Here is a 528,852-nt window from a genome sequence, read left to right on the forward strand (position 1 = left end):
GATCCATGGACTTGAATGGGGATGGGGATAATTACAGCTTTATTCCAACACAGCTGGTTTCCTTTTTAATTCTATATGCTTTTATAAACTAGTGAAAGTGAATTTGACTGAATTAGCCCCAGATCCCAGGATGCATGTATCTGTGTTGTTCAATCATTTCAATTGTATCCGACTTTTCATGACTTCACTGAAGATTTCTTGGCAAAGATACTGGAGTGGTTCACCATTTCCTTCTTCAGCACATTTTATAGCTGAGGAAACTGAGACAAAAAGGGTTTAACCTTTTGTGCCCAAGGTCACACAACTAGCAAGTGTCTGAGGCCAGGTTTGAACTCAAGATTAGTCTTCCCTGCTCCAGGTCTGGAATTCTGTGCACTATTGATAGGAATTCTAAGCCAGCTTGCGAACTAAACCAGCTTATTCTCAGTAGCAAAATGAGCCTATCCTGTTCCTATTATTAATCATATAATTAGGTCAGCTCTCTCAGACTGTCCTGTTTGCACAGAATGGTATGAAGCTAGAGTCCATTATTAATCTATCCATCCTGTCTCCAACCTTAGAGACTGTCTTGATTAGCATATCTTTAAATAACCAAATTCCTTCCTCCCTTTACTCCCTAGATCCTGTCACACTCCTATTCTACCACTCCCCTGAGATTTTTAAAGTTTTGTCCCCTCCAAAAGCAAGTTGTTTAATCTGCCTTTCTGATGGTTCATTAAGTCTGTGAGCTGTTTCACATAATAAATGGCAAACTTTATAACCTGAGAAGCATATCTATTCGTGGTTATTCCATATTGCTAACCCACTATGCTCGCCCAAATCTGTTTTGTAAATTTATTTTATATTTTCATTTCTGGTTCCATTATTTTAACTTCACTATGACACTACATAGCTGCCTTTATATGCTAAGACTTAATTGGTCTGAGATTTGGCATCTGCCCATTTCAGCCCCTTTTATTCTAGGACATGGAGTTAAGTTTCCTGGCTCCCAGACTTTTATTTTTTATTAGGCAAATTAGAGAATCCCCTCATTTCAGTGATTTAAACTACTTCACTGCCCTACCTCATCAGTGATGGATCAGTCTTCTGACTGAGCCATGTCATTTCTTTATCTAGAAATTTTAGCTAAGATGGAGCCTTGGGTAGCTTTGGACCTGGGATCAGAGCGAACATCCTGCTGCTGTCTGAGCCACCAGACAGCTATCAGAGCTAGGGACTTTAATACCCTTGATATCCCTATTGGCATCTGTTCTCCTCCCATAACTGCCATCCCTGTGTACCAATGCTGCCCTTTGAAAACAACTCCTTTCTCTTTTGCTCTGTAACTTTATCTTCTGTTTTTAGAGACATTCTTTTGAGAAGGGGTCCATACTGTCTTCACCAGACTAAGGGGTCTATGACATAAAAAGGGTAAAGGAGATGTGTTCCAGGAGACCCCCATCCTGAAATACTTAGGTCAATCCTATGCATTTCATACATTCTGCAGTCACTGATGATTGCTCACTCTAATAGTCTCTCCAAACTTAGAAAAAAAGTCAAAGAGCTTTTTTCCTTGCTCTTGAGAAGTACTTAAGAATTTTATATAGCTATTAATGCCACAGAATTATTTATTCAATCCCCTCTAAGGATTCAAGTATTATGATCTCTGTGTATCAAATTCAAGTATTATGATTTCTGTATATCAGATATTCAAAGTATATAGACTGTCTTAGATAGGTTTCTCTAGGAATCAACTAGTAGTTAACATTCATATAGAATTTGAAGCATTTTCCATGGTATCTCACTGCATCCTCATAACTTAACTATATAGTTGTTATTATTATCTCCATTTTTGTGGATGAGAAAACTGAGGCAATAAGTGGCTTGCCCAGGATCATAGCAGTAAATGTCTGAATTAGGATTTGAATTCAAGTATTCCTAACTCTAAAAACAGCATTATAATCACTATGTCTCCTGTGGTACATTTTAGTCAAAATGTGAAGACATGTGTACAATCCCCTAAAAATAAGCTTTAATTGTATTTGTTCTCTGGCTGTATGCTTGAATGATAAAAGCCTGTCCCATGGGTTAAGCCTATGCCAGCTGATGGCTAAAAGGGATGGTGTTTCATTTTTCAACAATCAGCTTGCATATTCCACAGTCCATTCTGCTTTCTTTACTTCATATAACACAGTGGACTTCACATAACAGTTATTTTGAGTCAGAAGTAAAAGGCTTCATAATTAATTTCCAAATATCACCTCTCTGAGATACATCAGTTCTCTCTCTGGAGTTGGATAGCATTTTTTGATTATGAGTGTTTTGAAATTATCTTGAATCATTGCATTGATCAGAGTCTTTCACAGTTGATCATTATTACAATATTATTTTTTCTGTGGATAGCATCTACCAATTCTTCTCATCTCAATTTGCATAAATTCATATAAGTCTTGCCCTGTTTTTCTGAAACCATATCTCTTATCATTTCTTATAGCACAATAGTATTTTATCACAATCATATGCCACAACTTGTTCCACCTTTCCTCAACAGAAGAGCATTTCCTTAATTTCCATTTCTTTGCCACACCAAAAAGAGCAACTATAAGTATTTTTGTACATATAGTTCCTTTTCTAATTTTTTAATTTCTTTGGGATACAGACCTGATAATGGTATATTTGAGTCAAAGTTTGCAAGTTTTACAGTCCTTTGGTCCTATTTGCAGAATGTTCTCCAGAATATTGAACCAGTTTGCTATTCCACCAGTATTTCATTAGTGTAACTATTTTTTTTCTCTCATTCTCTCCAGCATTCATTTCTGATAGTTACATCAGAGTTGTTTTAATTTGTATTTCTCTAATCAATACTGAAGGGCAGGTAGGTTTTTCAAATGATAGAGTGTCAGGCCTGGCACTCTGGAAAAAAACCTAAGTTCAAATCCAGCCTCAGACACTTACTTGTTGTGTGAGCCTGGGAAAATCACTTAAACCTGTTTACCTCAGTTTTCTCATCTATAAAATGAGTTGGAGAAGGAAATGGCAAATTACTCCAGTGTCTTTGCCAAGAACCCTAAATGAGGTCACAAAGAGTTGGACATGACTAAATACAATAAAATCAATAATGATCTAGAGTATTTTTCATATGATTAAAGATAACTTTGATTTCTTCTTCTAAAAACTGCCTGTTTATAACCTTTGGCTATTTATAAATTGGGGAATGGCCCTTGTTCTTAGAAATTTAACTCAGTTCAAAAGTCAGTATATAGAAATCAGGTCTTTATTAGAGAAATTGCAATAAAATTTTAATATATTATTTCATCGTCTATGGTATCTTTTAGCAACATGTAATTTCCCTAATTATCACTTTTAAATAGGTCTATTTGGCTTTTGCTTTGTCTGACATCATGATCAGTATCCCTCCTTTTTTTGTTGTTTTGTTTTTTTTTTGTTTTTGTTTTTGTTTTTGTTTTTGTTTAGCTGAAGCAAAAGAAATTATGCTCCAACTCTTTATTTTAACTCTGCATGGGTCTTTCCATTTCAAGTGAGTGTCTTATAAACAATATATTGTAAGATTCTGGTTTCTAATTCATTCTGCTATGTACTTCCTTCCTAGAGAGGAGCTTATCCCACTCATCCTCATAACAATAATTACTATGTTTTCTCATCCATCCTATTTTCTTCTGTTTCTTCTTCTCTTCATCTTTTTGTCCTGTTCCTCCTCAAAAGACTATTTTGATTGTAATCACTGCCTCCTTTTATTATCCCCTCCCTTTCCTTTTTCCCCTACTCTTCCTATTTTTCTCTATTGGATAAGTTATATTTCTATACAAAAATGTGTGTGTATGTCTGTGTATGTGTGGGTGTATTCTTTCCCCCTTGAACCAATTTTGATGAAAGTGAGATTCACACATTGCCCATTTACACCTATTTTCTTTCTTTTCAATTTAGAAGAATTTATTTATTTCTCTACCTCTTCATCCTTTTTTTGCCTCATTTTATTTTTTCAGTTACATGTAAAGACAGTTTTTAATATTCATTTTGTAAGATTTTTCTCCTTTTTTCTCTTACTTCCCCCCCAATATAGCAAGCAATGCAATGAGCAATCTGATGTTATATATTTACAATATTTTTAATTAAAGTTTTTTATTTTCAAAATAATTTTCAACATTCATCGTTACAAAAACTTACATTCTAAAGTTTTCCCTCCCTTCCTCTCAACCCTCCCCTAGATGGTAAGTAATCCAATATATGTTTAACATATGCAATATATATAAATATTCCCACAAATATAATGCTGCACAAGAAAAATCAGGTCAAAAGGGGGAAAAATAGAAAGAAAACAAAATGGAAGGAACAATAACAAAAAGAATGAAAAGAATATGTTGTGATCCACACTCAGTCCCCATAGTTCTCTCTCTGGGTGCAGATAGTTCTCTCTATCACAAGTTCATTGGAATTGACCTGAATCATCTCATTGTTGAAGAGCCAAGTCCATCAGAATTGATCATCATATAATCTTGCTGTTGCCATGCATAATGATCTCCTGGTTCTGCTGATTTCACTTAACATCAGTTCATATAAGTCTCTCCAGGCCTCTCTGAAATCATCCTGCTGGTCATTACTTGCAGAACAATAATATTCCATTGATGGAATATGGGAGCTGTTAGAATACACGGGAGCCACCCGACAGTGGCTGCTGGAGATCCAACCCAGAATGGATCTCCTCTTGTGAGAAGATGATACAAGGAGACTGAGAGGCAGTTGCTTTTCTTTGACCTCTCTGACTGAGAGGCCTTTTCATTGTCTGACCCCTCTCCTCTTCCCTCTGCCTCCAATTTATCTCATTCTCAGTCCATAACACCTGTTTCAGCAAAGGCTGCCCTGAAACTGCTTCAGATGTTGTAATCAACAGCTCTGGAGCCTCTCAGAGAATTGACATGTCCCTTAACATTCCATAACATTCATATACTATAATTTATTCAGTCATTCTCCAATTCACTACATGGCTATAAACAGTTTGATAGCCCTTTAGGCATGGCTTCAAATTACTCTTCAGAATATCAGTTTACAACTCCATCAATAATGCATTACCCTCATATTTCTCTCTAAAAGTTATAAAAGTTCTTTCTTGTATGGCCCCTTTCATTTGAGAAACTTTTCCTCATTCTACCTCTGCCTTCTCCCTTCTTTTTTTCATCCCTTCATTTTTTGAGGGGGGTAGGAGGAGATCCTTCAAGTATAATCATCTCACATCCATACCCTCCCTCAATGTAAGTTCCTTTTAATTTCTCTATAATATGGGTATCACCCCTCCTATGTAGGAAAGAAAAGTCTAACTTTAATTAATTGAATAGATGCCCATCAGTTGAAGAATGGCTGAATAAGTTATGGTATATGAATGTTATGAAATATTATTATTGTTTTCTAAGAAACAATCAGCAGGCTGATTTCAGAAATGCCTAGAGAGACTTACAGGAACTGATGCTAAGTGAAATGAGCAGAACCAGGAGATCATTGTACCTGGCAACAGCAAGATTATATGATGATCAAATCTGATGGATGGGGCTCTTCTCAACAATAAGATGATTTAGGCCAATTCCAATGATCTTATGATAAAGAGAGCCCCCCAGATAGAGGACTGTGGGAAATGACTGTGGATCATAACATAGCATTTTCCCTTTTTTTGGTTGTTGTTTGCTTGAATTTCATTTTTCTTCCTTTTTGACCAGATTTTTCTTGTGCAGCAAGATAACTGTATAAATATATATGCCTATATTCAAATTACATATATTTTACCATGTTCAACATATATTGGATTACTTACCATCTAGAGGAGAGGATGAGAGGAAGGGGGATGTTTTTAAATGAGAAATTGGAACACAAGATTTTTCAAGGGTCAATGTTGAAAAATTATCCTTGCATATGTTTTGAAAATTTTTTTTTTGCTGAGGCAATTGGGGTTAAGTGACTTGCCTAGAGTTACACAACTAAGAAGTATTAAGTATCTGAATTCAGATTTGAACTCAGGTCCTCCTGACTTCAGGGCTGGTGCTCTATATGCTCCCAGGCTCAGATATTTCTAACTCCAAACCTAGAGTTATATCCAGAGTGCTACCCAGCTGGATTGTGTCCAAAGGACAGTATTAAAGGGAATTAATTTAATGTCAGATGAGTTCTAATCAAAGAAAATTTCAAAAACACCAGGAAGATAATAGGGCACAATACATAAATTGCTGAACTTGGAGTCACAGAATTTGAATTCAGACCCCCAATTCTGCCACTTAGTATCAGCAGGACCTTTGCCAAATCATACATCTACCTCTTACCTGGAGTTTAAAAATTGCTTCTGTTAACAAGAGTTGTGTCCATACATTTGGCAACCACTAAAAAATTACATTTAATTAGCTAGAGGTATGTTGACATCAGGTAGAACTAGCTCCTGAAACTCAATAGTTAAATTTTCATTCTGAGCATTTATGTCACAAAAACCCACAAATGCTATACACCAAAGCTTGTTTTATTGTCTTATTGATTGCCTAGGTTTAAGAAAAAAAATTAAATTTCAAAGTATATCATAGGGAGACTAGTAGAGACAGAAAAATTTTTCTGGAGTTTTCTCGCCATTCTTAGAAAAGGATTTTAAAATGTTCTTTATTTGGTTATTACTAAATAAAAGAGCACTTGTTTACTATTAATATTAAAATTATTTATTCATAATTTTAATGTTTTTTTTTAATTTTGAGTTTTAGATTCTCTCCCTCTTTCCAGCCCCTTCCCTATTCATTAAGTAGGCAAGCAGTATGATAACAATTATACTGAAGCATAGTCATTTTCCAGTAAAAGGCAGCCAGGGTTCCTTTTTCTTCTAAAGCAGAGTCTGAGTCCTGAAGCCAGCCTTCTCCATATCTGTGGCTTTTCTCTTACTCAGGTCTTACTCGGGTTACTCTTGGTTCTGCCCTTCCAGTTCCTTTGGAAAACTTCCCATGACCAATATAACCCTTCCTGGGTCCAGTCCCAAATTGAGCAACGTTTACCCAAGAAGAATGCTTTATAAGCTAACATGAAAATTCCTCTTTCTTCACATGTTAAAAAATCAACCAACTTTTTCTGGAGATGGACTTATAAATACATGCATAGTGATATCAAGAATTCTAGGAGTATTGTAGTGATGCCTCTTGTGATAAATCAAAGGGACAATTAGGAAAGAGAAATAATGGCTTTGGAACCATATGGGTTCAAATACTCTCTTTTATGCATCTCACCTGGGAAACCTTAAGCCAAACCCTTAATCTCTCAGGGCTCTAATCTCAATATAAAATGAAGGGGTTGGATCTGCCCTAAAATCCTTTTTTGTTTTAGGTTTATGATCCAAAGCTTCTTTGACCTAAAAGGGCACCAGAGAGAAAGAAGAAAAATATGCAGGAAAAGCTGGCTGAATTTTCAGATTAAATTATATTATTCTACCTCATTTTATCTTAGCAATGGATTGTTTCTTCACTAGTGTTTTCTTTGGCATTTCGTACTTTGGCACTGTTATATTTAATAGTTAACTAAGAATAGGTGAACCATCCTCTTATCCCTTCCCCCACCTTTTCTTCCCCAAATAAAAGTTCTATTTCCCAAATATTTCCACAGAATCCTGCCAGCTGATCACCCCTAGAAGTCCCATCTATCACTAAGGCTTCCTTGCTCTCCAGGGTTACTAAGAACCTCCTGGAATCTTCTGAGATATTCTCAACCACTGGCCAAAGGTATTTTTTTCTTTAGGGTCTTTGCAAGTGAGACAACCAGACGAGCAGTATCAGCAAATCAGGAGCAGAAGAGCAGCAATATCCCCATTTCTTATCCTAGTGTCAAGAAAGACTATTAAGTGAAGTTAATTCTTGTCCAGGGTGAATGAGGAATAAAGGAGATTATTTTAAGAAAGAGTATTTGAATCAACCCAAGTTTATGAAGTTTAGGGTAAAACAGATTTACTATTGTTTGTAGTTGTTAATAGATTTAGGGGGATCTTAGAGGACATCTAGTCCAAGCCTCCTCCCCAAATGTTACACTAAACAGTGACCCAGGGACATACAGCCAATAAGTGTCCCCAGCAGTATTTGAACCAAGTCTTCTTGTCTCCAGGTTTAGAAGTCAAACCACTATACCAGACTGTCTCTCTAGTCTTCTGAGCCCCTCCTCTAAATTATTTCTTTTTTGCTGAGGATCAAATGGGAAGGGAATACTAACTTCCAGAGCATTCCATTCATATGTATATGGAATAGAGTTTGGGGCCACATTTCTTTATAACTTTATAACCTTTATAACTGAGTCCAATTCAATTCAACAAATATTTAATGTCTACTAGATACAGCACACTGTATAGCCTGGGGTATAAGTCAAAAATTTAACATTGCCTGATCTCAAGACTTTCCATTATACAAGAAGGATGCAGCATATTCAAATAAGAATAGAAAAGAAGAAAATTGAGAAGGGTAGAGTGCATCAATGGCAGAGGGAGAAGGCAACTCCTGAGTTGAGCTTTATGATTAAGGTAAGTATTCAGAAAGGCAAGATGAACACAGGAATAGGGACCAGGCTTCTGTAAATGCTTAAAGGAGGGAGATGAATTCAAAATCCAGGTTGACTGGGAAATAGAGTAAAGAAATAATGTAAAATAATATTAAGAAAATAGAGTTATTAGGAGTTACATGGGAATGGACTTAAATACAAAGGTCATTCATTTATATGTCATCCTCTCATTAATGAGGGTCCTGTGATTCTATTATAAACATCTGTAAATGAAGGTATTCACTGAATATGGAATTCTATTAGGAAAATTGACTTACCTGAACTTGATTCTTCTCAGCATTGTGGTGATACAAAACAATTCCTTTAGACTTAATATGGAAAATGTCATTCGCATAACAGAGAGTACTATGAAAACTCAATATGAGTTTTTAAGAAGCATAATATTTTCACTTTTTGTTGTTTGTTTGTTTTGTTTGGGTTTTTTTCCCTTTTGGTCTGATTTTCTAGTATAACATGGCAAATAAGGAAATATGTTTAAAAGAATTGCACATATTTAACCTATATCAGATTATTTTCTCTCTTGAGGAGGGGGAAGTAAAGGAGAAAGATATAAAAACTTGGAACACAAAGTCATATAAAAATGAATGTTGAAAACTATCTTTACATATGTTTGGGGAAAATAAAATATTATTGAAAATTTTTAAACATTTGAAATTTTTTTTGGAAAATAAAAAAAGACTTGCCTAAGAAAATACAAACATATTATCTCTATATAAGAGGCACAGGTGACTGGAATGGAGGAAGAAAAACTCATTTCATGCAAATGATCAAAGTTGACCACAAATGTATAAATCATGCTGTCAAATTTTTGAAATTTCCAGTAGAAGATAATATTGTCTCTATATGTAAAAATCTAGCAGAATATTGATTAATTAGACTATGATTGTAGTTTTATAAACTGATATCCTTTTGAGAGTGCCTAGGCTGAACATAGAGATAATATGCTCATAATTAAGTAATTAGTTATAATAATTTCAATTGCATAAATATTTTTCTGTTTAGTAGTATTTTAGTTTTTCCACTTGCATGTAAAGATAGATTTCAACAATCACTTTTATAAAATTTTGAGTGCCAAATTTTTTCTCCTTCCTTTCCTTCCTTCTCCCCTCTCCAAGATGGCAAACAATCTGATATAGGTTAAGCATATATAATCATATTAAACATATTTACAAATTAGTCATGTTGTAGAGAAAAAAAAGAATCTAAACAAAAGGAAAAAAACACAAAAAAAGAAAAAAACGAGTATACTTTGATCTGCATTTAGGTTCTATTGTCCTTTCTCTGTATGTGGACAGCATTTTCCATTACAAGTCCCTTGGAATTATCTTAGATCATTGCATTAATGAGAAAAGCTCATATAGGATCATTACATAATATTGCTGTTAAATGTTCTCCTGGTTCTATTTCATTTCACTTAACAACAATTCATATAAGTTTTCCCAAGTTTTTCTGAAATCAACTTAATCCTTATTTCTTATAGCACAAATATTATGTCTTTATATTCTTATACTACAATTTGTTCTATATTCTCCAGTAAATGGTCATCCCCTCAATTTCCAATTCTTTGTCATTACTCAAAGAGATTCTATAAATATTTTTGTAGCCTTTTCCCTTTTTTATGATATCTTTGGGATAAATCTTAGAAGTAGTATTGCTAGGACAAAAGGTATGCATAGTTTTATAGCCATTTAGGCATAGTTCCAGTTAGCTATCCAGAATGATTGGATCAGTTCACAACTCTATCAACAATGTATTAAAGTTCCAATTTTACCATATCTTTTCCAACATTTGTCATTTTCCTTTTCTGTCATCTTAGCTAATCTGAGAAGTAAGAAATGATACTTCAGAGTTGTCTTAATTTGCATTTCTTTAATCAATAGTAATTTAAAGCATTTTATATGACTAGAAATGGCTTTAATTTTTTTATCTGAAAATTGTTCATATCTGACCATTTATCAATTGGGGGAACGACTTATATTCTTATAAATTTAACTCAATTCTCTATATATTTTTAAAATGAGGCCTTTATCAGGAATACTACCTGTAAAAATTGTTTCTTGGCTTTCTGTTTCCCTTCTACTCTTGGTAGCATTGGCTTTGTGCAAAACCTTTTTAATTTAACATAATCAAAAAATATTAATTTTTTCACTTAATAATATTCTCTTTCCCCTGTTTAGTCATAAGTTCTTCCTATCTCCATAGATTTGACAAGTATTCCTTGCTCTCCTAATTTGCTTATGGTATCACCCTTTATGTCCAAATCACATAGACATTTTGATGCTATTTTGGTATATCATATGAGATGTTGGTCTATGTTTAGTTTCTGTTATACTGTTTTCCTACTTTTCCCAGAAGTTTTCATCAAATAGTGAGTTATTATCCTAGAAGCTGAAATCTTATTTTAAAAATCTTATAAAATCTTATATAAATCTTATACAAAATATTTTTTATAAATCTTATTTTTAAAAAAAAGCAAATTACCATAGTTATTTACTACTGTGTCTAATGTACTTAACCTATTCCATTGACCCACTACTCTATTTCCTAGCCAATATCAAATAGTTTTGATGATTGATGCTTTGCAATACAGTTTAGGATCTGGTACAGCCAATCCACTTTTCTTTGCAATTTTCTTCATTAATTCCCTTGATATTCTCTTTATTCTTCCAGGCAAATTTTGTTATAAATCTTTCTTGTTCTATAAAAAAAAACTTTTGGCAGTTTGTTATGGCACTCAATCAGTAAATTAATTTAGGTAGAAATGTCATTTTTATTATATTAACTCTGCCTACCCATGAGCAATTGATATTTTTCCAATTATTTAGATATGACTTAATTTGTGTGAAAAGTGTTTTGGAATTCTGTTCATGTAGTTTCTGGGTTTGTTTTAGCAAGTGGACTCTCAAGTATTTTATATTGTCTACAGTCACTTTAAGTTGAATTTCTCTTTCATTTATTGCTGCTGAGCTTTATAGATAAAATATTTAGAAATGCCAGTGATTTGTGTGGGTCTATTTTACATCCTGTAATTATGTTATTCCAAATGATTTTAGTTGATTTTCTAAGATTCCCTAAGAATGCCATCCATCATATCATCTGCAAAGAGGAATAATTTTGTTTCTTCATTGCCTATTCTAATTTCTTCTGTTTATTTTTCTTCTTTTATCATTAACATTTTTAGTACAATATTGAATAATAGTGGTGATAATAGACATCAATATTTCACTCTGATCTTTCTGGAAAAGCTTCTAAATCATCCCCATTATATATCATTCTTGCTGAGGTTTTAGAAAGATACTACTTAGCATTTTAAAGAAAACCCCATTTATTCCTATATTCTTTAGCATTTTTAATAGAAATAGTGCGTATTTTATCAAATGTTTTTTTGCCTCCATTGAGATAATCATGTGGTTTCTTATAGTTTTGTTATTGATATGATCTATTATGGCAACAGCATTCCTAATATTGAACCAGCCCTGCATTCCTGGTATAAATCCTCCTGGTCATAGTGTATTATCCTAAAAATAAATTGCTGTAATCTCTTTGCTAATATGTTATTTGATTTTTTGCATCAATATTTATTAGAGAAATTGGTCTTTAATTTTCTTTCTGGTTTAGGTATCAGCATCATATTTTTGTTATAAAAAGAATTCGGTAAGACTCTTTCTTTGCCTGTTGTTTTTTTTTTTTTTTTTTTTTTTTTTTTTTTTTTTTTTTTTCAAATAGTTTATGTAGCATTGAAGTTAATGGTTCTTTAAATATTTGGTAAAATTCACTTGAAAATCAATCTGGCCCTAAAGATTTTTTTCTTGGGAAGTTCATTGATATGTTCAATTTATTTTCTGAAATGAAGCTAAGTTTATTTCCTCTTGTATTAATTTGAGATTTTTGTAAATATCCATTTCACTTAGGTTATCATATTTATTGGAATTCAGTAGGGGGAAAAAGTTCCTTATTATTGCTTTAATTTTCTCTTCATTGGTTGTGTGTCCTTTTATTTTTGATGCTGATAATTTGCTTTTCTTCTTTCTTTTTTCCTAATCAAATTAACCAAAGGCTTATCTATTTTATTGGGGTTTTTTGGTTTCCTTTATTAGTTCATAGTTCTCTTATTTTCAATTTAATCAATCTCCCTTTGATTTTCAAAAAATTTTTTATTTGGTACTTAATTGAGGATTTTTAATTTCTTCTTTTTCTAGCTTTTTTTAGTTACATGCTTAATTCATCAATCTCTCCTTACTCAGTTTTATTTATGTAAACATCTAGTAATATAAAATCTCCCCTAAATATTGCTTTGGCTGTATCCCATAAATTTTGGTATGTTGTCTCATTTTTTTTCTCTTGGATGAAATTATTGGTTGCTTCTATGACTTGTAATTTGACCCATTCATTGTTTAGAATTAGATTATTTAGCTTCAAATTAATTTTTAATCTATTTTCCCGTGGTCCTCTATTATATGTATTTTTATTACATCATGATGTGCAAAAGATGCATTAATATTTTTGCCTTTCTGCATTTGATTGTGAGGTTCTTATGTCTTTATGCATAATTATCCCCTTTTGGTTTCCTCTAGAGGTCTGTCAGATCTAACTTTTTTGAAATTCTATTCATCTCCTTAATTTTTTTTCTTGTTTATTTTGTGGTTAGATTTGTCTAATTCTAGGAAGGGAAGGTTGAGGTCCTCCCTCCAGTATAATTTTGTTGTTTACTTCTTTCTGTAATTCACTTAACTTCTCTAAAAATCTGGATGCTATACCAATTGGCGCATATATATTTAGTATTAATGTTTCTGACTCATTTATTTTGCTGGGTTGGCCGGTGACTATTGTTGCTTGGGTCCTGGGATTGGCAATTTGCCTTCTGTGCTGGGGCTTGAGACTTCATGGCTCACCTGCTGTGCCACTGGCCTGCTGAGCCAGAATTGCTGATGATTTCTGCTGTAGCTACAAGCATCCTGTTGGCTTGCTGGGGCACTGCTACTTTGGACTGTGCTTCCCTTCTACCAACATGAAACAGATCTTTTCTGAAGTCATTCTAAGTTATCTTAAAATGGAAAATTCTTTCACTCTGTTTTTTGTGGATTTTGTCATTCCAGAACCCATTTAGAGCTTTGAGTTAATATTTTTTTCCTGAGGGAAACTAAGGAGAGCTCGGGCAATTTCCTGGCTTTTCTCCACCATCTTGACTTCTAATTAGGGGTATTTAGACTAGAATCAAAAGAATATAGATAGGGAATAGTCTACAAGGAATACATAGAGGCTTTGGGGATTCTTCCAGCAATCTGAGATTTCCATCTGCCATTCCAAAAAACCAAAACACTCTTAATAGTGCTGCTTTCTAGATTTTTCAGTCTCCCACAATCTACTTTAGACAAAATTTATAATGGGTTTTTGCTGACATCTCCTTAAACTGTGACAAAAAGGCTAAAATCAATCAGAAGCAAAGAGCATCTTGGTACTGGGATATTTTTTTAAATATATGTATTTAATTAAAACTTAAAAAGAAAATAGGAAAAAAAACAGAAAAAAATGTCATGTACACAGCAGAACATGAGATAATTCACAATATGTAACAATAAATTTCCATTTAAAGAAAACAAATATAACAATATAAACATATTGCATTCAGAACTGTACATCTCTTTTTTTTTCTTCCTTGTAGGTTTTCTTTATTCTCTGCTGTGCACTTTTTATTTATTCTTTTTTCCTCATTTCTCACCTTCATCTCCCCCAAGCAGACTATAATTAAGTACAGATATATTTAAGTACACATATGTGTGTTATCTATACACACATATACACATACAACTATATATATATAGATATACATACATAGATACCTATAATCATATACAAATATGTACATATATACATATATATATATATATCTTTGTAAAATTGTATTATATCCTCTTTTTCTGAAAATGGATATCAACTTCTTAAGTTCAAGACTTTCCATATTTTTCTATATTCACCAACTTCTTATTTCCTATGCCACAATATTCAACCATATAGTCTACTCTTTTTGAATAATCTAAAACGATATTAATATGACATATAATGTAGTTACCTTATGTTTCTCTGTTGATTGAATTATTTAACTTTAACTTTTCCTGAGATCAATGATTACTACCCTTGCTTTTTTTCCTAATAAATTATACTCTTAATCATTATTTTTGTATTTGTATGTATCTAATTCCTTATCCCTGCTGCCTCTTATACTTTATTTCTACCTGCTAGCTTGCCTTGATGTTTCTTAACTCCCCCAACCAAGATTCTTCTCTTAACATTTCCTCTTCCCTCCCTCTTTATATTATTCCCATTAACTTACACAGCTTTCTATACTCTATCTTATTCTATTTCCTCCCCTTCTTATTTTATTGAATGCCTATTTTTATTTCATTCAGAATTATGGTTAATTTTGCTGATTGTGATATTTTTAACACAACCCCAGTTCTTTTGATCCTTGATATATATAGTATTCCAAGATCTGCAATCTTTTACTATAGCCACTGATAAATCTTGATAGATTCTAACTGTGTCTCCCAGTGTATTTGAATTGTTTTTGTTGTTGTTGCTAATAAAATGTTCTCTTTGATCTAAAGGTTTTTGAAATTTAGCAATGATGTTCCTATACATTTTTATCAAAGGATCTTTTTCAAGTAGTGATTGATAGATTTTTTTTTCTATTTCTACTTTCATTTCTTGTTCTAATACTTCAGGACAATTTTCTTAAATTATTTGTATTATTATATCGATTCTTTTTTGTTCATAGCTTTCAGGTAGAACAATCATTCTTATGTTTTCTCTTGATCTGTCCTCCAGATCTATTGTTTTTCTTGTGAGATATGGCATTTTCCTCTATTTTTTTTCTTTCTTTATATTTTGTTTTATTATTTCTTGGACTCATGACTTATTGCCTTCCTCTTGCCCAATTCTAATTTTCAAAGAGGCATTTTTCTTCCTTTAGATTTATTTAGATAGATCTCTTTTCCAGTAGCTGTCTTTCTTTTCATAATCTTGTTCTTCTTGGATTGTTCTTTTTTTTTTTTTTTTTTTTTTTTAGTTTTTCCTCACTCTATCTCGCTTGATTGCTAAAGTCTTTTTTTTTTTTTTAGTTCTTTTATGAATTCTTTTTGGGCAAGTGACCATTTGACATTATTCTTTGGGGTAGGAGAAGCTTTTTTTTTTTTTTTTACTTCAGTATCCTCCCCTGAAAATGAACCCATTTTTCCTCTTCCCCTTGTAATTTTCTATATTTGGGTTCTTTCTCCTTTGCCTGCTCATTTTTCTTTTCAGAAGAACTTCTCAGTGTAATCACCATTCATCTGTACTTCTGGCCTTAGGTTCTCTTTCAGTCCACACCCCAAATCTCAAACTTACAACTCCATCCTCCTGTAAGTGCCTGTAGCTAGCCACATCCCTGCTCCACTGATCCTACACTTACTGTCAATTCCTTCTCACCTAGGATCTTGGTTCTGGCAACCCAACTGGATCTGGTGTTCTTCGTAAGCAGAGTTTTTCTCAGTATTCCCAGACTCAAACCCCTCACTCCCTACATTGTCTGGAACATTCAAGTTCCTACACTGGGGCTATCTCCCAACACTGATAACCAGAGCTCCCTGACTGCTGTTTCAGGGAAATTAGCCTGGAGGTGTTTACACTTCACAAGAGCTAACCCTCTATCCTGGTATCTTTCTTTTGTTCATCTCCAATTGTCCCAAGGGACCACTACTCTGCCCTAACTCCCATTTGTTGTTAATTGCTTTATGTTCATATTAAGGTACAATTTTGTCTTGTTTGTGGGGGAAATTTGAAGAGCTTGGAATTTTCTGACCCACTCTACCATCTTCTCTACAGAAATTTATTGGACTTCCTCGAAGCTTTGAAAAGATGGACAACCATTATTAGTTTGTCTAAAATTAGATAAAGAAAAATCTCAAAAAATAGTATAAATCAATTACCTCCAAAGTAGGGATCCAGGCTTTGGATATGGAAAAGGGGGAAAGGAGATATCAGGGCCTGAATTGAAGGGATCCTGATCAATCATTTGGAAAGTGAGAAAACTGATCACATCTCACTTCCCCAACACCCAATTGTGGAGCTTGTTTACAATACAAACACACATTCTTATCTCCCAATACTCCCTTACATGTAAAGGAGTACATGTAAAAACCTAGGATCCTCTAGTTCTTTTCTGAGTCCAATGTCAGTTTCTTATCCTCAGAAACTGTGCAGGTACCACTGAGAAAATTTTCCTTCCTATATATAATGCCCTTGTAGGCATTCCCATTTGGGATAAATATAGTCAATTTTCCTGACAGGTTTCTTAAATTAAGGATTTATGTTTTATAAATGTGATGACCGAGTTAGCACCCTGGATACCTTAGAATCAGCCAGTGTCAAGATCAGCAAAAGTCTTTATTCTTGGTCTTTAGCGATAGAAGTCAAGGGGATGTCCTCGACCTCACCTCTTCGTTTCCCACCCAGACTGAGTCTGGCTAGTCTCACTTCACCTCCTAGTCCCTCCCACAATTCTCTGTATACACCAAACGATTGGGCCAGCACAGGATAATAGGAAGGGCAATTTTCCAAGCATATTCTTATAGAGTATTGAGGTAATTAGCCTCAGGTGCTCTATTGTCCGACTCAGTGCATTGACTCAAGAGTTTCAGCCCTTTACAATAAGTAACTCAGATTCATTAATACTTGAACCAGTATTTCTGTATTTCTAAGAAATAATTGACCTGATAGTTGTTTCCTTCTGTGGCAGATAAAGTGGTCCTGTCCTTAAGGAATGAGCTTCCTATTCTTGACTCCTGATCTCTAAAGCTCTCCTGGTCATGCAGTTTTTAATGAGATGCCAAGTGCTTCGAGGACTTTGTGTTTCCTGGCCAGTCTATGGTTCCCTTGGCCCTCATCCCAGGCACCTCCTTGCCCGAACTTTTTCAAGGAAATGGGGAGATTATGAAATCCCCAAAGAGTTTAATTTTGCCAGTGATGTGATGGATTACTGGGCACGTATAGAAAAGGTAATGGGGAATTTCAGGGGTGGGGTGGAGGTGTGAGGGGAAGAAATTAGAGCTAATCAAAATGATCTTAGTCCTTACCAATTGTGTCCAGAAGGATATATCCTAGCTTCTGATCTAGGAAGACTCTGTCCAGTTTAATGGTAAATTCCAGTTTTGACATGTTCACTCTGTTCTGGAATGGTGAGTCTAACTGGCTTCATTGTGTGACTTTTTCCATCCATTCTATTAAGCATGACTAGGTACTGATTGTAGAGTTGAATGAGACTAAACAATTGAAAAATAACTGATACTAACTATATTGAACAAACACAAGAGGCATGGTACCAACCTTCCTGAGACTACCAGCCTAATGCAAAAAAAAAAAAAATGTAAAGGGCAGAAGTAGGTAATTTTTCACAGATCCAAAGCCAATGTTCTAAAATTTTTCCTGATCCACAAAATATTCTGTTCTAAAAGTCCTTATTTTTTAAGCCAATAAACTTAACAAATTGATTATTTTTTCAAATGACCAAAAATAATTTGTTAAGCATTGTGCTAAGCATTAGTGGCCTAGAGAATTAGGCCTAAAGTCAAGAAGACTCATCTCCTTAAGGTCAGAACTGGCCTTAGCTATTTACCTCTGCTTACCTCAGTTCCTCATCTGTAAAATGAGCTGGAGAAGGAAATGGAGAACCACTCCAGTATCTCTGTCAAGAAAATCTCAAATCGGGTTACGAAGACATGACTGAGAATGACTGAACAAAAACCAAGCATTGTATCCAACATTGGAAAAACATAGAAAAAGGTAAAAATAATCGCTGCCTTCAAGAAACTCATATTCTCAACATTCAAGAATTATAAGGAGTATAAGATTATAATAATTAGCATTTATATAGTACACACTATATTCCAGACATTGTGCAAAGCACTTTCCAATTACCTCATTTAATCCTCACAACAGCCATAATAGATGATATTATGATTCTTATTTTACAGAAATGAAAACTGAGGTAAATGGAGTGACATGGCCAGAATCACATAGCCAGTTTAAATCTGAAGCCAGATTTTAATTAAGGTTAACTCCTGACTCCAGGCCCAGTGTTCTTCCACTGTGCTGCCTAGTTGGATTTTCAGAAGCACTCTATACAACTTTTAAAGAACACTTAACAATATCAAAAAGTTATTCCTAACATTAATAAAGAAATCACTTTAACAAAATCCATTTTTGAGAAAAATATAGTCCTCATTTCTAAACCATGAATGGCCAAATCAAAGAAAGAGCTAAAGACCAATATAATTAATGCCTATTGATTAAAAAAATTCTAAATAAAATTCTGGCAAAGTAGGTGAGAAATTATTTCAGAGAAGGCACAAATAGCCAAAGGAGAAAAATTTCCTACAGAAGGTGATAGTGGAGCAGGAACTTAAAGGAATTCAAAGAAAATAAAAAACAAAGGTGAGAAGAAACAGTGGGCATTCCAGTCATGGGGTACTACAAAGACAAAACCACAGAAATAGGAAATGTCATGTATCAAGAAAAGTATAATTGGATTGTAAAGTGGGAATAATGTATAAGAAGATTAAAAAGATGAGAAAGAGGCAGGTTATGAAGTGCTCTGAATACAAAAAGACCTAATACTTTGTGCTAGAAGCAGTTTTGGGTTTTTTTGTTTGGTTGGTTTTGTTTTGTTTTGTATTTTTTGTTTGGTTTTTTTGTTTTGTTTTGTTTTTTGATCAAAGGAATGACATGGTCAGACCTATATTTGCTAAAATTAGGAGCATCAAGTTTGGTAACTGAGTGGAATCTGGATTGGAGACAAGGAAAACAATTAGAAAGCTATTGCAATAGACCAGGAAGAGGCAATGGGAATCTGGGTCTGTAAATACCTATTTTAATTAATATGGTATTGACCACAGGAGGGTAAAAGAGATCCACTCCCTGCCCTATGGTGGGTGAATGACAAAGGAGATGAAATAAAATGGAACTTCCAGGAACTGGGTCACTTGACCCGCCAGACAGCCAATGTTTTAACGGAGAACTGTGGCCTGCAGAAAGGAGATCGACTAATTATTATTCTGCCCCGGATTCCTGAGTTGTGGCTGTTGTCAGTGGGATGTATGCGGACAGGTCAGTGATGACAGTTTCGTCCCCTGGAAACAAATCTCACCAATTACAGGCAAAGATTTCATGATGCTCTTTATCATAAGCACCCTTAGCCCCAGGTCATCCAACAATGTATTGCTAATGATTGTAGGAAAATCACTTTTAAAAATATAAATTGTATCTTAAATGAGGGGAAATAAGATGTGAAATTGAATAATTACTAAAATATTATGAGAGAAAAGTACAAGAACCTCAAGTCACTGAAAACCTTAATACATACTCCAGAAAATATACCTAATAAAAAGATCATAAAAATGTACTGAAATCTCAAATGATTTTTTAAATGGATATGCTAACTCCAGAATAATGAAGGGCAAAAATACTACCTCATTTAGAGCTTGACAATATGAATATAACCAGTAAACCAATACTCTACACCAAAACTTTTCTCAATCACCAAAAATCCACCTTCTCTCCCCACCAGAATGGAAGAAAAACAAAAGCCTTGTTACAAACAGATTTTGTTAAGAAAGCAAAATATATTTCATATTAACCACTCTAAAAGGCAGAGACAGACAGATGGACAGACAGAGACAGGGAGAGACAGAGAGAGAATCAGAGAGAGGGAGAGAGAGAGAGACAAAAAGAGAGAGGCAAACAGATTGAGGAGAGAGACAGAGACAATGAAAGTCAGAGACAGAGAGACAGAGACAGAAAGGCAGAGACACACAAAAAGAGAAACAGAGAGAAGCAAACAGATTGAGGAGAGTCAGGGGGAAGGAGAGGGAGAGGGAGAAGGAAAGAAAGAAGGGAAGAGGGAGACATGGGGATGGGAAAGAGAGGGAAGGAGGGAGAATGGGGGAGGGAGAAAGGGAGGAAGGGAGAGGAGGAAAGGGAAAGGGGAAGGGAGGGGGAAAGGCAGAAGGAGAGGAAAAAAGGGAAAGGAAGAAAAGAAGAGGGAGAGAGAAAAGGAGGGGGAGAGGGAGAGGGAGAGAGAGAAGGGGAGAGAGAAAGAGGGAGGAGGAAAGGAAGAGAGAGAGAAGGAAAGAGGAGAGGGGAAAGAGGGAGGGGGAGAGGGAGAGGAAGACAGGGAGAGGGAGAGAGGGAAGGGGAAGGGAGAGAGAGAGAAAAAGAGAAACAGAGACAGAGAATTATTTACTCTGACTCTTTTACCTCAAGAAGACTAATGTTTAAAAGGTAATATCAGCTATACCCATTAGTGAATGCATTGTGTCATAGTATTTGACAGAAAGTTGAAACCTTTTCACAACCAGAACACAACAGTATATATCATCACAATAAAAGCCATAGGAGTGGAGGTGAAGCTACCAGGAATACCTCTAAGTGCAGGCATCAAGCCCCATCATAGTAGAAGTGACTCAGGGGATTATTGATGCTCAATCAAAAAATATTAAACACCATTTTGTCCAATTAAAGCAACCAAAAAAAGAAATATGAAGAAAAGAAATTAGAAAGAAAAAGTATATTAGAAATTCTAGCTTCCCTTGACAGCAATTGGAAATAAAAGTCTAGAAGTTATAGTCATCCTTAAAGTCAAAGCAGTGAATCATACATATATCAGAAGTTCACTCTCTTTCATGGACGCAGAGGTGACAAAGCCCTGTACTAAAAGCTGTTGCTATAGCTTAGTCATTTCAGTTTGTGTCTGACTCTTCACAACTCTATCTGGAGTTTTCTTAACAAAAATTATTTATTTTCTTTTTTTACTCATTTTTAGATGAGGAAACTGAGGCAAACAGGGATAAATGACTTAATCAGGGGTCACACAGCTAGTCATTAGTGATTTGATAGATTACTAATCCCAAATAGCCATATTCAATCTGCAAGCTACATGGAACCAAAAGATTTCAAAATATAGAAACCTAAGAAGATTAAAGCATGTGGCAATGAAGTGAGATATGTATCATCTCCATTATCCTATCTTCCACAAACTTGTACCAAGTTATACTAAGGATGCTTTAAGGGAGCCTACAGAAGGGGAGCTCACATCCTAATATCTTTATTCAGATAAAGTTATTTACTTCTTTTTAAAGTTATTTTTTTCATCTATAGACTATTAAATATAAAGGAGTAAGAGCTGGATAATAATTGTCAGACACTTACTAGATGTGTGATCTCAGTCAGGTTATTTAATTATATTTGCTGCTTCTGTCGTTTTGGCCTCAAATGGGGTTATGAAGAGACAGATGAACAAGATTACATTTGGCAGCTAGATGGCACCATAATGCATAAAATGCCAGAGTCCAGAGTCAGGAAAACTCATCTTTCTGAATTCAAATCTAGACTCAAATACTTACTAGTTGTGTGGTCCTAAGCAAGTCCCTTAACCCGGTTTGCCTCAGTTTCCTCACTTTTAAAATGAGCTGGAGAAGGAAATGGCAAATCACTCCAGTATCTTTGCCAAGAAAATCCCAAATAGAGTCATGAAGAGTCAAAATGAGAAAAATGGCAAATTATTAATTATAAAGAAACTGGAAAGTGAAATGATTTGGCCAAATTCATGAAGTATATGTACAATCGGGATCTGAACAAGGCCCTTGATTCCAAATCCAGCATTCTTTGCATCATATCACAACCTCTTTGCTATCTCAATCTATCTTTCCAAATTTATCTCTTACTAATTTCCTGCATGATCATTTTTGGGCTGCCCAGTGTCCTTAAACATGTCCAGTTCCCTTCTCTGCTTCTCAGAGTTTTAATGCTCAGTTCACTACCCACCTCCTCTGAGAAGTCCTTCCTCATTGCTCCAAGTTACCATGATTTCTTTCTCTTCTGAGAGCCATTCTTGTCTATAGCGTTCATCGAATATTTTGTATCATTGAATCATGGGAGTTAGAGCTAGAAGGAACTGTTTAATTAAATGCCCTCCTTTAACAGATGAAAAAACTTAGATATGGGGATTTGAGGTGATTTATTTGAGGTCACAGAGGACTCCAAATCTAGTATTCTTTTCATTATGCCTCTTTCCCTTTCAAGGATTATATCTTTTAAGTTTTGTTTTCAAAATTTTCCTATTTCATAAAACAGGACATGATCATTCAATCAATAAACATTTTATTAAGCATGTACTGTATGCCAGACACTGTGCTGCATGCTCTGAATAGGAAGAGGAAAATGAATCCAGATGATCCCAAAAGCCTGAGAAACTTGCTAGCAAACAACTTTTATCTAGTATCTACAATAACTGTCCATAAGCTTTCAATCAGGAAGCCATGGCCTGAGAGAAAGTAGGAAATGGAAAACTTAGAGGAAAGAGTCTGGGGCTAAGTTGAATAGACTTAGATTAATAACACCTGACATTTATAGGGTACTTTACATGCATTATCTCATTAAAAGCTCACACAGAATCTTGTGAGGTAGGTACTACAGGCATCATAATCCCCATTTTGCATATGAGAAAATTTAAGTTTCAGAGAGATAGAGGTCACATGCTTTTGCAAGTATCCGAAATGAACCAAATCTTGGTCTTCCTGAAGCCAAGTCCACTATTTTATCCCCTATATTCCAATTTCTCCTCTGTCTCCTCGTTGTGTGAAATTGGATTGATCATTTCTTTCTTCTGGGTCTATTTGAAAATGAAAGGGTTGGCTAAAATATCTTCCAGATCTAAAAATCCTATAATGTTTATTTTGCTCAGGACTTGTCTTCCTACCAGGAACAGTCCAGTTAACAGTCAAAGACATCCTCTACAGGTTGCAATCATCAAAGGCCAAAGGCATTGTGACTAATGAAACCTTGGCCCCGGCCGTGGACTCTGTGGCATCTGACTGCCCTCAGCTGAAAACCAAAATTCTGGTATCCGAGAATAGCCGGGATGGCTGGCTGGACTTCAAGACATTGCTTAAGTGAGTCTGTGACCCTTGTACCATAATCTGGGAGGTATGGGAACCTTCGAGGTCGCTTCTCATGTTCAAAGAAGCATTATGATGTTATTGAGAAAATCCTGGCCTATGTCAAAAGACCTGAATTAAAAGTACAGATTTTCTAAGACTATGGCAACTAATTCTACCCTCAGGGTGTGTCAGTTAATATGCATGAGGTACATTAAGCATAAGGTGCTTCCAAAAAGCTGGTCTATCCTGGAGCCAAGCTGGTTTTAGCCAGTTTTAGGCCAGGACCTTATAAGGAACTTTGTAGTTTAGCCAGTTCCTTCACTCACAAGGTAATTGGTTGGCTATATCTTAACAGGCTACTTCACCCCTCCCTTCATTTTGTTAGACCATACCTGTGGAAAGCTAACTTCTCTTACTCCTCACAATTTTTCCCATTTCTCTTTTAATAAGATTTTGATTTACATTTCCGGTGTTTCTTCTTCAAATGTTTTTAGCATAACTGAGAGATTGATCATGTGCCCTTTCAACCATTATTCTGATAAGACCTGGTCCTATCATTTGTAAATCGGTGTCTGGAGGTCTTTGAACTAATCCTCTAATTCAAGGGATTATACAACATTCAACAGCTGTGAGAATTCCTGAGCCCACTATTAGGGTGATAAAGATTGATACTGCTCTATCTATCTTTTTTTTTTCCCCCTTTTTCTGAGGCTGGGGTTAAGTGACTTGCCCAGGGTCACACAGCTAGGAAGTATTAAGTGTCTGAGACCACATTTGAACTCGGGTCCTCCTGAATTCAGGGCTGGTGCTCTATCCACTGCACCACCTAGCTGCCCCTGCTCTATCTATCAAACCAGGATTCTTATCCATCAGTGATAGTGCTGAATTTAGAGCTAGTTACTGAGAGGGAGGTGAGCCACTGCAAAGCCTTGGTAAAAGAACCATCGGGACGATATCATCTGATACAAAAGTACATCAAATCCCTCCTCTCATTTTACAAACTTTTCCTTTTTCTGCCAACAGCATGTCCCAGCCCATTCTATTTTCCCAGCCTATCCTGTTTGTAGCAGCCATTGGCTAGCAACACCCTTCACTGCCTCCCTAGTCTAATTTATCCACTAATAGTTACCCACCACAATAGTAATGACCCAGATCCAGAACTAACTTGATTTCTAGCCTTGAATTCACTCAATTCTTTCTGATTTGATCTTACTTTCTCCTTCTAATGTCAAGGTAGAAGGAATAAACAAATTGAATCAGTACACAGGTGCCCACTCAGGGAGGTCCCAGACAAAGCAGGTTTGAGAGTATTAATCTCAACTTTCAAAGACAGCAACTAATCCCACACTCCAGGTGTACCAGTTAATATGCATGAGGTTTAGAAGCATGCATGCTTGCAAAAACCTTGTGTCCTGTCCTTGACTCCAGCTGGTTTTAGCCAGTTTTAGGCCTGGATCCTCTTGATCAGGAACTTTGTTCTTTAGCCAGTTCCTTGGCTTACAAGATGATCTTAACAGATACTTCACCCATCCCTTCATCCTGCTTTGGCAATAACTGTGCAAACATAACTTCTCATCCTCACACTAATTAATACACTAAACATTTTAGAGATTCTTAGCAAAAGAAGAAGAAAAAAATTTAACTTAATTCACTAGCACCCATCAATTTATAAGCTACTAGACCATGCCCCCTAACCTGCTAATACTTGCACATTGTATGAGTGATTGTTACCAGATGTCATCCTAGGAGGTTTTCATTAATTAGTCATTATAAGAAAAGTAATTGTAATGAAGAACAGATAATTGGTGCTAGTAGATAGAGGACCAGGCCAGGAGTTATCAAGACTCATCTTCCTCAGTTCAAATCTGGCTTCAAACATTTATTATCTGTGTGATCCTCAACATGTCATTTATCTCATCTGTCAGATGAACTGGAGAAGGAAATTGTCCATTCCAGTATCTTGCCAAGAAAGCCCCAAATGGGGTCACTGCACCATCTTGTTGCCCATAGCCATACTCTAACATCCATTTTATTCTTCTCAAAGTGATGCAGAATGAAGCTAATGACTGTCATTTCATCTCCAATGCCTTACAGAGCTGCATCTGCAGACCACACTTGTGTAAAGACTTTTGTACATGACCCTATGATCATCTTCTTTACCAGTGGAACCACAGGCCTACCCAAGATGGTCTTACATACCTCTGAGCTTGCACTGAGATCATGTCTCCCATCCAGGTAAGGGAAGGTTAGGAAAAATGAAGGCGAGGAGAAGACTCTCGTAGAATCTAGACCATAGACCCCAGGCCTAAACTAAAGCAGGCCTAATGAAAAAATTAGTCTAAAAGAATATGAATAAATCATGATTTTCCCCTGATCCTCTTTGGTGGAATTTTCTCTAGAATTTTTGTGTCTAGAGTGTTTAATATTTGCTGAAGCTGGAACCTATAAGATAGGCTATTTAGAGTATAAGTTTGGGGGAAAACGCTGAGAGAAGAAAGTTGAGATGTAACAACATGGATGAGGTTGAAATAAATTTTTCAAGCTAGATATAGTGTATTCATGTGGGATTGGGACAATCTGGAAATCTTCATCTGCTCCCTGATTAAAGGCCATTTTTGGTATTTTTCAATATATGAGAAGTTCCAAAATCTGACTTGGAATCAACATTTATAAAGCACTTTAAGGTTTACCAATTATTTATATGTTGTATTATTTGAGATGAATACTATTACCATGCCTATTTCATGGGTGAAGAAACTAAAATTGAGAGAAATAAAGTGACTTGCCCAGAGTCACATAGCTAGAAAGTATCTGAGATAGGATTTGAATTCACATCTTCTTGACTATAAATCCAGCACTCTATAGCACTACCTAAGCATTAACAAAATTGGAGATTATAACTTCGATAGCCATATGATTAAGTCAGATCCAGACTCATAGCTATAGGCTGTTTCTCATCTAAAATAAAAAAAAAAATTTGGTTGAACCATGAATCAAATAATTTTGATCCTAAGTAACTTATGAAATCTTTTAAAGCCTTCGCATTCTATAATATTCCCTATGACTCTGAAAGGCATAGTGATATAACAGATAGAGACAGATGGCCAGTTTCAGAGCCACAAAGACCTGAATTCAAGTCCTACCTGTGGCCCATTCAGATAGCAGAACTCTGGGTAAGATACTTAATGTTTCAGTGTTCTGGGCAACTTTCTAAGCCTATAATTTACATAGAGAGTGAAACTTTCATTTGAAGAAGCATTTTCCTCATCTAAGAATTCTTTATATCATTGAAAATCGTGGATCCAGTATCTATTAGTTTCTATGACTTTATGAAATTCTTTTTATTTTCCAATGATTAAACCAAGCCTCAAAAAAAGTGTAAGACCTGAATTTCTATTTTATTCAAATCCCTGCCCAACCCTCCACAGGTGTTCTACCATTCCACCATTCTTTACAAGAGAATCCAAAGAAAGACATTTGACTATACTTCACAAGTCCTCCCTCATTCCCAATTATTGGGGTAAAAGCCTCATCTTCAGGAGCCAAAGACCACCTGTTAATACAGAGCAAAACCCTTAGAAAAAGTGTGATGATGGTACCACCCCACCCCACTCCATCTGCCATGATCTCTTTGTGTTCCTTGTCACTACTTTGGACAAAATTAATATATATAATATACATATATGTGTGTGTGTGTGTGTGTGTATATATATATATATATATATCACCATCCCCTTGTCACCCAAGATCAAAAGTTCTATGTCATCTTTGACACTTGCCTCTACTCTTCCCATAGCCAAATAGTCACTGTCCTTGTGGGGTTAGTCACTATAGTATACATCACCTCCTCTACATTCCCAGTTACTAATATAACACAGTATTAATTACATCTTCCCTGGACTACTAAAATAGCTTCTAAATGGCCTTCTTTTTTCCAATGTCATCTTATTCCAATATAACCTATACTGCTGTCAAATTAATTTTCCTAAAGTACCAATCTTGATGCCAACCTCCCATTCTGAAACTCACAATGGCTCCCATTACTTATTGACTCATATACAAGTTTGTTAGTTGACATTCAAGGCTCCTTAAACATAACTCCAATTTATTTTCCAATTTTTATTTCTTATGAATTTCATAATATAATTCCTTATTCCTTCTTCACTTATCTTTTGCTGTAGTAAAATTGAACTACTTGGTATTCCTCAAATACATTTTGTACTTTTTCATTTTTGTACATTTGCTCAACAACATTCTCTCTTCCTAAGATGTCCTTATCCTCCTCACATATAACACATATAACATATAACTACTTCCTAGGAGAGGATTCTGGGATGATGGTGGAGTAAATCAGAAAATTCTGACCTCTCCAGATTTCCCCCACAAACAACGCAAAGTGTACCTTGGGGTAAACACATAAGTAAATAAAAGTTGCACTGAGGTACTCCTGGGACAACAGAAGATCTAAAGAAAGATATTAGGAGGGAGGTTTGTCCCTTGTGAAGTGTAAACATCTCCAGGCTAATTCTAAAGAAAAAGCAAGAGGTGAGTCTTGAGGCTTGAGGCTAAAGTGAAGTTAAGTTAGGAGGTAGCTTCCGCTCCAGCCACAGGAACTTTCATCTCCCAGAGTTGGGAGTCACAAGTCTAAGTCAAGAAGCTCTGTTGACATAAGGACGAACTGTGCTGCCAAGACTCTGCCCTGAGTGAGAAAGAATTAACAGTTAGTGCAGAAGCAGTACGGCAAGAACAGTGCTGGCTGTAGAAACCTACAGGAGGACAGAATTTTTGGTTTGGAGTTTGGAGAAAGAACTGTAAAAGGACTTGAGGCCAAAGGCATTATTCTCCCTCCACACATAGAGGCCTAAAGATGATTACACTAACAAGAAGAAAGAAAAGAAAGAAAGAATGAAAGAAAAAAGAAAAAAGAAGGAAGGAAGGAAAAAAGGAGGGAAGGGAGGGAGGGAAAGAAGGAGAGAGAAAGAGGGAGAGAGAGGAAGGAGAGAAGGAAGGAAAGGAAAAAAACAAAGGAAAAAAGGAAAAGAAAAGGGGAAAGAACCCAAATATAGACAGTTACTATGGGAATAGAGAAGACTGAGGTTCATTTTCAGAGGAGGATATGGACATTTAAAAAAAAAAAAAAAAAAAAGAGCTCTTCTACCCCCAAGGAGTAATGTCAATTGGTTATCTGCCCAAAAAGAATCCATAGGAGAACTTTAAAAAGACATGGCCCAATGCTAGTAAGTGTTAGAGGCAGAATTCAAACCTGGGATCTTTGCTCTCTCTAAATCTATCCCGAAAGTCTTAAGAGTATTACCTCTACCTACTGAAAGTTGTAGTTTCCTTCAAGATTCAACTCAGGCATCACCTTCCATCTGAGTCATTTCTTGGTCTTCCCCCCCCCCCATCTTCAAATGTCTTTCCCTCCAGAGTTACCTTGTTATCTATCAGTGAAATCACAGATCCAGTCCATATATATAAAACATATACATATGTACATAGATATGTATATATATACATATGTGTATATATTGTATATAAACATATATATATGCACACATATTTTTTCCCTCATGAAAATATAAGCTAAGGCAAAGACTTTGTTCTTTGTTCTTTAGCAAAATACCTGACAAATAAAAAGAAGGTACTTAATACATATTTAATGATTGATTGGTCAAAATGTTGCCTGGGGTACTGAGAATCAGAGCAAGGATTTGAAGCCAGCTCCTCCAGGCTCAGAGATCAGATTCGTTTATATTCCCCCCAATGCCATTTGGGTCACACAGCTAGGAAGTGTTAAGTGTCTGAGACCAAATTTGAACTCAACTCCTCCTGACTTCAGAGCTGATACTCTATCCACTGTGCCACCTAGCTGCCCACAATTTTTTTGGCAAGGGAATTGGGGTTAAGTGACTTGCCCAGAGTCACAAGCTAGTTACATGTCAAGTATCTAAGGCTATATTTGACCTCAGGTTCTCCTGACTTCAGGGCTAGGGCACCACCCAACTGAATAGTGCTTTCTTTCCCACTTCATTCTTCAAATACTAATCTTTATATTTTGGAGTTAGCAGGCAAATCCTGAAACTTACCAGTACTGATATCTCATGGTGCTTATCAGACACTGGCTGGATTTTATCAGTTGTGGGAACAATGATAGAACCTTGGAACGTAGGAGCCTGCAGCTTCATCTGTGACATGCCCCAGTTCAACCCTGAGATCATTCTGAAGGTAAGAAGAATATTCACCCTAACTGACCCACTGTCCCCCACTGGAATACTTCAGCCATGTAGTACAATGAACTAACACTACCCTTGGAGCCAGAGGTGATTGATAAATCATTTTTCTAACGTTTTGTGATTCCATTCAGGGTTTTCTCAGCAAAAATATTGTAGTGGTTTACCATTTCCTTCTACAGTTCATTTTACAGATAAGGAAACTGAGGCAAAAAGACTTAATGACTTGCTTAGTGTCACACAGCTAGTGAGTATCTGAGGTCATACCAGTGTTCTATCCACTGCCTCACCTAGTTGCCTTGGAAATCAGAGAACATAGGTTCAAATCCCAGCTTTGCCACTGAACTTTACTTCTTCATCTAAAAAATGAAGACAATAGACTAAATGGCTTCTAAGGTCTTTCTAGCTTTTCATCCACTTCCCTATTATCTCACCATTGGCCTCAGTTTGAATCCTTGCTGTCTTCATGACATTAAGCAGGTCATTTCACTTATGTGGAACTCAGTAACCAGAGTATATGGATGTTCAGAGCAGACTAGCACCTCTGATGTGAGGGCAGCCAAGCCCTTTTCAAGACTGCTTTTCCCCCTTTGCTGTCCACCTGATTTATGCAATTTTCACGTGTGGTTCTAAAACACTGTAGCATGTGCAGCAGCCATACTAGTAAACCATTTAGGCAGATGGTTTAAACAAAGCTGAAGGTAATCAAGAGGTCTATCCAGAGCTTGTCCATTTCCTGAATTAATGGAAGAGAATAATTTGTTCCAATGGCCCTAAAGGTAGCTAGAGCAGCTATTTATAGGCAACACACAATTCAGTAGAGCTGAAAGACATATAGCGCTTGTAAGAACTGAGCAGGTAGTACATCCAAATAGCAGACCTGAGTGAAACAAAGCTGACATATGAAGGCAAGCTTACCAGAATTGGAGCTGAACATGTTTTGTCTTATTTTGTTTTTTTTTCCCCTAGAATGGCTGCACTGGCAGGGAGCACTTATTGACATAGGTTTTGCAATAAAAATTAGTCAATAAATGTGTATGCCTCCTAAATAGATCGAATAATAGACTCATGATAACCTGATTGCCATGTGCAAAAAAGCACCATGTTACCATCATCAGTGTGTATACTCTTGCCATGATGAACCTAAATAAGATCAAAGAAAAATTTTATGAAAACCTGAAAATATTGATCATCAATAGGCCAAAAGAGGTCAATTCTGGGTAATTTTAACCCCAGAATAAATACAGTTTATCAGATAAGGCAGAGTCTTTGGGAGGAATGGCGTCAAAAGCAATAATAGTAATGCTCACTTACTACTGAAGACTTGTGCATCTCATGACCTCATTACCAACACTGTCTTCTGTTTCTCTAAACACAATAAAACTTCATAGATACACCCTCACAGAAAACAGCATTTAATATAACATATCATTGTAAGGATAACAGACAGACAGTATGTGAAAATGATGAAGGCAATATGTGTCAGAGTACTGGACTGATCATAAACTTACCCTTTTCAAGGTGAATATTCTCATTGAAAAGAAGCAGTTCTTCCAGGCAAGATGCTAGCAGAAGACTTTGTATCAACAGATAAGAACAGTTTTCTGAGCTTGAAAAAAACAGTTCATTCCTAACTTTAGAGAGAATGCTGAGTCAATACACAGTTGGAAAAGTAGAACAGAAAAGGAATGAGCAGCTTTCAGAGATTTGATACATAGGATCACATTTACTCATCTGGATCAGAACACTCAAAAAAAATTTTGTTTGATGAAAATTACAGGAAAATTCAGAAGCTGCTAAATGAAAAATGAGAACTCCATAGGATTTACCAGAAGAATAGTTTATTTATCTCTAAGAAGGCAGCTCTAACTCCATCAGAAATAAAGTACAAGCAAAGCTTAGAGAGATATTGGTTCAATAAAAAGGCAAATTAAATTCATAGTAACCATTCATAGTTTTTATGAGGCACTGAAGGCTATTTGTGGGCCAATGTCCTAGGTACATCTCAAATACTCAGTGTTGATAAAGCCACACTGATTAATGATAAGAAGATGGATGGAGTGAACATTCCCATAGTGTTGTCAACAGACTGTCACCAATCAATGTTGATACCACTGACCTTAGCTTGAAGTCAATCCCTCTCTAGTCAAACTTCCAACTGAAGAAGTTTTGGATGCTATCAGGCTTCCCTCCTAATTCTACTCCAGCTAAGATTTACAAGGATCTGCTGCTCATACAAAAGCTGGCTGAAATTTTCCAGGTTATATGCAAGTGGAGTTTATGACCTGGGTTCAAGAATCTCTCCACTGTCCATCTCTATAAAGGAAAAAGAAATAGTAATCCTTTTTTTTTTAAACCAAATCAAGATATTTATAATTTTTTGACAGTATATATGCATGAGTAATTTTTTTAACATTATCCCTTGTATTCATTTTTCCAAATTATCCCCTCCCTCCCTCCACTCCCTCCCCTTGATGACAGGCAATCCCATATATTTTACATGTGTTACAATATAACCTAGATACAATATATGTGTGTAAATACCATTTTCTCGTTGCATGTTAAGTATTAGATTCCGAAGGTATAAGTAACCTGGGTAGATAGACAGTAGTGTTAATTAACAATTTACATTCACTTCCCAGTGTTCCTTCTCTGGGTGTAGTTGTTTCTGTCCATCATTGATCAACTGGAAGTGGGTTGGATCTTCTTTGTGTTGAAGATATCCACTTCCATCAGAATACATCTTCATACAAAATGAAGTGTACAGCGATCTTCTGGTTCTATTCATTTCACTCAGCATCAGTTGATGTTAAGTCTCTTCAAGCCTCTCTGTATTCCTCCTGCTGGTCATAAGAAATAGTAATCCTGTGATAGTTACAGTTATGTCTCTCTCAGTCATTGCTGGAAAGACTCTTGCCAGAATTATCTTAATAAGCTGATCTTTCACCTGGAAAATGGTCATCTACCCAAGAGCCTCAGAAAGAGCCGAGAAGCAATTAATGTATTTCCTGCTCGACAACTCCAGAAGAAATGTCAGGAGAATAAAGGTCTATATATATATATAACATTCATTGATAAAGACTTTTATACCTCAGGTATGAGGACTTGTAGAAAATCATGGTAAAAATCTGGTTGCCTGGAGAAGTTCACAATATTGTATGTCAGTTTCAGTATAGCATGCTTGCAAGGGTTCTGGATAATGGATGATGCTCTTGCACTTTTCCAGTCACGAATGGAATGAAGCAGGGCTGTGTGCTTGCTAACAAGCTTTTTAGCATGATGTTTTCAGCAATGTCAAACACTTTCAGTGAAGACAAAAATGGCATCACGGTCAGCTATCACACTGATGGTAAAGTATTTAACTTGAAAAGGCAACAAACCAAGGCTAAAGTAGTAGGGCAGTTGGTCTGTGACTTTTAGATGATTGTACACGATGCACCTCTGAGGAAGAGATGCAACAAAATATGGACCAATTCTTTGCTGCTTGCCCCAATTGTGACCTAAAATTAACATCAAGAAACAGAGGCTCTTAACCATCCAGCACCACATCATCCATACACAGAACCATCAATTACAGCAAATTGAGAAATTTTAAGTGCTGTATCCACAGTGCATTTATGTTGGTAGTATACTTGCCAGGGATGTACACATAGATGATGAGGTTGACATGCTCATTACCAGAGTTAGCTCAATATTTAGGAGACTCCAAAGGAGTGAAGAAGTTCAAATCTATCCTCAAATACTTGCTATCTGAGTGAAGGAAAGTGTGGGAAAGAAGAGGTTTTATACTGTTTACCAAACTGAAAGTTTACAGAGTCATTATGCTGACCTCACTGTTATATGCCCATGAAACCTGGCAGTGTAAGAGCAACATGCCAGGAAATTGAATCTCTTCCATTTGAACCATCTTAGGAAGATTCTGAAGACTATCTGACAAGATAAAGTACAGGATCCTGAAGTCTTTTTTCAAGTTGAAATGCCAAGCATTCAAACTCTATTGCAAAGAGCACAACTCCAAAGAGCTTGCCACAGTGTTAAAATACCAAACAATCATTTGCCTAAATAACTATTTTATGGAAAATTCACACAAAGCAAGTGCTCACATAGAAGTCAGAAGAGACAATACAAGGATATTCTAAAAGTCTATAAAAAAAACAGTGGGCAGAGATCCTTGGCATGCCAGGCGTAAGGCTGCCATGTTTGGGACCTCTGCCAAGAGAGGGCTCCAGCTTGGCACTTTTATAATGAGAGAGTTAGCTAAAGGGATCCATGGGTGGTGTCCCAAGTTGGCTCAGATCTGATAGGGGCTGGGAGAACCCAGATCTCCCATTGTAATTCAAAGGGGTGCTTTTGACAGGATTTGTGAATCAAAGGTCCTAACTTCTTGAATTGATAATCAGTCAATCTCATCACCACTCAGATCTGCTCTATCTCCTAAATTCTAAACTCTAAACTTTCTCTAACTACAATCTCCCAAACCTCCTGGACCTATTCTTTATCATAGTAATAAATTGAAAAGCATTTATGAAAGACCTACTATGTGCCAGTGCCTGGCACATATTTTCCAAATATTACCTCATTTGAGCCTCACAACAATTCTATGAGGTAGATGCTATTTATCTTCCCATTTTAATATTAAGATGTTAAATGACTTGTGCAGGATCATATAGCTAGTAAGTTTCTGAGGATGGATTACCCACTCAACCATTCATCCCTTGTAATATGTCTTCCTTCCCAAACTGTTTTCTCAAAAGTCACTAATGACCACCTGATTAATCACAAAGTTTAATATGCTTTTTCCAGTGCTTTGACTTATATGCTTCTCTGGACAGTTAATTATCTTCTTCTTGAAATTTCTCCTACTTTAGCTTCCATGGAAACCTTTCCTGATTATTTCTTCCCAGTCTTTTTATGCCCCCTAAACTTCATTGTGCTATTCCAGATCCTTTTCTTTCTTTACATTATCCTCTTTAACAATTTATTTTCCTCCCTAGCTCCAATGATCACCCTTTCCAGATAACTCCAAAATATACATCAATAGCCCTGATCCCTTTACTGTGCTCTTGACCTATATTTCCTACTGTCTGTTAAACATTTCCAACTGGATGTTCTGCCAGCACTGAATAAGTCTAAAACTAAATGTTTCCTCACTTTCCCTCCAAACTAGCTCTTCTCCCTATTTATTCCATGACACCCATCCACACAATGACACTCATCATCTCCATCTTATCTTTGACTCTCCCCTTGAACTTATCCCCCCCTCCATGTTCAGCCTTTTTGATTCCACATCTTATAGATTAATTCTTTGTTGTTTCTGTCCCAGCCAATGAGAATGACCTTTACATTGGAAATGACAGAACAAATAGTGAATAAAAGGAAGTTAATGCTAAATATAAGCAAGGAGATTATAAGAGAGAACCCGGTGGCTCTCAATGAAATCAAGTCCCTTGGTCCAAATGAACTTTGTCCTTAGGCACTGAAAGAATTAGCAAGTGCAATTTGTAAAACCATCCCTAGTGATCTATAAAAAATCATAGGAAATGACAAAATTGTCACAAAAAGTAGTCAAAGACAAATGTGATCCTGATTTTCAAAAAAGGGAAGATAATAGAAGGTACAAACTATAGGCCAGTGAGCTTGATTTCAAATCCTGAAAAAACTCCAAAACAAAATCATTAAAGAGACAAATGATAGCTATTTAGAAAGGGAAAGAAGTAATTAACAAAAACTAGCATTACTACTGAGTTACAAAGCTGGGGGATTTTTGAGACAGAGACTTTAATAATAATAAATAGCTAATATTTACCAAGTACTTACTATGTACCAGCACTGTGCTAAGCACTTTATAAATATCAGCTCATTGTATCCTCATAATAATGAGGGAAAGGAAAGGAGGAACCCCATTTCTCGGTGCACAGATAATCCCATGAGGCGCAGTGTCCCCTGTAAAATGAATTTACAGGCCCGAAAACCTAGATTGATAAATAAAAGGTTTATTGTAGAAATTTGGAAGTAAAGTTCAGTTAGAAAGATGCCAGGGCCAGAGGTGGCCGCTGGGCGGGCAGGAATCCTTACGTGGCTGGAAGGATACCATGTGTTGGCTGGGAGGGCTCCTGCCAAGAGGGAGTTCCGGCTCACCTCTTTTATACCCAAAAGATTGTGGGCAGTTCCAAGTTCTAGGTGGGCTTTTCAGTTAGCTCAGATCAAGTGAGGGCTGGGGAAAGCTAAGCTGATAGTGGGGCTGGGCCCAGATATTTAAAGGGTGCCTTTGACCAGGATTTGTGAATCAAGGTCAGCCATGGCTTGGGCAATTAGAAAGGAATCTTAAAGGGACCTCAACTTCCATCAATAATAACCTTGAGAAATAGGTCTTATTATTATCCCCATTTTACAGATAAGGGAACTGAAGCAAATAGAAGTTAAGTGATTTGCCTGAAGTCATAAAATAAGGAAATGTCTGAGGCTAAATTTGCACTAAAGTCTTTCTGCTTCCCAGCTCATTATTCTATCCAATGTTGCACTTAGCTGCCATAAATAGCACTGCACAGAATCTAATAAAGTAGAATTCAAAAGTCGTGAATGCAAATTCATATACTTTGGGTCCAAAAAAAACCAATTTCACAAATATGGAATAAGTAGTTATGGTTAAACAGAGATTTGTTTTTAAAAGATTTGGGAGTTTGGGGGGACTGCAAACTCATTACAATTAAACAATGTGTTGAGACAACACATGTAAAGTGGTGTAAATTCTATACTTCATTGAGAGCAGTATCTTTCTAGAAGGTAGTGATAGTCCCTTTGTTTTCTGCCTTTTTCAGACTTCTTTTGGTGTATTGTATGCATTTCTGGACATGTTTTAAGCTGGAGTGTGTCCAGAGGAAGCAGACAAGACAATAAATGGTTTTGAGATCAGGTCACATGAGAATCAATTAAGGAAATTAGAGGCATATGATACCTATGATCAAGTATTTGATGAAGACCTGTCAGATGGAAAGATAATCACATTTGTTTCATTTGGCCCCTGAAGGCAGAAGTAGGAACAGTAGATAAAAGAGACAATGAGACAAAAAGAGACTTGATTTCAGAAAAAAATTTCCTCACAATTAAAGCTGTCCCAAAGTGGAATAAACTGCCTCAAGAAGTGACCTAGTTTCCCCTTCCTTGGAGGTCTTCAAGTAAAGGCCAGATAACTACTTGTTAGATACAACATAATGGAAATTTCAATTGTATTAGGTTGGGCTAGTGACTTCTGAGGTCCTTTATAACTTCCATATCTCATGAAAGTAACACATATTTGTAATATCTTTAGATCTCATCTCTTCCTCTACATTTCCTTCTCTTATTGCTAAAGCTGGCATTTCTAATACAATACTGAATAGTAATAAGAATAGTCGGCAACCTTGTTTTACCCCTGATCTTATTGGGAATGGTTTATATGGTGCTTGCTAATGGTTTTAGATAAATAATACTGATCATTTTAAGGAAAATTCCATTTATTCTTATGCTCTCTAGTGTTTTTAATATGAATGAGTGTTGGATTTTGTCAAATACTTTTCCTCTGCATTTCCACTACTACCACCCTAATTATCTCTGAACTCAGATTGATGAAATAACCTCCTGATTTCCCTACCTGCAATCTCTCCTCCAATCCATTCTACATATTCAACTGCCAGATTACTCCAGTTATGATGTTGTGATGTTATGATATTAAGTCCAGTTATGATGTTGTTTCCCTGCTCAAAAACATTTCAATAGCTCCTTACTGATTAAAGTACAAATTTTGACCCACTCTTTTTTTTTTTACATCATTAAAAGATTTTTAGTATGCAATATGGTTCCCTTTTGCTACAATTACTTCTCTTACCTGATTTGACATAGTATTCAAAGTATTTTTGCACATATTCCTTAATACCTGATTGTGAAATTTACTTATATTTTGAGGCAGCTTAATTAATGATACAGTAAATATAGTTCTGGGCTTAGAGACAGGAAAAACTGAGTTCAAATTTGGCCTCAGAAATTTATTATGTGATCCTAGGTAAATTACTTAACCTCTGTTTGGTTCAGTGTCCTCAACTGTAAGATGGAGGTAATTATTAAACTATTATTAGTCCCTATTTCCCAGGGTTTTGTGAATGGCACATGATAGGCACTATATATGTGTTTTTTCTTTTTTCTCCCCCATTTATCATATCATCTTTTTTTATTTTCTAACCTTGATTATACCACAGAGATTTTTCCATACAGTTTAAAATCAGGTGAATTTCCAGGTCACTAAGGAATATTTATCCTCCTTACTTGGATAAATATCTTAACCTTTTCTCATGTTTGTCAAGTAAAAGATTATGTTGCAGTATTCCCTCTACATTAGAGAATTTCTATAATTCTTGAAAACTTTTGCTTCTCAATATGTAAATATATTTATCATATTTCATTATTCTGTCAATAGGAATAAGACTTTCAGGCACATTGGAAGGAAAATAAGTTCCCCCAAACATTTCTAGGGTGTATGCTTTACAATCTAATGAAGGTATGTAGGTATTAGAGATTCATTTGGACTTTGATTAGCAGTTCTGATATAACCTTAAAGGGAAAAGTCAGTTTTTTCAATAAAAATTAACTTTCTCCAGGCTTTAGTAGTCCAGTTCATATTGTCTTGCTCATGGAAAATTATTTAGTTTATATTTTTTCACAACAGCAATAGCAGTGTTTATTTTTTTTTTTGAGTTTTCCATTTTCAATTTCAAGGAGCCTATCTTATTCTAGAATCAAGATCCTAAAATTTTTTTTGTATCATAGTCCCCTTGAGGAAGCTAAAGTTTAGGATTGCTACTCAGAAGAATGTTTTTAAATCTATAAGATAAAATACAAAATATTACAAAGGAATCAATATTATTGAAATATAGTTATCAAAATATATAGTGCATTTATATAATATTGTAGGCTACTTATAAAAATAGAACAAATTATATTACATATTATGTATAATTTCACTTTATACATAATATGTAATATAATATATGTATTATAGTACAAAACAATATAATATGGTATATGATGTGATAATTATTAATATATTTTATAATATGTTTTGGAATATCATTTAAATAAGTATATATGTGATATAGTCTATATCATTTTTTAAAGCATATGTGTGTATATATATATATATATATATATATAAAATGTGTGTGTGTGTGTGTGTGTGTGTGTGTGTGTGTGTGTGTGTGTGTATGTTCACAGAGGCCCAATTTAAGAACCCTGATGTAGAAGAATAAATAATAAGCCATCTAGCTGATTGGCCAGTTTTCAAGACTATCCTGAGTTAGAGTCCAGCCTTCTTTTCAAAGTTTAATCAGTAAAACTAGAATACTCACCATTCTCCAAATGTTCCTTGTGCTTTTTCTCCTCAGGGTCTATGCTTATGCAGGGTGCCTATAAAATTCCTACTCAGCTTTCAAAGTTCAACTTTTATTACTGCTTCTTTTATAAAGCCTTCCCACCACAAGAAATCTCTCCCTCATGTGAACTTCCATAAACATTTTATTTGTACTTTCCTACATCATTCTTTATATTTGGTCTGGTAATTTCTCTTTGTAAACACTCACTCTTACTATGCTATAAATGTCACTCTATCAATCATTGTTACATAAAAAAATAAATTGCACTAAAATGTAAGCTTCTTGAGGATGAGGGTGAGTTTTATATTCCCAGTATCTTGAGTTTAGTAGATTTTTTTTTACACAGCTTTTTTGGATGTCTGATATCCTTTGTTTTTATATCAATATAGTTACCCTTAATAACCCTTCCTCTTTTCCTTCCAGGGGGTCATTTCATATTAAAAATAACATTTTTTAAAGATTAAAAAAATAAATATTATTGATCAAGACATCAAAAAAAGTCTGAAAATGTGTTCAATGTATAATGCTTGGGGACATCCCATTTTAATAAATGGGCAGGGTGGAAGTGGCTACATCTTCATTTGAGTCATGCTTGTCCTTTATAATTTTGCAACATTCATTTTTTATTTCTATGTGTATGTGGTTTTTAATTTACTATGATAGTCATTGTGTATATTGTTTTACTGGCTATTTATCTCACTCTGCATCAATCTATGTAGATCTTCCCATTCTTATCTGTATAAATATCATTTCTTGCAGCATAGTACTATTCTATTATACTCATGTACCCCAATTTGTTTAACCATTCCTCAGTCATGGACATCCACTTTGTAATTCTTTGGTATCACCAAAAAAAAAAAAAAAATGCTCATCTGTGTGTATATATGTATGGGGGTGTGGGAAGGTTGTTTATAAAGGATCTTTTTTCTTATCAATTGCCTTCTTGGGGTGTGTCTCAGTCAGAGACCATGGATATCTTAGTCATTTTATTTGCTTAATTTCAAATTGGTTTCTAAAGTGACTATATGTTTCACATACTCCAGCAACAATACACCAGTATGCCTATGTTCCCATTATATCTCCAACATTGTTTATTCTCATCTTTTGTCATCTGCCAATTTGTAGCATGTAAGGTAAAATCTGAAAGTCATTTTGATTTTGATTTTTCTTATTAGTGATTAACTTTTTAAGTTATTAATAAGTACTTGAGATACGATGAATGAATGAACTGATTTATTAATGAAGAATGAACAAACCTCATGGGAAAGAAATTGGTATTCTGGTCATTGAACAATGTTTCTGTCTTTGAGGAAAAAAGTCTTTTTTTGTTTTTCATTTGCCAGACACTCTCCAAATTCCCCATCACGTGCACAATAGCTGCTTCATCCGTATATCGAAGGCTTCTGCAATTCAATATTTCCAGGTATAATTAGAAGATCCAGTAGCCACATTTATCCAGTTGATTCTCATCTTTTTTTCTTTGGCACATGGGGTAATTTTAATTCTAGAGCAACACCTAAAAAAAGAGCAATTTACCTGCTATCTGATGTGGATTATCAGTAAATTTTAAGATTCTTATTATTCAACAGCTGTTTCAAAAATAAGAAGGTGAAAGCATGGTAAAATATGGATCTGATTATCCCTCTTTACAAAAGCACTCTGAACTGCTACCTAATTTTAATCAATCTTTGTTATGATTTGATCTTTATAACTTCTTTTAAAGATCATACTTCCTTTTTGCTATGCAAATCTTGCAATAATCTTTGCCATTTTAAACAACAAAATTCTGTCCTTTCTCAAAATATTGGCTCTCTTTGATCACAGAAGATGGAAACATGATAAATCTAGATTCACCCAACCTCAGAATAGCCAATAACTTTTTTTTCAATAAAGTTGGAATTGAATAAATTAAGTAATAATGAAATGTTTAGAGCCACTCATAAGAAGAAGAATAAGCATCCTCCTTAGTTTTATCAGTGAGGGTTAGAAATGGTAAATGATTTGTGAAAGTTTACAATAAGTATCTGATTTTTTTTATTCCATTGTTTGCCCCAATACCACAAACTGACAGGAGTTGATGGACTTTTCACTTTTGCTCCCCAGCTCTGGACTTTATTCAAACAACTAGTGAGAAGTGAAAAACCCAGATGATAAGCAAGTCACAAAGTATAGTAAAAAGAATATTGGAATCAGACAACCTTTTTCTGAATCCCATCTCTATTTCCCGTGTACTGAGCAAGTTACAACCTCTCTGGGCTTCACTTCCTCATTTATAAAATGAGAATTGTACCAACTGAAGTCTTTTCCAAGATCCTGTCCATAGTTCAGAAGGATGGGGGGGCGGAGAATCTTAATAAATAACCTGTTTACTGATCCTTAGCAATAAAAATTCAATCATTAAATTAAGTTGTAGTAGCAAAGCCAAACTCTGAATAGTTACATTGAAAAAATTTGATCACACTCCTTCCTCCTACGTCAGAAAGGGGACTGTGCATAACAAATGTTGCACATTCTTTAATACATTGTTGCTATTTCAATTATTTTGGCTTAATGTGTTTTATTTGCTAAAGAAAAAAGAGATAAACAAAGGAGGGAATGAAGAAAGGAAAGAAAGAAAGAGAGGAGAAAAAGAGAAGAAAGAGGAGGAAGGGGAGGAGGAGGGAAGAAGGAGAAAAACAGAGGAGACACAGAGAAACCGAAAAAGAGTTTATAAATAGGGATAGTTCCAAATCCTTCAAAAGAGATTTCAGATGTATTATTTCTTATGCTCATCTTGTTTTATGTTTATTTTTTCCCCTCTATAAAAGTTACAAGTTCCCAACCCTGAAGCATAGTGCTGCTGGTGGTGAGAAGCTGCTGCCTGAAGAGTTTGAGAAGTGGAAAAAAGCAACAGGTCTGAATATCCATGAAATATATGGACAGTCAGAAACGGTAGGTGGGAAGATCTTTCCTCTGGTATTAGAGGCCAATGAAAGAATCACCAGCACTATCAATGCATGCATTCATCCTTCTAGACATCAATCCATCAGTCCATTTACATATTTATCCTATCATCCTATTTATATATTCATTTAGATATTTATTGAATTCCAGTAAAAGCAAAGAAACTATCTCTTACAATCCAGGTTTTATAAACTAGATAGCTCTGGAAAGCTGAGATATGAGTTAAATACCATTATTTATATATACTTTTATAAGTATAATAAAGAACTTTAAACTTTTCAAGAAGTTTTCACATCCATTAGCTCATTTGAGTCTCAATAACCAGTAGATATACCAGTGCTTAATAATAGTTTTGAAGTTCAACATACAAAGGATGCTCAGTGATCATCTCTCTCTCACAGTTATGGTCAATGCACATGTGAGTAAACTCCCAACATGATTCATACTTAAAATATAAATGTACATGTGTAATCCCCCAAAAAGTTATTTTACATGGAACAGGGGAAATGTTTTAAATGGGGAAAAAATACCAAGAAATCCAAAATCTTCCCCAATTTCACACAAAAATAATTGATAGAATTAGACTCAAACCAAGGTCTTCTGGCTCCAAGTCCAGGTCTTTCTAATATAACACCATCCTGACCTAGTAAGATTTTTTTTAAAAAATTGCCCTCTGTCACTATTATTGCTATACTAATAATTACAATATTAGAAATAAGCATGAACTAAGTGCCTAATGTGTGTGTAGCATTCAGAGATAGCATAATAATAGGACTCTCTTCTCTAGGCGTTTTCTTTTAGTGATCTCATCAGTTCCCATTGGTTTAGTTACTATTCCTGTGCAGATGACGCTCAAATTTATGTTCAACCTACATCTCTCCTGAGTTCTAATCCTTCATCACCAATTTCCCTTCTCTGTTACAAGGCAAACCTCTCTACCTACATGTCCAAGGAATTCTTTAATCTCCTCTCTATCATCTCCACTCTCTTACTTATCTTCAATTTCTCCCTATCTACTTAATGTTTCCCTAATGCCCACAAACACACCTAAGTCGTCTCCATTCTCAAAATTCCTCATGGAATATGCCCATTAGCACTAGCAATCATCATACATCTCTTTCCCTTTCATGGTTAAATTCATTGAAAAGGCCATTGACATTCAGTGCCTTCATTTTCATTTCTGTACTTATCTTCTTACTCTCTGGAGTCTAGTTTCCAACTGCATCATTCATCTGAAATTGCTCCATTCAGAGCTACCAATGATGTCTTAAATGTCCAACTAATGGCTTTTCTCAATCCTTCCCTCTTCTTGATACACTCTTCTTTCTAGGTTTTGCGACACTACTGTCTTCTAGTTTTCTTCATACTTGTTTGATTGTTCCTTTCAGTCTCCTTTGCTATCTATCACATGTTAATCATTAGTGTCTCCTAAGTCTCTGAACTGGTTCCTCTTCTCCTTCTCCTCCTTTTTTTCTCCCTCTTCATACCACCTTCCGTAGATTGAATTATCTCTTTGCAGATGATTCTCAGATATATTTGCCTAGTTCTATCTTCTCTCCCAATCTCTAGTCTCACATTCCCTTTTGCATATTGAACATTTATAACAGGATGTCATGAACATCTTAAATTCAACATGTCCAAAATGAAATGTATTATCTTTTCTCAAAAACAGTCCCTTCTTCCTAATTTCACTATTCCTATTAAGGACATCACCATCCTCCTAGTCATGAAAGCTTACAATTTGGGTGTCATCATTGATTTCTCTCTCTCTCTCCCCCACCCTCTTCTCTCTCCTCCCCTCCTTCTCTCTCTCTCCCCCCTGCATCTCTTGTCTATCTGTCTGTCTGTCTATCTCTGTATGTGTCCTCTCTGTCTCTGTCTCTATCTCTCTCATTCTTTGTCTCTGTCTCTCTCACACGCACAGGCACACAGACACATTGTATCCAATATCTATGAGACAACACAGTTTGAGATGCCCAATGTAAGCTCCTTGAATGCAGGAATTATTGCATTTTTTGTATCTCCAGCCTGGCACAATGATATATAATAAATGCTTATCCTGAGTGGAACCAGGAGAACATTGTACAAAGCAATAGTAAGATTATAAGATGATTAATTCAGATGGACTAGTCTCTTTTCATTTGAGAGGTGATTCAAGCCAGTTCCAATAGTCTTGTGATGAAGAGAGCCATCTGTACCAGAGAGAGGACTGTGAGAACTGAGTATGAATTACAACATAGTATTTTTTTTCATTTTTTTTTGTTGTTGTTTGCTTGAATTTTGTTTTCTTTCTCACTTTTTTCTTTTTTTGATCTGATTTTTCTTGTGCAGCATGATAATTGTGAAAATATTTATAGAAGGAATGTACATGTTTAACATATTGGATTACCTGCTATCTAGAGAAGAAGATGGGAGGAAGGGAGGGAAAAAATTTTGGAACATAAGTTTTTGCAAGGGTGAATATTGAAAATTATCTATGTATATGTTTTAAAAATAAAAATCTTTAATAAAAAAATTTAAATACATTAAAAATTAATTTTAAGATTAGGAAAATTCTATAGACAGACTTTACCTTTTTTTTTAAATATTGGGGCAGTTGGGATTAAGTGACTTGCCCAGGGTCACACAACTAGGAAGTGTTAAGTGCCTGAAGCTAGATTTGAACACAGGTCCTCTTAACTTCAGGGGTAATACTCTATCCACTGCACCAACTAGGTACGCTGGCTTTACCAATTTTTAACAAGGCACTTGATTAAATATGTATATACCTCATGTTATTCTTGTTGAAAAGATCAATTAACCATGAATCCTTTTGATATTCTTAAGCTTTTCTCTGAAATAAAACTCAATTTTAAAAAATAAAATAAAATGAATAAATAAATGCTTAATCTCTATCATATGATCTGGTTGAAGAACACTAGGAAACTCATTGTCCTGCCCTTCCCCCAGATTACATCACCAACCTATAATGATATTTCAGGATTTCAAGCAAGGAGATAACAAAACAGAATGCTGCACTTGGAACTAGAAAATCCTGAACTTAAATCCTACTTTAAATACTTTCTAGTTTTGTGACCCTGGGCAAGTTATTTAACTTGTCTCAGTTTCCTCATCTTTAAAATGAGGAAAATAATTGCACTTACTTCCTAGGGTTGTTCTTAGAATCAAATGAGGGAACAATATGTAAAGTGAATATTATTCTTAAATCTTAAAACACTATCTCATGCTAGTTATTAGAGCCAGAGTGAACTATAGAGATAAAATAATAACATACCCTACCCCCAGATTTATAGATTAGAAAGCAGAGGGAAACTCTGACATTAAATATTCTTTTCTTTGATTTTAGTTGATTTCATATACCTGGGAAGAGTTCAATTATTAATACCTGAGGGTTAATTTGCTTATCTGACTCTTTTTTTTTATTTAACTTTTATTTTATTTTATAATTATAACTTTTTTTTACAGTACATATGCATGGGTAATTTTTTACAACATTATCCCTTGCACTTACTTCTGTTCAGATTTTTTCCCTTCCTCCCCCAACCCCCTCCCCCAGATGGCAGGCAGTCTTATACATGTTAAATATATTACAATATATTCTAGATACAATATATGTGTGTAGAACCGAATTTCTTGTTGCACAGGAAGAATTGGATTCAGAAGGTAAAAATAACAGTTTACACTCATTTCCCAGTGTTCCTTTTCTGGATGTAGCTGATTCTGTCCATCATTGATCAGCTGGAATTGGATTAGCTCTTCTCTATGTTGAAGATATCCACTTCCATCAGAATACATCCTCATACAGTATCATTGTTGAAGTGTATAATGATCTTCTGGTTCTGCTCATTTCACTTAGCATCAATTGATGTAAGTCTCTCCAAGCCTCTCTGTATTTCTCCTGTTGGTCATTTCTTACAGAGCAATAATATTCCATAACCTTCATATACCATAATTTACTCAACCATTCTCCAATTGAAGGACATCCATTCATCTTCCAGCTTCTAGCCACTATGAAAAGGGCTGCCACAAACATTTTGGCACATACAGGTCCCTTTCCCTTCTTTAGTATTTCCTTAGGATATAAGCCCAGTAGTAGTATGGCTGGGTCAAAGGGTATGCACATTTTGATAACTTTTTGGGCATAATTCCAGATTGCTCTCCAGAATGGTTGGATTCTTTCACAACTCCACTAACAATATATCAGTGTCCCAGTTTTCCCACAGCCCCTCCAACATTCATCGTTATTTGTTCCTGTCATCTTAGCCAATCTGACAGGTGTGTAATGATATCTCAGAATTGTCTTAATTTGCATTTCTCTGATCAATAGTGATTTGGAACACTCTTTCATATGAGTGGAAATAGTTTTAATTTCATCATCTGAAAATTGTCTATTCATATCCTTTGACCATTTATCAATTGGAGAATGGCTTGATTTCTTACAAATTAGAGTCAATTCTCTGTATATTTTGGAGATGAGGCCTTTATCAGAACCTTTAACTGTAAAAATGTTTTCCCAATTTGTTACTTCCCTTCTAATCTTGTTTGTATTAGTTTTGTTTGTGCAGAAACTTTTTAATTTGATGTAATCAAAATTTTCTATTTTGTGATCAATAATGGTCTCTAGTTCTCCCTTGGACACAAACTCCTTCTTCCTCCACAAGGCTGAGAGGTAAACCATCCCATGTTCCTCCAATTTATTTATGATTTCGTTCTTTATGCCTAAATCTTGGACTCATTTTGATCTAATCTTAGTATGTGGTGTTAAATGTGGGTCCATGCCTAGTTTCTGCCATACTAATTTCCAGTTTTCCCAGCAGTTTTTGTCAAATAATGAATTCTTATCCCAAAATTTGGGATCTTTGGGTTTGTCAAACACTAGATTGCTATTTTTATTCACTATCTTGCCCTGTGAACCTAACCTATGCCACTATCAACTAGTCTATTTCTTAGCCAATACCAAATGGTTTTGGTGACTGTTGCTTTATAATACAGTTCTAGATCAGGTACAGCTAGACCACCTTCACTTAATTTTTTTTTCATTACTTCCCTTGAAATTCTCGACCTTTTGTTGTTCCATATGAATTCTGTTGTTATTTTTTCTAGGTTATTAAAATAGTTTCTTGGAAGTCTGATTGGTATAGCACTAAATAAATAGATTAGTTTAGGGAGTATTGTCATCTTAATTATATTCGCTCGGCCTATCCAAGAGCACTGAATGTCTTTCCAATTATTTAAATCTGACTTTATTTTTGTGGCAAGTGTTTTGTAATTTTGCTCATATAATTCCTGACTCTCCTTTGGTAGATATATTCCCAAATATTTTATACTATCGACCATTATTTTGAATGGAATTTCTCTTTGTATCTCTTGCTGTTGGATTGTGTTAGTAATGTATAAAAATGCTGAGGATTTATGTGGATTTATTTTGTATCCTGCAACTTTGCTAAAATTCTGAATTATTTCTAATAGCTTTTTAGCAGAGTCTTTGGGGTTCTCTAAGTATACCATCATGTCATCTGCGAAAAGTGATAATTTGATTTCCTCATTTCCTACTCTAATTCCTTGAATCTCTTTCTTGGCTCTTATTGCGGAGGCTAGAGTTTCTAGTACTATATTGAAAAGTAATGGTGATAGTGGGCAACCTTGTTTCACTCCTGATCTTATAGGGAAAGGTTCTAGTTTATCGCCATTACATATGATGTTTACTGAAGGTTTTAAATATATGCTCCTTATTATTTTAAGGAATAGTCCATTTATTCCTATAATCTCAAGCGTTTTTAGTAGGAATGGATGTTGGATTTTATCAAATGCTTTTTCTGCACTTATCTGACTCTTTTAAGGAGAATCAACTATTAGTTAAAAGTCAAGACTAGTGGGAAGGAAGGGTAACTAGATGACACAATGGATAGAGCCCTGGGCCTAGAGTCAAAAAGTCTCACTTTCTTAAGTACGAATTCAGGCATTTTAAAAAAATATTTAATAGTTGTATAATCGTGGGAGAGTCTCTTAACCTTTACATACATTTCCTCATCTACAAAATGAACTGGAGAAGGAAATGGCAAGCCATTTTGCCAAGAAAATTTAAAATGGGGTCAGAAAGAGTCAGACATGACTGAAAAAAACAACTGAAGTAGGAAGGGAGCACAGGTTAGGAGACTGAGCAGGGAGCAGAGGGATTGGGGGAAGGGAGGAGATAGAGAAGCATCCTAAAAAGAAAAACAACTAGAAAGGCAAAAATAAATAAATAAATAAATGAAAGTGGACCATGAGAAATTCTGTGATATTTTGGAATGAGATACATCATATAATTTAGTGCTGGGAAGAATTTTAAAAAAATGTTTTTCTACTGTTCTGATTTTGTAATGGAGGGAGAACTAACTTTTTAGATCTTCAGTATAAACAACTGGATCCTTTCCATTAAATCTGTTTATTTTGTTTCTTTATGGTCACCAGGGACTAACTTGTGCAGTGTCCAGGGGGATGAAGATCAAGAAAGGCTCCATGGGGAAAGCTATTCCACCTTTTGAGATGCAGGTCTGTCTCTCCATTTTATCCCATCAACAGATGTCAAGTGCCTACTATGCATGAAGCACTATATCAGGCACTAATAATAAAAAGATATATTCTTCCTCTAAGGGGTAATCATTCTTCTTGTTCCTTACCCTGGGATATGTGAATTTTTTATAACTTTATTTCAATACAATTATTTTTCTTTGTAATCCTATGTAATTCATTTTATACAAATCATTCTTTTAGAAAGGTTTCATAATATTAAAGCTAGTTGTGGGAGAGGACAACTAAACTTTGAAAGATTCAGAACTGGAAATGAGAAGAGAATACATTCCATGAAGAAATGAGGAGGAAAGAAGCATAGTTCAAATAAAAGAGTGTTGGATTTGGAATCAGAAGACTGGATTCAAATCCCATATCTAATACCAACTATTTGGATGGTGATGGACAAGTTTTACAGAACTCTCACATTTTATAGAACATAGCTTTTCTCCCACCCTCTGAAATTATTTCTATTAACTTTTTATATATGTCATATTTATTAATATGTGAACAGGCCTTCCTTTCTAATAGAACAGAAGCTCCTTGAGAGCAGGTACTAGTTTTGTTCTTGTATTCCCAGATACCCAACACAGTGCGTGAAACATAGGAGAAGCATAATAAATGCTTGTTGAATAACAAATTCTGAATGAAGAGTTTCAGTATTCAAAAGTGAGTTTATCATTCCTCTCCAAATTATTCTTCCCAAGTTCCCCATTTCTATCCATTACTACTTTTCCAATTACCCAGTCTTAGAAACTTACAATCAATCTTGAAAGTATTCTCTCCTAAATCCCATCAAGATATTGCAGTTCTTCCTTAGTAATTTTTCAATCCTATCTCTGCCACTAGCTCCTAAACAAGCTCCCTGAATGAATAAAAATAAAAACATTTATTTATTTATTAGACATTCATCTAAGATTTGGAATGTACAAATACAAAAGCAAGACAGTGTTTATTCTTCAAGACTATTCAGCTTATTTTCAAATCAGAACAAACAACACATGAAGGAGAGGCATCTGAGCAAGAATGTTTTCATCTGAGAAATCTTGATATAGACAAGCGGAAATCAACAATTAGCAAGCCCTTTCCAGAAATAATTAGTAGTATTGTTTTTATTTCGGTTCTCAGACCAAGAGGGTATATGTCGGGCATAAGACATTCAAGTTGCAGAAATATGGTTCCAACATGTGACAAACTAAACAGCGTGGTTCCTCCAGCACATAGCCTCTAGAGGTCCAGTTTGAAGAATAGCTCAGCAGCAGTTGAAAAGCAAGAGGTTGCAATGTGAAAAGGATGGTCTCAAGGAATTCTAATTTAACTGCATGTTTCTCAGGGAACTCCCTAGGACTTCTATCTCATGTTGGGGGAGTTTCTATACAGGAAGTTCCAGACTCTGACAAAATTATAGATTGTTCTCAAAATGTCCCCAGTGTACATTTACCCCAGAATGCAGTGTATATTCACCAGTTTACATTTGGATTATTATTAATAGCCTCTCTCCTTCCAGGTTTTGTCCCATCTGTCCTACCCATCACTCAGAAAATTTCATCATTCTACTTCCTTGTTCAAGAAGCTATAACATAATACCTCAGACTAGATTCTAACTCAATCTGGCCTCCAATCTAGGAAATTAACTCAATAACCTCTCCTTTAGGAAGTTACCTCAATAGCCTATCCTATCCTGCATTTTCCCTCAAATCTCTGATGTTCTCCAACATGACCACCCTTTTTCCAACTTCTTCTTATAGCAAATATAGTAGGTCTTCTTATAGCAAATACTTTGATTTGGTTGTTCCCTCTTATGATACCATGACATCCCCTTCCTTCCTTCCATTTTGCTGATTTAAATCCTAACCCATCCTTTAAGACCCAGCTCCAGTCTTAATTCCTCCAGATTATTCTGAATTCATTGATCTCTCCTTTCTTTGAGTTTCATATATTTGAGGTAAGAATGTTGTATTTTTTCATTTATTTTTATTATTTATTTCTTGTTGTAATTTCCTTGTGTTGTACTTCTGTCTTATCTTTCTGGTAAAATTAGAAGATTCCTGGAAGTGAAACCCATGCCTTAACTTCCTTATCAATATTCCCACAATGTCTTAGTTCATGGTGGTAGAAGATAAATACTTTTTGGGTTGAATTGAATTGAAATAGATGCCTTTTAGGTCTTGGACAATGCAGGATTATTTGAAATGAGATAATTACTAGAAAAAGAAAAGACTTGTGAATAGGAAGGCGCACAATAATATGTAAAGAAAACCAGCTTTGGATTCACAGAGAACCCAGATTAAAATTCTTTCTCTGATACTTACCTCTTGTATGACTTCAGGAAAATCAAATTTTTCTTCTCTAGATCTCAGTTTGCTCATCTGTAAAATTATGGAGGAAACTAGCAGGTTGAACTACAAAATGCCTAATGTTCCTTTCTGATGTAATCTTAAAATTTCTTGACATCTTTGAGACTATCAATGGGTATGGGTGGGGGGGAGAAGTAACACAATTACAAATTGTGCCACCCTTCAGTATTTCTCCAACTCTTTCCCCTGGTTTTTAAATGATTACCCTATTTAAGCAACCAGTATAGCAAGACAGAACCTATGAAGAGACTCCAATTCATAGTCTCAGACACAGATTTAGCTCATACTGCCACCAACGCAATCCCCTTGCATATCTCTCTTAACAGTTTCTGGTTTGAATTTAACTTTGATACTATCAGTGACACTCCTATTTTATTTGAGTTAACTGTAATATGATAAATCTTGGTACAACCTTTTAATTTAAACTCACTAAGTCTTTCTCCATTAAATATTTCCTATAAATAGAATATTGTTGAATTCTAGATGATCTAGATTCTGGATGAGGAGGTAGGAAGTAGGTTCAGGAGTTGGCTTTATGAAAAAGAAGTACATCAAAGAAGATGTAAAGTATCTATTTTTTTCTCTGACCTTTCTAAAATATTTTTTCATTTTAATTCAATTTTATTTTATTTTCAATTTAAAATTCTCTCCCTCCCTCCAGCACTCTTTTACCCACTAAAAAGTTAAAGTTATTTTACTTATTAAATAATAACCTCTTGCCACTTTCCTCTATTTACAGATTATAGATGACAAAGGCAATATCCTTCCCCCAGGGACAGAAGGGAATATAGCCATCAGGATCAAACCTACTAGACCTATCGGCCTATTCTCTGGCTACTTGGTAAGACTATTCCCTCCAATGAGAGAATTGCCTAGAGGTACTTTAAAGGATATCATGCTGGGGGAGCATGTAGGGGGAAGAGAGGGAAAAAATTAGAACACAGAGTTGAATGTGGAAAATTATCCATGTTTATGTTTTGAAAATAAAAAGCTATAATTTTTTTAATTAAAAAAGGATGTCATATGGAAGAAGAATTAGATTTGTTCTATTTGATCCCAGAGGGTAAAATTGGGGACAATGTGTAGAATTTGGAAAAAAAAAAAAAAAAAACATAATTCAAAACAATATAAAGAACTTCTTTATAATTAGTTTGCCAAAAAATGAAATAGGCTTCCTCAGGAGGTAGTGAATAATCCCTAACTGGACTACAGAAGTAGTTCAATTACTTATAAGGAATAGTTTAAGGAGACAGTTATTCAGGTATGGATCTGGTGTCATGATATATGTCACAATAGATATACTTGCCTTCTGCTTTAATCTAAAGCTGTCATTAGTAAAAAAAAAAAAAAAAAAAAAAAAAAACTACTGAACAAAATAGAGCTAATATACATGGAATACTACTAGAGACCTTTTCCAGATTCAAATTAACCCACTACTTTCACCTTTGGGGTCATCAAATCAACCAAGGCCAAATCCACCTGAGTATAAGATTATCCAGACCACATTTTTTTCCATTTTTGCTATAAGAAAATAGTGACATACATTGTTAAATGTCTTTGCTAAAAAGTTATAACTACTAAAAAAAAAAAAAAAAAAAAGGAAGTAATATTACTCTAACATGAATCCATTGTGGCTCATTCCTTTATCATATTCCAATAGTGGAGCTGACTGGGGAAAGTTTCTATGATCATTCTTTGTTTTAGTTGTTTCTCTTTGAAACACCTGGAACTTTTTGTTCATAAATCTCATTGCAAGATTACTAAATGCATAAATACTTCAAACTGACATGTTATCACTTTGAATAGTGCCTTGGAATATAATATGAATTCCTTGCATAGCTTTTCTTAATAGTTTCTGGTTTTAATTTGGCTTTGTCCAATATAATCAGGGATGCTCCTGTTTTACTTAACTGTAGTATGATAAATCTTGTACAACCTTTCATTAAATTCTCTAAAATTTTCTGCATTAAATGTGTTCCTATAAACAACATATTGGTCAGGGTTCTAATTTTTCATCTGTTTTGTAACATGAAGCAGCAGAGCTTGCTCCAGAATCAGTAAGACTTAAGTTCAAATCCAGTCTCAGGCATTTACTACATTTATGAGACTTAGAGCAAACCTTTTAACATCTATTTGCCTAAATTTCCTCAACCTCCTCAACCTTAAATTGAAGAAAATAGCAGTATCTACCTCACAAAAGCAAATTAGGTGATACTTGTAAAATACTTAGCTCAATAACTAGAGCATAGTACCTACTATATAGACAGATATATACATATATGTGTATATATGAATAATATATATATATATATTCTCTTCCTTTATAATCCCTTTTTGTATTTTTGGTGGATTTGCACTTAACATCACCAAAGTTATCTTTTATTCTACCATTCTTTAATATTTGATACAAAAGAACATAATATTTCTTATTTCACTATTTTTATTATTAAACTAAAATTGACAATGCTACACAAAATAAGATTCTAATATCTTATACTATTAATTAGGTAAATCCCTTGATTTCTGAATTCCCCTTTATCAAAAAGAGGTACTTAACTTAGAGGTCACCTTTTCCTCACCCCTTCCTCCCTTTTTTCCCTTGCTAAGTCTGATCATGTTTACAGGCTCTTGGAAAAGAACTAATAGAACAAATAAAGATGAAAGAAGATGCTTGACAGTGGAGAAGATAAATAGAAGGGATAGAATCAAAGGCATAAGTAGTATTGGCATTGTGATATTGACCACAGCAATACAAGTGGCGTTGGGATTATCACCTACTCAGAGATAGAAGTAAAGAAGAAGAAAACTAGTGAAGATGTAGAGAAAGTAGTGGGGTTTGAAATGCTGAATAGAGAGATAAGGGGGCTCATGATGGATGAATCTAATTTTGTCAGCAAGGTAGGAGGTAAGGATATATGCTGAGAAAATAGAATCAAAGGTGAATCTTGAAACTTGAGAAGAATAGATTTGAACAATAACTGAAGGGAGTGGAATAGAGAATCAACCAAGAAAGAGTCAAAATTATTTTTTGCAGTAATGGCCCAATTTTGTAAGAGGGAACAGGAAATGTTTTAATCATAGAAGGAGATTTCAAAATTCAGCATCATGGTGACTGCACTTCTTTGCTCACTTTTTTTTAAGCATGGTTTTGATAAGGTCCTGAGTAACTAGATGGGTTTGGTGAAGAAAAACTAAAGTGTTGATGAAATTGCTCCCTGAGACAATCAGGGAAAGGCACTGATGGGGATCGATTCAACCTTATTGTCCTACCCTCTGTGGAAGTCATTGGGAGTTCCACTTTGCTATGTCCAGTCAGAAATCCAAGTTATGTCAACCCTGAGGTTAAATTTCCTCTATAAATCTGACCATGGCTGTCTTTGCTGTCTTTGCTGAGCTACTTTGGGTTAAACCCAAAGACATTTTGACTTTCCGCATTCCAGTTGGTGTCTTTCCTCTCCTTCCCTCACAATCCCTCATGGTGTCTTTCTTCTCATTATCCCAACATGCTTCATGATGTCTTTTCTCTTATCCTCCCACCATACCTTATGGTGTCTTTCTCCTTCTTATAGCTAACTCTTTCGGAGTGCTAACTCTCTTTTAGGATTTAGCCTGATATGTTCCTACCTCATAAAGTACCTTTCTCCTGGTTAATTGTGAATTCTACTAGGGAACTTATTCTTTCCATTATTAATTGTTAAAAGCCTTGCTAACTATATGCTCTCCCAACTTAATTTCATATTTACAATGGTACTTATTATTTCTCTTCATTTTGTCTATAACCTCCTAAATAAGTCTACCTTTTACCAAAGAAAATAGTCATTGTGAATTCTACACATGACCAAATCCCAACATTTGATGTCTACATCATTCTCATCATTTGGTGCTAAACTTCAAATATATCATTTGTGACTGGGAATTGCTACCCTGAGCACATCAGTTTCATTTTTTTTTGGCATGGGTTTTTAGTGATTTTCTTCTACTCAGTGAACCATTTGTGAGTTGAATGTGAAGAGCCTCATTCACTTTTAATGTCTCACCCTGCCATCTTCTGCAAATCTGAAGTATTTTCTTTAATTGGAGATTTTAGAATTTTAAAAGAATGCAAATCATTTCTCTTTTTTAAAATCAAATCATTTCTTCTTCTCTAGTCCTATAGTGAGTCTCATATTTAGGTTTTTCAAACCTTAGTATGGGTGACTCACATATGCCAGTTCTTTAATTGCCCTGGAATACCCTTAATCTGGGTATGGTGATTTTATAAACATTGAGACATGGTAGATCAAAGATTTAGAGCAAAAAGGGATCTTAGAGGTAATCAACTCAAACCAATCCATTTTTACAAATATGGGAAATGAGACCTGAAGAGGTTCAGTGACTCACCCAGAATCACCCAGCTAGTAAACTGAATTTGAACACAGATCCTCCTAGATCCAATCCATTATACTATATTTCCCTTTCTTAAATGTCTCAGTATTTATGTGGGGTTTCAATTTCCTGTTCAGCATTTTGATTCTGAATTCCCAGTCTTCAGTTTGGACTCCTTGATAGACAAATCAGAAGCAAAGTGAGTCTATCTTCTCTTTAACATCCTTTATCATTTTTCCTATCCTGAGCATAACAGCATTCCTCTCTTTTATTTAATAATCCTATTGTCTCCAATTTTTATAATTCCTTTTTATATAAAAGTAATTTAAATATGTGTTAAAAAACCTTAACAATCTCCATAAACTCTGAGATTTATTATCCCATCTCCCATATTTGCAGACAAGTACAGTGCCCAAACAAGGCAACATTTTTCTCTTAGAGGTCAGTATTCTTTCTTAATAATATCAGTTAGAGTCCCCAAAACAATATATTCCACTCTATGTTAACCACTAGTGATCAGTGCCCCAATGCCATTTAATCAGTGAATATCAATTAGCTTTTACAAAGGGAAAATTATTGCAAAAAATATAGCACGAATAAACATTACAAAGAATCTCTCCCAAACACTGGGGGAGATACTCTCCCCTCTGCCTCTAAGAAATGGAAAACTTAAGGCAGCTTCTTTATAGTTTTCTTCCCCAATAAGTTCCTTTTCTGATTCAACCTAGGCAATGGATGAACTATTGTAGATCCTCTTGGGTTATAATCAATCTATTCTGGTTAAAATAAGTTGCTTTAGACTTTAGCCCTCTCTCTGGTAAATTCCACCATGGATTCCATCTCCCAAGCTTTTAGTGCTTGCTTTTCTGGCTTTTCAAAGCTCAAGAATCACCTTTAATACAAACAGAGACCGAGAAGAGAGGCTTGTATTCATAGGTCACAGGTAGGCTTCAGGTGGGGAAAGAGGAGGGCCAAGGTCTCTCCCCGTCCAGAGTCTTAAGGACAAGTCTCCCTCAAATGCAGAAAGTTAAGAAAAATGCTTTGTTCACTTGGTATCTTTTGAATGTACTCCCAGTTCTGACTCAGCAGTGAATAAAAAGTTCATCCTTTCCCCACTTAATAGATAACCAGAACCAGTTTTAAACATATTCACATGCTCCAATTAGGAAGCAGTGTCCTTCCTTTTATACATCATGACTTTTTGGAAGCAAGCTTCCCAGCCTCTTCCAAGCAGACTGTTCTGAGGATGGAGGCCTCCCTTTACATTCATTCTCATTCTGTGCTATTGCTGAAGATAGAAATGCCCTCCAAGGAAATCTAACCCAATTCTATTGTAAAACAAATGAGGAAACTTAGGCCCAAGGAGATTTAATTACTTGGCCAAAATCTCAGATGCAGTACAAACCAGAGACTAGATTTGAACATAGGAACCAGGGACCATACTTGTTTCTATTCAACCTCACTGCACTTGCAAGTCTCACATCCATTTAGGACTTTGATGAGCCTAACATTGTTATCATTCTAACCTTCATTTATCTGTTCCTATTTCAGTTGTCTGTGCACATCTTTTTGAATTCTGAGGTAGTCAATGATTTTTTTTAAGGACTAAATGAAATTAGGGCAGCTAGGTGGCGCAGTGGATAGAGCACCAGCCTTGAATACAGGAGGACCCAAGTTCAAATTTGGTCTCAGACACTTAACACTTCCTAGCTGTGTGATTCTGGGCAAGTCACTTAACCCCAGCCTCCAAAAAAAAAAAAAAGGATTAAATGAAATTTTCACAATAGTCCTTTTAGATAAATATGGTAGGACTTATTATCCCCATATACATGAGAAAATTGCCCATAGTAATTGCCCATTAAGGCAAAAACAAAAAGTGGGACTTAAGACTCTTCAGGTCCAGATTATCTCTCTAGTGATAGGGGCTGATGCCAAGTCATTTTAGTGGATAGAGCCAGGAAGATATGATCTTTAAACCTCAGCTCAAGTTACACAAATGGAGAACAAGCAGCATGATTTTAACCTAATCATCCTTGCACCCTAAGCACTTAGTGTAGTGTTTACAGAGTAATAGGTGCCAAAAAAACATTTGTTATTCATAATGAAACACCAAAGCATTACAGGCAATGATTAAAAGAAGCCTTAATTTTAATCATCAATCCAGGGTAAGAGTTAACCTGTTGGTCTAGAACTCAAAAAAAAAAAAAAAAAAAAAAAAAAAAAAAAAAAAAAGAATCTCTGCAGGTAACATACAAATTTAGAAAACCCAAAATTTAATATCATTTATATTTTATTATATTTTTTATTTACTTTATTTATTTAAAAATCATCCAACTAGTTCATATGAGTTTGAGTATTTCTTTTCTGATGCCAAATTGGTGATAAGAGAAGATCAAAAAGCTGAAAAGTCAGTTGACTAAAGCATGATACCAACAAGAGCCAGGATTTGGATCTAGAAGATATTTCAGAGGCTACAAAGTTCAACCTTCTCATTTTACAAATGAAGAAACTTAGGAGAGGCTAATTAACTTTCCCAAGATCACACAAGTAGTAAGTGTCCAACTAAAGACACAAATTCAGGTTTTACTGATTCTAAGTTTAGTGCCCCATCCATTATGCCATGTTGTTTCTCAAAAGGAATGGTTCCAAACAGCTAAGGAGAAAATTTTGATCCACAATCATACTGATATGATTTAGGAGATCAATTTCTAGTTCCAAATGATGTGTTTGGGATTTAGCACCAAATGTTGAGAGGCATCATAAGTTGAAGCTATCATGTGAAGAATTCATAATGACCATTCTCTTTGGCAAAAGGTAGGTTTATTTAAGGTGAAAAGGTTACAGACAAATGAAGAGATAAAATAGACACCAAGAATGGTAAACATGAAATAGAGTTGGGAGTGAATATAATAATTAACAATGGAAAAAGACAAGTTTCCTAATGGCACTAACAATTAACCAGGAGAAAGGAACATCCTGTAAGGTTGGCGTACACCCTAAGCTGGCAAGCTAAATCCTAAGAAGGAGAAAGACACTATGAGGCACGGTGGGGGGATGAGAGGAGAGAAAACATGAGGCATAGGGGAGAGGTGAGGGGAAAGACACCATGAAGCAGAGTGTTGTAGTGGGCTATAATTTCAAAAGAGATTCAACTAATATGGAGTGAGCCATGACAGATTTATAGAGAAAATTTAAGCTCAGGGGTTTGAAGTAACTCAGATTTCTGACTGGGCATGGCAAGGTAGAGCTATCCACAACCTCCCCAGAAGATTAGAAGGTTGAACTGTTCAACATCAGTGCCCTTCCTTACTTACCTCAAAGAATAATTCCATCAATACTTTCTCTGTCCACTCCACCTAGTTACTCACAACCTCATTAAGACCTCATCTCAAATGTGAGTCAGCATTCCTGAAAATGTATGTTGTTGATCATTCAGATGATTAGTTCAGTTCCCCCTATCCTTATAACTAAAAAAAGTCTTATAAGCAAGAATAGTAGCATTTTCTTTTTATGTAAAGGACATAATCCTTTGTGGTTTAATTAGTGATTTTTAATTAGTGATTCCAGATAATAAAATTTATAATGGAATGGGAAATATACTTAAGAGACCCAATCTTTGTATTAAAGGATCTTACATTCTATTAATATAGGGAGAACAGGAATCACTGAGGAACTATCCACACAAATGAACAGTTTTAGCTTTAAAACTGCCTTAAGATTTATGGGACAGGGGGCAGCTAGGTGGCGCAGTGGATAGAGCATGAGCCCTGAATTCAGGAGGACCGGAGTTCAAATCTGATCTCAGACACTTAACACTTCCTAGCTTTGTGACCCTGAGTAAGTCATTTAACCCCAGCCTCAGGGGGAAAAAAAAAAAAAAAAAAAGATTTATGGGACATCTTTTATAATGTCCAAGGAGAGAGAGGCAATACATAAAGAGAATTGGCCTTGGAGTCAGGAAGGCATGGACTCAAGCTTTACTTCAAATATCTCTTGCCCATGAAATCCTAGGTAAATCATTTAACTTTTTAGTGCTCCCCCAACAACTCTCTAAAATTGCAGGTTACAGAGCAATTGACAATCTAAATCAGAGAATATCAAATCCTTACCCAAATGAAATCATGGGTCTAATTTTTTTTAAGTGTCCAAGTTACTTCCAAGAGAGAAATGACTCAGGACATTGACAGACCAGCTGGGGAATAATCTGGGTACTTTTACAATGAATGAATCCTGTCTCAATATTAAATCACTTTCTCAAAAAATATTTTTTCACTCAGGATAATACAGAGAAGACTTCCTTAACAGAACTTGGTGACTTTTATGTCACAGGTGACAGAGGCACTACAGATGAAGATGGCTATTTCTGGTTCCTAGGTCGACATGATGACATCATTAATACTTCTGGGTAGGCTGATTGCCTGGGGTGGGGGTGGGGAAGGTGGGGGGAGGGGGTTACAAGTATCACCATTACAATCTTATTAGTTCCTAATGACATGTACTAGAATCAAGACTATATCTATATAGTATTAATGTGTTTGGAGTTTACCACCAAATGATGAGATTGACGTTTAGGCAATCAAATATTGGGGTTTGGTCATGTGAAGAATTTACAATGGCCATTCTCTTTGGCAAAAGGCAGGTTTATTTATGAGAAGAGATTACAGACAAAATGAAAAGATACAATAATACACCAGGAGTAGTAAATATGAAATAGATTTGGGAGAGCAATCAGTTAGCAAGGAAGGGGTTTTTCATAATTATTGTTGGTAAAGACAAGTTCCCTAATGGAATTCACAATTAACCAGGAGAAAGGAAACACTCCATGAGGTGAGAGTATTCTGTTGACTGGCAGGCTAAATTTTAAAAGGGATTTAGCAACCTAACAGAGTTAGTTATAAGGAGAAAGATACCATGAGGGATAGGGGGAGGAATGAGAGAAAAGGCACTATAATGCATGGGAGAGTGGGAAAGGGAAAAAGATATCACAAGGCAGAATGTTGCCATGGTGGCAACTCAAAAGGAATTCAGCAAAGACAGCATGGGTCAAGGGCAGTATTATAGGGGAAATTTAACCTCAAGGGTTTGACATAACTTGAATTTTTGACTGAACACAGCAAGGGAGAATTCTACCCAAGATTTCCACAAAGGATGGGACATAATATTAAACTGATCCCCATCAGTGCCCTTCTCTCCTTGTCTCAGGTATAATGTTATTAGTATTTCAGTTTTTTTTATCTGCCAATGCACCCAGTTACTTAAGACCTCATCAGTATGAGACCTGGATTTACCCTTAAATGTTAAGGGGCATGGACCAAATATTGTTTCAGGAGGATTATAGGGACACAGGGCTCTTTCTAGAGAATGAAAAAGTATGGTATATATTATACCACATGATCCCTCTGCAAACTTTTTTTTTAATCACAGTAAAACCAGATTTGAATGAACATCAATTGCCCTTTTGAAGAAATTTTTTAAGTCATATAATGAATACACAAGGAAGAATAATGCTTAAGTACTTGCTAAAATGAATTGTATAAAACTAAGGTTTTGGGTTATTTTGCAACAACTAGTTCAAACTATCCCTTTTCCTTCTTGTCCTACTCCCATTAGAAGCAGCCCTGAGATACAATGAAGCATGAGACTTTACAAAAGAATCCAGTACAATCTATCCCTTCATTCCCTGGTCGAAGAGAATAGAGAGGTCCAGCACCATGGAGAGAGTTGGTCATTGTCTTAGGGTAGAAGTGCTTCTCAGAAGTCACTTAGAGGGGAGATGTATAGGAAAAAAGGGGGGCAGTTAGGTAGTACAGTGGCTACTCCTCTGGACTCCTCTGGAGTCAGGAAGACTCAGCCTCAGACACTTGCCTCTTCACAAAAATACATTTTAAAAAAAGAAAAAAATAAAAAATAAAGAAAGAGGAATTTGAAGGGTAGAAAGAGAAAATTATCAGATTAGATGATCCCATTGTATATGTCCACACAATATTGTCCAGTGGGTCAGCTGGTGGGACATTACTTTTTCTGACATGCTAGGAACAATAGCCTATTTCCTTCTTCAGGTACCGGATTGGTCCCTCTGAAGTTGAAAATGCCCTGGCAGAACACCCAGCTGTGGCAGAATCAGCAGTCATTGGCTTCCCAGACCCAATCCGAGGAGAGGTGAGGAAGCAGTAGAGAGTGAGGCCATAGAAGGTCATACTGAATATCTTAATAATTATTAACTTGGAGGTCAGCATTTCCAAGCCAAGTCATCCCAGGCAAAGTCTGAGTGATGAGAAAAAATGGCCATGGGTATAGTTCCCCCATGTGGCCAGAAAGCAATACTGCATTTTAAATGACCAGTGTATCTATGGGTACTTATTGAACATCTACAAGGTAACTAACACTGATCTAAAGAGTTATAGAGGAGATAGAATGTGTACGAGATACAGTTTCTGCCTTCACAGAACTTGCAACTTGATTTAATCTATGACTTTTCAGAGAACAGCAAAGCACTCAACTAATAAGTATAGAAGGAAAGAGAGTTTAAAGAATAATTATATTAAGAACGATTACAATAATTCACACATATAACCCCTTAAGGTTTATTAACTTCATCTTTAAACCGGTTCTAGTCAAGGTCATACAAAAGACAAATGGAAATTTAAGGGAATTTCCTTAACACTTTCCCAAGTCAGTAAAAGTTAGAGCCAAGAGAAAGCATAGAATTTCAAAGCTGAAAGGACATGTATTGTGGACTGAAGCAGTCCAGGAAGGACTCAAGGAGGAGACAATATTTTTTGCTGAATATTGAGGATAGAAATAATTTAACCATACCTACCATTTATAAAATGCTTTAGCATTTGGAAAGCTCTTTTATGTATATTATTTCATATGATCCTCAAAACAACATTGCTTTAGATGATGGTGTCCACTTAAAATTTTTATAATTACAAAGTACATATATTATTCACTTGATTCTAACAATCTAGTGAAGTAGGCAATACTAGAGTTATTATTCCCATTTTATAGGTGAGGAAAGTGAGGCACAAAGAGATGAAATCCATTACCCACTGTCAAATTACTAGTAACTGGCTGAGCTAGAACTCAAATCAGGATCTCCTGAAATCCAGTCCCATAATGTTTCCAGATTTAATGTGTTCCAAGAATGAGTGAATGAATGAATAAATGAATTGACTTTAATATATGCCTAAATGAAATATAATAAAGAAGATAAACACAATTTATTCTAAAGCTAAAAGGAAATGCATTACAGATTTGCCCATACTACAGCACTCCCATCTGTTAGAATGTGTAGCAGATTTGCTTTCAGTACATGTTTTTTCCCAAGTAGGTGCTCAGAAAATCTCATTTAACAGACACCTTACATAGCTCCCCACTCTGGCAGAAATATTATATACACACATGTATATGCATGTGCATATATATGTATATATATTCGTATCTGTATGTATAGAGAGAGGAGATAAATATGTTATCTATATTTATACATATTCATACAAAAACACACTATGTATATAAAAAGAGAGTAGAGAGATAAATATATTCTCTCTATATATATACATACACACAAAAACATACACTACATATACATAGAGATAAATATATTATCTACATAAACATACACAAAATACACTATAAGCATATATACATATATCTCTGTGATGTATATATAGAGAGAGGGAAGAAATAAATATAATATTCTAATATATTTATACATACACACATAAAATACTATATATTTATATTTATACATATAGATATAGATATATAAAGACTCGCTACAACACCCTTTCCTAAAAGAAGGGAGGCAGCAGGACTTATATTGAAATCCTGTCTTCTTCTGCCTCTGCTTATTACTTTGTGAGCAAATTCTTTCATTTCTTTGGGCCTCAATGTCCTCATATTTAGAAATAAGAAATTAATGAATTTACTTCCTAGCTGTGTGACCCTGGGCAAGTCACTTAAACCCAGCCTCAAAAAAAAAAAAAAAAAAAAAAAAAAAAAGAAAGAAAGAAAGAAAGAAAAAGAAATTAATGAATTTAGAAATGACTTGATTAAATGACTTGTAAGGTCCCTTCCAACTTTTAATTTGTGATCCTATAAACTCTTACAGATCTATTTTGTATACTGACCTATATTAAGCATGGAGTCTAGGCATTGTTGCAACAATACTCCTAAATATGGTCCAAAACAAATTAAAATGCAATGGGGAAATATTTCACAACATAAATAAAAACATAATAGAACATAAATAATGTTAATATCTGGTTTTTTGAATCAATGTGCAGATACAAGGATGTTTATGTACAAGTTTAGCGTCCTACTTCCATTTGAATTGATCTGGGGAATCCTTTTCATGGAAATTGTGTTCAAGGAGGTAAATCAACAGAGTTTTGAGAGTTACTTTGGTTATAGAGAGATTAAGAGACTTAACCATGGTACCACAGCTAGGGTATGTGAGAGACAGAATTTGACCTCTGGTCCTCCTGATTCTAACATTATCATTTCATTATTAAATAGTCATAATTATTCAGAAGTCATTTCTTATGTCGAGGCATTCTCTGCCATCTACCCATTGGTGCTAGTTCTGTTTTCTGAAGTCACATGGAATAAATCCAATCTTTCTTCCACATGACAGTTCTCTAAATATTTGAAGACAATGAACATGTCTTTCCAAATCTTCTCTCCTCCAGGCTATATGTCCCAAGTTCCTTCAACTACTTCCTTATGACCTAGTTTCCAAGCCTTGCAACATCCCAGTCACTCTCTCCTGAACACAATCACTAGAGTAATGCCCTTCTTGGAATGTGGCATCCAGAAGTGGCTTCAAGACAATCCCCAGATGTGATCCCAGAACAGAGGATAATGTGATCATTGTCGTCCTTGATCTGCACACTGTTTCTATTCATTTGACCTAAAATGTTATTAATATTTTTGACAACTGAATTATACCTTTGGCTCATTTTCAATAAATTAGGGATTTATTTATAGAGAAGAGCTAAAAATGGACTATATTAACCAAACTTGACCATACAATTCTCAGGGATGTCCTAATCCCATTTCTCAATTCCTGATTCCGCCTATAATCATACTTTTTGTCTCTATACTCTTAAGAAAAACAAAAGGGTTTAAAGACATCATGATGGGCTATATAATAATAATAATAATAATAATAATAATAATAATAATAATAATAATTGTTTATATGTTTTTATTTGAAGCAATTGGAGTTAAATGACCTATCCAGGATTAGTAATTTAGGAAAGGTCTGAGTTCAGATTATGAATTCAAATCCACACTTAGTTCATACACACTGTACTATCTGTCTGCTCCCAATTTCTTACATTTTTATGACACTGTATAGTTTAAGTTTTTATAAGAGGCATTGTGGAAGAGTGTCCTTTATCAGAAAGACCTGAGTTCAAGTTCAATCCTTGATATGCTGGAGGTCTATAACCCATGAGCAAGTCCTAGTGCTTCAGGAAATTTTGTAAGATTATAATTCAGATGACTTACAAAAATGCATTGGTAGAGGGAATTTCCAAGGCAGAAGTTTTTCTGAAACCTCCCTTCCACCTTTCCTGGAAAAATAAAATACATAACTCATTTGAACCTCACAAAAGCCTTTTGAACTAAATAAAACACAGATTGCCTCCATTTTTCAGGTAATATAGAGTCAGAAGACAAGGGTTCAAATCCTGTCTTTGTTGTTTACAACCTTTGGGGTAGTCCTTTTGACTCCCTTATATATAAAATGAAGTATTAAGACTAAATAAAAGGTCTCTGAGGTTTTTTCTGGATCTAAATCTATGACATAGCAGGCTTCAGTTTAAAAATCACTTTATTCCCCACTTCCCTATGAAATAGGTGACATAATTACTATTATTTGTATTTTACAGTTAAGGAAATTGGGGCTCAGAAAAAATGGCAGGATCTGCTATGGTCACAAAAATAATTAACTAAGACAAAGATTCAGAACTTCTTGTGTCCCTTCATTTGAATGTGAGGTTCTTAAGGGTAGATACTTCCTTTTTACCTTTTTTTTTAATAGCCTCAGCCAACAGCATGGTGCTTAATAAGTGTTTTATTGACTGACCAACTCAACATCTTTAACAACTCTATGATTCTCTGCACATAGATCTTCCTTATTCTGTCCCATCCCCCACAGGGAGATGCATGTGCTATGTTATAGTTTTCTCATCTATCTACAAGTCACCCCTGACCTGCTCCAATTCTTTAGGTGGTGAAAGCATTTGTGGTCCTGACTCCGGAATTTAGGTCCCATGACCCTGACAAGCTGGTTCAGGAGCTGCAGCAGCATGTAAAGAAGGTTACAGCTCCCTACAAGTACCCCAGGATGGTAAGACCAGGAAGGGGTTGGGAGTTGGGGGAGTCTGTCTGAAATCCAATTTAGTGACCCTCTGAGGAAGCTTGAACTGCCACTTGCACTGACCTTCTGTATTTGTCAAAACCATGTGGCCAAGAGAGGGAGTATTTAGGAGTTCATTCATCAGAGAGGAGTTTTCTTTACACTTCTACAAAGATACTTGGATGTAGCACACCCAGGCTTAGAACCTCAGAATGTGAGAGTCAAAGGGGATCTTAGAATGTATGTAATCCAAACTCCTCATTTCATATATGGAGAAAATGAGGACAAGAATGGATCTATGATTCTTCCAAGATCAAATAGCAAGTCCATGATGGAGACTGAAGTTTCTAATTATTCTATTATTCTAAGAAATAATAATACTTAGAGCTATATAAAACCTTATGGCTAGCCTACTCCAACCCACTTATTTTTAATTCAAGAAATTGAGGCTGAGAATGTGAAATAACTTCTCTAGGATCCCCAAAGTACTAAAAGAGATAGGGTTCTAACCCCTATGTCATTCCTATGCTACCTCTAGCATTCAGGCTTCCCAATTTTCAGTCATGTATTCATGTAGACAACATCAACACAAGGGTACTGAGTCAAGTGTTTTAGTCAAAATGGCTTTTTAAGGTACACTCCTGCAATACTTTCCTTGTAAATGTCTTTCCTGGAATCCTATTCTCCTTAGCCTGCCCAGGAAGTTCCACACACACACATACTTTTTCTTAATCTCAATGTCTATTCACCCAAGTCTTACTTTTGCTTCCCTACCCCAGTCCAATCCTACATTTTATCACAGTATGTGTTGACCACCCTGAAAGTCAGTGTCTTTCTGTTTGAAAGTAGGACAAATGTCTAGGCTTAAATAACCAACAGCCTTAATACTAAAAAAGGAGGATCAAGCTTAAAGTAGCCTAATCTTACTAGTAATTCCTTTCCTCCACACCACCAACCAACGAAGCATGATATTCCGACCCATTTCTCAAACACTATTCTGAATCCTTACTGCCAACCTCACCTGAATCGGCGGCCACCCAGTAGAACAGCAACATAACTCAAGTTAGGCAGTGTGGTATACTGGAAATAGGGTATATGAGTTGGGAAGCATCAAGTAACCTGGGTTCTAGTCATCAATTGTTTTTTTTAATAATTCAATTTTATTTTATTTTTCAATTCCAAATTTTCTCTTTCCCCCTTCTCCTTCTATATGTGTGTGTATATACATATATGAGTGTGTAGATAGATAAATACATACTCAAATATGCACTGAGTAGTACATCTCCTCTCTAGCTAGAGGTGGATAACATGTTTTATCATGAATCTTTTATAAATGTGATTGGTTTTATTGCTAGTTACTGACTCTTTGTTGGGAAATTTACTTACTCTCATTAAGCCCCAGTCAACTCAAGTATAAAAGAGGAGTTTTATGCAGATGACTTGTGAAATCTTTTCAAGATCAAAAATTACAAGTAGCACCTTTTTAGTCTATTTTTAATGTTTTGATCTTTATGACTAATTTTTTGAACTACTGTATGTACCTTGAATATGATTGCATGTGTTTGGAGAAACTCATGAAATGTTACTCTTCTCTTAGAAAGATGTCATCACCATTAATACAAGATTCCAATACTGTCAATTAGTACTCCCACAAGATTCTAGTAACTAGAACAGAAGCCAGAGTTCAATTCTTTAATTTGCTTTTATTTTTGTATGCCCTTTGTCTAGCCAGTACATGAACATTTTTTAAAATGAAATCTGTAATTTTCTCGCTATAAGGCTGATATGTCAAATACCTAAACTGAATGTTGGGAACCAGATTAAAAAGTAATTGTGAAATATTTAACATTTCTAAAAATTTACTAAAAAATATGAAATTATAATATAAATTATTACAATACACAATAAAACATAGATAATGTTAACATGTGGTTTTCTAAGAGCCCATAGGGATCTTTATTGTCTCCAGTTTCTATTTGAGTTTGACACCACTAATACAAAAAGCTCCCACTGAGGAAATTCTTACCTACAATGTAGTCCAACACCTGTTCTGTAACTTATAGTTTCAGAGAGTTGCCTGGAACAAATGATGTCAAATTCAAATAGAAACAGATCTCTGTGATCTGTAAATTGGCATAGAAAACCACAAATTAACTTCATCTATGTTGTAGTATATGTTATTTATTTTGTTAAACATTTTCCAATTACATTTTAATTCATTTGTAATAGGTCATTTTGTAGGATACAGGTATTAACCTTTAGGCTGGGGTGTTGAAAAATAGTGACTTACCTGGGATCATATAACAAAAACATGTCAGAAATTGAACATCAATCCGTCTTCTCTTTCCATCATACCACACTTCCTCATACCCAACTATAAAAGTTGCTTAATCGATGTTTGTTCAGTTCAAGTGAATTGACAGACCAACATTGAGGGATGTATGAACTTGGACTTGTGGGTTCCAACACTGTACTGAGTTTGCACTGAATGATTAATGCTCTATACTAATGCCAGCCCTGTGACCAATAATACAGAATTGACTGGCTAGGATAGAAAGATCACCTGAGACTGGTAAACAAAGCTGAGTTCCCACAATTATTCTCACACAATAAAAAAACTTACAAAAACATCCTTATGAAGCTTTATTTCTTTCATGGCAGTTTGAGTCTGCTAGATGGTCCAGTGGATAAGATATTAGTTCTAACTCATCTTCCTGAATTCAAGTCTGGCTTTAGACACTTACTAGCTGTGTGACCCTAAGCAAGTCAACCCTATTTGTCTCAGTTTCCTAAACTGTAAAAAAAAATATATATAAATGAGTTGGAGAAGGCAATGGCAAACCACTCCAGGAAAACTTAAATGTGGTCATGAAGAGTCTGACACGACTGAACAACAACATGGCTATTCAATCAATATGGCTTAAATGCCTTCAAACAAGCAATGGCATTCCATCATTACCATTTTTCTCTTAAAGACTCAATTAATAGAAGGGCAAACATCTTCAACTAATTCTCTCTGTTAGGTCTACGATCAAAGTCACGCTTGAAAGGTTGGCAGATAATATAAAGTTTGAAGTGTGGGGTAGTGGAGAAGGGTTTAAAGAGAAAAAAATCTGAAATTGCTATCTTCCTTGTCTTTTTCTCTCTTCTTGGCAGAGTAGAAGCGAGAAAGAGGAAGGGAAGAGGAATAGAGGATGTGGGGATATGGTTCTGTAGTACTGTATATTTAGAAACCAACATTCAAATCCTCTCTCTGACCCTACCTGTGTGATCCTGGGCAGCTCACGTCCCTCTGTAAGCCTCATCTCTAAAATGGTTTTACACACAGTTTAGTTTCATAGACAGAACTAGAAGGGACTTTAAAATTGCACATCCAGTCCGACTTTGACATATAATAAGTGAGGACACTAGCTACTCATAAGTCTATTGTGAGGAAAGTCACAAAGTGCTATCTGTGTCAATGTGAGATGATGATAGTTGATATTCTATATATCCTTCATCCAGTTAGTCACTTGTTCAATTCACTGAAAGAGATTGGGTGGGAGATTCAGATACTGAATCTGGGAGAATTTTGTCTTTTTCTGATCAGGTGGAGTTTGTCCAAGACCTGCCCAAAACCATCACAGGGAAGATCAAGAGGAACGAACTCCGGGGGAAAAAAAAAAACTAAATGAGGCTTAATCTGTGATCTACTTCTGGGCTCCAGCTCAGATTCCATCAGAACCTGTGTCTTCATTAAGTGGAGTCTTTATCAGCTTCAAGCAATCATTTAAACAATATTAGGCTAGAATAAGAAATCAGAGTAATTGTTGTCTTCCCAGATTTATCACTGGCCATAAAAATTAATTTCCACTTGTGGTGATGAGTGTGCCACAGAATGAAATCCACAAGTTGTAGGATTTTATATTTAGTGATAGTTGACCGTAATGGCAGGTAAGTGGTGCAGTGGATAAAGTGCTGAGCCTAGAGTTAAGAAGACTCATCTTCCTGAGTTCAAATTTAACCTCAGACACTTACTATTTGACCCTGTGCAAGTCACATAACTCTGTTTGCCTCGATTTCCTTATCTGTAAAAGGAGTTGGGGAAGAAAATAGCAAATAACTCTAGTATCTTTGCCTCAAAATCCCAAATGATGTCACAAAGAATCAGACATGAATGAACAAAGGCAACAAAACCAGTGAAGAAAAAAGGTTATTTAGATCTATGAATGGGAGTTCATCATTAGGACACAACATAACCATATCACAGAATCTTACCCACTATTCCTACCTAACTAACCAATTAGCCATCCTTTGAACTTAGTATTCCATCTCCTGCCTTTATCTACTGTTCCCTTACCTTGGATGTATACACACCTACCCTTTGCCTTAGAATCTTTATTTTCCTTCAGAGTCCAGCTCAGATACCACCTCCTACTTAAAGCCTTTTTGATCTTTTGAGTCATCTGTCCCTCCTCATATAAGCTTGTATTTACTAAAGTATTTTTACCTAGATCTCTATAAGATCCTTGAGAGGAAAAAATCTTTTGGTTTTTGTAGACCCAGCACCCAGTACTTAATAAAGTTTTGGGCACCTGGTGTGGTGGGGCACTCAGTATGCTGATGGTAATGAAAAATTATAAGATTATGAGAGAACTAAAGAGCCCCTAGATGCCATATGGTTCAATCCCCTATTTTTGCAGATGGGGAAACTGAGACCCAAAGAAATTAATCAATTTGCCTAAGGTCACAAAAACAGTGTTAGAGTAAGAATTCAAATTCTAGAGTCAGTATGCTTTCAACTATGCCATCCAGCTTCTTAGTTACTGAATCATTAGATCACAGCTCTCCTAAGTTTCTTAATAAAAATTTCTACTGACTAGCATGTGCTTTGCCACATAAAGTCAAGTTACTCACTATCTTGCCTTAGTGCCTAATTCTTGACTTCCTGTTGGTTTGACCTTTCTCTCTATAGTACTCAAGAATCTCTATTCCACTCCTTATTTCTGAAAAAAAAATCAGCCCAGAAAAGAGACTTTGATCCTTTTGTTAGATTTGGATCATTGCTTTGACTTGGCCAAGCAAGGCCAAGGGTCTTGAAAATAATTTTCTTAAGTTAGTACTTAACTGATGCATTTAATATTTACAGCAGTTGGAATAATACATTTTGAGATGGAAGAGACCTAAATAGGTATTTTGTCTAATACACCCATTTAGAGATGAGTAAACTGAGGCCCAAAAAGATTAGAGATTTGTCCTGATATCACACAGATAATAAATAGTAGATAGAAGATAACTTGCCAAATATATTTATAGTATATGTTCACCTCTGCAACTTGTAACAAATAATTACAGTTAAAAATTAATCAAATTACTTGCCATTCCTGACAATGTATTCCTCAGTTTATAAACCATCATCTCTCTGCCAAAAAGAGGGAGACATATTTCACCATCAGTACCTTGAAGACATGATTGATCTCTCTCTGGATCAAAATTCTAATGTCTTTGAGTGTTGTTTTTCTTTATTGAAGGAAGGAACCTTTATGCAAGGTTACATACCTTATTATGATACTGTTCTGATTCTACTTACTTCTGCATCATTTCATATCTTTCTAAATTTCTTTGAATTCTTCATATTATGATACATTAACATCATATAACATAGTTGTTTGCATGTACTATCTTTTATTTTTCTTTGTATACTCAGTACCCAGCACAGTATCTGACATATAGAAGGTGTTTTATAAATGCTTCTTGACTGACAACTGAATTTTAAAGTCCAAGTTGATTATTTTTTTCTTGAGTCTGTCTCAGGAGGAAGTTATCTTTCTCTTCTACCTCTTATTACTCTTTTTACTTCTCTTAGATAGTCATATACGTGTTAGCTTTTACGATAGTCATTTGTTTTGTTGACCCTTTCAGAAAGAGCAAGTACATTTAAATCTTAGGTCTAAACAATGCCCAAAGCTATAAAATTGTACATACACTTGATCCAGCAATGCTAGTACTAGATCTGTACCTCAAAAAAGATGACAAAAAAGGGAAAAGGACTCACATGCACAAAAATATTTATAACAGCTCTTTTTGTAGTGTGAAGAATTGGAAATTGAAGGGACACTCTTCAATTGGGGAATGGCTGAACAGTTATATGAATGTAATAGAATACTATTGTACTATAAGAAATGATGAGAAGGCAAATTTCAGAAAAACCTGTAAAGACTTATCTGAATTCATTCTCAATGAAATGAACAGAACTAGGAGAATATTGTATATAATAACAGCAATATGGTACTATGATCAACTATGATAGACTTGGCTCTTCTCAGCAATACAATGATCTAAGTCAGTTCCAAAAGACTCATAATGGAAAATACTATCCACATCCAGAGAAAGAACTATGGAGTTTGAATGCAGTCAGAGCATATTATTTTCACTTTTTTCTTTTTTGTTTTTTCTTTCTCATACTTTTCTCCTTTTGTTTTGATTCTTCTTTCACAACATGACTAATGTGGAAATACATTTAACATGATTATACATGTATAAGCTATATCAGAATACTCGCTGTCTTGGGAAGGAGGGAGGGAAAGAAGAAAGGAAGAAATTTTTGGAATTCACAATCATACAAATGCTGAAAACTGTCTTTATATGTAACTGGAAAAAAATAAAATATTATTATGTGAAATAATAGTATGGTAATTTATTACAACTTTGGATAATCACTCCAGAAACCTTCAGGTGCTCTAAGTGAGGCTGTGCTAAAAAGAGGTTATTCAAATACAATTTCTAGTAAACAGATGTAAAGCCAGCAGGATCTTGGCTCTAGATTATTGGAGCCACAAGTGAGAATACAGTCAGATTCCAGAGGTCTTTGGAGACAGGTACTAGGCCAAGTGGTATATGTACATGTACATGTATATGTACATCAAAGAAGCCAAGAAGTCAGCATTCTTTTTGGAACCAAACCAGGAGATAGGATTGGCTTCTGATAAGTGCCAACTTATCTAAACTGACCCTAATACAAAGCTGCTATCTGGGAAGAGAGAATAAATATATATAATTAGGAAAGTTTTGAATACAATGGCAAAATACTATGAATTAGGAAAAGTCCAAGAGATTTGAGAGAAGATCAGAGTAGCTACATATTAAGTACAAATAGATTTTCAGAGAAAAAAAAAAGATTGAAAATACTATAAGAATTAAAAGAATAGCTGGAACAAAAGCTTTAAAATGAAATTAAAGCCTTGGCAGGGGGAATGAAAGAAGAAGAAATGACTGTAAGTAGAAAATTTTGCCTAAGGAGCAAGTTCTCTAAAAAATATAATAAACAAATAAAATTTAATAATTCCACAAGAAAACAAAGAATATTAGGTATAAAGTCAGAAAACTGAAATTTTAGATGTATATGTAAGTATATTTCATTAAGAATAGGTAAAAGATATCACGTAGGGGAGGAGTCTGGGAAGATGGTGGAGTAACTTGGTAAATTTTAAACTCTCCTGATTTCCCCCACAAATAGAACAAATTTGCATCTCAGAATAAACATAGACTAATGAAAAATCAATGTTAAAAATACACTCTCGACACTGAAAAACAGATATTGAGGGAAATTTATTAAAGAAGAATCTTAAGGAATCATCTGGTCAGAAGTGGGCCCCACTCCTCTTCCCAGAGAGGGAGCCCCAAGCACAGAAGTGGAGAATTTTTATACTTGCTAGTTTGGCACAGTCCCTCCCTTCAGAGAATGGATTAGTCTGTTCTCTTCCAGATTACAATCTTTCTGATACACCCACTACATGTTTCTCCTAAATATGTATAAACATGTCCCCTTCCCTCATCCTACATCCCACGTTCAAAAATGGTGGAAAATTCCTCCTTCAGGGTGTGCTGTTTAATATTTAATTAGACTGTTATAAAGACACAATAATGATTTGGTCAAGTCAGGTCACTGACCCCAACTAGTTTGGGCTGAATCAGTTATTATCTTAAATTTGTGGTTTTCTTAAAACCACAAGACTCTTTATGATTGGCTAAATCCACCTGTGCCTTCCCAGCCCACCCCACCCCCCACTTCTTATTTGCTCAAGGCTTCTAATGTTCATTTAATTGTTCTGTGAATTCTAACCTTCCTTAACCTCTCACATTCTGAAAACCTACTAGCCAGTGGTACCCAGTGTTCTGCAATATCTGGAAGCTTGGGACACTGTAGAAACCCAACTTTTCAGCATTTCTCACATCAAGAAGACTTGGGGCAGAACTGGGATCCTGCTGGTACTACCTGGAAAGATCTGAAGAAAGGCCCCAGGCTGGGAATTAATGTGTCAGAAGTGCAAACACCTCCAGTCTAGCTCCACAGAAGCACAAGTGGGGAACCCTCAGGCCAGCTGGGTGGGTTGGAGCCTCTGCAAGAACCAGAGACTTTCACCTCGTGTACTGTGTGTAGAGGCGGGGTTTGAGTCTGGGAAGACTGAGAGAATCTCGGCTGATTGGGAATTGTGCTGCTGAGACAAGGCCCTGGGTGAGAAGGAACCAATACCTGGGAAGTGGAGAGGCAGTGGGGCAGAGACGTTGCTGACTGTAGACACTTGCAGGAGTGGGGAGCTCTTAATTTGGGGTTCCTGGTCAGAGTGGAGAGCTGAAGGGAAGCTTGAGGCACCATCCCCTAGCCCCACAATTCCAGGTGCTTATAGTAATACCTCTTATTTTAAAAAATGAATGGGCAAAAAAGAAAAGAACCCCATCATTGAAACATTACGGTAATAGAGAAAAAGAGGGTTCGTCTTCAGAGGACACTTTAGTTTAAAAAAAAAAAGAAAAGAAAAGCCTCCGCTCCAGAGAGAAATGTCTGCCTTCCCCGAGAGAATTTATAGAAGAACTCAAAGAATTCAAAAATCAAATGAGAAACATTGAGGGGGAAAAAAAAATAACCATCCAAGAAAAACAAGAAGCTTATGAAAAAAGTTAACCAACTAGAAAAATGATACAGTCTCAAAGATGAAAATAATTCTTTGAAAATTAGAATTGGACAAGGGGAAGCCAGTGAAGCTGAGAGACCAAGAAATAATAAAACAGATTATAAAGGATGAGAAAATAGAACAAATAGAACATAAAGTGAAACATATAAGAAAACTACATATCTACAAAACAGATCAAGAAGAGAAAATATAAGAATAATTGAACTGCCAGAAAGTTGTGACTAAAAAAAGAACCTTGATAGAATAATGCAGGAAATAATTCTAGAAAATTGTCCTGGAGTGGTAGAACATGAGGGAAAAGCAGAAATAGAAAAAAATTCACCAATCAACACTTCAAAGAAATGCTGTGTGGAAAACACACAGGAATATTACTGCCAAATTTCAATAAACCTAGATCAATGAGAAAATTTTGCAAAAAACAATTCAAATATGCTGGAGCTACAATTAGAATTGTATAAGACGTATCAGCATCTACAATAAAAGGCCGTAGGTCCTAGAATCATATCTACTGACAATCAAAAGAACTAAAACTGCAGCCAAAATATTATATCCAGCAAAATTATCTATAATTCTGAATGAGAAAAAAATGCACATTTAACGAACTTGCAGATTTTCAGGACTTTCTATCAATCAAACCAAAACTTAACAGAATATTTAACAAATAAGAGTCAATATGAAAGATCAATTTTAAGGAACTTAATGTGGATAAACTGTTTAAACGTTGACAAAATATTTGTTTTTTTTAATATGCGTAGGTAGATAGATATTCATCTTATGTTTATAAGATTAACATCAACAATAGGGTAGCTCAAAAGAAAGAATGGCAAAGTTAAGGTAAAAATATTAATGATATAAATCAGATAGAAAAGGAAGAATAGATATAGAGCCATTAGAGGAGGGAGAAGGGTTTGTAGTTCTGAAAACCTACTTATATTGTGAACGAGTTCAATAGACAACACTACATATATATTATGAAAGGTATAACACTTTCCACAATCCATAAAGAAATGAGAGGAGAGATGAGCAGATGGAGAAGACAAGAGAGTAATCCTTGGTTAGAGGAGTTTAAGTAATACCAAGGCAAGTTAAAGAGTAGAATTTAATTTTTAAAAAAGCAAGGATAAGAAAAACAGGTGTGTGAATGTGAAGTGTATATTTGGTTTGAGAGTGTATATATATATATCTGTATATGTATACATAAATGTATTTTTTAAATGTAGCTTATTTGGGAGTGGTGGGGAGATAAAAGGCAGAAAAAAAGGATAAGGTAAATAAGGTGCACAATAGAGAACCAAAGAACAATTTATAAGGAAGTAAAGAAAAAAATGATCATTCATAAATATAATTTCTTCTACTAATATGTGTGGCAATTTGTTGTTATATATTTTGAATCCTTCCTAATATCCTGCTGGACACATGACAATGTTCTCTTTTGTTGTGCATTATTTTGTTTTGTATTTCTTTTCTATTTTCCCTTCTTATTCTTTTTTTTTCCAAATAAAAAGGCCCCCCAAAAAAAGATAATTTAAAAAAAAGAAAAAAAGATATCACATAAAATTCATCAGACTCTATGAAAACAACAACCCAACAAAAAATCCTGGAATACTACATTTTAAGAACTCTTAAAAGAATCTTGCCCAATTCCATTGGAACTAGAGGCAAATTAAAAATAGAAAGAGATCACCTCCTGAAAGAAACCCCAAGATGAGAGGTCTCAGAAATTCTGATCAAAACCAAAATGCTATAAGGATACAGAAAGAAACTAAGTATTAAGAAACTAGACTTGGAATCACAAAAACCTATGCTGCAAATAATATAGAAATCTTGGAATCCAATATTTTCAGAGGCAAAAGAAAAAGAAAAAAAAAGGTTAACCAAAATAATCTATTTGATAAAACTGAGTATTATAGAATGAAAAGATGAATTAGCCAGTTTCTCTGTCCCCTTTAATTCTTCAAAAAAAAAAAGTAATTAAGTAAATTAAACTAAATTGAGATAGCTAGTTGGTGTAGTGGCTTGAAGGTAGGAAATCAAATCCAGCCTCAGATACTTACCAGAATTGTGATCCTAAGCAATTCACCTAAACATCTGTCTTCCTCATTTTCTGAACTGTAGAAGGGAGATAATAATAGCATCTGATGGAGTAGTTGTGAGGATTAAATGAAATAATATTTGAAAAATACTTAACAGTACTTTAAAATTGATTATTCAATTCCCCTCTCCTCAATTACAAAGGACAAAGAAGGTAAAAACTCTTATTAATTAGTACTGTAGAACTCTAATTCTTAAAGGGTTTTCTCAGCACTCCAAAACCCACCCAGCTCTTACATACCCACAGCAGAAAGACAAATTAATTCAAAGGCTTATGTCTTGGACTTATTTTGAGTTTCCCTCTTCCACCTCCTGCAGACACTCTATGAAAACTCATCCCCACCTTTAACCTGATCAGTCTGTAACTGAGGAGAAAGAGATGGTGGTAAATATTCTACTTTTTTATTGTGTAATTTTAGAAAAGGGATCTCCAAAGCTGTAGAGATTATGCCTTAAATACCCTCCCCACCTTTTTATCCATCTGGTTAAAAAAAAAATCAGATATTGATTCAACCTAGTCAAAAGAAAGAAAAAAAAAAAAAAAAAAACAAAGAAGAGGAAACAAACATAAAGGGGGGAGTCCCAAGTTGCACTGGAGAAGAAATGATGATGATAGCCACTTGATGAATTCTTTAGCCATAGTAACCTAAGAGAGAAGGACATTCAAAATGGCCACCAGTCCGTGTGGCCTCCTTTTACTTCTGCAGAAAGACAAGATGTTATGAATCACTGTTTTTAGTGATATACTTATTAACTCCAGTATCACTCAAGTGTGAGATCCTTATCTGATGACCCATTACTGGACACATTTCTTAAACAGCTGAATCAAATCAATCATGATTGGAAAATTGAAAGCAGAAGAGAGAAGTTCTTTTAAAAAAATTTTTATTAAAACTTTTTATTTTCAAAACATATGCATGGATAACTTTTCAACATTGACCCTTGCAAAACCTTGTGCTCCAAATTTTTCCTCCCTTCCCCTATCCCCTCCCCTAGATGACAAATAATCCAATATATGTTAAACATGTTTTTAAAATGTTAAATCCAATATATGTATATATATTTATATAATTATAGTGCTGCACAAGGAAAATCAGATCAAAAAGAAATAAAATAAGAAATAAAACAAAATGCAAGCAAACAATAACAAAAAAGTGAAAATGCTATGTTGTGATCCACACTCAGCTCCCACATCTGGGTGTAGATGGCTCTCTTTATCACAAGATCATAAGATTATTGGAATTGGCTTCAATCATTTCATTGTTTTTTGGGGGGGGGGTTTGTTTTTTTCCTGAGGCTGGGGTTAAGTGACTTGCCCAGGGTCACACAGTTAGGAGGTATTAAGTGTCTGAGACCACATTTGAACTCGGGTCCTCCTGAATTCAAGGCTGGTGCTCTCTATCCACTGCGCCACTTAGCTGTCACCTAGCTGCCCCCTCAATCATTTCATTGTTGAAGAGAGCCATATCCATCAGAATTGATCTTTGTATAATCTTGTTGTTGCTATGTACAATGATCTCCTGGTTCTGCTTATTTCACTTAGCATTAGTTCATGTAAGTCTCTCCAGGCCTCTCCAAAATCATCCTGCTGATCATTTCTTATAGAACAATCATATTTCATAGCATTCATATATCATAACTTATTTATCCATTCTCCAACTGATAGGCATCCATTCAGTTTCCAGTTTCTAGCCACTACAAAGAGAGCTGCCACAAACATTTTTGCACATGTGGGTCCCTTTCCCTCCTTTTTGATCTCTTTGGGATATAAGCCCAATATGAACACTGCTGGATCATAGGTCCAAATTGTTCTCCAGAATGGATGAGTCATATCACAACTCCACCAACAATATATTAGTGTCCCAGTTTTCCCACATGCCCTCCAACATTATCTTTTCCTGTCATTTTAGCCAATCTGAGAGGTGTGTAGTGGTACCTCAGAGTTGTCTGAATTTGCATTTCTCTGATCAATAGTAATTTAAAATATATTTTCATATGACTAGAAATGGTTTCAATTTCTTCATCTGAAAAATGTCTGTTCATATCTTTTGATCATTTATCAAGTGGAGAATGACTTGAATTCTTTTAAATTTGAATCAATTCTCTATATATTTCAGAAAAAAAGGCCTTTATCAGACACTTTGAATGCAAAAAAAAAAAAAATTTCCCTGTTTATTGCTTCCCTTCTAATCTTTCTGCATTGGTTTTGTTTGTACAAAACTTTTTTAACTTAATATAAGCAAAATTATCTATTTTGTGTTCAATAATGTACTCCAGTTCTTCTTTGGCCACAAATTCTGAGAAGGAAGTTCTAAACAGAAAAATGGCACCAACTAGTAACTATTATTACCCAAAGTACTCGTTTTCGTAGAGCAAAGCACAAAGGTTATCCAAGATATCGCCCATATATTAGTCAAAATAACACAAAATTTCTTGAAAGATCCAAAAAGAGATATAACTTTACTTGACATGATTATTTATATAAAATGAGACATAAAATGGTAAGGCATAGTCTCCAAAGGTGTTTACTATTATATGGAGGATACTCAATGCACAGTTCAAATGAAAGAAGAATCTTATTTGTAGATAACATTACTATTTATATGAAGCCCAGGAACAATGCATATTCTCCTAAATACAGATCCCATTGTCAAAAAATTCAACCAAATTATATATGAAAAACCAAGTGTATGAGAAAAGTTTATAGCCCAAATGATCTGAAATTGGGTAGAAAATCCTTCAAGTACTTATATCTTGGATAGACTTGGTTGATGAACCAAAACTTGGGCACAGAATTGAAAAGTGATTAAACTGCTTTTGATAATATCATGTAATGTTTTTAATGATCTTAAAATTCTCTTTGAAACAAAGGACTCTTCCCAGTGACTATATTCATTTTTGAGTTATAGGCTTCTACAACTTCCAAAGATTAAAGTTATAGTCATCCAGAAGACAATGGAAAAGCTCCTGGTGAGCATGAGCAGGCTGAAATATATTACTAACAAAGAGTTACACAGAGCAATTGAGACATTTGACTTCTCTGGCAATTAAAACTCTCACAATCTATTTCCAAGCTATCTTTTCCAGATTCACATGAATGCACTACTTTCTGACCAAACCAACTTGCTTGGTATTCTCCACAAGTAGCTAAATTGTCTTAACTAACATTCCACCTCCCTTTGCAGTAGTTGACCACATGTGTGTCTTCTTCCTCACTTCTATCACTAGTTTTCTTGAAGACTCATCTAAGAGACCACCTCCTATAAGAGGTCTCAATTGCTATTGTCTCCTTGATATTTCCTAATTTAATTTATAATTACAGCAAAATTGAGGTGAAAAGGGCACGTGGCCTGAAATCAAGAAAATATATCTTCTACTAGTTGGTGTAACTGAGCAATTCACTTAATCCTATTTGAACTGGAGAAGAAAATGGCAAATCACTCCTGTATCTGCCAAGAAAACCCTCAAATGGGATCACAAAGTCAGATATGATTGAAATAACTGAACAATTCCCAAACATACTCCAAACCCTTCCAAATCTTTTTCAAGAGCAGAGTCATCAATGGAATCATGACCACTCAACTTTCAGAAGCTGAGCTAAAAGTCTAAGTAAAGGTTCAGATGTATTTTAGTCTGTTCTCTTTTCTTCAGTGTTCCAGAACAGTAATTATCTTGATGATAGCCAATTGTGAGGTTGATCCCTTTAAGTGAATTGTTTATATAAAAGGCTTATCAGACCTTATAACCTCAGCTGTGATATTTAAGAATTGAAGAACAAAACTTCAAATTGGGTACGAAAGCTGAGATTGCTGGTCTTTGAGGATTAAATAACCATATAGAAGAGTCTGACTTGAGGACAGGACTTGGTAATAATGCATCATAACAACATAATTGTAAAATTATACTGAAATGACATTGGTAAAAAGAAAAAAAATTATAGCAGTACCTTTTATAATGGCAAAGTCTTGGAAATGAAGGAGAATTTTGGTTTTTTGCAGAGGCAAGTGGGGTTAAGTGACTTGCCCAGGGTCACACAGCTAGGAAGTGTTAAGTGTCTGAGGTTAGATTTGAACTCAGATCCTCCTGAATTCAGGGCTGGCTCTATCCACTGCGCCACCTAGCTGCTTCTGTCCCTTAATTTTGGAAAGCTAAAACAAATGATGGCATAAGAATATGATAAGAGTACTATACCATAAAAAAAAATAATGAAAGGGACATTTTCAGGGAAACCTGGGAATATATGTATGAATTGATGCATGTTTTCTCCCTCTTTAAGTTGTGAAATGCTTGAGAACAAGGAGGTATAGCACAATGCCTAGCACAAAGTAAGTACTTAATAAATGTTTTTTAACTGATCAGCTGACTGACTTCAGGGTGAAATGAGCAAATTAGATGAACAATTTATATAATACAATTTATACAAATGAGTAAATCAGGATCTGTACCATGGCTTGTTTTTCAGTTGTTCAGTTTTGTCTGACTCTTCATGGGATTTTTTTGGCAAAAATAGTGGAGTAGTTTACCATCTCCTTCTCCAGCTTATTTTACATATGAGGAAACTAAAGTAAACAGGGTTAAGTGATTTGTCTGCAGTCACACAACTAATATCTGAGGCCAGATGTTAACTCAGAAAGATGACTACAACATTGTAAAGAACTTTGGTCAATAGAGTGATCAATGGAGATGGTAGATTCTAGATGCAGAATGAGACATACACTTTTGGACATTGACAATACAGGAATTCATTAGAATTCATTTTATTGACTATGTATACTTGACTAAATTGACTATGTATGTTGGGAGAGGTTCAATTCAAGGGAGGAGAGAGAAAAATGTTTATTATTTTTTAAATAATACAATTTTTAAAAAGTTAACTGAAATTACATTAGTTCAGGGCAGTTAGGTGGCGCAGTGGATAGAGAATCAACCCTGAAGTCAGGAGGACTTGAGTTCAAATTTGGTCTCAGACACGTAACACTTCCTGGCTGTGTGACTCTGGGCAAGTCACTTAACCTCAATTGCCTCAGCAAAAAAAGAAAGAAAGAAAAAGAAAAAAGAAATTACATTAGTTCAGACCATTCTTTGTAGAATGTGCTTATAAACAGCACTTGGCACCCGATAGGTATTTAAGGAACAAGAAATAAAAATGACAAAAGCATTCTCTATCAGTCACAGAATCCAGCCATCTGAAATGAGAGATCCTCGATGAAAACAGCTGCCCAGACTCTCCAGAGGAGAGATGAAGGGACTGAAGTTAGGGGAAAGGAAACTATGTGTGCTGAATTAGGTTCTAGCCTGGGTTCTGCATCCAACTAGTTATGTGTCACAAGGGAAAGAGCACTGAGTCAGATGATCCAAGTTCAAATCCTGCCTTTGATGCTTATTACTTCTATGACCTCAGGCAAATCATATAGCTTCTCAGAATAAATGTAAAACCGTAAAATGACTGGTGTAGACTAGATAACCTCTGAAGGTTAATTCTATGATCAATAACTTCATCTCTCTTGGTCTTAGATCCCTTCCACTTGAGATTTAAATATATATTCCTTGGATTTGTCATTTGACCAACATATCAGGATTTGTTCAAAAATTAACTATGGGATAGAGCAGAATAAGCCAGATTCATCCTCCCTCTTTGGAGATTGTGCTTCTTCCAAGACTGACCCTGGCCCAGAGCTAAGACCTCTTAGTGAAGTGACATATTCATTAGCTTGTAACCAATACAAGGCAAGAGGCATTTATTAAGCATTTATTTTGTGTCAGACTTTGTGTTAAACCTCCTGAATATATATACATATATACAAATGGAAGAAAGTAGGTATTGACCAACCCCTATATAGGAGCACTTTTTGTAACAAAATAGATGTCTACTGATTGAGGAAAGTAAAAGACATTCTTGAAATGTATTAACCAGGATAAGAATGAAATGGATTCATGATTTAGATAGAAAGGGTGACATTATAAGCAAATTAGGAGAACAAGGGATCTCTCAGATTTGTGGAGAAGGGAAGAATTTATGACCAAAGAACTGGAGAATATTATGAAATACAAAATGGATAATTCTGATTATATTAAATTAAAAATGTTTTATACAGGACAAAGATAACCCCTGTCCTCGAAGAATTTATATTCTAATGGGGGAAGACAGAACACAAAAGGGACCTGGAAAATGGGGTTGGCAGAGGTAGGAGAGGGTATTATAGTAAAGTTTTTGAAATCCAGAAATTCGGGAACAGAAGTAGAAAGGAAATGAGGGTTGACTAGTCTGGGCCTCTATACAAAACAAAGACCCCAGGAGAAAATCAGCAATGAAACCCTGATGGAAGCCTATATCAGATGAAGGTGGCTCTTTTCAGCAATGAGATGGTTCAGGCCAGTTCCAATAATCTTGTGATGAAAAGATATCTACACCTAGAGAGAAGAATGAGGAAACTAAATGTGGACAACAACATAGCATTTTCACTCTTTTTATTGTTGTTTGCTTGCTTGAATTTTATCTTTTCCTTTTTGATTTGATTTTTCTTGTGCAACAAGATAATTGTATAAATATGTATGCATATATTGGACTTAATATATATGTTTACCATGTTTAACATATATTGGATTACTTGCCATGTAGGGGAGGGAGTGAGGATGAAAGGGAGGAAAAATTGGAACACAAGGTTTTGCATGGGTGAATGCTGAAAAATTATCCATGCATATGTTTTGAAAATAAAAAGCTTTATTTTAAAAAAATCTTTAAAAGAATATATCAGGGTGAGAAGGGCAATCAGGGAAGATGATGTAAGCAAATAGGTCTGGTCTGCTGGAACCCAAGGGAGATTGGACATACCTCACTGAGGACTGAGGGAAATGAGGTACCCTTCCAAAATCAGTAAAGTTTGGTGATTTTTTTAAAAGAGCACTTTTATCTGGTTTAACCAGACTAAGCATTAGGGGCAGGGAAAAAGGGAGTTTAGTTCTAAATGTATGCTGAAGTTCAGGTTTGGTGATGACATTCTGGAATGAATAAAGTGGAAATTGACAGCTAGTGAGTGACATTCAAACTTTTTTCTAATGAGAAAAGGCAGATTCAATCATAATTGTAATCTCATTCTTCAAAGGTGATTCAGGTTGTTTTTAACTTGCCTGGAGTTTATTCGTTTAGCAGGTTGAGGACACCATTCTTTATAATCAATTTGGTTGATAGTAAGTAAGGAATTCGGGACTCCCTGAGCTTAGTTTGGGTAATAAGAAAATAGCCAAGAGAATGAGATTTGAGAATGCTTACAGAAATAAGACTATAATTTGGCTCTGAGAAATTTCAGATTAAAATTTATCCCAACTCTCACACCTATTGATGAGTTGCTTTCCTAGTATGCAGCTTCTATAAATCCCCACCAGAAGCTTTGAAGGACTGATGGAGTGTCTTTCTAGGAAAGAATGCACCACTATCCTGTGAAATAATACACATTATAAACCAAGATGAAAAAATAAAATTATCTAAAGATTTGTTTTTTCATCATTGCATTTTATCTGTATTCAAATCTTAAAGGAAAAAGAATACTCAGAATCACAAAATCTTTGCAGTTTAAGAGAATTGAGAGGTGATCTAGTCCAACCTGTAAACATTTCAAGAATTCCCTCTACTTTCCTCATTCAGTAAGTATTTATTTTGTTTCCAGTGCTTAGCTACCACAAAAAAATGCTACTATAAATAAATAGGCATACATATAAACATATATTTAGTTATAAATATATATACCAAAATATAAGTATTTGACTTAAAGAGTCTCCCTTTTTGCCAAAGACTTCCTTGATATATATGGCACCAGAATTTCTGTGTCAAAGAGTATAAACATTTTAGCTCCTCCTTATCTACATCATTTCAAATTGCTTTCCCAAATGGTTATTCTAATTCACAGATCCAATAACAGTATATGCCTATGCACATCCCCTCCACCAAACTATTTTTATCTGATTAGTAGGTTGTTTGACACATGAGGTTATTTGTTCTGCTGTTGTTTCAGAATCACTTCTTTAGTGGGAAAAAGGGGAAAGGTCCATTATGTCTAGAAGTAGTTGATGTGGTGGAACAAAAACTGGACTTCCCAATTTGGAAAAGCAAAGAGAATGATGAATCCATCCTCAGAAGACCTAGATTCTGAGTCCTGGCTCTGCCACTTGCTACCTGTGTGAGCACAGGCAAATCACTTCATTTCTCTGGGCCTTAATTTTATCCTCTATAAAATGAGAGGTTTGAATCCAATGACCCTGAAGTCCCTTTTTAACTCTCAATGTGTAATTTTATAATGTTTTCAAGTATAACCTGTTCCAATGGGCTCCCTCCTTTATACTTCAATTTTTAAATTCAATTCAAAAAACATTTATTAAGTATATGCTATGTACCAGGCTCTAGACTAAGTGCTAAAGATACAAACAATGAAACAGTCCCTGCTTTCAAGGAGTTTACAATCAAATAAAGGAGAAATTTAGGCTTTACTGACTGAAAACCACTTTGGGAACAGCTTCACTTTGGGACATTTGTCCTCCACTGAATCCTTTGTAAGTAAAGTGTGTTTTTATTAAACTTAATAATTGTGTTATATTTTATGTGCTTGTGCTCCATATTGTCAGGTAGAATGTAAGATTTTAAATGTAAGATCTTCCTGACCGCAGACTTAATACTCTTATTTCCTGTACCAACTAGTTGTGCCTAGAGCACTAGGGCCAAGAAACTGAAGCTGAAGCTATTTAGAACACCTCTACAGTCAAAGAGCCTCCTATTCAACAAATATTTACACAGTCAGAACATTTACAAATGTCTAAATATGCTTCATAATCTCTCAAAGGCACTTCCCTAACGTATGAAGTTCCTTAAGAACAGGGATAGTTTCTGCCTTTCTTTGCATCTCTAGAATTTTGCATAGTGCCTGGCTCATAGTAGGCACTTAATAAATGCTTGTTGACTTGTTTATTTGACATATCATCACAATTCCCAATATCTAGGTTCCTCAGTTCTCCATGTGAAGAGATTCTAACTCCAGTAGTCTGGGTATATTCTCTGTCTCACTGTCTCTGTCTCTCTGTCTCTTACTCTTTCTCTCTCTTTCTCTCCCTATCTCCCATTACCTCCCCACCATATCACTGGAAAAGGAAGAAGAAAAGCAGGAATAACTGGAATATACAGAGCACAGAGAGTCAATCTCAAAAAAGGTCAAGCCCAAATAATCCTTTGTTTCCTTGAATTATCATACATATCATGGATTCTAGTACTGTGTATGGTCACTTATAAGAGTGTTTTCATTTTTCTTGCCCTTTTCAAGTTCTTCTTTAAACTCGTAGTCTGAAGGAGCTCACTATGGCTGCATGGGTAAGGGATGGGAACCAAGTAAAAGGTCCACCAGAACTGTCTCCAAGATTCTCAAAGCACAACAATCATTTTTTATAGTATAATTTATTTTTAAATAACATTTCATTTTTTATTTTCTCCTATTGCATATAAAAATAATTTTCCACTTTTGTTGGGGTTATTTTAAATTTTAAGTTCCAGCATCTATACCACTCTTTTTTTTTCCCTTTGATGGTAAGATGGTAAGGAATCTAATATAGGTTATACATGTATAATAATGTAAAACATTTCCATGTTACTTATTTTAAAAGCACAATAATTTTTATAGAATATGGGAAATAACTCTTTCTTTATATCAGGAACAAGAGAGAAAGAGAGATTAAGTGTGACAAGCACTGTGATAAGCTTTAAGGATACAGATAAAATCAAGAACAGTTCCTGTCTTTAAGGAGCTTACATTCTAATAAAAGAAGACAATACATAAAAAGAATCAGGAAATGAAAGAGAGAGGAGTTACACAGCAGAATGCTTTGGATCTGATAGCCAAAAAGCTGACATTTTAAATAATAGCAAATTTTTTTTAAAGATATACACATATATGCATACATGTGTATATATAGACACACACATATGCGTATATTTTTCTTTGAAGCTTGTAAAGCATTTAACATACAGTCTCATTGGAGTCTCACAGTAACACAACAAGGAGTTACTATAAGTTTTAGCCCAATTTTACAGAAGGGAAAACGATATTAGAATGATTAAGTGATCTGTTCTTGACCATAATCACACAGCTAATAAATGTCCAAGAGAGGCTTTGAACAGAGGTTTTTGTTGATTCCAAGCCAAGTGTTTTTTTCTCTATACCATGATGACTCCAACTCAGGTACTTATTACCTTTCTTGGAAGACAGAATAATTTTAGGAATAAGTAATGGCAAAAGGAAAAATTGGGGACACCAAAGGAAAGCTTTACATATGGTGAGATTGGCTGTAAGATCTTCCTTTCCACCCTCTTCTGTTATGCCAAAAGGGAAATGTAAAGAATTTAAATGGGATTTTTGCCAAGTAAATGAGAAGAGGTAATATACTGGGCCAAGAACCTGCATCTCAATGTTCAAAATAATACATGGGGCATTGATAAAGTTCAATCAATATTGTAATTCAACCTACATTCTAAGGGCCCGGAAATGTAGACTGCTCTATTGGTTTAAACTCTTAAATACTAGTGTTCAGTTTCTACAGATGGAAAACAAAGGTTCATTCTCCCTTTTCTGCACCTGTGGGGTTTTAGATAACAAACACAATGATCTTTTCCACTTGTCTACTGAATGGAGAAAGAGAGTGGTTTATTTTCACTTTTGCATCTGGAATATGCATTTCCTTTCCCTCTCCTACCTCCACTCAGTTAGTGACCTGTGATGAAAGATCATTCTGTAATACAGTGAGGAAAATAATGGCTTTGGAGTCGAAGGGTCTGGATTTGAATCCTGAGACTATCACTCATAGGGCAGTTAGGTGGTGCAGTGGATAGACATGTCCAGTCTGAAGTCAGGAAGACTCATCTTTCAGTTCAAAATCTGACCTTGGAATCTGACTAGCTATGTGATCTGGGGCAAATCCCTTAAATGTATTTGGCTCAGTTTCTCACCTGTAAAATAAGCTGGAGTAGGAAATGGCAAACTACTCCAGTATCTTTGCCAGGAAAACCCAAACAGGGTCACAAAGAGTTGGTCATAACTGAAAAATGATTAAATAACAATCATTACTATCACTCATAGCCTCTGTGACTCATTTTCTTTAACTCTGGATTATCTCAAGGGCCCTTCTAGCTCTGCCTCCTATAATCTTTTGAGCAAGTATCTTTACCAACTCACAGATATGTTTCCTATCCTGGGTTATTTGGATAGATGGCAAAAATGTTGTGGGTTCTGATTTCTACAGACAGTTAATTTTACACTGGACAATAGCATCCAAAAAATATTTCCAGCTGCCTTTAAGATGCCTCTGGGTGATGTCATCTGCTCCCAAGAGTTCAATTACCTTCTCCATACAAATGATGGACATCATTCCCACCCTGAATTTCTCTCTCCAGAATTTCACTCCTGCATTAACAACTACCTGGTACATATTTCCAGTGGGATATGTTGTCATCATTGCAAGTTCACCATGTTTAAACTAGAACTCATTATCTTTTCTCCTTGTATCTTTCCCTCCTCAAAAAATGCCTGTTTTTATTGAAGGATATCTTTCTACTTTTTTCTACTTTTTCTACTTTTCTATCTTTCTACTCACTCATATTCTCAACTTTGGAGTCATCTTTGACTTTTTCTTCCCTTTCCCTATATAGATAACCCTATATTAAATCAGTTGCCTTTACACCTCACCCTGAACTTCAGGATGTTTTCTCTATTATTATCTAAATGGCAATGAACTAACTTTCTTCATTATAGTTCACTGCCATCAAGATAGTAACCATAAAGGTATCCAGAGGAGATTGAGTCAATCAACAAGGAGTTATTAAGTTCTTTTTAATGTCCTAGATATTAAGTTATTCACCAGAAATACAAAACTAAACCTTCCTCTCTCAGAGAGATTCCTTTCCAATGGGAGAGAGAATATGTAAGTATATTCAAGATGTATAAACAAAAAAATAGAAAGTAATTTTGTAGAGGAAGGACATAAATAACTCAGGCTAGCAAGAAAAATTATGAGTAAAAGAGTTCTTGAATGTAATTTTGAAGGAAATCTGGAATTCCAATAAAAAAAAAAGTAAGGAAAGAAGACACTCCAGGTAGAGAGATGTCAGGTACAAAGATAAGAGATGGGAGAAAGAGTATCATGTATGAAAAGCAGTAATGAGCGAGATAAGAATTGGATCTGTGAATTTTTAGTACAGAGCTCCAAGATGGAGAATCTTCCCCCTTCCAGTATAGAATGTGGTCAGAAATTTCTTGTGACTTATAAGTGCTCATAGCACTGAAATATTAAGTGATTTTCCCAGTGTCACAAAGCTTGCATATATTTCAGAGGCAAAGCATCATCCCTGGTCTTCCTGGATCTGAAGCCATTTCTGTATCTACTCCTCCATAGTGACTTCAATGATCTGTATTTTCTGAAACAGTCTCTCTGTGTCTCTCTTTGTGTGTATCTGTCTGTCCCTGTCTGTTTTGTTTCTTTGTCTCTGTCTGTATGTGTGTGTGTCTCCATCTTCTATCTCTGTCTCTGTCTCTGTCTCTGTCTCTCTCTGTCTCTCTCTCTCTCTCTCTCTCTCTCTCTCTCTCTCTCTCTCTCCTTGTTGATGACTCTGTTTCTTTTGATTTCTCTGAATCTGTCTCTCCCTGCCTCTGTCTCTGTCTCTTGTCTCTCTATCTCTCTGTCTCTCTCTTGCTCTTGCTCTCACTCTCTTGCTCTCTCTTTCTTCCCTCCAAAACAAATCAGCTAATAACTTTTTAACTTATTTTAATGATAATTTCATACTTCAAAGGGTGGGAGAACTATGAAGCATAATTTATCTATTAACTAATAAGATAGAAGGGAAAAATGATAAATGTTGGAGGGGATGTGGAAGAACTTGAAACTAAAATACTGCTGGTGGAATTGTGAGCTGGATCCAACCATTTTGGAGAACAATCCAAAATCATACCCAAAAAGTTATAATACTGCATATATCCTTTGACCTAGAAATAACACTATTAAGTCTGTTTCCCAAGGTAATTGAGAAAAAAAGAAAAGAACCTCTATGTTTTAAAATATATACAGTAGCTTTTCTCTAAAAAAAAATATGTATATATATAAATATGTATATATATATATGTATATATATATATATATATATATATGTATATATATATATATATATATACATATATAAAAGAACTGGAAATTGAGAGGAAGCCCATAAATTAAGAAATGGATGAATGAGTGGTATATGATTTTATGGAATATTACTGTGCTGTAAGAAATTATGAGCATGTTGATTTTAGAAAAACATGTAAAGACTTACATGAAACAATGAAGAGTGAAATGAGCAGAACCAAGAGAACACTGTATACAGTAACAGTAATATTATTTGAAGAGTAATTGAAAATAACTAAGCTAATCTGAGTAATATGAATATTCACACCAACTACAAAGTATCTACTTATGAAGAAAATCCACTTCCAGAAAATTAACTAATATATGAATGTATTATATGGTTTTACACAGATACACACACACACACACACACACATATAAAATGTTGGCCATCTCTAAAGCAGAGATGCAAAGTTGAAAAGGAAGAAGATAACTCAGAACATAAAAGAAATTAAAAAATAACATAAAATAAATGAGATTTTTTAAAAAGAGTGTTGAATCTGATTAACAAATTTAGTTGCTGAAAATGTTGCCAAAAAGCTACAGTTTCATCCTTAAAGTTTTCAATGGAGGACAAGAAATGTGGGCATGGTCTTAATGGCACCCGAAATTTTGGGAAAGCAGATTTCAAAAGAAGAATATATATCACCCCACAAACTAAAATTCTTTAGGAAAAGTCAGAGCAAGAGGGAAAAGAAATTCTCAAGAATTAAATTTTCATGACACCTTTTCCTCATTCCAGAGAGGACTTATCTGACAAGACCAATAATAGGCTTACCAACCAAATAAATTATATTTATATAATGAAGAGGAAACCAAGTACAGACAATAGAGGATGAATTTAAGAACATGACTCAATTCAATTAAAATGTCAGGATTTTGGATATGGTCAGTGAAGGGATTTGTTTTGCTTGTCAATACATATTAGATGCAAAAGTTTTTTGTGTGTGTGTGTGTTTTTTTCCTTTCTCCCAAGGGGAGGCTGGAATGGGAGAGGGGAAGAAAACAGAATTTTAAATTTAAAAAAATTTGATTAGGACTACTGTTTTAGGTGGGTGGAATGGAGATGACTGACAATAGAAAGAAGATTCAGAGTTCTTCTGAGCTGCTCAAATATTTATTCTTTTGTTTTCTCTCTTGAGGAAAACTTTTGATTGGAAATACTAGGAAAAAAAATAGAATTGATTCCCAAGATGAATAATGAGATAGGACCTAGTGGTCTTAATGAATTTGAATTTGTAATTTGTTTGGCTTAACTATACACAGTTGTAATATGTGGGGGGGGGGGAGGATATATACATAATTGGAGAAGGAAGAGAAAAAGTGGAAAGGAGATAATTCATAAATGAAAAGAAATTTGAATTTGATGAATTCAAGTCACCTTGCCATTTGAAATACATTTTAAGGTACTGAAAATGATAAGGGTTGGGGTCCCTTTAAGATGCCTTTCTAATTGCCCATGGCTGACCTTGATTCACAAATCCTGGTCAAAGGCACCCTTTGAATATCCGGGCCCAGCCCCACTATCAGCTCAGCTTCCCCCAACCCTCACCTGACCTGAGCTAACTGAAAAGCCCGCAGAGAACTTGGTACTGCCCACAATCTTTTGGGTATAAAAGAGGTGAGCCGGAACGCCCTCTTGGCAGGAGCCCTCCCAGCCAACACATGGTATCCTTCCAGCCATGTAGGGGTTCCTGCCCGCCAGCGGCCACCTTTGGCCCTGACGTCTTTCTAAATGGGATTTACTTCCAAATTCCTACAATAAACCTTTTATTTATCAATCTAGGTTTTCGGGCCTGTAAATTCATTTTACAGGGGACACTGCGCCTCATGGGATTATCTATGCACCAAGAAATGGGGTTCCCCCTTTCCTTTCCCTCATTAAAAAGTTGAATACATATGATTGCTAAGATATGAATAATATCTTAAAGAACATGGAAAATGGATGAAGTACTACAGGACTAAAGAAGGGTAAAGGTTCTGACTATCCAAAAAAAAAAAAAAAAAGTAAGAAAAGAGAGTCGGTGAATAATAAATCAGCAAGTTTTATCTTGACTCCCAGAAAAAATCAGAACTGGTTAAATGACCAGACTCAAAGAATTGTCATTAATGATTTAATATCAACTAGATAGGAGATCCCAGTGATGTGTCCCAGGATCAATGTTTGATTCAAGGCTATTTGACACTTACATAGATGATATGCCTGTAAAATATGAAAATTATACCAAATTGGAAGGAATAATTATCACACTGGATGATGGGGCAAGAACCCAAGGAGATCTTGACAAGCTAGAGCATAGGGCTGAGTCTTATGAGAAATAAGTGTCAAGTCTCATACTTATATTCAAAAAACTCAACTTCACAAGATGGGGGGGCATAATTAGAAAATAGTTTTTCTGGGGGGGGAATAAAACCATGGTTTTAGTAGGCTTATCTTGTTTTTCTTTGTAATCCCCATAATTTAGCACAGTGCATAGAATATAATAAACCTGTATTAAAAGTTAAATTGATTGGAACAAAGGCAGTGTGATATGGCAACAAGAAAAGTTAATGTTTTTTGGAGGGAGCATTAACAGAAACATAGCCTCCAGGAATAGCAAGTTTTTAGTCCCACAATCTCCTACCCTAGATAAACAACATCTAGATTACTACATTCTGATATTTGTGCTAAAGTTTAAGGTCACTAATAAGCTAGAAAGAAAAAAAGACGACAGGATATAAAAGACTTTGAGTCCATACCTTATAAAGATTGGTTGAAAGAAGTAAGGACAATTAGCCTATAGATGACAAAATGGAGGAGTGATGATATGATAGTTGTAATCAAGTATTTAAAGGACTGCCATTTCCTGTCATGTGGAACATGAATTCAGCTTCTTCCATTTGGTGTCAGAAGGAAGAACTAGACAAAATAGCTGAATGTTACCAAAGAAGCAAATTTAGGTTTGATCTTAGAAACAATCAGAGATGTCCAAAACTGGAGTGTTCTGCATAAGAAGGAATAGATTCCTTCTTATAAGAGGCATTTAAGCAAAGACTGGACTTGGGCACGTTCTAGTATCTATGCCTTTAGAAATATGAATTAGGATGCTCAGGGAGGACTAGTGTAAGGACTTATTGAGCTCTTTACAGGGCTACTCATCCAACTTTCGTGTCTGCCTTTCACCCAAATCTACCTTTCATCTGTGACTCCAAGAAGCTGTAGCATGCATAGTAGTCACACTTCAGTAACCATCTCAAAGGACAGGCTAAACCAGTTAGAAGATAACCAAGAGACCTCAAACCTATTTGGTGAGTTAGAAAGGTAATTACCCTAAACACGTGAACACTCCCCACTCCCAGCAGAATGGGCAAATGAGAACACTTTGTTCCAACAACTATGAAGATAACTAACTGAAGTGGGTGCTGTGGTATGCTTAGAGCTTGGGAGACATTACTGATGTCAGGGTCTCCCACAGCAACCTGGAACATCACCAATAATCCTGACTCTGATCATGCCCCTGGACTTTGACGATCCTGAGAGAGTGAGATTCATGACTGTGCAACTCTGCCTTACTTAAATCTAATTCATAAGCAAGACAAAATTTCACTCATGACGTGACTGGTCTTTGAAAATGAAGGATGAGCAATAACATGAATTTACTAAGTGATAACAATGCTCTCTTCCAACTCTCAAATTTTGTGATTCTGTGTTTATTTTTTCAACTTTATTTTATGCTTCTCTCTTACAGAAACTCTACATTCCAACTACTTACTATTCACCAAACTGGATACTTCACCTCCTGCTTCTTGCCTTGGTACATTATCATGTTATCTGCCACTCCCAAAATCCAGTCTCTGTTAATCTCAACTTTTCGGCATCCTTGCCAGCTTTCCAATTCAGTTTATGAATCATATACTTTGCAAAAATTTTCTTAATCCTTCCTGAATTAACAGTGTTAATTCCTTTAATCTGTCTTGAGTTATATTAATTTGTCCTTGTGATGTATCCTTCAATAATAGCATTAATGATGATAATAGCTAACATTTGTATAGAGTATTGTATTTTGAAAAATACATTACATATGTTTTTAATTCTCACAACAACCTGGGAGTTTGGTGCTATTATTACTATTATTCCATTTTGCAGGTGAGGAAAATGAGCCTGGGTGAGATTAATGACTTGATTCCAAGCCTAGTACTCTAGAATAAGTGTTCCTTAAGCACAGAGATTGTTTCATTTTTGTTATTTATAGTTTCTTTTCTTATGATATTTAATAACCACTTGTTGAATTCAATTGTTAAAATGTCACTGACTGGAAGAACAGTAAGATTAATAGGCAACATGGAACAGTAAAAGAACAGTGAACATGGTAATCAGTCCATGAATCTGAACCTAGTTTTGCCATTCTCTACTTATATGATCTTGGACAAAAAAAATATATACATACATATATATATATTAAAATTTCTGTGGGCCTCAGTTTCCTCATCTGTAAAATGAGTGAATTATACTAAATTATTTCTAAGGTATTTCCAACTGTAGATTAATGATACCTATAACTGTTGTCTGTGTATTACTCTAACACTCATACCTCATAGCTTTCACATATAGTACTGAATTACCATGCTGGCCAAATATAGGTCAGCTCTGATTAAATGCTTTACCCTTAAAATCAAACCACTTTTTAAAGGGAAAAATATATGTAAATTTTCAATGAGAATATTGATTCTAGACAATTCTCAGATTTTACAAAACAGATGTATATATTGGGGAATCTTCCCTATATGAACAAATACCTCTTATACTTACTTATATGGCTTTTACTGCTTTTGACCAATTGTCTGAATAAATGTGTATTTTGTCCCCCCCCAATGAGGTGAGAGAATTCTTAAAGACTATTGTTATGTCTCCTAAAGTTTCTATATCTCCAATGAGTGCCTTACCTAGCACTGGGAATGTGATAAGCACTAAAGAAACACTTTTTTAAAAATGTATTATTGTTATTTCTAGAAACACTATTTCTACCTCAAACAATGGCAATCCCAGTGGCTGTGTCAGATACTTATTAGTTGTGAGATCCTGACCAAGTCATTTAACCTCACTCCAGTTTCATTTTCCTCATATAGAATAATATTAGTACCTAATTCCCAATAAGGTATTTCAGTGGTTCTCTATTGCCTCTAAGATAGAATAAAAATTCCTCTGTTCAGAATTTAAAAGTTCTTCACAATCTGGTCCCAATCTGGCTATATCTCCAGATTTCTTCTCATATTGCTCCCTTTCAAGCAACAGATTATCCTGTTTGCTTTTTTTGTATATGACACTTTAGCTCCAATCTCCTTATCTTTCCATAGGGCATCACTTGTGCCTGAAATATTCTCTCTTCTTTTTATTAAACTCTGCTGCATATTCAGGAACGACTAAATGATTAAAATCTGCCTTTTTGCAACTTCCCTGCATTTCTCCTACTTCTGTCCTCTAGAACCCAATAGCACAAAGTCAGCAAAGATGAAAATGACATAAGAATATCTATATAACTTTGGTAGAACTACAATTTCACAATCGTTTCACTAATACAGATCTGAGCTCCTATGATGCTTCCTTAGTCTGTGCAATTCTTTTCCATATCTTTTCATGAATTCTCCATATAAAACCCACTTTATATATTGGTGGTCTTTTTCTATACTCTAATATTACTTTTAATAATTAATTAGTCTCAATATATATGTAATTATATATTTATTATTTACTTATATTAAGTGTTATATGTAAAAATAAACTATAATTAATGTGAACATATATTCTATAATATATATTATATGCAACACACATAATATATAACATATAAATTATAAATTATGTGAATCAAATAAAAATAATAATTGATTAATATTATTACAGAAGCCCATATATTTTGGGTAATATTCTTATGTACACAAAGGAAAATATAACTCCTAATTCACAGAAAGAATGTTAAGTTCTAATGTTGTGTTATCCTGAAATGAGAAAGGATGTCTTCAGATTGTTGAAAAACTTTGGAGAGGGAGTTGAGACTTTTGAATAACAAATGAAACCCTTTAGAGTCATAGCCATGTAAGGGAAATTGGACCCCCGCCCCCAGCATCTTAACTCCCAGAGCTTGCAGCTATAGAGATCACTAAGAATAGACTCCTTCCCTGTGAGAATCTCTCTCCCAGCTAAAGAATTCATTATTATTATGTATTCTTTGATTTTTTTCTAATCTGTATAATTTCACCAGATTCTATTTATTATTTTATCTTGAGGTTTATTAACTACTCATGATTTTTTTTTGGTATAACCAGTGTTTGGTAGAAAGGAAATAAGCTGGTAGTAGGAAACTAAGTATTACCCTCTCTGAAAGCATCTAGTAAAAATGATATTTATTCTGGGCCATAAAGTGCTACCAATATTTGGAGTATAGACATATTGTTGTTCATGACTTCATTTTCAAAGAGGATCAGTGACATTCTTGACTTGGACGTCAATTGAATTCAAATAAAGCAGAGTTGCACAAAGTCATCAACCTCATTCTTTTTTCCAGAGTCTTCAAAGTACAGTGGCAAGTCAAAAGTCAAGATGACTGGCGATGGCCCAGGATGCACTGAATGACCTTGGTGTCTTAGATGTCTGAGCCAGCCCTAAATGCCTGCTTCATCACCAATGGAACAAATTATTCTCATTTGCCATTCTGCTAGAATAGGTCTTTACATGCTTGGGATAGACTCACTAACTCACTAATAGGTTTGAGGCCTGTTAGTTACCATCAATCTGGTTACTCTCCTCTTGGAAAAAAGCAAGTGAAGTAGCAAATTCCCAATTCAATTACCCTACTTCTGCTTCTCATAAAATGGCAGAGCAGATTGGGTTAAATCCCAGTGGGCTAAGCTATCTCTGTATATCAGATGGACACACACTTGTACCTCACTCCATTTGGACTATTTTGTGTCGATTCTTATAATAAATAGTCAATCTTTTTTTTGTCATACATGGCCTCAATGTTGTCTTGTTCATTGGATATTGTTGGTGAATTGCTATAATTTCCTTATACTCACCATATTTTATTCCATTATTCTTTGAATTATTTATAATTTTGATTCTACAGAGATCATAGTATTCCACCATCTTAAATTACATTATATCATCACTTAGAAAATTTTGTTGTTAAAGAGATACTTCTGTGGCAATGATCATTGCAAATTCTTTGTGATTTCTCAAATGTAATGCAATCCAATTTAATTCTATTTCTTATCCTCAATTCTGGACCAAGTCCGCTGTCTAATTACATTGTCTATCCAAGAGAAATATACACGTAAATGGATATGTACATATGTGAGTATGTACATATATTCACATTCATATATGAGAAGAGGCATATTGTAGTGATAAGCTAGGAGTCTAGAAGATCCAGGTCAAGTCCTACCTGTAATAGTACTACTGTCTGTGTGACTCTGGATCAGTCACAGCCTCTCAGTGATATAGGCAAATCTTTAAGGTTATAAATTTCAGAGACAAAACTAACCTGCATTGATGGAATTTCTTCACTAGGCATTCTTTATATCAATGAAATCATAGATCCAGTCCCTATCCTATGAATACACATATGCATGAAAAAAATAATATCACAGGGCCAACCAAGCATTTTTTAAATAGGAAATGAAAATTTTGTTTAAATAATAGCCAGGAAAACATAGTCATTAGATACAGATATAAATAGATGACAGATAGATATAGGCATATTCATATACATATACATGAATATACATATATAGCTAAAATCATATCTACTATCAGATGTCTTCCCTGATCCCTCTAAATTTCAGTGCCTTCCCTTTGTTAATTATTTTCTTTTCATCCTGTATATAACTTGCTTGTATGTAGTTGCCTGCATGTCTTCCCTATTATACTTTTAACTCCTTGAGGTCATGGATTGTCTTTTGCTTCCTTTTATATTTCTAGCACTTACAACAATCATTGGCACCATATTAGATATTGAATAAATGTTTGTTAATTGATAGATTTACATATGCATGCATATATATAGATACTTGTACATATAATATACATATACAAATACATATATATGTGCATACATGCATATAATTCAGTTACAGACCAATTAATAATAAACAATATGCATTTTCCATACATCGCGTTTCTAATATAGATGGGCAAACTGCTCTCTTTGATTGCTGTGGATTTCACTGAGAAGGTTTTCTGGGCTTCATGCCATTAGCAGTGTTTCATCTGTGACTAGGAGCATCTGAATAGGGAATATGTACAGGATATCTCCATGACACTGACAAACCATCTGCCATTATAGTACTTTCATTGATGATTTCAACTCAGCAAATCACAAAGAGAAGTTATTTTTAGAGTAGTAACTATCATAGTCTCATATAATTTACATAGAAATAAGGAACTCCTAATTTGAAGAGTACTTTCAAGAGTGCATTTTATTTTATCAAATCAATCACTTTTTAAAGTCCATAAACAGTAGTAGCCAAATGTTCTTTTTCTCTCCATGTCTCAGTTGGTTGTATGGCTTTAAAAATAGGGGCTGCAGTAACTGAATCATCAGATTCCTCTTACTATCTCAATACTGTCCTAGTACACCCCCTTCTGACCAATCAACATCACTCAAGGTGTATCTAATCCTATTTTGACAACTATCAAAACATCACCCCTCAACCTTTCTATAAGAATCCCTTTCTATAAGGGGATCATGTCAGACCTATGAACTATAATCAGAGGATTTGTTTATCAAGAATAAAAAGCAAAACATCTGAAAGGAACAAAATCACAGGGCTGCTCCTTATCCCTACATCTTCATAGTCAGTAAAGCAAAGAAACAAAAAGCTGAGCTTCTTCCATTGTTTGGTTTCAAACTAGGTATGATAAAGGAGTCTCTAATCATCCCAGAATTCACAACTACTCATCTATAGAATGAGTTTAAGGAACTGGACTAAGAGATTAAGTATAAATTCCCTTCTATATCACAACTCTTGACTTCCACTTGTAGAATCACAATAATAAACCTGGTTCCTATTTTGCTAGGAAGGAGGTGTAGTCCCTAAAGGTCTGAATAATGATTCAGGCTACATGTCCACAATCTCCCTAGGGTTTTCTCTATAACAAGGCCCCAGATGTAGTAGCCTAGTCACTGGAAGCACATGATTCCCTTAAAATGGTTATTAGATGGCTAGAGAAATCCTGTGGTGACTTGTTATCTCAATTTTCAACGCAGACAAGATTTTCCCACAGGGAGTCAGATCAACACTACAAGAGATGTAACTGGGACCAGGAGATCATTATACACTTCAACAACAATATTATATGAGGATCAATTCTGGTGGAAGTGGCTATCTTCAGCAATGAGAGGATCCAATTCAGTTCCAATTCATTAGTAATGAACAGAACCAGCCACACACAGTGAAAGAACACTGGGAAATTAGTGTGGACCACAACATAGCATTTACACTCTTTTCTGTTATTGTTTGCTTGTATTTTTGTTTTTCTTCCCAGGTTATTTTTAACTTTCTTTCTAAATCTGATTTTTTTGTATAGCAAGACAACTGTATAAATGTGTATACATATATTGTATTTAACATATACTTTAACATATTTACCATGTATGGGACTACCTGCCATCTAGGGGAGGGAGTGGAAGGAAGGAGGGGAAAAGTTGGAACAGAAGTTTTTGCAAGGGTCAGTGTTGAAAAATTAACCCATGCATGTGTTTTGTCAATAAAAAGCTATAATAAAATAATAATGATAATAATAATTTTTTTAAAAAGAGATATGGTTGGGACCAGCTGCCTCATGAGTTTTAAATGAGTATTAGAAACATCCTAGAAATGCCCAAGTAACCACATTGGCTTTAGGTAAATAAGTTTTAATGTCTTCTGTCCAAAATTCTTTAGATGGAAGTTTTCATGAAGAGAGATTCTGAGAATGGGGACCTGGAGGCAGGGCTTCTACTGACAGATGATTTCTTATATAGAACACTGATATCAAAGCATCTTTCCATGACATGAGCACCCATGTTCCAGGAAGGATCCAATGTCTTTGGATTATATTCCCTTATTCAAGGACATCCCTGGGAACATCAGTTTCTGGTTCATGTTTCCCACAAATTTTTTCTGACTGTCATTCCCCCAGAATCTGTCTAACTTGTGTCTCCACAAAGGGAAACCCTGGAAATATTTGTATCGGACCTTTGCCTTCTCTGGACTACTACATCTGGATCCTTGTTATAAAGGAAATCATAAGAAGAATGTGAACATGTAGCCTGAATCATTATTCAGTCTTTCAGCTCACCTCTACATAATCAAGCTAATAAGATATAAAATATTGAAAGACTTTATTTAACCCAAGGGGAAAAAACAGGTTTCTGAGTTCCCTGCCCATTAGGAAAATCCTTCTTCCCTTCTTATAAGGAATTAAGTTTTCAGTTCACTCTTTTTCAGTAGCCATATATTTCACATGACTGACAATAGCAACGAGAAGATAGGTCTAGATGGTTCATTAGTTCCTTCTGTTCCCTGACATATCAACCTCTCTAGCAGGGAAGAGCAAGGTTTTCTTCTCCATATTACGTCTCTGTGACTTACCTCTGAGCAAATGTCTCCCTATAAAAGCTACACAGATGCAGAGGCCTCTCTCCAGGTTCCATGTGCAACTCAACATTGAGGTTGTAATATTCCTTCATATCCAATTTCTACCATTCTTTCATTTCAAAGCCATTCCCATCTTTCCCTTTTTTCCTACTGCTATTATTCTAGTTTTGGTCCTCAGTGTCTCATATATGGATTAGTTTCCTAACTAGTCTCCCTGAATCCGATTTCCTTCCCTACAGTCAGTGAGGTGGATAGAGTTCTGTGCCTGGAAAGGAAGAGAGAAAGGTTTCTTCCATATCTGTTACATATATTATTTCACAAAAGAACAAAGTTTAGAATAGGTAACAGATAGGAAATAGATGGTTGCTAATGCTGGATCCATTTCTAAATTTTAGGGGAAAACTACATTCTTATTTCAATATAATTGGTCTGTTTTGCAATATTTTATATTTATTTTATTCATTTAAAAACACTATTCTGAGAAAAGTATCATAGGCTTCACCAAACTGCAAAAGGAACCCACAACATAAGAAAATATTAAGAATACTTGCCACAGTTCATCTTTCAGAGCCCACCTTCTCCCAGAGCTAAGTCTGAATTCTGGGTGGACGGAGAATAAGGATGATGAACAGAGAGCAGAAAGCATGGTATACAGATGGGAAATTATGTGGAAACCTCATTCCAGGCAAGAAAAAACAAAAACAAAAAACAATATTAATGCCAAGTTAGAGATAAAAAAAAATGACAAGATATGAAATACAACTGAGGCAAATGCAACATCACCTATTTAAAGAAACTATTTAACATGGGAAGTAGATGAAAGAATAGGCATGATCATCCCTTTATAGAGATCTTCTTTACAAAGAGATATATCTTTCACATTTTTTTCTTTTTTTCTCACTTTTCCTGTCCATTTCTTGGTTGATAAAATGGTATCACTTACTTATGGCCATAATATGTCTCTCTCCATTGATAAACCGTCAATCAATTAGTATTCATTAGATGTTTATTATGTATTAAATTACATGTTTATTATATTGGTTGTGCCAAGTTCTGAGGATACCCAAAAAGGATGTAGTAGAGAAGGGAACTCAATTCACATAATCCTTATTTTCAAAGAGCATACATTCTAATGGCTAAAATAACATGTAAATATATGTACATTCAAGGTATGACCAGAATAGATGGAAAGTACTATGAAAAGGGCACAGATATATCCAGTGGAGGGCCCAGGAAAGGTTTTCTGCAGAAAGTGGGATTTGAGCCGAGTCTTAAAGGAAGTCTGGAACACTAAAAGACAGAAATGTAGGGGCAGAGGATTCAGGTGACCTTCAAATTCAACTCTTGGTAAACTGCAGTATTCTATGACTTGAAGTTATACAGCATCAATGGAATTTTTTAAGTGGATCTTTACTTCAGGAGGAAACTTAGAGTCATAAATAGCCCTGTTAAATTTTTTTTAGTGGAGGCAAAATATTCTACACTCTGCTTCTTGTCTTTGTACTCCACAAAATGCTAAGCCAAATGCTCATCATGGTGATGGGATATAAATCTTGGCAGGATCTGGAAAGACTTCCAACATAGTATTGACATAAGTTTATTTTCTTTCTATAGATAAGCATTATCAAGTATGGAGAAAGGAAGAATCATTTATTAAGTCCCTACTAAAAAGCACTGTGCTAAGTATATTATTTCATTTGATCCTCACAAAAACTCTACGAAGGAGGTGTTATTATTATCCTCCTTTGGGAAAACTGAGGCAGATAGAGATTAAGTTATTTGCCTAGGGTTACAAACTAGTAAAGACTGAAGACCATATTTAAATTCAAGTCTTCTTGACACCAGGTACAGAACTCTAACCACCTCGCTAACTGTAGGAAAGGAAATTGGATTCAGGAAGACTAGTTAGGAAACTAATTCATGTATGAGACACTGAAGACCAAAATAGAATAATAGCAGCAGGAAAAAGGGAAAGATGGGAATAGCTTTGAAATGAAAGAATGATAGAAATTGACCTGCCAAGTTCATCACTTGGGCTATCCCTTTGGTTCTGAATTCTTTATCAATGGTGACTGCTGAAACAACTTTACTATCATCACCAACAAATAGTGAGTTGTCTCAGAAATTAGATGTAAATGTGGGTGGGGGAAGAAAGTATATGTTTTACAGAATGGAGAAATGATCCATTTTCTGTATTTTAGAAGCTAATATTTGAAATCAGAAAATAAGGAATATAAAAAGTTTTTTATCTCTAAGATCAAAATTACTCTGAGCAGGTGAATTACTTAAATCTTTTCAAGTTGTCAAAATATCTTCTAATAATGCCAGTGTACAGAGTGATTAATATGGATTAACTGGACCTCGTTGAGCAAATCTGTGATAAACCTGGCACAGCCAAAAATCACAAATCAACAATAATTTTTACCATGGTAATTATTTTAGGTAATTGGAGCTCTATGGATTTTAATATAACCAGTTCCTTGGGAGAAAAAAAATAATCTAATGTACAATAGATTATTCATGTTTTGGCAGTGAGCCAAAAGGGGAGGCCAGGCCTATATTTTCCCTTCTACTCTCACCTTTTCGTCTTATGAGCCATTTTAACCACATGTTGTCCAGAGAAACAAAAACCGTATTCCCTGGAGAAGACAGTCCTCCCAACTGAATAGCAGAGGCTCAAGACTACAACGATTTAGTCACACAGAAAGAAAAGAAGAAACTGTTTCTGACTTGAATGAAGACTTTTTTGAACCAACAGTAGCAACTCCTGGTAAGCAAAATCTTATGAGGTAATGAATAATAGAATCTCGATAAAGAGGACTTTAAATCTAAGGTATCTCTTATAAAAGAAAGCTATTCCTTCTTTCTAACAGACACAATCCTGATTTTCTTGCCTCTTTGATATGGAAGCAGGCGCTTTGTATTTTGCAAAGGACAATATGAAACACACATGTTATTTTCTAGAAGAGAGATTTTTCATTAATACAATGGGCCCCTTTCCAAAAATTTGTTAACTCCATAGAATTTCTACAGACCTGTATCTCCACATGTACTTCTCTTTTTAGAAAGCACTCACTTAAAAAGGATGTGTATTTTCTTCCCTAATTTAAGTTTAGAAATTATTTCACTGAATTATTTGTATTAAAATGTCTACCAAAAAAAGTCTGACATAAAATCATAAATAGCTTGGTCTATCATGTTTATTATGAAATTTCTTTCAAAATTAGTTTTTCCATCTCTGTATATTTTTTTAAGGTTCAAGCAAATTGAAGACAGTAGTTTAATACTTTAATGATACTTGCCACTAACAAGAAAACTTGAGATTAAGAAAACTGGACACTTCAGTGCAGAAAAAGTAATATTTTTTGGTAAAAATTAAGGTTCAGCTGAAATATTGTATAAATATCAAACTCCATCATGGGTTATTAGAGAGTATATGTAGGCAATCACTTAATGCCATTTTTATAATTGTTTTGCACAATATTTATGGGGAAACAATAAGTTGCGTATGAGAAATGAGAATTCAGTTTGGATCAGCCTAGAATATTTAGTTCTAGAAATATGGATATGTTAATCCAGTAATTTGTTGAAAAACAAAACATGAATGAAAAGTGACATTTGGTAATGAAGGAAATAAAAGCAAATATTTTTGTTTCATAGACCTAACAATCTCTTCTTTGGAGAAATAAAACCAAGAAATATATTTATAGATGAATTTAAATTCTTTTTCTGTTTAGAATGAATGACACCAATTTCCTTAGGACAAGAATTTCCCAATTATTCAAAGGTGCTGAAAGCAGCAGCATTTCATTGGGATCTGCTGTTGTTTTATAATCATTTCAGTCAAGTCCAGCTCTTTTCGACCCAATTTGGGGTTTTCTTGGCAAAGATACTAGCATGGTTTGTCATTTCCTTTTCCAGATCATTGTATAGTTGAGGAACTGAAGCAGAATTAAGAGACTTGTTCAGGGTCATACAGCTAGTAATTGTCTAACTTGGATATGAACTTAGGATCTCCTGATTCCAAGGCTTCCATTCCATCCACTGTACTACCTAGTACAAATAGAGGCTAATGAAGATCATACAAATAAAGAGCTATTACTTCACTCAGTCATTACACTGGAATTGCCAACATTTGTCCAGTTCATGCCTTTGTTTATTTCTGGTCATTATTTGCCAGGGGAGAAGAGAGTCCTTCAGGACACCAGAAAGTCAGTGCTCCCAATCACATCTGAAATTTTGATCCGTTAAAAATTAAGGCATAAACATGGTGCACTTTAGCCATTTTTTCCCTTTTTACTTCCTTCTTCTTTATTCTTATTCTTTTCTTCCCCTTTTAAATGGAGAGAGATCCATGCTTTTCTTAGATATGGAATGCCTTCTTTCTATAACAATATTATTGATAGTTTAGTCATAAAGATAACTGCCATCACTTATCATCATTTGGTTTTTGTGACTACGAGTAGAGCCAAATGTAGCTCTCAATTCTATCTTCTTTGGGACATGTAGCTCGGGCAGTGATAGCGTATGGTAGCATTATTTCCAGAGGATGGTGCAAACTGTACCCTTTGTTAGGTTGTTTACCCACACAATTTTGTGGACAACCCAAACACATCTGCTCCTAGAAGGGATTTTCCATTCCACACAAGATGATGAAGGAATAATGTGTATTTAATGAAAAGCCTTTCATTATCCATCATTATCAACAAACACTGAGAGGTGGCTCAATGAGTACTATACTGATTTAAAAGCTTCCCCTTCCCTTTTAGAAATCATAGTCCAGTAAGGCAAAAGATACAGCTATTAAAAAAAAAACCCTAATTCAACAGTTTGCGTGAATTCAATGCCAAATAATTAATAAATGCAACAGAAATTCTGAGAAGGCCATGGAGGAAGAATGGTTAGACAACCTGAAAAAGGTTTTAGTGAATTGCAAGTTTAACAGAAGTCAGCGGTATGACACGTCAATCCCACCCCTCAAAAAAAAATTTCCAGATGATAGCTTGGGCTTCTCTAGAAGGCCAAGCTTTGAGTTATAAGGAAGTGAGAGCACCACTCTACATACTCTGCCCCAGACAGAACATATTTGGTATATTGTGTTTAGTTCTGCAGGCACTAGATCTTATTAAAGATATTGGAAAATGAGAGAACATCCAGAGGAAGATAACCAAAATGGTGAAAGGCCTTACATAGCCTGTAGAAATTAATTAAAGAAACTGGGAACTTTTATCTTTGTGAAGAAAAGACTTGAGAAGGACATGGTGAATATGCTCATGTCATGTGTAAATGAATTAGATGCAATTCTCTTTGCCATTGTTCACCTTGCTTCTTCCCCACCAACTAGAAACAATGGGTAGAAGCTGCAGACATGTAGACTGAGCTGCCTATAGACAAAGTAGACTCTCCCTCATAGGAGATCATCAAATACAGAATAGATAACCACTGACTGGTATAAGATCTGGTACAAGAAGGTAGGCTTGCTTAAACTTGTTATTTCGTCGTTTTTCAATGGTAGCCTATTCTTCCTGGGTTTTCTTGGCAGAAATACTAGAGTAGTTGACCATTTCCTTCTCCATCTCATTTTACAGATGAAGAAACTGAGGCAAAAAGGGTTAAGTGACTTTCCTTCCTACCCTAAAGTACTGAGTCTATTATTTCAGAGCAGATCATTTGAAAAAAAGTTTAATGAAAAAAGAACTTGAAATATTAATGGGAAGATAGAGTTTAGACAATATGGAAGGAAATGAGGAGAATCTTCTGAAGAAGATGAAGGAATCAAGAATGCATACAATATGATAAAGATTGATACATTTGCTCAGAATAGAGGAATAGAGTTTGTGCAGGGAAGTAGAGGTAAGATAAAAATGAAAAGGTAGGTAGAAGTCTGTTTGTGGAGGGCTTTGAATGTTAAGCTAAGTAATTTGGATATTATCCTGTAATGAAGAACCACTGAAAATTTATTTTATGAGGCTTATAGATGGCCAGTGCTCTATGCACTCAGGAGGACCTGAGTTCAATTCTGACCTCCAATACTTAATATTTCCTAGCTGGGTGAGCCTGGGCAAGTCACTTAACCCCAATTGCCTCAGGAGAAAAAATTATTTTATAATGAACTCAATGATTAAAAAAACCATTAACTTGCATATATAAACTTATATGAAAAATGAACCAAGAGAACATTGTATATAGTAATAACAACATTATTTTAAGAATAACTTTGAATGACTATTAGAAATACTAAAATTCATTACAAAGGATATATGAAAAAAAGACATTAATTGCATCCAGAGAAAACTGATAGTAGAAGTATGCATGAAATTGTTTTACATATATTTGTATGTACATATATAAAATATATGCACATATATCTAATATAGACACATATAGACACATACAAGGGAAAACAGAGGGGGAGGAAAGAGTGACATGATATAGTTGTACATAATAGATTTGCAATTTCATATACAATTATCTTTCTATTCTGTCATATTATGGAAATGTTTGTTTTAATTTCTTAAGTTCAGAATAAAATAGATAATTTTTTTAAAAAGAAAATTTATTTTAATGGGAGGGATGGGTAGAGGAAAGGTCATGAGGCTGAAGAAAGGTGACATGCAAAATACTATTTTAGGAAAGTTAGTCTTAAAGTTGAAAAAAGATTGAACTGAAGGTGGGAGAAACTAGAAACATAAGGATGAAATAGGAAGTTACTACAAAAGTCACAAAAACACAATATGCTGGAACCAGAAGGAAACATCTGTTATAACACCTATTTTCTTTTTTTTTTTATTTTATTTATAAATTTTTTTGACATTATATATGCATGAGTAATCTTTTTTATAACATTATCCCTTGTATTCATTTTTCCAAATTATCCCCTTCCTCCTTCTACTCCCTCCCCTTGATGACAGGCAATCCCATATATTTTACATGTGCATTACACCTATTTTCCTGAGAAGACCCTCCCTATCATTCCCAACAAGTACTGGAGTCATTCTAGCTTCCCTCAAAAACTTCAAAGGAAATCTCCTTTCCTTTCAAAGTATTTCTTTCTACTTTGGAATTGCCCTTAACTTTAAGCTTAACTTTACATCAAAGCAAAATCTGCCTTTTTTATGACTTCCATTCCATGGTCGTCATTCTTCCCTCTGACATCACACAAACCAAGTCGAATCTCTTTTTCATTCATAAAACAGCCCTTCAAATAGATGAAAACAGTTATCCCAAGTTTATCCCAAACTACCAAGTTTTTTTCTCTATGATTTAAAATGAACCTTATTGGTTTCTATTGCTTCCAGGATCAAAGACAAAAACCTCTATTTGACATTTGAAGTCCTTCATACTGTAGCCCCTTCCTACCTCTCCAATTTCCCTTACTCCTTAACATATGGTCGTCAATCCAGTTAAAATGATCTCCTGGCTGTTACAGGAACAAGACACTCCAGCTCTCAGCTCCAAGCATCTTCCTTAGCTGTTCCTTTTGCCCAGAATTCTCTCCTCAACTCTACCTATGAACTTGCTTGGTTTCCTTAAAGTCTCAACTAAAATTCCATTTTTTACAGGAAGTCTTCCCCTACCCCTCCTAATTCTCATGCCTTCCCTGTTATTTATCACCTTATCATCCTATATGTAGCTTGCTTTGTATTTATTTGTTTGCATGCTGTTATTCTCCCTTAGTTTATAAACTCCTTGAAGACAGAGACTGGATTTTGTATCTTTTTGTATCCACAGAGTTTAGCACAACTAGCACATAGTAAGTATTAATAAATGTTGATTGATTGATTGATTGATCCTTATATGGCTTTTGAGATTCAAAGTTCATCACCAAATTGGTTATATTTGCCTAGATATGTTCCAGGTTCTCCAAACTCAGTCAAAGAAAAAAGAATGTGTGGGATGTTCAACCTATAGAAATCATGAGACATCTCTGAGCATACTGCATGAGATAAACAGAGGACCTGATATTTTCCCTATTCTTCTTCTTGTTGTAGGACATCCTACTGCTGAGGCTCAATTGTCAAAAAAAAAATCCATCTTGCCATCATGAAGATTTTATTCCGGTTACAGATGTTCAGATTCATCTGGAATCCTAAGTTTCCTAGGAGGTATTTTCATCAAGGTTACCAGGTTTTGGCTCCTCTGAATCTTTCTGACTTTGAAGCTATAAATCGTTGTGAACGGGACTTACCAGAGAAGTTTAACTTTGCTGGGGATGTATTGGATAGATGGGCTCAGCTGGAACAGGTAAGAAATATACACTTTGTAAAATACACACACACACACACACACACACACACACACACACACACACACAAAATTACTCTTTGTGTACCTTAGCTTTGACTCTAATGGAAAGAGTCCCAATTCAGGAACCAGAGGAAACTTGCTCTGAAATTTGGCTACTTACTATCTTGGAGAATTCATTTATCAGCACTTGTCCTGTTGTCCTCATCTATAAAATGAAGAGACTAGATAACTTCTCTGGTCCCTTCCAGTTCAAGATTTATCATCCTATGAGTCATTTTTCAATAGGCTCACAATTGGGAATATTTTAACTTAGGGCAAAAATAGTAGAAAGTGTTTGTGTTGGGTGGGGGGACAGGAAATGGGATAGTGGTACAGAGGTTGACCATATCCATAAGTCTATTTCAGGAGAGGAGGCAGTCTGATCATTATCCTTGAGAAGTTTGGGAGGAAGGTGGATCATAACAAGGGACTATGAAGACAGAATACTAGAAGGTCACCCCTAGTATGACCCAGGGTGGTTTGCCACATGATGACTAAGGTGTGCAAAGTGAGGCAAGGTATGGAGCTGGCAGTTATTGAAGAAAACAAAGCTCTTAGTTGTCAAAAACATGGGGTAAAGCCTTATTTGCCCTATACTAGTAACATCTCTGTTTCTCAATGCCCTATCTCTCCAAGACTCTCATGTTCCAGGTTTCTTTTCTCCCCTTTGGGAAAGAAATTTGCTTCTCAATAAAAGTAGCCCCTTTCTACCTATACTATCCCTACTTTTACCTAAAACCTTCTCTCACATTATGACTGTTCAGCTAATTATAACTTTTGAAGTCTTCTTGTCACAGGCTATCCCAAAAGGTACTATTGGTAGTAATGCTTTAAAATAATTAAAATAAAGCCACTGAACAGTCAATGCTGTACATATACAAATGCAAGTTCATCTCATTTCTTCCAATTCTGAATATGGGATTGGAAATATGTGGTGAAGGTGAGAGAGTGATATATAATATATTTAAGTACTGAACCACAATTCAGAAGTGTTCCTTGGTGTCTTAGTATTTTTATAATTCTCAAATCTTCAAAACCCATCAGAACTTTGTAAAGGCAAATATGATTTTTTTAAAATTATCTGTTGATGAATCCCTTAGAGGTTGATTGAAGATAATTACAAAGTTGTCAGTTTAAGCAAAGCCTCTGCTTTCCTGTTATGTGGATGAACCTTCACTTCAAAGAAAGAATTGAGAGTCGATTTATCAAAGATATTATTACAAAAGGTTTTACTGCATTTTGTTTAGGACAAGGAACCAGACAGGCTCTAAGATTCTGTCCTCTCAAAGATTCAAAGATTCTCTTTAGCATTAGAGTATTAGATGAGTCATTTCACAGAATCACAGAACGCCAGGATACCTCTGCTTTCTACAGTTCATGAAATCCCCCTCCCTACTTCTATACAGGACTAAGTTGTCTGAGTGTCCCCTTGGATGGCTGTCCCCTTCATTCAGGGGGTATGCTGGCAAATATTTGGTAATTGGATCTCCAGAAGAAAATTTAAAGTACATATAATACATGTTATGTTTAAACTTCATTATTAACATTTTCTCCATCATTTTCTTAAGTATAGAAATCAACAAAATAATCAATCAAGCCCTGATTTGCTGTTCTATCATTAAAGGTTTCATCACAGGCCCTGAGAATATAGCCTTCACATTCCTTTCTTTTGTTTCACTGACCAGAAAGGAGAGCGTCCTTCCAACCCAGCACTATGGTGGATTAATGACAAAGGAGCTGAGGTGAAATGGAACTTCAGGGAACTGGGTCTTTTATCCCGCAAAGTGGCCAATGTTCTCACCAAGTCATGTGGTCTCCAGAAAGGAGAGAGAGTTGCTGTGATTCTACCCAGAGTTCCAGAATGGTGGCTGGTCAATGTGGCTTGTATGAGAACAGGTCTGTGATGTTAACATTCCTAAGTCAAGGAATCAACTTAGAGAGATAAGAACCAAAGACAGGTGATATTTCAAATAACCAATATCTATTTTTTTAAAGCCTTCCCATCATGGGAAGATAAAAGATATTACTAAATTGCCAATATTCTTAATAACTGGGAACTTTTCCATGGATACCCCTTTCTAAAACTTATAATAAGCTTGATTACTATGTGTTGCATGGTCAAATAATATATTTTATTAAATGGAAATAAAGCTAGGATGTGGCAGAAAAAATGAAGGACAAAGTCCAAAGACATGGACTGAAGTCCCAATTCTACAATTTCTATGAACCTTAGCTTCTCTTTCAATAAAATGTGGAAAAAACATTTGCTTTGCTCACCTCACAGGATTGTTATGAGAAATGTGTTTTATAAACATTAAACTTATCAACATAACAAATATGGAAATATGTTTAAAAGATTGAATATATTCAACATATATCAGATTGCTTGCTATCTTGGGGAGGGGAAAAGCAAGGGAGGGAGGGAGAAAAATCTGGAGCATCAAGTTTTACAAAAATGAATGCTGAAACTTTATGTGCATTTGGAAAATAAAATATTATTTAAAATATCAGTGTTATATGAATATTGGTTATTCTTGATAAATAGAATTTTAAGCTAAAATCAAGAATCTGATAATATTTTCAATTAAAAGTTTTAGAGTTGGGACACTAGGTAGCACAATGGATAAAATGCCAGGCCTGGAGTTAGGAAAGTTTGAGTTCAAATTTGACCTCAGATACTTACTAGCTGTGGCCCTGAGCAAGTCACTTAACCCTGTTTACCTCAATTTTCTCATCTGTAAAAATGATCTGGAGAAAGAAATGGCAAACTACTCTAGTATCTTTACCAAGAAAACCCCAAATAGGGTCACCAAGAGTCAGACATGGTTAAAACAACAGTGGAATAAAAACAAAGTTGGAAGAAACTACGATCAGCCCTGGATAGTGGATCCCAGCTTGACTTTTGCAAGTGACTTTGCTTTCCTTATCTGTAAAGTGAAGGAGTTAGACTGGGGCTTCTAACTCTAAATATATGATCTTTTAGTCTAACTCTCATATTTTTCAGTGATGAACATTAAGTTTAAGTGACTTGTCCAATGTCAATAAACTGTGTGTCAAGCTCTGTACTAAGTGCTGAGGACAAAAAAGTCAGAAAGAAATGTCTTCCCTCAAGGAACTTACAATCTAATGGGGGAGACAACAGACAAATATCTACAAACAAGCTATACATACGATAAATAGGTCCTCAGATTTTATTCTCTGTCCACTCCACCACACTGGCTTCAGTTATGGTCCCACATGCCATCTCTGGTATCATACGCGTTCAATTTTCATCTTGTCTCTTTCACTTACTATCTGTAAAATGAAAGGGCTTGTTCTTTCTGGCTCTAAATACTGTAATCCTATGGTCTTACACAGCAACCATTTCTATAATAATAATTGATTAAAATCTCTTTGGCTAGCAAGACTAATTCCAAGTTAAATGCAATTAGCTTCAGTAATACTTAATTTGATATTTTTCCAGATATGTATATCCGGAGGTATTTTAAAATATATTTTGGGATTTATTTTTTATTTTGCATAGTTTATATTCCGCTCCAAGTATTCTCCCCCCTTACTTCAAAAAAAGCCATCTCTTATAACAAGGAATTTTTTAAGGAAAAAAAAATTTAAGAAAAATCAATCAACACATCATGAAAATGGACCCCAATCTCTGCAAAAGAAGGGAAAGATGTCTTTTCTTAAGTATTTTCCTACTCCATCTTCATATTTATCAAGAATATATTGATTCTATAAAACAATTTATTACTATAATTATTTTAATTCAGTTCCAAGAGAATATAAGAATCTTCTGAGCAATTAAACCTAAGTTCTCTAGTTCATTTTAAGGATCCTAAGGTTAGGATCCAGTAGAATTTTGTCTGTAACTTGATTGTCTGGTTCAGTTCATGACTATTTCTCTTCCCTAAAGCTCAGCAATTGACTTCCTCTAACATTTTTCATCTTGTCTCATAATTCTAAAATAATTCCAATTATGTACTTGCACATGAATTCTCTGATTTTTTTTCCAGGATTAATTTTCATGCCTGGGACAATCCAGCTGACAGCCAAAGATATTCTCTACAGACTAACAGCATCCAAGGCCAAATGCATTGTGGCTAGTGATGAGGTAGCCCCAGCTGTGGATTCTATTGTGTCCAACTGCTCTGCTTTGGAAATCAAGATTCTGGTGTCAGAAAATAGCCGCAGTGGATGGTTAAATTTCAATGAACTATTTAAGTAAGTAGTTAGAGAAACCTCATATATTAGAACACCTTATATTATCCATAGATATATGAGCAAGAATGAATTTAAAAGACATATCCTTAACTTCCCATGTGCCTTCTTAAAGGGAATAGGCAGGGAGGAGGTAGGAAGAAAATCTAGAACTCAAAAGTTTTAAAAACAAATGTTAAAAAAAATGTTTTACATGTAACTGGGGAAAATTAAAGTATTAAATATAAAAGATTTTCCATTTTATAGATTGAATTATAGAACATCTAAGTTGCTTTGGGGTCTATGTCTGAGCCATATAATAAAATCCATTAAAGCACAAAAAAAGGAGGAAGCTCAAGAAATCTTATAAACCAGATGAATATACAAACCATCCAGGATAAATGGCTTTGCTTGGCTTTTTTTACACAGAATTTTATTTATTGAATTGAAAAGGAATGAAGCAACATACATAATAAGAACTGCAAATAGAACTAAGTCTCCTTGGAGGGTTTCTTTTGTGTAACTGAAGAGCCATTGGGTGGAAGATCAATTAGGCTCATTCTGTTTGGTTCTATAGGGCAAGATCAAGAACTTGGAAAGAGGCTTATTTGGGCTTAGGGAACTGCTCTATTCACATATATAGAATGAACTGCTTCAAGGAGGAATGACCTTCTTTTAATAGTACACTTTCAAGTTAATATATGACCAATTGAATGCTCTATGAGAGGGTTTCTTCATGACATGATTTGGACTAGTTAATTGTTGAGATTCCTTCAATTCTGAAATTCTGTGATCCTTTGAACTCTAGGGTTAGAGATTTCATCTCTTCCCTTCTAATCCAATCTAATTTACAAAGTATTTATTAAGGACTTACAACTTATCAATAAATGAGCATTTATTAGAATTTTATTATACAACAGTCATTGTCCCAAGAGATAGAGATACAAAGATGAAATGAAAGTCTCTGCCCCCAAAGAACTTATATTGTAACGGAACACAACATATGTATATGCATACATCTATGTGAATAAGTGCATATGTGTATGATTACATGGTAATTATATATATGTATAAAGGTGATGAAAACAAGGTAATTTAGGATGAGGGAAGTCACTAACAGCTGAGATCACATAAGTGGAGCCTGAGCTAAACTTCAAAGGAAACTAAAAACTTACAATCTACTATTTACATGTAAATAGTACATATAAATGCCTCCTAAGAAGGCATTATAGCTTCATGAATAGCACTTCACAGTCTGGTAGCAGCTTACCTATTGAGATTTATTATGTCCTTCTTTATGTAATTTTTGTGTTCCAGTCCAAACTGATATGTTTGTAGTTCCTCAAACTAGGAATTCTGTGCTTTACACAACTGATCCCCATTCCTGGAAGACAAGCTTTCAACTCTGCTTCTTAGAATCCCTGGCTTCCTATCAGTCTCTGATAAGATCTGGTTTTTCCTCTGTTTTCTTTTTTCCCCTCAATCTACCTAATTATTAGTGATTTTCCCCTCTTCAAATTATTTTTCAACCAATTATCTTTTATGCTATATTCCACAGTAGCATGTTAAATCCTTGAAAGCAAAAACTAATTTTTTTTTTTTTTTTTTTTTTTTTTTTTTTGGTCTTTGTGCTCTCAAAGGCTAGCACAATCAGGAAGCAAAAGAATCTGTAAGTGTTATTTCACTCAATCAATCAATATTCATTAAGTGCTTAGTATGTGCTAGCCACTGTACTAAGCTCAGAATATACAAAAAGCAACAAAACATAATCCTTGCCCTCAAGGAGCCTATATATCATTTCATTAACTAAATCTGTGACCCTGGACAAGTCACTTAAGCCTGAGTTGTCTTATCTGCAAAAAGAGGAATCTTATCCCAACATAGTATTTTCACTCGTTTTGTTGTTGTTTGCTTGCATTTTGTTTTCTTTCTCATTTTTTCTTTTTTGATCTGATTTTTCTTGTGCAACATGATAAATGTGGAAATATGTACAGAAGAACTGAATATGTTTAACATATATTGGATTACTTGCCATCTCGGGGAAGGGGTAGAGGGAAGGGAGGGAAAAAATTTGGAACACAAGGTTTTGCAAGAATGAATGTTGAAAATTATCCATGCATATATTTTGAAAAAAGAGGGATCCTAAACAAATTCCTTTTATTCAAAAGAAAAATTTACGAGTCACATATTGAAAAGAAAGCAGGAAATATTGAGTAATAAGTAATTGCTCTGTTGCAATTTTTACCTTTGGGCCTCTCGTCAAATGGAAGAATTTTGCAGTTGCCTTTTGGTTTATTTCAGATAAAATTTCTCATTTTGTTTATTTGATTAATGTGTATTGTGACTATTATTAAGTTTATCAAAAATAATTATTTTTGAGAAGAATTATTGAACTACCAATAATTAGCCAGGTTAGCTCTGCCCCAGGGCCTCCTCCACTCTTAGATTGCAGGATGTGAAAATAAAATAACATCATGTATGGGAAAGGGTTTCATAAACTATACATAATTTACAAGCAATCATAATTTATTAGTCATGGTCAAAACCAGAGCATCAACAATAAACTAATCCCTCAAGCTCAGTCATTGTTTTTGGCTACATTTTACAGATCAGCCTCTGAAGAACATAACTGTGTGAAGACAGGAAGCCAGGAAGCGATGGCTATCTATTTTACCAGTGGGACAACAGGTTCTCCCAAAATGGCCCAGCACTCCCAGAGTAGCCTCGGCATTGGGTACACTCTTTGTGGAAGGTATAGTTTGGAACTACACCATAGCTGCCTACACAGATTTAAATGTACAACATTATAGCCCCTCAGGAGCCACAATTACTTTTTATTAACACAGGGAAGTTTTTCATGGTATGTTTTTCTCCTTTTTCCTCTTGGTCTTGTTCAGGTACTGGCTGGACTTGAAACCTTCAGATATCATGTGGAACATGTCTGACACCGGCTGGGTGAAGGCCGCCATTGGTAGTGTCTTTTCCACCTGGCTTCAAGGAGCCTGTGTCTTCGTGCACCGCATGGCCCAGTTTAACACAGATACCTTTTTAGATGTATGTTACTACCTCCCCACTAACCCCTTGACACAAACCCTTCATGCCCTCCCATGTCACTCACATATCAACAAATCAGTGATAATCAATTTATTTTTGTTTACAGTATAAAGTCTCTAGGGACCTCACTCTGGAATACATTTATTTTAACAAGGGAACACCCACAGCTCTCTTAAGCATAAAATCTGACTCATTTAATTGCTTAATATTTATTAATATCACTATAATCCGTAGCAGCTTAAGGGCCTAGTTCTAAATAATCAACTAAGAAGTCTTAAGTGTAAACAAGGATTTTGATCATGCTTCAGTGACTGAAAGACAATGGGTAGCAGAGGTAGACTTCTAGGTCCAGTAAGATCCTGGGTTCTTTGCCACAGAGCAGCACTTTCTCACCTTTCTTTGTCCTTTCTTTCTTTCTCTGTCCTTCTCACTGTTCTAATCCATGAATTTGATACTGCTTGGCAAACACCAGGCTTATTTCTTCTTTTCAGGCAGGAGTAAGATACCTTACAGTCTAAAGTATCAAATGGCTGAGATTTCATTAACCTTTAGAAAAACATGATGAAGGGCACTTATTTTTTCTTAAGGAACATTTAAAAAAGAATCCACCATATGCCATTAAACACATGAGAACTCTCTATGACCCAGGGATAGTTTTGCCCAGTAATTCTACTCAGTGGTACCTGCTGAGATGGAGTGGTTTGGGAATATGAATATAGTAAAACCTTTAGAGAAGCTGGGACTTTTCCTACTCCTACATCTACCTTATTATGTGACCTGAGGTAAGTCAGTATATGACTGAGGGCTTCAAATTTAATTTGCTATGATTTATTAGCAATAAAAGATGAATGAAGGGGAAAGATTGCTGGCCTTAGTGGATGACCTTGATTCAAATACTAACCCTGTTATATACTGCCTGTCTAACTTTGGGCAAGTCAGGCAGGCAGGGGTAACCAGATGGTACAGTGGATAAAATACTGGACTTAAAAATCAGGAAGACTCATCTTCCTAAGTTCAACTCATGCTCAGACGCATACTAGCTGTATGACCCTGGTCAAGACATTTAACATGATTTGCCCCAGTTTCCTCATCTGTAAAATGAGTTAGAGAAGGAAATGGCAAACCTACTCCTCTATCTTTGCCCAGAAAACCACAAATAGGATCACAAAAAGTCATGACTGAAATGACTGAATAACTATAATAACAATAATGTGCTAAAAGATGGAGATTCAAACAAAAACAAAAAACAATTCCTGCTCTCAAGAAGCTCATGATCTAAGGGGAAGCCGTACAAATGAGATAAATATAGGATATGTTAGCAATATATCAGAGGAGCTGTGTGACCCTGGACAAGTCACTTAACCCCAATTGCCTCAGGGGGAAAAAAGGAAGGAAGGAAGGAAGGAAGGAAGGAAGGAAGGAAGGAAGGAAGGAAGGAAGGAAGGAAGGAAGGAAGGAAGGAAGGAAGGAAGGAAGGAAGGAAGGAAGGAAGGAAGGAGAGAAGGAAAGAAGGAGGGAAGGAAGGAGGGAAGGAAGGAAGGAGGGAAGGAAGGAAGGAAGGAGGGAAGGAAGGAAGGAGGGAAGGAAGGAAGAAGGGAAGGAAGGAAGGAGAGAAGGAAGGAAGGAGAGAAGGAAGGAAAGAGGGAAGGAAGGAAGGAGTGAAGGAAGGAAGGAAGGGAAGGAAGGAAGGAAGAAAGGAAGGAAGGAAGGAAGGAAGGAAGGAAGGAAGGAAGGAAGGAAGGAAAGAAGGAAGGAAGGAAGGAAGGAAGAAAGGAGGGAGGGAGGAAGGAAGGAAGAAAGGAGGGAGGGAGGGAGGGAGGGAAGGAAGGAAGGAAGGAAGGAAGGAAGGAAGGAAGGAAGGAAGGAAGGAAGGAAGAAAGGAGGGAGGGAAGGAAGGAAGGAAGGAAGGAAGGAAGGAAGGAAGGAAGGAAGGAAGGAAGGAAGGAAGGAAGGAAGAAAGGAGGGAGGGAAGGAAGGAAGGAAGGAAGGAAGGAAGGAAGGAAGGAAGGAAGAAAGAAAGGAAGGAAGGAAGGAAGGAAGGAAGGAAGGAAGGAAGGAAGGAAGGAAGGAAGGAAGGAAGGAAGGAAGGAAGGAAGGAAGGAAGGAAGGAAGGAGAGAAGGAAAGAGGGAAGGAAGGAAGGAAGGGAAGGAAGGAAGGAAGGAAGAAGGGAAGGAAGGAAGGAAGGGAAGGAAGGAAGGAAAGAGGGAAGGAAGGAAGGAGGGAAGGAAGGAAGGAGGGAGGGAAGGAGGGAGGAAAGGAAGGAAGGAAGGAAGGAAGGAAGGAAGGAAGGAAGGAAGGAAGGAAGGAAGGAAGGAAGGAAGAAGGGAAGGAAGGAAGGAAGGGAAGGAAGGAAGGAAGAAGGGAAGGAAGGAAGGAAAGAGGGAAGGAAGGAAGGAGGGAAGGAAGGAAGGAGGGAGGGAAGGAGGGAGGGAAGGAGGGAGGAAAGGAAGGAAGGAAGGAAGGAAGGAAGGAAGGAAGGAAGGAAGGAAGGAAGGAAGGAAGAAGTGAAGGAAGGAAGAAGGGAAGGAAGGAGAGAAGGAAGGAAAGAGGGAAGGAAGGAAGGAAGGGAAGGAAGGAAGGAAGAAGGGAAGGAAGGAAGGAAGGGAAGGAAGGAAGGAAGAAAGGAAGGAAGGAAGGAAGAAGGGAAGGAAGGAAGGAAGGGAAGGAAGGAAGAAAGAAGGGAAGGAAGGAAGGGAAGGAAGGAAGGAAAGAGGGAAGGAAGGAAGGAGGGAAGGAAGGAAGGAAGTAGGGAGGGAAGGAGGGAGGAAAGGAAGGAAGGAAGGAAGGAAGGAAGGAAGGAAGGAAGGAAGGAAGGAGGGAAAGAAGGATAGGAAGGAAGGATAGGAAGGATAGGAAGAAAGGAAGAAAGGAAGGAAGGAAGGAAGAAGGGAAGGAAGGAAGGAAGGAGAGAAGGAAGGAAAGAGGGAAGGAAGGAAGGAAGGGAAGGAAGGAAGGGAGGAAGAAGGGAAGGAAGGAAGGAAAGGAAGGAAGGAAGGAAAGAGGGAAGGAAGGAAGGAAGTAAGGAGGGAAGGAGGGAGGAAAGGAAGGAAGGAAGGAAGGAAGGAAGGAAGGAAGGAAGGAAGGAAGGAAGGAAGGAAGGAAGGAAGGAAGGAAGGAAGGAGGGAAAGAAGGATAGGAAGGAAGGATAGGAAGGATAGGAAGGATAGGAAGTAAGGAAGGAAGGGAAAGAAAAAAGTAGTGACTTAAATGACTTCTAAGTTCCCTTCTAGCACTGAAGGTCCTTTCTAGCTCTAAATCTATGATACTGTCATCCTGAATTCTATCTCTTCAATCAATAAATTGTAATTTATTCAATACTTCAAAAATACTTCAAAAAATATTCACTCTTTCAAACCTGTTTTATCATTTGCAAAGTGAAGGTTTAGAATAGGTGAATCTGAGAATTCTATTCAGATCTAACAGTCTGTGAATCTATATCTTAGGATCCATTTTTTTCTCTCGTGTGTTTTTACATAGGATAAAATACCACTGAATTAACTGACACAGTAAGACCTCATCAGAAAGAATTACTTTAAATGTAAATCTAATATTTCTTTAGATTTAAAACACGACTTCCAAGAAGATGGAAAAGTAAAGCTCGTATTCTTCCTGATAACCCCCCCAAAAAAATGTAAACATCAAAATGAAGCACATCTACTACATTCAAAAGAAATGAATAGACAATAGGAGAATTCTAAACAATGTTATGGACTAAGAAAAATGAAAGCAGAAATGTCTGAAGAAAAACACATTCAAATATGTTCAACAAAAAAATTGGTAAAAGAATTTCCTCAGGCATAAAAAAGTAGATAATGGATACAATAAAAGAACTGTAGAAATAAAATTGGCAAAAATACTATGAAGCATGGAAAGCTAGGTATCACAGTAGATTGGGCATGGAGTCAGGAAGACACATCTTTCTGAGTTTAAACCTGCTCTCTGATACTTATTAGTTTAACAAGTCACTTAAGCCTGCTTCTCTCAGTTTCTTCATCTGTAGAATGAGCTGCAGAAGGAAATATCAAACCACTTTAATATCTTTGCCAAGAAAGTCCCGAATGGGATCACAAAGAATGACTCAGACATGAGTAAAATGACTCAACAACAAAAATCATGAAGAAAATAAAGAAGAAATTGAGTATAATTGGAAAATCTTAGGAACCATAATCTCTGGAATAATAAGGAATACAAATTCAAAGTAGGAAAAATTATTTTATTTGGTCCAACAGATGTAATTTAAGCAAAGGTCTAGATTAGGGAATTTATGAAAACTCAAGAAACTGTCATTATGTATACAACAAGCAAACAGATACACAGAGATTCTTTCTCCCAAGATGGAACAAAGTGAGAGGAGATGAGAATTGTATTGGAGGAAAGTTGGAATGCAAATGGAAAAGTTATATTCTCTAAAAATGGACTTGACAGAGAATTGTTGCCAGATGTGAGAGGGGACATTTTTAATTAGACTCAGATATTGTGAAGTTCTCAGTGTCACTTATTAATCCTGGGCTTGCATGAAATTCAGGTAGTAAGAATTTTTCTATTGAGATCAGACACTAGGAAAGAGTCTGAGTTTTATCCAATTAGAACTTGCAAGCATTAACTGCTTGAAACAGGTCCAAAAGAGGAGTCACATCAAAATCAAATTGATAAGGAAATTTCTCCAGGGAGGTAGCCTAAAATAGAGGTGTGGGCTTTTAGGTAAGTGATTTATTCATTAGTAAGGATACTCTCAAGGATCATAGAACTCTCCTTTAGGTTCTCTGACCTGACAGGACCTCCAGTTTCCTTTAGATCCCTTCTAAAATAGAGTAACCAATCACTTTCACAAGGGGAATAGAAGAACTATGGGAATCTTTGTTCACCATTTATCCTTCCCTGTTATTTAAAAATAAAATCCTCTATATCTCAGTAAAGCTACTACTTACATATACATACCCAGATTCTGAGCGTTTGCACCAGAGCTGACTCTTACCTGAAGGTAAGAGGATAAAAAACAGAGACATTATTTCACTACTGGAACAAGTATGAATTGGTGCAATCTTTTTGGAAAGTAATGTGGTGTTATACAATACTCTGAGTGATTCCACTACCTTTACTATATCCTAAGGACAAAAACATCTCCCCATACTTAAATATTCCTAGCAATATTGTTTGTGATAACATAAAAGAAGACTCCAGCGATTGTCCAAATGGGCTGAACAAAGCATAGAATATAAATGCAATAGATTATTGCCAACAGAAATGGCAAACATGAATGCTACAAAGTCTTAAAGTGATTCAGGATGAAGAAACAAAGAGCAAAATAACAATATTTGAAAATTATAACAACCCTGTATATTCCTAAAATAGTAACATTGTCTAGAAAAATACATAGTAGAAAAAGAAAGTTTGGGAAAATGATAAAGAAATAAGGAAGATAATTTAGTTATTATCTTTTTAAGGTTAACATATAAGTTTAGATAATACTGTATGCTTTCTTCTGCAACTTGAAGGCTATTTGTGCATTTGAATATGACTGTGTTGATGCTTCTTAAGTTTATAATAAAAACTTAAATTACAATTTTTAAAGATTTAAGACAATTTAAATATTTTCTTCTTAGTGAGCTAGAAATTTCTACATTTTTCTCTGACTCATAGCTTAATTCATTTCCTAACCTACCACATTCTGACAACATTAAAATTTTCATTAATTTTGTCAATTTAATGTATATGTCAGAATTGTTGGTATCATAATTGTTTTTAATACAGCGATATTAACAGATTAGATTTTGATCCAGTAAAAGCAAGTCTGAGAAACTTGAAGGCTGCAGTATTTAAAAGATTTAAATTTCCTTAGGGAAAGAGGAGAGTTCCTACTGTGTCAGTTCACATATTTAAATGTTGTTCTATATATTTGCATAAAAATTAAACTTTATGTAAATATATAGAAGTGCTAAGTAAAATATCCTGGGTGATTAGTTATTTCTGCAGTAAAATATAGCAAGTTGGAACTGTGTGAAGTAACTATAATATAAAATGTATTCTGTTTGCAACATCTGATATTTGATATTACTAAAGTGTATAATCAATATGCTGTTAAAGGACCTTCCTTGCTCTTGTGATGTGCAATGGTTCGACATTTTTAAAGCAAGTAGAAAAGATGAGAAGGCACTACTTTTCACTGGAAAGAACAATGGATTTAAAGTTGTCAGGTGATCTGGATATGTATGATTTGAAAAAGAAATAGAGGAAAGAATCATTTATTAAGCATCAACTATGTTCCAGGAACTGTGCAAAAAAGCTTACAATTATGCTATATATGACATTATGTAATAATTACATTATACATTATAAAATATGATTGTGATATAGTTACTTATATGTAATATATTATATACTAATTAACTGTCCTATAATATTATATATTATCTATATTATCTCATATAATACACAAAGCAATCTTGGGATGTAGGTGCTGTTATTACAGATGCGGAAACTGAGGCAAACAGCAATATGGTGACTTGCTCAGGTTCACACAGCTAGTGTCTGAGACAGAATTTCAACTCAGGTCTTCCTGATACCTAGACCAGTACTCTATCCACTGTACCACTTAGATGTCTCCAACTAGATAAGTCACTTTCCTCCTCTGGGTCTGAGTTTCTTCATCTGACCGATGAGAAGATGACCTGTGATGTATCTTATAAATCTATGATTGTATTGAAAAGCTTAAACTATATTGCTGATTTTTTGATCTTTAATTTCTGATGTGTCTTTTGTGATTTCTCCAGACTCTCAGCAATTACCCCATAACCACTCTCTGCAGTGCCCCAACTGTATACCGGATGCTTGTACAGAAAGACCTTAAGAGGTATCTCAGGGGAAAAAATCCTTTCTTTTTATTTTCTATGGACTTATTTATTACTTTGGTGGAAGGTAGTTTCTAGTTTGGCAAATCACTTATCTTGAAGCTTAATAGTTATACTATTTTCTAAACCAATGATCTAAAACAAGTTCTAGTTTAGATACTCCTGACCACCTTCCCTTCCCATTTTCTTCTCAGGTAGGAAATTTATACTTTCTTCATTAATTTTGTTTGTTTGTTTGTTTTAATACTGCTTTTTTTTTTTACTATCAATATCACTTCCTTATATTACCTTACCCCTAAATAAAATATGGCTTCCTCCATAAGAAAAACAGTCAAGCAAAACTAAACATGTACTGACCATATCTGATAGGGTATACAGAATTTCACACCCATACACCATCACACCTCTATTAAGAGAAGGGAGGTATGGTTCAAGTTTGGGCCTCTAGAGTCTGTTTCCCTTTGAACTTGAGGGGCATTATAGCATAGCGAATAGAGAACTGACAAGGAAGACCTGGGTTTGAGTCCTTCATCTGGCACATGTTGGTTTTTGAAGCTAGGCAAGTCATTTAACTTCTGTGTCCAAGGCAACACTCTTAAATCACATGATGCAAAGAAAGTGTTAATCTGCATTGGTTGAGGGAGTATCTTCATCTGGGAGTTCTCTATACCAAAGAAATCTCTTGCTAGTCCTTATCCCCATCCTTTCTTATGCATTATTATGGTCTTTAGTTATATCATTCTCTTGGTTCTGCTTTCTTTGTCCTGCATCAGTTTGTACAAATCTAACAGATTTATGTAAACTCTGTGTGATAATATTTTATTACATTTGTTTACCATGATTTGTTTAACCATTTTTTAGTCATTTGGTCCCCACCTGAACTTCACTTTTTTGATACCACAAAGTACTGCTGTTTGTATTTTGACTTTTCCTCTTTCTTTGTCCTTCTTGGGATATGTGTCCAGTAGAGGCAATGCTGCATCACATATATAAATTTTTTTAGCCATTTGTCTCATGTAATCTCAAATTTTTAGGAAATTTTTGTTCCTCTGAATTTCTCTCTCTTCTCTTTTTTCCCTTCTTGTCTCTTCTTCTTCTTTCTCTCCTCCTCTCCCTCCCTTCTTCATTCCTTCTCTCTCCCTCCCCCACCCCATCTCTCTCTCTCTCTCTCTCATTGCACTTAAGTAAAATAAACTATTAAAATCACTTTCCAAATGAACCTATACTTTTCTTTGCTTTTTAAGCTATAACTTCAAAACCCTGAGGCACTGTTTGACTGGAGGGGAGCCGCTCAACCCAGAAGTAAGGGAACAGTGGAAGAGTCAGACTGGACTGGAGTTGTATGAAGGTTATGGACAGACCGAAGTGGTATGTGCGAATGACTAGTCACTTCAAGAGCTTCTCCATATGCAGGAAAAAAGTGCTGCTAGAGCCTTTGAGACTCTTGTCGTATTTTCACATGGATAGAAAGTAAGGGACACTTTCCCTTCTTCCTTTCTTTAATCCTCTGACAAATCAGGCAATGTGTCATAGCAGAAATGGAGTATCCTTGAAATCAGAAAAATCTAAGTTCCAGTTCCACCTCTGACTCTGGGAAAATTATTTAAATAATCATTTAAATTATCTGGTACTCTAGGAAATTCTTTCTGACTATAAGTTTCAAAGAAAATGATAACCTGCAATAGAAGAGGAAGTTTTCTCACCTGGTTCTATTTTACATGCAACAGTATATCAGTAAATCTTCAACAACAAGCTATCCAAAAAAGTAGCCATGATACACTTTTAACCCAATCTGCCTTGTTATCATTTCTCCATCACTTATTTAGATCTAGGCAACAAAAAGTAGTAATGATCCAAGTCTTGATTTGTAATCTTTGTCAATTTTTGATGTATAAATATTCACTCTGAAAATTTAACAATTGATTGGCTCTAGCTAGCCCTTTAAGTTAGCTTCAGCTCACCCCTGCCTATACCAGTGAAATCACAAGTTTGTTCCCTATTCCTCATCTATAGGCCTGCTCTCTTGGGTCATAAAACAGATAGCTTTAGCTTCCATGGGGGAAAAAAAAAAAAAAGCAAAAACAAAAAACAAATCTGGGCTTGCTTCTGTAGTCTTATAGAATCATTACAGTATTCTCCCTGTTTTAATCTGAAATTGCCTTGAATGAAGGACACAAAAGGATGAATGTTTAAGACAAGGAAATTCATTTTCCTTAAGTATGATTTGAAGTGAAATGGTACAGTGAATAGAATGTCAGTCCTGAAGAAGTTAGGAACACTCATCTTCCTAACTCAAATCTGGCTTCAGACACTAGCTGCGTGATCCTGGATAAGTCATTTAATCCTGTTTGCCTCAACTTCCCTAGTCTATAAAACCTAAAGGAAATGGCAAATCACTCCCGTATCTTTGTCAAGAAAAAAACAAGAAAACTCATAGTCAAAGATGACTGAAATGACTCAAGAACAAAGAAGTATCACTTAGTTAACTTCTTTTTTGCAGATGACTACCTTGATCATAAGGAAGAACTTCATAAATTGAACTGGAATAAATCGTTGGAAAAGTCTGCCAAAATAATATTGAAGTTTGTTTCATTTTATGTAAGAGGATAAAAGAGTAGGCCTTAACATGGGGATAGGGATTGTAATTAAAATTTTATTAGCATAGAGAATTCCCAGTTCAGGAAACTCCCTCCACCAAGACAGATCAATATCTTTTCTGCAAGTTACAGTCTTAAGAGAGTTGCCTGGAACACTAAGGACATAAGTGACTTGACCAGGATCATACAGCCAGTATGTGTCAGAAGTGGAACTTTGAGACTTAACTTCTAACTACATTACTATGTGTCTCTTCCCTTAGAGAAGGCTGGAAGAAGAGAAAACATACTTTAGTGCACCACTAAAAAATATTTCCTCTTGACAGGGAATAATTTGTGCCAATCAGAAAGGAAATGAAATTAAACCTGGATCTATGGGAAAAGGAGTGCCACCTTACGATGTCCAGGTAGGTAAAAGAAATAGAATTGATTTAACAAAGATAATTTCCTTCAATTTAGGTTTCTCCAAGTGTTAACATTTCTTAATATCAAAACCTCGGTGGATTTGGAATCTCTTCTAAATTGCAATCCATTTATGCCTTTTCCATCCTGTGTGAGTGATTCTTGTACATTTCCCCACCGAAATCATCCCCAATGGGAGGCGGGGAATGTTTGGGCAATATTCAATCTACAGATCCTTTGCTTTCCTAGGGCAAGCCCACATCCTTTTCATATTCTACATTTCTTAAATATCCTTTAAGCAGCATCATGAATGTCATTATGACCTAGAAATGTTTTGTAGTCAACTGATATTTAGCAAGTTAGTCTCTCTTTCTATGTATGTGTGTGTGTATCTCTTTCCTGCCCTCTCTTTATCTTGCTGTTGAGTAATCCACATTCTTGATTCTTCAGAGATTGTCATGTTCCAAGATTTGAAAGAATGTAATATCTCTGGCAGAATACTAGTATTAAAATGATGGGCTTTTATATCTTATATGAGATCTTTATCTTCATCCCTATAAGAATCCAATCTGAACAGCCAAGCAAAAACTGTTTTTCTCATTCTAGATCATAGATGAAAACTGTAATATTCTGCCACCTGGTAAAGAAGGGGAAATTGCCCTTAGATTGAAATCTACAAGACCTTTCAGTTTCTTTTCGGAATATGTGGTATGAAATTTTGGAATCTAAAATGCTGCTTTTGAAAAGATTTTTAAAAGTCCTTCAAAATCTGTTATTTATCACTATTCACATCAAATTAATCTTAGAATTGTTTTCTTCTTCTCTCTTCCTAGGACAATCCATCAAAAACAGCTGCCACCATAAGAGGGAATTTTTATGTCACTGGAGACCGAGGAATAATGGATAGCGATGGCTATTTCTGGTTTGTTGGGAGAGCTGATGATGTCATCATATCATCTGGGTTAGCATCTTTCCTATAGAGAACTTGATAAACTTTGATTATATGAAGGAATATAATTTTAAGAAAAAGTAGCTTGGAGTTAAATTGGGAACAGTTTTAAATGCTGAACAGAATAGTTTATATTTTATACCCAGGGCAAGAGGAAGCCACTCTAGAAAATTAAGTGAGGTAAGGAAAATTTACTTTTGAATAAAGTAAAAATGTCGGAACATTAAAAAATATATATTAAAAAAATTTTTTAAACCTTTTAAAGCATAATGGTACAAATTCTTCAGGAAAAAAAGAATATTAAGCAAGAGAGTAAGTGATATGATCAGACTTATGCTTTGGGAAGATTATGTCAACTGTGTGGAGAATTATAGGAAAGAGAGATTAGAAGGAGGGAGGCTAATTTTGAAGAGTCTGGGGGAGAAATGATGTCCTAGGATGGTATTGGTATGAGTCACATGAAAGGGAAGATGGGATAGGCAAGTTATAACCATGATAAAATTAACAAAACTTAACAACTGATTGGCTATTGGTGGGGGTGTGACTTTGAGGGTATGAGACCAGATGACTAGAAAAATGAAAGATAATGAAAATGAAATGCCTTTAGGCTATTCAGGAGTTTATGTTCAAAAAGTATTAAGTAATGACATAGGCCTACAGTCTAAGAGATAGAAAAAAAAACAGATATGTAGATTTGGAAATCATTTGTTCTGAGAGAAAAGATTGGACATGATATGACATCCATGGAATTGTTGATTTTAATATTACCAAGAGAAGGATGTCAAGGGTAGCCTTTTTTAACGTCATGGATATTTCTGACAGTTTGGTGAAGCATTGCAGAACAATGATTTTAGATGAATAAAATATAATATGTAATATTACAAAAGCAGATAAGTGGCCCAGGAGAGACTTGGGTTTGGAATCAGGAAGCCTCATTTTTGAGTTCAAATCTGGCCTCAGACACTTACTGGCTGTATGACCCCGGGCAAGTCACTTAACCTTGCTGTCTCAGTTTCCTCAGCTATAAAATGAATTGGAGAAGGAAATGGCAAATTACTATAGTATCTCTGCTAAGAAAACCCAAAAAGGGGTCAGAAAAAATAAAACACAACTGAAACAACTCAAGAACAACATTACAAAGGAAACAAAATATATTGCATTTATATTGCAATTGTATTGCAATACAATTATTTAAAAAATTCTTAAGTTCACAGACCTTACGTTAAGAACCCTTCAAGTAGCGGGCTTGGGACAGAAGCTTGGGAGACACACACATTAAAGGAGACCAATCTTAATCTAGCATTAGAAACTAAGAAAAAGCAGTCAAAATAGGTAGGGAAAAAAGAAAATAGTTTGCAAAATAAAAATGAAGTTCCTAAAATTTAATTTAGAGATGATGATAGCAGTTGGATTTAGAGTCAAGCATTGGGATCTATCCTTGATTCTGGTATATACATATTGTCTATAAAACTTTGGATAAATTCTCTGGGTCTAAATTTCCCCATTTATAAAATGTAGAAATTGGATTAAATGAGCTAAAGAGCTCTTTGATTTTTTTTTCTAGGTACCGAATTGGACCATTTGAGGTTGAAAGTGCCCTCATTGAGCATCCAGCTGTTGTAGAATCAGCTGTTGTCAGCAGTCCAGATCCTATCAGAGGAGAGGTAAAATGAATGTAATTAGAATAGAAACTTCATGAAAATTGCCTTATCACCATTATCTTTTAAAAGAAAGGATTCACAGAATAGTCTCTTCTTGTCAAGAAAAATGTGTGTGAATAAATATTGGACACCATGTGATTTACCAATTATAGCTATATAAAAATGCTAGACAGACATATATAGATAGATATGAAAAAAGCCATCAATGGATCAGTGTTAGTGATGTGACTTTGGCTAGTAACTACTTTCCATAGCTCATATCTGTACAGCACTTTAAATATTATAAAGCATATTATTAAAGTGTTCATTACATTAATATATACATGGCAGCTAGGTGGGGCAACGGATAGAATACTGAGCCTAGATTCAGGAAGACTCACCTTTCTGAGTTCAAATTCTGTTTCAGACACTAATTGTGACATATACAAAATAGTTAAATTCAAGGTAGTTTAGAAGGGAAAGCACTAGCAGTTGGGCGCAGGAGATGAAAGACTGTGTTCAAGCTCCTTCTTGAAGAGATGATTCCTTGAGGCAAAGGTGAGTAGATAGTTTTACCTACACCACTACCTCCACTGGGCTGTTTATTAAAGAAATGCTTAATGATGCTTAAAGTATCACATAAACAGTGACTTATTTACTAGGGAGAGAAACCCAGTGCATATGGAGAATCCAACCCTGGGGTTTGCTGCTCTGATGCTCCTGGGTCTGACTTCAGAAATCAGATTGTCTCATAGTCTTTCTCACAAAGCCACTAGTGGCAGTAGCTGAAAAAGTCAAAAGATATCTGGCTGGGACCTCTACCTTAAAACTCTCCTTCCCAAATGGGAAAAAAAAAAAAAAAGTCCTTTTTCCCTGTAGCAGCGATATGGATTTTTCTTCCCATAGGTGGTGAAAGCCTTTGTTGTCCTGTCTGCACCCTTTAAATCTGCCAATACAGAGAAATTGGCTCTTGAGCTTCAGAATCATGTGAAAAAAGTAACTGCACCCTACAAATATCCCAGGAAGGCAAGTACCTAAAAATAAAAGGACTACTGTGTTAACATATGTATTTACTTTGAAAAAAAAAGAAAGGCTACATAATATTTACAATTCTTTGTAAATGTTAATGTTGACGTCTGTCATTTTCTTTTCTTTTTTTATTTTTAAGGAAAATTTAAAGGAAAAGAACAACTTCATCTGCTTCAATTATCCCACCTTATTGATGTTTTAAAAAATTTATTTCCAAATATATCCCTCCTAACCCTCCTCTATTTAAGAAGCAGCTAGGTGATAAATTGGATAGAGATCAGGGCCTGGTATGTGAAAGAGTTAAGTTCAAAAACTGCCTCAGACACTTACTAGCTATGTAATACTGGGTCTGTTTTCTCATCTGTAGAATAGGGATAATGATAGCACATATCTTGCAGAGTTGCTGGGAGGATTAAATTAGATGATATTTATAAAGCACCAGGCCTATATTAGGTACTATTTAAGTGCTTTTCCCCCTTCTCCTAATAGAAGAGCTATTCTTGGCAACAAAGGATGAAAGGGGAAAAGAAATAATTCAGTAAAACTGACCAACATTTACCAAGTCTGACAGCATATGCCCTATTCCATATTCATAGTCCCCAACTTCTGCAAACAGAGAAAGGTGTATTTTCTTAGTTCTTCTCTAGGGCCAAGATGGGTCATTAAAATTGAATAACATTCAGATTCTATTCTTGGTTTCTTCTCATTTATTGTTATTATTATATATTCAATAATTCAATTGTTGCCCTAGACTAATAAAATCATAGGAGATTGGCTAATATTCTTTAAAAGGGTCCAGGGACAATGAGATTCTAAAAAGGTCTTAGGTGATGAGATCCCTAGATCACACATGTCCTACTCTTACTTATATTAAGAACAATATGTCTGGGGCAGCTAGGTGGCGCAGTAGATAGAGCACCAGCCTAGAATTCAGGAGGACCCGAGTTCAAATCTGATCTCAGACACTTAACACTTCCTAGCTGTGTGACCCTGGGCAAGTCACTTAACCCCAATCATCTCATGGCCCCCTGTAGGTTCCAATATTCTATGATAGTCACTATCTCTCCCAGCACATAAGACCTTGACTGAATAGATTGTATGGAAAACTACTGGTCAATTCAATACATTTACCAGTTTAAGCTTTTTTTTTTCCCCCAATTACATCCAATCAACCACTACTTTGGTCATATAGATATTGCTTATAAAAATAACTCTCCACACTTAAGAAAAAGTAGTACTCTAAAGATCCATTAATACAACAGAGTTTCTAATCTTCAAAAAATGCAGGGAGCTTAATCGTGTGCCTTCTTTCTGCATGGTTCCCAGATCCCACCACCTACCAATTCCTAATTTATTCTTTTGCCTACTAATTTTGCTTCATGCTATCCGGTACCTATGTGAACTAAAGTCATTTCTCCTCTCTCAGACTATTTTTTCAATAGGGAAGGGAGGGAGAGGGGACTTTGACTGAATCAAAGCTTCTTCACCTTTTTTTGTTTTAGAACCCTAAATATGTCTGCTGAAGCCTATTATGGGATTCTTTCCAAGATAATGTTTTTAATGCATAAAATACATTGAATTATAATGGAAACTTATTATAGTGAAAGTTATCAAAATATTAAAAAATGGCCTCTTGAATCTTAAATCCAGTAAATCTAATATAGAAAGTAGTATATTTTAGAATAACATATTATGAATTAAGCAGGATCAAGGAAAAGAAGTTATTAATGGTTTTGTGGTATGTTTTTCTCTACTAGGTGGAATTTGTTCAAGAACTACCAAAGACTATCACTGGAAAAATTAAACGAAATGTACTAAGGGACCAAGAGTGGGGACGAGCTTAGCCTGACCAGAATACAAAGATGCTGCTTGTAAACCTACATAAGCATTCTTTCATTCGCTTTTATCTTCATCTGCTTCTTACTAATCTTAATCATTATGTTCTAGTGACTGGTTACTATCAAAGCACAATACTATACAATGTTAGTGGGGATTTTTTTCTTAAATGTTAAATTCTTGTTATTTTTTTTAAAGCTCTCAGATAGTCCAAAAATATATTGGAAATAAGTGATCTTTAGATTGTAGAGCCAAAAAATGAAACTGTACTTTAACTGTCCTGTTCCTTATTAGCTGGTAAGAACTTCAAAGAGAAAAATCATGACCTTCGTATTCTTTACCTATTTGGTCATATTTGTTTGTTTTTTTTAACTGGTAAAGCATCTAATAATAAGCTCATTAGTTCCAAAGAATGGATTTACCAATACTTAAAAAATGATTTCCTAATGCCTTTTATATTTTGCCTCAAATAATCAAAATCAATAAATACAGCAATTAATTCTATTCCCCATATTCTTCAGGAGATCATCATCTGTCCTCCATAACCAATACTGAATATCAATTCAGCCAACTTTTTTTCTCCCCGAGGCAATGTGACATAGCTAGGATCACATAGCTAGGAAGTGTTAAGTGTCTGAGGCCAGATTTGAACTCAGGTCCTCCTGACTTCAGGACTGGTGCTCTATCCACTGCAGTACCTAGCTTTGCCCCTCAGCTAACTTTTAAGTACTGTTTTCATCAAAATAATTATAAGCATTGGCTACATTGTTTTCCTAGTTTCATTTTTATAACTTGTAATAGAACTTCAAAAACAGATATGATTTTGATTTAAAGAAAATTCACTGTTAAAATATCCCTATTTACAAAACAGGGTAAGGGAATTAATTTTGTTTTTTAAAGATTCTTGGCTTCATTAAAAAAAATTCTGCACATAATTCTTTTTATGTAGTGATTAACTTTCCATGCAATTTCATACCTATTTTAAGAATATATGGTTTCTTTGAGGGAGGTTAGGTGAGGGGGCGGAGAGGATATTCCTTCACCTGACACAGACCACAACTTTCCTATGATTTAAAAAAATTCTCTTTGGTTGTCGCTACATAACTGGAAAAAAAAATGAATTATAGTCATATTTCCATACTTGGGTAGGCTAGCCTACAGACCCTGGGCCACTATTGGGTCCATACTAAAAGTCTAGGTAGTTTGTTAAGATTTTGCTTATTCTCTGGGAGTACAGCCTTTAAAAACCAAAGATCACTATCAACTAAGCTAAAAAAGGTCCCAGTTTTGTAAATATTTAATTTCTCTTCATGCTGCTTGTTTGTTGTTATTGTTGTTGAGTTGTTCAAGCGTGTCTGATTCTTTATGACCTTTTTTGTCCATGAAATTTTCTGGGCAAAGATATGGAGTAGTTTGCCATTTCAGTCTCCAGTGTGTCCCCATTTTACAAATGAGGAACTCAGACAAATAGGGATTAAGTGACTTGCCCAAGGTCACACAGAAAGTGTCTGAATCCAGATTTGAACTCAGATCTTCCTGGCTCCAGGCTCAATGCTCTCTATACTACCCTATCAAAATGCTCCTAGTTCATGCTCCACCCTCTTCCCATAAGCTACACATCCCTCTACCCATCTCCCTCCCCCCAGCCCGCCATAAAAAGCAGAGGAAACACTTATTTCTGTAAGGGAACTTTACTTTTGCATTTCTGAAAAAATATCAATGAAAAACAAACAATATCTTGCTACGGATTACAGTCCAGTATTTAACCAAAATGATAAGAAAAAGAATTGTGCCTTGAGGACATTAAAAAATTACAGTTAGCATTAACATTAATGAAACTTTACCTGAAGATACACAAAGAGTTTACCTTCTTTTCTATAGGGTAAGATAATCTGAGCCTATCAATGAAGTGAAAGAACCAATCAATTTGCACCATAGAATTTCAACATTTAAAAGTGAAATGTCAATGTGAGACAACAATTTATAAAACTGAAAACAACACTTTATATGAACTAATTCAGTTTATCATAAAGCTTGATGTAGTACCAATGACTAACTTAGGTAAGAGTTGCCTATGAAAAATATGCTGCATTCAGTTAGTACCAAAATCACAGAAATAAATATGAAAGAACTAAGATTCTTGAAAATGAAAAAAAAAAAAAAAAATATATATATATATATACATATTTATTTATTTATATATTTCTGGAGGAGCTCTCAAAATTAACCAAGGGATCCGACCTTATAGCATCAATTAGACAAAGCACAGACTAGATGAATGTGGCTGTCTTTATACACTCAGATCTTTAAGTTCCAAGAGATCCTGAAAGTGATCTTATCTACACCATTAAAATATCTTCTTCCTTGAAGCTGGGAATCAGCTGAAACTTTATATAAAAAGCATTTTCCTCCTATTTCCTAAATGATAAGAATGTGCATAAATGTTTCTTTCAAGTTATTCCACACAAATCCTGAAAAAGCAAGACATTCTAAGAATTGAACAACTTTTAAATTAAATCTTCCTCATATATGAAAAGTTCTAATAGGTTTAATCTTCCTATTTTTAAACAATGGTCCAAAAACTAAAATCCTATTTTCATTTAAGAATTTTAGGATGTTGTCCCCACTATTTCCAATCTAGATGATTAAAAAAAAAAAAATGCTTTGGGAGTAAATAAACAATTTAACCAATTAATCACTTCCTATTGGGGGGATGACAACACTATTCTGTCCACTGATTCAACCAGCAGAGTTACTGGTGAAATATGGCATTGCATAACTTTGAAAAACTTTAAACACGCCTCCAGGGCAAGTTTCATTACACAACAACATTCTCAACTTGGATAACTTATTTTGTCCCCATCTTTGGAATATGCCTCTTCTCTTACTAGTTCCTGTCTCTACTGATTAATTTTTCTCCAGCACTAGGTCACTTTCATTTGATTTAGAACCTTCCATAACTTGGCTTCCATTTTCAGATTTGGCTCCTTTCTCTCTTTCCCCAAGGGACTCCTCCTCTTTACTACCCTCTACTATCACCTGGGGATTAATTTTTTCTTCTGCAGAGTCATTTTCTTTTGACTTGAGATTCTCCTTTTCTGTGTCTCCAAATTCCAGTTTTGCTTTGTTTCCATTTCTTACTTCTGCATCCTGGCCAGGGTTTGGTTGAGACCCCTCTTTGTTAGTTTTGACCACTTCCTGAAGGTTGTATTTTCTGAACAACATGTAATCTTTGACAACACTCAGGCAGCAGACAGCCTTAATGATTTCCACTACAATGGTATACTGGGGATTACTAAGATCGACTTTATTTTCAGGATTGAGGCAGCCCACTATGCCTGCAAGAGAGAGAGAGAGAGAGAGAGAGAGACGGAACAAAGAATTTAGGCTGAGAAGGATGAACATGACAGGCTTAAATTCCTCCCATTCTCCCCAGCTTTGTATTTCTGATTTGTGGGAATAACACATTCAAATAAAACTTAAAATCATTGCAGATCTGCAAAGCAATGCAGATGAGGTGTTAAAGATACTTGTTGATGTAACTTTGTTTTAACTTTTAACCATATTAATAATAATAATAATATAATATATAATGTAACATGATATTAATATAAATAATAATTTAACCTTATTAACCTAAAACACAACTTAAAAAAAAACCCATAAAGGTCAGGACTATTACAATGTATTTTAAAGACATTTTAATAGATTTATCAGAGAATCATCCTGTTATAATGGACACAAGTGCTGGACTTGCAATGAGAAGACCTGGATTTGAATCTCATGTTGGAAATGATGACAAACCCTGGACAAGTCACTGAGCTGCAGTTGCTGAGTTTGGGGTTTTGTTTCCCCAAAACCATCAGTAAAATGAGGAAGCCAGTCTCCATGAACTCTTGGGTTCCTTCCAGCTTCAAATCCATGATCCAATAAACAATTAATTTCATATGTAAAAGTTCTCATTCTAGGAGGGGAAAATACTTCAGATCTTGAAAACACTGTGACCAACTATCACAGATGCATTTAAAGAATTAGACTGACAAGAGACCTTATAAATAAGTATATCTTATCCAGATAAGGAAATAAACCCAGAGGTTAAACATCTTGTCCAATATTAATAAGAAATGCCAGAACTCAACTCCAAACCTCTTTCTAAAGCACTTTACTATCCCACAACTTTATCATGCCCCATGTTACCTGAAACATACCTGCTAGTTCTTTAATAACTTCTTCTCTGCTCATGTGACTATTATTTCGTGCTTTGTAAATAATCTGGAATGTCCCTTTATTTGGTGCTTTAAACCAAGGTTCCAAGAAAGTTTCAGCATATTTTTTCATATCTTCTAAGAAAGCTTTGCATGTTCCAGATATAGGCAACATACGCAGAATAACCCGTGTTTTCTTCTTCTTGGTTGTATACATATCCTTTAGGATATGATGAACAAGTTTCTCAGGTTCTTAACAGAAAAAAAGAAAAAAAATTACTATTAAAAAACCTCAAATGAATTCTTATATATTTTAGAATTTTTTCCTAAACCATCTTAATATCTTGTTATTAAACTCAACCAGAGTTTAGCAGAGATCTTAGGGTTTAAAAGGATTTTGAATACTATCCTAAGAATGTTATTTCTCTAGATTACTGTAATTATTTTGGTGAAAACATGAAACTAATAGGAAAGCCAGAAAAAACTTTTATGGGCTACCAAACATTTTTATGTTTATGAAAACTTGTATCATCCATCAATATTATCTCATTATTTCGCTGGTATAGTGACATCAGCCTTGAGAAAAAATAAAAATCTAGAAAGATGATATGTTCACACCATGAGCTAAGTCATCATATTCAAGTCATGGAGTGGGTTTTTTTTTGTTTGTTTGTTTTTTGTTTTTTTTTTTAATATGTTTACACTCTGGGACAAGGATATTTCCTATGCAGGTCAATATGGTGAATTAATGCAAATTTGTTATATTAGCATGTCTAAGATTTCCATACCTATGCCAAGTGTTCTAATGAAGACCACATTATTTGCTCCACTTTCCAAAGACTGGAATCGTCTTAGCCTCAATTCCGTAGAAGCCTGAATTTCACTGACTTCTTTCTTCAAAGCAGCTTCTGCATCATCTTCTTCCTCCTCACTTCCAGATGGTTGCTTATCCTTGTCTATAAACTGTTTGCATTAAGTTGAGAAGCTTAAGTAAAGGTACCAACCCAGATTGAAAAGCAGTAATTAAGCAAGCACAGAAAACTTTGGAAAGCATAAACTGCCACAACAAAACTTTTATATCTGGAAGGAAAATTTTCCTTTTGGGATGTGGAGACGTAACATATTACCTGCCCCAGCCCTTCAAAATAAATCTCTACCCTACCCCCTTCTCATATCTAACTGTCATATCTAACATTTTTCCCTTGAAATTTCAAAGATTTTTACAGTTATTGAATTTTACTTTACCATAACATATATGCTTGCTTTCATGGTCCTGTTTTTTTTTTTTTCCTTATCTTTTTTTTTTTAAGTAGACATTCTAGGGCTTTAGATGAACTATTTATAGCACTCACTAATGGGGAAACTGAAAGCAGGGCCTGGATACCTACTAGGGATTCTCCTGCAGGAGAGGCTATGCCTTCTCAGTTAAGCTAGTTACACCAACTTGATGTTGGCCAATTTACTTTCCTCTCTAGGTGGTTTTCAGATTCAACTGGGAAATGGGGGTCTGACCTCTAAAATATCTTTCAATATTCCCATTAGCAGGGATTTGATTGGCCCTTTGGCCATCAGATGAAGTCTATGGACCCCTTCTCAGAATGATTGTTTTGTTATCTCCATTGATAATAGAAGGAAATGCCAAATTTGCAGTTAGAGGTTGATGAAAAAAAAAGTAACCTTTTTTAAAATTTCAAGTTCATTGGACTCCTGAAATCCATCAATCACCTGGGAATTTCCTAAATCCAGGTCTGCTAGGCCACATGATGCCAAAATTTCATGTCCATTTATGCAGCGTGAGAGTCTCTACTTGGGTTTGGGGACCATCCTTCGGACAAGTCCTTTCTTGGGACTCCAGTTTTCTTAGCTTTCAAATTCATGGATTAGACCCCAATGATCCCCGAGGATCCATGAAGCCCTCAATCTTAGGGTACTTGGCATTGTCTTTCAAAAGATGGGGCTGGTCAGGAGGGTTCAAGGCTCTTCAAGGCCTGGGATAAAAAAGCAATCTGCTTCTGAGCAATGGAATGGCACTTGCTCCAGGGTCCATTTATGGATGGATGTATGGATACACACACACACACACACACACACACACACACACACACACACACACAGAGTACACATGTACATTTGTGTTAACTTGTGTGCATATACATGTATACATGTGTCTTAAGATTTTGGAACATTGTACATGTGCTACAGGCAAAAATACTTGAGGACTTTATGAACACCCAGTACATGTATTTGCATGTTTATGTACGTGTACACATACACGCAGACCCACTAAAACTTTTGGAATCCCAAGGATATGTGTATATATACACTAAGATTTGGGGAACATCTCCTATATATGGAACACAAAAATATACTTACATACAAGTATGCTAAAATGTATGGTATTTTTATGTGTCTGTATAGCCACATGTACATTAAGACTAACAGTATAGATGTAGGCACATAAAATATATGTCTACGCTTACAGAAATAAATAAATGGAAACTTCTGGTATACTGCATACATGCACACATACAAGTACAGTAAGACTTCTGAAACACCGGAACACCCCATTTGTGTACATAAGCATACACACATACAAACAAGTACGCTAAGGCTTTCAGAGTACTCCACACACACGGATTTCTTAACAACCCTTACATGTGTGTACCAATATATGTGCACTAAGACTTTCCAACATGTACGAGCTGCACATGTGCATGCTAAAACTGGAAAAACCTGACATGTGTACGCAGACACACAGAAGTATGCTGAAACTTTGGCACAGCCGCGCATGCGTGTGTATAATCTCTATATCTAACATGCACCCCTAGACAAATGCGTTCTGCCCATACACATGTGTTACATCCATGCGCGCATGCGGATAAATGAAAAAATTCAGAACTTCCATATATATACACCTTAATTAGGATTGAATACCCCTTATATGTGTGTGTTCACATACTCTCTCTCTATACACACACACATACAGCCTTTCGGAGCACCCCACATCTCTATATACGCATACGGAGCACTGCAAACTTTAGAACACTGCACTAGCACTTTTACTGCTTTAAAAACATGTTCCAATTATGACGCGGAAGCCAAGTGAGAAAGCAGGTGCGGCGGCTGAGGGGGGCGGAGCCCGAGGAAGCCACGCCCATCAAGCCTCAGGTGGCGCGGGTCGGGGTGGAGGCGCGGGTCTCGGAAAGAGGAGAGCGGGCGCCTCCGCGGCCTCACCGGCGCCTCCCAGACCCTCAGGGCAGAAGAACTCAGGAAGGTCTGAAGATGGGGCGAGCACATCTCCTCTCCGCGCCCCTCTCACCCCGCTCCTTCCCTCCCCTCCCCTTTACCTTCTCAGGCCCGTAGAGGTCGTCCCCGTACTCGTTGAGAAGGCTGTAGGCCTCCTCCACGCACTTGCGCTCATTCATGTTGCACGTAATGAGGATGCCCTGAAGCCCGGGTTCAAGCTGCCTCGGGCCGCCGCCACCCCCGCGCCGGGCTCTCTTAGCCTGCACGTACTGGGCCTTCCCTCTTCGTTTCACTCCGCCCGCCTGTGGGAGCTGCTCCGCGGCAGAGGCCATCGCGAAAAGAGGGGGGCGTTGGAAGGGGACTATGCGGGGCGGGAAAAGAGAAAAGCACGCGGCAGCAGTTCCAAACCACGTGCTCCTTCCTTGGGGCGGGACGCGGGATTATGACGCCAATCCTGCGCGAACGCTTCCTTCCAGTCTTCTCCCCGCCCCTCACACGTGGAGTGAGCGACAGAACCCAGGCTGCAGGAAGCTCTTGATTGGCCAAGGAGGAATACAGGATGGGGCTAATGGTTTGCAAAAGACGGAATTCAAATGCTTGATTGGATAGTGAGGTTCCTTAAACCCTCACTCGTCCCTTGTAATTTGCCCTTTGTCCTAATGTGATTCCGGACTAGGGTGAAGATGCTGGACTTGGGGATCACTAGTTTACGAGGGGAAGGGCTTTTTTTTTTTTTAAGCTCACTGCCCTCTGATTGGCCCTCACAGCCTGATTAAATCTCCCCCCTTTCTTAATGAAACGAAGCGCAAACCATCCCTCCTCCCGTACCTTGCAGCTCCTGGGTAAAAAGACCTTGGATTCCGCTGCTGGCTCTGTCACTTACCTGGTTTGGTGAGCTCCGTAGCTTGGGAGCGGGAAGGCATCTGGAAGTCCTTTCTAACCCCCTCATTTTACTGGACCAGACCAGCTGTCACTTAGTTGAGGCGTTCGTGCCCTCATCTGAATAGGTATCACTTTATGATTTGATGGTCTTTTCTTCGCAGCTTGGTGAGTTAGGTAATAGTTATTTAGAAAAAAAAAAAAAAAAGACTGTTAGCTATCAATCGCGCTGAGAGTTAAAACAGAACTCTTTCTTCAAGGAGCTTCCGCTGTTACGGGGAAGGCAGCAGGCAAGGTGGGGATTTTTAAATTTTTATTCCTCTTGTAACGTCTGGCTAATATTGATATAAAAACCTTTCCCGTGGGACGTGACCATTTTATTCAGCTCCTTCTTGGTACCATGCTCCTCAATCCCCCGCTTGTGAATGTTCGTAGTTTACCTGTAGAGTCTGTTTAACAAAGTTTGTAGTTTGTTCCGTGGGCGATGGATGAGAGTATGACTAAGTTTGTTCCGCTTTTATGACATTAAATACATGCAATGGTATATCATCTCCAACTTTTATGGCCTAAGAATAATGCCTAGAAATGTGTTTTATGTAAACTATGTATTTTTCCAACATAATTCTTCCTGTGAAAGGATTGTGAGATTCCTAATAGAAGTTCAGTTTTGTTTTTTGTTGGGAGGGGGAGGTTGTTTTTGTTTTTGTTTTTTTTTTTGTTTTTTTTTTTTTCCTGAGCCTGAACCTACGGGTGAGCATAATGATAAAACCTAGACTTTTAACCACAGTAATTTCTGTATTGTGGTTAATGCACAATTGGCAGCAGTTGCCCTTGAGCTCAGGAAATATTTTCTCACACAATCATAGAATAAGTGGTAAATGGTTACAAGGTACTTTGGAAGTAAGGGCACTTAGGAAAAGGTTCATGAAGAAGAGGGTACCTGACCCGGGTCTTTGAAAGAAAAGATTTTATGATGTGAACTTGAGGATTCCTTCTAGGCATGAGGGAAACTTCTTTTGTCCATTAAAATCTCAGTTTTCAAATGAAATAAGGATACCATGACTTGGTTGGGATTAAATATGTGTAATGTGTTGGGAAGGAGCTGATGGTCTGACATCTAGTCCCCGAAGTCCAGTTGGTGAAATCACAAAAGAAAGACAAAGTATTAATGTATTTAACTAAGAGCAGAGGGTTACTTTATTACCCTTGTTTTTGCATAAAGAAGCTCACTTCGGTGAAATCAAAAATCAATCTCATCCCTGATGACGGTGAAAAGCAAAATGATCAGCTCCGGGAGACTGTACAGACATTAAGGAATCGGACCTTTGCCACTTCGTAGAAAGATCAGCTATGGGAGAAGAGCCCGACTCTTGAGAAGGAAATGGCTTTTCTTTTGTACCTAAGCAGAAACTCTGCATGGGGCGGAGAATTTAGACAGGGGATTTCTCTCAGAGATTTGTTCACACAAATTGCTTAACCTAAGTGCCATCTCCTTCAGGAAGCATCTGATTCTGTTCCTGGCCTCCAAAATCACTTTGTGTTACTTTTTATTTACTATTTGTGAATATGCTTTCCTCCTAATAAGGGTATTTTGAAGAATATGCCTTGCTTTTGTATTCTTATTCCTTCTGCCTAGAACAGTGTTTGACAATCAGTGTGCCTTTATAAATGCTTGTGGATTGATTGATACTAAATCATATAAAATTGGGGTCAGGGTTAAAAGGGATCCTAGAGATCCTCATATCTTCTTGAGTAGAAGGAATTCTCTGTGGAAAAAAATCATATATATATGTATGTATGTATATATATATATATATATATATATATATATATATATACATACATATATGTTTGCAACACATAGAATCAGAGCATTGAGATGAAGGCTGAAAATAGGTTGAGGTGCTTTCACTAACAGAATGGGAAACAATCTTAACCAATTTTCCACCACATAGATTTATTTCTCTTTATCATCTCACATGCCCTTAAAACACTCAACATTCAGCAAATATTTACTAAGCTTATACTGCATTCAAACCAACCTTCTAGGTATTTTCAGAACTGGGGGGAAGGGAGGGTCTGAATCTGCAACTTCCTCGGAATAAGGAATTCCCACTGAGGAAATTCCCCCTGCCAGGGCAGAGCATAAGTTTTAGAGGGGTTCTTGGAGATTACTGAAAAGTTAAGTGACACAGGATTATACAGTCTGCCTGCTTAAGAGCCAAGACTTGATCCTATGACTTTCCAACTTGAAGGCAAATGTTCTCTTTATTAATTCTGAGAGAGATACAAAGACTAAATAAAATAGTTAACCCACCTTCTTCAATACAGTTTAGTTGGCAATAAAACATGTCCTCAAATAACTAGTCTCTAAAACAAAGCGGAGAAAAAATACATTTGCTTGTTGCTGACAAACATTCCTTCTGCTTTTGTATCATGAAGTTGTTAGGTAACAATTATGCAAGCACTTTAAATCTGCTAAAGTATAGAGAAAGGCAAGTTCATTTCCAACTGGGAGAATCGAGGAACGTTTTCTGGAAGGAGGTAGCATTTGAACTGAATCCTGAAAGGTGAGTAGAGTTCAATAGATTTGCATTTGGACATTTAGGAACTGAGACATTCTCAGTGACAGGAATGTGAGCAAATAGATGAGAAAAGTATCAGAAATAGTTTAGAAGATAATGGTCTAGTTAACTAGGTTGTTTAATTTATAAATTATATATGTGCCACTGTGCTAATAATTATATACATGTCTTACATAAAAATAGAAATTTTAAAAGGATGAGATTCCAAAAAATAGTGATCTTTGATCCTAGAGTTATTAGATATTCTTAACTTGGAGTCTCTGATTTTTTAAAAAATATTTTAATAGCTAACTATTTTAGAATAATGCATTTCCTCTGTAATCTTATGTATTTTATTTTATGCATTTGAAAACAGCCTGAGGAGGGGTCCATAGTTTTCATCAGATAAGTTCACATAAGTTATGTGAAAAAAATATTATGCAAAAAAAGGTTAAGAATGACTTCAAGAGACATTTGGTGGTACAGTGGTGATATACAGAAACTTGTGCTTTAGGAAAATCATTTTGTCAGCAGTTTGGAGTGAAAAGAGGCATTGGGAAAGATCAGTTAGGAGGCCATTACAATAGACCAGGTAAAAGATGATGAGAATCTGAACTAGTAGTGGTCATGTGAACAAAGAGAAGAGGACATATGTAAGAGTACTGTAGAAGTGACAATGACAAGACTAGACAACTGACTGAATGAGACTGAGAAGATCTGGTTAAAGCCAAGTTTTTCAGTGAGTAGAGGAATAGTGGTAACCTATATAAAAATGGAAGAGTTTGTGAGAGGGATAGATTTAGGGAAAGAGATAATAAATTCTACAAAACAGTGAAATCGATCCATTTCTGTTCATTCTGTGCAATTCACTGATCCCTCCCAAAAATTAACAAGAAGAGGTGGCACTCTTATTCATCACTGTCTTGAATGCTTGCTCTGATGGCGGACACCTACTTTAATCATGAAGTAATCTGGGTGGCAGGATGTTGGTATGTTGGTATCTCAATTGGAGATGCCCGAATTAAGGGTATCATCACCCTAAAGAGCCTAGTTCAACAAGAGAAATGCTGGAAGCTTACCCAGCCATGAAAGGCCAGCAACAGAAGGAACTCAAGTGAACTCAAGTCAGATTGCATTGGAAACAAGACCCACAATTGGCTATGGTGAAGACTGGGATGATAAGTGATATACTAGTAAATGTGTAACAACTAACTCTCAAGGAAGAAAAGTTTAATCTTATTATTAAAAATGTTTAAAGTCCAGACCTTCAACAACAACAAAAATCAAGCAAATGATTAGACTTGGATTGATTGGACTTGCCTAGAATTCTATCCGTCCTTACCTCCTAGATTTGTAGTACAAAGTATAAAATGCTAACATTGACTTTTTAACACTTGTTTCACAAGCAGCCTGACTGTAACACAACCTTGAAGGTGACCTCTCCTACCATTCTCCAATTAGTCAAGCCACTGCCTCCATTTTGGATACTTCATCATCTTTGGAAACTACTACATTATATTTCAGAGAACAAGGTAAAGGATAGTAGGGTAAAAGATTGAACCTAAATTGTGGAAAACCTTAAATACCAGGCTAAGGAATTTGGGCTTTATTTAAAAGGCCATGAGGGGGCAGCTAGGTGGCGCAGTGGATAGAGCACCAGCCCTGAATTCAGGAGGACCCGAGTTCAAATGTGGTCTCAGACACTTAACACTTCCTAGCTGTGTGACCCTGGGCAAGTCACTTAACCCCAACTGCCTCAGCAAAAAAAAAAAAAAAAAGAAAGAAAGAAAGGCCATGAAAGGATTTAATAATGGGATGGTGTGGATCAGATCTCTAAATAAAGAGGATTAAGATGCTTTCGATATATAAAATTGGATTGTACCCAGTTCATAGGTTATTGCAGTAATATAAGCAAGAGTCCAGGACCTACATTAAAATAATGGCAATCAGAATGAAGAGGAGGAGACTAATGCAAAATATGTTGGCCAGAGTAGAATAAATAAAACTAAGCAACTGATTTGACTTGCCTCAAATGAACTCCCTTCTTATCTCCATCTAAGAGAGCTTCATGTCTTCCATTAAGATGCTCAAGCACCATATCTCCAAGAAATTTTTCCTAACTGTACTCCCCAAATTAACTTGGGTATAGCTACTCTGTATTTTGTTTGTCTTTAACTCTGTGTGGTATCTATTTTTACCATATGTTTTTGTTGTTAAGTTGTTTCAGTCCTGTTCTGCTCTTCATGACCCCATATAGAGTTTTCTTTGCAAAGATACTGGAATTGTTTGCCATTTCCTTCACCAGTAAATTAAAGCAAACAGAGGTTAAATAGTTTTCCCAAAGTCATACAGCTAGTAAATCCTACCTCAGGTCTTCCTGATCTAGGCCTAGCCTGCTATTCCCTGAACCACCTAACTGCCTCCAATACAAAGATTCAGAGAGAAGAGTTAGAGTTGGCTATGAGCTACAAAGGTGGGACCAGTGTGTATGTGAAGAGAAATAATGTGTAAAAAGCCTGGAAGGGTGGCTTTGGACCAGCTTGTAAAGGACATTAAATGGCAAATAGGAATTAACAATTGATCCTTGATGTGATGAGTCTATAAGTGAAGTGACATGGTCTCAGGCATGTGCTTTAGAACAGTCACTTTGGAATGGTGAGAAAACCGAGACAGGGAGAATAATTAGGAAGCTATTTCAATAGCTCAGTCAAGAAGGGAAGCAGTCCTGAATTAGTGTGGTAGCAAGGCAGCAAAGGGAAGGGGACAAAAGTGACAATATTTGGCATCTACTTGTGGAGTGAGAGTGAAGAGCAGAGGATACTAAGATTTTGAACCTAGATAGGAAGGATGGTGACACCTTGAACCTAAATAAATATAAATAGAGTCTGCCTGCCTCAAATCTCTCCTCCATCCAATTCACTCCAAAGCACAGGGTCCAACCACCTGTCACCTCCAGGATCAAATATAAAATCTCTTTTGGTTTTCAAAGGCCTTCATAAAACCGACCATCCCATTTTCAGTCTTCTTACATCTTACATTTCCCACCTCTTCAATTCAATGACATAGGCCTCCTGGCTGTTCCATTAAAAAAAAAAAAATCAATTCTTATTTCTAGACATTTTTACTGGCTATCCCCTTGGACCGACTGGAGTGTTCTTCCTCTTTATTTCTACCTTCTACTTTCCTTGTTTTCCTTCAAATTCCAACTAAAATCTAATCTTTTACAGGAAGCCTTTCCTAACCCCTCTTAATTCTAGTACCTTCTCTCTGGTAATTATTTCTATTTATCCTGTATAGCTTGTTTGTACATTTGTTTGCTTCTTATCTCCCCCAGGAGATTATGATCTTTCTCTCTGAGGACAGTGACTGTCTTTTGCTTCATTTTTTATTTCAGTTTTTAGCAGAATGCCTGGCATATAGTAGGCACTTAATAAATGTTTATTGACTGACTGAAGTTGAGAAGAGAGGTGAACTTGTGGAGGGCAAGAAAATTAGGTCTATTTTAGACATATTGAATCTGAGCCACCTATAGAAGCTGAACATGGAAGCCATTACCTATGTGTCCACACTCCAGCACCAATATGATGAGCCTCTTGGGGCCCAAGTAGGAAAAGGAACAGGTCAAAACTCCCATGCTGATAAGTAGTGGGATCAGGCCCACAGTGCCCACTGCTCTTTCCACTCAGATGAGATATGGAGATTCAGTTTCAAAATATAAAACCAAAATGGATGCCTCTAGGAGAGTAAGTTTGAAATATTGGTAAGTGTGGCAACTTGCAGCTGGGAGAGAGATTAGGACTAGATATATAGATAGAGAATAGGACATCAGACTGAACTCAGGTACACCCACATAAAGGGAGCTGAATATATATGATAGTCTAGCAGGGAGAATGAGTAAGAAGAGGTAATATAGATGGAAGAATCATTGGAGAGCAATGTCATAAAAACTCAAGAGCAGGGAGAGAATCAACCATGTCACATTCTGCAAAAAGGTCAAGAAGATTAAAGATTGAGAAAAGGCCACCCAACTTGGCCAGCAAGAGATCAGGAGTACTTTTGAAGAATTTTCAGGTAAGTAGTGAGTTTGGAAGCTAGACTAAAAAATGGTTGAAAAGTGAATGAGAAGAGAAGAAATTAAGACATTGAGGATAAATAGCTTTTCCCTTGAGTTTTTACTAGTCCTTCTACTCACTCCAATTTCCAGCCAAGTTGGGTTTATTTGACTTTTCCTAGATTATCTTATCTTGCCTTTTCACATCACTCAGTTTTTCTTTCATAGAGATGATGGCTAAGGTCTCCTTCAATTCAAAATCCCATAATCATGAGGAAACATTTTATTAAGTCTGTGAACATTTGACAATATTAACTCATGTTTTGACACTATCTCTCTGAGCTGCTGCTGTTACACTGTCACCTACAGAGCAAAATTCAATGAAAGGTAAATCTGTTGTAGGCACCATCAAGGGAGTTGCTGGACTATCAACATGACATTTTTATAACATGATCTTACCTCAAAAATGATCCCAAAGAAGAAAATTGATGGTAGCATTATCATAAGCCTTCAATTAGTGGCACAGCAGATAGAACACCAGCTCTGAAGTTTGAAGGACCTAAATTTAAATCTTACCTGAAGACACTAGCTGTATGAGTCTGAGCAAGTCACTTAATCCTGGTTGCCGCATTTTCCTCGTCTGTAAAATAAGCTGGAGAAGTGCCCAGATGAGAGAAAATACAGGACAGCCAAAATAATGTAAATTTAAAATCATTTATTGCTAGCTAGCAACTGTACCCCACCAGAATAGGGGAGTCAGTATCAAGCGATTTCAGAGATTTATAGAAAGAGATATAAAAGTTCCCTAATACATTTATCATACTAAAGGACTTTCATCCTAGATGGGAAGCAAAGGTTATCACACTAAGGGTGCCATTGCCAGATAGGCAATAAGACAGTATTTAGGTCTTAGGTTTTTTTAGAGCAGCATATCTGGGGGTGTAAAAATACCATCTACATTAGGGTGTAAAGAGCTAGTAACAAACTTCTAATTACAGAGTTTCAAGATTATGTTTCTCATGGTCCAGAGGGATGTTCTTCCACTTCAGAAGGAAATGGCAAACCACTTCAGTATTTTCAAGACAAAATAAATGGGGTCCTGAAGAATCAAACATGAAAACAGCCAGTTATACAGAATGCATATTTACAGGCAGCAGCCAGGTGGCATGGAACTATGCCACATAAAAGGAGATGAGGAAACTGAGCTGAATTTCTCCAAGCATAATTGGTTTATGAACAGTGATACCTATAACTTAACAAAGTGGGTCAGATTGATCCCCTCAGGAAGGCCCCATTAGAAGAGAAGCAGGAAGGGAGAAGCTTGGATCTTATGATTGGCTACAGTGAGGAAAGTAGATTGACCTTCTGGTGAGGCTACTCATAGTCCTCTCAATCAATCAGGGAATATTCATTGTTTTATTGGCCTTGCTGGCCTCTTGTAATCTTGGCTTACAAAATCAGAATGACCCAGGTAGTGGTCTCATTGGGAGAGCTCAAACCACCCCTAATGATACAGAGATGGACTAGGACAGATGAACTGAGAGTGTGAGGAACTGCTTAAGCAAATTAATGTTTACTGAAAACAAACAAATCCCAGGTTAAACTGGTTAGTCAACATATCCAAAGGGCTAATTGCATGAATTATAGCAGCACTCCCTTTCAAACACATGTTGGTACCAATTCTGCCTGGGAGAGAATGTATTCTTGAGCAAGGTAAGTTCAGGTAAATGCTAAAAATTATAAAAACAAATCAGCATAAAATTCATCACATTGTAAAATCAATACAGTAAAAAAAAAAAATTAGACGCAATATTAATTTCTACCTTTTCAAAAAACAAAAGGCTTGGAGTTATGAAAACCCAAGTTTGGATCCTACTTCAGATGTTCCCTAGCTGAGTGATTCTGGGCAAGTCACTTGACTTGTTTATCTCAGTTTCTTCATCTACAAAATGAGGATTATTAATAGCATTTGCCTCCTTTATTGTTATTAGGATCAAATTAGTTAATTTAGAAATTAAGAAAGCCCTTTGCAAAGGGCATTTTGCTAAAGTGCTACAAAAATAAATACTAGCTAATATTATCACCATTTTACCTTTGGAGAACCAAGGGCTCATTAATTTATCATAGCACTCAGAAAATCAATAAAGGAAACAAGATGAGAACTTTGTTCTTCTCTCACAAACTTTTTTTGCCACACAGTTGTAGATCAGGATAGGAAGGGACCTCAGAAGCTGTCTAGTGCAACTGCTTCATTTTATAGATGAGGAAACTGAGGCTGTAGGAGTTTAAATGCCTTGGTACTTATATTGAGGTACAGATAGTAAAGTTTTAGAGATATGATTTGAACTCAGGTCCTCTAATTCCAAAATTGTTTTCTTTCTATTCTGCCATACTATTTTTATGATATATAAACTCACAACATCTGTTATAGTGAGAAGTGAAATAACCTGTTAATTAGCTGAATTTGTTATTATGTAGCAAGTTGCATGGTTATTTTTGACATTGTGTAAGTACCAGCTTCAATGTAGTACAGAGTGGTTGTGTGAAATTCATTGTTGTTCAGTTGTGTCCAACTCATCATGACTCCATTTGGGGTTTTCTTGGCAAAGTGTTTGTGGTTATTTCCTTCTCTAGCTCATTTTACAGATGAGGAAACTGAGGCAACCAGGACTTAAGTGATTTGCCCAGAACCAAACAGCTAGTAAGTGTCTGAGACCAAAAGTAGGTCTTTCTAACTTAAGGCCCGGTGCTCTATCCATGGTGCCACTTAGTTGCTCATGATTGTTTGAAAACTGCTTTATAAATCTTTACATCCTGTGTAAGCATGCACTGATACTGTTAATCAGCATTCTTTGTCATAGAGTTGAGAGGATCAAATGAAACAACATACACAAAAACTTTGCAAATCTTAACACACTATATAGATGTTTGTGGTTATATTTTTATGATTAGTATTTAGTTTTATCAATCTAGTCCTTCATTTAGGGCACTCAAAATTCCAATTTTTAAGGTTATATTTAAAACTTAGGTAATATAAGAGACAAGCAAATTTTTTGGCTTTTAAAAATAGTATTTTTGTTTTTGTACATATAAAACCAATGCAGACAAGATTAAAAGGGAAGCAATAAACTGGGGGGAAAATTTTTAAATTCAAGGGTTCTAAAATATATGGAGAATTGACTCAAATGTGTAAGAATTGAAGACATTCTCCAATTGATAAATGGTCAAAGGATATGAACAAGCAATTTTCAGATGAAGAAATTAAAACCATTTCTAGTCATATGAAAAGGTGCTCTAATTAATTACTGACCTGAGAAATGCAAATTAAGACAACTCTGAGGTAAGACACCTCTCCAATTGGCTTAAATGTTAGGAAAAGATAATGACAAATGTTGGAGGGATGTGGGAAAATTGAGACACTAATACATTGTTGGTGGAGTTGTAAAGTGATTCAGCCATTCTGGAGAGCAATTTGGAACTAGTGCAAAGGGCAATCAAACTGTGCATATCCTTTGATCCAGCAATGTTTTAATTGTGCTTGTATCCTAAAGAGATCATAAAGGAGGGAAAGGCACTCACATGTGCAAAAATGTTTGTGGCAGTCCTTTTTGTAGTGGCAAGAAACTGGAAACAGTGGATGCCCATCAGTTGGAAAATGGATTAATAAGTTATGGTACATGAATGTTATGGAATATTATTGGTTTCTAAGAAATGACCAGCAGAATGATTTCAGAGAGACTTAGAGAGATACATGAACTGATGTTAAGTGAAATGAGCAGAATCATTTCAACAGCAAAATTATACGATGATATAATAGACATGGCTCTTTTCAACAAGGGAATGATTGAAACCAGTTCCAGTGATCTTATGATGAAGAGCCATCTACATCCAGAGAGAGAACTGTGGGAACTGAGTGTGGATCACAACATAGCATTTTCACTGTTTTTGTTTTTTATTTGCATTTTGTTTTCATTCTCATTTTTTCTCCTTTTTGATCTGATTTTTCTTGTGCAGCATGACAATTATAGAACTATGTATAGAAGAATTACATATGTAACATACATTGGATTACTTGCTGACTAGGGGAAGGAATGAGAAGAAGGGAGGGAAAAATTTAGGACACAGGGTTTTATAGGGGTGAATTTCAAAAATTATCCATGTATATATTTTGAAAATAAGACTACAATTAAAAATAATAGTAATAAAAATACATTTGAATCAAAAAAAATTTTTTAAAGTAAAATGTATTTTCCAATTATATGTAAAGACAATTTTAAGCATTCTTTTTAAACAATTTTGAGTTCTAAATTTTCTCCTTCCCTCCTTTCCCTTCCTTTTCCCCTTCCCTCAGATGGTAAGCAATATGGTATTTTTTTTTTTTTTTTTTTTTTTTTTTTTTTTTTTTTTTTTTATTTTTAATTTTTTATTTTATTTTATAATTATAACATTTTTTGACAGTACATATGCATGGGTAATTTTTTACAACATTATCCCTTGCACTTACTTCTATCAGATTTTTTCCTTCCTCCCCCAACCCCCTCCCCCAGATGGCAAGCAGTCTTATATATGTTAAATATATTACAGTATATTCTAGATACAATATATGTGTGTAGAACCGAATTTTTTGTTGCACAGGAAGAATTGGATTCAGAAGGTAAAAATAACAGTTTACATTCATTTCCCAGTGTTCCTTTTCTGGATGTAGCTGGTTCTGTCCATCATTAATAAGTTGGAATTGGATTAGCTCTTCTCTATGTAGAAGAAATCCACTTCCATCAGCATACATCCTCATACAGTATCATTGTTGAAGTGTATAATGATCTTCTGGTTCTGCTCGTTTCACTCAGCATCAGTTGATGTAAGTCTCTCCAAGCCTCTCTGTATTTCTCCTGTTGGTCATTTCTTATAGAACAATAATATTCCATAACATTCATATACCATAGTTTACCCAACCATTCTCCAATTGATGGACATCCATTCATTTTCCAGCTTCTAGCCACTATGAAAAGGGCTGCCACAAACATTTTGGCACATACAGGACCCTTTCCCTTCTCTAGTAGTTCCTTGGGGTATAAGCCCAGTAGTAGTATGGCTGGGTCAAAGGGTATGCACATTTTGATAACTTTTTGGGCATAATTCCAGATTGCTCTCCAGAATGGTTGGATTCTTTCACAACTCCACCAACAATGCTTCAGTGTCCCAGTTTTCCCACAGCCCCTCCAACATTCATCATTATTTGTTCCTGTCATCTTAGCCAATCTGACAGGTGTGTAATGATATCTCAGAGTTGTCTTAATTTGCATTTCTCTGATCAATAGTGATTTGGAACACTCTTTCATATGAGTGGAAATAGTTTTAATTTCATCATCTGAAAATTGTCTGTTCATATCCTTTGACCATTTATCAATTGGAGAATGGCTTGATTTCTTATAAATTAAAGTCAATTCTCTGTATATTTTGGAGATGAGGCCTTTATCAGAACCTTTAACTGTAAAAATTTTTTCCCAATTTGTTACTTCCCTTCTAATCTTGTTTGCATTAGTTTTGTTTGTGCAGAAACTTTTTAATTTGGTGTAATCAAAATGTTCTATTTTGTGATCAATAATGGTCTCTAGTTCTCCCTTGGACACAAACTCCTTCCTCCTCCACAAGTCTGAGAGGTAAACCATCCCATGTTCCTCCAATTTATTTATGATTTCGTTCTTTATGCCTAAATCTTGGACCCATTTTGATCTAATCTTAGTATGTGGTGTTAAATGTGGGTCCATTCCTAGTTTCTGCCATACTAATTTCCAGTTTTCCCAGCAGTTTTTGTCAAATAATGAATTCTTATCCCAAAATTTGGGATCTTTGGGTTTGTCAAAGATTAGATTGCTATTTTTATTCACTATCTTGTCCTGTGAACCTAACCTATGCCACTGATCAACTAGTCTATTTCTTAGCCAATACCAAATGGTTTTGGTGACTGTTGCTTTATAATATAGCTTTAAATCAGGTACACTTAGACCACCTTCCTCTGACTTTTTTTCCATTAGTTCCCTTGCAATTCTCGACCTTTTATTCTTCCATATGAATTTTGTTGTTATTTTTTCTAGGTCATTAAAATAGTTTCTTGGGAGTCTGATTGGTATAGCACTAAATAAATAGATTAGTTTGGGGAGTATTGTCATCTTTATTATATTCGCTCGGCCTATCCAAGAACATTGAATGTCTTTCCAATTATTTAAATCTGACTTTATTTTTGTGGCAAGTGTTTTGTAATTTTGCTCATATAATTCCTGACTCTCCTTTGGTAGATATATTCCCAAATATTTGATACTATCGACTGTTATTTTGAATGGAATTTCTCTTTGTATCTCTTGCTGTTGGATTGTGTTGGTAATGTATAAAAATCCTGAGGATTTATGTGGATTTATTTTGTATCCTGCGACTTTGCTAAAATTCTGAATTATTTCTAATAGCTTTTTAGCAGAGTCTTTGGGGTTCTCTAAGTATACCATCATGTCATCTGCGAAAAGTGACAATTTGATTTCTTCATTTCCTACTCTAATTCCTTGGATCTTTTTCTCGGCTCTTATTGCCAAGGCTAGAGTTTCTAGTACTATATTGAATAGTAATGGTGATAGTGGGCAACCTTGTTTCACTCCTGATCTTACAGGGAAAGGTTCTAATTTATCACCATTACATATGATGTTTACTGAAGGTTTTAAATATATGCTCCTTATTATTTTAAGGAATAGTCCATTTATTCCTATACTCTCAAGCGTTTTTAGTAGGAATGGATGTTGGATTTTATCAAATGCCTTTTCTGCATCTATTGAGATGATCATATGGTTTTTATTAATTTGATTATTAATATGGTCAATTATACTAATAGTTTTCCTAATATTAAACCAGCCCTGCATTCCTGGTATAAATCCCACTTGGTCATAGTGTATTATCCTGGGGATGATTTTCTGAAGTCTATTTGCTAATATCTTATTTAAGATTTTAGCATCAATATTCATTAAGGAAATTGGTCTATAGTTTTCTTTCTCAGTTTTCGATCTACCTGGTTTAGGTATCAGTACCATGTCTGTGTCATAGAAGGAATTTGGTAGGACTCCTTCAATCCCTATTTTTTCAAATAGTTTACATAGCATTGGAGTTAGTTGTTCTTTAAATGTTTGGTAGAATTCACCTGTAAATCCATCTGGTCCTGGGGACTTTTTCTTAGGAAGTTGGTTAATAGCTTGGTCTATTTCTTTTTCTGAGATGGGACTATTTAAACTACTTACTTCTTCCTCTGTTAATCTGGGCAAGCTATATTTTTGAAGGTATTCTTCCATTTCATTTAAGTTATCGAATTTATCGGCATAAAGTTGAGCGAAATAGCTCCTAACTATTGTCCTAATTTCCTCTTCATTAGTGGTGAGTTCACCCTTTTCATTTTCAAGACTATCAATTTGCTTTTTCTCTTTCCTTTTTTTAATCAGGTTTACTAAGGGTTTGTCTATTTTGTTGGTTTTTTCATAAAACCAACTCTTAGTTTTATTAATTAATTCAATAGTTTTTTTACTTTCAATTTTATTAATCTCACCTTTTATTTTTTGAATTTCAAGTTTTGTGTTTGTCTGAGGGTTTTTAATTTGTTCCTTTTCTAGCAATTTTAGTTGTAAACCCAATTCGTTGGCCCTCTCTTTCTCTATTTTATGCAAGTAGGCCTGTAGAGATATAAAACTTCCCCTAATTACTGCTTTGGCTGTATCCCACACATTTTGGTATGATGTCTCATTATTGTCATTTTCTTGGGTGAAGTTATTAATTATGTCTATGATTTGCTGTTTTACCCAATCATTCTTTAGTATAAGATTATTTAGTTTCCAATTATTTTTTGGTCTATTTTCCCCTGGCTTTTTATTAAATGTTATTTTGATTGCATTATGGTCTGAAAAGGATGCATTTACTATTTCTGCCTTACTGCATTTGATTTTGAGGTTTTTATGCCCTAGTATATGATCAATTTTTGTATAGGTTCCATGAACTGCTGAGAAGAAAGTATATTCCTTTCTGTCTCCATTTAGCTTTCGCCAAAGATCTATCATATCAAACTTTTCTAGTATTCTATTTACCTCTTTGACTTCTTTCTTATTTATTTTGTGGTTTGATTTATCTAATTCTGAGAGTGCAAGGTTGAGATCTCCCGCTATTATAGTTTTGCTATCTATTTCCTCTTGCAGCTCTCTTAATTTCTCTTTTAAGAATTTAGATGCTGCACCACTTGGTGCATACATGTTTAATATTGATACTGCTTCACTATTGATGCTTCCCTTTAGCAGGATATAATGCCCTTCCTTATCTCTTTTAATTAGATCAATTTTTGTTTTTGCTTGATCTGAGATGAGGATGGCTACTCCTGCTTTTTTGGTTTTGCCTGAAGCATAATAGATTCTGCTCCACCCTTTTACTTTTAGTTTGAATGTCTCATCCTGTTTCAGGTGTGTTTCCTGTAAACAACATATAGTAGGATTCTGACTTTTAATCCAGTCTGCTATCTGCTTCCTCTTTATGAGGCAGTTTGCCCCATTCACATTTATGGTTAGAAGGACTAATTCTATATTGCTTGCCATCCTATTAACCCCTGCTTATGCTTTTCCCCTTTCCTTCCCTTTTACCCTCCTATCCAGTATTAAACTGGTAAATACCACTTGCTTTTCACAGCCCTCCCTTTTTAGGATCCCTCCCCCACCTTAAAGATCCTCCCCTTATTTTACCCCTTTTCCTCGAAATTACTGTATTCCCTTCCCCTTAGCTTACTCCTTCCCTTTCACTTTTCAATGAAGTGGAAGAAGTTTCACCATAAATCGAATATGTCTATTGATACACGCTATGTTCATCTCCCTCCTTTCTTTCTCTCAGATATAATAGGTTACCTTTGCCTCTTCATGAGATGTAGTACCACCACTTTATACTTTTTTATGATATAATCTCCTTTCCACCTCTAGTTTCTAAGACAAATTGTACATATGTTCTTTACATATTTTTTTGACAGAAGTATAGTTCTCAAGATTTCTTTTTACCTTTTTTAGAAGTCTCTTGAGTTCTGTATTTGAAGATCAAACCTCTTATGTAGGTCTGGTTTTTTCATCAAAAATAGATGGAATTCATTTATTTCGTTAAATGTCCATCTTCTTCCCTGGAAAACGATGCTCATTCTTGCTGGGTAAGTTATTCTTGGCTGCATACCAAGTTCCTTAGCCTTTCGGAATATCATGTTCCAGGCCCTGCGTTCTTTTAATGTGGATGCTGCTAGATCCTGTGTTATCCTTATTGTGGATCCTCCATATCTGAATTGTTTTTTTCTAGCAGCTTCCAATATCTTTTCCTTTGTCTGATGGTTCTTGAACTTGGCCACTATATTTCTTGGCGTTTTGATTTTAGGGTCCCTTTCAGTAGGTGATCGATGAATTTTCTCAATGTCTATTTTACCCTCTGTTTCCAAAACGTCTGGGCAGTTCTCTTTGATAATTTCCTCGAAAATGGTGTCCAAGCTCTTTTTTTCCTCCCATTTTTCAGGGAGTCCGATTATTCTCAAATTGTCTCTCCTGGATCTGTTTTCCAGGTCTGTTGTCTTTCTGGTAAGGTACTTGACAGTCTTTTCAATTGTTTCATTTCTCTGGTTTTGCTTGACTCCCTCTTGGTTTCTCCTTGAGTCATTCATTTCTACTTGTTCCAGTCTAATTTTCAATGATGTATTTTCTTCACTCACTTTTTTTATATCTCTTTGTAATTGTCCAATTGAGTTTTTATCTTCTATGGAATTTTTTTCCATTTTATCCATTTTATTTTTTTGAGAGCTGATTTCTTTTTCCAGCTCTCTAATCCTGTTTTCCTTGGAGTTGTTTACCTTTTCCAGCTCACTAATCCTGTTTTCCTTGGAGTTGTTTACCTTTTCCAGCTCACTAATCTTGTTTCTCAATGATTTGATTTCTTTATCCATTCTGTCTTTGAATGCATGGGATGACTTCTCCAGGCTCTCTTGCCAAGCTTCCCTTTCCTTTTCCCATTTCTCTTCCAGCTCTCTTGTGAGAGCCTTTTTGATTTCCTCTATGAGGTTCTTTTGTATTGAGGAGCAGCTTATATCCCTCCCAGGGGATACATCTGGGGACATTCTGTTCCTAGTCTCCTCAGCATTTGAAGTCTGCTCTCTCTCCACACAGAAGCTGTCAATGGTTAGAGCCCTTTTGAATTTTTTGTTCATTTTGTCAGAGTAGGAATCAAAGAAAACAAACTGACAAGAGAAACAATTGGTCTGTTTTGCGGGGGATAGGGCTGGATGTTATTAATGGGCTTCCTCTACAGACTGGGGGTAGGGCAGCAGAGAGCCACTAACAGAACAGCAATGACTGTACTGAGTCTGCGCTCTGAGGCTCTGAGAACGCACCGAGTCAGTCCAGGTGGGGGTTGGGGGTGGCCGGGCTCTGAGAGACACTGGCTTTCTGGGGTTTTAATCTTCACCTCCGGTGTTTACACCCTCTCCACCGCTCCTGGCTTGCTGCCAAAACGGAGCATCCACACTGGGGCAAAAGCCCTTTCACAGAAACGGCAGAGATCACACCCCTCCCCCTCAGGTCTGAGATGTGTGAGCTGCCTGTCTTGCTCTGGCTGTCTGCCCTCAGTCTGCGCCCAGTCTGATTGACCCTCCCCCGAACAAACACAGACCTTTTCTGGCGACTTTCAAGGATGTCTTCTCTTGGTGATAATTTGTGGATTTCTTTCTGGGTCAAGCATTAAGTCAGAGGCTTGTCATGAAGTAAGTTCTGAGAGAATACGAGGAGCTCAAGCAGCTGTCTGCCTCCACGCCGCCATCTTGGCCGGAAGTCCCAGCAATATGGTATTTATGTGCAATCATGTAAAACATTTCCATATTAATCATGATGTGAAAGAAGAAACAAACCAAAAGATAAAAAAATGAAAAAATATAGTGAAAATAGTATGATTCTATCTGCATTCAGATTTTATCAGTTATTTTCCATCATAAGCCCTTTGGAATTATTTTGAATCATTTTATTGATGAGGAGAACTAAGTCATTCATCATTGATTGTCACAGTGTTGCTGATACTGGGTGTACAATATTCTGGTTCTACTCAGTTCACTTTGCATCACTTCATTTAAGTTTTTCTAAATTTTTCTGAAATTCATCTTATCATTTCTTATAACTCAATAATATTCATTACAATTATAGACTAAAATTTGTTCAGCCATCCCCCAATTGATAAGCGTACTCTCAATTTCCAATTCTTTGTCACAACAAAAAGAGTTGCTATAAATATTTTTGTATATTGTAGTGCCTTTCTCTTTTTTATGATCTCTTTGAGATATAGACCTAGTAGTGGCATTGAAAGGTTTGGGTTTTTTTAAGTAGTATTTTATTTTTCCAAATGCATGTTTAGATAGTTTTCAACATTAACCTTTGTAAAACCTTGTGTTTCAATTTTTTCCCTCTTCTCTCTTCTCCCCTCTCCTCAAGACAGCAAGCAATCCTATATAGGTTAAACATGTACGGTTCTTCTGAACATATTTCTATATTTGTCATGCTGCACAAGAAAAATCCAATCAAAAGGGGGAAAAAAACATCAGAAAGAAAAGAAACGAGCACAAAAAAAATAACAAAAAATGAAAATACTATGCTTTGATCTATATTCAGTCTTCATACTTCTTTCTCTGGATGCAGATGACACTCCATCCTAAGTCTATAGGAGTTTCCTTGAATCACCTCATTGTTGAAAAGAGCCAAGTCCATCACAATCATCATCAGATAAGCTTGTTGTTATTGTGTCTCTTGATTCTTCTCACTTCATTTTGTATCAGTTCTTTTAAGTTTTTCCAGGTTTTTTTTTTAATTCACCTGCTCATCATAGCTTACAGCACAATAGTATTCCATCACAATTGTATATTACAATTTGTTCAGCTATCCCCCAATTGATAAGCATCTTTCCAATTTCCATTTCTGTTACAATAAAAAGAGCTGCTATAAATATTTTTGTACTTGTAGAAATCTTTCTCTTTTTTATAATCTTTTTGGGATACAGATTTGAGAGTGGTATTGTTGATGCAGAGGATAATTATAAATAATTTCTACCCTCCTCCTGAACCATTAAGGATATAATCCTCCTTCGAGGATTTTCCTGTTAAGTTGTTAAGAGTTTAAGTACAGTTTTAATAGCTCTATCATATTTAACTCTCAGGTAAAATCAGTCAAAGATGAACATGTCCATGCATGGCCTAGAAAGTTGTGTAGGTTACTAGTCTTAAAATGAAAAGCTTAAAACATATTCTTACTATGTTGCTTATGAAATATAGAATTTTTATCATCATTTGCAGGCCACTTATAAATACTTAATAGCAATCGTAATTATATGTTGAACTGCTTTCGGTTTCTTTATTTGTAGGTTATCTATTGTTGAAAGTTTTTCTTAACATTGGTAAACTGTCTTTAAAATCCACATAGGAAAGCTATCCTGATTATATGATAGCTAGTCTCCGGCCTTGTTGAGATAAAATCTATGGTAGAATGTTATTGACTTATTATAGTGTTTTTGACTCTGTGACCCCATTTGAGGTTTTCTTGGCAAAGATACTGGAATGGTTTGTCATTTCTTTTTCCAGCTATTTGTCAGATCAGAAGGAGTTGCTTTGGGTGTCTGATGATAGACCTCAGGACAAGGATTGCATTTGAATATGAATTGCATTATCTGTCTTTTCAGACACATCCTGAATACGAAATCATCCAATTAGATTGATACCATCTCGACACCATGAACGTTTTACTTAGAATACAGTGCTTCAGGATCCCCAAGGTGTCCATGAGATCATTCCACAAAGATTATGGAGTATCAACCCCTCAGAACTTTTCTGATTATGAATCCATCAAACAAGGTTGCAAAATAGAGGTACCAGAGTATTTCAACTTTGCCAAAGATGTAATGGATCATTGGGCCAAGATGGAGAAGGTATGGGATCCCTGCCTTGAAGGATGTGAATAATTATGGCAAGAAAAAAATTTTTGTGGTTCTTTTGGGAATTCCATAAATCTTCAGGCCTGACGTTGTTTCAGGTTAAAATAGATATCAATTAGCTAAGCAATTTGAATGCTAAATAGTAACCATCTATGTAAGTATGTATTGATTTTCTTATGCACACAACTAGAATATGTTATTGGGAAATACAGGGAAAGTAAGGAAGGTATAAAGGCATGCTTTATGCCTTCAGTAGATTCACAATCCAGTTGAAAAAACAAGGCTAAGGCACATGAAACAATATGAGAACAAGAGAAGACTTGACCAAATATTAAGTGGTATGGCATGATAGGATCTCATAGAAGGATCAAGAGTCCAGAGTAGTCTTATTCATAGAATAGGTAGCATTAAAGATTTGTCTTATAAATAGGAAAAACCCGGGTTTGAGCCTTACCTTGAAAACTTAATATTTGTATGGCTATGTGCAAATTGCCCAGTATCTCCAAGCGTCAGTTTCTTTAACTGTAAAATAAGTTAAATAGTAAGAGTGCCTACCTTCCAAGATTAATCAAATCACATGAAATAATTTATACAAAGTGCTTTGCAAATTTTAAAAAGCAACATAAATATCAAGAATTACTAGAAAAACTCCATTGTATAATGGATAGAAAGCTTGCCTCAAATTTAGGATGACCTGGGTTCAATTTCACCTTCTAAAACATATTGGCAGCATATCCCTAGACAGGTAACTTAACCTCTGAATGTTTTAGGCAATTCTCAAATACTATATATTTCAGAACATTTGCATGGAAAATGATTAATCATAGTTCTAGACTCCTCCCTGCCAAAAAAAAAAAAAAAAAGTTTAAATCAATTGTATATATAGGAAATAATACTGTACAATAAATCCCAAAGCTGTACTTTATTCTTTGTCTTTGAAACAGATAACTGAACAGAGCTATTTCTACTCATTTTGTACTGCTTTTGTTGTTCAGTTATTTTTCAGTCATGTCTGACTCTTCCTGACCCCTTTTTGGAGTTTTCTTGGCAAAGGTACTAGTGTGGTTTGCTATTTCTTTCTCCAGCTCATTTTACAAATAAGGCAAATAGAGTGAAACGACTTGCTCAAGGTCACACAGCTAATGAATGTCTGAGGCTGGATTTTAATTCAGGAAGATGAGTCTTCTTGACTGCTCCACCCCCTAGCTGCCATCAAGTCATAATTATTTTTATAGTCTCCCAGCTATTCCCACTTCAAACATCCTAACCACCTGTAAAATATAAATTCCCAAATTACCAACTCTAATAAAAGAAATTCTCCAAAGATTCAAGGGAAGGAAACAATTGGAAAGTCAAATTCACTGAGAATGGCTTCTGTTTCATCTTTCAGTTGGGAATGAATCCTCTGCATTAAATTTCTTTACAACAAAACAATTTGGTTTTTTCATAGAAAAACAGCTTGGCACAGTGAGCCTCAAAGCCAGGAAGACCTGGATTAGAGTACTGACTCTGACACACATGGGATTGTGACCCTAGTTATTACTTAACTTCTTAGCACTCTCTCTTATTCCAAGCTTCAGACAAGATGTTGACCTGTATTGATAGTGGGAGTTTCTAGCATAAATGAAATCACAAATCCAGTCCCTAAATGCTGCAGAGTTCTTTATGGCCACTAGTTTATTATTCAATACAGAGAAAATATACCTATGAGAGGCAAGCAGGTATTAATTCAGGTTCATTGCTGGAATGAAATGACTCAGAGATCTTTCATTAGTTGGCCAAATTAGGTTTATTTAGCCATAGAATTGAAAAGATATTAAATAGGGATAATTCAGTGTTTAACCAGCCTCTCCTAGTCTTTATAAAGAAATTCATCAGATCTCCAGGGCAGAGTATGGAGACTCTTGTGGTCTTAGAACATCTGCCAAGTTTGAATGATTCTCACTCATATTTTATATTTTATGCCCTTAAGTGAGCTGGACATCAATACAATCAGTGTGTACCAAGATCAGAAACAAGGGCTTAACAACAGCTTGGGCCCTAGACTACTCAAATCTCAAAGTCAGCTTTGTTGCCTTTCACAGAAAAATCTAGCCTATTAATATGAGAGATGGGTGGGGGGTGGTGTTGTGGAAGGAATCCTGGTAGTCAGTGATTTTATCACAATGCCATTATAACAAATGCTCTCTCTTTTTTTAAAAAGACAATTGTATAAGATTCATATTCCTTCCATTGCACATATATGTGTTATATACAAATTGGTAATATAAGTTACTATGTAAATTTAATTCATTTTCTGATTTATTGTTCCTGAAGATACTTAGCGTATTGAAACAAGTTGGAAATTATAACCTAAAGCATTTAAATATTGAATTGAAAATAATGCCCATTTTAATCAGAGGAAAATTCAAATGAATGTTTAAATATTTTAACAAACTAGTAACAAGTAACAAAAACAAATGATTAATGCAATTCATTATGCATGTACACAAATAGAGGATTCTTTCTCCCCTTTGATAATTTTTCCCACAAAGGCGCAAAATTTTTAAAAAGTTCTGACAAATATCTTAAAGAAATCGTAGTGTTCTTACTATTTAAGATCTGTTACATGAACTATGACTTACAAAATTATTGATTCAAATATAAAAAAACAATTGAGTATTGGGTGGATGGATAATGAGTGCTAATAAAAAGAAAAACTATTTAACTGTACTATTTTCATGGTCCTGAAAATGACCTATAGAAACATTACCAGAATAAACTGACTATTCTATCATAAAGAGCTTTGAGAAGTCTGGTTTTATGAAAGAGAAGAAAAGAATTATGAGTCTTTTTCCTTTTTAGTCTCATTGGATTGGAAACATTCATTTTTAAACACATATCCTTGTGCCCAATTTATTATCTTCAAATTGAGTATATACCCTGCCTTATATAATTAACTTCACAGTAAGCATTTTTGATGCAATATGTAGAGGAAAACAGAGGGAAAGAAGTTCATCAGGGAGTCTTGATCAACTAAGTTCAACAGAAATGATGTCTCTTAAGAGGAGTAGGATAAATACATCATGAGAAGACATTGGAAACTTCTGTATGCCAAAGGTGTAAGCTGCTTTGGCCACATGTGTTTCCTATGTGTGCCTCTTCACTTGAGAACTTTGTGTTTGTTCCTCTTTCCACTAACTTTGGGTATAGTTGTAAGAAGTATGCCCCACCTTTATGGGGGCGATGTTTTGCTTTTACAGTAAATGTTTTTGCTTGGAATTAATTGTCTTTTGACTGAATCAAAAGATAAGCACAATAGTGAGGGCTCAACTATAATTTTAGGGTAGCAGACCCAAACAGTAATTTGAATCTGGCTAGTGCTCTTTCTCAGGGGAGCTAATTTGAAAATAAGAGTTTGGGGAAGAATATACCAGAAGAACTCTACAAGTATTTCTGTAACCTATAGCAATGTTTCCATTTTTCAAAATTTGAATATAATTTTTATGTTTCTTTAGAGTTGTTAAAATGAGAGCCCATCTGCAGAATGCCTTTCCAGAGTGATCAAAAAGTGTAAACTATATAACTTCCTTGGTCTTATTTGTGTTTTTGAGGGAGTGAGTAAAGTCATTGTGCTTCTACATCCTACTTTTTGGTCAGGAAAAGAGAGATTTGAGGTAGAATTTGCTCTTTGTATGTCTAGGAAGAAGGAAGCTTTCAGGTTATAAAATAGGAGCTTGCCCTAACCATAAAGAGTGGTAGAAAGAAAGGGTAGAATAAAAAAAATGAAGTTTGAACTTTATGGGAAAGAAGAAAACAAGCAAGAAACAGTAGAAAAATTCAACAGATCAAAAGAAATGATTATCATAGATCTTTGAACTCAAAGTTGAAAATTTTCTTATAATTCAAAGAATATTACAAACAGCAGTTTCTTATTTGGACATTGTTTTAGGAAAGTTAAGATAGCATAGCCATCAAATACATAATCTTTTGGAAGGAAGAAAATGAGATTGTGAGGGATGTAGAAGACCCTTACCCAAAATGGCTACTCAGAGATCACTCAAAATAGAAAGCAGAAAGGTTGTTTATTAATAATTCTCATGAGAACGAGCAATTTCTGATTAAGTAAATATATCTAAAGTTTTAAGTAAATATTGGCTTGCACACACTGTTCTTATGTAGATCACAGAGACGTAGAAATAATAAAAAATAAAATACAGAAAAAGAATTTAAACATTCCTGAAACATTCCTTATCTCTCCATTCCACACAAGATGAAATATTTATTGCAGTTTTAAAGAGAAGATTAATTTTTAAATCCTATTAACAAAAAGGAATTTTGGAGGCAAGATAGATGTGTATGACTACAGTAAAATAAAATCTTTCTGTATAACCAAAACAATTGAAATCAAAAGAAAAAATAAACTAAGAAAAAGAATTTATGACAAATATAACAAATAAAAAAACTTGCTAAAATAGGAATAGTTACTTAAAAGCCACCCAAGTATAATAAATAATCTAAGAATATGGGCAGATCATTTTTCTTTTTTTTTTTCCTATTTTTTACATATAACTTCAAATCTACTATAAACAATTGGTCTTTCTCATTAAGCATATAATCAACTTTAGTTTCAAAGCTGCCCTACTTGTATGTATTTCCTATTGATCTTTGTTTTGTTCTCCTCAATATATTGGCCTAAATGGCCATCTTAGTTTTTTCATTTCAGTAATCTATAACTTAAAAATCCATAACTTAAATTAAAGGAAATAGAAATAAGATCCTTGCATCAGAAATGCCCAGTTAGCCAAATTAAATTCTAATGTTGATAATGCCCCAAAGCATATAATTCTGCACCTTGAATTCATCATCTTTGTCAAGAGGTCAGTAGCATGATTTATCACTGGTCTTTTGTAATCACATTTCAATAATTAATTAGTCTTTCAAAGTTTGATTATATCATTTTCAAAAGAAGAGACAAAATTGAAAAGGATTTGAAAAAAAATGTTTGACTTCACTAATAATCAAAGACAAAAAATTAAAATAAGTTTAAGGTATTACTTCCTACCCATCAAATTAGCAAATCATCAAGAACAATGAAACCAATATTGTAGGGGCAAGGAGGTGTAATAGTAGATATATTATCTATCCTATAGTATCTGACTTAGACACCTATTAGCTGTGTGACACTGGGTAAGTCACTTAACTCCAAATGCCTCAAAAAGAAAAAAAAAAAACAAAACAGTGTTAATGAAGTTGTGGAAGAACAAGTACATTTATTGTTGATAGAATTTTAAACTTGTAGAAATTTTTTGAAGGAAAATGTCATTGTACAACAGAAGTTAATGAAAATAGTCATACCTTTTGACCAAATGATTTCAACATTGGGAATATATTCTTGCAGTATTTTAAAAAAAAAAGTAACACAAATGGCCAGCTGTTCAAAGGTTTTACATAGCTGAAGTACATGAAATTGCCCTAGTTCTTACCTTTGCCATTCTAGAGGTAATAATAGGAAAATCGTTAAATATGTTGTGATAGATTTATATATTTGATTACCATGTTGCAATTAAGATGAATAAGTATGAGGAATGAAAATAAACCTAGAATTCTTTTTGAAATAATGCAAAGTTAAAAAATTAGAATCATAATGTAGTCTACAATAACTATGAATCTTATGAACAGAAGTGAACAAGATCAAATGAACTGTCTTGATGAGGACTTGAAGTGTTAAATTGTATCAAAGCATTTAATTTAAATACATATGTACATATGTGTGTAAATACATACACACACACACACACATACATACTCACATATATTTCTGTATGATTTTTTATATCTACCAGATTGGAAAGAGACCGTCAAATCCAGCCTTCTGGTGGGTAAATGATAACGGAGAAGAAGTAAGATGGAACTTTCAGGAGCTAGGATCCTTGTCTAAAAAATTAGCCAATGTCCTTACTGAATCTTGTGGTCTGAAAAAGGGAGACAGAGTAATTGTGGTTTTACCTGCAATTCCAGAATGGTGGCTAATAAATGTGGCATGTCTACGGACAGGTTGGTAATGCATATACATAGTGTCTAACTTTTATGATTCATAAATTCTAAATTAATGCATATTTGATTTTAAAAAATTAACTACACTATCAATCAACAGCTATTTATGTAGGATGCATACTATATTAAGGGCACCAATTATTCAAACATTTTTTCAGTTGTATTAGGCTTTTTGTGACCTCATTTAACATTTTCTTGGCAGAGATACTAGTTTGCCATTTCCCTCCCCAGCTCGTTTTACAGATGAGAAAACTAAGGCAAACAGGGTTAAATGTCTTGCACAGAGTCACACAGCTAGTAAAGATCTTAGGTCAGTTGTGAACTCAGAAAAATAAGTCTTCCTGACTCTGGGTCAGGTACCTCTATCCACTATCCCTATCTCCCTCCCTAAAAATAGAGAATAACTACTAGCAAATTAATATTTATATTTCTGTTATCAGTTGTAACCTTTTGCTTATTTGATTAGAATTACTACCTTTCAATAGCATGTAATATGCTCAAATTTTGCACATATATATATATATGCATATATATATGCACGCATAGATATTTAATATCTTCTATTTGAATAGCAATTCTCGTTAAGGTCATCACAAGCTAATAAATTTGTCCTTAACAATAGAAAAACAACTAAGGCTGATGAAAAAAAAGAGGACTGGACTAGCTTTGAGATTGGTCCTTAGTTTTCTTACATATTCAGTGAAAGAATGAAGCTAAGCTATTTTTAATTAAATTTTTAATCAACTCTAATGGTCTATGAGTTGTTAATTAATTTCTTGCTAACTATTGTCTACACATAGCTATTGACCAAGATCATCTTTAGGGGTAACATGAAATATCTATAGAGATTTTTGCCTTTTTATATAAAATGCATTAGGAAAGCATTAAAGACTCTTGAAATGATTAGGAATACATATATTAAATTAATATGAAAGTAAGTGAAGGTCAAGATCAAGTATTGATCCACAGGGAGATCTTTGTATTAGTATTTAAACTTTTAAAGTTCCTTCTTGTTTTTAGGTCAAATTCCATTATGGTAAGATTCTCTGTATAATAAAAAATCCACAAATCATAACCATATTAGTTTTTTATTTTAAGTAATATTTCAGTCTTAAAATTTATTTTCATTTCAAATTCATTTAATAAATAATTACTAAGCATCAGTGCTTCAAAGGCACCTTCACAATCTGCTAGAGCAGAAAAATAGAAACCAGGTCTCTTGACTAACTATATAGTACTCTCACTCCTAGATCACAGAGCTTTATCAAAATTTGTCATAGAAAGTCACACTTAGAATGGAGGCTTAAAGAGCATGTAATGTGTGGGCTCTTCTGTGTGTCAAGGATGCCTTTGGTAATCTGGTGAGGCTGATGGACCTCTCATCAGAAGAAAATTTGAAGTAATTGAAAGAAATACTCAATTTCAGTTTGAGGTTAATAAAATAGATGTAAGGTTTTTTTTCCCATTCAAATTCATGGACTCCCTGAAATCTGTCCATGAGTCGCTTGACCGAGATCACCCAAGTGAGTTGTATCACAGAGCTAGGAATATAATCCAAATCTTTTGATTTGCAGTACAGCTCTCTTTTCTGTATACCACCCTATTTCCACTCTTTTGATGAATCTTCATGGCCATTCACAAACTCATTGGAATTAACATGTATACGTAATCCTAAAATAGAGAAATATCTATTTTATGGTGTCTCAATCATTCAGCTTTTGTGTTAAATAATTCATATTTAATAAGATATGGTAGGACTCGAACTTTATAATTAAAATCAAAACCCCCAATACAAGTAATATTCTGCAAATAGAGATTCCTTTCTCATCAAACACTCTTCTCTGGATCTCTTTTCCTCATTTAGAAAGTGAGGGTCTAGATAATCAGTAGGTCCCTGTTTCAGCTTTAAAACCTGTGATCATATGATGAGAAAAAGGTCTGTCTTTGGAAACCCATGTGATGTAACAGAATTTGATTTTTTTTTTAAATCCCAGTTAATAAAGGGGGTTATGTAATATATATTATCCTCACAGATATGAAAAAATTAAAAAATAAACATTTCCCTTTTCTTTAGGCACTGTCTTAATTCCTGGAACCATCCAACTGACTGAAAATGACCTGTTGTACAGGCTGCAAACTTCTACAGCAAAGTGCATTATTACCAATGATACTTTGGCTATAGCAGTGGATTCCATTGCCCATAAATGTAGAAATTTGAAGTCCAAGTTAATTGTTTCTGAGAAGCCTAAGGAGGGGTGGGGAAACCTCAGAGAATTGATGAAGTAAGTATTCATGGCTTTTAACAAAACTATTGCACAACTTAAGCAAAATCCCCAAAATAAGGCATCAAGATCCAAAGGAAGACAGTTCTTGTCACAGCAGATAGCAAGAGAGTCCTCTGGTGGTGAGAGCATGGAAATGCCAAATCATGCTTTTAATTTACAGAGGAGGACACTGTTCAAAACCAGACTTTGCTGGTTGACCTAATTAGAAAAGAGGTTCTTAACTTTTTTGATATCATGGACTTCTTTGGCAATTTGGTAAAACTTCTGGATTTTCTGTCAGAAAAAATATTTTTAAATATATAAAATAAAATAGCAAACACCCCATCTCTAACCCTAATTCCTTTTGTCTCCAACCTTAATTCTAATTCTGTCTCTAACCTAACTTTAAATCTGAAATCCCTTCCACTCTAGACCTAAGACACTATGGTCCTTTTAATTGTTCCAGTTAGTTTCTATGCTAATTCTCTGGGATTTATTAAATATCATGGAAAATAGATAACTTTGTTTTTCTTTTTCTGCCAATATTTATGCCTTTACATTGTTTCTCTAATATTATTAATATTGCAGATCCTTTTAGAATTATGTCAGATATTAGTGAGAAAAGGGGATTACTTTTTTTCTTACTATGTATGTAAGATTCACAGGATTTATTATTCTTACTAATCTAGACTTAATAGTATATTTAGTTTTGATATTATTTCATTGTTTATGATATCTTTGAGCATAATGTAATTTATTATTTAACTCTTTAGAAGTAAAATTTTACTTTTGCTTCTCCTAATAGCAAGAATGTAATTTCTGGGTATTGGTTTTTTTGGTGTTGTTTTTTAGTAATCATGTGCTATATAATAAATTTCATTTCTGTCTTATTTTCATTCTGTGTGTATATATTTTTTCATATGTATTTCTTGTATGTAGCAAATTTGAAGGACTTATTTTCTTATCCATCTTTTTCTTTTTTTACTTTTACTATATATGTAATAGGCAAATTTCTAGTGTATTCTCATTGCAAATAATGCCTTTTTTGTCCTAAAATACTTTTTAAAAATTAAATCTGCCTTTGCTATGCCCGTGCTTTTTAAGGTTTTAACATACATGAGTATTGTACTTTGTTAAAAGTTATTTCTAAATCTGTTGACATAATCATGACTTCTGAGTATCTTTTATTTTTTTTTAATATGACTAATTATATTGATGGTTTTCCAACTTGTGGCTCATCCTTACATCCCTGATATAAATTCAATTTATAAGGAATAATTTTTGTATATTTTTTAAGCTTTTTTGCTAGTCTTTTAAAAATTATATTAGAATTCCTTAGTGATATTGACTCATAGTTCTTTTTTTTTTTCTTAATTTATATCTTTCTGGTTTAAATATTAAGCTATAGTACTTGTCTTTCAAAAATTTGATAGTGTGTTTTTGATAATAATTTGCAGAGCATAGGAATTAATTGCTACTTAAATTTTGGTTTGTTATCTCATTATTTTTCTTTTACATGTTTATAAAATTTTTATGATTTATTTTCTTTGACCAACTTATAATTGTATCTATTTATGTCTGTTTTCTTTATGTACTCTAACCTTTTTATTGCATTATGATCTGTAGAGGATATGTTTAATATTTTTGCTTTTTCATGCTTTGGTTGGAAGTTACATATAAAAGACTTGTGGCTTCTTCTGACTGGAACATTAACAAATATACATATTTCTCAGGACCACTTTTAAAAAACAATGAAAACTTATACATAAAGCAGAAATACTAAATTGTTTGTTTAGTTTTATAGTTTCCTTTTATTTATAACATTATCTCGTTTTGAGAAATATTAAAGTCTCCCACAATTATTTTTCTTATTACAGGCCTTTTTGCATCTCAATGAACTTTTATGCATTTAGATGCTATGCTACTTAGTATATACAGCTATGTCTTGATTAGTGTGAATAATGGATCCTGTGAAGTAGTCACATTATTCAAATTTGCACTACATATTTCCATTGAGCTAGAATTAATGACCATTTTATATAATTCTGATTTCAAAAAGTAAAAATTTGAATACTTGTATTCACTTCACAGGATTCATTATTCTCACTAATATACTTAACAGTATATTTAGTTTTGATATTATTTCATTGTTTATGATATCTTTGAGCATAATGTAATTTATTATTTAACTCTCTAGAAATAAACTTTTACTTTTGCTTCTCCTAATAGCATGAATGTAATTTCTGGGTGTTGTTTTTTGTTGTTGTTGTTTTTTGGTAATCATGTGCTGCATAGTAAATTTCATTTCAGCCTTATTTTCATTCTGTATGTATATATTTTTCATATGTATTTCTTGTATGTAGCAAATTTGAAGGACTTATTTTCTTATCCATCTTTTTCTTCATTTGTATTAAGCTATTCATATTTAAGGGCATGATAGACTTGTGTTTTTCCCCATTTGTTTCTTTTGAATTGATTTTATCCCCCTTCTCTTTTAAATGAATGCCTTGCTCCTATGATTAGTTTTGCTTACATATTATTGTGATGCTAATCTATTACCATAGGTTCATTCCCATACCTAGACTTCTTATCCTAAGTTTTCTGAAAGTACTTAAGTTATTAATTTCTCCTTTTATTTATTTATATTCCTCACCTCTTTTGACCCTTCTCTTTTCTCTCTCTATTAGGCATGGCTTTTGAAATCTTTTCTTTATTAACTTCTTAGTTTAGGGTTTTGTTTTATTTTTGTTTTTTTTCAGTGTCTCTTTTATATTTTCTTATTATTTCTAATCCTTTTTAGTATATTCTGAATTTATTATCCAAAGCATTGACTATACTCTAAATTGTTCTTTTTTAATTCTGTATCCCCCTTGAGGATGTAGGGTTTTTGGGTTGGTTTTTTTTTTTTTTTTTTTTTTGGAGTATTAAATCTACACACTTCTATCCTATTTCTGTGGTTTTGCATTTGTAAATCTTAACCACTCTTCTTTTTTTCCCACTGTGTCTCACTCTTAGAAATATCACTCCATGAAGAAAGCAGTGTCTAGTGAATTAGTGTCATGCAGTGGGAGTCACCCTGTGTCCTGAGTCATGAGGCCTGTTCCTACCCCTGTCCTCATTATCATTCACTATTGCTAAGGCCAGATTATCCCTTTGATTCTATCACCACCACAATTTCTTTTTACCTGTACTCTATGGTACTGGCTGGCAGAGGGGAGTTATAGGTCACTTACCTCTCCAGGAGTAGGGTGCCACATACAACCCTTTCTTGGAGCAAGTCATCTCCCAGTATGTAAATTTTCTTCAGATGAAACCCATTCTAAGATTCTTATTTTTTTAACCATAGAAATATATCTATCCTCTTAGAAATGTTTTCTTTTTCCTTCAGTAGCATTCAGTAATCCTTTACCTCCTTTTCTTGCTTTTATCCTATTTTCCCACAGTGCTTTCTCTCATTGAGAGATTAAAAGAATGACTATAGTCCTTTTTTTTTTTTTTTTTTTTCCCTGAGGCTGGGGTTAAGTGACTTGCCCAGGGTCACACAGCTAGGAAGTGTTAAGTATCTGGGAACACATTTGAACTCAGGTCCTTCTGAATTCAAGGCTGGTGCTCTATCCACTGCGCCACCTAGCTGCCGCTATAGTCCTTTTCAATTTACCTTTGGAGTGGTTAGAAGTATATCAGTCTCTCTCCTCTATTTTTCACTTCCCTTCTCCCCATTTAGTTGTCAGCTATCATAGATCCCATAAAGATATGAATTCACATAGGGAATAATGGGATTATATTCCCAAATATTAATTCAGCTCCTGATGCTTTAAGCTCCTTTTGAATCTTTAATTTTTCAGGACCTTAGTGATCCCTTATTATCCATTTATGTTCTTTTTCAGTTACTTTTCTTTAAACAGTAATCTATAAATAAGAGATAATTTCATTACTTAGTCTTTTCAAGATAATTTATTTACTTTTCCTACATTTCCTTTATATAGCATGATTGTTACTTAAATATTCTACTCACCCCTGTATTTTTGTTTTCAGAAATACTACTTTTTTTGAAAGTCTTAAATTTCCTTCATTTATAATGATGTTTATCATAAAGGGTTGGGGGGGGGATTAATTAATAATCCTTCATTGAAGGTCTTTCTCCTGGTTACTTTATTGTGAAATTTGTGAAATTTAATCACTACATGCCTTTGGATTGTAAGTGTAGGTTTTTCTTTTAGAGTAACCTGTGGATTCAGTTGATCAGTACCTTTTTATTGCTATTCAAAGATTCTGGACAGTTTAATTTCATTATTTCTGCCATATGATGTTCAGGTTTAAGTATCATGATTTTTTTTCCTAAAATTTGTAATCCTAATCTCTGTACATCCTGTTTTCAAAGTCAATAAACATATTTTTCTAGGATTCATATGTTCTTTTAAAATTATTGTCTTTTACTTTTCTTTTGGGCAAATTACATTCTACTTCTGTATTTTTGTTTCAAATCTACCATTTCATTTTTCAAATCTTCTTGCTTCTTTGAAAAGATTATTTATTATAGCCTTAAATTAATTTTAAATTAAATTTAAAATTAAATTTAAATAGCTTTTTTTTTCTTCTCTGCTGTTTTTGAATTCTATGTTGAAAGAACTGATTTCTGTTCTTTCTGTAATAACTTTTCAATTGTAATAACTTTTTAAAATTAGTATTAAGTGCTATTTCCATGTTGAATCATTCTGAAATTTCTTACTATTCTTCTATGGCAATACCATAGAACTTTTTTTTTTTCCATTGGAGAATGTTGGTTTATTTTCCTTTATAGTATAATATTTGCTTATGGTGCTTTGATGTCTTAGTTTTTACTCATTTTTCCTTTCATCTCATAAGAACTATATTTTCTGCTTGTGGCTTTCTACTCAGGCTTTCTTTATGGAAGTTTTTTGTCTTTTAGACTATTTGTTTCCAGTCACTTATCTCTCTTTCTCATTTCTCTTTTCATTCTTCTGATCTTCCCCCTCCGTTAGGCATCCATAGCCTCCTTGTCAGGGAACTTGGGGAGGGAGGGTCTAGCCTAGTTCTCTGCCAAAATTAAACTCTTGAAGGACTGGGAATACCTGTCCCAGCTGTCTTTCCCTATTTTCTCAGTTACAGAAGCCCTTTTTGCTTTTGCCTGCTTTGCATTGGACTTTGTGTAGTCTTGCTTACATCCTTTTTTTTTTTTCTTCTTACCTCTACATAATTGAATAGAGTTGATATCTGATAACTCATGTCAAGTGAGAGTTCAGGCTAAGTTCCTAACCTTGGAGGATTTGGTAAGGCATTCCCCAACTTGAACCTTAAAATTTGTGCCTGTCAAATTGTATGTACTGCCTGTGCCTAATCCAGGAGTTTTTAACTTTGTGGTATGATCTAAATCACTCTGGCAGTCTGATAAAGCCTTTGGACCTCTTCTGCAAATGTTTTTTAAACACATAAGATTATATAGTATTATATAGGAAATCAATTACATTGAAGTATAGTTATAGTTTTTTTTAAACAATCATGAACCTCAAATTAAAAACTCCTGGCTCTAATCTGTAGAAGTGATTGGGGGATTGAGATATTGATTGGGACAATCAAGTACTTAAGCTATTGCATGCTATTTGATGGGTTTTGTATGTTGCAAGTTATTTTCATCTTCTGTTTTGTAGATTTAACATTCTCTATGTAAGGCATCTCTTTCCTTTTTGGGATATATGTGGGGAGGTTTGGGATTTGGATTACTTAGCAGAAAACTATATCATCATTTTACCAGTCTCATGCTTTTAACATATTTTCCTCCCATTATTCCTTATGTGCACTTTCACAAAAAAAGTTATTAAACATCATTGTACATGCTGAATTGCTTTAAAGGATTTTGCCCATTCTTTTTTAAATTTTTTCTACCTGTAGCCAGGTGTGGTAGTATATAACTATAATCCTTGCTCTTGGAGAGTTGGAGGCTAGTGAATCCATCAGTTGAACTGGGGAATTCTGAAATGCAGTAGGCTAAACTGATTGGGTATCTCCTTTCACTAAATTCAGCACCAATATGGTTGTGCCCTTAAGAACTAGGGATCACTTAGCTGCCTAAAAAGGAAAAGACCAGAGCAGGTCAGGGCAGCTAGGTGGCGCAGTAGATAGAGCATCAGCCTTGAATTCAGGAGGACCTGAGTTCAAATGTGGTCTTAGACATTTAACACTTCCTAGCTGGGCAAGTCACTTAACCCCAGCCTCAGGGGAAAAAAAAAATTGCATAGGTCAATATTGAGATCAGACCTGTAAAAAGCCCTTACATTTCCAACCTGGGCAAGGCAACTCAAAATATTATTAATAATAATTGTATTATCTCTCTATCTTTTCAAAGCCTTCTAGCATACTAGGGCTTACTAGGAATACCTTCATGTTATGATGATATATATTAAAATGTGATTTTTGTGAAGATCTATACTACACAGCACCATATTTTAATGCCTCAGTTAGGGGTCAAGGGCCAGATAGTAGTGAGAAGATAGCAAAAAAAGACAATAGCCTCAAAAAGGGAAAAAAAGACAGAATTTTCCAGGCTTTATTTAATCTTGTTTAATTACTGCAATTAATTTAATTTGTATTTAGTTACTATTTGAGGTTTCAAGAACATAAAATAACTTTCTCTTTGTATGAAGCAAAACTATGGAGTTTAGCCCTTGATATATTTTGAAAATAATGGGATGGGGGAAGGTTTCAGCTAAACTAAAAGATTTCTCAAATTGAAACTATAGATTTATTTTGGCTATCCTTTTCAGATATGCAAGTGATGACCACAGCTGTGTGAAGACCAGACACAATGATACAATGACAATCTACTTTACTAGTGGGACCACTGGCTCTCCTAAAATGACAGAACATACACATAGCAGTTATGGTTTAGGATTATCCATAAATGGAAGGTACTTTATTCTTCTATGGGTTGGAATACTGTCTAAACAATAAAAGTAGTGGAACTATCTCACCTGCCACTTAAAATACAAATGATGAGGGATGAGCATACTGAAGAAGAGGTTAGGCAGGAATTGGGTGAGATTTGGTTTTCCAGAAGGTTGGGGGCAAAAGAATTCACTAAACCCAAAGGCTATGATAAAAAAAAAAAAAAGCTTTATTGTTAAAGAAACACCAAGAGGGATTCTCTTGGTGGGCATATCATTCTCAAGAAAAAAGTGATCTGCAAAGAGTCATTTTCTGAAGACCCATTTTATGCATGAATCTAAAGGAAATCTCAGGTGAATGTGAAATCTTGCCTGGAATTGTGACTTCCACCAAGAAAGCTTATCTTACTCCAGAGGATGCAAGACCATTTGGGTTTGTAGATCAAAGGAGAAATTTTTTTTTGTTGATTTTACATCATTTTACAGGGCTCACTCAGGTCATACAGAGTTTTACTTTCATCACAAGTACTCCTTTTATTTTCTCAGGTACTGGCTGGATTTGACCCCTTCTGATATAATGTGGAATACGTCAGATACAGGCTGGGCAAAATCGGCTTGGAGTAGTGTTTTTTCTCCATGGAGTTTAGGAGCTTGTGTGTTTGCACACTATATGCCATGTTTTGAACCAGCTTCCATATTAAAAGTAAGACTAACAAAGAGAAGATTTGGAGAATGCTAGGGATGAAAGGAACCTTAGTTTTCACATGCCTACCCTTCTTCTATATGTGGGAAGTAAAATGCTCTCAGGGATGTTGAGAGTTCTGGGGGAATTTCCCTCTTGATGTTGGCTTTTGTATAACTTAGCTGACCTTTTAAATAAGCTTTTACAACCTGGAATCACCAAGTAGTAGGAATGAAAAGGAACCTTAGGAATAATCATATCCAAACCCCTCTTTTTGATGAGATTATTCTTACAGATGAAGAAACAAAAGTCCATATTGTTGAGGGCAGTAGCCCCTTGATATTCCTTGTTTGATCTCCAACTTCCTTTGGGACTTGGACCTTTGATACAAGATCTGGTCAAACTAGTTTGGGCTATCTGAGCTGGCTAGGGTTTTACAGCCCCCCATTCTAATCTGCTCAGATAGCATCAGGAAATGGCATCAGGAAATTCCTTTTTGGGAAGAGACTTCTGTCTGTCCCCAAAAGATAACAAGAGAATCCTTATCTTATTTACATCACTCTCAGGCTAAATGATTGTGCTCTGATATAAAAGAGAGAACTCAAAAATCTACTTTTGGCAAAATGGGCCTTGTACCATGCAGCCATTTTGCCCACCGGCTCTCCGGTGTTTCCATTCTAATCAATAAAGACTATGTTTCCATACAGCATTAAGTAGCAAATTCCTTTGCTGCCGAACCAGCCCTTGGTTACTTTGGGGAAGGAAGGAGAGAGAGAAAGCAACTGACCCATCTCGGTTTAGACCACAGTTTACTCATCATTTACTCCTCATCACATATGACTTGTCTAAGGTTTAATCTGACTTGTTTTTTGGAAGTAGCTCCCACTGAAACTTAGATCTCCTTAGATCTTCACAAATATTATATAGTTGATTCCATTTTACAGCTTTAGTTTCCTCAGTTGTAAAATTGATTCAACTATATAATATTTGTAAAATGATTAGTACATTACCAAGTACATAGTAGGCATGTAATAAATGTTTCTTCACTTTCCTTATAATTCTTTGGATCCTTCTTTGCATTACATCAGCCTAGCATCTGCCATTTAACATGTCTTTGTACTGTTCTAATGATAAGGTCTAGATTTAGGGAACCAAAATGAGATTAGGGTTTCTGGTTGTCAGGGAGTTAAGTGATAAGGTCTAGTGGCAGGTTCAGGGTTCAGGGAACCAAATGGAGAAGTTTGGCTCCCCTGCACCCACTTGGGATTCGGTGCAAGGGTAGGGAGCTTTGGGGACTCCCTTCTGATGGCACAGAGGTTCTCTGTAAAGGAATTTACAGACCCAAAAACCTAGATTGATAAAAGAGTTAAGTTACATAATTCTAATTCTATATTCTAGACCTTATCCAGATTTCCTGTTACGGTCTTCTGTACAGCTCCAACTGCCTATCGGATGCTCGTGTTAAATTATAAATCCAGGTAAGTGGTGATCAAATACCTAAGAAGGATTACCACCACATGGATTGATAAATAGGCCCTGAAATAATGGTATCCTTTTCTCCTAAAAGCAATATAGCATGGACCATGTTATACAACTTATGCTATATAACCCCTAGCACAGAATATATAAGAAAGGATTTAGCACTGATAATGCCTGCCAAATAGAAGACACCAGCCTACTTCATTGAAACTACTAATCACACAGACAAGAATACTGGTGTATACAGTAGGTACTTAATAAATGTTAAAAGTTTGGACTTATGTTACTATAGATTTCACTGGACAGAGTGGTTTGGTAAACATTTTACAATGAATTCACAACACCATTTTTTTTCTTTTATGTCATTCCATTTCTTTGCTACTAATTTTGATTTATTTACTTCAAAACCCAAAAAAAACTCAATTTGGAGTATATTTTAAAGTTATCATTTGAGGAGGGAGGTGATACACCTTGTTTTGAAATTATATAAGAAATAATTCTAATCTATTTTTTTTCCCTTTCTTTCCCCCATTTTCTTTCGATGAAGTTATAAGTTCAAAAGTCTAAAGCACTGTGTAACTGCAGGAGAGCCAATTAATCCTGAAGTGTCTGAACAGTGGAAAAAGAAGACAGGATTGGACATCTATGAAGGATATGGACAGACAGAAACGGTACATTTACATGTGGGATGTACCACATTTTATTAAGCAGTTTTTTGTTATATTTGTTATATAAGTTCTGGAGAAGAAACAGAGTCTAATAAAAAATACTATGGCTAATAGTCATTAAGTGCCTACTGTGTGCCAGGGACTGTGTAAGTGCTTTACAATCCTCTTAACCATCCTGGGAAGTAGGTGCTATTATAATTCTCATTTTACAGAAAAGGAAACTGATCTTAAATGACTTGCCCAGCGTCACACAGCTGGCAAGTAAGGTTAAATTTGAACTTGGATTTTCCTGACTTAGGCCCTTGCTTTCTCCACTGAACCACCCAGTTAACACAAGGCCACTTACCTTATGGAACTTTGACTTTACAAGATTCTAAACTCGAAAAGAAAAAATAATGAGATCTAAATTATCCATGAAATCTTTTAAAGATTAGAAAGAAAAATTGCTCTCAAAACTAAGGAAACCTAGTTTTAATAAGGCACTACATACATCCAAAAAGTCTAAGGAGAAGCATTATATAACTAAAAATGTTTTTGAATTTTAAAAAAGTATTTAAAATGTGAGAAACTTGTATATTTTCTAATTTGCTTTTAAAACAAATAACCCTGTCAATAATTAATATAAATAAATAAAATAATTTTAATTTATAATTTTAAATTTTAATGTTATAAATAAATAACAAAAATACTTTTGTCCCAGACAAAAGTAGCAGCTAGTTCATACTAGAAGCCTCACATAATGATGGAATGATATTTTTTAGAGGCAGTAGAGTATCATGACATAAAAAAATTAAGCACCAATAAACATTGTAAAGATACTTTTTTATTCAACATAGAGGTTTGTCCTATCTTTTTCTTTCTTCATAGGTGCTAGTCTGTGGAACTTTCAAAGGAATGAAGATTAAAAATGGTTCAATGGGAAAGCCTTCTCCAGTTTTTGATGTTAAGGTTGTCACATTCTTTACTGGAAGAATGTATAACAAATATTGAATTGGATGTACCTTTCTTTTGTAATTATTCTCATTATTAAATATCACAATCTTTGTAATATGGTAAGTAAGGTAGGTGATCAAAACAATTATTTTATTTTGGTCTAAAAAGGAGATGTAACTTTATAGCAACAATTGCTTTTGTGAGACTTACAAACTAGTTTTGAAGAATGAATAGACTAGTAGAGGGAAGGTCATAGGTGAATAGAATCTACAAAGGCATGGGGGTTAAAATATGTATGTATATTTGGGGATTGAATCAGTAAATGCTGGCTAAATATCTAGTTAATAGGATATAAGTCCTATATAGGATGACAATTTGGAGTGAATCTTACAATCAAAAGGAACAGAAGCTCATTCCAAACTCATTTACCAATCATTTAAGGTTCTCCACTATTTGGGCCTACCCTATCTTTCCAACTCTTATTTAAATAGGTATCAGAGAATAAGAGGTCTTGGAAAATGTTAGGTTGCCCGTTACTGAAGACCTTCAAAGACTGACTGACCACTTTATTAGGTATGTTTTAGAGGGGATTCTTGTTTAGGTAGAAGACTGGATGGCCATTTAATTTTCTTCTAAATCTGAGATTCTGTTTTGTCTACTACTCCATTATGTTCCTATGTTCCTAAATCCTACTCAGTTCCAAACCAAACTACTCAGTTTCTTGGAACATGCCCTCCACTTTTCCATTTTTTCATCTAATTTTATAATAATTCTAATCTTTTCTCATTTGAATTAAATGGTAGAGAATGAGATGTATTCATAGTTTGGTCAGTTTAACTCAGGGATAAGAATGTAGTAGGAAACATAGGAAAAGAAATTAGCCTCCTCCAAAGCCTGAGCTAATCCTGATGAGCATTAGCTGCTATTACTGATGAGCATTAGCTGCTATTACTGATCAGACTCTGCAGACACATCCCTCTCCTTTCTGTTCCCTGCACAGTCCTTTTTTCACAATCCCAGGACCTGAAAAAGGGTTTGGGGAAACCACATTCAACCTTTCAGCACAAGCTAAACCCCAGTACATAATATTCATAAGGTTTAAGTATTTCTGAAGCAAAAAGGGCTTAAAATGTGATAATTACATATGCATTCAGCTAAAAAAACATTTTATTTTGTTCAAGATTATTGATGAAAATGGTGACATCCTGCCCCCTAAACAAGAAGGAACTATTGGCATCCGAGTTCTACCTAACCGACCACTCGGTTTATTTGCTGGTTATGTCGTAAGGAATATTTTATTCAATGATTTGGATATATTTCAAAATCTCTTTAAACCAATGTAATTAATTATTAATTATGGTAATATACTTTATTAGCATTAATATAACTTGTATGTTTCATACTCAAGCTTAAAATAATCAGACATTTGTAAAGTGCTTTGCAAACCTTGAAATACTATAGAAATGCTAATTATTATGTGAGCTATTATTCATAACTGTTTGTAATATATAGTTCAGGAAGAATACCAGTTTGGGATTCAATAGATCTGAGTTTTGCTCTTTGCTGTGCCACTAACTAGCTATGTGATCTTGGGTGAAATATTTGTTTCTCTTGGAGCCTTCCTCTTTTGTAAAATGAAAGGATTAGAAGACATCATTTCTAACATCCTCTTCAAGTTATGACATTATATTGATTGGCATGTGCTTTGATATCAATAGTACTTAAGTGACAAGTTGTATCTTAATTTAATTACCCTCAATTTATCCTTCCCTACAATTCATAGCATTTCCTGTCTCCAGTGGGAATTAGCAGTATTTAAAAATTAGTTAAAACTGAGGATATTTGAGGCACTACATTTAATTTTAAATTAATAAATATCTTTATAGAGTTATATACAACCAGTAATATATATTATTATTTCATAATACTTCATAAAGTGAGGAAAGTTTAAAAATTAAAAGATTATTTAAAGAGTTGAGAATGTTGTCCATTGATTCATTGGATTTAAATAGCATGCTTATAGCACATGGTCAAGTATTCAGAGGTAAATGATCTGGTTTGTAGAAAGACTATGGTGTTCAAAGATCTGATAGCCCTGGGTTCCAACCCTGGTTCTGGCACTAGTTTTTTCATCTTGATGAGCCTCAGTTTCTTCAGCTATAAAATGAAGAAATTCTAATTACTACTTTCTAAAATTACCTAGGCCCATTGCTTTCTATGTTTTTTGTCTAGTTCACTATTGATGCAGTTTGAGTGGTCTCAATTCTTGGTGGTCAAGAGGTTAGTGGCAATAAGAGAGTTGTTAAGAATCCCCAATTTGGCCACAGATTTTAGGAGTAAAAGAATTCACTCATTCCCAAATTATTAGTTGCAAAATGAAAGTTTATTGTTAGATAGAAATCAGTTTGCCAAGAGCCTGACTTCTATAGTGGCAGATCTATGGAAAATGCACTGAGTTTTGCACTGAGAACGCTTTCTCAGTGGACAGAAGATCCTGGCAGCTGAGTGAGCTACCTAGGTCTATCTTCAAAGACCTTAGTTGAAGGAAGCTGTTATATTGGGTATCTTGGTGGGGGGCTGGGACAGATCAGGTTGGGGGACCGGGGACAGCCCAGGTTCCTGGGCTTGGATTCTTAAAGTTTTCAGCCAAGATCTCCTATTGGAATTAACAACACTTCAAAGGAGTGCTTTTTTATCAGGATTTCTAATTGAAATTCTGGTATCCTGGAAAGATAACTTGTCCAGGGAGAATATGCCCAGGAAGAATCTGAGAGGGATCACAGATCAAAAGAAAATATAGTTTCTTAAAGGGACTACAACCTGCTTCATCATCATCTCTGTAAGATGTTAGAAGACACTCAACTTAATCTGTTTTGTTATTGGCCATTGCTTCAATTCAAGTAACAGGATCGATGGGTACAATTCACTGTGATATGCCTGCCTCTTCATGACCTTGCTGCAGCTGCCTAAAAAACTTCATAAAACTGCTATCATCATCTGAAAGTAATTTAAACAGAAAGGCCCCTAAAGGATACCTTTCACATTGATCCTGGAATAAATATCTCTGATAATTCTCTTCTCAGTTAATAAGTCATTCAATAAGCATTATACACCAACACTGCATAAAGTGCTGGAATACAAAAAATAAAAGGCAAAAAACAGTCCTTGCACTCAAGAAGGTCAGTTAGACTTTGTTAGACAAAGGAAACAAGGAAACAAATATGCAGGCAAATAGGAGGTATTAAGAGATCAGGAAGAGCTTCTTAGAAGGTGGGAACTTGAAGCCAGGAGATGGAGTTGAAGTTCTGACCAGGTGTTCACTCAGGAACCAACAAGTCAGGGCATCAGTCAGGGCATTATGTGAGTAGGTATAATAAAGGCTTTTAAGATTACACGTGGTTGTTCTTGAGTGCACTACCGGTTGTTAAGCTATAGATTCAAGAGATCGTGGCCAGAGACCTTTGAGGGCCTCAGAGGAGGCGAGCCGGGTAGAGTTGACACTTCAAAGGTCAGTGGTCAAAGATACTCTGTTGGGCCTAGGACAGACTAGTAATTGTAACTGCCAGGAGGGCACATTGAAGAAGAGCATTCTAAGCAGGGGAGATAGCCAAAGAAAATGCCAAGAATTTGAGGGCCTGAAATGTCTTGTTTGTGGAATAACCAAGAAGCCAATGTCACTGAATCAGAATGTATGGCATCAGGAAGGTGGAAGAATACTGCTAAGAGGAGGGCAAGGCTTTGAATGCCAACCAGAGGATTCTGTATGTGTTCCTGGAAGTGATAGGAAGACAATGGATTTTATTTAATGGAAATGAAGATGAGTTGTAGCTGGACTTGCACTTTAGGAAAATCACTATGTGGCTGGCTAAAGGACAGATTGGAGTGGAGAGAGACTTGAGATGAGCAGTCCACGGATGAGGCTCTGAGGGCTTGCATTAGGGTGCTGGCAGTGCTAGAGAGAGGAGGCATATGGAGATATTGACAAGGGTGAGAGATACTGAGGAGTTAAGATTGGCATCTAGGGTGCCAGCCTGGAGGATTTATCCATATGACTGGTTAACAGAGAATCCCTTTCTTTGCTAACACCTAGCACAGTGCTTGGCACTTAAAAGACATTTAACAAATTCTTGTAGGCTGATTGATTCTATATTTGGCTGAGTACTTCATTTTGCTTATTGCAAGTAAATGCGAGATCTGTATTATTTAAGACAAATAATTGCAAGATAATAAATTCTATACTGATTCTTTTTAATTGGTTAATATCAATAGGAATATAGTGGATGATTCAGTTAAGTACCAAAGCCATGTTCAATACATTAAAGCACATTTTGATTAATCTACTTAATTATATGACAAAATAGAAAAAGATTCAAAACAACACATTTGTTATTAAGTATCCTTGTTACTAACTTCTATCAAATTGTATTTAGTTAAACTTTTCTACAGACCTGCTCTGTAGATTGTTTTTAAATTAATGCTTACCATCCAATCTTATTTCTTGCTCCTTATTACCTCCTTTATACCCTCATTGAAGGGCATAAATTTCTGTTTTGACTTTTTCCCCCTTAATAATTACTATTTCTCCCTGGCTTATTTGACCTGTTGTACTCTGCAATCAATCCCTTAGACAGTTAACCTTGTGGTCTATCCCCTCAAATATTTCAAAATGAAGAAATGTATATGCAAAGTTCTTTTTTCATTCTCAATTATTTGGGATTAGAATGACTATTTCTTGCTAATAATTTGTATTTTCTTGAATGGATCAAGTCTTTCCCCTCTCCTGTCCCCTTTTTTGGATATTTAAAAATCTACCCAAACATAACAGTAAAATTCACAATGATGTTAATACAATCCTAGTCAATGTTTTCCAGGATGAGCCAGTCAGAACATCCTCAGTGTTCCGTGGGGATTTCTATATGACTGGTGACAGAGCATATATGGATGAAGATGGATATATCTGGTTTATTGGAAGATCAGATGATATTATCTTATCTTCTGGGTAATTTTCCTTTCTATATATCCCATTAAACTGAAGTTTATAAATCCCATTATCCAGAAGTAAATCTGTAATTCTCCTAAACAGTATATCAACTGCTAGTAAATACTTTGCTTCCTAGATATCGAATTGGTCCTTTTGAAGTAGAAAGTGCTCTGGCTGAGCATCCAGCAGTCCTGGAGTCAGCAGTGGTTAGCAGTCCAGACCAAATCAGAGGAGAGGTAAAAAAAATAATAATAATAATAAAATAATAATAATAATAATAAAATAATAATAATAATAATAATAATAATAATATCACCTTAGCTTTGTACTTCTGAAGCTAATAATTGTCAAATAGTACATTTTATTTTTCATTGCCTTTAAGCAGAATTTACAAAAGGAATTAATTTACTAAAAATTCAGTTAATTAGAAACCAGGTTGGGTTTTAACATCTAGTTTTGCAAGTCTTCTTTATTAATAAGCAAATAGGACTCACAACAAAGGCAAGTTGTCTTCAACAAAACTTCAGCCCTCTCTTACCCAGCCCCTAATGCAGCATTATATGGTGGGGTATGGACCAGATTTTAGAATCCATTAAGTGTTCCTTTTCTTCTATTCTACAGAATTGTACATGACTTGTAGGATTATTCCCAGGAAGAGTCCACTGTGCTTATGTATGTTACTTATCTGGTTTATACAGATACTTAAAATCTATAACTAGAAAGTCACAATTTTTTCCCCATTAGATGTTTATATTTCCTGGTTAGACAATGAAAACAAGCCAATCCAAGGCAGGCTACTATAGTGTACCTAATATATCTATTTCTTAGAATTGTGTGTTTTTGTTTTTGTTTTTTAGGTAGTGAAAGCCTTTGTAATTCTCAAGGCTGAATATAAATCACATGACCCAGAAAAAATAAAGAATGAACTTCAAGAACATGTCAAAAAAATTACAGCACCATACAAATATCCCAGAAAGGCAAGTATTTGAATTAGATTGAAGGGTTACTTGATGTTCTGTCCCCTGGTCTTGGGAGAGGGAACTTTTTATTTTTAAACAAGTAGTGTGCTCAAACATTGACACAGTAGATAGAACACTGGATTTGGAATCAGGAAAGCCTGAGTTCAAATCCAGCCTCAGATGCTTATTAATTATGTGACAGGTCACATAGATTTCCCTCAGTTTCTCATCTATAAAATGAGCAGAAAAAAAATGGCAAAACAATCCAATATCTTTGCCAAGAAAAAACCCAAGTGGCACCATAGTTAGACACAACTGAACAATAAATGTTGGAGTTAACATTTATAGTTTAATCCTTCCCCACTCCCCAATTCCAGTTTGCTATTTGGCTCACTGGCTCCTAATCAGCAGGCAAGGTTTTAGCAAAAAAAAAAAAAAAAGGGGGGGGGGAAGGAGGGTTATTGCACTGAAAACAATTTCCCAATGGGCCATATCCTCATAGGAAATTAGCAAAGGTTTGGGGTACAAAGTCAATTTTTATTAGCTTTCTGTGGTTTGAGGGTAGGGAGCTATTAAGGATTTTCAATTCAATAAAGGGTGGTGCTTGTGCCCCGGGCCAAGATCTCCAATTGTATTGTAGGTGGAGAACACTAAGGGAGTTTCCCCTAGGAGCAGGAGGGTGGGGTTGCTCCCAAAGGTCAGGAGGAATTTTGAGATTCAGGGTTTTTCCAACTCAGGTCCATTCCCTCCCCACAAAGATCAGGGGTACACAGTTCTATTACATCAAAAGTACTTCAACCCCTATTTTCAAACCAAGTTGGAAACAGTGTTTGACAATTATAAAGCATTTTATAAATCTTATCTCTTAATCAACACCCTTTTAAAGAAGGGACCTGTGGTGAGTAAGATGGTTTAGAAACCTTCAAGAACTCCATAAATAGGGGTTAATTTTCCTCATTTTATAGGTGAGAATCCCAAGTGACTTTTCTTTGGACAACTAATATTAGAAATGGAATTTGAACCCAGGTTTTATTCCAACTTATGTGTTCTATTCTAGTATTAAGTATTTGGGATCTTAATTCTACCATTTTTATCGTATTGATGAGGTTAGTAGCAGTCAAAATTGTGGAAATCCCCTTTTAATCAGAGGCACAGGTTCTTTGTGAAAGAATTCACAAATCCTGAAATATTAATGGCAAAAAAATGGAAGTTTATTTTTAGAGCCAAAACTGGAAGCCAGTTTTGCTAAGAGACTGACTTTAGTGGTAAGGTCCTATTAGGGAAATAAAGGCTGGCACTGAGAAGAGAATGTCTACTCAGTGAGCAGGGCCCTAGCTAATATGCCAAAGGGGCAGAGCAAGCTGCTTTGGATGCTTATCAATATCCAGCCCAGATCTCTAATTGGAATTTCCTGAAAGGGTCTGGCATCCCCAAAAGATCAGTGGGGTGTTTTTTGACCAAGATTTCTGATTGAATAACACCACTTAACTTGTCTGGGAAGATATGCTTTTCCAGGAGGGCCTGAGACTCCAAGATCAAAAGGGAACACAGTTTCAGAGTGATTAGAGTTCACTCTCGTCAACATGAAGGTTGCTTAGTACAATTTATTTTAGTTATTAGTTGCAAAATACTAGAATAACATTTTACCACCTTGATGCCAATAGGTGGAGTTTGTTCACGAGTTGCCAAAGACCATCAGTGGGAAGATAAAAAGAAGTGAATTGCGGAAGAAAGAATGGGGGAAAGTCTAGTTTTATTTGATTGTCATACTATAATATCTGTAAAACCCCAAATGTTTTCTGAAATTTAAATCTTAAAGATTAAATAAAGAAATGGATACTCATAGATTCGTGGTTTTATAAACATCTTTTGTAGTTAGCAGTATTGTTGGGGTTTCCAGGCTAATGATGTGTAGGCCAAGCTCCAGTCTGGTAAAAGAATTTACTCAATATATGCTGAGAAAAAAAAAGTTTTATTTTTAGATCACTAAGAGAACTAGCCTCTTAGTGGACAAAAGCTCCCAAAATTAGTTTAGGAGTTCTGCAAATTGGTACACCCAGAGTACCAGAGTTTTAAGTACACCCAGTACAGAGTTTTAAGATCAGAGTTTAGGTCTTAGGGGCTTTTGAAACAATAGGGAAGTTTGGGTTTGAATAGGCCTCAGTAAAGTTATAGAAAGCTTAATTGGAGGTAGTTCAAATCTATCGAAAGCTAAGTGGTGGTACTTAACTTTCAATTCAGCTCTTTTGAAAATTAATTAATGGTACTTAACTTTAGTTCAGCTCTATTGAAAATTTGGTGTCAGCTGAACTGCTATAGAAAGATTAATTAGTGGTACTTAACAGAAGTGGGGGGGGGGGCTGATTTCTAGGGTGAAATAGGGATTAAGGAATCTGGGTTCAAGGTGACTGACTTTTAGAAGAGAGGTTTCCCATGTCAGTATTACATGGAATTCTCAGGTAAAATAAAATATTCTCTAATTGACCCTGTGATGTTAGTCTGTCAACAAGCATCTGTAAAGAACTTATTATGTGCTAGATGTTGTGCTGTGGATAGGATTACTGTGACCAAAGCTGACTCCCCCAGATTGGAAGTGGTGATGCCATGTTGATTTTTTTTTTAAAGGCAAAAAAAAATCTGTCTTCTTCTGTATTTAGGGTTCAATGCCAACCTAAATTTTAGTCCCTATTTGTTATGCAGTTGGCATGCAGTTTAAAAAATCAACATGCGTGAAAGCTCAATCCTTTTTTCTTAGTTATTCCAAATTTCACCCTTCATAAATATGTAAATAAAGATAATGGCACTTGCCAGGCTCCCTTTTAACACCACCGTGGAAACCAATAACTCAACCCATATCTGTAACTTCCATATCCTTTCCAAGTGATGTTAGGGGAAGAATTACCCATGGCACGACCACTTCCACCCTTGAGGCTAAGGGGCATGAGGAGTCAGTTTTGCTCACATCTCCTATATACAGTACAGCATCTAGCACATAATGAGCTCTTTACAGATGCTTGTTTACATGATAATGATTCTGATAACCTTATCTTTTAAGTTGTTTTGAGATCAGCACAACACCCCCTCCACACGCACAAATGGAGAACTATAATTCAAATAAGATATATAGATTTACTAGTCAGTTCAGCTCTTCAGATGCTAATTCTTTTAAATACCAAATGGCTAACACTTTTTTTTTAATTGAAGTTTTTTATTTACAAAACACATGCCTGGATAATTTTTCAACAATGATCCTTTTTTTTTTTTTTCCCCTTTTTCTGAGGCTGGGATTAAGTGACTTGCCCAGGGTCACACAGCTAGAAAGTGTTAAGTATCTGAGACCAGATTTGAACTCGAGTCCTCCAGAATTCAGGGCTAGCTGCCCCCTCAACAATGATCCTTGCAAAATCTTGTGTTCTAAATTTTCCTCTCCTTCCCCTCACCCCCTCTCCTTAGATGGAAGGTAATCCAATACATGTTAAATATGTTAAATGCAACACACACACACACACACACACACACACACTTTTTTTGCTGCACAAGAAAAATCAGATAAGGAAAAAAAACTGAGAAAGAAAACAAAATAAAAGCAAGCAATAGCAGAAAGAGTGAAAATGCTATGTTGTGGTCAACACTCAATTCCCAGTCCTCTCTCTGAGTGCAGATGGCTCTCTTCCAGTAATCACAAGATTATTGGAATTGATCAGAATCATCTCATTTTTGAAGAGCCACATGCATCAGAATTGATCATTTTATAATCTTACTGCCATGTACAATGATCAAAGATGAGTGTTCTAAACTGGTGGGAATTACATCATACAAAATGGTCCACTTTGAGTGCCTTTTCTCCTTCTGGCCCCATCAATATTGCCTACTAGCCCTATGCTATAGGCAATTACTTCCATCTCTCAGGGCTTTACTTCCCCTCATCTTTAAAATAGGGATGATGGTCCAAACATAGAATTATTTTGAAGATTATCTTACTTAGATAATGGATATAAAGTTCCTATGTAAATATGAAACATTATAGAAAAATAAACAGAATTTCCAACAAGAAAAACATCTTGACTCATTTGTCAGATCTTAGTCACCCCTGCATACCTACTTCCAGGTAAAGCTTCTATTTCTGGCTAGGGCAACCGGAACCAAGTTTGGGGAAGAACATGGCCAGCTTCTCTGATGCAAATCTCACTCCATCCATCACTTAAGTTCCCCAGTGATTCTTTTTTATTTTTAAATATTTTTTCATTTACAAAACATATGCATGGGTAATTTTTTCAACACTACCTTTGCAAAACCTTCTGTTCCAAATTTTCTCCTCCTCCCCACTCCCTCCCCTAAATGGCAGATAGTCCAATACATGTTAAATATAACACACAACTTAAAAAAAACTTCAGCAGTTATAAGATTAGCATGTAATATATCATCAAAGGAAAACAAAATAAACATCATTATTTTTATTAAACAACTTAAAAATTAATGTTTCAAGCTCTAATTCAATTTTTAAAGGATTTATATGTCTTAGGATGGCATTTGTAAAAAAAAAAAATTCTACAAAATATTTCATTTGTGATTTTCCATAATAATTACATAATACTGACTAAAGAGCTGGACAAAAAAAGCAATAAAGTAGTATATGTTTAGACACCATACTGCTTTAAAAATTGAGAACTTTTATTTTACAGATGAAGAAATAGGCACAGTACTGAAAAACTAATAACCATAGGGTAAAATGATAATCGAAGTCCATTTAGTGTTGGTGACTAAAGTCCAATCTATCTGGCACAATATAAAATTAATTTTCTTTTTAAAAATAGTAGTCATAATGGCAAACATTTTTAGACTTTCAGAGGTCTATGTATTTTACAAGCAAATTTGCTTAAAAACTTATTTTTTTAATGTCTCCAATTTAAGCAGACACATTCTAATCTATAGCATCCAGGAATGCCCAATGAATTTTTTTCAATAATCTTATATTTTTTCCATTAAAAATCCATTTAAATTAAAGCAGAGTTTGCAAACAAAGAGTGATGATATTCAACTTCTCATAGATGGTCTGAGTTTCAAACAGCTTTCAGGAGAAAAGATTAAATTTCTAGAGGAAATTCCAGGAGATCTAAGATTGATTCCTGATGAAAGTGAACAATTCATACTACTGGTTCTCTCCTTTTGAAGTGTTTGCTCCCACTTAAAATAACCACAGTTCTTTCTATTCTTTTGGTATTTCCCAACAGGACAACTGTAGAAGGCTTTGCCATGATTTGGTCCATTATTAGAAACAAGGAGTCTTTTAGCCCTTCGGCCACAGTTACATAAAGGTGGTGTCATTTTCCTATTCTGCCAAGGTTCTTGCAAGTTGACAGTACATTTTAAGACAGAAGGAGTCATCTTCGGAAATGAATTTTTCAATGGGGAGCAATGAGATATAGGTTTTTCTTCATGTATTGTAAAAGACTGTTTTTTGGATGGCGAGAAAACCCGGGGAGTAGATTTTCTTTTAATGACCATGGAATACGGAGTCTGTGGTTCCCCCAGTGTTGAGGGAGGAGACAAAACAGTCTTACATTTGTTCAAATTTACTTTTAGGTTAGGCAACTTAAAAGTATCAACATTTGAAGGCTGGTTTGGGGACTCCTTTACATTATAAATAGTAGTATGAGGGCTTCTGTAAACAACAGACCCTGATGTCTCAGGGGGTTGTTCTGCTTTTCCTAAACATCCCAAATCTGTGTAACTTATTGTTTGTTCTTTCAAAATCTTTATCTTTTCCTCAGGCTCTAATGAAGTGCTTGGGTTTGAGTCATTAAGGGAAGACACAGAGTTTGTGTTTTGTTCAGGCCATGAAGATGGCAGTAAAGCTACATCCTCCCAATCAGCTAGCATTGGCAAACAGTCAAGGCTAGTACTTGTATCTATATCAGAAATATTGTTAACAGATGAAATGGTAGTAGAGACAAGCACTAATCCTGAACCCAGTGTTGAAGAATTATATTTAGGATTATGGGTAAGGTATTCACCTTTTATTTGGTTTTGGATGTACCGTGGTGAATTAGAATTGGGTGGCTGTAAATTCCCAGGAGGAAGAGATGATTCTTTAACTGAGAAACAACTTTTAACCTCAGTAAGATTTCTGGTACTCTCTAATGGTAAGTAATCTTGATGTATAGAAGTTAACTTTAGATAATTTTTTCCATTAGGATTTATGATATTTTTACAAATGTTAATTTCACCATCACAAAAATCATTCATGCTTGAAGGCTGGATTCCATTCTTACATCCAGGGGTATCTTCAGTCTGATTCAGATTTAAAGCTCTGGCAACACAATTGGAACTCTTCTCTGAATGTGGTACCTATGAGTTTCACAAACAAATCCAAGAGAGCTTTGGCAACTAGGTGATCACAGTTCCTAAAGTACGCTATACTGCATGACAAATAAAAAAAACACTATTGATTGCCTTAAAATAACTATATTTGAATTGTTTGCTTACCTAATAAAACTACATTTATTCCCCCCACCCATATAATTTAAAATGATGGAAAAAATAAAGCAAGATACTACTAACTTTATCTAAAGATTTAGTAATTTTCATTATGCATCCATCTCTGATCATGCGCCAAGCCAGATGGGCAGTATTCCGAGAATCATCCAATCCTAGGGGAAAAAACAGCCAAATATTATGCCTTGTGATATTATAAAGAAATATAAGAAATACAAAAAAGGCATATTAACAGTACAATGGTCTGATTTTTTTTTTAAACCACAAACTTAGTGCTTATGCAAAACTACTGAAGTATTAATGAAAACTGAAAATTTTCCTTGTTCATTTATTAAAGGTCAATAGTAATTTAGTCAATAGGCCAAAAAAGTTCATTAGATTTTTGAAGTAATATTTACTTGTACCCAAATCAATTTCCTTGCTTTGTTCTCTATTCAATCACTATACTCTGAGCATGTTTTACTTCAAGTGATCTCCCAATGCAATATTCTCATATTAGGACCATAAATAGTCGCTAGATGGCAGCAACTTACTTCCTATGACTTAGGGACACGGAACCATTAAAGTACTAATCATCATTCTACTTACCCATATGGAATTTTGTTCATCATTTGAAAGAATCAAATTATAAATAAATCCCTATTGGATTTCCTAGATACAATGTGCACTCTAATTTTAGCTAAAAATAAATCAGTTTTTAAGTCTTTCTTACCAGAATGCTCTCGTCCTGAGAATTCTATTCCCAGTTCCTGCAATGCACCACTTAGCCCCTTTGGCTTTCTCCTATAGAAAGCCTAATCAAATAAAAAGATATGTATTTATAAATACAGTATAGTTATTTGGAGTAAAACAGATTACTAACTTTTAGACCATGAAGACCAAAAGGACATAGCCTTGCTAGGTTCAACATATCCAAAGCTGAACAATCTTTCACCTAAAATCCTCCCCCTTCCTCCCTGATCAAAACCTACATGTCATCTTCAGCTCTTCCCTCTTTCCCCTATGTCCAGTTTTTTGTCAAGTCTTATCAATTCTATTTCATCACATGTCTCATATATGTTTCATTCTCTACTTGACACTGCTATCATCCTGATACCTGTATACCTCAAATATGCCCTTACTACCTCAAATCTGGGCTACTGAAATAGCCTTCTGGTTGCTCTCTCTGACTCAAGCCTCTCGGCACTCCAGTCCTTTTCTTCACTTTTACAACTGTCAAAGTGACCAAAGTGCAGTTCTGTCAATGTTATCTCCCTAGTCACTAAACTCCAGTGGCACCTTCTACTATCTCCAGGATCAAATAGAAAACTTTGTTTGATTTTAAAAACCTTCTATGGTCTGGTTTTTTACTATCCTTCTTATGTTTTACTCCCACACATGTACTCTAAAATCCAGTTATGTAGGTCTCCTTTCACTTCAGCTCCCCACTGTACATTTTCCTTGTCTGTGCCCTATACCTGAAACACTTTTCCTCTTCAATTCTACCTTTTGGCTAAATTATCCATTGAAATCCCTCCTGCTTTTTTAGTATACTATAACATTAGCTCTTTGATATTACCTCCACTTTTATCAGGAATATATTTTATTGGTATGTAATTGTATGTTGTCTCCCCCATCAGATTGAGGAACTCTTTGAGGGCAAGGATTGTTATTACCTTTCTTTGAATACCCAGCTGTTAGCATAGTGTAGTCATTTAATTAACATTTGAGTTTTTAAAAAGCCATATCATCTTCCTTCCATTCCCAAACTTCCCTAATTGAGAGTGAAATAACAACAAATAAGAAAAAAAGGAAATGGATTGGGTCTAAGCAAAAGGAGATTCTGTAAGACTTAGCTATTATCAACCTGTTGGGAAGCTTAGCTAGTTCAGAGTGATAAAACTAGAGCCTTTGGTTTGGGATTTCTGTCTTAATTGCTTCCATACAAGTTTTGCTCCTCTCTCATCTATGTAAGGTCCCCAAGGACCTTTCCTCACTTGGCTCTTGATAATAAGCAACAAAGCTGCCACTTTATATCAATTCCTATCCTTCTACCCTGAAGAGGATTCAGATGCCCAGGTATGGGTCTGGACCTTCCTCTTGCTCTAGTGTCTAGTCTTTTCCTGTACAGAATGTTCCTGGTCAGACCCTGCCCCAATGTCCACAGCCCTCTATGTCTCTCTCTCTATGCTGACTTGAGCTAGCCTTTTTCTTGGATTTCCTCATCAAGATTCAATCTGGTGCATTTTCTTTGGAGGAAGATTGGTGGGAACCCCATATACTTCTTACTGCTATTCAATCATCTTGACTCCACCTCCAATAAATGCTTATTTATTTAACGAAGGATTAATTTTTTTTTCTGATTTTTAGCTCTGATGTGACATATGCACTTTTTATTGTTTTTAGAAATCTTATATATTAGAAAATTATTTATTTACATCAAACATATTACTAAATATATTAGAAATATATGAACTTTTCAGTAAATAGAACAGTGGCCCAGGTGTTAGGAAAATGTGGGTTCAAATCTGGCTTTAGATATTCATTAATTGTATAATTCTAAGCACATCATTGAAATCTTTCTGAGCCTAGGGTTCCTTATCTGTAAAAAGGATAACACTGGCCTTACAGGATTATTAAGAATCAGGCTCATATAAAGTATGTGAAGTATAAATAGTTTTATACATATAAGCTATTATTATTTCAGAGAATATCTTTTAAGGAACATGAATATGTGTACATATCTGGATTCCTATTGATGATTTCCTCACCTTATAAGTTGCTCTGAGGTCTACCCAAGAATTCAAGAATACAGGCTTTCGCAATTGTTTTCGCCTACATTCATACTCTAAGCAAACTCCCAAGTCCCAATCTATGTGAAATAAATGAAATAAAAGAAAAATGTTATCACTGTTTATTTAGACTCTCACTAGCTAAATTTATAGTTCCAGTAAATGCCGGAAGAGGGAATATGAAGGATAATGATAAAATTATAACTCCTTGGTCAGTGCTAGTGAATAATATAATTTTTTACAAGATCAAAGAATTTACTGCTATTTTAACATCTTACAATATAATTGTTGTATTTCATGTAGCTCATTTTAAAGAAATTTGCTTATGATAGAATTCCTCAAGTACCAAGACAGACTAAATATTACAAATAATCAGAAAAAATAGTTTGAAATTATAAAACCCTACCTATAATATAAAAACATTGTAAGCTTTCAGACAGGCAAATATTAATGTAGTACCTCATGTCTCACAGTTCCCTGACGTTTTAAACTATGACAAGCTTTATCTCTATTCAGTTTCAGCCACTCACAAGCACAGACACAAAATGGACTTCATACTGCTTTCCTCCTAAAACCATAAACTGTAAAAAATCCCTTACCAATTGCCTGTCCCTCTTTCCCCCTTACACCATTCCTGTTCTCCACACTCACTGTGACTTCAAGTTCCTGGATTCTTCAATCTATCCCAGTTAACCTTCATCCTCAGGCACAGCAGTAATGTTCTCACAAATACACTAGAATTCCTCTTCCTTGGCTATATCTGCCATTTTGCCAATCTTAAAACCTGAGTAAGCCTGTCTGATTTTCAGCAGTTCAATAACCAAGATTATTAGTGAAAATCACAAAACAGAGCAAATTGACTTCAAATCAGTTCAGCATAACAAATATCCATTAAGTATCTGCAATATAAAAAGGGCTGTAGTACAAGAAGCTGGGGGTAATACAAAGAAAATAAATAAGACATGGCTCTTGCCCTCAAGGAGCTTACAAGAGGAAATAACATGTATAAAAGAACTTTGTTCAATATACAAAATATGGTTGAGTCCAATGAGGAAGGAAAGAGACTGATGTGGTCATATAAGAATGCACCAGTTGAAGCTCAATTTAAAGAGAACTGTATTCAAGAAAGAATCAAGGATAGTAAGATAGAAACAAAAAGGAGGAGTATTTAAGCTTAGAATGACCTGAGGCTGGTATACTGAACTCTAAAAACAACAAAGACTTTTGTTTAATTGGGTTTTTTAAAAAATATATTATTAGAGTCAAGAAAAATATGGAAGAAAAGATAAAATTGTTTCTAAAGTTAGATACAGTGATGAAAAAGGGAAAGAAGCAGAACTCCTCAATCTAATTCTATTTCTATCTTCCCTGCCAAAAAGAAGAATCTTTGGGCTAGAATAAAAATACTTAACAGGGAGTTAAAACCCAAGATAAGTGAAAAAGATAGTAAGATCCTCCTTGCCCTAAATGAATTCTATTCACCATGCCCAGGGTACTGAAAGAATTGGTCAATTCAAATATAGAAAGCTTGTAGAGAATGTAAGAAATGCCATAGGGATGTAAAGGAGTAAATGTCCTAAATTTTGAAAAAATGCACAGAATCTGCAAACTATGAGCCAATAAGCTAGATTTTAATAACTTGTTGTAGAATTTTTCTGGGAATCTAAGAATGATTTGTGAACATTTAAAAGTTTAATTCATGTTTTCTTTTGCCATCAGTCATATCACTTCTCTGTAAATGCTCCTTTCCTCTAACTCTTACTTTCAACCCTCTCTTGTTAACAAGAGAAAATCATTTTACTATTGGCAGTGTGGTGGTGAGAACAATATTCCACATCTTTAGTTTCCAAAACAATCTAACAATAAGAAAATGTTTGACCATCAGTTCTCCAGAAGCAGTATTATGATTGGTAATTGGATTTGTGAGTATTTAGAAAAGGAAGCAGTCAGCATGGTTTCATTAGCAACAGATCATACTAGATTTACCATTTTCTCTTCTCTATAAATAATCTTCTAATAAATCATTGGATCGATCTTCCTAAAGCCCAGATCTGATCATGTCCTCTCCCATACCTCAGCACCTCCATTCTAAACTCTTAAAACTCCAACAGCTTATAATGTCTAACAAATGAAATCTCAATCCCCAGACTGGTAGTTAAGATAGTCTATAACTTTGCTCTAGTCTCTCCTAGCAATCTTGTTATTCCTTTTCACATACCCAATGCTCCAGATTGGACTACAAACCATTCCTAAAACATTCCACTCTTTCTGGCCACTGTGCCTTTATTCACTCTAAAATGTTCTCTCTTTCATTGCTGCCCTCAAATTCTTATCCATCCTTCAAGGCAGAGCTCAAAAATAGGAATCCATGGCCTAATGAGGCCAACTGAGTAAAAATAGACTTAGCAAACTCAGATCCATTATCACTAGATACAATGGAGGCCATGGGAAGAATCATTGTAGAATTGAAAAACCAAGAAAGGCTTCGTAGAGAAGGTATCATGTGGCCCTTAAAAAATAGTGTTTTTAATAAACAGTAGGATGTCCCTCAAAGGGTGGAACAGAGATATATATTTCAGAAATCAAAAATGATGCGAGCTAAATTTTTTGAGTGCTGGGTCATTTTTAACTGTATGCTTTGCTGCTTAATAAGCATGTTGAAAAGATGAATGATATAGGAAAAATATTCAAATATTTTTACCAAATGAAGATAGCCAATTACATCATACTACTGCTTGTAGCATTAAGTATGTAAGAAGTAAAATAGTAGTAAAAAGAGCCTGCTTTCTCTCTCAACTTTGGGAGTCTTAAAAGACAAACATTTCTTATTCAGGTCTAATGGATATAGAAATTTTCACCTTTTCATCAAATTATCATAGTAAAGACAAATGATATAAAAAGTTCTCAATATAATGAAATTTAGACACAAATGAATTTAATTATTTGAGCTAAAATATACCAAGCACTCTATTTGGGGTATGAAAGAGCTGATCCAATAGTTATTGGTAACCACAAGGTTCCTGCACAAAAAAGCAATTAAAAATTAACCCCTATTATTCTTAATCTTATCAGTGTTTAACCTGAACACTTCCTTAACAATAACATGCCTTACAATAATATAATAATTCAGTACTGAACCCAAATGAAAGTTCTCTATACCTGACCAAGTAACAAATGCACATAATTTTACATCTGAAGCAGAATTTGTAACAGTGGAAGCAAAAATTATCTTCTTCTGTTGTTGAATTACTTGAATCCATTTGCAGAACTGTGATAAGCAAATCTTCAAAGGAACTCCTTCATCAACTTGAGCCTAAATATAATACCATAAAAACACATTCAGATATTATATGTTTAGAAATGGTCATGTGAGTTTTTTAAATGAAAAGATTAATTCATCAAAGTGGTTCAGTCTGATTTCTAAGAATCTCTTTGGAAGTAAAAATCAGCCCTTCATAGCATACTATTACAAGCTATTGCAGCTTACTATAAATAACAGCTATAAATTGGGATGAATAAAAATAAAACAATACAGTAAGACTATGACAACAAAAATAATTCCTCCAGAATTTTCAGAAGGAAGACAAACTCTTGTTACTTAATTTCTATAACATTTGATATTAATTTCTCCAAGTATATTCCTTTTCTAATACACATATATGAATGATTATACATATACACATATGTATAGTGTTTGTGTGAGTATATGTGCACACATGTGATCTTTGAACTAATAGATATTTGAGGAAAAGAACATTTTTCTCAGCCTTTAATAAATTTAACTCCAAAAGTCCTTCATTTTTGAGTTTGTTCCCTTACAATAATTTATTTCTAAATTTTTATATTTATGCCATACCTGTTTTATACCTGTCAGTTCAACACAAAATTTGGAAAGAATTGGATGTTCCTCAGGCTGGACATAGGTCTGAAATTCAGATTCAATCTCTCCAGTTAATGTATTTAGAAGAACTGCTGGAAATTCAACTAAAAAAAATGATGAAAATATGTTAAAATAGAATTGCCAAACTACATCTTAACTACCACAAATTAAAAACACAATAAAGTTAAGTTAGAATTGAAAGAATAGTGAAAGGTGCTATGGTATCTGAATAGGCTGTATCACAGGTAAAAGTCCTAAGATCATATAATTTGTTCTCTTCAAAATAAAATGTTGGCTATGCTAAATGACTACAGCTAAGCATGAAGACAGAAAAAGTAGTGAGAAAAGGATCAGACTTAAGAATTTAAACACCTGGGAAACCATCTAATCCAATCACCTCACTTTACAGAGGAAGAAACTGATTTCTTCTTCAATAAGTTATTTGCTCATTATCTGGAACATCAGTATTTTTATACAAGTAATTAGCATGTGTGTATAGAATTTTGTTTTAGATCTTTGTATATTATTTCTTTCAACTCTTTATTTAAATCAGATCAATTTTACAGTAACATACCAATAGATGATGTATTTTATTCTGAAAAATAACATTTCTAATGTTAGATTCTAAAATTATTCATTATGATTGAACACATGTTAAGACACAAGTCACATACATATTGTTTTATTAAGTTTATTTCCTCTGCAAAATATAAACTGAAATTAATTTCGTTTTCAATCTTAATTAAACCCACTATCTGACTGACATAGCTTTTCATTCAGACTTACTTATCTCCTGGCTATAGTGGCGTTTTCCATCATTCCAGCATGTTGATTCAAAATCAATGATAATTAAGTAATCAAATAATTGCTCTGCAACAGACCAAATTATTGGTTAGCTTAGCAGTACTTAAAATGCTTTGTAATACAAAATAAGATGAAACCAAACACACTACTTACTGGACCTGATTCTACCCTGCTCATCCTTATTAGCAGGACTGATGGATTTCCTCCTAATTAATCCAAGTTGCCTAAAAATGTAGATCAAGGATAATCATTAAGGACTATACTGGACCTTTCTTTGCCTACATTTTGTGAAAATGCACAACAGAGGAGACACTACCATACTATAAGAAATGATCAACAGATTGATTTTAGAAAAACTTGCATGAAATAATGAAAAGTGAAACAAGTAAAACCAAGAGAACAGTGTATATAGTAATGGAAATTTTGTTCAAGAAATAACTGAATTGTTAAGTTATCTTGAATATAAATATTCAAATCTACTACAAAGGACCTAAGAAGAAATATGTATCCATTCCAGAGAAAGAACTGATAATTGGAAGAATGGATAGTATAGTTTTACATATAGAGAGATAGCTAGATATAGCTATCTATGTATTCATATTTGTGTCAGATAGTAGCCTTTTTCAGTACAGGGTGGGAAAGGAAGGCAAGTTTTGAATATGTAAATGTAACAAAAAAATTAAATTTTAAAAAATGAAGAAAACAGCTATTGAAATTGGAGAGGTATGAAACAAAGACCAACAGGGATACTGAGAGCACTGCCCCAGTTGGAAAACTCAGGCAATAGCTATAAATGTGTTCCCCATAGTTATTTCTGGGGCTCCCTTATAACCAAATTGCTTATCAAAACAGAAATGAACAGAAGGTAAAATTACTATTAATTGTAGTATGGTCTGATATTAAGACTAAGGAGTCAGGAGACTAAATTTTTCTTTTAATTTCTCTATGAGTCTCATTTTCTACAACTGCAAAATGAAGCTAATATGAATAAAATTTAAATAGTAATGGAATGAGTATTGGACTTATAACAGTATGTGCTTAAGAAAATTGTCAAAATCATCTATCAAAGACATAAAATCCAATCCTCTTCAAGAAATTTCTTACACTGGCATTTAAGGTCCTCCACAATCTGGTCCTTACCTACTTTACAATATCATTTCACATTATTCTCTTTAACATAATCTCTATTTCAATCAATATGAACAATTAAGCTCTTTCCTAAACTTGATCTTCTACCTCTATATACTCACCTAGGGTTAGGCCCCTACTTGGAATTCCTCATGATCTCTTTCTTTTTTTCTTTCAAGATTTCTTTCAGAATCTTTAATTTTCTTCAAGGCTAAGATCAGCACTCAGCAGCCATCTTCTCCAAAAAGGCTTCCTTGACCTCCCCCTCCCATTCCCCCAACCCCCATGTTCCACAAATACTCCTACAGCACTTTGTCTGCTTCTCTTGTTTAACTCTTAACTTTGCAGTACAACTGTGTATACATGTCATCTTTTGCAATTCTTCATACAGAATTTAACTGTGAAATCAGATTGTCATATTTTTTCTCGTTATATCCCTTGTATATACCATAGTATGTTAAATTCTGTGAGATTTTTAATTTCCTCACCTATAAAATAAGCTCATTTTGCAACTCATTTTGTTACTAGACTTAAACGAGAGCATGTTCATATGATACTTTGAATTTTTTTTTTAAATAATATTCCATTTTCCCCAATTACATGTAAAAAAAATGTTTAACATTTTAAGTTTCAAATTCTGTCTCTCCCTCCCTGAATAGTTAAGCAGTCGGATATAAGTTATACATATGCAATCATCTAAAATATATTTCCATATTATTTTCAAAATCATGACATTCCATTTTGTGAGAAAAAATTCAAAGAAAAAAAGGAAGTGAGATATTGTGTGTTTCAACCTGTATTCAACTGAAAAAGGAAGGAAGTAAGAAATTATTTGCCTTAGACTGTTTTCAGATGCCATCAGTTCTTTCTCTGGAGGCAGTTAGCCTTTTTCATTATGAATCCTTTAGGAAGTTATTCACAATTAAAATATTGCTATTTCTGTGAACAATGTTTTCCTGGTTCTGCTCATTTCACTCTTCACATTAAGAGAGCCAGAACTTTGGAGAAGTATACTTGAAATAAGGTGTTAACTCTGTGGAATTGGTGAAATTGTGGTTCTCTAGTTCACATATATACTTAGTACATGATGATGGTTCTCTAAGTTCACACATAATCAGTAGGCTGTAATGATGTAATTACAATAAGGTATATAAGAGCTAAGAAGGACTGGAAGAAACATTTTATCTTTGACCAGCCTTGTGGTGGCTCTCATGTCTCCTTCACTGAGATCAAAACTGGGCCAGAATAAAGAATTTAGACTCTATTTTTGACCACTCTTGTGGTGTCTATCCTGATGAGACCAAGGCCCTTCCGGAGGATCTCCTGAAAGCTAGCCCAGACATTACATTTCACATAAGTTTTTCTGAAATTATCTCGCTCATGATTTCTAATAAAGTGCTTTACAAATCTTAAAGCAAAGTATTACATAATGCAAAACTATTATTATTTTTAATAACATTAACCTCATACATTGAAAAACATAGAATAAGTAGAAATTATAAGAATTAGTCTTTGTGAAAATGAAGATAAAAGTATAAAGAGATGGCAATAAATTTAACAGATATGAAATATGTAATTGAAGTCAAGTATGCAGCATTAAAGAAGTACATTATTCCTGTCTTTATATGTATTTCATTCAGTTAAATATTGGGTGGCTATTATAATGAGAGACAATAGGAAACAATCACTTTTCAACATTTTGATGGGTTACATGTTATGGGAACAACCTGCATTAGTTGGAGATCCAATTCTGACCAGTAGAACAGATCCTTCATGTGAGATGATGAGACTGAAAGGCAGTTGCATTCTCTGACCTCTCTCCTCTTCCCTCCAATTTATTTAATTCCCAATTCACAAGTAACATCTGTGTAAGCAAAGACTGACTTGCAATCCCTTCAAGTGTGTGATTCACAGCCGTGGAGCTTTCAGAGAACTGACCTACTCCTTCACACTCAGGCATACTCCTCAACATTAACAATAAAGGGATTGCCACCATATATTTGGTCTAAGAAAGTCTCAAAATGTGTTTGATGAAACAATATAATAAACTATGCAAGTACCTCTCTCACAAGTATAAAAATATTTGGTTATCTTCCCTTGTCTCCTGCCCTTAAAAAGGGAAAGTTTTCTCATTCTGATGACAGATCCTGGCATCTACGTAACTAATAGTTTACCTGAAATCCCCCTTTTCTCAAGCTTGAATGATTTCCTCCATTCTCTAACTTTCTTCCTTCTATGAAAGATGCAATTTATCTATTCTAAATTTTGGCAGAAAGATCTTGATTGGCAATATACTCTATGAAGACCTAAAAAATATAAAAACTCAATCTGTACCTTAGGAAGTTGAAGCTGCTGTCAGCAGTTTCCTTTAAATGCTAATACATTTCTTTGCTTTCAGTTCAGCCTCTCATCTCTGACCCAGTAGTTGGACCTCCTCTTATCTCCCTATCCATAGATATGCCTTTCCCAAGAGGTTTCATTCTTCCCATCAGAGAACATTTCCAGAAACCTACATGTTCAAAAAGTGAAGATCTAATAGAAACCAAAAAGTTATAAGATTCAATCTCACGCTTTTAGGAATTTACAATTTATGTGAGAAGACAATTAAACTGAACACTTAGAAACCTTCCCAGTACAAAATATTATGAATACATTGCTAATAGGAGAGAAATGCCTATTGGACCATCTCAAACTGGATAGCCTATAGAGATCTTAAAATCAACGTATTTGAATTCAATCAGTTCAAAACTTCATCATCATCCAAGACTCTCATTCCCTCTTACTGGAGTCAGGAGTTGGGAGACCCTGAGCAAGTCAAGGGAACTCTGACTTAGTTTCCCAATTTTTAAAAAAGGGACTAATAGCAATATCTCCAGGATTGTTATGAGAATAAAACGTGGGAAATTGTAAAGAACTTTGTAAACCTCAAAGCGCTATATAAATGCGAGGGGAAGGCAAGTAAAATATCACTTTGAGGTTTACAAAGTGTTTTATATCTCGCTTGATCCTTACATCAACTCGGTTAGGAAGATGGAATTATCCCCGTTTTACAGAAGAGGAAACTGAGTTTGAGAGGTCCCAGAACCAATCCCAGGTCAGTCACACAGTGACTAAGTCTCCGGATTCGAATCCAGAAATATACAGATGCACCCCATGACCTCGCCCTGACCCTACTGGCGGTCAGGCAGCATCCTTCCTTCCTTCAGAGCCCAGACTCAACGGATAGAATAACACAGGGAGTGATCCCAAGGATGTACGACCGAGGTCCCTAGAAAGCTCTCCCCGACCCAGGTGTGCGCATGCGCTCACTCTAGCATCCAGAAACAATACTCGGGCTCTACCCACACGCCCTCCCTTCAACTCAATACGCACGCACTCACAAAAGCATACACACGCTCACAAATATACCGGGCCAGCTTCTTGGTGGCCATTGCCTCCTGAGTCTTCTCGGTTCTCCCTTCCCGGTCCGCCGACCAAAAGCCAGCGAGAAGCGACTTCCCCTCATTTCAAATTTCCCGCAGCCTTTGATGGCGTCATTTCCGCCACGAAGCTTTTCTCCTCCCTCACTCCCTAGGACAAGCCTCGGAGAATCGATGTTTTCCGTTCCTCTATTGGCCAGGCCTTGAGGAATTCCTTCGAGGTTTTAGCGTGGGACTGCAACGCTGTCTGTTCGCTGGAGCGCGGACCCGCAACCCATCGAGGTGAACGGGGAAGGGGATCCTAGAACAGTGGAAAGGAGAGGAGCGGGGGCGTAGCGGCTTGGGCGGGGGCAATATTACTGGGAGAAAGGCCCGAAAACAGAGCCGAGGTCTCGTCTGGGAAAGAGCCCTTCGGGAGGGCCGAGACGAGTAAGGAGGTAAAGGAGAAGAGGAAGTCCTGGAGATCCGGGTCCCGGACCCTCCCCTCTTCCGCGCATTTCCGCTTTTTCGGGCCCTTCCTCCCCTCCCATGTGATATTCCACAACATTGTATACATTTGGATCTTATGACAGCAGGAAGCATTTACTATATTATATACTTATTCTATGTACTGTGCGCCAGACGCTGTATTAAGCTCCGGGGATGCAAAACGAGGGAAAAGACGATCCCTTCTAAGGAGCTCACAGCCTAAGTGGGAACCTGTGTAGAATTAGAGCTGTGATACTTTGTATAGTAAGATATGTGTGCGGCTGCTATTTTGTATTCATGTGTAATATGTATTCCTCATTAGCATGAGGACTATACATGTATATAACGTAGATTCACAAATGTGTATCCATGTGTAGTGTATGGAAACGTAGGGAAGATTTGCAGAGGTTTTGTTATCTTATTGTACCTTTGGAGGGCGCTGCGATCATACTCATTCTACAGAGGAGAAAATTGAAATAGAATGGTAAATTACTTATCCAGCTAAGTACATACAGCTAAGTAATGCCTGTGGCTGGGTTTGATTTCAGGTCTTCTGGCTCCTGCTCTCGCACTGTACTCCAGGACCCAGCTAACAAGAACGGCAGCACCCGCTAATATTGATAATAGTCACTATTTTGTATTATGCTAATTGCTACATTTCTGTATTTATATATTTGGAGAGTATCCTGAAAGTTTCAGCGCATTTTAAGCTGTTACATTTCAGGGTAGATTTAGGACCCTAAGCAAGTCACATTCCACTCTTTCTGACTTAGTTTAATTTTCATCTTTTTTTGTTATTATATGCTTGGGTGTTTTTTTTTCCTCTTTCTCTTTTTTTTTTTTTTTCCTTTTTGATCTGATTTTTCTTGTATGCCAAGACATATAGAAACATGCTTAGGAGAATCTTTGCATGTATTTGGAAAAATAAAAAGCTGTTACTAAAAAAAGAAAGAAAGAAAGGGGTGCTAATAATAGCACCTTTCGTCCTGGGTTTTTGTGAAGATAAAATGTTTTAATGTTTATAAATCACTTTGCAAACCTTAAAGTGCTATTAATTGCTAGTTATTTTTAGGAGGTGGTTGGAAGAAGGCTGGTAGTAATGGTTCTTTAAGGGTTCTAATGTGGGTAATAATCTGTTGACAGAGGGACCAAGAAGAAGAATGGATACAGCTCTGGAAGAGAAAAGCAGAAAGAGGAAGCAGCCACAAAATGAGCTTTTCAGAGGGTCTGGGGAAGGTACAGCCACTAGAAATCCAGATAATGAAGAGAGTCACCCTAAGTGGAAAGTAAGTGCTTACTAATCACTATCTAGAGGGTGTTGCTTTCCCCAGTCACCAAGAGTTGAAAGATTTTATCATAAGCAGGTCCCACAGAATCCTATTTCAATATCTTCATGGTAGTATAGAAGTGAACTTCACAACAGTGACTTGATGGGAAGGCCCATTGAAGTATGCATATTTTGGTGCAAGAGGAGATGTAATAATAAGGAAATATGTAGAAGTTAAGTACCAACTATGCAGGTGAAGTAACTCCTCACACTTTTTGTATGTTGTTCTTTTCTAAATCTACTTTAGACTCCCATTAACATTTTTTACCAAATGAATTGAAGAATATACCTTGCAGTGTCATGAGACAAATGAAAGGCACACTTAACTTCGTGGGTTTATTCTTGTTTAGTTTGAGGTCTTCTCTCTGTAGTTTAATATTTATGGCTATAATTTACCATAGTAAACAAGTTCTTTATGAGCATAATCATATATAGATTTAGAACTAGAAGTGATCTTCTAGTCTACTCACTTCTAGATCTTCTAGAAGTGAGTCCATCTTGTCCAAACTCCTCATTATGTAGATGAGAAACTGAGCTTAAAAGACCTATCCATTGTCATGCTTATATTAAATTGTAAGAGCAAGAATCAAACCCAAGTCCCCTGAATCCAAATCCAATACTCTGTGTCATGCTGCCTCCCCAGTTTAACAGTAGGAAGGAAGGAAAGAAGGATTTATTTGGGGCCTACTATGATCTAGGCATTGTGCTAAGCATTTTAAAAACATTATTTTTCTCCGCTATTATCATCTCCATTTTGTTGTTAAAGAAACCTGGGCTGTCAGATGTAAGTCACTCAGGTAATAAGTTTGACTCTAAGCCCAGTACTCTACTTTGCTACACGAATTCCCCTTTTCAGCCAAACAAAAAACTTTTTAGACATACGTTGATAGGATCTGAACATAGACTACAATTTTGTTTTTGAAACATATTTTACTTTGCTTTTTCATCTGCAAACCCATCAGTGATTATGAGTGTCTATTTCCCATATTTGTCCTTTCAGAAAGCTCGCTTATCTACCACGTTATTTGTTAACAACTGTGAAATAAGCCATGACCAGCTTCGTGAATTGCTGAAGTCTGTAGCATTGGGAAAACAGCACGAATCCAATGAACAAGAGGTTTCTAATTTGGGGTGAGTGAACTTGGGTTTTATGTTTATATTATATATAATATAATGCAATGTAATTGGTTTCCTTTGTTATCCTATTTCTTTTTTATATACATTTAAAAATATTCTAAAAAGGGATTCATAAGATTTACTCAACTGTCAAAGAGATCCATGACATACAAAAAGATTAAGAATTCCTCAATTAGCAAGGTGTGAAATGAGTTTGGTCACTGTTTGTAGGCACCAATCTAATCTATTTTATATGTGTATTTAAAATGCTTCTATACTTACATGAACAGAATGATGGCTGGATATCTTGTAATAACCCCAATTTTAAATGCCAGACCAGGGGAAAATTGGAGTTCATATGTAGAATTTCACATTTTCCAAATTGCTTGGCTTATGACCATTCTTTACATGAAGAATGTTTATTTGACCTCCAGTAACAGCTGGCCTCATTACCTGTGTAAGGCACCAGTGAATATCTGTTAGTTCTTAATAATCGTTTTTCTGCACGCCTCCTCATTGTGTACTTGAAGCTAACTTTAAGGTCTTGCTGTTGCCTGTGTATTGCTTTGATTTTTCAACAGCTGGTGCCATCTTTCACACTCAAAGCATCTGAACAATGTGGTGGTTATTGTTCTTCAAGGAGTGAGTCAACTGCATTTTTACAAGTTCTATTTGCAATTCAAACACCTCCGAAAGGCATTCAGACATGTAAGTTGAGAAAGCCTTCCCGTGTAGCAGTCCTAACCAGGCCTTCCTCCTTATCTCAAGATGTACCTTTCTTCTTGTGATCCTAAAGACTCCATTCTGTTTTAGACACTCTTCCTATGGCCAAGTCTAGATTGCTGTGGTGAATGGTATTAAAGTTCAGGGCTAAACTTTTAGACAGACTGTATCACTGACTTGTTTTCTCAGTTGGCATTCCTATTTCCTTTCTTGTGAAATGGGAATACAACTACCAGCTTGATTTATCTAGGATAATAAGGATCAAATGAGGTAATAGATTGAAAAGTGCAGTCCCTGTGCCGATGCCTATGCCTGGGAGGCTGTGTTCACCAAGCAGCTCTAGTATGAGTTCTTAGTGGCTTTTGTTGACCCTCTTCATTCTTTATTGGAATGATTGAGGACAAAGGGATGCTTAAGGATTTTGATAAAGAATTCAGTCAGTAACATTTGAAAGGTGAGAAACAAACAAAAAAAGGGTGTGGAGCGGGGATCAAGAAATAAGTGAACATTTTAAATAGGTAGTAGAAAGGGCAGGAATAATGGCTCATATTTCTTTGTATACTTCTTAGAACCTAATATTGTATTTAGAATGTGCAGAGCAGTAAGAATTAACTTGCTGAGTGAATGGGTGAACTTGAAAACTGCCTGAGAAAAGAACATAATTTTCTAGGCACAGGCAAATAAATATATGTATTGCCCTTTCTTCTCTATTTCAGACACCTGGCTGTGGAGAATCCTACTAGAGACTATTATTCCAGGGACTGCACAGGTCACTCTGTATGTGACATTTTAGGTGTTTAAATTCTACAAAAAGGCTGTCTCCCTTTGCATTGAAACATTATGTGAAGTTTTCGTGTTATTATATATAAATTGATTTTGGAACAAAAACAAAATGGTCTCTGGCCTAAAGGAACTTACATTTTCAAAACACACAGCTAAATCAATTAGAAACAATATATAAAGTTGTTTTTTAAATAAAATCAATGTATTTTTTGACTGAGTGGTAATACAGTGCAAAAAGGCTGAATTTAATTAAATGGTGATTGTCCACACTCCTGGTTTATATCAACCCTTGTTCTCCTAAACTTAAAGGGTTTCCTTAAGGAGAAGGAAGTTTTGTACATCTTTAGATATGCATATGAGAAGCACATGATATGAACTGGTATGGATAAAGCCTGGTTAATCCATTAAAACATAGCTTAGGACCTACTCACCTTTTTTTTTGTACTATATAATAACCTTCTTAGTGTTCTTGCTGCCTCACCCATTCAGAACGTGACAGAATACTTTTCCTAATGCTTTCCTAAAGCATAGGTATCTGATTGTGTTTCTTACTGCCCTGCTCAGAAACCTTAGTGGCTCCCAGCTGTATTAGGGAATATTGAAGTAGCTTTTTAAGATCTTTCATTATCTGATAACTTACCATTCAAGCTTTTTTTTTTCCATACTATCTCACTCTCTCATGCATTCAATATTATGACTGAACTGTGTTGTTTGCAATCTTCCAGTCTCTTCCATTCTCTGCTGTCCCTCCATTGGCTTAGAATGTACACATTTCCCCTTTCATTTCCATTTAGTGTCTTTTCTTTTAGTCCCAGTTTTGGTGCCATCTTTTTCATATTTTTCCTTGATTTTCTCCAGAGGGAAGTGATCCTTTTCTCCTCCAATTTTCTTAGGATATTTTTTCTACTTTTATCATAATCTATTTTCTCTCATACTCATTTGGATATCTTCCTTCTTCTCACTTTGATTGTAAGTGTGCTTGAGGCCAGGGATTACATCTTATTTTGTCTTTGCCTTTCCAGTGCCTAACATGCTGCTTGGCACCTGGTTATGTACTTACTTAGTAAGTGTTTGTTCAATTAAAACTAAGAAAATTAATTCATAGACACTTATCAAAATATTCATAGATTGCTAAGCAAAAAATTCCTGCCTCTGTTAGACTGAACTGTCTCCAAGAAGGTCAGATCCAAAGAATAAAGAATGAAATGCATGACTATTGAGAGCCTAGAAATTTTAAGAGCTACCTAATTTTAACAAATATATTTTATTTGGGTGGTATTACCTCATTACCTTTTCAGAGGTGTTAGTGAAAATCTATTCCTGTTTACTCACTGTTTGCACAGAGATTCCGTTTGCCAGCTCCGTCAGCCAATTTTCTAGCAGATATTATTGGAGAACAACCTAATGGAAATAAAGAAGAAAGAATCCCGTCTACACCCAGCACCATACAAGGTAGAGATATAAATCTTGTCAATGATTTGCTCCCTCAAAAGGATGCTATGAAAATATTAACAATTCTATGAACTAAAAACATTTCAAACAATTTGTAAGTGCCATTTTACTTAATAATCTGCCCCTGCCTCTGGGACCTGGTTCCCTCCATTATTTTCTCTTTGCATAATTTCTCTTCTTCCCACTGTCATATGCAGGTTATTGTCTTGAAAGTGTTTTTCTCAATACAACTGATCTTTCGAACCACTGACTTTTTTAATGATTTAACTTTGATTTATTTATTTATATGTTGAGCATTGAGACTTTTTCATAGTTTGTTTTTCCCCATTTAAAAAAAATTCTGAGGGGGAGTGGATAGAGTACCAGCCCTGAAGTCAGCAGGACCTGAGTTCAAATTTGGCCTCAGACACTTAATACTTCCTAGCTGGGTAACCTGGGCAAGTCACTTAACCCCAATTGCTTCAGCCAAAAAAAAGAGAAAAAAATCTGAACTATACAGACATCAACTAAAGTGAGGACTTTCATATACATAGTAGAATAGAGAATGTTGTGTATGAAACTATGAATCTTTTAAATACAGTTTGCTTTTCTCTTTAAGTATATAGTAAATTTTGTATTATTTTCAAAAGTCCTGTTTGTGATTCCTTTTGATCTCTTTTGAGTATTAAAACACACACACACACACACACACACACACACACACACACACACACACACACACACACACACAAACATTTCAGCAATCTATTTATCTTTTTCTTTTCTCATTTTGGAGAACTCCTTTTCTTAACTTCTCTCTCCCTCCCTACTTTTTTGCTTTCCTCTCCCCCAAAAGAAGAATTTGAGAAAAAGTAGCAAAATCTTTATAATGATATATCTAAAAAATGTATGTCTTATTCTACAATCTGATTCTTTCTTGGGTAGCATGCATCATCATCAATTCTCTGGAATCATATGATTGGTTGTTGCATTGATTTAGAGTTCTTTCAGAGTTTTGTCTTTACAGTATTCTTATTATCACAAAAAGTGTTCACTTGGTTCTCTTTACTTTGGTTCAGTTTATACAAATCTTCATAAGCACCATCTTCAACTCTTCTCCTTCTCACCTCCAATATCTAATACGTTGACAAGTCCTGTCAATTTTGCCTTCCTGATACCTCTCATAAACACCCCCTTTTCTCTTCAAACACTGCCACCACTCTGGTTCAGGCCCTCGTTACTTGAGGTTCTGGGATGATGACTAATACAGTAGTAGCCTTCTGGTGGATTTTCCTGCCTCAAGTCTCTCTCCACTCTAGTCTACCTTCCACTCAGCTGCCAAGTGATTTTTCTAAACATAGGTCTGATGCAGGTCACCCCCTTACTCATTAAATTTTAGTGGTTCTCTCATATGTCAAGGATCAAATATAAACCACCCTTAACTTTTAAAACCTGGCCTTTCCTTCTTTTCTAGTCTTCTTACCCCTTCGTCCCCTCCATGTGCAATGCAATGACATGTGCAGGCTCTCATCCCCTCATATTTTGACTATTGCAATAGCCAATTATTGGTCAGTCTGTCTCTGCATTCCAATCTATCCTTCATTCACCACAAATGATTTTTCTAAAACCATATCAGACCATGTAATTCACTGCCCTACTTAGTAAACTCCTCTGGTTCCCTAAAATATGAAATATAAAATCCTTTACTTGGAATTCAAAACTCTTCATAACCTAGCCCCCTCTTATATTTCCAGTCTGACATCTTGTGCAAAGTCACCAGCTTCATTTTCTCCTCCAGACCCATCTGGGTCCAGTGGCCGGACATAGATCAGGACGGGTGGAGATGGCCCTGGATACAGTGGGAGACCCTGGCCATTTTAAAGTAAAGTTTTTAACAGGTCTCAGTTTGACTGAGGCATGCCCAATCAGCACTTATGGTTAGATAAGAAATGAGATCGAGAATGGATACTCAAATCCGGTCAAAACAAAAAAAATCTGAGAGGTGAAGATCCTCAGGGTTTTTGGCCAAAACAGAATCACTTGTCATTTACATTCACTCCAAGCCAAAGAGGGCTCAAACATGACCAGGTAGGGCTTGGCTTGGGACTCTATTGTTGGTCAGTTGATGACAGCCAGAATGATTTTAGTTTAAATAATGGTTCTAGCCTGTAAATCCCAAGATATCTTATGATGTTTCAATGATTAAACTTTATATTCCTTTGGGTAGAATAACCATAGGTAAAGGTATGATGTCTTATGTGGAGAGAGGGAAGAGAAGGGAAAGAAAAAAAAAGAAAAAAAGAGTCATGTTGCCCAACTGGCCAGTTCCAGTTGGCTCCCCAGTGAGGCAGCGCCTACTCCTTTTTTGCCAAAGAACCATGATCCATGCCATGCCAGGGAATTGGATTGAAGTAAAGGAGGTTGTGCAAAGATAGATGCCTCACTTTCTCCTCCAGAATCATCTGGGTCCTATAGGAATATATATCTTGGGGTTTAGAGGCTAGGGCCTTGCCTTAAACCAAAATCACTCTGGCTCTCATTGGATGACCAACAACAGGTCCCAAACCAAGCTCCACTTGGTCATTGCTTGGGCCCTGATTAGCTCAGAGCGCATGTAAATGACAAATTGTTTCTTCTCTTTTGACCAGAAACCTTGAAGGTCTTCCCCTCCCTGATTAATTTTTTTTTTCCTTTATTGAAGCCATTCTTTGCCTCATTTCTTACATATGCTTAATTACTGACTAGGGCTTTGTCTCAATCAAACTGAGACTTGTTGAAGACCTTGGCTCAAAAAGACTAACATTTCTCACTGCATCAAGGGCCATCTCCAGTTCTTTTGATCTATATCTCATCACTGGATCCAGATAGCCTTGGAGGGGAAAGTGAGTCAGTTAACCTTGTACAATCTTCCCTCACTTCAGTACAGTTCATTTGCTAATCAGGATATCCCCTTGAAGTCATGATCTTGTGTGAGAAAGAACCACCAAACTGCCAATCTGATAAGTGTGAGGCAGAACCTCAGGGTTGTCTTAATTTTATATTTCTCTAATTATTGGTGATTAGGAATTTCTTCATATGGTTGTTAATACCTTATATTTCTTCTTTGAGAATTGCCTGTTCAGGGGGCATCTAGGTGGTTACCCTCATTCCTAATTAATAACTTAGTCCTATTGTTTTACCATAATGTCTCTGCAATACTTTCTTTCCTACCTTTGCTCTAATTCAAGTCTCACCAGTTTTATTTTCTTTTATTCAGATTTACATGTTATTTATATTTATTTTGTTATAATGGCCTAAATATTTTATCCACTTCTTCTCTCCAAAACAAAACCAGTTCTGTACTATCCATCTTCTTTCCTACCAGTCTTGATATATTCATCTAATAAAAATACCATTTTGGTCATACTATATTATGTTTTAGAAATTCAAATAACTCCCCATTACCTACATAATAAAGATCAGAGTCCCAAGTTTGGAATTAAGGGCTCTCTGTGATCTATTTCCAATGTACTTTTCCAATCTTATCTTCCTTTATTACCCTTCACAAATGTTCTGTTTTAATCAGTTCCATCTACTCTAGTGCATTCACATGTTTTCACCTTTGTATACACTGTTTTCCTCACCTGGAATGCTCTGTTCCTCCTTTTCCACCTACATGAATTCCACTTCAAGTCCCAGCTTAAGTCTCACTGTTTCTTTGATACATTCCCTGAACCCCCAGTATGAAGTGATTTTTTTTTTCCCTCCTGAAATCATACTTTTTATCTCTTGTCATTTAAAACACAAGTAAACAGAAAAGTGTCTCCACATCTAGAATACTGGTTCCATGAAAGAAAGAGCTACACTTCCTCCTTACTTGTGTTATCTGTATTGTTGCATTTGGATACAGTGTGGTATAATATTATGGCCCAGGTGGTCACATAGCTCCTGAATGCTGCTAGAACCAGATTGAAGTGTAATTGAGAAATTTTTAATGACATAAAATACAACAAAAATAATATTAATCTGTAATTTTCTAAGTCAACCTGTAATCCACAGGGACTCATTCCTTTCCTTCCCCATCTCCACATGTGAGGGGCAGCTAGGTGGTGCAGAGGATAAAGCACCACACTGTATCCAAATGCAACAATACAGATAACACAACTAAGGAGGAAGTGTAGCTCTTTCTTTCATGGAACCAGTATTCTAGATGTGGAGACACTTTTCTGTTTACTTTGTGTTTTAAATGACAAGAGATAAAAAGTTTGACATTATTTGGTGTAATGAATTGAAGAACTGGCCTCAGATTCAGGTAGTGCAAGGTCCTAGCCTCATCTCTGATACATATCAGATCTGTGGCTCTAAGCAAGTAATTTAATTTCTCATTGCTCTGAACAGCTTTCCAAGTCTATAAGTTACAGAGAAGCTGACAACTTGCATTGTAGAGGGAGTTTTCTCATTAGGCTGTTCCCTATACCAAACAAGTCACAGGTCTAGCATTATCACCATACAGCATAACTTAAAAGCTTCACTAAATAGTTAAGGAATAAGGAAATGATTTTTTTTTTGTCTGCATTAATTTTTTTTTTATTATTTACAATTTTATTTTCCCCAGTTACATGTAAAACAAATTTTTTACAATTGTTTTTAAAATTTTGAGTTCCAGATTCTCTTCTCTTCCTTTCCTTTCCTTTCCTTCCCCATCTCCACATGTGAGGGGCAGCTAGGTGGTGCAGTGGATAAAGCACCAGTTTAAAATTAGGAGGACCTGAGTTCAAATGTGACCTCAGACACTCAACACTTCCTAATTGTGTGACCCTGGGCAAGGCACTTAACCCCAATTGCCTCAGCCCCCCCCCCAAAAAAAAGGCACATGTGAAGTTATGCAAAACATTTCCACAGGAATTCATATTATAAAAGAAAACATAGATCTCTTACCCACCCCCAAATAACTCTCAAAAATAAAGTTTGAAAAAAAAAAAAGTATGCTTCAATCTGTATTCAGATACAATCAGTTCTTTCTCTGGATATAGATAGCATTTTTTTTATCATAATTCTTTCAGAGTAGTTGTGGGTCACTATATTGCTGAGAATAGCAAAGTCATTCACAGCAAATCATCATACAACATTGCTATTACTTTGTACTCAGTTCTTTTAACTTTGCTTGAGTTCACTAAGGACTATCCAGGTTTTTTTCTGAGAGCATCTTGCTCATCGTTTCCTGTAGAACTATAATATTCCATCATAATTACATACCATAATTTATTTAGCTATTTGCCAATTCATGGGCATCCCCTCAATTTCCAATTCTTTGCCTTGAGAAGATAGTTGCTATAAATATTTTCATACATACAGGTTCTTAAGAAAATTATTTTCAAAAAGCGCCAGTAGGTTCTACAACAGATATGCTGTTGGATAGGGTATCTTAAAAGTACATTTTAACAATTCTGGATCTATTTGTTTCAGTGTCGTCGTCATCTCTTGCTAATCCACAAGCCATCATTGACCTGCAAAATGATCCCATCATTCAGAAATATGGACATGAAAAAGTAGGTTTGGTCAGATGCCTATTGACCAAAGAAGAGATGAAAAAATTTGACTTTCCACTTCAAGGTTGGTTAAGATTACAATTAGCAGAGTACCAGAAATATATAAATATAAGAAAGTTATTTTAAAACTAGTGCATTGATGTTTGATCTTCTTAACCACTGTATGTAGAACCTTTCCCACCCATTCTTTTATTAATAATAGTGATGCTTTAATAGAATTTGAAAGCTAAGTTCATAGGGACATGGAACAAAGTTAAACTGAGTAATTTTCCCCTGATTTTAATCTTGCTAAGTCTATATTAAATCCTCTTTTTATCTTGGGAAAAATTGCTTTTATATAGACTATTCTTTTTTTGTGAATATTAGCATAAAAATTCACTGGGAGGACAAATAACAATGGCCAGAGAAATTATACTAGCCAGTATTATTTTCTTAAATAAATGCTTTTTGTTTCAAAAAGATCAGCAGACTTTCCCCCAAAGCCACTGTTTCTTTTATTCTAGTAGGAATAAGTGAATTTTATGATGCTTTCATGACCAAAATGATGCAGGAAAGAAATGTTAGAATGCCATAATGGATTCTTTGGGGGCAGCTAGGTGGTGCAGTGGATAGAGCACCAGCCTTGAATTCAGGAGGACCCGAGTTCAAATCTGGTCTCAGACACTTAACACTTCCTAGCTGTGTGACCCTGGGCAAGTCACTTAACCCCAGCCTCAAAAAAAAAAAAAATAAATAAAAAGAATGCCATAATGGACAAGTGTAAGATGACCTTTTAGAGAACTGAGAATAACATCAGTTGTAGCATACAGGATCCAGTTTTCTTTGCTAAGTTCTGTATTCCTCTTCTAGATAACTGAACATTATCACTTCTATAGTTTTTTGTACAAATGTAGTTTTTGTTGTTTATTTCCAGGTTTGGCTAACTGTAAAAACTTTGTTTCCACTGAATGTGTTGGTCCAGTAAGCGACAGCAGCCCCCTTTTTGGCCTAGACTGTGAAATGGTATGAGATGAATTTCATTATTATGATGGGTGCTCAGAAGTAGATATTGCCATCCCAAAGATGGGGAATTCACTCAAAACGGAATGAAGCAAAGCTTTTTTTTTTTTTTTTTTTTTTTTTTGTGCTGAGGCAATTGAGGTTAAGTGACTTGTCCAGGATCACACAGCTGGGAAGTATTAAGTGTCTAAGGCCAGTTTTGAACTCAGGTCCTTCTATCTTTAGAACTGGTACTCTATCCACCTACCTGCCCCTAAGCAAAGCTTTTTTGATGGATTCAAGTTTAATGCAAAAAATTGGGTTTTCCATTGTGTTCATGGAGTTTGGGTGTCAGAAACATGAAAGTCACTGCATGGTTAAAAAAAAGCATTGTACCTGAATTCAGGTCTTCTGACTCACCTAGCACCACCACTGACTAGTTGTATGACTCTAGGAAAAATTCAGAGCCCCATTTTCCTCTTCCTACAAGTAGAAATATTAATATTTATATTACCTATTTCATGGAACTATTATAAATTATTACTAATGCTAATACTGAAAAAAATAAAAACAAACCACTTTGTGCTGATTTCCAACAGACTTTAGACTACAACTTACATTGGTTGTCTAATATTTCTGTCACTCAAATTATCACAATAAGGCATATTTATTTCTTTTGACAGAGAACTTTATGATCTCTTTACACAGTTGTCTGAATGCAGTATAATGGATTGGGTGCTGGTATTGGAGTCAGAAAGAACTGAGTTCAAAATCCTGAATAGTAATAGCTTTATAATCTTCCTCATGTGCCTATTATCATGACTGTTATTGTAAGATGATGTTTTTACAGCTACAGAATAAAGAATAGAAAGTAGTCCTGAGATCTTCTGTATGTAGCTTCATATGAATTAGTTCCCAGTACAGATCAGGCATCCCTGATAAGTAGCATCCCTTCTTTGTTTTTCCTATTCATCCTTTAGCATAGCCTTTACAATTAATTTATCATGCTGGTTTTCATGAATATAATATTCAGATACCTTTCCTTGACTTGACTTTTCCCATCTTGATAACCACAAAGTAAAATAGATCAGGTGATCATATTTTTAAAAAAGCAGGAAGCAGTGGCCTTCATGAGTAAGCAGCCTGACTGTGTCCTTGGTTTTTTCAGTGCCTTACACCAAATGGAAATGAACTCACTCGAGTTTCGTTAGTTGATGCAAAAGGCCAGTGTGTCATGGATGAGCTTGTCAAACCTGACAACAAGATTCTGAACTATCTCACCAGGTGAATATCTGCAAATTGATATATAGCTTTTTCCAACCCAGGTCAGACTGAAATCGATAAAAAAAGAGGCCTGGACCCTCTGTGGAGTTATATGATTTAACTTGCTCTGAAATATGCTCTATAGGAAGAAATTTACACTATCCCATGTCAATTAGATTTCTTTACCAGAAATGCATTAGTTCATTTTCAGATGTATAATAATATTCTTATGCTTTTCTCCCTATAATTCTCTTGAGAACTTAGACCTGTGGGAAATTGCTAGTTTCTTTGCCATGAAATCTCATAATAGTCATTCTAGCACTAGATTACAGTAAGTAGAACTGTGACATTTCCTTTTCTGGAAACTTGAAGTTCATCAGATTGCATGTATCAGTTGATCTTAAAGTTTAGTCTACTAGTTAGAAAAAAACTGAAATATTCAGAATCAATACTTGTGTACCTTTCTGTTCAGAGATTTGAATTAATGTACTGAGGCATGTGCCATATAATGTGCTTGATTTTAGAATTCCTGAAGCATTATCAAAAAAAGTGGTCAATAAAACTTTTTTGGTTATTCTATCCTTTGACAGTGTACTTGTGAGAATGGACAGGATCACCAAGGCTTAGATTGTAGATAGAAAATAGCAGAGGCCCAAAAACAGAGCCTTGGGAGATTCCTGCCTTTACAGAATGAAAAAAAACAAAAGAGGCAGCGAAGAAAACATGATTATTCAGAGAAGTAGGATGGGAACCATAAAGTGACATGAAAACAAGCAAACCACTTGTTTCAAAAAAAGAGTTTCCAATATGTAATAGTAGATAGTATTTCAGAAGAAGACTTGTTAACTGTTTTTAATTAGACAACAATGACTTAGATTTCATTTTATAAATACTGTCTCTATGGTAATAATACTTTCTTCAGGAAACATTCTGGGGTTGGGACTAGGAGGATGGAATCTAGCTACTCTCATGGCCTTCATCTTTTTGCTTTTATGGAAAGGTTCTCGGGCATCACAAGGAAGATTCTTAAACCTGTGACCACAAAACTTAGAGATGTCCAGACCAAGTTAAAGAAGTTACTCCCTCCAGATGCAGTATTAGTGGGTCATTCCCTAAATGCAGACCTTCAAGCCTTACAAGTGTGTATTTCTTTGGCATTTCCATTTTTGTGTTATGTCCCTTGTCCTTTACCTTTCTCACCTCCCTGATCCTTCCATTTACCCATTACTTTAGAATGTTAAAAAAAGGGTTTTATTTTTCCTTTTCCTTTGCAGATGATACATCCCAATGTTATTGACACTTCATTGCTTTTTGTCAGAAATTTGGGACGAAGGTTTAAGCTTAAGTTCTTAACCAAAGCTGTTTTAGGGTAAGTCTATTACAGTTTGAGTTGTTTTACACTAAAATAGTTCCCTCTATTGACATGTTCAAATAGGCCAGAATATCTCCATTGCTCAGATTTGGAACTCTTTAAGGTTTGAAAAGTACTTTATATGTATTATCTCATTTATTCCTTGTGCTGAATTTATTTCCATCTTATATGGGAGGTACCTGAAACATAGAGGTTGTGACTTGGCTTAGTCACAAAGTTAATAAGCATCTGAGGCAAGATTTAAACCAAGATTTGAATTCGTGTCCTTGGTACTATGCTGCCTAAACAGTACAGTGTACTTCATGCAATGAATTGGAAAGGTATACCTCTCATATTATCTTTTATATGACTTGTGATTAGTGCCATACATGTCTCTTGGAAATCCTGAAAAAAGTATCAGAGTTGACAAAATTCAAAATCCCACCAGTTTCAGCCCTAAACTGTGACAAGCAGCATCTGTTGGTAATTTAGTTTAAACTAATCCTTTTAGTTATTTCATCTGAATATTCCTGGTATTCCACATGCAGCCAGAAAACAAAGGAAAAACATCAGCTGAAAAGAGCTTTGTAGATATGGACCTTTAGGCCAAGTTGTTAGCCTCTGATTCTAAATTAATAAGCTCTCTTTTACTCTTACTTCCTTTAGAAAGGAAATACAGTGCCCTGACAGGGTTGGCCATGATTCCACAGAAGATGCTATGGCAACCCTTGAATTGGCTCAGTATTTTATTCAACATGGCCCAAGGAAGGTTAGTACTGAGAACTTTAAATTTACCTAATCTCTACATGCTTTTAAAAATTAGATTGAAATTGTAAATTTTATTATCTTTTTTTTTTTAATGGTATACATGTTTTGATTTTATGTCACTTTAATTTCCTGATATGTTCCTTCCTTTCTCTTTCTCCCAGAATACCATTTTCACCAAACAGAGGAAAACAGTTTAGCAAATATTATCTACATATCCACCATTTATGAAATTTTAGGTAGTGTTCCCCTTCCAAAGTCCCCTATCTCTGGAAAAAAAGGGGGAAGGAAGAGCATTCTTATATCTTGACTTTGGAATCAGGGTTGGTTGGTTGTTATAATTGCATGTCATTCAATTTTTATTTTGGGAAGGTTGTTCTTGCTATTTACATTGTTCTAGTCATAAATGTTGTTTTCCTGGTTATAGTTGATTTTGCATCAGTTCCAATGCTTTCCTTTTTTTTTTTTTTTTTTTTTTTTTTTTTTTTTTTTTTGGCATATTCTTGATTTCTTGCATCACATATTCTACAATAAAGTTAGGCATTTCTCCCTTTGTGGGCATCTACATTTTCTCTGCTTCTTTAGTCCAACAAAAAGTGCTACTAAGTTTTCGATTCTTTATTTCCACTTTCTTTACTACTGCTGCTATTACTACTACCACTGCTACTGCTACCACCACTACTACTACTTTGTTTCCAATGCTTCCACAAAAAATATTTTGTTGTATGTAGGACCTTTCTTTTTCTCTTTGGAATATATACCTATTTCTGGGATCCCTGAGAAAAGGATATTGACGTTTTAGTCACTTTATTAGCATGATTGTAAATTGCTTTCCAGGATGGCTAGAGTAATGTTCAATTCCACCAGGTACGTATCAGTGTGCTCTTTTTTTCACACTCAGAATTTTCTCATTTTTGTCTTTTCTTATTTTTGTAAATTTGTTAGGTATAGGCTGAAACCTCTGAATTGTTTTGATTTGCATTGCTCTTATTAGTTCCAATAACTTTCATATAATTACTGAAAGTTTTCAATTCTTATTTTGAGAACTATTTGATTATTTCTTTTGACCACTTATCCTTTACAGAGCAGGTTTGGTCTTAAGAGTTTGTGTGAGTTGAATTAGTCAATGAAATAGCATTTGATAAGCAATTATTATGTGCCAAGCACTGGGGATTCAGTTAGTAAAAGAAGATAATCATATAGCTTACATTCTAATTGAAGAAAATAACACATTAGGAATTTTCAATAGAAGAGTATATAGAAAGGACAGGACATTCTAAGGATATAGCCACAAGGCAATTAAAATCCCTAGAAATCCTTATCCAGGAAGGGACTGCCCCACTGTTTTCATTGAAAAGTGGGAAGTGAGTTTGAGAGACAGTGGAACTAGGATTCTGAGTTCCTTCTGGCATGGGGTGGAATGGAGGATCATTGTTCGGCAAGGAGCAAGAAAAAAAGGATAATGAACAGGAAAGTAGACTTAAGGGCTTGGAGAGGAAAAAGGGACCCCCCTCTTGGCTGGCTAGCTCTATTGGCTTCCCCTTTTCTCTCCCATATACGGAGACTAGACAGACAAGACAGAGAGGAAAAGAAGAAGAGAGAAGGAAGAGAGATAGTGGTGTAATGTATCTGTACACATATGTACATAGAGGACATTTCCTGTAATCTTGGATCTCAGATTCTTTATTGAAGATATTCAATAAAAATATTTTCCTATTTCACTACTCTTATCCTGGTTGTATTGATCTTATTAGTATTAAAATACTTCAGTTTCATGTAATTGAAATGTTTTACTTTTTGTGTTGCTTCTATCCCTGTTTCATCAACTTTTAAAAACCACAATAGAATTTTGAAAAAAAAAAAAAGATTTCTGTTGACCATGAAATCTGTCTTTAAGCACTTTTCAGGAACCTCAGGATCATTCTTTTGATCTTAAGAGTACCATTTAGTATAAGACAGATTAGTCAGAACCATTTAATAATTGAACTCTTCTCTATATTTCCCAATTAAACATACTTAAGGGCAGGGAGTATTTCATATTTGCCTCTATAAACCCCAGGACTTGGTATAAATACCCTTTTTTAATTAACAAAAATTTATTTTCTCTCCATTTTATCTGCTCTCTCATTTTGAAGTAAAGAAAAATAAATATGTCCTTCCCCCACCCCCCCCTAAATAAGAGTGTGTGTGTGTGTGTGTGTGTGTGTGTGTGTGTGTGTGTGTACATAAGCACAAATGCATGTGTCCCTTGAGACCATCCCTTTTCTCTTGGGAAGTAGGGAACTTTCATCATTATCTTGACTGCCACTAAGTCTTTCAAAAGCATTTGTTTTAAAAGTGTTGTTCACAAAAAAGGGCAGAAGACAGCCTCTGCTTTCAAGGAGTTTACAGTTTAACAAGGGAGACAGCATACAAACAAATATATGCAAAGCAACAATTAACAGAAAGAAGAAACTGGAATTAAAGGGTTTGAGGAAGGCTTCCTGTAGGAAGTGGGATTTTAGTTGGGACTTAAAGGGAGTCTTGGATATTTGGCATGAGTGGGGAATTGATCGCCTAGGAAATGGCATAGAAGCCTGGTTCTGAGGAGGAAAAAGGTGAAAACTCATCATAGCTAGGAGGCATAAAGGCCTAGTTGTTGTGATGAAAGCTGAGGATGATGACTGAAGTGGAAGCATGTTGGTTAGGAAGTGTAGACCTAGTCCTAAGAAAAAATAAGGTTAAAGGTCTCCCCCCCTCCCTATCAAATACAAGAAAAGAAGAGGAGGACAATTCCGTTGTCTTTTTTAAATTGGGTTATAATAAACCTTGTGATACAATCTTACTCTATGTGGGTTAGGAGGGTTTCTATAAAACCAACTTGGAAAGTAACTTTGCAAGTTACAACAATGCTCCATGTCACATAAGAAATAAGCCCATTTGACAGAATCCACATATTTGTATTCCACATTCAGCCAGAAGGTATTTCAATGCTGACTTTTGAGACAGAGCTTCTAAACCACACAAATGGGCCCTGTATCTTTTCTATCACTTATATGGGGACATCTTTTTTATAGATGTTTTACCTTCTGCCCCATCTCATTTCTTATCAAATCAAATCAGTACAAGATTAGACCAGCATGAGAACTAATAACAGTTAGAAGAAGGGTTGGGCTGAACAATGTGATATGTAATTGCAGTGACCAAAAGAGTGAGAAAAGTCACTTTTCCTTCCTTCTTTATAAAGATGAAATGTTGCATATGCTTTCAGATTTCCTTGACTTATGGGGTTCTTATTGAGCTGCTTTTCCCCCTCTTTCTTATTTCAAGGGATAGTTCATTGGAGAGGGAGGGATAGATTCAGAAGCAAAGAATAATATAAAAATGAAAGCTACCAATAAAGTTTTAAGAATGGGAGTTTGGAAATTCAGAGGATTTTTAAGCTAGATACAAATTTGTATCTTCTCTGGAGTAACTCCCAGGAACAGATAAGTTTAAATATTACAAATGGACAGAGTGGCATTTCTAGAACTAAACAAAAATAAGACTTGTTTTTCTTTTTGCAGCTATAAAAGTAAGTCTACTAAGAATTTTATTATAGTTTCCAAGAGAAGTAATTTCCTCTCTCAGAGACCCAGTTGCACATTCAGTGTAAAAAATATATTTTAAGCAACTAACTGTAATGATCCTGCCAAAATCGGCATCCCTTTTCACTGAGCCCTGTGTTGGCATTTCCTTTTCATATGTAACAACTTGGGCTTCTTGTGACAGATTGATATCTTTAGCAAGCCAATTAGAAACTATCTGTTGAGTTGTCAGGCCAGTATCTAAGAAAGGAGAGAGGGGTTCATTGAATATGGTTTGTTTTATCCTTTCTTCCCTCCTACCTTTTCTTTTTTCTTTTTTTTGCTTTAAAAAATTGCAGTCTGCCTAGTTGGAAACTTTTCTATAATGAACACCCAAGAAACTGGTGGGTTTCCCACTTTTTCTTTCCTCAAGATTGCAGAAATGAAGCTGGATATAGCAGTAAACTCCCAACAATTTCTGGCAAGTTCAAAACAGAAAAACACATCGCCCTTGTGCCCCAGTGGACCCCATAAAGAAGCAAGACCCTCAAGAGATGCAACATGGCAGAAGAATGCAGGGTAACTTTTTTGATCCTTTAGACAAATGGAGAGAAGTAGAATGAAGGTGGAGGTCGCCTTCTCTATGTAGTTTCCCAATGTGTTGAGAGGCAGGGTTTTGTAAGGGAAAGAACATTTCATTATAAGAAATAATTCAGTTCAAGGAGGAGGAGGCATATTCAGAAGTGATTGCTATGGAGAAAAAAATCTACAGTAAAGATCTTAATTCAATAAGTATGTTTTTAAACATACTTTGTCCATTGAAATCTGATGGTTATTCCCAAGTTATGTCCTACTTATAAGGTTACACAATCAGATGCATTAGTATAAAGGCAAAAGAAAAACTAATGAGAGATCAGTCTGACCATGCAGCAACTGACTATTCTTTTCTCAGGAGCTTCACTTCCTTGTAATCAGGTTTTTGTTAGCCCCAGTCACATTCACTAGATTGCAAATAAAATGTTGATTCATATTTTGGAAGGAATTTTGATACAGGTAATAGCATACATGCCTCACTGGGAGTTGATTAAGGCTTCAGAGGGATTTTCCATTCCTCCTTCTCCCATCTCATTGTCATTCTTCCTCTCTTAGTATCTTAGAGTGTTTGGACTTGGCTGGTCGGAAACTCCTCTTCCTGTCCCAGAAAGCAGGTGGCAGCACATTTATGTCTTCCAGATTCTGCCAGAGTATTCTATGTACTTCTGATGAGGAGGTAAGGGATGTGGACTTCTTGTTAAAAATGATGCCTTTTCAGGGTGAAAACTTCCCCTAGAGCAGTTCATGTATCATAATGAGAATGATGATAGATCACCCAAAGTGCTTTATGTAGATTCTTTTGTTTGATCTTCATTCACAACACTGTGGGATGTGAGCTGTTATTTGAAGAGTGAGGAAACTGAGGATCAGAGGTCTTAAATGACTTGCCCAAGGTTTCCCAGTCTGTGCATAGCATAATTCAATCTTTCCAACTTCAAAGCCCAGTACTGTATTCACTCTTCCACACTTTCTCTCTGTGTATGTGTGTGGTCAAATAGGCAGCTTTTTCCTTTTTTTTATCTGTGACAACAGCAGTGATGTGGCTATGAAAGGTGGTTAAGGTGACATGAAGTAGTATTTCATGTCAACACCCAGGTCTTCAGTGCATTTCATTTAACTCTGCTATCCCAGAAAAATGTGTCAAAGAACTTGTTGAATATGAAAACTTCTGTCATTCTGACTACAAATGGAGAAACTGCCCATTTCTCTCCATGTAGGGGTTTTAACTAGAGAAGTAGAAATAAGCCAGAGGATCCACTCTGGCACCATAGGGTACTATAGCTTTTTAACAACTCAGGCATTTCCTCTAAGATAAAAAATAGTCAGGGCCCTTTGACCTGTCTCTCAGTGCCATTTCCTTCTTACAGGTTCTAGAGCAAGCCCAAGCAGAAGTCCCTCTATCATCCTTCAGCATCATCCAGTTCTCACAGTGGCCACATCCCCTCCCACCCAGCCTCACTCTGGAGATGCATAAAAAGGTAATGGGATCATTTGCTGAACTAGAGTCTCTTGGGGCTAAGGTCCATCAAATGAACTGCTACATCTTCTGACCTTAGGGGCTTTAGTTCTCTCTGCATTCTTGCTTACTCACTTTGACCCCTTGGTTTTTTTGTTTTGTTTTGTTTTGTTTTGTTTTGTTTGTCATATTTTTCCAATAGATGAAAGTCAAGTGGGCAGAAATGTCAACTGTCTACGCAGGGCCATTTGGGGGAAATTTCTGCCTTAAGCCTCTGAAGAAGTTGTTTGCAAGCTTTGGTCCTATCCATTCATTGGAAATTGTTCTTGAAACTGTTGAGGTAAAGAGAATCGCCCTTCAGCCACTGCCGGGATAGTCACAAACTGAAACCTCTGCTGTAGGGGACCTGTATACTTTTCATAAGCAAGGGATAGATTTTTTTTTTTTTTTTGTTATTTCATGCTTTGAAAAGAAGTTCTATTATGATATTAAATTGGACCATATCTGGAATGTTCAGCATAACTACCTTCTTCAAGTTAGAGCTATCTAATAGTGGAATGGACTACCTCAAGAGTTGGTAGGTGCTGCTCCCTTTCCTGGGCAATATTTAAAGGCTGGAGCACCATCTATAAAATAGCTTTTTCAGATGTAGGTTGAACTGGATGCCTCTAAAGTCGTTTCTTTCTCTTTAGTTCTTTAAATTTATTGTGGAGAAAATAGAAAAAGAGAAAGGATTTTGAAAATAAACTTTAGAGCAAGATCTTTCCTGCCTTGAGAACAGATTATACTTACTACACTTAGTTTGATGGTAGCTACATAGAAGTGTTAATCTTCCTGGGTTTTTGGATTAGATTTATTGGTATAAAACTACTACACTTCCAATGTAGATTGTCACTTGCTCTGCAGTTTATATAATCTGAGAAAATTGCCTGGGGCATTGAAATTAATGATATATTCATAGCCGGTTTGAATTAGAGATTGGATTTGAACCCAGGTCACCCTGACAATCAAATCTAGCTCTACCTAGCACACTACATTACCGTTCTCTTGTATGTTAGCTCTGTTTTTGTCACTGAAAGAAGAAATAACAACTTGAATAATTACAAAAAATGACATTTAGGAATTTAGGTAGAAAGATTCCAGACAACTAGGAAAAGATATTTAGAAAGCTAAGAATGTTACTTTTTGATGGCAGCCCTAGCAACTCTAGCCCTGCAGAAAAAGCAGTTGCCAAAGACTTAAGGGATTGCAGTATCTGAGTCAGAACCACTCATTTCCTGATGATTTTTTCTGAATTGCATATGGATCTGCATTGTTTTTACATTTGCTTGGCATTTTGAGATCTAATAACAATCCCATGAAATAAGCCTTATCAGTATTGTTTTGCCCGTTTCATAGATAAGCAAGCAGATTCTGTGAAGTTGCACACACATCTAAATAAAGGCAGAGCCAGGACTCAAATTGAGATTTTATGATTCCAGTTGTAATGTTTTTCCCCTTTTGTCACACACTTTCTACTACTAACTTCTCAGGACCTGAAGATAAAGTTAGAATATCTAAGACTCCAAAGCAGGACTTGGAATAATAAGAATTCTCATATACCATGAATTCACAGATCATCTTTGAAAAAGTATTCCACCCTAAGAAATGATTCATAAATAAAATAACAATAATACTAATTAATGTTTATATAGCACTTACTGTGTACCAAGCATGTGGGTGTAAACACACACACACACATACATACATACATACGTACATATATATAGGCAGAATAAAAACCTCCCTTTACCACCTTGGGAAGCTGCCAAGCTAAACTATAACTACTTCACTAAAAGCATTTTTAAATGTTTTCCACATCTATGAGTACCTCTTCTTCATCACTATAGAGCCTACCTCCTCTACAACTTAGTAAATAATCTTCATTCCTGAGGCCTCCTAGGGTTACCTATCTCTGACCTTAGCTAGGATAAGCTTAGTGATAATGACTTAAGTCCACTGGACAGTGTGCAACAAATTTAAAAAAAAACAAACTGATTTGAAATTACAGTATCACAAGGTAAAATTTTAAGGTTAAAAGTTAAATAAGGAATCCTGAAGGATTGGAGAGCATAGGATTGTCAGCACTTTAGTGAACAGAGAGAAGGAACCCTGAAGTTGATCATCAGATAGAAACAGCATGAGATGGCAGAGGGCTGGCATGGGGTATATCTCTTCTTTTTTTTTTTTTTTTTTGACAAAAGCTGTTTGTTTCCCTCTCATTCTCTGCTCCTTGATCAAAGTTCTAATGTGTAGTTTCCTCTAGGAATGGAATTATTTTGCCATGGTTTATTTCCCATTGAAATTTAGCAAATTTGGGGGCAGCTAGGTGGTGCAGTGGGTAGAGCACCAGCCTTGAATTCAGGACGACCCAAGTTCAAATCTGGTCTCAGACACTTAACACTTCCTGGCTGTGTGACCTTGGGCAAGTCACTTAACCCCAGCCTCAGGGAAAAAAGAAAAAAAAAATTAGCAAATTTTCATTCTAGTTTCTAATTAGTCCTGTTTAGATTTAGTTACTATGACTCAATCTCCCCAATTTTAATCATGGCTGAATAGAAATTACAGGTCCCAGATTTATGGAGTTGAGGACCCAGGATGTGAAGTATAATAACCCCAACAGAAACAGGCCAAGAAAACCAGCAAGCTCGGTAACAAGTGTATTAAAACAGCTAGAATTGTTTGCAGTGTTCTTGATTGGCATGATTCATCTAGATTTTTTTTAAATTTGAAACTGTGAAACAGAGTTGATTCTGAGTCTGTCTCTTTTTGCAGCCCTACCTTTGCATCCAGTATGGAGTACTAGAAGCTGCCCAGCTGGCCATAGAGACTTTGAATGGTGCATGTGTCCAAGGAGCCCGGATCAAGGTAAGAGCACATGAGAACTACTGAATGAAAACAGGAAACAAGACCTCCTACCAGCATGCATTCTTCAAGCAGTCCTTAAGACTAGAGAATGAACACTGGGAATCCAGATGCAACAGTGTGATGCTCATTAATTCTAGGCCAGCCTTGATATGAAGATACAGAACATACATGGGAGATAGATGTCTTATTCATTCCTGCTGTAGAAAAATACCAGCAGAGGAAGAAAATTAACAGTCCTGTTCAGAAATGAAGATCTTGATCAGTTACTATGGTCCTGGTGGGTGGGTATTTTAAATTTGGAGTCAAGAATACCTAATTTACCTTAATTCCATATGCATTTATTTAGTTCCTATTATTTGCTCATACTTGACGACTTTGGGACCATGGACAAGTTGTAAGCAGAACCTCGGTTTCTTTATATGTAAAATAGAGATATTAGCTATTGGTCAACTTCAAAGTGGTTATGAGGCTTAAATGGAAGTACTTTGAAAGAATCAGCTGTTATTATTTATTAACAGCTTAAATATGTGTAATATTTCTTGCTTATTTCTTAGGACCTTGAACACTTTGCTCTGAGAGGCTCTTTCTGACTGGAAAGAACCAGATGTAAGCACCTTCACCCTTCTGACCTAACAGAAGTTAGTAGGGTCAGATGGGCAGCCTTTGGAAAGTTGCTTAAGTCAGATGAAAATCATCTGTCAGCCTTCATCTTTTTCTACTCCAGGTGCAGAGACCAGTGCAAGAGCTCACTCTGGACTGTGACACCCTAGTGAGTACCCTGGAGACAGACCCAGAGAATGAAAGTACCATTTATGTGAATGGCATGAAGGAGAATTATACTGAAGAGGATATGACCCAAAAATTTAGTCTTTTGCCTGGTCTGGAAACTGTCTTCTTGCCTGTGGATCCTCAAAGCAAAAAACACAAAAAGTATTGTTTCCTAAGTAAGTCTCTCAATTCATTTGGCTTTCAAGGGAGCCAGGCACATTAGGATGGGGATGAGAGGAGCAAAAAATGTTAATGGTGATGCTTCTAATTGAAATGGGGAGATCAATATATGGAAAGTAGAGAAGACTGAGGCCTGACCCACACAGAAGCTAGTGACTAGAACCTGATGAACTTTGGCTTCCTGAATACTAGTGTTTTCTGGGCTTTTTTTTTCCCCCTGGGTTTTCTGTTAATATATTGCATTTTTGTTTCCAGAATTTAGAAGCTCTGAATGCACCCAGAGTTCCTTGAAAATTCTTCAGGGTCCAACTGGTCTCAACTGGAAGCTGGTATGCAGAAGAGCCCTGACCCCCATCCACCTCCATGAGTGGATCTGTCACTCCTGCCCTGACGCTGTCCCACTAGCCTCAACGGAAAAGTCTCCCTTAGTAAATAAGGTCACTGATGATCCTGATATTCTTTTGGTTAGAAAAGCTACTCCAGATTGGGCCACATTTGCAACCCAACTACATCCAAGTGCTATAGATCAGTTATCCTTAACTGCTCTGTCTCCTAGAATGTCTCCATTGTCTTCATATCTTTGCACCAGTCCTTACTCCTTATATCTCTCTCTACCAATACCATTAATTTCCCCCTTATCATCTCTATCTCACCCCCATATTCCTTTAGCACATCTGTTGTTGATTCCAGCCTGTGAAGAGTTGACAATCTTCTCTTAGCAGAGTAAAAGTCAAAATACTACAGCCCAAAGGACCCTTAGTCCACTCTATTCATTTTACAGATGAGGAAATTGAGACCTAGAGAGATTTGGGATTGTCATGGAAGATTGCACAGGTAGAAACTAAGTCTTCTTGCTTTAGTCAAACAGAGCATTCTGTTTCGCCATAAAGAATATACAGTAATTTTCTGCTAGTTTCTTTTCTGTCCTTGTTTGCCATGGTCATTTTATGTAATAGATGCAGGCTTGAAGTGGTGTGGTCCTCAATTGGCGGAAGTTGAGAGTAGAGGAAGATACCCTCTTGGTCTCAGCTCTGGTTTTAATTGCTTAGCTATGGAAAGGCTTCATAAGCAGTATTTCCATCTCTTTTCTTCCTTTACCACTGGAGGAAAATCTTCAAGATAGGCCAGAGGGCCCCCAGACCCTTAGAACTGACTTCTCTTTCTTATGGCCTTGCCCAATCACCATAGGGAGAAGAACTGAAGATAGCCATGAGTCGGTTAGATGAAAGGGTCAAGAAGCTCCACAGGAGGCTGCCACCCAGTACTCTCTGCATTGTTCTTCTGCCAGGAACAAAGAGGTAAATGGGCAGAGGCTAGGCCTGGGAAATCCACTAACTGTTCTTCATTTACTAAATGTCTCCCAGATGCCAGACAGAGTTAGGCACTTGGGAAAACAAAAGAAATGAAACGGCCCCTGTCCTCAAGGAGCAGACATTCTATCAGGGGAGATAGGCAGTACATAAATGAGTACATACAGAATAAATACAAGTAAAAATTCAAGTAAATGGGGACAGGGTGGAGATATGGCCCTGATGGCAGAATCAGCAAAAGCTTCATGGAAAATGGGTTACTTGGGCAGTTCAAGGGAAACAAATGTTCTAAGAAGTGGAGATGAGGAAGGAGAGAGTGCCTGCCAGGCATGGGCAAAGCTGAAGAGATGGAAGGGAATAGCAAGGAAACCACCATGAGGCAGAACTATATGGAATAAATCCTGCACAGGCAGACTGGGGCCTTTGATCCTAGAGGTAATAGAGAGGTTATTAAATAGGGAGGTAACACAATCATATTTTTACTTTATGAAAATTATTCTGGCAGGAGTATGTATGGCAAATGGATTGGAGAGACTTTAGGCAGAGAGAGAGAGAGAGAGAGAGAAACTGATTAGGAGGTGATTGCAATTGTCCCAGGAAGAAACAGAGGGCCTGACCTCAAGTGAGGGCTTAGAAGGAAAGAGAAAGATGTGATGGGTATTTGGAGGTAAATACAGGATTCAGCCTTTGGTTGGGGTGTGGATTGAGGGAGAGTCAAGGATAAAGCCAATGTAGCAAATCCAGGTGAACAGAAGGATGATTGTACCCTTGTCAGAAATGTGGAAGTTCATAAGAGGATCAAGTCAGCTTTGGACATGCCCAGTAACTTCCAATGACTGTGAAAGGTTCAGAAGGCAGATAATGATGCAGGACTGGCATCCAGGACAGATGGTCTGGGAGCCATCTGCATGGACATAATGATGAAATACATGGGAAGGGATATGGTCCCCAATAGAGAAAAGAGGGCCGAAGGAAGAGCTTTGAGGTGTACCTACCATTGTAGACCATATTATAGAAAAGATCCAACAGAGGAAATTTTCATTAGGCTTGCCACAGAAAGGGAGGCACTGGGGCTGCAAGAAAACCTCAGCCTAACAGATAACTTCTGGCCTCCTTATGCCAGTTCATTTCATTTTGGGATAACTGATTGCCATCCTTTATCAACTCTTCTCATGTGAGAGGAGATGAAGGTGGTGTTTTCTCTACCCCAAGACAGAAGACTCACTTCATGTTACCATGAGCTTAAACTTCTACAGTCAGCCCCATACTGAGGAGCCTTTCCTCTTCTCCCAGAGACAGTTTATTCACAGTTTAATGGCAAAGGTCCAGATTTGCATTTAAGACCTCTAGACAGGTTCTTTATATACCTCTGTTGAAGGGAAAAAAATATCCCTTCTTCTCCCCCCAGGCCTCGGGAAGTAGAGGGTTCCCCCACAGTGGAGGTCTTCAAGCAGAGGTTGGATGACCACCTATTGAGACTACTCTAGAAGGGATTCCTATTTAGTTAAGAAAGGCCGGACTCAGTGGCCTCAGAGATTCCTTCCTGAACTGTCAGCCTATGCAGGTTGGTAATAGTGAGGATCCACGTGGATCCGTTCCTTTTGATCTGGCCACTAGAGAGCACCATCTCCTCACAGTAAACCAGGAATGTTTTTGGTGCGTGAATGAGAGAGGAAAACAGGGAGTGAGGGGAGAGATTTTGTGTATGAGTGTGTGTTTGTTTTTTTATCTCCCTTGGGAAAGTGGGAAAGGGAGGGAGGTTTTTCTATTGAATAGTCCTGTTCTCCATCTCTAGACTATACTTAATGCAGTCTGCCAGCATACAAGCCTCCTTTTCTCCTTTTTCTAAAAGCACCTTCCAGCCTCGTACTATATTTAGAGTCAAAGGACTTGGCTTCAAGTTGCACCTTTGTGGCTCTCTGTGACCTTAGACCATTTAACCTCATATAAAATGAGGGGGGTTGGACTACATTGCTTTAAATCTCCTTTAATCTCTATATCTGTGATCCGTTTGTTTGGTAAAACTCAGTCTGAAAATATACAATAGAAACAAATGTTAGGATGCTTTTTGAAAAATTAAACTGATGTACTTTAAGTAGGCTATAGCTATCAAGGAGGGACAGGAGGAAAAGTATACAAAAATTATAGAAAACATAGCTCATAGCTAAGGTGATCTTATTTGTTTGGGAAGATATGTTCCTGTTTTGGTTTGATCTTTTTTGCATTTTATACATGAAGAAAACATTCTATAACATTCTTCCATATCACAGTCATCACAATTTTTCAATCATTGTTTTGCTTTCTATATAAAGGGCTAGTCCAGATTCGGTGTTCATTTATTACTGGCGATTGAGCAACATCATAATAATCTTTGCAGAAAACCAAGTTTGCCTTTCTAGCCAACAGCAGCAATAGCCCTTTTTCTATCCACTACTGATGCAGATTATTCATAGCCCAGATTTCTCCTTGGCTTTAGAAAGCAGAATACTCAAGTAAGACTCTGTTCTTTACTTTGTTCTCCATTTTCCACTTTGATGTTAGTCCCCTTATCCCCACTTACCATAACTTTAGAAACAAATTGTTAAGGAGCCACAAATCTCAGCATTCACCCAGAGGGTGTTTCTTGGTGACCAAGTGTATGGAGCACAGGTCAGAACAGACAAAACTGAAATTGGATCTACCTGTAATATCATTCTCCACCCACTCAGTAGGCAGACAGCACTTGCTTTGGACACTGACCTTTGTATTTCCAGCTGGTACTCTTTATCCTTTTATCCCCTAGGATTCTGTGTACTCTTCCTCCACAGTGGTTTTCAGAAACTTATCTTCTGGTTGAACAATAAGTTCTTTTCTCAATTATCCCTTTTTTGTACCTGTATGTTTTCCTACATTTTCCATCTTTAATATGATTTTTAAAATATTAATTGAGCATCTATTGTGTGCAGAGCAATCATATTTTAGCTATTAGTCTTCCAGAATCCAAGTAATCAATTTACCTTATCTACTTCTATTCACCAGAAGTTTGCACTCTTTATGCTACAAGGCTTAATTATCAGTGCCAATTATTATTGAAAACTTACTAATACTAATGTTAGCTGTACAGTCCTGTGAGAAAATCAGGCTTCTTTCATTTAAAACTTGGCATTTTTCTTGTTTGTTGCAGTGTTCATGGATCATCAACTGGCCTGGGGCTAATATCAATAAACGATGATTTTACCTCATCAGAGGTACATTAGTGGGTTGCCAGCCAGGCCTTTCCTGCTACCATTTCCCATCCTGCTGAACCACCTTAGCAACACGAAAATAGAAGAAACATGCATCTATCCACCTTCAATTGCCAGTTGCATACACATGGATAGCACAAGCTGGGCTCTGGGTAAAAAGCAGGCAGATCCTTCTAGCAGTCATTTCTCAATTTGTGAGAAATATATTTTATGGGATGGTGGCCATAAAGCCAATTCTGTTAGGAAATTGGATATATATCCCAAAGGGGGAAAAAATCCAAGACTTGATACATAAACCTTTTGAAGGAGGAGGTATTAAATGGTAGCCAGGTCCAAGGCACCCATGGCACATTAGGCTATGGGAATACTTTTGCAATTCTCTCGTAACTCAGCACAACCTCAGTCCCATCTTTAAGTGGTAAAAATCTCCAGACATAGAGGGAAAAAATCTCAAGGCTCCCTTTTTTTTTTGTCTATACCACTCTCTAATAGAACTATGGGCTACAATATTCCATTTCACTAACAGGTATCTTTGTCTAACAAACAGATGTTTTTAAACTGGGATCCACAGATTCTCAAAAGGATATATGAACTTGGATTGGGAAAAAAAAAATTACATTTTTATTTTCACTAACCTTTGGCTTCCTTTGTAATCTTTTGTATTATATTTTATTCATTTAAAAACATTCTGAGAAGGGGTCTGTGTTTTTAACCAGAATTTCAGAAAGGTAAATGACAAAGTTAAAGATTTCTGATCTAACACTTGATAAATTTCAACCTGAAAATTTCTTAGGTTTACATCAAATAAAAAATTAAAAATCAGTATCTTCCTAATTCTTTTAAGTTGGAAATTCAATAAAATTAGTTTCTATTGTAGAGTGTTGCATAGTTAAGCTACTATATGATTGTCATAGCTGTCACTTACTATGTGCCAGTCACTTTACAATTATTATACTTATTTGATTCTTATAACAACCCTGGGAAGTGAATATTTCTGTTAATTTCACTTTAAATTTGATGAAACTGAGGCAGGCAGAGGTTAATTGACTTGTCTTGGAACACATAGCTAAGTAAGTACCTAAGGTCAAATTTGAACTCAGGTCTTGACTCCAGGTCTGTTACTCTACCCAATAAGCCAACGAGCTGTGCTGAATACTGAGATCCAAGTACAAAGAATGAAACAGTCCCTGCCCACAGTGAGCTTTCATCCAAATGGTAGATGAGAAAATATATAAATGTATATACCACAAGTATCAAATGAATAAATTAACAGATAATTATCCATTAAATATATATACACATTAAATACAAGGTAAATAGGAAAGGGAGGGCATCAGCAGTTTGGAGGATTTGGAAAAAGTATTTGGGCTGCATCTGAAAAGAAGAGAATGACTATGAGGTGGAGGGAAGGAGTGCAATCCAGGCAGTTGGGATGGTCAGAGCAGGCTGAAGAAGTTGAGCAACTAGAGGATTCACAATCGGATCCATGGAAAATGACTTGGCTACAACATAGGATAGACTAGAATGGGTAAAGATGTGTGGAGGAAGTTATTCCAATAATCTGAGAGATATGCAGTATTCACATGTAAAGCCTGAACAGGAAGAAAGGCTCCTTGTTATAGAATAAAGAAAAAGAATGAAACTTGCTGTCAGTCTTTAAAAATGAAGAGAATGAGAGCAGAGAGATCTTGGTCTCTTTCCCTAGTTCTAAGCACATAATGTTCTGTCCGTGTGGATGGTCACATATGCCTATAATTCCCTTGCTCCTCACCTTCATTTTGGGGATCCTCTGTAGTCCTTCGCATTCTAGTCCCATCTGATTTAAGTGCAATGACAATTTTGTGCTTTGTGTTTGCTTAGATGTTTACAAGTTGTTTACCTCCGCTGTTGAATTTTTCTTTCATCAGATCTCTTAACAGGGACATTCAGTTAAGGGAGAGAAGAAGTGAGAGGGCTGATTTAAAAAAAAAAAAAAAGTTTAAGGTAGATTTTATGGACAAGAGCAGTGAAAAGGGATGAGAGAAGAGTAGTGCCATGAAGTCCGGAGAGGAAAATGGATCACAGTATTAATGGAGCATATGGGCTGAGGAGGAGGATGTTGGAGAACTGAGAAAAAAGTCTATAGGATGCATTCCACTATAAGGGATGTGTTATGCATCTACCGAATATGAGATACTGTAATAGGTATGGAGGTACAAAGAGTCAAAAATGAAGCTGTCCTTGCCCTCACTGAGTTTACAGAGTACTGAAGGTAAACAACATGTAAACACCTAAGTGAATACAAAATAAAACAAAAAGTAATTGCAAGCACTTAAAACTGGAAGGACTTCCTATAGAAGGTAATGTGAAGGACTGCAGAGGATCCTGAAGGTAAAGAAGATAATGACCACCTATGCAAAAGGTATAGAAATGGTGAATAGAACATTATATGCAGAGAATCTCACCAGGCCAGTTTTGAGTGTGGGGTATAACCAGATAAAGATAGGTTCAACTATACTATAACAATACTTAATATACTATAATAATACTTAAAGCTGGGTTGCTATCTAGTCTAACCCCTTCTTTCTTATGGATGAGAAGACCAAGGCTTAGAGAATAAGTGACTTGATAAAGGTCATATAAGCAAAATTTGAACCCATGTCCAACTAAATCCAGTGTTCTTTTCCAGTGCCCCTATGCAGGTCTATAAATGCCAACTAGTTTTTGTTTTTGTTTTTTAAATATTATCGTGGAAGCAAATGAAGCTTCTTGGGTAGAGAACTTTTCAGTTAAGAACTTGTTTAAGAAATATCAATTTGTCAGTTGTATTGATTTGGAGATGAGATAGTTGGTATATCAGATTAGGAAATAACCTTAAAAAACCTTATGGTACTTTTGTCTTCTTTTCATTCCCACAAATTTCCTCTGTAGTATTTATGTTTCTTATAACAAAAAAACCTTGGGAGGAAAATACTTTGAGAAGGAGTGGGAAAAGAAAGGAACCTATGATTCTTACCCACAATTCCTGAGGGTTAAAATAACTCTGAGAAAAAAGCAAAAAATTTGTGGAGAGCAGGGTCCTGGGGTTAAAAAAAAAAAAAAAAAAAATAGGAGGCACCAGGAGAAAGCAAGCAGCCAGCAGTGGGTTTTTTGTTTTGTTTTGTTTTGTTTTGTTTTAAATACACCCTCAGAATCACTATTGAAAATCAGCAATACTATTTTACATCTTTCATTTTATAGATGACTAAAGAGGCAGCCTGGACTGGTAGGCAGAGCACTGGATTTGAAAGTTATGAAAAGCTGGATTTGAGTTCCACTTTAGCTACATGACCATGGAAAAGTCCCTTAATTTTCCTGAATCTGTTTCTTCATTTGTAAAATAAAAATAATACATACTTCACAGGATTGTGAGGAACTGATCAAATAAAGTATGTAAAATACTTTGCAAACCTAAAATACATAGAAATGACAACTTCTGTTTATTCAGAATCATCACTCTTATCCGGAGACTTACCCAAACAGGTTAATACTGTATTTGGAGTCAAAAGAACTAAGTTCAAATCATCCATTTGCCACTTTTAAAATGCCTACATAAACTTGTCCTTGAGCAAATGTTTTTCTGATGAATATTAAATGGCTGTTGTTCTAGCTATTAATCTCTAAAATGTATGAATCTCCCATTTCCTAAACCACCTATCAGGGCCAAAACCCAGGTCTCCTGACTTTCTAAATAGTTTCCTCCCCCACTTTCATATCATAGGTACTAGCTTTCTTTACCCCAAATTATCTGGATTTTTAATGAAAAATCCTTATTGTGGCCCTCTTCCCTTCTGCTACCACATTAACAGTGGTCTTAATTTATGGACTAAAAACTACTGAGACAAGGATTGCTTTTGGACTGACACAAGTGGTAGTATTTACTTTGGACCAAAAGCAAGGGGAAGCCTGAAGGTTCCCACAAGCCTTGTATTCATAACCCAGGAGATGTGTCACCTAATAAGTCCTAAACAACAGAAATCCTGCATCTCAAAACTACAGAGACTGATCAGATCCCTCACTTAAGGTCATCTAGGCTGAAATTTTTAATAGTAGATAGCTTGTTCTATGCAGCTCCCACCTTTTAGGAGCCAAAACTGCCACTTGGACTCTAAAAAAGGCACATTCCATTCACAAATGAGTTGTGTTCCTTTTTCCCTCCCACGCCCTTTAAGCCAATTCAAAAAAACCAAGGCTCTACAGTCAGTTCTAGCCAACGCAGCTGCAAAAGAACTAGCATCTTGTTTGGGTGGGGAAGTGGGGTAGGGAGGACTACTTTTGGAGGCACTGTGTATAAATATTGCTTCTCTATCTAGTCCCTTGTTCCCCACATTTGGCTGGAGAAGCCAATGAGTTAGTATTTGTTTTTTAAGCCTAGCATATGGCCTAGGGCATGTAAAGAAAAAGGTGCAGCTGGAGAGATTGATTCTTTGGCACCTCAGTAGAACCTAAGTTAGTCCAAGCTGTACTCCTCTCCCCTTCCCAGGCCCCCATCATCAAAGTCAGTGGAGTGGCTGAGTTTGTTGGGATCTGCCGAAACACCTGGCAGAGTTACCTATGAGCTCATAGTCCCCAAGGCAATTCTTCAACAAAATATAAACAAAGCGGTCGCTGTTGACTGCACCTCCTCCACTGCCAGATACCATATAGGTAAGGCATTCATTGTAAGAGGACCCTTAACAACAGTGCCCACTGGCTGAATGTATCTTGTCACATGGAAGACAAGAGGCAAGCTCCTGCCATAGCATCAAAATAAGGTCAAAGTCATGATGCCTCAAGCTCTCTCCTCTGAACTAACTCAGCTAAGCAAAAGGACTTTAAGAGGATCTAATGAGAACAATGTGAAAAGTTCTTTGTAAACTGTGACATGTCGGCTATTATTTGAATTCAGAAAGACCTGAGTTCCTGTCAATAAGGAAGTACTTTAAGGTCATTTCCAGTTCTAAATCTATGAACCTATGATCTTTATTATTACAGAAGGACCAATGATAAGTCAGGTCTAAAGACATTTTCTTGACAAAATCTCTTTCCTGAATTACTTTAACAAATGTGTAATTTATTGCACATAGGACAAAGACAGATTCAATTTCTCCTCACCTTCCACCCTAGATCAAGAGCCTGCTGAGCTATTGACTTTGGAAAGCTCCCTAAATGCAGGAGAAGAGATCCTTTCCATTCATTGTGGGTGTTTCTTGATACCCAAGGTTTTCATGAGGCTATTTAACAGCTGTAAAAAAATCCAGAAATGTCCCATCATATTAATGGCATTAAGGTCAACTATTAATCAAGGTAGGTGATAGCTTTTTTTCTCCCTCCTTTCCTCCATTTAAATTTCAATTTTTAATAATTTATACAGTACAGTAACAAATCTTGGAATTACCTCTACTATGCTAGGCAAACAGTGAAAATGGTATTTGTCACTTCGGCATGAAGCTTCAGTTTAGTCTAGTAAAGGCCTTGGGTTTCTGTAGCTGTTACTCACAAATATTATAGGAATAGAAGTGCCAGTTATGAAACAGATTCAAGCCTAAAAGCCAACTGAGAAAAAGTCTCCAGGCAACATCTTCACTAGGGGGGAAAATACTAAACTATAAGAGACTTTTAGTTGATGCTGAATTTGGGTTATGTAAGGGGAGAAGGAACTAAGGTCAAATGGGGAAAAAGCAGTCCACTGACAATGTTCTTATGTTAAGGGAACACTAATATCAACCCCATGGCTAAAGACAAAATTTAATTCCTAACTTAGTCTGGAGCCCATTAAAACTACATTTCAGTTTTATGAGACAGAGACAGAGCCCTACACAAGACAGTATGTAGTGGAAGCCAGGGTTCATTCTGCAATAAGTAGATAGGCAATACCCCTTACTCTTCCTCCCCAAAAAAACAAAAATTGGAGGAATTCAGCTGTTTCATATTAACAATGCAACAAAAGGGACTCCCTTTACTTTTTCCTGAAGTCTGGACCAGTGGTGTCAAACTCAAATAGAAATGGAGACCATTACTCTGTATATAAGGATCTGTGTAGGAAGCAAAGTTTTAAAATGTAATGTTTTCTATGTTTTAAAAAATTTTATTAACTATTTTCTGATTACATTCTAATCTGGTTTGGGCCAAATCTGTCCTGGGAAATTTGATATCTCTGATATACAGAAATGTATACCCTTGGATATAGAGAAAGAAACATATACTTCCCACCAACAAGTGTTCCAAGAATTGACACCCCATAGATCTACCTACCACCCATCAGAAGTGACCAAGGCTGGCCAGGGTGGTGACACTTAAGAGTGATTTAGTTTATTGTAAAGGGACCAGAGTCCCAAAGGACCTCCCATAAATAGGACTATTTTTAAAAATATATCAACAGCTAGTTCTCCCACAATAGTATATACTTGACTCTGAGTTTTTGTTCTAAAGTGATCATGTATAAATTGACCATGGGAGATGAATTTTCCACTAAGTCTATAGATCAATTCAGAGAAAGATTCTAACATGTATAGGCTAGCAGTGGGACAACAAAAGGGAAAACAAAATCTATGGTCAAAGGATGTGAATTCAACTGCAAGCTTTGTTATTTATTACCTCTATGACACTAGTAAAATAATTTTATCTCAGTTTTGGTTTCCTCTATAAAATAAGGGAGCTGGACTGGAGCAACCTCTAAGGTTCTTTCCCATTTTAAATCTATGATCTTTGGGAAGATCAATACACTAAAGCCACAGATCCTTGAAATTAGAGGGATTTAACTGCTGCTAGTCATTCCCCTTCTTCCCCTACAAGCTCCATTCTTCTAAGCCCAGAGTTCAAAAAACAACTTTACTGATTGTTCTGCATTAATGGCAATAATCAAGTAAACAAATTTATTAAATTCAACAGCAGGTAACCTTCAAATAAAATACATTTAAGGGAAAAATAGTGTAGACACCAAAGACAAAATGTGTGTAACAAGGTAACAAACATATTAAAAAGGGGCCATTTGAAGAGTGCAACAATGCAGAAAACACAAAAGGTAGCTTTTCAACAGTTTGTATAACCTTGAAGTAAAGGATACACTTATCAAAAAAACCATTAAAAATACATAAAGGTGGAGGATTACAACATTAGTGATAAACTAATCAACCCAACAGATTAAGGCAAGTTGTTTGCAGGACTAATCTGTCCAAGCCCTGTTGCCTATTGCTTCAAATTTCCCTTTGAAACAAAACTGTGCCCATTAGTGCAACAGGTTAAGAAGTGAATGACCATATAGACCCCCAAGTTATTTGTGTGGCAGGGCAGGGGTGGGTAAATTGGGAATGGCTTTGGGAAGGAATTTCTTAAAAATAGAAAAAAAAATCTTATCAAGAATGAACTGCAGCAATTGCTAAGTAGTTTCCTTTGGAAATTGCCAAGCTTTGTGGGGGTTTTTCTTTTCTGATGAGTTTTATCTTAGGGGGAAGGGAATGTAGGATGGGCTTCAAAGGAACAGAGGCAGACTTGTAAAAAAGACCATGATAATCCAGCATCTGGATCAGAAAGAGAACCCAAGGGTTACCTCAATTCTGTTCATACATTTCTGCAACAAGTGGTATGCCAACATCAAGTTTTGTTCCACACATGCTCAAAGCAAAAGCTATTTCTCAAGGAAAGGCAACCCTAGAGGGAGGCCAACTTGAGAACCACTGATTGAATGCTCCAATTACAGTGTAACTAGGAAGATCAACTGTGGGAAAGCTTCTGGACTCCATAAACAAGATGGATAAAAATGATTAATCCTTTGTTGAGATCAGATGGATTCAGAGGGGCATATTTCAGCAGTCTAGTCTCATCATCCTTTTCAGTTAAGACACTGCCAAACTCCCCTAAGGGAAGGCCTATATCAGTTACTGAGTCTAATTCAAAACATTAATTACCAGTTATAAAAGAAATAGGACAAACAGCAAAGCAAATAACGGATCAAAAATCAGCTCCCAGTCTTTATCTTATATATGGGTCTATCTTTGTGTTGTCCTCTACTCTTCTACTCACCAGTGACACCATGGATCTATGCACTCAACCTTTAAATATGGCAAATCAGTGACATTGCTCTTCATAATACAGGATTTGTTCTGTTCTCAAGAAAGAAGCTTTCGGGGTTGGTCACGACTCTCAGTAGACATATTTATTGTAACTAAAAAGCACTATGAACTTTTCAACTTCAGAGTCAGCTGTTTTATCAGGAAAACTGGATATACAACATAAGACTATGAAAACAAATTAGCCAGGTCTCACTCCTACCAGCACCCTGTACTCAGGAACAAATTTTGGCACCACTACCTGGGAGATACATTTCAGAGATAGCCTAATACTGCACAGTTGTATCCTTCCTTTTTAAAGGAGGTAAGAGTGTTCCTCTCCCAAGTAAGCGTAATATTAAAAATACTGCACTTCTCAATAAGACTTTTCTGGGTCAAAGGATGTTGCACATTTACATTTCCACTTAATTCCAGTTTTTTCTAACACAAATATTTCACATTCCAATCACTAATAGTTAAAACATGTTCCTTTATCAAAATTAGTAGGTGTGAGTTCCTGGTCTCAACTCATACATATGGGTAAAACCATCATGAGAAAAATGGGAAAGCCAGGCTGGTTAACCTAAAATGAGTAGTATTTTATCACTAAGGTAGCAATGTATTCCAATTGTGTCCCACTTCTTAGGGACAAAAGAGAAAAGAATAATCAATGCCAAAGCTTCCTCTCATACTAGTGTCCTAGTAAACTAAGGAAACACTAGCTGATAGATATAAGCAATTTGCCAAAAACAAATTTCCCAACATGTATTAATTTGTTGTAATTAGCCACACTCAAAGGGTCCTAATGGTTTCCAAAATAGCATGGTCTTCCATTAACTTCTGGCTGTTGCAATTAAAGTAAAAGGTGTCTCAGTGTTTGCAGTGTCCCAAAGTTGTGCACATACACACTCTTATTTTTTACATATTCCACAGAAACACAACTCAGCCATTAGAGAAACTCATTTTCATGTCAGAATTACTAGCAATGAACTTTTCATTTGCAAAAAGAAGGAACAGCAAACCCACACTCCCAAGGGGGAGGGATCCCAACATAAAAGCCTATAACTTTATGACCACAATGAACCCAGAGCTAATACAGACACATCTTAACTCCTTGCTGTACAATAGGGACACAAAAATGGGGAGGTAGGAACAGCATGTACTTGACTTAACACTCCATTTTCTGGCTCATTTGCAATCTGAACTGCTTTTGTGTTACATTTCTATAATGAATGGTTCATTAAAAATATTTTTTTTTAAATGGCTCCTCTGAAATTTTTTTTTTTTAACTTAAAATAAACAAAAAACAAACCCATAATACAGTACGGAATGCCCTTCTTTTCAGGCTAGGAAAGGAATCCAATCCCTCTAAAGTCTAGAGGATTTTTATGGCTTCCCTCACCACCACCCCCTTTTGATTGGACTGCTACTTGTGGGATGTGATGACCAGCTACCTGCCCAAACAATGCCTGAGAATTCCACTTCAAGAATTAGGGACTCTAAAACAAACTGAAATGGGAAGTGCCCTCTGGTCTTCACTCCGGCATTTTCAGGCAAAGGGAGTACTTTTCGGTCTTAAAACTGCAATAAAACCTACCAAACCTATTGGGGCTTCAGTGAAGCTAGCTTCAGATAAAAAGCCACAAGATTTGGCTGTGGCAAATCCAGGGAAATTAGCCAAATTCCCTTCAGTCTTAGCATAGCCTCCAATATCACCTATTCACTTTGTGGTAGTTTTAAAATGTAGATTTTTTTTTTCCTCTCCCATTTTTTTTTTTTTAAGGGAAACTTGTCAAGTTCCGGGCTCTAAAAAATTTCAATACAAAATGGATTTAAGTTCACTAGAAAAACATTCACTGCAGAAACTCCACAAAACATCATTCCTGCAAAGATGTAAGTTTAAGCTCTCTAGTAAAGGGGGTAAGAGCTAGAAATGACTAGACCATGCCCAAGCCAAAGGACATGCAGCCCATGGACAGAAAATGGGCTTAAAATGTTAAAACAAATTTTACTATAAAAGGACATAAAAAAGTTTTCACTTGACAGATTCTCTTCTTTATAAGTTCAAAAGCATCGGAAGCAGATTGTTAAATCCCCATTGCCATCCTCTTTTCCTTATAAAACTAATTTATTAAAATCAAAATATAAGAGAATCCCTTCACTGGGATTAGGTTTGGACCTCATGGCCCAGTCTGGGAGATCAGTCACCCTAAGATTTATCCAAATATATTATAAAGATCAACCAGTATGTTCTGGGCAAGGAAAAAGCTACAAAAATCCATCCCCTCTTTATGAAAATGGTCCAGATTCTGATTTCAGAATTCAAAGGCTCCATCAACAGCCTTTAAAAAGCCTTCTTCATTCCACACTCCCACCTCCCCCAACACACTCTGCACCCTAGAGGCTGCTTCCCTTTTTACAAACCAGTTTAAACAGGCAATGAACCTAAGAAATTTCAGAGGAGGAGAAAATTTATGTAAACCTAAACAGTCATCACGTCACCCCAAATGAGCCCAACATTAAAAAAAAAAAAAAAAAAAAAAAAAGATAATAAATAACTCACTGGGTCAGGTGACAACATTGCTGCAGCAAGAAGGGAGAGGGCATAAGAGTTTAACCATTAAACACACTTTCAAACATTTGTTTGGCAGCATTGAGGCCAACCTGGGCTTCCTGCACTTGCCAGACAAGTAAGCTGATGATACTTGAGAGATCAAAATAAAAATTCAAGCAGAGCTCCATACCACAGTTTTCCTTCAAGTTAGTTGGCCAGTGGGCACAGAGTTTGCCAACCATGGGGAACAGAACCTTTGGCTCCGAGTCAAAAAAAAAAAAAAAAAAAAGTATTTCCACTTAAAACATGAAAATACAGCAACTTCATCAAAGACAGAAAACTATCAAAGAGATCTACTTCCAGCAAAACTGAGGTAGCACTGCTTTCTCTGCATTTGACGCTTAAGTGGTTTTTAGTACAATGTATTAGAAACCGCTCACTTGAATGACAGGCACAGCATGTCGATGAATAAACTATGTAATGCAATGGGAGAGGGAAGGAATGAACAGGGGGAAAAAAAATTAGGGTTTCTAATGAATTAGCTTAAAATAGGATTTCGCCAGACTACAAATCGTTTCCTTTGTTTTTTAGAGCTTCAAATTGTCTGGAAATTAACGCAAAGTGGTTAACAGTTAACACTGCTATTCAACTCTGTGTAAATCTTGTAAAATAATTATTACAACCTAAATTCAACCATGTAAACAGCACTACACACAGTACAGACCTGCCCTGAAAAATGTAGTATGCAAAACTGAGATCTGGCACTGTATCATTTTGTAATGTTAATTCAACCTAACCCTCCCACCCCCCCCCAAAAAAAAATCTAAATTGTGCAAGAAATGGCAGACTCATTCTATCTGAAGGCTTTAAAAAAAATTACACAACATGTAGCCAGGGTCAAATATTTCAGGACCAAAAAAATGTTTAAAAAGAATAACCAAAAACGAAGAAAGTGCCTAAAACATGATACAGCATTTTAGAGCCCTTTCAAATACAAGGCAGAGAAAGGTGTAAAGTAGAAAATATCCGGATCCTCAGTAATTTCCAGAAAGTCCCCAGTTCTCTACTGGCTGAAGGTCGACAGACAGCAGGTGGTTCTGTCCCGGCTGCTCACACATACTGGTAAGTCTGCTCCTCTTGACACAGGCTCTCTGTGTCTGAAGTTGTCAGACATTTTGACTCCTCTCCCTTTTTCCTTCGCTCCATCTCCCATTCCACAAAGGTATCAAAGAGACTAGGCCAGGCCTCATCTTCACTGTAGTTACTGAGGTCGGGTCCGATCACCTGAGTAAAGTTTAGGAACATGTTCCATGTGTCTCGGGAGATTCCTTTGACTCCCGAGGGGTTCTCTGTTAGGAAGTGTAACCACTGGTCCAATACAGGGGGATTGTTTTGGGTAAAGACAAGCTTCCAAAGGGCAATGGCTATTTCTCGATGCAGTGACCTCTGCCCTTCTTCAGAGTCCAGGCCAAACTGAAATGTAAATCGATAGAGATCCTTGAACTTATCTTCCTGTTTGGCTTCATTTAAGAGACTGGGGAACCGAGCACAAATCCCATCAATGCTGTCTGCGCTTATGGCTTTGCAGCCTTCAAAAAACTCCTTCCTATAAAAGGAAGTAGAAAAAAGGCATCAATCAAAACACATTCAGATTTTCCATTAAAAGATCATGTCTTCAAGACAGAATTTAATTTAACTCAATAAGTATTTATTAAGCAAGACAGGATGGGGATACAAAACCTAAACTCAGTTTCTGACTTCCATACTAGGCACAAATAACAACATATACACAAATAATAAGCAAATATGAATTATATATACAAAATAAATATGAATGGGGAAGAGGGTAGAAAACATTAATTGGAGGTATCAGGAAAACTAAATGCTGAATTACAGGTTTTTACAAAGCAGAAGAAAGAAATTCATTCCCACAGTAGAGGTCAGTATGACAGAGATGGGAGATAAAATACTGTGTATGAGGAATATCAAGTGAATCCGTTTGAGTGTAACATGCTTGAGAGAGTTACATGAAATGAGCCTGGAAAGACAGATTGGAGCCAGATAGAGAAAGACTTTAAATGGCAAACAGAAGCATTTTTACTTCATCTCAGAGAAAATAAATTGCTGAAGATTCTTCTGCAGGGAAATGACAAGGTCACATCTATGTTTTCAAGTAGATCAATTTAGCAGGTGTGGGGAGAATGAATTGTAGAGAAGACAAAGTGAAGGCAGGAAGACAAAATTAGGAGGGTATTGCATTTGTAAACATTTTATCCACTAAATAGATATGTCAATTAAGAGAAGAATAAGAACAAGGTTTCAAACCTAAGTGATAAGAACCATGGCACTCTTGACAGAAATAGGGAAGTTAAAATACAGTGGAAATGTCTGGAGATCAAGAAAAAATAAAGGCTATCAATGTAGACTCAGGAGTCATCTGAACAAACATGCTAATAACTATCCATGGGGCAGGGAGAGAAGGAGAGAGAAGGAGAGAGAAGCAGAGAGAGAGAGAGAGAGAGAGAGAGAGAGAGAGAGAGAGAGAGAGAGAGAGAGAGAAAGAGAGAGAGAGAGAGAGAGAAAGAGAGAGAGAGAGAAAGAGAGAGAGAGAGAGAGAGAAAGAGAGAGAGAGAGAGAGAGAGAGAGAGAGAGAGAGAGAGAGAAAGGAGAGGGAGAGAGAAAGGAGAGGGAGAGAGAAAGGGAGGGAGGGAGGGAAAGAGAGAAAGAAAAAAGAGAGGGGGGGAGGGAGAGAGAGGGAGAGAAGGAGAAGAGAACATCATGATGATAATCTGACTAAAGATATAAAGAGAAAAAGAGACAGTCAGAAGTACCTCAATAGCCAAGATCTTGTTTGCTAGCAATCCAAAGACCAACTAATTCAGAGTCTTTGATATGAAAAGAAATGTTCTGCATTTTCATTTAGATCCCCAGAAGGGATAAGTATGAAATTAGTAATGTTAGTGAAGTCACTTAGTATAGTTAAATACATGGAAGTACAGTCTCTGAACTTCCCTTCCTATTGGGAATATCATGAAAAAGAGAGCATGGCAAAAACTACTATGGATATCCTGGTGATAGATAGGGTCACTTTGCAGTAATCTCAGCTCCTAAAGAGATATGGTATTAGTCTAGAGCAGGAGTTCTCAAACTACGGCCCACAGGCCAGATGCAGCAGGAGACATTTATGCGGCTGAGGGGCAGAGACAGAGTGTGAGTTTTTGTTTTTACTATAGTCCGGTCCCCCCACAGTCTGAGGGATAGTGAACTGGCCCCTTATTTTAAAAGTTTGAGGACCACTGGTCTAGAGAGATAATCTCTAGGAACTAGAGAATACTACCATAGCCATTCTCCCTTTCAGTAACTACAAATAAACTGCTCATTCTTATATAGATTCAAGAATTGAAAGAAACTTTAGGAGTTGAAAGAAACTGTAGTTTTGGGAACCTTGCTGAGCTAAGGAGAAAAAGGACAGAAAAGAAAGGGAGTGAAGGAAACTAAGTAGCTACTATGTGCCAGGTACTGTACTAAGCATTTTATAATTATTATCTCATTTAATCCTCACAATAACCCGGGGAGATAGGTGCTATTATTATACCCCTTTTATAGTTAATATACTTGCCAAGGAAATGAATGTGAACCACTTGCATTTTGTTTTTCTTCCCAGGTTATTTTTACCTTCTGAATCCAATTCTTCTTGTGCAACAAGAGAACTGTATGGTTCTGCACACATATATGTATCTGGGATATACTATAACATATTTAACATGTATAAGACTGACTGCCATCTAGGGGAAAGGGTGGAGGGAGGGAAGGAAAAAGTCGGAACAGAAGTGAGTGCAAGGGATAATGATGTAAAAAATTACCCATGCATATGTTCTGTCAATAAAAAGTTATAATAATAATAATAAAAAGAGACTTGCCCAGGGAAACACAGTTAATAAGTGTCTGATGCCAAATTTGAATTCTATCTTTATGTCTCCTGGCTCAGCACTTTATCCACTGTACTACCTAGCTGCACAGCTGATGGTGGATCATTATTTCCACTAACTACTCAAAATTAAAGAACATTAAATTTTAAAAGTGTCAATTGGGAAAGCACAAAACTGAGCACTTTTCATCTTTGCAGATCTTCTGTTAGCTTAACTTTGAAAATCTCCATCTGAGGCTCTTATGAATTATCAAACTAAAGAGGGCAAAATGCATGTATGTACATAAGAGAGAACAAAATTGAGTTTATTAATCTTCATCCCATACCAATTTAAGAAATCCTTGAGACAAAATAGTAATATGGTTTACCCATGACCAAGAAATAAAGTACTAAACTTGAATCTAAATCTCCCACATTCCGTTCCAGTTCTTCCTTCTGCCTCTTTATATAGCTCTCTTTAGACTCTCTTCTCACCCTCCCCACCTTGTAATCCAATCCAAAGTAATTCTAACTAACCTTGTGAATTTGCACATGGTAGCAGCCTGGAATTTCCAAGCCAAGACCAGCACTTTAAATTCTGTGGGATCAACACACAGATCATTACAGAAGCGCTCCATGCCTTCCTCCAAAATCGCCTCTTCCCGCTCATCCTTGTAACGCCTAAACAGTTCCTCCATCCTCTGCAGGGACGACTCCTCAGTGTTGGACTCAGGATCTCTCCTGGCATCTCCAGATGATGTTGGAAACTGACATGACTCTGAGGTTGCCTCTGCTTTCTTGGTCCCATTGACAAGGATGTCACCACCAGGCTTCCCACAAGTTGGTGTGTGGTCATCTCGATGGCTCCCACTACGCTTACCATGGGATTTGCCACTAGGATCCCGATCTCCATTTTTGCTGCCTAATGTAGAAGACGGATTTTTGCATTTGGTGACACACTGGCCCATGGTGCAGGTGGCCCAGCCTTTATAGCGGCCCCCTTTTGATTGGACAGCCTCTTTGATGCTGGCCAGCGTGCCTCAACATTCCATCAACAGGAAACAAACCACCTAGAAACAATTTGAAGAATAAGTTGTCTCTATATATGAGAAAAATATAGCAAAACATCTGAAAGACAGTATTCTAAGGACCACCCCACATGAAATCCAATTAGGTATATTGTTCTTTCTCAACAAGCAACTACATGAGACACTGGTTGTTTATGCCAATCTATTTGCAGACCAGCTTTGCTGATTTACCTTGTAAATGGAGTTCTTTTCACTGCTAAAGTACACTAGAAGAATAAAGGAAATTCCTAAAATTCTAACTGCAACATAGGATGATTCATGTGTAGAATTCATGAAGGGAAGTCTACTCCAACCTAGAAATATTCCAGAGGAAAAACTAATGAGCCAACTTTACAATATGTAAGGATGTTATTTGGGCTTTAATCTGCAAAGTAAGAAAGTCCAAAAGGTTTCAACTATAAAGATTATCTTAAAGGCTCTAATTATTCTATTTCTTTCTTTTGGGGAGTGGGAAGTAGGAAGAAAGAAAAATGAACTCTCTAAAGTCATACAGAATATGGCTATTTATAAATTTAGACAGGTGAGGTCATCATGTTCACTGGCTTAAAGTCCCTGCCAGGGCACTGGGGATATTAAAATTGTCTTGTCTTCACCTTCCTTATACAGTGCTTTCAACCATCCTGTTGCTCAAAATCCCCCAAGAAATCCCCAAAAAGTGATACTAGCTAATAATTGGTCAATATGTGGGAGAGGGGCAATTTCTCTATGCTCCTAGCCTACTTTTTCAAAAATAGGTAACAAACATCCCACTTCTGAAAAGGTGCCAATCTCTGTGCTAAATGCAGCTACTCAAAACATCACTTTCAAACTGTCATGTCTAGAACTTATTCTTTTAACTGGCCAGGGAACAAACAGGTATCTGATGAAAAAGGAGGAAGCCCATTTAATTAGAGCTAAATTAAGTGTCTAAATTAGCTCAGTCCTCCTTAGGGGTCAAAAAGACTGTACCATTCATAGGAAAAAGTTCATAGAGAATCCTAGTTGCCTTCAAGAAAACCTAATTTCTGTACAAGATTATAACTTTATTATTTCCTAAGAAGACAGCCTCTTCAAGAAATACCTGGATAAACACAGCTTTATGGATAGCTTTCTTAAATACAATCTAAGTTTAAAATAAAAACCTGAATAACTCCTTTTCCAAATAAATCACTTCAAGGTGTTTTTTCCCCATCCTCCCTGCTATGAAGCATTATAAGACCAGAAACATGGCTATACATGTCTTCTACCAGATGACTTGAAAGGATTCTATCTTTTCCTAAGTTTTTGAAATCAAGAATAAAAAATTAAATGGCAGAAAGCCTTGTTTTTGAGAGGTGGGGGCTAATTACAATGTAGAATCATAATTAGATTGGAAACTTTATAGTTTTGAAATGTGAAGTTATTTAATAGGAGCATATATAACACAATGGGAAGCAACTGGGAGATCTGCCTTGTCAACTCAAAACACAAGAGATTAAGCCATGTGGAGGATCTGGTTGCCAGATTTGTGTTTCCAAAGACTGGAGTACTGCTGAAAGAAACAAAAGCAGTAAACTTACACAAATCCCACATGCTCACAAACTGACAACTCCAATTTCCAAGCCCTCTGACTCACCAGCATACGTTGCTCTCTTTCTGCTACAGCAGCTAAGCTTGTTAACACCCAAGAAGGGGTTTCCTGCCTTTATCTAACACACCCCAGAGTCCCAATTTTCCCATCTAGGACAGATTACCTACTTCTTCAAAACTCTGCCATCAAAGAATATGGATTTCAGATGGGATTGCACAAACGAGGCTCCTCCAAAAATCCTTTACTTTTAACTGACCCAAAGGACCCTGTGTAAGAAGAGTACCTTAGCTAAGCAGCCCACTGCAATGTTAACACCAGGAAGCTAAAGGCCTTTCAGTCTGTCCAGAAAGACATGGGACAGGAGTAGAGATAAGAGTCAGGGGACTGGGGGGGCAGGTGCATCAGCATAGTTATATGCTGGTCAATTTGCTTATTCCAGAAAAAGCACATCAATGACCCAATACTCCCATCATAGTGGACACTTTCTATGGGGGAAGGTTCTGAAGGTCTTCCAGAAGCACTGCATGCAAAAACTCATTACCTTGGCAGCCAACCTGTGAATAAGCTCCTATCAAGCTGGCTCGAAGATGTCAGTCAAGTCTTCATTCCTCCCTAGTTGATCTACTTGACTTCTCAGACTTTTCCACAACTTCCCAGTCTGCTTATTGTTGGGCAAAACTCATTATTCTGAAGGACCCAACAACACTGGCATCCCACCTCATCATTACCTTCCATCTCTAATATTGCAGGGTGGAGCTTGCTTAGAATATCTCATTCTGCATGATTCTGGGGTTTATCCACCCTTTCCTATATTTCAGTTATCTCCCCCACCCTCTTTCAGCTTCCTTTTGTGTATTATCTTCCCCAGTTAGATCATAAGCAACTGAAGGGAAGGGAATGGCTTTCTTTTTTGGTATTTGCATCCCCAGCTTAATGCAGTGCCTGGAACAAAATAGACAATAAATGTTCACTGATGGACCAGACCTAACTGGAAGCATTAAACAAGTGCTACATTTTTTTTTAAATGACAAGTAACATAACTGAAAAAGAATCTACTAAACTGTATTTGTATAAATAAAGATGCCTTTATTCTAGACCTGATTCCATTCACTAGAAGCATGATATTGGGCATGTCATTTCACCTTCATTAAGTCCCCATTTTCTCACCTGTAAAATGGAAATACTTTCCTGTCTACAGATTGTAGGCAAAAATCAAATAATGTGAAAATGCTTTTTATACTATAAAGTAATGTATAACATAAATTTGTACTATTTGTTATCTAAATGTCCCCAGCTCATTAATTCAACAGGTACCATTTATATTGTCTTAAATAGAACACTATAGTCATGAAGACAGCTCAGTCCTTTAATTACATAAAGAGAGCCCAAGGGGTTGCTATTTTTTTTTTTTGCACCTACCTAGTTATCAGGTAGTGGAAGAGGGCAGGGTATAGAAAAAACAAAGGAGGAAGGAGACAGGGAAAGGGTCAAAAATAAGAGAAACCAAGGGATAAATAAAGAGAGAAGGGAGGATGGAGGAAGAAAAAGAAAGCCAACGTGAGAAAGGGAAAGAAAGCAACAGATATACTTGTACTCGGGAATGGAAAGCTATAGTGGCTAAGCAAGATTACCCATGACAAAGTGAGTTAAGTCTCCATTCCTACTTAATGTCTTCCAAGAAAACATTAAAAAAGGTCTTTTGATGCATCAGTAGCAGCCAAGAAAAAGAGAGTAGAAAGGAGAATGGACAGTCCAATAAAGACCAGACCTATACCACAGGTGTACACACACACACACACACACACACACATTTATGTCACTTATAGGGGAGTGTTGCTCAGCAAAGGGAAAATTAGGTGCACAGTGAACAGAGTGCTGGGCTTATAGTCTGGAAGATTCCTCTCGGAGTTCAAACTTGACTTCAGATACTTACTACTGTGTGATCTTGAGCAAGTCACTTAACCCTGTTTGCCTCAGTTTCTTCACCTGCAAAATGAGCTGGAGCAGCTCTGAGGTGTGTGTTCAGTCATTTCTTTATGACCCCATATAGCAAAACTTGGAGTGGTTTGTCATTTCCTTCTCCAGCTCAGTTTACAGATGAAGAAACTGAGGCAAATTGGGTGAAGTGACTTGCCCAGAGTCACACAGCCAGTAAAGTGTCTGAGAACAGGTTAGAACTTGGGAAGATGAGTCTTCTTGGCACCAGACCCAGTACTCCATCATTGCATCTACCTAACTGCTCCAAAAGATCTGGGCTCAAATTTTATCTTTTGACACATTGCTATGAGAAGCCTAGGTAAAGCCCATAATTTCTCAAATGCTTTAGGCAACTCTAATACAACAAGGTAGCTGAGAAAGTAGAGTTGGCTCACCCAGGAGCTCCCTATACTAATAAATTCACAGATCCAGTCTCCATCACCCTTCCCTAAGGATTAAAGACTCTTGATGAGATAAAGATCATTCTACCTTCTCTCTCTCAATTTCTACTTCAACTCCAATTCCTGTCTTCTCCTAACCATTCTCTTTTGTCTCACATCTACCCACAGTAGTGATGTTTCTGGAGAAATGATTAGCAATTTTTCTGAAGATAAGGTAGAAGGGGCAGCCTGATTCTGTCACTGAACTGTCCAGAACTGTCTGAAGGACTTCTCTTCACTTCTTCAAGCAACAAAGCCATATCCCCATCCAGCATGTGGCACTTAGTTTTCCAATACAGGGGGGAGGGGAGCCAAGTACAGCATCTGAAGTCACAACCCTCTGGAGGTCCCACACTTTATGTTCTTGAAAGAGCAGCTGGTATCCCATAAACCTGTCTGTTGACCAAACCTATCAGAGTGTAGTAAAAGTTTTTTAAAGGAAAGAAAAAAGCTTCCCTAATCAAATCTAAACTAGCTGATAGATGATAGCACAGCAGCCTTACTTTCCCAATTAACTTTGATCTCTGCAGGGACAGCAGGAGAGCTTGCCTCTGCAGTTGGATAGGTTGGGGTGCTAGTTTTGTGGAATTGTGTTCTGGCTTCTGACTAGGTAATATGTCACCCAAGAAATAACTTAGTGAGACAAAAAACTAAGAAGCTGGAAAATCCAATATGCCAGAAATGTATATAAGCACTATTTCTCAACTATTATCTCATTAAAAAGAGACAAAGATATTAGTAGTTGCTTGATTATACATATGTTACAAGGGCTTCAGTTTTCATTTTTTCCAGTAGGGCTGGGAGGGAGGCGAGAAAAACAAAACAAATATTAGTTAATTGAAAAAAAAAATTGAAAGACAATCACAAATTCAATTCCCTGGACGCTACAACTTTCTCTTGTTGTTCTAGCTCTCATTTATAAAATGTAATAAACATTTATCAATTTCATGTTAAGTAACAAGAAAGTCATTGATGGATGCACATAGATGTCAATATCTTTTGCCTAACTGCTCTTTTCAACCTTCATCCAAATAATCCACAGTGCTATTAAAATGTATGAGTATCATTGCAGGATTTTGTGCACATATTTTTATAAATAGAGATGCCAGACACCAAAAGGCCAAAGAACATTAATGCATGAATTCCTTAAACAGCTTTTCTCCAGCTGTCAGACAAGGACAGTATATTAGCAGAGGCTGGATTCCAAGGGAAAGAATCTATTCCCTATGGGAAAACTGATAAGGCCACAAGCACACACATCTTTAACTGAAACCCCTATACCACCCATCATACAACAGTCTCAAGTTGCTCCAATTATTCAGGATTCTGGAAATCAGAGGCATCAAACTCTGAAACATACCTATTAGAAAGTAAGCTTTCATAAATAAGAAAAAGAATTATTGTAAGAGTATTTTAACATTGAGAGTGGTTGTTGGTGTTTATGCAGAAAAATAACCTAAGGCAGCTTTGGGATAAGGTCTCATAGCAAGCAACTTGGGAGGGAAAACCTTCCCTTTTTCCAAAGCAAACTAAACATGTCTATCTCTATTTTCATACTTTTCCAAGACTTTTTGTCCTAAAATGTACTGCAGCAGAAGGTTAAAGCATCTTTAGTTTGGGTGAGGCCTGATCGCATGATTCCTCTTCAGCCAATCATGCAAGTTCCCTTTAACTCCAAAAAAACCAGAAAGATTCATCAGCAACTATGCTAAAGTAAAATAAATTCAGGATACATGAACAAACTCGACCATCAGAACTGTTCCTGGCACAAAAATGATTTTGTGGGATTTTCAAAAAGTGTATTCTATTCATACTCCATAACCCAATATACCAATATCTAAATTAGGGCCTGAAGACTGTAGGCCAGCTCAAATCACTCCAAGTTGCCAAATTTAATGGAGCCAACAAACACACATTTTAAAATGTGTCCAAATACCAAAAGTTGAAGCTTTTTTTTTTTTTTTTTTTTTTTTTTTGTCTCCAGGTCTAGTTTAATCCCCTGTGGCTCAAAATAACTAAAAGGGCCACATATTTTATGTTGACTCACACTGGAAATTTTTTTCCACATCACTACTAATCTGGACAATTTTGTTTGATACTTTCCTAAACTCATATTTTGTGTGTAGTATACACACATTAAAGAAGACTGGAAATTTTTAATGGCTGATCATGAATTTTTTTATCTTTATACTTAATACTTTTAAGTTACAATAACAATATATATAATATGTATATATATGTATATACACACACACACAAATATATATATATATATAAGGTTCACAAAAGTACTTTACAAATATTAATTCGTTTGTTCTTCATTTTATTGTGAAGCAACCATACTATCATTATTGCATTTTTACAGATAAGGACACTGAGGCAGAGTTTACTCAAGTACACACATCCATTAAACCACCTAGTTACACAAATAACAGTGGATAATTATTCTCCACTACCTGCTTAAAAGTGGAGAGCCTTCTTGGAAATATAATATAGCCAAAAACCAAGGTAGCTCTGCACTGAAAATATATAGCCATCACTTTTTTATCCTGAAGCTGTCAAAAAGTTCACAGTTCCTTGTGTCTCTACCCTAAGGTTCAGCAATTGGGATTAAATTGCACTCAAGGTAAATCACTAATTCCCAGCTTCTGAATCAGGATATAGGTACCCACTACTCTAGAGATCTACCTAATTATACTTGATTAGTACTCAAACACTCAATTACCATGTAAGCTATTTATTTTTCAAATGCCTTTCAAAGAATATAGAATATTCAGCAGCTTAATGACTGAATAGCTAACTGGAAATTAGGTTTTTGCTTCTAAGGAAAGCAGAACACAAAGGAAATTATGGAAATAGCTAAAAAGTCTACAGAAGGAACTCAATATAAAGATAATAAAGAATTGACTTTATTTGTATTAAAGCATATAGTTCCAAAATGTCTAATAATATGGTTCCTGGAGCCATACTTAGTTCTAAGCATCTATCAGAGTTATTATAAAATATGCTACTGTTCTTTTTTTTTTTATATACATACCCTTCCCCCCCCTAAAACAAAGGCCAAATCCATTAAACCACATTTATTAACTTTTTTTAAGAGTCATCATCAATCCCAATTATTGTGAAAATAGGAAGGAAAGAATATGGGATCTCTAAAACTCAAAATAAAATCTATGCTTAACGGCCTACCATTTAAAACCCTCTACACAAAGGTAGGTTCCCATCTACTTTTTCTTTCTTATTTCACTTTACTCCCCCCTTCACTAACTTTCCATTCCTGTGAAACTGGCATTTTGGCTATTCTCTGTACAAGATATTCCATTATCTTTGTTTTTCCATGCTTTTATACTAATAGTCCATTCTCTATGGTTGGAATGCACACCTTCCTCACTTATGCTTCAGATTTCTTAGCTTCCTTCAAAACAGAAGTTTAAAGCTACCTCCTACATAAGGCTCTTTTGAATTGAATGGGATTCTCCCAAATTGCTAATACTCTCTCTTGAAATTATTTTGTATTTACTTATCTGCATAAATGTTTAATCTTCCCAGTGGAAAGTAAACTTGAGATGAAGGGCTATTTATTTTCAATTTTTTGTATAGTAGGCATTAACAAATACTTGTTGAATTTATTTGATTTTTATCTACCATGTGCCAAATTATTTCAAACTATCTCAGCCTGTCTTAAATGCATACCTTTACACACACATGCCTCCCTCTATTCACAAAGATCCACGAAAACCTCTTGATTCTTTGCTTTATAAGCATGTGAGTGAATATGCATATACACCCATGTCAGAATGAAAGTTTCTTCCTGTCACAAGTTCAATGAACAACAGACATAACTTGTAGAGGGCAGCAAGCTCTGATCCATAAGACAGACAGTCCAATTAGTATTTCCAGATGGCCTATGACTTGACCACAAAAGCCAAAGTCTGAGCCAGACCCAAGAAATGAGGGACATTTGAAAATATTCATTGGGCTAGTCAGTGGACTTGATGAACTCTAGATAAAATAGTATGTATCACTTAGTTTGTTTTTCCCTTTAGATGAGCTCAAGCTACCAAACAGACATCCTACTTAAGACTCACAGGTACATTTAATTTGAAAAGATCTGGGAATACCCACAAAGACCCTACTAAAAAAGGAAGACATACCAAGAGGTTCATTTTATACAGTTGGGAGGCCTCAAGCCCCAAAAGATATGTGACTTGTTAAAGTCACATAATCTCAGAATTTCACTGAAGGGATACCACAAACCACCTAATCTCAGACATACCTAAATAAGCATCCTCTCAGTTTGTGATCCATTTCCCAAACTTCACATCTATTTTCTTTCACTCTAGATAGTTTATAATATATTCTGATGACAACTTCCATCTTCACCAAAATTATTTTCCCCTACCTGATTTCTAAATTGTTCCACATGAATGTATATATAAAATGATATATACAATATTGCTCCATTCTTCACTCCAAGCCAATCATGAATTTAACCTAGTAAAAGTCAATTCAGCCAAAGAGAAGAAATATACCCCTTAAAGTGCAGCCTACTAAGTATTTAAGTAAACTGGTTCTAGATAAGTCTTTCTTCATGGTAAAGTTACTCTACACCAGAAAAACAACAGAATTACTGAGTTAACAGATCCTTTCAGTCCCAGTTTTTAAGAAACTAGACCTAAATCAAGTATATAAGCACCTACTTCACCATCTATACTCTTCAAGGTGAGAACTGTGTCAACTTTTAGTTTTACTAAAATCTTTAAAAAATATAAAGCCATAAAAGAAAATGTATATTGTTATCAACTGAGACATGGTCCTTTTATCTAAGGCATATTTTATGAAACTGATCTATTTCTCACCTCGTCTCATTGTAGCCACTGAAATAATTAATTTTAAGTGCTGTTCAAATTTTCTGAACGTAGATGCTAATATCAAATACATTTGATTGATTACAAGTTTTATACTGTTTTATATAAACAGTCTTTTAAGTTCTTCATTATGTCACCAGACTATTAGGCAGAATAACACTTTAAAATAAGCAATTAATTATACTGTTAAAAAAAAATAGCCCAGCTAAAATGTCTTTGAATTGATTAAAATCATGGTAAAAACTTATAAAGTAGGGGTGTGTGGGAGTGTGAGTATGTATGTAAACAAAATTTGAATGAATTGTGACCAATTTCCTTGTTTATTTTCCCATTCTGATTTTAACAGCAACAGATGGTCTGCCATCTAGTGGCCATTGCAATATTGTTTTTTTAGAACTACCCTCCTTCCCCCCCAAAAATGCCTTACTTTAAGAAAAGCCAATTGTTAACAGGCTAACAAGACAAAAGTGATTTAATGTATAATACTGATAATATAAAATGATGTAGTATTCATCAAATATCATTTTCATTATTTAAGCAGTTTTTTTAAAAAGTATTTATTAATTTATCAAAAGTTTTAAAGGGAGAGAGAAAAATGTAAAATATTGTCTCAATATATATTGAAATGAATCAGAAACGAGGATAAGATATTTATCAAGCTTACATCTAATGAAAATATATTAAAAGACACCCAACTCCAAATTCTTTTCAGAGATAGAAGTCAATGGATAGAGAACAATGATTAGTTTCACCTAATTTTACTTCCTCCTCTTTTTACTTCTTTATTTTATGGAATAACTCTCTGGGAGAGGGTAAAGAGCACTATATAGTGTTAGGTTCTTACTAAGTACTAATGAGATAATGAGATATTGGGTTTTTACTAAGTGCTAAGTCAGTACTTAACAATTTTCTAGTTCCGGCCTTTCCTGGTAGTTTGACTTGTGAATTCCTGGGGAACAGCTTGCATGCTTAGGAGGAACTAGCTCATTGGTTGAAGTGGTTCTTCCCAGAAGCCCTTGCATTATCCCACACCCATTCTCTGAGAGGATAAAAGAAGGGCAGCATTGGGTCTGAGAGAATCGACTCTGGGATAAAGTCTTGCCGCCAGGCAGGCTGAAAGAAGACTAGTCTGGATTGGGGAAGGATAAGAGCTGGAGGAGATTCAGAGCCAGGATTCAGGAAGAAGAAGAGGCTGGCTGGAGGTTCCAGAAGCCTCCCAAGAAACCTGCTCATAGAGGAAAAGATTATACAGAAAAGAAACCTCTTCCTAGAGAAGGATTACAACTGAGAGACGATCAGAACATTACAATATAGTAGGGAAATGTAGGTGATATAAAAATGAAAAATAGCAATAAAAACAAATTCAGAGCATTTCTGAAATTTTCTAACTCAAGGAGATGAAGAACTCCATTTACAAAAATTTACTCGCAACTTTCTTGGAAAGTCTCTCACTTAAAGCAAGGTACCATCAGTACTGCATTAACCACACCTACTCTTTTCATCCAAAAGTCATCAGCAGAAATGTACATGAGTAATACAATATAGTCATGCCAGTGTTACAGCATAAATTCAGAAGTCCAAGGGGAGAGGCTCCCCAATATCCAAATTTACTTGTTAAACTGATTTCAAATGACTAATTTATATAGAAACTCTAACCTTCACACTACTTTCAGAGGAGGACAAAAAAAAAAAAAAAAAAAAAAAAAAAGCTGAAGAAATCTCTTCTCAGTCTTATTCTGGAATCTACTCTGAAATACTTATAATTTTTTAGTATTCAGATTATTCCTTAACTTATCAGTTCCTAAGACAATGTGAAAAAACACTACCTTTATAATTGCTCTCCTCCCTATAATCTTCACTTCCATTAGTCTAAATGAGGAAAACAGCCATGCTCTCTTCTTTATGTGTGCTATACAGTCTTCTTGTAACTCAATGTACTTGCCCTTTAAAGGCTTAACAGCTTTACCTTCCCACCTGCTTTTAGTGAGTACAAAGCAAGATCCCCAAATATTCATCTGAGGGGAGATCATATTAAACAACAGAATGAGAGCTTCAGATATTTGGCAGAAGTGGGAATGAGGAGGTAGAGAAAAGAAAATGGGAGAAGTTCAAGGAAAATTTGAAAAGCCCTGTGTAATAAACAGCATTCTCTTTCCCCCTATGAGTCATATGTTTAATGCATTTGAAGATGCAAGCACAAGAACAGTTAAGAGTACTAAGAATATGACTTTGCTTTAAAAAAAGGATTTAAAGTATTAAAAGATAATTAATGAAAGCAAAGTTAATGATAAGTACAGCATATTTTATTATTCTAATATCCAATCTTTGTATGCTATTCATAAAACTCATTTGATGACAAAGTGACGTAATTTGGATTGAAATATGTATCTTGTCAAGAAGGATAAAAATGAGCTGTCATTCCTTTAATTCTTCTAAGAGAGACCAAGAAGTGAAGACAAGTGACGTGAAATGATGGCTTACGGAAATCTGGGAGCAAAACTTATAATTCAGAACTTATATATACAGGTAGATCTAAATACTTGCTATGAAAATACAAAGAAACTTTCACCTTGGAGGATCTGCAGGATGATATTCTCTGCCTGTGATTTAAAGATTTCAAAAAGTCAGCTATTGTTCTCCAACCCTAATCCTAGTTTAAGGATTCAGAATAGAGAGCAACTCTTAACTCACATAGGACATTTTATAAATATCACTTCCAATTTTAGGCTTAAAGTAAAATAGAAAAAAAAAAAAAGGACAAAATTCAAAATTTACTTTAACACAACACATTGAAGATTATAAGGTGAACAAAGCCATCTTCTACTCATTAAAAAAGAAGTTCCCTTATTTGAAGCTAAATGAAACCAAACTGACTTCTCTAATGCAAATGTCAGTGAGCCAGGAGCTATAATCCTAGACAAGTTAAATTGCAGTAGTAATTTACAAAGTGAAAAAAATAATAAATTTATTTTTGAGGCTATTTAAAGAAATAACTTTTAAACTATGATTCAATTTTAGGAGTCAAATTTGTTTTAAAATTAAAACTATAAACAAATAATTAACTTTGAAGTTATCTTTCAATTTCAAGTATCAATTTCTGATTAACAAGCCTTCATATTAAAGCAAGAACTAAAAAGATAAAGAGAGAAGCAGGAAATACTCTCCCTGGGAAGTGAAACACTATGAAGAAATAAGATAGGAAAGTTCAAGAGACATTAGTCAGAAGGCTGAAATGAATGATGATGATAATCAGCTGAGAAACAACAATCTTAAATTCTATGGTATAGAGTACTAGCTAGCAGGAATTAACTTTCAATCTTTCCAGTGAGTGTTCAATGTAATGCTTATCAAAGTGAAATATAATTATCAAGCAGGACTTAAACAGAAAGGTAAAATCTTTTCACTGTACTGTCTCACTTGTTTTTTAATCAGACTAAGTATTCAAAAGGCAAAGAAATAAAATTTAGAATGAGTCAATAGAAAGAGTAATAATTTGGTACTTAGATGACCATAGCTCAGTCACTTCAATTCTCTAGGGTTCAGTTTTCCTATTTGTAAAATGAAGGGAGTGGGCCAATTGACCTTTAAGGTCCCTTTGAGTTTTAAATCCTAATCTCTTTTTTAAAAACAAGACAAAAAACTACCACCAAACTAGAACTTCAAAAACAAAAACCTAAAAATGAAAATTCTATTATCAATTTTTCCTCATAAAGCTGACTTTAAAGAAATGGTATTTATGATTCTATTATAAAGGAAATGAAAAGTATGTGGCACATTTAATCTCTAGGCATATAAACATGTTTCACATGCAAAAGGACAAGCATGACATCTATATAATAATTCCATTACAAATTTTTTTAAAACAAATTTTTAAAAGCATAATTGAGAAAGGAAATATGATATTCTTTGACTTAATATCTACAGAAAGTACAGGATCATAACTGAGACTCCACTGTCCAATGACAGCTTATTGCAGATCAATTCTCTAGAACCTACTAGTTTTACATAACCAAACTTATGAGACAAGTGTCACACTTCTCACATTGGATAATTTATCCATCCTCGATAACACTGACTTCACTCTCATATGAAAAAGGACAACTTAAATCACACAGTGATCCAAAAATTCATCTTCCCAGAAATTTCCAACCAGATAAAAATAGTAAATTTGTTTCCACTGAAGAAACTAATATTGACAGAGTTGATTAGAGATCATGAAGTGCACAATCCAAAGAGAAATACAAACAAAATTAGAAAGTAGATTTTTAATTATGCATACATAGCAGGGTTTTTAATCAAAAGATCTCTATCTACCAACCCCCCCAACATTTCAGGAAATTTTTCTTAGAATAGTTGATCTAAATGTCAGATGACACTTCTATCAGATGACAGATCAGTAATTTTCAAAGTAATGCATAATATAGAGACCATAATATGGATATGTTTTAACAGTTTCTTGTTAAAAGATCATACATAGACATGACATTAAACAAAATGGAAGGGAAAAATATGGACTGGGCTACTGATAAGATGTAACAGAGACTAAAGCAAAAAAAGATACTTTGTTTTTTTCAAAACCAATCTAAGCAAAGACAACTACCACAATAAAAAGTGGTGGTAAATGAAGAGAAACTTAATATTTAAAACTACATTTTCATTGCAAGAAACCAATTAGCCCTACAACCTTTTGTGTTGTTAATTATAGAACAAGATTAGCAGAAAAAAAGATCAATAAACAAATACACATAGTGAAATACAATTGTATAAGATCGGCTAAAAAAAAAAAATTAAAAAGTTGAAATAGTAACAGTAATTAATGCTTTAATTAAAAAGTATATTTTCCATTTGGAAGAAATTTTCTTGATTTCCATAATTCAGCTGAGATTTTGGTTTTTAATCTCAGGGTTAACTTAAAAAAAAAAAAAAAAAAAAACCTTTCTCAAACAATTTTTCATCAGTTTCACAACTTTTCATGTTTGCATCTCATAAGAAATATAGTAGGAAATGAAAATAAATATTAAATAAAACGTGTTTCAGTGATCTTGGGAAAGGCACAGAATAGGGGTCAACATGCCAGCCTGTAATCATTCTTGGCTCTTCTAAGATCCTCAATTCAAATTCTGGCTTAGGGTTATGATAGCTTAGTTGCATGGTCCCTTCTTGGCAAGATCACTTGGGGACGAGGACATCTAAACTAGTGATTTCACTGGTGTAATGAAGTAGGAAACCACCTGTACTAATGCAGACTGACATCTGTTCTTCAATCTTAGTGCCTAGGGCACTAAGAAGTTTAAGTACCTTGCCCAAGATCCCATAGGCAGTAGGAGGCTTGGGTAGTAATTGAACTTGACTTTGAGGCTGGCTCTCACCCCATTATACCACAGTGCCTCTTTAACTGAAAGGTAGCCACCTTACTACTAAAGGGTGAAGAAAAACAGTGACAAATGGAAGTTCTGTTAGAATGAAAAAGATGCCAAAACAATCTGGAACAGTGCAAATTTTAATGAACATCTCCAAAAATCATAGGACTGAGGGTTGCTTATTCATTTTAATAACCTGACATTTTCTCCAAAAATGCAAAGAAAACCTTAAAGTTTGGGTCAACTTTAATTGGTTTAGGCAACAATATGCTGTACATTCTGGAACTTATTTTAGCCATCATAAAAATAGACAATGTTTACTTGGATGTCTCTATATTACATATTTTGCTAAGCATTATAATATAGTTCTCTCTCATATGGCACTTTACAGTATAAAGTATATTCACATTATTATGAATTATTAACTATTCATATTTATACAGTGCATTAAAGTTTACAAAATATTTTCTTCACAAAAATTTGTGATAAAAATAATATCATCCACACTTTACCAAAGAGAAAACTGGGGCTGAGAGAAGTTAAATGACTTGCCCATGGTTACTTAGTAAGTAGCTTACCCAAGTCTTGTGGCTCCAAGGCCCCAGGGTTCATTCTATCATACCAGGCCACCTGCCAACTGATTGTATGTCTTCTAGGAGTAAATATTAGTGAACTAACTTCATTTGGAAGTAGTAAACCTGTCCTTTCCAATTTACTTGGAGTCAAGCTCTTGGCTTCCTCTGAGAGGGAGTAACAACAATATGGAGCTTGCCAACTGACTCATTATAAGACTGTCTGAGCAGGTAAAACTGATGTTATAGAATCTATTCAATTATTTACTCCCCAAAACATGAAATGGTTGTGCCTAATTAAGTCCCCTGGTTCAGTGCTCCATGTCCTAACATCCTTGTTCAAATTCTAAAAAGGCCTTATAATATAGATTATATATAAATTTTCCATCTTCCCAAAGAACTGGAAATGCACGATTAACTTTCAATTAGAGTCACACACATTTAAAATACCTAGGGGGGCAAGATTTTATTTTCAAATTATTAAAAACCTGAGTCCACTGGATATATATATATTATTGTTTTACGTTACTGTGAAACATTATAAAACACAAAGCTAGTAGAGTACCTTATAAAAACTGACTACTATGATGTTTTACTGGGAACACCTCAACAGATTACTATTCAACCAAGACTCTTTCAGAATTAAAAGCAAAATGTGTCAATGACACCTGTCTAAGTAAGTTTAGCTGCTGGGGCAGCAAAGCATAGGGCTAGCACCTTTTAATGTCCCACCCAGAGGTGAAGAAATCACCTTCCCAACCCTGATTCCAAGTTTTGAAGTCTGCTCTTTGGAATCTGAAGTTTTTCAATCTGTAGCATCTAGATGCTGAATAGATTGAAACAAATCATAATAGCTGCCCATCATCCAATTCAAATTTGAAGGGTATTAATAGTTTCTTCCCTGCTTCCCACCATGCCCTCTTAAAACCTACTTACTTTACTCTTAGAAGCCACTTTCTTGAGTGATATCTAATCACTAATTACAGTGACTATGGCTGTCACCAGGTCAGCATATGCTGGGTGTCTGCAGCACTAGCAGGAATTCTGACCCTACTGAGCAGAACCAAGGGCACCTGTTAAAACAAAAAATAAAGAGAGAAAGGGAAGGTAAGACTAAAGAGTTAACTGAACACAGAAAGAATACCCATCGACGAGTCAAGCAGTTTCTGATTTTTAAGAAATAAAAACTTCATTGTCTGAAATGTACTTCATATTCACATTAAAACTATAAAGATATGGTAAATATTTAGTTCTTATATTCCAGCAGAATATAATAGATATTTGTATACATATTTCTAAGAAATAACTTCTCTCAAGGAAAGAGAAGCCAACTTTTTTTTAACTGTTTCATAAACTTTGGCAATCACAGATTATTTCAAGTTTTTAAATGTACTTTTTTTTTCATTTAGGACAGGTCACACTGTACCAATAACAACAGTCATACCTAGTATTAGCATCACAAAGGACTCTAACCTAAGTTACAATTTAGATTCAGAAACATTCCATTCACTATCACTTACTCACTATTGCTTCAGACTAAGTAATAGAACCCAAAAAACATCTCAGAAAAATTAGAAGACCTCTCCTAACTATTAAGTCCTGATTAACCAGTCAATCTTGAAGATCAACGTAGTCAGACACAAAACTGGAAGCTGTTTTTCCTTGCTATGGCTCAAGGGCATTTCAAATTGTGAAAGGGGACACAGTTTGTGTTCACTTACATGTCCTACCCTCTATACTCAGTAAAGAACACTCACCAACAATCACCTAGTCTTCCCCAATATCAGCCATCACAACCCTCTTCTACATCCTTTCTCTCAATAATTTATTTTCAGCATTCCCCCTTTCACTTTTTACTGATGACCTTAGGACTTGAGAGAAATAACAATAGGTTCTACAGAGGAGAATTTATTTAAAAAAAAAAATCTGCTAGATTGTGAACTCCACATGGATAAGGATAATGATAATACAGAGTCTATTCACTTTTACAGTCCCTTCACAGTTCCCATCACCCAGAATTGTATAAAAGATGCTTAATAAATATTTGTTGAATAGTAAAGACTGGCAACCTCTAAGTTAGGTTCTCTTCTATCATAAGTAAAGCATGCTGACTTCATCTTTTCGAAATGACAGCAGGTATCTGATCAAACAGTTAACTACTTGTTTCAAAGGAAAACCACTGTATAGGAAAGATAACCCTAGAAATCAATCACTTAGATTCAGCCTATTTCATCCAAGGAATCTCATCCAGTGTCATTCCTTATTATCAAATTATTCCTTTGCTTAAAAGGAACAAAATATTACCATGGTTAAGAAAATGGTTGTATCAAAGGCTAGGCTATTATTCACAACAGCTCTCTAAACATCCCGTTTTAAATCTACTCTACTAGCTCTATAATATCATACATCCCTTCATTTAGATGACATTCATATAGCTAAAGATATATCTTATATAACTTATATGAGATATAAGGGAAAATCAATGAAAAGAGATAACCTGCATCTAACTAAGCATTTTAAAATATTCTCTCTCTTTTTTCTTTCTTTCTTTTTTTTTTTTTTTTTGCTGAGGCAAACTGGGTTTAGGTGACTTGCCCAGGGTCACACAGCTAAGAAGTGTTAAGTGTCTGAGACTAGATTTGAACTTAAGTCTTCCTGACTTAAGTTCAATTGTGACCTTAGACACTTAACACTTCCTAGCTATGTGATCTTGAGCAAGTCCTCAGCAAAAAAAAAAAAAAATAAGTAAAATAAATAAAATAAAATAAAAAGAAACTGCAATAATTCCTTAATTGTTGATCTTAGTCTTGATCTTTACCAAAATTTGGTAAACATTTGGAACATTTCTCATTTGCAGCCTAAATATTTGTCCCATTGTCAAAGAAGACAATTGTCTCACTGAATGAAATAATCAAAATTTTTTCTCTTTTACTTTTTTTTTTTTTTTTACATACTACACAAGACCTTTAATCCAAAACCTTCATGGAAACTGATAAACTCCAAAGTTTAGCAAAGTAGGAATAAAAAGGAAAACCAGGAGCCCAGAAGTTTATGGGCAAAATTTAAGTATCTATTTTTCCTTCTTCCTAAACTGTATATATAGGAACTGCAATCAACACCATAAATGCTGTGACTCAAGGCCTGCACAGACTCAAAATGATGGGTCACATACCACCTCACTTTAAGCAAACAATGCACACTCAGCCAAAAACCTTCATTAATTGCACAGAGTTGAAAACTATAACTCTCCTATCTCGACACAAAGATGATGCACTACAAGATGAAGAGGCAAAGTAGAGTAATAATCAGTATATACAATCAGGTGGGCTGGCTAGCAGAACGTAGTAAAGTATTAAACAATAGTGAAAATTACAAGTGTTAAATACTAACTACATAAAAACGTCTAATCTCACTCATGTCTAGTATCAAGCTTGGAATAGAGCTATAACAGACAAGAGCAGAATGAATTTCTTTCTAATCACAGTGGTCTTAAGAGTTAAAACCTTGAAGAAAGCAGATGAGATGGATGGATGGTATTCACAGAGCTATAAGATCAAGGTCTCTTAGGCAATGCTGCTATTCAGTCTGAAATAACACAATATGGGCAAGGCTAAAACATTGATCACTACAGCCCAAATAAGTAAGAGTCAAAGTCTTTAGGAAGTCATTAACACAAGTTCAACCTTTCCAAGCAATCATAATGGTGTCATGTTGGCAGTATATGATGGTCACAAGCATGTTACTTTAAAACATAAAGAATAGCTAGCTATATGTTTCATCTCTGCAGACGTGATCCTTTCAGCTAAACTCACATTTATGCATAATCCTAATGAGGTTTCTCTCCTCCCAGTATCTTCTTCCCAGGCAACTCAAATTTCGAGAACTTGCAAACTACCATCTTACCACCGAAAAAATTTAGGTGTAATTATTTGTAATTAATGATTTCACTGGTATAAGGAGTTCCCAATAGTGAACTCCCTACTTCAATGTACATAAACCCTGCAAGTTATATAGCTTATGGCACAGAAAAACTAATCAATTTGCCCAAATCGGTCAGTAAGTATGTGTCAGAGATTGGCTTCTTCCAAATTCCAAGGCAAGCTTTAACTATACTACATACCATCTTCCAATTAAGATATCAAATAATCTAAAACAACCTATTTCTCTGCCTCCAAAAAAAAAAAGGTGCCCTTCCTGCCTACCATTTAGGAAGAACAACAGAAATAATTGGTTCAAGTTTTGCTAATATATAAACATTACACTATTGAGAATTTTCCCGAATTTTATGGAGAACTGGTACTCAACTAGTTAGTTCAACATCTGTAAACATATACAAAGAGGTAATTGTAAGTTATCAAGAGACAGGGTAACAGGAGTTACCATGTAATTACCATTGTTTCATCTGAGTTACCATGTCCTCACCTCAAAACCAGCAGTCAGTAAGCAATTAACTCTCTTTGCCACAGAATGTAAATCAAAAACAATATCAAAATCAGATTAAATTTTATGTGATCTGATGAAATTTAAAACCACTTAATCACAACTCCAATAATTCAGTGATCTCAACTGCTTTATTGAGTTCCCCATTACTTAGTGAGTTTGACTTTTTTTTTTTTTTTTTTTTTTTTTTAAGAAGGCCCCCTGAGATTAAGAAACAAGTCCAAATGGCAATCTGGATGAAAAAACCAAAACTTGAAATTAAAATTCATATAGATTGGTGCAGGTTCATTTTTAAAATACAACTAACCAATTCAGATACCACTGGCTTCAGCTTCTAATACTTTTTTCCCATTTTTTTTTTAATATGAAAAAAAAAAAAGTCACCAGTCTCTAAACTGGCTGATGAAATTTCAACCCACAGGATATTTTCATACTTGAATTATAATAAACCATTGAAATAAGGATGAATAGTGGAAAGCTTAACAGCCCACTGGAAAGAGCATTTTAAGTGCATCATTAGCACATAGAGTAAGTCAAAATTCTTTAACCTGGGCCAATGCCAAAAAAGCCATATAAATATAAATTCTCCACTTTTCTGAATGGCCTACTCTATGGAATGGAGAGGGGGAGGAGGGAGAGAAGGAATCAAATTATCTGCACTGTATTAATTTGTTCACTTTTGCAATTTGCGATGTAATATATATGCATATACATTGATTGATTCAGCAAAAATACTCCTGTCATCCAAATGATTTTCATAATTGGAACAATTGGAAGCTTCTGGCACACAATCAGTAAAACCTACCAAAATAATAACATTTGAAAATGGCAAACAATTTCTTAATATAGGATTACATTTTCAGAAACACTAAAAGGTTTTAATTAGCATTTGTGAAATTGTGTGTAATTGTACAAGTAGCTAAGCAACATTTATATTTTTCAGCATTGGAAGGACAAGAAGCCACTTTACCTGGAATACTATTCACTATTTTTCCCCTCAGGACTTGAAAGATCCAGTGAGTGAGTTACTCTTGCTACAGACACATCAAAACCTCTCAATCCAGACATTTTCATAACTGATAGAAAAATTCATCTTGTGAGAGCTAAACTCTACACCCAGCTACACTGTTATTCTCAGTGCAGATATTAAGTGGTGGGAGTCTCTACTTGAAGCCTTTTAGCTTTGTAGGAAATGACTAATACTATGGCTCACTTAGCCTTAGAGAAAGCAGAAGCATCTCCACTGCATAAAGTATCCAAGAGAAGTTCTCCAATGAAGGTATGTTTTGAAGATAAGGAACAATTACAATTGCATCCCACTGTATTTTAGTTCATTAAGAAGGCTCATAGAAGCCTTTTTTAAAAAATGGACTGTTATGTGGAGTCTAAAACATAAAGCTATTAGAAATTAGTGATCTCAAGAGGAAAAGACAGATAGCTCATAGTTTAATATGGCTTTGAGAATGATATTTTAGAAGTGTCATAAGTTCAAAAATAACTGGTAATAATAGCTAGCTTTTATATTTCTATTTTAAGGTACACAAATTTTTTTACATATATCACCTCACCTGTTCCCACAGCAAGTACAGTTAGCTACTACAGATATTTTTATAGACGGACTCAAAAGGGTTAAAATAGCTTGTCCACAATAACAGCTGTAGCTTGTGTAGTTTACTAGGTGTGGACAAGATTCAAATCTAAGTCTTCTTGACTTCAAATCCCACTTCATCACACTGCCTTTCTAGTTCAAGTACCAAAGTGGACAATTAACTTTGCTCTTCCACTGACAGTTTGGACCCCTAGCACAGGTGATTCATCTCCTTTTTTAGATATCCTTTAATCAATGCTATGCTGGTAACTATTTAACCACCATTCTTTTGGAGGGTTGGGAGTGAAGGAAATAGAAGAAATATATTCACAATACACTTAATCTGTATGAATAACATTTTCTCCAGCACTTTCCTAAGTCTAGACAATCCACAAAACTACATCAAGCCCTGATTTATATCATTTGCCAATTTTCAAGTTGTAGATACTGTTACATTGAGTCTGAGGTTGCTCCAGCAGCACACCCTTAACTTTAATCCGGCAGAAAACCAATATGTGTTGCCTAGGTATTTTGTTCCTCAGTCACAAAAGAAACCAGTCAAAAATATGAAACTATGTCAACATTGAACCATTCTTACTACTAAAAGAAAAAAAAAAAAAGCCAATTCTTGGATCATTAGTCCTCTTGATATAGATCAGTGGTATCATCATCCTAGTCTTTATTAAGTATTAAACAGTACGTTTTACTTAGTGAAATGCTGTCACAGAATTATACAGTGGTTATCAAAAAGGATTCCTATATTAGGACACATAATTAATAATTTAAAATAGCACAGCAAATTCTACATAAATACCTGACTTGAAAAAAAAAACTATAATAAATTAACATCCTATGAATTTTAATTATGAAGAATGGAAGACTCATCAGCTAGAGAAAAACAAGGTGACTACTACCTCTATGACTTAGCCCTCATCACAGTATATTAGTTTTTGATGATAAAAACCCAACAGCACGAAAGAAAAAAGTAATTAAAATTTTAAATGCCTGTTGGAGTAACAATGGAGTATAGTGGAATTATAAAAGAGAACCTGTCATGTTTTATCTTGACGGCTTATTTATATTATCCAGAATATTAAATAAAACACTTTATAGTCATGTAAATATGATTCAGACTCAACTTTCAGTCATTCTTTTGTCATGTATTTTTACACAATCTAATGCAACTTTATGAATTTTAGCACAGTACTATTATATCTACAAAAATCTTTGTGACTTGTTTTTTTGGGGGGGTTCCCTTCATCAGGATGATGTTATATGTAAAGATGTAGATTTTTTAAAAAATATGTTCAAGCCCTATAATAGAAGCACAGTTAATAGATAAATATTTCAGCCAAAAACTAGCAAGAAGTTTGGATACAGACTCAAAAAACGCAATTCCTACTTCCAGATGAATAAAATGGTGTATCAAAATAGCAATTTTCACACGGTGAAGGCTAGCCCCTTGCTCCAAAATCCAAACAGTGATCTGTGAAGGCCCTGAGTCCTTTCTCTTTAATACTATAAAAAACAACAAAAAAACCTTCTTTACAACTATTTTTCGCATTAGTTGCAGCTTTCCCTCTTCAAAACCAAGCCAAACAGAGATCTCCTTTAAAATCAGCTATGTACATATCTAAATAACTAAAATGGAAAAAAACAAGCCCGCATATGCTCTATGTGCCTTAAAAGTCTTGTGTGCCAAACACATAAAAGGAAAATAATAAAGAGCTGTTGTCCAACTGTGAAAACAAAAAAGTAACGTGGGGTTTTCTGCTCTCTGAAGTGCATCATCAAGTGTGGGTGGAGAGAGAAAAAGAATCTAGAATTAGAAGAACACTAAATCATTCTAGAAATAATTGACAAGGTGTAAATTCTTCATACACAAAGTATTTAGAGCAGACCTTGATTACTAAACTAGAATGCCATTTAAATCCTTGCAGGGGATAAGGGATCACCCTAACTCTGGAACCTTGAGGTCAGATTTTTTTCATATGAGTAAATATTCATTATAATCTGAAGCAATCAGGCAGCGAGCGATGCTCCCCGTCAGACAGTGCCTAGGTTACAAAGCTCGCACTTGTGAATGGTTAAAAGCAAAGGCTGAATTAAACACCGAGTTTGAAAGAGACTGGCACCGGGATAGACAGTGCCACTTTATAAAATAGTACTGATAGTCACCCAGACACGTTAGCTGGGATCATGGGATCATAGTGGAAAAGAATGGAAATGGAAAAAAAAAAAAAGACAACATAATATCTGTCACCACATCCCATTTCCTACACAGGATATAGGCGAAGGCTGCAGCCTCGTTATCCTAGGCACAGATGTTTATCATTCACTGCAAAGGTGCGGAGAGGCCTTCGGGTCCAAGCTTCTTAACCCTAGAACAGTTTATCAGTAGAGTTGGGAGGTGGGGAGGAGGTCGGGACTGGAGAAGCCATCCACCCCCCCCCCCAGGCACAGACACCAATGCTCTTACCTGGGGCACATTATCCCAGCAGCTCCAGCTCCCTGACACACACCCCACCCTAAAGGATCCCGTCTCCCTTTCCCCATCCCCCCGCCCCAAACCGCAGGGTGGGGGCTGCTGGGGGTGCTCAAGAGGAGAGGATGAGTAAAAGGTAAGTTTCCCGAGCCCCAGGTGACTAGGCACCAGGTTTTGTTCACAGCCACCTTCTGGGTGAATAGTTCCTAACAGTCGTAGACCCACTTCCCCCCCCATAGCCACCCCCTCTCAGCTTTACCTCACTTCTCCCCCTCCTCACTCCACCCAACTCACAGCTGCTCCTGAGGCTCCTCCAGCCCAGCCAGCCAAACCCTTTCTGGAAACGACGGCGGCCCGGAGGGTCCAAACCACCTACCATCTCCGCTCGCGTTCCAGTTCCCTACACCACAGCCGCCGCCTCCTCCTCTTCCAACACCGCAGCCGCCTCCTCCTCATCTGCAACACCACCAGCGGCGGTCGCCCGGAGGCCCCGCCTCCTCCATCTCCTCCTGCATCATCACTTCCGGTAACCCCGCAGCTCTGGGAGGGAGGATCGAGGAAACGGGAGGGCGGACTGCGGAGTGACGCACACAGAAACGTGCGAAGCCGTCGCCAAGTAAGGGCAACGACCCGACCTTCTCACCTCCCCCCTCCCAGTTGGGGGGAGGAGGAAATTGCCTGGGCGGAACTGGGCCGAACCACAGTCCGGTTAGGTATGGGGTGGGGATAGGCAGGAGACGGATAACGGAAGAAAGAGAAGAGGGAATTGTAGAAATTGACCGAGTTCTTAGCGAATACGCCAGAAGGTAAATTTCGCGGCGAGTGGAGGTCTGTGTGAAACTCAAGCCTCCTCCTGTCTATAACTGATGCTTCCCACCTATGTTTCCTCAGGTGGTTCGGTCCGACCTGGCCTACAGGACTAGACCCGAGGTCCGTATCGGCTTTACTGGGCTCCCGACTCTCCCTCCTCTCATCCCCCGCACTGTGGGTGGGGGGGCAGACATGATGGACACTGTGTGACCGTAAGAGGTGAAGGTAGTCTACTCTGGGTGATGGAGAGCGCGGTTGGCTCGCTAGAGTTGGAGGCAGCGAGTGGGGAGGGAGCCGTGGCTTGGTGCCGCGTTGCTAGGATACGTGGTGGTGTGCCCTGCCCCTCCCCCTAGACCCCTAGTACCCCCGAGCTCGGGCTCACCCCCTTCCGAGTCTTGGCCGCCATTTCCCCGGGGCCATTTACCTGCATTGGCTTAATCCAACCGACCCCTGTGGTGAGGGTGGGGGCGGGGAGGCGGGGCCGTCTCACCCGGGGTCGGACCTCCAATTAGCTTCCTCTTTCTTTGCCTTGTAGACGCGGGACGGCGGGTTTTAGGTACACTGGAGAAATGACGTGAGCGGCTGCCCTCCGGGAGCTTCCACTCTACTAGAGGGGTCGTTACACGGATGCTTTACCGGGCGGGGAGTGATGGGGGCGGGGGGACGGGATGGCCCAGGACTGGGAGGAGATGGGACCTTTGAGGGATTACTTGCAGCTGCGGCGGAGACTCTGAGAGGGTTTGGAGAGGGAGTCACTCCGGAGCTGGGCTTCTCCGTGAGAGCAGGAGAATGGGGAGCGCATCTCAGTTGTGTGGAAAGTACACGCTCGTTTCTGCCCCCTAGGGGGTCATGGGCGACTGGAGAGGTCCGCGGAATAGGATGAACACTCAAGTACACTGAAAGCTGGAGGGATGTGGAAAAGCTTCAGTCGTGTCTGTCCCCCTTGGGGTGTTCGAGGCATTTGCCATCCTTATCCAGTCCATTTTGCGGAGGAAAAAACTGGGGTAAATAAGGTTAAATGACAAGGCCAGGGTAACAGGTAGTGTCCGATATGAACGTGCATCTTCCTGAGCTCGGACCTCCGTCTTTGGGAATAAAGGAGAGTGGAGAATGAGAGATGTAAAATGTTTTTAAGGCTGGGAAGAGTTCGTGAAGGGCCCATCTAAATTAGGGAGAGGACATTCTACTGGCTGGAAAATGGGAAGGCACCCTAATTACGGGGAATTTGGAAAATACATCTCAGTCCTGACTTCGAGGCGCTCAGGTTATTGGGGATGGGAAGTGGGGAAGGCCCCAAAAAGTACTTAGTAAGTATATTACAAGATGGAGAGGTAATGCGGACGGGGGTGGTGGCTAGAGCTGGTAAGCGTTTGGTGGGTCACACCTGAAAGGGGAAGGAGGGGTTGAGAATACAGCTGGCTTGAGAATTACAATTGGGTGGAATTTGGAAAGTCTAGAAAGCATTTATCTAGCACCTTCACTGGGTATGCCCTTGAGAATACAAAGAAAAGCACTGAACAAAAAAAAGTCCTTGTCAAGAAGATCATCTAACCAGGGAGATAACATACTAATAAGTACAAACAAAATAAATACTATACAATATAAATTGGAGATTATCTACTGAAGGATTAGGAAAGGCTTCTTGTAAGAGGGTGGTGTTTTGGCTGAGACTTTAAAGAAGTCGGGGAAACCAGGAGAGATGAAAAAGGAAAGCATTCCAGGATTGGGGAAAAGCCAGAGAAAAATGCACAGAATAGGGAGATGGAGGAAGAAGACTACTATAGCAAGATGAGTTGACTGCAATAGTACATTAGGAAGATAACACAAATTGGAAAAGGGATGATGGGAAAGGAAGATGGCATTTGTGAAGAATAAGAAAGTGTTAAAATAGCCTAATTGGAAAATCATAGCACCCCTCAACTAGGATCCTAGAATTTTAGTATGGTGAGAAGAGCTTTGGAAATCATCCAGGCCAGGAATTCTTAACTTTTTTTGTTTCATGTTCCCCTTTTGGCCATCAAGTGAAATTTAAGGAGCTCCTTAATATTTTTAAATGCATACTGAAAAAGATATAATAAAAAAGAAACCAATTATATTGAAATAGTAATATCACATTTTAAAAAACAGGTTAAACTCCTGTAAGCCATCATCTTTATGAGGAAAATTAGACTATGAGAGGAGATGGAATTTGTACTACACAGATAAAACAACCAGAATTTGAAACAAGATATTGTAGCTACAGATCCAATGTACTTTCCACAGGATGAGTACAGAAAAGGGCATAGATGTGAGGATTCTGGAGGTAAGACTGAACAATATTTGGCAACTGATTGGAAATAGAAGTGAGGAAAATTTTTAGGTGACTCCCATCTTCCAAAGTTTAAATCTTCCAAGATGACTGGAATAATAGTACTATACTAGCAGAAATAAAAAACCTTTGTATTAAGAATAGTTTGGGGGAGAGAAGAGTTCAGTTTTGACCATAAAGGATTTGAGGGGCCAAGGTACAGCACATCCAAGAAGATATTCAGAAAGCATTTGTAAAGTGTGCGAGCAGGTGAGGAGAGTGATTAGGTTGCCTATTTTTTAGATGGTTTCAGTCAAAAGCTTGAATTTGGTTCTCTTCCCCCTCACAGCTATGGTTTTAGAACATCCAAGGAGCTAAAGCCAACCTACACTGAGATTCCATGCCTTCATCCTATGGACCTAGCCTAGGAATGACCTAGCATTTATTCCTAAGGCATAAAAATTTTAACTCATCTGTCAACTAGAAATCTGGAAGCCAGTGTTGTTTTGCTGATGTTGCTAGTGATTTAATTTTTGATCCTAGCAAAAACTTTTTCTATCAAATTCTTTCCCTGTAGATTGAAAATAGCGATAAAGTCTGGCTTTACCTATTTGTTGTTGATATGATGAAATCTGATGGGATAATAGGAAAATATACTTATACTCATGTCTTGCTTCCTCATTATTTATTCCTTAACCCTTTGGCAAGGTGATTTCTAACCCCGCTTTTGATTAGAATAATGTGCTGACCCCCTACATTGCCGATTTTTGGAATTCCCTTCAAACTTATGTCTGAGGCATTTCTTTTCCAAGGTGTTAAACAATTTTCCCCCAATTATAATCGATCTTTCACTGCCTCATACTTTGTATTTATAATTTATTTTGTATTTACTTGCTATACCTGATACTTCCACTCCACAGAATGTTCTTGAAGGCAGGAATTTTTTTTTGTTTTCTATGTATCCCCAATGTGTGGCTGTAAGCACTTACATATTTCTTCAGGGTAAACATAGAACTTGGAAACTTAGACCTATAGAGAGGGAAGATGGCAGAATCATTTTATTGAACAATTAAATGTAGACTCACAACCTGTGAGAACAGCATTGTCCTGTTAGTATCACTTATGACAATACATATAGAATCCAGGTAGGATAGTTCTGTGCTTCCTGTGAATCAGCACACTTTTTCCTGTGGTCAGTCCGGATGTGGACTCCCTTGTTTTCATGTGATAGGCAGAACTCACATAAAATGCATTTAAGTGAATCAAAAGTGTTTGAAATCTATAAGCTAATTTAAGGCATCTCTTTGACATGGCAGCAACTGTGTAATAGCAGAAAATTAAGAGGTAAAAAGTCCCACTTCTAGTAATATTTTTATTTCATAATATACTTTACTAGATGAATCACTGCAAATGAAGGAATTACATTGGTGTTTATACTTCCCATCTTTGTTTCCTAGATTTCACAGAATGCATTTCTTATGTGACCAGTATTATGTGCTGTTTATTCATAGTGCCTTTTTGTGGTTCTAAGTGAAGGGGTTTGATCTTTAACTTTGGCTTTCACTTGGTCGTGGCAGGTTCCCTCCCTCTTCTATTCAGGATAACTTTTTACACCTGATTACTGTTACTTTATGTAGGTTGTTTTAGCTTGCTTTTTCTTTCCTGCTATGGAAAATAACTACATTTATTTTCAATCAGGGACCTAGGTTCTGTTTTAATTTTAAAAAGTTTCTCTGAGAATATCAGCTACTATCATGGTTACAGTAGCCTGATTGAAGAACTCCCCAGTACATACATAATTTAGTGTAGTAGACATTTGAACTTGGCACATTTGTTATGGTTGAGATTTATATTTTGAGAAAATTTTCAGATAATAATTGTCCCATTCCTACTTTTGTTGTAGAGAACTGTTGTAAAGGATCTGGCATTTTTTTTTTTTTTTTTTTGAAGTAGAAAAGCAAACTAGGTGTTTTTTTTTGTTTGTTTTTTTTAATGTTTCCAACATTTACATCTTCCATTTGCCTTTTGTATATTCCCATATACACATGTGACAGCAATAGTGGCTTAACATGGATACTATCTTTTTCTCCATTATTTGTAAAGGATACAGCATTAAATTTCTCTTTTTAATTTATGATAACGAAGATCTATTTGCAACAGCAAATAAAAAGTCCAATCCCAAAGGTAGGGGAGAGGTAGGTAGCAAAGATCAGGGCTTCTTAAACTATTATCACCAGAAACCCCTTTTCTCCTGAGAAATTTGTAGCTCTGGTCATATCGAATTAAAAAACAGGGATACAAATCAAACATTTACTGATAATAATTTTTCAACCCCCACACTCAGTTACTAGACCCCATATGGAGTGGTGATCCACAATTTAAGAAGCTTTGGCATACATTCTGGAGAACAATTTGGAAGTGTGCCCAAAGGACTATAAAACTGCATCCCCTTTGATCCATGCCACTACTGGGCTTAGATTTCAGAGATCATAAAAGAAGGAAAGGGACCCACATGTGCAAGAATGTAGCAGCCCTTTTTGTAGTGGCAAGAGACTAGAAACTGAGTGGATGTCCATCAATTGGGGAATGGTTGAATAAGTTATGGTATTATGGAATATTATTGTTCTGTAAGAAATGACAGCAGAATGATTTGTGAAAGGCCTGGAGAGACTTGCAAGAACTGATGCTAAATGAAATAAGCAGAACCAGGAAATCATTGTGTATATAGTTAATAGTAAGATTGCATAATGATCAACTATGACAGACTGAGCTCTTTTCAGCAATGCAGTGGTCCAAAAACAATTCTAATAGCCTTTGGATGGTAAATACCATCTACATCTAAAGAGAGAGCTGTGGAGACTGAATGTTGATCGAAGTATGCTGTCTTCACCTTTTTAAAATTGTTTTTATTTGCTTGTGTTCTTTTCCTTTTTGTTCTGACTTTTTTTTTCCCCAACATGATATATGGAAATATGTTAAAAGAAAATAAACTCTTAGAAAACACCCCCCCCCCAAAAAAAAAGCAGCTTTGACATAGATTAATAAAATTAATTGCTTTTTTTGTGCACACATTTGAGAGTGTATGTGTATGTGTGGGTGGACTGAAATTAATATATATCTCTTCACCAGAAAGGAGGGAGCAGCATAAATTTGAAAAAGGGAATGCATAAAAATGAATGAGAAGAAAAAATGAAAAGGGAAGCATGGTGATAAATTTCATGTACAGTATGTTTTCAAAAAGAATCAGGAACTGTGGTATGTAGATAAACAGGGTGTTTTGAGAGTTAAATTTACTCACTTTGAAGAACAATAGAACTTATGGGAATTAATGATCAAGTTAAAACAGCTTCGAGATATCTTGGTAATGTCTTCTAACAATAAATTCACCAGCAGGCAACAGATTCTTTTTTCCCCCATATCAGGAGTTACAGAAACTTCAGATAAACTATTTCCAGCAGTTCCTTAAAATTGTGAAGAAAGGGAACAGTTAAGACACAGGGAGTCAATAAAACTTTTAATTTGATTTTTTAATTTTGTGAAGGTTTGCAGCAAGATTAAAATTTAACACATTTACCCAAGGTTTCTTGGGTGCTATAAGTTGACCACATAGCTCAAAAGATTATCTTTCAAAAGAAACGTTCAAAGAGCACTTTTTTATGTAGTATGCATTTATATTTGGTTCCAAATAATGCATATTATATAATAAAAAAAACACTTAATCTTTAGAATTTGTTTAAATTGCCAATGAGTAAGCATTAAGCACAAAATGCCACATGCTTCTAGTTATAGTTAATTTTTAACATGTTAGACCTTCTAATGAAAATTATTAAAACAATCCTGAATCTACAGTAATTTATTCTGGGTCCCCATGTTCATGAAAGGCATAAGTATTAATCTGTAGTTAAAATATTTTGATCATTCCTGATAGTTAAGGTTTCATAATCACCAGTCATGAATACCCTATGATACAAATGTAATTGGCCAGTTAATACTATTTACTATTTAAAATTTTTTGAAGATGTGCTTTTCTGAGTTTTCTTGATAGTATTAATGAGGGAAAGTAAAGGGGAAACTCCATTTCTCGGTGCACAGATAATCCCATGAGGTGCAGTGTCCCCTGTAAAATGAATTTACAGGCCCGAAAACCTAGATTGATAAATAAAAGGTTTATTGTAGGAATTTGGAAGTAAAACTCAGAAAGACGCCAGGGCCAAAGGTGGCGCTGGCGGGCAGGAACCCTACATGGCTGGAAGGATACCATGTGTTGGCTGGGAGGGCTCCTGCAATGAGGGAGTTCCAGCTCGTTTCTTTTATACCTAGAAGATGATGGGCAGTACCCAGTTCTGGCGGGCTTTTCAGTTAGCCCTGATCAGGTGAGGGCTGGGGGAAGCTGAGCTGAGAGTGGGGGCTGGGCCCAGATATTCAAAGGGTTCCTTTAACCAGCATTTGTGAATCAAGGTCAATCATGGGTTGGGCAATTAGAAAGGAATCTTAAAGGGACCCCAACCCTCATCAAAGCTACTGAATTTTTTTTTTTAATAGATTATCAGAGAATCACCTTTTTACTCATCTGGAATTAGGAAGCAGTTTATTATTTTATTGTGATTGCCTTTGACTTTTTCTGATTTTCTTGGTAGTGGGCAATAGTTTCTCTCCTACCTAGTAAAGAGCCTTAGGAGAGCCTTGTACTTGGAATTCTGGCATTCCGGAGATCAAAGTCATGCTTCTGTAAATCTCATCAAATCTCATCATTTAGAGGAATTTTTCCTCTCTGCAGTTAGGACAAAGTTATCCATGCCAACAAGCCTTTTTTTTTTTTTTTTTTTTTTTAATTGTTATTCTGAACTTAACAGTAATATTTTCAATATACAAAGAACAAAAAAGAGGTTCATATGTGAATCCCCAAATATAAGTTTGTTTTTTAAGTAATAAATTACATTCAGAAGTTACAAAGCCGTATTTTTTTTCCCCTTTTCTTTCTATTCCTTTTAAAAAGTTTCATTGGCACCTTTATTTCTTGGGATTCAATATCATCAGCCTCCTTTCCCCCTCTTGTCAAATAAGCATAATCAAGTAAAACAAATCCACATGTTGGCAGTATCTGAAAATATACATTATATACAGCTTTTTTAGTCCATTACCTCTCTAGCAAAAGATAGAAAGCATCCTTAATTACTAGTCTGTGGGAAGCCTGGTTCAATTGCATTGATCAAAGTTACTAAGTCTTTCAAAGTTTTTCTTTATGATAAGTTGGCCATTGTGTAATTGTTCTCTAGAGGCATAGTGAATAGAAGACTGGGCCTGGAGTCAAGGCTACCTGGGTTCAAATGTAGTCTCAGACACTTAGCTGTGTTAAGTCATTTTTTTTTCCTGTGGCTGGGGTTAAGTGACTTGCTCAGGGTCACACAGCTAGGCAGTGTTAAGTGTTTGACACCAGATTTGAACTCGGGTCCTCCTGAATTCAGGCCCCCTCTGTGTAAGTCATTTAACCTCTCTAGGCCTCAGTTCCCTAATCTGTAGATGGGGATAATAGCACCTATCTCACAGGATTGTCGTAAAGATCAAATGATATTTCTAAAAGCACTTGACACAACATCTGGCACATAAGTGCTACATAAATATTGTTTTTCTTTTCCCTAGGTACTGTTTTACCAAACACTCCATCAGTTCACACAAGTCTCAGATTTTTCTGAATTTTTTTTCTTTTGTCATTTCTTATAGCACACTCCTATTCTAACACATTCTTATACCATAATTCACTCAGACATTCTCCAGTTAATAGACATCTCCTTAGTTTTCAGTTCTTTGCTACAACCAGATATTTGCAAAACAATCTATGCAGTAAGTTTCTATGATAAAATTCTCATAAGGTCTATAAGGATCTTATAGGTTTCAAAATTATAAGAATTAACAGCCATTCCCCCAAAGATAAATTGTATAAGGAGGTGAACAGCCTATTCTCAAGGGAAGAAACTCTTGTATTTCTTGGGTCTTAGGAAAAAATGCTTCGAATCAGTACTACTTAGAAATATGTAAATTTAAGCAATTCTGAAATCCCACTTTGCACCCCTCAGATTTTCAAAGGTGACCAAAGAAAAAGCCCCAAATGAGGAGCAGCAGGAAAAGTTGCATTGATGTACTATTGATGGAGCTGTGAATTGATCCAGTCATTCTGGAAAGCGATATAGAATTTTGCCTAAAAAGTTTTTGCATCAATAGTGATCTAGCTATACTACTGATGGCCTTGTAAAAGAGATCATTTTATATGCAAACGTTTTAACAGCAGTTCTTTGTGGTGTCAAAACACTAGAAACTTAAGTGGGATGAAGGAAGTGGGGAATCCCTCTCCATTGGGAATTGAACAAATTGTAGTATATGAATATATTACAATTATATACAATATATTACTGTAGTATATGAATATAGAATATTCTTGTGCTATAAGAAATGGGAAGGAAAAGATGGTTTCAAAAAAAGATTCTGGAAAGATTTATATGAACTAATGCAGAGTGAAGTGAAGAGAACCAAAACAGTTTATAATTTCAGCATTGTAAAAATGAACAGTTCTGAAAAACTTATGTATTAAATGATTAATCATAATTCCAGAGAAATGATTTTTTTTAAAAAGATAGAGACCATGGACTACCATACAGAATAAGAAATGTATTATGGATGTGGCCAATGTGGGATTTTTGTCTTGACTGTTTATATGATTCAAGAGTACTGTATTTTTTTTTCCCCTTTTTTACTGGGTGTGGGAGGTGAGAGGAAAGAAAATGTTTGATAATTGGAAGTAAAACTTAAGAGAATTTTCTGTGTCTGAGAGGCCTTTGTTATTTATCTAAAGGTATAGGTCTAATAGTCATGTCACTGGGTCAAGAGTATGTACAATGTAATAACTTTTGGTATATAGTTCCAGATTATTTTCCAGAATGATTCAGTCACTTCATACCTGCACCTGTAGTATGCTTATTTTTCAAAACAGCTTCTTCAACTGTTAATTCCTTTTTTGGCTGTTTTTGCCAATCTGATAGATATGAACGAGAACCTTAGAATTGTTTTAATTTGACTATCTCATTCTGGTGATTTGGGGGAAAAAAAATTTTACATGGCAATTGATAACTTGGATTTCATCCTTTAAAAAGTACCTATTTGTACTCTTTGAACATTTTAGCTGTTAGGAATTGCACTTGTTTTTATTAAAGATATAAATAGATAAACCTGTTCTTCAAGATAATAGAAAACTGATGTATGTCAATTAAACATATTAACATTATTATAAATATGTCAGTATAGCAATTCATGAGTATTGGGCTTTTATCAGAGACTCTTACTACAAGATTTTTTCACAATTGTTTTCCTTTCTAACTGCACTGATTTTGTTTATGCAAAATCTTTTCAGTTTGATGTAATCTAAATTTTCCATTTTTTGTCTTGCAATCTTCTTCATTCCTTGTTTGGTCAAAAATTCTTCCCTTAAGTGTATTTGTAACAGATATCTACTTTCCTGCTCCTCTAAATTTTTTTATATGACCTTTTTAATATGCATCTATTTGGCACGTGTTGTGGTACATGCTGTGAGATGTTAATTTAAACCTAATTTCTGTGAGGCAGTTTTCCAATTTTTGCTGTATGTTATATCCTTGTCACCCCAAAATTTGGAATCTTTGGGTTTATTGAGTACTTTGCAACTGTTCATTTGCTTCTAGATCTTGTGTACCCAGTCTAATTCACTGATTCATTTTTCTGGGGGTTTTTTTTGTATTTTTTTAAAACAATACTGGGTAATTTTGATGTCTTTTGCTTTGTAAAATGATTTGAAATCTGGTATTGCTAGTCCCCCTTCCTTCTCTCACTTTCTAAAAATCGTATATTTTCCATGTCATTCTTTGTTCCTCTAGGAATCTCTTGGTTACCTCTGGGTATTTTATTGGTGGAGTTTCAGTAAAGATACTTCTGCAAGCTTATATTAAATACTAGTTATATCTGATTTTACTTGTAAATACTTGTATTTGCTTATATGTATTTGTATATAGAGATATATAAATACTTGATATCTAATTTTACAGAAGTTCTAGGAGTATTATTGGCCACATCGGAAATTCTGTTTCCATAAGAATCATTTTCCATAAGAATCTTTCTCCAGTGATTAATGGTCAAAGGATATGAAAAGACATTTCTCAAGGGAAGAAACAAGCTATCTAGAGTAAATTTTTTTTTTGATGATCCAAATCACAAATAATGAAAGAAATGCAAATTAAAGCCACTCTGAAGTTTGATCTCACACCATCAAATTGGCAGAGATGACAAAAATGGAAAATGACAGTGTCTGAAGGACTGCAGTTAAATAGGCACACATTGCACTCAGGTTGTGGAGCTGTGAAATGGTCTAGTCATTCTGAAAAATAGTTTGGGACATGTCCAGAAGTTAATGTGCATGTACTTTGACCCAGAGTTACCATTACTAAGCCTCTGCCCCCGAAGAGATAAAAGAAAGAAGAAAATGGTTTTTTATATATATATATATAAAATATTTATTGCAACTCTTTTAGTAGTGGCAAAAACAAAACAAAAACTCAGAAAACTAAGCAGGAAGGGGTTGAGGGGAGATTGTTTACACAAGTTATGGTATATAAGTATAATAGAATATAGTTATCCCAATCATTATGTTAGGTATTAGACAAAAATGAAATTTTCCCAGGGGAGACAATGTGTAATGGCCCAGTCACCCACATCTTTTTTTTTTTTTTTTTTTTGTTTTTCCCTTGACTAAACAATGTTTGCTGTGCCATATTTCCAACACTTACCATAGTGCCTGGCACAAGTATTGAATAAATGCTTTTTTTACTTGTTGTTTGACTTTGTTCACATTTATGAAATATATTCAAGGTAATTTGATGGATATGAGTACATTCTAGACATCCCATATAAAAAACATTAGAATAGTAGATGGAATATTGTATACAAGGAACAGCAAGAAGGAGAGGAAGAGGCGTAATAAGGTGTAATAAGCCTGCATAGGAAGATTGGAACCAGATTGTAAATGATTCTAAATACTATAGCAGTATATAGTTAATCTTTAAAAAATAAGCAAGAAGGACTCATGGGAGTTTGAGTGGGGAAATGACATGGCTAAATCTGTACTTTTGGAACATTTCTTTGGCACCTGTGTGGAGGATGGAGAGAAGAGGCAAAAGACTTAAGGCAGGGAAGCCAGTTAGATTATTGTAGTTCCTAGAACTACAATAAGGAGAGTCTGCCTGCCTTTGTGCAAACAGCTGTAGAAAGTGCTTAGTTTGATAAACAGATGAATTTGTTTACTGTCTTAGAGATAATCTGGTAGGATAGTAGTTCCAAACTTTTTGAATATGAAGAATCTTTTTAAAATTAAAGTTTTATGAATTTTTGCATGATACTGGTTTTATGATTAGTATTCATTGGTTGAGAAGATCTTTAATGACAAAAGGCTGCTTTAAATTTAGGAACTTAATTTGTATTAATTACAATAACATCTATAAAGAATACTCCAGAAGTTTTAATGCAGTCTTTTAAGCTTTAGTAACTGCATTAAGAGCCTTGGGACATAGTGTACTTTTTTTTTTTTTTTAAATTTATAATTTTTTGACAGTATATATGCATGAGTAATTTTTTTTAAAACATTATCCCTTGTATTCATTTTTCCAAATTATCCCTTCCCTCCTTCTACTCACATTTTACATACGTTACAGTATAACCTAGATACAATATATGTGTGTAAATCCCATTTTCTTGTTGCACATTAAGTATTAGATTCTGAAGGTATAAGTAACCTGGGTAGATAGACAGCAGTGCTAACAGTTTACATTCACTTCCCAGTGTTCCTTCTCTGGGTGTAGTTGTTTCTGTCCATCATTAATCAACTGGAAGTGAGTTGGATCTTCTTTATATTGAAGATATCCACTTCCATCAGAATACATCTTCATACAACATTGAAGTGTACAGCGATCTTCTGGTTCTATTCATTTCACTCAGCATCAGTTGATGTAAGTCTCTCCAAGCCTCTCTGTATTCCTCCTGCTGGTCATTTCTTCATAGTGTACTTTCTAAAATAGGTATTTACCTGTCAATATATAAGTTCTCCAGTTTTTATAATGCATTATTTAATGAGTTAAATACCTAATCGAATCTTTTCAGCTACTTAAGGGCAGGTGGGAACCAGGGTAGTAAGAAAAATAAGATTTGTGCACAAGTTTATCATTTCTTAAATTTTGAAATAAGCATAACAGGCAGTAGAAAGTGAAACATAATAGTCATGGATAATACAAAGGGCTAGAGGAATTTACAGAAAGAGATGGTTTTGGTTGCTTGGGGATCAGGCAGGGTACTGTGATATTTATGACATGAGAAACACCATAGGTGACAACTTCTTATGCTTTTCCTTTGAATATTCCAAATTTATTCCAAACTTGACTAAAACAGCTAAAGGGGCAATGATGATTTTTGCTTTTGTAGAGATGCTATCCAGGGCCTTTGAGTTTCTATTGCTCACTTTCTGAAAAAACAAAGGTAATGACATGTGATTAGGACATGTTAATAGGAGTCAGCATTCCTGGCTTCTAATCCTGGCTCTTTCATAGACTCATTCTGTGGGACTGAGTAAGCAGAGCCATTGATTCATAACCTGCAAAATTTATGTAGGTTTCCCTACCTTTGCTAATGCAGGTTGGCACTTTCTCTACAACTTATATTCTTTAGAAGTTGCCTAAAGCACTGAGAAATTCTGGGGTTTGCATAGGGTCATAAACCAGTGATGTCAAAAGTGGGACTTGAATCCTGGTCTTCCTGGCTCTTAGGTCATTTCCTAAACTAGTATAAACAGAGATACCTCTCACAGGTTTAGTAAGAACAATTAAAATGTATTTGTTATGTGCTAGTGCTAGAGCTCTTGGGACATGAGCTTTTCCCCAAATAATTGGGTGGATGTAAAGCCTGACCTCATGCAGGGGCCATAAAATAGGGATTTAACTTAATATTGCCAGTGAACCTTTTGACCCAGGACAAGCATATTATTCTCTCATGGTCTATTTCCCTGTGTAGTCATACACACACACACATATCAATTTTTTTTAAATATTAAATAAACGAATATAAGGAACTTTTAAAGTAGCTCTAAATATCAACTGTTAGTATTACTATAAATACCCTAGATATTTGGTGAAGTTTGACTTTTTTTCAACCATCCAGACTTTCTCACTACCATGCCAGTGTGTCATGCAGTTAGGGAAGTTTTGTCTTTTAATCATGGAGAGAGATGAAGCAATCATTAAGTAGAAGTCAGTTACACACTCCCTATGAAGTTACACACGTACTGACTCACATCGTTTCATATGAAACCTTGGAGTTTGGGGAGAGCCAGAAACTCAGAAACCAGTTTCCTTACAAGGAGAAAAAAAGTGACATCATCTTTTCTGAATTTGATTTGCAATGTGGGAACACAAATTATAAAGTTGCCTCCTGGTATTCCCACCCATTCCTTCTGCCCCCAAATAATCTTAAATATTTTGAGTGGAACATCAGAGACTTTAGAGACTTCAAATATCTGTGTAGCAGGGTATTTGCCTATTTACAGTATAAAACTTTTAAAATGTTGAAATTAACTGGTTAAATATGGTTTATACCATGGAAGATTTTAAAACTCTAGAAAGGTCACTGTAGTCAGGATCTATAGATAGCCTAAAGAATCATTCTCAAAGTCTTGTCTAGAATGAGTCTCTTTAAGAAGAATTTTTGTAGCAAGTATCCTTTGAATTAAAGGTTTGAATTAAAATCTTTATTTTTCCAGTTCATATGTGCTTTCTTTGATATACAAATTTTTGTAAGCTCAGTTCCATCTGAGCTATCTGATTTCCAGGTATTAAGCCTCTTCATGTGTTAAAAATGGGTCATGCTTCCTAACAGAAGTGATCAGTCTACTTTACAATCCTGATGATCCTGTTTAGGGAGGATTGGAGACATCACTGAAGAACTCAGAGATAGTGTGATAAGTGCTATTCCTAGATCTGCAGTTCATTTATTGTATCTCTGTTACTTGATCTAATGGAGTGTACATCTGTTAGAGGAGACCTAGTTTAGAAAAACCCTCTTATTACCTGAAACCTAAACAACTGGAATCTTCCAATAGCTGGATTTTTTTTTTTTTTTAAACAGCTCCACTTTGCAGATGCAGAATCAGATGCTGAGAACATAAACTCAAAGAAATTTTGCCCAATATTTGCCATATTTCCTCTCCTGCCCACCAAAATAAAAGTTCTAATGTGGCCTAACTCCTTAGGTCAACATACTTTCATTCTTATTTCCTATATACAAAATATTTAAAAAGAAAAATTAATATTAAAGATAAAGACCCTGTAGGAGACTTAGTCATTAAAAAATTTTTATTTGTGCTCACTAATTATTGGGGGGGAGGGGAAGTAAACTGCTAAGAAAAACTTTTTCAGAAGAGTTATCATGCTTAAAAGATTAACTTTTCATTAACAAATTCAACTATCCAGAGCATCCATAGCCCCAAGTATTCAAGTTAAAGAAGATTTTATTTAGTTGTGACCCACCAGGAAATATATTGTGGAATACAAATGTGACTCTCAAACAGCTGTTCCCCAAAGAGTGTTTCCAACTTGGAAAGTAGGCTATTGTTAGTCAGTTTCTTGCTATTTTATAGGCTTAACCTAAAGTAAAAAATGTTTAGGAGGTAACTGGTATTTTCTGTTCTCCAATTTTGAGTAACTTTACCATGCAAATCTGTTTAGAAAGAGCAATTATTTCTAAGTTAATTAAAGAGCTTGTGAAAAATGTACATCTGCCTGGCTGCCTACCATATCAAATTGAATTTTTACTCAAAATTTCCCTTTTTTGTTTTGGTGGTTCTGAAGATGACAACAGCAACACGACAAGAAGTTCTCAGCCTGTATCGTAAGATTTTCAGGCTTGCAAGGAGGTGGCATGCAGCATCGGGGCAGATGGAGGACACCATCAGAGAAAAGCAGTACATTATAAATGAAGCCAGAATGTTGTTCCAGAAAAACAAAAATGTAAGTGGGATCCCCTGAGATTTCTCAAGGAACTAAGCAGTTACTTGTGGTATTTTCTTCATGTCTTCATTCCTGAAAATTAAGAGGAGGAGGGACTAATTTTCCAGGATAAGGGAGTAAGGCCAAAGCCATAGTCTCAGTTCTGATTTTGTTATTTAGTCATTTGTCAGTCACATCCAGCTCTTTATGACCCCATTTGGAGTTTTATTGGCAAAGATACTGGAATAGTTTGCCGTTTCTTTCTCCAATTCATTTTATAGTTGAGGAAATGGAGACAAACAGGGTGAAATGACTTGTTCGGGATCACACAGTTGGTAAGTGTCTAAGGCTGGCAATGAACTCAGAAAGAGGAGTTCTCAACTCCAGACCCAGCGCTCTGTTCACTGCACCACCTGGCTGCCCTCCATTCCAACGGAGATGGGCTTTTGGCAGGACTTAGGTTATAAATTACCTGATATGGCTTCTGTAAGGAAGAACTTTACTATTTCTAGCATTTTACTTGCCTGCAGAATAACTCACTTGAGTCCTATCATCAGGCCAGTCAATAGGAATTTTTAATGGAACTCATCTAAATTATAAAATCTTAAAGGGTAGGGACTATGACCTTAAAGTCTTATGTTCTTCCAGCCCTCAGTGCTTAGCATCTAGGTGGTTAATAAAGGATTATTGAATGAATGAATTCTAAAACTCCACCAATAGGCCTACCCAGGTGTGGGCCAGGGCAGATGGCACAGGAATAGGGCAAAGGTTCAGAGCTTGGATAATCTTTTTAAGATACATTCAAACCGGCTCAGTCTTTACCAGTCTACCCAGACAGGCACTGAACAAGCACCCAGGACTTGTATCCAGGGGGTTTGATTTAATTTTTTCTTTCAAAAATTTAGGTGCCTATTATGTCAAGCATTGCATTAGATGTTAGATATTGAAGATACAAAGATAAAACCAAAACTGTGCCAGCCTTCAGGGAGCAGCAGTTGTCTTTTAGGGGAGAGACTCCTAACATAGATATGAACAAATATATACAAAATAGCTTCCAAGGAAAAGGATCAGGATTCATTTCCTATGGGAGCTTTGAAAGAAATTAGGCACAAGTAATGAGGAAGTAGTACACACAGGCAGGGGAATAAAGACATGTATACAGGAGTTGGCAAGTGTATTGATAGCAAGTAAGTTTGTGACAAGAACATAAAAGGCATAAAGGGGTGTAGCACTGAGCAAATCTGAAAAGGCTGACTAAAAGCCACATTTTAAAGAGCTTTAAATCTTAAAGAGAGGATGATGTATTTTATTGTTAAAGACAAAAGAGCCACTGGAGTTTCTTGAGCTGCAAAATGATATAATCAGACCTGTGCTTTGGAGATATCAATTTGACAACTGTGAATAAGAAATTGAAGAAAGCCAAGGCTAGAATAAGGATAACTAATTTTAAAAGCTGGTGAGAGGTAATGAGGATATAAACTAGAATAGAGAGAAATGAATAAATAAGAGATATTAAAGAAGTATAATCAACAAGACTTGATACCTGTTTGGATAATGGAGGTAAGGGAAAGGAAAGAATGAAGGGTGACTCTGAAGTTGCAAATTCAGGTATCTGGAAGGATGGTAGTGCCCATTACAAAAATGGAAACATTAAGAAAAGAGAAAATATGAGTTCATCTTTAACATGCATAGATGTTGAAGACTCCATTGATAATACGGGTTTGAATGTATGAATATGGAAGTTCTCTGCATGATAACTTATGAAGCCTAAAAAGAATCTGTGAGAACTTCTAAAATCCAAAAAGAGAGAGAGAAAAAAACTCTTGGATACCCCCACACTCAGGCTGTTGCATAGATGATAATCCTGCAAAGAAGATGGAAAAGGAGGATCAGGTAGTAGAAAGAGAACAGGGAGAGAGTACTGTCATGAAAACCCTGAAAGGAGACTGTGTCCTAGGAAGAGAAAATAATTCTCAGCATCTCATGCTGTAGAAAGAGCCATTAAAATTAAATAATTAGATCATAGGTGACCTTGGAGAGAAGAGTTTACAGGATCATAAGTAGTAATGAACAGGACTTCAAATAGTCCTAATCCAGGATTCTATGTTTTAGACCCAGCAAGGTTAAATGATTTGCCCAGGTAGTAGAAAGGTAAGAAAATGTCAGAATCAATATTTGAACCCAGATTCTCCAACTCCAATTTCAGTACTCTTTCTGCTGTGCGATGAAAGTAGTGACATTGGAAGTCAGATTGCAGGAGTAGAAATGAGATGAGAAAGTAAAAACAATGAAATTCTTTTTGGAAATTTGACTGTGAGAGAAAGGAGAGAAAAGAAAAGGGAAAGAGTTGAGAATATGGTAGTATCAAATTAAGAATTTTGGGGTAACTAAGCATGTTTGTAAACAGTAGCAAAGGAACAAGTAAATAGAGGGGAAAATTAGAGAAATCACAAATTAAAACAATTCTGACTTTTAGCCTCACATACGAGAAATTAGTGAAGTGGACAAAAGATGAAAATTATTCATGTTGAAGTGACAAATGGAAGACAGATGTACTAATATCCCCTTGATATGGCTGCAAAGCAGTTTAGCCATTTAAAGGAGGATAACAAAACTTCTATTATTGATGCACAGTGAAATGGCAGAACCAAAAAAAAACATGACATAAGGGAAACTGCGAAAAGATGAATAAAATGAAACTGAATGATACATAATTTTACCAAGCATCATCCTGGAAAAGAGTTAGAATATATACCTCTATCCTTCATTGCTGGGGTGGGAATTCCATACCATCATTGTGGCTTTATCAACTTTTTTTTTTCTTTTAAAATATTTTTGTTATATGATTTGTTGGATTGTAATTATCTGTGTATGTTTTATCTTCCTTACTAACCTGTAAGCACCAGAAGGGCAGAGGCTTTTTATTCTTTCACCCATCAACTCAAGGCTTGTCTCCCATGTTTTCTTATCTCTTTTATGTGGCCATCAAGGGTAAGGGCTCTTCACCAGGATGCTGTATCAGCTTCCTAACCTGCCACCCTCTTTAGACCTTCTCCAATTCATCATCAACATAGCTGTCACATGGATATGCTTAAAACATACGTTTGACCATATCACTTCATTGTTCAGAAAACCTCAGTGGCTTCCAGGTGACTCTTAAATAAAATACAAATGTTAGTTTGTTATGTAAAGCCATCCACTGTCTGTCTCAACCTTTCTTTTCATGCTAATTTCACAATACTCCCCCTCAACATAATCCAGCTAAACTTATCTACATGATGTTCCCTAGAAAATGTCATTCAATATCCTTCTTCCATTCCTTTGCAAAGCTTATCACCCATAACTGAAGTATTCTCCTCACTTCTGCCTTGACCATACAAAAAGCTTACATACCATTATTTCAAGAAATCATGAATGGAAATTTCCAAGATCCATTAGAACCAGAGGATAAAGTAAAGATCAAAAAAATCTACTGATCACCTCCTGAAAGAAATCCTCAAATGAAAACTACCAGAAATGAACATGTAGCACAAATTCAGAACTTTCAGCCAAAGAAAAAAATTTGCAAACTATCTTAAAGATTAAAAAAAGTTCACATACTAAAAGGCCAAAAACAAGTTCACACAAGACTTAACAGTTATTACCATAAAGGAGAAGAGGACTTTGAACATTTTTCTGAAGGCAAAACAGGATTATAATAAAGAATAAACTACACGGAAAAGTTGAGTATAATCTTACAGAAGAAAATGATGGATCTTTAATGAAATAAGAGTACTTCCAAGGATTCCTGATGGAAAGATTAGAGCTTAGTAGGTAACTCTGAATTGCAAAAATAGCTTGAAAGGAAAATTAAATACAGTTGGGCATTTGGAAGGTATCATATGAAGAGGAAGGATTTATATTCTGATGGGAGGGAAGAAAAAAAAACCATATCTTCCTTTAAAGGTCATAGAGGGAGTTTAAAACAAAAGACCTGAGACAATTTTAGAATTTGGCTATCTCAAGGAGAAAAAAAAAAAGGAAAAATAGAGGAAGGAAAGGGGCTGAATTTTCAAACAGACAAATAGGGGCTATGATAAAAAAGAAAAACTTCCTTATAATTTGAACTATCCAAAAATAGAATGGTATTCCTCATTAGAAAGTAGGTTCCTCTCACAGGAATTCTTTAAGCAAAACTGGATGTCCATTTCTCAGATTATAGAGAGAATTCTTGTTAGGATTGCATTAGTATACCTCCTTTTCAAGTGAGATTCTGTGATTCTTTGTCTCCCATCAATATATTTCTTTGAATTTTTTGGTATATAAAGCTATAATGTATTCTTGATTACATTATATTAATTACATATTAATTTAGATATTCTTCAAGTTCACATATGTAATTCTTATCTTTCCAGTTCTTCCTATAATTTGTGAAAAAAATCTTCATTTTGTCCTAGATTTCACTTTCAGATTTCTTTCATGAAGTCACTAGTGAATTATTGCTATTTTCACATTACCTTCTCTATCTAATTGACTCGAGTGGTCTCCATTTATGATTTTTTAAAATATGGCATCTAAGATTTTTTTTTTTTAAGGCTTGGTAACCTTATGACCATTCCTTATTGTATCAAGGAAAAGTACATAATCCTTAGCATTTAAAACCCTCTATAATATGACTTCATTATACTTTCTAGTCTTATTTTATTCCACTCCCTTTCAAAACTATATTTTAGCTGAAATGGATTTCTTTTCATACTCGACATCCTTTCTTTCTTCTTTGCAATAGACATCCCCTCATGCCTGAAATTCATTCCTTTAATTTCTGCCTTTCAAAATTCTTTTTCTTCTTCTTTTAAGCATTTATTCAGATTTTTCCAGAGTACCTTGTATTGTCTTTTTTTCCCCCTCTTCCAACCTACTAATTTCATCTCCCTTCCTTCAGAAGAACACAGGCTTCTGAAGAACAGAGCCTAGCTAAGTCCTTTATACTTCTATCATATTTTCTTGCATATAGTATGTACTTAATAGTTGTTTGAATTAATTAAAATATAAACTCCTTCAGGGAAGAAACTTTGATGCCTTAATATTTTTTTCTCTACATAGCACCTATAATATGCTTTTTAACATTATTGGTGTTAATAAAGGTTTAAATCACATTTATTAAATTGAATAATATCATTTACAGTAGAGTCATTATTGAGTTATTGAGAAAGTTTAGGTTTTACATTGTTTATAAATTAATCCTAATTAAAGTTAAGTTTTAAGTTTACTTTTGCATTTTCAAGGAAGTGTTTTTTTTTTGTTTTTTTTTTGGAGTAGGATTTGACCCAGCTTGGATTGGTCTAAAGAGTCACTGATCTGATGAACTATTAATTAGGAGAAAGAGCCATCAAGCCTTTTTTAATCCTATGGAACTCTTTTTACAATTATTTACAAGATATATTTACTATCATTTCCCCCCCTTCCAATTCTTTCGCCCCCTCACTCCTTTCACTCATATGAGAATTGCTGTTTCTCCCTATGAAAACTTTCTAGTTCAAAGATATTTCATGAAGTGCAAAAAATCTCAAGGGAGAAATGAAAATTTTGCAATTTGTTACTAAAATTTAGTAACATTTTTAGTAATTTTTTTTCTGGATGTCACAATAACAGCTTCTCATAATGGGGAAACTGAGTACCTGCTTTTTTGCCTTTGCCTTTGTGCTACAAAAGAGGAAGAAAGCCAAGTTTTTATTCTGGGGGAATCAGGTGCTAGTTTCAAAAATGTCACTCTTCTCAGAATTTGTTCCATTAGAACCAGAACAAAAGAGGACCTTTGGAATGCCCAAGACAGACTTGGGACACAGATCATATAATAACTCTGAAGTTCTTTAGTGAACTGATATAACTTGAATTTTTTTTTTCCAGAGTCCCAGTGTAAATTTTAGTAAGCACCATAATATTGGCTCCTTTTCCCCCTTTCCTATTTAATTTTATGTTTTTAAAACACCACCACCTTCCCTGAAATTGAACTGCCTTTGTTGACCACATAGAGACCATTTTTGGAATTTGAAAGGTCCCCTTTTTCAAACCTTCAAACTAGAATGCTTGGCAGAAATAATTTACTTTCTGATTGTTCTCAGGTAGGATTTCTTTCTTTTTTTTTTTTTTTAATAGCATTTTATTTTCCCAAATACATGTAAAGATAATTTTCAACATTCATTTTTGTAAGACATTATGTTCCAAATTTTTCTCCCTCCTTTCCTTACCTCTCCCCTCCCCAAGACAGCAAGCAATCTGATATAGATTAAATATGTGCAATTCTTTTAAGCATATTTTCACATTTGTCATATTGTGCAAGAAAAATCAAACCAAAAGGAAAAAAATCATGAAAAAGAAAAAACAAATGACAAAAAAAGGTGAAAATACTATGCTTTAATCCATATTAAATTTCTATAGTTCTCTCTCTAGATTTTCCATCTTATCGAAATTGTGTTGAATCACATTGTTGAGGAAAGTCAAGTCCATTGATTCTCATATAACCTTGTTGTTACTGTGTACATTGTGTTCTTGGTTCTACTAGCTTTACTCAGTATTAGTTCATGTAAGTCTTTCGAGGCTTTTCTGAAATCACCCTGTTCATCATTTTTTATAGAATAATTTCATTACATTCATATACCATAACTTATTCAGCCATTCCTTACCTGATAGGCATCCACTCCAATTTCCAATTTCAGGTAGCATTTCTAAAGCAGCCCAAACTAAGATCATGGTGTTATTTTAGAATTCAATCAGCATAGTAAAATTTAAGCCTTACCATTATCAGCATTGAATTTGTTAATTGCATCAGTGAGGAAATTTTTTAAAATTAGGCAAGTACTTTAGTATTAGAATACACTAACATTTTTTTTAATCTCATTTTCCCATTCCAACAGCTTACAGATTCAGAACTAATCAAACAATGTATAGATGAATGCACAGCAAGAATTGAAATAGGATTGCATTATCAAATCCCATATCCAAGACCAGTAAGTCTCAATCCAATCTCCAAATGTTGGTACTTATCCACTATATCACCCAAACCTGGTAATTTCTGAGCTTTCACATTCATGTGACTGGTGATTTCTGGGATGCATGATAACTACTACAAAGGCAGTTAATACAGGTTAGTCTCTAGATGTGGGGGTTCTTAACCGTGCCTTGAACTCTTTTGACAGTGTAGCAAAAACTATGGACCCCTTTTCAAAATGTCTCATTCATTTTTTTTTAAATGTTAAATTTCAATTAGAAGTTAATGGAAATTAAGATCTATTTTTCTTGTTCAAATTCACTGACTTTCTAAAATCTCTATTTGAGGGTTCATAGGTAGAGGTCCATGGACCTCTACTTTAGAACCTCTACTCTATATTGAGATTGTCTATTCAGAAACTGGGGGAAGGGGAGGGAAGGAGAACATCTGTAGAATGTTTTGCAAGTGAAGTAGTATTACCATTACTCTCTTAAAAAGTTTCTTTATATTTTCTTTTGTTTATCCAATGGTAGGGAATCTGGCTCACACACTACTATTTTAAGAAAGTCAAAGCATCATCCTTTGGTTTTCACTGTGACATGTATGTTTTTTCTTTATGCAGATTCACCTGCCTCCAATGGCCCTCACTCCCCTACAAAGTCGTGGACTTCAGAGCCAGGAGAAGCTAAGGAAACTGTCCAAACCATTGTATCTCAAGTCTCACAATGAAGTTTCTTAATCAAAGAAATAGATTCTCTATGTGAATTGAACTCTGAACCAGGCAGTGCCTGAACACAAAATGAGATGATAAATTTTTTCTCCTTAATTTAAGTCTAGTCAGAGAAAGGAATGACAAAGAATAGTTTTTGCTATAATTTCTCTTAAACACTCAAAAATTAGGGTTATCCCTCTCATAACACTATTTTATATGTTCTTAAATTTATTAATACCAATGTGTTGCCACTGGGATAGGATTATGTTAACTCCCAAAAGTCATTCCTAATTATGATTTTAGTAACATTTTAGATGAAAGCATGAACATAGCAAAAAATTGGGTTTAAATTTAAATTTTAAACATTAAATTTTTTTGAGGAAATAAAAGCTGCAGATCAGAGATCTGTTAGCTTCTCTTGAAGTTCTTAAAATTACTGTTATCAGATACTAGCCTCAGATTTCTAAATCTCTAGATTTTGTTTTGTGTTTTAAGATATAGTAAAATAAGACTTTTTGTGTTTTAGTTGTTTTACTGATTTTTTTTTTTGGCCTTCTATTTTCCATTATTTATTTTCCATTAATATTCAAGTAGTCTTAATTTCTCCCTTTATTGCAACATCAGAATTCATCATATACACTCTAATTCCATCACCCTCTTAAACTACTATAGAAAATATCATAGTATCTCAGAAAAATTTGGGGGAGAAAGGAAATATCCCATCTTTTCAGAAATTGGATATAGTGTATTTAATTCTATTCATTAAATGTATACGGTATACAAAGCAAATTCTAATACATACAACTTATAATTCTGACCTCAAAAGCCACACTGCAAACTTATAATAGGTAAAAGTAATCACTTTCTAATTGACAACAAAATTGGAATCTCAAAAGCAGAAGAATATGCTGTATAAATTACAAAGCTAGGCTGATTTTAAATTACATATAAATAGGAAAAGGAAAATCTAGATCAAAAGGAAAAAGGACTGTGCCTTTGTGATAAGCCAAGGGAAAAACTCTTGAGAGTCACTGTACATCAGTATTTTCTTTTGTGTTCAAAGATAATTAAAAGCTTAAGTAAAAATTAATCAATTTTTATTTTTATTATTTGTACTCATTCCCAAAATTGCTTTGCAACAGGTATAGTCTGTTGGCTTTAATTAGATAACAGAAAGAGTGCTACATTTGGAGTTAAGAAGCTTTCCAATTAGGATAGGGCTACCTGACTCATATGGCAGCAAACCTTCATTATCCTAATTTTGAAAATAAAAGAGTATCCTCACAGATGAGGATTATCATGAGAAAGGAGTAAAGGAGAAGGAGAAAGGAGAAAAACAACAAATTCATTCTCCAGTGCTTTTAAGATTATAAAACATTTCCTCACAGAGGTGGGTGGTGACCCAGTGATAGAGCATTGGACCTGGAGTCAAGGAAGACCCAAGGTTTAATTTGTCTCTGGGACTGACTAGGCAAGTCACTTAACTTTTCTGAGGTTCAGCTTCTTCATTTTCAAAATGACAGGGTTGGGTTTTGTGTTTTTTCCATCTCTAAATCCTTGGTCAGGGTCATCTCCTGGATATTTCTAGAACAGACCTTATTTTTTCACTAAACTAATCTCTAACCTCTTAATTCACCGTGGTTTCGGGAGAGCATATTATTCCTTTGCTTTATGGATACATATACAATGATATTGAATTTTAAGCAATCTAAATTTTCAGATTTTCTTAAAAGACAAAAATTATTCATTGATCCTTGTGACTTTAGGGAAGTAAAAACTCCTCTTCCTTTCTCTGCTTTTACTTTTGACTGCAGGGTTGGACTTTGTGCTTATTTTAGCTATTTTAATATAGTTGTTCCAAAACTTAGCAAATCCCTAATAGCTTATATTTGTACAATTTGCTTTAAGGTATAAAACTTCTTAGGATTTTCTTTTTTGAATGGAGCCCTGTATCCCTTACAAGCAGAAAGCAAAACAGTGGTTTTATCTGCTTTTAAAGTTTGTTTCTTCACCATACTTTTTACTTGCTATTCTCATTATGTTTTCTGAAGCAACATCAATCTACCATAAAGGCAATGAGGATCTTTTGTCCTTATAGCCATAACTTCTATAGCTTGTGTTTCTTGGGCAAAGCTTATAAATAACGAAATATTCCTATCTCTTTTTTATGAACCAGTGGTTGTGTTCACTATAACACATACAACCTGATTTATCCAAAAATACCATGAAGAGCAAAATTTCCTCACATTAAAAACATTTCAAATATTAGAAAATGTGGCACAGTAGAGCATTTTTGCTGAACTCTCCCAGCATTCCTCTTTAAACAACTTTTTTTAAATTTATCAAATTGAAATTTAGGTGGCATGACCACAAAGTGACACAGTGAGTCTTTTTTTTTTTCTATCCCAGAACAGCTTAGGATGACAGAAAAAGTAATCTGCAGAGACGCGTTGGAGGCTGGCTGAGACCTAGGCATTATAGAAGAGACAACATTGGTTAGAAAAATTACAGGAAACCCCTATGCTAGAACTGAGTACTGAATTAAGTGCCATTTGGCAACTCTACTACCCATTACCTGGTTCAAACAGGTACCTGCCTACTTGTGGACCAGAGCACAGTGACCATACTTCTTCCCAGATCTCATTGCCTTAGAAATATCCAAAATTTACAGACTCCCTCCAAATCTAGCTGTGAAAACAACAAGACATAAAAGCCTGAAGTTCAGGAATGGCTCTTCTCCCTTCCCTGTTCCCCTTCTCCTCCCAGAGACAAGCATAAGTTAAGAAATAAGAGGAAAAAGGGAAAAAAAGAATCTGACAATAAAAAACTACAATGAGAGAAACTCAGTACACAAAACAAAGACAGCCATGACTTGAAAATATCTGCAAGCAATACTTCAAAGGAAAAAAACTGCTTATCTTGGGATATATGCCCAACAAGAATTCCCAGAAGAGCTAGACAAAGATTTTTTTCTTTTTTAAAGAATAGACATAGAGGAATAATTAGGCAAAGAAATGAGGGTAATGCAAGAAAAAATTATGAAAAAAGAATAGCTTAGTCTAAGGTATTAAAAAAAAAAATACTGTAAAAAAGAACTTCTTGAAAATGGGATTGACCAAATGGTAAAAAAAAGAAAAGAAAAAAAATACAAATCCTCCTTGAAAAGAATTCCTTAAAAATGATCAAATGGAAGCTTACAGTTCCATGATTTAGTAAGAAAAAAGTCAAAAGACTGGAAAAAAATGTGAAATATCTCATTGGAAAAACAACTGACCTAGAAAATAGGTCAAGGAGAGATCATTTTAGAATTATTTGACTACCACTTTTCCCCAGGACTTCAGCCCCTAGGAGTCAAAAGTTTTCTGTCTCATATTTTTCCTTTTTGATCTGATTTTCTTGTGCAGCATGATAATTGTGGAAATATGTATAGAAAAATTGCACATGTTTAATATATAATGGATTACTTGCCATCTAAGGGAGGTGGTGAAAGGAGGGAGAAAAAATTTGGAATACAAGGTTTTGTATGGGTGAATGTTGAAAACTATGCATATGTTTTAAAATTTTTTTTAAATTTTAATAAAAAGCTTTTTTAAAAAATATAAGTAAATTAAGGAAGCATAGAAAAAATTACTTGTCAAATCTATGAATAAGGGAAATATTCATGGCCCAACAAGAAATAGCAAGGATCATAGGAAGTGAAATTGATCACTTTGATTACATTAAAAAGGTTTTACACAAAAAAAATTAAAATTTAAAAAAAAATCAAAATAGCCAAAATTAAAGAAAAGGTTGAAACTGGGGAGAAATAATTTACAGCAAGTTTCTTTGATAAAGTTCCCATTTCTCAAATATATTGGGAACTGAGCCAAATTCATAAAAATAAGAATCACTTTCCAATTGCTAAATGGTGAAAGGATTTGAATAGGTAGTTTTCAAAAAAGGACATCAAGGCTATCAATAATTATATGAAGAAATGCTTTAAATCACTAAACATTAGAGAAATGCCCATTAAAACAACTCACAGCCAACAAATTGACTAACATGATAGAAAAGGAAAATAACAAAAATGGAATGAAAGGATGGAGGTGAAAAAATAGGCAAACTAACACATTGTTGGTGAAGCTGTGAACTGGTCCAACCATTCTGGAAAACAATTTCGAACTGTATCTTATAGCACAAATGGCTATGAAACTGCTTGCTATTTGACCCAGCAGTGCACTTATTAGGTCTTTATCCCATAATGATCAGAGAAAAAGGAAAAGGGTCTTTCTATATGTACAATAATATTCACAGTGGTTCTTTTTGTAGCGGCAAAGAGTTGGAAATTGAGGGGATGCCCATCAAATGGGGAATGGGAAGAAGCTGGAAAGATTTACAGAGTTAATGCAAAGTGAAGAGAGCAGATAGAACATTTTACACAAGAGCAGCAATATTGTGATGACAATCAACTGTGAAAGACCCAACTTAGATGAAAGATCTTATCCACCTTCAGAGAGAACTGGTTAACGAGTGCAGATTAAATCTGGGGCTTTTTTCCCTTTTATTTTTATTGCTTTTGGGGGGAGGATGGGGACAACATAACTAAAGGCCAAAAATTCCCACTGCATCCAACACCATCTGTAGTACTCCTGATATCTTGCCATGGGACCCCAATGGTTCTGGAAGAGAAAGTGAGGCTGGTGACTTTGCACAGCCTATCTTCACTTTAATTCATTTTTACATCAAACCCCCAACCAAAAATCAAACTTGAAATACTAAAATTAAAAGGAGAAATCAATAATATTGAAAGTAAAAAAAACTATTGAATTAATAAAACCAAGAGTTGGTTTTATGAAAAAGTCAATAAAATAGATAAACCTTTGGTAAATCTGATCAGAAAAAGGAAAGAGGAAAATCAAATTGTTAGTCTTACAAATGAAAAGGGGGATCTTTCCACCAATGAAGAGGAAATTAGAGAAATAATGAGTTACTTTGCCCAACTTTATGCCAATAAATTTGATAAGTGAAATAAATGGATGACTTCCTCCAAAAATATAAGCTTCCTAGATTAACAGAGGAGGAGATAAATTGCTTAAATAGTCCCATTTCATTTTTACATGAAGGCATCACCTCCCATGGTCATCTTTGAGAAAGTAAAGCTTCAACAATGTGAAAATATATTTAGCATTACACTTCAACATGTGTAATGGATATTGTTTTTCTTGCCTTCTCAGAAAATTTGGAACTGAAAACAAATATTTAAATTTTCAAAAATTTCTTATTCTTACTTTGGACTGGTTTTGCCTTTATTCAAAACATCCACCAACATAAAGCAAATTTTATTTTTAAAGTTTCATTTTCTTAAAAAAGAATCTCACCTTATATTCTAGGCAATAGTTTTAAAGAATCTTGTCCTTGGACATAAGAAATGTTAATTTTTTTTTTTTTTAATCAGCCATTAAACAGTTCTCAAAAAAAAGTAGAATGGTTCTATTTTTTTATTGGCCTTTAAAAGAACTTAGATTTTTTTTTTTTTAACACCTTATCAATCCTGCTAATTTTACATGTCTTGGAAGATTCCTGGGGTTTGTAGATACATTCAAATTATTTTCCTTAAAGAAAATTCTTTTCCTATGAAGTGATTTTCCATATGCATTCATTAGAATGAAAATCACTTAAGAAAGGTCACTTGTTATCAAGCAGAGTTTTGTATCACCTAACAAAATAACCCAGATATATCAACATAAAGAGGAGGTAAAACTAAGTATAAGAAAATTCTATTATATTAAAACACTGCCCAAACTGATTGCTTTGTTTATTTCCTAACTCCTTCTGAACAAGACTGTAGAATATCAGAGAGATGACTGGAACATAAAGTTTAGAAAAAGTATAGAAACAATATACCAAAAAAGTGAATGTTAACATTAGTATCCCAGGAGAAGCAAAATGATATAGTGGATCTAGCATTCTCAGACTCTGGAAGACCACCAGTTCTCAAGTCTTACATCTAATACATTATTAGTGAGGTGACATTGAGCAAGTCACTTAAGTTCTGTAACTTAAGCAACTTTTAATTAATTTGATAAGTTATAGGCTCCTTGAGACTCAGTTTGCTAATCTGTAAAATGGACTATGGGACCTCTGAAGTCCCCTACCAGATATTATGACCCTATAATTTCTACATTTATGAGATTGTAGTCATTGGCCTAAGGAAAGTTAAGTATATACTAGAGAGCAAGTAGGAGGTATCTTTTTAATCATCCAGCTGGCACAGTGATGCTACTCCACGGTTTATCCAGTGCTGCTGGGACAGCATCGAAGGGAGCTCTATGGAAAGGACATAGTTGGTCGAGTGGCCAGTAGTGGATAGAGTGCCTCTCCGGGCACTTGTTTTGTAGACAGGACACTGATAAATGTTGTGATGCAGGAATGTGGAACTTTCTCCTGGTTTGAGCCAAATGATGGGGAGAGGATCATAAAGAATTTTAGGGAAAGACTCTCCGATTTCCATTGTAGCTCTGTCCCACCGAGCTCCTTCCAAGAAAAGGCCTTTGATAAAAGCTCCATCTCCTGGCTTCTCTTCTACAGTTGATTCCTGTGAGGTCACCTGGAAGAATATACAACAATTGTTTGTTTTTTGTTTTTTGGGGTTTTTTTTTTTTTTCATTTATCCTCTGGGACACATAAAGTATTGCATTCAAGTACATGAAAATAGCTTGGAATTACTTAGCATTTTCTCACCTCCTACATCAATCAGAGACCAAATCCCATCAATTCTATGACTATAACATCTTGACTTCTAGCCCTTCCTTTAATCCCAGGGCCATCACCATTAAAAACAGGTCCTCATTGGCACTTGCCTGAGTTATTATCCCCTACTTCCTAACTTCAACCAATCCATCAGTCAACTCCCAGAATAATCTCTTCTTCTTTTTCTTTCCCCTCCTCCCCCCCAGCTTTTGCTGAGGCAATTGGGGTTAAGTGACTTGCCTAGAGTCACACAGGGTTAAGGGTTAAAGGTCTGAGGCCAGCCCCAGAATAATCTCTTCTTATACAGAATCTGATCATATCACTCTTCAGCTCAAAAAATTTAAATGGCTTTCAGTTGTTCAACCTTCTGTGTTTGACATTGAAAGAACTCTTATCATTTAGTCATCGCCCAGCTATTTCAGCCTTATCTTATGTGGCTCCTCCCATGTACTCTCCATTCTATTCAAAGTGAATGAACTATTCTTGCTATCATTAATCACTTTCAACATATCTATCACTCTCCTACCTCTACGCTTTTGCTCTTATTGTTTTCTACTAGAATTATCCCGCCTCTCCTTTCCTGCCTAATGAATTCCTAAATATTCTTTAAAGCTCAACTCCTACATGAACCCATCCCTAACAGCCTGCACCATTGGACTTTACCCAGCACTTTATTTTGTATCTTTAATACATCCATCCTGTCATCTCTTTGTGTCTTTTCTCTCTAGTAGACTATAATCTCCACGAAGGCAAAATCTTTTAAACATTTAAACTGTGTTTCTTTCCCTAAATATTTAACAAGGCTCTTTCACACTGCAGGCATGTAAATAAATGAGTAACTTCTCAGGAGCCCAGAAAACTACCTTTCTATATATATGCCAACTAGTTTTCCTGGCTATAATGACATCCCCTAGACTCAAGAACATCCCATGCAATTATACTAGTAGACCATCCCAATCACCTGGGAAGCCTAGATTCTTTTTTTGCTTAATAGTATTTTTTTTTCCTAATTATATGTAAAAACATGTTTTAGCGTTCATTTTTACATTTTGAGTTTCAAATTTTTCTCCTTCCCCTTTCCTTTTCCTTAAATGATAAGCAATTTCATATAGATTATGTACAATTATATAAAACAAGTTTCCATATTAGTCATAGTTGTGAAAGAAGATACAGACCAAAAGGAAAATAAGGAAATAAATAAACACGATAAAGTGAAAATAATATGCTTCGATCTGTATTCAGAGTCCATCAGTTCGTTCTCTGGACATAAATGTTATTTTTCAATATGAGTCCTTTGGAACTGTGGATCCTTGTATGCTGAGAAGAGTCAAGTCATTCATAGTTGATCATCATACAATGTTGCTGTTGTTGTATACAAATGTTCTCCTGGTTCTGCTGGTTTCACTTTTTGTCAATTAATACAAATCAGACAACTCTTTTTAAGAATGTAGGTAGTAGACAAGTTGCTGATCTGCTTCAGGGGAGGGAGTTTCCATACTGGGAAATCTCTATGCTTATAAAATTATAAGTCTGAACTCTTTATCTGCTGCTAGGGAGGAAAATGGTCTCTGTCACTCCAGATTTGTACCTACTATGAAGTTTAAAATCTTAGGAGGATTGTTTGGTATGATGGAAAGACCCAGAACTGATCAGGGTCAAGAACCCAGGCTTCTCTGGCTCCAAATCTGCTCTCTCTCTAATCCCTATGCCAAACACATACCTATCTGTATATATGTATGACCATCAGAGTTTGCCCAGGACTTTATATATAATCATATCATTTGAAGCTATTGTGAGCAAACCACAGAATCATTCTATAATCTCTGGGCAAAAGCTACCACTTTGATTTATTCTTAATAAAACCCAAACTCTTAGCCTGATATTCCAGGTGCTCCATTACCTATCTTGGGTTATCCTGGCTTTGTCAGAGTCATGCTGAGTGATTACTATCATTCCTATATTTGTCTTTTTGGTCCAAGCGTCCAAATACTTGAAAAGCAATGGCAGGGTAGATAACAAGATAAGGTTCTAATCCTGGCCAAGCTTATATAATCCTATTTTTGTTTTATTTTGTTTTAGAAGTAATATGACAAATATAGTACTGGATTGGAAATCATGACATCTTATTTTAGGAGAGCTATCTATAGCCAAAGTGAATAAGACTTTTTCTCTGGACACTGTAAATGGAGGGAAAGTGAGATGTTTCCTTCCAGTGATGACCTTCCTCCATTTATCTCATCTCACCTCATAAAAATCCTCTAGCTCACCTTATTTATGCAATACAACTACCACTCATAGCCATGCCTTGTAATAGACCTATTTCCTCCCTATACAGGTACCAGGGACAATCTGTACCTTCTCTTGGCATGACTGTACCAGCCATTAAGCTATCTTCCACTGTACTGCTGCCCCTTGCTTTTTGGTGGGGAGAGTGTTTTGGGGGGAAGAAAAGGAGGTATTGCCCCAGGTGAAAAAAAGTTCTAATTACAACTCTAGATTCTAACTAATTCTGTTCTTGCCATTAACTCAGTGTAACCTAAGTAAATTTATTTCCAAATCATCTTTTAACTTATATTTCCCAATTGTGAAGCAAATAGATTGAAGTAGGTAATATTTGAGAACTATTCCAATTCTAATATTCTACTGATATAAGATAATTATATGCCTTTTCTGCTCCCTTTCTCTATACGCTAAGTTAGTTCAGTGCTTGACCAGTAATGTTTTCATTTGCTTTTTCCATAATCTTCAAAGTAATACTTTATTATATTCAGATTCAAAGCTAAATAGTAACATTCTTCAGGATGAAGGACCCAACCAGATTGTAAAAGCATCCTTAGAACTCACAGCCAAACTACTGCTTTCACTTAGTATGGAGGTGACAGGATGGAAATGCAGTTAGAATCATGGAAACAGATGCCAATGAGAATAGCAACCTGGGCCACCTTTCAAGAAAAAAGACATCAAATTATGCATCTCTTTAGCTCAGTAAAGTGAAAAAGACAGAACAAGAGGAGATCCTAGGATCATCAGTTATTTTTGTTTTCACAATGGCCCTTGAACTAAACAATCTGAAGCCACCCTTACCTCGAATTGAAATCCAATATGGTCAATGGGAATGGTGTATTTCCTAGCAAAATTCTGGGAAACACCTGTTAAAAAGGACTGTGTGAAATAGAATCCTGAAATCCAGAACACATTGGGGGGTCCATTTTCAATCCACTCCTGAGGAAGCAAAGGAACAAAGTAAAATCAAACCACAGACACTTGCACAAGGGGGAAATGGTCTAGATCATTATATTGGTAAAAATAAGACTTTTAATACTTTCCCCCCAAAAAAAAAATTACTGTTTCTATTCTTTAAAAAAAAAATCCCCTTTTAAAACCTGGAAATAGCACAGAGCTTAGCTTTTCTGGAGTCACCTCCTCTATAAATCTTTTCTTATTTCATCATTCCACTGCCCATTCTGTATTGATATTGTTGATGACATTTCTTTGGACAATAATTCAAATTATATCTTTGTCATATGGATTTGTCCTACTATCTTGTCTTGCCTTATGTTTCTTTATAAACAATCACTCTTTATCCTTAATTTCATTCTCCCTCTCTTCCCAACTCATGAAAGAAAGATGACCTATAAAGAGTATGCATTGGCACCATATTGTTGATTGTATGGTTGCCAACCCCCAGTCTATTCATCTACTCTCTCACTATTCACTCCTCACAAAACTATTAGGTGTAATGGTAGATTGGATCTCTGTTACCTCGAAGAAGGTTAGACGTGCTAAGAGATCAGACACATAACCACCTAGGGGCTTCAGAGATGGGTATGACTTTGCTGCCCACATGCCTGGCACTTTCCCCACCAGCATACTATTGAAGACATCTTCTAGCTCTGAAGACATTAGGACTTGGCCTTTGATGGCTCTACCCAGGTTGATCAGACTGCTCCGAACCACTGATGTCAGTCTGTGGGAGATAGAAATCAAGCTCAAATAATACTTCTATATAGGAATCATTTCCTCCTCCCATCCCAAGTGTATTAAGGCAGATAATTTTCTTTTTTTATTGTCACAATAATAATAAACAGAATAGATGAGGTGACTAGAATTTGACTGAGAGAAATTAAAGAGCTTTATTATTGTCCAGGGAGTTTGCTGGAATCTACAGACAAGTTTTCTACTTCAAGGGAGATCAGACAACAAGGATCTCTTTGTCCTAAGACCCATCCCCTGGACCTAAGCTTGACTGGAAACAATTGTATTTCAAAGCTAGAATCATCAGTGGGATAAAGCAAATTAGGGTCCCGAAAGGGAAAGTGATGTTGGGCTACGAAGAAATATTGATACCTTGTGATTAAAAACTAACAAGCAAAATAATGAATTGAGCCTTCCATGCCCCAAACTAATCCATTATGTTGCTACCCTGCCACTATCACTCCATTATACTCCTGCCCTACTACTATCACCAAGAAAGTCGGATGGAACTTCTTTTTCCCTTCCTTCTATACACAGTCTCCAAGGATACTCTTGATGTTTACTTTAATTTGATTCTACCAGAAGTTGAGGGAAATGATTGAAAGATACATAAGAGTTTTATTTCTTTATTATATATGCTAGGCTATACTCCATCAGAAATGAGTTGTGTAAAGAGTCATGCTGATGCAAAATAAACTTATGGAACTACATTAGCTGGGTGAACCACCCCAAAGCCTCATTGCCAAGCAAATTAGGCAATGGTTTCCAATGGAAGGCTATCAGACAAAACAGTTGCTGCTCCATCATTTTACCTTTTAAGAGGCAAATGTCCAGTGTCCCCTGAAATAGTTTCTCCCTAATCTGAAGGTCTTATGAAGATCTGATCTGGATCATTGATTTGGTTGGTATAGAAAATTACTAAATGAAGAAATATCCTTTCTATCAGGCCATCTTTTTTTTTTTTCTATAACTTAAAATTGTTTTTGAGTTATTAAGTTGAATCTGACTCTTTGTGATCCCATGGACCATGAATACCATTTTTCTTGGCAAAAATACTGTAGTGGTTTGCCATTTCCTTTTCCAGGGGATTAAGGCAAATAGAAGATGAGTGACTTGACTAGATAACACAATTGTAAATGTCTGAGGCTGGATTTTAACTCAGGTCTTCCTGATGCCAAGCCCCGTACTCTGTCCACTGAGCCATCTCATCATCAACTTATAGGGGACAGCCTAAGTCAGCAATTATGACCACAGAGAAAAAGGCCAATCCTACCTGTTAAATCGAATGAGCTCCTGCCTCAAGACAGTGTTCATGGACTCTTCATAGACCACTGGGTACATTTTCATGACCATTTCTAAGTCATAATCACTAGGAAGTTTGGATAGGATGTCCTTAGCCAACTCTTCAACCACTTCCTTAAATTTCAAATTGGTAGAGAAGCAAATATGGAATAAGCTTTCTGAGTGGTGGCTTTCTCAAAAGAATTAACATGTAATAAATAGTTCTTTTAAATGTGCTTTGATAGAATTTCTCTGGAAATCATCAGCAGGGTATAAAATGTAAAGCAATTGGGGCAGCAAGATGGTACAGTGGATAGAGCACCAGTCCTGGAATCAGGAGGACCTGAATTCAAATCCAGCCTCAGACACTTAACACTTCCTAGCGGTGTGACCTGGGCAAGTCACTTAACCCCAATTGTCTTAAAAAAAAACTCAACTCCACCCCATTAAAATACAAACCAATTATCATATGGGTTCCCCATTTATTCTTGCTATGAATTCTATCTACATTAACTGTAAGGAAACATATAGGAGAATCATAACCTTTTGGTTCACAATAGGCAATAAGACCTCATCTGAGGCAATAAGATAAATAAATAAATCTGACCCTGATATTTAAGTCTGTGATTTAGATACAAACTTGCTCTTTAACCAAGGAAGTTAGTAAAGTGAGATTAGCAGTGATCATTAAGGAATTTCTCATTCTTCCAAAAGAATCATTCTTGAGTCTCCACACATGGGTTGCCCAGGGACTCTAATGCTAGACCTCTGCAGGAGCATTTCTTAGTGGTGTTGGTCACCTTATTCAACAGCTTATAAATCCTTCTCACTCACTGACTCTGTTTACCTACTCATATATAAATATAAAGCATTAAAAGAAAGTAAGGTATTATTATAATAAGAGGTTTGGATGAGATCACCTCTAAGGTCCCCATTTCTGGCTCTAACATTCCATGATTAGAATTCTGAAGTCTTCATTTCACAGTTTACACATCTTCCCCAAACACAGAGATATCTTAGATCATTTCTTTCCAATGCTCCAAAGTCAAATCCAATCTAGAAACTGATACTATCCAACAATATCATTCCTTTGGGGGGGGGGGAGGTGTGGAACAGGGTATTGATATCATCTCAAACCTATTATTACCTGAGGAGACTTGCCAGCTCCCCCACTTTGCCTGGGAAGTGTCAGTAATACACCATTAAACAATAGATTGGTTTCCTGGTTGTCCTTGGTGATATCTGCATTTTCATGAAGGCCAAAAACTTCAGGGTGGGTTGCTATGGGCAAGCTCCTTATGTACTCAATGTACTCCTGGAAATAAAACCTCAGGTTAAGGAAGGACAAACTCAGAATCCACATGGAAGAGACAGGACGTGATGAGTCAGATCCTCAAGAGGTACTGACTAGTAAGGGACACTAATAACTGATATCAGTTTACTGGGATCATCATGGTGACAACCAACCTCTCTAACTCCAATACATTTCAAGTAACTGACTGTAAAGATCATTTGCAACTTTCTAATATTCATATTTGTAATTTTGTAGGAAAATAGTGAAGATAAACCCCAGGTATTACTACCAATTCTAAATTTGTTAGCCTTGTACTACTTGATCATAACCATGTACTGAGCCTTTGGACAGAAGAACAAACTAAACCAAACTCTAAAACTGAGGATGAGAAGAGTTGCTAATGACATGGATGGCAGTAGAGAAAAACCTGAGATAATGGTTGAGAGTACTCTATAATACTCTTTTCTCTTTTCCTCCCTCCTCCCTCCTGCCTCTCTTCCTCATTTCCCAACTCATCTGCTTTTCCCTTACCCTCTCCCCTTTTCTCCTCTACCTATATATTCAGGATCATTCATGTTTGCATACCTCAGAAGTAAAGGGAGTCACTGAAGTATGTCTTAAAGTAGAATCTAAAAAGATACTGAGAAATGTGGGGTAAAATTCTGGAGCAATGTCTTACCGAGTATGGACCATCTGGTGGAACATAGTAGATGCCTCCAGAAGCCAAGCTGTAAAAGTCATTTTCTATATCTTTATTATAGAATATGGAAAGAAGGGATAGTAGGAGGCGTCTGTCTTTGTCATCAGTCACTCTGCCACCATAATTACATTCACCTGGGGAAAGTCAATAGAAACTGGGCAGAAATGAGGCCTTTGATTTGGTTATTACTCATTCATTCAAAAGGATTTATTGAGCATTTCAGTTACTGGGTTAAGTACTGTAGGAGACAGAAAGATGAATAAAAAAAATTTCTGTTCTTGAAAGCAACTTATAGTCTCATAGGGGATGAGAAATAAGCAAAATGATAATACAATTTAGAATGTGATAAATGCTTAAGAGGAACATCTGCATGCCTATCATCATTAAGAATATCTTTGTTTCCCTCCCATCCTCCTTCAGCTTCCTTTGTATATGATATATACTTTGATTAAACTAGACAAATTGATGTTCTTCAAAATTGCCCCTAGCTTTCCTACTCTTGTTCCCTGGCTTACGCTACATTCTTTCCCTGGGATATCCTCCTTACTTAGTTCCAATTTTTATATAAACTTTCAAGATCCAACTTAAATACCATTTCTTCCATGAAGTTCCATGATAGGCATGCAGATATTAAATCTCTTATAAAAAATTTGTCCATCCGTGGCATTGTAGACAAAGTGTCATATTAATCAGGAGAACTGAGTACTGTCTAATCACTGTTTGTGAGTCCCAGCAAATCATGGGGGAAGTTGAGGGGGGAAAAAAACATGCCCCATAGGATTAAGGCGTGTGTTGGTATCCATGGCAACAAAGAAAATCAAGAAGAGGAAAGATTTCAGAGGAGGATGAGTCTGGTTTAAGACAGAGTTCAAGGTGCTTGTGGGATATCTAGGGAGAGCTGACCAGACTATGGCTAAATGTGAGGTGTCTGGAGCTTAGGAGGATGACATAGGAATGTGCTCAGTTTATTGGAGAGGTTTTGCTAACCCAGTTAGTATTGGGTTTCTAGAGTAAAAAACTAATGGCACACGGGTCTTATGAAGGAATTCAGAGATAGCTTTGAAATGATCTCTTGAAAATATCGGGGTGTTTTGTTAGTTTATTTGTTATTAAGTAAACAGTATCCTATCTCTTCAAGGATCTAGTAGGGGTATTGTATCACTCATCTGGCTTTTATGCAATATACATATTGCTTGCCACATTTTTTAAGTCTCCCTAGGTGTTGTTTCTTTAGAGTAGGAACTTATGCATCTTTTTCAACTCCTAATAGCCTTCCACATAATAGGTAAGCAATAAATATTTGACTTGGTTAATTGATTAGGAAGCAAAGAAGCTTGCTGCTCCTTTAAGGTGGTTGAAGGAAAAGAAAGAACAGACGGATGTGATATAAAAAAGAAATATTTGCTATAGCAGCTAAACTCTTTCAATACCTGTTAGGTAGGTCAGAGCCTCAAATGGCACTTCCTCATATTCATTAAGGAACATCTGGATCTGCCGCATGCTGATTCTGAGGTCAGATTCATTGAATTCATAGGGAATATTCCAACCTGCCAGGGTCAGAGAAGTACAGATATGAAAGCTCCTATTTAGTAATCACATACAGGGGAATAAAGTTCCATTATGGGATATATCAGCATCTTTCTTCCAGAGTAAAAAAATCCAATTTGCACTGATATTTATAATCAATGTGAGTCTGCCTTTGACCATGTTGGTACTAAATCAACTTCTTTAATATTCTCTTGATTAGTGTGGTAAATGTCAAGAAGCTGGGATTTGGGATTATCTTGGTTGAAATATTTTCTTATAGCAAAAAATTATAAAACTAATATAGAAATAAAATTAGAGAGAGGCCCTTAGCTTTTCCCACCTTTGATCCCAAATTCACCCAAGTCAGAGAGGGCAGCTCAGCAGTCATTGGGAGCATGACCAAATCTGATCCAGTCCAGGTGTGGGCAACAGATAGTCTGCATACCCACCATGCCTTTCTACCTTCATGTCCCATCACTTTTTGGAAGCATGAACTGAGTTGTTTTTTCTTCTTCCTTTATAAAATTGACAAGGTATTTGCTTGGGCTTCTTCCAACTCTAAAATTATTCAATTCAATTCAATTCAATTATTAAAATAATGCAAATTATGGAGATTTGTACTCCATCTGATTGTACTTCAGCTTTACTTTCAGTAAGAGCTGAATGGTTTTGAGCAAGTTATGTCTGTGTGTCTGTGCCCACATGTGACTTTAAGACCTTTTTCAGCCCCTTCATCAAAACATCTACTTGTACACTGTATGACTACTTTCCTCCCTTTTTTCCCCCAATCTCCTTCTCCTTCTTTAAGTAATTGGACTTTTTGGATGCTATGTATAAAAAAAAGTACTTATCTTCACACCTAGTTATTGAGAAAATTTTGTTAAAATAGGAAGCTACCAAATGATATGCCTGTTCTCTCCTGGAGTATCCTCCAGCAGTTTTCTTGTGATACTCATGCCTTTGTCTAAGTTGTCCCAGGATCAATCTCTCTATGACCCATATCCGCAAATCCCATCTTCTATACATTTCTACAATAAAGTTGTTCTGGCTCATAGTGATCACTAGTCCTTTTCTAAATGCTGTCAATCTCCATAATAATACCTTCTAGCATTTTACCAAGAAACTTGGTATACAATTTGAAAAATGTAGCCTCTTTCATTTTGGGATAACTGATTTAATTGGCTGTCTCTTATGATATCTCTCCTTTTATGACTTTTTTTTTTCAAATAATAATATCAATGACTTTTAAAAGCCACTAACAGTAATTTGTAGTTTAGTTTTCCTGAGTCTGATGACTTATAATAACTAGTTCATTGAGAGCAGCCAGGTGCTTTCTTTCTATTTATTTCTATTTCATATTAGTTTTCTGTTAACCATCAATTTCATTTTCATTTGAAACTCTCTCATAGAATCAAAATAAGAATTGAATGCTTCTGTATTTTCTCTGTTATCTATTTGCACCATCTCTTCTACCCCAAGAAGTAAATATAGATATCCCCCAACATAAGGGATAGGAATGGGGAGGTAGAAGTGAAACAGATGAGTAAGGAGGGACAGAAATAGGGGAAGAAAGATAGTGAGAGAAAACGGGAGAAAAATAAACAATAAGTAATTATAGATTAGAAAGTGGATTGGACGACTTCTCCCATAAAATGGAAACATTAAAAATTTGTACTCAACAACTCAACAATATGTTGCTTTCAGGAAATGTTACAAAATTAGAGATATAGATAAGTATAAAATAAAGCTCAGGAGTAGAATTTGTTATATTAAAAAAAAAAAGCAGGGGTAATAATCACAATCTCAGATAAAATAAAGCTAAAATAAGATTTAATCAAAAGAGAAAAATAGGGAAACAGCCATAGACTGTTTAAAATAACTAGACAGTATAAGGATGGAATATTGCTATAGTGTAGAAAATGATGAATTGTTGGATTTAGAAAAATATTGAACTTGGACTTATGAAAGAAGTTATTCACCTTCAAAGAAACATTGTAGTTTTCTTGAGTGGTGAAGGAGAAAAAAATTTAAAAGTGCACAGCGGAGAACAGAAGAAAACTTACAAGGAAGCAAAGAAAAGATGGACAACTCTGAACACAATGTGTAGTATTTATTATATGGGCTTTCTTGAAATGGAAATTTATTGCTTTATATTTTAGATCCCCCTCTCATGTTCTGCTGTGCACATAGCAATATTTTTTTGTTTTCTTATTTTGTATTTAAGCTTAAAATTAAATAAATTAAATTAAATGTTTAAAAGAAAGAAAGAAAGAAGTTTGTGAAGTTTCCTAGAACTTACCTAAAGGTCCAAAGTTTCTTCTCTCTTGAACAATGGCATGGAAGAAACAAAGGCCAAATAACAATTTGTGCCACATCTGAATTTTTTCACAACTGTTGAAGAAAACAGGATCTGAGATAGGGTCATTGAGGTAGGAACGCAAGAGGTTGGCTCGGACACCTTTGGGGGGTTCATTGGTCATTTTGATTCCATTCTGGAGAATGCTGACAGGAAACTTCTCTGACGGATAACTGGTTAGCCACAACCTAGAAAGAGAAAAGTACAATTAATTGTCTTACCTGAAAATCAATTTATCTCCTAAAGCCAAAAAAAACCAAACAAACAAAAAAAAAAAAATTCTTAGAAATCACCAGACTTCTGCAAAAATTTGTTTTAAATGATCTGAGAACTGACACAAATAACCTATGTCCTAAACTGGACTTAATTTTCTATTGAAATTAATAATTATAATAATGGCAAATGTTTAGATAGCATTTTAGGGTTTACAAAGTACTATGCAAGTTGGTTACTCTTTGTGCTTCACAACAATCTTGTGAGATAGCTCTATTATTAGATCTATTTTATGGTGAGGAAACTGAGATGGAAAAGTCAAGTCTTGGTGAAGGTCTTACCTTGGAACATCCTTCCCATCCTTCTTAAAACCTTTTTCTCTCATTGGTGGGTTCCTTCTGGCAGCCTTCATTTTGGGGAAGAACCCTTGCAAGCTATCTTTCGTTTCCTTCTCAGCTCTGCTTTTGACTCTCCAAACTTAGTTTGGGTATTTACCCCAATCTCCCCCTGCTTTTCATCTCATTTATTCTTGTTATTTTCCTCCATTAGAAAGTAGGGCAGGGACTGACTTTTTTGCTTGCATTTATCTCCCTATGCTTAGCATGGTGTCTTACATGTATTAACAATATTAATATTACAATATATGTATCATAATAAATAATAATAATATTAATAACAAATGTTTGTTGCCATCCTGTTGTCATTCTGCTCACAGTCACACAGTTTGTAAATTTAACAATGGGTTTCCATTCTCAAGAGGTACATAAATAGCAAAAATAAATAGAATTTATATTCCTTTTTTTTTTTTTTAATTACTTCAGAGGCAAAAATAATTTGAGGTGAAAGAGACTTAAGAGATTACTTATTTGAAAACCTTTATTTTATAGATGAAAGGAAGTGATTTGTCTTTACCAACACAAATGACTCTCTATAGCTATTCTGATTGTACTTCATTTGACATGGATGGGGAGGCAGAGGAAATGTTTTATTTTTTAAAGCATATTTTTAAAAATTTATATTTTTCTATAGTATTTTTTCAAATACATGTAAAGATAGCTTTCAACATTTATTTTGGTAAGACTTCATGTTCTAAATTTTTCTCCCTCCCTCCCTGACCTCCTCTCTCCCCAAGACAATAAACAATCTGATATAAGTTAAATATATGCTATCCTTTTAAACTTAAAAGAAATACTTTATAACAATTAGAAAGCACTATCCTAAACTAAATGGCCTTTTTGAGGAAACAGGGGCTTTTAATCTTTTTATATTCATAGATAATGGGCAGGTGGGTGAAACTTAGGAATCCCTTCTCAGAAAAAAAGTTTTTAAATGTAAAAAATAATATATGTAGGGCTACAAAGGAAATCAATTATATTGAATATAGTTATTAAAATATAAAAAAACAACACCAACAAATTCATGAACCACAGGTCATTAATTCTAAAGGATATATATATAGCTCCCTATCATTGATGGCCTCAAGATTTCTAGACCACTATCTATTTGTCTTTCAAATTTGTGCTAGATTAAATCAATATTTTCCAATCTGTGGGCCTTGGACTGTTTTTTTCTTTGATCAGGGAGCAAAAATTGGGGTGGGGATACTTATGGAAAAAGGCATCATCTGATTCCATGAATTTTTTATGACTAAAGAATTCACCACTGAAGGTAAGTCTGGTCTACAGTTCATGAACTTCTCTACCCCTAGCAAGGCTTGTGCTCAGAAAACAGATTGTTCTCAAAGCCTTTCAAACCTTGTTGAATTCACGACAGTAGTGTTGTAATCTTTGAGAATCCAGGCTTACCTTCAGGCTTTGATATGAAGTAGTAGTAAGGCAGCATAGAAAACAGTAAACATAGTTTCTATAGACTAAACAAATGCTGTGTCACTCATATATATTTCTCACAAGTCTGTAGGCAGTATTATGATAAATAAAATATAGATGTATATAAAAGCAACAATTAAGTTCATAAGAGCTCATCATAATGCATTTTCTCAATTAATGGATGTTAATAGTCCTACTATCATATAGAGATCCATGAAAAATTTTGATGCTAAAAATGGGTCTTCATATTGGAAAGGTTAGAAACCACTGGATTAGTAGTCCTTTAATAATAATAGATAACATTTATATAATGCATTAACATAATCTCATTTGTTCCTCATAACTAACCCTGTGAGGTAAGTGATTGTTATTATCTCTATTTTTCTAATTAGGAAATTGAGGCAGGTAGAGGGGAAATGATTTGCTCAGAGTCATATAATTAGTAACTGCCTGAACTAAAATTTGAACTCGTCTTCCTGACTAATACTAAAGTGACACTAACCACTGTACTGACTAGCTGTCTCACAAGAGAGCTCTGGACCCTAAAATTCTATGATTCATGCAGCAGATGGCCAAAAGGAAAAAAAAAAAAAAGATAATAGAAACCGATCAGTCGGATTATTTATATAAATCAACATATTTTATTTCATTTATTTTTTATTTTGTTTTATTTATTGTTTCATTTTTACTTAAAAAAATTTACAAAACCCCCCCAAAGAAACAAAAGTGGAGGTGGGAGAAGGAGAGATACTCAAATAAGAGTTAAACATAGAAATAGGGAACTTTCTGGGTAGCCTCTTACCTGAAAGCTGGATTGGTGGTTTCGGGAACAATCACTTCCTCACATATCTTCTCCAAAGCAGGCATCCAGCTGGTGGCTAGATGGCAGTTCTGTAAGACTACCCAGGTTCCCTCAGTGATGGCTTTGTCGATCATATCAGCAGCAATGGGGCCCTGGCCCTGGCCAAGGGAGATTGTTTGAATGCTGTTACCTCCCATGCCAAGATCATCTGCAAACTTGAGCAGACCTGTGAGCAAAGCCAAGGGAGCTTTTAGAAGAGACCACGATGACTCTGCTGAATTTTCAATGATCCCATGAAAGCAATAGTGTAAATTAAAATTCCTAACCCTTGCAAAAAAAGTTCTCTTTATGGTATCAGCAAGAAAAAAAGCTTGTCAGAAGACAAGTAATTTCACCTACCTTTCACAAGGAAAGCTACCTTCATAGGATCAAGGGCTAAAATAAACAGTTTCTTCTATCTTTTAATATGGTTATTTAGCATTCAAAAGTAATTAGTAAAAAGCATTCATGCTAAGATGTCAGCACTATTAGAGACTCTTTATTAATGCTCAAGCTCCTATTGCTCCTCCTATATATAAAAAAATTCAAATTTTGAGTTGCCCTTTTCTAGGTATTCAATAAGATCCACGTGTAATTATAATCATTCAACTCAGATTCTGTGAATATAATGCATATATAATTACAATTCAATACTTGGATCCTTACCTACTTCTCTTTATTATGCCTTGGTTTTCCTCTTGAATTTCTTTCCTAAATATCCTACTTAGATTTATAAAAGGAAAACTCAAAAATCTTGAAAATAGAGAATAACCCTCCTCTAATGGCATATACAAAGAAACTGGTTTTTTGTTATTAATGAGAATGCAAAAAATTTTTACCACTTAATGTTGTCTTCCTCACCTGCCATTGGATCAGCACCTGGAGACAACACAAAAATCAATGGTGCACAGCTGTTAGAATCATTGTAGGATCCCTGCAGGTCAAATGTAGGTGGTTCAATGTATGTCTTTCCCATGTTATGAACAATGAACTCCTGGGCAGCTGGAACAATTTTGTCCGGTCGCAGACATCGGAGAACCACCAAACGGTCTAATCCATAGAGATAATCCCATTCCCCAGGGAGCGGTTCTTCTTGAGGTTTGGCAGAATCATATATCTCCTTCCACAGTGAACTATCGTCTTCCACATCCTCTCTCAGACCTTCAAGACTGGGTAGTTGGGATGCACGAACGATTTCAGCCCATGACTTTTCAGACAACCATTCAGGAGCTGGATTGGGATAGGGGTTATCAAGAGCTACACCTCCTGTCAGAAGAAAACGCCAGACTTCATCATCAATTTTCCCTTTTCCTTTCATGATTCCAATAGTCAGGAGGAGAGAGAAGAGCAACTTGTCTTTCTCAAACAGTGAACGACAGACATTGTTGTAAATGCTCACTGTGAAGTCAATAATGATGTTCTCTATACGTTGATCCAAGTCATCACTCTTCCGGCTATGGGCCAGAGACTGTACATACAAGTTGATGAACCAGATTAGAGAATATTGATACATTGGTTCAATGTTAGCCAAATCAGAAATACAAAAAAAGATAGTGGAAGAATGAACAGCTACTGGCTTATAGCCCATTCTTGTTTCATCAATCTGTGTTTCTGTCACTGAGGCAATTTTCTGCTTCTCAGAGATTTCCTCAGACAGCACTTTAGAAGATGATAGAATTTTAATGGCAGTTTCATCCTCTAAAATGTTGCCTTCAGACTTGGAGAGGACCTCTAAGATCTTATCTTCTATCTCTTTTAGCTGCTTTTTGTTGTCAGCACTTTCGACAATTAGTTGATTCTTTTTCTCTTCTAGCTCAGGCTTTTCCTTGGCAGCAACAATACCAAGAAGTTGATCTTGGAGACCCAGAGGAGTAATCATAAAGTTGAGGAGACAGACTTTCACAGCTATTTCAGGGAGATAATGGGGATTTCTCAAACGGGTTGTAATGTAAAATTTAAAATCATGCGAGTATTCAATAATATTTTCACCTAATCTCATATACTCTACCCCTTGCTGTTTGAATGTTGACTTGAGTAAAATAGGCTCAATGAAAGCATCCAGTTCTTCTCCAATGTTTTCTAGCAAAACTGGAGTTCCAAATTGAAGAGCATTTTCTAGTACCCTCACATAGTTGCTATCAGAAAGTTTGATTACAGAAAGTTTATTGGATTTCTCCATATTTTTGACCCATTTGTTGGCCTGCCCCTGTGGGTCAATCATTAAAGCCCATCGTCTTGAATTGGACACAATAATGCCATTATCGATGGAAAAAGAATCTATGGGCAATCCAGCAATCTGCCAGGCTCGGATTTTCACAGGATCTCCTAAGGTGTTACTGAGACTGAAGTCATTGGAGCCTGGGATTTCTTTCTCCTTGCAGTATTGTAGCCATTGATTTTGGCAGTCAGTACGATAATCTACTGTAAAGGCCCCCAGATAAGCCACAGTGCCCGAGGACAGCAGCACATCCCCTGTTAGGTTAGTATAACGAATCCCCAATAGCCGGGCAGCTTCTGTCCATCGGTCTTTCTCTCCTCCAAGGCCACTGATCAGTTTCTCTGCCCTGACTAACTTCTGGGAGCAGAGGTCAATATTGTCTTCCAATGCCTTTTTCTTCATATTCATAGCCTCAAATTCATCATTCAGGGCTTGCAATCGATCTTCCACCAGCTTCAACTCTGCCCGTTTTTGATTCAACTTTCCCATCTGTTCATCCAGCTTCCCTTCTGCCTCTCGCAATCTTTCCCTCTTGGGAGCCACCACTTTGGCCACTCGATCATACACCTCCATGGCCCTCACCCACTTGCACAAGCCCTCACAAGCCGATGACACATTCTTAATGACTGCAGGCTGGAAATCTGGGTGGTCAATGAATCTTTCTCGGATCCTTCTCATGATTATAGGAGGGATATTATCTTTATCATAAGTCTTCAAACTATCCAAGAATTTCAGATCCCCAAGGACTTTCCTGGATGTACCCCAGAAGTCTTCTATCATCTTACCTGTTAAGTACAAGAAGTATTTATTGAGTACCTATTATGTAAATCATTCATTGTCAATTAAAAGTTAGGGGCCAATTTAATTCAGTGTTGTAAATACTTTTAAAGTTTGGCTACAGATAAAAAAAATTTTTTAAAATATTTTATTATGTGATGTCATATTACTTCAGCACTTCACAAATTTAGCTGAGAGGGGAATATTTTCCCTAATACAAACTTTCGGTGACATAGCAGATGGTCACTGAGAGTTGCTGCAGCCAAAAGAAATTTCTCACGGTGCTGGATCTTCATTAACTCAAAGAGGAGAAATCTCAAAAGAGTTTGAAGAGGGACCACAAAATTACACTTCAATGTGATCAGAATCTTAAATATTCTGTAAATAAAAGGGATTAATGAGATTTCCTATGGGAATAGCAAAAGAATGGCTTGGAGTATAGACTTTTAATGCTAGATTTCAAAGAAATATTTCTTTAGGAAAAATGTAAAACTTAAGCTTAAAAATTTAATCATAAAGTTAATCTAGTTTTTTAAATAGAATGAAAATAACTGTTTTAATACTACTATGCTTCTAGAACTATTTAGATGTGATCTTTCTCTCTCTGTTCTCTCACATACTTTTTAATCTTCTTGCTTGTCCTTTTGTCTAAATGTAGTACCATTTCTATCTGTACGTATCTTCCCTATCTATATTTTAAGCTTAACAAAGTCAGGAAGCTATATTACCTTTGAAAAAATTTTTTACTCATAGAAAATGAATGTTTTCTGATTGGTTAATTGACTGAGTGTCTGAAAGGGAGAACTGATTTCAAAACTAGCTTTTCTGTTTCTAAGCAATTATGACCTTAGTTTCTGGGTCTGTTACTGTGCTTTTAAACAAATCCTTCCCTGGAGGTGATTTAGTTGTGGTGTATTCATTCTAGATTGCTTACAGAATCTGCAGAGTTTTTCTGAGGTACAGGGAGGGAAAAATGGGGAGCTTACCACTGCCACTTGGGTCAGGTTTCCTCTCTGGTTTCAGTCCTTTCATGACACAGATACTCTCCATGACAAGTTTGACGGGGCCAGGAGGGTTTTGCATTGACTTAACCATGGTGATATCTGAGGCATTCAGGGTATCCAATGCAGAGAGGGCAGCCTCCAATGCTGGCATAGCCTCTGCCAAGTCACCCTCACACTCATCCTGTAGACAAAGGGGGTAAAAATGATTAGTTCCATGGGAATGATGTCAGATTGTACCATCCTCACAACAAGTGTTTCTTCATCTATTTATGTCAGTATTCTTTTGGCAATCCAAAGAAACCTATGGATCTTTCTTCAGAATAATGTTTTTAAAATTAATAAAAATTAATTAGGATCACAAAGGAAACCAAATACATTTAAATACAGCTATTAAAATATTTTCTTAAAAAAATAAAAGTTCATAGACTCCAGGTTAAGGTTTAGAGGAACTCTCTCTCTCTCTCTCTCTCTTTTTTTGTATTATAAAAGTATTAAGATTATATTTTAATTAAATTGAATGAATGCTTTGCAATTTTGCCAGCCACTCCCAATCATCTACAATTTTGTGAAACTTGATAATGATGGGGGAAAGGGGAGAGTCTAAATATGAGCTATCTGTGACCACAGAATATTTTTTTTAATTTTTTAAAATTAATTTTTATAATTATAACATTTTTTTGACAGTACATATGCATAGGTAATTTTTTTTTTTTTACAACATTATCCCTTGTACTCCCTTCTGTTCTGAATTTTCCCCTCCTTCCCTCCACCCCCTCCCCTAGATGGCAGGCATTTCCATACATATTAAATATCTTATAGTATATCCTAGGTACAATATATATGTGCAGAACCAAATTTTGTTATTGTTGTTGCAAAGGAAGGATTGTATTCGGAAGCTAAAAATAATCTGGTAAGAGAAACAAAACAAAAAACAATGCAAACAGTTTACACTCATTTCCCATGTCCCTTTTCTGGGTGTAGCTGATTCTCTCCATCATTGATCACTTGGAATTGGATTAGCTCTTCTCTATGTTGAAGATATCCACTTCCATCAGAATACATCTAGAGGAACTCTCAATAGGAACGAGTACTCTCACATAGTTGCTATCACAAAGCTTGAATACAGAGAGTCGATTGGATTTCTCCATATTTTTGGCCCACTAATTGGCCTGTCCCTCATTAAATCATTAAAGTCCATCATCTGGAATTGGACACAGTGATGCCATTATCACTCCAATGATGCTACTTTTAATAGGAGAGGATTCATAGTGAAACTCAACCAGTGGTCTTTTTCTGCTAAGAAACACTCTCCCCAGAACATGGGTCATCTAAGGTTTGTTCTGTCAGGTTTTGTTATGGAAAGGGGACCGTGTAGTTACAATTATTTACAAGGTTAATCACCCAGTGGGTAGATGATACAAATTATTCTATTCCTCTTTTTTTTTTTTTTTTTTTTTTCCTGCCTTCCTTGAGCTGCCTTGCCTCATTCTGTTCTCCAGAAGGTAAACAGTAAGAAAAGACAGATATCACATTACTCCCATGGGCAGCCCTGACAAAGTGTTTGGTAGAGAGGAGGTCAAAGCTGTTGCCTACAACAAAGCTTTTGGATTACCAGTGGCCTTAAGTTATCCCAGTCTCTCATAAGCACAAAACAAACAAAAAAACAACTGACTGTACTATGTTCCTTTGAAAATATAAAGCAATTATCAGTCTATGAACAGATAAAATCTCTGTTCCTTTTCTAAAAGGAAAGGGATTGGAGAAAATCCCATTCTCAGATCAGGCTCACTTTCTTTTCTTTTCTTTTTTTAAAATAACTTTTTATTAATACCTTTTATTTTTATCCCATTTTAGCCCTGCCTCCTGAAAGTCATCTCTTGTAACAAAGAATAAAAATGAGGGGAAAAATAGTTCCCCAAAACTAACCAACATATTGGAAAAAGTCTGACATTATATACTGTTTCACACCCTCTGCAAATATAAAATGGAGATAATAGCACTTACAATCTTGTAGTATTATTGTGAAGATCAAATGAAATATTTGTAAAGGGCTTAGCACAGCACCTGGACCATAGTTGCATTTTGTTTTTCGTTCTCCAAGAGAACCATGATATCAAGGAGAAGATGCCAGGACATGCAAGTGAATTGGATTCAAGTGAGGGAGGGCTGGGCAAGGTCACTGGCTTCACTTTCCCCTTCAGAGACATCTGGGTCCATGTGGCAAGATATAGATCAAGATGATGGAGATGGCCCTGGATGCAATGGGAGACCTTGGCCTTTTTAAGCTAAAGTCTCAGTTTGAGGCTGTACCCTTTCAGAGATTAAGGCTAGGCAAGCAAAGAATCTCTTTTTTTATTCAGTCAAAAAAAAAATTAAATACTTAAAAAATATTGAGGTCACCATCATCCTTCTAATCACTCAGGTTCATAAGTTTAGTGCCATCTCTAACATTTCTCTTTCCTCTACCTCTATATCTAATCAACTCTTAAGTCTAATTTATACTATCTCTATAAGGGCAACAATAACAACAAATAAGGTCACTCTTTTCCATATTCCCTTAGCAACAATCAATTCAAACCCTTTTCAACTCTTAAAACCACTATAGTAAGAGTTTCCTAAAATTTTTTTTTTAACATCCCATTTTTCTTTTTTCTAATCCACCCTCCACAAAATTGCAGAAATTATCTATTTTCCTAAAACAAGAATCTAACTAATGGTTTGTTTCACTTTTCTTATTCAAAGACCTTCCACTTTACCTTCAAGATAAAATACAAACCCTTTAGCTTTACCCTTGTGGTCTTTGACAATCTTGTTCCAGCCTGTGTTTTTCAGAATAATTTTCTATTGCTGCCTCATTTTTGAAATTAAATGCCTATCACATTTTCCTTTGTGAACCTTAAAGATGTCAATCAATTCTTCTTTCATTACAGTAAAAATTGGGAGACCCAAATTCTAGTTTAGGCTTTAACTAGTCACGTGTCTCTGCACTAGTCCTTTCTATCTTTGATTTGTTTCTTCAACTAAAAAGAGATAGGGACTAGATCTATGATTTTATCGCTATAGGAAATATCTAGCTGAGGAAATTCTCGATAGTCTTAGTCTTAGAAAGTTGCCTAGAGCAGAGATGTCAAACTTGGTTGTCCACAGGCCTGCATGAAGCCTGCAACACTCCTTAATGTTAACTGTACCAGATTAAAATCTAATTGGGAAATATTTAACAAAATAAATAAAAATATAATAAAACATAGATATGTTAACATATTTTTCATAGTCAATATTTGGTGCCCAGTGATTCTTACTCTACTTGATTTGACACCATGGGCCAATACAATGAGGGGTTAAGTGACTTGCCCAGGATGACATAGCCAGTCTTGTCAGAGGAGGAACTGGAGCATGGATCTCCCTGACTTCAAGACTCTCCATCTATTACAACACACTGCCCTCAAGGGATTGCTACAAAAATTAGATAACAGTCTGTATTTAAAAGTGCTTTAGAAATATATGACATTATAAAACTCAAAAATATTATCATGAATAGTATTTACCTTCTGTTAACTGAGAAATATAAAGGAGATGATAATGGAAATGTATGACCAGAAAAAAACAAAAAAAACACAAACCATAAGCTATTTACATAGCAAGAGGAGGGGTTCCCAGGCAGGAGTATGCTACTAAATGTTTAACAACTGGTTGTCTGGAAAAAATGTACATACTATATACTTTTAAACTTTATCTGCTTTTTCTCTGTCATTTTCTTAAGTATAGACAACCAACAAAGCAACAAATCAAGCCCTTATTTGTATGGTTTGTTAATTCCTAATTAACATGATCTAATAATTAGATCATGAAGGCTCTAGCACACCCCTTTTCTATAGGTTTCTCTATTCAATCAACAGGATCTATCACAGGAAAAACAAACAAACACATCCACAAGAAAAAGATTCTATTTGTAGCAGCTCTTTTTGCGGTGGCAAGGATTTGGAAATTGAGTTAATACCCATCAATTGGGGAATAGCTGAATAAGATGTCATATTTGAATGTAATGGAATGTCATTGTTTTATAATAAATTTTCTGAGTTCAGAAAAGCCTGGAAAGACTTACATGAACTGATGTTAAGTAAAGTGAGAGAACCAAGAGAAAATTATACATAGTAACAGCAAGATTTTGTGATGATTAACCATGATAGATTTAGCACTTTTAATAATACAGTGATCTAAGACAATTCCAATAGATATGGGATGGAAAATGCTATTTACATCCAGAGAAAGAACTATGGAGACTGAATATAGATCAAAGCATATGGGTTTTGCCTTCTGTTTATTTTGTTTTTTCTTGTATTTTTCTCTTTTGTTCTATTTTTCTTTCTCTATGTGATAAATATGAAAATGGGTTAAAATGATTGAATATGTATAACCTATGTAAGATTGTTTCCTGTCTTAGGGAGAGTGAAGGTAAGGAAGTGAGGGGAGAGAAGATTTGGAACACACAATCTTACAAAAATAACTGTTGAAAACTATCTTTACATGTAACTGGAAAAATACTATTTTTAAAAAAAGTCTTTCTTCTCTAGACAACGGTAACAACATATTGAGTAGTTCCCCTTTGGCATATTTTTGGGAGAACATGGACAAAAGTTCCATAGGATGGACAGATATTGATGGTTTGTAATCTGTATCAGTGAGAAAGAGTATCTAATCAAATCAAGGAGATCAATCACAGACCTATCTAAGTATCCAAGTATCCAGATATGACTGAGAGAAATCCAACCCCCAAGATGGCCGGTTGCTTACTTTTTGTATCATAACAGAGACTTTCCATGAGGGACTTGGTCTTTGCAATTATGCAGTGAAAAATCTATACCTTAATAGCTTGTGAAATGGCTGCAGCAGCATTGGCCTTTTGTTCATCTGCCTGGACCAAGAGCTTTTTAGCATCTGCTTCCACTGTCTCTTCTTCAATTTTTACCATCATTTTATCAGTTTCTTCAGAGGTCTTGATCAGCTCTGGTTGAAGGGCAGTTAGTTCTATCTGCATTACAGCCACCTAAAAGAGAAACAGGAAGCAAGGAAAGCAGCAGATCATTTCTTGGCAGAGGATATATGTCAGAATTAGATTCTTATTCAACAAAAAGCTGTGGAGATGAGAGCAGGACTCAAAAATATGGCTTAAAAGGACACTTTACCTACCACTTGAACAAAAATAAAATTGGAGAACAGCTATTGATTTCAACAAGGATCTAGTTAAAAATACATATGTTAGTCAAGAATATTGTCTTTATGATCAAAGGTGCCTGGAGCTGAGGGAATAGAGTATCGGTGAAGTCTCTTCCAATTCTTATTTTTAGATTTGCTTATATGACTACAACCTAATATCTTTTAAATAACAAGTTTAATATCTCTACTTTTAACAAACCTGAAGAGCCATTGATTGGTCTGGAGTTTTGGGTCAGGATGTTTTTTTCCAGACCAAAATCTTTCTTCACTATTCACTATTTATGTAGAATCCCCAAATTATACTGTGATTGACAAGAGAGAAGGGAAGGTAGAAAAGCATTTATATTGTACCTACTATGTACCAGGCACTGGAATAAGCTTTTCTTTTCTTTTTTTATTGAAGCAATTGGGATTAAGTGACTAATAAGTATCTGCAACTGCATTTGAACTCAACAATTCCTGACTTCAGAGCCAATGCTCTACCCACTGCTCTAACTCTATACTAAATATTTTTTTAAAAAAACAAATATTATCTCATGTGGTTTGGTAAGGATCAACTATGAGAAAGTTATTGTTGCTATAGATTTTTATGTTAGTTTTTACTTACTATAACACTATATATTAACATTTGAAGCTCAGATACATACTAAGATTCTGAAAGCCTGTCTTTATTTCTTTTCAGTGGCAATTTACCTGTGATGATGCAAATTCAAGTTTTTGAAGCCCCACTAGGTAACGATTCCTCATCATATCTACCTCTTGTCGTTTGCTATTTAATAGTGTTTTGAAGGTCAGAATCAATTCAAGATAAGATGTTGGAGTAACATAGTTGTGTCTTCGTAGTGTACCATAAAAGTCCACCGAGAGATGTCTCACACTTTCCTGGAAATACTTGCACATGGACACAACCCTGCACAGAATAAACGGCAGTCACACTGAGTCCATCTTTTTCTAAGTAAATTGTGATGGTGCTCACTGATATCTCTGTTTGACTCTATTTATTTTTGCTAACTCAAGTCATATTAAGGGAAATATTAGCCACATTTCCAAACTTCCATAGATAACCAGCCCAATACATACTGTATTCGAACTTCATCATCAAGTTCCACATCTTCTAAAAATTTGTTGGCCACCATCTCTAATGCATCTGTTGGCCAAGACTGAAACCAGTCAATGGTACAGCAATTGATCAAAGAAGGGAACATTCGTAGGCGGTTCCGGAAAGCATCTCCAATTGGACTCATGGCTTTTAGAAAGAAAATACTTTGTTAGTTCCTTTCCTTCCAGTTCCAGGCAGGATGGGACTTTGGGGTTATATTTCAGAATATGGAGGGTACTTATGGGATAATATACACCTTTGGTACTTTTGGAGAAGTTCAGAAGTAATTACACCCTAATCTCTTTGAAAATCTGGAGTCAAAACAGTAAAGGCAGACTTAAAATTTTGGAAACTGTCCCACCAGTCAGAAATCCTTGGGTTCCATTAAACTATCAAGAGACAGAGGTACACATAGCAAGAGGCACTGTGTATGAATATGTATGTGTGAATGATACAGTGGAATGAATGTTGGATTTGGGATTAATGAATTGGAATTAAAATCTTCACGCTGTCTTACTACGTATACAACCTTGGACATATCCTTTGCCACTTTGGGCTTCAGTCATCTTATTTGAAAAATGAGGGGTTGACCTCTAAAATTCTTTCTGGTTCTAAATCTATGACCCTTAGGTAGGGATGAATTTGTTACTTACCTAGAACAATGTGTAGATTTTTTTTTACCCTCTCAATGAAGAAGGAATACATAGCAAGAGGTGTCGCATCAATTTTCCTGCCCTCAGTCCTGGCTGCTGTTTGCATCTTTTCCACAATTTCGGCCTTCTCATCAGCAGGAAAGATATTGGGCACATCACCTGTGTTCAGGAGCATGTTGATATCCTCAACAAATGATTCATCCTTGATCTGATTATCAGCAAACAAGAAAACTGTGCTCTTACTGAGCACTCCAACTTGAAGCATAATCTTTTTTATATCTTCCCTCCAGTCATTGTTGGTATAGTTCTTGGTGATCTCAATCTGATATAACTCATATGAGTTCATGAATGTGGACAGTTTGGAGGCACTCTGCCGCCCACTCCCCCCAATGCCCACTAGCAGTAGATGGCCATTGTCCTGCTTTAGAACCCGGCAGATGCGAGAAATGTGCTCAATAGCAAATCTGAACATGACCAATGACATTGGGGCCTTGCTGATGTTGTTAAACTCTTCTAGGTAATACTCCATGACCGAAGTGAGAGTTTTCAGGTCAGTAATTTCATCATAGATTTTTACATCAGCCTCAGGCTTAAAAAAATCTCCAAAGAACAGACTACGGATATTATCATCCACAATCTTCCCAGTAGGTGATAAATGACTCAGGACCTAGAATAAATTCAATTTAATAGCATTTATTAAGCACCTGCTCTTTTCTAGGCAGTGGGAATACAGACAAAAAAACAAAACAAAACAAGAGTCTCTATACTTAAGGAACTGACATTCTCTGGATAGGGGCAGAGGAAGTAATATGCACACAGATGAGTAAATATAAATTAAAAGCAATTTGGCAGGAAATCCCACTTATATTTTAAATTTACTATTCAAGTACTATAAAGTACTATGTTTTTATCCTTTTCTGAGAATTTTAAGCATTTGAGTATCATTTAAAGAGGCTACATTAAGTGCCTAAAAGGCTTTGTTGCTGACAAATATGCATAATAAAGACAGGAATTTAGGTTAGTTGGATACTCATGGGATAATATATACCTTTGGTATTTTTGAAGAAGTTCAGAAGTAATTACACCCTAATCTCTTTGAAAATCTGGAGTCAAAACAGTAAAGGCAGACTTAAAATTTTGGATAGAGAACTGTGAGTTTGTCTCTGCTGGTCTACCCTTCTTTATTTTGCTCAAATTCATCTATATCCAATCCAGAGAGAATAGTGGGATTATGAGAGAAATTCAACCCTAAATTAGATAGTTATTTGTAATAAAAAGGTTTGGCCTTTGCACAGACAAAAAATTCACAAAGGAATGACTTAATCTTGTAATGATTGTACTCTGCAGTACTCTTGTAGTACTACCAGGCCTTAGTTGCCTATAGGGGTCGTAACTAAATAGCTTTTATGGAGGAAAAGGTCTAGCCACTATAACCTAGCAGATCGACACTAAGATGAAGAAACGATACCAGAGGATAGAGCCAAGGAGGACCCTGTGAATTTAACAAATTAATATTCCCACTAGAAACATTAAGACCAGTGAGGAACAGTGTGAGGATATTACCTTAAAAAACAAACAAACAAACAACAACAACAAAAAAAACCTTTTAATTCTAAATCAAATTCTTTCTATTGTATCTTTGAGTCAAAAAACCAAGATATCCTCTGACCTAAACCAATAAGCCTACTACTGTAAGTCTTTAGATGTCAAAGCACCTAGATGGAGCATTCTTTTAGGGATTTTTGGGATATTCTTAAAGAATCTGCAGTTATCAGTCTTAAGGAATTCAAAGTATAAAAAATTCTTCTAATCAAGGTTACCCTCAACCAGTTGCCTGAGGCACTATGAGATTAAAAGACTCACAGCTACATTACAGGAATTTAGCCTACCTTCTCAACACTTTGTTTGAAGCAGTTAGCTGTGGTCTCCTTTACCATACTGAAGAACACCTGTCTGTCACCACGATCAATTAAGCGATCATAGAAGACTCGATAAATTTCATGAATCCAGAGTCGAATCAGTTTTTCTCCATCCTACAAATCAAAAAGTGAGTATCTGAATTATTCGGAGGAAGAGTTGAAAAACCTAGTAACTTCTTCCTACATTGAATCAATAATTATTAGGATGTGAAAAACTATTGGATAAGTACATTGACATGATTCAAATGGAGCAGGAGACATAATTCATGCCTTAAGAGCTAAGACAAAGTTGATGACATTTACAAAAAACAAACCATATGACTTTTAAGAAAATATAAAGTTAAGAGATGAGATTTGATACTAATTGAATATCAGTCAAGCAACTTAAATGTCCTCAATTTTGGATTATAGAAGAAGAATGATAAAGACTGAAAAATGAAGGTATAAATCCTGGTAATTTTGTTTCTCTGACATAGTGTACACACATCATGCATGTTCTGTATTTCAAGTAAAAGTTTAGCCAACAACAACCATTTATTTATTCAGAGAGGTATGTTTCTTGCCCCTAAGACACAATCTATTAAGAAAGAGAAAACACATAGAAAAATAATTCTGCAAACTTGATAAACCCATATACCTAATTTACCTAATGCCATATTCTTTAGAGGAAAAGACTGTCTCAATCTCAGATAATAAATAGTAGTATTTCGTTATTTTTATTATAATATTTATTTTAAAAAAAAAAAAAGAAGCTAACCTGCAAGCGAGTGTGAGGACACAGCAATACCCCTTGAATAACCCGTGAAAAATCTCTTAAATTAAACACATAATGAGATTTGGAGGGAGTTGGCAGGAAATTCTCCACTGCAGCTCTGTAAATGGTCATTGTTGCTTGAATCATCATCTTTCCAAGTCTTGGAAAAATAGCAAAGTTACAATGTCATGAAAAATTTGGAAAGTAACATCTCCTTCATCCCTTCGCCTTCAGGATATTTGGTTTTCTTACCTTAAAAAGCTTACATCAAATCCTTTCCCAAAGTGCCAGTCAACAATGGAGGTGAAAATCCTGCTCAAAATTTCATCCTCAAAAGCATTGATAGAAAGAATATTCAAGTGCCGGGTGAATCGTCCTGAAAACCAGACAGATAGATAGATACACGTGTGCGCACACACATACCTGCCTTTTGGACCAAATAGCAAGGTCACTTTTCCCTCTCATCAAATGCAAAGGAGGGTATGATATTTGACTTCTTTCTAAGATACATGTTGAAAATGGGAATTTCATCTTCTTAATGCTGATGAGGGGATATTTCCAGAATTTTTTCTCTACATATATATAAATATATGTAGACCCTGAAAGGTTATCTAATGCACATCTTTGCCTTCAGACAATATGACAGAAAAGCTATAATTAAAGCATAGAACTTTAAAGGTCTTACTTTGGAAGGAACCTTATGGGTTATCTATTATTAATAAGCCATTTGCTTCCACCTTCAGTGAAAGAAAATTATGTAGGCTATGGAATAGAAGACTTGAACCAAAGAAGAAAGAGAAGAAGCTATGAAAATTTGAAGGGTCCTTAAAGAGAATGGGGCACCTATGTGAAATGATAAAGCACTGGAGTCAGAAAGAGGAGTTCAAATGTGACCTTAGACATGTATTACCTGTGTGACTCTGAGCAAGTTACTCTTCCCTGATTGCCCACACTATCCTCCAAAAAAATACAACTACTAAGATTGCATTTGGTGAGGTGAGACAGAATTTGAAAGGTTCAGAAGTTGAAAGAAGACAAAGATTTGAAGGCTATGAACTAAAAAAGGGCTAAGGAAATGCTGGAAAGTTGAGAAATCAAGTCAAAAGAGAATTTGAGGAAGATGAACATTACTAGAAAGAGAATAAAATTGAGAAGAGAAGAAGAAGAGAGGCAAAAAAAAAAAAGAAGAAGAAAAATAAAAGGAAAAAGGCTTCAAGAAGGTGGTGAAAATTAAGGAGGAAGAAAAGAAAGTTGGTAAAAACAAGGTAAATAAAACAAGTTTATGAGACAAGGCAGGGAATTATTTAAATCAAAAGAAAAAAAGGAAGGTATACCCTACAAAACACTTTTGAAGTGAAAATGAAAATGGTACCTTAGGGGCTGAAGATTTCAATAAGTAATCTGATAATTCAATTTTATTTTATTTTTGGTTTCAAATTCTTCCCCTTCATTGAGAAGGTAAGAAAAATAAAATCCATTACAAATATATATATATATATATATATATATATATATATATATATATATATATATATATATATATATATATATATGTAGTCTGAAAATAATTTGCTATCTAGTGTTCCAAGGACAATAAAGCTCTGAGAATTTTACTTTCAGCAAAGTAAGAGCAGGGAGAATTTTCTGGTTACCTACATAGTGGTTGCAATGTTTGTATTCATGCTATGACTAAGTAATCTTTTGCTATCTATTCTAAAAGATTTAGGCCAATCTCCCAACTGGAGGAGAAGGCTAGAAGTTTCTAGGAACTTCTCTACTTACCAGATTACTAATAAGAATTAAGTTTTCCATGATATTCACACACATGTATTGTACCTAGACTATATTGTAACACATGTAAAATGTATGGGATTGCCTGTCGTCGGGGGGAGGGAATAGAGGGAAGGGGGGTAATTTGGAAAAATGAATACAAGGGATAATATTATAAAATATATATATATATATATATATATACATATATATATATATAATTTAAAAAAAAAAAAAGAATTAAGTTTTCCAAAACAGAATAAAGGCTCCAATGTAAAAATAACAACAAAATAAGTTTGAAAAGATAAAGGGAAAATCCTGAACCATCATGGCAGAAAATTCAGTGACTCAAATATGCCACTGAAAAGGCAGAACCACTGAATGCATGTATCTTTTTATCACTGAGAGGGTTAATTTCTTGTGCGGACCAGTTATCATTGGTCGAAACCAAGATGGGGAAAGACACAAAGTAGAAGGGATCTACTTGGATCTAAGTAATAGGTAGGAGGCTCTTCCAGAAGAGGAAGAAAATAAATGTTTGACCTACAAAGGAATGATAATAGTGATTCACAGGTGAGAGATAAACCTTCCATTGTGAGCGAGAAGAAAAGGAGATAAGTAGTGGAGATTGGTATCTTCCATCTAAGGAAATAAGGCATCTACTTAAAATAGACTTGCATAGAGAATAATTCAGGTGTGTGGAAACATCCAGCTTGGGCTGTGTGTAACTGTGATTATTTGTCAACCTGATGACAGATCTGCTACCTTTATATCAAGAAATATATATTAGGATGTGAACAAGAATCTCCCAAGATTTTTTGAATCAGATAATTATGGCCCAATTCTAATCATTTACAGGGTACAAATGACATTGCCAGAAGGAATTTTTCCTTTTAGATAGTTTTGTTAAAAATCGTAAAATCTTGGGGAAGAAATTGAAGACTTTCTGATCAAAGGTGGAGATTTCTTTCCTGATTCCAGTCAAAAAAATAGACTTCAGAAGAAAAAAGATTTGGGAAATGAAAATAGCTGGTTAAGAAGATGATGTTTGAGAATAAATTTTTGATTTTTGGACTATGGCACAAAATACAGAAATGGCATTCTCCTTGCCATTAATAAAGTTTACCTAATTTTGTGGCTTGATTCTATGAGTATATTGTTAAATATAGGGAAGCATTTCAGAGATAGAATGAGTATAGCATATCAAAATGTCAACCTCTATCAATATAAACACAATCAGAATATATATGAAGAAAAAATTCTGGAAATGATTCCACCAATGGTAGAAAGAGGGTCAACACATTTCTTTTCTTTATATAAGACCTTTAAAAAAATCTAATAAAAAGAACTATATACAGGAAAAGGAAAAAAAAAAAAAAAGGCGGGAGGAACAACTAATATTATCACCAAGCTAGATTCCATAGAAATAACTATTAAAATAAGAAGAAAAATAGCAATACTGCCATCCCGAAATTTACAGAAGACAAATTTCAAGAAGGAAATCAACAATTAACTCATGACATCTAATGTCTACCCCTAAATGCACAAAGACTGCATATAAGCAAAGTGAACTAAAGATTTCAATGTAAGAAGGTGGACTTGATGTCATAGTTATACTTGGTAGAATAAGATACATGGCTGGAATAGGACTGTACAGATAAACCTTGTTCAAAAGAAAAAGAATAGATAGATGGAGAGTGGGGTGGAGGGAGTAAAATTTAAAAAGATAAGCCAGCTAGATGGTACAATGGATAAACAGAGCATAGGACCTAAAGTCTGGAATTTTAATTCGACTGATTCTGGGGCAAATTACTTTACCCCCATCAGTATGGATTGGAGCAAATATTCAAATCTTCAAAACTTGTCAAATTTATTGTAGAGGGGATTCTTATTTGTATATGTGGATCGTCTTTGAAGTTCCTTCTTAATCTGAGGTTCTATGGGATTGAGTTCAACTGCTTCTTATTTCAGATCTTCCTTGATTGCCCATTCTAGTCCCATAATTCTCTATTGTAAAATTTTTTTTTTTATATCTAACCCAAGTTCCTACTGTTACAGATTGTTTTGCTCTGGTTTAAAATGGAAATAGGCTCCTTGTTCTGTTGCTGAAACAATGGCTTGATTTTTGTTTTTGCTTTTTCCCCTTTACATACCTGTAATGTTGTTCCTTCCCCCTCCTGGAGGGCCCATAGCTGACACGAATAGTATATCTACTATGTCCAACCTGGATGTGTCCTTCTTGTCATACCAATGGCCATGGTCAATCCACTGCCTCAGGAGCTCAATGGGAGGCTGAGCCCCATATATCTCTTTGGCCGGCATGTTGAGATCATCTGAGGAAAGCAGTTATTCTTGAATGAGAAAGCTAGGAATAAATGTGGGGACCTGATGCCTGCCTTCTGCCTTTTGCTATTTTCTATGTTGCCTAGAAGGATAAAGAGATTCTCAACTGAGGAATGCAATCCCAAGTTTTCCATCATCTGTTTCATATCCTGGCCCAGTTACTTTGCCCTCTGCACAGGGAGCAGGCAATTTAATTACATTGTTATAGAAGTAGGATGAAAAGAAAAAAGGCCTGAGGATTTGTTCTTGACCCTTTTTCTTAGATCTCTGTCTCCTATGATTTTTAATGTTAAGTATTATCAGAGCTGTTTTCCTTCCCCAAAAAGATTTTAATAAATGACAATCAAAACGAATCAATTAGAACTCACATATATTGTTTATACAATACATAAAATATTTTGTATCTTGTTTTACATCTCAATGATGTACTTAAGTAATATTTGGGTACAATTACTTGAGTGTTGTGTTGTGCTCCATACAAGATTCCATGAGGGCAGATATTGTCTCTTATAAAAATTGTTATTTTGGAGCTACTAGATGGAACAATAGATACAGCATTGACTTTGGAAGCAGGAGGACTTGAGTTCAAATCCAGCCTCAGACTAGATGCATACTAGCTATGTAATCTAAGGCAAATCTTCTTTTCTCTCATATTCATTCTCTCTCTCTCAACTTTTAATAATAGCTTTTTATTTTTAAAATACATGCAAAGATAGTTATCCGCATTCACCCTAGCAAAACCTTGGACTTAAATTTTTTTCTCCTTCCCTTTCCCCATCCCCCTCCCCTAAACAGCAAGTAATTTAAGTTAAACGTGCAATTGTTCAAATATATTTCCACATTTATCATGCTGCACAAGAAAAATCAGATTAAATAGGAAAAAAGTGAGAAAGGGAAAAAAAGCAATAAATAACAGCAAAAAAGGTGAAAATACTATGCTGTGATCCACATTCAGTCCTCATAGTGCTCTTTCCAGGTTCAGATGGCTTTGTATATCACAAGTCGATTGGAATTGACTTGAATCGCCTCATTGATTCCAATGAGCCAAATCCATCACATTTGATCATCATATAATCTTGTTATTGCTGTGTACAATGTTCTCTTGGTTCTGCTCACTTCTCTTAGCATCAGTTCTTGTAAATCTCTCCAGGCCTTTCTGAAATCATCTTGCCAAACACTTCTCATGGAGCAATAATATTGCATTATTCATACACTATAATTTATTCAGCCATTTCCCAACTGATGGACATTCACTCAATTTCCAGTTCCTTGCCACTACAAAAATGGATGCTATGACATTTTCGCACATATTGGGGTATTTCTGAGCAAGTCTCTTAACCCCAGTTGCCTTGTCAAAACAAACAAACAAAACTCTGTACTTTCCCTAAAGCCTAACATAGTGCTCTAAACAGAGTGAATGCTTAGTATGTCTTTTGAATGAATGCATATCACTTTTCTAGGTGCTATAAGAGAGCCAAAAATATATATATATAGGCCATTACCCTCAAAAAAAACTATATGGTATTTGAGAAGACAAATAAAATTTGCAAAAGATTTGTGATTTGGTCAGCATGATGATCTTTGGTGCTAAGAAAATGATACCCTTTCTCAGTCTTCCTAAATCTTTGTTAGGTCCTAGGAAGTTGTCTCAGATACATGACAGTTAAATGACTTGTCCAGGGTCACAGAGCTAATAAGTATTTAAGGTAGAATTTGAACTTAGGTCTTTTAGACTCCAAATCAAACACTTAATTTTTTTCCCATTTTTTCTTTATTATTATAGCTTTTTATTTACCAGATATATGCATGAGTAATTTTACAACACTGACAATTGCCAAGCCTTTTGTTCCAATTTTTCCCCTCCTTCCTCCCACCCCTTCTCCCCCAGATGGCAGGTTGACCAATACATGTTATATATATTAAAGTATAAATTAAATACATATACATATACACACACACACACACACACATGTCCAAACAGTTATTTTGCTGTACAAAAAGAATCAGACTTTGAAATCGTGTACAATTAGCCTGTGAAGGAAATCAAAAATGCAGGCAGACAAAAATAGGAGTATTGGGAATTCTATGTAGAAGTTCATAGTCATCTCCCAGAATTCTTTCCTGAGCATAAACTGGTTCAGTTCATTACTGCTCTATTGGAACTGATTTGGTTCATCTCATTGTTGGAGATGGCCACGTCCATCAGAATTTGATCATCATATAGTATTGTTGTTGAAGTTTAATTTTTTTAAATATAGCTTTTTATTTTCAAAATACATGCAAAGATAGTTTTTCACATTCATCCTTGCAAAACCTTGCATTCCAAATTTTTCTCCCTCCCTCTCCCCTCTTCTAGACAGCAAATACAAACTGTACACTTAATAGATATTGTCCTCATAAGGAGGCATAAATGCATAAGATCATAGAATTAGAATTGGGAGGGACCTTAGAGATCTCTTAGTCAAATCTCCTCATTTTACACTTGAAAAAACTGAAGCCCAGAGAAATTGACTTGCTCATGATTGATTGCACAAAAATTTTTCAATCAATTTTCATCAATAATGTGAAAGGTGATTACTACATTCCATCTTGTGTCATATTTCTTAATATAATTCATATCTCCCCTATTAGATTATGACCTTTTGAAGTCAAAGACCATTTTGGATTTTCATTTTTGTATCCCTGATACAGTGTACATATTTGACACCTAAAAGTTTTTTCTAAAAGGATGGTAATATCCTGATCTATATATTTACTAAAGAACAAAAAAAAAAAAAGTCTTAAATTTCATTACAAATCTTTTTTTTTAAACCCTTGAGTAATCAAAAGACAACAAATAATTAGTTACTGAATCAGTACTATAGAAAGTGAGACTATCATAAGATCATAGGATAACAGAGTTAAACTACCTATTATGTCACCTCATTCTACAGATTAGGAATTGAGATTTAGAGAGGTTAATATCATACAACTAGGAAGTGTCTAAAGTAGGATTTCAACCCAGATCTTCCAGACTCCAAGTGAAGTAATCTATCCACTATACTATGTTGCATCCCTGAGAACCTCAAAATCCAAATCTCTTTATTTACAAATAAGGAAAATGAAGGTTAGAGACATGAGATCATAAAGGTGGAAAAAGTGGAGCTGGGACTTGAAATGAGGTGCTTTGACTAGTATTCTTTTCACTGTATCATATTGCCCTCAAAATGGACAATCCATAATCCTTTTTTAGAAGCATGCTCTAAAGGGGCTCTGAACAGGAAAATATAGCCCCTTCAGCAAGTAGTTGTCTTAGGGCAATCTCTTTTGACCCTTAGGATCTTTGCTGCTTTCCCATAGGAACTAAGAAATACTGAAATGGTAGTGGGCACAGTAACACACTGAATCTGTTCCATGATCATAAGTATTTATCAAGAGATTGGGCTAATAACAAAAGCATTATAACTTCACAATTGGTTTTTTAGTTGTGGGTGAGTATAAGGGAGAGAACCTAGAACTCAAAAATTTTAGAAACAAATGTAAAAAAATTTTTTTTTGAATTTAATTGGGGAGAAATATTAAATAAATAAAACTAAAAAATAGCTAGCATTTTTATGGTGCTTTAAAGTTTGCAAAGCATTGAATGTATGCTTGTTTTTGATCTTCACAAGGTGTGTTAGATAGTATGCTATCCTCATTTTACAGATGAGAAAACTGAAGTTGACAGATGTTAAATGACTTGCCCTATGTCATCCAGCTAATAACTGTTTGAGGCTGGATTTGAACTTAGGTTTTCTTGATTATCAGAGTTCTATTCACTTAGCTGGGTTTTTTTTTTTTTTTTTTTTTTTTTTTTTTTTTTTTGAGAAAGAAAAGGAACCTTTTTTTTTTAGGATGCACTTTCTTTTCTTTTTTTTTGTTTGTTTGTTTGTTTGTTTGATAAATTAGACCTTTATTAGAGAAACTTGCTTCAATTCATTTTTCATAATTATTCTTGCTAACTCCCCCTTCCCAACTCCATTTATCCTATTTTCTCTCTCCTTTCAACCCCAAAAGTGTTTTTACTTCTAAATACCCCTCCATAATCTGCCCTCTCTTCTATCAGTCCCTTCTCCCTCTTCTTATCCTCTTACTCTCCTAATGTTCTATAGGGTAAGATAAGATTTCTATGCCAAATTGAGTGTGTATGTTATTCCTTCTGTGAGCCAATTTTGATGAGAGTAGGATTCATTCATTCCCTCTTTACTTCCCCTCTCTTCTTTCCACTGTAAAGCTTTATCTTGTCTCTTTTATGTGTGATAATTTACCCCATCCTACCTCTCCCTTTCCCTTTCTCCCAGCACATTCCTCTTTTGCACCTTAATTTTATTTTTTTAGATATCATCCCTTCACATTCAACCAGCATCTGTCCCCTCTGACTATATATACTTCCTCTTTTTACCCTAATAATGAGAAAGTTTTTGTGAATTACAAATATCATCTTCTCATGTAGGAATGAGAACAGTTTAACCTTATGAAGTTCCTTATGAAAAAGCACTTCATTTTTAAGGAAGTTGCTGAAAGAATGAAAGGAAAGAGAAGGGGGAAAAGGCAGTTTCTCCACAAAGAAAGGTCAACTTACCCACAAATACCACAGCTTTTTTTCCCACAGGTGGTCCAAAAAGACCTTTCCTTCGCCGATCCAGCTTTGACATGATTATGTCCTGGGTCTGATTGGCTGAGGTTCTGGCAGAGAAATTGATGCAGTTTGGCAGAAACAAGTTCTTGGGCAAGCGGACCAGAAAATTGTTTGTGATAGCTGACTTGCCAGTTCCTGTAGGGCCCACAAAAAGCATGGGAATCTCATGGTTCAAGTAGACTTTCAGGAAGAAGGTTTGACGTGCTGTTTCCATAGTTGGGATAATGAGTTCAGAAACCTGTTCAGAGAAAAACCAAACCTTAGTGTCTAACATAGAAAAGTCGTATCTTCAAGATCTATAAAGGGCTGGGGTTGTTGGCTTCCAGGTGGAAGTAGATTACAAACACAGATGTAAGGAAAAGCAGACATCAGGAAGAATCATATTCAGAATTTTTGAAATAGAATCAGAAAGTGAAAAAAATCTTATATTATGAATAATAACTAGAATTTATATGGTAGCTTAATATCACAAAAGTGCTTTACAAATATTATTTCATTTTATCCTCATAATAATCTAGGTAGATTGAGGCTATTGCTATTCCCATTTTACAGATGAAGAAACTGAGGCAGATGTTACTCAACTTACTTATGGACATACAGTTAGTAAGTTTCTAGGGCTAAATTTGAACTCAAGTCTTCTCTGACTCCAGATCTATATCCTAGAAGTGAGTGACTCTGCTATCTCAGATCATATTCATTGCAAACACTCATTTTTCCTCCTTATAGTGACTTTTTCCTAAAGAGTTCATAGTATACTTCTACTGATATTTCCTATCTTCACTATTTCTGAGAGTAAAGAATTTTATTCTCCCCATTTTGTAGAGCTGAAAACTGGAGAAAGCATACAATGGGCAGAATCAAGAGAGGAACCCAGATCTCCTCTTCCAGTCCAGAATACTTATTCCACTCTACAAGTGATTATCTACCTTTCTTAGATCATAGATCAGTGGGAGAACATCCCTTCTTTCATCTTCCTAACACCTATTGACTTCAACACAAACACTTTAAAAGTCCCTCTATATTTAAGGTATTATATTACACTATAGGAACACAAAGACAAATTTGAGATCATGTCTGGAATTAACGAGCTTACATTCTACTTTTTAGAATTTCTAGCTTTTGGTCTGACCATATCACCCTCCATCTACTCAGCGAGTTCCAATGGCTTCTTATTATTTCTTGGATGAAAATAGCTTTTTAAAGCCCTTTAAACTTAGCCACTTTGCTCATTGGAGATACCCCATTCCAGCTCCACTACCAGTTCCTCCAACACAATCCCACTGCCTATCATTTATCTTATGCCAATTCCTAGGATGGAAATTTCGCTTAATCCAGAAGGCTTTTCCCATTTTATCCATATTCTTATTCCTTCTTTTCTGAGATTACTTTCCATCTACTCTCTTTTTTTGGCTCTACCTAGTTGTTTACTTGTTTCTGTCAATAGAATGAAAGTTCCTTGAGGAGAGGGACATTTCCTGATCTACACTTCCCCTTTTGTAGCTTGTCATTCTATGTCAGTCAATAAGTATTTATTAAGTGCCAAATACTTGCCTGAGGTTGATGGGGGTTGAGATTCCTTTCTAATTGTCCAGCCCATGACTGACCTTGATTCATAAATGCTGGTTAAAGGAACCCTTTGAATATCTGGGCCCAGCCCCACTATCAGCTCAGCTTCCCCCAGCCCTCACCTGATCTGAGCTAACTGAAAAGCTGCCGAGAACTTAGGGGTACTGCCCATCATCTTTTGGGTATAAAAGAGGTGAGCCAGAACACCCTCATTGCAGAAGCCCTCCCAGCCAACACATGGTATCCTTCCAGCTATGTAGGGGTTCCTGCCCGCCAGCGGCCACCTTTGGCCCTGGCGTCTTTCTAACTGAGCTTTACTTCCAAATTCCTACAATAAACCTTTTATTTATCAATCTAGGTTTTCGGGCCTGTAAATTCATTTTACAGGGGACACTGCGCCTCATGGGATTATCTATGCGCTGAGAAATGGGGTTCCCCCTTTCCTTTCCCTCATTAAGGTTACAAAAAGAGGCAAATGACAGTCCCTGCCCTCAAGGAGCTTACTATTGCAGGAGACAACAAGCAAAAGCATAGATATAAACAGAGTAAATAGAAAATAATTAAAAAGAGGAAAGGCAGGAGAGTATTTGCCAAAGGCTTCCTGTAAAAATGTGATTTTAGTTGGACCGTGAAGAAAAGGCAGGGAAGACAGAAGTTAGAGATGAGGAGGGAAGACATTTCAGGGATGAAAAATACCCAAGGAAAATGCCTGAAACTGAAGAATGCATGTAGTAAGATGTGAGAATACTAGAAAGGGGAGAGAGAAAGAGAGAGAGACAGAGAGAGAGAGAGAGACAGAGAGAGAGAGAGAGAGAGAGAGAGAGAGAGAGAGAGAGAGAGAGAGAGACAGAGACAGAGAGAGAGACAGAGAGAGGGAGAGAGAGAGAGAGACAGAGAGAGGGAGAGAGATTACGCTATATCACAGTTATAAGGAAGTTTGGAAGAGGACAGTGTTTGCGGGAAAGATGATGAGTTTCATTATGGACATGTTGATTTTAAAATGTCTACTGGATAGTTAGTTCAAGATATATGAAAGGCATTAGGAGATGCAAGTGTGGAAGTCAGCAGAGAATTTGGGGCTAAAAAGGTAGATATGACAATCATCAGTGTAGAGATCGAAATTAAATCCAAGGGAAAAGATGGGATCACTAAGGGAAGTGATATAGAGGGAGAAAGAAAAGAGACCCAGAGCAGAATCTTTGGAAATACCAATAGTTAAGGGTATGACCTGGAACCTTTTCCAGGTTTCCTCTCTCTTCCAAATTACCTTGCATTGATTTTTTTCTATGTTTTATATTTACTTTGTTTCCTGTTAGAATTTAATAATAATAAATAGTAGTACTAGCTAGCATTTATATAGCATTTTTAACATCTGTGAAGGGCTTTAAAAATATTATCTTACAAGAATCCTAGGAACTAGGTGCTATTCTTATCCCCATTATATAGAATAGGATCTTACAGCTAGTAAATTCATCCTTTTGCTAGATTTGAACTCAGGTTTTCCTGACTGCAGGTCTAGCACTCTATCTACTGTTCAACCTGACTGCAAGCTCCTTGGAGATAGGGACTGTTTTACATTTGTCTTGCTATTTCCCAGGACCTTGCATAGCTATCCAATATAGGTTAAACATGTGCAATTCTTCTAAACATCTTTCCACATTGTGATAAGGTCTTTTTTTTTTTTATTTAGAATTTTTTTTCCCACAGTATATATGCATGAGTAATTTTTTTTAATAATATTATCCCTTGTATTCATTTTTCCAAATTATCCCCCCCTCCCTCTACTCCCTCCCCCCGATGACAGGCAATCCCATACATTTTACATGTGTTGCAGTATAACCTAGATACAATATATGTGTGTAAATACCATTTTCTTGTTGCACATTAAGTATTAGATTCCGAAGGTATAAGTAACCTGGGTAGATAGACAGTAGTGCTAACAATTTACATTCACTTCCCAGTGTTCCTTCTCTGGGTGTAGTTGTTTCTGTCCATCATTGATCAGCTGGAAGTGAATTGGATCTTCTTTATGTTGAAGATATGTGATAAGGTCTTAATAAAGGTTTGTTGATTGATTAAAGAAATAACAATCACAAGTAATAATATACACATAATTTCAAGAGGGGAAGAGCAATAACAGTCAAGGGGAGGGGTATATTAGGAACAAATCCCCATAGGATGTAACACTTCTGATGAACCTTAAGAGGAGAAGGTAGGGAGATAAAGTAAGTCCAAACATGGGACATTATCTAAGCAAAGGCACAAAGATAGGTGTCATGTCCAGTTACGAGCTAGGAGGTCAGTGCCTGGAAATAGTGAGTATATATAAGGAAGTGATGTGAAGTAAATCTGGAAAGATAAGTTCCAAATTATGTTGTGATTTAAATGGAGATTTCTGTGTCATAGCATAAACCCTGATGCCCTAAAAGCCACCTAGGGGATTCTTTTAGGTCACTTTGAGGATTGGGACTCCGGCTTATTGTTTCTGTTATATGCCACACTTCTAAGTGATTGTAATGATCAATCTTAGAACAGATAATGCCTCCCTCTGTTTTCTTAATTAGTTGTTGTCCTTCATTCTCAAAAAGGATCAAAATGACATCACTATGTTAGAGTCAAGTTACAGAGTGTCCAGCTGTGGCTGATCAGACTAATATGAACTTGGAATGCTCAGCCACAGGTTGGGCACAAATAATCCACATGAATATTTAGGATGGATTTTTAAATTTTGCACAGCTCATATTTCTTTTTGAGTTATTTCAATTACTCTTTGCCCATAAAGCATGGCAACTTTCTTGATGAAAGCATGCCCTGCTGAGCAGTCCTGTGCCTGTGTCTCCCATGTGATACAAATACAGCACATTATGATTGTTGGATGCAATCACTATGACTTGCTTTTGTTTAACTACTTTTTTGTATGAAGGAAAGTTACAATCAGGGTGAGACTGGAGGTGTTCTATCCAGGAATGATTGAATTTAAAAACAAACAAAAAGGGTATCAAGAACACTTTTTTAAAAAAGTAGTATCTTCCATGACTAGGCCAAGGAAATAATTTCATACTATAGACACATAGTTTTCATACTATGGAGAATAGATTTTATACTATGGAGACAAACTATACATTGGAGGGCATGGGTTTTGGCACAAGGAATTCACAATGCATTTGGTTTTATGTAAATTCTAGAGGCTCAAATAATTATGTGATGAAATTAAAACAAAAACCAAATGTTCAGATGTTGCCCACACATATGGAGAAAACCAGTAGGCAGTCTTCATCCAGAGAAAACTCAATGCATAAATTTAATACATACCTTTTTTAGGACAAAAAGGGAAATCACAAGAATTAAACCACTAGGAGGGTTATATTTAAAATACTGGATTGTCAGTCTCACATAGACAGAGCTGAAATGTATCCTAATCAGAGAATGAAGTCATCACAATTTCATGTCCCTTTCCATTCTCTTGTTCACAGTTCTAGATATCAACATGGTACAGTAAAGAAAGCACTAATCCTAAGAGCAGAGAACCCAGATTTAAATTCCCTTTCTTATCTTTACTATCTATGTGATCTTGGGTATCACTCTGGTCTCAGTCTCTTATAAAAAAAATAACGGAATTAGGCTAAAGGGTCTCTGAGGTCTCTGCAACTCTTTATTTATTATCCAAAATGATGATCCTGAAACTTTTTAAAGTCCTCAATCATCCCACCAAAAATTGGTTATATTCACTTAACTCTGCTTACAAATGCAGAGAAATGGATTTTTTAAAATGGTTAAGACCAAACAAAAGTAGAAGATTCCATTAAATAAATCTCCTTTCTCCCTTTCCCCAACTATTCTGCTTCCGTCTTTATTCATCTATTAGGTAATAGGAAATCATTCTCTAAGATTTTCTGGTAAAGTTAGATATCTTTTTGGCTGTATTAGTTTTAATATAGGCTTAATACAGGGATTCATTTATGAGGTCCAGAGTAAAAGCTTAATAATGCTGATTTATAGCATTGAGATTTCTATATTCATCTTGGCAGATTTTTTTCCCAGAAAAATCACCAAATTAGAATGCCCATGAAGGCTAACTCCTCTCTTACCTTTGCATTATTTGGGATTATCTGCTCATCTTTGGTGATGTAGTCTGTCCACAAATTCCACTGTCCGCTGCCATGCTTATGAAAATAATAGTCATAGATGCTCCCTAGACCAAGGAAGTAGAGGAGATCATTCAGATGCATAAAGATCAAAGTGTACATTTATTGTATTTAACTTTTTTGCTTAATAGAAATCATAGGAGCTAATGAAAGAGTTCTTGTTCTGGAGTCAACAAATAGTTCTGCTATTTATCACATGTATGATATCCTGGATAAGTCATTACCTCCCAGGGCCTGCTTCTTCCTCTGGGAATGAGACAGACTAGATCAGTGGTGTCAAACTCAAGTAGAAATGGGGGCCACTAAACCATACATACAAATCTCTGCAAGTAATATTTTGACTTAGAAAATCATAGATTTACATATTTATTTTATATTAATTTTGTTAAATATTTCCCAATTACATTTTAATCGGATTCAGAATGTTCTTGGGAGTATTATGGGCCATATGCCATCTGAAAGTGATTGACATCTCTGAGCTAGATTACCTTCAAGGTAATCTCTAGATTTCAGCTCTAGATTCTATGATAAAGCCCAATGGGAGTTTAAAAGTGGCTCATTCTCTTGTATTTACTGATAAAGAAACAAACCCATGTGGGGGCGTATGGTGGGAACTCACAGGTCTGGAAGAAGGGTATTGGCTCTATACAGACTATGCCTGGACCGGCCATTAATCTATTAGAACTGTTATCATTCATCCCTCTTGGGTTGTATGTCCATCCCAGTACCTAGAGCAGAATTTCTTTACGTGGGGCCCTCAAGGATAAATTACAAGGGGTCTGTGAACTTAAATGAGAAAAATTTATGTCTCATTTATTTCAATATAATCTGTTATACAAATTTGTAACTTTATGTAGTTCATTTTACATAACTAAAAACATTTTCCTGAGAAAGGATCTATAGACCTCACCAGATTTCTTTATTTTCCCTGATTTTTCTATTTGATATTTTCCTAGTTACATGTGAAACAATTTTTACATTTGTTTTTAAAACTTTTGAGTTCCAAATTCTTTCCCTTCCTCTGCACTCTTACCCCCCTCCCCATTAAGAAGGTATATATAAAGTTAGGCAAAATATTTCTTTTAAAAGTCATGTTCTGAAAGAAAACATAAATCTCCCAACTACCTCCCACCCACTCCCCCCAAAAAAAACCCTCAAGAAAAAATAAAGGCTTAAAAAAAGATATACTTCAATCTCTATTCAGACACAATCGGTTCTTTCTCTGGATAAGGATAGCATTTTTCATCATAAGTCCTTTAGAGCAATCAATGGATCATTGAATTGCTGAGGACAGCAAAGTCATTCACAGCTAATCATCACACAATATTGCTATTACTTTATACACAGTACATTTCACTTTGCTTGAATTAATGGAGGACTTTCCAGGTTTTTCTGAGAACATCCTGCTCATCATTTACCATAGAACAATAATATTATATCATAATCATACCACAATTTATTTCCAATTGATGGGTACCCCCTCAGTTTCCAATTCTTTGCTCTGAGAAGAGAGCTGCTATAAATAATTTTGTACATATAGATCCTTTTTCCTTTAATCTCCTTTGGGATTCATGCCTAGTAGATCAAAGGATATGCATGATTTTATAGCCTTTGTCTTCACTAGATTTCTAGAGGAGTTCATGACCAAAGAATGTTAAATATTTCTGACCTAGATAACTTTAAAAAAAAACCCAAAAAGACCCAACAAACAGATGTGCAATCTCTACCCAAAAGCATTGTTTATCCTTCCCCTGTAGAGAGAAGTAAGAATCATCAGAGAAGATAATAAATCCGTGGCCTAAGATCATGAGCAAATCATTGGCAGCTGAGAAAAACCAATATCAGCTCTTGTTCAACAAGAAGCTGAAATATTTGTTAACTATTTCTGTATTCATGTCTTTAGACATTCAAATCCCCACAGCATAAAATTCAGTAAGCTCGGTAGAGTGATTGCACATCTAGGTTGCCCCAGCAAAATTTATCAGTGCCCACTTCAGTGTGGAAACCCTAGATCATGGACTTTATGGGCTTATGAGTATCTAACCTTGAAGTATTAATTCCAGCTCCAGCTACATCTCTGCATGTCTCAGTTCAGCACTTTTGCTCCTTGAATTTGGCAGAAGCATTCCATAAAGTAGCTTCCAAATCTGATCTCATGAATAGACCCAGAAACCAACACTATTTGAGATCAAGTCAAGGCTTTCACCCTGAGAATATTTGTTGGAGGGATCTAGAAAAAGAGCTGGGAAGGCTATCCTTCATTTACATTTTATTTTATCCCATCAGTCTTTTCCCCATGTGGGACTGTCATATAGAGGAGATTATATCTACTAGCATGAATATCCCTCCAAACAACTTTGTGATTATTATTGTACCTTACTTTTTATATATATATTGAAACCTCTATCAAATCTTTATTCCCTTAGGACACAGGATCCAAACTAGTAGAAAGCAATAAACAGGTTACCTTTTTCTGGAAATATGTTGTTTTTGGTGATTTTGACACTTTTGGGACGAGGGTTGTTGTTATCTGTGCCCATCAGCAAGTTGCGAAAAAAACCATCAAATTTCTTTCTGCTTTCCGCATTGATGGTCCCTGCCACTGACCATACCAGAGAAAAGAGGAAGAGGCCTTGGAGCCAGAGGAATATCTGCTGGTTAGTCAAGTTTTCTCCATCATAGTCTGGATCAGCCACAGCTCTAATTTCATCTAAAAAAACAATAATCCAGATCTTTAAAATCACAATTGGCAGTACAAACCCATCCTTCCCCTATCATTTCTGAGAGCCATGAGAAGATTGAGAGTTGGAGAAAGCAGCTGACATGCCTGAGACATTGGGAGATCAGAGTTTCTGGCAAAAGGAACAAGGTTCAACACTGTGAAATAGGTAAGGTTCTCTTCCCTCCACCGCCCCCCACACACTTTAATCCTCTTCCTCCTCTTTGCTGTTTCCATCTTTGAGGTTCTGAGCTGCTTCTCAGTTCTCCTCCAACCATTTCTCCCCTCCACCTTTATTACACTCTGGATCAGCAGCCCCTAGCAGGGGACCGCCCTAATCAGGGCCTTTTTGTCAGAAACTTTTGGTCTCCTATCAATGATGATTATTGTCCCCTTAGGGCTCAGTACCAAATCAACTAATCTGATAAACTAATTTGTGCTGAGATGTTGATGGCTGATAATGATTTACTGCTTAATTTTTTTGTTGTTTGTTTTATATTTGCCTAGAACATCATTAACCTGTATTAAATGTATGTAGAACTAAACTGACATTTTAAAAGGAGCTTTCAATAACTGAAGTCAAAGAAGTAACAAATGGTGGAGATTTGGGAATATGGGGGAACTTTTGAAGCCGGAGAAATGGTTTATCTCTGTCATATTTTCTTGGTGCCGTCTATGCCCAAACCTTTGGACATTTATATCTATGGATTTGGGAAGGGAAGGGAAGAGCAACTTCTCAGAATATTCTTTTCAACGTTAAAAGTAGCAGCAGAAAAAGCTTAGCTTAAGGAGTGAATACTTATTTTTGGTGTTCCTTATTTTATACAAGGGATGTGTTCTTGAAAAAGCAGCATATATACTGAGTTTTTAAAAGTTGAATCATATTTGACTAAATGAAATAAACTTGTTTCCACTCAACAGCTCAGCATTTTGGATTTGTCAGTCCTAGCTTTAAAACAGCTTAAAAAGTTGACTATTTTAAGAAAATTTGGAAGATTAGACACTATCAAGACATTGACTGTGCTCTAGCCCATCACCTTGTAACAAAATAGAAGCCAATTAAAACTTTTGAATGGGTATATATCTTCTGTCCACTAAAGTGCTTCCTCATGGAATGATAACTCTGAGTTTTTAAAGGCTGTATCCATTGAATGACAAATCTGACAAGTCCTATTAAAATGGAAAGACCTAGAATAAACTTTAGCAACAGGCTGTCATCCAAAGACCAGCCTAGCTAAGCTTAAAGAGACTGCCTTTCATATAGGTCACAGAGTAATGAATTTTTCCAATACAACAATTCATGAAGACCATCAACTAAAATGTAAAGGAGTTTCAGTTTGTGCTAGTAGATAAAAATCACAGATCCCTACAGCAGGTAAATAACTGTCTTATTTTTAACAGATTTCAATGGATTCAGTGAGGTATAAGATCAATGAACTACTTGTTTAAGTGTGTTAGAAGGGCTCCTTTAAAGTTCCTAGCACTAATCTAATCCTTTTGTAATTCAAATAATCACACTTTATTTATCTCTTCCATGAATCTGGTTTTTTTTAAAAGAACACTAAGCTTTCATAAAATAAGCATGTCTATACTTTACAATTACCCAATGTTTGCTTTTAAAGAGTTTTTACATTTAGCATTTCATTTTATCCCCTTGACACTCATTTGAGCTAATGTTGTTCATGAAAAAACTTGAGGCCTGCCTGGAAACATTGCAAATCTTGCTCCAATTAACCTAGGATATTAAAGGCTAAACCAAGATTAAAACTACAGTACAATGACTGACTTGTAATCTTTATTAGAAAAGATACCTTGCTGGCTGAGAGAATAGGGAAGAATATATTCACAAATAAAGGTGATAAACACTGGAAGGAGTCCCTCAGAGACTATCTAGTCCAAGTCCTTCATTTTATAATTGAAGAAACTGAGACCCCAAGAAGTTAAATGAATTGCCTATTCAAGTAATAAACTCAAAAGTAAAACTTAAACTCAAGTCCTCTGATACCAAGGCCAGTGTTTTTCCTACTTTTTTGTTGTTGTTCATTGTTTTCAGTCATATCTGATTCTTCCTGGCCACATTTGGGGTTTTCTTGGCAAAGACAGTGGAATGGTTTGCCATTTCCTTCTCCAGCTCATTTTACAGATGAGGAAACTGCGACAAACAACGTTAAAGTGACTTGCTCAGGATCACATAGCTAGTAAGTGTCTGGAGTTGGATTTAAACTTGGGAAGATAAGTCTTCCTGACTTCAGCCTTGCATGTACTATATTCACTGTGCCATCTAGCTGCCCATTCTTCCTACAAATATCAATGAAATAAGTTTTTTATTTCAAGAAAACTCCTAATGCAACTTACTAATGTAAATTGCATTGTCTGTGATTGGGCTTTTTATCTGCGGTATTTTATGGCTCTCTAAACTATTTCTCAGGAAAAGGGTGAAGGGGGGTGGGATGGAGCAGAAATACCAGACCACTCTGTTTTTGCCTTAAAGAATGAGGGCAACATTTACCAAGCAGACAGTTGTATAGTTTCATCATGGAGTAGGCAAGATGGATGGGTGATGTCTGGACTACACATTTACAGTAGAGACGGACAAATTCTAAAGAAGGCTGGACTAGCCACATGAACATGTCGTCAATCTGAAAATTTAAATTCACATAATTAGGATACATCTTGTATTACTTTGTTCTTCCCTGGAAGGAGAAGTCAGCAACAATTCAGGAAATTTTTGACTTTTTACTGGTTAAATATCCATAACTATGAATGGATATATATGTATATATGCCCAGTTAGCACTTTAGCTCAGAACCTTCTCCCCAATTCCACTATGCGGTAGAAAGCTTTCAGACCCTTAAGGCCATTTCCCTTCTCATACCCCCTAATCTCCCTTTTTTAGCCCTGTCTTCTCCTTCCTTTGTCTGAGAACGATTTGGGACTGAGGTCTTAGCAGGCTTCTAGACCCAAGACTGAAAGTTATTATTAATTCTAAAGTACATCTATCTTATGAGCTAAACAAATATTTATGGGCAAAGAATTTATAACATTTATAACAGAGGTCCTTAATTTTTCATGTGTGTCCTGGACCTTTGACAGTCTGATGTAGCCTGGGGATCCCTTCTAAGAACATTTTTAAATACATACAATAAAATACATAAGATTTTAAAGTGAGTAAATCCAGAAATATTTTATTAAGTAGCTGCTATATTCTGTTTTAGGAATCCAAAAGAAGAAAGGTGTAAAGTGCAGGAACTTTAGAGAAATATACTTAAGGCTCAGTATTGATTGATTTAATGCTACAAGAAGATGTTAACTCAGTGGAATTGAGAAGACAATGGTTATCTAGTTTTACATGTACTTAGTACTTAATATAGTTCTACGAGATTCACACCTACAATGATGTACTTATAAAAGAGCCATCAAGGACTGAATGAGATTCATTCCATCTCCCACCATCATAGTGGCTGGCCTGTCTTCCTTTATTTCTCCACTGAGACCAAGGCCTCTAGAAAGTTAGCTGGGTCCCAGGCAGGGAGACTGACTGTGAAGGAGGCAGTGAAGACTTTTGGACCTTATACTTGGCTATTCTCGTGGTGATTATTCTGCTGAAAACAAGGCCGGTCCCATTACGGAAAGGAAACAATTAAATTGAAATGGAATTATCAAAATCTTTTTTTTTTTTTTTTTAAGTTAAAACTCTCAGGTTAAGAACCCCTGATTGATAGTATGGGGAAATCAATTAATCAATCAAATAAGTATTCAATAAATACATGCTATGTGCCACCCCCTACACTAGCATTAGAGATATAACAACAAAAACAAAATAATCCCTGCCAAACTCCCAACAACCAATTTTAAAAATGAAGTTCTGAAACACAGCTTCCATAGAAAGCTGATTGACACATATTGACATTAATGATTTTTGGAATGAACTTCTCTGCATTTTTTCACTTATGGAAATATACAACAATCCCATTTAATGGCATTTCACATGAATTTTAAGTGATTTGATGAAAACGGGAGAGCTTTTCCCCACTTGTTTCAAGAGTCAAAAGTCTTGAAGTTTTGCTCCTCAGTCCTGCACTGAGAACCATGTGGACCATCATGGCTAGTAGCCAAGTTATCTGGGAGAGCAAAGGATGAGTCCAGAGCTACAAACTTTGGAAAAATGGAAATTAGAAGAATGGAAACTCCTTGAGGGTAAGGACTGGTTTTGTTTAGTGGGTTGGTTGGTTGGATGTTTGCTTTTTTGTTTCTGCATGTGGAACAATACTTTGTAATGATTGCTTGCATCCCAAAGTTTATATATATATATATATATATATATATATATATATATATTTGTGTGTGTATATTCACATACATATATACATATAAACACACAATATACATGTATAAAATATCTTATAGATTGTATATGTACATACATATACACATATGTATATATGTTGGGAGTATGTGTATATGTGTGTATGTGTACACTTAAAGATATTCACACACACATTTATTCATTCGTTTGTTTTTGTGCAATCCTCACAAGCTAGCCTATGAAGTAGATGCTGTTTTTATCCCCATTTTACAGAAAAGTAAAAGTGAGTTGTTCAGGGTCACACAAGGTCACAAGTGAGTATCTGAGACAGGATGTGAGATGTTCCTGTAGGGATTTTAGTGAAGAGGACCAGAATGCTTACTTACCAGTTCAGTGTGCTCCTCAGTGAGGTTGGGAGGCAGTGTTTCCATGTATGAGTCTTTCAAGGGCTTCCAACCCAGTTGATGTGGTTCCATGTAGATCATCCCACATCTGCCAAGCAAACATAAAACATAAACAAAAAGTATGACCTAGTCAGTCATGTCCTAATTAACAGCACTGAGTCCCATTCCAGTGGCTGTCCCATTAAGAAGCCCAGAGGAAATGTGGGGGTAAGCTTTTCTAGTGAAAAATAGAAAGGAGCAGTTCTAGAGGTGGGGCAGGAGAGAAGCCCAAGACACAGACAATCAATCACTAGATTCTAGAAGGGAAGGTATAATGGCTTTTCCTGTGAATTATCAGCTGTAACTCACGTGGTAGATTTTTTGTATCAAGTTTTTAATCCTAGCACATCTGGCCCACCTTCTTCCCACCATTTGCTATTGCACATTCTCGGAATGCAGACTAATTTTAAAATTCACCAAAGCAAAATTCACCATAATTAGGAAGGTAAGAGGCTGGCAGGAATAGGGAGAAAATCAAATAATTCACTCCAAAGCCATTTTTGGGTTATCTGCTACTTGAGATTAACCAAGAGCAAGGACAAGTTATTTATCTTAGGCAAAGCTTAAAAATCATGCCTTTTGTACATTACTATCCACCACAAGTTTAATAGCTTTTGCTGTAATACATGCAATTTGACATCATTAAAAATATATGCCTTGGAAGGGAGAATTTTCTGCTATTAAACATATGCATTAATGTAAAAATAACTTTATAGCACAAATATTAAAGTGTATCATTTCCCCTTCCTTCTGTTGTGCCCTTTGAAGCTGCCTCACTTGCCCACCCCTAGTACCAGATTTGGATTATTGATCTATTAGTTGATCAACTACCTGCTGACGGTGGCTGGGGAAGCCTGCTCTAAATCTGCTGGCTCGAAGATCAGACTCATCTTGACACTCATCTGGATGATCTCTCCACTCATTAAACATAGCTGAGAGTACAAGAGGGTGGGAGGTAGAAAGGATAAAGGATAATTTTTAAAAAGAAGAAAGAAGAAGGGGTTAAGTTCTGTTTTACCATTTGTTGAGCTTTTGGGAAAAGTCAGTCCACATCCCCGCAAAGCAAAAGCTTTGAATCATAGCCACTTGCAGGCTTGACAAAGACATCTGAGTCACTATAATACAGATTTTAGCCACTCATGCCAACATTCCAACAGCCGGCCTTCTCCCTCTATCCTCACTTGGCACTATCTTGCATGTTTGCTTTATTTGGATTATTTCAAGTGCATAGGTTCTGCCTCTCTCCCAAAAGACTACATTATTTGTTGATGGCAAGGAACACGTCATGCCTTTTTTGTATCACTCTTTGCATTTAGTAAAATCCTAGGTCTATCATGATATTCTCATTTATTGAGCTCTTACTATGTGCCAGATGCTAAATTAGGCACTGATATACAAAGACAAAAGTGAATCAGCTGTTTCCCTCAAGAAGCTTATATTCTATGGGGCTGGAGTGGGGAGAGAACATGACCACAGCCAAGTACAGGGTGCTCCAAAAGTCTTTTATTGTAGTTTTGTTGTATGACCCTTTGGGCCACACTGTCCATGGGGTTTTCTTAGCTAAAATACCAGAGTGGTCTGCAATTTATTCTTGTGGATTAAAGCAAACATAGATTAAGTGACTTCCGGGAACTCAGGTCTTTCTGATTCCAACTCTATCCACCCCAGCCATCTAGCTGTAAACTTAAAAAGTCACTAAGATTTGAGACAACTTGTATAAATAAAGTCAGTCTATTTAAAACATATGCAAAATAATTGCATGGTAATTCTAGGAAAAAGGTACTAGTAGTTCAAAGAATCTGGAAAGAGCTCATGTAAAAAGAGTTGTTTAAGCTGAGCTTCGATGGAAACAAGGGATTTGTAGAGGGAAAATACTTGAAGAGGGAGTGAGTGTATTGATCATGGGGATACAATGTCTTGTGTGAAGGGAAGCACAAAGGCCACTTCAGCACTCTGGACTGAAGAGTACACAAAGAGAATGATGATTTAAGTCTGGAAAAGCAAGTTGGAACCAGGATATGAAAGGCTTTAAATGCAAATAGTAGTTGCTCAATAAGGATTTGTGGAATAGAATCTGAGTGACTGACATCTTCCCTTGTGCCCACTCATAAAGCATAAATTGTTACTGCCCAAAGTATGTGACTGAAAGTGGGCTTTTAAGTAGAAACTCATGAAGGACAGATAGAAAGAAGCATGCCTTTTTCCAGTTACAATATGACCAAGATGATAAGAAATGAGTTCACATTCTTTTAATACTTCTAAACAGGAAGGACTAATTTGTGTGACTAAAAAGTTGAGAATGAAATTTCTTAGGCTCACTGCTTTTCATACCTATAAACTGAGGGCTCCTTTCCAGTACTAAGAGCCTATAGATTAAACATCATTCGTTCAGGTATAAGTGAACACTACTATATGGACTTAATTAAGACTATTTGCTCACTGTAATTTGGAATAAAAAGGGGGCAATTAGGTGGAGTAAGGGAGAAAGAGTTGGGCTTATAGTCAGAAAGACCTGAGTTTGAATATGGCCCCAGACACTCACTGTGTTATGTGACTCCCTGACAAATCACTTCATCTGTTTGCTTATAATATTTTCATCTATAAAACAGGAATAATAATAACATATTTCTCCTAAAGTTGATGTGAGGACCAAGTGAGATGATCACTACAAAGCACTTAGCACAGTGCCTGATATATACAACTATGTAAATGTTAGCTATTATCATTATCAAACATTATTTATTCAGTTATGAAACAACATGCTATTCAACTCTTAAGAGTGTTCTTCTTATGGTAATTTGGGAATAAAAAAGTATCCTGTGGAAGGAAGCTTGGAATAGTGATTTTGAAGATATGAAAGTATACTATGAAGGAAAACTAGAGATGCGATTTGAATTGTAGAAAGACAACATAAAAGCCCATGAACATATGTATAACATGAAGAAAATGAAATATGCTGAATAGGAGAAAATTGAAGAATGTGTTGTTGGTCATCAGAAAACAGTAATATTGAGTTGGCTGATCATTATTCATTGGTATGTAAAGTAAGCCCCTTTATGGTAGGAACTCTTTTGGTTTGATCTTTGAATAGAATTGTAGGCACTAATTGAATTGAATCGAATGAAACTAGAACGGAAGCAATACTGGCCTGAAAACTAAGAGAAATGTTTTCTATTACTAGTCCCAATGCAAACTGTCAGTGAAACACTGAACAATCCAGGGTCAGGTTCCTCATTCTTGAAATGATGGATGTAATTTATTAGTATACCTGAGGTCTTTTTCAGCTAAACATTCTGCAAGTCTATGATTCACCATCACATTCTTTATACCAATGATTTCTACTCCAAGAGATATACAGTGATGTGGTATACTGCATATCTCTTGGAATAGAAATCATTATTGTTGAACAAACATAAATCGATTAATTTTCTTGTGTCATCTCCAAATATTCAGGCTAATAAAATGGATGTGACTGTGTTCCAGTCTTTTGGCTAATGCTGTCAAGCAGGGAAGAAAAATTAGGATATTTGTTAACTATTATTCACATTTCTATTCTCAATCATAAATAGACATTTGTTACAGTAAAACCTTCTGCTTTGATTAGAGATTCCTGCACATGAATGTCTTTTCTGAGCCTAATTTACCTGAGGTAAATGCTGACCTTTAAGGGAGATAGGCTCAGCATAACCATGGCTGCAGCATAGATTTCCAGATATAGGAACTAGCATATAAGGGCATGCATATAAGAGCAGAAAGTATGCAATAAAACACTGCCATCTCCCCCAAGTTACCCTTTCACTCACTGCACCTTGAAACATGCCTTGGAACCTAACTTGAAATTAGTTCTGATTCCTTGACTTTCCTTGTCATCATACTTACCTTGCTTCTACAGATTGCCTTCTATGACAAATAACTGTGACTTTGAGCACATCTACCTCAATGAACCCTACAAATGCTGTCCAATGTTACTAGACCCTGTGATAGCTGGTATCATCCATATGTGACTAGTATAAAAAACAGGTAGACAATAATCAATACAGAAACTCTTGCTTTTAAAATGGTTAGCTTAGGTTACAGACATGCAAACAGAAACATAATTCATTAATTTCCTTATTATTCTTACCTCCTGTTTTTGGAGTGTGGGCATTAACTGTTGGTACTGCAAATATATAATAATATACCAATTAAGAACATTTAATTTTCCAATAATATTAAAGTGTTACCAGATCTAAGAACTACCTTCTTATTGTCATCCAGCACAGTGTTCATGTTTTCAATCCAAACGGCATCTACTGGGCCATCAAATATAATCCACTTCCGATCCTCAGTCACTGATGATGCTTGCTCTCGAAAGGAGGTGGCAAGGACCCCATCAGTCCACTCATGACTCACTGGGTCAAAGCAACCATATAACTGACCCATGGTGATGGCTTTGGGATTGATGATTTTGTATTCAACAGCAAACTCATCTCCCTGATTGGCTGGGCAAGAATAACCAAGGAGAGAAATCACAAAATCACTGATTCTTGGTGAAACTAGGACATTAGCAATAAAACTATGCTCCATCATTAACATCTGTCACATTTATTTAATGTTCTGCTGTTTACAAAATGTTCTAAAGACAGAATCTACTAAAATCTTTGTATACTCCCAAAGCCCAATGGATTTTGATAACTCTTTCCCAAACACCCTGGAAAAAACAAAACAAAACAAAAGAAAACAAACAAACAAACAAAACAAAAACAAAACAAAACAAAAAAAAAAACAAGTGCTATTCATCTCTTTATTCACTTACTTAGAATGTGGAAACTAGGGCACCTTAAATAGGAATCCTAGCTATTCTCTTGCCTTAAGGTTTTTTTTCTTTGAAGTTTAATGGAACCAGAAAAATCAGGTCTATAGGCTAAGGGTAGTACTGTGTTGCATGTGTTTAGATTACAAATCATAGGACTAGGAGTCAAATACCAAGTTTGCTATTTATTACTTGTGTGCAAATCAATTTATCTCTCTGTGGGCCTCAGATTCCTTATCTATAAAATGAGGGGATCACAAAGGGATCTTAAAGGAGGGAAAGAGACCCACATATGAAAAAATTTTTGTGGCAGCCCTTTTCATAGTGGCAAGAAATTGGAAACTGAGTGGATGCTCATCATTTAGAGAATGGCTGAATAAGTTATGGTATAAATGTTATGGAATATTATTGTTCTATTAGAAATGACCAGCAGGATGATTTCAGAAAGGCCTGGAGAGACTTAATGCTAAATGAATTAAAAACCAGAAGATTATTGTACACGGCAACAGCATTGTTATCAATTCTAATAGATGTGGTTCTTCTCAACAATGAGACATTCAAACCATTTCTATTGATCTTGTGATGAAGAGAGCCATCTGCACCCAGAGAGAAAGCTGTGGGGACGGAGTGTAGATCACAACATGGCATTTTCACTTCTTTTGTTGTTGTTTGCTTGAATTTTATTTTCTTTCTCATTTTTCTTCCTTTTTGATCAAATTTTTCTTGTGCAGCAAGAAAATTATATAAATATGTATGCCTATATTTGATTTACATGTATTTTTACATCTATTGGATAATTTGCCATCCAGGGAAGGAGGTGGGGCAAAGGGGGAAAAATTGGAACACGAGGTTTTATAAGGGTCAATGTTAAAAAAAAAAAAAAATTTATCCTTGCATATGTTTTTGTAATGTTCAGACTAGCTTTCTGGAAGTTCTCTGGATGGGCCTTGGTCTCATAGACAGATACCATGAGGATATGCAGGAATAGAGTTTAGAGTCTTTATTGTCTCCTTCACACTTTGTCTCCTTTACAATCTGTGTCTGTCATAGTCTGACCCAATCTTGGTCTGAGTGGAGGAGTGCAGGAGGCAGGAGAGCCACCAGGAGGATGGTCAAAGATGGAATGTCTCATTTCCAGTCCTCCCAATCCTTAAATACCTTATTGTAATTACATTGTTACAGCACACTGATTATGTGTGAACTAAAGAACTATTATATCACCATGCTAAGTACTAAGTATATGTATACTAAAGAACCATCAATTCCACTGTAAGTATCCTTGTTTCAAGTATACTTCTCCAGAGTTCTGACCCTCTACATGTTTTGAAATAAAAAAACTTCAATAAAAAAAAATGAGGGGGTCATATTACATCACTTCTCATAATCCTTCTAATTCCAAATCTATGAAACCAGTGTGGGTCAAATGATGTAATTAAAAGATCATTGGATTTAGAGGTGGAAAACCTGGGTTCAGGTATTGAGGTCTGTAACTTATCAGTTATGTGATCTTAGGCAAATCACTTTCCCTTTCAAAACTTCCATTTCTTCAACAGTGAAAATAAGGAGAAACACAAAGATGATATTTACAATCTCTGTCAGCTGTGACATTTATGAGTCTAAATTGTTTAGAAGCCTCTTCCCCTACCAAAAAGAAAAAACCTACTATTTCAACACTCAGGTATGTGTGATTTCAATATGGTGGCAATACCATCTTTGAATGCAGATCCCAACCTCTCTACAACTTAATAGATGATCTTCAGGAGTTGTTGTGGCCCCCAAACTCATCAACATGAGAAAGGATCTCTTCCAGTGGGATAGATGATAGGCATTCTATCCATCACCAAGTCATGCTCAAAGTGATTTCTAACCAAGCCAGAACTTGTGCTCCATTTGCATGGAACTCTCAAATGCAGGATCATCTCTGTTCCAAGATCACAGGATCTTGGACTAGAGTTGTTGAGGGCTTCAGAGGTCATCCTGTTCTAACTCCCCCTCAATCCCCCATTTTACAAATAAAGAATTTGAGGACTAGAAATATGAGTCATGCCCAAGGTTGCAAAAATAGAAATCATCCTAGGGAAAATTTGAATCCAAATCTTCTGACTCCAACATCAGCACTTTTTCATTGGACCAAGAAGAAACTTTATAAGGAAGATTTTTAATGGAGAATAAATTCACCAAAGATATGTCCCAGGCATGAATCTTTAAGTATTGGGTTCTTCCATGCTTACAAAGTCAAAATTTAAAACAAAAACAAAAACAAAAACTACTAGTTGGAAGATACTAAAGTATGCTATTTGCATTTGTATAGTCCTTTAAAGTTACATATTCTACTTGCATTATCTTATCCCTTATAATTCTCAAGATACCTACTTCCCAGGATAAGAAACTTAAAACATTTTTTTTTGCAAGTCAAATTGGATTGAGTGACTTGCCCGGGGTCATACAGGTTGGAAGTGTTCTGTGGCCAAGGCTGGATTTAAATTCAGGTCCTCCTGACTCCAAGGTCAGTGCTTTATCCACTGCACCATCTGGCTGTCCTAAGGAACTTTTAAACTCAAACATCATAACAGTTCACATTTGTGTACTTTAACTCTTTTTTGTCAATTATTTCAATTTTGTCGATTCTTTGTGATCCTGTTTGAGGTTTACTTTGAAGAGACTACAGGGGTTTGGTATTTTCTTCTCCAGTTTATTTTACAGACAAGGAACTGAGGCAAACATGGATAAGCGATTTGCCCAGGATCTCCTACCAATAAGTGTCTAAAATTGGATATGAACTCAGTTCTTCCTGACTCCAGGCTAGATACTCTATCCCCTGCTTGTCATCCCAATATGAAACTCTTTAAGACTGACAAGAATATAAACAGACAATTTTCATACAAAGAAATTAAAGCCATTTCTAGTTATATGAAAAAATACTCTAAATCACTATTGATTAGAAAAATGCAAATTAAGACAACTGAGATACCACCTCATACCTCTCAAATTGGTTAAGATGACAGGAAAAGGTAATGATAAATGTTGGAGGAGATGTGGGAAAACTGGGACACTAATGCATTGCTGGTGGAGTTGTGAACTGATCCAACCATCCAACCAATTTGAAACTATGCCCAAAGGGCTATAAAACTGTGCATTCCTTTTAATCCAACAGTGTCTTTTCTGATTTTATATCCCAAAGAGATCATAAAAGAGGGGAAAAGGACCCATCATATACAAAAGTGCCTGTAGCAGCCCCTTTTGTAGTAGCAAGGAACTAGAAATTGAGTGGATGCCCTTCAGTTGAGGAATGGCTGAATAAGTTATGGTATAGGAATGTTATAGAATATTATTGTTCTGTAAGAAATGATGAACAGGTTGATTTTAGAAAGACCTGGAAAGATTTACATGAACTGATGTTGAGTGAAGCAAGCAGAACCAGGAATATATTGTACCACAATAACAGCAAGATTGTGTGATGATCAACTATGAAAGACTTGGTTCTTCTCAACAATGGGGTGATTCAAGACAATTCCAATAGGCTTGTGATGGAAAATGTCATCTGCATCCAGAGAGAGAAGCATGGAGACTGAATGTAGATCAAAGCATAGTATTTTTCACTTTGTTATTGTTTATTTTTTTCTTTCTTGTGGTGTTTTTTCCTCTTTTTATTTTTGTTGCAGCATGACGAATATGAAAAAAATGTTTAGAAAAATTGTACATGTTTAACCTATATTGGATTGTTTGCTGTCTAGGGGAGGGGGAAGGAAGAGGGAGGGAGAAACATTTGGAACAAAGTTTTACAAAGGTGAATGTTGAAAATTATCTTTGCATGTAAAAGCTATTTTAAAAACAGACTGACCAAAGTGGTCTTCTAATAGAAATCCTATCAATCAATCAACAAGCATTTATTAAGCACCTACTGTGTATTAGGAACTGTGCTAGGCACTGAAGATATAAAGACAAAATTTTAAATAGTCCTAGCTCTTAGAGTACAGTACAAATTTTATGTTATCTCATAAGGAAAAAGTCTAAGAGAGATTTCCCAGATGTCACAAAGCTTGTATAAATGTTGAGTTATAGTTATTTTAACAGACCCATAGAATTTGGAGCTGAACAGGATTCATCTAAACCAATTTCTTCCTTTTACAGAGCAGGAAACTGAGGCTCAAGTGACTTGCTAATTATCACTCACTAGAGAGTAGCAAATCTATGACTTGAAACTAAATATATTTCTAAGTGAGAGGAAAGGGAAGGGAAAGGAAGGGAAAGAAAAAATAAAAAAGAGAGAAAGAGAAGAGAGAAGAAACAAAGAAGGGAGAAAGAAGAGAGGTAGAAGAGGGATGGAGGAAGGAAAGGCACATGGAAAGGAGAGGAGTGGAAGGGAGGAGAGAACAGAAAATGGAGGAAAAGGAAGAGGAGGAGAGGAGAAAAGAAGGCAAGAAAAAGGGTGGAGAAAGGGAAGAGAGAAGAGGGAGAAGAGAGGAGGGATAGGGGAATAACAGGGAAAGGAAAGAAGGAGGAAGAAATGGGAAAGAAAGGAGAAGGAAGGAAGATGGAGAGTGGGAGAGGAAGGAGATATAAAAATGAACTTTAAAAAAAAATCAAACTATTTGCTTTTATAACATATCTATTTAGGCTAATTGCTTAATTGAAACTTGTATTCCCCATCCCCAAATGCCTAAATTTCCTACAAATCTTCTCTACATCTGTGAGCTACCCTGGGTTTAATGACACCACAAGCAGTTCCCCAGTGCCATCATGGAATTCTATTTAAGACAGCAGTGTTTTTGCCCACAGAGGGAAGCCTGCACACTGTTCTATTTCTGGCTACTACACTGCAATCCAATGACAGCAAAACTACCACCCAACAATATCTCTTTAAAACCAGTTTGTGGAGAGAAATTAGTCCTTCCTCTGAAAGCTGGAGAGCTTTCATTTTTACCTTCATACATATCACCCAGAGCTGCTGCCAGGACTTTGTAAGCACAGGTTTTCCCGCCCAAGGGGTCTCCAACAATCATATAACCATGTCTCACCAGCATCATCTCGTAAATCTGAGAGAGCAACATGAAGATGAGGAATTTCAGCAGATTCTCTCAAAATACAAGTTTAGATATATAATTAATAATACATTGTAAGTTAGATGCCCTAAGTATTTTTATCATTCTTATACACCAGGAAAGTTTAAGTGACTAGCCTGAAGTTTCAGGAGTAGTAAGTGTCTGAAGATTTTGAATACAAGTTATTCAGACTCTTGTTCCATCACACCAGTATAATAAATATTCAGTCATGACTTTATTGCAGAGGAACCCATCTAATGGTAATCCACCAGCCTTCCTAAAGGAAAATAATCAAGAATGAACTGCTATCTGTAGAGTTATGGTATAGTTATACCATTTATTTCTAGATTTCTGTGCTATTGTCCCTTTAGACAAAGAAGGATCATTTTAGTTACCAATTGGAAGGCAACCCAAAAGATAATGATAATAATAGTTAGCACTTATATATCATTGTAAAGTTTACAAAGCACTTTACATATTTTAATTTGCTGGATTCCTACAATAATCCTGTGAGGTAGATGCTATTATTATCCCCATTTTACAGATCAGAAAACTGAAACTGAGAGATAGAGTGACTTGCCCAATACTTCAGAAATATTTGAAATGGGATTCAAATTCAGGTCTTCCTGACTCCAGGTCCAGAGCTCTGCCAAATCAAGTGGCTGAGTGAAACAGACTACATATGAATTGGTAATGTTCAAGATGTCACTCATGTTTTTTTTCAAGGAAGTTTTTGCCACACCTTCACATGTGCCATGATGAATTCTTTACATTGCTACAGAGATGACTGAAAATCCAGGAATTTCCCTAATATTGTTTGCTATAGATGGTATTTCTTTGTAAGATGTGAGGTAAGAGACAGGAAACCCAGGTTTTACTTTTGGCTCTGTTTGCCAATAATTGACTAAGTGACTTTGAACCTTTTAACCTTGATTTTCTCATCTGTAAAGTCAAAGGTCTAGAACAGATAAAGTCTCTTTCTGCTTTAAAACTCTATGATTTTTTGAGATAGGTTCATTTTAAGCCTGTTTCCCCAGAGTATCCAAAAGATTATGTTTACCTAAAAGAGATAATTTCATCTTTGAAGCTGCATAGCACAATAGATAATGCACAGGTCTTAGATTCAGAAAGACATTTCGATTATGATACTTATTAACTATGCAACTCAGAGCAAGTTAATTAATTTCTCTAAGTCTCAGGTTTTCATCAATAAAAAGGGGGGTTCAGATTTAAATCAATAACACAATGATTTAGAGAAAGACATGTTCAAAAAGCACCAAATGATTCATGTTATTGTTCAATCATTTCACCTGTGTACCACTCTCTGTGACTCCATTTTTGGGTCTTCTTGGCAAAGATACTAGTTTGTCATTTCCTTCTCCAGTGCATTTACACGTGAGAAACTGAGGTAAACAAGGTTAAGTAACTCACCTAGGTTCACATAACTAGTAAGTGTCTGAAGCCTGATTTGAACTCTTGAAAATGAGTCTTCCTAATTCCAAACCCATTCCTATCCACTGTACAACTTAATTGCCCTTGGCCTGCCAAATTTTTGTATCTTGTATCCAAGATAGATTCATATTAGAAACATAATTCTTGGGAGGCTGTCATTAAAAAAATGAAAGGAGAGCTTCCTTCATCCTGGATCACTGAATGATTTCTTTTTTTTCACTTTTGTCTCAGTGTAGGCACCTCTAATTGCAGTGATTTTCAACGTGCCTGATGAAATGTTTTTGAATCCCTAGCCTTAGCTTAGTAATTTGAAGTTATTTTGAGATGATCTTGAATGAACAAAGTAGATGACTAAGTCTCACAGGTAAAACAGCTACCTTCCCATGGGCATATGACAAACCAACCTGGATAATCTTTCCAATAAACCATGGTACTGATTGGAGTTTCATCTTTTTAATGTTTTCATTTAGTGCTGCAATGAAAAGCTCATAGTCTGGCTTAGGAAGAACGACTCCTGGGAATAAATCCGATATAATCCCCTGTTAACATAGAATCGAGGAAAATATTAAGAGCCTGGAGAAATCCAATTCAATAAACATTTATCAAACATCTAGATATAAGGCACTGAGCTGGAGATTTGAAGATTAAAAAAATGACAGTCCCTGCTCCCAATTTTACAATTCAACAAACATTATTTATCAAATATCTAATAAATACTAGGCTTTAGAGCAAAATTTTTTTTTAGCTGGGGCTCCCTGAACTTTAAAAAATATATATTTTAATAACTATTTCAACATAATTGGTTCTCTTTGTAATGTATTATATTTTTCTGAGGAGTCTGTAGTTTCATCTGTGGGTGCTAGAGCCAGCATCATTTAGACTCTAGTTAATTGTTATTTTTTCAGAGGAAGCATTTATATCTTAGAATTTGGCAAATGCTAAAAATCAGGACTTGGCTTATTGTTTTGTTGACAATCTAGTTTTAAGAAAGCAATAGAGAAAATGTTAATAATGCAAATTAACTTTTTCTCCCAGTTAGCTGTTTCTCAAACATTTACCAGCAGACCTTGGTTTTATGAAGCTGTCCTATAGCTGGGTCAGCATGCCTCCTTCAGTCTCTAAAAGAAATATATTTAAAATGGAATTATTGGAAATCTCAATGGGGATCCGCATACTCCATAGGACTTCGGTCTGTGGTCAACTGAAAGATGTCTAAGCTGGGCTGCCTTTAATTCATCAGTTTCATATTTATCCCTAAGGACCAGATGCTTACCTGAAACAGAGGCACATCTTGAGCCAAGAATTTGGCCAAGTTGACATCCAATAAGGCCCGGAGCAACAAGACACTCTCATTTTCTTCTGGATATTTCAGCTTCAAGTTCCCAGCAGCTGTTAGGACAGACTTCACTGCCCGCATCCCATAGTCATAGTGATGCTGAGATGATAGCTGCTCAGAGCATAAACGATAAGTAGCTACAATTTTCTGGGCAAGACTACAAAAGCAAGGGGGAAAAAAATCTGTGTATAGATCACTGGGTTAGATTGCAGGCTTCTTGTGAAATGGGCTCACTTGTGAAGTAGTCTATCTGGAGGGTTTTTTTTATGATAATAAAAGCTAGCATTTATATATATATATATATATATATATATATATTACATATATATATATTACATACATTTTTTTACTGAGCATTCCTTGTTTCTTTTCTTTCTTTTTTTATTAATTTTATAATTATAAAATTTTTTTTGACAGTACATATGCATGAGTAATTTTTTTTTAATAACATTATCCCTTGTATTCATTTTTCCAAATTTTCCCCTTCCCTCTACTCCCTCCCCTAGATGACAGGCAATCCCATACATATTAAATATGTTACAGTATAACCTAGATACAATATATGTGTGTAAATCCCATTTTCTTGTTGCACGTTAAGTATTAGATTCCGAAGGTATAAGTAACCTGGGTAGATAGACAGTAGTGCTAAAAATTTACATTCGCTTCCCAGTGTTCCTTCTCTGGGTGTAGTTGTTTCTGTCCATCATAGATCAACTGGAAGTGAGTTGGATCTTCTTTATGTTGAAGATTTCCACTTCCATCAGAATACATTCTCATACAGTATTGTTGTTGAAGTGTATAGTGATCTTCTGGTTCTGCTCATTTCACTCAGCATCAGTTGATGGAAGTCTCTCCAAACTTCTCTGTATTCATCCTGCTGGTCATTTCTTACAGAGCAATAATATTCCATAACATTCATATACCATAATTTACCCAACCATTCTCCAATTGATGGAATCCATTCATCTTCCAGCTTCTAGCCACTACAAAAAGAGCTGCCACAAACATTTTGGCACATACAGGTCCCTTTCCCTTCTTTAGTATTTCTTTGGGATATAAGCCCAATAGCAGCAATGCTGGATCAAAGAGTATGCACAGTTTGATAACTTTTTGGCCATAGTTCCAGATTGCTCTCCAGAATGGCCAGATTCTTTCACAACTCCACCAACAATGTATTAGTGTCTATCTGGAGGGTTTTTTTTTAAGCAGAATGTCTGTTAGGTCCTCTACTTATCTAGAATGCTATAGAGACTTATGTTTCAAGTTGTTTTTGTTTTTTGTCTTTTGTTACTGAAGAGGACCAAGACATCAGGAGGAGCTGTCATGACATACAAGTGAATTGGATTTAAGTGAGGGAGGGCTGTGCAAAGTCACCAGCTTCACTTTCCCCTCCAGACCCATCTGGGTCCATAGAAATCAAGACTACTGGAAATGGCCCTGGGTACAGTAGGGGACCTTGGTTTTCCCCCGATCTCAGTTGTTTGAGGTAATGCCCATTCAGTGATTAAGACTAGATAAGAATTGAAGCAAAAAATGGCCTCTTTTACCTAGTTTAAAAAAAAAAAAAAAAGCAATAAGGGAAGAGAAGACACTCAAGGTTCCTGACCCAAACAGAAAAAAATTACCATTTATATTCACTTTGAGTCATTTAGGATTCTAACAATGAGCAAATGAAGCTTGGCCTGAGACCTATTGAGAGCCAGAATGATTTGGGTCTAAGGCAAAGTCCTTGAGGAAGAAATTTAGTATGTAAACCTTATCTTGAGAGGTAGAGATTCCAGGGATCAAAATTTACTTTCCTTTGAGCCAGTACTCACAGGTAAGTAAGAGTATGATACTTTATATGGACAGGAAAGAGAGAGGCAATCAGACAAATAGACAGAGACAGAGAGAGACAGAGAGAAAGAGACAGGCAGATAGACAGAGAGAGAGAGAAACAAAGAGCTGTGTTGTTCAATTGACCAGTTCTAGTGGGTTTCAGTGGAGCAGCTCTATTTATAGAAGTTGTTTGTAAGACCATGGCATCACAGAGGAGCTGCCATGACATGAAGTGAATTGGACTTAAGTGAGAGAGGGCTGTGCAAGGGCCCCTGCCCCACTTTCCCCTCCAGAACCATCCGGATCCAGGGGCCACATAGAGCACAGAATGACTAGAGATGGCCTGCTAAGCTTCAGGTAAGGGCTAGACTAAATGACATCTGGGGATGCTTTCAACTCTTAAAATTTTGATCTTCAGACAAATAGGCATCATGATCTTCCCTTTGCAATCCAAAGGATGAATCAAATCACTTGAAAGTTCACTCATACTTACATCAACTGATGCTGAGTGAAATGAATAGAACCAGAAGATCGCTGTACACTTCAATGTTGTATGAAGATGTATTCTGATGGAAGTGGATATCTTCAACCTAAAAAGATCCAACTCACTTCCAGCTGATCAATGATGGACAGAAACAACTACACCCAGAGAAGGAACACTGGGAAGTGAATGTAAACTGTTTGCACTATTGACTTTCTACCCAGGTTACTTATACCTTCAGAATCTAATACTTAATGTGCAACAAGAAAATTGGAGTTAGACACATATATTGTATCTAGGTTTTACTGTAACACATGTAAAATGTATGGGATTACCTGTCATCAAGGGGAGGGAGTAGAGAGAGGGAGGGGATAATTTGGAAAAATGAATACAAGGGATAATGTTATAAAAAAAATTACTCATGCATATGTACTGTCAAAAAAAATTTAGAAATAAAATTAAAAAAAAAAAAAAAAAGAAAGTTCACTCATAGGGGGAGGATTCTGGCAAGATGGCAGAGTAAGTTGGTAAATTTCAAGCTCTCCAGATTTCCCCCACAAACAGAACAAATTTGCACCTCAGGGCAAACATAGACTGGTGTAAGATCAAGAAGACTTGGGGTGAACAAGGGCCCTCCTGACACAACCTAAGAAGCCTGGAATAAAGGCCCCAAGTTGGGGATTAACCCATGTGAAGTGCAAATACTTCTGGTCTAGCTCTTCAGAAATAGCCAGCTGCGGGGTCCTAAGGCTAGCTGGGTTAGGATGGAGCCTCTGCAGGAACTACAGAAACTTTGACCTGCTGAACTGCCTGTGGAGTTGGGGGATTGAGTCTGGGAAAGCTGAGAGAACTTTGGCTGATTAGGAACACCAGGCCCCACCTATGCTGCAGAAATACAGTCTGGTCAAGTAGGAGCCAGCATATATGGTGGGTGCAGAGATAGAAGGGCAGAATTGCTGCTGGCTATGGGCACTTGCAGAAGGGTGAGCTCTTGGCTTAGGGTTCCAAGTCAGAGAAAAGAGCTAAAATGAAGGTAGAGCTACTATCCCCCCTCCCCATGATTAGAGGTGCTTATGTTAATACTTCCCATTAGAAAAAAAAAAAAAAAATGAGCAGGCAAAGAAGGAAGAACCTAACCATAGAAACTTACTATGGGAACAGGGAAGACCAGGGTTCATATTTACAGGAGGACAATGAAGTAAAAAAAGCTTCTTCTACCCTAAAGAGTAATGTTAAAGGACTGCCCTGAGAGAATTTATAGAACTCAAACAAAAATTTAAAAATCAATTGAGAAACATTGAGGAAAAACTAAAAAAAAAAAAAAAAAAAAAGATTAAAAACCATCTAAGAAAAACAAGATTATGAAAAAAAAAAGTTAATCAACTAAAAAAGGAGATATAGAATCTTAAGGACAAAAATAAGTCTCTGAAAATTAGAATGGGCCAAGGGGAAATCAGTGAAGCTATAAGAAACTAAGAAATAATAAAACAATATAAAGAATTTAAAGATAGAACAGAATGCAAAACATATAATAAGAACAACAACAGATGTGAAAGAACAAATCAAGAAGAGGAAATATAAGAATAATTGGACTACCTGAAAGCTGTGACCAATAAAAAAAAAAAAAAGGAACCTTGATATAATAAATGCAAGAAATAATCCAAGAAAATTGTCCTGGAGTGATAGAACATGAGGGTAAAGTAGAAGTAGAAAAATCCACTGATCACCATCTCAAAGAAATCCTTTATGGAAAACACATAGGAATATTATTGGTCAAAGAGAAAATTCTGCAAGAAACAAAAAAAAAAAGTTGAATATACTGGAGCTACAAGTAGAATTGTACAGGACTTATCAGCAGCCACAATAAAAGACCAGAGGTCAGGAATCATAGATAGTGGCAATCAAAAGAATAGAGCTTGTAGCCAAGAATACCATGTCCAGCAAAATTATCCATAATATTGCATGAAAAAATGAACATTCAATGAACTTGCAGATTTTCAAGACTTTTTTTTTCAAATAAACTCAAATTTGATAGAAAAATTGAACATGTAAGAATCAATATCAAATATCAATTTCAAGGAACATGGACAAATTATTTATGGTTTTAACATGGAAATGTATAATATGTTTAAAATTGACAAGAGCAATTGGGTAGCTCAAAAGAAAGATTAAGGTACAGATAAGTATACTCTAAAATGCAAAATTGCCTAGTAAAATGTTGTACAGGTGAGATGCAGAGGAAGAATGCAGAGGCATTAGAAGGCTTGTAGTTTTAAAAATCCTACTCATATCAGGAATGGGCTAAATAGACAACAGTACATCTACATCATAAAAGATATAGCAACCTCCAAAATCTATAAAGAAATAAAGGGGGAGGGATAAATTGAGGGAGAAGAAAAAGATGAGGGAAAAAGAAAAGAGAGGGAATCATGGGCTGAAGAAAGTTAAGTAATAGTAGGGTAACTTAAGAGCAGAATTAAAGCAGAAGAATTAGCAGGTTAGGAAAGTCAAACTTAAAGATTCAATCAGGGGAGAAATCTATGTTATGTCAGCCATACTAATATTGTTTTAGATCCATGTTTACATAAGGGTAAATACATGGGTATATATTATGTGTCTGAGTATCTGTAGATGTGTCTACATATTGCTCTATGTGTATATGTATGAAAATATATGTGTATGTGTGTGAGTCAGTCTGTGGTTAGGTGTGAATGTGTATATACATATATAGAGAGGTATATGTGTATATGTATATATCTTTATATACATTTAAATATATAGATATATAACATATATCTGAGTGAGATGGGGAGAATGAAAAGGGAAAAAAAGAATAAAGTAAAAAAAGTACACAACAGAGAACAAAACAATAACCTATAAGAAAGCAAAGATGGATACTCATGAATATAATTTCTTCTATTATTATATATACTTTCTTGAACTGGTAATTTATTGTTATATATTTTGAATCCTCCCTGATGTTCTGCTAGGCATTTGATAATGTTCTATTTTGTTTCATTTTCCATCTCTATTTTCCTTTTTTCTATTCTGTTTTTTAAATAAAATATTTTTTAAAAAAAGAAAATTCACTCATAGAGTGATTTCTAAAGAATCAGGTCTAGTTCAATAGTTCTGCTTCATAAATAAGGATCCTCAACACATCATATACTTAGGTTCTCCCAAATAATAATTTATTTAGTTCTTTAATGTTGGCAAAGTGCTTTATAAATATTAACTCATTTGACTCTCATAGCAACTCTAGGAAGTAGAGGCCATTATTATCCTCATTTTACAGTTAGTGAAACTAATATTTTTGGAAATTAGGTGACTTGCTTAGGTTGATATAGCTAGTAATTATCTGAAAACATATCTGAAACTGGGTCCTTCTGACTCCAGGTCCAGGACTATATCCATTGAACCATGTCACTACCTGCCAAAGGATACCTTATCATAAATTACAAGATTTCTTATAATGTATTTGTATGTATCAGTGATGAGATCCTGACTAATTGGATGCATTTGGCAGAGAGCGACTAGAGTAATGATGGAATTACCTCACAAGCCCACCCTTTGTGGAGGTGGTGGGCAATCCCACTTTGCTATGTTGGATCAGAAATCTGAGTTATGTCAAATCCCTGAAGTTAAATTTCCCCTATAAATTTGTCCATGGCTCAAGCCACCTTCGCTAAACCCCTTTTGGGTTATAGTCTAACAGGACATTCTGCCTCACAGTCTCTTTCCCCTTCCTTCTCCCCCAAGCCTGTGCCACAGGGTGTCTTCTTATAGCTAACTAACTCTTTTAGGATGCTAAACTCTTCTTTAGATTTAGCCTGTCAACTAAGGCCAGACTCCAACCTCAAGGGATGTTCCCTTTCTCCTGGCTAACTGTGAGTTCTACTAGGGAACTTGAGCTTTTCATCATTAATTGTTAAAACCTCTTTCTATATGCTTTCCCAACTCTATTTCTTATTTATCATTCCTGGTTCTATTCTTCACATGACTAAATCCCAACATTTGGTGCCTAAATCTTATCATTCAGTACTAAACCCCAAACACATCATTTGGAACCAGGCAAAGCTTTTCTAAATACTATCATCAGTAATAATTAACATTCAGATGTCATTTTTCACAGAATTTAATAATAAAAATAATAAACATTTATATAACGCTATGTGCTAATTTATCTGTAATTATTATCTTATTTGGCTTTCATAAACCTGAGAGGTAGCTACTATTATTATCCCCATTTTACAGATAAGGAAATTGAGGTAAACAGATTGAAAGTCATACTGCTTACTGTTTAAAACTGTTTTTGAATCCAAATGTTCCTTACTGGTGGTTCAGCCTAATACTGAATTTACTACACCTCTTAATTGCCTGCCAAATGATGCCTTATTAGCAATTACAAGACTTCTCATAATACAATTATATACTTTAGTAGTAATTATCACTCAGATATCATTTTTCACAGAATCTAAATCAGAAGAAACCTTGAAAGCCATCTAATCCAATTAATATATGAAGAATTTCTTCTACTATATATCTAATAATCTTGTCTCTTCCTGAGGGAGTATTCACTACATCCCTAAGCAGCCCATTCTACATTTTTGTTGTTATTGTTCAGTTATTGATCCTATTTAATCTTCAGGGCCTCATGGAGCATAGTGTGCTGAATTCTACTTTCCATTATCTCCTGAAGTCTGTCCAAGCTCATCTTCATGGCTTCCATGATACTCTGTCTCTCATTCACCTTCTGCCATTCTCTTCTTTTGCCTTCAGTCTTCCCCAACTTCCTGGTCTCATTCTACTTTTGGAAAACTCCAATTCTTAGGAAGTTTTTTCTTACATCAAACTTAAATCTGCCATTCTACATTTTCCAACCAATTGTTTTTTGCTCTGCTCTCTGGAGTCAAGTAGAATAAGCTGAATTCCTCTTCCACATAACAACCCTTAAAATTCTTGCAGATAGCAATTCTATCCCTCCCAGTCTTCTTTAGGCTAACAAGTGCCAGTTCTTGTAATTGATTTTATTTTTAATGTGGTGTGAACTTGAGACTCTTCCCCACTCTGATTGCTCTCCTCTGGATACTTCCCAGCTTATCAATATGCTTCTTAAAATGTGGCACTCAGAACTCATCATGATATTCTACACCAGTGAACAGAGGATCTGGTCTTTCCTTATTCTTGGATGTTATATCTTTTGTAATTATAGCCTAATATTAAATTGTCCTTTTTGGCTGCCATATCACACTTCAATTTAATCAAAACCACCCATGTGCCAAAGAAAGTCTTCTAGGATAGAATTGTGATTGCCTGGCTAAACTTTTTGGAACATAATGTTAATGAAGTTGGCTTCCAGACTTACATCTCCACATGACCTACTTAACTCCATAAGGAATAACAACCCAAAAAGAGTTTCAAACTGCAGACTTCACCCTTAAGTTCCCTCCAATATCTTAAATATGGGCCATTGATCCCAAAGAGTGCCATACAAGCCTTCTCACTAAGGAATTTGTTGTCATTGTTCAGTCATGTCTAGTTTTATATGATGCCATTTGGGATTATCTTGGCAAAAATACTGGAGTGGTCAGCCATTTCCTTCTCCACTTCATTTTACAGATGATAGTTTAAACTGAAGCAAGCAGAGTTAAATGACATGCCCAGGATCTGTTATGTTGTCAGATTCAAACTTAGAAAAATTAGTCTTTCTGACAGGTTGCATTCATTCTGCTGGGATGACACTGGAAGGGAAAGTGAGTCAGGTGACCTTGCCCAGCCCTCCCTCACTTAAATCCAATTCACTTACATGTCACAGCATTCCCTCCCTGAGATCATGGACCTCTTCCACAACAAAGGACACACAACAACAATAAAAGCAGCATCACTGTACTTGCTCAACAACAAATTTACCTTAGGCCTAAGCTTCTATGAAAGCAGAAGGCAGATGCTTAGAATATAAGCTTGCCCTATGACATCTCCTAATAAATGATAAGACTGAAAAGGCCTCTAGTCACTTAACCTCTCTTGGGATCAGACTAGATAACCTTTGAGATCCATTCTAGATATTTATAGTTGTATAATCCCAATTTTCCCAACTGCCATAGGAATCCAGATGGTCTGGGCTAAACGCTAAACCCTAAACTAGCTCCTGGGAAACTTTGCTAGTCATTAAGGACCTTTCAGAATCTATTAGAAAATGAAAAATTCAAAACAGCTTACCTACGAGAGTCCAGAAAACCCATGGAATATAGGGAGATTTCCCCAATTAATGCATAATCAGGTACCATCATAGCAACTGTTCGGAACAAGGCCTATGGGAAGGAAAAAAACAGCTAATCAGAACATACTAGGAATATACACATAAATACTGTATATATATTGGCAAAGTAAAAAAAAATAATAATAAAGATTTAAGTTCTTCTGGGAAGGCAATATGACATAATGGATAAAGAATGGACTTTCAGATTAGAAAGACTCTTATTGGTTTTGCCAGACTGTATTGGTTCCTCACTTGAAGTCCCTTATATCAATGTGGAAAGATTTTTAATTGGTCAGGCTTTTACAAAAATACTATCTCATTTGATATTTATGCCAGCCCTATGAGGTAATTGAGTTACATTGTCCCCATTTTACAAATGAGGAAAATGAGGGTTGAAAAATCTAAGTAACTTGGCTAAAGAGATATATAAGAAAAAGTGGAATTGGGGATTAAACTTATGTGTTTTTCAGTCATATCTGATTGTGACCCTATTTGGGATTCTCTTGGCAAAGATACTAGAATTACTTGCCATTTCCTTTTCTAGCTCATTTTACAGATGAGGAAACTGAGATAAACAGGGTTAAGTGACTGGCTCAGGGTAACAAAACTAGTAAGAGTCTGAGGCTGGGTTTCAATTCACAAAAATGTTTTCTTGATTCCTGGCCTGATATTCTATCCACTGTGCCACTTAGCTGCCTAGAACTGAATCCAGAGAACTAAAAATCTTTTTTTTTCTAATGCAAAACATATTTCCATATTAACCATATTTAAAAAAAAAAAAAGCAAAAAAAAAAAAAGAGAAAATTTACACTTCAATTTGTACTCATCATCAGTTTATCAGTTTTCTCCCCAGTGGTGGATAACAATTTTTTCCATAATGAATCCTTTAGAATTATCTTGGATCATTATGTTGATCACAGTAGCCAAGTGTAATTAATCATCATTATAATATTGCTGTTACAGGGCACAGTGATCTCTTAGTTCTCACTATACTTTGCATCAGTTCATACAGGTCTTGCCATGCATTTCTAAACCACAACCCACCTTGTAATTCCCCGTAGCTAATAGTAATCTATCACAATTATATGCTACAATTTGTTTAGTAATTCTTTGATTAATGAACATTTCCTTGATTTCCAATTCTTTGGAAACAGCTGTGATATTTCTGTACATATAAATTTTTTTCCTTTTTCTTTGATCTCTTTGAAATACAGACTTTATTGTGGTAATTACTGGGTCAAAAGATATTCACAATTTTATAACTCTTTGGGCCTCGTTCCAAATTATTCTCCAAAATGAGTGCTTACTACTCATCACCAATCCATTAGTATACCTATTTTTCCCTCATCCTCTCTAGCATTTGTCATTTCTAACAGGGATAAAGTAGAATTTCAGAGTTGTTGTAATTTTAATTTTTTTCAATCAATAGTGATTTAGAGTACTTTTTGTGATTATAGATAGCTTTGATTTCTTCTTCTAAAAATTATTTATATCCTTTGGGGATTTTTCATTTGGGGAATGGCTTTATTTTTAGAAATTTGACTCAATTCTATATTCAATACAAATTTGAGAAATGAGACCTTTTTCAGAGAAACTTGCTATAAAATTTTTTGCTATGACTTCAATTGTACCTTTTAGCAAAATGTAGTTTCCCTCATTATCTGTTTTCAATAACTCTACTTTGTCTGAGATGATTGTTACCCCTATTTTTTTTACTTCAGTTTTGCTGAAACATATTTGATTTGATTTTAACTTGATTTTAGGGGTGAACTCATGCCATTCATATTCATTGTTATGATTACTGTGTTTTCTCCTCTATTTCCTTTTCTCCGATTTCTTTTCTTTCTCTTTTTAATCTATCTTTTCTCTAAGGTCTTTTCATAATTTTGTTGCATCACTTTATTTCTTTACCCAATTGTTCTCTTCTGCTTTTATTGCTTTCTTTTACTCTCAAGAAATTCTTGTTAGGATTGGGCCCAATTAGCCTTTATCTTTGAGGCATTTTTGGTAGTTGTTTTCACAATGTCTCTTGCCTCCTAGCATATTTCTTTTTATATTACCTAACAGTGCTACTCTATGAAGAAAAAAAAAAATTCCACTGACATTATCTCCTTTGGCTATCAGGAGAAAACCTAGGATCTTGTGATGGGTTGTGACAATAACTTTATTCACAGCGCAGGAAATAATATGATATGATGGAAAGAACATTGGACTTGAGAGTCAGGCAATCTGAGTTCAAATATTACTGACCTCTTAACTGAGTGACTTTGGGGAGATAATTTTGCCTTCTCTGAGACAAAGTTTTCTTTTTTAAATAATATTTTTCCCTATTACATTTAAAGAAAATTTTAAACATTCATTTTTTTAAAATTTTGACTTCCAAATTCTCTCCCACCTCCTCCCTTTCCTGAGAACATATGCAATTTGATATAGGTTATATATGTGCAATCATGCAAAATATATTTCCAGAATAGTCATAGACATAAGTTGTCTAAATCATAAAATGCTTTGTATCAATTTTATACATTTTTAAAATGTTATATAAAAGCAAACTATCATTACTATTCAGCCACCTACCATTTCATTAATTAAAATAGGATTATAGATGTCACTCTTTTTTGTGGTGGCAAAGAATTGGAAACTGGGGAGGTATTTGTTAATTGGGGAATGAATCAAGAAGTTATAGTTTATTAATATGATTGGATATTTTTGTGCTGAAAGAGAAAATGAAGGAGCTGATTTAAGAGAAACCTTGGAAGAGTTGTATTAATTGATGAAAAGTGATGAGCAGAACCAGATGGAAAAATTATATGACACAAACAATGACCAACTTTGAGTCCAGAGAACTCATAATCCCATCATATTCATCTCCTAATAGAGAAGTAGTAGTTCAGATTGGAACATATTTGAGAGAGGAGGGGAACTTGGCCAATGAAAGAATTTGTTTTTATTAATTACAATGTTTATAATAGGGTGCATATGTGTGTGTGTGTGTGTGTGTGTGTGTGTGTGTGTGTGTGTGTGTGTGTGTGTTAAGGAATTAGGGAGAGTTAAAAGAGAATGAGAATTTGAAAATAAAATTAAATTGAACCAAAAATAAAATTGAATAAAAAAATATAATAATCAAGAGAGACTACCAAACTGCAGCAGTTCACTTTGATCTAGCAATACCACTACTAGGTCTGTATTCCAAAAAGATCATAAAAAAGGAAAAAAAGGATTCACATGTACAAAACATTTATAGCAGCTCTTTTCACAGTGGCAAAGAAATTGAAGGGATGCCCATCAATTGGGGAATGACTGTTCAAATTATGGTACATGAATGTAATGGAATATTATAGTGCTATAAGAAATAATGAACAGGCAGATTTCAGAAAAAAAAAAACTAGAAAGATGAACAAATTGATGCAAAATGAAATGAGCAGAACTAGAAAAACATTGTATATAGCAACATTATATGATGATCAACTATGAAAGAATGACTCAGTTCCTTCAGTAACACGATTATCCAAGACAAATAAAAAGGATTCAAAAAGGAAAATGCTATTCACATCCAGATAAAAAACTAATGGACTTTGAATGCAGATAGAAGCATATTTTTCTCACTTATTTTATTTTTTCATTTTTTTTTCTTTTGATCTGCTTTTTCATAGCTGTGACTAATATGTAAATGTTTTATTTGATAGCATGTGTATAATCAATATCAAATTGGCTATCATTTTTAGAAAGAGAAGAGGGAAAGGATGGAGGAAGAAAAATTTAGAACTCAAAATATTTTTAAAATGAATGCTAAAAATTGTCAACATGTAATTGGAGGAAACAATAAAATACTATTAAAACTAAAAGAAAAAAATTTTAATTTTCAGAGTAGAAATAAATGGCTAAACTAACACAGACTTTATTATGCCCCAGTAAACTTAGAACAGCAGGGAATAGCAACTTATAATCTCAAATGAAACAATAGTAAAAAAAATTACTTTTAAAATAAAGATATATAGGATAAGTACATTGTGCTTAAAGGAACCATAGGTAGGGAAATAATGTCAGTATTTAATATATCTGTTGTATGACATCATCTAAGCATCTAAAAAATAAAGTTAATATATTAAAGGTGGAAGTAAATAGCAAAACATAGCCAAAAACTTCAATATGACTCTTCAAGATCTAAGCAAATCTAATAACATTAAGAAAAAAATTTAAGGATGTCGGAAGAATTTTAGGAAAATTAGAAATGGTAGATCTCTGGGATATTTTCAAAAATTACAATTCAAAAATACAAAGGAGTATATACTTTTCTCAGCTGTGTGTAACATTTTTTACAAAATTCTGTCATATGTTAGAGCATAAAAATTATAGAAAAATATAGAAAAGCAAAAATGTTAAAGATATTCTTTAGTAACAGCTCAATAAAAATGTACTCAATAAAAAAATCACTGAATAAAAGATTCAAATTTACATGGAAATCAGTAATTTAATCTTAAAAAATTGTTGGATCAAAACACAAATCATAGGACCAATTGATAATTAAAGAAAAAAAGTTTTAAAAAAATAATCACAGAGATGTCACAGAGATACTGACAGTTCAGGTCAGGGTATCAATAATATTAAAAGGAATTACAAAATATGAATATAATATTTTATAATTGTACTGCATTTTAAACTTCCCAAAATGCTTTCCCTTGGTTTTCCAAAAACATCTCTGGGAGGGGGGTAGGACATTTGTCCCTATTGCAATTTTATAGATGAAGAAACCTTTCACACAGCTAATTATGGAAAGACTGACAAAAATTTTGGTTTTCTGTCTCTTAAGCCCAGGTTCTGTTATACTACACTGCCTCAGAGCACTGCCAGAGAGCAGCAAAAAAAAAAAAAAAAAAAAAAAAAAAGAATGGTGACAAAAAAGGCACTTATACCTATTATCAAATATTCTAGACTCCATTTCTAAAAATGTCACCTGATCCTATGAATGATAGTTGTCTCTGGGATGCCCCAATTCCATAACGCCAAGCATTTACCTTGAGATTATCAGGAAGCTCTGCCCGACCAGCATAGCCAGGATTCATGGTAATGAAGACAGCACAGGTAGGATTCAAAGAGAGCTCAGTGCCTTCAAATATGAAAGTCTTGAGCTTTCGGATGATAGCCTGTTGAATGCTGAGGATCTGCTGGGCCACCACAGACAGTACCTCAACCTAGGGAGAGAAGAACTTGCTACAGAACCTCTCACCCCCATCTCAATACAACAAAGCATTTTCCAGGACAGAATATTTAATTACCTAAAGCAGCCCGTTAATCACTTAAGAAATATGGTTCACTGAGAAATGGATTTTAAGATTACTAAGGAATGCCAAAATTAAGCTGTAAAGTTCTCAACTAGAAGAGGGATTGGCTATTAGCAGAGAATAAAAGAATATATGAGTGTGTGATAGGTAATAGGATCTAAAACTAGAAAATGCCTTGGAGATTCAACTACTTAAGAACCAGAGAGAAGTGACTGGCCCAAGTACATATATGGGCATGTGTGCTTATATTTGTGTATATATTACTGTTTGTATCTGTATATGTACTTTGAATACATGTGTGAATGCATTTATGAGATAGGGAGAGAGAAAATATAATGAGAGTTGTAAATGGTTTCCTCAGTGGTAGTTATATTTCAAAATTAAATCAAATCAATAAATATTTATCAGGTACTTATTATGTCCTGGGTGCTATGAAAGATGGGTTAACAATATAAGGCCGTCTCAAGTAATAGAATTCAGATTCTCCAGTTTTTCCTTCCCTTTTTTCCCTGCACTCCCATGTTTTGCCATTAATAGTTACCTCAATCCTGTTGAATTCATCAAAGCAGGCCCATGCTCCAGCTTGGGCCAAGCCCTTGAAGAACTTTCCCATGGCTTTGTAATCCAGACCATCAGAGCAATTGAAGACCACACACTAAAGACAGGGAGGAAAGTACTACAAATGTCACTGCTTCCCAATCCAATTTGGTTCTCCATTCTTCCCCAAGAATGCTAGAATATTACATTTAGAATAATCATATGATTTAAATTTAGATCTAGAATTGATCTCAGAGGTCATCTACATCCCTTCACTTTAAAGATAAGGAAATGGAAATCCAGAAAGGTCAAAAGATTGTATCCTATCATATAGTTAAGCATCAGAAAATTTGAACCCAGGGCTTTGATTCCTGTATCAGTGTACTCTCTCCCCTATAGCATGATGCTTCCTAGTTCAAACTTCTATTCAATGTGTAGTTTCCAATCCGTCTCCCTCTTTACAATCCTGTTGTAATCTTGAGTTTCAAGGTCTGTCTTCTATAAAGAGCTCTTCAAAAGGACAGGAAGGAACCAAGAGGGTCAGGGTAATATTATTTTCATTACCTGCTTAGCCAAGGCCTTGGCTAGATCTTTTGTAGTTTCTGTTTTGCCTGTCCCAGCAGGACCCTCTGGGGCACCCCCAAGATTCAGTTTCAAAGCTCCCATTAAAGTCCTAAGGAAAACAAGACCCTAGGGTCATTCATTGAGTCCTTGAGTTTATAGGGCAAGGAGAGTTTCCAGTAAAGCTGTTATCCATTGAAAAGACCTCCAATCTATCTACATAATGATTTTCTCCAGAGATATTAGAAGCCAAAGACTAGACCAAATAGCTAATATATGCTGGGGTCAATAGAATTCTCTAGTTTTTATCAAAATCCAAAGATGTCATTACTGCCCCATTCCCATTTCCTGTTCAAATTTGGATACAATCCTCCTCTAACTGATTACAAATTCCTAAGAGAACAACTATGGAGCTGAGTTATCCCTATTCAAAATTGAAGACCATCTAACTAGCCACTTATAGGTTAATGATAATGATAATAGCAGCTAGCAACTATATAGTCTTTAAGGATTACAAAGCACTATGCATAGATTAATTAATTTTATCTTCATAACAACCTTATGAAACAGATGTTATTATCTCTATTTTACAAATTAGAAAGTGAGCCAAAAAGAGATTAACTTGCTGAGTCATAGAGCCAGTAAGTATCTGAGATAAAATTTGAACTTGGGTCTTCCTGATCTCAAATTTCTCAAAACAAAAGTAATCATAGTATTCTCCTTGGTCCTAACCTTGGCTTTCTTATGTTAATCCCTGAAGTTAAATTTCCCCTATAAATCTGCCCATGACCCGCTTCATCTTTGCTGGGTTATAGTCCAACAGTATACTCTCATGGTGTCTTTCTTCCCATACTTCATGGTGAGTTTCTCCTTGTAGCTAATTAACTATTTTAAGATGCTAAACTCCTCTATGGCTTTAGCATGCCAATCAATGGTGTACTCCCACCTCAAGGACTATGTCCTTTCTCCTTGTGAGTTCCACTAGAGAAGTTGTTTTTTCCATTATTAATTATTAAAACATTCTTTGCTAACTATGCTCTTCCAAACTTTATTTCATATTTACCATTCCTGACGTCTATTATATCTCTTCATTTTGTCCGTAATTTCTCATCATAAATAAAAATGCCTTTTGGCAAAGGAGAAAGGCCATTGAGAAGTCTTCACATGACTGAACTCCAACATTGCTCACATCAATGTCATCACTTGGTATGCTATACCTCAAATACATCAATTTACAAATGAAGAAGTTGGACTGGTTGATCTGTAAGTTTCCTTTAAACTTTAAATCTCAGGCTCTTAAAAGAATAGGGAGTAATAATGATTTTCAGCATCATACCTATCCATTTTGCATAGATAGAATTACAATAGGTTAATATACCTAGTGCTGTATTTTGCTGCCAATGGTGCCCTTTCTTAAAGAGTATCTACTTAAACTTACAGTAGATACAAAGTGGGACAAAAGGTGCTGTTGCATCAGCTTCCTAAAATGGTCTTGGATCAGAAAAACTTTTAGAATAGTAGATTGGGAAGGGTGGGCAGAGTGTCAAATGGCAAGCCTCTGAACAGTATCTATTAGAATTCAGTTTGGTCCTCCCTCTCATGTTGGAAGACAGAGGAAAGGTATTCAGAAGCATGGTGCCTAGGACAAGGAGGAATGATAGCTCTACTATGTCTTTCTTAGATTGGACAAGATCTTGAATATTTTGTTCCATTTTGGATGCTTTATTGTACAGAGGATGTTATGGACCAAAAGGCATTCAGGAAAGAGTATGTCCAAGATGATTAGGCATTGACATTATGCTATATAAAGCTCAGTGGAAGGGAATGGGAGCAGTTATCCTGAAGAAAAGAAAAGTTAAGGAAGGCACTATAGCTGCCTTCTAGTTATTTGAAAGCTGGAAGAGGAAATACTCTTGTTTTTCTTGGGCTCAGAGGACCTGACTAAAAGCAATAAGTAAAAGTTGCAGAGAGAAAGATTTATATAAGGAAAAACAAACAAACAAAAAACTTAACGATCAAAATAATCCAAAATTAAAATGAATTGACTTTGGAAAAAGCATATTCTCCCTCACTAGTGGCTATAAATCTAAAACTGCTTCCAATTGAAATTCTGTGAAAAAGGAAGATACATAGAATTACAGAATCTCAGAACTGGGAGGGATTTTCATTGGCTATCAGGTCCACTGCTGTCAAACTCAAAATAGAAATGAGATTGATAAACCACATAGAAGGATCCCTATAGGCTATGTATTGATTTAGAAAACCACATATTAACATTATCTATATTCTATTGTATTTTTGTTTGTTTTGTTAAATATTCCCCAATATGTTTTAATCTGAGATTCAGGAAGTGTTGTGGGGCAAACACTTCTAGTTTGTTATAATTCAAATTTGAACAGGAATCTCCTCTAAAATATAGAAATATTTTTACTTTTATTTTTCCTACTTAAAACTTCTACTTGCAGACTTTCTTGTACTCCCAATTCTTTCATTCTCAAAGTTAATCACCTCCATTCAATTCAACTGAGGCGTGGTTTTGAATCTCATCATCTTGGCTGACTAAACAAAGTCAACATCCTTCATAAATTGTGATATCCAGAACTAAATCGTGGGATTCTCTTACAGGCCACTGGACCCATGTCAAATTCCCATTACATTCAAATTTTTCTCTAGAAGAGTCTTATCCAGTGTAACGTGCAGCAGAAGAGGAGGCAGCAATTGAGAGGTATTTAACCTCATTTTGAAAGGTGAAACCATGCCATAGGAATTGTCAAAATTTACCTGTAACATCTGTCAGTGAGAGGAGTAATCACCAGCCGTGGGGAGTTCCCCAAGTATTCATAGCCATACAAAGCTTCTGTAGTGATCATCTTTACAATCACATCCCCCTTTTCCCAATAATAGCGAAGCTGGGAGATCCATTGGAAGTCATTCAGATCTCCGACTTTGTCAGCAGCTAATTTGGCAACCACATCACGAGCTGTCCAGATATATAGATACACATATAAGAATGAACAGTTTCTCTCTCTCTCTCTCTCTCTCTCTTCCTTCCCTTATTAAAAACTCAGAATAAATATTATCTACTTGTAATTCATAAATACTCAGGCATAAAGGAAACCCAGGTCAATTAAACCCTCTGCCTTTAGATAGGTTTTAATTAAATCATGCCTAAAAAAAATTAACTTGTCTTTTAATAAATGAAAATCATCTTTCACCTTCCACCAACCTCTAATTTTTATACCAAGAGGAGTTTTCCTCAATTACTATCTTTTTCCAAACTGACTTTTTAAGAGTTCACCCTGAAGCATAGTCTGTTATTCTTCATCATTATTGCTTCCTTTCTAATTCATTCAAAAGACTAATCTGTACCTCATAAAGAAATCTAATGATCTGGTTGCATCTTTTAAAGCTAGTGCAACAGGTTGGGAGGTGACCAGATCCCATGTTTTCAAGGTCTGCTCCCTTACATACTAAGCCCAGTAGGGAATCAGGCCACAGAAATGTTGTGATTAAAATTCCTCACTAAGCTCCTAACACCTTTCCCCCCTTCTTCCAATCTTCCTTTTTTTTTTTTCTTTTTTTAATAGAAAATTTTAATAGAAAATAGAAAAACCTGTCTCCCTTACAATCCCATGACAATGGGACAATCTCTAAGGCTCCCAGTCAATGAATAGTTTGAAGGCATTCATCATAATAGAGTCGTAGGCACAAAGTTCACTCTTATTTTTTAATCTGGGAACCCTAAAAATCCCATTGTTAATTTATTCTTTCCCTTCACAGGTAGTAATGGTTGTTTCTGAGAGGCAGGAAAGAGTTACATGACCTTTGGTCATTAATCTTCTCTAGGAAGCTCTTAGAGTGAGTATGGGATGTCTTTGGTGGTGCCAAAAATTCAAAATCTTTGACTTATAAGGAAGATTTTGCAAAAGAACTGTCAAACCTTTACTATGCCTTGGATCAGGACAAGTTTCAAAGCTGACTACTAGGTCCATATTTGTCTATGATCATTTTGAGGATCATCATTAAAGAGGTTTAGGAAGGCTAATTCCATTGGATGGATCCAACTCACCCTTTCTCCCCAACTCATTAACATTTTATACAGGTGAAAGGAGATTTATATGAAGACCAAGGATACCCTTTGGAGGGGAAAATGTGAAGATATTGTAAAGGGAAAAGTAACATTTGAAGGAAGTATAGGTAAGAGAGAAGGAAGTAGTTGTTTCAAAATCAGAGATGCTTAAGTGTGAGGGAACAATTTATACTGATTGTATGTGAACACAGAAAAATTTCTCCTAAAGTGCACAGCTAACCATGTTACTCTCCTATTCAATAAATTACATTGGCTCTCAATAGTCCTCCAGGACCAAATAGAAAATTTTCTTGTTTGTTTTTTAAAATTCTTCATGATGTGGCTTCTTCCTACCTTTCTGGTCATCTTACCTGTCTATATACTCTAGAGATTCAGTAATAATTCCCTTTTTAGTCTCCCTCAAACACAAAATTCCATCTCCATAGCCAATCCTTTGCACTGACCATCCCACACAACTAAAATACTCTCCCTTGTCACCTCTGCCCCTTGGCTTTCCTGCCTTTAAAACTCAGCTGAAATCCTACCTTCTGCAATTGGTCTTTCCCAGTCACCTGCTTCATATCTTCCATTTATGCTATATGTATCTTATATATACATAATTATTTGTATGTCATCTTCCCCAATAGAATCTGAGTTTCATGAAAGTATGAACTATTAAAAAAATTTTTTTGCCTTTTCTTTATATTCCCAACACTGAGCACAATGTCCTGTACACTGTTTAATAAATGCTTTTGCCTATTGTCTTCCTTCTTGAATTGTCCTTGAAAAGCAGGATCAGGAGAGCAGTTCCGGTTCTAATAATGCCATGGGCTTTAGAACCCTTTGGGATAGAGGAAGGAATTGGTAGAAAGGGTAAAGACATAACCACAAAACAAATACACACGGATACAGATTGTTGTTCTCATTTCATTGGGTAGCTGTCTTCCTTCCCTCTGGAAGAGAAACTCCTCAGGCTGCTGGTTTTCTTTTGGCTCATGGGATTTCAGATCTGTGGACTGCAGGAATCTCTCCTGTTAAGATGACTAGCCCAGTGAGAAAACTACATGCTTACCATGGACATCAATGACTGTGAGGGCTCCCAGGGTCAGCCGAGCTCCACCACTTAATTTACCCCGAACCAGCTCAACAATCTCTGCAATCTGAAGATTACTCTTTTCCAGAAATACCTGTGAGGAGCACATTGGAGAAGAGCTATTTATTTCTCATATTTTCCTGGCTTCTTTCTCTCAGCCTCAAAAAGCCCAAAGTATGAGAAAAAGATATTGGAGTGTTTTGCCTTTCCCTGGCTCATTTTACTGATGAGGAAACTGAAACACAGAGTAAGGGACTTGCCAGAGTTACATAAATAGTAGATGCCTGAAGCTGGATTTGAACTCATGAAGATAAATCTTGCTGATTACAAGCTTCATTGTTTTATCTGTTGTACCACCTAGCCCCCTGGCACTGAACTAGAAGATTACTAAAGTCCCTTTCAATTCTTAACATTCTATGATCTAGGATCAATTGTCTTGAACTTCACTGAAATAACCCTTGCCTACTAAGTCAGTCAGATCAAGAGTAAATATGAGACAAAGAGAAAACACAAAACTACCGAGGTCAGTTCTAGAGCCTATTACTAAGAACAACTTCCCTGTGGTACTCATACTCATCTGAGGCAGAAGAGAATATTGGGTAGAGGAAATAAAATGAATTAGGTAAACTCCACTTCTCCTTCCCATTACTCTATGAAGAGCTGTTCTGGGTATGAATGGGTTTGACTGCTGACATGGGCATTAAGGAAGAGGAAGAAGGATTAGGGGTGTGTAAGATGGGAGGAACATCAGTCCGAGTTTTTCAGAGTTACTTTTGAGGGAAGTAGAGAAGATTGCTAGAAAATCCTGCAGATCTCTGGGAATTATGCTTAGATTGTCCAGCAGGGACCAAAGTGCATCTTGGAAAGGCAGAAGTGATTCGTGCTAGGCTCACCAGCAAAGTATCATTTACGATAGCCTCAGACACCTCCTTTGTCCAGTAGACAGATGAGACACAAATTACAACTTGTCCAGGCCACTCCAGAACCCACTGCTTTCGAGGAACCTATAAAAAGTCAGAGATCACATAAATTTAGAACGGCAATTGGGGTTAAGTGACTTGCCCAGGGTCACACAGCTAGGAAGTGCTAAGTGTCTGAGGTTCAAATTTGAACTCAGGTCCTCCTGACTTCAGGGTCTGTGCTCTAACCACTGTACCACCTACCTGCCCTGTAGGGGGAAATTCTTAAAGGTCACTAAAACCAACTCCTTCATTTTACAGATGAGGAAAATGAGACTAGAAGAATTGAAATGTCTTGCCCAAAGTCACACAAAATCTAAGTGTCAGAGGATTTGAATTCAGGTCTTTCTGGACTCAAAGTCCAGCTCTCTATCACTCTCTTATCAAGCTGCCTCCTCTTGGTGCCTTCTCCAAAACCAAACAAAACAAGCGGGAAAAATCAAACATGATAAGATATGATTGTAGGTTATTAGAATGTCTTCCATATCTATGAAGAGGAGAGTTAATCTTTTTTTCCTTTCACACAACACAAGTCACATTGGTCTCATTCCTAGAAAAATATAAACGGTCCCTACAAGGGTGTAAACTCCCTGAAGAATGTACATAAGAGACTGTTTAAAAAAACACAAAAAAACTTTCCTCCCCCTCAAACACTACTGAAAAAGGTCTGAAATTCCACCACTAGTGATTACTTTATTTGGGTTATACATCATCCCCTCTAGTTTCCTTTTTCACAAAGCAAATGCCTGGAAGGGATAGCCCATCAACTACTCACTATCTTAAGGTGGGTAGTTTCTCAGATGGCAAGAAAACACAACTTAATAATCTTAATGTTCTATTTGAATCTAGAACAACGAAAAAATAAGAAATTTCTAAAATAGAATTCACATTCATTCCAACCCCTAGCTAGAATTTAAGTGGCCTGAGAGACATAACAATCCTAATGATTGTTTTTATGAGAAGCCTGTCAGTTTTGCCTTCCTTAATGCTTATACTAGTAAAGATTTCACTATCAACTTCATTGGTTCACCTTCCCATGAATCCCTGTCCTCAACTGGGAAACAAGGCACAGAAAGATTAGATGACCTGTCCTGTGATCCAATGACAAAACAGGAAACAATTGAATCCAGATCCCTTCTGGGAGCCCTTTCTAATTTTCAATGATGTAAGATGGAAAGAGCACTGTATTTGGAGATAAAAGAATGTGGGTTCCAACCCTGGCTCTGCCACCCTGTCCTGGGTGACTTTGGGTTAATTACTTAACTTCTTAACTTGACTTCCCTTTTCTTGGCTATAGAATGAGGGGGTTGTACTTGATGACCTTTGAAGTTCCTATAGATCCCACCAAAAGCTTAACTCTACCAGCCTGGATGCAGGCTCTGGAATGGACTCTACCTCAGCATAAGCATCAATCCCTTTCTTAAGCACTTCTCGGATACTGGCAAGCATCATCTGTTCCACTTGAAGAAGCCATTTTTCGACCATGCCCTGTAAGAGAAGAAATATAAACAGAAATGGGAATTGAGCACAGAGTCAGCAAAGATTCCAGGAAAGACAGTGGAAATGAACCCAACTTCAGAACATCAAATATTAAAATTAAACTGGCTTTTTCCTTCCATGCACTAAAGCTGCTTGTTACTTTCAAATCCTTTTTTTCTTCCTTTTTTTTTTAACCCTGTAATCCTAAAGTGAAAAAATAAGACTGACTCAGCAACACATATTCAATTTTTGTGACAGATGAATGCTTTTAAACCTAGATTATTGTTTAAGGGCAGCTACATAGTACAATGGATAGAGCACCAGAACTGGAATTCTTGAGTTCAAATACAGCTTCCAATACTTAATAGTTATGTGACTCTAGATAAACAACTTAACCCTGAATGCAGATACGGTTTTTCATCTGTGAAATGAGCTGGAGAAGGAAATGGAAAACCATTCCAGTATCTTTGTGAAGAAAACCCTTGAAACTACTGAACAAACATATCGTCTATTACCTCCAGTATAGATGAGACCTAAATTCCAGAGGTGCTTCCATCGCTGGGACTAGAGGTATTCAGGTAATGGAGGGAATAGAGTGATAAACTAGAATCAGGAAAACCTGACTTTGGATTCTGCCTCATTTTTGGGCTTCATAACACTAGGTAAGTTCACTTAGTGTCTCAGTCTTAGTTTCCTCATTTGTAAAATGTAGATAATAGCAATTGAAATTGCCTTACAGACTTGTTGTGACCAAAATGAGGTACTAGTTATTATTATTATTGGCCAAGTACATACAGAAAATTAGCAGCAGAAAAAAATCCTGCCCTGTGATATTGTGTGTTTAAAAGAAGGGATGTCTCATCCCACTGGGTTGTCTCCTCTGAGTTACAGGAGATGAATTGATAGACTTGTTTATGTAATAAATGATTATTTATGAATCGGGTATTTGTGTATAGACAGACCATTAAGTCATGGAAGCTAAGATCAGAATTGGTAAAAAGCAATTAAAAAAAAAGAAAAATATTGAGAAAAAGATATGGTATTCAAATGAAAACAACTTAACACTATTTAAATAAGCAACTGAAAAAAATTTAATGGACAAAAGAAATGCTGTCAGCAGCAAATAGAATGTTTAATGTAAATCAGTTGTCACAAATAAGTACACCAAAAGAGCTCAGAAAGCTGCTTAATCAGCAAACATTCTATTAACTTGCCAGATTTAGAGAGGTAGCTGCCAAAAGCAAAGTGGACTAGAATGTAAAGTTATCTGTAAAATCTTATTTTAAAAAAAGTATAGTGGATGATAATCTTTAGAAACAGAAGAGAAATCAGTTTAAAGAAAGTGTAAGATATCCTAACTATACAAAGTCATCTCAAGGGCATTTAAGGGCAAAAATGAAAGGAGGATCACAAACAGGATAAAAATGGAAAATATTTGCAAAATTCATTATGGCAAAATATTTTATAATGTTTTCTCCATCAAGAGCAATGAAACCATCATACTTGGATCCTAACGCCACTGTTCTGCTTATAGAGCAGGGGAAAATGACCCAAAGAGAATAAAGAAAAGCAGCAGGATTGAACCAAGTAAATATAAAAGAAATTTGTACTACAGGCACTGAGGGGCAATATATAAAGTTTCTGAAAGAGGGTAAGATAACAAGAGGCATGGGGGAAATGCTGAATCCTACTGATACCCCCCCAAAAATGACAGAGGAAACATCAATGACCACTGACCTACATCCCTACTCTTTTGTCTCTATAAAATCTTTATGTGAGTCATCTCAAAAAGGTGTCTACAGTAGGAAAAAGGCAAAAAAAAAAAAAAAAAAAAAAAAAAGGTGTTTGGGGGAAAAAAAAAAAGATTAGACTCTATTAATACTGAAAAAAAAGGTGATCAAAAAAAAAAAAAAAAAACAACCCACAAACCAACCCAGCATCTACTGACAGATGCTGTTTCCCCTTTATAAAAAATTTTTATAAGAATCATCTGTGAATCAAAGGCATCTTTGATCAGTTTATTTATTAGTAGGGGAATAAGAAAACTTTCACAAGTGGCATCCACCACTGCAACATATCTTTACTATTTTACAACAAACTAAAAGACTATTAAAAATATAACATCCTTTGAGGCTTCTTTGCTAATTTTGTAAAAATTTTTGTTAAGACAAATGCCATCTTCCAAATTATCTGGATTTATATGGCTTAATTGCATGCAAAACACTGTACCATTTAAGAAGTCCCAAATCCTCCAATTGCACTTTAGAAAAATTATTGAAAAAAGAAATGAGAGAAAATGAGCACAAAACTCTATAGCCACCTCTTCCTTCCTTTTTTCCATATAAAACTGGTATTTCCTGCTTTTAGTGGATCATTTTTGCCATTTGACTGATTTGACAAAAATATGCAATTGTCCCCAGCACTTGGCTTTGTCTACTTTCTACTTTCTTGCTTAGTCTAGTGCCCAAGAGGAGCAAACTACAGACAGGGAAAGAGAAAACTATCTAAGATGTTGATGTCCTATTGAAGAACCAAAACTTTGAACCTTGACAATCTAGGATCAGTCTGGAATTTGAGTATCTTCTTGTCTACTTCACCCCCTTTACCTTCCCAGAGTCAATGCAATGGCTGTAAAGTAGAGAAAAACTGAGGCAAGGAGATTAGAAGAATTAGAAGACAATAGGATTGGTTACTTGGTTTTCAAATCACAAAGAGTTTTTAAAGTTCTTTCTCAAATTTGGGATCTGACCTAAAGAATTTGGGGAAAAAATTATAACAGTCTTATACTTAAGGACCCAAGCTTTCCCAGTTCTTTCATGAATCTGTCCCACCTCCATCCGATATTACAGACAATAAAATAAAATAAAAATCTTTGGTGATCAGCATTTTCTCTTGCTATCTTCCCATGCATGAGATGCTCTTCCTCCTCATCTCTGCTTCCTGGCTTCCCTAGCTTCCTTCAAGTCCCAGCTAAAATCCTATCTTCCAGGGAAGCCTTTTTCAATTCCTTTTAATTTTAGTGTCTTCCCTCTATTATTTCCTATTTATCCTGTATTTAATCTAGTTGTTTTTATTTGTTTGTTGTCTCCTACATTAAATAGTAAGTTCTTTGAGGGCAGGAACTATCTTTTGCCTCTTTTTGTATCCTAAGGGCTCAGCAAAATGGCTGATTTAGAGTATATATTACACAAATATACAAATAGCACATCTATGTAATATACAAATGTAACACAAATAGTACAAAAACACACTTTTTTTTGACTGACTAGTACCTTATCAACTACTGTTGATACCTCATATGTGGCTCTTCACAAAGTTATTATGAAAGTATAACTGTTTATAAGCTCTTTTCCTTCCTCCTATGGCCTGATAAAAGGAGAACAGGTAAAGGTTACCTTGGCTTGAAGTGGGTAGATTTTCTTACTGAAAGGAACCACTTCCTTCTCTGAGCTGATCATGCCCAAAATTTCCAGTTCATCATTAAATTCAAGTTTTGCAATTCCCTCAAAGCACTTCTTTAAATGTGGCTGGACTCGAAGGGGATCCTTTGTTTCTGACAAGATCTCTAGCAGCTCATCATTTGATAGGAAAAAGAACCTGTTGCAAAGAGAAAGATGGGAAATGAAATCTCTTTTCCAGATCAGGAGTTCCACAGCAGTTATCCCCAAACAAGGAGTAGCTTCACAAAGGCACCTTAGGTATTTAGTGTTATCCTGGGTTTCTTCACTCCTTCCTTTTGCCAATTGTAGATAGGGATTGAGTGTGTATATTGCATTGGCTAAAATGGCATCCATGAGTAAGGCGTTTGGGATGCTTATTGTAGACTGAGAAATGATCACATGGAAGATGAAAGAGAGAGGGCTTTCTCTTCTAAGATATATCTCAGCAAATTCTTGGACATGCTAATAACTGAACTAAGTTGAGAAACAATCTAGTTAAATATCCATTTGAACAGAGAGGTGCTTAATCATTTTTCAAAACAGTCAGCAAGACTGCCTGATTCATCTTTAAAACTCTGCAAAAGTCTATAATGGAGCCTCAAAGCTGCTCATAGGGAAGAGTTGTCCAATGGCAGTGATCACTGAGGGATCAAATTTTCCAACTCTATGTAAAGATGAGGAAAATTCATCATTTTACATCCCCCAACTTCTAAATCATGTATTGAATTATTAGGTATAATGTCATTATAGTAATAGTTAGAGAAGTGGATAGAGAACCAGATGCAGAGTCAGAAAGACCTGAGTTCAAATTCTCACCTTAGATATATGCTTGGAGTATGACCCTGGGAAAGTGCCCTAAGCAAATCCCTAAGACACTAAGTTTCAGAGCACATGGCAATATTTTCACAAGTATATGTTATATGAACGTCAAGGGGAACTGAGAACGTGAGTATGAATGTTGCAGTATGAATCCTCTTTTCTTCTGGAAATCATTATTCAAAGGTAGTGATCTCTTTACTAAAAGAGAACTGGAGCACTGGAGTCATATAAGATGGACAGCATGGTATACCTGGGGAAAAACAATCTTTTCTTCTCCAAATATTCATTCAGTCCCTTCTGGATGTCTTCCAACAGAACATTGGCTTCTCTGAGTTTTTCTAACATTTGTGGCTGATCTGTTGCTACGAGCACTCTGGCATCTTTCGACTAGAGAGAAGGGTCCAAAAGGTTGAGAGTGAAAATATATGCCACCTCCCATACAAACATTAGAATTACTAAAACTATTCACTATCTTTAGTTTCCAAAGCTGGCCAGGAAGTATTGATATCTGGATCTTAATGTCTTGTTACCCAGGAAATTTACTCCAACTGTTAAATAGAGGGAGTGAGCAGAATATAACTTCCCAGATAATTTATCTTGAAACAAACTGGGCAATAAATTCGATCAGGACTAATGTCATACCAAATGCACATTTAATTTAAGAAAGTCTAATTTTTAAGAATATCTGTACTTGATAAAAACATTAATTGAAGGTAGGAAAGAAAAGTTATTCACATTGCAAAAGGGTTTATCACATAATTTTTGCCCAAATTTTTCTTGTGCAAACTTCTGTAATACATTTATAAAACTGGATTTACAGAAATTCAGCCAACCAACAACTTTTCATGGACAAATTGTTTTTACCAAACATGATAAGGGTGCAAGTGCTTACCGCTTGGCTCATAATGCCCTTCCAATAACTATCGACAATTCCAAATTTCTTTCCCTCTTCTGGCATTTGTGCTATGATGTCTTCAGAACTGAAGATAGGTTCTAGGTACAACCATGTGACCTGGCACTTCAACCAGGCCTCTAAAATATTCTGCATTTGGACCAGCTTCTCTTCCCATTTCTGTGAATACAACAATAGTCATTCTGAGTAATGGATCCAGAAGCAGATCAAACAAGTGTCCATGATATTTTTTTTTTTTTTTTTTTTTTTTTTTTTTTTGTGAAGCAACTGGGATTAAGTGACTTGCCTAGGATAATACAACCAATAATTGTCTGAGGTCAAATTTGAACTCAGGTTCTCCTGACTCCAAGGCTAGTGCTCTATCCACTGCACCATCTAGTTGTTCCATGAATTGCCCATCTTTATAGGAATTTCATGAAGCTGGAAGGGATTTCAAAAATTATCTGGTCCAACCCTTTCATTTTATGGATGAAATCTTCTTAAAATGTAGGTCACTATCCCATATGGGATTGCATAACTGAGTGTGAGGAATCATGAAATTATGATTATTAGTACATATTTGATTTCTGTTCCTATTTTATATAGCTACATACCCAAAGTTGTATAAAAATTTCTTTGACAGAAAGGGGTGGCTAGTGGAAAAAAGTTTTTAAAATGCTATTATAGGTGATAATTAACAACTCACATTTCTAGCACTTGGAGATTTATAAAGTACTTTCTTCCCAACCACAAGCAAGTTTATAGGTATTATTAACTGCATTTCACAGAAAAGGAAATGGATTCAGTGACTTCCCTAAAGTTACATAACAAGTAAAAGAAAGAGCCAGGATGTGAATGTAAGTTTCTCCTAACTTCAGATCCTCCACTTCTTCCTCTACATTATAGTGCCTCTCAGATGAGGGAACTGAAGTAAGTCACTCAGAAGCAATTCATCCAAGACCACATAGACATTGAACTGAGATCTGAACCCAAATTAACTTCTCCTGATTTTGGAAGTTCAAGCTCATTAAAATTTTAATTTGTTTTGAAGTGCTTATTATATAATCCTCCATTAAGGCTTTTTAAGGGGTCTTTGCCCTTCCCCATTCTAAATTTTTAGGGATATATTTTAGTAAAATAGAATAATTTAAAACACATCATGGAGATATTGCAACTTGGATGAGCTTTCCAAGAGCACACTTGTACTGATAATATGAACTTGTGGGGAAAAAATAATAATAAAACATGGCACAAATAGATAGAAGGCAGGTCTTAAGGTTGGGGAGACTTGGGGTTGTGTTCTTCTTCTGCATGGGCTTAATCAGGTCACAACTGTTTAGTGCCCCCATGAAAATGACTGTAAGACTGTTAAGTTACAGAAGTGTTTTAGGGATTCAACTGTAAAGAGGGTTTTCATACTAGGAGTCCCCTAGACAGATAGGTTTGCTCTGAACCAATAGTAATGACAATAATTCATCTAAATCCAGCGATTTTTCCACAACATCCCTCTTTCCATTACTTCAATAGGACTGTACTACTATGAAAGAAGATTTATAGTCTGGTCCCCAATTCTGCCATAGCATATCAAATTATATTTACTCAGTATTCCCTGTGGAAATAAATTGCCTTGATTAAAATGTCTGTGTAGGTGTGGCTTTAATGCTATTTCTGGTATTTTTTTGTGGGAACATAAACATACAAAAAAATCAAATGGAACAGAAAAAACAAGCTTGTCCTGAACAGTGTAATTTCCTTATAAAAAAAGAAACAAACAAGGGTCATTACTGTTTCATTCCAACTCATTGCTTATTGAAGTTTGCAGACACAGGTAGCAGTCATCCCTCTTTACTCCTACTCTCCCCTCCCCCCCATACTCTTTAACAGAATAGGAAACTCTTGGGATTATATTTCCAGAAGAAGGGATTTAAAGTATAGTGCCAATGATTGTGAAGCCAAGAAACTGAAAACTATGGGGCACAGGTCATATTTTCCTCACTGTTACCCAATGAAAGCAAAGGAAATTTCATTCTGGGAAATTAACAGCTAGCTAAGAAGATAGTATCTGTGAATGAGATTTGGGCTTCTGAACTAAGGTTGGGGAAAATGTATTTTCTGAGTGCCTTGAAAATCTAAGCAAAAGGGTTATAACTTTTAAAAAATGAGACACAGACTACCTGTGTATATTTCCCCAAGTCAGATACCATACAGCATAGTTACAAAGAAGGAAAAATATCAGTTCAGCTATCAGAAGTTCACAGAGAAAAAGTCGAAGAAAGAAGCTGCTAATAAAATCCATAGCTTCAAGTACCTATATACAAATGTTCATAATTTAGTCTACAAACAAAGCAAATGGGAAGTTCTAGCACAAGGGAATAAGTTTGACTTCACTAGTATCACTGAGTCTTGGTAACATGAAACTCATGGACCCTGGCTTTAGACAGGCATGTCTCATTCAAAAGAAATGGGGCAAATTTAAAATGGAAGGTGGGTAGCTGGAAAATGGAAAGGAGAAAGGGAGGAAGGGAAAAAGGGAAAAAGAGAAAGAAGGAGGAAGGGAGGAAGAGAGGACATGAGGAAGGGAGGGAGGGAGGAAGGAAAGAAGGGAGGAAGCAAGCAAGCACGTGCTAAGTGCTCTACAAATTCTACAAATCTCTTTGGTTTCTCTCAACAAATCTGGTAAGTAATTATCACTTCAATTTTATAATTAAGGAAACTGAGGCAAACAGAGGTTATGTGACTTGCTTAAAGTCACACAGCTAGTAAGATCATTTGAACTCAGTCCTCTTAATTCTAGGTTCAGTACTCTATTCTCAGTGACATCATCCAGTTTCTTCTATTAAGAATATGTTTATTATCTGAGGAAATCCACATAATTTCCTATGGTTAAAGTATGATAAAAAGAATTTTAATAAGTACAGTGGAGGAATAAAGAGGTATGATTTGTATCCTTAGACTACACTATAGATTATCTCTGTAGAAAAAGGAAATAATATGAATTAGGAAAATAGATCACAAGCCTGGCACAGGAGTGTGGTAGAGTAATGAAGGGGACTTCAGTTATCCAGATAACTGCAGGAACACTCTCCCTTGTCTTAGTGATCATTTCATCCTCCAAAAAGTATGAGAATAGCAAGCAGGAAAATTCTTTTAAGGATATCTCACCAACAGAGAGGAATTAGTTGTAGGTGTGAAAAAGATGAGATCTGAGGTAGAGGCAAGGGGGAAATGACTGCTCTCTCCTAGATTTGTAGAGGAGAGAATTTCCAGGCAGAGTCTGACATGCATTCAATCAAGAGTTTTTGAAAAGCAGAAATCAGAAGGAGAATAAGTTGAACTCCTTGGTCTAAAATGCTTCAGAAGTCAGCTGAGGAGTTTGCTCAAGAATGAAAATTTGAAGACAAAGATGGAAATAATTCCAATAAGAAGTAATAAAAAAAAGGGGGGGATTTGTCAATTAACCAATAAATATTTATTAAATACCTACATGTGCCAGGCAATGTGCTAAATAGCTAAGGATACCAAAAAAAAAAAAAAAAAAAAAAAAGGCAATCCCTGTCTTCAAAGAGATTGCAGTCTACTGGAGGAAACAGCATGCAAATAATGGACAGAGAGATTATCAACCAATTTATATATTTTTTTAATTTATAGAAGCTATTCACATAATTAATTATAAATATAATAGTGTGACATAGTTCTTTAAAATGTCAGTGTACTAATGCAGGGAATGAGGTGAGGCTATTTTGGCATCTAAGGACAACAAAAAAAAGGATTTTTAAAAATTCTTTGGGGAAAAAAGGAAGAGCAAGGAAGGGGTAGGACCTCTGCTCAGAGGTACATGGAATGATAACCGACGACAGAGAGCAGGTAGAGTTGCTTATTTCTAATTTTGCTTCTGTTTTTGCTACCAACAGAAAGACAGTTGCAATAAAAATGACTCAACACGCAATGACTAACAGGGAGTTGATATTCTAGATAAGTAAGGAGATAGAATGAAATCTACTGGTTGCAGTTGATAAATAGCCTAGCCCATGTAAACCACATCCCTGGGCATTGAAAGAACTGGCAGATATGACCCGCTGAGCCTCTATCAGTGATATTGTAAAGATCATAGAAAATAGAAAGGAATCACAAGATTGGAAGAGGGCAAATGTCTTGATTCTCAGCAAAACTTCAACTTCAAACTATAGATTTGACTGATTGCAGGAAAAATTTCCGAATAGATCCAGAAAAAGATGATTGACAAATGATTAGAGAAGGAAACAGGGATTACAAAAAGTCAGCACAGCTTCATCAATAATAGGTCATGGCAGACCAACTTTATTTCCTTTTTTTTTTTTTTTGGCAGGATAGTAAACTATCCAATGAAGGATAGATTGTAGAAATAGTTTATTCTAGATTTTAGCAAGATATTAAACACTTTAAGTGTCTAATAATATTCTTTTGGAGAAAATGAAGAAATATGAACTGGATGATAATACATTTATATGGATTCAGACTGGTTGGATGAATGAATGATTCTTTTTTTTTTTTTGCTTTTTAAATTTTTTTAAATGTATAGTATTTTACTTTTCCAAATATATGCAAAGATAGTTTTCAACATTTACCTTTGCAAAAACTTGTGTTCCAAATTTTTATCCTTCCCTCTCCTCTCTCCCCTTCCCAAGACAACAAACAATCCACTACAGGTTAACTATATGCAGGGTGCATGAATTCTAAGAGTTATTGTTAAGGGTTTTATATTAATGTGGCAGGAAATCTCAGTGGAGTATCCCAGGGGTCTGTACCTGGCCCTGTTCTGCTCAATATTTTTATCAATGGCTCAGATAAAGGCATATAATAGCATGTTCATCATATTTGTAGGAACTTAGACAATGAAGTTAGAATCCAAAAAGGTCTTGACAGTTTGAATCCAATGAAATGAAATTTAGTGGGGCTAGATGTAAACTGTCTTGGGCACACAAAATCAGCTCTTTAACGTCAAGATCACAAAGGCAATGGCTAGATAGCAATTGCTTGTGTAAATATCTGGGGGTTTTCATATACTTCAAGATCCATGTGAGTCAGCAGTATGATGTGGCAACCAAAAAATTTTAGGCCTTATTAAAAACAGCATAACTTCCAAGAATAGGGAAGTGAGAGTTCCACTGAGCCCTGCTCTCATAAAACTCCTCCTTTCATATTCACTTCTGGGATGGGAGCTTTGGAGAACATTGATAATCTGGAGAATGTCCAAAAAAAGGGAAACCCGGAAGTTTAAAGGCTTCAAATTTATGCTCTATGGTAATTAATTAGAGGAACTAAGGATATCTAGCCCAAAGATGAGAAAACTGGGAGTGGGTGATGTGGGAGAGATGATAATAGGGAAATGGGGTGTGACAGATGTCTTCAAATATTTGAAGGATTATCTGGAGGAGGTTATCTGGTTATCTGGAGGAGGTAGGCTTAAACTTGTTTTGTTCTGTTTGGCTCCAGAGGCAGAGACAGAAACAGAAATGGATTAGAGTTGCCAAGAGAAAAATTTAAATTCAAGGTCAGGAAAAATTTCTTTCTGTACAGGTTGGATTTGAAGAGTCCAGAGGTCTCTTCCAAGTCCCAAATTATGTGATACTCTACAGAATAGCAATTCATCTGTAACTTATATTTAAAAGAGTTTCTCAAAGTCTTGTTAGCTTAAATGAATCTGACAGTCACTAAACTAGTATGAGTCAAAGGCAGAACTTGAATTTTGAACCTCAAGACTCTAAGACCATAGGTAGGATGATCAAATGAAATAATCTGTGTAATTTTGTTGTTGTCTAATAATGTCCAACTCTTCATAATTCCATTTGGGATTTTCTTGGCAGACATACCAGAGAGATGTTATTTAATTTTTCAGCTCATTTTACAGATGAGGAAACTGAGGCAAATAGAGTTAAGTGACTTGCCCAAGGTCACACAGTTAGCACGTGTTCAAAACCAAATTTGAACTCAGGAAGATGAGTTCATCCTGACCTGATGCTCTATCCACTGGGCCACCTGTGGCACAGTACAAAATGCTTTGCAAATATTAAGTACTAGGTAAACTATTGATATTCATTGGGGGCAGAAGGGGGGGGGGAAGGGAAGGGAGTTGTGCAACATTGTGATTTTCCTCTTTAAATACAGATCTACAACTGATGCTAGCCTGGAGACACCAGGATCTTAAGCTTAATCACAATTGCAGAGTTAGGTATCAGAGGCAAGACTTAAAGTCAGGTCTTTTTCACTACTCCATTTATACCATATGACTTCCTATTTATTATTAATTTCAAGTTTCCTCCTACTAAAACAAGAAGAGATATTGATCAGGATTGGCTGACCTGCCCACTTCAAAAAAAAAGTGTGCACATGTACGTGTATGTATGTAGGTATTTGCTCTGGAGGGGAGAGAGATGCTGACCACATGCTTATTCATATTGAGATCAGTCAACTAAAGTCTTTTTGATTTTTACACTAATACCTATTAAACCCCATTCTCTTCTGTACTTTATGCCCTGGCACTGGGGAAAGAAAAAAGAGAATGGAAATATAGTTTCTAATGGTTTTGGGGAGGTCTTGGACCATCATTATTAGCTTAGTATAATGCCTGGTAGATACTTAATAACTAATAAGTCCTGTTACTGACACAAATTAATTTTTTTTATTTCATTTTATTAATTTTTGTCATTCGGGGCTCAGGATCAATCTTCCTGGAACTTTTGATGAACTGAAATACTATTTTCATATTAACCTTACCTGGCTCATGGAATAATAGTTTAAAAAAAAGATTTTTGATATTTCAGAGATAAGGAACCAAATGAGAGGAAAAAGAAGATATAGCATCTTTAAAGCCTCCCCAAAAAGATTTTATTATTGGAAAAAAATTTTCCAACTCCCAAGTCTTTGTGACACGGAATTTTTTTTTCTTTCAGTTAGTTAGCCCATTGTAACTTTTTAAAAATGTATCTGGTGGTGTAGAATTTTGCAAATTCGTGTTTAACCTGGAACTTTACTTAGATTACCTATAAAGGCTATTTTATTGGATTTCTTTCCTTAGGGAATGTATGAGATTATGATTCTGTTTAACTATTTTTTCAATTTTTATGATGTTGAAAGAAGCATAGAATTATGAATATCTTTTTTAAAAAAACTTTTATATTCTTAAAAAATGTACAAGATTACAACATGTAAAAGAATTATCTCTCTACCATAATTTTGAGTGTAAAAAGAGTCTTTAAAAATCCTAATCTTTATTCAGGCTTAATTTCTGAAGCCTCACTCTATGCTTAAGCATAATAAAACCTAGGTTTTTACCTCTATAATTCTGTGTTGTAGATTATTTAGATAGCAGTAACTACTATATGAACTCAAAAAGGAAATTATTTCTTCCACAATGATTGATTAACTTACTGACTCCTTTTTACAGGAAATCATAATTCTTGGTAAAGATAGAGAACAGTATGGTAGTTCAATTAGAACAGCTGGAGCTATGAGAGTTTTGTACCTTGAAAGAAGAACACATTAATTTAAAAGGATTAAAAATATATCCATCCTCTTACCCGAGCTTCAGTTTCTATTGGTTTGATGAAAGGTGACCCACACATGGTCTGAGTCTTTATCACATGATCATCAAGTAAGAGTTGAATGTCATCAACTGAACACAGAATATTTATGTCCTGCAAATACAGAGACACACCCCCCCCTTTCAGTTAAAATATTGTAAGGACAAAAATGCTTAATATAAGTCATTTATATTACTAACAATAACAATAATTTCAAAATTGGATTTTGGGGAAAACATCAACTCTAATTTGTGCCAAATTTGCTATTATTGTATAAATTACTGGATGTTTCTTTTTGTATTTTCCTTTCCCTTTATGTTTTTACAAGAAAATGCATAGGATTTTACATCCAGTCATTCTGGAGAGTGATTTGGAACTATGCTCAAAAAGTTATCAAACTGTGTATTCCCTTTGACCCAGCAGTGATACTACTGGGCTTATATCCCAAAGAGATCTTAAAGAAGGGAAAAGGACTTGTATGTGTAAGAATGTTTGTGGCAGCCCTCTTTGTAGTGGCCAGAAACTGGAAATTGAGTGGATGCCCATCAATTGGAGAATGGCTGAATAAATTATGGTATATGAAGGTTATGGAATATTATTGTTCTGTAAGAAATGACCAGCAGGATGATTTCAGAAAGGCCTGGAGAGACTTACATGAACTGATGCTGAGTGAAATGAGCAGGATCAGGAGATCATTGTATATTTCAACAACAATACTACATGATGACCAATTCTGATGGATGTGGCCATCTTCAACAATGAGAGGAACCAAATCAGTTCCAATAGAGCAGTAATGAACTGAACCAGCTACACCCAGCAAAAGAACTCTGGGAAATGACTATGAACCACTACATAGAATTTCCAATCCCTTTATTTTTCTCTCTTTTTTGATTTCCTTCACAGACTAATTATATACTATTTCAAAGTCTGATTCTTTTTGTACAGCAAAATAACTATGGACAAGTATACGTATATTGTATTTAACTTATACTTTAACATATTGAACATGTATTGGTCAACCTGCCATCTGGAGGAAAGGATGGGGGGGAGGAGGGGAAAAGTTGGAACAAAAGGTTTGGCAATTGTCAATGATGTAAAATTACCCATGCACATATCTTGTAATAAAAACTATAATATAATTAGGATTTTGAATGGTTCTCAGGAATTCACTCCGTTTTCTTAATCCTATCTAATAAGACATATACTAGCACACACCCATTCATGCAAACAGAATAGGATATTAATAAATGAAAACAATTACCAGATAAAGAAGATAGTTTTCTTTTTTCTAGTGTAAATTGTTTCATGCTAAAGAATTTATAAAAGTTTAAGCATGCTTTTTTTTTATTTTTTGTTTTGCTCACAATGTATCTTTTTGGGTGAATGTTGGAAACTATTTTTGCATGTATTTTGAAAATAAAAAGCTATTATTATAAAAACAAAATAAAAATAAAAATATACCTTTTCTCTACCTAGATGTCCTATCTGGTCTTACCCAAAATTCTCTTGAGCCAAGTAGTTCAGGTGTAGAGACTATATATGACATCTATAGAATTATGAGACACACTTGTCTATCATTTCCTGCTGGGGTAAATAACACTCTTGCGTGGATAAGTAAGTTGTAGTGTGCCTGGCTCTCTGTAATCTGCACTGGCTTTTTCATGCAGTGGCTTGCAAGAACTGAAAATTTTTGTAACTTATAATAATAGCTAACATGGGCTACTCACTGTGCTTAGCACTTTATAATTATCTCATTTGTTCACAAAAACCTTGCAAGGTAGACACTATTATTATTCTATTTTGCAGATGAAGAAACTGAGGCAGAGAGAAATTAAATGACTTGCCTGGAGTAATACAGTTAGGAAGTATCCAAAGTAAAATTTGAACTCAGATCTTCTTAACTGAACCTAATGCTTTATCCACTGTACTACTTAGCTGATAAGAAGTCCTCTGATGTTCTTTCTGTGTCAGTGAGATAGGAAGCTATTTCTGTCACATATAATCAGTATGTCCAGGTATAATGGAATTTTTATTCTCCTTGAAAATAGATTTTAAGTGATTAATTTTTCCACCCCCACCCTGGCTATCATGGCATAAATATGTGCACAGAGGTCACAGCTAATCCAATGACATAATGCTTTTGAAAGCACTTAAAAAAATACAAGTGCTATAAAAATATAAGGGATTATCATTATCATTAATCTTCTGTTCTAGTGCTCAACAAATGTGAATTTTAAAAGATGAATATGTATATATACACAGGAACATCCTTAGTTCAGTGAAAAGTCATGAAAAATCAAGTATTCTCCCCACCCTCCTTTCCTCCCAGTATTTGTATACTGGTAAAAAATCAACTTAATTAAATTCCACAAACATTTATTTAGTACTTGCTGAATACTGAGTATTCTGGATGTGCATTAGAAAGATACAGATCAGAAAAAAGAAAAAAAGTGACACTGATTTCAAAAAGCTTCTATTCTAGTAATAAAAGTTAAAAATGAACATTAAGGGCATTTTTAAAGTTTAAAAAAACTTGGTACAAAACGGCATAACCATGCCATTTGGGGGTTATTTTTTGAAGGGAAAATGAGAATTCTCCATCTGTATTTTTCTTATTATTCCACTATAACTTTGCCTTGGTAAGGGTGGGAAGTTCAGGGGTCAATTACATGTGTGCCTGTCCATAAATATATGATTCTCAGCCTATAATGAAGCTGCCCAAGGTGATAGATGACTAGTCCTCATCTGCCACAAACTAGTTATGACCCAGAATGTCCAGAATATAGTATACTTACCTTTAAAGGACATGATCATGCTGATGATGGTGATAATAATGAAGATAATTAACATTTATTTAATTAGTGCCTACTATGTGCTAGGCTCTATGCTAAATAATTTACAAATGTAATGAAATGCTTCCTGGATAGATTTAAGTATCAAGGGAACATAAATTTTATATATGTCTATCTAGATATAGAATAGAGCTGGACTAGGAAAAAAATTTAGTCAAACCACTCATTTTATAGATAAATGATTTGTCTAAGGTCATATAATTATCAAGTAGCAGAGACATTATTAAAATTTAGGTGCACTGACTATTCATCTAGAGGTCTTTTTGCTATATGTGCATGTAATCTCCCTTGATAGCTCCCCTGAGGAAATGTGAGGTCTTTCAGTATAGGACTTTTTTTTTCAGTTTTGTCTTTTGTAATCCTAGAACCTGAGGCATAGTAGATGGATACTCGATAGATACTTATTGATTATACTATGCTCCTTCTTACTATCCAGTAAATTTCTTGTTCTTTTTTGAAAGACCTTCAGAATTCACACCCTATATTCAATAAGTTTAATAGTTTTATTCTACAAACCTCCAGGTTTCAGCAACTCACCTCCTGATAGTCAGAATATGAAATAATATGTACATTAATGTTCAAATCTTAGTTATGAAGTGATTGTGGATTAGTTCCCTTTCCCTTAACTGCCTCCCCCAACATCTGTATAAAAACATCAAGGTCAGAATGTCTGACTAGCTCACCGTGTCCCTGTATTTCGAAAAGTTAAAAAGCATGTTGATCCACTCGGATTTCATCTTATCCATGTTTTTCTCCAGGGAATATTCCTTACTGGCTGCTGCACTAATAGGCTCGAGTCTAAATGGAAAGATGAAAAAGAAAACAACACGTAAGAGGTGTTTTAACACAGCTTTGAAGAAATTCAGAAAGCCTTTGGCCTTATTAACACCTTTTTTTGACCCACCAGGAAGCACATGCCCTCTATAGAAACTGTCAGGGTCATTAAATGATGCATCTTGTGGAAGAGAAAACAGAAGATGCTAAAGAAATGCCAGCTCTTGGGACCATTTTCTATTTTTTATTTCTTACCCATTCACCCATGACCTGGTTTCTTTTAGGGTCTGTGTAATCTGCTGCAAACAATTTATCTTTCCCTTTTCTATTAACTTTACAATTTAATCTTTATTTCAGTCATATGTACCTACGACAGACATTCTCCACAGGACTATAAGCTTTATGAGGTCAGGGAGTTTCTGTCTACCCTCCTAGTCCACATCATGTTCTGCACATAGTGCTATTGATCATTTAGTTGAATTGAATTCAGCCACAGGGCCTATGTTTAGTCTAGATAATTAACCACATCTAATCCCCCTTATTCATTTGTTGTTCTTCAAGCATTTCAGTTGTATTCAACTCTTCACAACCCCATTTGGGATTTTCTTGGCAAAAGTACTACTTACTGGTTTGCCATTTCCTTTTCTAGTTCATTTTACAGAAGAAGAAACTGACAAATAATTGGGTTAAGTGACTTGCTCAGGATTACATAGCTAATAAGTGTCTGAGGCCACATTAGAATTTAGGCCTTTTTGATTCCAGGGCTAGCATTTTATCCATTGCACCGCTAGCTGCCCTTCCTTACTCACTTATTATACATTTTAAAATGCAATCCCTTTCCCAAGAAAGAACTGATATAGTCTTAGTGCAGATGGAAATGTATATACATATATATATATTTACTTTTTCTTGTTTTTTATTTTAATGTACCATGGCTAATATGGGAATATGTTTTGCATGGTTTCACATATATAATTGATATCATATTTTTTGCTTCTCAATGAATGGAAGAAAAATTAGAGGGGGAGAAAGAATTCAGAACTCAAAAACACTTTTAATGAATGTTAATAAATAATGGTATTTTTTTAAGTTGTTGGTTTTTTTTCTTCCATCAACATTTATTATAACAAATGATTTCATCCTTTGGAATCTTTCCACTTTTTAGAAAGAGGGTAGGAACAGAACCAGATTCCTTAATTTCTGGCCTAGGTTTTGAGCTATGGAAATGGACACTTCATGACTAGACACCAAGGCAGTTTCAATTTTTTTTTAAGACTGGGTCTCCTCAACTCACCCAGTAAGTGCAAGAGCTACTTATAAGCCTGTCCCTATTATTATTTTGCAAGAGAGTTTTGAACTCTTCTATTTCTACCTTGGGTTAATTCACTCTTTCTCAGGCAGCCGGTTCATTCCCTCCTTCTAGAGGTTCAGTGTATGAAATTCTGAATTTAGTACAGATAGACTTTAGCCCTACACTGTCTTAGAACTCCTGAGCTCAAGAGATCCACCAGTCTCAGCTTCCTCATTAGCTGGGATTACAGGCATGAGAGAATACCCAGGAAGGGCTAAGAGAAGGGATAATTAATTTTCTGTTTTGACAAGACCAAACAAATAATATTTCACAGAGAGCTGGAGCAGAATAGAAACATATAAGTGCAATACACTCACTTTCCAGATGAGGAAATAGAAGCATAAGGATGATAAGAGAAGAAGTAATGTGGCTAAGCTCAAAAAAACCTAATTAATGGCAGACTTAGAACCAAGATCTAGGATTCCAAATCCATATATTATTCTTTCTTTTATATTATTTTGCATCCCCAAACTTTCCTGGGGAAAAAAAAATAATCATTACTGTTTCTGGAGCTCATGAGCATTATGAATGACAGGCATTAAGTTCTAGGGTAGGACTTGGGAAAACTTTTATGTTAAAAAAGTCAAACTCTTTTATGTTAGAAAATAGGAATATGAGCTCTCAATTATCCATAACACTAATGAATGGAATCAGTGGTGCAGAGAATCTCAAACAACCGTTAATCCAAAAGACATCATTAGATTTCCTTTTCTAATTATGGCTTATTAAGGATAATAACCAAATGAGTTTTCATTCCCTGAGCACACTTGGATTAAGAGAGGGTGGCAGCTGGCCCAGAAACGTGCTCAAAGCCAGAGAAAGCCAGTTTGGGATAAAAATGTCACTGCAAATAATTAATAAGGCAGATTATTTCCCACAGAGATACCTATTAATTAAATACAAATTAACAAAAGAAATCTTATGAAAAGAGCAGAAATACTATCCCTTTTTATTTATTTATTTATTATTTTCTGAGGCTGGGGTTAAGTGGCTTGCCCAGGGTCACACAGCTAGGAAGTGTTAAGTGTCTGAGATCAGATTTGAACTCGGGTCCTCCTGAATTCAGGGCTGGTGCTCTATCTACTGCACCATCTAGCTGCCCCTATCCCTTTTTAAAAAGGGGAAAAACAGAAAGCTCAAGGTTCAAGACTTTCCCAATCTTTGCACATAGTAGGTGTTTGTTGACTTATGGGAAGACATACAAACAATAATAATTATAGTTATCATTTATATAGCACTTTAAGGTTTATAAAGTATTTTACCTAGGTTAACTCATTTGGTTCTCACAACAACTTCAAGATAGGTGTAATTATTAGCCTTATTTTGTTGTTGTTCAGTAGTACCTGACTCTTCATGACCCCACTTGAGGTTTTCTTGGCAAACATACTAGTATGGTTTGTCTTTTCCTTCTACAGTTCATTTTACAGAAAAGGAGTTGAGGCATTTTGGGTTGAAGTGACTTGTCTAGGGTCAGAGCTGGATTTTGAACTCAGGTTTTCCTGACCCAGGCCCAGCACTTTATCCCCTATGCCACTCAGCTGTCCCAAACTCATTTTACAGATGAGGAATCAAGAGACTAAAAGAATTGTTACTTGACCTGCCCAGGCTCAACATGTGAACTTCTCTGGCACTCTTACTATATACCAAAGCCAAGGGTCCTCATTCTGAGACCACAGGAGACCTGACAAGCCTGTGAATGCTCCTTAACAAACTTTCCACCCTCTATTTTCAAGTGCCTAACTCCCTATTTTGTCCTAGACCTTTCCCGGTATTAAAGGCCTAAACTACTAGAGTGACTCAGCATCCAAACCTAGCAATTTGATGTCCCATTCTGTCAGGACCTGTTCTGGGTGCATATGATAAAAGGCTTTTAGTGGCTTAGTCAAGTAGCACAAATTATGCTAGTCTTACCCTGTCCAAGTTAGCAAAGTTTCTTTACTCAGTGCTTTTCCAAAGAAGTCGATTATCCTATACTCTTAAAGACCACTAATATGGGGAATTTCAAATTTCCCTGACAGAACAGAAAGTAAGGGAATAAGGGGAAAACTAAGAAGGGGCAGATAATTTTAAGTAAGTCCTGAATCTGATCTCTAGAACCACTGTTTATAATTTATTTCCTAAATTTTCTGTCATTCATATCCCTGTATATGTAGAAGAAAAAACCAAGGGGGTGATGTGTATTAAGGAGAAAAGTCAATATTTTAAAATATCAGGTGTAATGAGAAGAATATTGAACCAGAAAACTGAGTTTCAGGTAGCAATTCAAACAACTTCTCTGAATCCCTCATTGTTAAAATGCAAATAATAACTATTTGACCTATAAGGTTATTGTGGGGATCAGTAAGAATCTGGACACTTGGAAAGACTTACATGAACTTGATGCATAAAATATTTTACACAATAACAGTATTATTGTTCAATGAAGAATTATGAATTAGCTGTTTTCAGCAATACAATGATCCAAGACAATCCCAAAGGACTAAGGAGGAAGCATACTATCGGCCTCCAGAGAAAGAACTGATATTGATTGAATACAGAGTGATTGAATACATTTACTCAAGTCTTCTTATACAAATGACTAATATGGAAATGTTTTATGTAATAATATAAATAAAATCTATATCTGATTACTGTCTCAGAAAAGGGGGAGGTGAGGGAAAGAAGGAGGGATAGAACTTGGAACTCAAAATTTTAAATTGGGAGCAATGTTCTCTAATTACAAAGTGCAATAAGATTTTTAACTTGAAACAGGTGATAGAGTGTCAAACTAATCAGTAGTGTGTAACCTTGAACTTCTCTGAGATTCAGTTTCATCATTTATAAAATGGGAATAATAATACTTCCCTTATCCTACCTTATAGCTTTGTTTAAGAAAAATGTTTCATAAATCCCCTGGTACTATATAAATGACTTCAACAAGCATTTATTGGCACCTATTATGTGCTAGGTACTTAGAGAGAACTGAAAGACAAAAACTAAATAGTCCTTGCTCCCAAAGAGTGTTTATTCTTGTGTTGAGGGAATTTCAGAGATAAATAAATATAAAGATATTTATCCTCCTTAGTCTTCAGTTTCCTTATTTGCATAATGAAAGGATTGAACCAAATAATCTAGGAGGTTCTATATTCCATGATTTATTATTTTGCTCCCTAAAACAGGTGGCATGGAGTAATTGAAGACTAATCAGGAAACTCAGAACTATCCCACTTTTCATTTTAAGGGATTTCCATTTTAAATTTTTTTGGGGGACGGGGGACCAGGGTGGTACTTATTGTTATCCATTTTCTCATCTCAATTTCCTAATTTTTATCATACATGTGTACCTGGGAATTAATACTTTGTTAATAGCTAATGATCCAATGTGGGCCCTATTAAAAAATATGATGAGAGGGAGGGAGAGAAGGAGAGAGAGAGGGAGGGAAGGAGGAAGAAGTAGTAAATGGGGCCAATTAGATGAAGTATTTCTCAGTATTGAGTGACATGATCCCTGTTCCCAGAACTTTGGGACCTTGAAAGGGCTTTGTTCTCTGGAGGAATGGACTTAGAACCTGACATACAAGAAGTTGCAGGAAGAGACATGACCTGTGGGAGGCAGCCAGCTTTAGCGATCATTGGTCAAGGATGGTTACATCCTGTTAGTCAATCCAATGAGAAGGTTCCAGGACCTTCTTTTAAGCCCTGGACTAGCCAGAAGCAGGTCAGGTTCCAGGAGCACAAGATGGCTGCACGAGATGGCTCCCAGGTATGTCTGGGCCTCTCCCTGCAGGGATTAAATAAATGTTTTCTCTTTGTACCTGATGATGTCTCAGATTAATTAATTGGATTGGGAAGGGGGTCTTGCACCCAACCTGTCCTACACAGAAGGAAGGAAGGAAGGAAGGAAGGAAGGAGAGAGGAAGAGAGAGAGAGAAAGAGAGAGGGGAAAGGAAGAGGAAAAAAGAGGGGGAAAGGGAAGAGGAAGGACAAGGCAAGGAATTGATATATGGCATCTCACAATAATTTCTGGTCCATGAAAAAAATCTCCTAAAGGAAGAGTTCAATTACTTACTTATCCACAAACTTGCCAATTCCCAATTCCACCATGTTTAAAAGACAAGTTGTTTCATCTGGTTTTATTTCAATCCCCACTATTTCACTGATCTAAAACAAAAGAATAAAATGGATTAGATCATAGTAACAAGAGCACTTTTTATTTTCATACTTGCAGCATAGAGCTCAGTCATGTTCAACTCTTCAGGACCCCAATTTGGGTTTTCTTGACAAAAATACTACAAGTGGTTTGTAATTTACTTCTCTAACACATTTTCCAGATCAATCTAAGACCAATAGGGTTAAGTGCCCAGGCTCACCCAGTTAGTTGGTTGGTTGTTGTCCTTCATTATCAGAGCATTATGAGTTCAGAATATTTTACGACAGGTTGGGCACAAATAGTCCATGTGAACATTGAGAGTAGAGATGTTTCAGAATTTGTTCATAAGTACCTGAAGCCTAATTTGAACTTAGCAAGATGGGTCTTCCTGATGCCAGGACTGGCATTCTATCCACTATGCTATCTAGCTACTTTTCAGTATGAAGACTTAAATTCAAATCCCATTTGTAAGGCTTACTAGAACAAGTCCACTATCTTCATTGTGTCTCTGGCAACTTCCTAAGACTTATTTAAATTTATGAGGGGTGGAAATCTTCTATCTCTTTATACTGCAGAATTGTTTTCCCAATAAAATGTATAATTAAGGTTTGGAATTATCTCATTTGACCATCATGATAACCTTTTAAGGTGGATCCATAGGCATTAGCATCTCCATTTTCTAGATGGGAACACTGAGATCAACAATTTAAATAATTTGACCAAGTTTTAGAAATAGAATTCAAGCCAAATCCTTTCCTGATCTCAAGTTCAGTATTATTCTCCATGCATCAAAAGGATTTTTCATGCCAGGTGTTTACTCATATGGTTTATTTTAAAGCAATGTGAGTTGCACCAACACCACTATCTTATAAACAGAAATCTTTCTTCCTCTAATTTCCACAGCATGGAATTCTGCCATTAGAAGTTCATGCTGAGTGAACAGAACTAGGAGAACAGAACTAGACTCCCCAGTGACTTTTGGGGAGAAGCCATGGGGGTGAACTCTGAAACTCCTCTGACAGAGACCCACTCTACAAGTCAGTTAAGTGGTTTCATTAAGATTAGTCCAGGACCACTCCCAGTAGCTCAAACTCCCAGTTATTGAGTGGCTTGAAACTCCCAAGTACTTTCTTTTCAACTGGAAATTTAGGCCTGGGGGCAGTGACAACATTGAAGGAATCTCTTTCAATAGAAGCCCTGTCCCAAGACAGCCAATAAAAAGACAATTTTGAACCCCAAATCTCTGCAGAAGTCCGAAGTAGGAATTTTGCTTTGCCAATGAAGCTCTCTTCTTGACACAGCTGCCTGCCAGGACTCCTGCCTGCTTTGAAGAAACCTTCTCAGTGATAACCTTTGTTACTTCTCTGTCAAGACCACCGAGGAGTCTCTTCCTAGCAAAGCTGGCTTTTCAGTGCCAATAAAAATCCCTTTTGCCATTCAAACTTTTCAGGTTACTGTATTCTTTTATGTTGAACCTGTATTTCTCCCTCCAGAGGGGATTCCCACAACTCTCTGCACTGCCACTAACAGAATCAGACTTAGCACTACAATGGTCTAAGACTTAGCAATATAGTGGTCTAAGATAATTGCGAGAGACTTGGGATAGAAAATGCCATCCACATTCAGAGAAAGAACTATGGAGACTAAATGTGGATTGAAGCACACTATTTTTACTTCTTTTTGTTTGCTTTTTCTTTTTTGTGGTCTTTTTCCTTTTGTTCTTATTTTTCTTTCACAACATGACAAATACGGAAATATGTTTAAAATAATTGTATGTGTATAACCTATATCAGGTTATATTATATTATATTATTATATTATATATATTATGTTATATTATATATATATTATATATATTATATTATGTTTTGGGGAGGGAGAAAAAAATTCAGAACTTAAAATCTTACAAAAATGAATGTTGAAAATTATCTTTACATGTAATTTGAAAAATAAAATACTATTGAATTTATTTTTAAAAGAAAGAAAAAGATAAAAGAGGTTCATGCTGTTGGCTTAAGTACTGTCTTCTCCAAGTCCCTCTTACAAAAGATAAACTCCCTTGTGAGGGCATCACAGGGTCAATTACACCTCAATGATTTGAATGTTCAATTAGAATAGGGACTTAGAGAAGCATGTGAGCATTGGACTCTAGCAGCCAGAAGGAAATGGGTGGAAAGGATGCAGGTCACTGCCCGAGGAGAAAGGGGCCAAGGTGAAAGACCATAACAAAGTAATCATCAGAGTCACACATCAGCATTTTACAATTTTGCCTCTGGTTAGATATATTAGAGGGGAAGGTTTCCAGGTATCTCATATTAATCATCTCTAGAAATGTTAATTAACATGTATAAAGAGCTTTAAGATTTGCAAAGCCTTTTTGTACCTTACTGATTTGATCTTTATGACTGTGTGAGGAAGATGATCTTATTTTCATTTAACAAATGAGGAAACTGAGGATCAGAAGTATAAACTCCTTTGGTCATATCTAATAGATGTCCAACTCCCTCATTTTACAGATAAAAAATCAGAGACCTAGAGAAATTAAGTTACTTAAGGTCAAACAGGTGGTATGCACCAGAGGTGGGATATGCATCTATGTCCTCTGCTGCCATCATTAATGATTTTTCTACTTTTCAACAAGCACTTATTGACTATTATCCCTACAAAGGCAGCAGCTAGATGGAACATTTATGACTCCCTGTCCAATATCATCATCATCATAGCTAACACATAGTTATCTACTATGATCTAGGCACTGTGATGATCATGCAAAGTAAAATATGTACAAAGTAATTAGGAGAAAATTGGGATGGGCAGATGATAGAGAAGATTCATTTAAGAAATGACTCGAATTGAGTTTCAGATGAAATTTTCATTTTTTCTACTAACATCCTGTAGGATCTTCATCTATGAGAAAACCAAGATGCCAACTTCTAAGCAAAATTGTTCTATAATATTGTTATTCTAAGCTATGCAGCCAAATCCAACTATTTCTCTGAAGTACAATTTGAATTGTATTTATAATATGTACACATAACTAGTGTATTGTATATGGGGAAGAGAAAAGGAAAGAGAGAGGGAGAAAGTATAGATGTCTCTATGATTACAACCCCACCTATAAGATGGATGGATGGATTAAATATAGCACTTGCTCTGGGCAAATCATGAAGTATGCAGAATTTGTCTATGATGCCCTTCTTTAAGTCTTCTTCACTGCCTGTTCATCCTGCCCTCCAGGCATCCAGGTGGCCTATCAGGGAGAATATCAGCTTTCTCCTCCCCCATGTTCCTCAGTGCCAGACATTCCACTATTCCTGTTCGTTCTAGTAACTTAAACATTTCCGTCTCCAGATTCCTCTTTCACAATATAAGTATCTCTTTCAGGGGCACTGCATTGTCACTAACACCTCAGCTAGTGATGCTGGACTTGTGGGTCTTATATTTTTTTCACTTTCTAGGACAATGACATTTTCTGGGTTATAACTCACCCCTGCTAATCTAAGCAACTAAAGCATGTTGATACATTTGGAAGAGTGAGGAGGGAAAGCCATTGGCCTGTGTTCCTTCCTTCCTTCCTTCCTTCCTTCCTTCCTTCCTTCCTTCCTTCCTTCCTTCCTTCCTTCCTTCCTTCCTTCCTTCCTTCCTTCCTTCCTTCCTTCCTTCCTCTCTCCTTTCCTTACTTCCTTTCTTCCTTTCCTTTATTTCCAGGTAATATTTAATATATGTACATTCTGACAGTGATCTTCACATTCAAATATCACCCCATATTTGTAGTACATTCCTTTCCAAATTCTTATTATAGTGATTCCAAGGTAGATAAGAACAGAGTTGATAAGTCATGGTGGTCTCTTAGAATACTTTTCAAGATGCTCAAAACACAGCACTATCAACACATAGGGTCAGTCCTCCAGGAAGATTTTTCAAAGAACTTTTCTACCTAGTTTTTAGGGTCTATGATTCCACTAGCCACACAGTGAGATTTATTTCAGTCTGTTTTCACACCACACATCACCCTCACACTTGAGTGTATATAAAAATCCCAACTATTTTTAAATGGAATATTTGTTATTCGTATTTATAGAATCCAAAGGTTGGAAGGAAAATCAAAAGAGGTTTTCCAATGGAGGGGGATGGTACTTCGGTCAATTCAAAAGGGTAGTTGTCTGCCCTTCTTTTTAACAGCCTAGGCAAATGCCTCAACTTTAGGGAGCTAGGGCTATTTTCCTTCATGGAGAGGTTTTCCTTTGCATCTATCTTAAATCTCTTCCTATTATTTACTTAAATAATCATCCGCATAGCTTTCATCTGAGAGGCAGTTTGGCACAGTGAATTGATGGAATATGAAATCAGGAAAATTTGTGTTCAGATCTTGAGAAAGACTAGCAAGATGACTGGGTCAGTCATTCCACCTCAGCCTCAATTTCCTTGTGAGTAAAATGGGAATACTAATAGAATTCATCCTAAAAAATCATTGTGAGGAGCAAATAAGATAACACATAATTAACATGTTTTACAAATTTAAAGTACACTTTGTGGTATCTATAAGTATACTACTATTATCATCTATTGGGAAAAAATGACAAGCTTCCTCAGACTAAACCATGGCCCATGTCTAATATAATGGTTCTTAAACCTTTTATAATTTTAAAAATTATTAAAGACCCCCCAAAAGCTTTTATTTATATAGATTATATTTTTCATCCTTCATTAAATGGGGAATTAAAGTATCTTATCATTATTTAGAAAAAAAAAATTTAGTTTTTATAGTCCCCTTGAAAGGGTTTTGGAAACAATCAGGCAGCCCTAGACCATCCTTTTGATAAATGTTGCTCCTATAATCATCCCTAGTTGTCAAAAAGCCCAACCTGGTTGATCATATAATGGTAGCTGTTACAATGATTCTCTCTATTTTTCCCATGATCACTGGAAATTGATAGCAGGGACAAGGACAACATGGCTTATGGAAAATATCCTTATTCTTCACCTACTTTCACTATCACCCCCTCAACCCCCTCTTCTATCCTATGGTCTCAAAGCTTCTGGGAACATCTGTTTCATAAGACTTCAAGAACTTTAGAAACTATCATTAGGCTGAGGGAGGGAGGCTACTGAATGCATAGAAGAACTATAGAAGGGACCTGTTTCCAGTGCCTCTCCTTCATCCCTTTATTGCAGACGATAGACAGGACAGGGAGATGCATCTTGAATTTGTCAATCTTGAATTTGACATTTTCTGCTACACGCTTGGGTCCAGGAAGGTCACTCAAAGTCTTGGTCAGTTTGTACATTGTCCTCCACATGTTGTTCACTTCATCAGTGATTTCTTCAGCATTTAGTGTGTACAGAGGCCCTGCAAGGGTGGGAAAGGGAATTTCAGGCAATGGAGATACAAGTCACATGCTACAAACCCAAATTCTTTGAACATTTTTTGAGCCTCAGAAGGGGCTACATCTGTTTCACTTGTATCCCTGTATCAATGCAGATCAGCCACCTTCTCTGTAACTTAAAAATCTTAATTGTTTAGAGTATTGAAAAGTTAAGTAACTTGTACCAGGTGCACAAAGCAATAATCCATTATGTTTCACAGTCAGGACTTGCCTCTGACTGGTTTTCTACCACTATATCACATTATATAGCATTTTAAAATTCACAGAATACTGCATATCATGTAATTTGAGTCCCATAACAATCCTGTGAGGTAGGCATAAGAGATATTATTATTCTCATTTTACAAATCAGGTTAAGTGACTTATACAGCTAGTAAATATTGGGCAGAATTTGTTTCCAGCTCTTTCTGATTCCAATTCCAGTGTGCTGCTCACCAAAATATTTGAATTTCCTGCTCAACCATATTCTTCCTGTGATTTAGCTATTTTTTAGTGGCACAAAAAAATCAATTCATCTACCAATAAACATTTATTATTACCTAGACGTTGTGCTAAGTATCAGGGATACAAAAGGAGGCAAAAGACAATGCTAACACACAATAAGCTTACAATTGAATGGAAGAGGTACATAAATCCTTTCAATTATTAAGGGAACAGTATTATTGAGCAGCTGATAATTTTCATTGCTATCAATGGTTACTGCAGCTCTCTAAAGGTGCCTCAGTTGCTAGGAATTACCTTTTAACCAAGATGAATCTGACTCAGTTATTACACTGAGATTCCCTCAGACTTTACTGTCAACTCTATAGATATAGACACTGAAGTAACAAGTAAAATGATTTCTCCCTGGTCATACAATGCATGCAAATGAATGAATAGGAAAGGAAGAAATTGTCTTCCTTCTCGTTCCAGGCTCACTCTTTATGCTGATTACAGAGCCACCCTCTTAGAGTTGTGAAATGATGTCTTCATAAAGACAGAAATTGTTACACTTAGAATAACTGTTGCAAAATGAAAGTGTGTTCCCTTTATTCTGACTGTCTGCCAGGGCAATAATGGCTCCATTCTGGAAACTTGAGTTAGTTCCTAAAGGAAAAGGCATCAAGTAATATTATAGTAGCTTGAATAAAAGCTGTGCTGAACACAACCAATTCAGCCTATAATAAAATGAGGGGTTGGATTAAAGCAGCGGTTTTTGACTTCTCTTGTTGGCATGGACCCCTTTGATAGTCTGGTTAAGCCTTTGGGCTCCTCAGGAGAAGGTTTTTAAATAATTGGGGTAAATGTTAAATTTCACTTAGAGGTAAGTAAAAATAAAGAAGTTCATGGATCCCTTCAAATCTACTAACAGACACCCCACCCCAGGCTCAGAACCTTGAGAATAGATAATCTCAAGTTTCCTTTTAGCTTCTCCAAAGAGGGAAGAGAAGGAAGGTGGGTCAGCCTTGGGGGATGGCTATGCATAAATCTTTAATTACCTCTTCCTGAAAGGAATCATGAAATGAAAGGATAGATGTCATTGGCTCTGAATAGATGCAGTAGGACTCTGGGGGAGGGAGTTTAACTCCCAAACAACCCCATTTATAACTCTTACCAGAAGTGCCGGCCTTAAAAGGGAGGTTTTGTTTGGGGAAATGTGCTTCACTGGGGTGTGGGTGGTTTACAGTAGGCTGATTTCTATGTATGCAAGTTTAGCATAATGGAGTATGAGATAGAGGAAAGAACTCTAGACATAGGATTAGAGAATCCTGGGCTCAGATTCTGATTCATGCATTAGTTGGACGAGTTGCTTAAATCTCAGTTTCTTTGTACTATAATAGGGAGGAGAAATCTATAACATTTACTAGATGGTGCAGTGGATATGGATAAAATGCTGGACTTGGTGTCAAAAAGACCTGAGTTCAGACACTTATGAGCTTTGTGAACTTGAGCAAATCATTAAATATCTCTCAGTCTGTTTCTCCATCTATAAAAAGAGGATCATAATAGCACATAACATGACAAGGTAGTTGATTTAGAGCATTTTTAAAATATGACTATAAATGGCTTTAATTTCTTCATCTGAAAATTGTTTGTCAATATCCTTTGACCATTTATCAATTGACAAATGACTTATATTCTTATACATTTCACTCTGTTCTCTATGTATTTTAGAAATGAGGCCTTTATCAGAAAATTGACTATAAAATTTGTTCCCCAGCTTTCTTCTTCCCCTTTAACCTTGGCTCCATTGGTTTTGTTTGTTCAAAAACATTGATAGGGTAGTTGTAAAGATCAAATGAGATAATACATATAAAGTATTCAGCAAACCTTAAAGTTATTTGAAAACTGCCAATAATTATAGAATAGATGTGGGATTTTGGCCAGAGATCCAAGTTCAAATCCAGCTCTACCGCCTGCTACCTATGTGATCTTAGGCAATTCATGTCACATCTTTGAGAGTCAATTTTTCTCACACACAGAAATAATTAGGTTAGAATAGATGATGGCTAAGGTCTTTCTAACTAAATATTATACTCCTGAAGGGGAATATGCATATGTGTTTGTATTTTATAGTAAGAGTTGATATGAGGATAGTAAGAGTTCATTCTCCTTTCTGCCTCCTGTGTTCCTAAGTCATCAGTCAAACTATCTGGCTTCTGCAGGAGCAGATTCAGGCAGTTACCCTAATTTGTAATACCCTAGAAACAATATTGCTCTCCCTATTCTAGTCTTTTAGTTTCCATCTTCATTTCTAACTCTGTATCTCTTTCTGTCTTTATCTCTAACTCTCTGTCTCTTTGTCTATCTCTGTCTCATTCTCCCGCTATCTCTTTCTATATGTCTCTCTTTGTATATGTCTTTTTTTCCTGTCTCTCTGATTCTGTCTCTGTTTCTGTCTCTCTGCCTCTGCCTCTGTCTTTTGGTCTCTACTTGCCTGTCTGTCTCTCCCTCTGTCTCTGTCTCTTTTTTTCTTCTCTCTCTCTATCTCTTTCTATGTGTGTCTCTGTCTGTCTCTCTCCATCTATCTATGTCTCTCTGCCTCTGTCTCTATGTCTCTGTGTGTGTCTCCGTATGTCTCCATCTCTCTCTGACTCTCTCTTTGTCTATCTGTCTCTCTGTGTGTGTTTCTATTTTTCTTTGCTTGTCTCTGTCTATCCCTGTCTCCTATCTTTTCCTGTCTCTTTCTTTATTGTCTGTTTCCCTCTTTCTCTCTCCCTCTGTCTGTCCCTCCATCCTTCTCTCTCTCTCTTTCCCTCTTTCCCCCCTTTCTCTTTCTGTTTACCTTTCTCTCTGTGTCTGTGTCTGTCTGTCTGTCCCTCCCCACCCCCATTTCTCCTTCTCCTTCTCTCCCTCTCCTCTCTCTCCTTTTCTAGATCTGCCTAGTTCAGCATCACTGGCCCAAGCTCATCTTCCTCACCATTCATCCACTCTTCTGATTTGGTGAAGAAGTTATAAGCTGTTGTCCAGAGCTGTTCAAAAGGCATCTTGTTGGTCATCACCACCTGCAGAAGGGGGAACTTACTCTTCTCCTTTTCTAAGAGCTCCTCTTCTTTGTTGATTGCCTGTGAAAAACAAATTGAACTATCAACCATCGGACCATTACTGATTACCTGGTCCCAGATGCTATCTAGTGATTGGAGTTCTGAAATTCTGCTACATTTAAATCCCCAGTCTCTCACATTCCCCTTCCCACATCAAAACTGATCATAGAAAGCTTAGATAAATCTAGAATTGGAAGAGGTAACCAAGGTAATCTCATTTAACCCTTTCATGAAATTGAGGTTCAGAAAGGTTAAGTAAGTTACATGAAGTCACAAAGATAGTAAGCATCATATGTACATGCCACCCCTCCTTAAGGCAGAACCATAATTCTGATTTTTAATCATGACAGTGACAGGGATCAGAAAATGCAAGAAATCATTTAACTGGTTCTGGGTTGCAACAAAGCACTTCTAAGAATGTTAGATCTCTTTCATCAGTGCCTTTCCCTCCCACATCCCAGATTACAAACCTCAAATTCCACTAGTGCCATTTCCAGATTTTTAGACAACTCATTAAGTTTTTCAACATTGTTCTTCATTTCCTCCATGTTTACCACGTCTTTCTTTCTAAAGCTCTCCACTTCCTTGGAGTAATTTTCGAGTTTCCCCTCAAATTCAATACACCTGAATCAAAGAAATCCCCAGTCATCTAATGAGTTTTGTTTCAGTCTATTTGCAATGGAACATGGAGAATCCTTCCCCTATCAGGCTTGGCAAAAATTTACCCCTGGAGAACCCCCTGTTATTTTGAAAGAGATAACTGCAAAGGGGTATAATTTAAAGACCTTTAAAGATCAGTAGGCTCTGATAGTATGGCCATGCCCACCTACTGACTTTCTGTGACTTTGGGCAAGTCACTAATGCATTTCAATTTATCATAAAATGTGGAATTTAAAAATGTGTCTTTATTCTCTCCCAGAATTATTGTGAAGATAAAAGGAGGCAATTTGTGTTTAATCTATGTGAAAGATATAAAGTAATACAGAAATGTAGAGAGAAGGTATGCATAATGGATAGTCTTTCCTTGGAGTAGGAGAGACTGGGTTCACTACTTACCTCTGACACACATAGACTGAGTGACCCATTCAGTGTTCTAAGCCAGTAATGTCAGATTCAAATAGAAACAAGAATCATTAAATCTTACATTAAATCCCAGTAGGATACATATTGTCTTAGAAAACCACTTAATAATATTATCTGTATTCTATTGTGGGTAGGTAGGTGGTATAGTAGATAGAATGCCAAGGCTGGAGTCAGAGAAAACCTCAGTTCAGCTTTAAATAGCTGTGTGATCCTGGGCAAGTCACTTCACCCTGTTTGCCTCAGTTTCCTAATTTATAAAATGAGCTGGAGAGGGAAATGGCAAACCACTCCAGTATCTTTGACAAGAAAATCCCAAATGAGGTCATGAAGAGTCAGAAATAACTGAGCAACATATTTATTGTCAGAATAAAGTACAAGAAGCACTTTATTAAGAAATTACTATGGGCTAGGGACTTTGCTATTCATCCTAATTAACCTATTTATTCCATTCAACCTGTTTATTTTAAATGAGAAATAATTCTAGGGGAATTTCTTATTGTGCTTCTAGAACCAGAACATACTACAAGGATTTATGCCCATGCCCCTTTGGCAAAAGGGTTGGGTAAGCCTCTGAGATGCCAGATTTCTTCAAATTCTGACAAGTAGGTTTTGATCTTTGTGGACAACACCCCTGATAGGTATGCTTAGATCCCAAGAACAACAAAACCCACAGGTGACTGAGTCCCATGCAGGGAGGAGTTGTTTTAGGATACAGACTTAGAAAAATGGCTACAACTTTTTTTTTTATTATAAATGTACATTCATTATTTACATATTTCCACATGAATCATGTTGGGAGAGAAAAATCAGAACAAAAGAAAAAACCACAAGAGAAAAAAAAAAAAAAAAGAGGTGAATATAGCATATGTTGATCCATATTCAGTCTCCATAATTCTCTCTAGAGATGTGGATGTGTTTTCCATTCCAAGTTTATTGGGATTGCCTGGGATCACTGAACTGCTGAGAAGAACCAAATCTATCATAATTGATCACTGAACAATTCTGCTGCTGCTGCTGTGTGCAATGTTTTGCTGATTCTGCTTCCTTCACTCAGCATCAGTTCATGTAAATCTAAAACAGCATCAATGAAGGGAAGTGATGTGAACTAAGACTAAAAAGGTAGGTTGGTATGAGACTGTAGGACTTAAATGTCAGAATCTGTAGTTTGCGTTTTTAAATAGGCAATATGGAATCTTGGAGATGTTTGGGTAGGGGAGTGACATGTTTAAATCTCTGCCTTGGGAAGATGGTTTTTTGTTTTGTTTTGGTTTGGTTTTTTGACAGTAGTAAAGGAAGGAAAATTTATCTATCAATCCAATATTCTCCTGTCCATATTATTTGGTAAAGAATCAAAACAAGAACTAAAATTATGGGTCATCCAAAAGACAATGAAGAAACATAGGGGAGTCTCTATATTATAGACTGTAGCATATAACTAGCAAAGAACTATCTATAAGAATTCTAGGCCTGGAGTTAGGGAGACTCATCTTCCTGAAGTAAAATCTGGCCTCAGATATTTATTAGTGACCTTAGGCAAGTCATTTAACTATTTCTCTCCATTCGTCTATAAGATGGAACACACAAAATTTTTTTTTAAATTTTCTTTTCAGATATCAAATATACAGCCCACTAGGATCTTCATAATGTTTAGTCATCATCTGATGGGACTCTCAGTCTCTATGGAAAACTTATGGGGGATGTAGAAATGAGGAGGCATGAGTAAATTGAATCTGTAACATGGGAGAGAACAGTCACTGAAGAGATTGATAAATCCATTGATATGTTGAAAATAAATGAAATGGAGAATAGCAAGGAATAGCCAGGGAGACTGATTAGGAAGCATTTTATAGTAGTCCAGCTATGGGATGATATGGTTCTCAGTTGAGGTTGTAGCAGTATGAATAGACAGAAGGGGTAGATAAAAAAGCTATTTCAGTTGGATCTATGGAACCTGACAACTGGCTAAATATGTATGGTAAGAGTGAAGGAAAGATCAAGATGGTTCTGAAGTTTTGAACCTGGATAGTGGTTCTTTACAGAAATAGTGAAATTTGGAGGAGAGGTAGGAATAGGGAAAGGTGATAAATTTTATTTTGGGTATGCTGAATTTGTGATATTGGTGGGATATACAAAGGGAAATGACCAGTGACAGTTGGAGAAATGGGACTAGAGTTTGGGAAAGGGATTATGGCTGTATATGAAAATTTGGAAATCATGTCTGTAAGGGTGATAACTGAAACCATGAAGGATAAGGGAAAATGTGGCCAGAAGAAAGGAAGAGTCAGGACAAAGCCTCTTCTACTTGGGGGGATTGGGAGATAGATGATTATACAAATTTTCACATCTACCCTGTCTAGTAGGTCCTATTATTATCTCCATTTTACACATGAAGAAATTTAAATATATAGGTTAAGTGTCTTTCCCAGGGTCACATTGCTAGTAGTGTTTGAATTTAGGTATTCCTGACTCCAGGTCTGTTGCTCTATGTACTATATTACCTAGCTGCCTATATGAATGTAAAGGAGTATCATTATACTATAGGGACAAATTGGAAAGAAGATTTGTATTAATCTTAAGAGGTCACATTTTTATAGAGCTTTCTAGTATCATGGAAGCTAAAGAGTATAAATATTCAGGAAAATGGGGTCTCGATCAAAGCTTTTTAAACTATGAGTTGTGACTCCATATGGAGTCATCTAACTGAATGTTGAAGTAATGAAATTATGATTTATTATTAGTGAATGTTTGATTTGTATATCTATTTTATATGCCTATATACTCTGGGTCATGTAAATATTCTTAGGTGAAAAGGGGTCACTAAAAGAAAAAATTTTAAAAGTCCTGATCTAGATTATTAAAAAAACAATTGTTCTAGATTATAGTAATAGTGATCATGATGTGATGTAAAGAGCAATTTCTTGTTCCAAATGATGTGTTTGAGGTTTTGCACCAAATGTACCAAATAATTGGATTTGGCCATGTGAAGAATTTACAATGGTCATTCTCTTTGGCAAAAGTTGGGTTTATTTAGGAAAAGAGGTTACAAACAAAATGAAGATATACAATAGACACCAGGAATGGCAAATATGAAATAAAAATTGGGAGAGCATACAGTTAGCAAGGAAAGGTGTTTTTAACAAGTAACAAGGCAAAAGACCAGTTCCCTAAGAGAATTCACAATTAACCAGGAGAAACTCCCTAATTTCCAAATCAGTTGCCCTGCCAGTTTGTAGGCTAAATCCATAGAGAGGTTTAGCATGTTAAGAGTTTAACAATGGAAAAGACACCATGAGGTAATGGTGGGGGATAAGAGGAGAGGATACCTTGTAGCATGGGGGAAGGAGGAGGGGAAAGGTACCTTGGGGCAGAATGCCTGACAGACTGACTGAAGCAAAGATAATGAGCCATCAACAGATTTTTTGGGGAAATTTAACCTCAGGGATTTGACATGACTGAACATAGTAGAGCTGCCCTTGACCTCCAAAGAGGGTAGGACTATAAGATTGAACTGGTCTCCATCAGTGCCCTTTCCTGCTTGCTTCAGGGAATGATTTTATCAGTACTTCAGGCTTTCTCTATCACCTTGTTACTCAGGACCTCATCAATATTATGGATATAATACTTAAAGCTTTGAGACTTGCAACTATCAGTAAGCATCATATGTAATGGAGATAAACTGGAACCATTCCCAATAAAATCAGGAGTGAAACAAGGTTGCTCACTATCACCATTACTATTCAATATTGTATTAGAAATGCTAACTTTGGCAATAAGAGATGAAAAAGAGATTAAAGGAATTACAGTAGGTAATGAGGAAACCAAATTATTACTCTTTGGTATCACTATGATGGTATACTTAGAGAACCCCAGAGAATTTACTAAAAAGTTATTAGAAAAAACCCACAACTTTAGCAAAGTTGCAAGATATAAACAAATCCACATACATGACCAGCACTCTTATATATCACTAACAAACTCCAAGAGCAAGAGATGCAAAGAGAAATTTCATTTAAAATAACCATCAATAGTATAAAAAATCTGGAAATCTACCTGCCAAAGGAAAGTCAGGAACTATATAAGCAAAACTTTTCACTTTCCACACAAATAAAGTTAGATCTAAACAATTGGAATTAAATGCTCTTGGATAGGTCTTGGATAGGTTGAGCAAATATAATAGAGATGACAATACTACCTAAACTAATCTATTTATTTAGTGCTATACAAATCAAACTCCCAAGAAACTATTTTACTGACCTAAAAAAAATAACCACAAAATTCATCTGAAAGAACAAAAGGTCAAGAATTTCAAGGGAACTAATGGAAAAAAAAAATCAAATGAAGGTGGCCTAGCTATACCAGATCTAAAACTATATTATAAAGCAATGGCCATCAAAAACATTTGGTACTGGCTAAGAAATAAAGAAGTTGATTGATCAGTGGAATAGGTTAGATTCACAAAACAAAATATTCAATAACTATAGCAATCTAGTGTTTGACAAAACCAAAGACCCCAGCTTTTGGGATAAGAATTTACTATTTGAGGAAAACTGCTGGGAAAATTGGAAATTAGTATGGCAAAAACTAGGCATTGACCCACACTTAACACTGTATACCAATATAAAGTCAAAATGGGTTCATGGTCTAGGCATAAAGAATGATATATATTATAAATACATTAGAAGAACATAGGATAGTTTACCTCTCAGGCCTGTGGAGGAGGAAGGAATTTGTGACCAAAGAAGAACTAAGATCATTATTGATCACAAAATAGATAATTTTGATTATGTTAATTTTAAAAGTTTTTGTACAAACAAAATAATGCAAACAAGATTAGAAGGGAAGCAATAAACCGGGAAAACATTTTTACATTCAAAGGTTCTGATAAAGGCCTCATTTCTAAAATATATAGAGAATTGATTCAAATTTATAAGAAATCAAGCCATTCTCCAATTGATAAAAGGTCAAAGGATATAAACAGTTTTCATATGAAGAAATTGAAACTATTTCTAGTTATATGAAAAGATGTTCCAAATCACTACTGATCAGAGAAAGACAACTCTGAGATACCTCTCAGATTGGCTGATAGGAAAAGATAATGCAGAATGTTGGAGGGGATGTGGGAAAACTGAGACACTGATGCATTGTTGGTGGAATTAAATGAATCCAACCATTCTGGAGAATGATTTGGAACTATGCTCAAAAAGGTATCAAACTGTGTATATCCTTTGATCCAGCGATGTTATTGCTGGGCTTATATCCTACTTTATTCTACTTTCCCTTCTGTGAGGGAATAAACCAGGCTACCTTTGGAGATCAATTTGCCTCTCATGGCAGGGTGAAAGATTCCAAACTCTAGGGATTGTAATGGCATGTACCTGGGTTTGGAAGCTCTGGCAATTTCTCAGGAATGAGCATACCCCAACCATGGATGGTATTGTGGAGGTAACATTCTCAAATCTGCTTTGACTGGGAATTGAGTGGGCACCCATGCACTGATCCAATTAGCTGTTCTGGCATTCAAAGAAGTAAGTCAAGGAAAATAACTGAATTCAAGATTAAAAATCTAGTTAGTTCTGGATTTGGGTCATTTTGTTGAGTAAATATTATTGGGTAAGTTACACCTGAGAGGCAAAAAAATAGTTAGATATTACTTAGCAGAATGGCATGAGAAAATAGAATGACACTAGATAGGTTATTGGCAGGAAAAGGAGGATACTTCTATTACAATCCTGTCAAAAGAATTAGAGAATTCAGGGATTAATTACCCATCCTGTGTAAGGAGATCTGTGCAGAAGTTAATAGACTTTTATGAAGTAGGATGTAAAAAGTATTAGCCATATTTGAGGGGTAAGAAAAGGATAGGAACCCCCCCCAAAAAAGGGGGGGAGGGATTGTGAGAAATGAATTTATTTGGTTTCCATAGTATAAAAATTAAATTGGAGAAATGAAAACCCCTGTATGTATCATGCTCTAAAACCATGCTTTGTGTGTCAGAGATTGCATAACCTTTCTCATGACAAAGAAATAAACTCTTTCCCACACTCAAATTTGGATTTCTGATTATTTTAGTGGTTGCTACTGTCTCACACAGAAATCAAGTGATTTACCCAAAGTCATTCATGTAGCTAGTAAATATTTGATACAAAATTTGAGTTCAGGAAGAATACAATAATGTAAAGAAAATAGAATAATGAAATGACTAACCATGATCCAGAAAACCAGTGATGAAAAGTGTTTCTCAGCTCTTTAAAGAGATGTAATGGATTGTAGATGCAAAATAAAATAGTGATTTTCATACATGTCTGATGGATTTTTTTTTTGACTGTGTATTTGTACAAAGTAGGGCTTTTTACTGGGGGACGGGAGCAGGGAATGGGGTGGAAAAGGAAAGAATGATGTTATAAAGAAGATGAAGTTAAAAATATCAATGAAGAATTATTTTAAATAAACCAATGAAATCATAAGGAAATGCTAAGAAAGAAATATAGATAAGCAGGACAATTTTGGAACTACTATGATGAATTTGTTATGTACTTTTGATGTAATATGATTTTGTAGTCCCCTGATGTTAGGGGGGCTTCTGTTCTGGCAATAAGTCAGTGATTCTAGATTTTCTGCCTCAGGAAATTCCCACATCCAATCTGTCTGATTCTGACCACTCCTTAGTCAGATGGCTTCTGGCCTCAGGATTCCCACAGATCAAACTCTTGAGACAATAGTGAAATAAGACCACTCCTCAATTCATTGCTGACTGGTAATCTTGACAGTAATAATCTGGTCAAGAAAACCAAATTCTGGAGACCACTCTTCCTTACCTATGAGCCATAGAATTAGCCTTGCTTTTGTTTCTCTGCTGAAATTCCCTTAGAATTCCAGTCCACTTTGTAATGGCATTACTATTGGAATAAAGTTTTGCCTCTTGACTAAGAGATGGGTTCAAGCCTGCAGATTCTTTTGAGACACCTTGCAACACCAGTATGGAATCCCAGATTTTGGGGTCCATCCTTTCCCATCCTCAACACTAAAAAAAAAAAGACAAACTGTGTTTTTTAGAGATTGGTTATTGGACTTTTAATCCTTTTTCTTTTCTTTTTTTTTTTTTTTTGTATATGGAAATGGTAATGTTTGTTAATAATTATTTAGTTCAGAATAACAACAAAAAATTAAAATCTTATAAAGAAAGATAACTCTTCTTGAAAGCAATATCATTAGAGTGGAAATATTAAAAGCCAAGTACTGAGTAGGTGGTGAGTAGGCAGAGGACAGATGATTCTTTTGAGAAGTTTGGCATTGAAAATGTAGCCTATGGCCCAAGGAGTGAGGAAGGTTTTGCTCTTAAAAGGATCCAGATCTTATTGTGCCACAGTTCCCTTTTACTGTCCTGACTTGGTTTCCCTAATTGTCCTGACTCAGTTTCCCTAATTGTTCTACCTCAATTTCTCTGAATTATTCTGCCTGATTGCAACATCCTCCCTCCTAATCATCATGATCCAGATAAGGAGAAAGACCTTTTATCTTAGACATCATGACCCTAGACCTTCCCCATCCATCAGCATGTCCAGTGCCTCCCCCCATTCTGTCATTGTTCTTGATCCCAACTTATCAGAATGTCCAGTGCCTCCCCCACCCTGTCAGAACTGGATTGATAATTCCCCAGCTCTCAGTGGTCTGACTCTGCCCCGGCCTTGTTCTGCCCCCTGGTAACCTGGAGCCACATGCATATATATACTTCATGCGAAGCACATGGTGGATTCTTGGAGATGATAGTCTCATTCAATCCTGGGACCAAATCAAGGAAACATTTGGTCCCAGCACAATCTCTCCCTTTCAAATAAAATATTAAAAACTCTCTAATTTCTATCTTGCCTTAGTTTCTCCAGCATTATAATCCAGCCTAGGGACATTTGACCCCAAAGAAGGCCAAGTTCTATCTCTAGCTGTATATCTACCTGGATTTCTGCCAGTCGATAACTTATAAGCACCTATTATATGTGCCAATCACTATTGTTAAATACTGGGAACACAAAAAGAGACAAAAGACAGTCTCTCCAATCTAATGATTTTTCCAGGAAATATCTGACACAAAGGAAAGCTACAGATCATGTCTAAGGTTTCCCCAAAAATTGTAAACAAGGGCACTCCCACAAAAGTATTCAATGTATAATATGAGTATGAAATATGGGATAGCTTTCATTGTACTCCACACAAAATTCACAAAATTCAAGATACTTTAAAGGCATGCATGAACAAATACAAGAAACATAAACTGTTCAGTTAATTAATTATACTCATTATATTCCTCCTGGAAGGCAAAGTGCCTTTGTAGAATTGGGAATAGATATTTCACATTCACTTCCAGCCTGCATTGTCCAAAGAACTCACAAAAAACACTACAAAAATTTGGTTAATTTTAAATCTCCCACCCAGTTAGTGTAAGGCTTTCTTTAATCTTTCAGGCATAGAATTGATTTCCTGTTGGTCCTTTTCTCCTATGAGAAGTATGTTAAGGGAATCCTCTCTTGCTGGGTGGCCAGCACCTGCTCTCCAGCTCAGGAACTCTACCCAAGAGATAAACTTTGGAAATGTCCCAGACTCCCCCAAATAAAAGAGAAATCCCTTCCATCCTACTTTTGATGAATTCTAGTCTAAGAGGAACCCAAGAGAAAGAAAGAAAATCATTTTAAAAGGATTGTAGACCCACTAGGAGTTCTCTGTGTCATTTCAGCAAAGCCTCCCTGATTATCTCTGCTACAAAAGGGAGGAAAAATATAGAATGATAGCATAATGGAATGGTGAGTCAAGAGCAAGTATTTTAAAGATAGAAGACATCTGAAAGGAGTCAGTAAATGAGAGAGAGACAGACAGACACAGAGATAGAATGGTTATTTATAAAGCAAGCACCTGAAGAATACTAGAGTATGAAGAAAGTATTTAGCTTTGATAAGTAGAGCAAATGATAGAGAGCTGTTTTGAGTGATGAAGTATGTGGGTGTGGGTGGGGGATGGATGATAGAGCTAAAGGTGGCTTTGATTTTCTCAATAAAGCAGGGAGTGAAGACATCTGAGAAAAGTAAGGTTGATGATTTGAAGAGAGAAAAGGTTTGGAACAATTGCTTTATGGAGTGATAGAGAATCAGAGAGGACTAAAAGAATTGTAGTGCAAAAGTGAGGATCCAGTTGAGATCAGAGAAACTGAATTTGTTGTGAAATCCATCAGTATCGACTTTCTGATGAAGAAAATCTTCAAAGGCATGGGAGTAGAAGGAAAGAAGGCAGCTAGCAGGGATGGCTTGTGATTGAATAAGAATAAGGCAAGTATAATGGAAGAAAAAAATAGAAGAAAGTTGCTCAAAGATGAAGCACTGTGTTTTGATGAAGTGGTTAAGTATAGGGTTAAGACAATGATAGAAAGAAAATAAAACCAAAACTGGAATGTTGGGCTAGAATAACAGAGGAATGAAGGGTTTGGGAGTGAAAATGTAACATATATTGAGGAATGAGGCAGAGAGAAATGGAAGGAAAGATGAGAGATTATGATTAGAGAGGAGAATTTTTAAAGTTCAAAATCATTCTAAGTTCAAGATCATAGAGTGGAAACCATTTTGGGAAGTGGTAAGACCTAAAGTATGCCCACTTGTGTCTGTGGCTGAGATCTGGTAGAAATGTAAGTCAATGGAAATAAAGAGATTGATGAATTAGGAAGATATTCAAAGAGACATATAAATATATTGGAGTCAAAATGAGGAAAGGGGATTGAAATGGAGAGAGACTTTAAGCTACTAAAAGCCTGGAAAGGCTTAAATGAACTGATGCAGAATGAAGTGAACACTGACTGAATGAGAACTTATACAAAGTAATAGCAAGATTATGTGATCAACTACGATCAGATTTACCTCTCCTCAACAATACAGTGATATAAGACAATTCCAATAGACTTGGAATGGAAAATGCTATCCATATCCAGAGAGGAAATATGGAAATATTTATAATTTATATATAACATATCAGATTGCTATCTTGGGGAGGGGGAAGGAAGGAAGGGAAATCTTACAAAAATGAATATTGAAAACTATCTTTACATATAATTGGAAAAATAAAATATTGTTAAGAAAAAAAGACTTTAAGCTACTTACTGAAAAAAGGAAGGAAAATGAGCTAGAGATGAGATAATAAGAATTTAGAGAAGATAATATAGACACGGGCAGCTAGGTGATACAGTATATAGAGCACCAGCCCTATAAGTCAGGAGGATCTGTGTTTAAATCTGGTCTCAGACACTTAACACTTCCTAGCTGTGTGACTCTGGGCAAGTCACTTAATCCCAATTGCCTCAGGAAAAAAAAATAATAATAATAATACTTGGAATCACTTGAAATTAAGAGACAGTGATGAATGATGGTAGAAGGAGTGTTCTTTTAGGAACACTCTATGTCTTTAGGAAAAAAACAGGTTATGGGTGATAGAAACTGGATTTTTAAAAGGTAAGCTTACAAAGCAACATAACAGGTGTTCCAGAAAGTACATTGAAAGAGAAAGGCACAAGAGAACAAAGACTGAGGAAGGGTAGGGCTGAGTTGGATACAGATGACAGCACAAGAAGACTTAGCCAGGGAAAAGGCTTTTCATCTGGGCAAATAGCAAATGAATCATAGGGATCAGGGAAGCTTGAGGTAAACATCTGTGAGCCACTGACATACCAAGCATGGTGAAGTTTGTAGACAAAATTGACCTTCAGGCTCTAATTAAAGTGGCTAAGATCCTGAGAATCATTACGTTTTATCCTCTCTTCAAGGTGATTCAGAGAAAGATTTAGACCACTGACAGAACAGCAAAGAATGTAATGTTCAGAGAGCACCCTCCCCTGAGGTCAAACACCTCTCTTCTGAGATACTCAAAGTCACTTGTATGGATTATATTTTCCATCTACATATACCTCCCAAGGAAGAATGAAAAGAAAGGAAATAGACTATTTTTCCTATTTCAAACCATCCCATATTCATAAGTGCTTATTATTTAGCAAGCTCCCATTCTATCAGCACTGACCAATATCTTAGCTAAGGATCTGTTGCTGAGGAGTTAGTTTTCATATGTATCGTGTTAAAATTTTATCTTGTTTTGGTTGCTCCTAACTACCACTTCATCTTTTCTAGTCAATCAGTATGGTAAGTTTATAAATAGATGACATAAAGGTCAATAATAGCAGGAAATAAGATTTCAGAGAGGAAGTCCTGTACAAACTGTCCCAAAGATCAAAGGAGCATAATTTACAAATTGTCGTCATATATTAACCAAAAATCACATTCTAGTAATAAGTGGAATCAGGGGAAGATAGCTAGACTGTGTAGTTAAGGTTTTTGATTCTATGATATATAAAAATCAGACAAGTTCCACACATTCATAGAATAATGAAAGGTATTGATAATTTTGAGATGATGTGGACATGTAAAATTTAAAGCTTTATGACAACTTTGAAATGCTTTTGATTATGTTAATGAAATAATCTCAAGGATAAAAGTTAGTCTGTTTTCCCTAAAACCCATTAAAAAAAGGATACTTCAAACTCCTGCCCTTCCCCAACCCTCTTCTATTTCAGATTGCTCCTAACACTGATCCATGGTTATGTGAGTGATACTCTCTGCCTCTCTCCTTCCCTACCATAGCCTGCCTCCCTTCATCACTCTGTCCCCTATCCCTATATTATCTTCTTCCGTTCACCTGTCTCCATAATTTCTGTTATGTTTGCTTCTTTCTCTATGTCTTATTAAACTGTTATTACATCCTCATTTACCATCATGGTCTTTCCCAAAAAGTACCCAGTTTTTTGCCTGTCCCCATTGCATAATTTTATATTTCCTAAATTAATTATCAATTTACATAAGTATATTCATTAAACACTTGTAACTAAGTCTAGGTCCCTCTGCACCACTCATATAAGACATTCATATACTATGACCTGATAAAGGTATTTACTTTTTTCCACACCAAACTTATGCTTAACTACATAAGTTCTCTTTTATAGAAGTGCTTAATACAATGTTAGGCACATAAGTTCCTGAGTAAATAGTTATTGGACAAATGAAACTATTTTAATGCCAGTTGTAAAATCAGGCAGTAGCTCAGCCATCTTGCATGGCAAAGATACCTTTTCCTAAGTTCACACAATAATAACAACAATATTGTTCATATAGTGCTTATTATGTGCTAGACACTGTCCTAAATATTTTACAATTATTATCTCATGCTGTGACCCTCATAACCACCCTTCAAATCTCCATTTAATAGATGAAGAAACTGAGGCAGAGAGTGGTTAAATGACTTGCCCAGTGTCACACAGGTAATGTCTAAGGTAAGATTTGAATTCGTGACTTTCTGTCTCCAGATCTAGCCTTCTATTCATTATGCCACTAGCTGCCTAGAAAACATAATGGTTTCTCCAATGAGTTTTATTTTCAAAAGGCAGCCACAAAACTTGAAATTGAGAAGATCTGAGTTCAAATCCTTAGAACACAAAAGAAGTGGAAAATGTAGCCCCAGATTTCAAAAAACATATAACATTAGAAAGATGGCATCTTTATATGAAACATTTAGAACACAGTAAAATGTAATAATTAACATAATAAACTGAGGCACATAGGGTAAGTGTCTGAGGCTGGATTTGAACTCAGGTTCAGCCAGCTAGCTGCCCCCATATAAAGGTTGGCTATCCTTATTTTGTTGTGGTTGTTTTCTCACTTTCCCGGAGAGTCCAGGTCATTGCTTTCACAGTAGGTTAAGGAGGTTGTCCAAAGCCACGATGAAGGCAAATAGTAGGAGCACATGATCTGTGCTCCCTCCAAGTTTTATCCTCTTCCAGTCCTCTGCTGACCTCTACTGTACAGAAGCTAACATAGACTGAAGGGTAAAAAGCAAAATGAGATCCAAAGGGCCACAAAATCTGTATCTGGCTCCTGGACCCAGGTGGCTCTGGAGGGGAAAGTGAGGCAGGTGACCCTGCACAGCCCTCCCTCACTTAAATCCAATTCACCTGCATCTCCTGGCATCACTTTCCTGCTTTCATAGACCTCTTCAAGGACGAAGGATAAACACCAACCAACCAACCTCTGTGTGATGGCTAAAGAACTGCAGGTTTACGGAAACAGGAATTCATATAGAGTGGAGTTGAAGAGGAAAAAAAAAAAGAATTTTCTTCTTTCTCAGGGCTTGACAGAGTAATGATTGTGTGTAGACACACACAAAAAAGCTGGTGAAAGAAATTCTGAAATAAGTGATGTTTGTCTTTGATACTTTTATCTCCCAGAATCCTTTCAGCACTTAGACTTATGGCTTCTTTAAGGCCCTCATAGGTGTGTCTATTCCTCTCTCCAGTGCAGACTGATTTCAGCTAACTTTCTATAGATGAATCTTTTCCTTAGTCTGGAGATTGTAAATTAAGGACAACAGCTTTCATGAGACACCTAGGGTGGTATTTAATTTTTCACCTATATCAATCATAACCTCTTCAACTGTAAGGTCTTTTATTTATTTAATACTCTCCCTCCCTCCAATTACATTCAAAACAATTTTTTAACATATATTTAAAAAATTTTTGAGTTCTTATGCCCAAAAGGAAAATTGTATATTCCCTTTGATCCAACAGTGTTTCTACTGGGCTTATATCCCAAAGAGATCCTAAAGGAGGGAAAGGGACCTGTATGTGCCAAAATGTTTGTGGCAGCTCTTTTTGCAGTGGCTACAAACTGGAAAGTGAGTGGATGCCCATCAATTGGGGAATAAGTTATAGCATATGAATGTTATGGGTTATTATTGTTCTATAAGAGGATCAGCAGGATGATTTCAGAGAGGCCTGGAGAGACTTACATGAACTGATGCTGAGTGAAATGAGCAGAACTAGGAAATCATTGACATGGCAACAGTAAGATTATTTGATGATCAATTCTAATGGACTTGGCTCTTTTCAACAATGAGGTGATTCAGGCCAGTTCCAGTAGACTTGTGATGGAAAGTTATCTGCACCCAGAGGGAGAACTGTGGGGACTGTATGTGGATCACAACAGTTTTTTTCACCTTTTTTGTTAGTTTGCTTGCTTTTTGTTTTCTGTCTCATTTTTTTCCTTTTTGATCTTATTTTTCTTGTGCAGCATGATAAATGTAGAGATATGTTTAGAAGAATTACACATGTTTAACATATATTGTACTACTTGTCCTAGAGGAAGAGGGAGGGAGAAAAATCTGGAGCACAAGGTTTTGGAGGGTGAATGTTGAAAATTATCTTTGCATGTAGTTTGAAAATAAAAGACTATTATTAAAAAAAATTTGAGTTAGGTTCTCTCCCTTATTGCCACCCACAATTAAGAAACCACATGTGAAGTTATGCAAAACATTTCCATAAAATCAGTCAACTTTCAGTTCTGTAACATCACCATAATAGTTCCTAGAACAATATTGGGAACATGTGAGATTCTTAATTGTTATTGTTCTGTCATTTTTCAGTTAGGTCTGCCTTTTCATGACCCCATTTTGGATTTTCTTGAAAAAAATAGTGGAGTGGTTTTGCCATTTGCTTCTCCAGATCATTTTTACAGATGAGGAAATTGAGGCAAACAGAGTTAAACCATTTGCCCAGCTAAGTATCTGAGGTCACATTTGAATTCAGGTCCTCCAGATTCTAGGGCTTGCATCCTATCCATTATACCACCTAGCTATCCAAAGGTTCTTAATAACTATTTGCTGAAGAATAACAATTGTGGCACAAGTTTCTGACCCACTGAAGATTCAGTCAATTGCTTTGCTTCCTATTTATTATGTTTTCCAAAGCTTTCTCCACACTCATCACAGATTTTGAGCTGGAAGGGATCTCATAAGCCACCAGGTCTAAATCCCTTCCTTTTATAGACCAAATAACTAACCTAACAGGGAAAATGACTACCTAAAGTCTCACAGGTTCCTAGAAAACTGTTAGAACACCAGCACTTAACTCTTTTATATCCTGGATCACTTTGAAACCTATGGACTCCTTAGAATAATGTTTTTAAATGCATAAAATAGATGGAATAATAAAGGAAAATATGTTTTCATATATGTATGTATATGTGTTTTTACATCTAAGTTAAGACCCCAAGTTAAGAATTCCTATATTAGAAACAGAATTTAAATCCAGCTTTTCTGACTCCATTATCAGTCCTATTTCCATACCACACTGTTGTCCTACCCTGGTATCTAGAGGGGGAAAAAAAGACACTTCCTCCTGAAGCTAGTGATTTAGTTATTATTCATAGAGTTACCTTTCTTCTGACACAAAATCAAATATTTCTTTTTTAAGGCTATGAGAAAAAAGCATTGACATGGTGACCCACTGTACATGACCCACATTCCTATATGCAGTAGAATGCTATTGTTGTTTAATAACTGGCTTTTGAGGACACATTTTAAAAAAATTTAATGTGCATTATTACAATTTTCTCCATAACTTTAAGTCTAGACAATTACCAGAATGGAAAATCTAGCCTTGATTTGTAGCATTTGCCAATTTCTGAAGTGTTAATGCTCACAATGAAAATTTATCAATTCCCAGGAACCTGTTCAAGCTGGTTCCAGCATGCCACATTTTAGCCAGTATAAATATATCTTACCTTTCCTTCAACTATTAACTCCTACGGGATAGAGACTTTTTTCATTTTTGTCATCTTTGTATCCCCCAGTACCTTGAACATAATAGATGCTTAATTAACAAATACTGGTTAATTGATTCATAGTGTGTTGAATTGACAACTGTTTCCCTCATCAGGGAAAAAAAGAAATCCCTTCTTCATTCATTGTCTCTAGTCCTTGACATCTTAAAACTCCATAAAAAAGGAAAATAAAATTGAGAGAAAAACATAGAATTGAGAGCTGATCCGTTGGGGAGGTCAGAAGTAGGAAGAACAGAATCTCTATTTTTGATCTCAGCAAGCAAGAGCATAGAAGGTCTCAATTTCCAAGACATTTCCTTGAACAATACATACCTTCTAATTAGGTTCATCTCCGCCTGTTCCCTTTTGGTATACAGCAAATTTCGACTATTTTCAAAGATATCCTCAATCTGATCTGGCCAGAGGAACAAGGTACTGTTCAACTTTATATCCTCAACTGCAAAACACAAATATAAAGATATATATTACTCTTAGAATTTAGGTCCTACAAAGTCAGAAACCAAATACACACACACACACACACACACACACACACACACACACACATACACCCACAAACACTAACCTAGACTTGTGATTTTATCAATGTAGAGAACTGAGTAGAGGCATCAAACTTAGGGTGGGAGAACCGAAAGCTGACAGTAAAATTCCTAAGTGAGTCCAACCCAGATTAAAACGAGCTTGGGAAATATTTAATAAAATTTTATTGTGGAGTCATTTGTTTTTCAGTTGTGCTGGATTCTTAGTGACCCCATTTGGGGTTTTCTTGGCAAAGATACTGGAGTAGTTTGGCATTTCCTTTTCCAACTCATTTACAGAGGGAGAAACTGAGGCAAAAAGGGGCAAGTGACTTGCCTATGGTCACACAGCTAGCACATGTCTGAGGCCACATTTGAACTCAGGAGGATGTCTTCCTGACTCAGGCCCTCTAGCCACTTCATCCAACTACCTGCCCTAAAAGTACAATACAACATTGATAATGTTAATTTGTGGTTTTCTAAGTCAATATGCCCTTCACAGAGATACATTTCTATTTGAGAGCACTAAGAAGCTGTAATTTGTTTAAGGTTACACAGACAGCATATGACAGAGCTGAGACTTGAAGCCAAATTTTCTTGTCTCTAAGGTCAAGCTCTTCATCCACTACACCATCCTGTTACTTATACACAACAATGCAAAATTAATTACACAATATATACGTGTGTGTGAGCACATATCTGAAGCACCAAAAAACTAAAGGACTTGCCAAATCCCCTAGCATTCTGGTATTTCAGGTAATGCTAATAATAGCTAACAGTTACATAGCACAGTGTACTGTAAATTTAATTGTTATCTCATTTGATTTCCACAACAATACTGATAAGTAGGCACTATTATTATCCCCATATTAGAGCTGGAGAAACTGAGGCAAACAGCAATAAAGTGATTTGCCAAGTGTCCCTCAGCTATTTGAAGCAGGATTTGAACTTGATTCCTGATTCCAGAGTCCTCTATCTGATTGCACCATCATCTGATAATTCTGTTCTGCATTGGTTGAGGAAGCCTCTTAGACAAGTCTTTAAATCAATGAAATCACAGGTGTGGACTAAAATAACAATAGCAAAACAATAAAACCAAAAGGAACACCCAGAATTTTTATGGTGCTTTAAAATTTGCAAGGCAATCTACCTGTATGATCTTGTTTGATCCTCTGTGAGATCTTTACTCATTTACCCTTTTCACAGATAAGGAGACTGAAGCTGAAAGGTTAAGAATGTTATCTGGGACCATAGAGTCAGTAAGTGTGTGAATCAGATTTGCCTGAGATAAAATGAGTAAAGACCCTCTCATGAGAATATGGCCTTAATCTATACCCTAATCGTGACTTGAAACTTTGTCATAACAGTCAAACTATAGCTAAAAAGCTGCAGGTGTTTGATTGTCTTGAATGAACATTCCCCTCCTATTTCCCCCAACTCTTAATAGGCACTTAAGTCATTCTTTTAAAAGCATTTTATTCTTTTGTTTCTGCTATAGATTTCCATGGTGAGAATATAAGCCTGGACTCCCCCAGACACTGAGAGAAATGGTCAAGGGGAGGGGTGGGGCTTCTGTTCTATTTAATCTTGTGTTGACACTCTTGTCAGCTAGGAGATGCTCTTTTTTTTCTGCTTTTTCTTACTCTGAGAGTGTCTGATTGTCACACAGTTTGGGGGCTCCCATGGGATATTGCCTGTTCATGAGGGGTCTTTCCTGTACTGAATCCTTGGGCAGATATTCTAAAGAGAGTTTTCCAGTGGTCCATTGATTCAGCTCAGGAACATCTGATTGGGTAAACTCCCAAAAAGAGACACTCAGAGAAAGCAAAAACAGAAGTAGGATAGCAAAGATAGAGGATTAATTCAGCCCAGGAAATAAGCCAGCTGAGAAAAGTTTAAAATTGGTCAAGTAAGTTGTGCAGAACAACTCAGTGAGGCAAGAACTGGTGAGATGGGAAGAGACTAAGGGGTTAGATCCGTTATAAGAGGTCTTCCTCTTTGCCAAGAACTGGTGAGTCATCTGGGTGACAGGGATGGGATTGGGAGAATTTAAGCGGTTAAAGTCTTTAAAAGGCTAGTTCCCTTTGATATTGGGAAAATCCTAAACAGTTTGAGACCATAAGGACTCTCCTATTTTCTCTTATTTTCCCTTGGTTAAGATAGGATGAATCCTCCATAGAGAGGAAAAGAAACTGTGAATCTTGGAAAAGGAAGGTAGCTGATTCCAAACCTATTTAGTGTCCTGGGAAGATAGCTCTTTAGGAAGAATTAGGATGAAGAACCTTTTGTTTTGTTTTGGCAGATGCTCTGCTCACTCAGAGGAACTGTCTATCCCCTGTTTCAAAGGAACCTTCAATACCAGGCTGGCCAGCTCCTAAGGTTTCAATTCATGAACTCCCATTCTTGTTTCTGCTCCAAGGTGGGGCTAAGAATGGGAACTTAATTTATTTAGAAAAGTGGTTTGTGTGCGTGTGTGTGTGTGTGTGTGTGTGTGTGTGTGTCTTCTGTGTTTCTCTCAGGATTACAAAGGAAAAGACTTGGCTATTTATGATTTTTAAAATGCTTGTTTTGCATATAATTGGATTTATGCAAATAGCTTTTAGCTGGAGAAAGGAAGGATTAGGGAAAGTTTTTAACTGCTACACCAAAAGAAAATGTTAGTTTTGATAGGGTTCTTTAATGTGAAATTAGGAAATCCCATATTCTATGTGAGTTTTAATTAGTTGTATTGGGTTTAAAGCTGTTCCCATTGCTTAAGGAGATTCTGAAAACAGTGTTCTATGTCTTTATTTCTTTGAACATGGTTAATACCTGAATATGTTTTGATTTAGATTAGTTATTGAGCATCTTAAAGTAAAATGATTTGTGTAATGTTGAATTTAAAAGCCATCTATTTAGATATGAAGATAAGCTGTGAATTTTCTAGGATGAATCTCTTATTATATTTAAGATTGATGTGGGTTGAGGTCCCTTTAAGATTCCTTTCTGATTCCCAACCCCACCATGGTTGAAGAAGCTAGGATCTTTGATTCACAAATCCTGGTCAAAAGCACTCTTTTGAATTCCAATGAACTTGGGCTTTCCCAGTCTCCACCGGATCTGAGCTAGCTTGGGCTTTCCTAGCCCTTCACTATCTGCTCAGGTTTCCCCAACCCCCACAAACAGCTTCTTCCTTATCTAAAAACCCATTGAATTCTATTCAATGCTAAACTTGCCGAAACCAGCCAGGAGCCTGGGACTCCACCCACCTTCAAGATCACCAAGAGCCCCCACTATAAAAAGGGAACCCTAGAGCCCATTCTTTGCAGGAGCCCCAAACATGGTATCCTTCTGGCCATGGAAGGGTTCCTGTCCACCCGGCGACCAGCTCTAGCCCTGGCGTCTTTCTAACTTTACCCTTACTTCCAAACCCTTACAATAAACCTTTTTTATCAATCTAGGTTTTCAGGCTTGTAAAGTCCTTTACAGAGGACTCTGCACCGTCACTAGACTGCATTTAACTATGTATTCTTGCACCGAACCAAAAGAGGTTACCCCTTACCTAATTCTCATCAAGATTGCAGTCAATACTTATTTAGGATATGTGATCCTTGAAAACTAAATTCACCTGAAGCTTTGATTAATGAGACTTGCTATTTGAGATAAAATCTCTTGGGACTGTAGCTGATATTATTTGGGGTTTTGATTTTAGATATGATTGTCTGATGGATCATCAAGGAAGTAATCCACCTTTTGAAAGGAATATGCCACAAGTTACTCAGAGGAATGTGAGCCTGAATTGTTACAGGTAAAGGTTAGTAACTAGACAAGAGTTGGGAGGACAGCTTTGACCAAGAGTTGGGAGGACGACCTTCACCAAGAGTTGGGAGGATAGCCTTGACCAAGAGTTGGGAGGACAGCCTTGACTTCTGCCTAAAGTGGGATCCTTCTGACTCACTTTCCCAGTGATGTTTCTTTGACTAAGCATCTCCCTGATTATTCCTGGGTCTGGTTATAAGGCGGTTATAATTGCATACAATTAGCTAAGGATGCTTTATCCTGCCATGTATGTGCTCTCAGGTTGAGGCCTGAAGGACCAGTTTTTGATTATAATCATATTCCTGCTTTTTCCTCTTATAGCAAATTCCAATAGTCAGGGCAAACGTTTAGTAGATATAAAATCTTGCTGTTCCCAACATGAAAATATGTGGTCATTATATCCTAAATATTTGACCTAGTCATCTATCTGTTGCTAGATGCATATATCTGTTTCTTTTAGCATTTTTGTGGCTGCTGACTTTCACTATAGGCATTTTTATCTAATTACTGGGGAAACAAATGATTGAGAAAATGTTAAGAATGGTGTGAGAGGTCTTCAAAAAATAATAAAGGAGAAGGATTGTATGGGATAAACTGAGTGAAGAACCTCTCATGGGAATATGGCCTTAAACTCTGCCCTAATTATGACTCCAAACTTTGCAATAACAAAGCTATAGCTAAAAAGCTGCAGGTGTTCTGATTGTCTTGAATGAACATTCTCCTCCTGTTTCCTCCAACTCTCAATTAGCATTTAAGTATTTTTTTAAAAAGGCAATTTATTCTTTTGTTCCTGGGATAGACTCAGCCAATGGGATAAAAGGTTAAAGGGGGGAGGAGCTTCTGTTCTATTTAATCTTGTGTTTTGTAGTTTGTGCTTTGACAGCCTTTAACTGATACCCTATCAGTTAGGAGATGCCCTTTGATCATAATAAACCCCTTTTTGCTTTTTCTTACTCTGAGAGTCTGATTGTTTTTGTGGTACTTTCTGTCCCACACAGGTTTTAAACTCAAGCCTTCCTGATTCTAAGTCCCATCCTCTATAGCAGAATCAGAATACTACAGCCAAAGGGCTGGCCAGCTGCTTGTTTTTGTATGGCCTCTAGGAGGCAAGAGTTATTTTTAAAAAATATTTTAGATACAAAAAACTTTAAAAATAAAAGTATAAAAAACATTCTATTTGCTGTATAAAAATAGAATTTGGGTAGAATTTAATGAGTTCCAAGGCATTGGCTAGTAAGATATGGTGGTCTTTCCTAGGGATTACTAAGAAGTTAAAACTATTTTCATAAAAATATTAAGACATTATTTGCCTAATAACATAATTTCTCTTTTTCCAACTACATATCTGAGGCTAGATTTTCTTCATAGATTTCAACCAAAACAATAGATTGATCTCAGAAGCAGATTGAGAATCCAGGTGTCATTTATTAAGCCCATTAAAGAGGTTTGCAAAAATGTGTAAAACAATGCCTCTATTCTCACTAATTTTAGGGGGAGAAATAGTTTATTTTTCATAAAAAATATTTAATGTAAGGTAATAAATAGATGCATTATTTAAATTAATTAATAAATTAAAATTAAAAAATTAATCCATTTTACTCTAATCTGGTAAAGATCAACAGATTTAACCCACATAAACTTTCATTTTTAAGTATCAAAAAGTCTTCCAAATCAAAAAAGTTGAGAACTGTTACTCTGGATTCTTTCAAATCTCCCCTAAAATTCCACCTTTTTTTTTTTTTTTTTTAAAGAAACTTTCCTGTTCCCACTTAATGCTAGTGCCAATCTATCCCATATACATCTTGTTTGTACATAGCTGTTTGCATGTTGTCTCTTTGATTAGAGAGTGAGCTCTTTGAGAGCAGGGACTGGTTTATTTTAAGTCTTTCTTTGAATTCCCATTGATTAGCACAGTGCTTAACTTATAAAAGGTGCTTATTGATGCTGCTAAATTGATAAGAGTGCTGGGTCTGGAGAGTCAGGAAGACTCATCTTCTTGAGTACAAAATATGCCTCAGAAATATTTTAGCTGTGTAACGGGGCAAGTCACTTACCCCTATTTGCCTCAGTTTCCTTCATCATTAGCAAAATAAATTGGAATGGCAAAACATCCCAGTATCTTTGCCAAGAAAACCTAAGAAAGGTCACAAAAAGTCAGGCATGACTGAAAATGACTAACAAATCAATAGTTTAAAAATAGTCAAAAAAATAAAGGAACTAAAAACTAACCAAGCAAAGAATACACAGCCTAGTGATGAGTATCATATCATTACAGCATATCATACATGACTACCATATTGTGATCACTGACTGCATACTCCCTTGATTCCCAGTTGAATGCTCTTTTACTCTCTGCTATCAGTCATCTGCTCTCTATCCCTTAAATAATGTGTTGAGTTTGGATTGGACCTACTGGGAAGATCAGCATAGTTCATTAGGAACTCCAGCCTCCAAGCTGCATCAGAGATCTGCCTCCTGATCTTGAACACAGTGACCTCACTGGACTTCTTTAAGAATGCAGTGAGAAACACCAGTTCCTCGGTGTTAGCAGGAATCTCACTGACTTTGTCAGCAATCATGTTGTATTGGTTGCAGAGGCTAGAGGAGGAAAAACCAGAGAGGAATGTCAGTAGTTGTTTGTGGCATAATGAAAAATCTATTTATTCTGTTGGTTTGTGTGTATATATGTATATAAGCTGTTCTACCTCCATTTTTTAGAGGATTTATTTGTTTAATCACCCCCTCTCCTCCCAAAGGTGATTTTGTTGACTTAGGGAATTCAAATTCATGATAAAGAAATTCTATCAGATCATATCAATACCTCTGTTATAGCAAATACAGTTAAAGAGGAACCTGAGACAGTGAGAGAGGAGGGAAAAGAATAAGCTTTTATTTATTAAGCACCTCTTGTGAGTCAGGCTCTGTGCTAAACACTTTACAAATATCTCATCTATCGCTAGGAAACCAAATGACTTGCCCATACTTGCCCATAAAGAGCCAGTAGGTGTTAAAGGCAGCCAAATTTTTCTGATTCTAAAATCAGCTCTTCATCCACTTCATCATGCTGCCGAGTGGAAGATTATAGTTTGAATATTTGGTTCTCAAAGGAGGCTTCTCACAAATGAAATTAATTGGATCAAACAGATACTATGAAATTGCTTCACTGTTTTACATTTAAACTTTCCACATAATGCATTCAGTTAGATTCCATGTTTTCCCCTTCCCTATCCTTGTTTCTTCTATATAGTTCATTGTAAGCCCAAATTCCATAAAGCCTTAGTTTATGTAAACAGAGCCACCAGGAATATATTAATAGCCCAACCAGTAAGAAAAGGAAAATTCCTGAGACTAGTCTTTTCCAAGTAATTGAAATCAATGCCTAACTAATGTGGAAATACAAAACTAATACTGTATACACACACGTGCAACCTTAGCTTCCCACCTCAGAGGTACTTATAATGCTAATAGAGAACAAGAAGATGGAATTAGAACACTTCTGGAAAAGATGTCAAAACCAGCCTAATAAGATAAAGACCTGTCCTATAAGAGTTTTTGTAGGATTAGGTAAGGTGAGAATCTGAGTCTGTTCTTCAAGCCTAAATGAAGTGAATCACAAATACAAAATGGCTTGTTTTAAATTTAGATTATTCACCACTAAAAATAAATATTCCAGACAGATTGTATGACATCACTTTCCTGGATAGTTCTTGGATTGGATTCTACGTGTCATCCTGCACAGGAGAAAAGTACATGTGAGAGTCCAGCTTCCTAAATGTTATGCATTACTAAATGATTTGAAAAACCTTTAACCAGAGAAAATTCAACCCAAAAGACAACTTGGGGTTTCTTTGAAAGAATACAGGCTGGATAGAATGCCAGCCCTATAGTCAGGAGGACAAAAGTTCAAATTCCCCTCATTTCTAATCTCTACAAATCTTCAAGTAATTTCTCTACAAAGAACCAGAATTGTACTTGGTATTCTGCTCTCGGTTTTCATCGACTTGGAATTGTATCAGCTGATCTTTCAGGGCTTGGGTCCGATTACAGAGATTTTCATTTAGTGCTAAAGCATCAAGGCAGAACAGGGCCAAAGGTACTGTGATGTGCATGGATGCAATTTCTCCTTTCAATTTCTTCATGCTGTCAATGAACTGTGGGGAAAAGGAAGCATTCTATGTCTCAGTGGGCTCTCCAGGAATACCATGCACAGTGCTGGCCATTTGGCAGGCACAACAAAAACACTTATTGCTGGATTATTTCAATGTAAAGTCATTCCTCTTACCTCCACAAAATCATCAAGGTCATGGGGTTTTGAGAGAAAAGATGTGACCTCTTCTTTTGCAGTGCCATCCAACAAATTGTTGTATTTTTGATACACATCTAAATATCTTTCAGGTTGAAGAACAAAGAAATAAACATATTATTAATCACATACATCTCAAAGTCAGCCGTGATTAACTCCCAATCAAGACCACCTTCTCTCTAAAAAGGAAGGAAGGAAAGAAGGAAGGAAGGAAGGGAGGGAGGGAAAGGAAGAAAGAGAGAGAAGGAAGGAAGGAAGGAAGGAAGGAAGAAACAAACACCAGCAGACTATTCTTTCATAAGTAGAATTGAGGGATCCAAACTAGGTTACTGGATTCAAGATTAAGCCAACTTACTTTTTGGGGCCTACTTGGTTTTTTTCAAAAACCTCTTCTGTTTGCTTCACAAAATCTGAAACTAATATTTCATCTGGGCAGACAGTTGCAAGAGTCAGATTATCTCCTTGGAGCTCTGGAAAAAGTTTTACTTCTACCTAAAGAAGATAAATGGGACTGTTTTCACAGAGAAAGGGAAGTAAGTAGTCCTCACTTTAAATTGTTACTGCTTGTAATGCACGGATCCCTCAAGTATGATTTTTGCATTTTTTAAAAAATCATTTTACCCTTTTTGAAAGTGGTCAGACTACTTCCTTGAAGGAAATCATCCCTAAAGAAAATTAGATCAAATCCAGTAGGTAACTGTGAAAAGGGGAAGGGAAGAAGAGAACAAGCATGTTACAAATATTATCCCTACGATAACCTTGTAGGGTAGGTACTAATTTCCCATTCTATATAGAGGCAGGCAGAGGTTAATTGATTTGCCTGAGGTCCCAAGGCTAGAAAGTATCTGAGGTTGTAGGTGGGAGGCAACAATTTAACATCCTAGAAAATGGAAGATATGCTAGGAAAATGTTTGTAAGCTAAAAGAATGAAATTACTTCATATAGGATGATGTTAAAAGACAGGGCCCAAAGACCATATCAGAACTTAATTATGTATATGTCAATCATACTAACTAATATTGTTTTAGGGTATTTAAAACAACTAGATAGTACAAGGCTGAAATATTGCTATGGTGTAGGAAATGATGAGTTAGTGGATTTAGAAAAATATGGATGGACTTAGACTTTAGAAGGATGGTGTCATCCACATTTAGAAAAATAGAAGACAAATAAGTGTAATAAATCTTCCACAGATGTATATGAATGTATAGGTAATATATATCAGAATGATTATAAATATCTTATGTATATTTATGCATATATATGTATTATGTGTGTGTGTATACATAAATATTTCTACTCTTAATTATAGTCTGCTTGGGGAGAGGGAGGAAAAGGGGGAAGAACTAAGTAAAAAGTACACAGTAGAGAACAAAAAAGAAAACCTACAACAAAACAAAGATGGATAGTTCTGAATACAATGTGTAGTATGTATTATATATACTTTCTTGAAATGGAAATTTATTGTTTCATATTTTATGTTTCTCTGTGCACATGATAATTTTTTTTCTATTTTGTATTTGTTTTTTTAAAAACATACCTCAATTATGCAGATTATATCAGGCTTTCCCTTATTTTAGGAAACATTGTTTGACCTGGGGATAATCTGAATTTTAAAAGCAGGCCACTATATTTGTGCTATAGTAGAAAAACATTATTAAACCTTTTTTGATTTAATGGGAAAATAACATTCCGATATGCTGATCTGAGAACCAAATTTAGCAAAATTGTGAATGATAAATACCTGCATGGATTGCTTACATGGAAGGAATGACTTATCTTGGACCCACATTAATCCAAAAAAATTCACTCAATAGATATTTACTAAATGCCTACTTTGCAGATTAGATAAGGGTAAATAAGATAAGGATAAAATAAAATAAAATAAATTTTATAGTCTAGTATTGAAGATAAGTACACAAATAATCACAATATAAATTAGAATGTGATAAAATGCATGGCAAAAGTTCAAACAAGTTACTATGAAAGATGCAAGGAGGGAAAAATAACTTTGAACTTTGCTTAGAGTGAGAATAAACCAGACTCACTCTCTGAGTAGGAGAGTTAATACTTGAGTTTCCAGTTTGCCCAGAAAAAAAAAAAAAAAAAAAAAAGTTTGTGAAAGAAGTAGTATAGGCTAAGAGTAGCTTAGAGACAGATCAGAGGGAGTTGAATGTCAGGAAGAGGAATTTGTATGTCATTGGGAAATAGAAAGTCTTCAAAGAAGTGAAACAATACTTAATATTTGATCAGTATGTAAAAGAGAGAAGAGAAAGAGAGGAGAAGTTAAATTTCTACTTAAGATTTTTCTACAGAGGAGGCAGAGGAAGATTGGAAGAGTAAAGGCAGAAACTTGCCCAATTTCTCCCACAAACTCCAAATTCCTTTAAATAATGACTCTACACAAATTTTAGAGCATCAGAATACCCCAAAAGACAGAATAGAACATTTTCCAGCCAAAGACAATTTATAAAGCCATCAGAAAAGGCCTGTGTGGAAGCCCAGCTACTGCTCCACTACAAGCTGCTCCAGTGCATCCTTGGCCCCAGCCACAGCCCCAGGACCAGCAAAGCAGGGCTCTGTTGCTTTACTATGCTGGATCTTACAGCTACAGTGGAGCAGGATACTGTAGGAAAGAAAAGAGTGCTTGTGGTTAGGTCCCTAGAGGGATCTCTGAAAACGGCTGCACAAAACCCCTAAAGCTTGGAACAGTGCACTCTCCATCCTGGAAACAGAGCCCTACTTTAACAAAGAATTAAAAGTCAAGTAATAGGCTAGGGAAATGACAAAAAAAAAAAAAAAAAAAAAAAAAAAAAAAAAGATTATGACCATAGAAAGTTACTATATTAATAAGGGAAGATCAAAACACACTCAGAGAAAGCTAACAAAGTCAAAGCTCTACATCCAAATCCTCTAAGAAAAATAAGAATTGGACTCAGGCTATGGAAAAACTCAAAAGGATTTTTGAAAATCAAGTAAAAGATAGAGGAAGACTTAGGAAAAGAATTGAAAGTGGTACAAAAAGAAATACAAAAAGCTAATGAGTTGAAGAATGCCTTAAAAAGCAAGACTGGCCCAATGGAAAAGGAGATTCAAAGGCTCACTGAAGAAAATAATTCCTTAAAAATCAGAATTGAGCAAATGGAAGCTATGGCTTTATAAGAAATTAAGATACAACAAAGCAAAACCAAAAAAAAAAAAAAAGTGAAAAAATAGAAAAAAAAATGTGAAATATCTCATTGGAAAAACAGTTACCTAGAAAATAGATCCAGGAGAGTAATTTAAAAATTGTTCATCTACCTGAAAATCATGATACAAAAAAGGAACCTGAATATCACCTTTCAAGAAATTATCAAGAAAAATTGTCCTGATATTCTAGAACCAGAAGGTAAAATAGAGATTGAAAGAATCTACTGATTACTCCCTGAGATCCCCAAATGAAAACTCCCAGGAATATTATAGCCAAATTTTAGAACTCCCAGGTTGAGAAAATATTGCAAGCACCCAGAAAGAAATAGTTTAGGTTTTTGAGCCAGTCAGGATAACACAAAATTTAGCAGCTTCTACATTAAAGAGCAGGAGGGATTGGAATATAATATTCTGGAGAGCAATGAAGTTAGCATTACATCCAAGAGTCATCTACTCAGCAAAACTGAGTATAATCCTTCAGTGGGAAAAGTGGAAATCCAATAGAATAGAGGATTTTCAAGCATTCATGATGAAAAATACAGGACTCAGGAGAAGCATATGAAGGTAATCAGGAAAGTGATATAAGGAGCTTCCTAAGGTTTATCTGTTTACATTGCTACAAGGAAGGATGATACTTGTAACTCAGAACTTTCTCATAATTAAGGCAGTGAGAAGGAGTATATATATAGACAAAGGGCATAGATGTGAGTTGAATATGAAAGGATAATCTCTTTTTAAAATGGAATTAAGAGGTGAGAGGGGAATGTATGGGGAATGTACTAGGAGAAAGGGAAAGAGAAAATTGTAATGGTATAAATAATCTGCTATAAAAAAGAGGCAAGAAAAAGTTTTTTAGAGGGGATGAGGGGAGGAGCGGATAAGAGAGTGAACCTTACTCTTATCAGAACTGGCTCAAAGAAGAAATAATATACATACTCAGTATAGGCATAGAAATCTATTTACCCTGCAGGAAAGGAGGAGGGGAATGGGACAGGAGAAAGGGAAGAGTGATAAAAAAAAAAGAGCATATTTGGTAAAGGAGAGGGGTAGTAGCAAAATACTTTTGAGAACAGGCTGGGTGAAAGAAGAGAAAATAGAATAAATGGGGGAAATACAATTAACAATAATAAGTGTAAAAAGAATTTTGAAGCAAGTTTCTCTAACAAGGTCTCATTTCTCAAACATAGAGGAAACTAAGTTAAATATATAAAAAATGAGAGCCATGCACCAATTGATAAATGACCAAAAGATATGATCTATGCCCCAAAGTCTCTAAATTTATGCATATCTTTGATAAAGGTATAATTCCAAAAGAGACTTTTTTTTTTTTTTTTAAAGGAAAAGGACACACACACACACACACACACACACACACACACACACACACAGCAGTTCTCTTCTCAGGGCAAAAAAAAAAAAAAAAAGGAAATTAAGGGGATGCCCATCAATTGGGAAGGGCTGAATAAATGAATAAATTGTACTATGTGTTTATGATAGAATGTTATTATTCTATGGAAAATGATGAACAGGATACTCTCAGGAAAAATTTGCAAAGTCCTCCACGAAAAGTCCTCCAGTAAAGTGAAATGTGTTGTATACAAAATAATAGCAATTATGGTATGATCAGATATAAATAACTGCTATTCTCAGCTGTACATTGATCCACAACTATTCTGAAGGACTTATGATGAAAAATTAAGACTTAGGTCCTGGCCAGCCTCTTAGAGAAAATAGAATGAACATATTACCCTGGAGTTGGAGAAAGCTAGGCACTGAGTTATAATTTGAAGGAGACAAAATCTGGATTTTCTCCTCTGCTACTTCCATAAGATATTTGGGAAACTGGATTGACTCCTTAGTGACTCCAAGTTTATTTTTCTCCTGGGGAAATCAGACTGGGAAACTACTCTTTCCTAACAGTAATACTATAAAGCTGGAGACCTTCACTCTTTGGCTTCCCAGATTTTTCTACCTTCTGTCTAATGGCTCTCTCCAAATGCTTCCACTTCTGTGATCCTCTGCTCTAAGAAGTAAGTACCTGGCCAGGTCCCCCATTTCCAGAGATGATGAGACCAACTCATGTTCACTTTTTGCCATGATCTACTCTTGACTCTAATTTTTTTCCCCACTCCTTTGCTCTATAAAGAGACCCTTCCCTTCTTCTGTTTTTAGTTCCATTTTATGTGTTGTCTTCCTCCATTAGAATGTAAGCTCCTTGAGAATAGGGACTGTCTTTTTTTGTTCTATGTCTAGAGCTTAGCACAGTCCCTGGTATACATTAAGTGTTTAACACATTTTCTATATAATTTCTATATGTCTGTATGTCTGTTTAGTTAGGTAGAAGATGGAATTCCTCAGAAAGAGAAAAGGAATTTTATTGACTTTTTATGGACTACTATGAGTTCTAGGATAGTTTGTATTTTCAGTGCAATAAAATAAAAATTGTCCTAACTCTGAGATACATTGTTATCTTGAGTGCCTGCATTTGACCTGGGGGCCTTTTACTTATGTAAGGAAAATATAGACATGAACATATTCTGAGTTTCCCAGAGGAAATTCTTGATGGAAGCAAAACAAGCCAAAGAATATGATTTGAAAGGCAGCTGTCCAAGATCGAACCTGGTGCATGAAAGTCCAGAGATCAGATTCTAGGATATAGGTTACATAAAAATGAAAATGGCAATGTTTGATAAATACACAGACCCCTTAAAATAACTTTAAAATCAACCCATAAATCTGTGGGTTGGAATTGCATTATGCTTTGGCAGAAATCTGTTAATTATAAAACAACTCTAGCTGAACAAACTATCACCATATTGAAAGAATGAGAAAACCCCATAAAGTGACTGAAAGACTCCTAAAAAATAAAACCTCATTTGGTTGCCACTAAAGGTGAAACAGGTTATTTGCAATGGCAGTATGCCACTTTGATTTCCACCAATAAGTAATTCAGAACTCAGAATATTTTTTCTAAGCAAGAATGGAGAGAAAAGAGAATTTTGCAATGATGTACAATGAGTATATTATGTTAGTGTTTATTTCAGTGCTTGGTAACTGCTTGTGAATGGACAAAATACAAGCTGTCCTCCCTATTAGTAAAATAGGCAAAAAGTTGAAGGAATATCTCCTTACCCTCCATGTTATTGGGAAGAAAGCAGTACTTCTTAAAAGGTTTGAAATACTTTGAAGGAAAGACAAAAAAATGAATTTTAAGAGGCAGAAAGATATCCTAAAAGTTAAATATTGACCTAATTTTCAAAAAAAGAAAGAAGAGCCTTTAGAGTATAGATCAGAAAGCTTCACTTCAATTTCTTTTTTTTTCCCCCCCTGAGGCTGGGGTTAAGTGACTTGCCCAAGGTCACATATCTAGGAAATGTTAAGTGTCTAAGTGTCTGAGATCAGATTTGAACTCAGGTCCTCCTGAATTCAAGGTTGGTGCTCTATCCACTGCGCCACCTAGCTGCCCCGCTTCACTTCAATTTCTGGCCAAAAAATTGATTTATTTAAATTTAAATAAACTTGGAATATATCATGAAAGGGATGGCTTGTGAGCATTTAGAAAAGGAAATGTTGATCACTAATAGCAATCTAGCTCCATCAGAACATTTCATGCCTGAGTAATGCATGCTTCTCATTTTTGACAGGATTACTAGACTTGCATGTTGAGGGAATACCATGAACATAGTACCTCTAAATGACAGAAAAGCATTTGACAAAGTATTTCATGATATCTCTTTGGACAAAAAGGAGAGATTTGTGTTAGTTTGGTGAATTAAGAACTTATTGAGTGACTTAGACCTAAAGTGGAGTCATTTAATGGTCCACTGTCAATCTGGAAGTGCTCTAATAATCTATCTTTGATATGCTGTTCAAAAAAAATTTAAATTAATAGACTAAAAGCACAAATGAAATTCTTATTATATTTGCAGATGACACAAGTAGAAAGGATTGACACATATTAAGGATGTAGAATCAGTATTAAAAAAAAAAAGATTTCAAAAAGTAGAGCTTTGGACAAATCTAATAAGATTTACATTTAAACAAAATTTAATAAGAATAAGTGTAAAGTTTTTTGAACTTGAGTCCAAAAAATAAGCTTCCTAAGTACAGTATAAGAGTTGTTACTAAATAAAACTTTATATGAACTGTATGTGTGTATGCATGTGTATATGTGTATTTGTACATCGCACCCAGGGTTTTGTTTTGGTCCCTCTTTTTTGTTCTTTCTAAACTTTTCCTTGATGATCAACTCCCATGGGTTCAATTAAGAATTTCAGGCAGATGACTTCTAAATCTATATTAAGCCTTCATTTCTCTCTTGAGGTCCAACATTACTAGTTGGACATCTTAAACTCAATGTTTTATAGGTATCTCAGACTTAATATGTCTGAAACAAAATTCATTATTCTTCAACCCACACTTTTCCTATCTTTTCTATTTCTGTTGAGGGCTTTTGTGAAGATTCACAATCTTGGAGTCAGTCTCCATTCTTTAATCTCCTTTATTCTCTTTATCCAATCCAATCATCAATTCTATATCCATGACAACTCTTGCTTCTATCCCCATCTTTCTATTATCATAGTTAACATTTTAGTTTAGGTTCTCCTTACTTTTTTCCTGAACTATTACTACAGTAGACTTCTTTTTTAAGAAAACAAAATGGGGGAGGGGGGGTGAAAAGAAGGGGGGAAATTTGGAACACATGATTTTGCAGGGGTCAATGTTGAAAAATTATCCATGCATATATTTGTAAATTAAAAGCTTTAATAAAAATAATAACAAAAATTAAGTAAAATTAAAAAAAAAAACAAAAAAACGCAAAATGTTTATTTTATTTTTTAATTAACAAACATTTTTTTTTTCTCCTCCTACCACTGGGAAGAAGGGAAGAAAGTTGAAAAAAAATTTTTTTTAACAAATATACATAGTCAATTGAAACAAATTACCATGTCCAAAAAGTGACTCATTATGCATCTCAAGTCTATATCCTTTCTGCCTGAAAATGAATAGATTCTTCTTCATTAATCCCCTGAAATTATAATCAGTCAATATTGCAATACTCTTCTAATTGGTTTCCTTATCTTCAGTCTATTCTTCTCCAAATCATCTTTTACACAGATGACAACTTGATTACTACAGTCTATGTCTATCATTCTCCTGCTTAAGAAATTTCAATGGTTCCTTAGGATAAAATAGAAAATCTTTTGTATGGAATTTAAAACCCTTCCTAATTCATCTCTAAATTATTTTTCTACACTGACTTCATCAAGAATGAAGAAGTTCAATGAGAAATTATTGGACATAACTACTCCTACCTTGGAGCTACACAAATAATAAACTAAAAAGCCAAGGGTAATAGGAAAGGGAGCTACTCAAAAAGTCACAGAATCAGTCCAATAATCTAACAAGATGACCAGAGTAAAATAGAGATGCTTGTAGTCAAATTAATAAATAATGAATTTTATTTGAGCCATGTTGAATTTGATATGCTCTTATGGGACATCTAGGTTGAAATATTCAGTCCTGTTCCTTTCAGGAGGAAGGAAAAGTGTGGGGCCTTCAAGAGAGCCTGGCAGGTGAGAGACAGTGTCAAAATTCTTTTAAGGGAGGATGTAGTAGAATCTAGATGCCCCTGGGAGCATCAGTGACCTATCAATGCAGCACTGCAGTGTTCAGATCAAGATATCCCAGCTGTGTAGGAACAAAAGTCCCTAACACTCTGTCCTGAGATGCCATAGAGGAATTTGAAAACTTAGTACTGTGAACTTCAACGATCCAGGGGGACTTGAACTCCAGAGGTATAATTCAGTGTAGAAACCCATGTGATCCAGGATGACACTAAGCAGAATTGGCTACTTAATCTAAAGGTTGGAATGAAATTCAATCCTAGAACAAAGCCCTTATTCAGGAACTAAAGCTAGGGAGATGAGTAAACCACAGAAACAATGGCTAGTAAAAAAATATTTTAAATTTAGAGATGCTGCAAAATCAAGTATAAAAGGAGACTGCAACTCTATAACTATTGTAAGCAGAGACTTGGGGAGAAAATGGATCTTTTAAAATAAGGATTATATTAATATCTAGAGAAACTAAAAGAGACAAAAATAAAATAAATGTTCTGGAGAAAGAATTGGAAGGAGAATAAAAAGAGTAGGAAAAAAGTAATAAACTTTAACAAATAATAGACCCCTTGGAAACTAGGATATAACAAATAAAAATCAGTGGCAACATAAAATAGCACAAAATATTAGAACAAAATCAAAGACTTAAGTTAAAGAAAATGTACATTATCTGATATAAAAAAAAAAAAAAAGCCTGTCTTAAAAAACAGGTCAAGAGATAATCTAAGAATTATTAGTTATGGTGCTAATTTTTATAGGGGAAGAAGAAAAAAGTGACCTTTTAGACCTTTTAGATCCTTGATGTATTCAAAATGTATTGGGGGAGATAAATAATAAAAACAAAGTTTGTAAGGATGGATAGGTTCTGTTTTGAGGGATTTAAGGGGGGAACAAGAGAAGGAAAGGTAAAAAGAATACATTTGTGAAGGAAGAAGGGGTAGAATTTGCTATTTTTTTTCATAATTGAGGCACATAAGATGATGTAGTACCCCATCTCATCTAATAAACATGAAGAAAGAAGTCAAGGGAGTGGGCATCAGTCAAAACTTACTATTAGTCTCTGAAATAGACAAAACAGGATTGCACACATCAATGATTTGATGCAACTCAACAGGAAAACAAGCAAAGATAAGTTTTTAAAGAGAAAGGAAATAGGTGAAAGCAATACAAATTGCCTTATCCCAAAAGGAGGAGAGTGAGATTCAAAAGGAGGAGAAAAGGAATAGAATCTAATGGAATTCCTATCTATTGGGGATGAAATAAAAAGGAAAAGAAGTAGAATCTAAAGAAATTAAGGAATTTAAAAGGGAAAAAAGGAGTAATATCAAAGTAATATTGGAAAATGACAGAACAATGTGCTATATAAATGCAATGGAAAATTATTGCACTATTTGATAAATTGAGACAATTTTTAAAACTCCTGGGTTATTATTTGCTAATATAGAATGAATAATGAAGTATAGGAATGTATAATGAAAAACTAGGAAAAGAATTTAAATAAAAATAACAATAAAGGAAAACAACTTTCTAAGATTAAAGAGCTCTGATCAATGGTATAACCAATGTCTCCCTCCACAGGGCCTATGATGTACCCATTCCTCACAGGAAATGGGCTCACCGTGAAGAAAGAGATATCCTTTTTTTGGACCTGGCCTTTATGTGGATTCTTTTTAGTTCTTTTTAGTTACTTTTTTTTTTTTTTTTAATATATACAAGAGAACAGAAGGACAGAAAGAAGTACAGACAACTGTGTGGAATTTGTTATCTACTTTTTCAAAAATAGCAAGTACTATGAAATGGAGATTCATGGTTTCCTATATAATCTTTTTGGGTTTTGCTATGTATAAGATAATGGCTTTGTGCGTGTGTATGTGTTGTGTGTGTATATACTTTATGGGAAACACACATTAGTTGCTGGACTCTTGGAGACTATACTCTCATTCAGCCCTGGGACCAAACCATGGATCAATTAATCCCAGTAAACCTCTCCCTTTTAAATACAATATTAAAAATCCTCTAATTTCTATCTTGCCTCAGTTTCTCTGTCATTACAATTAGAGTCTTTTGGTTCAGGAACATTTTCATTTTTTTCTTTTTATTTTCAGTACCAAGTAAAATGTCTCTATGATAGGCAAGTAAAAGATACTTATTGAATTGCATTGAACTAGGGAAAAAAGGTCAATTTAAATAGTCAAAAGAAAATGGGTCTGGATATGAAGACAGTCCTTTTTAGTCTGGAAAGACAAAAGCTGACAGGAGATTCAGTCAGAATTGATCTATTTTGGGACACTGAGGGAATAACATATTTGTTTACAAATTCCAATAATAAAAAGACACCTCTTAAAATGCAAAGGGATTATTTTAATGCAAATAAAAGCATAGAAATCCTCTGTTGTCCTCATTGCACCTCACCAACCCACAAGAATAATCCCCAAGATGATTTTAGGAGAGTGCCAGGAAATGAGCCTATTACAAAGTCAAGAAAAAAACTGGTTTTTTTCCTCTCATAGTTTTTCCCTTTTGTTCTGTTTCTCTTCCGATATGATTCATAAAGCAATGCATATTAAAAATAAAGTCCCTTCTTCTAGTTTTAGATCTATAATCTATACATAATTTATTTTTTGTTTGTTTTGGGGTAGTTTTTTGGTGGGGCAATTGGGATAAGGTGACTTCCCTAGGATAACACAGCTAGTAAGTGTCAAGTGTCTGAGAGTAGATTTGAATTCAGATCTTCCTGATTCCAGGGCAGTGCTCTAGCCACTGTACCACTTAGCTACCCCCACATTCTCTTAATTTAGGAGGTTAGCATAGACCAAAGAAAGCCTTCAATTCATGAAGAATATATCCATGAGAGAGGTTGTCTCTTAAAATATTTCTAGCTTCCTTTCTAATTTCCTTTAAGCCCCCTTGGGTTTTAGAAGGTGACCCAATGCACTCCCATTAAATGTCCTTTGTTGTTATTATCATAGATATTTTTAGGTTCTATTATGTTCCAAGTAGTCTTCTTTCACCTTGTTTCGTATATCTCCCTTCTCTATGGGTCACACTGTACCTTAGGAATATTTTCAGAGTTCTTAATAATTTCCATGAAGCAGTTATAGATTATTTCCCAGCAGTCATCAAAAGGTGGGTCAAAGATAATCATTGGTTCTTCCACTTCAAGTTTTAAGAGGATTATTTGAGGGATGAAGAAGTCCATCTCTTGATAAGGGTGTTCAAAATCATTCCCATCCTTATGAGAGAGAAAAAAAAAAGAATAACAATTAGAACGTAAGAAATCCTGGAACTAAAACTAAGGAGAGCCCAATAAAAAAAAAGTGATAGCCTCAGTTCAGGCAGGAAATTCACATTGGCATAGCAAGTTATAAAGAATACTTGTGGCTAGTCTCAAGACACCATACAGTAAAAACTTTGCAAAAGATTTTTTGGAGGCAAGGGGAAGATGATTGCCAATTATTCCTACATTCTACTTAATGAAAATATACTTATCCATGAACTATTATATTAAAATGTTCCTTCCTTATTTCTAAATGTGGCAATTGGAAAGTCCTTATGAAGTGGTCACATTTAGAGAAATTCCTATATCTGCCTCTCTGAATCTCTTTAACAGGTACTTTCTGGTTGCCTCCTTTCTTTTTTTTTTTTTTTTTTTTTTTTTTTTGAGGCTGGGGTTAAGTGACTTGCCCAGGGTCACACAGCTAGGAAGTGTTAAATGTCTGAGATCAGATTTGAACTCAGGTCCTCCTAAATACAAGGCTGGTGCTCTATCCACTGCGCCACCTAGCTGCCCCTCTTTCTCCTTTCTTTTCAGAATCACCTTCAGGCAATTCTAATAATCCAATCCAAATATATTTGGTTCTGAAAAAATCTTCAGAGGCTATTTTAAGGGTATTTTACATGAGTCAGTAGATTACAACTAGGTTTCAGTAGTCTTGGTCTTAAAGGATCAGAAATGCTGGTTTCTCTAACCTTTTCTGAAGTACAAATTAATCACCTGTTATAGTTATTTGGGTGTCAGAATCACAGATTTAGACTTGGAAGGGACCTGAAAACCATTTGGACCAATTCCAGCATTTTATACATAAGGACACAGAATCATGAGATTGAGTGATTTGCTTTAGGTCACATTACATAAGCATTGGGGATGGGATTTAAACCTGGATATCCAAGACTACAACAAGGATGCCTTGATTTTGGAATCAGAAGGCTTGTTTAATCTGTTTTACCATCAGAAGTTACCTTAAACAAAGCCATTCTGATGAGGTTCTGATCCCCTCAATTCCTGGTCAGGGAACCAAAAATGATGAGGTTCGGCACAAGGCAGAGAGTTGTGGGAACCCCTTTCTGGTGCAGGTCCTTTGTAAATGAATTTACAAACCCAAAAAGTTAGACTGGCAAAAAGAAGTTTATTGGCACTTGGCATTGGGAAATTAACCTTTGCTAGGAAGACTTCCAAGTGGCAAGGTCCTGGCAGAGAGATAAAGGTCTAGCAAAGAAGTTCCAACAGAAAGGTAAAGAGAGATATAGTTCTGTTAGGGAAATGTGTGAAAAACACAAAGAGAGGTTAACACTGAAAAGAGAATGTCTTTTCTGGGCAGAGAATCCGTCGCAGGTAGCTATGCCAAGGGAAGTCCTTTGGCTTGACATGATTCCTGCTTTTAGGTCCTCTGCAAATAACGAGCTGAAGGAAACTTGTTACATGGGCAGCTCTTGGTGGGGGCTGGGAACAGTTTGAGTTGAAATCAGAATAGAGAATCTTCCATTTGAATGAGTGTCCCCGGACTAATCTCCAACTCAATAGGGTTAGATAGAAATCTAGATCTCCAGCTCCACTAAGTAGGAGCCGTCCTGGACTCAACTAGTCCCACTAGATAACAGAATGGAACCACTTTATCTTGATTCCCTGGAGTGGGTCTCACAGGGGAGAGCTTCTCTGAGGGAGTTTCTCAAGCTTCCCCCACAAAGTCTGAGAAAGTGAGAGAGTTTGGGGGTTCTCCTCATCAATTATAATTTCTCTGGCCCTCTTAATATGTAATATTATGGGGTTGGCCTAGATGATCTACAGGTTGCTTCCCAGATTTAAAATCTTCTGATCTTATGACCATATAATTTGAAGGAATGTTCACAAGTTTCACTATAAATTATTTTCTGGATCACTAAAGAATCCAGATCTGATGCTGTTGTCACAGAATCCGAGAATCAAGGAATTTTAGAATTGAATGGTACTTTAATATGTCTCTTGTCTAGTAGCTTCATTTTTATAGAAGAATTTGAGGTCCTGAGAAGGAATTAATTTGGTTAAGTTTACAGAATGTCAGACCAGATCTCCTGCCTCCAGAGTGCTGTAAGTTTTCTCTTCCCCACTTTGTGAAGATTTCAGAAGATGGGCTAATTTTGCATCAAAGCCCTTTTTTAGAATGAATTTCATGGAATTCATTCCTAACTTCAAGTGGGATATACTGGTAAATATTAATAATGCTCAGGAGGATACCTTTTCAGTTTAATCTGCATTGTTAATGTTTTCTCCACTACTTTTGTAAATCAAAACAATCCACAAAATAATAAATTGAGCCTTGATTTATGTTTGCAGATTTATGAGATATAAATGCTCATATGGAAAATTTAACAATTGGTTCTTGAGCATCTAAGGTGGAGCTGGCTCCAGCACCCCAGTTCCCAGATCAAGATGTCACTTTTCAACTTGGGGGGGAGGGAGAGCAGAGAGACAATGAGGCTTAAGTAACTTGCCTAGGATCATACAGTTAGTAAGTATCTAATGGTGGGATATGAAATCAGATCTTCCTAACTCCAGGCTTGGTGCTCTATCCACTATACCACCTAAATGCCCCAAGATGTCTATTTTAAAATGTCTTTTAAATATCTTCAAAATAGCTACCTCAAACTCCAAATGAAAATGAGTCTACTTATAATATGGAGTGATCTTCAGAAAATAGCTTAAGCCCCTTGTGACTTGAACTGTTTCCTTTTTTTTTCTCTTTTTCTCTTTTGTATCCAGCACAATTGCTTTACTTTTATTAGCTGTTAAATAAAGCCTTACTGGTTGCTGGATTGATTCTTTGACTGATTTACATAGTTTTTAATTTAAATAATAATAGCTATTATTAATATACCACTTTAAAATTTGCACAGCATGGGGGTAGAGCCAAGATGGCAGAGAGTAGATATAGCTCTATTTGACCTCCCCCCAAGCTTCCCCTCAGAATTGCAGATTAAGCCTCTGAGCTGGTTTTGGAGTGATAGAACCCACAAATATTTGGAGTACAAAAAATTCCCAGAAGGTCCTTTAGAACTACTTCAGAAAATGTCTCCTTCAATATGGTAGGAGGCAAACTGAAAGCCAGTGAGTCCTGGAAGAATGGGGAACCTTGCCATGCCTATCCAGTCCTGGAAATTAGTCAGCAGCACTGGCCCCAAGGCAAATTAAAGCAGCTGTCATCCCTTTGCCTTAAGAGCAGACCTCTACCTTTAAAAAAAAATGATCAAAATAGCAAAGAGAACTCTGACCATAAATAAGTTTTATAGAGAAAGAAACAAACAGACTTCAAACCCTGAGGATCTTATCTTAAAAGCAAATCAGCTCTAGATGAAGCCCCAAAAAGTGACATGAGTTGGTCCCTATTTCACAATGCTCTCTTGGAAGAATTCAAAAGGGATCTTAAAAGAGAATGAGAAGAAAAATAAAGAAAAGAAATGAAATCTTTGCAATAGGGTATGGAAAAGGAAAACAAAAATTTATTTGAAAAAAACTCCTTAAAAAATGGACTTCATGAAATGGAAAAATAGATATGAAAAAGAAACAAATTATTTGAAAAACAAAATCTGTGAAATGGAAAAAAATGCAATAAACAAAATATTTCATATAAAAGTTCAATCCTCCAAATGCAAAAAGAGATAAAAAAGCTAATTGAAGAAAATAATTCACTAAAAATTAGAATTGAACAAATAGAAGTGATTGACTAAATGAGATTTCAAGAATTCTCACACAAAAAACAAAAACAAAAACAAAACAAAACAAAACCAAAAAAAAAAAACAGAAGGAAATGTCAAATACCTCAGTGGAAAAACCACTGACCTAAAAAACACAGTCTAAGAATTATTGGACTTCCTGAAAAGCATGATTAAAAAAAAAAAAAAAAAAGAATCTAGACACCATCTTTCAGGAAATCATCAAGGAAAACTGCCCAGATATCCTAGAATCAGAGGGTAAAATAGCCATTGAAAGAATTCACCAATCGCCTTCTGAAAGAGACCCCAAAATGAAAACTCCAAGTACATCATAGCTAAATTTCAGAATTATCAAATCAAAGAGAAAATATTGCAAACAACCAGAAGGAAACAATTTTAATATTGAGGAGCCATGATCAGGATTACCCAGGACTTAACAGCTTCCACTTTAAAGGATTAAAGGGCATGGACTCTGATAGTCTGGAAAGCAAAGGAAGTTGGATTGCAGTCAAGAATCAGCTATCCAGCAAAACTCAGGAAAAAAGATGTACATTCAATGAAACAGATGAATTTCATTTATTTCTGATGAAAAGACCAGAGCTGAATTAAAAATTTGATCTTCAAATGCAGAACTCAAAAGAAGCATAAAAAAGGTAAAAAGGAAAGAAAAATATATATTTTTTAAAAGTTAAAAAACTTATATCCCTATATGGGAAAATGATATATTTAACTCTTGAGATCTCTATCTCTGTTATGGTTATAGATGCAGATATAATTTGACTTTATTGCGATATTAAAAAGAAACTAGAGGAGGAAAGGTGATTCCACTGGAAGAGGAGGAAAATTCAGTTAAAATAGGGTAAATTACATCTCATGAAGAGGCAAAAAAAGACCTATTACAATTAAGGGAAAGGGGGAGGGAGATGAACATTGTGTGAATCTTACTCTCATCATAGTTGGTTCAGAGAGAGTATATCTGACAAATTTAGCTTCACAAAAAAGCTAATCTCAGACTATAGGGAAGCAGGAGGGAAAGAGGGAAAGGAAGGGGGAGAGAGGCTAATAGATTTGCAAAGCATTTTACAAATATTATTCATTTGATTCTCACAACCACCCTAAGAGGTGTGTTCATCTTGAAGCTGAAGAAACAGGCTGATAGTGACTAAGTGACATGATTGTAGTCACAGGGCTAATGAGTATTTAAAGCAGAATTTGCACTCAGGTCTTCCTGACTTCAGGCCCAGCACTATATCTCCACTGCACTACCTAGATGTTTCAAGATCTAATTTAAAACTCAATATACTCCACACATCTACTTATGATCAGAATTGATGAGTTACTATGTTGTAGATTCTTATTTTGCTTTATATAATACTTCCTAAAAGGTTGTATGCATAAACTGGATTATTGTAAATGAAACCATAATTTTAAATGTAGCAGGAGTGCTTGCTATTTTAAAAATTCCTATGGTGAAATGCTTTTAAAAGTGAATAATTCAGCCAATTCTGGGAAGATGGTGGAGTAACTCAAATTTCAAGCTCTCCAGAGTCCCTCCAATAACAAAACAAATTTACACCTCAGGGTGCACATAAGACTGGTGAAAAATCAAGACGACCTGGGGCAAAACTGGCATCCTCCTGGCACAACACAATAAGATCTGAAAATTGATCCCAAACTGGGATTAACCAATGTGAAGTGCAAACATCTCCAGTCTCCCTTAGCAGAAATACTTAAGTGGGAACTCCTGGAGTTAGTTGGGCTTGGATGGAGTCTCAGCTGGAACCACAGAGACTTTCACTCCCGGACTGTATGCCAAGTTTGGGATCTGAGTCCAGGAAACCAGAAGGAATCTCCATTGATTAGGAATACCAGACCCGCTGTGCTACAGAGAGAGCCTGGAGGAGAAGGAACTACCACACCTGTGAGGGCAGAAGCAGTGGGGCAGAATGCTGCTGACTGTGGGCAACTGAAGGAGAGTAAAGTTTTTGATTAAAGATTCCACATCAGAATAGAGAGCTAAAATGAAGGCAGAGGCACCATCACCCTACTTAACAGGTGCTTACACTAATACTTTTCATTAAAAAAAAAATGAGCAAGCATTCATTTTTAAAAAATGAGCAAGAAAAAAGAACCCAACCATAAAAAGTTACTATGAGAACAGGGAAGACCAGGGTTCATCTTCAGAGGACACTGAAGTAAAAAAAAAAAAAAAAAGCTGCTTCTACCCCAAAGAGTAATATTAAATGGCTCCCTGCTCAGAGAGAATTTAGAGAACTATTCAAAAAAAGAATTTAAAAATCAGAGAGTCATTGAGAAATTTTTTTTAAAAATCCAAGAAAAACAAGATGATTATGGAAAAAAAGTTATCAATTAAAAAAGGAGATACAGACTCTTAAAGATGAAAATAAGTCTTTAAAAATCAGACTTGGGCAAAGGGAAACCAGTGAAACAATAGAGACCAAGAAATAACAAAACAGAATATAAAAAATGGAAAAAATTGAACAGAATGTGAAACATGAGAAAAACAACAGATCTGAAAAACAAATCAGGAAGAGCAAATATAAAAATAATGTGACCAAAGCTGTGACCAAAAAAGTGATCTTAACACAATAATGCAAGACATAATCCAAGAAAAATTATCTTGAAATGAGAGAACATGAGGGGAAAGTAGAACTAGAAAAAAAATCCACCAATCACCACCTTATAGAGATCCTTTGTGGAAAACACATAGGAATATTATTGCCAAATTTTGAAACCCCCAGATCAAGAAGCAAGAAAAAAAGTTCAAATATGCTGGAGCTACAATTAGAATTGCAGAGGATTTATCAGCAGCCACAATAAAAGAGTACAGATCCTGAAGTCATAATTACTGGTAATCAAAAGAACCAGGCCTCTGCCAAAAAATATCATGTCCAGCAAAATTATAATATCCAATGAAAAAAATGGACATTCAATGAACTTGCAGATTTTCAGGAATCTCAATCAACCAAATAGAAAATTTACTCAGTAGAAAATTTAACATATAAGAGCCAATATCCAAGATTAATTTCAAGGAATTTAACATGGACAAATTGTTTATGTTTTTTACATGGAAATGTATAACATATCTTTAAGATTGATATCATTAATTGAGTAGCTCAAAAGAAAGAGTTATACAAATGAAATATAGAGGAAAAAATAGACACAGAAGCTTTAGGTAGAGAAGGGCTCATACTCACATCAGGAATGGGTTAAATAGGTAACACTACATATATACTTTGAAGTATATAGCATCCTCCAAAATCTATTAATAAATAAAGGGGAAGGGATGGGCAGAAGGGGAAGCGTAGGATGGGGGGAACAAAACAGGGGAGGGATCAATGGATCAGGAAAGATTACGTAATAGCAAGGCAAGGTAAAGAGCAGAATTAAATCAGAAGAATTAGCAGAAAGGAGAGATATATACAAACACTACAACAAGGATTAGGGGTCAAATTTATTAGGGAAAAAAAAGCACAGCTAGTAATCATTGGTTTAAGCAAAGTCAAACTTAAAGATTTAATCAAGAGAGAAATCAGCCATACTACTATTGTTTTAGATTTATGTTTACATATGGGTAAATGTGTGTGTATATGTGAGTATATGTAGTATGTATGCACATTGCTCTCTCTCTATGTGTGTGTATATATGTGTGTGTGTGTGGATTTGTGGATGGGCATGAATGTATATATGTGTATATATATATATATATGTGTACATATGTATGTATATGTGTATATATGTGTATCTATTAGACATATCTGTGTTTAGCTATAGCCTGCTTAGAGAAAGTGAGGGGAATGAAAAGGGGAAAAAATGAAGTAAAAAAAGTTTACAGTAGACAACAAAAGAGCAATCTATAAGGAAGCAAAGAAAAGATGGACACTTGTAGATATAATTTCTTCTATTATTATATATCTTTTCTTGAACTGGAAATTTATTGTTATATATTTTGAATCCTTCCTGATGTTCTGCTGGGCACATAACAGTATTCTGTTTTGTTTTGTTTTCCTTTTCTAAAAAAAAAATAAATAAAACAAAAGTGATTAATTAATTTTAAAATTTGCCTTTTGTTTAGATCCAGATCTTCATATATTAGCTACATATAAAAGAAAACATATTTAAACATGTTGAAGTGGATGAATAGAATTTTTTTTTGCAATAAAAAAATAATAAAAGACACAGCATAGAACAGAGGCCAGAGAGAACTAACCTGGAACACTCAAAAAGACCTAAGCTCACATACTGCCTTTAACACAAACTGGTTGTGTGATCAATAATATATGCCTTAGTGAAATGAGTTTTCTGGAATCAGAGATCCAGACTCTCCCACCAATTTATAAATATGTATGTGTATATATAAATATAGGCATGTGTTAGGATTACTAGGTGAGAACTCAAGTTGTCCAGACATGCATGCGTATGTGCATGTATGTACATAAACATAGATATATATGTTGCATATGAGGAATTCAGAAACACATAGGAAGATTTACAGGAACTCATGCAGGGCAAAGAAAGCAGAACCAAAAAAAAAAAAGAATTCCATGATGACTATTATAACAAAAATGAACATTTTACTAAAAGGCAGATTCATTGCAATGAGCAATCTTGGATCCTGAGGATGGAATACATTCTTCCTCTCAAGAGAGAAGTGGAAGGAGAGAGAAAGAGGAGGGTAATTATAGGTGCAAAATGCTGTTTATTCTGCCAAGCATGGTAGCTTTGTCAATCAGTTTTGAGTAATAGCTTCTTTAAATCTCTATTACAAGGGAGGATTATGTGAACAACCCCCTACCCCAATCCAAAGGCACTAGTGAAAAAAAAAATTTAAATACAAAAATTATACACCCATCATTGGATGATGTTCTTACTACTTTTGTCATATCCAAAAGATCAACTCATTGTCCATTTGTACCTTGTGGATCATAAAAAACTCAACAAGGTCCTTCAACGAATTAATGACCAACTCCCGAAGCTGCAGGGACATGAAGGAAGCCACTGAAGCAAAATACTCCTCAATGATTCGAGAGGAATCAAAGTCACTCTTGGGAGCAAAACGAAGCCAATGGTGCTTCTGTGAGATAAAATGCTGGGCACACTTGGGAATCCACCTGCAAGGACAAAAGGCAACCTGGGATCAGGTGGGTATTTGAGTTCTGGGGATCTTCCTTACTCTTTGCAGACCTTTCTGCCAAGGAAGATGGTAGAAGGGATCCTAGGAAATCAAGTAGAGGAGGTGGGCTCCTTTCCCACTAACATAACCACATCAGTTAGTTATCTTAAGTTTCTTCAAGACAAGTTTCTTCTTTTGCAGTGCCATCTCCTAATAAGAGTCCTTTCCTCATTTCTTTAGTTGTTAATATTCTTTCCTTCTTGAATTAGAAGTTTAATTATTATTGCTATTATTAATGGTAGGTTCTGTGGAGAATAATACAAATGCAGAAGATGTGAACACATTCTGAGTACCTGTGGGATCTTACAACATTGGAAAGATGCATTTGCTTACTTGTGTACAAGTTGCCTCTTACTAATAGAATGAATGTAAGTCTTTTAAAGGACAAACTCATTGTTTTCATCTTTATTATCCCTAGCATACCTTGTGTAACCTACATTAGGCAATGGGCCTTAGATTTTACTAACATAGGGAATTCCCAGGCAAGAGAACTCCAGCTACCAATCTAGATACCTTCTCTTATCTATCATCTTAGAGAAATGCCTGGATATAAAGGTATCAAATATGCTGCTTGCACTTGCATTTGCGCTCTCAAGTGCAAAGATGCCAGATTAAAATGTAATTGGTAAATATTTAATAAAATAAATTCTTAAAATTAGAAATAGATAATACTAATATGGGGTTTTCTAAGTTAATGTTAGTCTACAGTGATCTGCTTTATAGCCAGTTTTCTATCCATCTTATCATGCTGTCTCTTTCTTATAGATACCCCACACATGGAGAAATATTTAAAAAAAAAAACTTTCTCACCAACTTTACCTATTTCCCCTTTCCCAAAAAAAAGTTTAAAAAAAAAAAGCAACAAAAAATACTTTTGCTATGGTATTACCCATGTGATAAAGTACTTTGAAAAAGACATGTAAATTTCTTTTCTTCCTATCAGATACTATATGTTATACCACCTCACTCCCTTTTACTCCTCAATTTAGTGACATTGACCTCCTGGCTGTTCCTCAAACAGTACACTTCATCTATCTGTTCAGGGCATTCTCTCTGGCTGTCCCCCATGTCTGGAATGTTCTCTCCCCTCATTTCTATTTCTTTACTTTTCTAAAGTTCCAGCTAAAATCTCACCTTATACAAGAAGATTTTCTCAATTTCTCTTAATTCTAGTGTTTTCCCTCCATTGATTAAATCTAATGTATTCTGTATATGACTTGTTTGCACATAGTTATTCCCATGTTGTTCCTCCTATTAAGTTATGAATTTCTCAATAATAGAGATTGTCTTATAATACCTTTCTTCGTATCCCTGGTTCTTATGTACCTGACATATAGTGCTTAAAAAATGTTTATCCACTGATTGAAAAAAAGAAAACTGAAATAGGGCTCCCTGCTCAGAAAGGAAGAAAGCAGAATTAAAAGTGGAGCATTGTCCTCCTTCAAACTCTGGCTCCCATGCAATAAATACATGCCTCTCCATCTCCACCCTCACTGCCAATTTTCCAGGGAAATCATTGTCTAAGTTCTTCATGCCATTCAGTCTCTGAAGTGGCTGGTATTTTCTTTGGCTCTGGATGTAGCTATGTATGTATTCTTATAATGGCTAAAAATAAATTGTGTTAAAACAATGGAAGCTTCTTTATTCTTAGTATTCTGAGGTTAATCAGCTGGGTGGTCAAAATACAAGAATGTTAAATATTTTGCATCCATAACCAAGAAAGGGCTGAAAAGTTTGAAGGTTGGTAATGGGAAGTAGGTACTATAATAGGTAACAGATGATGGGAAGAGGTTCCAGGAGAAAGAGCCTTTAGGGAAACAAAGGAATAGTTGAAAGAAAAAAAAAAAACAACAAGGGGGGAGCAGTGAGAAGTCCAAGAATAAGGATGATGAATGTAAGGGTTTATGGATGTAAGTACAAAGAGAGGATAGGATTTCAGCATTGAGAAGAATATAAATTCTGCTAGTTCTCAATTTTAATTCCAATTGCTTCTGTCTCATTAATAGCACCATTTGGACATAATACTGACTTTTCAAGAAGAATCTGGCGAGCTTCACCACAGTGCTGTTGAACGACACTGAAAAATTCACTGGGCAATAGAGGCAATGGACCTGCAAGTAATTCTGCTGTTCGAACAAACCGGATGTTACAAAATCTGAAAGAAAGGGAAAATCTGTGTAAGTTAAATTTTATTTTATAATCAAATTCATAGCTCACAAATGAAAGTAGTTTTAATTTGATCTTGAAACTCTGGTTTTTGATGTTCCTAAGATGTTCCTGGAAATGATCATTTTAGGGTTTCTTTCAAGAAATGACTGGTGAATTCTTTCTATTTATACTTTGTCCTTTCATCTCCAGATTATCCGTTGGTTTTCTTTTAAGATTTCTTGAAATAGGATGTTTGAGCTCTTTTTGTTATTGTTGCTCATGGTATTCAGATAGTCCAACAATTTTAAGGTGTCTTTTTTGTTTGTTTTTTTGAGAGACAATTGGGGTTAAGTGACTTGTCCAGGGTAATACAACTAGTAAGTATTATGTATCGAGATCAGATTTGAATGCAGGTCCTCCTGACTCCAGAGCTGTACCACCTAGTTTCTCCAATTCCAATTTTTTAAAAATAATTTTAACAATTTAATAATTAATAATTTTTTATTTTTCAAAATATATGCAAAGATAGTATTGAACATTCACCTTTGCAAAACCTTGTGTTCCAAATTTTTCTCCCTCCTTCCCCACCTCCTCCATCTCTTAAACAGCAAGTAATCCAGTATAGGTTAAACATATACAATTCTTCTTAATATATTTCCACATTTATCATCCACACAAGAAAAATTAGATTAAAAGGGGGAAAAATGAGAAAGAAAAAACAAGCAATCAAAAAACAACAATAGCAAAGATAAAAATATTATGTTGTGATCCATATTCGGTCTAGGCAGTCCTCTTTCTGGATGCAGACAGTTCTCTCCAACACAAATCGATTGGAATTTGCCTGAATCACTTCATTATTGAAAAGAATCACTTCATTATTGAAAAGAGCCAAGTCCATCATAGCTGATCATCATATAATCTTGTTGATGTTGTGTACAATGTTTTCTTGGTTCTACTCACTTCATTTAACATCAGTACCTGTAAGTCTCTCCAAGTCTTTCTGAAAACATCCTGCTGATCATTTCTTGTAGACCAGTAATTCCATTACATTCATATACTATAACTTATTCAGCCATTCCCCAAATGATGAGCATCCACTCAGTTTCCAGTTTCTTGCCACTATAAAAAAGGCTACTATAAACATTTTTGCAAATGTGGCTCCTTTCCTATGGGATCTCTTTCTATGATCTCTTTGAGATACAGACTTAGTAGAGCCACTGTTCCAATTCCAATTTTCTTAATATTTTTCTCCTTAATCTATTTTCAGGTTATTACTTTGGTATGGAACTTGCTTTTCTTTTTTTTTTTTTTCATGGTTTTGACTGTATGTTACAAATGATTGTAACATTTCTTTTAGCCTCATGGAATCATTGGTTTCTGTTTGGTCCATTCACTTTTTCAAAAAATTTGTTGCTTAGACAAGGTTTTGCATCTCTTATGCTAAGCTATTAATTACCTTTCTAATTCTTTCTTCTAAAGCACTCATTTCTCTTCTATTGTTTTTTTTCTCAAATATTGTCCTTAGATTTATTTTTTAAGTGAAAAAATAGACATTTTAAACTCTCTTTTAAAGTCTGGCTTATCTCCTTTAGGAATTCTAGTTAAATTTTTGTTCAGGCTGTATTTTTCTCTGAGACTTTGTAGGTGTTTTGGAGTTATTCTCTTCTGGGTTTGTGTCTTGAGCATCCCTGCCATCATAATAGCACTTTTACAGAAAGATTCTGTATTGTATGCTTATTAACTTAAGTCTACTTCCTGACTTCAGCCAAGTTCAGGGCTTGACTCCACCATTGCTTCTATTGCTACTTTCTCAAGATATTTATTGATTGTTGTTTTATTCTAGGATCTCAAGGACAGCTGAAAACCTATAAGGTTTTGTGCTCCCAAAGAGATACGATTCAAGGCAAAGAATCGTCTGTCTGAATACTTCAAGTTCCCAATATGGATTTGGTTCTAATCAGAAATAGAATGCTCCTGTGAGCAAACTGAAAAGTTCTCTTGGTTCAGTGTAATGGATTCCCCTAAAGTTTGGGATTCCTGCTTGATCATTACTCCAGACACTGAGCTAGATGCCCTAAGTGAGACCCCAGTTTACTCCTGGTCTCTGATTGTTTATACTGAATGTCCTCCTAGTTTTTGATGTGTCCTGGGACCTCCCTATCTGGGAAGCTACCCCCACAGACAAGTTCCTGTCTCAGTTTACTCCATGTTTATGAACTAGAACTAGATAGTAGACAACAAAGGTGCCGGAGGCTCCTGTCCCCCTTGCTGTGCTCCAATGTGGGTCAGGGGGTGCCTGGTATATATCTGGGTCTTCTTGTCCAGGTATGAACCTTCCCTCCGGATGGTGCTGTGCTTCCCTTAAGCCAATCCAGTCTGACAGTGTCAGAAAACTTTTTCATCTGTGCCAAACTGGATTGGACAAATGACTCACTGTGTTTTTTTTTTTTTTTCTTCCGGATTTTCTATCAGAATTCCGCTGGTCACATTCTCTAGAACTGAATGAATTTTTATTGGAAGAGAGCTTGGTTGTACTGCTACTACTCTACCGTCTTGGTGCTGTCTCCCACAAGTATTTTACATCCTTCACTAAAGTTCTATTTTGATACCATATTATTGCACGGAGATGATCCTAAGTTCTCAGAGGCTATGTCAATGGACTACAGGTAAGTTTTACCCAGCTAAAAAGGCTTTTAACTCAGGCCTAGTGAAACTTTATATATCTTTAATCTGAGGCTTATTTGTATTATCTTGTATTTTGTGGTATGGGATATCCTTAAATACAAATATACATATTACACATATGTTTATTTTTTTTCCTCTCACAAAATATAAGCTCCTTGAGGGAAGGGACTGATCATTTTTTGTTTTTATAAACCCAATATCTAGTATAGATTGAAGCTATTCAGCTTGATCTTCCTCATTTACCCCTCTCATCATCTCAATATTTTACTGTCCATGATGTCATATATCCCAATATATCACTATCCACTTGTTCTTTTTGGTCCCAGAGGAAAGGCTATCGTTTCTTCTCTCTAAAATTAATCTTGATACCAATTCTCCAGCTCTTATGCCCTCCTGGCTTCTGAGGGATCTTTTCAAACACATATGCCCTAGGTAGCTAGGTGGTACAGCAGATGATAGTGCTATGCCTGGAGACAGGAAGACCCAAATTCAAATCTGATCTCGGATGTTACTAATTATTTGATGCTGGGCAAGTCATTTAACATCTGTTTGCCTCAGTTTTCTCCTGTGGAAATGGGGACAATGATAGCACCTAACTCCCAGGGTTGTTATCAAATAAAATAATAATTGTAGAGTGCTTAGTGCAGTAAGTGCTCTATAAATGCTATCATTATTATATTCCCTCTCTTTTCAACATCCATCCCCTCTTTGGATCTTTCTTCTTTGTCTTCAACCACGTGTAGGTCTTTTGTTATCAACCTTTGATGACCCTATCATCCCATTTCTCTATCTGAATCTCAGATTCTTCCTCATCTGTAAAATGGGGATAACAAGACTTGTTTTAACTCCCTTGTAAGGTACAAATATAAATTTATTTGAAAACTTTAAGATGTTAGTAAATGTTTCATCCAGCAGTATGATGGAAAGACCTCTTGAGAGCCAGGAAGATCCGGACTCAAGATCTGTCTGTCCCTTCCTACAAGATGACTGTATGACCCTTGGTAAATTTCTTGATCCCTTAGTGCCTCAGGCACATCTCCACTACTATAAATTATAGTGCAGGAAGTAATCTGCCATGGTAGTTAGAGTTCTCTAAACCAATATCATATCAGTTATGATTGATGATGATATCAAATAGTGTTTTTGCTTGCTATTTCAATGTCATTCCTTGCCCATTCCTTTCTAAATTCCTCATAATCTGGCTTCTATGATTACTCACTTTTTCCTATGTTTAGAACATGATAGACACTTAATAAGTATATAATGAATGGATGTCTTACTCTGAAAACCACAACTCCTTTAGAATCAGCATCATGGGATTCACTATGAAGAGATGATCTTCATTCCACAGTTTTGCAGCCTTATAGTCTTTGTTCCATGGTACTGGTGCTCGGATTATTCTTTGTGGAAACACGCGGGGAGTGTTGTTAATTGAAAGTCTTTCTTTCTCCTGGGGATCCATCAGGACATAATCAACTATAACCGAGAAAATAAATACAACTCTGTCAGAAATCCTTAGATCCTCCACATCTTCACCTTCAACAAGAAATTCTTATTGCTTGCCCATTTTGCTGTTAAAACATTTCTTTCTTTTCTTCCTCTATAATTGGTTTATTGGATTATATCCCCTGGCTTCGACTAAGGTGCAACATTCATCCTGAATATGTGACTTCTTTTTTTTTTTTTCCAGAGTGAGTTCAGAAGAAGCAGGAACAGATGTTTAGGGCTTAGAGAAGAGTGAACCTAAGATAGAACCATATTATAGAATCTATAACATAGTATCTTAAATAAAGTAGGATTAAATATGGGATTGAAAAATGAAAATACGGGGTGGAAAGTGCCTATTGAATAGAATCTTTGGAACCAATTAGATGAATATTTTATAAAAGGAGCAAAATTTTGAATGGAATAAGCTGAAAGGCTATCATTTTGCCTACATTGAAGGATGAGGGGAGTTTTCCATGAAATTTAAAAAAAAAACAACAAATCTAGAGATGGAGATGGGGTTCTAAAATTGGGTTTCATGAACTTTAAAAAATATGTATCTTGATAACTATGTTTCAATATAAGGTGCTCCAAAAGTCTTGGTATAGCTTCAAATCTTTTAAGGTTTATAAAGGTATAAAGTCTTAAAACTATACTGAAACTTTTTGGACAATCTCTATTTGGGTAGGGGGAAACAACCGAGTGACTTGCAGGGTTCACAACCAGTAAGTGTTAAGTGTCTGAGATCACATTTGAACTCAGGTTCTCCTGACTTCAGAGTTAGTGCTCTATCCATTGTAACATCTAGCTGCCCCAACAACCTATATTTTATAGATTAAGCTTTAGCTATATTGGAAATGAACTTCTACCTCAAAAGGTTGTTGGAGGATTAAATGAAATAAAATTTGTAAAAAGTACTTATCACTGTGCTTGGCACATAGTAGTCTCAAAATTCATGTCTTTTTATTTGCTAACTTACCCTGTATTTCTCTGTAATCCTATGTATTTTAATATAAGAATTTTAAAATATTATTTTGAAAACAGAATTTATAGACTTCACTAGATTGCCAAAAGTGTATAGGACATAAAAAATATTCCAGAGCCATTGTTTCCTCATCAAAAAAAAAAAAAAAAAAAAAGAGGATGCCAGACTATAGTCTTTTAAGATTCCTTTCTGCCTCCAAATTGATTTGTTCATTATTCAGTAAGTTATGCTCTTCATTTTAATTTGATAAACATTTATTAAATGCCCATTACATTCTAAGCTTTGTGCTTACACAATGGTGGCACAAAGGAATAAAAGAAAAAAATAGTTTCTGTTGCCAAGACATTTATAGTTTACTCATAGAAGCAACAAATACACTGATAAGTAAATACAAAGTAATTTTGGTAAAGAACTCTTAACTGGAAAATAAAGAAGGATCTTATGTAGGTCATACCTGAGCTGAGTCTTGAGGGCATTCAAATGATATGAGAAAGCATTTCAGTTATGAGCTACAGAAGTCATTCTCTGAGAGGAAAAGTCTTGAGTCACCAGGTAATATGAAAAACTTAGGATGCTGAGTGCATGGATAGTGTTTAGTTTATAACTGTTTTGAGGGACTAACATTAGGTTGGAATTGGAGAGGTTGGGAGCCTACACAAGGGAGGTGGAAAGCAATCAGAATCCCAGTATTCTGAGCTAAAGATGGATTTAGTTGCGTTGGAGACAAGCTTTAAAATTGCCTAGGATGGGAAAGATGGGATCCTATCATGTCACCCTCTAAGTTAATCACACAATCTTTGGGGTCAATTCACAGCCTCCCAAGAGATAACCTTGGTCTCCATTTTATAGACTATCATTCTAATTTATCTAGAGTTTTTTTGAATCTTGATTCTATAATGTCGTTAGGCTAGTTTTTCTAAATGTGTGCCATCTGTTAATTTGTTAAATGTATCTTCTGTACCTTGAGATAATATAATATAAAATAAAATATAAATATAACATATATTAAATATAACATATTATATAAAATATAATTTAATATATAATATATATAAATAATATATTTATATATTATTATATAATGTTAATATTATATAATATTATATATAACTTAATATATAATATATATATAATATAATATAAAAATATTAAACTGCTTAAGACCAAGCACAGATCCTTTGGAAGCTTCCCTTCAAGCTATGATTGAGATATTAATGACTATTCTTTGAGTTTAGTTCTGACTTCATTTAATCATATGTTCTTCTAGCCCAGTGATTCTCAAACTATGATTTGCAGATGCCGAAAGGATCTGTGAGACCCTTTCAGTAGGTTCTTGAAGTTAAAACTATTTTCATAATAATACTAAATCATTATTTGCCTATTAAAATTCCTCTTTTCCAACTATACTGTTGTTATGAGGCTGGATTTTCTTCACAAATTTCAATCAAAACAACAGATTAAAAATTCCAACAGATTAAAAGTGCAGCAGCAGATATAGGAATCCAGCTGTCTTAAACTAATACTGAGATTTGCCAAAATATGTAAAAAATAATGCTATTCTCACTAAATTTGTCTTGGAAAATATAGTTTTTTTTTTCACAAATATATGTCATTTGTGTTATATATCATTATTTTATGTGGGTTTATTATTTTAATGAATTAATACATCTTTTAAAAATTTGTCACTTTCACTTCTAATGTGGTAAATATTAATAGCTCTTTGGAGTCCTCAATGATTTTAAGAAATCAAAGGCCCTTGATAATTATTTTAGCATGTGAAGGGATCCTGAGACCAAAAAGTTGGAGGACTGTTGCTCTGGTCCATTCTTCTCCTTCATTTCCACAAAGACAGCAGGAGAAATTTTATCAAATACTTTACAAAAAGCTATAGCAGTCCCCTCTTCTACAGATGAGAAAAAGCAATCTAGAAAGGTCAAGTGACTCTATTAAAGTCATAAAGATGGCAAAGTTAACATTTGAATCTAAATTCTCCATTTCCAAATCCAGTGTCTATTTTCCACTGTACTAATTTACCTAGTTTATTTGGGCTAGAATGGTCTGGGAAGAATGATGAAAGAGGGAGGATGTGAGCTGAACTTTGAAGGACAATTAAAATTTGAATAAATGAAAAAGAAATCAAAGTCAAAGGGAATAACCTGAGCAAAAATGAAAGGTTAGAAAAGGAAAGGCATATATGAGGGACATTGAAGGTTTATGCAGCTGAATAATCAGATAAGGTTAGAAAGGCAGAAAGTATCTGTATGATAAAGGCCAAAGTAAAGAATTTGGTTTTTTCCTAGTAGGCAGGGCTGGTCCTTACAATATTCAGAGAAGATAGAAAAACTGAAATAGTTTGTTAAAAAAACAACAAATTAATGAAAAGAATTCATAATGGGAAACAATCTAGGGAATATGAGCCTCTTTCCACATAACCTATTTAGCTGATGTAAGAATGAGAAAGGAAATAGGAAGGTTTTAAAGAATGATCACAATTGAAGATTCATAAAGCATGAAAAATAGGATCTAAAGATATATAGATTGCCCAATGGAGAGTATCTTGGGTCTGAAGTCAGGAAGATATGAGTTCAAATCCAACCTGAGATACTTAATAGTGATGAAACAACAGGCAAGTCACTTAACCCCATATTCCTCAACTGTAAAATGGTGATGATAATTACATCCATCTACAAGGGCTGTTGTGAGGATCAAATGAGATAATATTTGTAAAGTACTTAGCAAAGTGCCTAGCACACATTAAGCACTTTAAACATGGTTATTTCCTTTCTTTGAATATATTTAGCCATGACCTTACTTGTCCTATGATTTACCAATGTCCTTCATGAGACTGTAGTAGTAGTCTTGGTCATTCTCCTGCACAAGTTTTTTTAATAAGTTCTCCAGGTTGGGATTCCTTATCAAGTGTGTTGGAATAAGTTTTAGAATACGATCAAGTACATCCTCATCCTGCTGGGCAATCATGTCTTTCCGAATCCCATTAGTCACATAATAATAATATCTCTATCAAAAATAAAACAAAACAAAAACAACCACAACAAAAACAACTTTTAAAAAGGAAACAAGTAATTGGATGGATTTCTTTTTTTTTTTTAAATTTATTCATTTTTCCAAATTATCCCCTCCCTCCCTGCACTCCCTCCTCCCCCCATGACAGGTAATCCCATACATTTTACATGTGTTACAATATAACCTAGATACAATATATGTGTGTAAATACCATTTTCTTGTTGCACATTAATTATTAGATTCCGAAGGTACATGCAACCTGGGCAGACAGATATTAGTGCTAACAATTTACATTCACTTCCCAGTGTTCCTTCTCTGGGTGTAGTTATTTCTGTCCATCATTGATCAACTGGAAGTGAGTTGGATCTTCTTTATGTTGCAGATATCTACTTCCATTGGATGGATTTCTTAAAACTGCTATGTATAACTTAGCTGAAACCATTGATGATTTTTCTAGAGATAGTTATTTGCCTTAGATCTGGTACTCCATAGCTTTTTAACTTTATTCCCCCTTTAACACTCTCCTTTTCTGCCCAGGTTCACACAGCCCGTAGTTGAGTCCAGATTTGAACTCAGGAAGATGAGTCAACCTGACTCCAGAGTCAGCACCCTGTGCATTATGGCACCATGTAGTTGCCACAGTTAAGTTCAAGGAAGCAATTATTTCTTATTTTAATAAAGAGATTAATCAGTCATTCTCCTTATCTGCAAAGTACTATCCAAGAACAACGGATCTTAAACAAAAGTAAAGGAGCTTTTGTTAGATACAAGGATTCATTTCTTGGATGATGAGGGATAATAATGAAGGGAAAAGGAACAAAACAGAGAACACCTTCAAGTCTGACTCTGAGGGTTCAGATTCATATTTTTCCTTTTCCTTTTCTTCTTGGATCATCGCATTAATCTGTTCTTCTGGACTCATTGGCCGGCTCCCAGGTAAATCAGAAATATCCATTCCTGAGACCATACAAGTTGAGCAAACAGAGGTCAAAGTCTTAGCAGGTAGTGCGCCTCTGAAAAAAAAAAATCTCTTTTAGTGATCTGTTTTTACATCAAGACATTATCTTACTACATCCTATCTTCTGTACACTGACAAGAGTAATTCTATATAAGTTGCTATACAGGCTGCCTCTATTCTATACTGTCTTACAGAATATTTCTGCCCACATTTATTCCCCATGTTGTGTTTTTCTGTATGGTAAGTTAAAAGTGAATTCTTATTATTGACTGACCACTGGGTAAAGCATCAATGACTTGTTAGTTCAGTTGCATGAGATATGTACCAATAAGACTAAGGTCAGAAAATTAAACCAGCTCATTTCCCTCTATCTCTTGTCAATAGACAGCAACTCCTAACTCCAGCTATTTATCTTCCAAGTGCATATAGTGTAGTTGGTCATAAGAAGAAAGTGTGGATAAGTCAATGCAAATCAATCTCTACTATTAGGAAATGTATACTTTGCATGGCTACCAATCATCTTCCTATATGAAGGGAGATACATGCAGCATACATAAGGCTACATCAGGCCAGGCTTAGGTATAGGTGAATATAGTGATGTTGAGACCATGAGAAAGTTATTTATTACATCTAATCCATATCCTTTCCTCTGTACTCAAAGAAACTCATTTGCTCCATCCCTTAGGGAATAATAGAGAAATGTAATTACCTGATTGGATAGGATCCCTCATTGTCTCTCTCTGAGTATTCTGATTTCTTACTAGAAAAATAGAAAAAAGGAATTAAGCTTTTTGAGTAGACAATGTAAGAGGGACTATATTTCTGGTTTCTAGCTGACCTAGTGTCTGAAATATAGGGATTCTGGCCAGCGTTAACCTTATAAATAAGAGGAATAACCAGCCACTAGCATAATTTGAGACATTGCCTCTTTGGCCCTGATTTTTCCCCAAAATTTCCTCTTCCTGCCCATCATTGAGAACTATAATTTTAATACCATGGGATTTCTCTGATATTATTCTCTGATAAAATAATGTAAAAATAACTGTAGAAAAGGTAAAATGTATCAAAGTATTTGTTAGCAATTTATATGCCTTAATGTGCATGAATATGTCAGTTTATTTCCACTGTCAGAACGACAAAATGAAAAATTGAAAATGCATGAAGCAATTGATAATTTAAAAGTTAAAGGCCGGGTTACACTTACTTCCATAATTTAAAATTACAGTTCTCAAACTATGGCTCAAGGAGTCCCTATATCCTCTCAGTGGATCTGAGAGGTCATTTTCCAAGAGAATAAATTTCCATAGATAAAATTCTTTTGGGGCAGGGTCCTCAAAATGTTTTGAGTGTGTCAAGGGATCCTGAGATCAGAAAATTTGAGAAATACTGCTGAGAATATATCACATGCAGAGAACTGTTCACCTTTTTGGGGAGTGAGGCAATCAGTGTTAAGTGACTTGTCCAGGGTCATAGGCTTAATAAGTATCAAGTGTCTGAGGCTGGATTTGAACTCAGATTCTCCTGACTCTAGAGGCCAGTGCTCTGTCCTCTGCATCACCTAAATGCCCCAATAGTTCATATTTATTTAACTTTCTAATATTTTTAAGTGCTGTACTCACAACCCTATGAAGTATATAGTATGAGTAAAATTATCATGTTACAGATGAGGAAACTGGAGTTCAGAGAATGTTCAGACCTTTGGGGAACAAAATCCACTAGTTAGGAAGTATCAGAGCCAGCATTCAAACTCCACACCCTTCTGACTCTTAAATTTATCACTTTACTCATTGCTGCTACATCCCATCAAGCATCACCAGCAGGTAGATGGGAAAACTTAATGGACAGTTATCTTCTCAGTCTGAAAGACCTGAGAACTCAAGTCTTATCTCTATTATATGCTGGCTGTGGGATTCTGGGAAAGAATCACTTGGCTTATTGGTAGTGAAGGGGAAACCCTAACATTATGAATTGCAGAGAGAATGCAAATATGCATGGTAGAATGAGTTTCTTCATTGAGAATTGCCTATACCAATGAAATCATATGTCCAATCAAATCTATATCTGTAACTATATAATCTGTGCTACAATGATGGCTATAATGAGATGATGAAGGAAAAGGAGATCTCCTAAAAAGTGAGATAGGAGGATAAACTTCACCGATTTTATCATGGGGCCTGAGATCAGTCCTGTCCCAATCTGGAATGCTCAGTATAATAAATTACCTGTCATTACCCATTTTGGCTTTAGATGAAAATTTGGTTCTCTTGGCAGTGGGTCCATCTTTTGAAGCTGAAAGTAGAAATGACAAAGGCAATAATGACAATGAAGAAACTTCCATATCACCTCCTCCCTCTCTTCTCAATATTCAGACCCACAAACAATGGTATGTCCAGAAATTCGTAGATGCAACATGATAGAGTGAACAAATTGCTGTCTTGGGAGTCAGGAAGGCCTGGATTTCAATCCCATCTTTGATACATATTGTCTAGGACCTTAACAAGTCAATTGCTAAACTTCTTAGTGCTCAAGGGAAATCTTTTGAAACTTTAAAAATAATTGATATTTTATATTTTCCCTAATTAAATGTTAAAACAATTTTAAGTCTTTTTTTGTTTTGAGTTCCAAATTTTATCCTTTCCTCTTTTTACTCCCTTTTCCCCAAAACAATAAGCAATATGATACAAATTACATATGTGCAAGCATGTAAAACATTTCAATATTAATCATTTAGTGTAAGAAAACTCAAACAAAAAAAATGAAGAAAATGAAAAATAATATGTTTCAGTGATATCTGCCAAGACTGTTGATGGATTGTCTTTATACATACATTTCCCTACTGTTCTGATACACACCCCTATTCTGTTCCAGTCTCCAAATTTGAGCCTGAATGATGACTTCCACTTCTCCCAAAACTGATTTTACCTCATCTGAAACTTTGGCCAGGACATACTTCTAACCTTCTGGTGTCCTTAAATCCACAGTTAACTTTTGCTATAACAGAAGACTCCCTGGAATACCAAATCTCAATTTCTTTTCCACTCTAAAATATTCTCATTCTTCAGCCTGCTGCCAAAGTGATTTTCCTTAAAAGCAGATCTGACCATATCATTCTCCATAATCTCAATTATCCTATTATAATAAGGTAAATTATATATATATATATATATTTCTGTTCAACCATAAGAACCATAACTTTTGTACATTTTCTTTATAATGGCATCAGTCTACCTCCAACACCAGTTAATCATAGAAGGCCCAGACATCTTGATTAATCAAAAGCAAACTAGGTTTTTAAAAAAGTAAACTAGGTATTAATAAGTCCTTAATTGGATGTGATTAGTTGCAGAAAATAAAGGCATGCCTCTTGGATTACATATTAAAATGGCAATTTATTTTACAACTAGTCAGTCAAATGGGAGATTCCATATTGAATTTCAAGGATTATAGGTCCCTGAAAGTGAATTGCTGCTGCTTCTTCCCTAATAAATATGTTACTGGAGACATTGTACTAGAAGGAAATGACAAAACTAGTTGATGCACCTAGTTAGAGAGCCATAGTCAAAGAAAATCTGTTTTTCAGGTCAACACCTAAGTTTACAGAGATGGAGTTGACTAAGTTCAGACTTTGTATTATCTCCAATGGAGGTCTCATTGGTAGCAGTATCCACCGAAGGTGATAGAATGTCTGATACAGTATTTGCATTAGGAGGCAAAACATATATTGTGGAAAAAGTAGACACACATCAGAGAAAAGTAAAAGTCAGGTACACTGATCTTCAGAACCAACATACATTGTCCCTACCATTAATGTAAATGACTTGAGAACAGGGATCTCTCTGTACTTGTATCCCCAACATAACACTTAATAAATATGCATTGGTTAGTTGATGAATATATACTTTGAAAATCAGTCCAAGTGGTAGCTTTTCCATGAGGCTATCTTTGACTACCATAGAGCTCATAAATGCTTTTTTTTCCTCACAAAATCCTCACTATACACACACACACACACACACACACACACACACACACACACACACACACACACACATACACACACACATAGTATCTTGCTGTTTTTGAATTGTATCTATCTTATATTGCTATTTTACTTTATTATTTTAAATGTACATTTTTTTTCTCCCTAGTAACTTTAAAAACTCCTTGAGGGAAGGGATTGGTTCCTATATTTCTTTTGCATCTTTCACCAAGCAAGTATTGAGTATTTATATGTTTAATAAATATTGTTGCTTTAATTTTTCATTTCATTACATATATTGTTTTCAATTTTAAAGCAAAATGAGCAACTTCCTGCTTTTCTCACATCATTTAAAAATAATATTAGTCTGGCAATTTTAGCTGAATATGTATGTGTGGAGGCAAAGGTGCTTTTAAAAAAAAATACACGTTAATTCCAAAAGATAAATAAAAAACAATATAACATATTGGAGAATAATGCTTTGAAATTAAAATGATAAATTAAATTCATTTAGTATCAAAAGATAACAGTTGGATTTTACATTTCTAGACCAACTGTAAAATGTCTCTGTTAATTTTTTTTCATTTTGCAACAACTAAAAAATAAAACTGACTTTCCATTATTGGGACAGGGAAAATCAGAAAATTAGAAAATTAATAATCAAAATAAAACGTATTTTAGCTTGGATTTTAATTTTTTTCCTTCTAGCTAATTTTCACTAAAATGCTTTGAAATCCTGATTTGCTTTTCCCCTCCTCTCCATACCTCTAATAGACAAAATAGCCAAGGTAAAAAACAATAAGAAAAACAAAGGTCTAGATAATCCATAAAGCAGATAATAAATCCTTTTGCCAATACTAAGATACTAGATTCCTTTTTTTCCCCTTTATTATACCTCCTTGAGAAGTAATTCAACTAATTGGCAAATGCTATATCACATGTCTAATCATAGGCTCCAAGATTTAGAGATAGAAGGGATTTTTAGAGGTCATCAAGTCCAAACTCTCATTTTACAAATAAGAAAAACTGACAATTAATGATTTGTCCATGATCACAGGTGTCAAAAGTAGGATTTAAACTCAGGTCTTCCTGATCCTAAAGTCCAACATTCTATCCACTATAATATGCCGCCCCTCTAGTAAAGATAATTGTCTAGGTAAAAGTTTTTTTGTTTGTGCCAGAAATTTTTCTTGAAAGTACCCCCACTATATATCCAATGATCATATAGCTCCAGATATGAGTAGGTTATAAACTTATAAGCTTAGAGGTCTAGACCAATTCCATTTTCAAGTGAAGAAACTGAGGAGAGATTAAGTAGCATCCCAAAGTCAGACAGGTTATAAATGGCATTTAAATCTAGGTTCTGTGACCACAAATCCAATAATCTTTCCACTGTATCCTGGTGCTTCTGAGGAACTCATGGCCAGTTTCATGCTGATCCACAGATTATGCTTTTGCTCATTCTCACTCTCATACCTCAGCTTTCTGGAGAAAAAATTTCAAAAAGAATATAGATTAACAGAATCTGGAAGTGATTTCAAACTTACACTTTCCAAAAAGGGAGTTGTTTCTTGGGAGCACAAGATCACTTATCCATGACTAAATCCATGATAAGATAATGCAAAAGCCAAAAGAATCATGACTTCTTGGTAGGAAAGAACCAAAATTAAAAATAATTAAGGAAGAGGGGTAATCAATATGTAATTTCAGATAGAAGTGTAAGAAGGTGAAGTCATTTTCAGGAGGAGAAATGATGATGATAGGTAAAGTCTCTTTGGGTAAGACCAATCAAAGGAAAGAGGATAGTCTCAGCTGTTATAGGAGTGCAGTATTATGCTGTATCATATCTTCCTCAAAACTTTCCCTCCTTTAATGAAAATACTAATATCGGTGAATTTTATTCTGGAAATAAAAGATACCCATTTTTGCTTTCTGACGCTCTTTTCCAGATGGGGTGGCTCTGACGGGCTTGTACATTTTCTCTAGGTCTTTCATTCTCAGATCTCGAGCCTTCATGGAATAGTTGTTAGCAATGGAATCACTGGGCCCACTATAGTAGATTTGGTCCTTGTATGGTACAGCCTTAGTCCATGACATATCTTGCATCAAAGGAGGATAAAAACTGTGTGACATGATTGTCTAGATTTGGAGAAAGCCAGAAAAAAAAAATACTAGTAACAACTCATTTACCTTTCATAGAAAATGACAATATTGTGAATCATCCACCTGTTTTCTTCTTTCCAGTCATTCATATCCTTTTTTCTCCTTTCTTTTTCTACTGCAAATCAATCTGTTTAACAATGTTCATAGCAGATCTTATTGTATCAAATATTGAAGCTAAATATCTCATGTATGAATCATTTTACTACCAGAAATATCATTTTCATCTTTTCTTATAGGGTGAGGGGAAAGAATGCTAGACCAGGAGTTAGAAACATTACCTACCTTAACAAATTACCTAACTACCAAAAGAATATTGTATAAATAAAATGGAAAACTAGATAAGAAAAAAGCTAGGAAATATAAGAACTATATAAATAAGTGTTATTACTACATATTTTATATTATGTATATATAATATTGCATATATATTTTATATTTACATTATATATTTTATAGTGCAAAGAGACCTAATTATTAATTAGGTATATCAGAACAAGTATATTGGACAATGTCTCCAGGCCCATAGTACCTAGCCCAATGCTTAGTCAACATTGGTTGAATTTATGATTTAAATGGTTGGCACTATTACAATATAACTTATTTTTAAATCAGGGACTGCTTATTGGTACCCAGCACAGTATTTATCCATAATAGGCATTTAACAAATATTTATCCAATTGAAAGGGATAGAAATTTTTGATCATGTGACAAGTATCCACAGATGTCACTTCAATCGATGACAAAGCTATTACAAGGACCATCATTATTTCTTTAAAACTTTCTTTAAAACTATTTCTTTAAATAGTTCTGATAAGCAAGTGAGACTAGTGATGTGTTTGAATACTTGTTGCATTGCATGTGGGTCTAGTTTGATATTTCAAAAGAAAAAAAAAAATGAGAATAACTGCTAGGTCCTAGTACAGCATCTTATTACCCTCAAAGGGAAAAAGCAACACTTCTACAAACGGACCTTGTAGAGGTCTGATGGTTCTTGGTTGGCAGATTTAGGCAGAGGAGGCAACTCTGGTCGAAATTTAGTGTGTCTCATGTTGTATGTGGAGTTCTTTCCGATGGACTGCAGAAAAGAAAAACAAAAATTTTTTTAAAGGACCAGAATGTGCTTATAGTATTCTGACTAGTGGGGGAGGCTTCTGACTTAATCATGCAATTGAAACTCAACAATATTTTAGATTTTTATTTGTATCTTTTCTTTGTACATCATCTACAATTTCCTTGTAGTCCTTCCTCCTTCCTGAGGTTCACCCTTTAAAACAATTTTTTAAAAGAAAAAACTAAGATTGCTATTCTTAGCAGTACAATGACCCATGACTACTCTGAAGCACTTAGGAGGAAAAATCCTATCCATACCCAGAGAAAAAAACTGATTGTATCTGAATACAGATTGAATCCTACTCTTTCTTTCTCTTTTTTAAGCTTTATTTTTCTTGAGCATTTTTTATCAAAATGGGAGCTTTATATTTTCATTCACAACATGACTTTTATGGAAAAGTTTTGCATAACTTCACATGTGGTTTCTTAATGGGGGTTTAGGGTGGAGATAAGGGAGAGGATCTGAAACAAAAGTTTTTTTTAAAAAGATGTAAAAATTGTTTTAAATGTAACTAGGGAAAATATTAAATAAATAAGAATAATTTTAAAAAGAAAAAAAAGGGAAAATGAATTCAGCAAAATCTGATCAATACATAGGAGTAAAATTTTTTAATTATGTGCAGTATTCCAGACTAGTAGACACCTTCCCCTTTCCCCAACATAAAAGATATCTTTCATATCTCCTCTTTGACCAATTATTCAATCTGATTATCTTTCCCAATCCTCATTATCTGTGATCCGACCACTTTATTCTCCTGGATACTCTCTTTTCAGGGGTTTTTTGTGGCACCAATGTTTCCTGGTCCTCTTCCTACCTGCTTGACCACTCAAAGTCCCCTTTTTGCTGCCTTCACATCCCCAGTTATGGGCACTCCTCTTGGCTTTATCTTAAGCTCTTCTCTTTATACTCTCAGTATTCTCATCAGCTCCCATGGTTCTAGTTGCCATCTCTATGCAGATGAAATACATCTCTATCAAGTCTCATTCTCTCCCATGAGATTCAGCCCCATATCACCAACTGTTAATTGGACATTTTAACCATAAATATCCCATAAACATCTTAAACTGAACATATCAAATACAGAACTTGTTCATTTCTTCCCCAAACCAGTTTTCTTCCGAACTTCCTTGTTTTTGTTGAGGCCATCAATCAATCAATAGTTAGCCAATAAACATTTATTAAGTTTCTCCTATCTGCCAGATACTGTGCTAAACTCTGGGTATACAAAAAATTACAAAAAAAACAGTTCCTGCCCTCAAGGAACTTAAAATCTAATGGAGGGAGTAAATAAGCAAACAAATAATCTATGTACAATAGCTATAAGCAATCAAACAAGTCACATATAGGGGAGATAGAAAATAAATAAAAGGAGGCATTGAAATTAAGAGGGGTTGGAAAGTTTCCTGTTGAAGATAATTTTTATCTGGAACTTAAAGGAAGCCAGGGAAGCCAGTAAGTGAAGTTGAAGAGGAAGGACATTCCAGCATCCACTACCATTTTCCTAGCCTCTTTTCTATCCCACATAGCTAATTAATTGCCAGATCTTGCCATTTATCCACAATGTCTCTTGTATCTGACTCCCTCTCACAACTATCACCTTAGTTTAGGCCTTATTCCAATGCCCTCCTAATTGGCCTGCTCTCTTATTCCCTCCTCACCCTAACTCAACCTCCACCTGGATAACAAAAGATTTTTCCTTAAGCATAAATTTGATCATGTCACTGTCCTATTCAATAAACTTGAATTGAAAAACTTTATTAACTATAGGACCAAATATAAACTTCACAATTTTTCTTTTAAAGGCTTTCACAACTTGGACCTATTTTTTTTTAGCTTTATTATACACAACTAATTTTCCTGCACTCTACAGTATCACCAAACTAGCCTTTTCTTTTCTTCACGTGTAGTTCTCCATTTTCCATTTCTATGCCTTTCTATAGCTCAGTCCATTCTGACATATACTTTATCTTCATAAAATCACTCTCTTCTTTCAAGATTACTTCAAGCATGTTCTATATGAAGTCTTTACTTTTCTCCCCTCATTCAATTTCTTCCTTTTCTATCTTGTAATTAGCTACTTTGTATTGTATTTTTTATATTCTAGCCTATATTTATATTTTATTCCATTTGTTATTTATTTACATAAGCATTTTATCTCCCCTGTTAGAATGAAAGCTCTTTGAAAGTAGAGATTGTTTCTTTTTCTTTTGATCCCCAGTGCCTAGCATAGTACACGGCACATAATATTTTGTAAATGTGGATTTAGTGAGAGCTGGGCATATATCTCCCAGTTAGTTCCTTCAATAATCAACTCTAATTGGGGCTGAATGTATCTCTATCTATAGCACATTGTCTCTCAATCTGAAATGTGACTAAATGGATTAGTTTTAAAATCTATAATTGTTTCACACATGTGATGCTTGTAATATTTGGCTTTTTCATTTTACCAACATGGACAGTGGATTCAGTATTGCAAATTGTAGCCCCTATATGACTTAATAGGCTCTCTTTAAGATTTCCTTGAACTACAAAAAAAAAAAAAAAAAAAAAAAAAAAAAAAAAAAAAAAATCACCATCCTGCAGTCAACCTGGTCATGAAATTCTCTAAATTTCACTGGAGTTGCCATAAGATGACAGGCAAGAAGCTTCTCCCCAAGTCCATCTGAAAATCATGGAACTTTTGGTAGGACTTTTTAGATCTTGGACTCTTATGGTATAGTCTTTGAGAATGCAGGATCACCTTCATACTACCCTGAATCTTTGAAGTAGGACAATAGTGGAAAATGTCTCTGATTGAGTTTAAATACCTTTGCTTTATATATCTGAAGGTTTAGAGCCCCATGAATTACATCAAGGATTGTCAATCCAAGCCACATATACCAGGATGGCATGCTGGCTACTGCACATGGGCCAGCTGATACTTGCCCCTTGCAACCTAGGAGAGCAGCTAAGTATTATCCTACCTCCTCCAGAAGAATTGGCTCAAATTCACCATCCAATTCACCACCCACAACCTCACAAATCCCAGTCATAAACTTGATATATCACTTCCAAAAGATTGCTGAGCCCTGAAATTCCTTAAGTGAAGCCATACAAATTGGTTTGCAATTTTTAAAAATCTTGAACCCTGGAGCTTTTCTAAACAAAAATGGAGATAGTAGCATCAATCCAACCTTGTTCTTTCCTTTCTGAGTGTAGAAACTTCAGAGACAGATTAAAAACTTTTTTTCCTCTAGTACTATCCATAGTATAAGGCAGTCAATTAAATAATATCTTACCATGTCCCCCTCCTCCCCCTTTTTCTTTTTTTACTGCTGAAAATAAATATGCCTCTCTGGTTAACAGGCATGAAATCTCCCCAGCTAAACTTAATATGCTGGCTAGCCTCCTAGTATCATAGTGGTTGCATGAAAAGAAAAAAACTTGGACAGCAAAAATAAGTACTGTATCATGCAAGGAACATTTTAAAAATTTCTTCTTCAGTGACCTGAAGTAATATGTGATTTCTTTCAGGACTCAGAATGTTTATTATATTAGAATAATGCCTTCCCTTTTTTCCCCCACCTCCCCAGTGAGGCAGTCTCTCTCCCTCCCACCCAGTGACAGTCTATCTCTTCTCCTGGGACAAGGTCACAAAATATTTTTTTTCCTAAATCTAATGGAAATAAAATTAAAGGTCATAGGACAGGAGGAATAAGCATCCCTCAAAATCCCCAAAGCACTCACCTTTCCAGGAGATTTATAAGTTGATAAATTTATTCAAATAGGGTCCCTATCCTGATTCAACAGACCACCCTTAGTATCTGAAGGACAGTTTGCACCAGACAACCCCAAAATGCCCCAGGTTGTGCATCACAATGGAAGCATCACAGACAATGGATTTTTCAATAAACTCTGCCCACTGAGAAAGTAATAGGTCTTGGAAATTTTAGCAAATTCCTAGGAGGAGAAATAGGAAAAAGGAGACAGAGAGTAAAGAAATTAAGAATTCTTCAAACTTCCTCTTTCTGAATCTTTTATACTTTGCCCACAGCCCTTTTCCTTACCCTCAGGCTATCTTGATAGGTCCACATACAGTATAATCCCAACACTAGTGAAAAAGTAGAAAGCACCTTAGTCAGTCTTCCTTCACTCCTTTCTCCTCCCTCAGATTTTTAAAAGCTAGAGTTTCATTTTCTCTTGTCTTGGGCTAGTAACCAAGGCTACAGCGTCTGTTACTAAGGGAAAGAGAAGCTGTTCTCTTTCCTAGGGGACACTGGGGAATTTGACCTCAGCATATGCCCCAGGTCTCATCCATTGTTATATAGACCCTCATTCAGGATAGCAGAGTATTTGGTGCCAAGTTTGAGGGCAGTATTTCTTCAGTACCTAGAAACAGAGAATAAATGTTATTTGTATTTTTATTTTGTAAAAAGAAAAGGATATCATAACTCCACACCCACATGTTGGATGAATACAGACTTGTACACATATCTACAAATACTATGGTGACCACATTTACTGAAAATCAGGTTATGATTTGACAAAGGACTTTTTTTCTGACTTAAAATTTAAGTGAATAATCTTAAGATTTTGTTTTTCAGATATACTCAAAGATAGTTTTCAACATTCACTTTTGCAAAACCTTGTGTTCCAAATTTTTCTCTCATTCTCCCCCTGACACCCTCCCCAAGCAATCCAATATAGGTTAAACTTATGCAATTCTTCTAAACATATTTCCATATTTGTCAAGCTGCACAAGAAAAATCAGATCATAAAGGGGAAAAAAAAAAACAAAAGAAAGAAAAAAAGTGCTTTTCTTAGACTTCTGGCCAAGATAGCTGCATGGAGGCAGACAGCTGCTTGAGCTCCACGTTTTCTCTCAGGACTTACTTCATGACAAGCCTCGGAGTTAATCTTAACTGGAAAAGAAACCCACAAATAATCACCAACAGAAGACATCCTTGAAATTCGCCAGAGAAGGTCTGTGTTTGCTGGAGGGGGAGGAAGGGGTCGAACAGACTGGGCGCAGGCTGAGGGCAAGCAGCAAGAGCGAGACAGGCAGCTCCCCCAGTTCGGACCAGAGAGGGGAGGGGTGTGATCTCTGCCATTTCTGAGAAAAAACTTTTACCCCAGTGTGGATACTACATCTTGGCAGCAAGCCAGGATCAGAAGAGAAGGTGTAATTACTGGAGGTGAAGAATAAAACCCTGGAAAGCTAGCATCTCTCAGGACCCAGCCACCCCCACCCCCACCCGGAGTGACTCTGCATGTTTTTAGAACCTCAGAGTGCAGATTCAGCACAACCATTGCTATCCTGTTAGTGCCTCGCTGCTGTCTCCCTCAGTCTGTAGAGGAAGCTCAGTAACACCATCCAGCCCCATTCCCCCCAGAAACAGACCAATTGTTTCTCTTGTCAATTTGTTTTTTTTGAGTCCTGCTCTGACAAAATGAACAAAAAATTCAAAAGGGCTCTAACCATTGACAGCTTCTGTATGGAGAGAGAGCAGACTTCAAACACTGAGGGCACTAAAAGCAGATTGTCTCCAGAGGAATCCCCAAAGGGGGATATGAGCTGCTCCTCAATACAAAAGAATCTCATAGAGGAAATCAAAAAGGCTCTCACAAGAGAGCTAGAAGAGAAATGGGAAAAGGAAAGGGAGGCTTGGCAAGAGAGCCTGGAGAAATCATTCCACGCATTTAAAGACAGAGTGGATAAAGAAAACAAATCATTGAGAAATAAAATTAGTGAATTAGAAAAGGTAAACAACTCCAAGGAAAACAGGATTAGTGAGCTGGAAAAAGAAAACAGCTCTCTAAAAAATAAAATGGATGAAATGGGAAAAAATTCCATAGAAGAAAAGAACTCACTTAAAAACCCAATTGGACAATTACAAAAAGATATAAAAAAAGTAAGTGAAGAAAATACATCATTGAAAATTAGACTCAAACAAGTAGAAATGAATAACTCAAGGAGAAACCAAGAAGTAGTCAAGCAAAACCAGAAAAACGAAACAATTGAAAAGAATGTCAAGTATCTTATTGGGAAGACAACAGACCTGGAAAACAGATCCACGAGAGACAATATGAGAATAATTGGACTCCCTGAAAAATGTGAGGAAAAAAAGATCCTGTACACTATTTTCCAGGAAATTATCAAAGAAAACTGCCCAGATGTTTTGGAAACAGAGGGTAAAATAGACATTGAAAAATTTCATCTATCAGCTACTGAAAAGGACCCTGAAATCAAAACGCCAAGAAATATACTGGCCAAGTTCAAGAACCATCAGACGAAGAAAAAATACTGGAAGCTGATAGAAAAAAGCAATTCAGATATGGAGGAGCCACAATAAGGATAACCCAGAATCTAGCAGTGTCCACATTAAAAGAATGAAGGGCCTGGAGCATGATATTCCGAAAGGCTAAGGAAATTGGTATGCAGCCAAGAATAACTTACCCAGCAAGAATGAGCATCGTTTTCCAGGGAAGAAGATGGACATTCAACGAAATAAATGAATTCCATCTATTTTTGATGAAAAAACCAGACCTACATAAAAGGTTTGATCTTCAAATACAGAACTCAAGAGAGTTCTAAAAATGTAAAAAGAAATCTTGAGAACTATACTTCTGCCAAAAAAAATATGTAAAGAACATATGTACAATTTGTCTTAGAAACTAGAGGTGGAAAGGAAATTATATCATAAAAAAGTGTAAAGTGGTGGTACTACATCTCATGAAGAGGCAAAGGTAACCTATTATATCTGAGAGAAAGAAAGGAGGGAGATGAACATAGTGTGTATCAATACACATATTCGATTTATGGTGAAACTTCTTCCACTTCATTGAAAAGTGAAAGGGAAGGAGTAAACTAAGGGGAAGGGAATACAGAAATTTGGAGGAAAAGGGGTAAAATAAGGGGAGGAACTTTAAGGTGCGGGAGGGATCCTAAAAAGGGAGAGCTGTGAAAAGCAAGTGGTGTTCACCAGTTTAATACTGGGTAGGGGGTAAGAGGGAAGGAAAGGGGAAAAGCATAAGCAGGGGTTAATAGGATGGCAAGCAATATAAAATTAGTCCTTCTAACCATAAATGTGAATGGGGCAAACTGCCTCATAAAGAGGAAGGGGTTAGCAGACTGGATTAAAAGTCAGAACCCTACTATATGTTGTTTACAGGAAACACACCTGAAACAGGGTGAGACATTCAAACTAAAAGTAAAAGGGTGGAGCAGAATCTATTATGCTTCAGGCAAAACCAAAAAAGCAGGAGTAGCCATCCTCATCTCAGATCAAGCAAAAACAAAAATTGATCTAATTAAAAGAGATAAGGAAGGGCATTATATCCTGCTAAAGGGCAGCATCAATAATGAAGCAGTATCAATATTAAACATATATGCACCAAGTGGTGCAGCATCTAAATTCTTAAAAGAGAAATTAAGAAAGCTGCAAGAGGAAATAGATAGCAAAACTATAATAGTGGGAGATCTCAACCTTGCACTCTCAGAATTAGATAAATCAAACCACAAAATAAATAAGAAAGAAGTCAAAGAGGTAAATAGAATACTAGAAAAGTTTGATATGATAGATCTTTGGCAAAAGCTAAATGGAGACAGAAAGGAGTATACTTTCTTCTCAGCAGTTCATGGAACCTATACAAAAATTGATCATATACTAGGGCATAAAAACCTCAAAATCAAATGCAGTAAGGCAGAAATAGTAAATGCATCCTTTTCAGACCATAATGCAATCAAAATTACATTTAATAAAAAGCCAGGGGAAAATAGACCAAAAAATAATTGGAAATTAAATAATCTTATACTAAAGAATGATTGGGTAAAACAGCAAATCATAGACATAATTAATAACTTCACCCAAGAAAATGACAATAATGAGACATCATACCAAAATGTGTGGGATACAGCCAAAGCAGTAATAAGGGGAAGTTTTATATCTCTACAGGCCTACTTGCATAAAATAGAGAAAGAGAGGGCCAACGAATTGGGCTTACAACTCAAATTGCTAGAAAAGGAACAAATTAAAAACCCCCAGACAAACACAAAACTTGAAATTCAAAAAATAAAAGGTGAGATTAATAAAATTGAAAGTAAAAAACCTATTGAATTAATTAATAAAACTAAGAGTTGGTTCTATGAAAAAACCAACAAAATAGACAAACCCTTAGTAAACCTGATTAAAAAAAGGAAAGAGAAAAAGCAAATTGTTAGTCTTGAAAATGAAAAGGGTGAACTCACCACTAATGAAGAGGAAATTAGAACAATAGTTAGGAGCTACTTTGCTCAACTTTATGCCGATAAATTCGATAACTTAAATGAAATGGAAGAATACCTTCAAAAATATAGCTTGCCCAGATTAACAGAGGAAGAAGTAAGTAGTCTAAATAGTCCCATTTCAGAAAAAGAAATAGAACAAGCTATTAACCAACTTCCTAAGAAAAAGTCCCCAGGACCAGATGGATTTACATGTGAATTCTACCAAACATTTAAAGAACAACTAGCTCCAATGCTATGTAAACTGTTTGAAAAAATAGGGATTGAAGGAGTCCTACCAAATTCCTTCTATGACCCAGACATGGTACTGATACCTAAACCAAGTAGATCAAAAACTGAGAAAGAAAACTACAGACCAATTTCCTTAATGAATATTGATGCTAAAATCTTAAAAAAGATATTAGCAAATAGACTTCAGAAAATCATCCCCAGGATAATACACTATGACCAAGTGGGATTTATACCAGGAATGCAGGGCTGGTTTAATATTAGGAAAACTATTAGTATAATTGACCATATTAATAATCAAATTAATAAAAACCATATGATCATCTCAATAGATGCAGAAAAAGCATTTGATAAAATCCAACATCCATTCCTACTAAAAACGCTTGAAAGTATAGGAATAAATGGACTATTCCTTAAAATAATAAGGAGCATATATTTAAAACCTTCAGTAAACATCATATGTAATGGTGATAAACTAGAACCTTTCCCTGTAAGATCAGGAGTGAAACAAGGTTGCCCACTATCAGCATTATTTTTCAATATAGTACTAGAAACTCTAGCCTCAGCAATAAGAGCCGAGAAAGAGATTCAAGGAATTAGAGTAGGAAATGAGGAAATCAAATTATCACTTTTTGCAGATGACATGATGGTATACTTAGAGAACCCCAAAGACTCTGCTAAAAAGCTATTAGAAATAATTCAGAATTTTAGCAAAGTCGCAGGATACAAAATAAATCCACATAAATCCTCAGCATTTTTATACATTACCAACACAATCCAACAGCAAGAGATACAAAGAGAAATTCCATTCAAAATAACGATCGATAGTATAAAATATTTGGGAATATATCTACCAAAGAAGAGTCAGGAATTATATGAGCAAAATTACAAAACACTTGCCACAAAAATAAAGTCAGATTTAAATAATTGGAAAGACATTCAGTGCTCTTGGATAGGCCGAGTGAATATAATTAAGATGACAATAGTCCCTAAACTAATCTATTTATTTAGTGCTATACCAATCAGACTTCCAAGAAACTATTTTAATAACCTAGAAAAAACAACAACAGAATTCATATGGAACAACAAAAGGTGGAGAATTTCAAGGGAAGTAATGAAAAAAAAAATTAAATGAAGGTGGTCTAGCTGTACCTGATCTAGAACTATATTATAAAGAAACAGTCACCAAAACCATTTGGTATTGGCTAAGAAATAGACTAGCTGATCAATGGAATAGGTTAGGTTCACAGGGCAAGATAGTGAATAAAAATAGCAATCTAGTGTTTGACAAACCCAAAGATCCCAACTTTTGGAATAAGAATTCATTATTTGACAAAAACTGCTGGGAAAAGTGGAAATTAGTATGGCAGAAACTAGGCATGGACCCACATTCAACACCACATACTAAGATAAGATCAAAATGGGTCCAAGATTTAGGCATAAAGAATGAGATCATAAATAAATTAGAGGAACATAGGCTAGTCTACCTCTCAGACTTGTGGAGGAGGAAGGAATTTGTGTCCAAAGGAGAATTAGAGATCATTATTGATCACAAAATAGAAAATTTTGATTACATCAAATTAAAAAGTTTCTGCACAAACAAAACTAATGCAAACAAGATTAGAAGGGAAATAACAAATTGGGAAAACATTTTTACAGTTAAAGGTTCTGATAAAGGCCTCATCTCCAAAATATACAGAGAATTGACTTTAATTTATAAGAAATCAAGCCATTCTCCAATTGATAAATGGTCAAAGGATATGAACAGACAATTTTCAGATGATGAAATTAAAACTATTTCCACTCATATGAAAGAGTGTTTCAAATCACTATTGATCAGAGAAATGCAAATTAAGACAACTCTGAGATACCACTACATACCTGTCAGATTGGCTAAGATGACAGGAACAAATAATGATGAATGTTGGAGGGGCTGTGGGAAAACTGGGACACTGATGCATTATTGGTGGAGTTGTGAAAGAATCCAACCATTCTGTGGAGCAATCTGGAATTATGCCCAAAAAGTTATCAAAATGTGCATATCCTTTGACCCAGCAGTGCTACTACTGGGCTTATATCCCAAGGAAATACTAAAAAAGGGAAAGGGATCTGTATGTGCCAAAATGTTTGTGGCAGCCCTTTTTGTAGTGGCTAGAAACTGGAAGATGAATGGATGTCCATCAATTGGAGAATGGTTGGGTAAATTATGGTATATGAATGTTATGGAATATTATTGTTCTGTAAGAAATGACCAACAGGAGAAATACAGAGAGGCTTGGAGAGACTTATATCAACTGATGCTGAGTGAAACGAGCAAAACTAGGAGATCATTATACACTTCAACAATGATACTGTATGAAGATGTATTCTGATGGAAGTGGATATCTTCAACATAGAGAAGAGCTAATCCAATTCCAATTGATCAATGATGGACAGAATCAGCTACACCCAGAAAAGGAACACTGGGAAATAAGTGTAAACTGTGAGCATTTTTTTGTTTGTTTGTTTTTCTTCCCAGATTATTTTTACCTTCTGAATACAATTCTTCCTTTGCAACAACAACAACAAAATTCCGTTCTGCACATATATCTTATACCTAGGATATACTATAAGATATTTAATATGTAAGGGAATGCCTGCCATCTAGGGGAGGGGGTGGAGGGAAGGAGGGGAAAAATCCAGAACAGAAGGGAGTACAAGGGATAATGTTGTTAAAAAAAAAAATTACCTATGCATATGTACTGTCAAAAAAAAAAGTTATAATTATAAAATTAATAAAAATAAAAAAAAAATAAAATAAAAATAAGTCTTTCCTAAAAAAAAAAAAAAAAGAAAGAAAGAAAAAGAAAAAAGCAAGCAAGCAAGCAAACAACAACAACAACAAAAATAAACAAACAAACAAAAAAACCTGGTGAAAATACTATTCTTTGATCCACATTCAGTCTCCATAGACACTCTCTGGATTGGATGAATTTTTCATCACAAGTCTATTAGAATTGCCTTAAATCATCTCATTGTTGAAAAGAGCCAAGTTCATCATAGTTGATCATCACATAAGGTAATGCAGGAGACACTGAGGCAAGATAGAGATTAGAGAGTTTTTAATATTTTATTTGTATTTCTAAGAGGAAGAGATTTTCTGAAACCAAAGGATCCATTTTGGAACCAGAGCTGATATCTTAAAGCATTCAGTATCAGCATCAGCATCAGCATCAGCATCAGCCTTGAATGTGAGATTCCAATGATTTTTATATGAAGCTCCAAGATCAGGGAGAGAAAGGCAGGGGTGGAATCTGAGCATTGGTAATTTTCCCAGGTAGGGACCATCAATTCAAGTTCTGAAAGGTTGGGAGTAGGACCATAAAATCTTCATAATTTAGGAGGATTTAGGAGCCAGGAAGTCTGAACTCCCCCTTAGCCCTAATTATCTTAGTCCTAATGAACAGAAAAAGGGGATTGCAACCAGGGAGATTGAGGCAGAACAATTCAAGGAACTGAGGGAGAACAATTTAGGGAAACTGAGGCAGGACAATAAAAGGGAACTGTGATACAATAATAATTTTGTTGCTACATATAATATTAACTTAGTTTTGCTCGTTAAGTGAATAATCTTGCCAAAAACTGAAACAAACCATACATAAATTATTTTTTTCACAAACCTTCTCTATTGTAGCTTAGTACCATGGAAAAAATTCTGATTCTGAAGTCAAAGGGCCAAAGTTCAAATCCTATTTCTGACTTACCTATTGGAACTAGAAAGTTAAGTACCTTGCCTAACATTACAAATGGGATTTTGAGTTAAAGAACTATAAACTTCAGACTGCTTCTGAAAAATCCTGGATGGCATAATTTGTAAATAATATTTTATTTTTTCAATTACATGTAAAGATTGTTTTCAACATTCATCTTTTATAAAATTTTGAGTTCCAAATTTTTTTTCCCTCTTTTCCATCTACCCTCTCCAAGACTTCAAATAATTTGATATAGGTTATGCATAGGCAATCATGTAAACATATTTCCATGTTAGTCATGTTGTGAAAGAAACAGAACAAAAGGGAAAAGCCAAAAGGAACCAAAAAAACAAAAAAAACCAAAAAAAAAACAAACACAAAAAACATAAATTTAGTATGCTTTGATCTGCATACGATTCCATACTTCTTTCTTTGGATGTGGTTTACATTTTTTATCATGAGTCTTTCGGAATTGTCTTGGATTATTGTGTTTCTGAGAAGAGCTAAGTCTACCATAATGTTTCAGAAAAATCTGGGAAGATTTATATAAACTGATACAAATGAAATGAGCAGAATCAGAAGAACACTGTACACAGTAACAGCAATTTTGTATGATTATCAACTGTGAAAGACTTAGATAATCTGATTAAAATACTGAACCAAGACAATTTGCTGTCTACCTCCACAGAGAGAACTGATACACTCTGAGTGTTAATTGAGATGTGCTTTTTAAAACCTTTTTGTACTTTTCTTGTTTGTGTGTATGTGTGTTTTCTTTTATTATGGCTAATATGGAAATAGATTTTGCATGATTTCACATCTATAATCAACAACACATTGCTTGCCTTCTCAGAGAACAGGGAAGGGATGAGAGCAAGAAAATTTGGAATTCAAAATTTTAAAAATAAATGTTATAAAAATGTTTACATGTAATTGGGAAATATTTAATAAAGTAAAAACAAATTTTTAAAAAGTAATTGGGTCACTGATATAAGATTGGATGTGGGAATCTTGAGGTTACCATGATAGTTTCCCCTAAGGGAGGCTATAGCTTATATAATCTATATATGGAAATATTGGTTATAAAATTAGGCATGATTGTCTTGAGGCCATCATGATAGTCTCTCCTTACTTAAGTAGAGTTGAAACACCTATGATAGTAGTGCTGATGAATAGGGCAAATAGATTTTCATTCATTTTTTCTCTCAAGGAAGAAGTAACTCTGGAATTTTAATGATGTCATCTGGAGGGAAGATGAAAATTAGCTCTTGACCCAATATTTTTAGTTGAAATACACAGAAGTGTAGTCTCCCCTTAAGTGAGGCTGTAATCTTACAGAATATATTCATGGAAAAATACAAATAACATTTTTCAAAGGTTAGTATAGCTCTGTCTCCCACTTTGTCTACCAACAGTTTGTAATTCTCCCAAAAAACAAACCCTCCCAAAAAAACATTTTGCTCTAACCTTTAATATCAAATCTACCAGTTCTAGGAGGATCATCCAAAATCAAAGGATAAGAACCCCCTTTCAGAAGGGTGCTTTGGAACACTCCCTTCCTGCTGACAAAACCCATATTTCTGAATTTCCCAATGCAGCATTGCTTTTACATGAGTTATGCTCTGTTAGTGTGAATGCCTGAATTATAACTTGTGTCCTCTTTCTCTCTCTCCCTATGCCCTCTTTTCTGTTGCAACAAAACTTTGCATTGAACTGATTCCAATTGTTTTGCATGTTATCCAAACTCATTAAGAGGTTGTTTTCCACAATGTCACAAACCTTTCCTTTGACATAAAATGAGTACCTGGGCAAGGATTTAACCTATTGACATTTGCACCCAAACTAGGGAAATATAATACTGTGAACCCAATTGTAGACAACAATGAGGAATGTTGCTCAATTATGTCTGACTCTATAACTCTTGTTTTCTTTAAAAAGATACTGGAGTGGTTTGTCATTTTCTTCTCCACTGAATTTAGACAAACCAGGTAAGTCAAACAAGGTCACATTCTTAGCGTTTGAAGCCGAATTTGAATTTAGTCTTCCTGACTCCATACCCAGTGCTCTATCCACTAAGCTACGTGGAGGCCAGCAAGGGCTCCAAAAGTTAATAGTGGAGCTTTAGGTCCTTTCAAGAGAGACTCCCTTATGCAGAGGACTGTTTAAAAACAGTTACCTTTCAAAAGACATCACTCAAAAGGTATTCTGCAGTTTCTTGTTTTTTCTTTTCTTTCTTCTAGTTCATATTGTTCAGTGGTATTCTAGTGTTTAAAAACTGGCTTTCTTGGGAAAATGTACACATGAAACACTTTTAAGTTTAAATTGCATTATTTACATTGTCTCCATCATTGTCTTAAGTCCAGATCATCAATGAAACAATAAATCAAGCTCTGATTTGTATCATTTGCTTATTTTCTAGGTATTGACAATTTAACCAATCAACTTTTGAGAGTTAGTTGAAGCTGGTACTAGAACACTACTGGATACTTACTAAATTTGGGAATGTCACTTACCTCTTCTAAGTTTCTTTATCATAAAGTAACAAAGTTATATTAAATCAAAGGTTCTTAGCCTAAAATCCAGAAACTTTTTCTTATTTTGAAAATTGTATTTTAATATAATTGATTTCATTTGTAGCCTTCTGTTTTTTATTTTATTCATTTAAATACACTGTTCTGAGAAAGGTTCCATCCATAGGTTTCACTAGATTGTCAAAGAGATCCTTAACATAAAAAAAGATTAGAACTCTTGAACTAAAACACTTGGAACTTGGAATTCTATGAATTAAAGCAAAAACAAAAACAAAAATGCTCTACGATCTTCATTTCTTTATGTCCCCATATTTATACAGAATTCCCACTTTGGGCTTAGTTAGTAAGTAGACTACTAGTTGGGAGTTGGAAGCCCTTGCTTAGACAGCTATGTGATTATAATAACATTTGCTGTATGATGTGGGGAAGAAGGGAATGGTGATAGTGTCTAGCATATATGCAAATTCCAATAAATTTGCTAACATGACAGTCTCTAAGAATAAGAAACTAGGAGGTTGCTTTCAGGATACCAGTGAGGGTGGAGCATCAATGGACATTTACTAATTGATTCCATTTGGCCTGCCAATGATTGGGAAAAGCATTTTCCATTGGCCATATACTTATTTTTTTTTTAATAGTTTTTATTTACCAGATATTTGCAGGGGTAATTTTACAACATTGACAATTGCCAAACTATTTGTTCCAATTTTTCCCCTCCTTCCCTCCCCCCTCAGATGGCAGGTCGACCAATACATGTTAAATATGTTAGAGTATAAATTAAATACAATATATGTATACATGACCAAACAGTTGTTTTGCTGAACAAAAAGAATCAGACTTTGGGGGAAGCTAGGTGGTGCAGTGGATAGAGCACCAGCCCTGAATTCAGGAGGACCAGAGTTCAAATCTGGTCTCAGACACTTAACACTTCCTAGCTGTGTGACCCTGGGCAAGTCACTTAACCCCAGCCTCAAAAAAAAAAAAAAAAAAAAAAAATCGGACTTTGAAATAGTGTACATTTAGCCTGTGAAGGAAATCAAAAATGCAGATGGACAAAATTAGAGGGATTGGAAATTCTATGTAGTGGTTCATAGTCATCTCCCAGAGTTCTTTCGCTGGGTATAGCTAGTTCAGTTCATTACTGCTCTATTGGAACTGATTTGGTTCATCTCATTGTTGAAGAGGGCCACGTCCATCAGAATTGATCATCATACAGTATTGTTGTTGAAGTATACAATGATCTCTTGGTCCTGCTTATTTCACTCAGCATCAGTTCATATAAGTCTCTCTAGGCCTTTCTGAAATCATACTGTTGGTCATTTCTTACAGAACAATAATATTCCATATTATTCATATACCACAATTTATTCAGCCAATCTCCAATTAATGGGCATTCATGTACTTTCCAGTTTCTGGCCACCACAAAGAGGGCTTCATTGGCCATATACTTATTAACCAATAAAAATCTTCAAAAGAACCTGTGGCTCACAATTAAAGTCAGATCTAAACAATTGGAAAACTATCAAGTGCTCTTGGAGGTCAAGTAAATATAATAAAGATGACAATACTACCTAAACTAATCTATTTATTTAGTGCTATTGCAATTAAATGCCCAAGAAACTATTTTATGGACTTAGAATTTCAAGGGAATTAATGGGGAAAAAAAAAAAAAAAAAGCAAATGAAGATGGCCAAGCTGTACCAGATCTAAAAATATATTATAAAGCAACAGTCATCAAAAACATTTGGTACTGGCTAAAAAAAAGACTAATTGATCAGTGGAACAAGTTAGGTTCATAGGACAAAATAGTCAATAACTATAGCAATCTAGTGTTTGACAAACCCAAAGACCTCATCTTTGGGGAGAAGAATTCACTATTTTTCAAAAGTTACTGGGAAAATTGGAAACTAGTATGGCAGAAACTTAGTATGGCATTGACCCACACATCACATCAAATACCAAGATAAGGTTGAAATGGGTTCATGATAGAGCCAGGGGTTCTCAAACTACAGCCCGTGGGCCAGGTATGGCCTGCTGAGGAGGTTTATGTGCTTGGCAGGGTTATGGCAAATGGGCTGAAGGGCAGAGACAGAGTGTGAGCTTTTGTTTTTACTATAGTCTGGCCCTCCAACAATCTGAGGGACAGTGAACTGGCCCCCTATTTTAAAAGTTTGAGGACCACCCCTAGACATGAAGAATGATATTATAAGTAAATTAGAAGAACATAGGATAGTTTACCTCTCAGACCTGTGGAAGAGGAAGGAATTTGTGACCAAAGAATCACTAGAGATTGTTATTGATCATAAAATAGATAACCTTGATTATATTAAGTTTAAAAAGTTTTTGTATAAACAAAACTAATGTAGACAAGAGTAGAAAGGAAGCAATAAACTGGGAAAATTTTTACATTCAAAGGTTCTGATAAAGGCCTCATTTCCAAAACATATAAAGAATTGACTCAAATTTATAAGAAATCAAGCCATTCTCCAATTGATAAATGGTCAAAGGATATGAACAGAGAATTTTCAGATGAAGAAATTGAAACTATTTCTAATCATATGAAAAGATGTTCCAAATCACTATTGATCAGAGAAATGCAAATTAATACTACTCTGAGATACCACTACACACCTCTCAGTTTGGCTAAGATGACAGGGAAGGATAATGCTGGAATGTTGGAGGGAATCAGAGACACTGATCATTGTTGGTAGAATTGTGAATACATCCAGCCATTCTGGAGAGTGCTTTGGAACTATGCTCAAAAAGTTATCAAACTGTGCATACCCTTTGATCCAGCAGTACTAGGCTTATATCCCAAAGAGATCTTAAAGAAGGGAAAGGGACCTGTATGTGCAAAAATGCTTGTGGCAGCCCTCTTTGTAGTGGCAAGACACTGGAAACTGAGTGGATGCCCATCAATTGGAGAATGGCTGAATAAATTATGGTATATGAATGTTATGGAATATTATTGTTCTATAAGAAATAACTAACAGGATGATTTCAGAGAGGCCTGGAGAGACTTATATGAACCGAGGCTAAGTGAGATGAGCAGAACTAGGAGATTGTTATATACAGCAACAAGACTATACAATGATTAATTCTGATGGACATGACTCTTCCACAATGAGATGATTCAAACCAGTTCCAGTTGTTCAGTGATGAAGAGAGCCATCTACACCCAGAGAGAGAACCATGGGAACTAAGTATGGACACAACATTGCATTCTCACGCTTTCTGTTGTTCGTTTGCATTTTGTTTTCTTTCTCAGGTTTTTTTTTTCCTTCTTGATCCAATTTTTCTTGTGCAGCGACATAACTGTATGTATACATATATTGGATTTAACATATATTTGAACATATTTAATATGTATTGGACTACCTGCCATCTAGGGGATGGGATTGGAAGGGAGAAGGAGGGGAAAATATGGAACAAAAAGTTTTGCAAGGGTCAATGTTGAAAAGTTACCCATTCTTATATTTTGTAAATAAAAAGCTTTAATAAAAATAAAAACCTTGTGGCTTTTGCCATAGGAGACAAAGGTACTTGAGGGAAGCAAGATGACTCCTTTGACAATAGTTTCCAGTGAGAGAAGCATGCTATAAAAGAAAGGGCTTGTGGAGCCTTTTCCTTGTAGGGCCATTTGGCCCTTGAAAAGCAAGTCTGTTTCTTTGTTTTTTTCTTTCTTCTCTGTTCTAGGTTCAGGATATGAAGTCTTTCATTTGGGCCATGAACTCTAGACATGGGGATGTTGGAGTTCAGGAATCCAGATCAGGCATTGCAGCCAGTCCATCATCAACAAACATCCTGGGGAACATGAGTCCTTTTGGCCATGAACTTGATGAGATCAATGCTAAATTGTGAGCCATGGCAGCTAGGTGGTGCAGGGCAGCTAGGTAGTGCAGTGGATAGAGTACCACCCCTGAAGTCAGGAGAACCTGAGTTCAAATCTGGTCTCAGACACTTAACACTTTCTGGTTGTGTGACCCTGGGCAAGTCACTTAACCCCAGCCTCAGGGGAAAAAAATGTGAGCCTAATTTTTTGCCTTGTCCCTCTCCCTAGATAGAGGTCACATAGGAAAATTATTCACTTGAGTGTTAGTGGAAATTTTTATTTTTGTTCTTGCTATTTATGTGAAATAAGTATTCCTTTGTAAAAGCTAATGATATTAAGCGGTTAAATAGAAGTGGGATACTAGTTAAAGGTCCCTAAAATGGAGAGGAAACATCCAACGGGGGCTCAAGCTGAAGAGAAAAAAGCCAGAATCAACCATATTATACCTATTGTGAAATCTGATTTGCAGTCTCAATTGTAGACCACTTCTCTAGCAAAAAAATCCATCACCTTGGGACAGCTAAATAGATAAAACACTGTACAGGCCCAGGAGCCAAGAGAACCTGTGTTCAAACCTGACCTAAGATACTTATTGGACTTGTGGCCCTTATTGCCTCAAAAAAGAAAGGAACAAGGAAGGAGGGAAGGAAGAAAGGAAGGAAAGAAAAAGGAAAGAAAATCAATCATCTCACCTCAAGAGCCCTTTAGAATCCTCAGGTACTCAGTGGTTTAAAATGAAAAACTGGAAATCATTCAGGCCCTTTTCTTACTATTCAACCCTTTCTTACTATTCCTTATAATAATTTTTCCCTTGATTCACAGCCTCATTACCTCTTGCCTAGATTACTGTAATAACTCTAACTCCAGCCTTTTGTCCTACATAACGTCCACTGTTTGACTAATCTTGACATAGATATTTAATCATATCTTCAGACTACTTAAAAAACAAAACAAAACAAAACAAAAAAACAACCCAAAAACCATTCAATTGCTTTCTAGATGCCTTAGTCCAGAATTCAAGGCCATATAAAATCTGATTCCAGTTCCTCTATTTTTCTCACATTACTTTCCAACTACTTACTATTCCCATATATATATATATATACTATTCCCCAATATAACTTGATTTTTTTTTATTCATATAGTTCCTTATATTTGGAATAATTTTCTCTCCTGTCCCTTTCTACCTATTGATATCCAGCCCATCTCTCAAGGTCTCAACTCAGATGCCGCCTTCACCATGAAGCCCTTTCTAATTTCTGCTCCCAAATCTGGAAGCCACCCCTGCTTTTATTTGGTCCTGTAGTACTTTGTAGTCATTACTCACTTGTCATATTTTGATGGCATCATTACAATCTCATATTTACATAGCACTCAATGATTTACAAAGGGCTTTTCTTGCAACAAACTTGTGAGACAGGTCAAACAAGTATTTTTATTTTTATTTTATCATGAGTAACTTTCCCACAGTCCCAAAGCTAGCTAGGCAGTATCAGAGCCAGGCCTTGAAACCAAGCGTTCAGATTCCACATACACTGTTCTTATACTATGCCATCATATTGTCTCTATCCACAAGCAAGGTTTATCTCTTCTAATGGGTTACAAACTTCTTGAGAACAAGGACATTCCAATTTATCTTTGTATAGCTGCAAGTTATGTATGGGATGGTATCCAAAAAATAGAAAATAGGGATCTCCCAAATGGCTGCAACACATCACAAATAAAAAGATATGTAAGGAATGATGTTTTTAAAAGAAAGATATAATTGAAAAGAAAAACAATATGGGCTGGTCAAGTAATGAGGTAAGGGATAGTTAACACATAGTGGTAGCTATGTAATGATTAGGTAAAGAAGTTCTCTAGTATCCATAGGAAGACAAAGAAAAGTCATACAGGAAGGATGGGTGAGTTGGAAACTAATTAATTAATTAACTGAATTAATACACACAAAGATCCATTGAAATAACTGATATATTCCCATTAGAACCTACAAAGTGTAATGCACATAGCAAAATATACATATCTATACATACATATACATACATATACCAATGTTTGGTGAATGAATAAATGAATATTATGAAGTCAGTTCTAAAGGATTGACTAGGATGCTGATGATCCTCGTATTATTTCCTTTTCAGTAGGAAACAGCTAAAATTTTGTCTATAAAATTGATACCCCATCTTGTGAATCAGAGCAGAATACCAACAAAATACAAATATATATCAGAAAGTTAGATTATCATAGAAAATCTGACTTTTTATACCATCTGTGCTCTTAGCTTCTCTAGTACAAGATTGCTATTCATATATTTTTTAATAGTTTTTATTTACCAGATATATGCATGGGTAATTTTGAAACATTGACAATTGCCAGACCTTTTGTTCTAATTTTCCCCCTCCTTCCTCCCCTCCCCCCACAGATGGCAGGTTGACCAATATATGTTAAATATGTTAAAGTGTAAATTAAATACAATGTATGTATGCATGTCCAAACAGTTGTTTTGCTGTACAAAAAAAAATCGGGCTTTGAAATAGTGATAGTGTACAATGAGCCTGTGAAGGAAATCCAAAATGCAGGAGGACAAAAATAGAGGGATTGGGAATTCTATGTAGTGGTTCATAGTCATCTCCCAGAGTTCTTTCTCTGGGTGTAGCTGGTTCAGTTCATTCCTGCTCTATTGGAACTGATTTGGTTCATCTCATTGTTGGAGAGGGCCACATCTGTCAAATTTAATCATCTTATAGTATTGTTGTTGAAGTGTATAATGATCTCCTGGTCCTGCTCATTTTACTCAGCATCAGTTCATGTAAATCTCTCCAGGTCTTTCTGAAATCATACTGTTGATCATTTCTTACAGAACAATAATATTCCATAATATCCATATACCACAATTTATTCAGCCATTCTCTAATTGATGGGCATCCACTCAGTTTCCAGTTTCTGGCCATTACAAAGAGGGCTGCCACAAACATTCTTGCACATACAGGTCCCTTTCCCTTCTTTAAGATCTCTTTGGGATACAAACCCAGTAGTAACATTGCTGGATCAAAGGGTATGCACAGTTTGATAACTTTTTGAGCATAATTCCAAATTGCTCTCCAGAATGGCTGGATGTATTCACAATTCCACCAATAATGATCGGTGTCTCTGATCCCCTCCAACATTCAGCATTATCCTTCCCTGTCATTTTACCCAATCTGACAGGTGTGAAGTGGTATCTCAGAGTGGTCTTAATTTGCATTTCTCTGATTAATAATGACTTGGAGCATCTTTTCATATGGCTAGAAATAGTTTCAATCTTCATCTGAGAATTGTCTGTTCATATCCTTTGACCATTTATCAATTGGAGAATGGTTTGATTTCTTATAAATTTGAGTCAATTCTTTATATATTTTGGAAATGAGGCCTTTATCTAAACCTTTGACTGTAAAAATGTTTCCTAGTTTTATTTCCTAGTTTATTGTTTCCCTTCTAATCTTATCTGCATTAGCTTTGTTTGTACAAAAACTTTTCAATTTGATATAATCAAAGTTTTCTACTTTCTGATCAGTAATGATCTCTAGTTCTTCTTTGGACATAAATCCATTCCTCTTCCATAGGTCTGAGAGGTAAACTATCCTATGTTCCTCTAATTTATTTATAATCTCATTCTTTATTCCTAGGTCATGAACCCATTTTGACCTGACCTTGGTGTACGATGTAAATTGTGGGTCAATGCCTAGTTTCTGCCATATTAATTTCCAATTTTCCCAGCAATTTTTGTCAAACACTGAGTTCTTATCCCAAAAGCTGGGGTCCTTAGGTTTGTCAAACACTAGATTATTAAAGTTATTGATTATTCAGTCCTTTGGACCTAACCTATTCCACTGATCAACTAGTCTATTTCTTAGCCAATACCAAATGGTTTTGGTGACCACTGCTTTATAATATAGTTTTAGATCTGGTATGGCTAGGCCACCTTCGTTTGATTTTTTTTTCATTAATTCCCTTGAAATTCTTGACCTTTTGTTTTTCCATATGAACTTTGTTGTTATTTTTTCTAGTTCATTAAAATACTTTTTTGGGAATCTGATTGGTATAGCGCTGAATAAATAGATTAGTTTAGGTAGTATTGTCATCTTTATTATATTTGCTTTCCCTATCCAAGAGCATTTATTATTTTTCCAATTGGTTAGATCAGACTTAATTTGTGTGGAAAGTGTTTTGTAGTTTTGCTCATATAGTTTCTGGTTTTCCCTTGGCAGATAAATTCCTAAATATTTTATACTACAGTAGTTACTTTAAATGGAATTTCTCTTTGTTAGTGACATATAAGAATGCTAATGATTTATGTGGGTTTATTTTGTATCCTGCAATTTTGCTAAAGGTGTGGATTATTTCTAATAACTTTTTAGTAGAATCTCTGGGGTTCTAAGACTAAGTATACCATCATATCATCAGCAAAGAGTGATAATTTGGTTTCCTCATTACCTAATCTAATTCCTTAAATCTCTTTCTCAACTCTTATTGCTAGTATTTCTAATACAATATTGAATAGTAATCTTAATGGGAATGGTTGCAGTTTATCCCCATTACATATGATGCTTACTGATGGTTTTAAATAGATGCTACTGATTATTTTAAGGAAAAGTTCATTTATTCCTATACTCTCAAGTGTTTTTAATAGCAATGGATGTTGGATTTTATCAAATGCTTTTTTGCTATTCATATCTTTGATCAGGTTTCTCCATTTGTTCTCCTCACCATGATTTTTACCAAAGACCCCTAGATTTTTATTCTATTAGAATGTAATCTTTTGTAAAAATGTTTTGCATGACTTTACATGTATAATGGGAATATCATTACTTGCTTCCTCAATGAGTGGGGAAGGGTGTAAAAGGAGAAAAAAATTGAAATTTAAAATTTATATATATATATATATATATATATATATATATATATATACATACATATATATGCATATATACATACATACATATATATGTATATATATATAATTTTCAAGGTCTGTTCTACTGTTGGAATGGCAAGAGAACAGAACTAGAGGATCAAAATCAAAGCTCTATTACTAAATAGCCATGTAATCTTGGGCAATCCCTATCAACCCTCGGGGTGTTGCTAATTCATCTCTAAAATGAGAAATCTGGGCTAAATGGACTCTAATGTGCCTCTCACCTTTTAACATTCTACCTTACCAAGAATTCAATGCTCCCTCTCATCTTTTCTGGTCTGTCTTCATGGAAACCTGGAAAATTACTCAAAGCAGGTAGTCAGTACTATAAATTAGAAGGCAAATCCTTTTGTTTTCCAGATAAAAGAAAAATTACTATAGTGTAATGATTTCCTTTCCTGCATCTAATGAGAGACAGAGATGAAATTTAGACCCAAGACTTCTTCCAGGTTCAATGTTCTTTCCTTTATGTCATTAGAGTCTCTTGTACATAGCATGTTCAAGTGCTCTAAAGTACTGAATTTGAATTCAAAGAACCTGGAGTCTAATCCTGATCCTGTCACATATTACTTTCTGGGCCTTAGTTTATTCATCTGTTATTAAAAAAAAAAAAAAAAAAAAAAAAAAAAAAAGTCCAATTCTGGTTGAACTAAAATGTCCCCAAAGATTCTTCTAGTTCTATCCTAGTTTTATTTTAAGTCTTTGGAGTCATTGTACAGATACTTTGTACAAGGAGATTATTGTAGAGGAGAATTATACTTGAAACAAGGTGTTAATTCAATGGAACTGATGATATAATGGCTCTCTAGTTCACATATATACTTAGTATGGTGATGTAATGGTTCTCTAGTTTACACATATTCAATAGAATGTAATAATTTAATTGTACTAAGGTATATAAGGACTGAGAAGGACTAGAAATGAGACATTCCATTTTTGCCCAGCCTTGTGGTAGCTGTCCTGCCTTCATCACTTCTCCACTAAGACCAAGAACTCAGGCTGATCCCAAAGACCTTTAGAAAGCTAGCCCAAACATTACAGATTATGAGTAAGAGCATCATGATACAAAAGTTCTCATGTGAGATGAAGCTTTATTAAAAAACAATGGGAAGATGAGAAGGGGTAGAGATGGTTGAGGAAGTTACCCCATTGTTGAAATTTTTCCCCTATCAGTCTGCCAAAACAAGAAAGTTTTCCTCCTTCATCTCCCCCCATAATTTCAAGTCAGATTTTTGACATTTGAGGCAGAAACATTTTCCTGACTTGAATTTTATTCTTCTTCCTGGATAGAACCCAAGTCCCTAGGGATTTTGTTCATCTGTAAAGGTGACAGGTGTAGCAGATTACCAAATTACTCAGAGATCCATGAGATAGCCCAGAGATCCTTCATGGCAATTCAGACATAATGATATAGTACATTTCATGGCCATCAAGGATATTAACTCACATTATCCTGACCCCCAGCTGTGGGAGTTGAGTCAAGGGACTGAAACACAACTAGACTGGCAATTTTCTACAGGTGCAGATTGGTGTCTTGGCACAAAGCATAGGCAATGAGAGCATTTGCTGTTAATTTATTATAGCATCCCTTTGGACTACCACTCTTGAATTCTAGGGATAATCTTGCTAGTCTATACTTGCAACATTATAATCTTTACCAGTAAGATTCCCATGAACAGTAAGCCAGTAGATAACTTGTTATTATTGTTGTTTATTCCTGTCTGACTCTTTGTGACTCCATTTGGGAGTTTCTTGATACAAATACTAGAGTAGTTTGCCATTTCCTTCTCCAACTCATTTTATAGATGAGGAAACTGAGACAAAAAGCATTAACTGACTTGCTCAGGTTGACACAGCTAGTTTTGACCTCAAGGAGATGAGGATTTCTAATTCCAAGTCCATTCTCTATCTACTGTGCCACCCAGCTGCCCACACAAATGGCTCTTAGCAAAGGCATTTTACTAAGATGTCATAGTAAAAAAACAAACCTGCAGCACACTTTCCCACAAATATATATAGCACCCTGGGAAGAATGGCTCAAACTTGAGTACATTAGTAGTGATGTATGTATATAGCTCATGTGTACACATATAGGATACACTTGTGACAAAGACCACTTCCAATTCCTAATATATCAGAGCCTGAAAGTCTTTTTCTCTCTTTATAGAGTCCTTGCCAAGCCCCCTTTGGTTATCAGGTCTCTGCTGGATGGGCTGTTCAACTGGGTTCTGAATCAACTTCATAGCTCAATTCTCAATTGCCAGGATTAGCTTTCTAATCCAAAACTGGCTTTGTTTTCTGCCATTAGGTATCTCATTGCTCTAGGGTGCTTCCACCCTCAAGTGACCAATCACCTTTCTATGTCATTGTCTGGGTATAATATGTACCTATCACTTATGCTTCAAATATTTAATTTTACAAATTTGAAATGTTTGATGAGGTCTCTCCCTATAGATAAGTTGCTGCTAAGTGCCATAGTTAATTGGGGATGGAAGGGAGAAGACAGAAAACCCCCCTTCTCTCCTACTCCAGGATTCTTCCTCACAAAATATTCTTGAGCCTTTGATCCCTTGAAAATGACCAAACTAATGGGGAAAGAAATCCTCTCTCAGCTTCTGCAGGGACTTGAACTGATGTTTTCAATCATATCCAACTCTTCATGAGCCCTTTTCAGTTGTATTCAAATATTCATGACCCATTTGAGGTTTTCTAGGATATAATATACTACATAGTGAATACTGGAGTGGTTTACCATTTTCTTCTCCAATTCATTTTACAGAGGAGGAACTGAGTTAAACAGAATGAAGTGACTTGCCCAGAGTCACACAGCTAATAAAACGTCTAAGGTCATATTTGAAGTCAGTCCTTCTGACTATATTATTCATTGTATCACCTAACTGTCCCAAACATGAACTGATAAACTCCCTTAAATATCCCAGTGCTTCTGTTGGGGATGTGCAGGCTTTTGATGAGACAAGGTGCGGATGAAGTAAAAGAATTTACTAAATTATAAGTAAAATTAGAAGTTTAAGTTTATTATAAATCATCAAGAGATCTCAGATGGAATTAGAGTTCTGTCCATTCTGCTCATCCGCCCATTCTTCCCACCCTCATATATATGATTTGAGACAATACAGAGCTATTGAGTTTGAATAGGCTTCAGTAAGGCTATAGAAAGTTTGATTAGTGATGGTTCAAGTTGTCCAGAGCTTAAGTGGAGGTTCTTAAAGTGAATTCAGTTCTATTGAAAGTTAAGTAGGGGTACTTAGCTTTAATTCAGCTCTATAGAAAACTTGGGTGGTGTCAGCTGAACTCTATAGAAAGGTAAATTAGTGGTATTTAACAGAGGTGGGGTTGGGCTGGCTTCTAGGTAACGTGGGAAGTTATTTTTTGGGGAGATCTCCAGACTCAGTTTCCCTTGTCAGATTCCCATCACTTCTCTAAAGCCCTTAGAGAGGAAATTTGCTAGCTCAACCAATCACATTATTCTCTTAAGTCTCATTCAGACTGATGTTCATACTTTGTAAAGGAATTACCAGCAGTGAAGACATTATTATTATCTGTCATCTATTCTTTGCTTTCCTCAAATGGGTTGAAAGGTAAGAATAACCTCTCCCTTCTCTTACATTATTTTCCTGATTTTATCTTACTTTCTTATTTTAGGTAACTTTGTTGTGGTGTGTAAAATTCATAGTAAAAGTCTTTTAAGGAAGAAAAGCAAAGGGATTAGGGAATTATGAGCATTGATTTGAATAGGCTGAACTCAAACCAGGTTTTAAAAGTTTGAAGGTGACAGTGGATGAGGATGGGATGATATGGAAACAATAAAATTTTAGCAAAGGATTCTAAAACTCAAAACTGATCTCACTACTGAGACAACACTCAAGATATTTTCTTGGAGTGGGAGGGAGAAGTGGAGGTGATAGATTCAAGGACTTCGCTCCCATCTCTCTTATACATCCACCAGTAAAAAAGTTTCTCAGCCATCTGTTTTAGTTCCATAATGATGTGTTTGAGGTTTAACATCAAATGATGAGATTGATATAGGCACCAAATGTTGGGGTTCAGTGACATGAAGAATTCACAATGGCCATTCTCTTTACCAAAAGGTAAGTCTATTTAGGAGAAGAGATTACAGACAAAATGAAGAGATACAATAAACACCAGGAATGGTAAATATAGGAAATAGATCTTGGGAAACAGTAGGTTTATCAAAGACAGTAGTGTTAACAATTTACATTCACTTCCCAGTGTTCTTTCTCTGGGTGTAGCTGTTTCTGTTCATCATTAATCAACTGGAAGTGAGTTGGATCTTCTTTATGTTGAAGATATCCACTTCCATCAGAATACATCTTCATACAACATTGAAGTATATAGTGATCTTCTGGTTCTATTCATTTCACTCAGCATCAGTTGATGTAAGTCTCTCCAAGCCTCTCTGTATTCCTCCTGCTGGTCATTTCTTACAGAGCAATAATATTCCATAACCTTCATATACCATAATTTACCCAACCATTCTCCAATTGATGGACATCCATTCATCTTCCGGTTTCTAGCCACTACGAAAAGGGCTGCCACAAACATTTTGGCACATACAGGTCCCTTTCCCCTCCTCAGTATTTCTTTGGGATATAAGCCCAATAGCAGCAATGCTGGATCGAAGGGCATGCACAGCTTGATAACTTTTGGGGCATAGTTCTAAATTGCTCTCCAGAATGGTTGGATTCTTTCACAACTCAACCAACAATGCATCAGTGTCCCAGTTTTCCCACCTCCCCTCCAACATTCATCATTATTTGTTCCTGTCATCTTAGCCAATCTGACAGGTGTGTAGTGGTATCTCAGAGTTGTCTTAATTTGCATTTCTATGATCAACAGTGATTTGGAACACTTTCATATAGTTTCAATTTCATCATCTTAGAATTGTCTGTTCATATCCTTTGACCATATATCAATTGGAGAATGGTTCGATTTCTTATAAATTAGGGTCAGTTCTCTATATATTTTGGAAATGAGACCTTTATCAGAACCTTTAACTATAAAAATATTTTCCCAATTTGTTACTTCCCTTCTAATCTTGTTTGCATTAGTATTGTTTGTACAGAAACTTTTTAGTTTGATGTAATCAAAATCTTCTATTTTGTGATCAATAATGATCTCTAGTTCTCCTCTGGTCATAAATTCCTTCTGGAGAGCAATTTCTAGTCCCAAATAATATGTTTAGGGTTCCGCACCAAATATTGAGATTGATGTAGGCATCAAATGTTGGGGTTCAGTCATGTGAACAATTCACAATACCAGTTCTCTTTGGCAAAAGGTAGATTTTTTAATAAGTTTACAGACAAAATGAAGAGATAAAATAGACACCAACAATGATAAATATGAAATAGAATTAGGAGAGCATATAGTTAGCAAGGAAATTAGCAATTAATAATGAAAAGGCAAGTTCTCTGGAACTCAAAAAGGAACACCCCATGAGATTGGAGTATACCTTAGCTGAAAGGCTAAATCTATTTCCTCAGCCATTGGAGAGAGTAGAGCTTCTTCTGATGGAGGGGGAGAAGGGCTGTGAAATGTGAGGGATGGGTCTCCATTTTAGGGAGGAGGGTGCAAGGATATGGAGTTAAATGAGGTCTAGTGGCAGTGCAAGAGTCCCCTGTAAAGGAATTTACAGACCTAAAAACCTAGATTGAAAGTAAAGTTGGAAGTAAAGTTAAAGTCTAATTAGTAAAAGGTGAAGGTAGAGGTAAAAGGGTACCAGAAATAGGATTCTAGTGGGCAGAGAGTCTTTGGTGCCAGGCATGGTGCTGGCATGTTTAGACCCTCTGCAAAGAAAAGACTCCAGCTTGGCTCTTTTATGAGGAGAGATTTAGCTAAAGGGCCCTATGTGGAGTCCCAAGTTGGTTCCTGGCTGGGTTTCAGCAAGGGCTAGAATTTGCTAGGTAGAAGTTGGGAAACCTGAGCAGATCATTAGAATGGGGACTGGGACAGCCCAAGTTGGCTCAGAAGATAGGGGTTGTGAGAGCCTGGATATCTATTGGCATTCAAAAGGGTGCTTTTAGGGGCAGCTAGGTGGCTCAGTGGATAGAGCACCAGCCCTGAAGTCAGGAGGACCTGAGTTCAAATCTGGTCTCAGACACTTAACACTTCTTAGCTGTGTGACCCTGGGCAAGTCACTTAACCCCAACCTCAGAAAAAGGAAAAAAAAAAATTGCAAAAGGATGCTTTTGATCAGGATTTGTGAATCAAAGGTCCTAGCTTCTTGAATTGATAATGCATCAGTTAGGAGGGGCTGGGAATCAATCAGAAAGGAATCAATCAATCTGAAAGGATTAGTTTCTCAAAGGGGCCACAACCTGCATCAATCTGTATTTTTTCTCCTCCCTTCAAAGTTTTGCTTCTCTCCCTTCCCCCACTTTAGAAAGTAAGCTATAAAGTACACATGATTATCTTATCTACTCATACCTCACTTATTTGTTGACTCATATTTGACAAGTATATTGTAAATAAAGTACTAAGGTTTTGAAGTCTAATCTGGTTACACTGAGTTAGCTCCAAAGGAGGGAAATTAAGATTTATCTAAGACCAAGATATGTTGCATCCTGACTTCTCTTACCTAAATTTTTGTGAAAACAGAAAAGGCCTTACGAGTGTCCTAAAGACCTGGATACACTGATTACAGAAATAGGGGCCAAAACTTACTGTTAATATATCGCAAAATCATACATCTGAAGCTGGAAATATGGTTGTACTGGAATCAAAAGCAATATGAGAGCAAATTGTTAAAATTTTAATGGGAGCATTTACCTCTTTAAAAATCAGCAAATGGTACATATCAGGGATCATTTTGTTTTATTGATTTGAAGCTTAAGAAAATGATGGAGAAAAATGTTAATGCTAGAATTAAACTTAAAAATGAGTCCTATAAACCATTTTTTATTTTTTGGAGAGCCAGTTGTTAAACCACTGTCTTTAAGGGAGCTCAGAAATCATCTTGTCCAACTGGTCCCCAAAAAAGAATCCCCTTATAAGAAACAAAATATATTACCCCAAGAACTTTACTGGTTCACTGGTGAATGCTGGAAAGATTTTATTATACATTCTTGCAAAAATTGGTGTCTAGGTTAGTAAGCAAGTTTAGAAACCCATCTCCATCCCAAATTCACTCTCCTCCCCCTCCATCAAAAGAAGCTCTATTCTCTCCAATGGCTGAGGAAAATTCCAGGGTAAGAAAGCTAAGTCAAGGTTATAATGGCAAAGTCCAGGAGAGTCAGAAGTACCAAAGGGAGGGAAATTTTAACAAAGAATGGTTTCCCTTTAAAGATAACTTAAATTCTATTACCACTAATATCAAATAAGGTTTGTAAGGCACTTTTCAAAATCTCAATTGTCCTCATGACAATATGTATGAGGGAGGTAGTTGTGAATGTCATTTCAGAGGTGAAGAAACTGAAATTCAGAGAGGGTAGAGGACTCCCACTACCTTTACTACCTAATATGTTCCCCCTCCCTGATCATACATCCCCAAAGATGGGGACTAATCCCACCCTCCTGGTATGTCAGTTGATAGCAGAGGAACTCTGAGCTAGGTCTGAGGTTTAGGAAAGAGGAAACATCGGTATTTGAGCTCTAAGAAGGGAGAGGTAAAACAAGGCCACGTGGTTAATAAGTGGTGAGATCACCTGGCTCTTAAATTAGTGTTCGAACCATGAATGAATTTTTCAGTAGACCGCACAGAACTCATCTGCTCACATCTAGAGAAGCCGGGAGATGTAGCGGAAGCAGTTAAGGACCCGGAGTAGAGTGGTGTCAAATAGTGGGGTGCTGGACTAAGGTTCAAATCCCCTCTCCCATACCCATGCTCTCTGGGAACAGGGGCAAGACACTGGACTCTCGAAGTCACAGCCATCTCCTACCCAGGGCTGTCTTTCAGGTTTGGCCCGTTTTTAATCCTTTTAATCTTCTCACCCGCTCTGCACTTTTAACTCTCTGTAATTCAGTAGCACTGGCCTCTTTGTTGTTGCTCAATGATTGACCAGTCTTCAGACCGAGCGCTTTCTCCCCTGTTACGTTCACCTACTCACTTCTGCTACCTAGCTTTCCTTCAACTCACCTCAAATCCCGCTTTCTTTAAGAAGCCTCCTCCAATCCTTCTTAATCTTAGTGCCTTCTCTCTGAGATTATCTCCAATTTATTTAGTCTTTATCTTGTTTGTACCTACTTATCTTCCCCGTTATACAGTGCGTCCGGAAAAGCAGGGCCCGTCTTTTTACCTTTCTTTGCATCCCCTGAGTTCAGCCATATCTGGCACGGTGTAGGCCCTTAATAAATTTTAATAATCGCTTCTTGACTTTGACTAGGCGGAGCGCGCGCGCGCGTGCACACACACACACACACACACACACACACACACGACATGGGGAGGAGCATCAAGGCTCACATTTCTCCCATTTGAGATGAATTTCTTTCGGCTCCTCCTCCGGCCTCTCATAAGAAAACATGAACTACTCGTAAGATGTAAGGAAGTTTTCAGTACTCCGGTTTCTGATAGAAGCCCGGCAGGGAGGGGACAGAAAGGGACTGCCCCGTGCATAAAGACCAAGCGGAAACCCGCACGGACCCCCGGCCATCCTCCCCGGTGGGCAGCGGGGCTGTATCTCTCCGGACAGTTCCAGCACCGCAGCTCCGCCGGTATCGCGGGCTGCTTGCGCTCTCAGCCACAGTGCGCCCAGGCCCCAACTGCCCACTGCTACTCCAAGCCTCCGCTCGGGTGGAGTTCCTTTCGCCAGGCTCTGGGAGATCCGCGAGAGAAGGGGCGGTGCTGGCTGTAGGAGGCGGATTGGGCGGGGAAGGGACCCTAGAGAAGCTGAGGCCGACTGTCACCAAGCTCCCGCCCCCTACGTGCAATTGCTTTGGCTCGGTCTTCTCCACTTCCTTCACTAGTCTCCAGCCTCCGCCCGCGCGCTGCCGGGGGCCTTCGCCTCTCTGCTCCGCTGGTCAACGCGGGTGGGCAGCGGGGTCTGGAACGGCTGCGGCTGCGGAGGAAGTCTAGAGCAGGTGAGAGTCCCTGGAGCTGGGAAGGGGGGGAGCCCGAGGAACTGGGAAGCACTCGGTGCCTCCAACTCCCCTCACCCTCCTCTTCCCTCCCCTCTCTCTCCCCCAACAAAAAAACAAAACACACCTTCCCTTAATTCCTTCTCTCTCTTTGTAGCCCTATGGGGAACCTAGAATCTTCCTGCTCCCTGACTTTCGGAGCCTTTTGGGAACCAAGGGGTCCTGAGCTGGGTCTGAGGTTTGGGGAAGCGGAAACATTAGTATTTGAGGCCGTAATAAGGGAGAGGTATAACAGGGGCTCTGGTTCTTCTTCATTGGAAAGTTCCCATTCTCACCCCGTCCCAGTTCAGCCGCCGCAGCTTTGAGCTCTAGATTAGAATGTTGTTGGGGTGACAGTTTGGCCCCCGGAGAAGGGTAGACTGAGGCAGTATTGACTTTGGGATTCAAGAGGGAATGAGAGTAAGATGTTGGCTTCCCTCCCTGAACTCTTAACTTAACGGTGGTTAGGCTGTTGTCTGTGGGAGCTGTTGGGATCTATTCCTTCCTTTTGCATGAAATGGTCCAGCCAGGCCTTCTTAACCTGGCGTTCTGAAATTTTAAACATATTTAAATATACTTGTATGTAAAATATGCTCATATAAACATGTGGCAGTACATATCTGTAATTATAATACATAAACATACGAAACTGTAGCATTATTAGTTTCCTTTATAATCCTATATAAGGTACTTCACACATTTGGTGACGAGAGAGGAAAGCTTTGTTGATGTAATCTTTACAGTTTCTCAAATCCTAAATAAGTGGTCTGGGCAGGACAAAGCTGCCTAGAACAGAAATGAGACAAATAATCAACACAATGCCCTGAAACCTGGAGCTATTGCTGGGAAATTGTTTTAAGCAAACCTGAGTTGAAAATCTAGACTTGATGCATAAGTTTAATTAGAAGAGATCATTTGCTTAATAAAATGATTTTTTGCTTTATTGTAATATTATTGTACCAAATGTTCCTATTACATATGAAGTATGATTTGATTTATAAAAATACAGTTTATATGACAGGAATTCAATAAATACTTGTTGACCAGTATCTCTTAAAAACATACTTTGTAATGTTAGATGCAACCACTACCAAATTTGGTCTTTTGATATAGGGCACAGGGGGATAAAAAGAAAAAAAATGAACGTTTTTATTTTTCACTGCTCCCATTTTCATCTTGTTGATAGTGTTTATAAATAAATATGATACTGGCAATATGTGAGCAAGCTTTCCTTTTAGAAATTTACAGTTTAAAACAATAATGGACGTATTTTATTTAATATTGAAGAGAATCATTGATTCATTGTACAATTTGATTACTGTATGAAATTTGTAGTGAACGCTTTTAAGTATATAAAAGATAATAAATCTTGAATAAGCTTGGGAACTGCTCCAGTACAACAGGACTTGAGATAAGATCCTTTTCAGGTTGATATTACAAACTAAGTGGGTCACTTGGAGATAGGAGAGAAAGAGGATGACCATGGATGTAGGCTCAGTTCACCTTTATATCATTTATATCATTCATGTTTGAAGTCCATTTCATTCTTAATGGGAATGTTTTGAACATCTACTATGAGGTTAGCATAGTGCTGTGGGTACAGTCAGTTTTTAGAGACTTTGAAAAAATTGGGTGCATAAAGTAATTAAAATTCAGGACAATATGAATCTAGTACTCAAATACGAAGTATGTATAATAAATAATGGGGAAAGACTAGAAAGGGTGAGATTAGCATCAATGGAAATTGTTGGGTCTTTGATGGAGGAAAGCAGGACTTTAAAAAAATTATGCTCCAGCAGCTACAGTACTTTGATCTGATTTGTTGGAGACCCTTAATTAAAAATTACCTTTCTTACCTTACTTACAGCAAGAAATAAACAGAGACATGTGAAATACAGAGTTGGTTTATTCTGTTTACCACCTCAGTGAGAAAGCTTGAACAGGGAAGTAAGCAAGATGGTGAAAATGGAGACCTCTAGTACATCCAAAGATTTGCAGGAGCTACAGAGGAAGCTAGTTTCATTGATCAATTCCATCCAGAGCAACTCTAAGGTGAGTATGATTCATCTATTGGCTGCCCAGTGCCAAAATATATCCTTTTATTTATCATGGGTTTTAGAGCTGTAAGGAACCTTTATAAATCATTTAAAATACTGGTTCTCTTTTTTTATTCTGTGTTGTTTCAACAATAAAAATGTGTTATAAACTTCCCCAGGGTAATTTAATATGCTACTCTTTAGTTATTCACTGCGTTAGGAGGTATTGAAAAATATGAACTTGTTGGACCATAGACTCAAACAAGTAATGAGTTTGCAAACTGCTAAATGGGAACTACCAAGTCAATCCAACCCCATCACTTTACAAGTGAAGAAATTTAATCTCAAAGAAGCAACATATTTAGGATCAGATTTGAATTCAAGTTCTCTTATTTCAAATCTAATTTTCTTTCCTTAAACTATGTGATTTGTAAATTTTTTTCTTATATTATAGGGTAGGTCTTTGTGAAGATTTTTCAAATGAAGGGCCAGAGCTATTAGAAACTCTAGTCTGGTTGTATGATTAACATCTGTTCACTGTTCTCTATCAATTTAATGGAGAGATAGTGGAAACAGTATAATGAATAGAAAGTTGATCTTAGAACCCAGAAGGGATCTGATCTAGAGTAGAGGGTAAGAGAACTCTGATATGCAAGTAAGGTCTGATGGTGTTCTGATGGTTCCTAAACATCTAGAAACAATTTCTCTTCCAAGGATAGTTTTTAGGGTTTTGTAAATCTCTCTGAAGTGCAGAAAAGATAACAGCTTTCACTTCATTTGCATCTTTATAGTCCCTATTGTTTTATATAACAATTGACATATATTAGCTTGGAAAATATAGTTAGGGGATGTAATATTAGATACATTATTAATCATCCTGGTTTCTTAATCATTTTCTCACCCCCAAGTAGCCCTGAGATATATGCTTAACATTTTGACAAGTCATCAGTTAATAGATGCTCAAATCCTGAATCTTATATATTTCTATTTTTGTCGTTGATCACAATGTAGACTGTCTGGTTTCAGTGTAAATCACTTTAAATCATTTAAGCAATACTACTTGCCAACTATTTCCCTGCTGGTCCTGATTTAGGGAATGGCCTCTTCAAAAGTGTTATCCTAGAAAAGTACTTTAAAGGTATTTGGAAGTAGACACAACCAAATTCAAGATCTGGGATTCTCACCTGGCCAATCAACTTTTGCAGACCTATTAACTACCTCCTATAAAAAGATCCTTCTCTACTCTGATTATCTTGACTATTGAAGCTCTTGAACCAATATTAAATTCGGGGATGCAAGGAGAGATTTCTAAGCAAATGTTGTCCATCTAAGAAGAATTACAGAGCTCCCCTTTCCTCTGTGAGCTGGATTACTATAGTAAGCAAGATTGACCACACATGTAGAAAGAGTGCATTATATGGTGTAATTTTTGAAAGTTGCCATAAAGCCTGCTCCTCCCCCACGATCTTCTCCACCGACTTTTACCATACTTGAAATGTCCATCAGATTTACTCTTGTTTTAATGCTGTGTTTCTAGCAGATCCCCACAGAAACAAAGAAGTTCTACCTAGAACAGTTATCTTTTATATGCCAATCTGTAGGTCATTCAATGGGCAGAAAGTTATTGTTGTTTGTCCTTTGTTCTTGAAAAGGACCGTGATATCAGGGAGAAGATACCATGACATGTAAGTGAACTGGATTGAAGTGAGGGAAGCCGGGCAAGGTCACTTGCCCCATTTTCCCCTCCAGAGCCACTTGGTCCCTTGGCCAGATTTAGTTCAGGAGATGGCCCTGGATACAGTGGGGAAGCTTGGCCTATTTAAGTTAAGGTCTTTAATAGGTCTCAGTTTGATGAAGCCTCACACATTTAGTGATTAAAACTAGGTAGAAAAAGAGGTCAAAGAATGACCTCTTTTCCTGGAATCATGAAGGCTCGTCTTCCTGAGTTTAAATTTGGCTTCAAATACTAGCTGAGTGACTCTGGACAAACCACTTGGCCATGTTTGCCTCAGTTTTTTCATCTGTAAAATGAGTTGGGGATGAAGTAGTATTTTTGCCAAGAAAATTCCAAATTGTGTCATGAAGAGTTGGACACTGAAAAAGCACTTAAACAAATCAATTAACAAACCTTTATTGTTATGTAAGAGACATTTCACTGTGTGGCTTTGGATATACCAAATAAGGCAAAGCATAATTCTTGTCCTCAGGGAGTTCACATGCAATAAAGAAGACAAAAAAACCCCACTGCTCTATGTACAGGCAAAATATCTAGAGAGTAGATTAGATTTATCTCTGAAAGGAAGCATTAGCTGTGGGGAAAATAGGAGGAGACTCGCAAAGTTTCCTGTAAAAGGTAGGATTATCACATTAGCCAGTTATCACCACTTTAATGAAGGGGAGGAAGTTGAGAAAAAATTGGAGCATGGAACACTGTCCAGAAATGGGATACTAAAGTAAGATGCTGCAGTCAGATATTAGAGTATTAAATGTCTAAAGGAGTGGGGTTAGAGAGGAAAGGTAACCTTAAAAAATGTCCCAGGTTTTATCATATATTTAATCAATCTCCTTGAATTAGATTTGTGTCATAGCTTCAGAGGACTTAACTGTATTTCAAGATAGGCTACCAAATTGCAAGTTTGGCACTATATGGAAAGGAAAACCCTTCATAGCTGAATCATGGCATTGCTGAGTTTAAAGGGACCTTAGAGACCATCTGTGTCAAGTTGTACTGAATAATTGATGAATAAATGGATGAATAAAAAGGCATTTAAACTCTTATTTATGTCAAGCACTGGACTAAGCAGAGGATGAAAGTTGAAAAAATGAAACAAACCCTGTTCTCAAGAGGCTCACATTTCAATTTAAGGAGACAAAAATCAGATTCAGATTACACCAAACTATTTCAGAAAATCCCAGACCCTTTCATTGGCCTAAACTTAAGATTATCTCTATGGCTTTATCACATCCATCAGGACATTTCACAATCACAATTAGGTTGACTTGACTATCCAAACCTCTTTGATTACTTGACCTAGACTAGAGTCATGTCAAGACTAAGAGAAAAGTTCGTCAAAGTGGTTACAATGCTGTCTGACCTATGTAGTAATTCTCTGTTCCCTTTGTTCACAGGTGATTGCCTTTATGAATTCTCCAGTTGGTCAATACCTAGATAAACATCCCTTTGTTGCCTTAACCTTGCTGATGTTCATTATGGTATCTTCCATTCCTGTTGGATTCTTCCTGCTGCTTGTGGTCTTGATGTCTCTGGCAGCCTGTGTTGGAGTTATATTAGTGGAAGGTATTTCATATTTCTTTTCATAAAATGGATTAGTCATAGGATCTTAAATGTAGCTCACTTATCAATCAATCAATATTAAGTGCTGACTATTGAGGTGTACCCTGTGCTGTGGATGAACTTAACTATCAAATTCTACGATGATAGCAAGCTATAACCATTTCTCCTGTATACACCTCTCTTTGTGTTGTTTGTAAGTTAAAGATTTAGAGCTGAAGGAAAAAAAAAAAACCCTTCAAGATAAATTCAGTCTGCCCACAGTTAAAAAAAGTAGTTTGGTTTTGGATGGTAAGGAGGTCTAACTAGTAGCTTACAACAGCTAAATGGCCATTCACTGTGTTAATTCTCAGATCTTTTCCATATTTTCCTTCTCTCATTATTCCAGATCTTTTAATATCAAGAAGAGGGAAGTATATAGCTAGAATCTTTGCTTCAATTGCTACTTAGCCTTAATCACTGAGTGGATGCAGCCTCAGTCCAAACTGAGATCTGTTGAAGATCTTCGATTGAAAAGGACAAGGTCTCCCATTGCATCTAGGGCCATTTTCAAATGTCTCAATCTATATCTAGTCACTAGACCCTGATTACTGTGGGGTGGAAAGTGAAGCACAGGCCTCCCTCACTTAAATCTAACTCACTTGCATGTCATAGCATCATCTTTCTGATGTCATGGTCCTCTTCTAAAACCAGACAAAACAAGAAGTACCTACTCTGTTCCAGGCTGTGCTAAACTTGGGGGATGCAAAAACAGACAAAAGATAGTTTTTGCCCTCAAGGAACTTACTATCTAATAGATAAGACTATTCCCTTCAGAGATATACAAAACTAACTATATGCAGCATAAAAAGGAAATAATTAACAAGAGGAGGGAACTAGAATAAAGAGGGAATGAGAGACTGATAATGAACCGGTAGTGAAGAGAGCACTGTCCCTGGAGTCAGGAGGAGTTCAAATCCAGTCTCAGATACTAGCTGTATGATCTTGGATTAGTCACCTAAACCCTATTCTTTTTCACCCCCAAAGAAGGTATGGGAAAGAGTTCCTGTAAAAGATGGAGTTTTAGTTGAAACTTAAAGGAAGCCAGAGAAGTCTAGCCCAACAGCCTCACTTTTACAAAAGAGGAATTGTGTTGGCAAGGTTAAATGGCTTTCAGTTGAATAGCATTTATTGAGCACTTATTATATGCAATATTATGTCTATTCTAATGAAATCTCTCAGACCAAGTGCTTCTGGTTAAAATCAAAATCCCCTTTTATTTATTTTTTTTAATCTTCCCCTCATTGCTTGGGTCTTTTTATAACGGGCATTCTCCTCTCTCCAGGATTCGTTATATCTGTGGGCGGCCTCACCTTGCTCTGTGTACTGTGTGGCTTAGGTTTCGTGTCCCTAGCCATATCTGGAACACTCAGTGTGTGCTACGTGGTGCTCTCAAGCCTCACCAACTATTGGTTCTCTTTCAGGTAAATATTAACTTAAGAATGTAACTTCCTTAGTTGAAGATTTTTCTAAAAATATGTATAACAACTTCTGATTACTCTTCAGATCAGGAGTGTTTAACCTTATGTCTGTGAACTTTTAAGAAAAAAAAAATTGGATAACTGGATTTTAAAATAATTGGTTTCCTTTGGGATTTTTTGTATTTTATTTTATATATTGAGAAACATTATTCTGAAAAGGGGTTCATTGGCTTCTTTAGACTCCCCAAGGGGTCCATGAAATAAAAATGGTTAAGAATTCCCATCTTATGCCATGTATCAAGCTCAGGAGGAGTTATAATATCAGTTGGATCACTTCCATACTTATGTGGATAGATCATGTATAAGAGTTCTTCCTAAGGCCCATTCTATCTCTGAATATAAAACCCATTAGTTTTATAATTAGTCAACAGTCATTTATTAGGCACCTGTTATGTTCTGCATTCTGTGTTAGGCAATAGAAATGTGAAGACAAAAATGAAATTTCCTGCCTTGGGTGCTTAGGGAAATAACATGTGCTCATATAAAAATTTATGAAATAAAAAGAAACTTTTCATGGAGGGGCACTAGCAGCTAGGGTTGTGGGGAGATCAGGAAAGGCCTCAGGGTAGAAGGTGGCATTTGATTTAAATGCTGAAAGAAAGCAGGGATTCCAAAGGACAGAAGTGAATAGGGAAGGTATGAGGAAACTGAGTCAGGCAGCAGTTGTTACTTGCCCAGTTCAAACAGCAAGTTAATCCCTGAGACTAAATTTGATCTCAGATCTCCTTTCTTTTTTTTCTTCCCTTAGCTGAGGTAATTGGGATTAAGTGACTTGCCCAGGGTCACACAGCTAGGAAGTGTTAAATGTCTGAGGCTAGATTTGAACTTGGGTCCTCTTGACTTCAGGGCTGGTGCTCTATCCACTGCGCCACCTAGCTGCCACTCAGGGCTCCTTGATTCCAGGCTTGGCATTCAGTTGTACCATCTAACGGTCCTCAAAGGGGTCTTCAAGTTCACTTAAGGCTACATGTTGGCCTGGGTGGGAAGACAGGAACCTGGAAGCAATCTTATGGAAGATTGCCATGATATCTTCTCCCCACTCAGATATGTATAGTAGTTCTCTGTTGCTCTGTACAAAATAAGCGGTTTACTTTGGTTGATTAGTGCCTTTCCCTCTACACTCCCCTTGAATCTTAGTATTGATATTTCACTCAATTTCATTCTGAAAATGAAGGGGCCCCTCCTGGGTCTGAAAAGTTTGACATCTTTTGCTTCCAATCCAATTCCATCTTCCCTCCCCCATCCCCTACTGCCTCCCTAGCCCCCACATATTAGTACGTAGTGTGGGCACCTAATTGGCTTTATAACCCTACTTTTTACTAGAAACTGCTAGACTCTAGTGCTGCAGCAGCTTGCATCTTCCCCAACAACAGGACTTAAAGGAGTATGTGACCTCCCCTTACAAGGCTGGTACCTTTTGAATGCATACCAGTTCTGGTTCTGCAGCCAATCAAAAGAACATTTCTTTACAACATGGCTAACCAACCAGAAACAGTCATAGAACACCTATGTGGTCTCTGAAGACCCCCTCCATTCCTTGTCAAGGACTGAGACTTCATTGGACAGTTCTCTATTACAGACATACCTTTGATATATTTATGGATTTGGTTCTAGACCATCACAATAAAGTGACTATCACAATAAAGCATTTTTTGCAATTTTTGGTTTTCTGGTACATGTAAAAGTGATGTTTATATACTCTTAATAAGTACATAATAGTACTATGTCTAAAAAACAATGTATGTACCTTAATTTTTAAAAATACTTTATTGCTTAAAAAAAAAAAATGCTAACCATCATCTCAGCCTTCAGTGGGCTGTGATCTTTTTGCTGGTAGAAGGTTTTACCTTGATGTTGATGACTATTGATTGATCAGATGAAAGGTGAGGTGAATTTGGCCATTTCTTAAAATAAGGCACCAAAGAAGTTTGCTGCATTGATTGACTCTTCCTTTCCTTTGAACATTTAATAGCCATTATAGGTTTTTGTTTGGTCTAATTTCAATACTGTTATGTCTTAGGGAATAGGGAGGCCTAAGGAAACAGGAAAAAGGGGAATACTGAGTCAGTGAAGCAGACAGAACACACATTTATCAAGTTCGCTATTTTATACAGTTATGATTCATGGTGCCAAAGCTTGAAATATTGTGAGAATTACCAAGCCCTACATAAGTACATGAAAAATGGTGCTGATAGATTTGCTCTATGTGGGGTTGCCACAAACCTTCAATTTACAAAAAATGCAATATCTATAAAATGCAGTAAAGCAAAACACAATAAAAAGAGGTATGTCTGTCTGTATACACATATGAATTACATATGTATATGCACATACATATATATATTACATGTTTGTATACACACATATATATGCATACATAACAATCATTTTATGTCCCAGGATAATGGTGCAGCAGATAATGGTAAAGAGGTTCAAAGAGCATCAGAAACAAGAAACTGGTTCAAATCCACTGTGTGATTATAGACAAAACAAAACCTCTTTTTCTGTAAATTAGAATAATACTTGTATTACCTACCTCACAGGATTGTTGAAGAAAACCTGAAATTATTAATTCCTAACTCTAAAGGCTCAAATAATAGAAAGTTTACATTTTTGTTCTGTTTTGTTTTCTTTTATTTGGGGAGGCAAAGAAGGTAGAAGATGGGAAGGAGAGAAAATCAATGCTTGTTAATTGAAAAAAAAAAAAAAAAAGTAAAAAAAGAGCAAAAGCCTTCCTCTCCTGTTAGGTTCTTACTAAGTGCTAATGAGATAATGAGGTATTAGGTTTTTACTAGGTGCTAAGTTGGTACTTAACAATTCTCTAGTTCGGGCCTTTAGGGGAGTTTTACCCCTGTGAACTCCTGGGGAGGAGGTTACATGTTTAGGATGAGCAAGTTCATTGGTTGAAGTATTTTTTCCCAGAAGCTCCTGAGTTATTCCACACCCATTCTCTGGGAGGATAAAAGAAGCAACATTGAGCAAGTTGAGAAGTCTCTACTCTAGGTCAGAGTTTGCAGTCAAGAGATAGTTGAGACAGCAGATCTCCTCCCAGAGAGCGATGGGCAGTCTCTGGAGACAACAGAACATTACACTCTCCAACCCACCTTCATTGCTCAGGTCATCTTCCTTCCCTGCTCCCACCAGATTCTAGTCTTTAGAGATTTCTGACAACTCCTACTCTTAGGGACGTCTTACTCACCAGCAGGCAATGAAAAAGTAAAGAAATCTTAAGATCTCCTCTGTCCTCATCACCCCCCTTCTCTATCATTTATTGCTCTATAGAAAGTTCGTGAAATTGGAGGTGAGATTGCACTGGTTTCTTTCAGCCAAGTAGGTGGTCTTTGAGGCTTTGGGGCAAGTATACTATTCTTAGACATGGAAGAGATTCATGGAGTGCTATAGAAATACAGCCCAATTTTCTGTTCTCCAGTCTAGCTACATTAGGCCAAAATACCCTCATTTGAGGCTGAAGTTTTGGGGAGTTTAACTGTTATACAAATTTAGGGGTACTTCACTCATAAGCTAGAATGCATTTTGTAGTAACATCTTTGTAACAAGTAGCTTGCCAACACTGAATAATCTAGTGCTTAGCACAATACTTGGCTTAATCTATATTATAACAATAGTAATAATAGCTAACATTTATATATTGCTTCTGTGTGCCAGGTATTATACTAAGCAATTTGTAATCATATCATTTTATCCTCACAACCACTTTGGCAAGTAGGTGCTATTATTATTCCCATTTTACAGGTAGAAAAATGAGGTAGACAAGTTAGATGAATTGCCACAATCACTTAGCTAGTAAGTGTCTGAAGCCAAATTTGAACTCAGGAAAATAGCTCTTCCTGACCCAAGGTCCCACCTAGCTGTCCTACTATACTACTTCAATAATTCATTAAAAGTTTACCTTTATATCAATATAATTTAGATATGATTATATCTATATAGAAGAGAAACATTGTATCTTTAAAATTGTGAAGATACTATAGGAATAAAATATGTAACCTTGTATTGTATTCATGTAACCTTGTTGTTATAATTATTTTTTTACTAGTCAGAATGGCAAGATACAAAGACTAAATAATATACACTCCATACTGAAGAACTAGGAACACTGCTCTCTACACTTGTCCCTAATACTAATTCATTATGTAGTTTAAGCAGTTCATTTGATCCACCCTAGGTTCTTTATTTTCTTATCTGTAATAGTAGTAATCATAATCTTAATGGTTAATATTTATATAGTACTTCAAGATTTGCAAAGTACTTTATAAATATTTGGTCTTACAACAATCCTGGGAGGTAGGTACTATAATTATTCTCATTTTATAGATAAGGAAAATTGAGGTAAGTGACTTGTTCAGAGTCACACAGCAATTGAGTCTCTGAGATTGAATTTGAACTCAGGTCTAATTGACTCCAGATCTAATGCTAGCGTTATTGTTCCACTTAGCTACCTCTAAAATGGGCCCAACAGGTGTGTAGTAGCTAGGAGTGGTAAAAGAGAGAAGTAGTTATGTGCACACTAACAAAGTCTGAGAACTGACTCTTCACTTCTTATTTTGCAGCACACTAAAGCATCAGCAAATCCTTGGAAACAAGTGCCCAGTGACCGTCCAAAATCCTGACTCTACAAGACATGACTGAAACCAAGACTTTATTTTAAAGGCTTTAGGGGTCATATTGTGTGTTTACAACATTGGATTATGGCTTTTTTTCAGGGTGCAGAACTAATAGGATTAGTAGGTGGTCACTACCATAGAAATATTCTTTAGTATTTTCAGGGTTGATTGTTGAAGGATCTCTGGGACAACAGGATGCTGGCGGATTTGCATGGTCCCTTCATGTTGTTGATACACCTACAGTCAGGAAGGCTTTATCAAGGGGCCACCCACAAGAGCAGTACCAGCAAGTCTTGAAAATGACACAATACCCTCCTTTTCCCCATCATTTTTCCAAAGTAAAAAATTAAATAAATAAATAAATCTCCCAGACAGGGAGGCTGCTAGTATTTTGAAAAATCCCAAATCTAAGCCTTAAGACATATTCCTAGAGGCCTGACTTGTAAAGATGTGGGACTTTATTCAAAGCATATTGACTACTTATTGTGTCTTCTTCCATTTGGAGTCTGGGGATGAAGAGAAAAACACTTTAAGCCTTAATTGCTTTTATCAGAATAATAATATTGAGGTACTTTAGCAGCCACTTGTTCAAGACTGAAATTATCTTATTGGAATTTATTGTTAAAGATATTTGACTATAAGGAATACACTCCAAGTATGTACTGTTAATCTTTTTTAATGGTTTAAAAAAAGTATTTGTGCATTTTTTGGGGTGGGATATTGTTTAAAGAGTTTGCTCTATTAGTCTGTTTCCTGAAAAATGTATGTAAAAGGACTTACATTAGCACTTTTGTTCCTGTGGTAATGCATTATTTGCCATGTTACACTATTAAACTAAATTCTATTTATTTACTTTGACTTTTAATCTTTTCTTAGTAGCTTGGGTGCTAGCCAATGTCTCCATAGAATTAAATAGTCTGCATTTCAGAGTAGTTGATCAGTCTTTATTGGTTACACTACTTTAATTAATTTAATAATATTGAAGTCACTTCATGAGCTCCAGCTCATTTATATATAAACACACACACACCCATGCATGCATGGGTTGGGGGGGATTGCAATTAGGGTTAAGTGACTCTATCCACTGAACCATCTATCTGACCCTAAATATATATACATAAACATGCACACATGTATATCTATATATACGTATATATGTGTATCTGTGTGCATGTATATATAAAATCATAAGATAAAGGACTTTTGTTCTAAGTCCATTTGGAAATTATCTCTAGGAATTTGAGTTGCAGAGAAAGTGTTGGATCACATTGTTTCTTCATTGGGAGTGCTTTTAATTTACATCCATCAAATTCAGAGCTGGCTCCATTCCAAAATGTGTAAGACTAAGGATATAAAGATAGATGAGACATAGATCCATATTCAAGGACCTTCCAAGACATACACAAATCATGATGCAGTGGAAGTACTATATTAGAAGTGGGGTATAAGGGAGGAAAAGATGATGAGTTTGAATTCCATCTGGTATCTCTCCTCCCCTATGCTCTATCTCTACAATTTACTATCTGGGGCTATTTACCTTCATCTCTGTTCCTTCATTTTCTTTAAAAAAGGAGTTTAACACATTTATGTATTCATTTAGCTATCATTCACACATTTATGTATTCATTTAGCTATCATTCATTTACTAGCACTCATTTTTTAGTGAGTTCCAAATTTTCTTCCTCTGGCTCCATTTCTTCCCATCAAGAAAGCAAGCAATATGGTACACATGATAAAATAAAATCATGCAAAATATTTCCATATTATGGGCCTCCATTTTTTTAATCAGTAAAATGAGGGATTTAGGTTAGCTCTAAGGTCACTCCTAGCTCTAAATCTAGTGTCCTAAATACATTATAAGGTAGAATGGGATAAATGCAAAAGAGGTGAGGGTAGGGTTCCAAAAGAAGCACTTTATAAATTTAAAGGAGACCACCTTCAGCTGGAAGCAGGTGATAAAAGAAAGGAATGAAGGAGGAAGGAAGATTCTTCTGTGTATCCATGTGATGATCTGTTGAAGGAATTAAAGATGTTTAGATCAAAGAAAAGATTTGAGGAATGGGAATGATAACTCTTCCAGTTCTGGAAAAATTGTCCCATGAAAACAAAGCAGATAGAACACAAAATTTCAGAAGTAGGAAAATGTGAATTTGAAAAACACCAGGTTCTGGGAGTGTGGTTTGGAATGTGAAAAACTCACAAAAGGTGTTATTGTAGGCGCAAGGAGCTCGTAAAAAGGAACATGGGTTAAAAATGATTTGGCAATAGGCTATGAGTGATAAGATAGCCATTTAAAGGTAAGAGGGGGAAGGGAAGTAAAGGGAGGGTCTAGAGAGGAAGAGTCCTAGACTAAAACAAACATGCACATTATATCTATATCAGCAACCACATGATAGGACACCAGGAAAAGGGATATGTTAATACATAATAAGGGTGTTTTGGTTACAAAGGTTATT

General features: G+C 35.7%; 10 protein-coding genes and 2 long non-coding RNA genes across 41 annotated transcripts; 8 read left to right on the forward strand and 4 right to left on the reverse strand.

Moving 5' to 3' along the window:
- Positions 1–7,609: 7,609 nt before the first annotated feature.
- LOC141550372 (acyl-coenzyme A synthetase ACSM1, mitochondrial-like) lies at positions 7,610–72,400 on the forward strand. The gene is made up of 14 exons (XM_074280951.1): positions 7,610–7,727; positions 17,324–17,582; positions 19,479–19,689; positions 23,324–23,531; positions 25,614–25,754; positions 29,585–29,744; positions 40,494–40,573; positions 41,958–42,081; positions 48,547–48,627; positions 51,742–51,843; positions 59,645–59,772; positions 61,427–61,526; positions 65,611–65,730; positions 69,329–72,400. Exons 2-14 carry the CDS (start codon positions 17,394–17,396, stop codon positions 69,407–69,409), a joined length of 1,725 nt encoding a protein of 574 aa, XP_074137052.1. The 5' UTR covers positions 7,610–7,727; positions 17,324–17,393; the 3' UTR covers positions 69,410–72,400.
- A 30,802-nt stretch (positions 72,401–103,202) lies between these two features.
- LOC141550377 (acyl-coenzyme A synthetase ACSM4, mitochondrial-like) lies at positions 103,203–132,314 on the forward strand. Of its 2 annotated transcripts, XM_074280963.1 has the most exons (14): positions 103,203–103,356; positions 108,578–108,830; positions 110,558–110,768; positions 112,883–113,090; positions 115,675–115,818; positions 115,964–116,120; positions 122,892–122,971; positions 124,214–124,337; positions 125,890–125,970; positions 126,572–126,673; positions 126,799–126,926; positions 128,479–128,578; positions 129,461–129,580; positions 131,341–132,314. In XM_074280963.1, exons 2-14 carry the CDS (start codon positions 108,630–108,632, stop codon positions 131,425–131,427), a joined length of 1,743 nt encoding a protein of 580 aa, XP_074137064.1. In that variant the 5' UTR covers positions 103,203–103,356; positions 108,578–108,629; the 3' UTR covers positions 131,428–132,314. The 2 variants fall into 2 exon arrangements, with proteins under 2 accessions (XP_074137064.1, XP_074137065.1); XM_074280964.1 differs by lacking the exon at positions 126,572–126,673.
- Positions 132,315–133,094: 780 nt separating this feature from the next.
- On the reverse strand, positions 133,095–139,335 carry THUMPD1 (THUMP domain 1 NAT10 acetyltransferase adaptor). Its single transcript, XM_074280971.1, has 4 exons — positions 138,972–139,335; positions 136,413–136,587; positions 135,628–135,876; positions 133,095–134,757 (listed from the first exon to the last, which is right to left on the reverse strand). The coding sequence occupies exons 1-4, from the start codon at positions 139,200–139,202 to the stop codon at positions 134,327–134,329; spliced, it is 1,086 nt and encodes a 361-aa protein (XP_074137072.1). The 5' UTR covers positions 139,203–139,335; the 3' UTR covers positions 133,095–134,326.
- Positions 139,336–139,467: 132 nt separating this feature from the next.
- On the forward strand, positions 139,468–186,110 carry LOC141550378 (acyl-coenzyme A synthetase ACSM3, mitochondrial-like). 6 transcript variants are annotated; one of them, XM_074280968.1, is made up of 15 exons: positions 139,468–140,044; positions 143,720–143,845; positions 159,112–159,357; positions 165,189–165,399; positions 167,474–167,681; positions 174,446–174,589; positions 175,112–175,268; positions 176,646–176,725; positions 177,274–177,397; positions 178,262–178,342; positions 179,509–179,610; positions 183,199–183,326; positions 183,445–183,544; positions 184,166–184,285; positions 185,932–186,110. In XM_074280968.1, the coding sequence occupies exons 3-15, from the start codon at positions 159,163–159,165 to the stop codon at positions 186,016–186,018; spliced, it is 1,737 nt and encodes a 578-aa protein (XP_074137069.1). In that variant the 5' UTR covers positions 139,468–140,044; positions 143,720–143,845; positions 159,112–159,162; the 3' UTR covers positions 186,019–186,110. The 6 variants fall into 6 exon arrangements, with proteins under 6 accessions (XP_074137069.1, XP_074137068.1, XP_074137070.1 ...); XM_074280967.1 differs by having other exon boundaries at positions 143,723–143,845; XM_074280969.1 differs by having other exon boundaries at positions 139,468–139,877.
- Positions 186,111–188,706: 2,596 nt separating this feature from the next.
- Positions 188,707–206,138, reverse strand: ERI2 (ERI1 exoribonuclease family member 2). 7 transcript variants are annotated; one of them, XM_074280959.1, is made up of 9 exons: positions 205,958–206,138; positions 198,371–198,441; positions 198,200–198,283; positions 197,390–197,517; positions 196,693–196,846; positions 193,513–193,613; positions 191,475–191,556; positions 190,829–190,917; positions 188,707–190,615 (listed from the first exon to the last, which is right to left on the reverse strand). In XM_074280959.1, coding segments are annotated over exons 1-9 (2,025 nt in total). In that variant the 5' UTR covers positions 205,960–206,138; the 3' UTR covers positions 188,707–189,301. The 7 variants fall into 7 exon arrangements, with proteins under 7 accessions (XP_074137060.1, XP_074137059.1, XP_074137063.1 ...); XM_074280958.1 differs by lacking the exon at positions 205,958–206,138 and adding an exon at positions 202,754–202,887; XM_074280962.1 differs by lacking the exon at positions 205,958–206,138 and adding an exon at positions 202,754–202,887 and having other exon boundaries at positions 188,707–190,686.
- REXO5 (RNA exonuclease 5) lies at positions 202,912–233,115 on the forward strand. Of its 5 annotated transcripts, none has more exons than XR_012484590.1 (21): positions 202,912–203,046; positions 204,376–204,518; positions 205,560–205,690; positions 206,257–206,383; positions 208,525–208,633; positions 214,058–214,204; positions 215,054–215,142; positions 216,287–216,402; positions 217,382–217,520; positions 217,656–217,750; positions 218,399–218,501; positions 222,476–222,621; positions 223,192–223,312; positions 224,004–224,114; positions 224,295–224,432; positions 226,907–226,999; positions 227,724–227,943; positions 228,203–228,384; positions 229,136–229,245; positions 230,666–230,821; positions 232,421–233,115. XR_012484590.1 is itself a non-coding variant. In XM_074280954.1 (20 exons), the coding sequence occupies exons 2-20, from the start codon at positions 204,393–204,395 to the stop codon at positions 232,491–232,493; spliced, it is 2,376 nt and encodes a 791-aa protein (XP_074137055.1). In that variant the 5' UTR covers positions 202,912–203,046; positions 204,376–204,392; the 3' UTR covers positions 232,494–233,115. The 5 variants fall into 5 exon arrangements, 2 of the variants coding, with proteins under 2 accessions (XP_074137055.1, XP_074137056.1); XR_012484591.1 differs by lacking the exon at positions 202,912–203,046 and adding an exon at positions 203,114–203,201; XR_012484592.1 differs by lacking the exon at positions 202,912–203,046 and adding an exon at positions 203,290–203,716.
- A 10,776-nt stretch (positions 233,116–243,891) lies between these two features.
- On the reverse strand, positions 243,892–271,923 carry DCUN1D3 (defective in cullin neddylation 1 domain containing 3). 5 transcript variants are annotated; one of them, XM_074280972.1, is made up of 4 exons: positions 271,731–271,920; positions 263,778–263,914; positions 247,525–248,057; positions 243,892–244,686 (listed from the first exon to the last, which is right to left on the reverse strand). In XM_074280972.1, the coding sequence occupies exons 3-4, from the start codon at positions 247,953–247,955 to the stop codon at positions 244,191–244,193; spliced, it is 927 nt and encodes a 308-aa protein (XP_074137073.1). In that variant the 5' UTR covers positions 247,956–248,057; positions 263,778–263,914; positions 271,731–271,920; the 3' UTR covers positions 243,892–244,190. The 5 variants fall into 5 exon arrangements, with proteins under 5 accessions (XP_074137073.1, XP_074137075.1, XP_074137074.1 ...); XM_074280974.1 differs by lacking the exon at positions 271,731–271,920 and adding an exon at positions 271,649–271,688; XM_074280973.1 differs by lacking the exon at positions 271,731–271,920 and adding an exon at positions 271,614–271,650.
- Positions 271,924–272,019: 96 nt separating this feature from the next.
- Positions 272,020–296,266, forward strand: LYRM1 (LYR motif containing 1). 8 transcript variants are annotated; one of them, XM_074280980.1, is made up of 5 exons: positions 272,020–272,160; positions 272,246–272,389; positions 287,360–287,518; positions 294,391–294,483; positions 295,087–296,266. In XM_074280980.1, exons 3-5 carry the CDS (start codon positions 287,360–287,362, stop codon positions 295,201–295,203), a joined length of 369 nt encoding a protein of 122 aa, XP_074137081.1. In that variant the 5' UTR covers positions 272,020–272,160; positions 272,246–272,389; the 3' UTR covers positions 295,204–296,266. The 8 variants fall into 8 exon arrangements, with proteins under 8 accessions (XP_074137081.1, XP_074137082.1, XP_074137083.1 ...); XM_074280981.1 differs by having other exon boundaries at positions 272,246–272,383; XM_074280982.1 differs by having other exon boundaries at positions 272,246–272,284.
- Positions 296,267–299,262: 2,996 nt separating this feature from the next.
- Positions 299,263–486,479, reverse strand: DNAH3 (dynein axonemal heavy chain 3). Of its 2 annotated transcripts, XM_074280953.1 has the most exons (62): positions 486,338–486,479; positions 482,151–482,255; positions 480,937–481,156; positions 477,261–477,327; positions 475,748–475,798; positions 474,913–475,093; positions 473,885–474,074; positions 469,867–470,062; positions 465,783–465,908; positions 463,496–463,691; positions 454,646–454,825; positions 443,139–443,275; positions 442,763–442,868; positions 442,453–442,631; positions 440,894–441,078; positions 434,477–434,600; positions 417,863–418,016; positions 417,269–417,413; positions 413,620–413,831; positions 408,401–408,492; positions 402,911–403,025; positions 399,373–399,489; positions 391,817–391,996; positions 391,175–391,311; positions 390,061–390,262; positions 386,582–386,674; positions 385,121–385,231; positions 384,207–384,321; positions 381,847–382,045; positions 379,069–379,177; positions 378,509–378,622; positions 377,701–377,877; positions 372,646–372,737; positions 364,065–364,284; positions 363,196–363,330; positions 361,222–361,333; positions 355,745–355,986; positions 352,337–352,437; positions 351,449–351,554; positions 349,266–349,395; positions 346,505–346,747; positions 343,981–344,084; positions 338,270–338,564; positions 333,480–333,659; positions 329,809–329,932; positions 329,560–329,716; positions 328,773–328,916; positions 326,884–327,550; positions 326,212–326,377; positions 325,825–326,041; positions 324,779–324,961; positions 319,900–320,098; positions 316,780–318,921; positions 315,880–316,105; positions 312,982–313,226; positions 310,586–310,702; positions 309,135–309,289; positions 308,309–308,476; positions 307,154–307,296; positions 305,668–305,872; positions 304,990–305,127; positions 299,263–301,762 (listed from the first exon to the last, which is right to left on the reverse strand). In XM_074280953.1, the coding sequence occupies exons 1-62, from the start codon at positions 486,362–486,364 to the stop codon at positions 301,409–301,411; spliced, it is 12,252 nt and encodes a 4,083-aa protein (XP_074137054.1). In that variant the 5' UTR covers positions 486,365–486,479; the 3' UTR covers positions 299,263–301,408. The 2 variants fall into 2 exon arrangements, with proteins under 2 accessions (XP_074137054.1, XP_074137053.1); XM_074280952.1 differs by lacking the exons at positions 299,263–301,762; positions 304,990–305,127; positions 305,668–305,872; ... (23 more) ...; positions 361,222–361,333; positions 363,196–363,330 and adding an exon at positions 363,857–363,909.
- On the forward strand, positions 419,157–453,603 carry LOC141550384 (uncharacterized). The gene is made up of 3 exons (XR_012484593.1): positions 419,157–419,594; positions 438,374–438,475; positions 453,172–453,603. It is a non-coding gene; the product is annotated as an uncharacterized LOC141550384 (long non-coding RNA).
- LOC141550385 (uncharacterized) lies at positions 462,713–468,572 on the forward strand. The gene is made up of 3 exons (XR_012484594.1): positions 462,713–464,121; positions 465,760–465,930; positions 468,374–468,572. It is a non-coding gene; the product is annotated as an uncharacterized LOC141550385 (long non-coding RNA).
- Positions 486,480–509,198: 22,719 nt separating the features above from the next.
- LDAF1 (lipid droplet assembly factor 1) lies at positions 509,199–527,248 on the forward strand. Of its 2 annotated transcripts, none has more exons than XM_074280987.1 (5): positions 509,199–509,429; positions 516,791–516,975; positions 520,089–520,257; positions 521,576–521,714; positions 526,343–527,248. In XM_074280987.1, the coding sequence occupies exons 2-5, from the start codon at positions 516,880–516,882 to the stop codon at positions 526,419–526,421; spliced, it is 483 nt and encodes a 160-aa protein (XP_074137088.1). In that variant the 5' UTR covers positions 509,199–509,429; positions 516,791–516,879; the 3' UTR covers positions 526,422–527,248. The 2 variants fall into 2 exon arrangements, with proteins under 2 accessions (XP_074137088.1, XP_074137087.1); XM_074280986.1 differs by lacking the exon at positions 509,199–509,429 and adding an exon at positions 514,212–514,887.
- Positions 527,249–528,852: the final 1,604 nt, after the last annotated feature.

The sequence above is a fragment of the Sminthopsis crassicaudata genome, chromosome 1, assembly GCF_048593235.1.
Source record: "Sminthopsis crassicaudata isolate SCR6 chromosome 1, ASM4859323v1, whole genome shotgun sequence".
NCBI lineage: Eukaryota > Metazoa > Chordata > Mammalia > Dasyuromorphia > Dasyuridae > Sminthopsis > Sminthopsis crassicaudata.

Coding starts and splice junctions, on each gene's coding strand:
- LOC141550372 (XM_074280951.1), top strand. CDS start 17,394: ATGCAGTTTTTAATGAGATGCCAAGTGCTTCGAGGACTTTGTGTTTCC. Junction 23,532..25,613: donor GACTTCAAGACATTGCTTAA/GTGAGTCTGTGA, acceptor AATGCCTTACAG/AGCTGCATCTGCAGACCACA. Junction 65,731..69,328: donor CCTACAAGTACCCCAGGATG/GTAAGACCAGGA, acceptor TTTTCTGATCAG/GTGGAGTTTGTCCAAGACCT.
- LOC141550377 (XM_074280963.1), top strand. CDS start 108,630: ATGAAGATTTTATTCCGGTTACAGATGTTCAGATTCATCTGGAATCCT. Junction 108,831..110,557: donor GATGGGCTCAGCTGGAACAG/GTAAGAAATATA, acceptor TTCACTGACCAG/AAAGGAGAGCGTCCTTCCAA. Junction 128,579..129,460: donor CAGATCCTATCAGAGGAGAG/GTAAAATGAATG, acceptor TTCTTCCCATAG/GTGGTGAAAGCCTTTGTTGT.
- THUMPD1 (XM_074280971.1), bottom strand. CDS start 139,202: ATGGCCTCTGCCGCGGAGCAGCTCCCACAGGCGGGCGGAGTGAAACGA. Junction 136,588..138,971: donor ACCTCTACGGGCCTGAGAAG/GTAAAGGGGAGG, acceptor TAATGCAAACAG/TTTATAGACAAGGATAAGCA. Junction 134,758..135,627: donor AGTTATTAAAGAACTAGCAG/GTATGTTTCAGG, acceptor TCTCTCTTGCAG/GCATAGTGGGCTGCCTCAAT.
- LOC141550378 (XM_074280968.1), top strand. CDS start 159,163: ATGAACGTTTTACTTAGAATACAGTGCTTCAGGATCCCCAAGGTGTCC. Junction 165,400..167,473: donor TGTGGCATGTCTACGGACAG/GTTGGTAATGCA, acceptor CCTTTTCTTTAG/GCACTGTCTTAATTCCTGGA. Junction 183,327..183,444: donor GATATTATCTTATCTTCTGG/GTAATTTTCCTT, acceptor TTTGCTTCCTAG/ATATCGAATTGGTCCTTTTG.
- ERI2 (XM_074280956.1), bottom strand. CDS start 202,850: ATGAGGGGAAGTCGCTTCTCGCTGGCTTTTGGTCGGCGGACCGGGAAG. Junction 193,614..196,692: donor TGCATTTGTTACTTGGTCAG/GTATAGAGAACT, acceptor TATTTCACATAG/ATTGGGACTTGGGAGTTTGC. Junction 190,918..191,474: donor CTCAGGACGAGAGCATTCTG/GTAAGAAAGACT, acceptor TTTTTCCCCTAG/GATTGGATGATTCTCGGAAT.
- REXO5 (XM_074280954.1), top strand. CDS start 204,393: ATGGATACAGCTCTGGAAGAGAAAAGCAGAAAGAGGAAGCAGCCACAA. Junction 208,634..214,057: donor TACACCCAGCACCATACAAG/GTAGAGATATAA, acceptor TATTTGTTTCAG/TGTCGTCGTCATCTCTTGCT. Junction 227,000..227,723: donor TCCAAGGAGCCCGGATCAAG/GTAAGAGCACAT, acceptor TTTCTACTCCAG/GTGCAGAGACCAGTGCAAGA.
- DCUN1D3 (XM_074280976.1), bottom strand. CDS start 247,955: ATGGGCCAGTGTGTCACCAAATGCAAAAATCCGTCTTCTACATTAGGC. Junction 244,687..247,524: donor ACCATGTGCAAATTCACAAG/GTTAGTTAGAAT, acceptor TTCCTTTTATAG/GAAGGAGTTTTTTGAAGGCT.
- LYRM1 (XM_074280978.1), top strand. CDS start 273,076: ATGTGGAAAAGCTTCAGTCGTGTCTGTCCCCCTTGGGGTGTTCGAGGC. Junction 287,519..294,390: donor TGTTCCAGAAAAACAAAAAT/GTAAGTGGGATC, acceptor CCATTCCAACAG/CTTACAGATTCAGAACTAAT. Junction 294,484..295,086: donor AAATCCCATATCCAAGACCA/GTAAGTCTCAAT, acceptor TTCTTTATGCAG/ATTCACCTGCCTCCAATGGC.
- DNAH3 (XM_074280953.1), bottom strand. CDS start 486,364: ATGTGGACCTATCAAGATAGCCTGAGG. Junction 390,263..391,174: donor AAAAGATTGTTTTTCCCCAG/GTATACCATGCT, acceptor TCTTTGCAACAG/GTTCTTTTTCCTATCAAATG. Junction 382,046..384,206: donor CACAGTCATTGATGTCCATG/GTAAGCATGTAG, acceptor ATATCTGGACAG/CTCGTGATGTGGTTGCCAAA.
- LDAF1 (XM_074280987.1), top strand. CDS start 516,880: ATGGTGAAAATGGAGACCTCTAGTACATCCAAAGATTTGCAGGAGCTA. Junction 516,976..520,088: donor CCATCCAGAGCAACTCTAAG/GTGAGTATGATT, acceptor CTTTGTTCACAG/GTGATTGCCTTTATGAATTC. Junction 520,258..521,575: donor TGGAGTTATATTAGTGGAAG/GTATTTCATATT, acceptor TCCTCTCTCCAG/GATTCGTTATATCTGTGGGC.